This window comes from Pelmatolapia mariae, linkage group LG10_11 (assembly GCF_036321145.2).
Source record: "Pelmatolapia mariae isolate MD_Pm_ZW linkage group LG10_11, Pm_UMD_F_2, whole genome shotgun sequence".
NCBI lineage: Eukaryota > Metazoa > Chordata > Actinopteri > Cichliformes > Cichlidae > Pelmatolapia > Pelmatolapia mariae.
The window spans coordinates 60,526,265-61,027,733 of NC_086236.1; the positions used below are offsets into that span (position 1 = coordinate 60,526,265).

The window sequence follows — 501,469 nt, forward strand, 5'->3', positions numbered from 1 at the left end:
GGAAAATGACGGGAACCTCCATTACACTATTACCAGACACCTAAGAAGAGAGCTTCGGGACATGCAACGCCCACCTTTACCCTTCGCCCGGGAACCTCCCCCTGGAGCGCACACTAACCCCGTGACCTCCAACGCTCACAGATCCTCTTCAGGGGCCAATCAAACACAACCTGCCGCAGGCCTGCGACACCGATACTGACTGAGCGCAGATAAGACACACTAAGCAGACATTAAGGGAAAGTAGGGGTGCGTGCGCACTCTCACACATCCACACATGTGTGTTCAAGCCAAACAAAGGCCTGAGGTCACGTATGCATGTGAAGAAAGGAGGTATGCTGTTGCAAAATTAACTTCCTGGAGGATTTGTTGACCGTTGTAAATTGGAGACATTTATCAGTTTTGAATATTCCCAGTGAAAAAGACACCGGTGGAGATGTTTGAGAGGGTAGAATGTTTGGTATGTGGTTCAGCGCTGGTTCCCAACATACTGCAAGCTTCGCATTCTGCAACTGATCTGTGTTGTCTGAATCCTGCAGCACTGCACAGCTGTCAGACCACAACAGGGGGTGGACAGGCTGCCCGAGTGAGTGTGTTTGTGGGTTAGTGTGTGTGTGTGTCTGTGTGTGTGTTCTCCCATGAAATGCCTCTGAATTGAATGCTTCCATTTCTAATTCAGATGTTTGTGTTTTTTGGACCAAAGTGATGTCAGAGAGGTGATAAATTCAAGCTGCATATTTACAATGACAGGCAATAGATCATCTGTCACTGCTGCTGGATAGAAGCTTCGGGTGAAAATGGTAATTTTCTACTGAATGCAATCACCTTTCGCAAAAAAGTGAAGACTTTTAACTTTGAACACAGCTTTCTTTCAGCTGAAAACCCTTTCTTCTGCTTGACAGACCATTGATGTTTTGGGCAACTCATTCTTTTCCACTTTCTTTATCTTTAGCACGAAGCGCTTTCTTGTCCTTGCTGACTCATAACTGTGATACAGCTCAAACTCCTATTCCCTTTCTTCCCCCCCTCCCTCGTTCATCTCCCTTACTAAGAGAATTCCTCACAGGATCAGACCTGTTTTTTATGCTCTACTGCTTTTCACTCACAGCAAGTAGAGAAAGGGAGAAGGGGGGAAGGGGGGAGGCGTTTTAGTGACAACAAACTAAAACTCTTTGGAAGAAGTGAGGGAATGAAAAAAAATATAAAAAGGAGCAGTGAAAGAAGAAGTGAGACACGAAAAGAATCAACGAGAGGCGGCACGGGGTAGAAAGGAAATAATGCTGAAAAAGGTCATAATTTCTGCCAGGGGATTTGCAGTTGCCTGGACAACGAACAAAGCAGAGGCAGTTGGACGATGTGCACAACAGAAAGGGTTGAAAAGAAATGTGAACAGCTCTGGGGAGCGAGCTGGGAGTTGCTGCACTCTTCAGCCGGGTAATATCTGGAACTCGGTTAGCAAAACAACCCACAAATACACGCAGTGATCCCTCTGTCGTCCCTTTAATTTCAGATTAAGTATACCAGCCTTCTGATTTGCTTAACTTTACTGAAAAACAAAGTTTATAAAGTGGCTGTGCTAACAGAAACCACTGCTTAGAAGATTAGCGATATGTCTTTACAGAACTGCGAGTGGAAAGTTTCAACGTTAAACACAGAGAAAGAGGAGAGTCTTAGTTTGGTTTTAGCTTTCAATTGAAAAGCGATGAGAGAATGTTAATGATATGCAGGGAGAATGAGGCCAGATGAAAGCCGGTCTAAAGTCTGAGGCAGAAGCAGAGAGGGAGGAGGTGAGGGTGAAGGGGGAAGGATGGAGGGGTAGACGGGGTGGTAAAGGTGGCACGAATGAAGCAGAGACAGGAAAGTTCAAGATTAAGCAATGTTCAGAAAGCCGAGTGAGAAATTAGAAAGTATTTTCGGCTGTGAGCATACACGTGAGGCTCATGTCATTTATTTGTATCTTAATCCCTGCATCTAATCTTATATACACTCACTGACCACTTCATTAGGTACACCTGCTTGTTAGTGCAAATAATCCGTCAGTCTGAAAAGGTGGTCAAGATGACTCACTAAAGTTCAAACTGAGCAACAGAATGGGGAAGAAAGGCGATTTGAGTGACTTTACATGTGGTATAGTTTTTTGGGGCCAGACAGGCTGGTAGTATTTCAGAACCTGCTGATCTACCAGGATCTTCCCACACAAACATCTCTAGTTTACAGAGAATTGTCTGAAAAAGAGAAAACAACCATTGAGCAGCAATTCTGTGGGCGAAAATGACTTGTTGATGCTTAAGGTCGGAGGAGAAAGGGAAGTAGCTTGTAGGAAGGCAACAGCTGGTTACAGCCAAGCTATTGCAGAAGAACATCTCTGAATACACAACAGTTTGAAGCAGAAGGGCTACAGCAGCAGAAGAAGACCACACTGGGTCCCACTCCTGTAACCTACCTACAAACAGGAAACCGAGGCTTCAAGTTGCAGAATTTAATCAAAATTGAACAACATAGAAAAAATGAAAAACATTCTTGGCTTCCACTTTGTGATCTTTAAATGAAATGAACCAATCTACAATCACCAGATCTCAGTCCAACAGAGACCCTTTGGGATGTGATGAAATAGGAGATTCACATCATGGAGCTAGAAAGTGTTCAGTTTGCTCATTTGTAACATTGGCTGTAACTATTGTGGTTTTTTAAGCCAGGAGTGATGATGACGGTACTTCTTTTTCTTCTTCTTACTATTATTACTGGAACAAAAGCGTGGACTGTTAAATTACAAGCTAACACTAACGAGCTTGTTTATCAAGCTGTACAGACACACATACTGTACCTGCTAATTATGACTAAGTACCAGGATAATAAAATACTAGAATTTCCCCTCACCCAGACAGAAGCACGAACTTCTTTTACAGGCTGTCGGTACAATTAACTGCACAGCAAGCCATTTTATTTGTCAGATAATTGCAGCACCACTACAAATTAGCAAAGATTTAGCTTAGCAGAAGCTACCACATACAGCTAACCGTGCTAGCATTAAAAAGTAATCCAAAGTTGCCAAGCCTCTGATCTGAACCTTTAATAACATCAAAGTGGTTGATTTATAAAATAAAATTAAAGGGATATTATCCAGAGAGAATAAAACACTTTTGGTACTAGGCTGTAAACATGTTCATCCTGGCTGTAGCCTTCGCTATTTTAACGTTCGAGTCTATCGGTTGATGACGTATGAACTCTGCTTCCAGGTCCAAACTGCTCTGCGATTATTAAGGCTGTTGTCTTTTTAACATGTTTTAAGGCTTTGTGTCTTGTTCTATTTAATCTGAACAAGCACCTAAAAAATGTCAGTGACCACTGTCGGCCTCTCTCAGTTTTTATTACCACTGTTCTTTTAAAGCTCAGTTTTTAAAACCTTATGATGTACCATGCAGTGGTAAATTAATGACTAACCTTGTATTGTGGATAGATTATCTCACTTGTTCTCCTGACTGAAGTTTGGTCCATTTACAGTATCCTGCCATGCAATTGCATTTGTCCCTAACCTTCGGGATCCTGGAAACTAGCGAGCTAACTCCCTGCTAACTTCTAACTCCGTTAAATTTCATAAATTCTGTTTTCATGGATGCCTGGATTTTAAACTTAATTATTACACCTGGTAGAGCAGCCACACTGATAATGTTATTAAAGATGAAAGAATTTAGACAGTTTGTAATTCTCAGTGATGCCACAGTGTTCGTTTGACTTTGGGACCTAAAGCAGAGTTTGGACCCGGAAGCGGCTAATGACGTCAGATTTAAAGACTGAGAAATTATGGTTCAGCAATGCTAGCATGCTGCCAGACCTCTACCTGCAGAGAGCGACTACTTTCAGATGGGGGCAGTATCAAAAACATGTGCTAATAGCTCCCTGACAAGATGTTTGATGTTTATTTTTTCACTTTCCTCCCATTCCTGGTCAACTCTGCTGTCACTCCCACCAGACTTGTCAACCAATCAGCATTCGACTAACGTACAGTAGAGATGCATATGAATCCAAATATTGATAGCATCGATAGCGATACTGGTATTGGCATCGATACTAGCACATAAAGTTCAATACTTGGTTTCTATTCTGTAAGTTCAAAATGTAGCCCAATAATTTTATTTTATTTTTTTTTTATGAAAAACTATACCTCAAAGATATTCTGTGACAAATGTCTGAACCTTTTTGTGTTGACTCTCAGGTCTATCTTATTGATAGCCTATAAATATAGCCTTTTTAAGCACAAATATACCGCACATTTTGTACATCTTTTTAAAACTTTCTCCTACTTACTGTGCAGTCTCTACAGTCTCTACACTTTGAACAACAGAAGCTGACCCAAAGTGCTTTAGAGACAGGCACATTAACATTTACAGCTCTCCTATAAACCAAGTTTCAAAATACACAAAAAGCTGAGAGGTGTGTTTTGTTGTATTAACTAATTATTGTGGAAAATAAAAATCACAGTTGTCTTTAAAATGTGTTCAGAATTTCAAATCGATGATGATTCATCTCATAATATATAAGCTGCATTTATATGTTAAAAGTATCGGTAATGTCTTTACTTGGTACCAGATCAATACGAAAGGGTCCAATATTTACCCAGCTTCAAGTAGCTGTTTGAGGAACTGCTGTTTTACGCTTATTTTTTTTTTTTAGCTTGGAGAGATATTCTCTCTGTGTGTTTTGAGTATTTGAGTTGATTTTTTTTACTGAATCTACGCAGCCTTTACAGCTTCTTCAAGACAAAAAGCTCATTTGCAAGTTTAAACTACAAGTGCAAGGGAACATTAGACAGCAGAGAATGTATCCATGTTCCCTTTATCTGTTTATCCAAGGTGGAGCTTGGAGTCTGTTAAATGACCTTTATTGTCTGTGCCTGCTGATTGAGCACCAGCTAAAGTTTCCCTGCTCTCACTCTTGGGCAAGTACCAGCACATACTGTAGCTGCTTTGCAACCTTTGTTTCAGCCTCACTGAGTCGGACTTGTTCAGTTTTTTGATGTTATTAAGCATAAACGGGCACACATGTGGCCCTTTTTCAAACATGAATTCACTCTTCCCTCCTGCTTTGCCTCAAGGTCCCACATCAACAAATGTCCTGATTCAAGTTCAGTGCTGTGTTTTACTGCAAACCCTTCAATCTGAGTCATTACAGCCCAGAGCCAGTAATGGTATACAGTTACACCGCCAATACTCTGTAATAGAGAGGTAAATACCGAGGCAGAGTCCTGGGTCTACATTAAATGGGCCTGACCATCTGTGATGAGGAAGAACAGATTATTTAAAGAGTTTACAAGTTTATTTTCTTTAAAAAAATCAGTTTCATAGCAGCAGGAAAGCCTGTTCTGACAAGCAAAGGGTTAACAAGGTGAAACTGTCTTGCGTGCAGCTGTATCGTGGGTAAGCTAATATCCCCCAGATCTCTGTGTTGCTGTAACGCTGAAACTCCCACTGGCCCCGAAGACTTCACTTTGGATTTCATTTTACAGCGTCGTTGAGGCCACAGCGCCCTCCCACGGGAGGCGCTGATTGGTCGAGCTGCCTGCTGGAATATTTAATCAGACACCTTGCTCGCGGCTCTGATTGGACACAGCCGGTGCAGTTATGTAAATGAGCACCTGGTGGCGCCTGCTGGCCCGGCTGCTGAGCCCGGACTGTGGAGGAGCGGCTGAGAGAAGGCGCAGAATCAGAGAAGGTCCGAGAAGCAGAGACACTTTGCGTGTTTCCCCCCTTTATCTTATTATCCCCCCTCCATTAACCACAGGCTGAAAAATATTCCTCTCAAGTGAAAGTCAGCCTGCGGGTGTGAAATCAGCCGGTGCGCGCAGCGCGTACGGAGTATTGCGCTGTTTTCTGAGTTTTGGTGGAGGTCGTTCACTAAACTCAGCTGCTGCTCTCGGAGGTCAGTTTGGATTATTCGGTGGACGCGTGTTGTATTGAGCACAATTCACCACAGAGTTCATCCCAAAGTTTGGACTGCTGTCACAGCACACTTCTGCCTGTCTTTTAGGTAAGTACTCCCAACCTGCTCTGCGCGTTTCTTCTCCGTGCGCTTAGCTCCATAATAAGCGGCTGTAATAATATTGCTGTGGGTATTTCCAGCTGTCTGTCTGTCTGTGTGTGTGTCTGTGCGTCTCTCACTCGCTGGCTTGGCGTCTATATGTCTCGTTGTGATCCGGGAGCGCTGCAGCTCTGGACGCTGGCCACGGACTCCTTGGAAGCGCATATGAGGTGTAACGTTGCGCCCCGGACTCTGTACGTTTGTGTGGCAGATACATTGTGGTATTTATGCTGACGACTGCGTAGCTGAGATATTCTGACATCGTACATCACGGTCTAGACTTATTGCAACATCGTGTTTAAAAGTGGGTGCTTGGCACCGGAGAAAACGTTATTCCGAGTCCTCACTGCTTTCACGCCTTTTATATTCAGTGTGGATTTTTCTCTTTCTCCGACCTAAGACTCATTGCCACTAACTCTCAAACAGTTACACGGGTTTGATTAAGTTGTACAGTCATTCCTCTTTTTAAAGTTCTTGAGTGTCATTATTCAGAGTCCACCGTATTTACAACATTTAAATTAAAAAAAAAAGTTAAAGAAAAGTAATCTGAGCTGGCATGTGGAAGCTTTAAAACTGAGTGCGGCAGGCATAAAGACGCACTGAGTCAAACGTGTAGCATTTAAAAGGACCTAGTGACATCCAGCTGATGGTCATCACACAGACTGTTGACCCTGTGACCTCATAGCAACACATGGGGACCCCGAGTGGGACCGGCAGCTCTGGTTTCACTCACCCCTGGTCTCTGGTTCTCCATTGGGGAGCTAATCAGTCACCAGAACCAAGTCAGAAATCAGTGTAAAGTGGCCTGGAACTCGCATCTGTGTTGATAAAGGAAACATTTCAGACTCTGGGGACGTGCTGCAGGAAAGTTTGGACTTTGAACAGGATGTACATTTTGTGTTTGCATGAAGCAGAAGAAAGGGGGCGGTGATAGCTGATCAGTCATGTGGTGTTACAAGTGATTCTCATATTGTCTGACAACAGGATGGTGCAGAATTATGTATATTTCAGCATCTTGTCTCTGTTAATTTCTGTATAACAGAGAACAAAGAGAAGGGAAAATGTGGGTTTGATTGCGTGTGTTTGTGGTGTTGTCTTGCCGGTGACCTACTGGAGGAGTCAAACAACGGGCTTCAGTGGGTGTGAAGTGCAGTGGGAAGTCACCTATCCGACTGCATGAAAATGGCTGATGTGGGTAGTTTGTTGGCTAGCAGACTGAGAAGGCAGTCCAGAGTAGAGGAGGTGCACCATTGTTATAAACTGCTGGGTGGGGAGGAGTGGGTGGGGGTGCTTGTGCTGTGGAGATAGAAATGCAATAAAATGCCATTTTCCCTTTCTCCGTCCCTCCCTCTTTGCCTCTAAGGCAGGGGCATAAAGTGAGGAGGATCCCTGAGTGTTGATGCACATGTTTGCTGGATTTCAGTCTAGTAGGCATCTGGCCGCTGATTCTTCCACAATGTCCCGAGAGAGCCATTGACTCGGAGTAGTTAGTTTTTATCAGCTGTGCAGTCGAGCAAAGAAGACGCAAGATATTTGAAATAGTTGGATGGCCCAGTTATGTGAGTATAAGTGTTCACGCACAGACTTGGAACAGCTTTTTATTGATTTGTCTTCCTCTTGGCAGGCTCGTGACAAAGCAGCATTAATTGCATAATATGATTTGTGGAGAAGTATGCACGCAGCAAAGTAATTTGTCTAACATTGTTCGAAGGAATGGCTCTTATTTGATTTGTTTCTAAGACTCAGCAACAAAAGTCTTGGAAAGCTTTTTTTATGTGCAAGACAAGAAAAAAATGAAGAGTGGTTTTGCAGTGGTGTTGTTTTATGATTGAAAACACGCTGCTGCGTGCCAGTGCAGACTTTTCTGCAAACATAGAAGCATGGTGTAGTGTCTGCCATGGGAACACTGGTATGTATGGTCTGGTTGATCATTGACTCCAGTCTGTTATCCTCTATCTGGGTCATTGTTTTGGGTTAAAAGACTTTAGCAGGTGGATACAAATTTGAACCTCAAAGGAGTCGCAGCTTGAACAGTGACTGAACTGCACGTTTGGCACAGTTGCCTGGTCTGTCTCTCGCTAAAGGGGCTACTTAACAACATGAAAGGGCACAATGGCAATGAAGAACTGTCTTTTATGTGACACCTCTCACAGAGATCATGCATTAAACAGAAAGTCTGTCTTTGGTCATAATTGGCTCAGACAGACTGAACAGGAAGGCAAGTGGAAGAATTCATTTAAGTCCAAAGACACGACATGGTTACTTGCCTTCCCTCTCGACAATCCCCCCTGTAATGGGAAATGAAACCAATTGAACGCGGGACTCCAGTGTCCAGCCTGTTTTCCCAAACCAATTTCCCTTCAAGTCTAGACAGCTGGACTTTTCAATTGCATCTGTGTATGTGTGGTCACATGCAGAGCGAGCTCAACAAGACTGTCAGACAAACAAATTAATCGTGTAATGGGTGGTGACACTTCAAAGCGGGATCTGGGCTGTTCGTGGGCTTTAGTTGTCAGCGAGTTTTCAAATCTATTTGATTTCCTCTTCGCGAATCTCCATCCCTGAAGTCCTACCTTTTCTCAGATCAGACTGCCCTCCCCCTCCCAGTGTCCCTCCCCACCATCCTTCGTTTGGCATCGAGCACACTTTTGATCCTCTAATTGATCATTCTGGCAATCTGTCTCTTTCCCTACATGTAACATGGAACACAGATTTTTCTTCTTCATCTTCTGTATCTCCCCATTCCCTTTGAAGCAGCACTAGACATTTTATTTATCTTCCTCCTCTGCTCATCCATCTTACCCTCAGCCTCTCTCTTCTCCTATCGTTCCTGTGAGTCTCCTTATTTATCTGTTTGCTCTTTCAGTGAAGGGTGCCCTTGTTAGATAGCGGTGTTGCTGCTTGGATGCAAGTACACTTGGGTTAAGTTTTCTTCAAAGAATCTCACAGGGTATCTTATCAAGGTATCTAAGACATGTACTTGGTGCCTGATATAAGCTCGGAAAACTGCAGAAATGCCTCTGCATGACTTCCAAAATTACAGGTGGCCTATTTTTGAAGGTGATGATGTACGTGTGTGTGACAGCCTGTGGTAAAGTACAGAAATCTAGAAGCTTGAAGGTACTGCCATACCTCCCTAATATATAATTTCTCAACTCTAGTACATGTTTTATGACTTTATGAAATAATAAAAAACTCTCATTAAAAGAGAGCTCCATTTATTAGCCACTCCTATAACATTGTGAAATTTTGATGTGCAATTTAAGCAGCAGGGAATCTTTTTATACCCTAATGTGTGCTGTTTTTAGTTGAATGGACAAAAGGAAAAAAATAACCTTGAGCTAAATATTTTGGAGGATGCCTTCTCAGTGTTTATGCAATGAGTGGAAGCAAGGGACACTGCAGTCACACTGTAAAACCCTACTTTTCCCTTCTTTTTGAATTTAGTGGGGACTATATTTCTGCAATTACCACGATTTATTATTTAAAAAAAATACTTAACAGTTATTGAGGCCATAGCTGCATGAGGAGGGTGTTTACTGAGGTCACAGATCCTGGGAGCCGGGGAGGGTTTTTCCATTTACTTTTATTCAGCTCAATGTCGCTTTGCAACCAGGGGAGTCGCCCCCTGCTGGGCATCAGAAAGAACACAGGTTTAAGAGACTTTCACTCTTGCTTCAGTTTCAGGTGTATCGTCAGTCACAGCCTGGTATCGCCACTATTTACAATGTAATTAAACCCTTGAGAGTCTAGCTGGTGATCTGAATAAGTTTTGCCACCAGCATCTGTTGTAACCTCATGAAGAAATGTCTCATTTTTCCTAATTCCACACCTCTGTCTATCAGTTTCCTTCACCTCGTCCAATTCGGGGTCACACTGAGACTGAGAACCATTCACACTTACAGTCACACCCAATTTAGGATCACCAGTTAACCTAACGTGCACTGTGGGAGACCGTGCACAGGCTTGGGGACCTTCTTACTGTGAGGCGACAGCACGGTGCTGTCCTCCTCACAGTGTCTTGTGGTCATTAAAAATGTGTTCAGAATTTACAAACTGATGATGATTAATCATAAATACACACTGCTTTCCCTGCGTAAGCTGCCTCTATAAGTTCAAAGTATCTGTACTGGCAATACTGGCCCTGTATTTACTTGGTATCAGATCACACAGCACTACATTTTATACAACTTTTCCTTTTGTGTAAACCTTATACTCCCCAAAAACCTTAAGACTGTATTTAATCTGCAAAATTAGCCAAGGTCATTTGTGAATTGGATGATTACGATGGTCTAATTAGAAGTGGACGATGGTGAATCCTGTGATTTAAAAACAACTACACATTTTGCCAACTTGTGGAAGCTGAAGTTATCGCTGCTGGAAAAGAACCTCATAAAAGATGGAAACCAACTTAAAAGCCAGTGTGCTCCCTTCTCTGCCTCTTGCTTTCTTTCTTTTTAGTTTTTTTTTCTCACCACTTTTCAAATCGTCATATTGCGGTTGGTGTTTTTTAGCACACACAGTGCCTCTTGTGGCACAAAGCGCCACTAATAATTACTAATGGCTTCTGGCAAAGTAAGTGTTTTGAAACCTTGTTGGAACATGGGCAGAAAATTGTGTTAAACATCAAAGGTTACTTTCTTTTTCAATATGTCTTCTTTGCGTATGATGAATTTGAGTTGCAATGACATCCACGCTGAGTGGGTTGGACGTGTCTGCCGTTTCCTCTGAGGGGTTTGGAGGGTCGCATTAGCATCAGGAAACTGTTGTGTGATGTGTAATTTAGTTCTTTTGAGGCTGTTTTTCACTGCTGAGAGGGAGGAGGAGGACTGAGAGTTTGATAGAGGTATCAACCTGTGCCTGAGGCTTTTAACAGAGAAGTGTGTGTGTGTGTGTGTGTGTGTGTGTGTGTGTGTGTGTGTGTGTGTGTGTGTGTGTGTGTGTGTGTGTGTGTGGTTGGCGTTTGAGCAAAAGCCCAGGCTTTATATTAACCAGGCCACCATATTTTTGGATCCTAATGCGCTTTTGTGTGCATATTTTTTATTTTTTGCTGCAACATTAAACATCCAGAATATGTCTGAAGACCTCTACATTGTCCTCAGCTGTTATTCACTGGAATTGAAGACTGCCGCATTGCTCGGTTAGGCCAGTTAATTTTCTCACATTGACTCAAAATGTTGAGTCTAGCTGAGCTCATTCCCGTTCGCCCTGATCTTTTTTTTCTTCCTCTCTGTCATTTTCTCTCTGCTACTCTTGAGTTCACCTCTCCCTCACTCCTTTCATCCCTTCTCTTGTTCCCTCTCTCTCCTTTTCAATGGCTTCTCAGCGGATGAATAATTCTCAACCTCCTGCGGCAAAGAGTTGCTTTTGTCCCACGCTTGCTCTGCCAGTCTCTTCGTTCGATTACTGGTGGGAATTTTCCTTCATGGCGTTCTTCTGTCTGTCTGTCTGCTTCAGTCTGCGGCTGTTTTCTCACTGTCCCGTCACATGCCTCTCCTTTCACCCTGTCCTCCCCTCTGCTTCTCACTTGTTCTCTGACAGGTGGCAGTGAGACTGTGCAAATTGAATTCAGAGAATTGGGCTGTGGCTCTCCATCACACTGCAACCCTAAAGGACCTTCGGTGTCAAACTAGAACCAGAGGTTCACATGCACTCAGCTGCGAGGTCATCGTATTAACATGCTAATGGTCCCTCATGCCTGCTGGATACTCATTACGAGTCTTACAGCCATGCTTCAGCTAAGGTCAAACTCAGAACTAATCTTTCCTCGGAGTAGCAGTGATGGTTAATCTTCAGGCAGCACATGAGCTTGCTTCGCTTTCAAGTGAGACACGCACTAGAAAGTGAAGTGGATCTCATCTCATTCCAGATGGATTAAACAGAGCAGAAAAGGAGCTGAGGACAGTCTAACTACATGTGCCGACATGTATGAGGCTTCGAGCCCCGAGAAGCATAATAGTATTCCAGTTTCTGTCGGTCACAACCACTTTCCCAGAAGAAATGCAGACAAAATTGAACACATGTTTTTCCTTTGTAAACTGAGAAAGAAGACTTCGCTCTGAGTATCACGATAATAAACAGCCGACTCCGTGTAGATCATGTTGACTGCCAGAGGTGTTAACAAGCCCTTCATTTTCTTTTTGTGTGCGACTTTGTTATGCTCTCTGTTCTTTGTCTTATTTCAGCTTTGAGAACATCTTCTTCTGATTTGGTTTGACTCTCTCTTGTTGTGTCGAGCTTACCGAACAGGCAGTTTACCTCCTTCTGTACTGTGTGTTGTTGCTGTATCTGATCAGGCTCATTTCCTTTTGATTGCCTTTGCAGATACCATAATGTTGGAGCGCAATTATAGGAACTTTAATAAAAATAACAAGAACGGTCCAAGCTAAATATTATGGTTATATTGTAGGACTGTAGTCATGAAGACAAGTCTTGGGACTACCTGCTCTGCATGTTGTTTCAATTACTGATTTCTGTGACGACTGACAAAAGACAAACCTGAAAAGTTCCTTTTTTTCAATGTTTCACAAGCTTTCAATTGGATTAAAGTCTAGACAAGTACAAGGAAAAATGCAAATAATGTAAAGGCAAGCATTGCCCTCAAAGCATTGAAACTTCAGAAGGGGCTCAGAATAAAGGGAACTTGGAAAAAGAGCGTTATCTGTTCATTACTGTGTGTTAATTGGAGTCTTTTCTCAAGTAAGCAGGACTGACAAGGAAACAGTGTTGGAAAAAATACTGGATTTTTGTATTTGACAGTGTTTTTGATGTATGTATGTTTAAGATTTATCTCTGTTTGTACTAGGGGTGCTTTTTTTGCCTTTATCTGACAGTTCAGCAGGAAAGAGCAGCGGAAGACACACAGCAAAGAGCTACAGTTTCTTGTTGTGGGTTGACAAACAAACATAGGGTGAGGGTCTAGCTCTACTGGAAGCCATGAACATGGAAAAACAGCCAGAAGACTCGACTTTGTGATTTTTCAATTTAAAATAAAATACAGTACTGTGTAAAAGTCTTGCTACCCCTCATTTCTTTATATTTTGCTTCCAAGGAGCCAGATTTTCTTGTAAAGTTTAAAGCGGTCTTGAGCAGTACTTCTCCAGGATTTCTGAAAGTCGTTCAAAGATTTTTTTTGACATATTCAGCTTTTTTGCAGTCTTTGTACCTGACTGTTTTCAGAGGAATATTTTTAGTTAAGCCACTTAACGCTGACCTATGAGTCATTCCTTCATAAACACACCGAACTAAAGGGATGAACCACTGTTGTGTCTACGCATAACAGACGACTTGGCAAAGAATTTTAAATTGTATCTTTAGGCACTTTGTTTCTAGCAGCCAGTTGCAAAATTTTTATATTATTTTTTTTCCCCATTTCTTTAGTTGAATCCACAAAAACTCAAAGATAACACAGTTTGACATAAAATAGTATTTTTGCACCAAAAAGGTGATTCGCAGAGAACTATTAGCCGAGAACTTGGAAACTGGACAAGTGGAGGACAAAAGAGGACATGGAAGGTCTAAAATATTATCTACAGCAGATTAACAGTATTTAAAAGTTGTGTCCTTAAGACATAAGGCAAAATCCAGCAAAGACATGGGATCTGAGAGATTCATCTGGCCCTCCGGCTGGTTCATCTACTGTTCACTGAAGCCTCATCAGATATGGATTCAATAGAAGGATGGCTGTCAAGAAGTTACTCTTAACTAAGAGAAACACGGAGAAAAAGCTGAGGTATGTAGGAGAGAGGTACAACAGCGAGTGTCTACAGCCTGTAAAAGACAATCGAGGCTCTGTCGTGGTTTTGGGCCGCATTTCAGCCGGTGGTTCTGGTGACTGATGAGCTATGTTGGAGATCTAGGAATGCAAAAAGGTACGATCAGAGTTTGATCCACCATTCAGTACCGTCTATAAAGCATTATTGGCAACAGCTTTATTTTTCACTATGAAAATTATCCCAAACACACTGCCAATGCAGTGAAAGCTTATATGAAGAACTGGCCTCCCCAGAGTTTCAACCTCATCATTATCAAAGCAGTCCTCAAAGCATTTTGACAGAGAACAGAACAAACGGCAGCCAACATCCAAAGAAGAGCTTTGAGTGTCCTTCAAGAAGCCTGGAGAGCTATTCCTGAAAACTACTTAAAGAAATTATAAGAACTTGCCCAAGAGAGTTCAGACTGTGTTAAACAATAAAGACCAAATAATTCAAGCTTTTTTCAAACTCTATTTTTGCCTTTTATTATGTATTTAAGTTCGTGTTTGCAAATGTTTCGATAAATCGTTGTGCCTATTAACCGTTTTCCTAGTAACATGTAAAGAAATGAGGAGTCTCAAGACTTTTGCATAGTGCAAACATATTTACATATGCATCTTTTGGCTGGAATATGTGTCACATGTCAACAAATCAACAGTCTGAAGAAAATGTGTTCCCGGTTTTAAACTTGAGATATTTTCTCAAATAAACTCAGGAGACAAAGTCAGGAGAGTAAAGCTGGGACATTGTCTGAAGCGGTCACTTCTCAGATGCAGCACACAGCAGGAAACGGTCCACTTCGATGCATTCTTAACACTGAAAATACTCCCTTTGTTGTGGGTGAGGGAACTCTTAGGTAGAGGTAGGATGCAGGACGGATGATGCCCGCTAGCTTGCTTTAAATTCACCACACATTTTCCTGCTCTGTTCTCACAATCGGACATCACACTGACTTTGTACTCGGCAGCTGGCAGATTAAACCCACGTAAAAGTTTGATTTGAGACATTTGAGTTCTCATATTCAGCTGTTTTCAGGAAGGTTTTGTTGTAACATTTTGTCCCCTGTGCTTACAGCTAGGTTTGTGTGGCTGCTATTGACGAAGGCAATCTCATTTGCCCGAACAATCTGCGGTAATCAGTCAGCATTTGTCTCTGTCCACCATGAGGATGAGCAATGCTGCAGCTGGTATGGACTGATGAGCCAAGTGGACCTGAAAAGGGAGCCGGTGGAGGTTTCATTCTGCTGCTATGACTGATGTCAGCTTTGTGTAGTCGCATGCTAATGAACCCAACCTTATTATGTTCATTTTTTTTTACTTGTTTTTGCTCTATCCTTGAGCCTCGACTCCTGTGGCTCCCGTTTCTGTCTCAGTAAGGAGATTTTTTAAAATTGGGCTTTTTTTTTTTTTTTTTTGCTTTTTTTTTTTAGGGGGTGGAAGCTGAGCTGTCGTAATGAGTCATCTGGTGTTATGCACAATTCAAATGTTTCTGGAAGCAGGTTTCATCTTTAACAATTCCCTATCTTCATGACTCACCACCTTCCTCAGCAATTGTTCACATGGTTTATGGTCTCCGTTTCTTACTGATGCAGATTTAATTTGTTTTTCTGACTCCACTGTCTTGCCGTTTCCGTTTCCAAGTGAGTTATCCGCACTTTCCTTCTGCTTCTTCCTGTACACTAAGCAAAATCAGATTCCACAGACATGACTGGCACTTCCTTGTAAGGGTGAATTTTGTGACACACAGATTTTCAACTGGATGTCTAGTGCATGGCCCAAATCCATGATGAAGAGCAGGGCATAAAACCACCCTTCACCTGAAGCTCCCAGTCATATATTTGATGGCAAATGTCACAGTTGTGCTGCCTGGTTTCTCAGTTTAAATACCAAATTAGCTTGCAGCCTCAGTGAGGGTGAAAAGCTGTGCGGTTTCACCCACTCGGGGAAATATTGTGCTGAGTAATGTAATATTTAACGCAGTAAGCTGTAGGTAATGTTTTCAGAAAAACAGATCCCCATGGACATATTGCTATAGCCAAGCATCTCAAGCCTGCCCTTGGAGTGAGTCCTCAGTGAAAATAAGAAAACAGTGGCCCCACAGGGATCAGCACTTTACTCACACCAGTCCTGAGTCACACAAAAGCAAGGCTGTATTCAAGGAAGCCATCAGATGGCCTCGTTTGTGTCACTGGCACAGTCTCCACAGTATCACCCTTTAAAGTGTTGTGAAGACTGAAGATAAATTCATGCTTCATTCTCTCCAGGACTACGAGCATAGCAGTGCGTACACCCAGCTTCCCCTCTCTCTTTCTCTCTCACTCACACACTCTCACACACACACACGAACAGAAACCCAAAACAAAGAGCTCACTACTCCGTGTCTCCCCAGTGGCCATTAGTCATGTCTAACTGGCAGAGTGTTACTTTATCTGGCCGAGACTGGAGACTTCACGCGTCGAGATCTGTGTATAGAACAAGAACGACATTGAATAAGCGACACTCGAGGCCTTTTTGATGTTGCAAATTATATGCATTGCACTACATTACTGCTAAACTTTCCCCAAAAAACCTCACACTTTTAGACATTTTATTAAAGCTTGTCAAAATAAGAGTTTGTAGCCATGCTGGTGATGCAGCTCCTGGTTCATTACCTCTGTTCTGTCTCCTGTACACTCAGCAAAATCAGATGGATAAATTATTGTTATATTTTAAACAGACCTTAGCGTTGCCCAGAGATGACGATGATGATGAAGAACTCTACCGACTTTTGTATTTTCTCTTTCCACCATTATGAGGTTGATTTTGACCAAAATGTTTCACCAACTGAGTGACGTTCATATTCTTACAAAGCCAAGTTTTTGGTGATTTAGACAAACAAAATACAAGACGGTGAGAAATAAACTGTCCGATGTGCAACGCTGGGGTCAGAACTGCCTTAATTCTCTGTGGTACAGATTCAACAATGTGCTTCCTCAGAGATTTTTGTCTATATTGAAATGATAGCCTCACACAGTTGCTCCTGATTTACTGGCTGCACGTCCATGATGTGAACCTCCCATTCCAACACATTCCAAAGGTGCTCTACAGGATTGAGATCTGGTGACTGTGAAGGCCATTTTATAGAGAAACCAGTTTGAGATGATTGCAGCTTGGGATATGGTGTCTTATCTTCCTGGAAGCAGCCATCAGAGGGTGGACACACTGTATTTTCATGGTCAGCAACAATAGACTGTGGTGTTGAAATGATGCTCAATTGTTACTAAAGTGTTAAACGGTTCGAAATGTGCCAAAAAAAAATATTTCCCACCTCATTAAACCTCCAGCAGCCTAAACTGTTGATACAAGATAGGATGGACCCATGTTTTCATCTTGTTTACACCAGATTCTGAATTTTTGCATCAGAAATCAGGAATCTTCAGACCAGGCTTTTTCCAGTCTTATGTAGTCAAGTTTTATTTTGGCTTGTGTGCATTGTAACATCTGTTTCTGTGGCACCGAGTGTGGTCTTCTTCCACCAGAGCCCCTAAGCTTCAAAGTTGGTCATGTTGTGAATTCAGAGATGCTCTTCTGCCTACCTGGGTTGTAACAAGTGGTTACTGCCGCCTTGATGTGAACTCGATTCAGTTTAACCATTCTCCTCTGACATCAACAAGTCATTCTCACCCAGAGAACCACCGCTTACTAAACATTCTCTATCTTTCAGACTTTTCTCTGTAAACCCGAGAGATTGTTATGTAGGAAAATCAGAGTAGATCAACAGTTTCTGAAATACTCAGACAGCCCATCTTGCATCAGCAACCATGCCACATTCAAATCACCTTTCTTCGTCATTCTGATGCTCAGTTTGAACATTAGCAGGTCATCTTGACCATGCCTGGATGTCTGAATGCACTGGGTTGCTGCCATGTGAGTGGTTGATTAAACATCTGTGTTAATGAGCAGGTGAACCTAACAACATATCTGAGTGTGTAACAAATACCACTGCTGCAAAGCGCACTACCTTTGTGATCATTTTATTGATGTTAATTAAATGTGAAATGTAAAGAAACATAAAATAATAATAACTCTCACATTAACGTTAAATTGATTGAAAACGTTGTAATTATCAATTATGAATCAGTCACGGATCATAAATGAATCAAGGTATATCTACACAGGCGTTCAGTGCACCTTTTTTTAGAAACATCACTCCCGTGTGTTACCTAAAGCAAGTCTGTGTTTTTAAAATTCTGAGAGCTTATTCTAATTTTGCTATTTGAGTGTCCAGAGCATCAGCCTTCAAAGATTCGATCACAGTCTCAAAATGGCAAAAAATAAATATTTCTTATGAATTTCATCAGCGTGTTGCTCAAAGACATAAAAAGTGTGCTGCATATTTTATTCAGCAGTGAATTATTCTCTCTATAGAACAGCACAGTCTGGCTTTAATTATAACTAAGCAAGACAAAAAAATACACCAGCGACTGAAGTCTGAGAAACATACGCCTCACAGCTTCCAAACTGGCACTTTAAATGGTACCTGCAAGGCGACTCCAGGATGCTTGCCTTCTGTGAAAGATTTACAAAGAAGGGAAAAAGCCTCATATCTGAGACAGGCCAACAAAAGGTGAAGATTAGTCTGAGGAGGGAAAACAGCCAGTGGAAGACGTGTGCTTTTTTCCTCTTCAAAATCTTTTCTGGAAGCGCAGCATCCTGGAGTCGCCTCTCCACTGTTGACGTTAAAACTGCTGTTTTGCTGTAACCTTTCATAAAACTGCCAATTAAGGACCTGTGAGGTGTCTTTTTCTCAAGCTAGAGTCTCTAATGCACTTGTCCTTTTGCTCAGCATTGCACTGTGGCCTCCTACTTCTTTCTATTCTGGTTAAGGCCAGTTTGTGCTCATCTATGGACTGAGTGGTACACACCACCATATAAAATCTTAATTTTTTCTTTTATTTGTGACAATTTCCTCAATAAAGAAGCATCCTTTCTTTTAGAGCAAAAATACTCTGACAAATTTGAGAAGAAAGCTCCTTTTTTCAGGTCAATTTGAAACTATAATCGAACCCATAAAGGCTAATGATTCAGACACTCAGGTAGCCAAATGTATTCCTTGTGTAATCAGCAGAACAGTTTTCAGCTGTGCATACACACTCATGAAATGATAAATCGGCCTTTTAACATCCGAAACCTGCAGTAGGTACTGGAATTTGTTTCAGTGGAACGCGAGACTTTACACCTACAGAGATACTCCAATAAAAATAATGAATGACTCATAATTAATGGCGCCATCAATCACTGATTGTAATTTGGAACATTTATCATCAGTTAAATAGAAAAGGGGATGGAGTGTTCTTCAAAAATAAAGACATTTCTAAGCGACCCCAAACATTTTGAGCAGCAGTGTTTTGGCAAGTGTAAATGATCATATTCATCAAGTTGATAAGTTGATGCATTCTGCTCCAGAAACTTGAAAGATAAGCAAATAGTAAGCAAACATGGCCAGTATGAAACGCATAAAATGAAATTTGCTAAGGTTGCTGTTCGGCAGAACCCTTGACAGGAAAAATGGACGAAGTATGAACTGTGATTGATTACCTCTCTTAGGTTTCAAGCCTGTGCAGCTTTTATTTTTTTCTACTGTACTGACACAAACTGATACTAATGGCTGCAACAACAAAAAAGAGCCTACAAGTCAAGATACACTTTGGATAATAGTCAACGGTGATGTGAACCATGCAGAGTTTGCAATTCAAGTATTAAAACATGCAAAATAATGTGGAGAAAACAAAACAAAACAAACTTTTACATCATTTCTGATTTTTTGGGGGGATGGCTTTATTGGGCAACTGGAAAGAATAATGAAGGCTAAAATTTGGGCCCAAGGCGAGGAGCTCCGCAGAAAAGATGCTAACCAGAGCCAAGGAAGTCTTGCCAGCTTTCGCTGAAGCAATCTAATTATAGAGACTGGCACGCTAGCTTTAATGATGCAATGGCTGCTAACTTTAAAAAAGTTCTCCCGTGTGTCCATCCCTGCTCTCGTCTCTGTCTCAGACATGTTTTTTTTTTTTTTTTTTTTTTTTTTGCTGTGCGGGACAGAAACAGCAGCTGCTCATAAGTATTCACAGTCCTGCTCGTGGATTAGCAGAGACAAAATGTGAGCGTAGATTGGACTGCACACTGCGCTGCCTCCTCCAGAACACAGCGGGCCCTTCTCATTCTCTCTGAGCGCTAACCACAGCTGTTCAACACCACTTGACTTTTCCTAACAACAATGTTCTCAGATGGCTGTGGCCACTTTTGTTCCTTCTCGCTGAAACAGTTGCTCTTCTGGTTTTCTTTAATGTCTTTGTCTCTCAGTGGTGTGTTGGATGAGAGCTCGTTGCCTTGCTGACAAAAACGGTGATGAGACGCTGTTCAGGATAATGTTTGTTGATATCACCGTGGTTGTTATAGTGATTGCCTTGGATTTGTGGCCCCACTCATCAGTTTCAACTCTTGAGTGTTTTTTGCATGCTGAGCTTAGTCCAGTAAGCACCATATTTCGGTATTGTGTCATCAGGCATATGTGCATTCAGATGAAGGGGGAAAAAAGATGGCACTCTTTCATTTTCTCTCCTCGCCGTGAACACGTGCACCGTGTATCGGTTGCGTTGTGACTGCCATTCATGACAGCTGCACCGGCTCGGTCCCCACGCAGCCATGCGTGCACGCACCACGAGGCCATAAGTCACCATTTCTGCACCACCTCCCAAATACTCACATTCATGTAACCGTGTCATCGCTGCTCTTGCCCCTCCACCCCGTTGTGCCTGAGCTGACTCTACTATTCCCTCTGTTTCCATACATTCCCTCTGCCTGCCTCTCTCCCCCCCCCCTCCCTCTGATCCTCTGTCACTACAGCTGTGTGTCAGCTGTTGGCCTGTCCCAGTCTACTCAGAGATGAAGCTGAATGTAAAGGGTCTGCAGGGAAGACAGCCTGGCCCCTCTGTTTCACCCAGCTGTCACTCCCACTTCAGACTTCCACGTATCATTAAGGCTTCTTTCTTCCTTCTTGCTTCCCCATCGGATGTTTTCTTCAGTTTTTTTTTTAAATTTCTGTAAGAGTCACGTGCTTGATTGGTGTTTCTTTGGGCTTCTAGTTTTTTCTGCCTTTGGTGTTCCTCTGTCTACGTCTTGGTGTTTATTGTTGGTCATTCTTAGCTTTGTGTTGCTTTGAGGGTTCGTTTTCTTGTTTAGCTCATCTTTTTTCTTTTCTTCTACATCGATCTAAATTTCACGAGGATCGCTGCTCCTCCTACAGTGTTGGTCGGGATTTAATGAAACACGCACACACTGATCACCTAATGGAGCTTCACAGAAACGTTGCTGAAGGTCAATGTCAGATTTGTTGTTTTATGTGCACTTTTCCATTTTCACAGCATAACCTTCATGCACACCACCCACAATTTCACCAAATTCTCACTTTTCATTCACTGAACAATATTCAGTTCAAACCACTTAGTGAAGCCCTTATCAACACAGAGAATCTGATGTTACATTCGGCACAAAATGATAAAGAACTTTAGATTGCTTTACCACGCGTGCTGCATAGCATTTATATCCTGCTCGAGTGTCATAATCTTATTGGTCATTATGATTGAGGGAGTGGTCCTGTTGGTCGACTCCCACGTTAGGAAGGTTTAAGCCTTTGTATCACCATTAGACATCACATCAGACATGATCATGCTTTATTTTTTATGTTTACTAATGACCATGTAGTCATAATGCTCATGAAGTCAAACACTTTTGTTTGGTGGTGAACAAGATGAACAAGACTCCAGAATGACTGTGTGTGTGTGTGTGTGTGTGTGTGTGTATGTATATATGTGTGTGTATGTATGTATATGTATGTGTGTGTATATATATATATATGTATGTATATGTATATATATATATATATATGTATATATATATATATATATATATATATATATATGTATATATATATATATATATATATATATATGTATATATATATATATATATATGTATATATATGTGTGTGTGTGTGTGTGTATGTGTATATATTTTTTTTTTTATACATACAACTGTTGCCTTAAGGCACATTATTTTGTAAGGCAGAGTCTACAATGTTCCATTAAAAAAACTCCAACAATCACACTATCCCCTACGAGCCAGCAAAAGTGGGAAGGAAAAACTGCCTTTTAACAGGTTGTTCTTTTCCTCCTTGGTGGTCAGCAGCCCTGCTCTTGTTAGTATTTGTTTCACTGTATCCACCTGAGATGTGTTCCCACCTGTATATTGGCCCTCTGTGCACATACTCCTGCTTCCTGTGCTCCTTTTATGGTTTCCTGTTTTGTTTAACGTCTGGAATTTTGGGACTCTACAGTCAGCCATTTACAAAAAAAAAGAGCTCATATTCTGTTTGTTTTGCCGTCTCCTGTGTCTTGCGTTTGGGTCCAAAATCTACACTTGCATGACATGCTCTGGTACCAGTTTATTAGTCACTAGCTAAAACTGTATAAATATAGCCTAACTGTTAACAAAGGAGACCTGCAGTAAATCCTGCCTTGATGACGGGTATAATGTACTGTTTTTGCTGAAACTAGAGAGGTATTTATTGAACTTTATTGCCGTTTTGGAAGCTCCATACATGACAGTGCAGTTCAGCACCACAGACTAAAGACTCCAGAATGACCATAAAGTAAAATCCACACCTCTGTAAAACAGTTTAGACAAAAAATAAACATGCTAACTTTCACGAGGGAAAGATTCATTACAGCTTTGGGGTTCTTTTGTTTTTTGTTTTTTGTTTCAATTTTGAGAGGTGTACCTAATAAACTGGCCACTGAGTGCAGCTGTAAGTTTTAATGATCTTTAGAGCCTTTCTCTCTCTCGGTAGAATAAAACAATGTCTGTAATAAGCAAGTAATTTACTCAGTACTAACCTATCACAGGCTGCATTTGTGTCCTCATTAACTTGAAACACTGACATCTGTCCTGTTCCCTTTCTTGTAGGCTCTCATTTCTTCAGCCTTACAGTTTCATCTGTTTGTTATTTATTACAAATAAGCGTCTGTAACTGGCTGCTCCAAATGTGCTCCATCTCGTAAAGTAAGTTTGAAACCAGTAATTTGGAGATATGAATGGCATTTCAAATACAGAAGGAATGAAATTCTCTTGGAGTAGATGGTTGACGGCTAATTATACCATCCTCGGATACCAGGCTGTTTCGTTTGTAGCCTTCATGCAGGCAGCTTAGTATTATTGTATCGTGGCATTCTGGTGCCAGAGAGAAAAACAAATTAGCCTGTGAAAGTGGCCTTTGTTATATGGCTTTGTGCTTGCTCCTCTGGGGCTTTTGGCTCATTTCTGCATTTGGCATTGAAATTGTTGAGAAACAAATGATTGTGAGACACGCGACGTGCTTTGGAATAAGAGGATTTGACCGAGGGTTGAGTTATCGATGGCGATGGCGGGCCTGTGAGCTATGCAGTCTGGGGGTAGGGCTGTATGTGTGCATGTGAATATATATATATATGTATATGAAGTGAAATGATTTGTGGTTTGATGGTGCTGCGTGGTGTTTTCAATTGGCTTTTTTTTCCTTTTTTTTTTTTTTATAGGAGATGTGGGTCTAAATGCCTTTTTCTCTGCGACAGGTATGCCTTTGGTCGTCAGTCTGACTCCCGACAGGTAACCAGGTGTGTTGCTGCTCTCATGGCCTTGACAACCCTGCGAGTGTTCCCTGTCGCTGTGGTCACCATCCTGGCAGTGCTGGCGTCGTCTGCAGAGGAGCATGAGTGGCACTTTGATCCAGGTGGGATGTCATCTATACATGTGTAGAGCAGAAAACATCGTGTCCTCAGTTTGAATTTGTTTTTGTTTGTGTCCTATTTTATCCCCCAAACTCAGACATGATTGCATTTTCAAACCTGTTACCCTCTTCCTCTCCTTGGGCACAGCAAACGCCTTCCCCGCTGCTCTGAAATTCTCCTCACATTCTCAGATCAGTAAGGCTCATTCTCCATCCACTATCAACAGGCTATCCTGTGTCCTCTCCCTGTCTGCCAGCCAGTTGTTTGAAACAGGAGAATAAGATAGCTAGGCAGCCCCCCCCCCCAACCGCCAGCTTGTCAAGACCGCAAGACTGCTAATGCACAAGCAGTTCGTGAAAGTGTCAATCAAAATGTCAGGGAAGGGAATGCATGAGGAGCTAGTGAATGTGTGCCAGCCAGGTGTAACCAGAGGAGAGTGTCTGCAGGGCGGCCAAACTTTGGACTGGAGCAGCTGGTCTGTGAATAAGAGCAAATCTGTAACTGTCATTACTGTCTTAATTATACATCAAGTATTCGTTTAATTCATTAATTATTCTTGAAATTATCTCCCGGCTGCCAGCATGTGACATTTAAGCAATATTTAAGCTGATATAAAACAAAAAAAACCAGCAAACATTTGAGTAAATTTATGAGTTTTTGCATGAAGTTGCTTAAAGTGTACCCAAATTACAACTGAAACAAGTAGTCGAATTATTAAACATGATATTCGCATGGGCGGTATCTTGATTAGCATTGCTCTGGATAGCAAAACATACTCTAGCTGTGCTGTTCTGTCCTGTACGTTAGCCACAAGTCTTTTTGGTGCCAGAAGATTTAAATCTGTGGTGGACCTGATTGGATGCAGGTAAACAGTCCACATAGTTTTATGTTAAGTATCTGTATTCATAAGAAATCGCCGGTGCAGGGGAAAGGAAATCTTGGCCCAGATATCTGCTGGCTAAAAATCAGGTGAGATGACTAGCCAATGAGTTCCCAGATTTTATTTGTCCAATGCTTTAATTGCATGATTACCAGACACCTGAAAAACTGAGAATATCTCCAACATCCTGAAAAATTAAGAAATTGTAACAAACAACTTCAACTAAAACAGAGAAGGGGAAAGAGAGTAAAGTTTTTGGCAGTTGCTTTGTTTAGTTTTTTGGTGCAGGCTTTCAAATAAAGTGCACATCTTACCAGTGGAGTACCAGAGACCCAAAATAGAATTGAACAGGTAATGGCACACAGCCAGTGTTAGTCCTTGAAAGGCCTGTTGGTGTTTTTGATAAACTGAATATTTGATTTTAGTCATTTGTGTCTGCATCTCCTACGCTGACTGCTTTTTAGCTTTCAAATCTCATTGGACAATGGATTGTTTTTCCCATAGACTGTATATAAAGGATGGACTGAATCACCAGGGCATTACCCGCTGATTTGTGATGTCTCGTTTAGAAGCTTTGGCTGGAGCCATCTTATTTTTGTGAAACCATACATCTCAACGATGGACTTATGCTTTATATGGTCAATTTACTCCTCTTGGGTCTGTAACTCACAAAACAAACACATTGTTTTATTAAAAAAAAGACTTAAAACAACCTATTAAGATCATCTGAAAATATTTACTAACAGTCTTTTTTCATGAACAGAGGAGTCTCCATCCCCTGTTGCCAATGTTTCTTCCATCTTTTATGTACATGTTTTTATAAATATATCCTTTTACTTCTTGATCTTACGGTTTCTTGAGCTCTCGGTTGAAGTTTAGCTGCTGGTAGACAGTGATAGACTACGATCAGGGCAAACATTGTTCTCTGAAAGTAAAGATTCTTTTCCAAACAGTTTTCAAGAAAGACTTCTCTGATGGTCTCTGACACATAAGATTAAGCTTGTTCTGGTTGTGCTTCTGTTTTTTTTTTGTTTTTTTTATTTAACTGGCAGAAAAAAATTATATAGTAAAAACTGAAGAGGAGTGATTGGTATTGGAAAAAGGTTATTATTTACAGCTCTAATTAAAAAATTGTTTTGGGAGGAGTAATCGCCTGTTAAATGACTGTTTGATTTATTACTTAATCATATCCGTGAATCTAGATAAATTAACAGGCTGTGTAGTGCAATAGAGACGCTCGCATTTTGTCTTGTTGAAATGATTAAATCAAGCTTGGCAGTGTGAGCAGCAAGGTTTGGTGCATGCGCTAAAGTTTAATGTAAGATGACAGACAGAGAAAGTGAAGCCAGAGGACACAGCGGGGCAGAGACGAGAGAGCGAGAGGTGAAAAGACTGCAGATGGCGGGCTGTTGACTGGCGATGTGGTATAATGATGATGATGTAATGAAATGGGCACCTGTCCTCAGGGTGTGGATGAATTTTGTGTGTGCGTGTGTGTGTGTGTGTGTGTGTGTGTTGCGTCCGTTGGGAGGTTTTAGGGTTTGTCATGCAGCCTGACATTCCTGTTCACTGAGTCAATGACAGAAACTGAGTTAGACGCCCACCCAACCCCCGCCTCTTTATGTCACCCTCAGCCAACCCTGCATATCGCTGTCAGTACCCCCTTTCCACTTTATCACTGCCCAAACACTCCCGCAGCCTCTCACCCCCTCACCTCCTCCTCAGATAGCGCCATCGTTGGGTAATCCCTGCCTGGGACCACGCTATCTGGATCGGTTGATAATGCTGCCGCTGGAGCAGAGTCGGTGCAGATATCTGAGACCTGTCTGTGTTCATTCCATCGCCATTAGTTTCTTTCTCGCTTTAGTTCTCCCTCTGCAAATGCCCAACAGAAACAGGATCACTGGAGCCCTAAGGAGGTGGCTTTGTGCGAGCTGGAGAGCTGCATGGAAAGACAAAAGGGACTGAAGAAATGGGAAAGGTGTATTCTCAGAGATGACAGGTCACAGTATTTCACAGCGGGTGGCCTCATAAGCTGTGAGCATAAACTTGGAGGTGCATATGGGTATTACTGGCAGTCCGTCTAATGAAGTCACTTGTGACTAGTCAGAGAGGTATTACCGGAATAAGTGACAGTGACATTACGCATTGCATGAACTCAGCAGTACCAACGGACATTAGAGCAAATAAAAGCAAAGGTAGGAGCGTTACATTTTTCCCCTTCCACTCACTGTCTGTGTGAGTTATGAAGCATAAAGTCCGGAAGTTTTCCCAGAAATGACATAACAACATTATGCTCCGTGACCAATGATGACCACTCACACTCTAATGGAAATATTAAGTTTCCCCTGGACATGTGCTCCACACAGAGGAGAATTTTTCTCATATCTTTATCCGGCCTGTGTCTTCCTCTCCTTCTCTGTCTCTATCTCCCTCAACCCTTCCCTTACAGCTCAGTGTCGTTACGCCCTGGGGATGGAGGATGGCACCATCCCAGATTCTGACATCACTGCCTCCAGCGCCTGGTCAGACTCCACAGAGGCCAAACATGGAAGGTGGGAAGTGTGTGTCTGTGTGTCTGTTGTACCTGGAGTTCAAATGTTACTCTCAAATACCTTTAAGCACATTTCCACAAAATGTGCAACCTAAACAGTATACAACCAGTTGCACTGAGTAACGCATGGCAAAGAGACATGTTGCACATGAGTTTCTGACTTGGATTGATTACCGTGTGTTTAATGTCTGCGTTTATGAATCAGATGACAGTTATTTGCAAACCTTTGCCAGTCTTTCTGACTTTGACTGCGATTGTTTGGAGACAGGTTGCCTCCCACCATGCAACCTGTGCAACTGCCTTGTGATTGAAAGCCGGTCGCCACAACCACCTGCAGTCACCAGGCATCTACAGACTTTTCCAAGTTGCAAGTGGGTTGCCGTCCCGTTTTTGCCCTCCTGTGACTGAACCATTGAAGAGTTACGCTTGAATTCTGCTTCAGCAAGAAATCTACTTCGTAACTTATGACGTAACCGGAAACCTCTCTAACCCCACGCCGTAACCTCTAATGTCAGTCAGACTCAGTGAGGGCTGCGTCGACCCGAGATGAGTTACATTTCTCTAAAAAGGTGCATGCCAGGTTACGTGGAAAGTTATAATGCAGGGTTAAGAGCGGTTTCTGGTCACGACGGCTGAAAAACAGTTTTCAACAGCAGTGATGTCACCGTGCACCAACACACACACCTTTGGGTTCACATCTGCATCAGAGCAACTAAGTGAAGGTTTCAGGGGATGATAAATTGCTTGATTTTTGTCCAAGTGCTATACTCTGTTACTGTTAGAAAGTAAAAAATGGCAGATTTACAAGGTTTTTTAGGACGGCAGCAGCGACTCGACTTATTTTGGATGTGTGCTGTACAGTAATTAAATTCAGAAGTTCTTTTCCTATTATTCCTGGCTGTCACCGCTTTGATGTGGTGAGATAATACAGCTCAGACAGCAGACATCACCACGCAGTGAAAGTGTAACAGTGACTAAATGAATACAGACTTGATGTTCGCTGTGACGGATTACGTAACTCGAATAACTTCTCAGAGCGTGCGATTTGATTTTCACACCGTATTGAGATCAAAAAGGACAATTAGACGCCTGGAGAAGTAGGGAAAAAATGCTAAAGGATGGTTTGAGAGCAGAATGATTAGGGTTGATGTGAGGTGTAATGGATTGACGCACGCAAAACCACAGGTGTGGTGCTTCTAAAATTGGGTTGCTTTTTCTTTCCAAGCCAGCCACGGGAGAAAGCTTCTTATAAAGAAAACATAATCACCTCTTTGAATAGCAGCACCGACTGGGATCTCAGCTGGTTTCTACTTGATAGGGCGGATTTAATAGCCTGGTAGCGGTCGTCTGAATTGCCGCCCACATTTCTGATTTGTTCAGCGAATCGTATACAGAGTCTTTAAGTGTAGCAAAATGGTAATTGGGCCTAATTATCAGGCTGCATTATCATCTCTTTCAGGAGTCAAGATGTCACGCTGGCCACTTGTCATGCTCTGTAAAAGAGCTGCTGTTGTATTTAAACTTGCTGAGCAAAATTGAAGCGATCTCTCTTCCACAGGAATGAGATATTCCAGTGCTCATGCCAGGCTGATGTGCTGTCTTATTTTCAGTCTGTTGGCACCGTGCTAAAGTAATTTTTAGCAGGTTTATTAGATTAAGGTGGAAGATGATAGTTTGTGTGTGCCTTCTTAAAACCTACTTGGTAATTAGATCACCACCTTATCTGTCTCGCTGTAAGGTCTGCAACATGCTATGGCCACGTGTAATCTGTGGGATCGTGCATGTGTGTGTGTTTAGGTTCACTTGCCTCCATCAGCTTGCTGGGTTGGGTCTCTTGGCAGAGCGTCTAACCATGTGGAAATGATTATTAGCGCAGCCTCTTTTTAAGGCACATCAGGGAGATCCAAAGAGAGAGAAAACAGACAGAGCAGCGGACACGAAGTTTAAAAAAATAAATAAATAAAAATAAAATAAGTGTGAGGTGGATCGCTGCGATGGCGTGCTGAAAGGTTGGGGGGAAATTAATCTGAAAGCGGGGTTTTTGAGGGAGGGTGGTGTGTGGAGGGAGAGATGCAGAGCTGGTAGGTGATTACTCTTGGCCAGTGGAATACCAGCTTATTGGTTGGAGCAAGAGAGGAAATGATGGAGGGAAGGAGTGAGCTGTGAACAATGGGAGACGAATGAAGAGTTGGCTGGTATTTAGGGAGGAATCAAAAGACAGACACACAGAGAGACGGGAGAAAAATGAGTTACTTGGCAGAGCGCTGTTCTGTAATGTTATCCATGCTGGCTGGTGCACGCTAGCTCTCCCTCCTCATCCTCTCTCCATTAGAGGACACTTGGTGGAGCCCTAATGTGTTGATATCATCTTGTGGTTCCCAGCAGCATGATCTCACCCGCTGAGGGGAGAACGGGAGTGATTAAAGTCCAAGCATCGCTGTCAGTGCGACCGAGTTGATACAGTGATTTGTTTTGGTGGTCTGAGCAGCAGCTTTCATTTTGAGAGAAGCCCCACGGTGGTCAGAGCGCGGTTGTGGCCTGGCGTCTGTTCCAAAGCTCCTCGGTACGAGTCGGAGTCGCACACAGCCAACTTTGTGGTCGTCGTGCGGCTGCTCCGCGGTGCTACTATGAACTTTTCTTCTCAGGGTTAGGGTTTGGGCTGAGTGAAAACCTTTGGTGCGTGTGTGGTCGTGGCAGGCCTGCGAGCAAAGATTGGTCGTGACGCTCGACACCGCACAGATCTTGTTGTGAGGTTTGAAGAACGTGGAGGAGCCGGTAATTTTCACTCTGCTCCTTTCATCTCGTTTCCTCTCTTCATGAGCCGCTTGTGTTCTCTGCTTTTTCCATGAGGCTGGTTAACTAAAGTAAACCAAGTGCACAAATGCAGTTGAAGATAAAAAGTAGACTTTTGAAAACTGAAACCACATTCTAGACAAATAAACAAACTCTAATGCAAAATACATATATATATGTATATAAAAACTATATATAAAAACTGAAACCAACATTTTTAAACACTGAAAGCAGCAAATTCACTCTGGACCCTAAAGTAAAATTAAAAACACAGATTCAACATCAACTAAAAATCAATATACAGTAATAACAGGGGTCTGCAGGTTTTCTCACTCTCTCTGTCTTTAGCCATTTCCAGTTTTCATATGTCTTTCTCTCTTTGTCAGATAGTGTTGTCGTATTTATATGTGAATGTTTGGCTGTTGTAAAATCCAATTTGTGCTGGAGGAGGACTGGACTGTTTGCGCTGAATTCTCACTTGTACCTCTGCACACTGCCGGCACTCGGGGTTTTGATGCAGTCGGTCGGTAGTCATGTTTGTATCTGCGTGCAAGTGTTTGCGTGTGGGACTGGGATTTCGTGAACTTCCGACTTGTGTTTTCGCTTTAAACAACTTGCAGTTTGTTTTCCTTTACTGTTATCTGACATTATCATCTCTCTCTATCTCCATCTCTTTCTCAGGTTAAGTACTGGAGAGGGGGACGGAGCGTGGTGTCCATTAGGATCCGTGTTCCCCAGCGGATCAGAGTACCTTCAGGTGGGATGCTCATCTTTTTCTGCTCTGATTTGCAGGTGCACTTATTGCTCAGTACAGCTGCTGGTTTCGTGAAAGGTATTGATTGATATTTAATGATTAACAAGTGTGAGTGCATTTGTAACCATTATAAAAGTCTGTTCAATAATTCAGACAGATTTTTACTTTGAGGTGGTTTTGCAGAAACTATAAGGTTTCGTTGGGCATAATAATAAAGTGCAAACACACCGTTTAAACATTTAGGAGAAAAAATGTGGAGTCTGCGTTTTCTCCTTGTGCATGTGTGTTTTTTTTGTTTTTTTTTCTTCCAGGAACTCTGGTTTCCTCCCACAGCTACAAACATGCTTGTTAGGCTAATTGAGGATTCTAAACTGGCAGTGAATGTGAAGGTTGCCTTTCTCTCTGTGTTAGTCCCTGTGATAGACTGGTGATCCGTCCGGGCCGTACACAGCATCTCGCCCATCACAGCTAGGATAGACTCCAAAGGTTAAGAAATCGGGTGGATGGATGTTTGTTAAAGTTGTGCAAAAAGTGCAACAAAGATAGGATTTTATTTTACCAGTCATTACGTTTGTTACCTCTGGGCAGAGACAGGGTCGCTGTTTTCCTTTTTTTTCTCCTAATGCATGCGTGTGTCACTCCCAGCTTTTAGTAGATACTGAAAGACAGATAAGATCTCTTTATGCTCTTCATGAGTTCTCCTTTCTGTCTTTAAAAATCGTTGAAATTGCAGTGTTGAAGAAGCTCTTAACTATAATCCTACAAGGACACATATTTGTCAGTCTAGACCGCGCTAATCATCTTTTTTCTCCATCAAGGTCATTAAATCAGCTTTTTGCATTCTGAGCACACACTTTTTAAACTATCATAAACATATGAAAATAAGTCCTAAAATATATTGAAATTGAACAATATGAGTAAATATAGGTGAGTTTGGAAGCATCCCAGTACTTTTAAATCTTGTTGCCATTTCCAGCTTTCTGAGTGACATACGTTATGATCATCTGTCATCTGTAGATTGACCTGCGCAGACTCCACTTCCTGGCTCTGGTCGGCACTCAGGGTCGCCACGCTGATGGGCACGGTCAGGAGTTTGCACGCAGTTACCGGCTCCGCTATTCCCGAGATGGAGAGAAATGGATCACCTGGAAGGACCGCTGGAGCCAAGATGTAAGTGGGATTTTTCTCACGTCCTCTCCTTGATTACAAATGAACTGGATCCCTCTGTTTCTGTCACGCCTGGTAAACAAATGGAGCGAAATAACAGTTTGAATGTCATTAAATGAGCAAGTGGGGTGTCAACACAAGAAACATACAGCTGAGGGCGACTCCATTATTGATAGGATACGACTTAATATCCTGGGGCTGTTGAGTATAAATGAAGTGTTAATCACAGCTATCTGTATAATTCATTTGCATTTGATTTACTTATTATTCATTGTGAAGTTGAGCAGTTTGGAACTAAGCCAAGCTAGACTCTTGCCTTTGCTTCCGGCTGAACAATGCAATGAATGCATGTGCAGAGTTTATATTATTTTAAAGCCCCTATTATTGCATCTGTTGAATATTTGATTTGGTGATACATCGTACTCTGTGTTTTGTACCACTCTTACATGGCAGCTTGGGAATTACAAACTTTGACAACAAAATGTTTAAGGAAGGCCTTACACTGTTTGGCTCTCACTTGCATTTATTATTCTGGACCTTATATTGACACACAACAAATATTGAGAAACTGCAAACCGAAGTAATTTTTTTGCGTTAATGTGTTTCATCCAAAAACAGCCTGAGGCTCTAACCTCTCAAATCAATCATTCTTTGGACCTTTATGTATTAAAGAAAAAGTTCAGTCGGTTCATTTCAGCTCCTCTTGGATTAACAAATTCGGAAAATGCACTCTGAATAAAATCTGGGAGCCTTAAGGTGTGGATTTATTCAACCTTACAGTTATTAGCAGAGGCGAGCAACATGCTGTGTGATTGAATATTTGAACTGCTCTCCCCTAGGTGGTGTCTGGTAATGAGAACACCTATGATGTTGTGCTGAAAGACCTCGGACCTCCCATTGTGGCTCGCATGGTGCGATTCTACCCCCTCGCCGACCGGGTTATGAGCGTTTGTCTTCGGGTGGAGCTCTATGGCTGCCTTTGGAACGGTGAGTGTGTTTGAGCGTGGAGCTGATGGACACAAAGACGCTGCAAAGACGCACAATGTCCCTGATTTTACAGACACTCGTTTTGTCTGTGCTAGGTGATGCGTGCCCTCCAGATCAGGTAAAATATTTCATATGGTGAAGATGGCTTAGCTGGCTCTCGTCCCAGATTTGATCCTGTATCAGACGGTGATGATCACAAGTGTGTGGGTTTTGTTTTTTTTTTTTCCACGCATTCCATACATCGAATTGAGGCATTCAAATTTACAGCCTTTGTGGGATTTGGCCAAATAAAAGAAGTCCCATATTGATGAATGGTGTTGGTCTCCATGTTTGCTGAAGCACAACACTGACTCACTGAGTATTTATGTCTCCTATCCTGCCCCACCCACCTCCCTCAGACGCTCACTGGGTTGTCAGTAAATCACAACTGCCACTGGCACTAAAAGACCAGTTCCCGGTCTGTGTCTTCAGGGACACCAGCCCTCTGAAATATGCTTGAATGTGGCTTTCGGCTCTTTCCCTTTTCGTTTTTCCTACGGGCTGGAGATTATGCAGAATCTACACAATGTGATGCTTTGCACACATTTGACCTTTTATTTCATTCCATATCAGATTTTAGAGAGGCAGCACAATGTCACCCCGTTATTATTCCTTAGCTTTAACTTTGGACCTGGTTGGCTCTCAAGCACTCGCACACCGGTACCTGCAAATACTCACATCTAAAGACACATGTTTATGTGCAATCAGGGCGTGCTGCACATATGTTATGTGAAGAATTGTGTTTATTTTGGGTAGCAAAGCACCGGGCTGGAGTCAGCGTTACTGACGTCACCTCTGTTCTCAGGGAGTGGGCTGATTAGGTGTACATTAGAGGCAAGGAGGCTCGAGTTCCGCTGGTTGATGGTGACTGGGGCCAAGCAGGCCCGAGAAGCCGGCCTTTTAGTTTGCTTTACTGCTTGAAATCCAGCTGTAGCAGTTCTTCCCTGCAGCTGTGATTTCTGTTGGTTCTGTACATGTTGAACTACTCACAATGAAAACGGGAAAAAAAATGTTTTAAACGTCTTGTTTCAAGGACCTCTCGACTAATATTTCTTCCCGTCTTGCTGTGTTTCAGATGGGTTGAAGGCTTACACAGCTCCAGTGGGTCATGTCATGCAGCTGCCCGGCATGTCTGTGTATCTGAACGACTCCACCTATGATGGGAGCACGGAACAAGGGTAAGACGTGCATCTGCTCCGAGCATCTTTTCCATTTTCATTTTTATGCACGAGTTTGCTGGATTTCCATAAACGCCTGGATTTCGCTTTAATGGAAATGTGCAGGCATGGCCTCGTTTATAAATCACGGCACTGCAGCGGCAAATGTGAAATATGATCATGACAACAATTCACACCACATTAGTGACACCCAGGAATGTGGGGTGAAGCGCTATCATGATGATATTTGTGGCTTCATCAATGGAGTAACAAAAACTGTGCTCATCACATCTGCTAGCTCTGAAGCCAAATCCTCTCATGAGGTTTATCCAGTCGGCCTAATCGAAAGGGAATGACATTATTTTCTTTAGTTGTTCGGGGATTTGAGGCATGTTTCCTGGCCATGAGGTTTTTGGTAGGGAGCCATGGAGGGGGTGAAATGGGGGTGGTGTCCACCCTTGCGTGGGCTGTGCACTTAATGGGGCTGAAATGTTTTGTTAGCCAGTGATGTAGCACTTTTGATGTAATCCAGACGCTCCCGTAGCAAAACGCACGGATGAGGGCTCATATGGTCGGCAGTGGGGGGAACTGTTTGGGGATCCTGTTCTGTTGCTTAGTGTTTGCTGAGGTGTGTGTTTGTAGGGGAGAAAAAAGAAGTGGAGTTGAGGTTTGTGTTTGAACTTGTGTTAGTGTGTGTGCATCCTGGTGCACACAGCTTTATTTCTGCTTTAAATGGTAAATGTACGGGTCCTTACAAAGTACTTTCTTCTCTTACTGAGCTCTAAAAGCCACACTCAGACACACAATTGGTGCTTTACTCTGTGCCTTTATACACTTTTTCTCTCTCTCTCTTTTTTTTTTAACCTCTTGTGCACACAAAGGCCAATTTGGGGTTCAGCAGCAATGCAATAAGTGCCCGAGGACACTTCAACACTTTGCACTACCTCTTTAGCTAAAGCTACCTGTTGCTGGTTTGTTGCAGGATACAGTTTGGAGGGCTTGGTCAGCTGTGTGACGGTGTCCTGGGAGGAGACGACTTTACAAAGACTAAGGAGTTGAGGGTGTGGCCTGGGTATGACTACCTGGGCTGGAGCCGGGAAGCCCTCGGGCAAGGCAGCGTGGATATTGAGTTCCACTTTGAGAAACCACGAGTCTTCCACCACATGCAGGTAGGCACTCAGAGTTTTGCTTGTGTGCAGTAGTGCGTGTATAAATCTGTGCAGGGCGTTGTTATCTCTGCAGATAGCGTCGCTCTGCGTGTAAATCGGAGATGCAGTTGCGGCTAAAAGCGATAGTCAATGGTCTGTGCCTTCCAGGAGATCCACTTTGTAAAAATGATCATCTTTAGAAACCGTCACTCATTTCATCTCAAAGCAGTTTTTTATGTGTTTATATAATCTCATATCAGGTCACTTTTAAGTGCATTTCCTGTGTTTTTGTTTTGGGTGAATGATTAAGAGGTGATGGCAGGACTTTGTTCATAGAGATGTGAAACTGCCATAGTAAATGAAAGAAAGAGAGTCAGTAAATATCATTAAAATCTACATTTTTACAGTTTAAAATTGAACATAGACCTTGACTTATTAAAGAAAATGTGGCATAAATGGTTTCCATTTCCTTCCCCCTGCTCTCCCCTGTTTATTCACACGTCCATGTATTAATATTAATTTAAGAAATACTAATTTATTTATGGATTTATTTCTGTATTATTTTTTCTTTGCGTGTATTCCCGCTGGTGGAAAACTAATAGCTTTGTTCTGGCTGGTGCAGTTACACTTTGAATAATTCCCCCTTTATAAGCAGAAATGCATAAAAAACAAACACAAAAATAAATACATTTAGGGAAAATGCAAAGGAAAAATAATACACGTATAAACAGGGCAATCAGTACCAGGAGGGAAAGGAACACAGGAGCTTATTAAAACTGAGATTTCTCTCTCTCTCTATATATATATATAACAGTTAAATTGATTGGTGCATTTAAGATCATATAAATGTATTTATTTAGAGATATATATATATATATATATATATATATATATATATATTGGCAGTTTAAACCCTCCATAGTTTCCATTCAACAGGAATCTCTTTGTCTGTGTGATACATTTCAAAGCACAGTTCAGTAAATGGGGCATCCTTGATGCATATCATCCTTTTCAGCTTAACATGAAGATCTTTTATTCTAACTGTCTTTCTCATCTAAGTACACAATGATAAACCATGTATTAAAGGCAAATGTGCCAAAAAAAACCCAAAACAACTTAAGTTGAGAAAACCAGACAGCAGTTGAATCAAACTTTCTTTTTTATGGGCTACAGTGAACGTTTGAAGCACCTCGATGCGTCCAGCTTCTCGAAGGCACAAAAATGTTCTTTAACTTTTGTTAACTGCTCTGTGTCTGTCTTCCTGTGTTATGAACAGGCCATTGAGTTGACAAAGAAATATTTGTAATTAATACATTGTATTGGTTGATTAATTATCTCATTAGCCCAAGACAATCATGTCCCATTTCTCCATCTGATGAAACTGCTTAGAAATTCCTTTGTCTCCAAGCAGCTCGAGCCCTAAAACGAACTCCATCAGCACCGTTATGTGTCTGTGTCTCTCTCTTTTTTTTTTTTTTTTTTTTTAAACAGCACTAAGTTCCTTTATCTGCAGCGTCAGGAAGCAACATTTTTACTGGAATAGCTCTGCAGCCATTTAATTAGTTTGAATGTGCCATTGTTTGTGATGGGACAGTGCATCAGTGCTCGTCTCTCTGGGAGCCACCAAATTGCATCACAGTCTGTTTGTGCGTCTGTGCGGCTTTTGGGGTTAGTTTGTGGAGCAATGAGGGGGATAATGGTGTGAAGCAACCCAGTTTGAATTATAACTGTGTTGTCTCATTGGACGCGGACTGGAATGTCGGTTTGGGTGAGAAGCACCATATACATCTCTGTGGATTGAACAGCCTACATGCCTTATAAAGGGCATAAGTAATTACTCTGAAATCTCTTGACAGTGACTGAACATTTTTTGAATCTTTATTTTCTTTTTCCACGTGTTTTTCCACAGTTTACCTCCGTTACCTTTTCAAAATCTCTCCCAGCGGTATTCGTGGTGTTTTTCCTACGCTTATCCTGTTTTTTTTGCCTTTTCCCCAGTGGTTTTCATACACTAACCTCAACTGACACGCAGCGTTACACTAGCCTGCCCGAGCGGATGTGTCAGACACACAGGTCAAATAAACAAGGAGAGGGAACCTGAACCTGATTCTGGCTTGACTCGTCTCTGAAGACCACAGTTCCTCAAACTGCGTTTAATAAGAGAAATCTGCCCTTTGACATTTTGTCAGCCATAACCTGCACTTCTTACACATTTTCTAAAGTTTCGGTTCTGTTCTTTGGGCCTTTTTGTCCAACATTTTTGCCTGTGCATGTGAACGTAGACAAATATATCCCTTGATTTTCTTAATGTGTGTCTTACATTAAGCTTTTGGTGAGTCTCTTGCAGCTGCATTCCCTGAAGGAGTAGTAAATTTCCTCATTTCTGTTGACTTATCAGAGCTCTACCTCTACCACCAACTTCCAGTGCATACCCACACACCCCATTTTGTCCCCTTTCCAAATAGAAACACTTGCACGCCGTGTGTGTGTGTGTAAGAGAGAATTAACATGTGGATTAGGTTAGAGCAGCTGGCCTTTCAGTGTGTAAGGTTTATAGCTAACCTGTCAGAACAGCCTCGGCTCTCTAAGAGGGGAATTTTTTTTTTTTTTTTTTTTACTATCTCGTTCTTAATTTTCAGTCTCTTAGATCTATACTTTTGACCTCAATTGACCAACCTCCATCTTCCCCCACATCCTCGTCTCTTCTTGTCAAGCTCCTCTTTCCGCTTCCAGCCACAACGACTCCTCGTATATTAATTCAGCTTTTATGGATTCTTCCGTCTTTGGCCTTTCCCTGCTTGTAAAACAGAGAAGATATATCCTCTTTTCTCTTCTCTTCTGTCATACACTTTCTTTTCTTCTATCCTTCTTCTCTCCTCCTGTGTTCTAATTTTGTTAATTTGCAGCCCGGCTCTGCTCTAAGTCGTGCCAAAGCAATTATGGCTCAACAGAAAGAGAATGTGTCATTAATTTTGTGTGTTAATTTAATCTCTTCCTGCCTTTCCGCGGATAATGAATGACAAAGGTCTCAAGGTTTTCCAGATATTTCCATGAGCCATTTCCGATGTACAGGTAGTGAAAAGATTTTGTAACTGATTGCAACTTTTTTTTCTCCCCCATATCTGTTCTTTCTGTTTTTTGCTTCTCTGCACTCACACAATTTTCTCCTTCCTCTAGGTGCACAGTAATAACCGTCACACACAGGGTGTGAGAGTTTTCAGCAAAGTGGAGTGCCTTTTTAAGCCTGGCATCCTCCAGCCATGGTCCTCTCCTGCCCTCACCTTGCCTGTGCCCCTCGAGGATCTAAAAGACCCCTCGTCACGACCCATCTCTCTCCCACTGGGCGGCCGGCCGGCTCAGATCCTCCGCTGCAAATTCTACTTTGCCGACCGTTGGCTGCTCATCAGCGAGATATCTTTCCTCTCTGGTAGGAAACAGAATTGAGTTTGTCCATTTTTTTCATCTGTGAGATGTGTATTTTTGCCACTCTGGCAGGCGTTTATTGCTTCTATAGACGCTAGGCGCTTACGTCACACATATCCTAGCAACTTGCACTATCGTGGAAATCAAGCTGAGATTTGGCTTTGTCTAAGGAAAGGCTAAATATAGATGGCACCAAAACAAAAAGGCAAAAAATACCGACCTGTGAGAGATTGGATTTTCATCCACGCTACAGCAATCAGCTTTCCTTAGGTGTCCAGTGTAAAATTTAAGTAAAGTGGAGCTGCTGATCTGTATTTCTGTGGCTTTTAGAGTGAAGCTTTCAGCCGTTTAACTGATCAACATGATCAGCATTTGAGAGTCCTCTTTTGGACATGAACAGAAGAATCATGCTATTCTCTGAGACATTATCAGTACTTTCCTATTCAGAATTTTAACAACCCAAAGCAACCCATCTGTGAACGTAATTAGCGTTCATTCTTTTCTACCTGATCTAAAACACTATTTTTAAAAAAGTGGCTGTTTTCCCTCCATCTGTTGTCTTCATTATCTGTGTCTAGGTTACAACAATCAGGCGCAGCATGAAGGCGAACAAAGAAAGATGAGTTTCATGCCTATCTGAGTCAAAGTCGGATAGAGGACTCCTCTGCTCTCAGCTTCAGATTACTGTGACTAATTAAGCTGTCTTTTCTAGTTAAAAACACTGTCAGGTGTAGTTGGATAAGAATCAGCCAAGTTATCTCACCAAACTCAGGTGGCTCAGATCAGTGGACCCAGCAGTGGCCTGACACGTCTTGCTGCTGGACTCGAGCCAGACTGGTGATAAATGACCGAATGAGGTTTGGTTCAAGCGTCTGACACAGACAGAAAGGTCGCACGAGGTCTATAACAGACTTTATTCACAAAACTACAGACAAATGCAGCTGTATGCTGTGTTAGTTAGAGCTGGCTCACATCTGGTATCACAATGCGGTCGGCCTGGTTGATAACCTGTTACTCAACTATCCACCGGGCTAGCATTGCTGGCTTAGAGGTAATTTCAGAGTCAGATGTTCCTTACACCCTCTAATCACGTATGTCTACAGTCTATCTCTCACATTAGGGGGTCCATATAAACATTCGGCGCTCATTCATTCTGCATTCAGCAGCTGAGAGTATCCTCAGAGCTCCTCTGCTGTCAACTTTCAGAAACCGAACTCCTTCCAGCTCCCCAGTTGAGTCCTGCATTAACATTTAGTCATACGTGAGCTACAAGACCGAGATGCTGGCTGTGTTGTGCAAACAAAACAGAGTATGTTATTTGATTACCCACCAAGGGTTAGTGAGCTAACACAATCAGTCATGTTAATCAATAAGGAAAGGATCAGTTCCCAGTCAAAAACAAGGTAATTAAATCCAATGAAATGAATAGGCTTTCTCTGGAATAACAACCAGCTGTGACCACAGTCACGGTTTCCTCACAGCTGAGGGCTACCAGAAGGTGTGCTGTGTCACATAAAACCCTCTAAACACATAAAACATGATTTATTTTTATTAAATTGACTTCTCCCCCTCCCCTCTGTCTCTTCTTGGTTATTCAGAGTCGTTTGAGGAGGATGTCACAGACACTGATTTATTTCCTCCAAGTATTCCCAAGATTCCTGGCACCAAATCCTCTCCTCCTCCTGTTAATGTCACCTCCTCTGCTCCCACATCGAGCCGCGGTGCCTTCAATTCCACTACCGGGCCTACCGGTGAGTCCTGCGCTTCCCCTCTATCCCTCTGCTCATCACCCCAACATTCATCTTCCCTCTCACTCTTTCCACTTACCATTCCTTCTCTGTTGTCTCCTTTTATCACCCGCCGTGCTCTTTCATTTACCCCTCCGTGGTCCATGCTGCACTCTACCGCATCTCTAATTCCCCTGATCTCTCTATCATCTCCCATCTCTTATTTTCCAGTTGTGATGAGCGTAAGCATGTCGGCAGTGCATCTGTGTCATGCGTATGAAGCAGATCCAGAGGCATGCAGCGCCAAAGGAGGCACGTGTTTGACTAGCCTCTGTCGTCATCACGAGCTCTGAAATTTCTTTGCCTGAACCTCTGTGCCCGATCCTTATCTAACACAGTGTGTTGTATTTAAACGTAGGAGAAATCAGGCTTAAAATTAAAGGTCAAATGTTTCATTATGTTCTTTTTTTTTTTTAAATAACAGTGTGGCTTTTAAAAAGTTTTTTGAACTTTAAAGATTGCTGTATCGGAGTAAAAGAAAAAAGGCAGAATTCTGCTTTCTAGGACTTTTTTTCCTCTGCTCATCACTCTCTTCTGAGTCTCCACCACTTTTCTTCTCATGCCTTCCTCCTTTGTCCATCCCTCGCTCCTCCAGAACCCCTCACCACCACCACCGCTGTCATGATGGACACCACTGGTAACTGGACGCTTTCAGGTGAGAGGAAAAAAAGAGAAGAGAGGGGATGATCAGAGGGGTGGGGAAGCTAGCTCCATCCGCTCTGGCCCTCCTCCAACATCTTAAAACTGTCCCATTGCTGGGTAGAGAGTATGAAGTATAATGGGAGAGGGATTACAGGGGCAGTCTTTGGCACCGGACTCTGTCCCCTGGGTTTGAAGATATACAGCTGGAGGAGAAAACACTAACCGAGCTATAGTAAAATTTATTTATGTATGAATAACAACTGGGCTTCCTGTGGTCTCACAAACTGCATGTTTTTCGGGAACTGGCTCTAGTCTCCACAGCTAAACAATAACAGGCTTTTTAGAAAGCTGGAAATGGTTTTCTGTGGCGTGTATGCTGCTTTGTCCTCGTTACTGGCTGCGGTTGAAGGGCTTTGTTTGGGTTTATTTATTACCCGCATGGTGTTGAAGTGACAGACAGAAAGGGGCCGTCTTCTGCTCTGACATTGTAATGTATCAATTGGTGGTACATGTGCGCGCATTAGCGTGGGCGCAGGTGTATGTTTGTTGATGATATGCATTTATGTGCGCACATCCACGGAAATGCATTATGCACCATATTGCATGAGTTTCTCTGTTGCCTTTAAGGGTTTGTTTATGGGCAAAAGTTTACACTAAACTATACCGAGGAAACTCTTTCATTCATCTTTCAAATTACACGCCACATTTGACCTTCAAAGGAGAAGAAATAGCTGCTTGATTCTGATTAATAGTTGACTTTAAAGCGCTGCATAAAGCCAAACAGTGTTGACATACTGTTCTCACAGCAGCGGGCTCTGAGAAGCTCTCTGGTATGAGCGGGCATACTAAATGCATTCTCACACAGGCAATCCCTATCAGATGCTTTGTAAGCCTGATGAAACCGCATTGGTGTGTGACCTCAGTAAGAGCGTGACTGTGCCGAAAGAGCAAATCCTCGCAGTCTGACCAGAGCATTAACTCAGACCAGCGTGCGGTCTCTCACAAACACCCACACACGAAGACCCCGGTGTGGCATGGTGATCGATAGACATGACGTCAGACCCGCATGCAACTTTTAGGAAATCAAGGAAACATGCTAACATTTCATCCTCTATTTGCCTTCTCCAGGGCCGGCGTTTGCTGCTGTTACTCCGAGGGCGGGGCTTCCCGTGGCTAAAGACGACAGCAGCAATACAGCCATTCTGATTGGCTGCCTGGTGGGCATCATCCTTCTGCTCCTGGCTGTGATAGTTGTCATTCTTTGGAGGCAGTACTGGAAAAAGTTACTGGGGAAGGTGGGTCCAGACTCGGGTCACATGGCATTCCTTTTTAAACTGGCGCTCATGGAGGATCAGCTCATGAAACATTTTCTTATTTATCCCAAGTGGTTTATATTCATCCAATCTTGGGTTGTATCCAAAGTCAGTCATTCGTTCACAATTCCCCTACTCCCTGTTTTGGGAATTTTATGTAGGTGACTGTATAGTCAGTTAAACTTTCCAACATGCCGATGATACAGGACAAAGGTACACCGTGGAAGAGATACAGAGGTTAATAATAACTAATGATAAAATGCAGAGTGGTGTATAAACATGCAGAAAGTGAAAAGGAAACACTCAGTTAATCATGGGAAGCCCCCAGTAACCCAGGTGTGTTGCAGTATAATTAAGGGAGGGTTTAGGGTCACCGCATCCAGCCCATTTTAAAGTATGTGTGCACTGTGGGATACTTTTAGTGCACGAGTATAGTAATACTTCATATCTGAGCAGCTCTACAGAAAAGCCAACTCATTGTGTACTCATAATGAGTAGCGTGGGCTTTTTTTTCTTTTTAAACATAGTCCTGATTTTATTAGCCAAACTTTGGAAACTTTTGTCTTTTCCCACGCTTGTTCCAGCTAAAACATGTTTGTTTACTTTTGCAGAAAGCCTTGAAAACCTCAAAAATTACGATAATTTTCTAGAGAACCGAAAATGGTAAACGGTAATTTTGCTGTTAACAGATTCAAGTGGAACTACTTTCTGCTGAATAAATGGCTCTGAGCGAGAAATGTGATTAGGCTGAGCTGTTCCTTTTACCCGATTTTAAGTGATTGATGGCATCCTGAGATAACAACTGCCAGTCTTTTGGCAGAGACACTCTGCATTTCCATCTGGATGTGTAGTGGGAATCATTTTACATTTATTGCTAATTGTATAACGATCAGTGCCCGTTTCCACGGTTTGATCACACATCTGCTCCGGAGACTCAGATGGTGCATTTATATTGCCTGAATACTCTTCCCTCCCCAGGCCCAAGGCAGTCTGTCCAGCGATGAGCTGCGGGTTCACCTGTCGGTCCCCTCGGACAACGTGGTCATCAACAACACCCACAGCTACTCGAGTCGCTACCAGCGCATCCACACTTTTCCAGATGACCGTGACCACGACAGAGAGGCTGAAGGGGAGTATCAGGAGCCCAGCGCCCTGCTCCGGCCCCGAGATCACAGAGACAGCACAGGTACCTACTGTAGGATACGGATGGAAATGTTTGATTCATTGAGGGGTTAAAGATTTCTGTTGTAGCTGCTCAATCCAAAGAAATCACTCTTAGTTTTGATTGATGCTAAACATGTGGTGACAAAGATTGATCAGCCACTTGCAGCTGGCTTGGAAACGATGCACTCTTCCACATGTACAGTGTGTAAATTTCTACAATAATGTATGCGGTTTATACGGATTGCTTTGTTGATCATATCAGAAAGCAAACACATTTGGAGACGGGGAAAAAATGTGGCATGAATGTCAAGAAAACAATAGTTTTACAACACGTTCCACCATGCTAAAGTAAATCAAACTAAACACCCTGCGAGGGAGAGGGCCTCCATGAAGATGCACAGCGCAGAGGGGGCACAAAAGAGCTATTGTTCTGAGAAAAGGGAAGAAAAGCAACAAGGGAGGGGGAGGGGGGGGGAGACGAGTAAAGAAATAAAAGGCATTCCTTTGCTTGCATTGTACCGCAGGAGGTCGGCATGCCGTCTTTACTAGGCGCCTGTGTGAATTTGAAATAACACGAGTAACAGAAACATTATTTTATCCACTGGTTCTTGTTATGTTTGATTGTTGCCTGAGTTGTGTTAACTTGCCTGTTTTTTGCAATGCACTTTTGTTCTGTGCTCCATGTGCCAGCGCAACCCCACCTCATCCCTTTTTATTATGATGGATATGCTAACATTGTCATGCTAATGATTGGTATTTTGTTTTGCTGTGTGTGTACTTTGTGCCACTTTCTGTGCGTTGTACGATCCACTTTGTGGTGCCTGTGTATACCCCACCTCGCCCCGTGCATCCTCTTGTGTGTGTGTGTGTGTGTGTATGTGTGTGCACTCCCAGCCTTGCTGTTAAACAACCCAGCCCATTACCTGCTCCTACCAGATCACAGAAAAGGCTCGAGAGCGTTAGTCGTCCCCAGCTCCACACAGGTTCGGGAAAAGAGCCTCAATGTGCCCCAGGGTAAGAGACTTCAGACTGGGCCAACAGTCAAGAGGGGCCCCTGCTTCATTACCTACCTATCCATCTGTGACTACCTGAGTCGAGACGGCAGATGTGCTGTCGCAGTCGAGACACAAACATTTCTTCCTACATAGAATTAGTGTATTTTGCATGTGTCTGACCTCTCCACTCATTTCTCATTCACTCACCACTCAAATTACTCATTGCTTGTTTGAAGGGATGGTTTGGCTCTTGGGTAATTCTAAAAGTGTTCACTGACTAACAGACTCAGACCTTTTTTCTTTTAATATAGCTTGCAGCGAGCTGAGCCAAGCTGAAAGCATAGCTGTCATACTAGCAGTCATGCTGCTGCTAGATGCACTAAGCAGCATGGCTGTAATGATCAATTGGACGGTCCCCCCTGTAGTTTGTACCTTTCACTGAGTGACTGAGCAACTCAAAGCTTTTATTTTTGAAGAGAAATAAAGTTACTGGCCACTTTATTAGGTTTGCAGCCTTTTATGCCTTCAGAAGTGCCCTACTGGCACCCAGTGTGGTCTTCTTGCTGTAGCCCATCTGCTTCAAGGTTTAAAATGTTGTGCATTCAGAGATGCTTTTCTCTCTTCGTTCTTCATTCAGAGATGCTCCTCGCTTATGACGAGTGGTTATTTGAGTTATTCTTGCCTTCTTATCAGCTTGAAGCAGTCTGGCCAGTCTCCTCTTACCTCTGACTTCAAAAAGGAGTCACTGGATATTTTCTCTCTCCGAGTTCATTCTCTGTAAACCCAGAAATGGTTGTGTGGGAAAATCCCAGCAGATCAGCAGCTTCTGTAATACTCCGACCAGCCACCAGCATCCATGTCACATTCAAAGTCAGTTAAATCACATTTCTTCCTCATTATGATGCTCGGTTTGAACTTCAGCAGGTCTCTTGACCGTCTCTGCATGGCTGAATGCAGTGAGTCACCGTCATGTGATTGATCAAGTGGTGTTGTTTGCTGGTTTGCAAATATTTATGCTCACTGTTGTTAGTGAGCTTGCTTTTTTAACTTCATTTTACAGAAAAAGAAAATACATCAGAGGACAAATGTATACAAGACATAAATCACAAGAAGTATTGTGACAAACTTTATCAGACGAATAATTCTAAGCGTCTTACTTCTGAGAAGGTCACAATTTTTGATGCTGTGTACTAAGTGGTATTTCTTGATTTGTCATACCACAAAATTAGAGAAAATGTGAATTATTATTTTCAAAATTTCAAATGACATTTCTAAATTTAATTACAAATCAATTACTGGTCACAAAAGCAAAGTTTGAATAGAACAATGTGCATTTTTTCTACCTTGGAGCTCACCCAATAGTTTCTGTCCTTCTGTTTCTCTACTTGGTGCTTAATTAAATGGACAGCCTGCATTGGTCTTCACAATCCACAGCAAAAATAAAAATCACAGAATTGTTTTCTTAACTTGTACGTCTATCTGTTTTTAATATATAGAAGCAGCATTATTAAAACACTGAATTAATAATTAATTACAAGGCTCAGTCCTGGATCGTAATCCTGGCGCCACGTCTGCGGTCGTTCCTGGACTCTTCCACAGTTCCCACCATTGACTTCCACATTTGTGGGTTTGATTGAATCATTAATTATTGGACAGACCGCAATAAAACTAGCCTCGATGGCTAAATGCGGTGATGCCTTCACTTCACGTCATCTGGTCACAATTTTAATTTGTCTAATAATTTGGTTGATGGCCAAAAATCGGTAAAACTAATCTTGAGCAGTCTTTGTGCACGTTGTGTTTTGCTACCTGTTTAAAATTAGCATGTTAGTCCTGTCGCTGTGAGCCTGTTAGCATGCTACTGTTTGCAATCAATCACGGCAGTACAGAACTGCAACGTGGCTTATTTTCTTAATTTTTTTCTTAATTGTCATTAATTATTACAAAGTCCAAACTGCTGAATTAAAGCAGTTGTTTAAAACATAATTAATATTCATGGGGCCGTGGGTGCGCAGAAGTGGACTAAAAAGTCTCTTATCGTTCCCATTATTATTTTAACACAAATATAACAACTTAGTATTCAAAGGCCACACTCCCCGCAAGTGTTTGACTTTTATGAACTGTTGAAACCTCATGAGAGGAGTTTGTGTTGAATGTAAAGTTACCCCTTGTTAAATTAAATATTTCAGAGCTGTTTAAATTCTATTAGTAAGCGCAGCAGCACATTTTAATTAGGTTTAAATCTAAGCAGAATAGACCGATGCTGTGCAATACATGAAAGGGTTTTGGTTTTTTTAAGTAAGAAAGTTTAGCCTTCAGTCAGGAGCGTGTCACTGATTTTGACAGCACCTTCATGCCTTTCACGTCATAGACCTCCGTGATTTATTTCTTATGGGGGTGGTTCAGTGTGTCCGCTTAAGCAAAAGTCTCCCCTGCCATCATTGCATTGTTTGAATTTGCATACCAGACACAACCGCAGTGAGAAACGAGGTCACAAATTTGTGATTGCTGATGACTTTTAATAAATTAAGACGATCTAGAGATCCCCGGTGTGCGCTGGAATTTCTGTTGGATGACAGTTTCTGAGTTATTCTTCCTTTAGCTCAGCGTCCAGGCAGATGAATGACTGCACAGCTGTGCGGGCCTATCATCTGCTCATTTACAACGCTGAATGTGTGAGGTCAAAACGCCTTTTGTGTGTGATTTCACTCAGTTTGCCTGTTTTACTCTTCTAGTAGATGTGCTGAACTTTATTGAACAAGTTTCATTGCTCGAATGATCCAAACCATCCCTTCACAACAATAATTCACAAACTGTTTAGAGACAGCTCTGTTTTTAAAATTTATTTAATTACACATTTCTTCTCTCACAGTAGTTTCTCAGTCTCATCCAGCCTCTCTGCGTCTTCCTCCTCTCTTCAGCTTGTGGTCTGGACTTTGACATGGAGAAAGGTTTCCCCCCAGCACAGGATGAGCCTCCTCCCTACCCCGGGTCCCCTCCTTACCCTTCTCTGTCTCCGCCCGTGTCTCCCCCGATGCCCCCCAGCGTCCCCCACTATGCTGAGGCAGACATCGTGAGCTTGCAGGGTGTCAGCGGCAACAACACCTACGCTGTTCCGGCCTTGGCCTCTTCAAGCCCTGGGGCTGATGCTGCCCCGCTGCCAGAGCTTCCGCGCCAGTGTCTCATCTTCAAGGAGAAGCTCGGGGAGGGGCAGTTTGGAGAGGTGAGAAATGAGATGAAAAGTAACTCCAGTGGGTAGAAGGGTGAGTGTGCTTTAACAATGACTGCCTTTTTCATTTTTTGGGTGAAAGGTACACCTGTGTGAAATCGAGAGCCCTCAGGACCTTCCTACCCTGGAGTTCCCCTTCAATGTGAGAAAAGGTCGCCCCCTTCTGGTAGCTGTGAAGATACTGCGCCCAGACGCCTCCAAGAACGCCAGGTCTGTAGCATCATATGCACCTCAGCCTGGACTCTGGCTTCAGTGTGATTCACAATTTTTCTTTCTGTTATCCCATCCTAACTTGTCTTTCACGCTTCCTCCTGAGGTCCTTGAACCTAATAAGTTTCTTAATTATCAAGGAATATTTAGTGGTCACTTGAAAACAAATCATTGGATATTCTCAGGTTCCCTGTTTTATTTGAAGTGTTAACCTTTAGTAGAAGTTTGTTGCCATTTTTGTAAACCAAACCTTGTTGTTTTCTTGTACAAATCACTCACAAGCCACTCGCTGGTGACAGTGAGCTGATTACTGCCTCTACAATAAATGCCTGCTTCTCTCTTCAATCTCTGTGGATCAAAAGATAATTAAGAGAATTCAACTGCTTATTTGATGCCTATCACTGTGCAGACATCTCTCCCTGTCTGTGACCTCTAATGGCATGTTTCTGTCTTGGACCTAATTGTAGATTTTTTTGGCCATATGTGCACACACTAGGTGAGGTTTCTGGGTGTCTGTAGACTTGTAGGTGTTTGACTCCCTTCACCTGCTGCTTGTTTACGCCGGCTCTCCCGGAGTTTTGCTCTGAGCAGATTAAATCAGCACGTGTGAGCTTATGTTCAGGGAACATCTCCCCACAGATTTACATTTGAGGTTAGTGAGAGCCAGAGCTACACAAACATATTGAGCAGCAAAAACAAATCAATGAAGTGAAAAGTGTGGAAAGCCACAAGGAGCTCCAGGCTGGAGGTGTTGATTATTGACCGCAGGGGGGGATCGGCAACCTCCTCACTTTACCCAGAGTTAACATTAAAAATGTTGTTTGATAGGATTTTAATATTTAAGTATGCTTTTTTTTTTTTTTTTTTTTTTTTTTTTTTACAGTAAGCCTGAGAAGGAATTGTTTGTCTTTTTTATCTCTGATGTAACTTCTTCTTCTCACCTCGACAGGAACGACTTCCTGAAAGAGGTGAAGATCCTGTCTCGCTTGAAGGACCCGAACATAATCAGGCTGCTGGGAGTGTGTGTGAGCAGTGATCCGCTCTGCATGGTCACCGAATACATGGAGTGTGGAGACTTGAACCAGTATTTGTCCCAACGAGTGCTTCTGGACAAAACTGGGCCTTCACACAATACGCCAACCATCAGGTAGGACATGCGAACAAATGTACACACATACTTAAAAACAGATACACACAAAGCAACAGTTTTTATTTTCTTCCATCTGTAATTTCCTCCCTCCAGTTACCCAGCGCTCATCTCCATGGCCAGCCAGATTGCGTCAGGAATGAAGTTCCTCTCCTCGCTTAACTTCGTGCACCGAGATTTGGCCACACGTAACTGTCTGGTTGGGGGTGAGAGGGGCGAGAGCGGAGAGGACCAAGGTGGAGAGCGTCACATCAAGATCGCCGACTTCGGCATGAGCAGGAACTTGTACGCTGGAGACTACTACAGGATCCAGGGCAGGGCTGTGCTGCCAATACGCTGGATGGCCTGGGAGTGCATACTTATGGTGAGAGCACAGGAATGTTGTCTTTATATTGGATTAATTAACAAACGTGGAGATGACTGTTCTTTTTATACAGTTTCTTAGACCACATTTGACTGCAGTGGTTCACAGTTTGACTTGCAGTTATGGTGCTTCAGTTTCCTAATGTTTCCTACATGCATCATACACATGCAGTCGTGTGGCGGCAAGTGAATCATATTAGATTCAGGAATTTTTGAGGCCTCTACATCATCAGTGTACATGGGTTTTTTTCCCCCCTAATTTATACAATCAAACACATGCAGTGCTACAGTGAGATACATTAAAACTCATATATGGAAACTGATATTTAGTTTATTTATCAGAGCGTTCAATAAAAATTCAAGAAATTCTAATTTTCTGGCTTTTTAGGGTTAAATTAACTTAATGATGATAACAGGCCGGGTTTTTCGAGGCAATGAATGAACACAGAAATGACCACAGAAAGATAGCCGTACAGATGTGTGTGTAGGTCCATCGCCCTTACACACTAAAATTACTGGCCAACTGTGAAATGTCTCAAATATCCTGTCAGTAAATTTTAAAGTTTTAAAGAAAGTTTTAAAGAAATTTTAAAGAATAGATCCACAAGCTGAGCATAGATGATACAATGTGATTACTTTTACAGTAATGGAGTTTATGATAACGAAGGTGACTGTGTCGGTGTGTGTTGGTGTCTGATCACAGGGTAAGTTCACCACGGCGAGCGACGTGTGGGCGTTCGGAGTCACTCTGTGGGAGATGCTGAGCGTTTGTCAGGAGCAGCCGTATTCCACCCTCACGGATGAACAAGTCATCGACAATGCTGGCGAGTTCTTCAGAGACCAGGGCAGACAGGTACATCTCAAACGCAAACACACTAAAACAAACTGAAGCAGCATCCATCCATTTTCTTAACTGTTTGTCCCATTCATGATCCCAGCTGGTGAAACCACCTCTTTAACATGTTTTTACTGTTTAGTAATCATATGCTGAAATATCACTTTTGAACTGTGAACTTAATTCTGATTTGAGCAGACCTGAAATTTTTTTTTTAAAAAAGCACAAACAAACTGCATCAAATGACCGATTTCATGTAAGGTTGCAAACACGACCACCCTGCAGAGGAAGCTTCACGGGGTGGCTGGACTAAGCCTCAGAGGTAGGAGCTCAGACATCTGGAGGGATCTTAGCGTAGATCTGCTCTGCATGTCAAAAGGAGCTACTTGAGGTGGTTCAGGCATCTGGTTAAGAAGCCTTCTGGGCGCCTCCCTTTAGAGGTTTTTCACAAATGCCCAACTGGGAAGAGACCTCGGGGTAAACCCAGAACTTGCTGGAGAGATTACATATCTTGACTGACCTGGGGATGCCTTCAGATCTCCCAGGAGGAACTGGAAAGTGAGTCTGGGGAGAAGGACGCCTGGAATACCCTGCTTAGGATACTGCTACAACAACCTGACTTTGGATAAGTGGATAAGATAATGAAAGGATTGATGGATGATTTTAAATGAACAAAACATGCGTTTGCTGATGCTACAGCGCTGGCTTTTACAGAACTGAAATTCAGCTTGGATCCTTTTATGTTCTAGTGATTTATTAAATAACGGTGGGATGTTTGTTTGTTTATTTTTATTTGTTTCAGAAGTACCGAAAAAAGATTCAGTATCATAGTTGTATGAGAATATTAATCAGATATCCTGTTTGTTCTTCATACAGTTCTTCACTCCCTTAACTCCCATAAAGACATGCTTTGATGACCCTCTTCGCCCTCACTAACTTCTGTCACTTTGTTCTGAAACGTGACAGAAACCACTCTGGAACAGGGGTTACCCGAGAGAGGGCATGGGTTAAATAGACCTCACTTTGTGCTTTTGTTGGATTTTTTTATAATATATAAAGTTTCCCCTGTAACCGTTCTGCCTCCGCCTGCACATTTAGAAAAATATAAAGATGTGAGTCTGCTGTGTGCTGATTTTTACACAGTTGTCCTATTATTATTTTTTTCAATATTTGATTAATCATACAAGATTTTATGATTTCCGTCTCTTTTCTAGAATTCTTCCACATATTTCCACTTTAGCTTTAATTTTAATTAAATTTTTGTATAAAGTGATTTGAAAGTATAAACTCATCAGATATCTGGCGCCCCCTAGTGGTCGTTCATTGGGCCAAATCTTTTCCTTGAGTTTAAAAGGGTAAAACTGCATGCACTGGTGAAGTTAGACTACACTTTTATGATTCACATAATTCCTAAACAAGTTAAAAAAAAAATCCACAAGCTAAAAATATAAATTGAACTCCAGATTAAATCAAAATAAGAGAAAACTCATAACTTTTGCATATGTTTGAAACAGGGGATTTTTGTCACGTGTGGAAACGATATACTATATAACAAAGCGATGCCTCTGATCTCTAATCTCTTCCTGCACCTTTCTCCCTCTCCCTCTCTCTCACAGGTGTATCTGAGCAGGCCGGCCGTGTGTCCTCAGGGTCTCTACGAGCTCATGTTGAGCTGCTGGAACAGAGACTGCAAGGTCCGCCCATCTTTCGCTTACATCCACTCCTTTCTTACGGAGGACGCCATGAACATGGTGTAAAGTAAAGCAGAGGAGCAGAATAAGAAGAAAAGGCTTGTGCGTTCATGCATACTTCCCACAGTGGGAAGACGTGGTGGTGGCTACACATACGGGGCAGACGAAAAGGGAGACCGGGTTGCTCGCTTTTATATTTTGTACTTTTTGGGTGGATGGGGCTGAGAGACCGCTGGTTCGGTTTTAATTCCACATCAGGCCCCAAAGACAAAGCTAACTTCCTCTTAACATAGTTTAAGCTACATTTCTCGCGGGTGGTGGTGGTGGTGGTACTGGTGGTGGGTGCGGTCTGCATAGGATCTAATTTCTTCTCAGCTAAACAATCATGGAGGGTTTCTGTGACTGGTGATTATGTGCTGTAGAGTTAAGGAGCTCAGTTACAGGAAACACTCTGTAAACGTAGGAAATCAGGAGCTAGGCAGTTATGAAGTTTAATGATTGTTTTTTTTCAGCATCTCCACACAGGATGACAGGTGTGGGTCACATGACCCGCAAAGTTTTAAGAGAATGCCTCATGTCTAGAGAAGAAACACACACAAACACACACAGACACGGATTGTGTCAGTACTTATAGTATGTATAAATTACTGTACACAGACATGGCTGAGCTAGAACCTCAGCGATGGATTTCATTTTTATCTCAGCTCCTTATCCGTACGTAGCGACCCACGTCCAGAGTTGTCAGTTTTAGTGGACTAATGTGAAATGATGTGGACCAGACAACAGCAGCCCTCTTTCTGCAATGTGATCAAGTCAACACCAACGTCGTAGTCAAAAACCCCAAAAAAGAAATATTTGAACTTCATCTTTGAGCCACAGTTTAAAAAGAAAAAACAAAACAGGTTGTATGAACTTCTCAAACCTGAGAAAAAGGTGCAGAAGAGGAGACTCTGCTACACCTTTGCTGCTCCCACAAACTGGAACAGCTTTTCCAAGCAGATGTAACACCAGCCAGGCGGTGGACGGGACTTCAGATGCGCCTGCTCGGGTGTTTTGGCTGTGAATCATCAAAAAGGAAAGACTTTTTTTTAAATTCCAAAAACCAGCTGCACTTTAAACCCTTCACGAATCCCCGGCTGTGATGAAACTCGTCTCTGTGATGATTCCTCTTTGATGTGGATTCTAATGCTTTTTTTTTTTTTTTTTTTTTTTTTTTTGCAAAGTGAGATTGAAGCGAATCACAGAAACAGGACAAACATGCTTTTTTTAAAATCCTCTCCAACACAGCGTCGCCAAACCATTAGATGTAAAATATTTTATTTTTTAAATGGAATGGCATCCTCAGTTACTTTAATTTTAAATGTGTGACAACCTTCTGTTCATTTTTATTAATGCGCTGACATGTTTAGTCGTCCAGTAATCTGTTTCCATTCATCCAAATGTATCACTGTAATCGTTGTTCAGAAGGATATTATGTGTTGTATCCGATATTAAGCGGGTCATTCCATGGAAAGTAATCAGTGCCTCCCACCTGAGCCCATCAGAACCAGCAGATATTTTTGTACAAAAAATGTAGCATGCATGCTTATACTGTACATACTTCATACTATGAATATTTTCCAAATAATAGGAACTCAAAGTACATAGGTGAGGGTTCAGATGTTACACTTTTTAATTTAAATGTTCCTTTTAGCATTTTCGAGACGTGGAAATGTTAAAAGTGCAGGGAATAGTTACAAAACGCTGTCAAACCTGAAAAAAATTGATTCCAACTGTCAAAATCTGAGGTAAAAAACTTGGATCGAGTAAAAGGAACATGTTGTCCTGCGCCAAAACAAAACTGCCACAAGCTGAACAGACAATGAAGCAACAGCAAAGAAAAAAGGAAAACTTTCATCTGTTATAACCACATGTTTATATGAGCCTTGAAACATTACCCAGAATGCACTTTTTTTTCTCCTCCTGTGAGCAAATCAGATCTAGGCATCCAGGCTGCTTGTCATTATTTCTGTTTCTCTATAGCATACAGATTATATGAGTGTAGTTTTGCTTTGGAGCTATGATTGATCCAGCGCTCCTATAGTCCACTTGACTGAGCAGGCAACTCATGTACCAAAGACTCGAGTCCTCACCAGTGTCAAATCCAACCTGCGTTTCATTCTACCTTCACTCACTCACACATTCTTATTTAATAAATACATAAAGTTAAACTAAATTAAAAATAAAAACATTTATCTTCTACCACTTGTTCAATTGAGGGTCGATATAGGGTAAAAGTAGGATATACCCTGGACGGATTGCCAGTCTGTTGCAGGGCTAACAGAGAGACAACCATTCGTGCTCAAATTCGCACCTATTGCCAATTCGGGCTTACCCAAACCCACGCTCGTCTTTGAACTGCGGGAGAAAACCAGAGAAGGGAGAGAACATTCAAACTCTGCACAAGGTTCATCTTAAAATTCGTTATAGAAAAAGTCTGCTAAGTAAATACGAGGTATTGGCTCCAGGTTGTGACGGTGGGGGTTTATTAATAACAATTTAATATTTACATCACAACTAAAATATGTTTTTCACCCATTTCATCTGTCTCTTTTACTTAAGGGGCTCAAAAAATGTAGGGAAAAAAGAACAAATAAAATAAGCACCGAGTTTTAACCAACTCTTAAAATATTTATGGTATGAATGTAATGTTTTGCATGCCTTTGTTAAATAGAATTATTGTACCAAAAATATATTGATTCAGAGGGGTCAGGTGGAAACTTTTTATATATATAGCTATATAGATTTGGCTGACTTTATATTGAATGACCCAGTCTGACTGCGGTAGAGTCAGTGCATCTACCTAACCGACAGAGCAGCACTGTAAATCAGTCCTGATCAACATCATGAAGTAACAAATTCACCGGTGGTGAATGGTTGTGCCATACGAGTCCTTTTTGATACACTGTAGTTTAACTAAACCCATATTTTTTTATATATACTATACGTACTTAGGCTCTCCTTGTCTGATTTTTGTCCCGTTCTGTCTGAAGCTGAAAAATCACAGTATGTACATATTTTAAGGACAGAATTACAATTTCATTTAATATATAAACTCTGTCCCAACTGGGGGGTCTTCTGTGTTTGTGTAGAACGCTTGCTACGTTGATGCTATTGTAATTCACTGTGTTGTCTATTTTTGTAGATGTTTTAATAAAGTTAATCTTTTCAAAATCAGTGTGTGCTTGTTATTGTTTACATCTGTCAAAAGAAAATCAAAGGTTTCATCGATTGAAATATATTTTATTATAAGTCTAACATAGATGACGTTTAATATTTGATACAAGCAGCCAACTTTCACACTATATCAACAAAGGCTGAAAATGCAACATTAAAAAAAGAAGAAGTATTAGTCACTAGAAAGCACCAAAGGAGACAGGCGGATTCTGGCTTTCGTCCTCAAAAGTGACAAACTGGGTTAAGATCAGTTTGATATGAGGAACTGTTCCCTGATGAGTTTAACTAGTCTTAAACTGATGACTGAGGAGTTTCACCAGGCACTTGGTTGCAAAATGCGGAGAGTGATTCTTAAAAAAAAAAAAAAAAAAAAAAAAACTAGGAAAAAAAAATTGCACTACTTTAACGCAGGAAAAAGACAAGACAAGGCGACTAAACTCAAGGCAGCACGCATAACAAAGCAGTAGGCTGAGCTACTTAGTGATGGTCCTTCTTTACTTATGACAGCTGTATAAAAAGGCAGTTACAGTGAAGAAGAAAACAAAAGGTTCAACATACTTTCATTGGCTTTAACAGGAAACCTAACCAAACCATAAGTTGTTCCAACCACCCACTTCCTCCCTCCTCCTTTCAAGACACAAAGAAACTCCTCCCACTTGCAGTTCCAGCCGATTACATTGTTGGCAACAATGTAATCCATTACTACAAAGAGACTCACGTATGTCTTTTTGCAATGAACTAGTAGACAAAGAAGAGACATTCGGTCTTTTGTGATTAGTACATAAAAATATTAACATTTCAACACAAAACTGAGGTGATTTGATAAATGCTCTCAGCAAGATTTCAGTCAGCCAACTAGTGGTCTAAATGTAGAATGTACATTGCGCTAACGTTTGTTTTTTAGGGTCTGACTTTGTCAGAACCTCCTTCTCTCGTGCTCAGAGCCTCCAGGTGAATGATCAGATTTAATAAAGGGGTGTGTAGCAGTGGCAGAAGTGTAGCAGCATACTCAGTTGGGCTCCCTGAAAGTGTATGTTTTGCATTATTTGATTAACTGAAAGGCACAGAAAGAAAATAGAATAAGGCTATAAGCTTTTCCTAAATTTTCATATTAAAAAGTAAAAAAAACAAACAAACGTAATAGTTCATTGACCTAGTCCCTAAAAACTGGGCTTCTACGTATTAGCTGAGGCTTTTATCAGCCAAAGACAAAAGTTGTGCAGTCGCTGTATCACGTGAGGCTGGTTGCAATGTGACTTGCAGCATGAAGCACAGCAGCACAGCTCAGGGACATGAAAAGAAAACCACACAACAGGGGAAGAAAAACCTAGCCTTGTTCAGACTGGGGGAAGGACATGAGTGAAAAGCATGCATTCACACAGACAATGAGAAAGGTTTACAGTGTTTACAAGTCAGTACAGTCGTTACAGGTACGAGGAGATGTGGAGCTCTTTGTCTAAATATTGTTGACACCTCTCCTGATTACCCTTCTCAATGCGCCCGGGTGGTTTTCCCTGCAGCCTGCGAGGTCAAAAACACAAATACGAATGAAATAACACGTGTACTTGTTTTGAAGTCTGTTACAAAGCCTATTTGCCTTTCATGCAAACTGCACCTGGGAGATGTCGACTCCAGTGAGTTTCTCTACAGCATTCGGCAGCTTGGTCATGATGTCCAGCACTTCTCCAGCAAGTTTGGAGGCTCCTACATCTGCGCCACCGCTGGACACCATGGTAATCTTCTGTGTTGCTGACAGTGGCTTGCTGATTTCCTCTGCCATCTGCAGAACAAGAAAGATCAGAATTAGTAAACTGAAGGAGTGTGATATGCTTGCACCTTCAAAGTGTGCCATCCGTGAGCTAAGAAGCATGCGAGTCAGCTAATTTTTCTGAAAACTGAGCAGAGAATCACAATTTCAAAGAAATCTCAAAAGTTCAAAGCAACAATGTATCAAGCTTTGGGATATAAAGGTATATAATTAATATACCTTTTATGAATAACAGTTGAGTTGTGATTACTGAAATTTGGTTAAAAAATATTTTAAAATCTTAAAAAGGCCTTGGAGTTGGAAAATGTAAAAAAAAAATTGCAAATTTTTTATGCAAAGAGAAGAAAAATAAAATCAACATTAAGGACTAGCTCTGATGAAAATGGGTTGAAAGGCTAATATAAAAAACAATATTCATGATATTTTCATCCATCAGAGTCAAACTGACCAGAGGCAGTTTCTCCAGCAGCATGTCCACCATGGCTCCTTCTTTGTACTGCTTGAAGGCCTCTGCCTTCTTGTTCATCTGCTCGGCCTCAGCACGGCCCTTAGCCTCCATGGCAAAAGCCTCTGCCTCGCCCTTCATCTGCATGACAACACACAGAGCAGATAAGAGTGACGATGGCAGTAGTCACATGAAGCAGGAGAGAAAAGAATGCCACATTATATGATGCAAAGTCACAGAAGGAAAGGTGACGAGAAAATTAACAGTAGGAAAACACAGTGACAGAAAAGAGGGGCGGTTCTCACTCTGATGGACTCTGCCTCAGCCTCAGCTTCCATGATGAGCTGCAGACTGCAGTAGAAAGGAAAAAAAAGAATGAATTTTTTTGTTGTTCAGTTTTGAGAAGCAATATTATGATTTAGTGCTCACCGCTGGGCCTCTGCCAACTTCTCCAGTCGGTATTTCTCAGCTTCTGCAGGTTTCTTAACCTTGGCCTCCAGCTCCTTCTCCTTGCGTGTGATCTCCTGCTCCTGCAGAGTAATCTGCTGCGTACGCTCCACCACTTGAATCTGCATCTTCTCCTCTTCGATGCGCTGCTTGGTCTTGGCCACCTGAAATGGAAATTCCAACAATTCTCAGCTTACCATCAATAAAAACACAACATTTTGGACTTGGCCAGGCATTATGATGAGTGTACCTGAAGCTGATAGGCCATTTCTGACTCGGCCTTCTTGGCATTGACCTCAATGTCATAAGCTGCTTTCTTCAGCTCATAGTCTCGCTGGGCTTTCGCCATTTCAATCTCATTCTTGTACTGAGCAGACACCTTCTCCTGCATTGCGTGTGCCTCCTGAAAATGAACAGTACAGGAGAGAAAGACAAATTTGGTACTGCTCATCAGCATTATCTTGTTATTACATGTCATTGTCCCGTCTTTCTCCCCTCTCCCCAGCTGGTCCTTGCAGATGGCCGCTCCCTGAGCTTAGTTCTATTGGAGGTTTCTTCCTGTTAAAAGGGAGTTTCTTCCTTCCCACTGTCACCAAAGCGCTTGCTCATAGGGGGTCATATGATTGTTGGGGTTTTCTCTGTTTTCTTTGTATAATTGTAGGGTTTTCACTTTACAATATAAAGCACCTTGAGGCAACTATTGTTGTGTTGTTGTGGCCCTATCTAGATAAAACTGAATTGAAATGAACTGAACTGAACAGGCAGAGTGACATTGACGATTATTTACCTTAATGACAGCATCTCGTTTGTATTGAGCCTCTCCAATCCTGGCATCCTTCTGCACCTGAGCTGTTCTGGCTTTACCCAGCGAGTGGAGGTAGTCCTGTAGGAGAGACAGAAAGAATGAGAGAAAGTGACAACCGACTACCAGAGAGCCTTATTCAGGCATTGAAAAGCAAAGTAGTACATCAGACAAATGCGTAATGTCGTTACCACAGAAGCACTTAGGCCTCATTTATGTCTACTGGGATGGCTCCAGGCTGGGAGTCGGGTGAGTCAATATCAATCACTTAAGAGCATTACAGTAACAGAGGAAATCATACAAGACTAAACGCTTTGAAAACCTACATATTTCTAATGAATTTATCACAAGTCCACCAGCAGTTGGCTTTAATGGGGAGGCAATTTTTGCATTTATTTGCTTATTTTTAGTGGTCTGTCACAGATCCCACATATTATCACTTGACGATGCATCGTTTCCTGTTGTACCAAATATAATGCTCTGACAGAATATTCAAGACCTCATGGTAGATAAGCTGTCTGTTGACCCCAACACACGGTACAGGTACTCCACGCAAAGCTTGCTTTAATACAGCTTGCCATATTTAAAACACAATCCTATTTTTCCTATACATGCACATTCAATCACCCACTGAGGAACCAGCTGGAAAGGTTTAGCATATCCCCCATGCCAATTTGTGACCTTCCAGCGTATTTTGTGATGTTTTTACAGTCAGAGTCTTGTCACCAGTGTTGAAAGAAGAAGAACTCAAACAGACTTGGCATACCTGATCGTCATGAACATCTTTCAGCGTGTAGCTGACGACACCAATCCCCATGTTGACCAGGTCAGAGGAGGCTACTTTAAAGACCTGCTCAGAAAACTTCTTACGATCCTGGTAGATCTCCTGCACACACACACACACACACGTCAAGTTACATAATAATTAAAAAAAAAGGGGAAAAAAGGCATGCCCTGTGCTAGTACTGAATAATAAACATAATTTTGTGCATAAAAGTTCTGCAAAATGTATTTTAGGGCCTCAATGAACCAACCTCTACAGTCAGGTGGGCAATGATGGCTCTCTGGTGTCCCTCCAGCGTCTCCAATGCAATCTGAGCAATCTCAGCCTCAGACTTTCCCATGAACATCTGACAGGCAGCTGCCAACATCTCCTTGTTCTGGCCCTGGATCTTCACCTGGAAAAAAACCACAGTTTAATGTGATCTCATTAAGACACTGCTATGAATCCTTCATAATGCTTCCTGTGTGGCCCGTGCTACAGACAGACGTTTATTTCACCATGAAGAAAATAGTTTATAACCTTTATAACCTAAGACCCAGCAAATCATTCTTGTCTTCTGTGGAGTGCATGTGACATGTCAAGCATAAACTATGCAGTCCTACAAATTTATGAGTCCTACTGTACTGTGAAAAGGAAATCCTTTCTAGTGATGCCACACTTGTGGGGATTTGACTAACAGACAACATGGCCTGTTCTTACAGCTTCCACATTTTATGGCAGTAGGTGAGGATGTGATACATGTTTTGCAGATATTGTTTTTCTATTGCTAAGGATGAAGTTGTTTCTTCAATATGAGAGTCTTGAGTTTAATTTACCAGGATTTCAAAAAAGTACCGTAATTTCAACCATTTCAAAATGAAACTTTTAATCAGTGGGACTTATAAATGTGTTTTCAACCCATGCTCATACTTCAGGAAGCAGAAAGCTGAGTGTGGCAGAGAGGATTTTACTCAGAATTGTAGAAGTGGACTCAGACTTTTTGTTTTCAGAGCATCAGGCAGAGGAGGGAAAAATATTAGAGCAGGAAGTTCAGAGAGGTCAGGAGGAGGACATAGCAGCTTTTCTGGAGCCCACACACACACACACACACACACACACACACACACACACACACACACACACACACACACACACACACACACACACACACACACACACACACACACACACACACACACACACCTTTTATATCTTAGTGAGGACATCTAATTAACATAATGCTTTCCCTTGCTGCTTACCCTAACCCTAACCATCAAAAATAAATGCCTAACTCATACCCCTAGCCTAAACCTGACCATAACCTAATTGTAACCCTGACACAAAAAACACATTTTCAGCCTCAAAAATTTCCCTCCAAACTCATGGGGACAGGCATTTTGTCCCCATAAGTGACAAACACACACACAGTGCATAATCAGCTAAAAGTTCTTAAACTATTTACTCTGTTGATTTAGATAACTATTAATATACTGCTAAAAGTGAATTAAACTGTACCTCACCTTGTACCTTTCTTTATTAATTCAGTTTTAATCATAATGAGATTAATTTAAAAACTGTTTTTAAGCATGAAACATGAAAACAGGACACTGCCCACAACCACCAAAACTTGTGTGCTTGTGATTACAATAAACACTAAATATGCAACCAATGTCAGCGCAAACAAACCAGAGGGAGATGCTCATCTCTGAAGGCAGGCTTAAAACTAAAAACAGTCCTCAGTATTATCCATGTTCATAGCATGACTTGGATACTCTAGGATCAAGATATACTGCATCTAATTTATAGCCAGTTCAGTTAGTTGAGACAAAATCTTCAAGATTAGGCAGTTCATCAAAGTACCTACCTTTGGTAGGTGAGACCTCTTTTAAATGAAGACCAACAAAGCTTCAGCTGCAGATGATTCACTGGACAGGCTGGTGTTCCAGTGGTTTAAGCCAATAAAACCAAATCCCACAGCTTCTGAGCCCTAGCTTACACATTGCTTTTCCACAATAGACTTTGGGTGTCATCACTTTGCCTCATGTCAAACTCCTCAAATGCTGGCATGTCCTCTTTTGAGCTTTCACCTTCCTACACCTGATTGAATTTCTTCCTGATTACACTACATGTGCAGACTTTACTTCCTCATTGAGGTGTGTGCTGACAGCAGCACAAACTTGAAACTACAGAAAAAGTGGCTTAAATTTAATGTTGATTTAAAAATGATGTGTAACACTTTCACTATTCTCTTTGTGAGAGTTGATTTTAAAGGCAGTTTTGTGCCATGTGACATCTAAATATTCCCAATCCGTTGTAACTTCAAATTCTGAAAAAAAGCTCTCAAAGCATACCTGCGCAATGCCAGTGACAGAGATAGGGACACCATGGCGGGTGTAGACTTTGTCACTCTTCACATTTAGAGTCAGGGTGTTGAGTGTGATCCTGATTAGAGCAAAAACAAACAAAACAAAAAAAAGACCAAAAGGAAGGGTGAAACTGATGAGATTCAAAAACTGAGAGCAAGGGTAACAGTAACATTGAAGAAACTAAGATTGCTTCCCTGATAATGGCAAGCTTCCCTATTTGCGGTCTCTGTCTTTATTTCACACTACGATGAACTGCACAGCAATGCTGTAGCTATAAAAACTGCACAAGGGAAATTAAAATTAAAATGGGAATTACCTCTGGATTTGTTGAATACACGGCAAGACAAACACTCTTCCTCCAGCAATCATTAGAGGTGGAGAACGGCCGCAGCCTGGCAAAAGAGGGGAAACCAAACATAAACAAATACATCCAGTAAGAGTCACTCATTCAGGAACTGATTCAAGAGAGCAGAGCTGAACTTGCAACCTTTTATGACAGTGCGACTCATGCAATTCATCCACAACAACTTGCGCCATTGGAAAATTCCTAGCTTACTCTAAACTGTCAGCAAGTCTTGGCCAACCTTATCACAAGACACATGTGACACTTGTACACAACACTTCACTCTAACAGTCCAATTCCAGGATTACTCTGTCTTTTGTTTATTACACTGATCTTCTGAGCTGCAAGTTTCTAAACAACAATAAAGCTTGCAGATGCTATGGTGAGAATATTCTCATGTGTTGTTCACAGAAACAATGACAGAAACAATAATGAATCCATTACCAGACACCACCATCGCTTCATTGGGTCCACATGTGTAAAACATCTTGATTCCTAAATTTGAGACACACACAAAAAACTCGTGAGAAAAAACCCCAATGAAAATAAAACGTATAAAGAGACAGGTGGATGTATCCACCAGTACAAAACCCACTGTTCAACACACAAAATATAGATTAAATCGTTTTTATTACAGCGTCTTATTGCTTATTTAAAGGCAATGAGTCCTATACTGCCAACTATATTTTATTCATGTCGGTTTAAACCATTTAAATCTAATTAGGTTTCCATGTTTTCCCAGCGACCCTCGGGGCTCCTCCCACTCCCAACAGCCCTAATCTTCACACGCAACTCGGACTTTCAATGTAGTAGCTGGAACAACCAAAAAGCACATAAAGCACAAAAAAGTACCGATAATGGCAAACAAACACGGGTGTTGGATGTAAAATTAAAAACTTTAAAGAAAGCGACCTAACCTGCATATTAAAATTCGCTATCTCGCTGTTTAAAGGCAGTGGATCGAGTCTGGGTCGATAACGTGGGGGTTAAAAAAACTGCCCAGTGTTTACGCTACAGCACCGCGATTTAACACGTTAAAACGAGCACTCCGGTTAACTTACCGTTATCCGGTCAGGTCAAAAGGAAACCTCCTTTTTTATATAAAAATAATAATAATAATAGTAAAATAAAGTCGGTTTTACTGTTGCGACGGTGAGAGCGTCGCTGCACGTCGCTGCCCGTACACTATAATCAGAAAAATGTCTCTTGAGTGGGAAGTGCTCTGCGACCACGCCCATCCTCACGCTGACAGTGACGTAAGTGTGTCTGTTGTCATCTGGCGGCTTAGAGCGACAACTGCACCTCCACCACATCCATTTATCTATCTAGCAAAGAATTTATGATATCATGATACAAGGTTATAATAGTTGACTTAAACTAAAAACTAAAACTAGAAATAAAGAAACAACTTTTGAAAAATCTAAAAACACAGAATAAATATTCTTAGTTTTAGTATTTGTAATTTTGGTTAAAAACATTACAACTTGCCTGATGAGGCAATGATGAACATGTGTATTGAGACATTGGATGTCTACATGCTGGTGAGTCACCCACCTTTAAAAAGTTGTTTTTTCACAGTAATACCTGTGATGATTTTCCTCAGTCTTGCCTCTGACATACACTACCGGTCAGTTTTGGACACACCTTTTCATTTAACAGTTTCTCTTTATTTTCAGGACTATTTACATTCTAGATTTTCACTGAAGGCATCAAAACTATGAATAAATACATATGGAATTATGTAGTAAACAAAAAAGTGTGAAATAACTCAAAACATGTTTTATATTCTAGATTCTTCAAAATAACCACCCTTTGCTTTGAATGCTGCTTTGCACACTCTTGGCATTCTCTCGATGAGCTTCATGAGGTCGTCACTTGAAATGGTTTTCCAACAGTCTTGAAGGAGTTCCTTGAGATGCTGAGCACTTTTTGGCCTTTTTGCCTTCACTTCATCCCAAACCATCTCGAATGGATTTATGTGGATTCTAGTGACTGTAGAGGCCAGACCATCTGGCGCAGCACTCCATCACTCTTTTTCTTGGTTAAACATTTCCTACACAGCCTGGAGGTGTGTTTAGGGTCATTTTCCTGTTGAAAAATAAATGATGGTCCAACTAAACGCAAACCAAATGGGATGGCATGTCGCTACAGGATGCTGGATGCTACACCCTCACAAACCATCACACCTCCTCTTCCATGCTTCACGGTGAGAGCCATGCATGTAAAGGCCATCCTTTCACCTTTTCTGCGTCCCACAAAGACACAGCAGGTAGAACCAAAGATCTCAAATTTGGACTGATCACACCAAAGCACAAATTTCCACTTGTCTAATGTCCATTCCTTGCGTTTCTTGGCCCAAACAAATCTCTTCTACTTGTTGCTTTTGCTTATTACTGGTTTCTTAGCAGCTATTTGACTATAAAGGCCTGATTTGCACAGTCTCCTCTGAACAGTGGATGTAGAGATGTGTATGCTACTGGAACTCTGTGTGGCATTGATCCAGGCTCTAATCTGAGGCACTGCTAACTTGTGATTTCTGAGGCTGGTGACTCGGATGAATTTATCCTGAGCAGCAGAGGTGATTCCTGGTTTTCCTTTCCTGGGGCAGTCCTCCTGTGAGCCAGTTTTTGTGATGGTTTTTGTGACTGCACTTGGGGCAGGGCTGGACTGGGACAAAAGATCGTCCCGTGCATTTTGACTAGAGACCGGCCCACCAGGTATTATAGGAAAAGCCATACAGCCTTTGAATGAAAACAAACGCTGTTGTGACAGTGATGTAAACTGTCTTGTTGGTATGTGTATGATTTCTATACATTTTACATCAGATGAAAACTTTGGTTGTAAGATTAAGATAATTATTTATTAAAAGCTAGACATTTTAAATGAGAATAAGGAAGAAAAGTATTTCTTTGTGCCCCCTTTCCCTGTTAATGCCCTACCTGGCCCCCTGGCAAAACTTTGCTAGACCCGTCCCTGCACAGTTATCAGCTGTCAGCTACATAGAAAAGGATCCTGGTGTTATTTGTCTCTCAGAAACAGTTCATAACTTCCCTTCAACTCATTCATGTCACCTAAAAGGTAAACCTGCTTCTCCATCACCTGTTCAGCTCTGATGATTCAGTAAGGACATCTCCTGGTTTCATCTTCATGAAACCAGGAGATGAAACCACCACATATCCAAACCGATATCATGACCAGCAGCTTTTACAGCTGTGGCTCCAGCAAACATCAGCTGATACTAGAAATGAATATTAAATAAATTCTAACAACAGCTGATCAAGCTTAAACGTGCTGCTGTTGTTTAGCGCAGCATCTGCTGGTTTCCTCTTTCTGGCGCAAAGTGGGAGATAAACAAGAGAGAAAAGCCAATCAGCTGATCATTGATCAGTTTCATGACTGAAGTAGCAACAGGAGAGGGAGGGGAGAGAATGAGAGGAGAAGAGGCAGCTGACAGCGTAAAGATGCAGAATAACTCCAGCTTTGTGTCTTTTTCCATTCTAGCTGAAGTCCGGGACAAACTGTGTTCCTTCTCAGCTCAATAGGAAACGCGTAATATATCCTCTGATTACGGGACGATTCCGTTTTTTACAGGACGGTTGGCAACTCTACTAACTAACCTTATGAATAAAATAAAGTTCACTATCAGTAACATCATTGCACCCACCCAGCTGTATTGGTTTATATCTGACCCAGATAGACTGCAGGTCATAACTTCTTACCTGAAGTTCAGTTCACCTGACGCTCGGACCGGCGGCTGCCTTGGGTCTCTCCTCCTCCTGCCTCACCTTTCCCTCATCCACCTGCTGGCCTCTATAATAATGGATTGCATTTATATAGCGCTTTTCTAGGCACCAAAAGCGCTTTACAATTCCACTATTCATTCACTCTCACATTCACACACTGGTGCAGGCAAACCACAATTGTAGCCACAGCTGCCCTGGGGCAGACTGACAGAAGCGAGGCTGCCGTATCACGCCATCGGTACCTCTGGCCAACACCAGTAGGCGGCAGGGTAAAGTGTCTTGCCCAAGAACACAACGACCAGGACAGAGGGAGCAAGGGGATCGAACCAGCAACCTTCCGGTTACAGATGAGCTTCCCAACCCCCTTCCCAACCCCCCTGAGCCATGGTCGCCCTATGGAAGCTCCACCATAGCCACCACCAAACAACTGAGTTATTTTTACACATCGGCCAGCATCTGGCCAAACCACCACCTTTCATTGTTTATGCCGTTACAAAAAACAACAACAACAACAACAACAAAAAAAACACATCGGGAAAATGCCCGGTATGCCCGATGGCCAGTCCAGCTATGACTTGGGGACACATTCAAAGTTTTTGCAGTTCTCTGGACGGACTGACCTTCACTTCTTAAAGTAATGCTGTAACGATGTCGTTTCTCTTTACATAGCTGATTGGTTCCTGCCATAATATGAATTGTTTTAGCTGTGTACCAACCTGATTTCTGCAGAACATAACTGATGGTCCCAACCCCATTAAGAAGGCAAGAAATTCCACAAATGAACCCTGACAAGGCACACCTTGAAGTGAAACCATGTCATGTGACTACATCATGAAACTCATTGAGAGAAGACCATGGGTTTTCAGCGCTGCCAACAAAGCAAAGGATGGCTACTTTGAGGAATTTAAAATCTAAAACATATTTAGAGTCATTTATCAAATCTTTCTTTGCTACATAATTCCATATATCTTGCTTCATATATTTGATGTCTTCAGCATGCATGTACAATGTAGAAAGTAGGAAAAATAAAGAAAAAGCATTAAATGAGAAGGTGTGTCCAAACTTTTGACTGGTAGTGTATGTCTTCCATATAATAATAATTAAAAAGACTGAAACCAAGACTGAAACTAATAAAAACTAGACTAAAATTCAACATTTTCAAACAATTGTTTTAAAAAAAACAACAACAAAAAAACAACAACAGGAAAATCCTGTGTGGAAACTGACTGAAACTAAACTGAAATAGAAACAAAACATCAAAATGAAATTAAAAAAAAAAACATACAATTGAGAAAACCCATAATTTTAATAACTATGTCAAGGTATTAAATTAAGCTTTTTTACGTTGTGTTTTATTGTATTATTTATTTATTTCTATTTTCTATTCTATTTTTCTGTCTCTCTCTGTTATACACTGGTAACCACTCCAAGGTGATCCCTATTTTCTCAAAGGGATAGGCCACACCACTCTGAAATAGTGGTTATAAAAAAGGATGAATGGATCTTTTTTTCTTTATCATTTGATGAGTTATTCTACGGTACATTTTTACATGTTTTGCTTGGGAAATAGAAATTAGGTGCAAGGATTTACTGAAACGTGTAAAAATACATGGCAATAAAGTATGCAGGGAAAAAATTGTGTTTGTAAAATTTAACCCGTTTCAAGTCAAAATTTGGTATGATTACCTTTTTTTCTTCACAGCTTGAACTCTCTTATGCAAAGATCTTGTAATTTCTTTAAGTTTCAGGAATAGTTCTCCAGGCTTCAAAGCTCTTCTTTGGATGTTGGCTGTGGATGATCTCACACTGCTTCAGTATTGTTGAGGTTGGAGCTCTGGGGAGACAAATCCATGACTAATATTATTAAATGGTAAATGTTTTTCTGTCTAGCTATGTGTTTATTGCATTGGCAGCAAGTTCGGGATCATTGTTATGCTAAAAAATGAAGCTGCTGCCAATCAGAAGTGTCTGAGGTGTGTATTGCATGGTGGGTACTTTTCTTTGTTCATAATTCGATCAATTTTGTCAGGATCTCTAAAACCACTGACTGCAGTGCAGCTCCAAGCCATGACAGAGCCTCCACCATGTTTCACACTCTCTGTTGTACCTCTTTCCTGACCTACTCTGCACACACTAACGAAAATTTGAACCAAAGTTTCAAATCTGGATTCAAGTTCTAAAAGACCTGTTGCCCCTGATTTCCAGTCCAGTTCTTGTGTAATTTGGCATTTTTACCTCATCCTTTTTTCTCCATTTCCCCTTCTTGACAGCCATCCTTCCACTGAGACCGTTTCTGTCCAGACTTCAGCAAAGAGTAAGCGATTGGCTGAAGGTCTGGATCTCTTAGGTCCCATGTTAGGATGCCAATATAATTTTCCTATTTCTTAAGAACATGATTTTAAAATATTGTTCATCTGCTGTGTATTGTTTTTAGGCCTACTGCTTCTTCTTTTTTTTGCCATCCAATTGATCAGTTCTGTCACTTTTTCAAAGAACACACTGCACACCATGCCGAGATATGCCAAGATTTCAGCTATTAGCTTTTTGAGATTCAAGTTTTTGGTGTAAAAATATTATTTTATGCCCATAAAACTGTGTTGTCTTTGGCACATTTCATAGATTTGACTGAAGAAAAGTGAACAAATTATATGTTTTTGCAACAGGTTGCTGGTAACTAAGTGCCTAAGGTTGTCTGTATGTGTCGACACAACACTGGTTCATTCCTTGAGTTAGTAGCTTTTTTGATTCTTCAATGATACATAGATCGATGGTAAAAAAAAAAAAAAAAAGAAAAGAAAGGAAATGAGGCGTAGCTAAAGACTTTTTCACAGTACTGTACTTAATCTAGTCTATGTTTTTCACCATTTTGGCTGCTTTAAAAAAGTATTTTTTATCTTAAATTGATTAACAACATACCTGGACAGGTCTAAATATTTACTTGGAACACAGGGACATTCACTCATTTGCAGCTAATTAAAAAATAATAACAACAGAATCAAATTAATAATATTTTGCATTCATCATATCATCTATACTACTTTTCCAAATAACTGATAACTGTAATGGAATAACTGTACACTGGTATGTGTTATGTACAGTATTCAGATATGAGAGTAATAATTTGCACAATAAAGCCACACTGATAGAGATTCTTTTATCCAAAGGTGGGGAACAAAATCGAAACTATTTTAAAGATGATAAAAATTAAAACAAGTTAATAGTCCAGCTACATTTAGTGTTTCTCATTTGCCTTGATAAAGTTATCAAATACACCTTAATTTTTGCAGTATTGCAAGTGCATTTTTGTATACAATATAATATACGGAGAGCATCATGTGAGGAATAACCTGCAAAAACCCATAACTTGTTCATAATCTTTAGTTTGTCTCTTAAATGTAAATATTAACTACCATGGCTATCAAAGTGGCAAATACTTTTGCCACTAATTATAAACATACAGTCTATGGTTTAAAAAGAAGATGAAGAATTCTTAGCCATGTAATCTGTGTAACAGGCAATACTGTGTACTCTGAATTCAGACTATTCCTACAAGAGCAGCTGGTATGTGCAAGCTGTTGCCCCTGCAAATGTTTATCTAAGCACATTTGCACTTGTTGATAAATTGTGTGTCGGTTGAGCTCATTACTTCCACTAGTGGGCAGTGTTTACCATTGCTTGAATTAAGACGTGACAAAAATACCCAATCCTAAATTTTCAAATACCAATACAAAGTATTTTTTACTGCATATAAGCATTGGTGCTTTTTACTTCTGCTCTGTTATAGTTTGGATAAAAATGTTGTACTTTGTAGACAGGGTAACACTTTATGATATGGCCTTTGACTAAGGGCTTAATTGTCCTCTAATTAAATGGAAATTCAATGTATTTTGTTTTGTATTTACCTGCAAATCCTTAAAGGTAGGCACACTAGAAGAAGGGCTTAACGAGTCAGGTTTTTAGAGCAAACAAAGAAATAATGACACTGTAAGTAAATATAAGTAGTCTCTAGGTAAATTAAAGTAATGTGTTGGTAAATGTAAGTAGTCCGTAAGTAATTTTAAGTAGTACCTAAATTCTGGGTATTTTACAGAAAATGAAACACAGATTATACTGTAATTAATAATGACTACCGCATAAACAATTTTAAGTACTACTTTCTTGGTAATTTTGTGGAAGCACAAAAAATATTTCCCCATCTTATATTCTATGTACACTGTACTTTTTCAGGGTGCAGGCCATAGTATGGAGTGGCTCCATCATTATAATGTCACATAAGCCTGCAAATTTTGATGGTATTTAATTTTTTTAGTCCTTATCAGATTATTATTGCTAAAGTAAAAGGGCAATTGAATAATAGAACATCTGTCAGGTACATAATGGATATTAAATAAAGAGGTAAAACAATAAGATGTTAAGATGTAAAACGGCAAAGTTAAACTACTCCATATTGCCGCTCACACCCCAAAAATTTATTTACAATGTGAGATCAGGAAATATTAACATGTTTGTGAAACATTACAGTCAACTTGCTCGGTACTTAAAATTACATATGCAGAATGTACATTTATTGTTTTGTTTTTGTTTCCTGTAAAAACCTGATTTGTTACCCCCTTATTCTAGTGTGCCGATCCTTAAGTATTGGTAGGTAAATATATTTACATTGTAAATTCAAATAAAATACATATTAAACATAATAAAATTTTATGTAATTACAGTAGAATTTTGCTCTTAGTCATAGGCTGTATTATAAAACGCTACTATACTGCATACATTTATGTTAAAGTTTTAGTTACTTATTAATTTGCAGCTTTTAAAATATATATTTTGCCATTGGGGCATATTATTATGGACCAACTACCCAGCCTGGTGACAATATAACGGTGATATACATATTAATAAATCAGTAATGATGAATGATCCAATTAGAAAATGTATATGATTCTGAAAGGGGGCATTGTGCATGAGTACTTTTAGTCATTGTTTTGTACTATTATGTAAGCAGAATTATTACTTTTAGCCAAGTAAGAGACCTAAATACTTGTTTGATCGCTTTGTGATACAGATATTAAATTAAAAAACGTATTTTTCGGGCTCTTGTGCAGTGTCACTTTTCCTATAATATCTTCATGAAATATCTTTCCTGTAAGTGTCCAAGCAGTCAAAGGATGTACAGGCACAGGTATAATTTTCAAAACATGTGTTTTAATATACCCCCAAAAGACAAAAATAATCTCGAAAACACATAATAAAGAAAATAAGTTACTCTGAGAAAGAGGTACGTCCATGAAACAGACGTCTACTCAAAGCTACTGCTTAACAACTGAGAGAAGGTTTGTGGTGTCCTCGGGATTCCCATATGCTTGTTTGCCATTCACCTAGGGACCATTTTTGATCTGAGGACACCACAAGGGTTACATTCAAAGGCAGATGCCACAATAACTACATATAATATAAAGAAACCATGCGGTCACAACAGGCAGTTCACTCCCTTTGATTAGTCTCTGTATTTAATCCAGCTCCACCCTCAGCCTCCTCTTTTACTCAAACAAAGAAGGATGAAAGCAGCCTGCAGGTAACTCAAAAAATAGAGCAAAAATAATAATACAATAATGCGCTAATAATACAATTTATATATATATAATGGTTGCTGGTACAGTGTTCAGTGCAATCAGTGTAGTGTCATAATGTGTAATAAAAGTAGATTAAACAAATGAATTGAACTCACTTTTGGTATTACAACATTAACGACTGCTTAATTAACTTAAATGTTAGAATGTAAGATTTAAGGTTTTGCACTCCCACCTCAGGAGTATCTCCACATGGAGTCTGAACAAATATTACCAAATTATTTCAAGTGTGTGGTTGCTGGTACGACCATCACACATCTATTTTCGTAATTGCTTGTGTCAGTCAGGGATGCAGGGGGCCGTAGAATATCCCAGCTGCAGGGTGAAAGGCAGGATACACCCTACACTGTAAAAACATATATTTTAATTTTAAAATGGTACATAGCATTTTTACAGATTCATTGCAGGACTAAGTAACTATTAATCTAAAGTGAAGCTAAATTTGATTGCAGATGCATTCACAGCTAGTAACAATTATGCTTAGTCATTTACCCAAATGTGCTGAAAGTGTTCTTTCTGTCTTGAACAAGGAAGAAAATAAAGAATAGAACCAATGCAATGGATTAAAAATATCAATAAAGTGTGCCATTTTCTAAAGATCTGTCAAGACTATTTCATAGCCTATACACATTAGCATTCTTTAGAAACAGTGTTTAATTTATTTATTTGCAATCCATTGTCAAACATATAGATTTGCTCCTGTTTTCCTGACATCATCTGCTGAGAGCTTGGATCAGAGGCCTGGCCCCTCCTACACAATAATTCCTACCCTTGCATTTTCACATTGTCTTGTGGTGGCTAATAAGTACAGCATATGTAAACTATATGTAAGGTATTGCAGCTCGTTTGAACATGAAGCTAGAGAAAGGCTTCAACATGCTGTTGTTTCAGCAGCTAGGCCTGATGAACCGGCTGACCCCATCTTGTCCCCACTTCATCTGTTTCCTCTGCAGAAGCAGATACAGTAGTGGGTTGTCGTCATCCTCTAGTAGCTAAAACAACTGTAATGTATCTTTCTGGCATTTTTTTCCAGACACCAGCTGGTAACATTCTGGTCAATCCATATATCTAATTTCCACTCCCAGATCTGCAGCTGTGAGGCTCCTCCTCCTCCTCCTCCGTGCTACTCCGCTCAGCCAATCCCCGTCTGCGGCAGCGGTGTCTGGCCACGCCCAACCCTAGCCTAGCTCTGGAAACGCTCCAGCGATATAAATCCATTGTCCGGCACATTCACACCAGTCTGCGGTCGGCTCCTCGTGCTCACGAAACAGCTGCCTTTTTTTTGCTACCCATTGTAAAACTTTCGCATCCATAATGAGGGAAATCGTGCACATCCAGGCCGGCCAGTGCGGTAACCAGATTGGTGCCAAGGTAAGAAAATAAAATATAAAGAATTTATGTTCTTAAAAGAAATAAAATAAATTCTGTGTTTTTCTGTCACAATTCACGTTTAATAATCAGGACATAGTTTAATTATTCGGCTTGTCTGGAAAAAAATTCTCAGTGAAGACAAAGGATACCCTTTTCTTTTCATGCACCATATATCTTTTAGCATATAAATATAACTGTAAATGTCAAGTGATCACTTTTGTGTGCGCTTTTGGTTTTTTTTTTAACTAAATCTTGTGCACTGCGGTAACTGGTGGGTGGGTGTGGAGCAGCAGAGCGCAGCCGCTCGTATTGAAGTAACGGTATAACGGGGGGCTCTTGTGTCTCGACTGGTTTTTGTTCACACAACGCCGGGCGTGTCTGCGTCCCCGGCACTTCAGATTCAGCTGACCTCAAGACACTGTCTCAGGAAAAGAGACAGAAAAAGGGAGAGAGGGAAAAAATCAGTCTATTCTTTACTTGTCAGATCTCCCAGCACTCGGGTTTCTTTGTCTTGCACAGCCAGATATGACTGGTATTCCAGACAATGAGTGGGGAGCTGGGCTTGAGAGGCCTACTTATCCCCCCCGCTAAAGACTGATGGATCAATAGTCCATACTGATTAGATTATTGATTTGGCAAGCTTTAAAGGAAGACTGCAGTTTGGGGTGCTTGGAAAGCAGAAGAGCTGTGGAAGGGTGTGGCATGGATAATTGGTCAAGAAAAAAATCTCCCTTTATTTATTTATTCATTTTTTTTAAAGCTGCATATTAACAAAGACACGATCAAAATACTTATAATCAAGATTCACGGAACTGCTTTTTTTTTTTTTTTTATCAAATTTTATACGTTTTTGCTGCATTTTAATTCTATATTCCAACAAAAAAGGGGGAGGGAGTCAAAGTCTGCATAGGCTCAGTTCATCACCCACCCATTTTTTATAGTAACAATTGCAGTCAGCTACAATAGGTTAGATAATGAGTGGCCCATTATTATCCCTGTTTTACTATCTCCTTTTGTTCTACAGCTGATCATTTGCCACAGACAGCATATGTTTAAGTAGAACAGTAATCTCGCCCTGCTATTTAGATGTACTGTAGTTTAAAGACTACATTAACAATGGCCCATATTTTGCAGGATGCATCATTACTGCCATGATGCGCTGCTGACAGATGTTCTGTAAAACAGGGCCTTCTCTGCAAATGTCTTTCCTCCCCTAACCAAATTAGGAGAAGGGTGGGGGAGGAATGGAGGAAACAGCTGATGCACAGTGGGTGAAGTCACTGGGTTCTCAATTGACTTAATGTGCAGTTGCTGGCAATGTCTTGGTAGACTAATTTTAGGAAATAAATACAAATTGTGCCCATTATATGTAATTCTATTTAGTATTTATTGCAGTTGCACCAAAATCAATTGCAGTAAAAAAAAAAAAAAAAATTAAGTTACCACATTCAATTTATACGCGCCTCCTTATTTAAGCCCGCTGCTCCATTATTTCCTTTGTGTTAATGATATATGATGTAAAGATAGCTGCTTGTAGCCTGGAAGTGAGGATATTCTGGATTCCACCCCCCAAGGACTCATTGACTCAGATGTCCAGTGGGTATGATTGACAGAACTGCTGAAGGGCTACACTGTGGTGAATTAGGTCAGGGTGTGGCATTGCTTTTCTGCTTATTGTCCTCATTCTTTCACTGTGGTTATTTTCAGTCTTTATCTACTCTCGTGTCACTGTAGCTGTCCTAGCATTATTTTTCTTTATTCTTCTTTTTGATTTTGTGCTTCTTTGTTCTGCTGTGTTGATCTTATCTTCCCCATATTAAGGTCACTTAATCATTTTTGCTTTACATGGCCTTATTTAGATGTCATGATACTTGGTCCACAGCTGACTCCCAATCTCTTAAGCAGTGCTCTGCTATACAGCCAGCTTATCCAGATTATTCCAAATCCTCATATTGCGCTGTTAGCAGGAAATCACTGGCTGTGTTACAAAGAAATGTCTGAGTTGGACGATATCAGAAAATATGGTAGAGTAATACGCACTGCCAAGATTTAATACATAAACACTCTAAAAGATCTGAATGTAGTCTTTAAAGAGTGAACAAGACATGAATTCAGATCTGAAGGGAGTCAGTATCTTCAGTGTCGTCTGACTGCTTGCAAATGGATTTTATTTGCAGGTTGGCCCGCAGACGGATCTGTAGCGCCTTTGTTCCTCCCTCCTTTGCATTTTACATATGAAAGAACCGCATTCTGCTAAGTCATCATTCGACACTTACGGAAATGTCAAAAGCAGCGTTGTTGGGAATGGGTTCAGATATGGCTCGCTGAAAAATGGAAAAATCCTGTCATTTCCATCAGAAAACAAAAATGCAAACCCACTGCTGTTTTCCTCATTTTCACCCCCCCCCACCCCCCCCCCCAATCCCATGAACCGCACATCTAATGGGTAGATGTGTACTTTCGTTGCAAGTAACTGTCATGTGATACCTTCCATTTTGTGTCTGCAGTTCTGGGAAGTGATCAGCGATGAGCATGGCATCGATCCCACGGGGACTTACCATGGAGACAGTGACCTGCAGCTGGACAGGATCAGTGTTTACTATAATGAGGCCACAGGTTAGCTGTCTTCCTAACAGCTCATTTTAATAAGTGAGGGTATATTATATATGGATTCATTTTTAACTTGACAATTTAATTCCAAAGTATGACACTACATCTCTTCTTGCATTCTCATCTCTACTGTACTATTACTTACTACACCTTTTCACCTATATCCAAAGGTCATTCCTTCCTGCATTATTGAGCTGGTATTTTTTTTGCCCCCTTTTTCTTTCTATTTCTTTCTCTGTCTTGCTCTCCTCTTGTTCTCTTTCTTGTGGAGGAGGTAAATACGTGCCTCGGGCCATTCTGGTGGACTTGGAGCCTGGCACCATGGACTCTGTGAGGTCTGGACCCTTTGGTCAGATCTTCAGACCTGACAATTTCGTGTTCGGTGGGTGCCTTAAAGACATATATCATGCTCCTTTTTAAGGAAAAATGTTACTCACTTGAATGCCACTCCTTTTCCTTCAGGTCAGAGTGGTGCTGGAAACAACTGGGCCAAGGGTCACTACACAGAGGGAGCTGAGCTAGTGGACTCAGTCCTGGATGTGGTCCGCAAAGAATCAGAGAGCTGTGACTGCCTGCAGGGCTTCCAGCTCACCCACTCTCTTGGTGGTGGAACTGGATCTGGTATGGGAACCCTGCTCATCAGCAAGATCCGCGAAGAGTACCCAGACCGTATCATGAACACCTTCAGTGTGGTGCCTTCCCCCAAGGTAACATCTTCTTGTGATAGCACATGATAAATTTTTGGTTTTAATTATAGTTTCTTTGGCCTGAGGTTTCTCCTAAGATCTTGAAACTGAATAGAAGTTCTGTGTTCTCAGGTGTCAGACACTGTGGTCGAGCCTTACAACGCCACCCTGTCGGTCCACCAGCTTGTAGAGAACACAGATGAAACCTACTGCATTGATAATGAGGCTCTGTATGACATTTGCTTCCGCACCCTGAAACTAACCACACCCACCTACGGAGACCTTAACCATCTGGTGTCCGCCACTATGAGCGGGGTCACCACCTGCCTCCGCTTCCCTGGCCAGCTCAATGCAGATCTCCGCAAACTGGCCGTCAACATGGTGCCTTTCCCTCGTTTGCACTTCTTCATGCCTGGCTTCGCTCCTCTGACCAGCAGGGGCAGCCAGCAGTACCGCGCCCTCACAGTTCCCGAGCTCACCCAGCAGGTGTTTGATGCCAAGAATATGATGGCCGCGTGCGACCCACGCCACGGCCGCTACCTGACAGTTGCCGCCGTGTTCCGTGGCCGCATGTCCATGAAGGAGGTTGATGAGCAGATGCTCAATGTGCAGAACAAGAACAGCAGCTACTTCGTTGAATGGATCCCCAACAATGTCAAGACCGCAGTCTGCGATATTCCACCCCGTGGCCTCAAGATGGCCGTCACTTTCATCGGCAACAGCACTGCTATCCAGGAGCTGTTCAAGCGCATCTCCGAGCAGTTCACAGCCATGTTCCGCCGTAAGGCCTTCTTGCACTGGTACACAGGTGAAGGTATGGATGAGATGGAGTTCACTGAAGCGGAGAGCAACATGAATGACCTGGTGTCCGAGTACCAGCAGTACCAGGATGCCACTGCGGAGGAAGAGGGTGAATTTGAGGAGGAAGCTGAAGAGGATGCTTAAAGGTCAAGATGTGAAGGTCAAGAAATCATCGCCAAAACAGAAAATAATCAAAACGGAACAACCACAAGTAACCAAGAAACCAACATAGTGTCAAGATCACTGCTAGAATAAAACTTTAGTGTTTGTTAGTTTTCCCTTGTCATTAAGTGCAAATAAAGTTGTCGACTGAGAACTCATTTGTCTCTCATTCCTCTTCGCACATACATGATTCTCATCAGTTTAGCCAGTCAGAAAGTAAGATCCAGGCCCTCTCGGTGCAGTATACAGTAGGCTAGATAGATCTGCGAGTTACTGGAATATCTAATGTGATGTAATGAAAGGGTTTATTTCTGCTCCATAAGCATTATGATGGCTAAGGGCCCACATCCATTTGCAACATTCTGCACCAACCCACATTCCCACAACTATTTGGCGTTGAAGAGATTGCACCCTGGCAGTTTTTAGATGACAATAACATAACACCAGAGAAAGTAGGAGGGCATTTGCTGGTTGAGTAACCTACTAATTATATACATATGTTATCTGAGATGTTTACATTTTGTAGGGAACTCATAAGAGCTATTTCATTTCAGGGATTTATAGTAAACGTTTTGACAAGAGGACTTCTTTTTTCCCTGGAAATACAATTAAAAAGAGTTTGACAGGTAAACTCCACATCAGGGGTGGAAATTACAATATCTTACAATAGAGGACAGTTCGCATCAAGATATTGATGTAACTGAAGGAAAAACATTTAAAACACAGAAAGCAGGAATTACAGATTTCTTCATTGCATTGAGGTGTACAATAATGTGTAAATGTCTTGAGCCACACCCATTTCTTTATATCATGCTAGGGAAATGTGAAATGGGTATAGTGATTTATTGGAATATGACAACACACAAGGAAATACAATAATTATGGAAAAAATAATGTTTTTACAGTTCTAACCTGAACTGTCTTAGGAAGGCTTTAAAAAATCTTCAGGAATATTTTTCAGGCTTCTCGAAGCACATTCAAAGCTCGCCTTTGGATGTTGGCTACCTTTTATTCTGCTCTCTGTGAAGATGATCCCACACCTACATTGTGTGTTTTTCTGTCCAGGTATGTTTTTACTGCGTTGGCACCACTGGCTAAAATGCAGCCTCAAACCAGGGCAGAGCCTCCAGTGTTTCAAAGATGCCTTTAGACACTCACTGTTGTACCTCTTTCTCTTGACTTCCTTCTTTAAAAAAAATAAAATATGGATACACCACTCAGTAAGACTGGTCACTGATTACATCACCCTTTTCTCCCTGTTTCCCTTCCATAAGAATGGCATCAGCTATCCTTCCATTTATAATTTGTTTTTCTATAAGTAATATATAATAAATCTACAACACAGGAAGGAATGCATTTTATTGCTATCAATTTTATACCCCACCCCTACAGTGCACATCATCCAGCTCTGTGACTTAAGGTCACATAAGCACTTTAGTGGACTTTCGTGACCAAGGCATGCAGCAAGAGTTGGATCCCAAAGCAAAACTGTGCTCCTGGGCCACTAATTCTCCTACTCATGCACCTGGGTTTTGATGTGATAATTTCTCTATGAATATAAAACACATAAGCACAAAATTTATATAACTGACTTTAGTTAGACCCTACTTGGGACAAGGCCTAAACAAAGCAGCACCAAATGCTTATTTTAACTTTGAGCACTGCACACTCCTATAAAATACTGCACAGGAGCACTTGTCTATTTCGTACAGCTGGTAAATTGCATTGTATCTATGGTATTTTATGTCCAGCAGCAAGAAAATAGGTTTTTCTCTTGTATCATGTAAATTTTCACTTTTGCAAAACATTCAAAACTAGTGTCATGAAGAGGGAAAGACCTTGCATTATTTTTTATAAGGATTTGTGATTTCTATATCATTATATGATATGTTATGGAGACAGTTTAGATCAGAGGTGTTAAACTTATTTTAGTACATGGGATACATGCACTTGACATTTTGACATCTCTCAAAATGTGTATAACTGGTAGAGATGCTGCCTCCATACACGCCCTTAGTTTTTTGCATTCAGCGGATCGGCTGTCATTACATGCACATATTCCAGTTCATAAAGGCAGAAAACCTTTACCCGTGGAGTTTTGCTAAATAAACAATATTTATCACTCAGTTTTTTTAATGTAAAAACATTTACTTTTAAATAGTAATGCTGGCATTGCATCACTAACACAATCCTGATAGTATTTTATTATAAACACTGAGTAATTAACGAGTTCACATCATTTTAAATGATATCCAGTAAAGCAAATTGGTCCCTGTGCGGCACCACGGCGGTATATTTGACACCCTTGGTTTAGCCCATATTGGTATGTGCTAAACCCACATTAGCCCATAATGGTATCACCCAGTCTGCGTGGTTAAAATGGTGCACGGCGCCAAAATTAATGTATGAACGCTGAAGTCCAGAGGACATGTGGGCCAATCACAGACATATTAAGAATGAGTGAGAAGTTAGTGTCCAATGGCAACATATTATAGCTTGAGTGATACTTATATTGGCCAATCGTTTTCATCGTTAAACGCCTATTGTGGGCGTGGTTAATCACTTCCAGGACGCTCATGAAATTTTTTGTTTATCTACACGGGACAAGGCATGGCGTGCGAAGGTGGGTGTCCGAGTACGATCTTTTTCTTAGGTTTAAACTTAATGCACCTTCACTGCAGGCTAACACCGGACGTCATTTAAACATTTTTCAGTCAAGTCACCCGTACAAATCACTTTACTTCCTTCATAGATTTCAAAGTAATTAAACTCGAAAGTTGGGATTATAATTCTCCTGAAAGTAGGAGCAGAAAATGGTTTTCTTACATATGTCTCGTTGCTAGTAATAATCAATTTGACAGCTGGGTTGCAGACACATAAAATCTGTGATGTTGATGGTTGAATCACACAAACTAGTGGTTAGCAGATTTTGTCTTCATATTGACCGGAAGTGGTATTACAGGGATACGATTTTAGAGGAGACTTGTCCATACACATTTGATAAAAGTTGCCTCCGCGTTGTTTAACGCTGTTTAGATCACTACACATTGGGTGTTTGCAGGAATACAACGGTACAGGTACAGTTAGCTAGTCAATAAGTAACGATGAACTTTAACTTAACGCTATGGTGGGTGGGAGTCAATTAGCCATTCAGGCTAACGCTAGCTGCACAGGTTTCTAATTAGGCTATTCGATCTTTGTTTTAAAGCCCTGTTAAAACTAATGTTACCTTAATTATGCGTTAACATTACAGTTTATGCATTATGTTACCCGTGTTTATGTGCAGCACTCTTCCTGTCTTGCGCTTTGCCAGGAATGGATGCTACTCAGATGATCAGTGACTCAATCTTGGAGTCAGATGAGGAAGATAACGAAGAGGAGATTGAAAATAAGAGGGGACGACCGTTGGCTAAACTGTGCATCTTGAAAAATAAACACATACCCGAGGCAGGTGAGTGGCTAACTGATGTTGTTTTTACACGTGATCTGCACAGTCTGGTACTACTTAAGATAACCTTTATTAGTCCCACACGTGGGAAATTTGTAAATCTTGTATATAGAGGGAGTAACATTTGATCCTTTGGAGAATTTGCAACTTTGCTCAGTTACAATGAAATGAACAGCCTCTAATTAGTATGCTAGTTTCATTTTAATAAAGAGGGACAGAATATAAACACATTACATAATATTTGATCCCCCTTAATAGTTAGTGATGAAACTCTTGTTGGCAAAGGATCAACATGGTCCAGTGCATTGACCCATTAATTCGGTGAAGTTGTCCGGTACCCTCAGCATTAAAACAGCCCCAAAGCATAATTTTTCCACCTCCATGCTTGACTGTGGAGATGGTGTTCTTTGGGTCGTACTCTACATTTCACTGCCAAAGAGCTGAATTTTGGTTTTATCTGACCACAGCACTTTATCCCACACCTTCTCTGAATCATTTAGCTGTTCACTGGCAAACTTAAGACGAGCCTGTACATGTGCCTTCTTGAACAGGGAAGGCAAGATTTCAATCCATTACAGTGTAGTATGTTATTAGTGGTGTTCTTGGCTGCTTTCAGATCATTAACAACCTCCTCCCATGTAGTTTTGGCCCAGCAGTTGTGACTTTCTCACCAAGCTTTTTGCTGATGGTCTTGCAGCCCATTCCAGCCTCGTGCAGGTCTAAAATCTTGTCCAGGACATTCTTTGACAGCTCTTTGGTCCTGCCCATGTTGGTGGAGCGGTTGGAGTGTAAAAAGTGCATTCTTCTGATTTATTGTAATGTTGTACACAGCCAATCTGCAGGTGCAAGAATTCTGGTTGGATTCAAGAGGATCAAATACTTACTTCACTCAATGACATCCAAATCAAAACTTGTAATGTTTTTTCTCCTGGATTTTGGTTAATGTTCTGTCTCTCTCAATTAAATTGATGTTTTATAAGCAAATAAAGTAAAATAAACTAAACAAAACTGACTGGCAACAAATAGGGAAGCCAGTTTGGGAGTAGCATTTTAAAGTATTCCACTGCAGCATTTTAAACCAGCTGCAGTGACACACTGACGCTCGAATAAAGACGCTGAAATGAAATGAAGGCATAAATAAATAGATCTGAACCAGAGCAATGGCTTCACCTTTCTGACTATATATCTAAGTATATCGTTAATGATGATGCTCTCTTTCACACAGAGTTTCCCCTCTTTTTGGGTGATAATGTGCTTGGCCGTGACCCCAACTCCTGCACTGTGCCCTTGCCGGCGTCCTCAGTGTCCAAACAGCATGCTACTATCTGCCTTTGTGTGTACCGGAGACGTGCCTGTCGCAGTGAAGTGGACATGGAAGCTTTGGTTTGGGACTTAGGGAGCATGAATGGGACCCGCAAGGGCCGCTTAAAGCTGACTCCTAATGTACGCTATGCCCTCAGTGAAGGTGACAGTTTGGTGGTGGCGGACATCCCGTGTCAGTTTGTCTGCTGTGGTGTAGACTCTTCTCAGGGGGACGCAGGCTCTCCTCTGAGACAAAATTCAGGGGTAAAGACCAAGTTGCCAGATGCCTCGGGAGAAAAGGGAGATGACACAAGCACCGACAGCAAGAAAAGTGTCAATGGAGGGACTGAGACTCCTGTCAGAGCCAGCTGCCTGACCTTTGAGCAAACTCCCCATCAGCCACAGGGGACCTTGGTCCCAGAATCTGACTCAGACTCAGACAGCGAAACAGGAGTAAGAGGAGAAAGAAGACGAAGGACTCTAGGTTTGTATATTATGTAAATATTTATAACTATTGAAGCTATGCTTTTTGGACCTGGTGTTTACAAGTTGACTTTTATTCTCTTTGTAGTGTCTGATTCTGACTCCCATAAATCCAGCCCCATCAGCTCGTCATTCTTGAGTCCCCCAAACAAAGTTGTCCCTGAAAGGTATACCCATAAAAATAAGCTATTTATTGGTATTCTTTTTGTAACTGTGATTATACTACTGGCTTAGCCATACCCCATTAATACATATGTTTGACTTGTTCATTGTAAGATCTGTTAATTAGTTTTTTCCCTGTTCTACAGTGACAATGAAAGCCCCATGACAGTCTCTTCTTCCTCTAAAAATAAACCAAACAGACATGACAGCTTCACCACACAGGAGACAGATGTAGATGCGGCGCGACAGCAGTTGGAGAAAAAAAAAGTGGTTGCACTTGTGGAGGACAGTGAAGAGGAGGAAGAAAGAGCAGTGCAAGCGGGGACAAAGTTTCTGAAAGGGGGTTGGCATATGCCAGTGGAAAAGGAAAGCAATGCCAGTCTTACAGGAGACGGTGAATTGTCAACACCAGCAGTCTCTACAGACGCAATCCCTGCATTTAACATGGACAGTGACACTGATGTGGAGGGAGAGGACGAAGAAGTGGCATCAGCGGGGCCTGTGACCTTGAATACAAACCAACAAGTTGATCAACCTCCAAAGACGGCCCAGTTTCACATGGACAGTGACACAGATATCGATGAGGATGATGATGCTTCAGGTAAAGCTCCCAAAGCTCTGCCTTCCTCTGATGAGAACGCCAAAACTCCTCATGCTGTTTCAGTTATTCCGCCTGAAGGCGTCACCATAGACAGTGACACTGATGTGGACGATGATGCGGTCGTGTCAGGCGCTGCCACAAAAGCAGGACCAACAGTATGTCAGAGTGCGCACACAGCAGACTCTGCTTTTTCAGTGCAGCCAGAAGATTTTCACCTCCACAGTGACACTGATGTAGATGAGGACGAAGAGGAAGAAGCAAAAAATAAAACGGATGAAACGCCTGATAAATCAGATATAAAGCTTACAGCTCTTAAATCTGCTCCTGACAACCTGCAGATAGAGAGTGACACGGATGACGAGGCTCTCCCTGTCCCTGCCACCAGTAAACCCTCAGTGGTTGCTGCTGTTGCAGATTCACGCCCCACTGCAGGTGCAGATGCTGATTTGGAGATTCTCTCTGACAGCGACACAGATGTGGAAGATGCATCTCTTCTGGCTATACCTGTTGGTGTCACAACCTTGTCAGCTTCTCCTGGCCCAACTTTAAAGGCTTCTCTGGCAGATTCTGATGCAGATACAGATGTGGATGAATCTAGCGTGCCCCCTGCTGGGGATGAGGCTAAACCAGCTGATGTCAGAGTCGACGGTGATACAGAAGATAAGAAGTCAGATATTGGAGAAGAAGGTGAGGACCAGGTGCCCGGGCTGCACAGGGAAAATACACCTGGGTTGCTGGCTCCCCTTCTGCAGAACTGCTCCACTCCTGTGCAGATGTCAGGTATTCAATCAATCTTCAGAATTCATTTAGACTGCAAATATCTACTAGTCTGTTTTATTGCATTACCTTTCTAAATACTTTCTAAAATTCAGTAACTAATTATATATGACATATATCAGTGGCACAGTTTTAGGTGAGGCGCACTCTGAGGATTGAACTAGCCTGTGATGTTACAGTGGTCTCTTTACAGGATATCACAATGACTTCTAATGCAGTAATTGCAAAAACTACAATCTAAAAAAAATATATTTCAAAGAAAATAATACAAATATGTGAAGTGTATTGTTGGTGCTCAAAATAAAGACACAGCGCCTGCAGGAGAGAGAGGTTTGAAATGAAGAAATCGATCTGTTTTTAAGTGAGTGGACTTGAGATTCTGTGTTAACTTCTTCGATCCAATTGTGTAAAGTGTTTGTTGTGTTGCGATGAGAAAGCATCAAGTGTAAATTGACTTTTACTTTGGATTTCAGATGAAGAAGTGGAAGATATGGCAACTCAAGCCTTCGTCAGTCCCTCTTCAGGTTCATTAAGGCGTGAGTAAATGACTTTTAATAATGTCAAACGAGTCTGTTTCAAAAACATTAGTTAATTTTTTTCTCTTGGCCAACAGGAGTGGCAGTGCCTGCAGTAAGACCTGTAGTATTGTCGCCCTGCTCAGACATCCAGGAGGAGGAGGATTTTGCTGTGGCTGAAACGCAGTCCTTTACAATTCAGAGCCGTGACCGTGAGAGCAGTGAGGAACCAACCCAAGCTTTTGTACTTGAGTCTTCTTGTGACAATAAAAATGACCAATCTACCAAAGAAGAGTCTTTCCAGCTGGGACTGTCTGACAGCAGCCACCTGCAGTGTCCAGACAAAGCTTTAGCTATGGAGAGCACCCAAGCTTTTGTTTCTGTGGAAAGGGGTGTGAACCTGGAAGATACCCAAGCATATGCAGCCATGTCAGCTGCAGACAGATCCTCTGCAGAAAATGACGCAAACCTGGAGGCCACACAGGACTATGTAGAAGATAAAGAGCTTGAGCGATATCAAGTAGATGTGGCCTTAGAAGCAACACAGGCATATGTGGCAGAGCCGTACAGTCACGCTGAGGATGATACAGATGATGATACTTGTGAGACTCAGCCTTCAGACTTTACTGCCTCTTCTACTCTTGCCATAGCAGAAACCCAACCAATGTTGCCTATTGCAGGAGAGGAGGATCTGCCAGCTGAAAATCCAGTTTGCTCTGTTCAACAAATTCAGCTGAGATCCCTCAAGGAGGATGATGCAAAGGTAGCTCAGCCTCAGAAGGCCCTCAGCGACGCTCAGTCTGTAACTGAAACTCAGCCCATGTGTACAAGTGACAGTGAAGCAAGTGATGATGAAGGCTCATTTCCAGCTCAGCGAAACAGAACAGCAAAGCCACTGCCACTTGAAGAAGCGCAGACACAAGATCTCACTTGTTCAGAGTTGTCGCTTTCTGAAACCCAGCCCATGCACGGTGGAATTGCTGAAACCCAGCCCATGGCTACATGTGAAGATGATGATGAAGACTCAATGCCAGGCCCGAGAAAAAGGAAAGCAAAGCAGCTTCATCTCGAAGAAGAGGAGACGCAACCTGTCACAGACTCTGAGCTCTCCACTGCTGAAACCCAGCCCATCGCTACATGTGACGATGATGATGAAGACTCAATGCCAGGCCCACGAAAAAGGAAAGCAAAGCAGCTGCAGCCTGAAGAAGAGACGCAACCCCTTGCTAGTTCTGAAGGCTCTGCTCTGGAAACTCAGCCCTTGAGTACAAATGAAGGCCAGCAAAGTGATGAAGAGGACGTGATTGCATGCACTCGGAAAAGAAAAGCAAAGCCACTTCAGCTTGAAGAGGAGCAGACGCAGCCCCTCGCTAGTGCTGATGTTGAAACCCCGGCAGTAGTGACAGGTAAATGTGATGATAAGGACTCAATTCCAGGTCCACGGAAAAGAAAAGCAAAGCAGATGAAGCTTGAAGAGGAGACACAGCCAGTCGATAATTCTAAAATTACGCCTGTTAAAACTCGACCCTTGACAACAAAAACCGGATTATCGTCTTCAGAAGAATCTGAAGCTGGAACCAGTGGAGCTTGCGTTCCAAATTTAAGAGTGACAAGAGCAAAACCGAGAGAAGAGGAAGATCAGGCGGAGTGTCCTGGACCATCCAAGAGGCAGACTAGAGGAAGAAGTGGAAAAACTTTGTCTGATGATCACAACAATAAGGAAATGGTAAAACGGGCTAGAGGGAAAAAGATAACGAAGCAGCAGAAACATGATGGTAAGGAAGAGGATGAAATACCTGTAAGAGAAAGAAACAAGAAGGCTGTGAATAAGAGCCTGATAAAGCAACAAGATGGGAAATCTAGAGAGGAGGAAGATGGTGCAGATCTCAGACAAGAAAGAGAAGAAAATGACAAAGAAAGGAGGACGACTGAAGAAAGAGAGAAGGATCAGGACAGGATAGAAAGGCAACTCATGGAAGAGAAGTTAGAAACAGAAAGAAGAGTAAATGAAGAACAAGAAAGATTGCAGGCTGAAGATGCAGCGAGAGCAGAGAGGGAAATCAAGGAGAAGGAAGAACAACAGAAAATAGAGTCTGAAAGGATTGAAAGAGAAGAGAGGGAGAGGTTAGAGAGAGAAGAAAAAGAGAGATTAGAAAGGGAACGAAAGGAACAAGAAAAAGAAACTGCAAAGAGGGAACAAGAAGAGAGGCTTGAGCGGGAGCAACAACTGCAAGCAAGACTCGAGAGAGAAGAAAGGGAAATGGAGGAGAGAGAGAAAGTGGAGAAAGAAAAAGAAGCCCAAGAAAAACAGTTGAAAGAACTGGAAGAAAAGAAAGAGGAACAAGACAAATCCAAAACGCCTTCAAGAGGCCGAAGAACAACCAGAAGAACTATTGCTTCACAGAGCACAGCAGAGCCAGACCAAGACTCAACTGTATCAACCAATGACGATTTCCCAGCAAGGAGAACCAGATCACGCTCAAACTCCTCCAACTCGGTCAGCTCAGAGAGGTCTGCTTCAAGTGTCCACGCTCAGGAAAGCAAGGGCAGAGGCCGAGGGAGAGGGCGAGGGACGAGGAGGACCAGTGAGACACCCCAGAAACCCGTCGCCAGAAGCAGCAATCGAAGGACCACTGTGGCTGCAGGGGCCGTAGAGCACGAGCCTGACTCGTCCAACTCACTAACCCCTGAGGTTTCAAGCTACAGCGTGAGCTCTCATAACAGAGGAAGAGGAGGCAGGCAGCGAGGAAGAGCGAGGAAAACAGAACATGACCCAGACTCTATCCCTTCTGTTAGTCAGAGTCAAAGTGATCAGAATTTAAGCCCTGCCAGGGGAAGAAAGGGCAAGAAAGCTGAGGAGTCCTCCAATGAGGCTCTCCATAAAAATGGTGAAGAGGACTCTCAGCCGGCTACAACCACTAGAGGGCGACAACAAGCCAGTGCAGCTACAGATGAGGAAGACCAGTCGAAGCAAGAGGAAGCATGCACTAGCGAGGAATCACTACCTAAAAGGAATGTCAGGGGCAGAGGTCAGAGAGCAGTAAAGAGTGAAACTGTGGAGAAACCAGTTGCTCCTGCGGTCAGTGGTGATGATGATGATGATGAGGCTAAAGATAAAAGAAAAACAACGAGAGACTTGGAGGCAAATACTGGAGCAGATCTCAGCTGCAGCAAAAGGAAAGAAAGATCTTCAAAAACGGCAGAAACAGACGAGGAAGAAGGAAAAGGAAAAACAAACGATGAGATTCCTGTTAGTTTACAAGGGAAGAAAAGAGGTAGAGCATCCACCGCTCAGGCAAAGAAGAGCACAAAAGAGTCTCTCTCGGAGGTGGAGGAGGAGGAGGAGAGAGAAAAGATGGAGGGTGAGACTGTGGAGAAAAAAGTCAGAGGGCGACAATCAGCGGTCTCGAGAAAGAAGAAAGAGGAGCTGGAAGAAAGTGGGACATCTTTAACCGCCACAAATCAAGATGCAAATTTGGAGGCATCAGAGGTGACTATTGCTTCACTTTTAAACATACGCGGCCAAATGGAAACCATTAAGATGCGGTTTTGATTGAAACAAAAAAGCATTAACATTGAAGGGTAAATCAGATGAAATGGAAAGCTGAGTAGTAAATAATTAGTGTCGAGAAGTTCTGTTGTGAAGGAAGGCTTTTACCTTGGCTCAAGGCCATGGTGCATTTTCCTCTCTGAGTCAGCCTTTTCAATATTGATGTACTACCATCAACATGAGTTACTCTCTCTGTTTCCTCCACTTTCTCTACAGCAGTCTAACCTGCTCTGCATCACTGCTAATGAATTAAGTGGTTTAGTGGTCATCCAGTCACTTCCTCCACTTACATTTTATGGTGTTTGCTTTCTGGTACAAGATGTTGTACCATCTTCTTCGTATGTTCCATACTTTGCCCTTCGCTGTCTTCAACCTGTTTTGTTTTCCCTGTCTTTACCTACCCTCTCCCCTATAACAGCCCCAGACTCCAACCAGCAACGCATCCCGGAAGCGGCAAGCTCCTGCAAATATCTCTCCCGTGGCAAAGAGTCCTCGCTCCTCCTCTGCATCCCCAGCAGCAAGTGGTCGACTACAAACTGCAGGCCAGGCATACAAGGTCTCTTTGGTTGTGTTAGCAAAACACGCATTTTGTGTTTAGGAAAGAGACGCTCATACGGTGGTAGCTAGGCTGATCAAACCTAGCCTAAGACATCTGAATCATAGTGGCAAATCCTATATTTGTATATTTATATACTTGACATCATATTAAGAAACACTATTCTAAACTATCTTGGCCTCTCGACAATGCTCTCAGTCATATTACTGAGCTGTAGCCAGTGAACCTTATTATTTATGGAAAGTCCACCACGTGGTGCTAGCATTACATGCTCTTCCAGTCTTTTCCCAATTTTTCCTGAAACATGCTGCTGGCACTACATTTAAAATGAGTGCATATGTATGTTTACAATTACAGTTTAATATAGGGTTTCAATCTTTTGGCAATTCATTAGGCTTTAGTCTTATAAACATTTTACTCAGTGTCCTAATAGAATTGTAAAATTCATGTTGTGGTTTTGTTAGCATCATATTATCGATCAAGCTTTCAGAAGTCACCGCTCCTGCTCAAAACTTTTGGATATTTGGGCGCATTATAATAAACTAAACACAAAACCTCCTCCATCTAACCTCTGTGCACAGTGGTCTATTATAACAGCAGTATCTACTCATCCAAATCATTGAAAGTAAAAGTATTTCACTAAGCGTTGCATTCACACTTAGAGCTGCGTAATCAATTTGTGCAGGGTTAAAGTTATTTTTGGTTTGTTCGTGCAGATGAGAGCAGGTGTTTTGAGCTCACGAAATCATTGTTCCGCTAACCTCCTGCAGCTTGTTCTGAAATTTCAATCGACTCTGGGGCATAACTGTAAAATGCATGACAGTGCTTTTCTTTGAGAGAAATACCTAATTTCACACCTCCGTTTTGCCTGCATGGCATGGTTGACTTGAGGCTTTTGCTTTCACAGGTTCTGTTCACTGGGGTGATGGATCAAGCAGGGGAGAAAGTGTTGGCGTGCTTAGGCGGCAGCATGGCTAAAGGTGTGGGAGACATGAACTGCCTTGTGACTGACAAAGTACGCAGGACTGTCAAATTCCTTTGTGCTCTGGCCAAAGGCATTCCAATTGTCACTACAGACTGGCTGGAAAAGGTACGTTTGCAAAACTGCAGACAGAAGAGTTCTCTCTTAATTTATTGCAGATGTATATTATGATAATAGTCACCCTTCTTCTCTGTTTTAGAGTGGCAAAGCTGGGAGCTTCCTGTCTCCCTCCTCTTTTATTGTTAAGGATCCTGAGCAGGAGAAGAAGTTTAATTTCTCCTTGCACGAGTCTCTAAGGATTGCCAGCAGCCAGCCTCTCTTAAAGGTACTCACTCATTTTTCCTTAGAGTGAGAGGTTGACAGTGTGCCATTAACAGTATTTCCACTAGCAGACGGCACGGGGGTGGTGCATGATGTTTTCGTGATGGGAACCCATAAACGTTTGAGTCATCCTCAGTCTAAATCTGGTTTAATACTTCCCTTCGAGCATTGTTTTGAGCCGAGCCTCTTTATTGTTAGCAATGTTCAAATCTTCAAAACAGCAGCCTGTGGATTGTTTATCATCATTCTGTGGCTTAGGGGAAAGTAATTTGATATTTGCTGTAAATATACTGATTATGTTGCATGTATTATGTTTCTCAGCTTGCGCTATTTCATAGAAGCTTGTAAAGGCATACCTTGTTACAACATAATACCAGCTAAAATTAGACATATAATATCAAATTTCAATCCCAGGAGGCTTTTACTAAATTTCTTGAAGAGATTAAATAAAAATAGATCCACTCATCCATCTATTTTCTTCCGCTTATCGGATTCAGGGTTGCGGTGGAGCCTATCCCAGCTGTCCTTGGACAAAAAGCAAATAGACCATTGGTTGTATTCCAAATAAAAATAGAGCAAAATGCTGTGCCTTCTTTCTGTCTCAGGGATACGAGGTCCATGTTACTAGATCGGTTAAGCCAGAGCCAGTTCATATGAAGGACATCATTTCCTCCAGTGGAGCTACCTTTCTACCAAAGATGCCCTCTTCTAATAAGGTGCCAGTTAAGCTGAGAGGCCTTCTCCGGCCAAACATTACATGAAATAAGTCTTTGCTTATGATGTTTATTACCTAAATATTAATTCCTCTTCTATTTTCTGTCACCCCCGTCTCCCTCTCTGGCTCTTAGCCTCACACTGTAGTGATTTCCTGCGAGGAGGACTGGCCTCTGTGTCGCCCGGCTCTGTCTGCATCTCTCCCTGTCGTCACCGCTGAGTTCATCCTCACAGGGATCCTGCAGCAGAAACTCAATTTTCAGTCCCACACACTCTCGCCTTCCACAGCAAATGTACAACCTGCAGGTGGCAGAGGAAGGGGCAGGAGGAAGACTTAGTACTCCCGGAGCAAAAATACAGTGACTGTCTGTGTATGAAATCTTTAGCTGTGAGGTTTGTCCGTCATTTCTGGATACACTTTAAAACTGCAGACCGGTAAAACACCTGTTAGCTATTGGACTGTGAAAGACTGTATTGAATGTATTGTCGATTGTCCACTGATGTAAATGCGTCATTTACAGACGCCGTCAGTGCTGGAAGAATGTGCATTATTTGACTGTCCATCATCAAATATTCAAAGCTAATTTTACAACTTTCCAAGAGAATGAACTGAGAAACAAACAGAAAAGGGAGTTAACTTAAGACATTTTGGAAGAATGGTGAAAACTTTCTTTCTAACCTTGTTTGTGCAGTCTTTTTCTTTTGCCTTGTACACACAAACACATTGAAACTGTTAAAGCTACCTCCCCTCTGCTTCAAACCCTTCTTTTTTATGTAGAAACAAGCAGAGCAGGAAATTAACACTGCTAAACTGCTGGTACCCTCCATGTGTGCTAACTGCTTCAGCTCAATCAGCCTGTTTGGCAGGTAACCAACCTTGAAGAGGGAGTGTGTGTAAATCATGGTGGATGGGAGAATAGATGTGGCGATGGTGTCTGTTATGGAATCCAACAGCCTTGTAGTCAGAGGAAAAAAGCTTGTTTCCGGCCTACATAAGAAGTTCATAGTGCCTTTTTAAATGGAGATAATCACGAAGCTACCCACGTGTCTTTCTGGGGGTTTTTCTGTCTCCATTAACCACCATCATCTACTCCATTAAGGCCTTATCCCATCCTGTTCCTCCAGAGAGAACAAGACAGACTGCAGATGCACCTTCTGCATCAACGCCTTTATGGTGTTTGTTCTCGCCATCGATGTCTGTTTGCTTTATATGTGCATGTGGGGTTTTTTTTGTGTACTTTGTTTTTTTTGTGTAATGCACAAAGCTTGATTACTGATTACTGACCCACTGTCACTGCTGTGTCACTGGTGTTTTAAAGATGGTAGCTTGTCATTTTTAGAATTGTTAGCCTGCTAATGCCTTAACTTGAAGTATGTCTTTGTATCAAATAATGAAATGTCTCCATTATCAATGAAAAACATTAAATATTTTCCAGCTGTAACCACACTGTGCTGAGTTTAAAATTTCACAGACTGAAGTTTCTAAATCCAAAAATTGACTTTCAAGTTAAATCTTTTTGTTTTTCAGTAGATTTGATTGTAATTTTAGACTGCTGAGGACCTCATAAATGAAGAAGGGGGTATATTAATTGGGAAGAGCAGAGGATTAGTGAGGAGGACGTAAGGGCAGCTATGAAGAGTGGAAGGGGGTTGGTCCACCTGTGGAGATGTTCAGGAGAGAGGGCAGTCAACTTTTTGACCATATTTTTGACATGCCCTTGGAGAGTGAGAGGATGTCTGAGGAATGGAGATGTGTATTGATACTGACTTTAAAGAACAAGGGTGATGAGTGGAAGGGTTTTAACTACAGAGAGATAATGTGGAGGTATGCTGCAGAAAGAAGAGGTACAGAAATCAGTAGAAGCAAAACATGACCATGAAACGGAGAGAGGTGGAAAAGTGAAGTGGATAAAGGATTTTAAAGACGGAGCTGCCAACAGGCAGGAATATAAGAGGAAGACCACCAAGAAGATGAGTGGATGTAAGGAGAACATGCTGAGGTTTGGTGTGGAAGAAGAGGATACCTGGGTGAGATGGAGATGGATGACCTACTGTGGTGACCCCAAATGGCATAAGTGGCTCTTCGTTTTCTGGCATCTTCTTGGCAAAAAAGCAAACAAAGCAATAGTTTGAGGAAATGATGGACAATTTTTTGTGTTTGTATAAAAAATATGTGGTAAAAACAGTAGGTAGATAAAGTAGGTAAACAACAAATACTTTAATAAGGTAAAAGCATGTCTCAAATTAAAGATAATATAGCCTATTAAAAAAAAATTAAGTACATCTAAACATATCAACGATATATAACAAAGTAAAACCATAATTGTTTTTTTTGTTTGTTTGTTTGTTTGTTTTTAAAAAAAGCTTACTAAATGCAGTAAAAACATTAATAATGACATTAAAGTGGATCAGTATATGTACAGGAATGTGTAGTGGACAATGCTGTGCAATAAACAGCTTTGTGCTCTATCAGTATCCTCGTGTGTCACCTGGCTGGTACCTCGTTAAATGCCCTCCCCCCCTAGCTGTCAGATGACCATAGGTATCTCGCGGACGAAGGGTGTCCGGTGTTTCCCGACACGAGTCGAGTGGCTCCGAGAGGGAGCAGAGCCCGACATATTCTGAACATCTTCCAAATGTTGAGCCCGAGTCGTGAAGTGCTGCTCTTGAGGGGGGCGAGGTTGCAAGGGAGGGAGACGACGAGGGAGAAATCAGGCGACGTCCGCACAGATTTTCACCTCTGAAAGCATCCCGACAGTCTGCTCCGTGAATGCACCGCAGCTCCAGCCGACCACTCAAAGGTAGGTGCGCTGCAGAGCGCCGTTTTTCTTCACATACATGTACGAATGTGTGCCTTAAACGTGGCCGGTACGTGACGGGTTAAATTCTGCAGTTTTTTGCCTGATGCGCTGTCCCGGCTCTGAGGTGGCTGATAAGACTCCGAGCTGCGGGGTTTATCACCAACTGCACGCTTTACTGGGAACGAGGAAAGGTGTGAAAATATGTTACCTGTTAAACGGTCCCGGCGTGGAGCTCGGGCTTTGTGGATATTTATTGTTCTCAATATATATATATATATATATATATATATATATTTTATTTTTTTTTTTACTCATCTTGTTTCAATTAAAATTCTCAAAAATGTAAATTGTGGATGGGGAAATGTTCATTTTTAACAACATGCAGGCTCATCTAAGCAGGTTTAACACAAATACATACTTGATTGATTTAATTATTGCTGGTAATATAATCATTATATGGAAATTATATAGATATATTTATTTTAGTGTCTCATGGTACTAGTTGTGTGGTCTATTGGGTAAATGTTCTGTTAAGACTTAAAAGCTTGGTTTATAGCTTCATTTCTGAGAGGAAGCCTTGGCCTACAGGCTGTCTCTGCCTTGCCTCTGCCTGCAGTCCTGCTCGTAAACTGTGACCATTGCTGCACAGCATCAAGACCCAACACATCCAAACAGTCATTTTTTTTCTATCACTGCACAATTATTTCATCTTAACCATGAATACATCTCACATCTTTTCTTTATCACCTCTCCCACCATGTTTGTCAATGCTGCACATAGCTCCACCAGCTCCCTTCTCCTCCACCTCCCCGCTCCTCCCTCATGTCCATTGATTTTAATGAATCTGACAGGTGCAAGCAATATGGTGGAAACCTGTCTCATCCTTTAGTTCACTGCAGCGAGCTTTGTAAGAAAATAGGTTGTCAGCTGCTACAGGCTTCCTCTACTAGATAAATTCAAAAATGATACTCCCTGGTTTCGCTTGGACGAGATTTTTGAATTTGTTTTGTTTCTTTTTCAACAAGAGTAGAGCTGCAGTGATGTTTCACCATTCTTTCTTTTGGTGAAGGGGAAACCTCCAAGCTCGTTTGACGTATGATGCAATCAAATGCACCATTTTCATCCACTCCCACATGTGTCTCTTGATGCAACAATACTTTTTTCCTTTGTTTCTTTCTTTCTTTTTTTGATGCCTCATGATTTATAAATGCCAAGCTCTGTGAAGGCAGGGTGCAGTACGTATTTCTGTGTAAACCTGCTTGAGCTCACTTGAGCTTGATCTAGCTTGCCTACTCAGCACGAGGGGGACGTGACCCCGTGTTCCCCGTGCAAAGAAAACGAGTTAAGTGAAAATGAAGGAGAAATGATGGAGGTTAAAGACAGAGTTTGCTTTGTAGTTGCCCCACATTTGCAGTCACTGAAGGCATTTCCGCCTCTTTAAAGGCCATGGACAAAGATCTGACTGTGTCTCCCGTAAGCAGGGAGTTTGGCGTTTGAAGGAACAGGCACGGGCTTTGATTTCAGAGTGGGATGCATTGGCTTGGATTATATAAGATAAGGAGGAGGAGAGGATAAAAGAGACACGATAAGAGAGAGAGTGAGAGAGAGCCAGAGAAAATTCAGAGAAAGTGGCAAATGAAACAGCTGCCCTGAGACAGGAGGCATGGGATTCGGGTTGAGAAAAGTCATAGTGAGAACACAAAATGTAGCGGAGAGACGCTGAGAAATGATACCAAGCTGTCAAACAGAAGCACAGAAAGTTAAAGAAGGCAGCTGAAGAGGACAGGGTGAGTTGAACAAGGTCACGGTGGTAGAAGGTAATATCTGTAGATGCGAAAATGGTGACAGAAGTGAGAAAACAGAAGAAAAAACAGAAAGAGAGTGAGCGGAGAGGCCAGTGAGGTGGAACGAAGACTGAATGAAGCTTGGGGAAAGGAGAGAGAAAGTCAGGCAAGGGTGGCAGATGGCATGCTAGTCTGTGCCTATGTTGGCATCCCACAGGGCAGTGTATAAATAAGATTATATTATAGCTTAATGCCCGTGTTGTCATGTGCATGCATGTTCATGCTCAGTGAAGCAGTCCTCGTCTTCTCATGTTTCGCTTCAAACGCTTAAAAAAACCCAACAAGATTTTAGATTTTTTGTGGTTCACATATCCTGCACAGAAACACCAGATTGTCCGTTGCGACTCCCTGAGACCAACTGCTGAGGCAAACAGATGGACAAACGGTTCCCCTTTCGTTCTCTTCACAGCCAACCAATCCTACGTCTCAGATTGCTGGATTAATTAAATGCTGACTTCTTCAAGGGTCAGTCTGGTTTCTTTTAGTTAGATGTCACAGTCAGTGCATGATGCAGCAGCTTCAAACAAAGGGTTCAAGCAGAAGAAAAACAAAGATGGGGACTGTTGTTATACAATTACAGTGTAATTTGAGTTTTAGTGATGAATGGACACCACTTATTCATTTGCCATGAGACAGTGTTCTGTGTGACGCAGCTCTGTTCCATATTTTATTTCAGATACAATAAAATCAGTGGGCTTTTAGGCTTTCTGCCCAGAGTGCTGTGTGAGAATGTGGCAGACACACTGCAGAGGGTTGCATGAGGCCTTCTGGGTAACAGCAGTTCTGGTTGTCAGATTAATACACTGTGAAATGCTAATTACTGTAATTAAATAATAAGGAACAACGAGAGCCTTTTTAGTATTAGGCTTTGAAGAAATACATTTTCCAAAGCCAGTTAGATGGCCGGCATACCGGAAATACATGATAAGCCTTATGGACTCTGTGAAGATGGCTGCATGCTTCATCACTTCCAGCAGGAACGGGATGTCTTGTGACGTCTGCAGTGTTACAAAGCGACACTTTAATCCTTACTGCATGTTTATTATCTGCTGCTAAGTGTGACTGTGAGCACTGCAGGTGTTCCCTCCCAGGGCCCTCCTGGGCTTTGTAAATGAAACTGCAGCAAAAATCTCTTTCGCACAAACTCTCTTGATGTGCTGCCTCTGTGTAGCAGAAGGCACTTCACATCACAATAATCCCTTCAGTGTTTCAGCTGAATTCTTCCACAACAGAGAACTTGTTTTGTTTTTTTTAAATTCCTTTGGGAAAACCAGTCGAACTGTTACCCAGATCACCTTTATACTGTGGTCACATTCAGACATTCGGGCATGTTATTAATGAGCAGCTCTTGAAACTGACCCATACATTTACATATTCCTAACAAGAAAGAGCCTCTCTGAGAAATAAATGTCTTCAGGTTAGACCTTTAAGAAAAGCTTTAAAACATAAACCTAAAACCCTGATTTAAAGCTTATGTACAGTACTGAGCAGAAATCTCGAACAACCCCTCGGTGCTCTATGGTTTGCTTCAAAAATACAAAAAAGGGCAATAATTTATTCAAACATAAATTGTCATTTAGTACTTCAGTAGAATTGTAAAAGGCTTGAAAGTGAAATTCAGTGTATAATACAGCCTGAATTCTCTTAGGCAAGCTTTCTTATAATTTCTTTAAGTAGTCTTGTGGAAGGGTTCTCCAGACTTATTAAAGGACATTAAAAGCTTTTCTTTGGATGCTGGCTGCCTTTTGTTCTGTTTTCTGTCACAGCGGCCCACATTGCTTCAGTGAGATTGAGATCCAGGCTCTGGGGAGGCCAATCAGTGAATGATATCTACCCAGGTATACTTTTAGTGCATTGGCAGTGAGTTTGGGATCATTGTCATGCTGCAATAAGCTGTTTTATAGATTAAAATTAAAGAAATGGGAACAAATTATTTATTATAGCTATCATTTATTATTATCTTTATTACATTGTAATGTCGAGACACAACACTGGCTAATCCCTTGAGTTAGGTGCCTTTTTTATCCTTGGATTGAGTCATAGGATAAGTGTTAAGTAGCCTAACTAAAACCATTGAAAAAACTTGAATTCTGAAAAAAAGGGTGGCTCAAGACTTTTTTATACAGAACTGTATGCTATTATATCCTATTTTGTCAACAAAAGTTGCATTTCAAGCACCAATTTTGTATAAAACCTGTAATTAGAACCAAGAAAATGAAGGATAAATTGAATATACAGGGACTCCAAAAGTCCCTGCATACAGTCTCTTCGCAGACAGTTTTTTTTTTGGACTGTTAGATCTTTTCTAATTTAAGTTTTTACCTGTACAGAATAAGATAAAAGAGAGGAAAGGCACTTTCAGCCTTAGAGGTATTGCCTAGAGGTTCAAAAGATGTTCTTTTACATAAATAATTAAACAAATTCATACATATATTATGAGGTCAAAGATGTACACATTTCAATTTATCATGATCTTTTTAAAGTATATAGCTAGTGTGCTACTAAACACTGCACTGTCAAGCTGTGGTCACTGCAGGTGTTTTCTCCTGGTCCTCCTGGGCTTTCAAACACCATAGGATGGTTATTTTTGCTGCAGCCCCCTGTTGCGTTGCTTCTGATGTGTCGGCATGAAAGCCAGCCATTCAAACCATCAATATCAACTGAGCATTGCTGTAAATTCTACTCAGAAACCTCCACAGGGTCTCGTAAAAATCATCATTGTCTTGTTGATTTTCTGGTTTTAGATGTTTGCTGTTTGAGGCACTGAACTTAATGAGTTTTCATGATATCCAAGTAATTTTCCTACTTAAATATAAACTATGTTCAAGTATGAAGGAAAATAAATACCTTTGGCTTTTATTGTGATTTAATCTGAACATAATTAATCTTCCCTTTTCTTTCCAGACGCTAAAGAATCGACTATGATGGGGACATTCAGAGTGATCGTGCTTAGCCTTCTGGTCACCACGGGTAAGGCCATTGTCAGCATGTTTTGTTTTTGACAAAACATGCAATTAGATGTTATATTAGTAAATTTTATGCTATAAGAGGAATTAGAAAATTTTATTTAAGTTTAACTGATGAAAAGGTTGTAAAATATTACTCATATCAGTTTAACTCTAATGCTCTTTTGTCTTTGTTTGCAGCTCTTTCTGCCCCCTTAAAAGGTAAAACGTGTGTCTGAGAGATACTTTTTGATTTGTCTCATATATATTGTGAGCTTTACTCTAATGTTTGTTTCTTTCTTTGCTTTATCCTCCATAAAAACCAGCTGATGAGGAATCTTACACCTTATTCCACGGAGAGGATTTCCACATCCTACTACCCTCCCAAAATGTGGAGGTCACGTTTCATAACAAGTCTGCTCCTCGGTCAAAGGATGTGCACCTGATGAGGGAAGGCAAAGTGGTCCACAGTCGGCCTAAACTTGACCGCAGCAACACCCATCTCCTTATAGAGGCTGTGGGTGAGGGAGATGAGGGCGTGTACACCGTGAAGAATCTAGAGAAGCCAGACGATGTCAAACGCATGTCGCTTACAGTCCGAGGTACAGAATAACAAGACAACCCACAAAATCACACCTGAATTAAATACTGTTTTTTACTGTATTTTTACAAATACAGTAATAACCACATAATTGATTGTCATAATTGATATAATAACATAATTGATACTTGATTAGGAATTAAGACGGCGAGTAACACCAAGCTGCTACTAATCAAATGCACTTGATTAACTGATCATCAGTAAGTGTGAACGCTTCTTCGAAGGCAGAAGTTTGCAGGTCTGCAGCATCCAGGTGTTTAACACACTGCCATGGAGGAAAGACATCAGACAAGCATTATAAGGTTTATTAGTGAGAAAGATTATTCACAAGTGGAAAAAAGTCAAGACAGTTGCCAATTTTCTCAAGAGAGCAAGCTTCAACAAGTTCAGTCCAAGGTCGGAGACACTCCAAAAAACCCAAGAGCTACATCTCAGATTGTACAGGCCTCAGTTAGTTAGCATGTTAAATGTTAAACTTCATGAAGTACAATTAAAAGAGACTAAACAATTATGGCTTGTTTGGAAGGGTTGCCAGGGGAAAGCCTTTTATCTCTACATAGAACACGGCAGCATGGCTTTGGTTTGCGGTGGCATCTAATCAAAACACACCTCGTGCCAACTTTCAAGCATGGTGGTGGAGGGATGATGATTTGGGTTTGTTTTGCTGGTAGAGGACCTGGGCACCTTGCAGTGGTTGAGCTGACCATGAACTCCTCTGTATACCAAAGTTCTCTAAAGTCAATCTGTTTGATAGCTAAAGCTTAGGTGAAGCTTGGTTCAAGCAACAGGTCGATGATCCCAAGCACAGCTGCAAATCTACAACAGAATGGCTGAAAAAGAAAAGAATCAAGCTGTTGCAATGGCCCGGTCAATGTCCTGACCTCAATGTTATTAAAATACTGCGGTGCATAAATGAATGCCAACAAACCTCAATGCTCTGAAGCAACACTGTAAAGAATAGTGGGCCAAATTCCTCCACGATGATGTGAGAGACCGATAAAGTCATGCAGAAAACAATTACTACAGGTTTTTACTAGTGCTCTAAAACAGCATCTGAACATCGTCAAAGACGATTAGTCACATACAATTTGTTAATATTTCCAAAACACAGACAGACACGCCTTCTTATCCCCACTTAATACCTTTAATACAGATTTTTGATACTAGGTATATCTTGCTGTTGCTACTACTTGTGCTTTCAATAATAATTTCAGCAGCTTAATAAACCTACTGTTAGCACATCCTGTTTGTCCTGTGAGAATTACAAGTTGCAGCAATGTTGACTCTGTAGAGATTAGACTTGCACACAAATGTAAAGGAGCCATTTTGGGCTGGGAGGAGGAGTGGTGGGCTCAAACCCAATATTGATAAAAGCGACCGTAGCGCAGCGCTGTGTACCATATGGACAGAGTAAATGTGAAGTCAAGTGATGAAGAGGTATGTGTGTAGAGAGTGAAGCTGCCCTGCAGTAATTATGCAGCTCTTTTACCACCAACCCACTCCGCTCTCCTTCCCCACCTTCTGGTGTCCTGTCGCTATCTCGTCTTTACTGTCTTTCACTTTATTTGGTTTGTATTACTACCCCTTCATTCCTGTAACTCTGATATTTTTGGATCCTTTGTCCTCTTTTTGCAGCATCTGTCACATCATCCTTCCTATTCTTTTTTACTCCCTTCTCAAATAAACTGTCACTCTGTCTCTGCTCATCTCTGTGAAAATTTCAGACAGTTTTCTGTCCACTTAATCAAGTGTTTTTCTCCGCTTTTATCTTCTAGATTGCACCGTTGAACAGATGGTTAAATATGGAGACAAATTCAGTATTCATTTGTCGGGGGTGAATCCTCCCATCACCCTTGAATACAGACCCAGAGCTACAGAGGCCAGGGAGACATCTAAGTAGGTGATATTTTAACCCAAGAGAATATGTAATGACATTTTGCAACATTGATGTACATTCAGTGAGACAGAGGTAACAGGAAAGGTTGAGAAAAAGCTCCTCCTCTTTGACTTTCCCTCCTGCAGACCAGGTTTGGTGGTGCTGACTGCTGCAGGGACATCACCGGAGCGCTATCAGGGTCGCGTCAGCGCCGGTGGTTCTTATGTCACCCTCAGCGGTGTTACAGATGCAGATGAGGGTAGCTACACTGTCAGGGATAACAAAGGTGGTATTGAACAGAAAGTCTGTCTCAATGTCAAAGGTGAGAGCACATATGAAGACACCTCATGCCTATGTTCTTCTCCTACACTTGGCTTGTTTTAAATGAGCTTCTAACACACACACCCCCCCTCCCCCCCTAGTTTTTATGCTGCCATAATGGCTTTTTAAAGACGGAAACATTAATGGGCTCCTGCGGGCTGATGCATTTCAGATGATCCATGGAGCTGTAAACAGACTTGTGATTTATTTATCAAATGTCCCTCCTTCTATTCTGCCTCTTTGTGTCTCAGAGCACAAAGAGTTTGTGAAATTGCAACGCGGTAACAAACTGAAGATCAACCTGATACTCAACAGCTCCATGGTGTACCTCTACTACAGCCCCAAGAGTGACTCCACACTGCGCCTGCTGCTGGACAAAGGAGAATTTACACCTGTAATTAGAGCCTTTTTTCCCCCACTATAGTCCAGCTATGACTCTTTCATTTTTGTACGTCATTTCTGTTCCTTGTTTTCTGCCATATACTGTTACAAATGTGGATGCTGATTTTAAACATGGCTTAAGTTAGTAAATAAGGTCAGCATGTGTAATCTTTCAATTTAAGGCTTTTTTAAAATTTGTATAATTTCAGTGAAAGGGAATTTCTTTTCATCGTCTCAGAAACACAGCAAACCCAACCACCTGCTGTTTAAAACTGTTATTGTAGGGAACATCTTCACATACTGATGGTGTTAGTTAGTCCTGGGGGGGGGGGGGGTCTAAGTGGCTGCCCTATGAGTATCAGATAAATAAGGATTATTTTGAACTAAGAGTCATACCAAACAACTAATCCCAGAAAAAAATATGGAGCATGAAATGAGCATAAACATCCACTTTAATTTAATAATGTTAACAGGTTGGCTTTAGCTTTAATAATTAAAACTGAGCTAATATATAGGTATTAATACAACACGATTAATGGGATTTATATTCACTCTATATGTAAAGGCAGACTGCATGAGTCGGTCCTTGATTTTATACACCTGAATTCAAAGATTAAAAGCTGCAGCTGATTATTTTTTATCCACAGGTATTGTATCTACACACTAGCTGCCATTTACAAATTATACCCTATATTGTGGTGTATAATATAAAAATATATACATGTTATTATGTACAAAAGCATAAAAAAGCATTCATTTTTCAAACATATTGTAAAAGCAAATTTCATAACTGCTATTGTAATTATGTGTGCCTCTTGTTGTTTACGACATTTACCCATATTCTTCTTCTCATTATTTGTAACCTGCTGAATAATTGCAGCTTTTCTAAGTTCCTGTGCTGAAGGTCAGGCTGTTTTATAGCTGATAAATGCTTCTAACAGACTGTGTGTGTTGTTTATGTTACTTAAGAGCTAAATCCTTGTATCAGTCAGTATGGATAGGTTTGTATTCCATTTCTCATCAGTCAGTCATGTTTAATGTTTATTGCTCTAATCAGGATTTCTGTATTTGATACCAAGTGTGAAAATGTTTGTTTTTTTACTCTAGGCCCAAACAGAGCTGGGTTTCGAGAACCGTCTGTCTCTGGAGGGCTCACTGGTCATTCTGGATGACGTCAATGATAAAGATGAAGGCCTGTTCACGATTAAGGACCTACAGAATTTCACTGTGTCTACTGTCTTCTTGGAAATGAAACGTAAGCAAGGAGTGGGGGAAAACACTAATAGACTGGGTTGTATTGCTGTTTATGCTGGTAAAAGGTCATTCCATCTAAAATGCACTGGATCTGAAAAATCCCCCTAGCTGAGCCCTACAAAGGGAGCTGATTTGTTTAAAGTCATGCAAAATGTTGGCTTCAAAATTCAAGTTCAAAATTTGTAAATTCAAATTTGGTGTTTTTTGATTCACCTTATTTTCCTGCATTTTTAAGCCCTCAATGATAACATTTCTAACATGACTTTAAATTAGAAGACTGTGAAGACTGTCTTTGGATGACTGTTATGTTAGTTGGTAATTCTAGGTTGACCATAGGTGTGCATAGAAGCATAAATGGTTAACCGTGGATGTGATCTTAATTTCACAAGTGTTTAATAAAAGTAAAAATGTTTAAAAATATGTAGAAATTAGACATTTCATATGCCTTACCCTGTTTTTACCAGCCACCTCTTCCACGTGATGTTATGACCCTTTAAAGTTTACCCAAAATATAATCTTTTAAAACTTTTCTCCAGTGAATTATCGGAGAACGATAAGTCACCATAGGCAATACATTTTTGCTCATTTTTGCTTAGATTGTGAATTTAGGTGTGAATTTAAGCCATTTAAGCTTTTTAAAATTAAATGTGCAATTCAGCCCTTAAAATGTCATGTGGTTATCTCCTGTACCTATGAAGTCATGAGGGCTGAAAACTTCTGGAATTTGTCTTCTGTATGCAATAGAATTTCAACACATCAATGAGAAGTCGGTTGAAATATTAATATCTCCTCTTTTCTGCCGTGTGTCCTTGTAGCCTATAAGCTGGAGACACTGTATGTGGCCATCATAGCCCTGTTGGGCCTGCTGGCTTTCCTTCTGCTGGTCTGCCTGCTGTCCTGTCTGATCAAAGTGAAGAAAAGGGCCAAGAGGGCTGCCGCCCTGGAGAAGATTGCCCAGAACGCTGGAAAAGAGGAGGAAGGAGAGGCCTTCAGACAGGTTGGAGAAAAAAATACACTACTGACAATGTGATGAAGAGCATAAGGATAGAGTGTGCTCGGATATAATGACAAGTTCTGCTCTGTGTACGTCTTCAAAGGTGGTCAAGAACATCACCAAAATGAGCGAGGAATCCAAGCATTCCCAGGCTGACAACACGGAGAAGTCACAGAGCACTGAGGTGGATATTAAAGTAAGGAAATGTGTTATTTCCCACTTAAAACTGAGTCACTGAGGTTTCTAATGATGTCTCAACTCTTATGCTGTTCTAAGCGTTTACAGAGAGTCGCAGCTTATTCAGAACGCTACTGCTAGAGTCCCCACTAAGATCGAGAAAGCGGATCACGTCAGTCCAGGTCTCAGATTTTTGCAGTGGCTTCCTATCTGACGAAGAATGGATTTTATACTATCACTATGATTTTCAAAGGCTTGAATGATTCAGGGCCAAAATACTTTTCTGATCTGCTGCTGTGTTATGAGCCGTTCTGACTCCTCAGGTCTTTTGGGATAGGTCAAGCAAACAAACAGCCAAACATGTCAAAGCATCTTTGAGCTTTGCCGTTTTTATGCGCCACATCTCTCGAACCATCTCCCAGAAAACCTGAGGCCTGCCCAAACTCTCAGTTCTTTTAAATCAAGGCTGAAAACATTTCTTTGCCACTGCGTTTTACACCTTACCTTAAGTTACATTTGTTAAAACCTTGCATTGCACTGTAGCTTCGCTGTGACATGTACTCTCCTATTTTATTCGATTTTAGCTTATTATTATCTTCCAGTTTATTTTGTGGTTTTAAATCTTTTGTATATGTGCCTTTTTATATCCCCTTTTTATATCTAATGCAACTTTGAATCAATTTGTTGTTAATAGACACAAACAAACTTGCTTGACCTTGTCTTCCTACCCTCAGGGTCTCGAGGTTTCCTCTAAAGAAGTCGGAGTTGGTAATCTAGAGACCAGTGACTCTGGCGTTGGCTTTAACACTGCTCTCCCCCTGGACACTGACACTGAGGCCCCTGATCAAATCCCTGACTCTGAGGCTGTAAGCATCTCTATTGCTCCTGAAACCAAACCAAGTCCTCCGCCTGCTGCCGAATCCAAGCCAAGTGCTCCACCAGCTGTGGAAATTAAGCCCAGTCCTGTACCTGAAACTAAAGTGACCCCAGCCCCTGAGACCAAGAAAACTCCTGATAAACCTGTGGAGGAAAAGTTGGATGTGCCCAAAGGAGCAGATGTTAAACCTAGTCCAGCCCCGAGCCCAGAACCCCAGGCTGATAAAAAACCTGCGCCCAGCCCAAGCCCAGAGCCTAAACAAGCTGTTCCCAAAGCCACCACTCCAACACCTGAGAGTAAGAGTGCCCTTACTCCCACCCCTGAACACCCCAAGCCAACCACACCAGAACCTATTACCAACGGCACGCCCGAGCCTGGACCGGATTCCAAACTGAGCCCGGATCACGCTGATATTATCAAAGGCTCAGCTCCAAAAGCAGTCGCTCCTAAAACCCCTGAAGTGGAGCTGAAAGCTAGTGGTGCCATATTGGAGGCGGGCAAAGATGGCACCGTAGCTGAGGATTCAACTACTACCACCTGAGAAGTGCCCCTTCAAAAACACAAAGGAAGCCCCACAGATCTTCTCCACCGCTCACCACTACTGTAGACAATCGAACACCCCTTACCAAATGATGAGGAAACCACTGCAGCTGGGGCGAGGACCTCGATTTAACATGTCTAATGCCTGAACACAGTATTACCTTGATAATCTCACTTATCTATAACTAACACTTAAACCTTTGAGACTTTCTGGCTCAGAAACACTTCACATAACAAACGTGGCTTTTGATTGTTAAACATTTTAGTTGTACACGCCTCGCAGCCTTGTTTTTCTGTTCATTTTTAAAGTTAAACTGCCAAACTGCAAGTTCAACCCTTTGCAGAGTTTACAACTAAAATGTTTACTCCACATGAGGTCTTTTTCTAAAGTATCCTAAAAGGTTTACGACATTTCATTGAAACAGCTCACTACAACAGCTTATTTGACCCTAACTAACCATCATTTCTCATTTTGACGCTTGTTCCTCTAACAGCACATGGATGAAGCAGATAAAATCTTTCAGCTGGTGTCATCTTAAGCCTCTTAAAATATGTGATGGCACCGATATCATCAAAATGAACTAAAAACCCCATCAGATCACACTGCTGGTGAAGTTTTATACATAGCTCAATTTTGGATTTCATTCACTTGAGCCAGTCCTCTAGAAACATCCACAGTGCATTATCGCATTAACCATACACGCACGCATACTTATACTAAAAATACTAACCACATTATTTCTAGTCTTTGAGATTGAGATTCACACATCCCAGTGGAAATTTCAGACGATTAAATTGTGTTTTGCGGGCTGATCCCTCAAGTCCGGATCATCCACTTTATTGTCTTTGATCTGGATTTCCCCGTAGCTCCATAAAAATCCCAGCACTCTTACAGTTTAATGGGAAACTCACAACAGCTAAAACTTCCAGCAGCTTAAAGGGACCACCCCGTGCCTGCAGTATGAAATATAAAATCAAAGTGGTAAGTTCACATAGTTAGAACATGATTCTTATGCTCTTTTTTCCTTCATTCTTTCCTCTGCTGTTATCACCACCTTCTTTTTTCCTTTGCCCTTGTTCACTCTTCTTTTTTTGTTACTACGACCACCAAGGAGGCTATATGACTGATTTGGTTGATTGATTAATTTACAAAAGCTATTAGTGGATTCATGTGACAATTTTAGAAGAGCTGGGCTTGGTCCGTCTTAGAAGTGATCAGTTATTGAATGTCATCCAAATCTGGATCCAGGGACTTTTGAAAAAAAAATTCCTCAGCATTTTTTGTATTTCACCCCATATCGTCACAAATAAAAACTGCGAGACTAATTCGGAGATAATCATGCATTATGTAGAGGGGATTTTAGCCTCAGTGGAGGTCTTTCACTTCTCCTTCCTTTCTTTATCCTCACGCCCCTTTCTTCTTCTCCCTCATTCTGCTTTCATTTGCTTGCTTTCATTTTTGCTCGCTTACATAAATGCTGTAAAACTTGGCAGAAACAAAATATTTATGCCTCACTGGCTTCAAAAGCCAGCAGTATGAAGCCTTCACCGAATCCATGACACTGTCTGTGTAGAGCTGACCTGGTATTCAGGATGTCCACTCAATGCAATTTCAGCTGAAACTCTTTTGGTACTTATGGTAAAGAGGAGGTGTGCAGATTCGTTTTAATGTGCACGTCTCTACTTCATGTTTTAACTGACCGGTGGCAAACCAGTGACTGTCAATGTTTGATGTACTGAAACCATCAAAAAAGCATGTTGGATCAAATGGTCAGAGGAATGTAGGGAAACTAAAAGTAGATCCGTATACAGTCAGCTGGCCTTTCTTTATAGCTTTCCTTACTAAAAGAGTTTTCTTATGAGTAAATGAATATGAGGTGTTTTGTCAGCATCTGAAAAAGCCATAAAATGAGCTAGATTTAGATGTCAGATTTGATACCAAGAGCAACAGAATAAATAAACTAAAATTAAAAAAAATACAAAATACAAAAATACAAAAATAAACTTAAGGTGCCTCAGCATTAGATGGGTTAACAGCATCAATAAGTCAGATGTATTACACATGGACAAAGGTCTTTTAATGTAACATGTGTACAAAGACGTATACGCCTGCTCTCCAGCCTGGATCTGTGTGGGAACCACAACGCTATTTGGCAGTACTAACAAAGCTCTTCATATAGATACACACAAATACAGACACACATGTAAAACGCAAACATGGACTCCAGCCTTGTAAATACTGCATGTGTATGCAAGTGTAACCCCTCCCCACCATGAGGCTGAATGTTTTTAATGTGTCATACTTAATATTAAAAAAAGAAAATCATTTAAATTTCTCTACAAACTTAAATCTAATATATAAATATATATATATAAATATATAAATATACACAAACATACTATATATACTAATATTCACTAATGTATTGAACTAAATCAACTTCCAAATATTGTAAATTCCCATCGAGACTGTATTAGCCCATTTTAGACCAGTTATTATCCGCTGCTGTCAGCACACCGTATCTCTCACACTATTTACATATTAATAATGTTTAACCAGTGTCATTTACAGCATTGACTGCAGCATGCCCACGACATGTTCCGCTTCTATCGTCCAGACGTTGTGTCAGTGTGCGCGAATACAGGAGTGGTGTTTTTAATGTCGCCATCGTTGTGTGTGTTTTAAAGTCCGTATGCCTATGATGCACGTATCTATAAGTGCGCGTGTGATTTATGAGCGAACGTGTGCTGAATCTATGCACAGGGAGTTTGTACAGAAAGGAAACTCTTATGTGTGCTTCTCCATTTGTTGTGAGCAAAGTATCCATGTGCCTGCTTCAGTCGTCTTGCAGTGTGAAGAGAAAAAAACAAAAAGTGCAGTGTTTAAATCATGAGTGTGAATGTGATGGAAGCCACAAGAATATTGTAAAAACGTATTGTAACTCTGAGATATTCAAGTGACTCTTTGTCTTTGTTTTAGTGCCTAAAATGTATATTGGATAGTTGGCCTGTGCTCTGTCGTTAGCCACATCCTAATGGCACCATTTTAGTGAGGAGGATGTTCACTGATACAGAATATGCAGTTTGCACACCTGAATGAACAAAGCAAAAATTGCCGGCTAACCTAAGATGTGTTAATGTGAAAGAAATGTGTGTGATCAAAGTGATTAGAGCCTGACCGATATATCACCAGAAAGATTTTTCTTCAGTATTACTCAAAATCTGTGACTGAGTCATAAAATCAGCAGGGAAGTGTTTACAGAGGTCAACCCAGAAAGCTGTTTTACTATAGACTTCTATAGGACCTTATGCCTTTTTGCAACCACAGTTGTCAGCATCTGGTAGCCTTCTGGTAAATAGCAGATTCAAGGATCAATGTTTGGAACGCTAAAAAAGCTGATCTGACTCTAGACAAAAAAAAAAATAAAAAATATATATATATATATATATATATATATATACCAAGTATATATATATATATATATACACACACCAAGTATTACTTCCGGTCTTTAAACTCTTTTGTTGGTTGGGCTCTAAAAGAGATGAAAAGAGTCTGATTTAATTGTAGGCAGCATACAAGCAAAGCGTGTTTCCATTAACAGTGTCTATGGGTTAGTTTGGAGATGGTGAGTGAGTTCATGATAGCAGCAGATGAATGACAAAGCTTTGTGTGGGTTTGGGTTATGTTGTTGTGAGTGGTTAATGAGAGGTGGCTAAAACTGCATTTTTCACACAACGCCACCACTGTGTGCTGTCAGTGATTGCAATAGAAAGCCACTTAGAGTGAGTATGAGTGTGAGAGAGGCAGACGGTGAGTGGAAGGAAGAGTTATTACAGCTAATTGGTGCCAGAGGGATTGTGGTTTCATACCCACCTCTGATTAGAAAACCCCACCACCACTTTTAAGACCACTGGTACTCCTTGCACTATGTGAGTTGTCTCTGCTCTGATCCTCTCTAATTCCTGCTCCTGGCCTGGTTGTGGTGTGATGTCCCACATGGTCTCTCTCTCTCTCTCTCTCTCTCTCTGTACTCCCTTTTTGCACAACACTTCACACAGATGTTTTGTAAAGACAATATCTTTATTTCATGTCTAAAGGAATACTAAGAATAAACAAAAGATTATGACATCTGCTGTCTTGCTGTCGTAGTTTTTCTTTCTCTGCGATTAACAACCTTTCAGAAGGACAGTGCCGTCTCAGGGCTATCCCACCAAGCGGAGAGCTATCTCACACAATGTCAGCCGTAATTTGTTGTGGGGAACACGTGTCACTTTCTGACCACATTAATCCCCTCTGGTGCATTTTGAGCTTCCATAGCTGCCCCAGGACACAGGACACAGAGCTATTTATATGTAGGCCAAAGGTAAGAACATCACAGCTCTGTTTACACCTGCTGTGGATAGTGAGGTCCAGGATGGCTGCAAATGACTACCTACAAGAGTGAAGGAAAGTTACAGAAGCAGTGACCTGTGTTTATTTCATAAACTGAGTTTTTCCATTTAAACCCTCTTTTACCAGGAAATAAGTGCATAATCAATGAGAGGGACTTTCTTCATCTTATAACGGGAGACATAATAGAATCACTGTAGCAACTATTAATTTTATTTTTGACTAGCTATTATACTTTTGAGTAAGATGTTAAGTAATCCAGTTGGAGAGGTGCTTTAAAAATGAAAAATCGTGATGAAATCATTGTCAATTAATTCTGCAAATGTCTTAATGTTCGGTTCCAGCTGAACAGCTTCTTATAGGGAAGGGATAAAGATGTTCAGTGGTGCTGTATTCTTTCCATAATCTGTGTCACATGGGTTGTAGAAGGGAAACAGAGGTACCTCCACAGTGCCCATGGAGAAGGTGTAGATTGGTGCCATGGTAAGGGCATTATAAAAAGTCACCTCCTCCTTTTCACAGTCCAAGAACACGCCAATGCGGACGAGGCAGAGCGACACCTTGATCTTTATCGGGTCTGGGTCAGTGCAGGCTAGGATAGAGCCGCTCTTCAGTGCCAAGGTCCACAGGCCGTTGGAGGTGCCTGTGGCAGACATCTCCCCTCTTGGGACGTCTTCTCTTGCCACACCCAATCTCCACGCCGTCTTGCCCCCAACCTCGACCTCCCAGTAGTGTCGCCCCGTGGTGAAGCCCTCACGGCCCAGCAAGCAGTAGTAATAGTGAAACTGCCGCGGGTTGGCCTGGAAGTCTTTTGTGTCTTTATCCTCATCGAACCAAACTGAAGTGCAGGACTGGGAGAGAGTCAGATTCGGGTGTGCTGTTTCAGGGTCAAAGGTCACTGATGTAATATCTAGAAACAGAAACAGATTGAGGACAGTGACTGCTGCTGCTTATTCACACGTGTATTGCATCGAATGAATGACATTGTATGGAAATACTTGGGTAGAGGCAGCTCTTCATGTGTTTCCATATTCTGTACTGGATGGGACCGACAAACTGGCCAGAGCGAACCTCTGTGTCCACCTCCGCTGGGAGAACAAAGCTGACCTGAGATCTGTTAGGACACAGAAGGAAGGACTGAATGGTAGGAGGTCCATCTCTGAGACAGTCTCACAGAGGCAAACTGATGCCAAACTTCCATACACACAGGATAAATGAGTTAAGAGGCAATGTCAAGATTCAGATTACTTACTAAAGTCACGCTATTGAGAAAACGTACCTTTTAATGAGATCTTGAATTTCCTACAAGAAAAGAATTCAGCCTGGATTAGTTAAAACAACATAACAACTTTTCTCATGGAAAGCTTTGTATTTGGACACATGTCTGCTGTTTGGCTTTTTGTTTCCTAAATGAGAAACTGCTTTTTAATCAAATCAATCAAATCTAATGTAATACTTATTGATCAAATAAGTGCCAGTAAAGTGGTGTTGTGTAAGGGTGGCCCTTTGTAAACATGCATTCTCTAACTGTGAAAGTGTTTAAAGAGGATGAACAATTATAGAAAGTTATTTTTACTCTAAGGCAAGTGTGTCAAAGGAGCAGGGTGGAAAACAGTGGCTCTAGATAAAGCACTGTATTGCTGCTGCTCCTCACCGCACACATAAACCCTGCCTATCAACACACCACAGCTTTGCAGAGTATAATTAGAGTCGAGCTAATAAAAACCCAAGATTAATTAACAATCACACGTCGTGTCTTCTTATTCAGTGACACTCTTCCTCACTTTGATCAGCTTAGGACTGTCCTCCTCAGTCAGCTTGTTGTTGAGCACTGCGATGGCTTTTTCCAGGTCTCGCCCTTGCCCCGCTATCTTCTTCTCTCTCTCCTTCAGCTGTTTCAGTTGCTTCTGTCTCTCCCTCCTCAGTCGCTCCAGGTCCCTCCACTCCTCCTCATCCAGGAAGCGGTGGAGGTTCTGAAACTCTGCTCTGATTTCCCTTTCTAGGTCATCAAACCTGTTCTGAAAGATAAATCAGGGAAAATGGAAAGAAAGCAATTTAGTGTGTACGTCAAACTGAAGGGTTTCTGTGTTTAACCAATGCTGGCTTCAGCACACTCAATTAGTCTGCAATAAACTAAAATAATTGTGTGTAAAAAGAGATAAAAGATAATGAATAAGGCGGGGATGGTACCTCTACTTCCACTGATTCTATGTATGTCTCTCTTTCTGCTTCTCTGCACTCATCTACCTCATGCTTGATTCTTTTAATAGCCTGGATGAGCTTTTCCTGTAACACACACACACACACACACACACACACACACACACACACACACACACACACACACACACACACACACACACACACACACACACACACACACACAAAGGAGACATAACCTTGCAGATAAAATACAAAGAGAACAGGAATCCTACTGCAAACAGTTTAAAAAAACAGGAAGCTAAAAATAAAGAATGTTCAAGAGGTAATGTATCTGCTCTCAACTGTTCCAAACACAGCAGCAGGTGGAAACCATAGAACTCGAAGCTTACCTTTTGACCACAGAGAAGGCTTTTTTGGCAGTTGTTGTTGGTGTCTTTAGTGTGGTTTTGGTACATTCCAGTTTTCTGTGTATAGGACAGAGCAGGAACAAAAAGACCTCTGTGAAATTGAAATAAGAGCGAACAATGGAGTTAGAAGGAGAGAAACAAAATTAATGACATACAGCACAAACACATCAATATGGGGAGGGAGAGCAAAGGAGCGAGAGAGGGAAAACACGCATGCCAGTACAACGAGAACAACAGTGAGATACAGTCAGACTATTAGAGCAACAAGGACGTACATCCAAGCAGAAAATTAACAAGAGGAAACGTATTGACAAGCACAGATCAGCAGCCACAGCCTGACTCGAGAAAATATGGCTCCATTAAAAGTAAGGGAGGAAATGGAGGGGTGGAAGAGACAGATGACTGGAGCTGCCAGGAGGGCTTGCTGGCTGGCTGGCTGGGTGGTTGGCAGCAGCGATTTATGGCAGCAGACACAGAGGAGTCTATTTCTGTCTGCCAGTGTCTTTGGAAACAACGAGAGGGGCGGCAAGTCAGTGAGATATTGTGTTTCATATCGGCAGTTGTTTTGCCTGGAAGGGAGACAGTGTGTGTTTATTTTTGCAAGGTGGCTCTCTGATATCTGCTTGATCTGGAAGGTGCATTAAAAGATGCTGTTTCGCTATCGGTGCCCTGCCGGGTTCTATATCGACTGCAAAGGGTGGCATCTTGAAATGTGCAGTCAGCGTTTCCCTGCCCTTGGAGAAACACTATCTGCGCCCCACTGCTTCTTCTCACTTTCTGTCTTAAAAAAACAAACAAATAAATAAATAAACTTCCCTCCAGCCTGTCCACTTATCCAAACTTTTTTTTTTTTTTTAATCTCACTGCCTCACCCACACCCCATCAACTCCCCCGCACACACTCAGGGATCTGGCTGTGGGCTACGTGCACTGAAGCAGCATCTCTGCAAAATGTTCTTCATCTATAATTCATGGTGCTGGGTGCTGGCCAGTGACTGTGCTGAACTAAGGTTGAGCAGAAAATTCAGTGCACCGCAGCATGCGGCAGGTGGAGGGAACAGGGAGATTTAATAAAATGCAGACTCTTGACGCGCATGCATGCTATGTAACTCTTGACTGAGGATAAAAGTAGCTGTAAAGCATTGCTGGCTATCAAATTTAGATATTTAGAATATAAAAGGATGTTTCATGAGCTTTTTAATCACCATTGTGATCGATTCCTAATAAATCAGGTCTAGTTTCACAAACTATTGTGTTACAATACTAATACAGATAATGCTTAATACATAGAAAAAAAACTACTAATAATAATATATGTCTAATACTTTATACTAAAAGAAATAAAAGACATCTGATGCTTGCATTTGTTCATGTGGAACTTTTCTTTCTCTAAATGTGTATTTATAAAAGCTTGAAATCTGCACATATTTGATTTGGTATGGGTTTTCCTCTGGATGCCCTCCCTAACACATTCCTCCCAGGGATTTGCGTCTCCTCTATATGTTTATTTATACATTTAGAAAAATCCGAGAAGTTCCCACCATGCAGAAAACAAGGGACTAATTACACAAGAGAGGATACTATGTCAAACCCAAGTTTGGGACATCGGGCACAGAAAATGGCAGGGAGACATATCTAAGGGAGTTCAGCAGAACCCCAGTGCAAAAAGAGAGAGAGAGATGAGGAGGAACAATATGAGGAAATTTGATTTGCAGGAATTCACATTTGGATTACTCCTCATAGGCCAGAGAGAAAAGTTCAGGCTACGGGAGACTGGGCCAAGGTAAACCCATATTTTGGTTTTCTGCCCTACACTGTTCCTTTCAGTGACTACATACTTTTATAAGTTGCAACCAGAAAGTTGATCCAAGTCTGCATAACAGGTCTTCAAAAATATGCGCTTAAGAGGCTCAACTTACTTCCCCAATGGGGCCGAAGTTTCCACTCCTGCAGATGGAAAATATTTTGTCATGGGCACAAATGTTTGAAGGACCTATGCAACTTGATTTTAATGCTCAGGAAGAGAATAGTTTTAGAGCACTGTGCAAAAGTTGTGAGCCATCCCTAACTTCGCTATGTTTTGTGTAAAAACATGCAGACATAAATGGAAATTTGGAAACAAGAATTCTAATAAGCTTGATGATTAATATGCATGTAAAAAGGTATGACCACCTTTATTCTTCAGCACAGCCAGAACTCTCTGAGGCCAACTGTCCTGTAATTGAGAAGCCTTTTTGGATTAGTTTTCCTCTTCTTTAAGTTCATTCAGATCTCTTCTTTGGATGTTACCTGCCTTTTATTCTACTCTTTGTCAAGATGATCCCACACTGTTTCAATAATGTTGAGGCCTGGGCTCTGGGGAGGCCAATCTCTGACTGATAGTGTTCCATTGTGTGTTTTTTTGTTTGTTTGCTTTTTTGCTTATGCTTTCAATGCACTGGCAGTATGTTTGAAATCACTGTCATACTAAAAATTAAAGTAGTGTCAATTGAGATGTTTTCTAGATGATATTGAATGGCTATACTTTTCTGGATTCATAATTTCCCAGATCCCAAACACCAGTAGTTGAAATGCAGTCCTGAAACATGACACAGCCTCCACTGTGTTTTACAGATGACTGTAGACACTGTTCTAAACAGAGTGTCTACAGTCATACCTCTCTCAATTAGAACCAAAAGTTTCAGTTTGAATTCATCACTCTATAAGACCTGTTGCCCTGTTTACCTTCATTAAAAATGTCTTCTTGACAGCTGCCCTTCCACTGATAAGGCTTCAAGGAATAGTGAATGGATCAGCTGAAGGTCCAGATGAGGATTATGCTAAAAAAAAAATGCTTTGAGTGCTCAAATTCATAGAGAAGCACCATTTATGTACCAGTCCATTTTAACAAACAAAAACACATTCCTTTGAGAATAGTCAGCTACAAGGACTGGACTGAAAATGAGCTAAAACAAGGTAAAAGGAAGACTTTAGAGAAGATGCATGTGTGTAGTAAAGGAGGACATGCAGAGGGCTGGTGTGACAGAAGACGCAGGGAACAGGGTCAGATGGAGACAAGTGATCCGAAGTAGTGACCCATAAAGAGAACAGCTGGATGACGATGAAAAAGAAGAAGGGGATTTAAATATAAAACATTTTTGGGATTTTTAAAGTTGGTACTTCCACTCCAGCCCAGGAGGTGGCGGGAAAGCACCGAAATTGTGACTGTCAAACAACTGTAACAGCAGAAGAAGAAGGACGCACGAATACGACGTCAGATAAGTAAACAATAGCACGTCCCACGGCAGACTCAAGAGAGAGGTGTCATGAGATAAATTAGCTTTAAATTCACCTGAGTCGTGCTAGCATATTTTGTAATAAGCCTTCGTAAACATTTGAACTGTTCGTGGCGCTCTAGCTATAGGTAGCAGGCTAGATATCGGAGCTAGCTGACGGTACGGAGGCTAGTTACGCTCGAAACAAAGTATGTGCTTTTACAGACACTACCTGCTATAAAACGATTATAGTTAGTATCCACTGCTGCTAACAAACTGCAGATTTCATGGTTTAATTATTTGCATTTTAGACATGAACGGCCAAGCGGACGTCGAAGTCGACTACAAGCGGAAATACAAAAATCTCAAACGGAAATTAAAGTTTCTTGTTTATGTGAGTGTTTTCATTTTAAACCGTCCCGTTTCCTCTGCCGTGCTATAGTTGCGTGTCTGTCTTTGCGCTTATTTCGTTTCGCTGGTTTCCTTTTCCAGGAGCAGGAGTGTTTTCAGGAGGAGCTGAGGAGAGCACAGAGGAAACTTCTGAAAGTTTCCAGGGACAAGAGGTTTGTGAGAAGTGTGTCTTCATATAGGTATGCTTTGTGCATCCTAATGGAAATGCAAAAAATAATTTTCTATACATGTTTTCCAGCTTTCTTCTGGACAGATTGCTGCAGTATGAGCGAGTAGATGAAGACTCATCAGGTAGACTAGGAACATAAAACCTTTATGAGTAAAAAAAAAAAAAAAAGCTGTTGCTTCTGAAGTCCTGTGGATCAATTTTGTCTTTGTTTTCATCATTAGATTCAGAAGCAACTGTTTCCTCGGAAAACAGTGAAGGGGAAGGACCCAGAGAGAGGGAAAGGGAACGAGAGGGAGCAAAGAAGTAAGTCGGCTATTTAAGTAAATAAATTACCAGGTAGATCAACCAGAATCATTCACTTTTGAGTCGGTTCATATTTAACCTTTTATTTCCACCCTCCACAGATGTCTTGTGCAATGTGAAGTTACCTGTTTACTTTGCATTGCACAACACTGTGTGTTATAAATAGTAGTTGCATGCTCCATGAATCACTCATTTTATAGTTTGAGCCCAATGAATTCTGGTGTTATCAACTTGGAATAAGCCAGTGTATTCAGGGAAGAAAAAATTCAGTGATGGAAAAATCCTGGGCATTCAGTATATTCCGGTAGTTAGCTGATCTCATTTTCGGACAAATAACACTAACAAACCAACCCTAGACAATCTGAAGCCACTACAGATCATAACACTGACCAGCAGGTTCCCATCAATCTGAAATCGGATAAATCTGGGATTATATGACCACATGATCTTTTTCCAGTGCCCAAGATTCTAATGTTTATGCTCCCTAAACTGAAGCCTTTTCCCCCAATTAAACACCAAGTAGTTTTCTTAAGGCTATGTGTGGAAATACCCTATATTTCAGTATTAAACATAGCCATATTGTATGATTTGATCTACAGCCATTCAGTCATCACCACTTCCAGGTTTAATGATGTATTGAACAGTTCTTAACCCAATTTTTGTAGTTTCAGAGATCATCCAGAATGCATGCAGACCATTAATTTGTCCCTTTTGAAATGTAGCTCCATATATGAAGCGTGTGAATTACCACAGTAATTATTGGTGGAAGGCTCTTTCCTATTCGAGGTGTTAAATCCAGGTGGTGACTGGATTTGGCCAGTCAGTTTATATTCAGGCATTAAATGATGTTAAGGTACAGGTTAGAGTAGTGATTTCCCTTTGTTTAGTGTGAGTCTCTAGCCAACACTAATAAATCATAAAGTGAGTATTTTTACTGTTTTACAGAGGCTACATATTGTTTTTCTCCCTTTTCTTAACTGTGACTAGCTAGCACAAGACGGTGTTTTCACAATTCTGTATGGAAAAAAAAAATTCTGCATAATCTTTCTGTCACCCTGTCTCTAAGGGAGAAGGTGACTTGCCCTCCCACTTAGTGACAGGGTGAGAAGTTCAGTCATTTGGGACGTACTAGGAGTAGTAGCAGCAAAATGTTCCATGCATGTTCTACTGGGAGTAGGCCCCGGGGTAATCCCAGGACACGCTGTTCCACCGAATGAGCTGGAGGAGGTGGCTGGGGAGAAGGAGGTTTGGCTTCTCTGCTGCCCCAACGTTCCGGCCCCGAATAATCAGCAGAAAATGGATGGATGGATATGCAATGAAGGCAGAAGGCGGGGGGTAGGGGGCATTTTAAAGCTAGCTTTATTTGGACTTACTTTACATGTCCAAGCCAAGTAAGCCTGTTAGGACAGTTGAGTGAAACATTTGTGCTTTCTAATTGTTAAACTAAACACATTCATATTTCTTTTTTATTTAATCCATGACCTTCTTTTCAGGCGAAAAAGTAGTCCCGGTGCGTGCCTCCCTTCATCATCATCTCCTCATCTCTCCCTGCTTTCCCGTCCTGGTGTGAACTCCCTGCAGTCATCCGGCTCTGGGGCCTACCTCAACACTGTGAGTTTCTCTTTCCCCTCCTCTTATCTTATTGCAACCAACAACAATAACATTGCTGTCATATTCATCTTCTCATCAAAGAGCATAATCTGTTTTTTTAATTTTGCATTATTTTATTCACAAGTCTGTTCCTTGCTTTTTGTTTTTAGATTTATAATTGCTCCACTGTCTTTTTATTGTTCATTCTTCTGTGTATGTTTTGTTTGTTTTTCTGTGTGTCTGTCTTATAAACTGCCCTTTGACTGTGTGCATGCATGTTTGTGTGGTCATTTGACAATGATTTGGGGCCTGCGTGTGTGTTGGGCAGATGCCCTTCCCACCAGAGTATTTGGCTCCCCCAGCTGAACGAATGAAGAAAGAGAGAAAAACAAAGACGGCAAAAAACAAGAAAGAGACTACGGGGAAGGTGAGAGAGGAAGAGGGGAAACAAGATGTTCAGAGATAAAAATAATTATGATCAAACAGATACACTTCACACTTTATTCTCACAAACTGTACACAAACCAGCTATTTATATTTGATGGCCCGGCAGGCTGTTTCCAGTATTTTCAGTTTAGATGCATATTTCTAACAAAGTAAAAAGCATCTAAAATATATCTATTTCATAGTGTACAGTTTTTCATTTTTATTGCTCTAACAATGGCATTTCAAGACCCTTTTGTTGAGCCCCAAATCCATTACAAGTTTGATAGTATACCTGAAAAAATATATGAGTGCATGTACAGTTGTGATAAAAAGAAAGTGCACCCTCTGTCAATTGTAAGGTTTTACATATCAGGATATAATATTTAAAAATGATCTGGTGTTAGGAGGTTTTAAATTGAGCTAAATACAACTTGAGATAAACAACACATGGCGTTATACACTGTGTCTTTATTATTCACCAAAAACATAAAATGCAGAAGCAGTTTGTGGAAAAACAAAGTGCACCCAATGACTCAGTAGCTTGTAGACCCACCTTTAGCGCCAATAATCGGAAGTAATTTTTTTCTGTGTGACTTTATCAGTCTTCTTCAGTTCATTGACGTTTGTTGGCATTCATTTATGCACAGCTCTCTTAAGGTCCCACCACAGCATTTCAGTCAGGTTGAGGTCTGGACTTTGAGCCATCACACCTTGATTCTTTGCTTTTTCAGTAATTCTGTTTTAGAGTTGCTGCTCTGCTTGGGATCTTTGTCCTGTTGCAGAGTTAGCCAACAGATGATGTCACATTTGACTGTAGAATGCTTTGGTATACAGAGGAGCTCATGCTCCACTCTATGACTGCAAGGTGCCTGAATCCAGCGGCTGCAAAGCAAGCCAAGTCATCATTCCTGCACCACTGCACCTGACACTTGATATGAGGTGTTTGTGCTGACAGGCTGTGTTTGGTTGTTTTGTATTTTTTGCAGTTTCTCTGAGCATTGTGTGTTCAGACCCACTCCTGTGAGGATTGGCAGCTGTCTTGAATGTTTTACACTTGCGAATAATCCTTCTCACTGGAGAATGATGGGGCAGATTGTTTGGAAATGCCCTTGGGCAGCAACAGTTGCTTCTCTAAGATTGCTGATCATTGCTGATGGCTTGTGTTAACACACATCTGAATGCTCCAGATCAGAAAACTGCCAAATCGTCTGCTTTCATAAAGGTGCTCACATTTGCTGATTATCAATTAACCAAGTGCATTTGATTAGCAGCATCTGGCTGCTACCTACACTCCTAATGACACACTGTAATATGCAATTGTTACGGTTGTATTTACCTAATTTTAAGACCCACTAAGGACCAGGTGAATTTTTTTTTTTTTTATTCTATCCGGATACATAAAAGCTTAGATTTTAAGTAGAGTGTACTGTCTTTTTACCATGACTGTTCATGCTTTGTCCTGATTTACTCCGGTCATCTGTGACATTACCATCAATCCCCACTCATCATTCTTTTACACTCCGTCCATCCCTCGCTTTGTCATTCCAAACAACTTCTTCTTCTTTCTGATCTTCTTAGGTCGTTACTTCAATGGCAGCTAATTACCCATCAGGCCCTGCAGCTCCTCCAACAGCCAGTGGCCACTTCAGCTGGGTTCCTAGACAGATGTTTAGCGGAGATGCAGCTGAGGAGGAGGGCGAGAGCGACGGAGACAGTGACAGAGGAGACGAAGACAGAGGAGAGGGAGACGAGGCTGAACTCGTCATTGACATCCCTAATGAGTGAGCCTGAGTGTGCGATTAGATTTATTTATAAGTAAGGGAAATGTATGTGGATGTAAGGTTGAAAAATAGAACAGGGTTGAATGTATTTCTGCATTGAACAAACAAGTCCACACTTTTGAAAGGAGGGTCAAGCTCCCCCTTGTGGACTTAAGCTTAACTGCAGCAGCGCTGTCCAAACAATATCATCAGTACTGCGTTTGTGTAAAATTATGTCGGGTTATTGGTCTGTGACAAAAGTGCAGTTTGCAAAGGATTAAGAAAGATCTAGAATCACTGAGCTGGACAAATACTTTACTTTGTACAGCGGTTTCAAACTACCTGCTGATTACTTTTGTCTAAACATCCAAACAAACTGAATACAACGAGGTGTGTCCTTTGTTTTTTTTATTGCTTAACAGCTGTCTCTGACTTTGTATTGTAGAAGTGCTGCAGTCCTTTTAAAACTGTTCAACTGTGACATAAATGTGTGCAGCTTTAAGTTTTGTTTACTTGTTACAGTTTTGACATTTCTCATTTGTACTCACAGTTTATTTCATCAAATCGGTCAAAAATTTAAGTGTTTCTCATGAATGGGTGTGTAGTTTTTGTACCCATCCAACTGTGTGTCAGATTAAAATAATTTCAGCAGACTAAAAGTTTTTATTTAAACTTCACTTGTTTGTTTGTGTGTGTGTGTTTGTGTGTGTGTGTGTGTGTGTGTTATTCACAGATTCCACCGAGGCAGCTTTACTTAAACAGAAAGTGTTTATGTGTTTACCAAAATGCATTTGTAATATATTTTTTAAAGTGAAAGTGTTAAATTGCTCTTATGTTGTGGTTTATTGCCCCACCCTGAACTCACACCCTGAAACTCTCATTCCACAGCTACACACAGACACTGAAGTACGCAGTCCTCTTTGTACTGTGTTGCATTTTGCTTTTTAAAATATTTATAACACTAAAATACTGCGTAAACTTCATGTCCATGTCACTTACTGTGTATGACTGTCTTTGCTTGCTTGACCTCTCTGCAAAGGAATCCTGATACCGTTGTTGACTGAAGCCCAAGGGTACATTTGGCTCATGTTGGCCATAACTTTTAAGCAATGTGAAGGGAGCGTGGCGCGACTCCAGCTCTTGATGACTAAAAGAGAGTGCAAGATATTTTTTTCCGTTGACTCTAAAGCTGTGGTATTACATGCAAATTTTTGTTTTGCAACATAATGATTTTGCAAAAAGCACTCAGTGCCAGCGTCATGCCTCAACAGGCATGATTCTGATATTTAGGAGGGCAAATGTGCAAGCCATGAAAGGGAGTGTGTTCAGATTTCAAGAATCGCTGCACTCTGGGAGAGACAATGACCCGTGAAACTGTCGCTATCCGGATTTAGCTCTAATAAGGAGTTCATGAACAGACCATGCTATATTTAGAGTTCACTTTCTCTCATTTATCTGGACTTTTAGGTGTGAAATTCTTCTTGATTTGGAAGCAAAGCAAATATTTGATCTGATAGAGAGTCAGCACTTTAAGGTAAGCGCTTTACCTAACAACAAGAGCTTGTCAATCAAATAACCTTGCACAGAGACCATTGTTTGGGCATGCAGACATACAAGTAATTGACAGCTCTGAATAGGTGTGGGCTTTCCTTGTGTACTTAACAGAAATGGGAGTTAAAGGTGTAACCATAGAGAGTATGAGAGGGAGGGGTGAAGTGGAGGTACAGCCAGAGGGAGAGTCATAGAGGGTGGAACTGACAGAGGGGGGCGAGGCTGTCAGGAAAAGGGAAATGAAGGAGTAAGCAAGATTGTGCCTGCAAACACAGACTCACTCTCACAGAGTGCAGCTAACATTAACAGCGGACAGACATGGTTGCAGAGAAACTGGAGGAGGAAACAAGGAGCGAGTGAGGAAAACAACAAGCCATCAGCAGCCAACCTTAGCCACATTATCTTTCTCATCTATATACGGAAATCACTGGGTAATTTATAAGCCTCTCCCTCTGTGAATTTGTGTGTGTGTGTGTGTGAGAGGAGGGGGGGGGGATCTGCTAAGCTCACCACCATCATGCTGTGTCCTGCTGCTGTCAGTGCAGCTGCTGCGGCTGTCTGCCTGCTGGCAGTGCTGGGCCTAGGCCTGTCTCTCCCAGCTGAGGACAACTCGGAGGCAGACTTCACCCTCTGCAGCAACTGCTTCTACAGACAGACGCCTCCTCAGGGATCCTCTGCAGGGCCGCTGCTGCGCCCACGCTGCCACAGGCTGCCGGGAGGGCAGGCGTTTGCCACTCTGTCCAGACCGACCTGTGACACAGCTGTCTACTCTGCCTTCCATCTCCGCCAGGGATGGACTGAGAGGGAGGGAGAGGAGGAGAGAGAACCTGTGGTAAGAGTACATCTATCACATTTCTTAAAGTAGAAGTGCTTAGTTTTAAATGATGAAATTATAAGTAAAGAAATGTGGTGGAAAGTAACTAAGTACATTGTGAGTGGTAACCACTCAATTTTCTAATAAAGAAAATGAAGTAAAAAACGCAGAAAATGGAGCCCTGCAAAAGATTGGTGGCGTGCCCAAGGTGTGCCCTGCCACCTGCCCTGTGACAGCTGGGATACGCTCTAGCCCAACCGTGACCCTGAATTGGATAAGCATAAGAAAACGCAAGGCTGGATTACCTGGATTTGATGGCCACCCCTTAAGAGGGGCCTGTAATGACTATTAACTCTTTGCAGTTGAAGTTTAGACAAATTTCATCTCTAAAAAACTTTCAGGTGTTTACATCTGAATACCAGCTCAGTGCTGAAATAGGTACCGTTAATTAATATTTCACACAAAAAATAAATAAATTTGTAAAACAGGACGTTACTTCTCTACTCCTACAGAGAAAGGTCAAATCATCATCGGTATAGAAAACATGATTCATAGGAACATTTATGTACAGAATGCATTCTTACATATTACATATGTCTTACATATTGTTATTTAATAATCAAACTAAATGAATGTTTTTATATCTATATTTGAGCTGACACACTGGAATTAATCAAACATAACATTTGACCACTAAAATACATTTTTCTCTTCAGGAAGGCAAGTAAATAACTGCAATTTGGCATCAAAAATAATAACATGTTCTATCGTTTTTCTGCTTTTTTGCAAAACAGTAAATTAGAGAATTTATGAATAACAACAATAATGATATTTTAGCATTGGATTAACCATTAGGAAACATAAGAATTTTTTTTCGTAATTACAATAGTGTTAATTTAGGGCAGCTGTGGCATAAACCTTATATTGGTTGGTGATCTAATAACTTTGTTAAGCACTCTACTTGGAATACTTTATCCCAGACAATGGAAATAATCTGGGATAATAATAAATAAGAAGTAGTAGTATAAGAATAAGAATTACAGGTGTCTGGGGATAACTAAAGATTTTTAATGCAGAGCCTTTGAATAATACAAGTGTATTCAATATAAAATAAAACACCTTTGAAACTTTTATTTTTCAAACATTCAGCTCTCAGGCCAAACAAAAAGTTTTTTAATTAGGAAAGGAGTCTGATTATTTTTTCCACATTAAAAATCATTTGAAAATGGAGCTTAAAGAAAATGCAAACAATATAAATTTAAAAGATGGATTGGATCTTTATCACACTCATAATTATAAACACTCAACAGCTGGGCACGCAGAAACAGGAATTAGAGATGTTTCTGCTATTGTTGTGTCCTTATATGAGAACATTTAAAAATCAGAGTGCATAGATTGAAGAGTTTGATGGACTCTTTCTTAAACTGCTGGTTTTGGTTCTTTTTCTGCCAGACAGAGCAGGAAGAAGACATTAAAGTGGCAGCACCAGCTCTTCTCAGAGGAGGTGCGGATCCATCTCATTCTGTCTCGCCCACAGACTCCCCTTTTCACCACTGGGATTCAACAGTCACAACACTGGTCCAGTCAAGCGTGTCTCCCCAGTGCAGCACTGTAGGGGGTGATCTCTACATCCTTACTGGAGCGGGAGGACTCGGGGCTGCTGAGGATGGAGACGAGGAGTGTCAGACGAAGCCGCTGTGGTCTGCGGCGTGCTGTGCTGTCCCGCAGGGGAAGGGTGGCTTCAGCGTTGGGTTAATCAGAGAGACGGAGGAAGGGGTGAGGCAAGTGAGCGTGAAGGAGCTGGAAGACATGCTAGGATTGGCAGAAATGTTCTCTGAAGGCTGCGGAGGAGGAGATGGGAAAAGTGTTGAAGTCGGAGTTGGTCTCCACAGTGAGGGACTTCCTGGAAATACAGATGTGCAGACAGACATTCTGGAAAGCCGAGAGGCGTCAATAACTAAAGAACAGGCAGCTAATTCTCAGTCAGGGAAAGCTGATGGTGCTGACGCCATGCAGGAAACTTCAGCAGATGCAGCAACTTCTGAGAGCAGCAACTCCGACTCCTCAGCTGAACATGAAACTGCTGAAGAGACGAACACAAACTCCACCAGCACTCTGGTCTCCATCCTCTCCACCACCTTCTCCATCTTCAAATTTCCTCTGCGTCCTGTATTCTCTACAATCACACAACTACCTGGACAGGTAGCTCTAATAGCTCTCTAATAGCTCTAATATGTAAACATCCAAAAATATACTACACAAAATTTAAATATAAACATAATTTAAACTGAGTTGCCCCTCTCACCATACTAACAGTTATTTTCTCTGTAAAGGATGTGCAGATATTAAGAGGTTCAGACTCAAAGATGTTTTCTGGGAGTATATCATACACTTCCATAGAGTCAAGTCTATATTAAGGGAAAGGTGCAATACTGGGTCCACTTTCCCATAAAGCATTACTGAGACTTCATGGATTACCTCGCCACACCCTAGTTTGTAAAAACATCATTGTTAACATCTTCATGATTTTGTCAGACCTCTCAGAGCCACATTCCAGACACGTGTGTAACACATGTGTGACAATTGTTTTCACAGATTGACTAATGCTCCCCGAGACTCTCTAATTTCACTAGTTACAAGCAATCCTTGAGAATTAAAAGATATTATGACTTTATATTCATTAAACAGTATAATGACCTATGGTTCTGATTAATGTTTTCAATAGGAAAATAAAACCATTACAAATCATTAGAAATATACAATTTTTGTTTCTACATTTGAGCCTCGGGTTAATAAAACTGTCTCAAGAGTTTGTGTTATGTATTAACCTGTTATGTATTAACATATTCAGGTTCAGGGTTAAATAATAAATCATCTCATTCCAGTCTGCTCCGCCCGTAGACTGGAATGAGGTGTGGTGTACAGGTGGAGTTCATTCTAGGTGTAGTACATTGCCTCAAGGCTTTCTGTCTTTTTGTTGTTTATACTTCCTGCAGTCACACTGTGAAATCGACTCACTATTCTTATCTGTGTTCAGGTCACCTATGTTCTCCAGGAAGACCTTGGAGTTCTCTCTACCCTGCCTGGAGAGACCTTCACCCTGTTCCATCTACTGACCTCTGACCTGCTCTCCTGGATGGGCACAGCAGGAGAAATGCTGCTAGGTATTGGGGAGACCTGCTTCTGTAGTGTTTATTACTGCACCTCCTCTATGATGGGGGAACTGCTGAGCAGCTGCCACATTGGGGTCACTGGTCTGGGCACCCTGGCTGGAGACACGGTGGGGGTATTTGGTGATGCTTTGGATAATGCTTGGTCGGTGACCAAGTTCTTTGGAGGGCGGCTGTGGGAGCAGAGTGAGGGTTATGTGGGAACAGTGATGTCAGAGATGGGAGGTCAAACACAAGCTGTAGGAGGAGGTTTTGGAAGACTGGTATGGAGAAGTGGGAAGGGAGTGATCAATGTGTTCAGGCTGGGTGGAGGGGTTATATTTGGAATGGTTGATGTAGTCTTTGGGGATGTAAGAGAGGCCTTTGGGCAGGAGTCGAATGAAGAATGAAAGAAAAAAATAAGACTCAAGATGACACCTTTAATAAACGTTTTTCCCTGAAGTTTCAGTTTTGGTTTGTAAATTTCTTCCAGATATGAACGTGTGAAAAACTAATTAAAGATGATGTAATTTGATATGCCTTAGTTGTTACAGATGGTTTGCTGGATTTATTTTTGAAGTAAAATAGTGATGGAGTAAATTTCACTGCATTTCTTACACTGTAGGTCTTACAATTCACTGTGGAAAACTGGCTGCCCAAATAGTCTGCTGTACTTGAGAGCTTAACCAACTGTGATTTGAATAACACTGTGCACACTCTGCTATTGGATGTAATTACTCAAGACAACTTGTGTGATAACTGTCACATCTGTAAATCTGAATAAAAGAGTATGCTGGGTTACCAACATGACATGCACCATTTCCTTGAATTTCCTTAATTGAATATTCTTGTTTCCTTCTTCCAGTAGTACAATTTGACACATATATGTATATTTACCCAGTTACCCAGTCACATTATACTTCTACTGCAAACTGTATTTTTAGACAGAAAAAATGACATTATTTTACAGATTAAACCATGATGATGTTGGTAATACGTTTTTACCAGTTCAGTAAACTGCTGCTTTATTATACTATTATACTATATTTATTATACTGCGTTATTTATACTAAATGACGATGAAAGCAAAACTAATATATCATCTAACCTGCAAGATGAGTCTCTACCACAGATAAATTTTTATTATCGAGGGCACATGAGATATAAAACATTTGTTATGCCTATTTGCATGCAAATATATTGTTTTGGTGTAATATATATATCAACAGACATTGTAGTGATTGAGTATAACAGTCCAAATAACAACATCTGGAGGAAGGAGCGCGAAACAATAGAGTACCAGGGGCTTAAGGTGGAAGGTAAAGTGGCCGAGAGTTTAAGAGTCATTATGTGTGTCAATGTATTTAAATTTGAATATATGTGTGTGTGTAATTAAATTCAGTCAACTGATTGTAATTTTTATTTTTTTAATAAATACTTGCTTATTATCATTTTCTTACAATTAGCTGATTTGATGTAATAGTTATGTACTACAACTACTAATAAAAATAATAATAACTATCATCGTCATCATACTTTGACTTTTTATTAAACTGCTTTTAAATTGCTTTTATTAGCAGTTTTAACAGCTTTAATAAGACTTTTTAAATGCAGGTCCTTTAATTTTTAATTTAATAGCTTTACACAGTGGCGTTGCTAATCTAATGTAATCTAATCTAATCACCGATCGCTGATTAAAATACCTTCAGTGGTAGTTGTTGCGGACCTGTTCTCGTCAATAATTGTTGTCGATAACATGACTTCCGTTTTGTGCCGGAAGCGGCGGCTGAAACCCGGAACTCGTCGATTCCGTTTCATTGCATCAGACGGGCATTCATGTGGTTGTATGTGTGTGCTAACTGGGCTGACGTCTCTGTCTGTTTCATTCAAAGGTACGCATGACTCGCTTTAAAACATTTTAATAGCAAGCCGCAGGTTTCTTAGACGCTTACTTTCTGGTGAATTTAAAGTTGTGGCAGCTTGAATAAAGGTTTATTAAAGTTCACGGTGGAGCTGCTGAAGAAAAACTTCTTTCAGTTTGACTCGTTAGCTTAAGCTAACTAGCCTGCTTGCATGAGTTTTCATCAGTCTGACAGGTGCCACGGCTCAGAGCTGCAGAAAGTGAAACAAAGAGCTAACGGGCTAGCATACCTATCCTTTTTAAAGCTAATCTGATACCCACTGTGACATGCTTAAAGCTGATTTTATTAAATATGTTTAAAACAGTTTGCTTTAAAAAAAAAACTTGACACACCTTCTGGACATGCCCCTTGAGTGGCATGAAGTTTGGCATAACAGTGTTTCTGCCAGCAAACACACCCATCCAGTCTGATAAGGAAATGCTCAATTACAGCAACAAAATGAATGTTTCTCTCTTATTTTATGCATCCTTGAATGTGTCTTCACCAGAGATGACCACTCTCTACGTGTCCCCTCACCCTGATGACTTCAGGAGCCTTCTGGCTCTCTTAGCTGCAGAATATGGACCGTCCTCCCGGCCGCAGATCATCACAGAGGACCCTCCTGCATCTCTGAACGCCCGCTCCAGACCAGCCCTGGTGCTGGCCGCAGCTGGGGATGGTGACTCTCTAGTGAGCGGGGCCACTGCTGTGTCATGGTACTTAGCCTTTCAGGGAAAGAGGGCTGGTCTGGATGCTAAGCAGCAGAGCCAGGTGTGGCAGTGGCTCAGCTTTGCAGACAATGAGCTCACCCCAGTGTCGTGTGCTGTGGTCTTCCCTCTGATGGGGGTGACAGGAGTGGATAAGAAGGTATTTAAAAGCTTCCTTGGACCTGAACGTGTGTCTGATTTGTTCATGTAAAAATGTATTCTCCTACTCTTTGTGCATTCTCAGCTCCAGCAGAGTTCCCGTGCAGAGCTGATGCGTGTTCTTAAGGTTCTCGATCAGGCTTTGGCACCAAGAACCTATCTGGTGGGAGAGAGCATTACCCTGGCTGATATGGCTGTAGCTACAGCTGTTTTACTCCCCTTCAAATATGTATGTGTGCTGCGCTAAACTTTCTGTCTAACAGGTTTTTCTGCATAGCCTCTGAACAGATAAGCTTTATTATGCTTTTATAAATACTCAGGCATTGGAGCCATCAGACAGGAAGGCTGTAACGAATGTTACCAGATGGTTCACGACCTGCATTAATCAGCCACAGTTCCTGAAGGTACTGGGGGAGATCGTTCTTTGTGAAAAGATGGTCCCAGTCACACCAAAAACAAATGCTGCTACAAATGCTGTTAATGGCAGTCCTGCTGCTGACTCTCCCGGCGCTCCAGCAAACGGTTAGGAACTTCAACGAATCACTTGATAAGTATTAGCAGAATGTAATGTACAGTATTTCATGCCATTGTGATGTTTCCTCTCTCAGGCCCACCGAAGACGGAGGCCCAGCTGAAGAAAGAAGCAAAGAAGAGAGAAAAGCTTGAAAAATTCCAACAGAAGAAAGAAATGGAAGCAAAGAAAAAGACACATCTGCCATCTGAGGTACAAATACCCAACATGTACAAAGAGAAATTCATTTTTGAAGTTTTGAAAATCGCAAATATCCATGGTAAATCATCTGTTCTTATGTAGTGCTTTTCTACTCTACTTGAAAGTGAAAGTGATTTATATAACATATTACATTCATACAAGCACTTTCTTGTTTTTTTATTTTTAGTTCTGCTGTGTTCTGTCAAAATTATGATCTCAATGCACTGTGATCAGCTGTATAAATTCTCCATAGACTGCTCTTGTTCAGAGCTTATCTGTTTATTTCTTAATTTCTGTTCATGCCATTTCAGTTATTACATTATATGTGGTGTACAGTATGACAATGTCTAAGGCAGGATATGGGGGAAAAGGGGGAGGAGGGTGATAGGGGAAGACATAATAAAAGGATAGAGTACAATTTATCACTAACTGCCTCACCTGTAAGAAAAACAAACATACGGAATACAAAACTTTGAAAATGAAAATGAAAATTCGAAAGGGTGACCCTGAACTAGCCATCTGATTTGTAGTTGATAGTAACACAATCACTGAAGACATTACTATTCTCTCATCTCTTTTTTCTTCTGCTTTTTTTTTTCTCAGAAAAAGGCCAAGCCTGAGAAGAAGGAATTGGGAGTGATTACATATAACATCGCCACCCCTGCTGGAGAAAAAAAAGGTGAGTGTTCACTATGCTTGAGTTGATTTGTGTACTGTAAGCACATTGCACGTAACTTTGTGTTCCAGGGAAGCTTCCCTGGAGCTTGCACTGTGAAGTTACCTTATCTCAGTGACCACAACCTGTAAAGCGGATGCCACACCTAAGTTTCAAGCTGTTTAATTTAAACAGAAAATAAAACAGAGGAAATGGCCTGGCAAAAAAAAGAAGCAAAAAAGTGGAATAAGTTAGGGTCAGTGGGCTGTAGGACCAAGAGCTTCTCTCCCTAAACTAATGAGGTAAAAAAGTAAACCAACAAATAAAACTGCAAAAAGACAGCCTACCAGTACTTCCATCTTACAAGAGAAAGAAAGAAGGAAGTGGAGATCTGAAAATGCTGGAGAGCTGGTTGGTCTGGTAGAACAAGGTCCTTTAGTTAGAGGCAGAGCAGTCATCAATGACCGGACCTGGCTCACCTGATAAAGAGGGAATTGACGAGCAAAGTAGGAGAGAGTAGGGCAGGAAAGGGGAAACAACACTGACAGGTCTGTTGGCAGCAGAACAACAAAGACTGTAATATCTGAAAAATATGCAAAGTTCAAACAGTGTGGGCTAAAAGCATTACAAGTGTGACGTGTCTGATACCAAAAGCACGTTAAATGATTGAAGCTGCGGCCTGGTATTTAAAAAACCCCACTGTAAATCAAGTTAGTTTCTAGAGGTTAGCGTGCGTGCGTGCGTGTGCGCGGTATTGGAAAAGCACTATGTCAATAAAAAGCCAGGAAGTAAAGCTGGATAAAATAGACCTTCCTGCTGTCTGGGCACGAGGTCCATGTTAATGGTGCTACTATTTTCCGGAGAATTGATTGATCAGTGGGTGGTAGTTTTGTACCAATTGACCCCCTCTCTTGTACTTCACTTCCTTTATAACAAGATGGATCTGCAGCAGAAGTTACCATGGTGATGTGCCATCCCATCACAAGTTAGCCACTATCATTACCCAGAAAATCCAGGTTTAACCCTAAAGTTGCCTCAGTAAGCACCAAATCCTCCTTTGTAGCTCAGGCCTGTGGTCACTCCATTCAGACTCTGCTGTTCATTCACAAAAAGTTGTTCTGTAGTTAGTTTTTAGATAAATGTGGACATTTCACCAAGTAGGTGCTGTGTAAAATAAAAGACACATAGGATAGACAACCACAGTATTCTTTAGATTTGGGGGAACAGATTCTACATCAGGCTTCAGGATTTGATGTTCATATGTATGCTAGAAAGCTTAACATCCAAGTGTCTTCACACTTCTCATTGTGTACTATGTGTGTATTATTGTGCTTTGTTGACCTTTACGTTTAGTCCTTCTGGATTTTGCAGCTTTTTTTATTCATTAGAGGTTTATTATTCCACTGAGTGATGACGTATTTGAAAAAGTGCACCTTCTTTTCAGGCTGTGATATTAGTAGTTTTTTCAGCATTTCACTTGAGTGAGCTTCAGATGCTTTACTCAACCTTTTCCTCACCTTTGCTGCCAGATGTTGTTAGTCTACTTCCTGACTCCTACAGTCCTCAGTATGTGGAGGCTGCCTGGTATCGGTGGTGGGAGAAGCAGGGCTTCTTCAAGCCTGAGTATGGGGTAAGTCCTCAGATATTATAAAAATGGTCCTGAATTAGATTTTTAATTGATAATTTTAGCTTCAAATAACCTGTCTGTCACTATATTCTGTAGAGGAAGAGTATCAGTGAGGAAAATGCTAAGGGCATCTTCATGATGTGCATCCCTCCACCTAATGTGACAGGATCACTTCACCTGGGTCACGCCCTCACCAACGCCATCCAAGACTGTCTGACCAGATGGTAATTTAATAAACTATAATTCTTTTGTTAACTAATGAAATTTCTCTCTGCTAATATGTTTGAGCTAATCTCCCATCCGGTCTGTGCAGGCACAGGATGCGAGGTGAGACCACCCTGTGGAACCCGGGCTGTGACCACGCTGGCATTGCGACCCAGGTGGTGGTGGAGAAAAAGCTGATGAGAGAGAAGGGCATGAGCCGTCATGACTTGGGCAGGGAAAACTTTATCCGGGAAGTCTGGAAATGGAAGAATGAGTGAGTAAAAGAAGTAGCAGGAAAACGAAGATTTAAACAATCTTAAATAGGAAAAACACCACAATATTTCTTTTTATCCCTTGTAGGAAGGGAGACCGGATCTACCATCAGCTGAAGAAACTGGGCTCTTCCCTGGACTGGGACAGAGCTTGCTTCACCATGGACCCTGTAAGGTTTCTAAAATCTTTGAAGTGTGGGAAATTTTGTGTTCGATAATAGTTAAAAAATAAAATTTTTCTGTTTACCTGGGCTCCTCTAGAAACTTTCCTATGCAGTCCAAGAGGCCTTTATCCGCATGCACGATGAGGGAGTGATCTACAGGAGCAAGAGGCTGGTCAACTGGTCCTGTACACTAAACTCTGCCATCTCTGACATAGAGGCAAGTCACTCTGCGTTAAGCATTTTGGTTTAATATTAAGCAGTGTGTCTCATTTTTGGGACCTTTTTTCACCCCAAGACAACTGCAAGTGGAGGGAATATTGATAGACTGAGATATTTTCCATGGCAACATTGGATCAATACAGGGACACCAAATATTGATGTTTAATGAAATATTTAAAATACTTTTGGAATGATATGAACAACGGTGCTCATCTCGTGCACCACATCCTGAGGTAATGTTAGCTGAGAAAACTTCGATTAAATCAGCTGAACCAAAAAAAAAACAAACATCCGTAACTTGACAAACCTACCTCCTAATTCAAGACAAGCTAAAAGCTCAGTCACACAAATAAAAATGTGACACATCTACAAATAAATTGGTGGCTACCTGGAGGTTATATTGAATTATTTCACATTCTGGCAGATTTCAACTTGTGATGACTAAATGGTTGCCAAGAGGTTGAGGGTCACGACCATATTTGATCGCAAGCTAATTGCACAGGTGGTCTGATAGGAGGCGAGCTTTTTGTAAACCGTTGCAGTTGGACTTGGACTGACTGCAATTTACAGTTGAAAAAAGGGTCATAAATTGTAATATATATTACTTTAACATTCAAATATCGATAAATGTTGGAAGTCACACTAATATCATATTGTGAGTTAAGTATTGTGATGTTGTATTGTGGGGTGTCTGGTGTGTCCCACCTCTAGCCACAATGGTACTCATGCTAGGATGGACATTCACAGACAAGTATATAAAGAATATAAATGGAGCTGTCTCACATGCATCTTGTGGATTTGCTAAGCTCACTGAAACATGATTATATTGTGAACTCCCCCATGAACAGTTACCCCGAGGAAAAAAATGTACCAAGTCTGGTACACTCTGCTCAAATCAAACTTAGGCCAAACAAATGATACCACCCCAACTTAATAGGGGGATCAATATTAACCAACCAGGTGAAACCCGCTCCAAACTCAATCTAACTTGTAAGTGAAGTATAAGAACTCAGCCTGACTGTTCTGGACAATAAAGAAAGGGAAAAAAAATCTTGGGGTCTCTGACCTCCTTAAACCCCATGTGGCGTTTTAGTAAGTGAACTATTAATACCTGGCCTGCTCTCCTGTAGGTTTTTCAACTTGGACTCAGACAAAAACAGGTTACAGAACAAAAAAATAACAGTCAGGAACATGAAAGCCCTTCTAGGTGCAGTTAATCTTTCACACCAGGCAACACGCAACCCTAAAAGCTAACAAACAAGGAGGAGGCACAAAGCAGACTGCCCAGTTTTTGAAATGGCTGTCGTGAATTACTCTGTTGTGGATGAAGCAGAAGAAAACAGGCTGGTGAACAGTAACAGGGGTCTGCACTGACTTGTCAGAACAAATTAGTAACTGCACATAAGAGTGAGTCCGGCGATCTGTGGCTGTGACAAAGAGGAAACTTCAAAGCTGCTCCTTTATGAAACTATATGATATATGTTAAGGACCAGCAGCACTGGTCCAGATACATCACACAGAGCCCAAAGACACCATCAGCATGCCTTTACATGCAGGAGGTGTACACAGACCTGCCCTCACTCATTTCACTCTATAATTTCACATTTATTGGCTCTTTAGCCCTTGAAAGTCTACTACCTTGTAACCCTCGAAGCTCTTTCCTGAGCTGAGCAGGTTCTGTGATATTTCACACCTGCTTATAGAACAAAATGACTGGCTCTGCATCAGAAGATAGTGAGGATGGTCTCCACCTATGCAGCTACTTGGTCGCCAAACTACATCTTTATTGATATATGAGGTGTCAGACTAATTGTTAAGGGTACTAGGAAGGTTGTCAAATGTTGTCTTCATGGGGGAAAGAGATAAAAGTTCACCCATCTGAAGTCCTGATTAATAAAGTTAATGAACAGTATTAACAGGAGATGAAGTTTGTTACTGTTGCTCCATTTCTAAGCTACAGTTTAATATTAGTCTGAGTGTATGGATGTTTATTCCATAGCCAGATATTGGATGTGGCGTCTCTTAATGATCAAATTAACCATCATAATACAGTACAAGTGTTATGGTATGATATCCCTGAGCTCGTGCATTTCATGGCATTAGATGTGCTTTCCAAATATGGTAAATGTGGCGTGAGCACTGCAGCTCGTTCTCATAATGATGTGAGAATGTCTTAATGAAGCCGTGAGGAACATTAGCATAAAACCGAATCACATCTCGATGATAGAGTTGCGTTCTTTTAACAGACTGATGAAGCAATGTTACATTAGGTAATATCACCCACTGATTACTAGGACTGGATATATCAGCACAAACCTTTAGATTACCTACGGAATTATGTCTGAAGCATGAAGTATTGAAAAAAGACTCTTGGATTCTTTGTACTACTTACTGTGATGAGATATTGTATCTTTACTTTGTGTAATGTGGTAATTCATGCAAGTTCCTGCTCGTGTGAATACAAAATGAAACACTTTTGCATTTAAGGGCTCTTGCTTACTTTGTTAGGCTTTTTTGTATAAATGTGTGACTGCATGAACAGAATAAATACCCTGAAAAAGGCTCCACTGATAACCCTGTTATTAGGCTGTAATGGTAACAGAGCCATTTTGGCAGTGCCAGGCATTGTGTCCCCTCTTGATTAAATGTATTTTTCGGCTTTCAGGTGGATAAAAAGGAGCTCGCTGGCAGGACTCTTTTGCCTGTGCCTGGTTACAAGGAGAAAATTGAGTTTGGGGTCTTGGTGTCTTTTGCCTACAAGGTGGATGGATCTGGTATGTAAATTTATGGAAAGCAAAAAATGTTAACAAAGACACTTTGTGCTGCTGTTACGATACAGGTCTCCTTGTTCTGTCTCTGTCCCTCAGATGAGGAGGTGATCGTGGCCACGACTCGTATCGAGACTATGCTCGGAGACACCGCAGTAGCCGTTCACCCTGCCGACGCCAGATATCAGCATCTGAAAGGAAAAATGGTTCTTCATCCTTTCTGTGACCGCAAGATGCCCATAGTCTTTGATGACTTTGTGGACATGAGCTTTGGAACAGGTAGGCCCGGGGTACAGAAAAAAGATGTCATGGCTGCAGGTCTACAGTGTGCCGAGAATAAGTAATCATAACAAGTCGTTAAGCCCAGCCACTTGCCTCATTACAATTGTTCTTTTTTTTCCTTTTTCCCTTGTTCTCTGCTTGGCCTGTCTCTCTGCACCATTTTCTGTTCAGGCGCTGTCAAAATCACCCCGGCTCATGACCATAATGACTACGAGGTTGGAGAGAGACACAATCTGGCCTTCATCAACATCTTGGATGAAAATGGCCTGCTCATTAACGTGCCTCCTCCCTTCCTGGTATAGTGTCTCATTATCGTCCTTCCCCCCTGCAGTGTGTGACACTAAAGTCATGCTTTCTCATAGTTTGCTTCATGAGGCTATCTTATTTTTCAGAATTTTTTATTTTTAACTCGTCCTTCCCTCCCCAGGGCATGAAGCGTTTTGAGGCCAGGAAAGCAGTGCTTCAGGCTCTCAAAGACAGAGGCCAGTTTAAAGAGATCAAAGACAACCCTATGGTTGTCCCAGTTTGCAGGTAAAATTTGTGCACAAGCTGGACATGGGTTGTTTTTGTTTGAGATTCCTTTATCCGTATTCCTTTAAGCCCCATTGTGCGTGTTCCCTATCAGCCGTTCCAAGGACATTGTGGAGCCGCTGCTGAAGCCCCAGTGGTATGTGGACTGCAGAGATATGGGCAAGGAGGCTGCTGATGCTGTCAGAGAAGGCAGGCTCAAAATCATCCCTGACCACCATCTCAAAACATGGTTCAACTGGCTGGACAACATTAAGTAAATACTGCTTCCTGATTGTTTATTTTTTAGTTTTAAGCTTTTAGTTTAAGCATTTTGACACTTTCAGTTTCTGCAGTTTTAGGCATTTAAACCGAAATCTTGAGAAAAGGTGTCAATTTCAGTGTAGGAAATATTAACTTTACTGTAGTTGGGCTACAATTGGAAGTCTTTTTGTTATCAGTTAATTGGCAGAATATTTCCTTGGCTATTTGATTAATATGTTATTTAAAACACATGAAGTTTTCTCAGAAACAAGCTTGTTTAAGCCCGAAGATATTTGATTTCTCATCACACAGGAAAAAAGGAAATCAGTTAATAGAAAGTGATGAGGCAGAACCGGAGAAAGTTTAATTAAAAAAGAATATATTACATTATCAATTATTAAAATTGATGCCAGTTAATTTTCTGCCATCGCCTCACCTATTAGTGAACAAATTGGTTCAGGTCTAGAAAGGAGATGATTATCAGAAAGTGTGCACAGAGTTCATTTTCACATCCGTCTCTCTGTCTTCTTTTTCAGGGATTGGTGTATCTCTCGGCAGCTGTGGTGGGGTCACCGTATTCCTGCTTACTTCATCACTGTCAACGATCCGTCTGTGAAACCAGGAGAGGTAAGATGACTTCTCTTTCTGTTGTCAAGGTCTGGAGGACTTCAGATGACAGATAAAAGCTGCATCCGTATCGTGCATGTCATTGTTTCCCTGATTTATTTCTTCTTCTGTTCTTTTGCCTGCAGGACATGGACGGTCATTACTGGGTGAGTGGGAGATCAGAGGAAGAGGCCAGGGAGAAGGCGGCGAAACGCTTTAATGTGTCTGCCGACAAAATTACCCTCAGACAGGGTGAGATTTAGCTGTTTTTAATTTGGCACTTTTCCGTACCACAATTATTGTAAAGTTATCTAATAACTTCATAATGCGCCAACACACACATTCGCCTAATTTAATTAATTCTACTCCATATTCATGCAGATTAGATAACTTTTGCTCCTGCGTTTCAGACGAGGACGTTCTGGACACTTGGTTCTCGTCTGGCATTTTCCCCTTTTCTATCTTCGGCTGGCCTAATGAGGTAAAACACTGAGGTTAAATGACTTTCTTTCTGCTGACACAGAGGGCACATTGTTTCAGTAGACTGAAAGAATACCTTAAGCAGAATAGAAAAGAGAAACATGGAAATGTTAATACCTGATTTCTGGTTTCATAGTATAAAAGAAAAAACCCTCCTAAAATATTTATCGTTCAGTGTTTTTCCCAATGTGTTTGTTGTCGTTGGTTCTAGAATGAGGACCTGCAGGTGTTTTACCCTGGCACCTTGTTGGAGACGGGCCATGACATCCTGTTCTTCTGGGTTGCCCGCATGGTGATGATGGGTCTCAAACTGACAGGCAAGCTGCCCTTCAAAGAGGTGAGACCAATCACCCACGACACTGACACAGCAGGATGTGATATTTGTACTACATGACTCACTGATGTTTTCGTTTCATTTTTCAGGTTTATCTGCATGCAGTGGTACGTGATGCTCACGGAAGGAAGATGAGCAAGTCTCTGGGCAACGTTATCGACCCTCTAGACGTCATTACAGGGATCTCCCTGGAGGTAAAGCCTAATCAGCCTTTAATCCACGCTCAGATACACACAAACACTTAGGCAAACGTAAATATACATACTCTTTTCTCCTATCTGTTTGGGTTGTCTTTTACATAGTCACCATGCTCTTATGGGTCCCTTGAGGCCCTTACTCTTATATAAGCTTTATTAAGCACCTCTTTCTGCTTCCAACAAGCTTTTATTGAGTCCATCAATCTCTTCGCCAGCTGCGGGGAAATTGTTCAGTCAGATGAAACGGACCTGTCCTCTAGAGGGCACTGAAGGACTTGTAAACTAAGCTTAACCCTGAATGTTTTCCCTCTGAAGGTCCTTTCCTCCCTGGCCAGTTTAAACACCAGGCAGTTGAAGGAGGTCTCATATTCTGAAGATGAAAAGAGAAAATTGTTGAAAACATCCCTCGTCCTCTTACTTTCTATCCTCTAGGGTCTTCATGCCCAGCTGATGGACAGCAACTTGGATCCTGTGGAGGTGGAGAGAGCGCAGCAGGGCCAGAAGTCAGACTACCCAAATGGCATCCCAGAGTGTGGCACAGATGCTCTCCGGTTTGCTCTGTGTGCTTACACCAGCCAAGGTGAACTTTTTACGTCTTCCTTGTTTGTCCTGTTTTTTTTCTTCTTAGATTCCTTTTAATGACCAGTGTTTGAAATTCACTAATATACATTAATTACAAACCATAAAGCTTATATCTGTCAATCAGAAGTAGACATTCATGAGTTTTTCAGGTAAATGAATCCCTTTATGCCTGAAAATGACTTTGGTGTAGATCTGCACCTTTTCTTTCATCAGACCAATGTTATAGTACCCACAGCTATGGCCACTAATGCCATTTTCTAGCAGATAGAAAACCACATTTTAACAAGTATAACAAGTATACAGCTTGATTTCCACTGGAGTCGTTCTTTGGTATTTACTGAAATCTTCATTTATGAATCTCGCAGGTAGGGATATCAACCTGGATGTCAACCGCATCCTGGGCTACCGTCACTTCTGCAACAAACTGTGGAATGCTGTAAAGTTTGCCATGAAGACTCTAGGAGACAACTTTGTACCATCAGAGAAAGTCCAGGTGAGACCAAGGGAACAGATGAAGGATACAGAACATAAACAAAGACTGTTCCATGCTTATTGATATTCCTCGAGTTACATACGTAACACATTTTGACCAAATCTCTGTTTAAAAAAACAAAACAAAAAAAAAACAGTTTCTGTTTGGGGGCTTAGTTTGCCATGATTTGTATTCGTAGATTTGCACACATTGACATTTGGGACACACCTGGTACGGGGTTGTGTTGCCTGAATCTAAAGATCTCTCTTTTTTTTTTCTTTTTTTTCCCACTTCTGTCGATCCTCTCAGTTATCTGGAGAGGAGAGCGTATCTGACAGGTGGATTCTGTCCAGGCTGAGCGCCGCTGTTACACTCTGTGACGCCGGCTTCAAGGCCTACGACTTCCCGACCATCACCACCGCCATCTACAACTTCTGGCTGTACGAGCTCTGTGACATCTACCTGGTAAGGATCTTGTAGGCGACTGAGCAGCCCAGAGTCTCATGAAAGTTCCACTTCCTCCTTATCTTTTCCTTTCTCTCTTCTTGTTTTCCAGGAAAGTGTGAAACCAGTATTCAGTAAAGCAGAGGAAGACAGCACGAGCCAGAGACAAGCCCTGGTGTGCAGACAGACCCTTTACACCTGTCTAGAGGTTGGTCTACGCCTGCTGTCTCCCTTGATGCCCTTCGTCACTGAGGAGCTCTATCAGAGGTTACCACGAAGAAAACCTCAGAGCGATCCACCCAGCATCTGTGTCACATCATATCCCACCACCGAAGAGGTGAGAAAAAGAAGGGGGTGGGGGGCAGCTTGTGCTGAATCTTACTGATGCTCAAATAGCCTTAAAAAGTTTTTTTGTGGAGAGTGCCGTTTTGTGTTTTTTGCAATTACATTTTTTTCCCTGTGATTTGTTGTAGTTCTGCTGGAACAGTGAGGAGGTGGACCGCGACATGGAGTTCATAATGACCATTGTCAAGACGATCCGATCGCTCAGGGCTGACTACAATCTAACCAAGACCAGAGCTGACTGTAAGACACACAAAATAAATTCTAAAAGTGATGCTAAAATAATTTTTAGTTCATATTTCATCTATTTTCATGTGGAAATTAGTGGAAATTAACCAGCATGTCTGTTCAATGCTGTACTTACAGTTGGAAATTAGCTCAATTCAGCATGTTCACACAAGCCTGCCAGCTTCACATGGAAATCTTTTTGCACACTGCTCAGAAAAATTAAGGGAACACTTGACCTTACAGTCCCAGTTAAGCTTCTGGGATATTAATCTGTCCAGTTAGGAAGCACAAACCATTTAGAATTCACGTCACAATGGTTTGGTGCAGATGAAAGTGACAACAAGTGGACTGGAGAGACAACAAAGACAGAGAAAGTTGGGGGGAGGGGTGGTGACCACAGAAAATTTTGCCCTCCTGGTTGAGTTTCCTGTAGTTAGGCTTTTTGTTAGTATCCTTGTCACTGCTGGTAGCTCAAGTCGGTATCTGAAGCCCGTTGAGTCCTGTTCATCCAGGGCAGTACATTCATACGTGTTATCACAAGATTTGCTGTCTTCCCCCAGCACAGTCTCAACAGTGTGGAGGTGATACCTGGGGATACTAGCAGAGCTGGCTCTTATGCTATCTGTTCTTCTCTGTGGGACAAGGAGCACTGCCAGAGCCCTTACAGAATGACCTCCAGCGGGCTACATACATCCTTGTTTCAGATCAAACTGTTAGAAACAAAATATGTGAGGACCTGGCGACATTCACCTGATCTGGCGGCCTGATTTGTGCTCACAGATCAGCTCCGTGCAGCTTGATTGGAGTTTGCCAGAGAGCACCAGAACTGGCAGGTCCACTACTGGCGCCCTGTTCTCTTCACAGATGAAAGCAGGTTCATACTAAGCACGTGACAAGCATGAAATAGTCTGGAGATGCTGTGGCAAATGTTATGCTGCCTGCAACATCATCTGTGAAGAGAATGGGATGCCAGTGGCGAGCCTGCCAGTTCTGGTTTTCCTAGGAGAATGCCAGTTGAGCTGCATGGTGCTTGGCTGTGAGCACAGATCCCACTTGTCACCCTCGTAGAGTCTGATTCTGACTGTTTGGTTAGAAACATGCGCTTGAATAACCTGCTGGAGGTCATTCTGTCTCCGCTGCACAATGGACCAGATACCGGTCCTGCTGCCAAGTTGTCCAGCTCTCCTCATGTCCCCTGGTGTCTGTCTGAGAGACACCGCAAATCTTCTTGTATGGATGTGGCCATCCTGGAGCTGGACTCACTGAGTAACCTGAGTGGGATGTAGACAGTGACTCATGCAACCAGCAGCAAGTAAAATCAGGAGGGATAGAGCGAGAGCAATGGTCTGTGGCCGTCACCTGTGAAAACCATTTCCTTTCCAGAGGTTGTCTTGTTGTTGCTTCTCCAGCAACTTTCATTTGCACCAAAGCAGGTGAACATGATTCTGTATGGTTTATGATTTCTGACTGGACAGATTGATGACACTTAAATTTTAGGAATATTATGTTATACTGGGATGATCGAGTGTTCCCTTATTTAATTTTTTTGAGCAGTCTATTTTTATTCCACTATAGTTTTGAATTTGATGGCAGTAATGCTGCGTTTTATGACAAGCGATGATTTAAAGCTCTAAAGAGGGGAGCAACTGTAGTGACAGATCGAGTGGACTACAGCAACAAGAGTTTGGCATGAAACACACGAAGACTTTAGAAGTCTCCAAGAAAAGTTTCTGATTCTCTAAAGAAGTAAACTTGCTATTAAAAGGAAGGATTAGAGTCTAACAAGCAGTTTTCAGCTACTTTACATAATATTTTCCAACCTCTACTTTATAGTTCAACTTTGGCATACAGATATTGGAAAATATGTTAAAACATTTACATACCATATGTTGTTATTATAAAATATGCTTCATTAAAATGAATTAAACTGCACACCAATATGTAGAGAATGTGTATGCACTGAATCAGAGTTATAGCTCATCAGGAATGCACTGTTCTGATGCTCGAAACCTTTACCATCTGTACTTTCCTCTCCTAGGCTACCTCCAGTGCATAGACTCTGCAACCGTGTCCCTGGTGCAGAAATACAGTCTGCAGATCCAGACCTTGTCTTATTCTCAGGCCGTCATCCCTCTGACAGCCAACCAGCCTGTCCCAGAAGGCTGTGCTGTGGCTATCGCTTCTGACAGATGTACTGTCAACCTTATGCTCAAGGTGAGGGCCAGTAATCTGCCCTGTTCTGTTTGTATCCTTCCATCTGTCTGTTATATCAGGTGTGTGTATCTAAGTGTGTATTTTAGATCCCTTGTACTATGAATGCACTAGTGTTTTACTTGTAGGTTTTCTTTTTTTCAAGTTTTAAATTAGGTGAATTCCCCTGTGAATAGCCTGATAGCATAAATGCATATCTACTCATATCTATCAGGGATGCTATTTTTAAATTTGCTCCACCTGAATGGCAGTTGAGTTGTTTTTTTCTAAGTTTCTCCACTACAGAGCAAAAATAACAGGATCACAAGTTTTAGCTGCCATTCCCATTTTCACTTCTTCCCACCCCCACAGGGTCTTATTGACGTGGAGAAGGAAGTGGCTAAGCTGATGACGAAGAAAGGTGATTTGGAGAAACAGATGGAGAAACTGAGAGAGAAGATGGGGAAGAATGACTACAAGGAGAAGGTGCCGGTGAAGGTGCAGGAGCAGGACGCTGAGAAGGTGGGAAAAGGAAATTGACTCGCCAGGATTCTCAGGATGTAAGAATTCCTTGTAAATAGGAAACTTCCTCTTTCTCTCCACAGCTACGACAGAGCCAGACTGAGCTTGAGAAGGTGAAAGAAGCCATGGACAACTTCAGGAAAATGATTTAATTCCTATTTAGCTTTATGTAAAATCTGCTTTTTTTCATGTCATGTTAATTTTCTTTTTTTTCCCAAGTGAAGAATGGACAATACTCAATAAAACTCTTGTACCAGACAGCGGTCTTCAGGGATGTGAAGCAATCTATTAATCTAATTCGCTTGTAAATCTGTAAAGTGTTGAGCAGTCGTATCAAATAATGAACAAAAGAATCAAATCCCTTGTCAAATTTTCATTCGGCATATTTAATAGAACATTTAAGAGCATCATTTTAGGATACAGCTTTGTTCAGAAAGACGGGGCCCACAGAAAGGAAATGAACCTGAAAGGCTTCGGCTGCATTTTTAAAGACTTAAATTCTTCTGGCCTGACAATATTAGGAATTTTTTTTAATCCACTTATAACATATTTCTACTTACAGCTGCTTTAGAAATACAGCCAAAGAGGGGGAGACTGGAAGGAGTGAGTAATGGCTTGTGCATTTATTTAAAATGCATCTTTCTTTTCTTTTTCAAGGAGAAACACTGAAAAGTAGAACTCATTACAAAAACTAAAATAAAACATGTTATAATTTACAGGGATTTGTCTGAGGGGGCATAAATAGTAGACCAGATATTTCTAGATGCCATCATGGCAAAACTATACGCAACAACTCGTCTTAGAAAAATCCTAGAACAAAATCACAGCAGTACATTCACGCTGTGCCAGGAACAAACTCTGACCACCGGCCATACGAGTCCTGTTGTTTCTTTGCCCTCATCCATCCATCCATCAGTGGGCTTTTTTCCCTCCTTTTTTACAGTCTCCAGGGCGGGTGGAACTCGATGGCGGGGAGAGGAGTGCAGTGTGTTGCTTCGAAGTTTCGCATGTACTTCCGTGCCTTGAGAGAGAGAGAGAAAAAGACAGCAGGGATGGAGGAGGAATGTGGAATGAGAGGTGTGGGAGGGCAATGAACAAAAAGTGCAGAACTTGATTATATTAGGTTTGGTCTATCTGGCTCAGTGCCTTACAAATCTCTCCCATCTCTTAAGGGTTTACACAGGAGGTGAATAAAGCCTAATTTAGAAGGCATTACCAGGGGAGGAAAAGCATAGCATTAGCTGTAATTGATGGCACTCCTCTTGTTTGATGTTAAATGACTTCAATAAGCTGAGCGCGGTGAAATATATTACACCAGTCAACCTGAGAGCACAGGTGAGCTGGTTACTATGGCGACCAGGAAAGTGTTCCTTAGTGGTAATGATGTCTGAATAGCTGTGATCTGTTTTTTTTTTTCCTTTTCTTTTTTTTTAAAATGGGGATGCAATAGAAGGGGGGAAGGTAAACCGACCTAAAACGAGAAGATGGGGCTTACTGAGAAAAGGAAATGAGACGCTGAGCGTAAAGGAGGAGGAACTTGAATGTATTAAAATCAAACTTGGAGAGATCAGATAAAGACAACAAGTGGCTGCCCTTTAAGCCACACAGGGGAATAACTGTGCTCGCGGAGATGTAGCACACTGATAACAGCGGATGACTTCCTTACCAAGAATAGAGCCAGCTGCCGCCTTCCCTCTAGAGTCATATCTTCACCTGGTAACATTAACAGTGCATCAGACCGTATTAAAAACACTCTTTATGTTTGTGGGGAGTTTATTTGCCTTGTAAATGTGAAAGCAGCCCAGGGCTTACCAACACTCCATGGAAACGAAACATCTCTGTCTGCCTGATAGGACTGCAGCACAGACACGCACCAGTCGTCATCCACTTCATAGCCACTGTACACAGACGCTGCAGACAAAGAGCTGGTGTTATTATACAGTTAATAATACAAATTTACGAGCAAGTTGGTGTCCTAAATATAGCCAAAATTTACACTTTGAATACAGTTAGGACCACATGTTTTTGGACAATTACACAAATTTTGTAGCTTGGATTCTGTGGGAGTGAAGGGCAGACTTAGCTTGAATTCAAGCTGTTTTAAAAATACATTGCATTTACTGCTAAGGAATAACAGCCACTTTAAAACGCTGTTCCCATTTCCAGACGCTCAAAAATAAATGACAAATTATAATAATTTTAAGTATAATACGTGAATGAAATCCTTTACATTCAATTAGTACCCGTCTAGATACCATAGGCATCACTAAATGCCGTATTTCCTACCTTGCTCTGCCAAGCCTATAATTGCAGCCACCTTTAGTTACTGCTTATTTGTGGCTCTTTGCTGCAGTGAGTTGTATGTAAAAATTGAAAATGATGCTCTATTTGTGTTGAGATCAAATGACTGCCATCCAATTTCTTTAGCTTTAGACACTCTGGTCATTATCCCTTTGCACTGCGAAGTGCTACCTGATCGGTTTAACAGCATCTGGCTGAATCTGCAGCTCTGTATACGTCCCAGTTCATGTTGCCATTTCTATCAGCAGTCACAAAAACATCAAACATCAGTGACCTAGTTACACTGTCATAACATTCCCTCCACCATGTTTTATAGATAACGTGGTATGCTTCAAATCATGAGCCGTTTCTCTGTTTCTCCATAGGTTTACTCTTCCCATCATTCATACTTTTTATTTCAGGACTATGCACATGTCCTTACTAGTTCTTGTGTGTAACCAGTGGTTTGCACCTTATTGTAAACCCTCTGTATTTACATTCACAAAGGCCCCTCTTGGTTGTAGATCTTCACAATGATCTGCCTACCTCTGGTGAGTGCATTCCTTCTTTTTAAGAAAGAATCAGATTGTTTATTTGACCACTTCTAGAGTTTACGTTCCCTCTGATAAGTCTGTGTTTTTGCCTAATGATGGTCTTCCTTCACTTACATAAACATCTCTCTGGTCTTCTCATTGAGAGTAAAAAGCTACCAAATATAACTTCAGCTCTTATTGGTTTAATCGTCACTTAATAAGAAGGGGGAAAAGGCCTCACCAGGCCATGAAACTGTAAGCTACTGGTCCAATTACTTCTAAGCATCTGAAAACAGGTGATACAGTACTTTTGGTAAGCCTGCTTTTTTGATTGTTTGATTCAAAACCTCCTGTCAGGTGTACAAACTGTTTAAATACCTAAGGGCATAACTGTAGATGTCCGAGTCCAACCACCACAAGGCTGGAAATTCCCTCTACAATAAATTCACTCGTTCTTAATGTATTTATGATTATATTGCAGAATCTGGCCAATTTTCTCCCATTTCACAACAGTACTGCATCTCCCCTGGACCCAGATCAGGTTATCAATTTTCAAAACTTAATCACTTTAGTTTTTGGGTGGATCCAGTAAAAATTTCATGCAGAGTTGGCCAAAATGTGACAAAGCCATAAAGTTACCAAAAGTTTTACCCATAAAAATGAATAAAACAATAAAAACCTATTTAATTTAAATGACCTCAGAGTCAAAACAAAGGTTTTCTGCATTGTACAAATTCTGAAGGTGAAATGCAAACAGGCGCATGATCATCGTTTTTACAAACACGAGGTTGTGCACTGTAACTCTGTACCTTGGGGTAAAATTTTCAACAATGTCTACTGTAATATCCTGAGGCATTATGTGCAAACGATCTGTGCTGTAAAGATTTTCAGCCAGAGCAACACAATCTGAATCATTTGTTGAGTAATCAGAAAAAGAACACAAGATCTGTCCAAGGAAACCATCACGAAGAGGAAATGTGAATTATAGTTTTTAGATGTTTAAAAGGAGGAGTCAACAGACTTTACAATAACACGTTTTACTGTGCCACGTACCTTCTTCTAATGGACTGGAGGCTCCGAGCCATTGTCTGACTACTCTGATCCCTTCATCTGTCATTATTTTGGGATACCTGTCCAGAAAAATGATATCGCCAGTTAAAAAGTGTGTTACTCAAGTGCAAATTGACTGAACAGCGAGAACAATGAGAACATTGAAGGCTAAGAGACCAACCTGAACTGTAGCAGCTTGAGCAGGAGGTCATTGCCTCTGTTAGACATGATGTCCTCTGGACCCCTGAAATGCAAAATAAAACTCAAAGTTTAATTACTTTAAAAAAAAAAAAAAAAATCCAACAAAAACTGTCTGACAAGGGTATTTTAATCAACTAAACACTTAAAACTACATGTGAAACAACAAAATGTGAATAGAGTAAAAATGTGACGGCAGCCTCTCCTCACAGCGAGGAAACATAGGTGTGCCTGGTGCAACTGACTGCAGGACAATCACAAGGAAACTACACAGGTCACCCTGCAGGAGGCAACCTATCTCCAAACAACGATGATCCGACTCAGACTGACCGCAATCATGCTCAGACAGATTATAAAGGTTTGCAAATAACTGCTGTCTAATTTATCTGCAGACAGAGTGCCAATAGATTGCAATCAATATGAAAAGGGTCATGCTGATAAACGCAACCCTTCGATGGGTCTCTTTGCAACAGGAGACTCCACTCAGCTAGTTGCCAACTGGTGGTGTTCTGCTTATACTCCTATATAAAGCAAGACTGCTGAGTGCTCTTTATGATTTTTGAAGTTAAACTCCCATCCTGCAGCAACTTTGTGTAAGAATTTGTGTTTTAAATCCATCTGAATCTGTCTTCACTCAGACTGCTGTATTATTCATATATTTAATCAAACACATTTCAAATTTCATCACATTTCAAAATTCACATTTAAATAATATTTCTTAACAATAAAAAAAAAAAAATAGAAACAAGCAAATCCATTCACAGACACAAAACGTTGATAACCTTAACTGAAATCATGACTACAGGATGTTATTACTGGAAATAGTTTGGACTAAAAGCACAGGAACTTATGAAAAATCCAGACGGTTATCATCATCAGATAAATACTGACTTTTAATCAGATTTTTAATGCTGTAAGTAACAAACACCGACTTTCCTTTCACTTTCCCTGTAGTGGTTACAAGGCAAACTGAACTTAAACACCCGGTGCAAGGGCTTCAAATCAAATATCGCTGCACTGAATATTTTCTGCAGTTTGAGTCAAAAGCTCACCTTGGCATTCATGTTCCCTGGAGTTTCAAGAGAAATCTACAATACAGCTATCTCATAACTTTAATGAACTGAACCAAAGGAAGTAAGAAGTTCTGGTTACTGCTTATCCAAGAAATATGTCAATTTGTGACTGAGGGTGAACTTTCTACTTCTCTCTGTATTGTGAGAGTTTGCTTTTGTCAACTACATTATGGAAGTGCTGTGGAAATAAACAACTGTTTGCTTGGTACACAAGTGTTAAAATCTTTTTTATATTACTTACAATCTAATCCACATTAATCAACTTTCTTCTGAATGACTGTCCCTCACAACCGTGAAGCTTAAATAGGAGGGTTACGTGGGGGTCTACTCACAGCCAGAGCTGTGTGCCTGAGACAGCCACATTACCAGAATCCACTGTCACTGCTATTATACAGACCTAAGAGTAGAAAAAAAACCCGAAGCTGTATTTAAAGCAGTCTGGAGCCTGAGCTTTTTATTTGTTTCTTTTAATTATTTTCTGCATGACTTTATCAGCCTCTCAAATCGTTGTGGAGGAATTTTGGCCCACTCTTCTTTACAGCTTTGCTTCAGTTCATTGAAGTTTGTGGGTGTTTGTTTGTGCACAGCTCTTTTAACGTTTTTGCCACAGCGTTTCAATCAGATTGAGATCTGGACTTTGGACAGTTGCAGCACCTTGATTATTTTCTTTTTCAACCATCCTTCTGTAGATTTGCTGCTGTGCTTCAGATCAAACCCAATTTCAGCCATGTTTAGCTGAAGAACAGATGGCCTCACATTTGACTCTTGAATACTTTGGAAAACACAGGAGTTACAACTCAATGACTGCAAGGCAAAAAGGTTCTGTGGCTGCAAAACAAGATCAAAGCAGCCCCTTCACCCCTGTGCTTGACAGTTGGTATGAGGTGTTTGTGCTAATATGCCGTGTTTGGTTTTCACCAATCTCCACTTTGGTCTCGTCTGTCTAAAGGATATTGTTCCAGAAGTCTTGTTGTTTGTTCAGATGCAACTTTGCAGGCATCTGGGAGGTTTTCTCCCGCCAAACCTTTCCAAACAAGCCACACTTGTTCAGTCTTCTTCTAATTGTACTCAACTTTACAGGTCTCAGCAAGTTAAATGTTACGAGTCCGAGCTGTAGTATCTCTGTAGGTTTCTTGTAGTGTCCCTGAGCATAGAGCATGCCCAGGATGAATATTTATGTTCACTCCTGGGAAGATTATGGGACTATGCTAATGCACACCTCTGCAGCAAATTCTATGGATGAAGTAAGGGTATACTAAGGGTGATAATTCAGTGTACCTAATAATTATATGTTATAGATACTTGTGTGTGTCAGTGTGTCCAGGTCAACAACTATCTCCCAGGTTTTGGGAAACTGATATTGGGTAACTAGACATGCCCCATCTCCTTCATCTTGGAGCATTTTTAATTTGAGATGTCATTTAGCGCTTTCTTTCTCCTTCTCTAAAACCAGCTTCCCCTAAAAAAGTCCCTGCTTAGGAAAGTACACACCGGAAATGTTTTGTTTGTCACGCATTGGTGGTTGATGCAATTACCAGATATTCCAGGCTCTGGTTACCTAGGTAACCATATCTCATGTCAACCAACAATACCCTTCATTCTCATTGGTAGTTGCTTTAATTGCTCACCCCAGTGGTGAGAAAACCTGCCCACTTCATGTCACCAGCAATCACTGAACTTTCTGTGGTCTGACTGCATCATGTGTGGACATTTTTGCAGTGGGCTGGGCAGTAAAAAGCAAACCTGCCATGCTGAGCCATTTGAAGGACTTTATAAATTTCATGACATGTGTGGACTTACGTTGTGGTGATGATCTCATCTCTGGTTCTCCTGATCAGCAGGACTGGTCCCTGGTATCTGCACAAAGAGTTGCATGCGCTTGTGTTAATCATCAACCACACAACTGTGAGCAATCCACAAAAAAAAAAATCTAGTTTTGCTATTGTTAGCGGCTGTATTACATAACATTCAGTGATTCAGAGTTTGACTTTTCACGATTAGTGTCACTGCAATCAGACTGTCCCACTCACTTGAGAACCTGCGCAGCGTTGTTGAGGTTCATGTATTGCCTAACTGTGTGTTGTACTAACGGCCCTGAAAGAGACCAAATAAAGTCAAGTTACTGACTTCTACAAAAAGTTGCTACATAGAGTTTGAGATCTTTAACATCTAGGACTCACTCCAGCTGTCAGGCATGACCTTGAGGGCCAGAGGCAGGAGGTCATCAAAGGAGGCATCCAACACTAATGACTGGATCTCTGGGTATGACATCACTGCCCAGCTGGCTAAAAAGGGAAATAAAGAGACAGAGGAACAAAAAAAGAAGAAGAAAACACAGACAAGGGATAAGCATAAGCCCGAGGAAGGACTACATATCATAATTCACACTTAACATTAAAGTGCTGATCATGTACTGTACTTAAGCTGAATACCCAAAAGCTAAAAACGGTGCCGCACACACACAAAGCCTCGGGATAAGGTTGACTAATTTTAATTTTACCGATTTATTCCAGCCATGCTCTGACGAAGGCCACGCGGCTGAAACATTAGCATGTTTGTTGACATGGTCAGAATAAACAGGTGAAATTAAGATTACTCTACAGTATCCTGAAGCTCTGTGTGGGTGCTACGTTTTTACCTGTGGGTATTCAAGGTTAGAATTAAATTATTTTGTTTTAGCACAACAAACTGGAAAAAAATAAAAATAAATAAGCATGTGTTGTTCTTGTCTTTGAGAACCTGTGAATCCTCCAATGGACCAGGCATATATAACAATGTCGCTGAGGCTGAATCCCAGTTTGTGTACTGCAAACTGGATCACCACATCCATGGCGTTGGCCTCATTCTGGGGAAACGGCACTCCCTGAAAGGAAAATACAAGTTAAAAAAAACCCCACCCATCATGCATAACTAAATTAACAGGCTCAACCTACACATAAACAATAACACTTTAAGTAACTTCCCACATGATTTTATCTTTAATGGGAGTGTACACGTTCCTCTTGAACAATACTCCCTGGCTAAAACCAGAATTTCCACATACTGGTATTTTCCACTGAGCTGTTTATTTGTTCTAACTGAAGCACACAGGAGTACAGTATGCAGCACATACATTGTAGACCTATTTTATGATAAAAAAAATCTACCAACACTGCTTACCGTGCTGCCTCCAAAGCCAGGGTGATTCCAGCCCAGTACAGAGTAGCCACCTACAGTGTACAGCAGCACAATACTGAACTATAACTGCGACAATTTCCCACTGCACGAAATTTAAATGTCACTACAAAATATTTCAGCTCTTGGAAAGTAAAGCATTCCTTACCCTCCAGCGGCGTATTCATGCAGCCCACCTCATAAAAGCCCGCGTTCCCCTCACAGCAGATGACCTGTGGCAGAATTAGAGAACCAGCTGTAACGTGACCAACGTGACAGCAATTTTGTCGGACCCTGGAACAAGCCCAAGGCATAAAATAACAAATCACTGCAGACATTTACCAGAGTCTGGCCATTCTGTCCCCCATCTCTCCTTCGATCCACAAACATTGTGTCAATCTCATTACCGTCGCAGGCCACCAGCTTGTTTCTTTGGCCGTCAAACTGTGACAGAGTGGGACAAAAATGATTGAGTATGTGCATTTATTATACTCTATATGAGAAACCAAATATGCTTCTTTCCCACCTCTTCTATTAATTTAGCCTGACCCTGCTGCAGCATTGGTCTCATGGCTTTCTGCAGTAAACCCACAGAGCCAGGGTACAGCATCCTCCTCCCAAACGTGTGGGCAATGACAAAACTGCAGACAAAGACAGATAATGACACTGTGGCATAACTGCTAACAGGCTAAAAAATATTTTCAGAGAAAAAAGGGTTGAAGGGGATGGAATAGGATGCCTAGTACTAAGGTTAAGAGTTTGTGCTCCATTGGTGCGTTGCGATTAACAAATCATTGATCAGTGTTACCCCTTTTCCACAGATGTGGTGCTGGGTCCAGGCATTTCCACCCCAAAAGATTATTTTTTTATGGGAGAGTCTTCCACACAAAATTCATCAATTATTGCCAGAGGCTGCACCCGATGTGCCCATGGAAATTACACAAATTTCCACTTGCTATGATGTTTAATAATCCATTCTTAAACATGCAGAAATGGATCTCAACAGGCAAGCCTGCATCAGTACCAGCACAGACACCATGTAGGTGGAAAAGAGATGTAACACAAACTCTGCATTTACCTGATGATGTGGCATGGTAAAGTGCGGACAGAGTGGAGGACACTGTCTGCTGCTCCTCTTAATCTGGGCTCTGGCCTCAGCAGAGAAACGCCAGCCTTGGACAGCTTTCTGTCGGACAAGTTGTCAAAGGCTTACAATGAATCAAGTGAGCCACAAAGCATTTGACATTCAGTAGCTGTATTCATCCAGTGTACTTCCCAGTGCTCTGAATTCATATATTTAAAATAAGCAGAGAAGAGAAAAGCAGCGACCTCAGGTTCACTACAGATTAGACAAACTTACGGACTGCTGACTTCTGTCCAGCTGAAATCCAAAGGCCAGTGTGAGAAGTCAAAGTCATAGCATCTCAGTTTTTTCTGGAAGGAAAGCAGAAAATATGTCTTAGTCATTTATCTCTCTTAATTCTCAAAACAGTATTAATGTTGAGCTTCTGAGTTCAGCTGCTATGATCTCACCTTGTTTGCTGGGCTGTGATTCTTCTTGGTTTCCTCAAGAATTGTGATAAACTGAACATAATCAGTGTTCCTAAATCTCCCCCACCCTTTGGCGATAAATGGAACGAGCGAATGGAGGCAGGGGGGAAAGCAAAGACAGATGGAGTTATAGCAAAGTCCATGTGAGACACAAAACACATTTTACTGCAAACCCTCAAGGGTACGTTTAATATGCCTCGTGGGTGTAGACCTTGTTCAACTGTCTCAATGGTAATAAAATCTTATTGGCATGCAGCATACACAGCATTGGTTTTGATCTCGAAAGATGAATGAACTGAATTACTCATCGTCTCCCAGCGAGTTCAAATCAGCAGCCTCACCTCTAAGACAGGCCACTCCAAGAAGACACACAAGAACAGTTCCCACATACTGACTCACAGGAACCAGTTTACTGCTGCAGATGAAGCCTAAAGACAGACAAAGTAACAGTGATGCAAACACAATCATAGTGTACCCCTTCATCTGTCTGCCAGACTCGAGGCTCATTAACAAGCACTGATAAAAAGATTCACAAGCTGACAGCTACCCTACAACCATGTGCATAAATCAATATCATAAGCACTTTACACTAAGGAGTAACACACAACCTCAAGCAATTAATTTCTTGATGCACAGTCTTACTGGGTGTTTCAGTTGATTAGCTTTATATTATTCCCACATGTATGCGAAGAGCAGTTCCTAAGTACATCTCCTAATCTCCTAATGGTAGTTTTTCCCCCCCTTTCTCAGCAGAAAGAGAAATATGGCCACATGTGTCTAAGTGGAAATTATGATGATGATTATTTGAAACCATTCTAAGCAAATTAATGAAAAAAAAAAATAGCAGTGAGAAGGAGGTAATATTCTGTAGTAAAACCTAAAAGAAAATATCAAGTGAATAAAAAACAAATCTTAAATTACAAGTAAAAACTTGAATATTCTTTGAGATACACATGAACCCATAAATGCATCTGAAAAAACCCTAAAAATCTGAAATTAACGCCTTTTTGGTAATTTTTTGTGACCACATTTCTTCATTTTGCATTTTGTTGGATATCATAGATGGTAAACACTGTTATTGCATCTAATCAAGCAAAGCTTTAGAAAAATCATTAATCTTATGATTTGAGGACAGAAGGGTAAAATCAATATATTAACTTTAGTTAATATTTATTTTATTTCTCAGTGCACTCTCAGTGCTCCAGTTTATTTTTTAATATGACAGCTACACATTAGATCTCTGAAACCTTAGGTGTATTAAATGTTTTTCAGTGTCTCCAGATCTTGCTTTGCCCCATAGCCTAATAACAAGAGAGGTAGAAATCACTTTAGTTTGTCACCAGATCAAAGTGTAAATAATCTCACTGACTGAACATCTATTCTTAGTAATAAGCATCCAACAAATTTAAGTGATCAGTCTTCTCATCTCTGTTCCAGAAATTTTGTAAATTCACTGAACTGACTTTTGTTTGGCAAGTTAAAATATTTCACATAAAGGAGCAACTTACAATAGTTTTCTGTTAATTACTTTTACCTCTTTCTAGTAGCAGAGCACTTTATTGTCAATTGTTTCACTGGGAGAAGCTTTTGTAACTTATGCAGTTTGGGGAAAACTATAACATTTTATATTATTCATTAAATTATCAAAATAATTATTTTGCATCTAATAAATTGTTTTTTTTTTCGCTTTGTATATGCATTCAGTTATAGTTCTTATACAGAAAATAAAAATAGGCAGCTCACTCTCTCTCAGGTTATGCACCTGTTTTGAAGCCTCATATTTCTTTAAGAGAATAATTAGAATGTTCACATTTGTACTCATAACCACTTTACCATTATAATATCTATAATGTCTTTACACTAGATTAATTACCATGTATTCTGCCTTCAGTCACAGTTTCAAATTATAAAAAAAAACAAAACACCAAAATGGTCCTAAAACGTTATTGTCCTAAAGCTTTTGAGAACGACATCCACTAAACCCATGAAGCTCACATTTTAGAAGTACAAAGAATGAGAAAATGGCTTCAGTGCTTCTTTTTTAATTTGCCATTTTTCACTGAGAGTACAAAGGAGCAGAATTGGACAAAGAGACTGGTATAATTATATGAATCTATTTTTTAAAAAAAAAACACACACGTAATGTAGAAAAAACCAGAACAACGAAAAACTCCCACATTAAATAATCAAACTGATGCTCAAAGCTATTTTTACTGTGCATCAAACAAAAACTACTTGCTTCACTTTTTTTTTCAGAGCCAGCAAAATAACATTATTATTATTATTATTATCATCACAATCAATGTATTATAATATATTCACTAAATTATCATCTGGCGTCGTGAGACTCATTTTTAACTGCAACTTGTTGGAGCATCAACATATCTGGCACAAATAACAATTACTTTTATTATCAATTCATTTAGCAATTACTTACTCAAATGTATAGATTAACTCAGGTCTTTTAAACATCAAACAATAGTGAAAATGTCTATTAAACATTCCCACACCCTGAGGCAGTGGCTTCAAATGCCTGAAATAATTTTAAATTTACAAAAATAACCTTCCCACTGGACACTTCCTCCATTAATCACTTATAAAAATGGCTGCTGACTAAATTCCAGTTAACCAGATAATCAACACACTGACTAACATTTCTAATAATTTCAGCTGTAGTCACACAATTCATGAATCAGCCTACCTTTCCTGTAAAGATAGCAAAGAAGAAGAGGAGAGCTGTAGTAGGACAGAGACCATAGTGCTGAAGCCTGGAGGAAGAAATCATAAACAAATCACTAATCATTAATTTAATCTACTTCTGTTTAACTCCACCTACTTCTTTCTATACAGTTCATTACAATATAATACTGACCCAGCCAAGAATGCTGTCAGTGTGTCTTTCCAGACCCCTAGGTTGGTAGTTCCATCCCTGGCAAAAGAGAAGGAAATACTGATCATATCATGCATCATGAGTTTCCCTCATGTTACGTAAAATGAAGTTATTAATAGAAAGAGAAAAGTTCTGAGTTATGCGTGTTCAATCTGTACACCTAAAATTTCTATTACAGCTCTGAATCATGCCGCCTGCAGAGGCTTTCTGATGACTTTGTGGTGGTGGTGGTGGTTGGGGAACTGGTGGATAACTTTATGAAGTGGTGTAGCAGGAATCAACTGCTACTAAATGTAAACAAGACTGAGAAGATAATGGTCAAATTTGAACATTAACATTACGCACAAATACCTGCTGAGCACTTACTTTAATAATCTTCTTCACAGCACACAGAATCTGCAGGCAGCATCTTTGTTATTTATCTACCTTTCTTATTATAGCTGTTTGCAAAGCTGCTGATTGCTTTTTAAAGTTTGAGTGCAGAGGCTAAATGTTGGAATTACTTATGTAGGCAGAAATATATGGAACCAGGATCATCTGTGGAAGCTCAGCTCAGTCAATGTATGCAACTAGAGATCTTCAAGCAGTCAGGTCTACTGGTGAAGCAGTGTTGATCCAAGAAATGCCAACAGGATCAATAAAGTCATTCACAAGGCTGAAACAATCATTAGGAAAAAGCTGAACACATTTCAGACAGTGAGATGAAGGTGGTCAATGAACAGATTTCTCCCCATAAAAGACAAAACATCCTATTCTGTCTGTGATTCATTACACACAGACAATGAAGCACATTATACAACAAAGTATGGAAACCGAGTGCTGGTTCCAAATTGTCTAGCCCTCAGGAATCGTATCAATGACAACATGTTTTTCTGACAGTTGGAAAACAGTGACATCAAATTTATGTCACTGTGGACCTTCCGCACATCTTAATCTGCACATCTCTCGTTTAACTCAATTTACAGATCATATTCAGACTCAAAGATAAAATTGATCTGGAATCAAAAAGCTAATCAACTGCTTTAGTCTGACTTAAAGGCAAAATTGATAATGGCATTAGTATCAATCTGCGTTCACATTTCCAACACACTCATTCACCTCTGCTGACAGGAAGAATTAGCTCTATAAAACTGCACACTTGTGTGACAGGTGAACACACAGTTGTACTCATGAACGTCAACATCTGTACATATTCATACATATACTGGATATATTATTCACTGCTTTGTTTTTGCACATCTGTTCTTATTGATCTTTTCCCTCTTCCTTTTAATCATCACCACATATAGTAAAATGGCCACTTTATTAGGTGCAACTGCAGGTAGAACTATTAAGGCATGTAAACAAAGTAAAGACCATCTGCTGAATTTGAATCTTTTTCACATCTTGAATCTTGACACACATGGCCTACAGCTGCTTTAGACCACACCAGGTGCCACTCTTATCAGCTAAGAATAGAAAAGGAGGCTACAAATTGCACCGGCTCGAGTGTGCGGGATATTTTCTTGGTATACTTTGGGCGACTAACTAAGCCTTATTTAAAAACCACAGCCTACCCCAATATTGATGCTGACCATGTCAGTCCCTTTATGGCCACTGTGTACCCTTCTTCCGATAGCTGCTTCCAGCAGTCACCATATCACAGAACTCAGATCTTATCAGTTTGGTTTCTTAAATATGGCAATGAGCTCGCCGCACTCAAACGACCTACCACTGTTACCAGAGCTCAACCAAAACCTTTGAGATGTGGTGAAATGGGATTCACATAATGCATGTAAGGCTGACAAACTTGCAGCAACTGCGTGAAGCTGTCATAACAATATGAACCAAAATCCTTGAGGAATGTTTCCAGCACCTTGTGGAATCTGTACCACGAAGAACTAAAGCAAAACAGGGCCCAACTCGATACTACCAAGGTGTAACTAATAAAGTGTGTAAGTCTATGTAGAAGTGTATGTATTTGATGCTGAGCGTCGAATTCTTTAGATCTCCAGCTCTCATTTAATTTCTAGGGTTACTTTTAATTAATTCTTTTGTGGTTGTGGTGTAATTTCCTTCGGCTCACTCTTATCTTATTCGATCTATCGTTAATTTCATACAAGTTAGCAAACGTTAGCTTAGCTGTTAGCATTATAATTTGAAGACAGAATGTATTCTACAATTCTGTCTTTCCAAATTCCTTTTTACAGTTTTTATGCCTTTAAATTGTCCCTGTTTGAGTTTAATATTTTTATTCAATTTATTTGTTTTCTGTTTCGTTCCTCCTGGGTTCTCCTCGGCTCCTGGCTAGCGTTAGCAGAAGCGGTTTGACATCATTAAAGATAGATTGAATTTAAATGACCGCTCCTTAGACGACGAAACAAAACACAACGAGACCAAGGAAAGCGTTGCGTCCTTGTCTTTTCATTCATTTCTAAAATGTCATTGCAATGCAGGGTTTCAATAACAAACACCTGACACTTCCGGGCCGCGGCTGCAGCTAAATGGAAGCGAAAGGATTAATTATTGCTCAATCTTTCACACTCGGCTGCTTTAAAAATCATGCAAAATACTGTACACATCCGTACCCTCCTTCCCGATCTCCCGTCAGGTCGAGACTGGTCCGGGGAACGATGAATTCGTTGAAGATGAGGCCCTAAAACACAGCGAAGCCACATCCAGACGGCCATTCTTCCACTACGAGAACTACGGAAGCCCGTAGCCACCAAAACCTCAAACCCGAAGCGCTCTCAAGAATTTCTTGTTTAGAAATGAAGGCAAGAATTACACCCAAAGTCTTTATTTAAAAGTTTAGTATACATATTAATTAAAATAAACTTATTGGTACACATATTATTTGCAGAAGATTATAAAATTGGATAACAGCAAATATGACTGACAGCAAGGAAACTCATGAAAAGATAATTTGACATACAGTAGTAGGGTACTGTATCAACTGCTATACATGCGTGACAGGTTTTGAAGCATTTTAAACAAAGAATGCTTTAACTTTACTACTTGACAATAGCTTAGAATACAGTAAAACATTTAAACAATTGTGTAGCATGTCCATAAAGCACTGAAGTTTTTCTTTAAATCCAAACTCTGACATTTAGCTGTTACTTGTGTTTAAAAAGGCCTTCTGCAGCAGCTGGGAGCTGAGCGGATGTGACAGCTGGATACGGGGGAGATGTGGGTAGGTGATCAGCTTTGACACTGCTCGTATCTGAAAACAGAATGCAAAGACACACTCACAAACACACACACACAAACACAAATCTCCAGTGCCCCAGTCTCTTTTATTCTTCCTTAAACACAAACACAGACAGCCCACGCAACAACAGCACACGGGTGAAGGAGTGCTGCCTGTCAGCGCGTGGCGTGATATTATGCCACAGTGTCAGAGTGATTTTCAGGCTGGGGTGATTGGTGAGTGTGAGAAGAATGTGAGGGGCACATGAGTGGCAGTGCAAACACACAACATACAAAAGCACACACAGGTGATGCAACTGTGTTTGCTTACCGCTCCAGTTCTTTATAGACATCATCCTCTCCTCTTGGCTTCAAATCCTGACATAAAGAAGAAAGGGGAAACGGGAAAGAGAGAGAGAGTGTGAGTGAGAGTGAGAAGGAGTGGGACAGAGAGGAGAAGGATAAAGAGATGTACTCAGGCCAGATTTATGTCCCTCTGGTGTGTAATGAGATTGATTTGTTAATACCACTAATGTAAGGGTGACAGTTGATAGGCAATGTTTTTATCTGAGAGAAGGCTGATAGATTAGAGGAGAAGACTGGAAGTGAGAAGGAAGACGTATCTGCTGACAGCTTAGGGAGGGTGCAATAGAGAGAATGAGACTTTGTATGCACTAGTGAAGATGTGTGTCACAGTTACTTGCACAGACACATGCATGCACAGTGCCTGCATGTGTGTGAGTGCATAATAACTCACCATGTAGACTGGACCCTGGGGAGGGGCCTGTTGGGAGGGGAAAAAACTGGTTTAATGAACATCAAGTGACAGAGAGGGAGGGACACTTGAAGTCGGAGGAAAACAGAAGCAGACGAGGGAAGAAAAAACATAAAAGTGCACTACAGAGAGAAGACGGTAAAGCAGAAGGGGGAGGGAAGCAAATACCAGAGGGGCGATGGAGAAGCGGGGAAGATGAGGGCAAAAATTATCAGGAGGTATTTAGTTGAATTCATCACCTGTCTAATATCTTCAGGATTCTCATAGATGTTCTCTGCTTCACCCGAGTGGACAGACAGAGACTGCTCGATACCTGAGTACAAAAAGACAGTTACTAGTGTACACACACACAAACACACTCGGCTGCACAGGGATGGAGGAGCTGGGAGTGGGCTGGGGGGCAGATTCATTACAACAACCCCAGAGGATGTCACGGCCCAGATCACTCAGTGGAAGCCAACAGGGGCCGAAGATGGACGGAACACGGAAAGCTGTCAAAAAAGAAAACGCCAGAAGACTCACCGCGATCAGAAATGTGTCTCTGTCTCCATAGCAACACACCGACAGCTGCGGCAACCAGGGGCACCAGGAGTAATAAAGCAGCGAGAGAAGGGCGCAGGGAGGAGGTGGTGTCATCGACACTCTCTACAAAAGGAAAAAGTGAGAGAAAGAGAAAAGAGAGAGAGAAGCATGATTTTTTCCAAGAACGGTGCTAATATAAAACTCAGAGAGCGGTGATGGTGTGCGGTTGAATGACATTAAGGCTGTCCAGGAACTTATTGCTGTTTGCTCTCCAGTTTGTTCTAGTCGAGCAGGGGGGGAAACCTTTTTTTCTTAACACTTGGAGCTATATTTTAGGACATTTTGCACTTCCAATTTCCTGAACATGTTACATGCATTTGCATCATACTGCTGTCAGACATAGACAAAGAGTGCAGTGAAATAAGGCGAGGAAATCGAGACTCTGACAGACAGAATGAATAGTCTGTAGAGCAGCTTCGAAGACATCGATCTGACAGACCCTCCGTCTGGACAGTAAAGGCTGTCAATTTGAAGCGTGGATGAGAAGACGGAAAGCAGCAGTATCAAGGAGACCAGATACTCTCTGATCATTACAACAAACAACAAAAACTCAGCAAAATGCCACTTCCACACAAAGCTGTTTATGCAAAAACAAAACCCTAATTATTCCATTTCTCATTTTCTAAATATGATGTAGGTAAAATCTGGAGATGCTTTTCTTTGCACTCCCTTGACATCTGATCCCAGCAACAAAAAGCTTCTAGGCAAACTGACAAACAATGGGGGATTGCAGTCTTTCAGCCAATCCCGGCCGATGCAGTATTTAAAAACAGGTGGTTTAAAAGCGTAGGCATGATTATCACAAACATTACATAAGCACAACATTAGCTCACTGTTGTACAAGTCAAATTTGTGGGAAGAGCACATGCGTGCAATCAAACTTGTCAGGATTGTTTGCATAATGACGGTGACATCAGTCTTGCAAAACACAGCCACCGGGCAACATGGGAAGCAGCAGGGTGGCGACTGTTTCCACAGAGATTGCGTAAATTAGTGCACCTGAACAAGCGCACCGTTGTCTGTCTGCTCAACTGTAGACAGAGCACAAAACAGTAAGATCTAACAAACGTCTTTGGGTTACACAAGAGAAGCCTCATTCACTCTCAATCACTGCAAAGACTGATTATGTAATTACATAATTAGCAGAATTTATGATTAACTCCTTCATTTAAGATTCTCCAAAGGACAGAAAACAGGTGAAAAGTAAAGTTCACTTTCACCAACTTTTCACAAATTTTGTTTGAAAGGGGATTGGCCCTTGGGCTTCACCTTAGCCCCGGTGTCTCAGCTTTTAGCCAGCTTCAAAATAATCAATCATTATGTGCTGTGTGAGGTGTAATTGATTGGTGAGTGAGTGTAGAGGTTGCTAATGGAATATTGTAGTGAGAGCTGACCCCAAGACTGACCTGCTCTGTTCTCCATGCCAGCTTTAACGCATGAATTATGGTAATTGAGCACAGTGAAGTGAGGCGTAAATGCCCCTAGATTCTCATGACCACTTGTCCTCTTCTTTCTTTCTTTCTTTCTTTCTTTCTTTCTTTCTTTCTTTCTTTCTTTCTTCCTTCCACCTTCCTCTATATTTTTACTATTTCTTTCCCCCATTGCCACTTCTTTACCTCATCTATTTAATCTCAAATGAGGTAGGGAGTGATTTATATTACTGCAATTGTAGGGAGGAGTGCCTGATAGGAGGCTGACTGAAGAACTGCTTGAATGCTTTGCAAACGATGGACAAACTGAAGATAGAAAATGACTGCAGAAAATCCCTGACATTTGAAGTATGTTTTGTGCTCCTCAGCACAATAATTGGTTCAATTCTGCATTCTTTGAACTGTGCCACCGGTGAAAGAATTTTGACAGTGCATTGTTATTTTACCTCCTACACCATGCACTCTGCTTGGCTTACATTTCAGTTAATATCCTAAAATTATAAATATAAATATGGGTTGTTTGGTGCACTAAAAACTTGCTTCACTTACTTCCCGCTCAAAGCACAAAAATGATGCTACCCGAGATGTCTCCCAGAAAAAAAAACAGTTCAGAAACCTTAAACTGTCACTACTTATTGTCACATTATCCATTATTAACCATGATTTGATTTTTTGTGCTATCTTGCACTATTGCTGTGTTTGTGCAGTCTGCCACTTTTCAACAGAAAAAAAATGTAGGTCATCCAACACTCACATTATTTGAATTTTCACTCTGCTCAGTCTAAATTCCCTGTGACATGCTGGAAAAATGCAACGCTTGTCATATTTATTCTATATACAGCTGCAAGAAATAGTTTGAATTACCAGAATTTATGAGGCGATTACTCATAAAATGTGGTCTTATCTTTATCTAAGTCACAATTATAGACAAATCTGATTAAAAATAATAACAAACACAGAGCTACCAGCCAGAGTGCAGGCTGAAAGTTGTTACACTCTTGAATTTATTAACTTGCTGAACCCCCTTTAACAACAACAATCTCCAGTGGATTTTTTCCTGTGGCTGCTTCTGAGACTTGCACATCTTTGAGACGCTTTTGTTTCAGTTCATCAGTATTTCAGGGACATCTTGATTGAACAGCCCCCTTCAGGTCAAACCACAACATCTCAGTTGGGTCGAGGTCAGAACTCAGAATTGGTGTGATGTTTGCAGGACGCCCACTCCGAGGGAGAGCAGCTACAGTCCTGATTTTCCTCCACTTGTAGACAGTTTTTCTTGTAAACTCATGAACACCCATGTCTTGAGAGAAATTCTTTTGGAGCCCTTTCTAGCATTATGCACTTCTATGATGCCATCATCATGTGAGAATTGCTTCAAACCAGTCTATCTTGAGAAGAGCAGACTTTGCCAGTAACCTGACTTTGTGTGCATTTATTTAGTAAGAAGAGGCACATCTCCAGCCCACACTTCCAGTCTAACCTGAGCACAGAAGCTCCCTAACTTTTCTCAGCCTAGACTTTAAATATTTACTCAGTGTGCTCAATCTGTGCATAAAAATCGCAACTTCTAGCTACATATTGAGTCAGATTGTGTTTGACTATAAGCATGACTTAGCTTATCATCAGAATATCCAAAAAGTCCAAAAACTTTCTCTTGCAGCTGTATATGTATCGCAACCTGACCGCTCCAATCAGACAAAATCTTGCTGCCTCATCTCTTCTCCTACTCGCCATTCACCCTCCAACGCTTGTTCTTTCCTGTGCATTATTCTTATAGCTTTACCATCACCATGCATCACGATGAGCTCTGGGGGCCTTCAACCCAAGTGATGTATTGGGTTATGGGGAGTGAACTCATCTCTGCTAAGGGATTCATTCAACTGTCACATCCTCCTGTGCTCCTCCACAGCCACCAATACAATAAGCTTGAATTATTTAGTTTTTGTGGGAAGAGATGTCCTAAGGTCTTGTCTTCTTATACTCAGATAGCTGGGTGAGTTTGATGAGAAAAAAAAATAGCCTATATGGCTTTATATTTTCTAGAATAAAATGCAGAGTAGAATATTATCCAATGCATTAAGTTATTCAGCTGGATATTATCACAAAGACTTGTTGTACAGAAGCTTTGACCTGTGACCTCTTTAGCTACATTAAGAAAGCATAACATATGGTATCTGTCACGAGCTTTCGTCTCTGTAAACCCGAGGCTCTCTGGCAGACGAGCTGACCTGGGGTTGGCTTGAATACGCCATAGAACGCTTCGTGGAGCAGATATCTGGGAAGCATCCACATTCATGGTTAATTATTCCCAAGCAGACAGGAAGTCTGCCAGGACTGTTGTGTGTTATATAATAGTGATCCTAAAGAAAATCAGAAAACACACCAACCTTTGGACAAATTCTTCACAACCTTTGGAGACACTGTGATAGCTTGTGTTGCCTGAATTGCCTGCCCATTTTTCAGGTGGAGAACGCAGGTGTAGTTTCCTGCTATGTCAGAGGTGATGGGCAAGGGCAGACTGGTGGTGATGCTGCCAAGGCTGCTGCTTGACATCTTTAGCTTTTGACTCTCGTTGTGATGCTTCCACTCGACTCTTCGGACCTGGGACCGCCCCGAGTAGAGGCAGATCAACTCTATCTTTGAGGAATATTTCTTGATTTTAACTGTGGAGGTGATGCAGAGTGATAAGTGGATGAGTGGAGGGCAGCACGGGAAGAGAACGAGACCAAAGAAATAAAGGGAAGTCAGTAGGAATGATGAGTTAGAGAAAAGGCAGTTGCGGGGGGGAACAAGGTGTGTTAAAGGGTAGTGTGTGAATATAGAAAAGGGCAAGGACAGATAGAGAGTAATGAGGTAAAGGGAAAGTGATATGAAAAACAAAGAACAATTCAGAGAAGGGTCAAAATAATATATATTCATTAACTTGATTTGCTGCTAATGCATCGCTTGACTGTGACTGATGTTTAGTGTCTCATCAAAGTGGAATGAGAATCCATCTGGGTGTAATCAAGCTCCACAGACCCCATCCACACACACATAAAAAACACACACATTTCACTCTTGATTAGCGTGATCAGTGTGGGCCACCTACAGCCTTGGTGGGAGGGCAGCAGGTATAATCATGCATAATGATACTTATAATGAGGTGGGGTAAAAATATATGCATCACATGATTAGTGCATGGGTGGTGCATGGTTGGATGTGTGTGTGTATGGGATGCAGATGTATAAAGCAGGGTGACAGTGACAGTGACTGATCGGCCGGTCATGTCTGGACAACTGTGATGGATGCCAAGGGGACTGTGATTAGTAAAACCCTCCAAGGCCACCATGACAGGGCATGGTATGTGTATGTGTGCATATTAGCTTTGGTGAATGTGAGTGATAATGTGTGCTTCTGCAAAGTGTGAAAACTCCCCAAGGCACACTCATAAAAATCAACAAGCACTCTGCTTGATTTTTCTTTCCTCCTTTAAATTTATGAATTGAGCAAATGTTCTTTTTCATGTGTGTAAAGTCAATGTATTCCTTTAATAATGTAATTTATCAGTGGCTGCAGGAAATTTTCTCTTCCTTTATTCTGCAGTCAGAGTGCATCGTCTGTAGGAACACTGAACTGGGTTAGAGAAAAAGTCGGTGTCTTGCTCAAGGACAATTCAGCAGGAGAAATGACACCTTGACACGGGCCTCCTGGAAGGAAGTCTCTTTTCACTACAGCACTCTTTGAGCCTGCACTGACTTTGCAACTAAGCTGCACATAGTTTAGTTTCACAATTTATATGGTTTTTGTTATATGGTAAGTTCAACACCATTGTCCAGTGTCATTGTGAAATGTATTAGCAGAGGAACAAAATAGGCATTTATATTAGTTCAGTATAAAGACTTTGTTTTTTCCAGTGAAAAAAATATCTAAGGTTTGCCAAACAGCCTTAAACATACTCAGACTTATTGTGCAGCAAGCAAAGACGCTGCAATGAGGCTGATTTTATTAACATATTTTAGACTGATCTACGTTGTTAGAATGGGCTTAACCTCACAGTCTAATGCAAACTAGGCAGTTCTCAAAAAAAGAGGACCCACTGATTTTGACCCTAAAAGGTTTTCCTCCCACATCCAGGGTAACTTAGAACTACGACAAAGATAAAAAACAATGACAATAACTAAAAAAATGGCAGCTAAAATTGTGGCGTAAAAAAGAAGGAGGTTGATTGTCTGGAAAATCACTGTAGCTACTTTTTATGTATCGCTATATTTTGAATTTTTCTGTAACAATATCCTGGTAAATGTGAAATTTTCAAGCCGAAAAAAGATTTCTGTTAATCATCAGTTAGATACTAAGCTAAACAAAGCAAGTTATTTTGATCTATAATGTCACCCCGAGCACAAAAGTGAATAAGCATGTTTCATTTAATGTCAAAGTACTGCTTTAAAAGTGTACAGAAAAATGAAAAAATATAATAATAAAAACAGAATAAGTAGGTGGAGAAATATAACAAATGGAGATGCCACCAGCGATTACATGAAAGGTCACTGAATGAATTGATGAGTATGAAAATGATGAGTGAGTCATATGTTATGGCCTTTGCAGGATTTCAGCTCAACACAAAAACATATGGCATACTTTATGATTAAAAGACCAAATAAAATCCATCCATCCACCCATGCATACCTACATATATATACATACATACATACATCAACTGTTTATCAAGCTTGTGGTAGTAATATATTTTGAAGGCAGCGCTTAAATTCTTCCAGCAAATTTAAAAGACTAAAATCTCTCTAGAATCTGTGTCAAGGAGAATAAAGACAATTTGTCTTTTCATGTATCCCTTTTATTACAGATGCTTGCATAACAGCATCCTTTATGTCATTCTAACACATGTTACACTAAAACCAACAGTCCTAATCTCCAGTGACCCACTGGAGCTGCTCCTATTGTTTTATTCCTTCCAGTCCACCTCTTTCTACTGCCTCCTCCCTCTGACCCCGATCTGTACCTTTCAGCACGCTGAGCGACGTCCTCTGGCTGAAAATGTTGTCATTGAGCAAGACTTCACAGACGTAGAGGCCACCATCTTTCAAGTCAGGAGTAAGCAGAAAGGAAAAGCTCCCAGCCTCTGGGTTGTAGGGTAGACCAGCCATCTGTAGTTTCTCGTTTTGATTAGTCATTAGAGTACCCCTCCAACGGTCATAATTGAACACCTTCTTCATATTAAATTGATTTCTGGTGTCTGGAGGAACCCAGTGCACCTGCACATAGTCCCCCACAACACCAGGACAGGTTAAGAGGAAGGATGTGTGAGCCTGAATGGCAGTGGAGATCAGAGGACCTGCAGGAAAGGGTGGAGGAGGACAGATATGGAGACATTACTGTCCAAGAAGACACATGGATGGGGAATTCAGACTTAAAAAGTGGATGCATGAAGAGTGGGGTAGAGAAACTATAAACAGAATAGCAAGAAAGTGGGAAAATGGAGATAGAGTAGGGAAAAAAATTCCTTCAACAATAGGGATTACATTCTTATATGCTGAGAGTCACTTCTTCAGCTCTGCTCTTGCATTCTGCTCTGCCTGATTACCAAGCTGCTGACACAGGACTTTCAGACTGCTTGTGTTACAGAGTTACTTACCATGTGTTATATTGGTGAATGAGGCCACTTTGTCAGCTGTGGGGATGGGGTTGGGTGGGGGGCAAAAAGCAAATAATGAATAATACATAAACGTAGCAACTATAATATTCACAGGAGGACTAGCTGGATTTTAGTGCAGATCTACACTCTGCTTTTGAGTCTTGAAACTGGTCTATAAAAGTAAATACTTTGAAGAACTGTAGCTACAAGACTTCTAAATAAATAATGCTGTTGCTGGAGTTTCTGGCATTGATGCCCACTTGCACCATCAATAAAAGCAACAACAAATGCATTCTAGCTCGTAATGCTTCTGCACGGCTTCTCTTCTTCCAGTCAGCCTTACCAGCAACTGTTACATCCACATTGAAAGCAAAGAGACGGCTGCTGCTGTTACCCCGGGGGTAAACCATACAGACATAAGCACCATCATCGTTGTTCAGAACTTGCGGTAGTTTGGCCACAGTGTTGGTCTTTGACTTTTTTTCGCTCTTCAGTGTAATATCACCAGGTCCTGCCCAGGTGACCTTTGTGACGGCAAAGTCAGGAGTGACGCTGGCAATCAGCCGTAGGGTGCTGTGCTGAGGAATGGGTACATCGGGGAAGACGCTGACTGGAGATGAGAAAGGAAAGAGTTAATTTGTGCAAATGCACTTAATTCTCCAGGCATTTAAACAAACATTCATTGTGGCAGGCAAAAACAGCCTTTTATTGCTGTATCTGGATGATGTGAGGCTCATTTCGATTGGAAGTAAATTATTTATCTGCTGAGTAACTATCAACATAAATCTTGTGGGTTTTAAAGTCCAGTGTTTCCCTCTGGAATGCAGTGGATTAAAGGTTCAAATAAAACAGTGTAAACCGAGTTGCATATATAGGTGCACTACTTGACTTAAGAAGATGCGCCAGATGTTACGAAATAAAAGTGTGGTTGCAGAAAAGATCATTTCCTACATGTTTGCTGTAATTTATAAATCAAGCAAATAATATTCTTTTAGTTGCAGCATTGTGAAGAAGAACTGTGTATAAAAAAAGACATAGAGAGATTTAAAAGAAAAGGAAAGAAGAGCATGGAGGAGCCGAAGCGCAGAAAAATCAAAAACAACTAAGTTAAAGTCTCCCTCCACTAAAAGATTTAGTTGGTATTTCTTCTCCTGGATGTGGGACTCTACAGAATGATGGATGTTCAGAGACACATGAAAACTCTTCAAGTGGAAAGTTTCTCTGAGTGTACCTAAAATGTGTTCTTAAAGATGAGTACCCAGAGGACTGATCTGGGACAGACATCACAACTACTTTGGAAGTCAGTGAAAATTGAAGCCTGGACTCCACAAACACTGAGAACAGACTTTTTCAGTGGCAGCTTGTGTCATGTAGTAACACTTTGGAAATTCATCTATCTGTTTTCTTAACTGCTTATCTGCTAGGTGTGGTTGGCTCGAGCCCTCGTCATGGTCTGACAGGGACTATAAAGACAGACCACATTTTTCCTTCCCACTGTCACCAACTGCTTGTTCATGAGGGTCGTCTGATTGTGTTATTGTAGGGTCTTTACCTACAATGTAAATTTCCCCTGGGTGACTTGGAGAAATGGTGCTATATAAACAGAACTGAGCTGAATTTGGAGGGAGGGAAGGTAAACATGAGAAGAACCCTCACATCCACACCTACAGCTAATTTAGAAGCACCAAGAAGATGGAGTACCTGAGGAAACCCCATCCAAACTTCATGTAATCAAGCAGGAGGTTTTAACCTACAGCTTTCTTGCTGTGCCAACCATTGCACTGCCATGCAGCCATGCTGAGAATTCTTGAAAACCGCATTACAAAATTATTATTTAACGATGAGTGTGTTTAGATCTCACAAATTACCTGGAGGGGAACTTTAATCATTTATAGATCTGTATAAATACATATGCATACTTTATATATCTGAAAAGATAGTAGGAGTATCTTTCAAATGCACTATAACGTCTTGTTATTCCTACCTGTAAGGATGGCTAAAAGGATAATCTCCTCCTTGAGTATCTTCTCTTGTTGTCGTATCAAGCATGAGTAGAAACCAATGTCTGCTGCTTCAGGCTTTAAAGACAGTGAGAAAACCCCACTGTCTTTAAAGTTAGAGTCAGTCAGTTGCATGGATGGCTTCAAGGCACCTCCAGAGATCCTTTCATTTGCACTGGCTAACATGATCAGTTTCCACTCATTTGTACAAAATAGCTTCACCTTCCAGTTAATGGTCACAGCCCCTCTCACACTTGTGTCATTGCACATCAAAGTGGTGAGCATTCCTTCTCTGACCACCACAACATCGTTCCAATCTGAAGGAGAATAGACATGTTTGCCATTATAAAAGATTAATTCCTGAAGCTGAAATGCATTGAAAATATAGTCTTGCTTTACTGCTCGAGTTTTTTTTAATCTTGTGCGCAAAGGACAGGATTATGTTTTTCAACTCAAGAAATGACTCTACACATGGCCATATGTAGAGTAAAAGCAACTATTACAGTAAATCCTCATCCCTATTTATGAGTAAAAATGATTTAGATGAGTTTAGCTGAGGCTATTATGAGGCTTCTGCTGTTAGAGTCAGTCATACATAATGGTTATCTTTCAAAGTCTTTTTAGCACAGAATTCCTCTCTTTGTTTCCCCAGACGGTACAGTATTTCCTTGTAGAGCTGTTGTGGATGGATAGTAACAAAAAGAACTTTGCACTAAAAAGACTACGGGAGATAAAACCTCGATTTATGTAAAACAGACTACTAAAGCATCACATTGGCTTCAAATGAATTTAAAATGCATTTCAGAAAAAAAATACTGTGGATTTTTCCATCTTATGATAACTGTGGGCATATCGGTGCCGCATAGAATTAAATAGCGAGGTAAACTGGACCAGGTGGCAAAAACGACAAAAAACAGCAAAAGGAGAGAAGAAAGCTTTTTTCCTTCTTCTTAACTTGGTAAAAGATATAGTAGGTACAGTTCTTTTTTAAATTGACCCTCTGGGACAACAAAATAAGCCTCGCTAGGTGTGACTCATCATCATAATTTACATTCAGAGACGTGAATTCATTAAAGTTTGCACTACAAAAGCTGTAATTGCTGGGAAATGAAGGCAGTGTTTTCAGCATGAATAGTATAAAGTACAGTTAAAAAATGTGCTTCCAAAAATCACAGAAATCGGTTCGTACCTGTGATGCCGACGCGACAAGAATATACCACAGAGAAGGAAGCAAGAATAAAGGTGAGAAAACCAGCCTCCATCACAGATTTAAAGAAAAGAAAAACCACTCTCACTGCACCAGTTGTCTCTGTCTCTGACACTGTGACCTTTCTTACTCTTCTTCAGAACAGCAAGAAGTATTTTTCTGCATCCTCCAATATTATTGGTTTGCCTGAGTGGCATCTTAACAACTTTGCTGCACATCTTTGAGCCGAACAGGATATGGAGCAACCAGAATGGACATAATCAGCAGGAAAAGACTGTTATTATTCCAGTCATGTATGTGTGCATGGAGCTGATAAACTACATACACGGGCATTACCATAATGTTGGTGTACAATGTTTTACAACACTTCCGAGCTGAACTTCAGGGCAATTAGTAACAGAACTTCTGACCCCAACGCCGAGTTTGACAAAAGGAACGAGCATGTACTCATGTGCGTATCACAATGTGTGTGTGAAACCGAGAAAACGATAAGAATAACAGAAAGTGAGGGATTGAGGGAGATGAAAAAGCGAGAAATAAAGAGCTTGGGTTGGTGTGGGTGCACTGCAACCCCTAGGCTACATGTCTTTACATCCCATAAATGTCTTTAATTAAGCTAAAGGTATTATCAGCTCCTCTGAGCACTATTACAGATTTTTCCATAATTACCATTGGGTGAATGGGGGCGGTGAAGAGAGATAGTGAACGAGAGAGAGAGGGAGAGAAAGTAGATATGTATTGTGGGTGTCTAATGACAGGGAAAGAGAGAAAAAAAATTAAGAGCAGCACGAGGGGGAGAAATGTGGAAGGAGAGGTGCTCAGACAGAATAAAAAAAACCCGGGGAGAGAAGAAGTGTGAGAGAGTGTTGCAGGGGAACAGAGACAGTGTGACTTCAAAGAAGCCTGTGGCTGCTGACAAAGAACGTGGTGCTGATCCTGTGGCCCCTCCTCTATGGGTAAATAATCACCATAAGCCTTGGCTCTGTCTAATGAAGCCACTGCCAATGAGCTAATATCTGTTAACTATGCGCTTCATTATCACTGCCACAGACCCCTGGAGAGCATGGGGATGGAGGACGGGATGAATAGCAGCAAGGAGTGAAGGACGAGTGGACAAAGAAAACTGAATGACATGGGAAGAGGGAGAGAGGAAGGGAAGGAAGGAAGGAGAAATGAGGAAGGGGAGGAAAGTGAAGTGTAAATGAAGGGAAGGTGTAAGGGTATGAGATGGTGAGAAAAAAGGAGTTGAGGTACTGTGTAAAGAAAGTGGGTAGTGGCTGGTAAGTGGAAGGTGTGAAGGTCAATTTGGTACGGGTATGAAAAATGGATGAGTGTGGGAAGGAAAAGGAATGAAACCCTCCATTTGGTGGCGACTTTCTTTAAAGCTCCTATTCTCCCATGAATGCATAAGATTTAGCAGCAGCAGTGCAGGTATGGGTGGTCCTCGCTCACTTCCCATGACTGTGCTGGTCTTCTAACACTGTGCTACACAGCCAGGAGGCGGTATGAATTCCTTTTTAGGAAAAGAAGTCTAAAAGAAAAATATATTTTACAGCTGTTTTTTTGGGTGTGCACACCATTGCTTGACTTCTGATCACTATCAGCGTCTTCAGAATTTGCATCTCACAAATAGTCTGGAAATAAGAAGCTTGAGGGGAACTGAGAAAAGGAAGAGAACGGCAGGAAGAAGGCAACATGGTTTAAACTGTGGGACTTATGGAGATGTAATTACATTGGCTGTAAAACACTTGGGTATAGGGATTAGACCTAAACCAGATAATGCCATTGCTATGCTAGTGTGCACCCTGCTTCAGAAGAAAATAGGGCAAAATGAATTGGAAGTTATTCTGTAGAAGAAAAAAATCTCATCAACAGTGAGTGTGCTGGAGTCTGCAAATAGATACATGAGAAGCTGTTTCCTTGTGATTTGATTTTTGTGGCTGCCACTGGTTTTGTATTTTGTCGTTCATTAATGAATGCTTATTGATTTTGGCATCTGCTGTTCTGGGGTTTATATGAGCTAATGTCACGCCTGTGCGCAGAAGCAGACAGCAGAGGGCGTAAGCATCATCTGCTTTATTTCATCATGACTCGGAGGAATTGTGTAAGCTAACTTTATGTTGTTGTTGTTTTGTTTTCTGGCGTGTTTTTTTTATATATAGTTTTAGGTTGTAAGTCACTTTTCTGTTGGCAACAATTAGTAGCCTACACAAATTGCTGGTGAGATTATTTTACTTGGCAGTGCCCTAAAATTGGAAGTGGGTCGTGAAAACGGTATCATCCTGATGCTTTTGAAGGAATAAATCTCCCCCTCAAAGTGAAGCACATAAATTGTGTGACTCTGTTCTTTACGCACCAGCTCTACTGCGCATCTGCCCGTCAAAGAAGAGAGATCACTCCTCTGGTGTCTTTCCTCCCATTTTCTTCTTTGGTACAGTTCATCATCGGGGGTCTGTGAACAGCGGGTGCTGTGTGGTGAACAGATTGGAAAGCTCCATGAGGCAAATCTGTGACATTGGGCTGTACAAATAAATTCGCATTGACTTAAAACCTGCTGCGTAGTTTGGATGGTATCTAGGTGCAGGTTGTATTCCAGGGAAAAATTCTTTCAGCAATTTCAACAAGTTGTTCTCTGAGCCCCCCGCCTGCCATCGCTAATCTTAATTGTTTTTTTCGGAGGGGGGTGGGGGGGATAAGGACTGTGACGCCTGATGACATCACCTCAGTCACACACACAGTTCGACAGCCGCGCGCTCACACGCAGGAAATAGTTGTTGGAGCAGAGAGAGAGAGAGAGAAAGAGAAAGAAAGCAGCAGTTCTTCACATCCTGAACACCGGCGGAGAGGAACTATTCACCTGTGCGCTGCCAGGACGAATTCACGAGGATTTCCATTCATTTTTAGCACATTTTGCTTTAAAGACGACCGAGGGACACTTCAAACAAGAATCTCTGTCGGACTCCTGACCTGTCCTGTAACCAAACAAGTTTTTATTCTTTGATTGAGTGAGATTTTACTCCGAAGTTGACCTTTATTTGAAGTTTTTTTTTCTTCTCAAAGCCCTATTTATTTCGGCGAGCCTTCGTGCCTGGGGTTTTAGCGGACCGTAATCAACCATGGCGAGACATGACTCCCGAATCTGGCCTGAATGCACAAAAATGATAGGACTGCTCTGCTTGGTTTCGTCGATACTTCTACAGCACGGTAAGAAAAGATCACTTATAACAAGTCAGTGGTGTCCAGCTCATTGCCGACACCGTCTTGCTTTCCATTTTCTTCTCCGAGCTTGAATAATTTAGGAGAAGACCAATTTAAACCTGACTACCACCTGTCAGGGCGGTGACGGGCGAAGAAAATCCAGCAGGTGATTTCCTTGCTTTCTGTACAGGCGACGCTTTAACTCCTCGCTTTAACTCGTCGGATTTTCTCAGAGTTTTGACTATACTAACGTGAAGTGCGGTGGTCAGAGAGATAACTCTTTATTTTAACTATTTCTCTCTGAGGTTTTGATCGTAAACCAGGCCCATCGGTCTTTGACCCGAGTTTCGGTCGGTGACTCAACGCCATGTTTAGTTTCCCTAAGGTGTGGCGGCTCTGTGGAGCAAGGTGTTGAGGCGAGGTGCCTGCTGCGCTTCATTGGTGACCTCCCCTCTTTAAACCTAGGCGCTGTTTCAGTTTCTCCTTCGTATTCCTTTTCCCACCTTAAAGCCCATTTCATCCCCAGTGCCCCCCTCCCTGCTCCTTTTCATTCCTGTATCCACGCATTGACGAAAACTGGTCTGGAAACGGCTCTTAATGTACACTGAAACTGACAGAGGGGGCAAGAACTGGACAACTTAACGCATAGCCCGTTCTGGATAATATCTAGATGGAACTTGCGCATGATTTTCTTTCTGTGCACCACTTGCATTTTTTTTAATGTAATCCGGCGTCTATTACTTTAAGCAAAGTGACTGGCCACGCCTGCTCGCGTTAATAATTCAGCTGTTTTCCTGTCTGCTTGAGCTCAGGTATCGTACAGGTACCGCGACCGCAGAGCTCCCCAAAAATATTCCTGGTATGCACTTAACCTATTAGCATATGAATATGTTGCAGGAAACCAGTTCAACATTCTCGCTGCCTTTCCTCACTAGACCGGGTATTTTGTTTTGTTTTTTTCCTGTAATTGGGGCAAGAATGTAGGACTAGATCTAAAGTCCTGGCACAGCTACAGTATACATTTTCAATAGTGAGCGGGTTGTGGTGTTTTTTAATTGCAGTTTTTGAGTTATTCATGCAGTGGACCTTTTTTGTCCGATTTCATTTTACAGAACATGAAGTGCTCTTAGTGGAGGGAGAAAAGTGGAGAAAACAAAACAAAAGGCTTTACATATTTATGAGTGAGGACGAAAGCAAGGCATTCCCTGTGCAGGCTCAAACGTGGCTTTTTCTTTTCATTTTTAGTATTTTTTTCCCTTTTTTTCAAAAGGGACTTCTGTCTGACTTCCTTTTGGTTAATATGCTATGGGGAACTGAAACTTTTTACTGGTCTCCTTTTGCATTTTTTACCTTCACTTTTCCCTCTAGAGGTTTGACAGCAACCACTTACCTCCACTTCTCCAGCTTAAATCTGAGAGCGAAAGAAGTTCATTAATTTTCTGCAAAGTTTTCAATTTAACATGGCCCAGCTTTAATGTAAAAACCTATCCAATTCAATATTGAATTGGATAGGTTTTTAATTATGTTGGCTTCTGTAATATTTCTGCGTTCAGCAGACAAGTGGCCTGCCAGTTTAAGCTCTGAAATTGAACTATAATACCAACCCCGACCCCCAAGATCACCACGAACCATGGATGTGGGTCAGAAAGGCTTGGCCCATTACCAAGGAGATGTTTTTATTGGAAGAACGGTGGGCTTACGTGAGGGGGAGTTTTTTTTTTTTTAAGTGGGGGAGTATGAGGCTGTGGGAGTATTGTCTTTATGGCTGAGTAAGCTGCGTGTTTGCAGGGGGTGGCTGGCTGGGCGCCCGAGAAACCGGTGGGCATGCAGGGTCAGGGCTGGGGGAAGAGACTCTGTCCTTCTCTGCTCACAAATAAACCATTGTTGTTGCGTTTTTTAATCTTTTGTATACCTGAAAGCATTCAGAAAAGTATGCAAAGCCATTCTTGACGACTCTCCTCAGATTCAAGCAAAAACAGGTGGCTTTTCAGCAGCCCGCTGCTTTTGTGCGTTGGATTGATGTGGCTGAGTTTCTGGATCGGCTGGAAAACGCAACAGGCAGCAACTGATTAAGACAGGCGACGCCCTGGCTCCCCTCTTTCCCACCCGTCATTTAAAATCCCCCCCCCCCCTCCCGCCAAGCACGCGCTCCCTCCCCCACCTCTGCTGTCCACTACATACAGAGGCCTTGTTCTTGTCTCCGTCTGGTTTTTTTTTTTTTTTTTTTTCTGCTGTCTTTTATTCTTTCCTGTCCAGAGCTTTTGTGTGGGTGATGGTAGTGATTGGGTTATTCAGATGGCCTCCCTCCCTCCCCCCACCTCTCTTCGAACTCAAGGCTGTGCTGTTTATGACAGGAACAACATGCAGCCAGACAGGACAATAAACCACATGACCTTACCATAGTCTGTCATGACTGTAGGATTTCAGAGCTGTATTCTTTTTACAGCTGCAATCACACCAGCTAATATGATTATACAGTAGAATATCAAAGCATTTTCACAATCATTAACTGCCCACCCTGTTCAGTCACACACAGTCACACACACACACAGATGTACTTAGCGTGGATACTGATTGACTCGAATGTAGTGATCTTTCTTTTGGCAGTCCTCGGTGTGCAATAGTTCAGACTATTAGGTCTAACAGTTCCCCTCTACATGGTGTGAAACAGTGTATTCCTGCCAAGTCTGGAACAATTCATCATCACAACAGAGGAAGAGCACTAGACTCTGTCTATTAAGAGCAATGTAATTGATGGATCATGAGAGGAGTTTTTTTTTTTCCAATGCTAATAAAGGGGAAGAAAAAAGTAAGTCCTTAGTATCTCATTAGTCTCAGTGGAGCGAGGAGTTTTCAGTCTGGCTTTAGTTTTTTTGCGTTAATGGCTGTTGAGGTTTGGTCCTATCATTATGTAAATGAGCTGTCCTCACCCCTTTGCACCAGCACCGTAAATGTCAGAAGGATTTTGAAAAGGTCAGGTGTGTGCTTCTGTACGTGTGAAAGAAAATCTCGTCCCGACTGTGATATGTGCTGGTAAAAACACACACACGCACGCACACACGCATACTCGGTGAGCGTTCCTGTTTAAATGACACATCAATAACGTCTTCCTCTCGCTTATGATCGCCATTAAAGGTTTGTTGATTCAGACATAAAAGTGTTCTTGAATTTATGGCTTAATGGAGACATGAGTGATGCCAAGTCATTGTATTTCCCTTTATACGTGGGCAGTGTTTGGCAAATGTGTCCCAATTAATTTTGAATAACAAAATTGTGAAATGATTGAAGCTTTGGCATTTCACCAGATGAGCCTAATGATTTAGACAGCTTTTTAATACTACTTGTTTTTTTTTGTTTTTTTTTCCAGGTGCAGGACTTGGTAATATTTAATGGTCGCTCAGAAATGAAGCACCACTTATCCCACTATAAAATTGTGACGAATGTGAAGCTTTTTAACTGACGTATTGAAAACATTTTAGCACAAGGCACTTTTCATTTTAAAACCAATATGGTAGCTAAATTGATTAAATTGTTGATCCTTGACATTTTACCAGATTTTAGGTATACAGCTATTTTGATAAATCAGGTTTTAGTGAGATTACTTTGCTCCATAGAGTTTTCATTACCAGTGACCACAGACACAAAAGATCCATCAGGTTTATTGTTGACTTGGCAAATATTATTAGACTGGATGGATGGAGCGGAGCAGAGGGGGTCGATGCGCGCCAGCCACTGCATCTTGTTGCGTTTTAGGCCACATAGTATACCACAGAGGCAGGCACAGATACGTGTGCACATTTAGCTGGTGATGCATGGGCGAAGTAACCTGAGGCTGCACTGTAAGTCAGATGACATTCCAATAATAGGGCGGAGGCGACACATCACAGGATGACACCGCATGTGTGCATTACTGTTTGTTTCAGGAAGGCAAGAGTGTTATCCTCATCAGCAACCCTGTTATCTTCTACAGACATCAGATGTGAGGAGTTCCTTTTTTTCCCCTACTCCATGCTCATTTAATTGACTGCCTTAAACGAGGCTTATCCTGCAACTTGTAATAATGATAGTGGGTTTCCTGTGACAAGAGAGCCAAAGCCAGCAGCTCTGCGTCTCAAGTCCCTCCCTGCTCTCCTCCGTTGACTTGTACATGCTGGGTGGATGGAGGTCACACTGGGAGCCCCCAGCCGGCATGTTTGTGTTTGGCTCTGAGAGTTGCCAGACGGCTGAAGTCAGTCCCATCTGATCCAAAGGAAAATGAGCAGAAATCCTTCTTTTGGAAGGAATGCCAAACGTTATTAATATGCATGGTGCAGCTAAGGGGTTTCTAAAAACACAACTGTGCTGGGGTCGATGATATTCTTGGCGGAGGTGTTGGGTTTAACTCCTATCTACATCAAATCTGCGTGCATGTGCACAGGCACTGATTAAGGTTTGACGCAAGATACCGTTCCATAATGTACCCTACCCACCCACATGCTTCTACATAATGGAGACTTTTAAGACTGTAGCATTTGCTGAAGTTGCATGCCAGGAGCTTATCTTGTATACAGTGGGATTTTTTTTTTTTTTTTTTTCCAGTCACACACACATTTCCACACCATTAGTCAAGATACCTTCTGCCAAATCTGCATTTTCCTATCTGCGTTTTCCTGACAAACCCCAGATGGAATTTAGGGGGATGCAGGTCAAACCCATTCCAGCTCAGCCGACGTAGAGAATGAGCGGTAATTCCAATTGAAGATCCATTGAAAGGCAGCCAAACTCTTTAAAATGAAATCCTCTTAATTAACTAGGCTCGGGAGATGGGTGTCTCTGTGACCCTGCTGTAGAAAAATCACAGAGGATGAGCAGCGGAGGCAGAGCGGTGAGTGGGGGGGTTGAGGTTGTCGACATTTTCAAATTCCACACCGCAGCGTCTTGGCAGAGGTGCTGGAGGAGGATTGCAGAAAACTGTGTGAGGGAGTGAACCAGGGAGGCCAGGAATTATCAGCTCATTTGTAATTTAGTCGCACCTCCCTCCCCTCTTCTTCTCTCTCACGCTCTCAAAGCATTAGGCACATATTTAATAACTAAAGAGCCTTCATTGCAGACAGTAAAGGACTACCTCCACTAACCTTTCTCTTTTTATTATTGTTTCCTGGCCTGTAACCTCCCTCTGTCATCCTTCTCCTCTTTCTTCTGTCTTTGTCACATCCTTTTTACTTCTGAAACCATCCCCATAGTGCACTCAGCAGATCTCTGTGCAGCTAAGCACCGAGGCCCTTGACTGCGTCCTCCTCACCGTGTCCCTATATACTTGTGCGCACACACACACTCTCCTGCTCATTAGCAGTCACCTTAATGTGTCTAAATGTAGTTTGCGAGGTGGAAGGTGGTTTGCGTTATCGATCTGGTATTGAATGGTGGATGATGCAGTGCCCTTATGTGATATTGAAAACATTTAGGGCTTGCACTGTCGACACGGCCGTACCTTGAAACATCTCTCCCTCCGTTCCTCAGCTATTCCCTCTGCGTGTCCTCTCTGCCCCCAGTTTGCGAAATGTCGATCCGGTTTTGTTGGCAGTACTGCCCGCGCGTCCCCCTTCACACATTTTCCCAGCTCCAGCAGCACGTGTTACATGCGTGCTGCATTTTGTTCCTTTTGTTACCTGTCTGCACACCGCTTTTAATACACACAAACGCAGACGTGTTGCGTCCTCATCGCATCTGACTTTGACAAGGTCATGTCCAATTCACAGAAGGAAATTGAATTTGTTGTGACAGGGTCTTGTCAAGGCTCTGGTAGCCGGGCACAGAGTCGTGCTCCTCAAAAACCGTGTGTGCACACCAACTGCTTTCAATTCAGTCAGCTTTCCCTCGTGATCCCGCTAGTCTTATCAGAGCAACACAGTAAAAATTACACGGCGTAATGTGAAAATGTAGTATTCTCGCACAGATTGGATCTCGGAAGTATGAGATAAGAAAACTGATTTTGCTATTGCAGAGACGATGCACAAACAGGTTTTATTTTACTTATTTATTTTAATGAAAGCGTGTGAAGCGTGCTGTTGTGTTTCGCAAGGCGAGCGGTCGTTTCCACAGTCCTGCGGTTCTATCTCGTCGCTGATATCTACTGTTTCACTTATTGGTTTAAAAATGTACAGCCACGCTACGCTGATAAACGAGCAGCAGTCTCGTCATTAGTCCCCAGAGCCTTGAAACGGCAGCTTTTAAATCCTCCCCTGAAGCAAACATCACATTAAGGTCAAATGGAGGCAGCAGGTTTATTCAGTTATCAACCCAGTGTTTTGTCAACAGGGTGTGCCAGGGTTTGTTTGTTTGTCGCTCCTTAGGGAGAGCAGGTCCTCCTTCATTGAAGTGATTTGTCTCATTCATCTGCTAAACTGATTGCCTGCTCTCTAATCGGCCACTTGCCCCCCCCTCCTGTCACATTTGTGCCTTTACTTCCACTCCTCCATCTTGACTCATTCTTCCCCTGCTCTTTCTGCCTTCTTTGTTCACGTCCTCTCCTAATGCACCAACTTCCTCCTTTCTGTAATTTGGCTCGCATAATTGATCCATCTGCTCAGCAAACTGCTGTGCCTTACTGTATCTCTTTTTTTTCCTCTTCTCTCATCCTGTTTTTTGTTCTCCTCCACTTTGTTTCTTAGTCATTAATCCCCCCTTTTCCTTCTGTAATTGGAATGTCTGTTACTTTCCTCTATCCTCTTAGGCTCTATCTTTCTCTTTCTCTTCTGTAGCTCTCATGCCGTCTCTGTCCCACCGTCCAATTCCCCAGTTGTCTCTTCCACCTATGTCAGCCCTAGAGTTTCTGCTTAAGCCTATCCAAACTGCCTTTGCTACTTTCCTTCTTCTTACTCTCATTTGCTCCTCGTGTCTCTCACTCTACTTTCTTCTCATACTTCCTTAACAACCCCAACCCTCCCTACAGACATTTGTATTGCAGGCATCTGTACCTTCCTTCCACTCCTAACGAGTGCTTCTCCTCTCTCTCTCTCTCTCTCTCTCTCTCTCTCTCTCTCTCTCTCTCTCTCTCTCTCTCTCTCTCTCTCTCTCTCTCTCTCTCTCTCTCTCTCTCTCTCTCTCTCTCTCTCTCTCTCTCTCTCTCTCTCTCTTTTTTCCTTCTTCCACACATCAATCATCCGTTCTCTCTCATGCACTCCTCTCCTTCTTTCTCCTCTAATGGCGACAACACCACCTCCTCCACCCTAGTGGGCATTTTTTGAAGGTTAAGTTGCTGTGACACTTTTTACAATGCGCCGCCCCACCTCACCCTTCCTCTTATTATCTCACCCTCCTCTCCCTTGCCCAGCCTGCAGAACGACAATCAGCACCACGTCCTCACGCGACCACAAACACACACGCAGAGCACGAAAACATTGCGTGCTTCGTACACACATGAGTGCTGAGGGATGTTGGTCTGATTTGATGGTTGAATCACTTGATTACTGTACAGAGGACAGAAAAGGAGAACTGACACAACAAAGTCAACGGAGCGAGAGAGCTAAGAATGAAGCGAGTTGGTGAGACGGCGAAATGGAAACAGATGCAGGATTTTATTTCATTTCAGCAGAACTAACCTGTCGTGCAATGCTAGGATCAGGATGACGGTGTCCACTCCCCTGCTGCTAGATGCTGTCACACACTCGTCTCCCCCGCAGGCGGTGACTAGGCTGGTAATATAGCTTGACTCATCTAACAAGAATCTCACACTGAGGCTGAAATGGGATTACGTCTCAAGAGTTAATTCCCAGAGGAAAAAAAAAAAGTAATACTGTCCGAAACTTCAGCAGAAAATTAGCTTTTTTTTTTCTTCTCTCCCCCCCCCCTTTTTTTTTTTCTTCTTCCGAAACTTTATGCGATTTTTGTGTGGGAGAAACGAAACACTCTGAATATTTCTAAAATAAAAATACTCTGTAAACAATCCAGTTCATTTGTTTTCCCCAGTACATCTTGCTGCTTATTTACCGTGAACGCTTTCATTTTATTCACACATTTAAAACTTTTTACTAAAAAAGACTAAGATGTGCTGAACCTTCGCAGCATCGAAATGGAAATGTAGCATAAAAGGATCCACAAAGTGACCGTGGCGTGTGACGTCGTTGGACTTGAACTTTTCTTTGTCATGACAGCCTAACTACCCCCACTTCCACTGTTGCCACTCCTGCTACCATTACCGCTCTTAAGCTCTTATTAATTACTTCTAGAGGCGTGATAGGGCGTTAAAGAGAGCAGATGCCATAAAAGAGCAGCAGATCTATGCATAAATGTAAACACAGACATAGTAGGAGGATTAACTGCCAGCCATGGCAGAGCAATGGAATTTCTTCACCACTTTAGCTAAGCTACTACCTACTAGATATGCAAGTCAAGATTGTGGTAAAACACAATTTTGGATGCCTGTTTATCTATATATATATATATATTTTTTTTAAAGTAAAAACGCTTTTGGTGTTGCTACGTGACACATTTGCACAAATATAGAAAGAAAGGGCTTCATAATGTGTGCAAGTAATGACATGATACTGTGTGCAGCTGTGGGGGTTAATGTGGTGTGGTGAAAATTGTAATGTTTAAAGATTTTTCAGGTAAAAAAGTGAAAATGCACCACAGTTTATTTCATTGGATCTCGTCAGTTTCATGCCTGTGATTAAAAAAATACGTTTTATTTTTTTCACACACTTTTCACGCAGCTACTTTAAATTGTAAATGAGGTGCTTTTCAAGACAGATGTTTTCAGGCATTGGTCTCTTGTTAGTAATTTTGTTGTCATTTTCCTAAACGAAATATTGTTGGGTTTGGACTGTTGATGAGGCAAAATAGGTTATGAAGATGTCACCATATTATTTTTCCCATTATGTTTGGACATTTTAAAAATCTAGGAAAATGATCACTGGACAAAAATCAGTGTCTGTAATTAACAATGGATAAATATAGTGAAGAACTCCGTGTTGTCGGAGCAGTATATTCACATGCATGTTTCCTGCTTTCAAATACTGGAAACATCTTGGGTCAGGAGTCTTGTTTGACAACATTTTAAGTGTTTCATAAGCATGCGTTTGCACAAAAACAGTTCAACATTGAACCCTAGGATGATGTTTTTAGTCCAGGCAGTCGGCTGGCTGATTCTAGACAAAGTGATGCACTCGGTGTTACTGCAAACAGGGACAGCATTGTTCTCAGCCAAGCTTAGAGACCCTCCTCCTCCTTCCTTTCAGCCTCCATTCCTCCTAATCCAGGTGAACTGAGGGAGATCATTGAAAAGGCCATCCATTGTCCCCCTTCCCCTTCACTTCGCTTTCCCCCTCTATACCACACCTGTATCAATGGACAGAGCTGCTTTTCAGTAGTGGCCCTAGAGGGAAAGTGGCTCTGTAACAAGAGATGATTGCATAGTTTCTCTTGAAATGGAAGCTGATGGAGGGGCTTTTTTGTTGTGTGGATGGAGCACTGTGGTGCCTTTTAACAAGTTTTCTTTGTACGCAAGGTGTTGGTGCGCTCCTTAAAGAGTTTCTCTTTTCTTTTTTTTCGTACAGAAAGTCGGATGTTTGCTATGTGCAAACACATGTTTGTGCCGTCCATGTATCATGCACTTGCTTGTTACTTGGCCGCTTGCTGTTTTGGCTTTCTGTCTTGGCCTCTTTAGGAAGAGCCAGAAAGGGAGAGGGGTGGGGAGGCGAGGCAGTATCTTCTCTTCTGACTACTACTTGTCACCGTGGTCCTCTGGGTGTGTGCTTGCTCCCTCAGGTTGCTGGAAGCCATCTCCTGAATCTTCTTCCTTTTTAGAAGCTTTTAAAGGAAACACTTTCTCCGTTTATTTTTGTCCTTTTTTTCCCCTTCTCGCTTCTTCCCAGTTTGCTCTTCTTGCAACAAGCTTGCGGCTGATTTGTGCACCAGTGATTCATGAATTTTTTTTTTTTTTTCTCTGGCACAGCAGAGTCATGCGGGGCACGTGTGTGTGTGTGTGTGTGTGTGTGTGTGTGCGTGTGTGTGTGTGTGCGTGCGTGCGTGCGTGCGCGTGGGGAGGGTGTGCTTGGTCTGAGCGACAGAAGAAGACTGAATGCTGGGGGGGAAAGGTAGAGAAGGATTGTGCTGTGATGCCAGCCGCGATTAGAGCAGTAGCACTCGCCATTTAAGCACACATTTAAATAGACACAGCCTCGGGAAGATGGGGGGCGAGGTGAGGAAAGGATAAGGTTCCTCTGCTTGTGTAAACTAACACAAGTGTTCGCAATTGTTCTTGTTTTTTAATAGGAGACCCTCAGGCTCCTCCTACTAACTTTCTCTTGTTCTTTTGTTTGTCTCCTTTTCCTCCACAGTCTCCTTCTCCAGTGAATTCCTTTCTTTTTACACAAAATTGCTTTATCTGGGATGGATTATTAATGTCCTCCATTGATGTTTTTCCTCTGTGCCTCCCTCCGCTTTCGCCCGTCTTCACATTCTTTTCCGTGACTCCATCTTGTGTGTCCGCTGATTTGGCTGTCGTCCCTGTGTCAGTCAGTCCCCCCCCCACCCCCCCTTCCAGTTTATCTCTCCTCCTCATTCCTTCCTGATGACTTTGTCCTCTCTCCCTTCCTCATCACCTCAGTCAATTGTGTTTGCTTCCTGCCTCCTTACCGTTTCCTCACTCCTCTTCATTTTACAGCTGTTCGCTATCTCCCCCCCCCGCCTCCCGCATGTCTCCTTTCCTTTACATTCTCTGAACCTGACTTGTCCTGCTTGCCTCTACTTTGGCTGTCCTACTTTGATTTCCTTAGCTCTTCCCCCAGCGCCTCCTCCTCTTTCCTCTCTGTTGTTTATTTACATAGATGGAGGTAAGGCTGTCAGGATGGATTGATGGATGACAAGAGGCCATGGGTGAGAGGATCCTCTGGGTTTGATGGACGCTCTTGTCACTCAGGATAATACTTACAGAATTGGCTGGTTCGTTATTGTAAAAGTCCTTCCATGGAAGACTTGGCATCTATATTAAGACAGCCTGGGCTGCTCATTCTGGTATCCGTTCATTATCAGTAGATCTAGCATGATTACAATATTGTGAACTTCAGGGCCTCACCAGCTAAAAGTAAACCTTTTTTTTAAGAGTCATATTAGCATTTTTGAACATCTCCATTGACAAAGGCTCTCAGCTGCACTGTGCGTCTGCCCTTTTAAAAAGCTCGTCCATTGTAGATGACATAATTATGCAGTGTCAACGTGTGACAAGCTGAGCCCTCCTGCATTAGAAGAATTAATATGTGCAGCGTAGGAGGGAGTCTGTCCACGGTCTTCTAATGCTCACAGATACTCAGTCCCTTCTACTCATCTTGAAACCATCAGAGTGTAGAGGCAGTTATCTCAGGAGCCATCAGAGCTAATGTTACTGTCTTTTTGGCCCAGTATCTGGTTTTAAGACTCATAGTAGACTCATAACACAGTATTACATTAATATGTCACGAATAATAAATGCACTGGAGTTTTTAATTCTGACTCTGGGGTTAATTGGTCTTAAAAGAATACCTTATTGACTGTGATATGATAGTCGTGCCAGACTGATTATATTGAATGTTAGACTTGATTTCTGTGGGATGGGGATTGATTTTAATGTCATATTTTGGTTGGATTACATATAAGCGGTTATTTATTTTTATTTTTTTTATTTTTGTTAGTATTGCTCACTATTTTATATATTATCTCTTTCATTATGGAGTTTTTTCATCATTTCTGAGGATTTTTATTGGGGAAAAATGAAGACGCTCTTCATAAACGGCTATGAACACAAAGCTTTTATTTCATTGTTTTCTGCACCGTTACTGTACGTGAGGTTGCAGTTACAATGGAGAGACTGGAGTTGAAATCCAGCTGTGTGGCTGCCTGTTGTTTCACAGTTTATAACAGGTTAGCACAGTAAGACTTGTAGCCTGAAATACTACAGCTCCTACAGCTTGAAATATTACATCCGTGATATAAAGGTGATAAACGGTCAAAGTGAACTTTAACTTAAGGTTTTGTTTTTTGTTTTTTTTGTATTTCTAGTAAAAAGACACACCATGAACAGATGGCAGGCTGTAAAATTTTTCTTTCTTCTAATTTGATGAGCTTAAAAAACATTTTTTTAACTATATTAGTGCAAGTGCACAACTTCAGGCACCGTTCTACTTAAAGTTCTACTTAAAGTCTGTGAACTTAATTAGCTCATTAGCCTGTGGCTACACAACACGTAACATATGCGGATCGTTTGCAGAGCAGATGCTGCAACACTATGCTCCCGCTATAATCAATAAAACGGGCTACTCTGGGTGCTCTGAGAACATAAAAGTAGACCAATCTTCCTTTTTGTGTGTGTGTGTGTGTGTGTGTCCAGTCCTTTTACACAGAAATGGGTCATAAAGCACTGATTTCTTTATTTCTTTGCTAAATGAAATTGTCGCTATACATTAAGTGACTTTAGCGTCAGTGTTTATTTTGCCAGTACCAGCTGGCACTTTCTTAGCAACTTTATCCCCTATATCATCTCCTGTAGTCTGAAAACTTTTCCTGCAAAGTTTTTGGATCCAAAATCCTGAAAATGCAACACGATCTGAAACTGAAAGCTTTTTATTTTATTTTTTTAACCTATGAGTCACACAGCCCTACGCTGAACGAGTACTGCAGGTGCAGCGAGTACAAAAAATAAGAATAAAATAAAACCTTCTGTGGCACACCCTCACACAAACAGTCCACACATCCTGTGGGTTCATGTAGCCAAAGCATTAGCCTTTAAGTGACTCATTAGGGAGGAGCTAATGATAATTCCAGAGCATGATAAATTTTCTTGACTCTTCAAACCGTTTGTTAACATTCAACGACCATGGCCTCCTCTGAGCTGACTGATCTGAGAATGAAGCTAATTGATGCTTTCAAAGCAGGGGAAGGCTATAAAAAGATATCAAAACACTTCTAGCTTTCCACCTTCTGAAATGTCATTATTAAATGGCAGTAAAAGGGAATGGTGAATGGCTAAGAACAATTTCAGATAAAATTGCGCTCCGGCTGGGCTAAAAGGCAGAGGAAAATCCTCCGAATGACTTCAAAGGAGCTGTAGGACGACTTGGCTGACACAGCAGTGGCGGGTGCACAGTTACACTGAGCAGCACAAACAGGTTCTACGTGGAGAGTCATTATAAGGAAACCTTACCTGCAACCTCATCCCAAAAGTCAACATCCAAACCTTGCAAAGCAACATCTGGAAAAGCCAGATTCAGTTTGGGAACAATTGCTGTTGACAGGTAAAGTTAAAACTGAGCCTTAGGGGCACAATCACAAAACCTTTTCCAACAGCAGGATTAGTGGTGTTTAGATTTTTCTGTTTATTTTCAACAAATAAAGAAAGAGTATGTGTTTGTCTGGAATGTCCTGATAAAATGATTTGGAGGACAAATGCAAAACATTTTCTATTTTCAACATAAGAATGGTGGAGATTTGCTGATATTTCTTTCTTTGATTAGTGAGTCCTGATAGTTAATGGGTAGATGAAATGGTAATTATTAGTTGCGCCACTGGAATTGTTCTTACAGTGAAAATATGAGCACTGCAAAGTTAAATCACAATAATGCTGACAGGAGCTTGCATGCTGAAAACTGTAAATGTCCTCTTCTAGTAAAAGGGTGCTTAGAGGAAAAATTGAAGGAATTGATCAGTGTAGCAAAAAAAAAAATCAGTAGATTGCTTAACAGTTGGCAAAAAACCCCATTCGTGCCAAGACTGTAATGGTAGAAGCGACAGGACAAATGGGGCTGCAGAGATCATGCGAAAGCACGCACTCGGATGAGCAAGGGGAAGAGATGAGTGCAGGCCATGCTGTTGGAGGTAAATGTATGTTGGCAGTAGCTAAAGGGAGGGAAAGAGTGAGAGCACAATGGTGAGCGAAAGAGAGGAGCCTGTTACTGAACCATCAGTGGCGGTAATGAGACACAGGTGCAGCGCATGGAACCATATCCCTTAACAGCGAGGAGGATGGGAAGGCTGCGTGTAAGTCAAGGATACTGTAGAGCTGCAAGACGGTAGACTCAATGCAGCATTTCACTTTGATGGAACATTATTACTTATTAGCATGCGCATCCCCCACAGGAGTTTGCGAACAATCACCCGAAAACAGTAGACACCCCGGGGACGTGTCGTTACTCAGGGCGCCCAGGCTTCTTCTGACTCTCCGTTCATTTGCATCTATTTTTAAGCGCCTAGTTAAAAAATTATAAGTACAAGAAATTAAAAACAAGCATGACATGCAGCCACATCATAGAATTAATTCTGGGTCTTTGTTTGTAGTTCATCAACTCTGATCATTTCATTTAGACTTGGGTTTTCAAACATATGCTAATGAATGGGAAGCCAGGAAAAGCCAGAGCTTTGCAACACTGCAACTGATTTCAGCACTTGATTGTTAATGAACTTATATTTGGGTTTGCATGCTAAAAACAGAAAACGTTGGATTAGCTGGAAAAGCTGCTTTGAAAATTGGTTTGCAGAGAGGATGCAATGAGAAATAGATTAAGGAGGGCTGAGGGGAGAATGTAAGGTGACAGATTGAGATAGGAGAGGAGAAGAACAGAGTGGTGGAAGAGGAAAGAAGGGCACAAGCTGCAAAGGAAAAGGTGTTAAGAAAGTGTCAGGGGTATTGAATCAGAGGGGTGCTTGTGAGGATGCGAGCAGCAGAAACACACTCCCTGCTGCAGGCAAGGTGGGGTGGCTACTGTTGCTTCCGTGCTTGGTTTTCTTTTGCAACTTAAAGATCAGTCTGAGGCACAAACCAGTTAGACATGGAAAGGAAAGCAAAGGAGGACGTCCTGCAGTAAACAAATGTGTTCGGGCGTGCACGATCTAGAGAGAGGGGAAAGTGAGATTAAGAGCAGGTGCAGTCTGCAATTTCATGTGGATGCATAGTTTGTTTGAATGGTAGACCTAAGAGGGGGTAAGAGAATGGCCTTTGTATTCAGCCAGTACTGAGTGAGTAAATATTTTGGAAGGGCATGCTGTGTGGGTAGATTGTTCTTTTAGGCAGCGGGGGTGACAACAAAAGAGGGCAAGATAAGAGGAAAGGAGAAGGCGAGCTAAAGGAAACTGTGAAGCAGCAGCTATGTTTATTTCGCCATGCGGAGACGTGAACACAAACTGGGCTTTGTCCCGCGCCCAGGCTAACTTAATGTTAGAGCTAGCTGTGAGACCTCAGAGAGATGCAGAAACGGCTTTGCTCTTTCCCCTTCATTTGCTGCCAAATGACATCGCTTACTCTGCTACGGGGTTGCCCTCGCTGCCAGTGGCTGCTATCATGAATGAACAATGTGCACTTCTCAGGGTCCCTACCTCTCCTCAGGGTGCTTCTCCACAGGCCGTAGGTGTACACTACAGGACACGAAGCTAGGCATAAGATGGTATTCCTGCTGTGGCAGCCTTGTTAGAGCAATGTTTGATGTGTCTCATTTTCTAACGTGGGAACATGGTGTGAGTACAAATAGAGAAGTGAAGCACGCACACACACACACACGGCAAACACGGTCTGGTGTGACCTCCACATGGCCCCTGTGGCGTTATATGTATTTTTTTTTTCTTTTGTGTAAGGGCAGGATGGCTCTAAAGTGGGGATGAGGGATAGAGGGGTCATTCATTCACCTCGCGCACACGCGCACACACACATACACCTCCCTCACAGGCCTTTCATCTTTACTCTCACAGGCATCTCTTGTTCTGTCAGTCTTGCTGAAGAGAAAGAAGGCGAGGGGGGAGAGAGGGAGGGAGACAGAGGAAGGATGTCAGGGAAGGGGTGAGAAGGGTGGGTGAAGAAGGAGAAGGAAAAAGACAGCAAGTGATTCGAGTTTCCTGTTCCACGCGAAGCCATCTACCGACCTGCCCCACCTTCTTCTGTCTGGGGAAAGAGTAAAGCGCGCTCAGCTTCTGTGCACAGTCATCTTAGTTTCATCTTCTTCCACCCTCCCTCTCTTTAATTGTATCCTTCGCATCCTTCTCATCCTCTTGTTGCTTGGCCATATCAACACCCACCCGCTCCCCCCGCACTCTTCCTGTGTCCATCCCTCGCTCCCCCCTGGGGCTTACCTCAGTGGGTTGGTTCCAGTCTGTCTGTTTGCTGATGACTCCACTTGGAGCAGATGTGATGCTCAGCAGCTGTTTCTTTGCTCTGCAGTACCCTCCCTACCCCACACACCTCCTCTCCCCCTCCTCCCTCTTATCTCCCCACACTCACATCTCTCTGTCTCCCCCTCCAGTGTCTCTTATGTTCCTATTTATCTACGTGTCTTTTTGTTCCGACGTTGCTCAAGCGTAAATTGGCGAGTTTAATTTTGCTTTCAGATGTCTTTTTTTGTTTTTCCCTCCCCTCGTCTTCTCTGACCAGCCTTTCCAATTTGCTTCATTTTCCAGCCTTCCTTGATGCGGCTGTTAATGTTCAAAGCATGTAAGGATTTAATGTCATAACAATAAGTCTGGAATCTGGGTATTTGTCTGCCACATGAATGCCAACTGTCGCACTGTAATCATGTGAAACAAATGTTGGCCGTTGATGGCAGCTCTGCAGAGGGTAGAGGGGAGAGTATTGTTTCCTCTATAAATCTGTGGAAATGAGAGAAATGTGAATGGCGAGGGTTTGTTTCTGTTTTTCATTTCGCCAGCGACATTGTGTTGTTCAAAGTCAGGCTCAGCGCTGGAATTAGAATTCTATGTTTAGCTTAAGATGTATAGAGATAAAAATGGGACTTGGACACTTGAAGAGTGATGGAGTGGGTTTTATTTAGGCTGAGTCCCCTCAGTGGCCTGTGCTTCTTTGGATAGACTTATTAGAATCTTTATTAGCTCTCTCTGTGTTCATCTGTTATCTCTGTCTCTTTGCCTCTGCCTCAGTAAGGGGTTGGCTGGTGAACTGAGCATCCTCTGACAGGGACCCTCTCATCCGATATTAGAGGAGAAGCAAGAGGGGAGTTCTTGCCACTGTGATGACTTAAGCCTGGAGAAATCTGTTTCTGGATGGGCGTGTGGTTGCATCGGTGTGGCAGGGCGCATTCGGGAGTGTGTGCAAATACGTGCGTGTCACATCTGTAATTGGCTGCCTCTGATCTTGTGGAAATCTGGGATCAGTGTGGCAGATCCACCGGCTAATCAACGCTCAGAGCTTGCGCACAGGAACGTCAACCTGTGCTTTACTCCAGAGGCTGGAATGTCACCACGCTTGGGATTTAATCGCTCCAGAAATCCCTTAATGGGAAACGTTACATGAAGCCTAATTTGAGGATGTTGAGATAAAATGTTGCTCTGTGTGTGTGTGTGAGAGAGAGAAAGCTTGTGTTGTGTGCTTGACTGAAACTCTGATAAAAGATATTGAGCGCCACTTTGCCCCTCGCTCTCAGATGATAAGATTACAACAAGGCCAGAGGTGTTTCTGTTTGCACTTTAGCCTCTCTGCTCTGCCTTCTCTGTGACCGTGAGTATTCATGGTGGCATACGGCACAGCGTCATTGGGAAATTCATAAGGGGGAATCATCACTCATTCCTGGTTCCCCTTTGAGGACTGCGCTAATTAGCCAGCGTCTGTGATTAGTTGGCTTGTGTTTGATCTGCTTCACTCCTCTCCCTCCCTGTCGAAGGGCTGCCTGCCTGCGCCGCGATTTGGCTGTGAGGTGCGCCAAACAAACACTCAAAAACAGACACACAAAGATGTACACAGCGCCGCTTTTTCCCCCCTCTCCTTTCCCTGCCTTTCGGAGACACTGCAGGTGGCCTCTGAGACACAGTATCATACACCGGCAGACAGCCACATACGCGCAAACATGTGAGCCGCAGTACTCCAAACCAAAGCTCACAACACTTCAGTCGAAAGAGTATATCTGTTAATATTTCACTACTGCATACCAAGAACTTTGTTTACTTTCTCTTAGCGAGTTTCAGGCTGCCAATAAAATTCCCCTGAAAAGCCAGGCAGTACGCCGCTTATTAAGGCAACAGAGGGTGTGGGTGGCTAGCTGAGAAGGGGATTTACTTAACTTAACCCCGAGTGATTACAGCTAAAGATGGGCGAATTATGAATGTAATTAAATTTGTACAAATCCCCCTTTGCTCCCCTTTTTTACATTAGGTCTCAATGGCAAAGCACAGTAAGGGATACCCATGCTGCGCTTAATATGACACAAATAGAAGAAACTCTTCGGTGCATGACAGAGCACTGTCTAATTACACAGTGGCTGTGATATTGAAGTGCCCGTCTTGTCCTTGAAGCCGGCTACTGGAGCATGGCAGGGCCATCTCTGACTGTTCATACCCCCATCTATCTACTCCTCACATCCCAATCCTCTATCTGTCACTCTGCCTTAAGGGGGGTAGATGGTAAACAAAGGCAGCTCACATCCAATGTAATGACGACCTGACAGGAGACTGCTCCGGCAGCTCGTGTGTTGGCTGCTGTGCCTGCACCAGTGTGTCTGTGTCTGTGTGTGTTTGTTATTGTGCTCCTCTTTACGATCTCTGAGAAGTGGCTTCAATCTTCTGAGAGTCAGATCAATTGTAGCATCATTGTGACTGCTGAGCCATTACAGGCTAAAACCAGGGTTCACGCTGTTATTGAGGGGAAACTTGATCCTCTGGTGTTCACCTCTCAGATGGGTAAAAGGTGTTTATCCTCACTACTAAAATCTAGCTTGGCTGCTGAGTTCTGCTCTCAATATAGAGCTGTATTTTTTTTTTTTTAAATAGATAGTAATTAATTAACTCATCGCTTCCTCGTTGCGTTCTTTGAAATTGTTTGACTGACAGGCAGCGGAGGTTTTGTTTTGAGTGGCAGTGACCTCACAGCTGCTGGAGCTGTAATCTTGTGAGTTTCTGAGTTACTGTGCTGTTGCCTTAGCTTACACTGGGGAATAGATATGAACTTGTTCACGGTTCATTGAAGAATTATGTCGTAATGGTAATAATGTGTTTTAAGGGTGGAAACGATGGCTATTTTCGTTATTGGTAACAATCTGATCTTTTTTTAAAATGTATATTTGCATTTCGGGGGAAAAACTCAGCAGAATTTCCTAAGGGCAATGTATTTTTGGTGACTCTAAAATACCAAAATACCCAAGTGATATTCTCATAAAACTGGGACGTGCAGCAAATACTCCCATTTTAAAGGTATTGGTTCATTGTTGGGGCCTAGTAAGAATGAAACTAAGCTTTCCAAAGCAAATCATTTGACATGGAATAAATGTAATAGGTTAAGACCCATTAAATTTATTAGTCAAGTAATTGCTGAAAAAGCAATTAAGGATGGGTGTTATAGCACACTTGTTACTAAGTGCTGGTAGTTGGTCACTTTAAGCTACTTTTTATGTAGCCTTTGGACCTTTTTTATTTTTTATTGCTTTATTAGATTACTTTGTGACAAAAAAAGGGTCAAGAGGAATCATGTGAGAGCTGCTGCTCTCATCAGGATGTTGCTACTTTATTTATTTCAAAGCTTTAACTGCGTCATGCGTGTGCTATTTGAATCGCATGCATGTTTTGTCTTTTTAGTGGAAGGTCATAGTTTTATTCATTTATTTTTGTTGAATTTTATAGTTCCTGACTTTACTCAGAAGTACCCACTTTTTATATATATATTTTTAACCTCGTGTGTTTGCTCGCTTCCAGCCAGCCACAGCTTCTCAGTGGATTTTGTTTAATTTTATTTAACAGACTGACTCGAGGAGAAATATCAGGTTATGTCCCCCCCCCCCTCCCGTTTGATCCGTCTCCTTGAGCTCTATGTCTCTCTGTCTATTAGCTCTTCATTCATTCATCTATCAGCGTCAAAACAATACACCGTGTACCCAAGGCAAGTTGTCATAGTGACTGGAGAATAATCAAAGTTGATCTCGATGTTCAGTACAAAGGAAAGAGATGGAGGGAGTGCCAGAAAACAACCCTGAATATAACCTCATCAAAAATCCCCACCTGTTTATTACTCTCTTGCTCCAGAGTGCCTTTTTATAGATCTTACAGAGCAAAACTTCTTTCTCTTTTCCTTTCTGCTACAGTCTCATTCCTTTCCTCATCAGTAACACCTCCCTCACCCTCCTTTACGGGAAAACTGATAGCAGGAATGTATTTGTGTGCAGCGTTTCATCTTACCTGCCTCCTATTGAGCCTTGAAGACAATAGGCTGTTCACCTCTGCCCCGATGGCTCACCGCAGCCCTGAGAGACGGCAACTCTGATACATACAATGCAGCAGTAGTAACATACAAAGAATGGCTTCGTTCTACTTTTAATTGCTTTGGTTATCTTTGTCTTCTCCTCGTATCTTTTTGTTCTGCTTTGCGACATCCTTCGTGCTCGATGTTTACTAATTGTCGCAGTCTTCCCACCACACTGTAGCTCTGATGAATCTTTATAGGGGAAAAAAAATCTGCTTTTAATGGGTCCTCGTTTCACTTTGAAAGTGCTGGTGGTCTAATCAGTTATCCATACCTTTGAGCAGTACATTGCAGTCTTGTAGTAAAACGAGTCCAAAGCATATTAAATATAACTTTTGCTCTGATTTTTAGCAAAACTTTTGCAAGAGGAGACACACTTAAAAGCATATGGGGGTGTAGAAATTTGGGAGCCTGACTTGCCTGTCCTCTCAAATCTTTCCCAGCAGACTTTTTTTTCCTGTGCTCCTACACAAAATTCCCATCAGTAATTCAATCCAGCTGGTTTTTGCTGTGCGTTATGATGGACACAGTCATCAGATTATCATAATATTGGTACACTCCCCCTTGTTTGTTTGCGTCTGGTGCTTGACCTTCTGTCTTCCATATGGCCGGCATTGATTTGGTAACACGCTGAGTGATCCTCCTGACAGATTGACTGTGCTAATGGCAGTCCCTCATATCACAGTACTGCATTTTAATCCTTTAATGTGTGGCATAAATTAGGTTGGTCTCTCACCCCCTCGACTATGAATAAGCTGTGGGCTGACAGCTTTGTTGACCAATGGGCTCATCAGTAGCAGGCTAAGTGGAAGTGGGAAGCGAAGCTGGGAAATGAACCCCCCACCCCACCCTACCCAAGGGGAGGTAAAGGTGAACGCTGGCAACTAAAAACCTGGAAACGCAGCTGTGTTTCGGTGCGTGGGCGGGGTTGTCATGGTTTTCCTCGCGCTTTAACGTGTAGCTTTGTTTATAATTCAGGGACTGGATCACACCCAGCTTGAAATATCCTCTCCTGACTCCTTGGTAGACTCTCACCTCCAAGTGTTGTTAGGGAGGTGAAAATAGGAGGCATAATCACATTATGTTAGCAGCTGACATGCCCATGGACCGATGTATACAGGCATCTACACAGTGATGGATGAGGTGACACACGCACAGCCTGCCTTGGACATTTGAAGAAGTACCTAGCACTTTGTTTTAGCTGTGCACTTCTGTCTTACCCATGAATTAAAGGATCAGGCTGTTTCTGAAGCGATGCTGCCATACTCTGTCTGGATTTACGCTTCCAAAGTCATTCACACAGTGATGTCTGATAGATTTCTTTTTTTTTCTTTTTGGGAGAGGGCAGCATACATAATGGGGAATAGATCAAGATATTTCCTAGATACTGATACTAGACCTGTCTGAAAAGTGATTCCCCCCCCCCCCCCCCCCAACTCCTCTGATTTACATTTTATGCTCAGGCTCTGACTGCAGATCTGTCACTGTGGTCACCCAGCACAAAGACCCAGTATTGCATGCCAGGATAAAAAAAACATGCCCACTACAATTACCATGAGAAGTGATGGCACACAGGGTTGGGTTGAAGAAGTCAGACAGAAAAAGAACTGGCGGAATAGGGAAAAAAAAATAGCTGAGGAAGAGCAGAATGAGCCAGAGGGATGAAAAGGATTTATTCCAAAGTGAAAAGACAGGACAGTGCTATAGCACTGAGAAAAGGATGGGGAGGAAAAAAAACAAAGTGAGCGATGCAATGCAGAGTGAAGGCAAGAGTGGTGGAGGTAGAATGATGTGCACGGCCTGAACAGACAAAGCCGAGCCAGGAGCCGCGGGGGAGCTGGGTGTCTGTCAGCCATCCAGCCAGTAAGTTATTCAGTCACTTATTCAGTTGAAGCAATAGCGCTAGCAAGGGAGTATAGAAGCAGCTTGTTTGGCTCAGGAGGACTGTCCTTTCTGTCCACAGTAAACTGCCTGTTACAAGCCAGACTTTACTGACCCTAAACGGGCCCAGCGCCAAATGAAAACATGCGGTACCATAAAACCGAGCTTGTGCCTTATGGCCTTTGCCATTTTCCTTTTTGTGTTTTATGCCTTATACACCTCTGCTTTATACAGCTGTTTTATTTCTTTGTGTCCTGGAGTCATTCTCTCTTTGACCACCTCTCTCACTCACTCTCTCTTTCTCTCGCTCTGGATCATCCCCCCCACCCCCTCCGGGTCAGGTACAGTGTAGATGTTCTTATTTATCAATAATGAAGAGAGGCGGAGGAGAGCACACTGCTTTCGTTCTTAACCGTGGATGAATTATTCACCCTGTGGAAGAGTGCCTGTCCACCCTGCGTGTATGCGTACACACATTCATGTGCGTTTTTGTTTCTGCCTGTCTAAATATGGTTTTGCTTTACATAGTAGTTGTGTGTATGGAAATGTTTTTTGGGGGACTTTTCCTCACCACAACCACACAGCTCTTTTTCTTTTTTTCTGCTTCCTGTATGTGGCACTTTGGCAGATGCTAAGTGATTCAATGTGTTGTGTAAGGTTCATCCTCCTGTTGCAAGGTGTGATACGGTGCAGTAAAGCGAAAAAAAACCCTCCACTATCATTTCTAATGACTAACTCCTGTTTTTCCAATTTCATCCCGACACACATGATTCGTATTTCAAACCGGTTCTCCTGGCGTAGCTCGCTTGACCCGGAACATTCTTTGTTATGTACATAACTGAGAAAGGAGGATGAAGGAGTGTGAGAAAGGGAGAGATAAAGAGAGGGAGAGAAGGGTCCATAGAGACATGTATGCATGAGCTATTGTGTATGTAATTTCATGTCAAAGCCCATGCAGTTTAATGGTTTGGAGATCCCACCGTGAATACTTCTACACTGCTAGTTCCTCTTACTCCTGAACTCATGCATAGTGCATAAACCAGTCTCACGGTAAGACTAAGGTCACGGTCCAGCTGTGTATGTGGAGGTTTGGGGTTTCTGAACTAAAGTGCACACAGTTTTAAAAGTGTATAAATTGTATAAATATATATATATTTCAGTTTTTATACTTCCCTGTTGGGTTGCTTTCATTAAGACGATACACTTAATTGAATTGGCAAATGCTTATTTTTGCAAATGATATTCGCTCAAGTCCTAGGGCATGTTTGTTATAAACAGGCAACTAAATAGGAATATGCATCAGTATACAAATGCATGTGTGTATGCAGTCGCTTACTAAACACACACACATATACACACCTCCCGGTGCAGATTTCTCCTCCAGCTGTTCATTTCTCCTTGGCACTTTGAAGCCTGTTCGTGTCTCTCTGTCCCCTCCCTCCAAACCCCCATTTTTTCCTTCTCTCCCCTTCTGTTACATTTCATGTGTTTCTGCTTTCCTTCCTCTTTCTGCCTGTGTGTCTGATTTCCCTTTTTCTTTCCACAGTCAATGTTCAGAGTCAGTTATCAAATATTTCATCATGTCACTGTGAACAAAGTGAAATCTAGTACTCTCTTCTTCTTGCACTTATTTTTTTTCCTACTCCTGTTGCATCACAGAGGTTTGTTTTACCTCCCGTCTCCGGCATGCAACCTTGCTGTAACACCAAATGTTTTCTGTGTTAAATTTACAAGTTAGTGGAATATCTGGAGTTTTTTAAATGTCGATCTCTTGTGATAACCTTAAAGTCTTTGAAGTGTGCCTCCTTTTTCTTTTCTTTTAACACTGGTGTTTTTGACTCTGTACTTCCCACTGGAAAAGCAGCATGAATAGAATATTAGGATGTCATTGGAGATGTCCATAATGCACAGTGGCTACTTCTAAATGTAGCTTTCTCATGTGCTATCGATTGGCTCCTTATAGTAAGCCCAGTGGAAAGGTCAATGAGAAGACGAGACACATCTCAAGTCTTAATTTCCTAGTTTTATTCTTGGCTTGTCAAACTGCCTCGCCTGTCAAAGCTAAGCCGTCCGACAATGCTCCCTGCATACCAAAGTGCCCACATCTACGTGTGTGTGTGTGTGTGTGTGTGCGCAACGTGTGGACATTCATTGTAGATTTGCGTGGCTGTATGTGTGGCCGCGTTCATTTAACTATGCGACCATAAGGCAGAGAAGGCAGTGATGTCTGACAGCAGCGGCAGACAGCAGGTTTGGGTTGGTGCTGTTCCACGCTCCAGCTGATAACGGCTATTAAAACAGACCAGAAGCAGTTAGGACATGACACACATCCACTGCAGTGTTGCCATTTTGTTATGGACACAACAATGGGAGCACCACACAGAAATGAGTTATAAGGGCAGCTACACTGGCAGGTCATTTTAGCTAAAACGTCAGATGGCATCTGTCCGCTTTAATACACGTTCGACTGTCTCTGCTTATGAGTTTTTGCTGCTCAAACAGAGTTTGAAGAAGATGAACAGTTGGTTCCCAGTGACAAAAACTGAAATATTACACTCTTTCATCTCAAACAATAAAGGGAAGATTTTGTGAGGAGGGATACTAGCCAAGAGCTAGAGCTCCTGGTGAGGAATAGAAATGAAATGGTTTGTTATCACGTTGCATCCCCAGGCTCAAGCTCATAGTGTACATATGTACATCGACCCATTTCAAAACAATGTTACCGTATAAAACAAAGGTAAACAGTACATGACCTCACATGCATGAAATACATGAAAGCCACTTTGAATCTGGTCATTAACTTAATTGTAACAGTTTCTCACTCTCAAATCTCACTGCCCTCATGTTATAAACTTCACTGTACAAAACAGCCTCAGTAACAAATGTAGAATTGAATCCGTGTTTCTGTGCCAGTGTCTCAAAAAACAAAATTACACATCAGCAACTTCAGAAAGCTGGTATTTGGCAGCGCGCTCATTCAGAAGCCAAGGCCAGCGCAAAAACTAAACGACGCTGTTGCACTGAGAATATAACCCAGATCTCTGAACAATGAAGAGGCAAAACGATCTGATGGATGGTGCTTAACTATTTTGTAAACCGCTAAGTTTCTTGTTTTTCAGAAAGTTTGAATGCCCCAAACCTCTTCTGGATATTGTTTAGTAATGTGGTAGTGTGAGTCATTTTTACACCTGTCTACAGTCTATTGTGGGCATTCACTGGTTGGTTAACTGGATATGATACTGGTCTGATCCTGACTTAAGAAGCTGCATCAGATATAGTGATAATTTGCCACCAGGTGAGCAAATATGGCATGTAGGAACCTAACGGGGTCAGTCTGGAGGCTTTTCATCCAGTTACAACAGCAGCTTTTCTCGCTACGTCTTTGACGCAACTTAAAACTCCGATCGTTTGAGATGACCAAAGAGAAGAACTCGTCAAAGCGTCTCTCTTGCTTTCTCCCTCTTATGTTTGGTGTAACACTTGCTTGAATGCACTCAGGAGGTGCACTCAGACTAAGAGAAGGAAAAGGACAGCAGTGTGTAGTAGTCTTAAGGCTCAAATTGAGCTGCAGTGAGACTAATGCAAATAAATTGAAAGAATAACATTGACATTTATTATTTCACTAAAGCTACTTTCGGCTTGTCACAAGGGTTCGCCACAGTGGGTAGCTCTGTATATTTTTGCAAGAGATTTGTCTCCTTTTAATAAATCGTATACATTATCATATACTTTTTTTGTTTTCTAAGTAAGGAAAGTAACATTCACGTTACATATAAAAGAGTGATTCCCAGTCTCTTCCCCAGAGTGTGGATTACAGTCTGTTAATTTTAGACTTTTAACACTGGTTGTTCTTGCCTAATATAGAATTAGAATAGAACCTTTATCATGTGGTGCGATATGCGTTAGCTCCAGAACACTCTTTTCAGGCATCTCCGTCACCTCTCCCTCCCTTTTCAGTGGTGCAAACATATTTGAAGTGAAGTGTAAGAAAGGGGTAACTGTGGCAAATGTCCCAAACTGATTCATTTGTGAAAACGGCTGTGGATCTATCTTCAGTTTACCTGCGACGGGGAGTGGGAGAAAGTATTTAAAAGGAAAATCAAATCAGAGAAGGCGCATGCCGCGACAGATTCTGTCAGGACAGAAAAGTGATGACGCTCCCTGTTTCCCATATCAAAGCTATTATGCTGAAGGAGTGGAAAGCCTGGGCAAAACAATAACAACCACGGGAGAATAATGGAAATGGAGAAATTCATAAAGGCCTTGAAGAAATATGAAAGCCCAGAGTGGTTACTGAGACAGGAATGTGTTAGAAAGGCCAAAGGAAAAGCCACCCACATTCTGTCTCCCACACAGACGCACAAACATGCACACAGTGGACCAGTGGGAAGCAATCTTCAGGAACATGGAGAATGGGGAAGCTTCATTGTAGCCCACCTGACAGGGCATAGCCCCTAGTTTGATGAAATGACAGCGCCACTGAGCTCTGAAGGCTATTGGATATTTTAGTTGATGGCCTGCACTCCCGTCCCCTCTGACGCTCTGCTTTTCTCCACTATAGTGAGGATCAGACATGGAGGACATGAATGCCATTAGGCATCAGCCAGCCAGGCAGCGAGGCAGGCGGACACAGGCTGATAAGCGTATGTTCGTTTTATAAGCCACGACTGGCTCAAATGGGCTGCAGAGAAAATTAGGATTTGGGTTTTATTCACTCGTGTTCGCTCTCCCCCCCCCCCTTCCGCTGGTTTATTCATACTGTTTCACTGTAGTTTTCGCTTTCGCTCTCTGTTCACATCCACAGTGCTTCTCACAAGGTCAGGTGTGGAGTCTACCCAGCGTCTCACAGGTCCACGCCTCCCGTTCTTCTCCCCTCGTCTGCCTCTTCTCGCTCTGTTTCTCGCTACCTGCGCCCCCACCTCTCCATTTTTAGTTGGTCCCACTGCATCTCCCATGGCCTCTTTCCCTCTGCTAACCCCCTCTCTCTTCTTATTTCGTCTGCTAAACGTCTTTTTTTTTTTTTTTTTTGTCCCTCAGCTGTCTCCTATTAACCTTGTTCATAGCTGACACTGTCTCTCCTTTAAGATCCTCCCCCTCTCCTCTTCTCTCGCCACACTCTCTCTTCGCTCCCTCTTTCATTCTCTATTCCTGGCATCGCATTCTCTTCACACCCTTTCATCCCCACTTTTCTTGCACTTCGCCCCCCTCCCCTCCTCCGCTCTCATCCTCCATCACTTTGGCATTCCCAGCCTGTCTCTCGTCTCCTCCTTTCATCCTTCCGTCCTCCCAGCATACTTCCTCTCCTTCTTCCTCTCTGATTCATTTCCCTCTTCACTGATGGATGGTGGGAAATGTCAGCGTGACCAGGCAGAGGATCAGAGAGGACTGTGTTAATATGGCAGGGCTGTCACAGTGCCATCAGCAATAATGTGTGTGTCTGTGCGTGCACATCATGTGGGTGTTAAAAGACATAATGATAGGTGACAGTACTTAGGATGCTGACATCTGACTACTTAAGGATGTTGAGGAGGGCAGTTTGTGTGTGCATGTGTTTCGTTTGTTCATGTGCATTTGGTGATGCTTGTATGTCACCTGCAGGCAGCAGAGCTACTGTAAAGTAGAGCAGCAGTGACATAAGGCTTCTGTTCTTACTCTCCTCCCCTCCAACCCTCTCTTTCTCTCCCTCAGTCTCTCCCCTATTCTTCTCACTCTTACCCTTGAACTGTCTTCTATTCACTAATTCCCTTAGTTCTTGTCCCCCTCCGCCTCCAATCTCTCTGTCTTGTGTTTTAATGTGACTGATGCACTCAAAATGTGTCTCGATTACTTTTTTTTTCTTTCTTTTTTTTTAATGCTGTCTTGTCTCATCATTTCCAAAAGTCTGTTTGTGTAGATGAGCATGCACACACTGACTTTTCTTTCTCCCCATCTGCTGTTCTAATGACACAGAGTCTGAGCCTTTGGGGCTGGGCTTTGGGGACTATCACTAAGAATGAGGTTGTGCAAGTCTCTGTATGTCTTGTGTGTAATATTCATTTCCCCGTGGCTGTAGGGAGTCTCATAAGGCTGGCCCTGTCTCTCATCTGAGCTCTGGCAGGAGTTGACCCGTGGTGGCTCTCCTCTTATTGCCTTCAAATGACAGACAACAGGCCTGGCTCAGTTTGCCCCCACATTTTTGTGTGGACGTAATAGATGTGTGTGTGTGTGTGTGTGTGTGTGTTTGCGTATGAATTTGCACATAAACGAAATGAGGAGTAAGTTATCGTCAATCCCACGCTGTAATGACCTCTGACATGCCGCTTGGTCCTTATACTACAATCAAGACTAGTAATCAAGGTATTCAATAACCTTTTCTCCTCTTTTCTCCTCCTCTGCTACATCATTTTTATAACCACAGTCAGGCTCCCACTCCCAAACCTAATCTGTATTAGTCTGACTTGTTTAAGTAGGCTGACAAAGGAGTGTAGCGTGATCTTTACATAATGCTCTAGACATTTGAAACATTACAGGCCAGGTGCTTGACAATAAAGCAGTAATTTGATGCCTGTGTGTAAGTGTGTGCGCGCGCATGCTCGCCGTGTGTCGACTTGCATAGCTATGCTCGTGCATGAGTCTTCAAGCAAAATAAAATTTAAAAAAAACAACAACTTGTTCATCTTTTCAGCCCAATAAGGCTCGCTGCTGATCCCACAGGCTGTTTAGTGGTTGTCCAGAGGTTCCTCTGTGGCTACAAGGGGGTTGTTTTGTGGTTGTAAATTGGGCTGGTCTTGGGAGAGCTGGTGTTATTCTAGGAAAGGCTTGCTTTCTTCCACTTTCCCACTCGGTTCTTCACTCATTCCTGCCTCTTCTCTTTCTCTGTATTGATATCTCAGGTCTCCCTTGAGAAGAGAAGGTGTGGTGTTTATTGCTCGTCAAACGAGAAAGACAGCGTTGCCCTTTCCTCTTATCTGCTTGCGTACGGGTTTCGTTTGTGTGTGGGTGCCTGTGTGTGTGTGTGTGGGTGCCTGTGTGTGTGTGTGTGTGTTCCAGTGCAGCAGATCATATTAGTTTCAACACAACAGCTTGAGCTCAGCACAAACTAGTGGAACTAGTTTTTCAAGTAATTGTTTGTCTTTAGGGGAAATTGTGTTTTGCTCATTCTATGTGTGCGTGTGTCTGTAGCTTCCCGGTAAACACACTGCGAGCGCACACACTCTTATGGAAATGTAGGCCTGGCTGCAGACATTTGAAGTTGTGTATCCGCCGGTAATCCACTCTTACTTAAAACAGGTGCCATCTTGCTGACATACACTAATGCGCGCTTACTCATACAAGTAATTACATTTTTCACAGAGACCTGGATTACACACACACAGACGGACACACACACACTTGCACAGATTGTCGTTCTAAAGCTCCTTCGCTCGTTCTGTTTCTCACACACCCACTGACAAAACGCACTAAGAAAAGCATATTTATTTTGACTCTTTGCTGTTACACAGGAATGTGTCGGCACAGAAAATGGCAGGCTATAGAAAAGCAGAACCCATCCACATGATTTATGACCTATGGGTAAAAAAGAACTGGCTTTCCTCCTCCTCCTTTTTTTTTTTTTTTTTTTCTTTTTTCTCTCTCCCCCAACACACAACTTCGCTCCCCCCCCCCACCACCAATCTGTCCACGCACGCACAGTCATGGAGAGGTACCAGACTCTTGCCCTACTTGCCTGAGTTCAGTAATGCTGTCCTGTGTACCACACACACTTCCATAGTGTCCTCATTTATCTTTGCTTTGTACCAAGACCGTTCCTTTTCTTTGCTTTCTCCTGTAGTTTTTGTTTAAAGGAAAACATTGAGAGTAATGCTTTTTTTTGTCTCTGTCTTTGTTTTGTTCAGGAGCTTCAGGTCAGCGTGTGAAGGTAGACCAAGAGGTGACATCGTATCCTGGCCAGACAGTCAACCTGCGCTGTGCCTTCGCTGATCCCACTGGGGTACAGCTTTCAATGGTAAGATATACAATCCCATGATGCATCTGTGTTTCCCTTTGGTTAGTATTTGATTACCTCTTTGCACCATTATACTCTCTCTCAGCTGCAAACTAGATTTGTTGTGTGAAATTCAAATAAAAATGTCTGTGTCATCCCAAAACTGGAGCTCATTGTGCTGACTTGACACAATACAATTCAGTGAAATTGGGACTGCAGTTACAATTTGCTTTTACACTTGAAGCCAGCAGGTATCCGACTTGAAGTGGATTTAATATTTAACTCAAATTATGACAATTTTCCTGTAAATAAAGTAGTCATTTACTCACTGATTTGATTCTGCAGGTCCTTAAAACTGTGTCTGAGGTGGAAAACGCAATTCACTTCAATAAAATTAACCAAGAAAAATCAGAATATGGCTCTATGTGCCTTGTTTATTTGCCACATTGCACCTTAATCTAACAAATCATGGTTCACAGAAATAATCCAGAGGCCAGCAATAGGTTTTTGTCACATTTAGGCTTAATGTTTTATTACTCCAAACAAACAGTGCTAAGCTTCATTTTGCTTTAGGGGATTGAATATGGTAATGGGTGCACTTCTTAGCTGCATTTCAATGAAGCTGGAAGTGCACAGCTCTGCTTGGTTCTGCTAAGAACAGTCGAGAGAGTACTTCTCCTGAAAAACTCGCATCCATATTCATACCTGCTCCCCACTTAATTGTGATGCCGTGTACGCAACCCTGTGGAGTTTACATTAAAACGTGGATATCTTAAAATGCTGTCGCGGTGTCGCTTATCAATGCCATGATGAATGAGGTCTGCTGTTTTTCATTGTCTCTCTATGCTTCCCGTCCACTGACCCTCTCTGTGTGCGCCATCATAGGTCACATGGATGTACGTGCCAGAGCCAACCCAAGAACCAGTCAACATAGCTGTGTTTCTCCCCGGGAATGAGCCCAGCTATCCTAACTCACCTGTGAAAGGCAGAGTCAGCTTCGTGCCCAGTCCTCCAAAGGTGGACAGCCCTTCTATCCAGATTACTGATGTTAGGATGACAGATGAGGGGAAGTACGCCTGCGAATTTGCTACCTACCCTGGCGGAAATGTCCGTGGCACCACCCAGCTGGTCATGCTAGGTAGGTCACTAATGTACTCTACGCACTAAGCTTAAGAAAAGATGTGATAAATCAAGGAAAAAGCCTCGGTGCTTAATGGCACAGAGGCATGAATGCTTTATCTCCAAGAAGCTGAACCTCTGAACCACTTAAAAAATTGGACTTGTGGTTTGTGAAGCAAACAGATCTGCTAGAATTTAATAAGAAAAAGGGATTTTTCCTATCTCATGCTTTCATCTTTGCTCTTAAGACTTCATGAATAACATCCAGTTGGAATTTCAGGTAATTTCTTGAAGAATGCCAATTTTATTTAAAATTATAAAAAAGCCAGAAGATGATTATTGTTTTTGCAATTATAATTTTACCTATCCAAGTGTCCAGGTACAGTTTGGTCTCTAATTTTCTTGTACTGTAGTACAGTAATTTTCTTGCCTGTGTACACCACCACAGTACATTTTAATCAAATAACCAACATGTTGTTAAAGTGCAGACTTTCACCTCCAACCACCTCTAATAAAGCTAGTAAGAGTAACAGACATTTTTAAAACTTCAGAAGTGGTCAAATCACATCTCTGTGCATTCTTAACAAGAATGGGTTCACTGGCCAGCTCCGAAAATGAAAAGGGCCCAAAGACCTTAAACACAACACGACATTTCACCAAGAACATTTTAAAGCAGGATGGTATATCATTGTCAAAGTCTTTTTTTGTGCTGTGAAGCGCAAAAATCTCTTTATAAATGGAAATTCTGAGTTTACAGAAATGGGGAAACCACTGGTTACACTTTAGAACAAGAACAGATTAGACTTGGTCAGAAAAAGAGCCAACACAGACCTGAAAAGATTATTTGTGAGAATAAAACCAAGATGAAGTTGTGCTAAAATGATAGGAAGAGAAAAGTGCAGAGGAGGAGAGAAACAACTTGTGATCTGATACCATATTATCTGTTCAACATAGTGGAGACAATATTATGGCAGAAACTGTGAAGAGTACGGGGCTATACTCTCTGCTCATATTCATCCAAACGCTGCAAAACTGATCAGACAGCGCTTCACAATCCAAATGGATAATGCCCCAAAGCGTACTGTAAAAGCAACCCAAGAGTTTCTCAAGGCAAAGAAATTGGATTTTCTTCAATAGCTAAGTCAGTCACCTGAGCTCACCCAACAGAGCAGCTTTTTAGTTAAGTATAAAACTCTAATGAGAGCTAGACCTGGGGCAGTCATTGACTACGAAAGATTTTCATCATATTATGAAGCAATCCCCATGTTTAAAATGATGTCCTATTATTTATTTTTTTCATCCTCTGAAAATGGGGGCTGGGCATAACAATGTCTTCATAAACAGTTATTGCAATACTTTTGTGAAACCCCTTGAATTAAAGCTGAAAGTCTGCACTTCAATCACATCTTGATTGTTTGATTTTTAAAACCTCTCTGTGGTGCATGGAGGCAAAACTACAAAAATGATTTCTTTATCCAAGATTTTGTTTTTACATTTTTTTTAATCTTTAGTTAAATTTCTTGCACTACTGAACCTAAAAAGCTTCTAGCGTGAATAGGAGTGTTAAACATCTGCAACACCAGTGCTACTCTACTCTGGGATTGACTTCCTGAAACCCTACAAACTCATTTTTAAGAGATCCTGAACCCTGTGTATTGTGCATCACGCTGAGTCGTGGCTTTACAGCTCTATTTGTCAAGGGGTAACTTCCCAGCTTGTTGCATTTGTTGCTCTTTGCCAACATGCACTCCTGGGTTCAAATTCATTGCAGCTTTTTGTCTCCCAAGGACTTTTTGAATGTTTCCTGTTAAATGTATTACACGAGGATACCACTCAACAACAAGCATTTTTCAAACCTTCCCCCAGCGGCTTTTCGTCAGGTGCACAGGAACCCAGCACCATTTCCTCTGAAAGATTTGAAGCTTGAGGTTTTTTCACAGACTTTCACACCATGAATTAATTGAGTAGTCAAGCGATTTATAAAAAGAGGAATTTCCCAACTGTGTTTAACTGTCAGTTAAATTGGCTTTTCCAACCAAAAACCTCTTTTCATGTTTTTCCAAAGTTTCTAGAGACTCGTTGTGTCTTTGCAAGGCAAATTAAAGCCAGTGTGTTGTTCTTTTCCTTAAATTTGTCACTCATCTGTTTGTAGGGAACCTATGCATATGTAACTTGCAAACTGTATGAATGCAAAGGATCTTCCCTCTTACTCTGTCTGCTTTCCTCTAGCTCAAACCTTCCCTCAAAGTTAGTATGCAGGTTAAAAGCATGTGCAGCTGGGCTTAATTGCTGTTATAAGTGGTATTGTCAGATCAATTGTGTTTTTGTTAATGCAATGGAACCATTGGTCTAACCTTGGCCCAGCACCAGTGCCTCTGCCCTGCTCCCCTCTCTCCAAAGCATCATGCCCCCATGCTTCCCCCTAGGCAGTATATTGATCTAGCTACTTGTCATGCCTGCTGTCAGCTCCTGTCCTGCCTGCTTTCCTCTGATCCCACACTAGTATCAGAGAGGGCAATTAAGAGGGTAGAGAAGATGGAGGTGAGGATAACTCAGATCATGTAGTGATGTAGAAATTGTATATGGAAATGCATTTGGCCAGTCTGGGAAATTGTGCATCAGTGGTGTGTGATAGGAATAGAGAGGGGACAGATGGATTTAAGGTTTGGAGGGAGAGTGACAGAAGATTTAGGGTTTGGATGTGTTTGCACTGGTGCTTGTAATTGTTTATCAATGTTAACTCTCGGGAGCAAAAGATTGAGTGTACACACTCCAAAAAACTCAAGCTATCAATAACCAAAAAAAAGGAATAAAATGGGGAAAAGATTACTTAAAGTAAATGAAATGATCTGTCAGCAGAAGAGTTTCAATTCGACAATTTCTAAAACAAGCTTTTAGAAAAGCCACATTTCTAGTCTTAAAAAAAAACTTGTATCTCAAAACTAGTGTGAGCAGACTAAAAGTAAACACATTTATCTTAATACAAATAAAAGATCTTAATGTCTTCTCAGTAGGGAGGAATTTGTGCTTAAATTTAGAATTCATTCTTATTGCACGACTACTAGAGCAAAATTCAATGTTCTTATGACAATAAGTCATAAAAATAAAGTCTATTATTTGACTTGAAGTGCAGAGGATGAATTCAGAATTTAGTCTTGCAGCCTAAGGAAAGAAACGGGAAACAAATGTGTCTGTATCGCTTGCCAGATGGAAAGCAGGGTGAACAGGCTGTGGCTGGGGTACGTGTTCTCATTTAGTATCCTTTGGGCTCGACACAGATACCTCACCTCACTGTTATCACTGATGCTTGGAGGATCGGTGCTGGTGATGCTTTCTATTTCTCCTCTGTGAGACTCAACAAAAAGGCTATACAGCAAGACATTTATAGAGAAAAGTGGGATAAATTGTTTAAAAGAAGTAAACCTGACTTAGACTAATGTAGTAGTAGTAGTACTATTAGAAATGAGATTGGCTTCCTTGATGAAAGGAATTGATCTCAGTACGGTTCTGAGCAGTGAATCAATCTTGATGTATATCATGAGATAGCTTTTTGTTTTTAACAGTGACGAGAGAATTGCTCTTAATGTGGCTATATGTTAACATGACTTGTAATCAGTGCAGAAACCCATTGCACTCATGGTGTCACAGCTTTGTTATAAAAGCTTGGAGATTAAGAAAGCAAAAGGGAAACTTATCTGTAAGCATAATGGAAAAACCATAAAATTAAAGTATGATAGAACATCCATCCATCCATTTTCAGTGCACTTCAGGGTAATGGGGGGGGTCTGGAGCCTTTTCCACTTGTAGTAGGGCAAGGTATGGTCGCCAGAACATTTGCATTTTAGAAAATATCCATAAGCGCTACTACAAACCTAACTTCCTTATATGCCCACATGGATGATGGGCCACATGCAACTTAAAAAAAAAACGCAAATGGAAACATCCACAAGCTACAAAACACAATGGAATTTGAATAAAAACATAGCTGAAGCTTATATATATAAAAAAATAAATAAATATAAAGAAATCACAAAATAAAACTGAAGTGTTTTTTTTGTTTGTTTTGTTTTTTTTGGCGGGGGGTTCTAGAACGTGATGGAATGGCTGCAGAAGTGACATGCTAACAGTAAACCGCTAATAGCAAACATATGTACAGTATTAAATGACTCAGTATAATTAAAACGCGTTACCTTCATTCTTTTGTCCATCACATCACCGATGAATACTTCGCTTCTTTTCAGGGTGTCTCAGAAAAATCCTTTGCATGTTTTGATTTATGTCACTCCCGCAGTTGGTCCGCCATGAACCCCCCTCCCCCCGAAACACTTACTTCATGTTTTGTGAGATTTTTTTTTTGTTTATAATTTTGTTTACTTTTGCATCATTTCTGGTGTTTTCTTAAGCTGCAGTCCGTTTGACCCCTTAGGGCCACTGTACACATGTTCACAAAACAAAGGAGTTCTGCCCATACCTGTATTATGGACAAAACAAATGATAAATAAGCAACATAGTTATTTATTGTGTTTGTCTGCAGGTATACATGATTCTGTGGTAGAGAATTGACAACAACAGGCAATTCCATGTGGTCATGTCGATTTTAAATGTGTGAAGAGTTGAAAATGACATTCTCGTAGCTCTAATTTCATGTATTGAGTTACTCAGAGCTGGTAAAATTTCTCAAACAAGTAATACATTTAGAAACTAATTTCCAAAAAGCTTGAAAAAAGTGAATTGCACTGACAACTCCTCCCTGGTAAGAATACATATCCTGTCATAAAATAAACATAATAGATATTTGATCCTACTTCAATCTTTACTGTGCAGAGAGAGGCTGAGCAGGGCAACAGAGGTTGCATGCAGATCGGGTTTTAGATTTGCTTTTGCCCGGCTGGTGTCTCAAATTGTTTATAAATAATGTGCACAATATCTTTTCCCTCAGCTGTCTTATTTCCATTTTATCTATCTCTACATCCTTTGATCTTCTCTCTGCCACTCTGTGTCTCCCCCTGTCTCCACTCTCCACCCTTGCGTCATGTCGTTCATCCTTCCATCAGCTAAACCCGAGAACTCGGCCTCCCCTGTAACAGTGGTTGCTGGCACTAAGCCAGTCACTGTGGCAAGTTGTAAGTCAGCAAATGGCCAACCCGCTGCCGAGATCTCCTGGGTGACTACAGCCAATGGCAATTACACAACGAAGCAGCAGCCGGGGACTGACAACACGTTGACGGTGATCAGCGAGTACATCATGGTCCCAACGCCAGACGACAACGGGAAAGAAATTACCTGTGTCGTATCACACAGGACCCTGGTCAAACCAGAGAGCTTCAGGATGAATTTAGCAGTTCAGTGTAAGACCTCTCACAAGTGCACATACATCCATCAGCAATTATTCTAACCCGATTAATTGAGCTCATTGTATTGGGTTTTTCTTTATTTTTAAATTAATTAATTAAATTTCCTCCTCCCATTCATTCTTTCTTCCCCTAGTTGCTCCCCAGGTAACCATAGAAGGTTATGACAACAATTGGTACATGGGCCGCACAAATGTGGAGCTCACCTGCAAGGCTAATGCAAACCCCCCTCCAACCACTGTCCAGTGGAAGTCGTGAGTATTGGCCCATCCTTAAATCTATATTGTCTTATCTCTTTGTCCGTCTCTCCCGTTTTTCTTTAGTCACATTTTCCAGCTTCACAGTCCTCACAGAGCTATAATCAGCGCTTTTATTATCGCAACTACAGAACTGTGCTCTGATTATGGAGATAGTTGAATAATTTCTCATAATGGACTCTGTGACTTGAGATTTAACCCTTGCTTAATGAGAAACACAGTGTGCGTCTGTCTCCATTTTCTGTATTATCAGCTATTAACATAACTGTGACAAAATCTGGAAAAAAAAAAAAAAAGTCTGGAAGTTCAAAATGGAAGAGATGAGATTTTGGGATTGCATCCAGCAATACTGATTTTCCTGCTGTCCCCATTGTATCTCCAGCAGTGTGTTATAATGGATTGCCTTTTGGGGAAGGGTGGCAAACTGATTGGTTTTGCGCTGCTGATCAAGATTAGCTGAATATGATGAAACAGTACAACGCAGCACGTTTCTGTAAATGTCCGACTCTCTGTACCCAGTGTCAAATGTCCTTTTTTTCTTTTCCTACTCTCTTCTTTCTCATACCGATATATGATTGTGTTCCTCTAGGACGACAGGAGAGTTTCCATCTACAGTGCAGGTCAGTGAAAATGTGCTCAAGGTACAGAATGTGGACGAGTCTGTCAACACCACTTTTGTCTGTGAAGTCAACAACCAAATTGGGACAACCAAAGAACAGTTTGGGATCCTGGTCAGAGGTGAGTTAAGTGTCACCGATCAGCGCAGCATGCTAAAATTAGGCACGTGCTTAAGTGGCCTTTACAATTTCAGTTAGATAACATTTTAAATGTCATATTTCAGCATCGTGTGACGTTTCTCAGCGGAAACAATCTCATTTGTGCACTTCCCTGTGACATAATGAATTAACATTATGATTGTTCCTGTCGCTGCAAATCAAGCCTTCTGTGGCTCTAAATGGATTAAAACCAATACGAAGGGTAATTTGCGCAACTTGCAAATGCCCCAGCACGCTGATAAATTGTACACAGTAAAGGCATCAATAAAGCAGTGAACATTTCATAAGTAAAGTGAAAAAGCCCACTCTTGGGACTCACTTGGATCTCATTCATCATGTAAACGTTTCCCTTAGCTTGTACATAAAAACATTTATATCTGAACCGATGAACTGGAACAAAGTGCACTTTCATCACACAGGCTACACATTTCCTGGTGTCCTCTGCTCTCATGTCTTCCCCAGGGATGCACCTTGTTTTACCTCACATGTCACATATTCACACAAACAGACACATTCTCTGTGCTGAGGACTAACTTGGGTGTTTAGTGTAGGGCTAAGGGGTCCAGCTGCTCTGTCCATGGTGTGTGTCTGTGTGAGTGAGTGAGTGTGTGTGTGTGTGTGGGAGGGAATCTGAGCGATCAGAGCTTGCATGTGCATGCTTTTCATTATTATTTTTTTTCGTCTTCTTTTGTTCTTCTTTAACTTCATAAAACCCTTCCTCTCTCTGCTTTTAAGAGTATGTGTTAGTTTTTTGTGTATCTTTGCATGCGCTTAATAAACTCTATTATCAAAGTTTCCATGCTTTATCAATACCCAAGGTCTGTCAGCTGCTTAGTACATCTTTTGGCATTTGCAAACCTTTTTTTTTTTTTTTTTTCCCTGAAGGTTTTTCATGGTAGTTCAATATTGTGAGAGCTGCGCACGAGCTAGACAGTCCCCATAGATATTTTCACTTCTACCTTTTCTTATTCTTTTTTTCTTTGTCACCATTAAACACCACTGCTTCTCAGCCATACTCTGTGTCATCAGTAACAACAGGAAACACTAAAGCAAAGCAAATAAGCACTTTTTAAAATAATATTAAGTATTGTGAATATGAGTGCAGACACTTAAAGGGACACATTTAACTCGAAATGATACTGCTCGCTTTGCAGTGTGGTGGATTTTAGAATAGTCTGCAGTATGGCTGCAGTGATGCATGAACTAAAATACTTTGGGGGTGTGTGGGTATATGTTTGCAGGTTGTGAAATGCATGCATGTATTTAAGTGTAAGCACTTGAAGAGAACCTTCCAGAGCAGGTCATACAGTCCAATCGCTGCTGTTTGAGAGTTTTAGCCACCCCTTTCAACAGTGTCCATTTCTGCATTTCACCTCATACAAAATACATCCCCCTTCACTCTTCAGCCTGCACTTAGCCGGAAGTGATTTTCTGCTGACATCGGGGTAAACCTTTTCCACGATGGGTGGAGAGTGACTACATCTTAAGAGCCACCCAGCTCCTCCATGGCCTCATTTCTTCTTCTTCTTTTTCTTCTAGTCCTCTTGCTCAGTCTCTCCTGATTTCATTTTTTTTTTCTTTCTCTCTCACTCCCCCCTACATCTTTCGTCAAGTCCCTTGGTTCCTTATGGTGCCACAGCATGCGTCACCACTCCTCTGGGGCCATTCTGTACTGCTGCATACAGTAGGTAGTGTAAGTGGCTTCTGTAGCACAAAAGGATGTCACCATCTCCTGCTGTGTATTACAAGACACAAGCAAGTGAGATACAAAGATACAGCGAGCAGAGGGAGAAAGAGGTTGCTGCTTTTAGACTACAAAGATGGGGAACATGCCACACCAAGATAAATCAGTGCCAGCATGCAATCCTCAGTCAGAGAAGCAGAGAGTAAGGGCACGAGGAATGGAGAGAGAAAGCGATGCTGACAGCATTTAAAACTCTCATGGGAATCATGTGCTACTGCATCCTATCTCCACCCCTATTGGCCTCCGCTATCTCTCAGCGTAGCGTGTGTTTCTGTCCGTCTCCAAGCCTCTCAGAGCGGATCAGTCACCCTTTGCTGCTTCAGCTCCTGGCTGCTTCTCTTCTCAATTCCACCATCCGTTCCTCTCCTGCTCTGTCTTTTATCCTACATTTTCACTCCTCCCCCATTCTTCATCCCACTTCCCTCTTTCTCTTCTTTCATTTTCTTTTGGGTCTGCTTGTTCCTTACCCGCGTTGAACTTCCCACAGTTGGTCTTATTCTCTTGCTACCGACCACCTCCTCCTTCCATCCTACTCCTCTCTTACTCATTGGCAGAGAAGGAGGATAAGACGCGAGCTAAAATTGCCAACATTTAATAGGTGACTAAACCAACAAGCTAGTGTCAAAGGAAAATAAGTTTCTAGATAGCAAAAAGGGAGAGAAGTGCACATAAAGAAAGATGGTCGGTACTATTAGAGAGAAATTAAGGAGTCTAAGAAAGATGTGCAATGCCTTCAGATGGGATTGCAGTTCAGACCTGTGGATGCTAATGTGAACGTGTGTAGACAAACGGGGCTAAGAGGGGCCGACAGGCGTGAAATGGCCAGCACCTGCTACATAGCAGGTCCCCCCACTCCCCTTTACCCCACAGCTGCATGACACACACAAATTTACACACTAGTGTGTCTGTGTGCTTACTCGCGCCTTCTGCCCTCGGTCTTGTCCTGTGCACATGGAGGCAGCAAGAGGGATGGATGTCCTCTCTTCTCCTTGCCTCTCCTCCTCTCATCTTCGATCCTGCTGCTTAGTCACACAGGCACGCAAACACATCCTAGCCTTCTCTCGTCTTGCATTTCTTTCGATTTATCTCTCCGATGCCATCTATTTCACTGCAGTTTGCTCTTTCATTGCATCTCTCATCCACTCAGTTAGCATATGCTCTCTCCTCATCCTCCTTATCTCTCTCAGGTTGTCTTTCAGCCTCCGCAAGTCTGCCGCTGATCTTCCTGCTCAGAAAAGAGACTCCTGCCCCCAGCATTTTCCCTCTCTCCATCTCATGCTTGTGCTATCTTTCTCTCTCTAAGCTTAACTCTTAAATACCAGTAGCTCTTCCTTAATCACAGCTTAGTAGTCTCCATCCCTCCCTCCATCCCTCCGTTCTGGGCTCCTCTCAGGGGGGGTTCTTGTGTGGCTAACCCAGATTCCATCCATTTTTTTTCTTGGTTTTTTCCCTCATCATTCCTTAAAGGGGTGGCTCAGCTGAACCTCAAAAAAGTTAAATGCTCTAGATTGAATCCCCCACATGGTCTGAAGGGCTCTTCAGTTAAACGGAAAAGAGATTTCCTCCCAATTCGGTGCGTTTTTCCCATTTTCAGACTCATCCAAGGAGACAGTTCAAGGGCAAGGGGCTTGGCTATTTTCCTCCATGGGGTAGAGTGTGTGAGTGTGTCTGTGTGTGTGCGCCTGTATCTGTCTGCGTCTGTCGTTGTGTGTCTCCGGCCATGCGAAAACAGCCAGAGAACAGGTCTGATGGAGCCAAGTCTCCCTCCAGCCTGCAACTGGCCCCCTTCCCACCCCTAATTAGCACACACAAACACACATTTCTGGAGACACACACTCGCACAGACACACTCAGCTGTGTTCAATAACTTAGCATACTGACAGAGAATACTACTAAGGGATGCTCTAGGTGCAGCCCAGCACAACATCCGAGCAGCGATGACCATACTGGGGCACGTGTGTATGTATGTGAATGAGACCATGCATGTTTTTTGGAAGGCTGCAGCAAACGTTACTTCTGCTCCATCTCTCTCATTACTCGCGGTCACTTGGAGCTTACAGTTGTGTTGGACATGACTTCATAAGGACCATGCTGTTTTTTTGGCTTCCACAGTATGTTGTGTGTCTCTGTGTGTGAAATTTTTTTTTTTTTTTTTGGGGGGTCACAACAACGTTTTTTGGGGGTACTGCATGTTTGGTTTTCTCCCCACATTATCTGCACAGCATGCATATTGCAGTTTTTCATCTGGTTCATTCGTCAGCATGTGTTTGAGATGTCCTCTCGTCACTCACTCAAATAAATTCCACTGGTGCTTTGTTAGGTTGTGACTGAGTCTGCACTTGGGAATCTGTGATGGCTCCTTTACATCTCTTTTTTTGAATCTTTTAAATGTTGTCTCCAGAAGGGTAGAATAAAACATGATGTATTATCCACAAAAGGATTTACCAGCGCAGACTTTGAAAAAAAAATACTCTTAAGAACTGACTTGAGTTACGCATTAAATATAATTAGATGAGTAGAATTCAGAGAGAATTTGCATTTAATTTTCAGCGTAATTCCCTTTGATGTGACAGCAGTGTGTGGCAGCATCGGGCCCAAACTTGGCACTGAGATTTTCACCACGTAGCATGTGGTGGAGCTCCAGAGTCGGAGGTGATAATGCATTTCTTGTGTTCCTGTTACAAGTGGACACCGAGGGCTAGCTCTCACTCTCATGTGTGTGTGAAGGGGAATGTTTAGCACAGCTTGGGGGGGGGGATCAGTGTGCAAGGGGAAAGTAGTGTGAGAAGATGTACGAAAGGAAAGAAAAATGTACCCGCATTATTAATTCTTTCCCTAGGCATATGTTGAAAGTGAAGCACAGAGGAGGAGAGCACAGAGAAGTAACACATGACAGAAATACAAACGCAAATTGGACAGGGAAAATGGATTTGGAGGGCTGAAGGAGTGTGTGCAGGAGACAGCTAGTGAAGTGGAGGCAGAGATGGAGAAAATGGTAGCAGAACTGAGGAGAGGAAGAAAAGAGTGAAGCACAGGTGTAGACAGCAGTAGACTACCATTCTCTCTTTTGACACGAATCAGTGTTACACGAGTAATACTGTCAGCTCTCTGTACAGTTAACAAGAGAGGCCGGCTTCTGTTGGATTTCAAATGGAACCGACAATAAGAATCGAGCTGATTTGCTACTTTCGAATTTAGGCAGGGATTTCAACGGCAGCGTCTACCGGTTAATCCTCTGCCGCGGTTGGTGAAAGTGCAGAGTGTGGAAAGGAAAGCAAGAGCGGCAAGAGAGGATGTTCGGCTTAACCGAGGGTTCTTGATCACTTTCTGCCAGAGTCTGAAATTAAAAATACATTTTCTCACCACAGTTTATTTGGTTTTATTCTGTAGTTAATGCGCTCAAACCTGAGTGGTGCGTTAGCACTTTGGAGTGACAGATAACAAACAGCCTATATTCCATTACATCATGTTTCAACAAAGTGCATTGTTGTAGAAAGAGCAACATGAAAGCCTTTAATTTCATTCTGAGGCATCACAAAGTAATGAGTACAATAAATAAAAAATCGGAGACATGAACGTGAATGCTTTGAACCCTGTAAAAGTAGGAATAATGTATATTAAGACATCATTTTCCGTTCCTACTTCAAGCAGGCTTACTTTTATATCTTCCAAGAAGGCATGCTGCAGGAACAGCTTACGGAATAAAGTCTAAGCTGTCTTTCTAATTTGTTATTCCTGTCTGAGTTATACCACTCGTTATGTCGTCTGCATATTCCCTTTAACGTTTGTAGAACACTTCTATCCAAAGTGCTTTGCCGTACAGCGAATGCAAACATTATTCTAGTTTTATTCTCGCTGCCCACTGAGTCAGAGATGACACTGCAGCACATGGGAAAATGGTCACAGGTTGTGTTTGTGGGGAGTTGTCAGAGTCCCTGAAAGCACTTAGAGCCCTGAACTCATGACCCCCGAAGCCCGTACAAAGCAGCAACATCCTGCTTGTGTTAATAGTGTTACTTGTCTAGGCTAGTCTGTGCCCATGACACAAACAGCTAAAAGATTTTAGAATTTCCTGAATTTAATGTTTTCATTTAGTCACATTTCTTTATAACTGTCTGAAGTCTGAACTGGAACATTAGAATATCTTGAATATCGGCACTGACTTGTGCATTTTCATTGACACGACAAATGAAAGCATTTCATTTAATACACAGCCTCAGTCTTAACTGTTAGCTGACTTTCATGCAGAAGCAATTGAATTTGTTGCAGTTGAAATACCTGCTTTAAAATACAGCACTAGTATTACTGAAGGAGAATATCAAGGGAGGAGAAAGTACAAGTTCAGAAAAAGAGTACTGACAAGTCACATGGGACCTCTTTACAACCCTGATTTAGACAGCACTGCTTATCCCTGGAGTTTTTTGTACAAAGACGCACAAACAGGGATGCTGTGTGTTTGATTGCAGAGCCCTAGTTTCAGTCATAGCCTCCTGAGCTAGTTTGCACTCTAACAAAGCCTTTGTTAATATTAAAATGAACTTAAGTGGCTTATTTTTCTTGTGTATGTGTAATGCCAGAGGAAAAATGGACCCACATATAAGACTGATGCGCACTCCACCAGTGCCTGTGGCGTACAGAAGTGGAGAGGGGCAGCAGTCTGCGCCCGCGCTCCTCATACACGGCTTCCAGGAAGACTTGTCATTCCGCTGTGTCGCTTTGTCACTCACTCAGTCTGCCGCCGCCGCCTCCTCCTCCTCCAGCACCACCTTCTCCTCCTCCAGCACCACCACCTTCTCCTCCTCCTCATCTAATTTCCACCCTTCCTTCCTCCATTCATCATTATCCTCCTCTGCACGGCCTCCACCTGTTCTGCTCTGCACACACTGATCCATGCTCTTTAATAAAAGTGTTTGTGTGTGTGTGTGTGTGTGTGTGTGTGTGTGTGTGTGTGTGTGTGTGTGTGTTTTGCACATTTTTTTTAACCCCCTGCCTTGCCTTTTGATTTGCGGTGGTCCGTGGACAGACCCTGGCTATTGAAGGGCAACACGGGGGGGTTGAGACGTTGTTGTGACGTAGCTGTGGGAATGGGGACAGGAGCAGCTCTGAGGGAGAGGAGGAAATGTCAAATTAGAAGGATGCTCGGCGCACACGCGCACACACACACACTTGACTGTACTGACACCTCAGCACTCTTACACACTTGACTGCATACATTTCAGACCAGCACCACTGACATCATCCAACCTTTTTCTTGCCATCTTGCTCTTTTTTAAAAAAAACAAAAAAAAAAACAACTTTTTTTTTTGGCTGTCTTTATTTTTTTCGTCTCCCTCTCCACTGGTCGAACCTTTTTTTCTTTTTTTTTTCTTTCTACCCTTTCTCAACCATATCCTTTTTCTTCCCTGTTTTTCTCCCTCCCTGCCTCCCTCCTACAGAGCCCCCAAAGAACCCATCCAATGCTGGCGTGGTGGCGGGAGCTGTGATTGGCTCCCTGCTGGCCCTCCTTTTGGTTGCCGCTCTCATCGCCGTGCTCGTCACCCGTAGGCGCAGGCAGCAGCAGGGTTACCGCGCCAATGGCGGCAGTGACATGAAGACGCGCATATTCGGGGGCGGCAAGAAAGCGAGCAAGAATGGCACAAATGGAGGTGCAGGAAATGGTGGCGGCAACAACAACGGCCCCATCTACGTTTACAGCGAGAGCTCCCCCATTCAGGCCCTTGGAGAGAAAAACAACCACCAGCTGATTACCATGGGAGGCCACCCTGAAGTTGTTAGCACCACACCCACTGCCCAAGACATCCTGCTAAGCAATGAGTTGGACGACGCGGAGAAGAGGAAGTTTGATGAGCTTGACGAAGCAGAGAACTACGATCACTACAATCCTGGTGGCCCCATCCATTCGCTTCGCTCAATGCGCGATCAGGAGATGATTGGAGAATACGATGATGACATGGAGTCCCAGCGTGATGGCTCGGTCATCTCACGGACTGCAGTTTACGTATAGAGGAGAAGGAATTGGAGGAAGGGGAGGAGGAGGAGGAGGCAAAAAGGCGAGCTGGAGAATTCCTCCTGAGGATTTTGTGGCGCTGGGGTCTTGTCCCTGTTTGATGGTGAAAAGAAAATCATACCACTTTTATTTTTGAAAAACAAAAAAATCAATTTTAAATATAGTCTATCATTAATCACAGTGGACAGAATGAAAAAGAGGGTGTGGTGGGATGTTGTAAAAGGATTGTTGTTGTTGTTATGTGGTCCCTAAGAACTAAAAATCAAACGGAGAAAAGAACAACATGCCTCCCACCGCTTCTGCTCGTGCTCTCGCTATCACTGGGACCTTGCCTATTGACTGACAGACAGGCTAAAGAGAAACAATGTAATGTGGGAGTAGGTTCATGGAAATGTGATTACAAGCTTAGAGGAGGCATCTCACTTGCATATTCGCTGTTATCTTCACTAAAACAGTAGCAGTGGAATAAGTTGTCAAGCAGTTACCTGCTGCCTGCAAATCTCTTTACTTCTGTGGGAAACTTTTTGTTTTGCCAACGTGTTGAGCTGTGACACCTGGTGGGAAGTGGAGGACAGCAGTATGAGTCAGTTTGAAAGTATAGACAGTAACCATCAGGTAATTTCGAGACAGTAAAAATGTATTTGCTTATGTCTGCTGGTGAGTTCGTTCTGCTCTCTCTGCCTTCTTCTCAAAACAACTCTGCCAACTATCACAGGCAGTAGACACTCTCAATTTGAACTTAGCAAAAAAATTTAAAGAACATGAGGTCTTTGTGTGCCGAGCAAATAGAAAAGCAGTTAGGTTTTAACAAAGTAAGTTTGCTGAGAGTTTGAACCAAGTTCCTAACAAGGTGTTCACGAGCAAACTTTTGCACTGTGCCTGGAGGTAAGAGACGGTAAACAAGAGATGAGGGAATGAGGTGTAGCTGATCTGACAGGGTCAAAGGATGGGGAGAGGGATTCAGGAGGCAGGAGGACTAGAAAGGAGCACGTCTCTTCTTTTCTCTTCCTCCTCATCCTCGTCTATTCAGAGCGCTCCTGACAGGAGGAGCTTGATTGGTAATGAGCCGTGAAGTCGCTCGCTTAGCCGGGACCAACAGATTGCCACCACTTATCGTTTATGACGTGGCGATTCCTCTCCCCCTCCCACCTCCATCTCTCCATCATGCCTCCGTCTCTCCTCCTCTCTCTCCTCATCCTTCTCTCCCTTTCTCTCCAGTGTTTATGGGGAGTTTATGATTTATCCAGGGCGGTGTTGAGGTCAGGGCTACCGAGAGCAAAGTAGTATTTTACCGCTCCTGATGTGTCAGACACCCCACTTACTCTACTCCAGCCTGGTGTGCCCTGACATGCCAGGAGTGACTAATCCACCTGGAGTGGCCATGTTCACTCCACTGCACAGACACCCCAGCTGCCTCTCCCGCTTTAGTAAATGGTGAGATGTAACAAGAGCCCCACCTCCAGAGTGCAATGGCATTAGGTTAGACAGATTTTCAATGAGATCATATATTTCTTTCCATTAGCCAGTGTTGTTAAATGTAGTGAATTGATCGGGAGACATAAAAGGTTGCATCCGCAGCAAAGCTATGGGAGTCATATTGACTAACAGGCAACATGCAGCGAAATGGCCCTTTTTATGATGCAGGTTCAGGGCTGATTGTCTCCTGACTGTTAATTTATCCTTTTAACGAGCCACCGGAGGTCCGCTCGGGCAAATATTACTCCATGGCTGTACACCGCTGTCTTTGAGGCTCAGTGTGTGTACATTTGCATGCGTCACCATATCTGCATAGCCACTGGGCGACTGTGATGGACAATCGTAGAGAGAACCGAAGCTCCTCTAATCATTGCATTCCCTGCCCTTCTAATCAGCTCTCCTTGGACCCACTGGGAATCCAATGAATGGGGTCTTGATGACTGTACCTGACCTCCTGTAAAGGACCTTCTAAGAAATGGTTTGGCTTCTGCTGCAGGTCATAAGGGCAAATGTAGGGTGACCCATTCCTAAGGGCAAAGATGACTGTGCTTGCCTGCGTTTCTTATCGTGGCTGTTTTTTAACCTTGAACTACAGATGTGAGAGAAACACTCACCCAGTATCTGTACAGGGCGAGGCAGACCTTGTTTGCCATTGTGATGGCTGTTAACCTTCAGAGAGGTGGCGAGAGAGACAGACGGATGACAAAAATAGAGACTGCGCTTCGTGTTTGAGCACTGTCTAGCATATTGTAAGCCAGTGTGTTCAATAGGATTATTGTCTAATGGCCTTAGCTTATACATAAATGCAACTCCTGCCAACCTGGGGTACAGTAAATTTGCCGAACGCAGCTGATTTGTCACAGCCACTCAATATGAAAATGTATTATTTTTACACTTGTATGTGTCACCAATACAAAGAAATATGAGTGCAACACTTGTTTTTTTTGGAAGGGGGGGGGTCAAAAAAAGAATACTGACAAAGGGACAAAAATGTTGTATGTACATTTTGGTGTGAGCTATCTGTGTACTATATACGTAAGCGTCTTTATTTTTCTTGTGAAAATGTGGATATTTATGAAAATGTAAATATCAGATCGATGGAGCCAGTGTTTCCGATGTTATGGAAGTAAAGAGGAAGGCATTTGTGGGTCGGCGAAACCTCAGAAGGCATTCAGAATGTAATTTTTAACCTAACGCATACCTCAGTAGTTTGGGTGTTTTATAACATACTGAACTGACTGAGTTTAGTTTACCCAAGGGCCAATTTGATTTAGGGGGATGCATATGCTTGAATTTTTGTTTATTTTTTATCCAAGGTAACTTTATCTGCATTTATAAGCACACATTTCTTTGCAGACAATTGGCTTCACCTTCTCCTTGACAGAAACTCTGCACAATGCAAAAAATTACACACAATACTCAATTCATCAGGTAGACCGTAACGACACAAGCAACGGTCTGTTGAGTCGGCGCTCGGGGTGTGTGTGTGTGTGTGTGTGCAAAGCTGTGTGCCAGTGTGTTTGCAGGCTTTAGGACATCTCTCGCTGCCATTGGACTGTAACTTGAGTAGCCACCCTTTGTCACCATGGAAAACTGGCAAACCGAAGATATTATTGTGCATTTCGAGAAGACGCACTCACTCGGCACACACACATACTGTACGTATACATTCGCAGAGTGCTGAGATGCATTCGCCCCCACACAAACACCCCTCAGTCAGTCTCATTATGCTCACTCCCACAGCCAAACTGTGCAGAAGACACCTTATACCTGACAACTCTGCCATCTCCTGACACAAGCCCACACAAATGTGTTCGCGTAGCTGCACACACACACACACACACACGAACACACTTCGTCTTACTCTGCCTCTTCCACAGTGGCTCTGTCAGGACACATACAGAGTTCTGTTAGTGTGGAAAGAGCTGTACCGTGATGTGTCCCCCTGCTCCAGTGCTTTCTGTCCCCCAAAGTGTCCAGCCTGTTCCTGAATCAGTGACTGTGTAGAACATAAACAACTACACATTCGGGGGAGACGCACACCTTTCACCCAGTGTCACAGAGACGGGCTTTTTAGGAAAGCAATTGTCCGTTCTGGTCTTGTTCTGCAGAGGGAAATATCGCTTTCATAAAAATGCCACCGTACTGACCTCCTCCCCCTCCCAGAGCCCTTTGAATGCTTTTAGAAGAGTCGCTTTTTTTTTTCCTTTTTTTTTTTAAACTCGACTCCAAAATGTTTTCTTTTACTTCTGCCACCTCTGCTACTGCGACCGCCTCCACAGACACACACACAAGCACATCCCATTGCCACCCACCTCGGTGCCCAAGTAAGGCTTGTCAGACAAAATGCTTTTAAGAGAAATCTGCAAACCTGGTCCAGGTCTAGCACAAGGTTAGATAGTCAGAATATCCGATATTTTCTTTTTCCTTTTTTTTTCTTTTTCCAGAAAGCAACATTCTCTTATTATTTCTTTGGCTCCAAACATCTGATGAGTAATCAAAGCCTTAACATCTCCCATCTCACATGCATTAAGTAAAAAATGAAGAAAAAAGAAAAAAAAGAGAACCTTCCGGTGTACATAGTATAAATATATAAATATGTAGCAGAAAAAAGAATTACTAATTTATGGTGTCACGTTTGTGTATTACTCAGTGACAGCACGCATGAAGGATTTATTTTCTCCTGTTTACCGCTTCTCCTCTCTTCTGTTATTTTTGCAGTGCTTTATAATTTATGTTTTATGAGTGCTTTATTCTTGACTGCTGCGCTGTGATTGCTGCCAAAACTGGCAAATGTGCTTCTTCTATACAAGTGAAACTGTATACAAACACACAACAAAACAGTCTTACCCAAAATGTGCTTTTTATTATTGACTGCTTTGTGTAAAGTTGTTCTTTTTTTCTTTTCTTTTTTGGTATTTTTTTAATATGAGTTTTATTTTGGTTTTAAAAAGAAGAAAAAAGTACAGATTAGAGTTGGTATTGCCATTTTTGTCATGTCTTTCTAGATTATTTTTTTCCGTATTCAGTTACTATTAAAGATTTCTTGATTTTTGAAATGTTCTGGTGTTGCTGTGTGTGGTATGTGTCTCCTTTTTCTTACATTCATGTCTCTTTAACACTTGAGGGTTAGCTGGATGACTGAGCACCCAGATTGAATAGAAACGCCAGTCATTGATTCACACTGATTAGATTTATAGATTAATTGATCAGGATATGAAGTAGCTTCTCGGTCTCTTGTCACCCATCCTTCAGATCTCAGACACACCCCTGCTCCCCCCCCCCCCCCCCCCTTTACTTCCCCTCCCCCACACTCTAATTTCCTGGTCTGGCTGCTTGTCTCGTTTCACTTTTGATAAATCTGTGAGTGTGTGTCAACAGAAGTGTGATAACAGGCTTATGGGAAACTGAGCGCAGGAACAGGAGATGCCATTTCGTGGTTTATAATTGTCCTGAGCTCCACCTCCTCCCGTTCTGTTTTGTATATGTGACTTGGCTGGCAGAAGTAAACTTGCTGCCTTAGTAACGGCTAGGTAGCAGATGCTGTAGTTGTTTAAAGGGCACATTTTTCTATTAGGTGTTTCACCTGTGCCTGGAGATAATGAAAGCACTGATGCATTCCTATTTCAGAGTGCAGGAATACTATTATATTCAGCGGAGTTTCAACAGTTCTCATGTAAAAGCTGTACAAGCGTAGAGAAAAGGGTAGAGAGCAGGAATGTGGGCATGTAGCTTCAGTGGTTTTCCTGGAGGGAGGCAGCTTGTGTTTTCAGTTGGGGAATGTGCAGGCCAAGCTGAAACTTGGTGAATGGCGCGCCTCTCAAAGGCTGCATTGTTTGAGCTCTGCCTAAACCAAACAGGTTTGGTCAAATTTCAACAAGAGGGCATGCAGAGGTTTAACTGTGTGTAGGTTTATGCTTAAATATGCTGTGTGCGTGTGTTGATGCATGCATATGCACCTGCCTCATTTAGTTTGGACATTAAAAAGCGCCGCTGTTTCCCCACAAAACGAAAACTGACACAAGCAAATTCTGCTGTTTAACGTGCCCGTGGTGGTGACAGTTGGTATATGGCAGTGATGGCAGCGAGTTCTCGGTGTTTGCCTGGTGCTTTGATGCCGTCATGTATCTGTGTGTCATCCTGGCTCCTTGTCACAGTTCATTTTTGTTGCAGGCTTCTTCTGTCAATGCACAGCTATTTACTGTGAGTCCAGCCCACCATCTGGCCTCTCTAATTGCTTTGGATTTGAGGCTGGCAAGATAGAGAGCACTTACACAGACAGACTCGCTCACTATCTCTCTCACAGACACACACTTACACACACTTACACACTTTGACTCCTTTGGTTTTCTAGCTGAATGTAAAACACTGTACGCAGCAGCAAGGCTTTTAAGCCACAGCTAGTAATAAAAGCCTGTGTGGTGCATGCGTTTTTGTCTCGCTGTGACACATGGAGGGGAAAAAAAATATGCCCATCATGTGAATGAAGTGACCCCGTAACGCAGAACCTGGCCTACTAGCGCTCAGAGCAAATAACCTGGATCAGGAGTCAAAGTGACAGCTCTATGCCAGGCACTACCACTGCGTTCAACATTAGCTTTCAACAATGAGACATGGTGCGGTGCCCCCCGGGCAACTCGGCTGGCTGGTAGTGGCACTGTTCCCAACAAGTTGTTTGTGGGTGTGCGCCTGTATTAAAAAGTGTGTTCTTTGGTCATCCAGCGTGCTAAACGAGTCTGTTCGTGTGGTTAGGCGCCCACTGAGTGCTATGCTGGTTTCAGACAGATTGGGTTTCCACGGGATGTTTGTGTGTGTGAAAGTGTTTAAGTGTTATCAGATTTTTTTTCTTCTTCCTTTTTTGGTGTGTACTGTTTGACACATCAATGTTTGTGCATGGCTGTATATTTAACTTCCAGCTCTGGCAGCCACAGCTCTGATTAAACACCCCGATCATCTGTGTGTGTGTGTGTGTGTGTGTGGATTAGCAAACAGACCAACTTTGGTCTCTCTCTCTGTGCTGATAACTGCTAACACAATGCTCATCACTTAGCCTCTCACCCTCAAGCTCCAGACTTGACTAATAAATCCCAGAGTGAGTGACGAATGGCCAAGCCTGCTGCATCGATGTATGAGTGATGGATGTGGTGACCTGGGCCTTCACAGGGATTAAAGCAAGTCTGCCTCTAACCTCAATTATGAAAGTAGGTCTGTGTTTCTATTAGCTTTAAAGTGACTGGTTTTTTTTTTTTTATCTTTGTTGCCTGTGGTGACTCAGCAGACCTCCAGCTGTGTGTGTCTGTGTGTGTGTTTATAGTTAGTCGAGGGTTTCTAGCAAACTCTAGATCTTTAACTGGCTCATTTCATAGCTGAGAGTGGTGTTTCTAAATATTTGGGTTCTGCATTCTGGTTTTGACTCATATCTGTTACTCCTCACAGCCCTCCAGTTTTAGGACAATTATCCAAAATATGAATCTAATTAATGAGTTTGTATGTTGAAATCGTGGAATGTACTTCAGTGGCCAAGTCAGTCTTCTGAACCCAGTCCAAGCATGCGTTTCTTTGCTGAAGACCAGATTGTTGGAGGGAAACCCCCTGAGGAAAGCAAGACATGAAGATGGCAGCAGTACAACTCTGGCAGAGATGACAAGTGTGATAATGTCTCTGGGTTTGGATTACTTTTTCTGAAGTTTGTTAATTTGTCCACATGCTTTCTTTCCCTGTGTGTTCCTACTGTACAATAAGAGCACAGAGTCTACAGTTATGTGTTCTCTGTAAAGCAGCGCTTTGAGCTTAAAGTTAATGAGTACAGTAGAGCTCTGATTTTTTTTGATTGACAGAAAATTATCAGTTATTTATCAAGCAAACACTGCAGCTTTGTGGGGATTTGCTGCTTATCTTTGTCTGATGTAAAAGCACGTTTAATATGTTTTTGGTTTCTGACAAAACGCGAAAGTCAAAGACTTCACCTCAGGCTATACAGTGATTGGCTTCTTATGCTTCCACACCAGTAATAGCTGTGACAGGATGGATTATGCTTTCAGGTCGTCTCTCTGTCTGTACATCCATCTATTGTTGTAAACATGATATCTCGCAAACAGCTTAGGGGAATTTTTTTCTTTTACAAATTTGCCACAAACATTTACTCGGACGCAAAAATGAACTGCTGAAAGTTTAGTGGTCAAAGGTCAGCATGGCCTTACAAAACAAATTTTCTAAATGAAGATATTTGCATGCTAGTTGTGACAAGTTTTCAAAGAATTTAATAGGATGAAGTGATGATATTTTGTCTCCAAAGGTCAGCTTCCATGTTTTTCTCGCCATTATTCAGCGGCATAACTCAGGAAGAGAAGCGGAGGCTGTGGTCTCATTTGACCAGGTACTGAATTCATAATGCTAATCTTCAGTGCCCACCTGCTGAATAAAATCTTTAATAGATGTGAGAAAAGCAAGTCAAGACCAACATGCGTGTTAAATCCAGCTTCACTGGAGACGTGGAAACCAATGGTGGCTGATTCTCAGTTCCCACTATTTTATAGATTTGGTACAAGTCATTCATCCATTATATCTCCTAACAAGTGGTTAGCACTGTTGCCTCACAGCAAGAAGGTTCTAGGCTCGAATCCCTCCAGCTGGCAGGGGCCTTCTCCAGGTACTCCAGCTTCCTCCTACAGTCCTGCATACTACAGTAGGTAAAGTAGTGATTGAAAATGGTAAAATCAGTAAGTTTTAGCTCTGTGATAACCTGGCAAATTGTCAAAGTTGCACCCTATCTCCTCCATAACATCTGGGATAGATTCCAGCTAAGCCCACAAACCTGAACGGGAGAAGCGGTTAAGAAGATGGATGGAAATAATCACTAGCAGGAGCCTTGATAAGATGCTGCTGCTGATGATGATGATATTACCATTATTTAGCATTCTTTAGTATTTATTTAATCATTTGCACTAGATTGGTTTAGCTAGTGACTATAGAATAATATAATTCTTTTTAATTAGTGCAAATTGCAGTCAAGTTTGATTGGAAATTTGCATTTCCTGTCTATCATCCAACAGCCACCATAGTGGTTACGACTGTTACCTCACAGAAGAAGGGTCATGGTTCGAGCCCCTGGCTGAGGCCGTTCTGTGTTGAGTTTGCATGTTTTCCCTCTGCCTGTGTGGGTTTCCTGTGGCTGATCTGGCTTCCTCCCACAGAACAAAAACGTGCACGTTAGGTTAACTGGTGACTCTAAATCATCCCTGGACGTGAGGTAGATAAAGTGCTTAAAGCATGAGAATAAAGTGTGGTCAGATGTGGCTTGTAGTCTCAAATGTTTTGAGCGGTCAGTAAGACTAGAAAAGCTCTATCTAAATGCCAGTCCATTTCTATTTCCAAATTTAATGAGAACCTTTTCAGTTGCTGGTAGGACATGTAATTCAAAACCAAATGTGAACCTCATGCTGGCACAGAGAAAAGTCACAAGGTTCACCAAAGTCAGCGGGATCTTCTTTTTTTTTTTTTTTTTCCTTTGGGGACCATGAATATCTGTGCAAAATGTCAAGTCAGTCAAACTAATCTTTGAGATATTTCAGTCCTGACATCACAATCTCCAGATACGATGTGAAATTATTGATTCAGTGCTTAAACTCTTAGAGTGAGTGTACAAAGTCTGAGTCATATACAGTCTATCGTGGTAATACTTGTTGAATTCCAGTATTTCACACACACCCACAGATTACTGATACTGGCTGCTCTCATGCTCCCTTGTTTTATCACAATGAAATTTGAATCAATATTTTTTAAAACAATCTCTCAAGTGGAGTTCTTAATTTCACACTGTCTGAGTCCATTTGTGACAAATTCAGGGCTTGTTCATAATTTAGGAGTCGCTATGTGGAGAGACTAATTTGTTTGCCCGACCACTGTAGTTTGTGAAAGCTAAACTGGCTTTAGGTACTTTTCGGTGGTACAGGTTCTGGTGTCTTTGGTAGCAATGTTTGTTATGTGGGAAAGATTGGGATCTAATCTCGTTGGCATCTTACTTTAGTTGAGTTTTTTTTGGATCAGGCAGCGAGCACTTATTCACTGTTCACACCAGAAACAGCCGTTTATTTGATACTTAAAATGTCAAGGAAATTGCAGTTTGAAGTAAAAATGCGTTTTCCATCAACTTAAAGAAAAATGTCTCAAGGTATAACCTTCATTGCTGTAGTAATGAATTTTTCAAACCAGAAGGGGTGCTTTAAAAGCACCTGAATGGCAAATGTAGTATTTCCTCTAAAAGAATATTATCGTGTCACGCAAGGTGAAAGCACAGGGAGCCACATTTGTAAATAACAGGAAATTGGAAATCATATCGTTCCTCTTCCACAAGCGGTAAATGATAACATCCGATCTTCTGGTCATGCAGTTCTGTTCACATGTGTGTCTACTGTGTCTACTGTATGCATACGTACACACACACTTTCATAAAAATCCAGGCAGACAGATAGGGGGGAGGTGAATGCTCCTGTTTCCCCCGGAGGCCCCTGGCGTTTACTCTTTCTGTCCCGTGCTGACGCAGCTGGAGGTAACTGGGCAGTTGCGCTGCATTGCTGGGCACACGATTCTCCCTAAGGGTGGAGCATGCACGCGCAAACGCTGGGAGGGCAGAGAAGGGCAAAGAGAGGGGGAGTGAGATGTGGTGGTATGGATGGAGAGCAAAACGAGCATGATGTTGTGAGGAGAGCAAATAGGAGGTGGAGGAGTGAGATCTGAAGCCTTGTGCACTGGCAGAAGCTCCAAAGAGCTAGCAGGTATATAAATTTAACAGTGACTAATGCAAGATTGAGTAAAGCGGGAGAAGAGAAGAAAGGAGGATGGAGTCAGAGGATCGAGAGAGCAAGAGGGCAAAAGGCAGAACAGAGAGGGAGGAGTAGCTTGATTAAAGATGTAGTGGAGATGGCCAAATGAAGGGTGGAGGCTGATCAGGGCTGAGTTGTTGCAGCTGTGTTGATTTAACTTCTCACTGTTCAGATTGTGTGTGCTGGGGTGTGGATGCATCTGAGGACGCAATGGAGAGAGAGAGACATGGAATACGAAGCTTTGACGTTCAGAGAGCGCCGCTGACCTCAAAACACCTGCACAAACACCCACCACCACAGATAAAAGCTCCAGCCTGTGTTGTGCATGCATGTTTGCGAGTTAAATAAGCCCCAAAAGGTCTTCATGCTGTGACTTACCTGGAACAAATCCTGTTCTAGAAAATAAAAACAAAGAACATTATGTGAATGCGGTATGACCACCAGGGAGCGTAGCTTTGAGCGAAGTGAGTGCACACGTGTCGGGGTCTGTGTGTGCGTGTGTGCATGAATATGCGGGGATGAATAAGAGAGATTTATATCAGGGAAAGAATGGTTTGTTGCTGCTCCTAAGAATAGATTCTGTGACGGAAATGATTTTGATGCTGTATGCAAGCCCCTGTGTGTGTGTGTGTGGTTGTCTTTATTTTTGTGTGTGTGTATTTGCCCTGGAGTGTTTTGCAGATCAAATGCACTTTCTGTTTAATTCACCGTCTCAACAGGCAGCTCCTACAAAGTACATGCACGCACTGGCACATGCACGTCTTTGCACACTCTGATACAAACATACAGAATGCAAGATGAGTATGGAGATAAAAATGAAGTAAGTCCGTAAATATTTGGTCTTGGGGACATGAGATATTCTTCTGGGGACAACCAAGTCCACAGTAAATGCTGTGTGTTTGCTTTCTTGTTCACTTATGTGTAACTGCTATGCAGATGTGGGTCTGCCTGGTGGTGAAGAACATGCATGCAAATGTATGTAGGGTTTTTTTTTCAGTGTGGGCGTTTACTATAAATGTTTTTTCAGGGCTGACAGACAATGCATGTTCATGCTTTGTCCCCTTGAAGTGTTTCATAGTCAGAATAATCGCCATTGAGTGTTTTTTGGGAGAAATGGTTGATGTTATGAAAATCCCTACTATGCTTTTTTCCGTTGGCTTTGTGGGTTGTATGCTGTGTATATACAGGTCTGCTCATACATACAGTATGGTGAAGTGATGGAGTGGACTAGACTGTGAGCCTTCATCAGCAGTCCAGAGTGATGTTATCTGTCCTGGCTAGTTCCCCTGTAGGGTTCAAGTCTTTTCTGCTTTCTTTGTAAAATATATACCGAAGACAGCGCTGTCAGACCTTAACAAAACTAAGCGTGTGCGCGTGTGTGCTCATGTGCATGTGTCGGCTCCTCTTTTATAACTACAGACTGACACCTCATTCATGTGTCTGTCATCTTATCGAGACCTCTCCTTTTCCTGTAATCACTTCTTCTGCCTCATCCTCTTCTCCGGCACTCCTATCTCCTTATCGTCTGCTGTGGACTAAACGTACCTCACTTTTAGTCCACACCAGATGATAAAGGTGCGTGTGTGTGTGTGTGTGTGTGTGTGTGTGTGTGTGTGTGCGCTCTCACAATGCCGTCCAACTCGTACTGGGGTGTAAAACTCCACTTCCTCTTTTCTCATTTCCAACACATCTCCCATCACTTGCGGTTGAGCTGAGAGGTTGTATTATAAAAAGAAAAGACCTTTTCACTTGTGAGTGTGGGGATGTGGGTGTGTGTGAGCCAGTATGATGATCTCTGACCACACTACAGCACCTGCTAGGGGGTCTCCTGTATGACTTTGGCCCCTTGTTAACTTGTCCTCTACTCTAGAGTCCTCAGTGATTTCAACTACATGGCTTGTCACTCAACCCCACAGCCAAGGCATCATGGGTAACAGCTCTGACTCACTGCTAAAGTACACTTTAGTGTCTAATGCGAGCAAGGGAGAGGGAGAAAGCATCAGAGTTTGGAAAATGGCTCAGCATTGCCATGCGAAGCACAGCACCGCTGCGCCCTCCGTTGTCCGTTTAACTGTCAGCTTAGGGCAGTGATGGAATAAAATGGTCCTGAATGGACAAAGGGTCTTATCTCCGAAGGAAATTAAATGTTATTCAAATTTGGCTTTTGGCATCTCGGGGGTTGTACGTGAAATGTTTATAAACACAAGTCGATTATCGCTCACATAAACATGGATATGATCTTTGCCACCTTGACAGTAATAACAGGTTCATCGCAGCCTCACACCTCTGATTTAACCCGAGCGGCAAATGGAAACAGCCGCTGAGAATTACGGTCTGTTCACTGTGTCTAAGAGCTGGAACTCCTTTTGTTGTGAGGTAACAACAGGGTATAAATGGCAAAAAATAGACGGCACAGAGCACTCAGAGGGTGCAAGAATGCAAGGCTCACATTTTTGATTAATTTATGTTCCAGTACATTTCAGTTTTCCTAAGTCATTACCCTCCCAAATGACAACCATTCCCGGTGGATTCAGGCAAACTCTTATAAACAAGTGCTTGCTGTGGTCCAATCTCCGTGCTTCTGGTCTGCTTATCGTCTTGTGTTACCACTTGGGTTTACACTCTTTTCTGGAGACTGTGTATCATCCTATAGTTTCCATTTCCCAGTTATTTATCTGTATATTACACACACACTCTCCAGGTACTGCTCGCAGGTCGTTTATCCTCCATAGGTCCCCGCCATCCTGATATATGGAGCTGTTGCATTATAGTATCATGACACACTCCTGCCTGGAGAGCAAACACAGTTGCGTACTCTGTCAAGCACCTGGTTTGTCATGGTGTGTGTCTGGCACAGTTAAAGGGCAAGTGTAAGTGTGTGTGTGTCTGTGTGTTAACTTAAGTTTTTTTTTTTTCTAGTGATTTGTCCTATTTTAAGGCCCTTTACTTTGCTGTCTCTCTGTTAATACTACTTTTACTCAAGTGCTTCAGGGTTTTCTTCTCCCAATTGCTATTCATTAGGGTTGATGGGTGGCAAAGGTAGAAAGGTAGTAAGACTGCAGCAGCACAAATGTGGTTTCTAGAAGGTTTTCTGTGGCGTATTTGCTGTCTTATTCATATACCCGCAACCACTTTTTTTTATCTTTTCTGTTTTATCTGTAGATTGTTTCTTGCTGGTCTGTGAGGTGCAGGAAATTTGCGTTTTGCAAAACACCAAGACATTATTGTCATTTTGCTTCTTTTAGCAACAAGCAGTGCAAGCAGAAAGAACTTAAAATAAAACAAAAACTAAACTTCGAAGCTGGGCCAAGAAAATACTTTTGCAAATGCAGTCATCTGAGCGCTCCGTATGATACGTAATGATTTCTTATTTCGAAGAAACATCTTTTGGTGTCTCATGTGTTGCTTTCCTTTCCGTGCAGACTCCAAAAGTCTTTCTTGATCATAAGCAGCGGAAATTTGACTCAAACAGTAGTGTGAAAATGGTAAATATTGCTATAGAAGATGAATTTGATGTTTAGTGGTGCGAGTTGGCGTACATGTGGATAATAGTTGCATATGCATGAGCCTATATTCGCTGTGTGTTGGTGGTATCCCTCTGTGTATGTGTGAGCCCCCCCTCTCAGTGAGTAGGCAGCGTATTACTTGTTTTGGTGCAATGAGCCAGGCCTTGTATTAGGCAGGTTGAGCTGCAGGGGAAATTTTGTAACACTTGACCTGTTTCACTGACTCATTTGTGTGGATGAAGAAAAGGAGGGAAAGAAAAGGAAGGAGAGAGCAAGCGAAGGGATTGGATGGCAGCACAAGTGGTTAGGGGTGATTGGAAGCATGAGTGACAATGGTCAAGAAAAGGAGGGAGAACAGCAGCTGGGGCTAGCCGGGCGGGGAGGGTGACATGAGATGACGGTGCCTTCACATTCCTGCTTTCTTACTTTCTCCGTCTCTGTGTCTCTTACCCATCCCTTTGTCTTTATCTTTCATTCAGCAGCCTCTCTGGCAGGCCTGGCTGAGTTGCCCCTCTTCTTATTACTCAGCCCTTCAACCTTAAAGGTCAAAAGCAAAGACTTTGCGCTTTAAAAGTAAAGAATATCACATTTCTTTGTAACTACCTGGTGCTGTGCACGTGACTATGCATATGTGACATTCCTCCTTTTTCCCGTCTGTCTCGGTGAATGTGGCTGTTTTTTTTTGTTTTTGTTTTTTAAATACTCAATGCCAGCTCACTGCATACATATTAATAGTGTAGTTTTTCATTTGAGGAGCTCAGCTGGTGGTCTCCTGCCTTGAAGGAAGACTTTAAGCTGTATAACTGCTTCACTGGCTACTTATTCTCACAGTGTCCTCTCCTTCCTTCTGTCCTCAAATTCTATCTGTGTGTGTGTGTGTGTGTGTGTGTGTGTGTGCGCGCGTGTGTGTGTGTTTATTTTCCTTTGCCTTTGGCTGTAATGAGTATAAAGTAGGTAAGAATGATGAATGATGTATTAGAAATTGTTGAGGGGTCAACTGATCATTTTCAAGTGTCTTTTTATTTTTTGCTTACCCTTTCTGATATCCAGCCATGCAGATAGCTTTTTATTCGAGCATGTTTTTAAGTGTAACCTGTTAAATATGCAGTACCTATAAAAACAGTTTATAACTGTGTATTTCCCAGAGCACCAAGGCGATGAATCTTCAAAGATAGCTGAGTCTCTAAATGCAATTTTCATGTACAATTCACACCTAGAATTAACAAACTGGATATCTCAGCATCTGTCAGCGCAAGAAGGAAATGCATGGAGACCGCCATGTGATTTATTTCCAAAAAAAGAAAAAAAAATCAGACCCCATCTGGAGATGATGATCAGAATCAGCTGGGTGTGAAAGGCAAGCTGTGTCCAAAGTCCACCTCCTCCCAGTAATATAGTCCTGCAGGCAAAGAGTTTACAGATTTCATTTGAATTGTACAGACCTCGTTCAGCTCTCTCCTCTCTGTTTTGTCCTATCAAAGGAACCCACTTTGGTGCGTATGACTAAAACTCAGTCAACACAAACTGTTCCCCCCCATGGAGATCCTCTGCTTACCAAATAGAGCCAACAAAAGTTTTTCCTTCCCTCCCCTTTTCATAACAAGATCCACCTGTTTAGATCTCAAAAGAACTAACTGGCCAAAGTCTCCAATCAAGCCCTAGATTTTTAGACATGTAGGAGTAAAGTTATCTCTCAGACTAATTACAATATACTCAAATGCTATTATGGATTTTTTTTTTCTTTTCTGTTTTTTGTCCGGTGATGCCAAACTCATGTCGTCTAGCCCTGCTTTAAACACATTTCAGCTGTAGCTATAACATCTTTCCTGACAAGAGTTTATTGAGGAAATAATTATGCTTCCCTCGACCTGGGACTTGCCAGGTTTGTCAGCAAGTACACCAAACAGTTTCATAATTTGCATACTGAGATTGATCGTGTGCATGTGGGCTGCATGGACAAAGCAAAACTGCTTATAAATACAAAACATTAAAACAAATGTAATGAACTGCATGTAATTATATAGAAACTCTAATGTTAATATCTGGTGTAGATGCTGATGGCCAAAGAAACCCAAGAGGGTTATTGCAGAATGTGGCCAGATAAACCCAAAACTATCTCGCTGGTTAGAAAGCACTGCAACTCCTGGAGCCTTTAATACTTAATGCGCTGAACTTTGTTGCCCACCAGTGGGTCAGTCATTCGAAACTCATGTTGTGCAGCCAAACATTGTTCTGACTCTTCGAAGTTTATTTCAAATGTGAGTGGAGATTCAGAAGTCTCCAGATATGCCAAGCTTGATATTCCTCACATGCCTGGAATTCAGAGGAGGGAAAAGATAAACGAAATGTCAGGCAGGAAGTTTTAAAGCCTTCAAGTTGCTTAAGGGTAAAATTATGCTTTAAGAAATTAAATCATGTGTAAGAGTTTGATATTGTTCCTCATTTTCCACTTCATTTGCAAATGCTTGTTAAAAAAAAAAAAAAAGTAGTAAAAATGTGGAGGAAAAAAATCCTCTTGTCTATCTTCCTTTTCCTTCGAATCTGCTTTCATTACCCTCCTTGTCCCCCAATCTCCCTTGTCGCCTGCTCTGCCGCTGCTGCCACAACTGCGCAAAGTACAGTTGTAGCCTTTCAGTCCTGGTGTGACGGCTGGCGTGGCGACTGCTGGCTGCGAGCACGTCCGCTGGTAAAGCGAGCCCCGTCATCAGTCGAAACAGAGCCTGGTGTTTGGTGACATTTAGCATTTTACTGCAAAAATTATGCATCAGTGTTGACATTCAGCCTTATGCATAAAATTCATGATGTATGTGGCACTTCCTGTAGGCATTGCAGCAGAAAGACGGGCGAGGAGTATGTCACAGCTGAGGCACAACATCCCCACGTATTGAGAATAGATCTCTGTTGTGCGTTTGCATATGTGCGAATGGACGAATAACATCCTCGTGAATCTAGATCATCAAGCTTTATGAATCATTTTAGGAGTCGTGTTTTTCGGGTTTCCTTCTCTCCATTGTTGTCTCCATTATGGATTCAAGAATAACTCCCTGCTTCTATGCACATACACACGTACACGCACACCTCTCCCTGAGGTACTTCACTTTATTCATTCTTCGCAGATTAATTCCAGGACGACACTTTTTATGATCCCCAATTTATGTCAGCAGTCAGGCAGGCAGGCCTTCCCTCTCTGCTGCCTCTCCTCTTATCTCCTCTGCCTCATGTCTCTGTCTCCCTCTACATGTGCGCTCAATGAAACAATGGTACTTTCTAGTAACGAGCATAGAGTTTGTCAGGTTTTAAAAAGAAGAAGAAGACAAATGGAGGGAGGGACCGAGAGGATGTGAAGATAATGGGTTTCTGTGGTGATTAACATTCCAGAGTGCTGCATCAAAGAAAGTGTGACTGTCCTATTGTGTCTTTACTGACAGACGAATGAAGGGAGGTCTCGGCGCTGGTTTCTTCTGTGGCTCACAGGGTAATAAACATACCATGTCTAATCTACATCTCGGGTGCCGGGGTGTCTCTGTAAGTCTGAGCATCTCCGCGTGTATCTCTGTGTAAACTGAGAGTGACACATCCACCCTTTTCATCTTTTGAGAACAGAGCCACATTTATAAGATGCAGTCAGCGTGACGGTGAGTGAGCTCTCATTCTCTCGCCCGGTGAGTCAGACGGCGAGCTGACTAACCGGTCATTCATTCTGTCATTTGGGATCACCGGGTTCCCGCCACGCCGCTGTGACACACCTGTCACCCGGAGCGAGAGGAACCCGACCTATAGGTGTGTTTAACCAAAACAGGAAACGGGGTTCGGCAAGCCACTGTTCCATTAGAACTGACATTATTCCCGCTGAGTGAAAGCTGTTGACATGTAGGCATCACTGAAGTGTTGTGAAGTGCCTTGCAGAAAGGTTCGCCTTGCAAGTGTTGTTTTTCATTATTGGTTCGGGAGGCAGAGAAAAACCTACAGTAGCGTTCATAAGTGACTCCATCAACCTCTTAAATACTCAGTCCAAATATATCCGTGACCCCTGCTTCACTTGCGCTGTTATCCGTGATATCGCTTTAAAATGACACAACAGCGATTACTCAGTCAAGTCATATATTTATCATCAGAAAATATAGATGTTTGGTCAACTTAATTTGCATCATCAGTATTTAATTACATTTTACGGTGCCAGGCATTAATCAGGACAATGATGGTTCTAATAGCAGAAATACATAAAAAAATAAATAAATAAATAACCTCACATAGACAGTAACAAAATAGAGTGAATTAATAGTTTTTGTTTGGTTTTGTTTGGTTTTGAAACAGGTTAACCCTTTAAAGCCTGAAACATGACATAATTGCCTGAAAATTTAGATTTTTTTTGAAAATGGAGTGGTTATTGAACCTTCTGACAGTTTTTTTTTAAAATTCATTGAATACTAATTTGCATTATGAATTTGCATATATGCATCATATTTGGTACATCTGAGTTATTAATATTATTTTTTGTTTATTGCTCAAAAAATTATTTAACAATTTATTTAGGTTTGTCGGAAAGAAAAACACTGATTATGTTGAGGTCTCAAAAACTTGTGTATCAAATGTGACATAGTAAGTTAAACACATTAAAGTCTAGTCTAAGCTCAGAGGGTTCCTTGTTAGTTTATTAGGGCCAAATATTCAAATTACTATTTTAAACTTTAACAAACTAGTTACCTGTTCATAGTTAGGATTCACTGATGAACACTTCCTGTGTTCATCGATGACATACACCTGTTTTTCACTGGTACGCTCAACTATTGTTCATTACAGCCAGTCACATGTCAACAACTCAAAGCATTCAGGCATGAAGATGCATTCAAGTCAACCTGCTGAACTTCAAATTGAGCGTCAGAATGGGGAACAAAGGCGATTCTGAATTTAGCATGGTTGGTGCCAAACGACCGGGTCTGAGCATTTTTGAAACTTTTCCCACACAACCATCTCTTGACTTTACAGGGAATAGTTCCAAAAACTAGAAAATATTCTGTGTGTAGCTGTTCTCTGGGCAAAAATGCCTTATTGATGCCAAAGGTCAGAGGAGAATAGCCAGACTGCTTCAAGCTGATGCGAAGGAAAACAGTAGCTCAAATAACCACTTGTTGCAAGTCTCTCAATGCACAACATGCTGAACCTTGAAGCAGATGGGCTACTGCAGTGGAAGACTACCCCGGCCTACAGTGCTGTTGGCTAAGAAGAGGAAACTGTAGCTATAGCTCGCATAGATTCATCAGAACTGGACTTTCTGCTACACATTCATGATGGTAAACATGAAAGCATAGATTCATTCTAAGTTGTATCAGCAGTTCAGGCTGCTGGTGGTGTAATGGTGCAGGGGATATTTTCTTGGCACTCTCTGGGCCCCGATGCACCAGCTAAGCATCATTTAAAGACCACAGCTTACCTGAGTATTGTCCCTGATTATGTCCATCCCTGTATATGACCAGTGTACTTGTCTTCTTATAGCTGCCTCCAGCAACTCACTATATCACAAAGTTCAAATAGTCTTAATTGGTAATTCTTGAACATACCAGTGAAGTTATATCAAGTACTCAAATGACCTCCACAGTTTCTAGATCTCAGTCCAGTAGAGCACGTCTGGAATGTGGTGGAATGATCTGATCATGGATGTGCCGCTGAGAAATCTGCAGCAACCGTATGATGCTGCCATGTCAATATGGATCAAAATCCCTGAAGAATGTTTGCAACACCTTGTGCCACGAAGAATTAAAACAACTCTGAAGACGAAGGTTGATGAAACCTTAATACTCACAAGGTATACTTCGTGAAGTGACCAGGGAGAGTATATACCTTATATAACCACACTGGCCATTTAGGTATAACGTTCAGGAATAACAGTTTTATTAATATCAGGGCAGTGGACACATTGTTTTATGCCTCTTTAATTACTCTAGTACAAAGAAAATGGAGATGAGAAAAATTAAAAGGCTTTGGGGTAAAAAGGGTTAATGGAGCTAATGTCTGTGTTTCAGTGTGTTCTGAGTTCAGTTGTAAAAGATGATTGCAATAATAATCAATTCTCTAAACTTGACATTGATTAGTGTGATTTTAAAGTTGCCAGAAGAAATTTTTGAGCCTTTTGAAATAATCTGGATTTTTGCACTCGTTAGAGATGAAATTCAGTCTGAATGAGAGCCAAGTCACACTTAAAGAACAGAACTTGCTGGAAAAAGTAACAATCCCTTGAATAATTTTGTAACTTGGAGACTCGTCTTTTGTAGACCTTTTTTCTTCTTCTTTTTTTTAAACAGCAACAGCCTCCATCTTGTAAGCAGCTACAAGAAATGTACATCAATATTTCTAGGCTGTCTTGAGTGACCTGCCCTCTGCAGGTCATGCACTGCTTCACAGATGTGTTAAGGGCAGTTTTGTTGACTTGAGCATCCAAAACTTTTTTTGCTATTGTTTTTGGATTTGCTTGTGTGCTTTGGGTCACTGTCTGCAGCTTTAGGGATGCCCTGAGGCAGCACTGAACCACAATGCTCCCTCCACCATGCATCACTAAGATTCAGGTCTGTAGTGCCTTTTCTGCTTCACACATGGCATAGAGTGCATTTTTTCCCAAAAAAGCTGAAGTTTTGTCGACAGTACATCGTTCCTGAAGTCTTGAGGACCATATGGAAGTTTCATAATGGAAACATGAACACAGATTTGAGGAAAATGTAAGGATTTCTGTAGATTCTGCTGTAAGTGATGGCTTCTTCTTACCTTTCTTGTTCAATAGCAACAGTCCTTAATCTACAAAAGGACAAACGGGGGGGATTTAACATCTACATAAGGCTTTTTTCTGAGGCCCTCTAAAAGTTATGATTGGAACAAAGGTAACAAACAACGAATCTTTGTTCAGAAGGGCAGACTTTGCCTTTGTGTGCCATTATTTATAGCACCTCTGTAACCCACACTTTCAATCTCCTTAATTATAATTCCTAACTCAAAGTTGCTTTTTGCAGACGTTCTGCAAAAGAGGCTCAGTTTTTCAGCCTGCACAGTAAATCATTTCTCACTGTGTTATATATAGACATGAAAAGTACATCTCATGGTTTAGTCAAGCTGTGTTTGTCTAAAATAGTTACATAGATGACCACATTTTCCCACTAGTCAATGCAGAAACTCTGGTAATTCGAAAAGCTCCCAAACTTTTCCTTGCGACTGTACACACAGACCAGGCTTGGGGGTTTGTTATTGGTATTCCCTCCGCTTTTCTTGCTAGATATGGACCACAAATGCCTAGCTAATCAGGTAGTCTGTCTGGAGATTGCTCGTGGATTCACAGCTAAGATCAGTTGATTCTCCCCAGTCCCCGACTTTGATCCTAATGTCTCATCCGCCTTCAGATCAAAATGTACATCCGACTTTCCCCTGCTGTTCCGCTGCGCTGTGCATACACCCGCACACAGTCAGGTGTGCTTTGAAAGCTAAGCAGGGCAGACACATTTTTGAGCTAAGTTAAGCCAGGGATTAAGGAGAAATTTACTGCCCATCTAGGTGTGTGTAATGGTATCTATTTTTGACTCTGCCTTCAGAGAGAAATGCCTGGTTTTCCTCAGAAAAGCATCAAAACCCCTTGCATCATCCCTGGCTCTCACTCCCTCATTTCACACAGGTGCTTTTGTAATCCACGCACACTCACAGACACTCGGAGAACACACTGTCTCTTCTCTCTATTTACGAGCATTTCATTTGTGAGTGTTTGTGTGTTCGTCGTTTGCACATGTGCTGTGTGCGTACACGCATATGACTGTGTTGGGTGTGTACGCGTCCCCCCTCTCTTCTTGCGTGCCTAACTGGCTCTGACACATCTGTGGCTTTTCCAGGCGAATAAGGGCCGGTGCCAAACTGCCAAGAAATCAATGCAACAGACTCCACTCTCCTCCTCTTCCCTCATCTTCCTCCCTCTTGCTGCTCCCCGAGTCTGCCCCCCTCTTTCTCTCTGTCTCTGTCCGTCTCTGTCTTTGCTCTCGTCTTTCTTTTTTCTTTTTTTTTCCTCCTCCTTTCTTGCTCGGAGCCCTTATTAAAAATGGAGCGAGTGTGTGCTGCATATTTAAAATGGTCATGGATGGATTTAAACGGCTGATGGTATTTAGTGTCTCCTCAGGGAGCTGCTATGAGCCCTTAAGCTGACTCCTCTGACTGGAGCCTGACTGACTGGTGAGCACACACTAAACCTCTAATAATGACTTGTGTACACACAGTCAGCCCTGCACACGCAACCACGCACACACCGGCAGGCTCGCACGCACTCCCATTATAGCACACCCTTCCTAGTATTGAAAAGGACGCTGGTCACGTCTGTTCTGCATGGAGTAGGTGCATTTGCAGAGCGCATGCAGTAGAATGTGTGTGCAGGCTCAGCAGTCAATAACTCATTAGTTTGGCTTTTTTGATGTGGCCCTGTGTAAATGTTTTAACTGTATTTGAAGACACTCTTAAGAGTTTACAAGCATGTCTAAATGTGTGTGTAAAATGCGAGTCTGTGTGTGTGTGTGTGTGTGTGTGTCTTGACAGCCAGAGCTGATGTCACACTGAGCCTCTTCAGGTCGAGCAGCAAGTGTTTCTGTCATGTTGTCTTTCATGCTAGCTTGAATTTGGGCTCCAATCTGCTCCTAAGTGTCCTTCACTGAAACACTATTGATTACCCCCACGCGTGCTCAAACAGTGAACATAAATTCTGCTGATGTGAAACACACAAACACGCGGATCAACAGACACCCCCACAGAGAAGGGGAGGCGGGGAGCAGGAGCGTCTTAACAGGCGACATTCTGCGATGGGGGAGTTTTATACGCGTATGAATATTCAGACAAAAGAGCATTTCCAGTAACTAACCTGTGCCTGCAACCATTCTGGATTTGGAACGATGAGCTCAGCATCATAGTCTTCTGTGCGTTCAGTGCGTGGCAGATGAGAATGTAGATTTATTCATTACCGATGCTGCGAGGGTTTTTTTGTTTTTGTTTATTTTTGTTTTTTTAATAGTGGCTACTTGGTGTAATGTTGTTTGATGTATGTAGAGCCGTTTGTATCTTTCATCCATGACATGTGAGGGTTAAAGCGTGTCTGTAATGTAAATATTTTGATCTCTGCTCATGCATTAGAGAGTGCATCAATTTGGATGTTGGCTGTTGGCACTTGTTTGTCTTTTTTTTTTTCCTCATACAGAGCTTTGACACGTGTGCCTCCCAGCATGCGTGCCTACGTTTATTTGTATTTGCATGTTAAAAGATGCAGGGCAGTGAATTACAGCTGTGCTGCTGTGAGGCTTACTATTGACTGAGCTCTAAACACTAGACACAGTGATGATGACCTTTGAGGATTCTCCCAGCAGTGGCAGAAATCAAAGGAGGTACACATTTCTGGTTTCCAGTCACAGTTTATTTTCACAGATTTACACAGAAGCTTAGACTTTCTTGGAAGTGCATGGATGCACCGAGTGAGTGTGTGTGCGCGCGTAGGCTTTGTGCCAGAATATTTGTTGCGTCCTTTTTACCATGCATAAATCAGTAGCACTCTATGCCAAACAGCCAATCAACCACATTTAAACACTAATGAAACCATTCTTTATTGCCAAATTGAACTGTGAATGTTTTCTTCTCCACCTTCCATCTCTTCTGTGTTCTATTGTTTCTGTGTCCACTGGCTCCCAGTGGCAATGCATAACTGAATGGCAAAGTGGGGAAACGTCTTTCTTAATGAGCATTTGAATTCAGGTTCGTCGAGAGCGCCGTTTTTGTGTGTCTCGACACCTCGCATTGTTGTGGTTTCTCTCCAGGGGCACTGGATGAAGAGGAAAGTGAATGAATGTGGAGAGCACGCAGAACCATTATGACTCTGTGTGTCATTAATCAGTAGCTGATGAGAGGCCGTTTGAGGGAGAGATGGAGCCTATTACTGCTATGGCACTCTCAGGACTGTGCGCGAGGCTCTTTTAGGCTGCCTATTTTGCGGTCAACAATACACCAGGTACAAACACGGTAAACAACACTCGAAAGGAAATCATTATTCCAGCCCAAAAGGAAAAAAAAATACAACAAATTCTGCAAAGGGATCATTACTTTTCTATGTTATCAAGCTGAAAAGAGGAGAACGTTTGGAACTTTACTTGTTCCGCGCATATTTTCTTTTTCCTCCTCGTTTTCCTTTCCCTCCTACACGTCCTCAGCAACTGCTTCTCCACCCTCCAGACTGAATCTTCTATTCTCTCAGAGCTCTGTGTTTTTTTTTCCTATATGTTCTACACTCTCCTCCCTCTTTCTCCATCTCTGTCTCTTCTCTGAGCGTTGTTTCCTTTCTGGTAGTCTGTGTGAGGAACTTGGTAGGAGGGCGACATGAAGCGCACTCGCTTGTGAGTCAGCGAGAGTTGAGAGAATTGAACGAACTGACTCTCCCAATACTTTAGAGAGAGATGGAGGGAAAGGAGCAGTAGCCAAGTCCTCGACGTTACATTCCCCCTTGTTATATGTTCCACTTTTGCACAGCGGGCTGCTGAATGGATTGCAGTACACAGAGGCTATTACAGTGAAGCATCCTGGCTGTAGGGGAGAAATCTAAGAGGATAGTTTGAGGTTTTATGTGTGGCTGAGTGGGGTGGGTAATGAGGTGAGAGTCCCTTCTAGCCAGAGGTTAGCAGTGGTTACGAGGGCAGGTAAACATACCAGCTGCTTCTGACTGCCTGGCCTCAAGGCCACGGTGACACTGGTGGAGGAAGCGAGAGTGGGGTTTGGAGGGTGGAGAGCAGAAAAAGCAGGCCAGGAAGATGGATGGGAAGCCTAAAGGCATCGTGAGGCAAACTAGGTGGCTGGATATTCTCAGATTGCAACATTTACTGTAAGTTACAGTATATTATCAGGCTTGATGGGTTCCCTTCCAGGCGTCTGTTTCTATCACAGCTGTTGCTTATGTCCCTTTCTCTTTGTAATATATAATATTATGTAATGTAAGAGGTAGTTAATATCCTGGTTGCGTTCACATTCAGGAAACGCACATTTTTGTGTGTCACATTTAATAAAAATGCAGGAAACCTGCAGCTGTTTATTTAGATTGTCTCACTTTCAGGAATATTTGGGCTTTTTTTTTTTTTTGGTCAAATATGTTTATTTGCTTCCTTGCTGCAAATTAAACATCAGGATCAAACAGATTTCAAGAATCTGTGCCAAGCCTGGAGCTGCAGGGACAGGATGTGATGTGCTTAGCTTAGCGTAGAAAGGGGAGAATTAACTTGAACAGTCCTCCTACTAGCAAAACCGGTAGGACATATAACATGCTCAAGCTGTGCCAGTCGCTACAAATGTTAGTTTGTTTTGATTTTTCATGCAACGCTGAAGCATTTCTCGAAGTCTCATCATCGGGTATTGAACAGAAGCGTCGGTCAGTTTGTGTAGGCGACTGTGTTTATTAGTTAACGAAGAATAAATGTAAATTAGCCACAGCCTTCCAGACTAATTTGCATCTGCTGTCCCTGGTTTTTAAATTAAAATTGGAAGTCTTGTTTTAATGGTATTTGTTTTCTTAGTTATCTTTTTAAAGTGGGCATACAGTTGTGTGTACACCACCCCTTTATTGCTCAAAAGTGTTGCCACTGGACAAGGGTAAAGATTGGCCTCAGTTCACATAAACTCACCATTGTTGTGGTCTCATAGGCAGATATGTATGTGGATGTATATGAGTAGCTGCTTTACCCTCTTCATCTGGTGCTCCTGATCACTCATTAAAGTGTCAGGTATCACTATGGTTTACTATCAAAAAAAAAAACAAGCCCCTGACTGTTTCTAAAAGTACTTTTCTACCATTTTTCTTTTGTGCCACCTAGCGCTGTTCATAGTAATTAGTAAGTCTTCAGAGGTGTAATCAGATTCTTTTTTTAACCTTCAGACGGAGATGATTTCATGCTTCCTCCGGTCTTTATGCTAATCGCTACCCAGCTCTACAAGTAACACGCAGACATGACAGTGGTATTGATCTACTCATCTTAACATCAGCCAGAAAGCAAAAACTGATTAAACTGTTCCTTTAAAGTGAATATCAGAAGGCCAGTATTGTGATTGTGGTCACTTGTGTTCCTTTTTGTTGTATAAATGTATCTTTTTTTCCTCTTCTGATGTGATGCAGAATGTAAATGCTGAGATGTAATCTGAGTTACAGCAGATATCATGATATCATTATAATTGCGCTGCAAAACTTCTAATGAAAGTGCAAGCGCTAAAACTAATGGTATGTTAAATATCCAACATGTAGAATTTTAATAGGGCCACTTTGTTTTTGAGACAGTAATGTAATGTATCATAATTGCTTTAATGTGTTGGATTTTTGAGAGTGCTAAAATCTACAAAATTATGTGCTCCCATCGACGTAATGGCAAACTGACCTGTGCTTTTAGAGCACTTGTTACTCTTCTGTTAAGTATCTGCTTGCTGTTTCCAGCTCTACCTTTTACCTCCCACCTTTTCTGTGTGTATATGTGTATGAGCGAGAGAGAGAGAGAGAGTGCGCGTGTGTGTGCAGGAGAAACGGTGTGTTTGTAGTACAACATATCATTCATGTTCTGAGTGGACAGCAACATTTGGCTAATGCAGCCCTGCTTTCTCTGCTGGCTGGAGTCGACCACCTCGGTGCCAGCGCAAAGTGGACTGTAAATATTGACGGGGAGATGGCAAGAGTAGAGCGGCGACCTTGTCAGGAAGAGAAGCAAGGAAGGAGAGGCAGAGGGAATGATTGAGGCACGGGAAGAAAGCGAGAGGGGTGGAGAGAGAGGGAGCGACAGAAAGAAGAGATGGAGATGCCTTCTCCCAAGGCAACCGAGTGTGCTTTGATGCACTGTGGCAGGGAACACACTGTGTCCCCAGAGAGGGAGAGCAGCATCTCTCTCTCACTCACTCACACACACACACACACACACACACACACACACACACACCATGCAGGGTTATCACATTAACCACGACACAGCTTTTTAAAATGTCAAAATGCACAGGCACACTTAGAAGACGCTTACACATACACGCAAACACAATGTGTACACTTAATGTACGTCAGTTACGTGAATTTAATCCTCAGACAGTCTAAATGCGCAAGGTTGAGCTCTGGGAATCACGGGAGATTAGAAATGACCAGCATTACTGATTTGCCCAATCCAAAAACCCCTGGCAACAGCATCGCAGACACGCGCACAGACACGCACACACATAAAATTCAGTCAGCGTTTCCTTCAGTCAAATCAGTAAAGTCTGTCCTCCCTGAGCCATTCGGCTGGTTGTGTTGTCCGAACAAGCACAATCAATTTGATGTGATTTGTTTTGTGTTGAAATGAGTTGTAATGGCATCATGAGTGCAGTGAATAGCAAATGACAGTGATGGTGATTGTGGTGGTGGGTGTAGTAGGTCTTCAACTGCTGGAAAATTCATGTCAGAGGTAGCTGCAACACTCAACTCTGTAGCACTTGCATTGATTGTGAATAATTTAAGTGCGTGTGAGCAGGTCTAAGTGGGTGTGCGCGTTTGTGTGTGTGTTCAGGCCTGCAGCTCATGTATGTGCCCTTTTAGCATAGCCACTAGCTGTACTTTATTCTCCACCTTTGTTGTTTCACCTCTTTGCCTCATTCTGCTCCTGCCCCTCCTCCTCCTCTTCTTGTCTTCATCTCCCTCCATTCTGCAGTTATCTGTGCACCTGATCGTTAGGTTACTGTATTACCAAGTGTATACACAGATCAGGCTGAATGAATGCCCGATAGATGGATAGGGTGTGTGTTTTACCAAGTTACCCCACAATCTAAAGGGTAGGATTTCACTTTTCTCTTAGTGAGCAATGAGATTACATGCACTGTTCTTTATCTTAATCTCTTTCAGAGGCCATCCATTCATTCCATCCTAATCTCATCTCCAGGCTCTCTGCTCTGACCGTGGTAGCCTTGTGTTTTTCTATGCCTGCTGGGACTATAGCCCTGTGTCTCATCTGAGTTCAAAAGGGTCGAATTTCAGCCGATACCCGTTTGTCTCATTACGCTGAAACTTTGCATTAAGGGTGAGCTTCTTCCTGAAACTTAAGTTTCCACTGACATCTTAAAAACAACAAAGGCGAACTTGCAGAAAAGAGAATTCTAAATCAAATGTTTTCTCCTTCAAAGGCATTAATGGTGGCGCGGTGATCAAACGCTGAGAATTTATATAATTAAATAGACATTTTTCACTTTGCTACAAAAGCATGCTGCTGTTTGACTTGAAATATTGGAGAGGGTAAAAGCGGGGGGAAGATGATGCACAGTGAAAATTCACAAGCGGGACAATCCCGCAGCATTACTGCCACATGGCCAAGGCTACGTCAAGCTGAGCCAACAGGCAGCCTCGGGCTTTGGATATTTTGGTCAACTGTCCCTTTTTTGTTTCTTGTTTTCTTTTTAAAGGCAAGCCAACCCATTAGGAATGAATCTGATCATTAGCTACACTAGGATTGTTTTTCTAGTGACAAATCTGTTAAGCCAAGACCAGCAGTATTTTTATCTAAATCTTTTCTTCAGTGGATATGAAGGATTTCAAGGTTGGTTAGCAGGCATTCAGTGAAGTAAAACTTGTGTAGGTGTGTGTTTGGTGTGCCTGTGTTGCACCGATTCTCTGAACAGGTCAGGGAGGGTAATAAAAACAGGCTTATCTCTACTCGTTAGGCACAGGAGATAAGAGATGCAGAGGGAGACGCTGCAGATTTGTGCTGTCGTAATACAGGGCCAGATGAGCGAATCCCAAATTGCACCGCCAATGGAGCAGGATGACAGGAAAGGGGGGATGATGGGAGTGAAGGATGGATGGAAGGAGAGGAGGCATAGATAAATGCAACAAAAGCCCAGCCTGTGTGGGGAAGTGGAGGATAGGCCAGCATGTTAACCTTAATCCCTTCAGGGAGAGGCGTAAACACACAGGAAGAGAGAACAAGGGATTGAGTGGAAAAGAGAGGGATGTGAGATCTTTGTCTTCCTGCTCTCCCCTTTATCCCCTCTGTGTGTGATCAGCCAGTTGCAGGCAGCAGTCGGGAAATCCCTCTGTACTTATCTGAAGCCAGCCTCTTAATCACAGCCCTCATCTCACTTGGCTCTTCCTGCTCCCTCTTTTTCTTTTCCTTTTTATTCCCCTCTCCTCACCTTCTCACTGTCATTCTCCCAAACTCTACTTTTTGGACTCCATCTCTCCTTGACTCATCTCTCACTGAATCCTCTTTTGCTGACTCCTCGCTCCACATTTCAGCTTTCCAGACAGTGACTCACTTGGACTAAGTTTTTAAGGAGAGCTGATCTGCCTCCCGAATTTTTTGTCGCACACACTCCAAAGCATTTTGAAACGGAAATGAGAAAAGAACAAAGGTGGAGCTGAAAAAAGTAAAATCTAGCCACTAGCTGCAGAGCTGCAGCTGGGACTCATCCATGCATCCTAAAGCTCAAGAGATTCTGGTGGTATTTTCAACTTGCTGAAGTAGGTCTGCAGTAATTTCAGGCAGCTCCAGCGAACCATCCAGCCACATCTCCTCTTCCGTCACTCCTACTCCTCCCCCTCCTCCCGTGTGCCCAGTGGGAGAGTGGTGGTCTATGGTTGAGTGGCTGGCCAGGCAGGCATGTGTGAGCAATGGAGGGCTCACATATAGGAAAGGGATAGCTGTCTATACGACTGGATGGTCCCTGAATTGATCCACTCACAGGAATGGAGCTGACCTTTAACTGAGTTTGCACTGTGGACCATCATCTCCTTCAACAAAACAAACAAAAAAAAACACCACATGGTTTGTTGGATGAGCTCTTCTCTGCCTCGGGGCTCCTCTCCACTCAAATTAATTTGATCATATTTTGTGCGCGCTGGGTTTTTGTGTCTAATTTTATTTTAAAATATGTATGTTGATGTGTTTTTGTGTACGTGTGTGATGTTTGTTTGGAAAGAAAAGCGAGGGGGGCCAAAGGGCACATGGCAGACCAGCGTCTCAGTGTAAATACATCATCCTGAGTGACAAGAATGCAACACAGGATGTCAACTGTTTCTTAAAACAATGCCTTGTGTCGGTACAGTTTTGTGTGCATGGGCGTGCGCCCTATTTGTGTGGGTAATAGCTCGTCTGGTTGGATGTCCTTGGCGAAGAACTGCACAGATTTAAACAGGGCCAGCAGAAGTACAGTGTATATGTGCACACACACACTCTCTCTGGCGTTCTCGCTGTCTCTGTCTGCAATATTTCATTAGCGCAAGACATGGCTGGTGTCCAGGGCCAAAACAGAGGGCACGCTCTCAAGTCAACTCATTCACACACAAACACTGCACCTCAATCCTTACAATTGGCCTTTTCCTGCAGCTTTTTCGCCTCCATCTAAGGTTATCTGAAAGGAAGGAACAGGCTCCTACCTGAAACCTGCTGAGTAAAAATGGCATTGGTGGGATAATGACGCCTGTGAGATAACGCAAGGCAAAGCAGAAAGAGGCGGCTCTATAGAGGTTTGAAGGAGCGGAGGAAAAAAATATCCCAGCAGCCAAAAATGTGGAGGGAGGTGTGACAAAAAAAAAACAGATACGGCAGTGGAATGAGGAAGGACTGACACAAAATACTGGGAAAACGAGGCAGGTTTCAGGTTTTAAATGAAAGAGTCTGTGCTTTGGTGTTACAGAGACACAGCACCACCATGTGGCAGTTTGAATGCACTGCATCGAGGTGATTTTATGCGATTAGCTGAGATGTTTCCTGCAAAGATGTCAGCTGCAGCAGCTGAACCCCGGTAAGACCTGAATGCCTGCCAGTATGCCACATCCAGTCCCCATCTGTGTTGTCTGAGATTTCATCAAGGCTCCCTCGTCTTTTTATTGTTCTGCGCAAATCATTTCTCCTTTCCCATTAAATGAGAAATATTCCCACTGACTTTGAAAGTGTCACAGTATAATGTTCCCTTTCTCCTTTGTTCAGCCCTCATAAAATAAAAAAAATGAAGTAATTATTTAGCATTGTTAATTTTACTGGTATAAAATCTGTTATATGGCTGAGCTAAAGCAAAAGTATGTTTTACAAGCTTGGGACACTTTTAAGATTCAGAGTATTGCATGAATAATTAGGTTTAATTTCCCGCAGCCTGCCCTAAATTGTCTCTCCAGCATAGTAGCTCATTGTTCTTTTCTCTGTATTACAGAAGAACCCTTTTTTGTGTGTGAATTTGAGTAATAAATACAAAAATTGAAATGTACATTTCTTTTCAGTGTATTTTAAGGTACAGGGATGAATAGACTTCTTAATGCTTGTAGGGAATGAAACACGTTTCCCTCTTCATGTGTGAGCACCGTGGCAGTTTGTTCTCCTTCTGGAGGGGACACAACTACTTTAGATGCATTGAGGCCACCACATGTTGGTTTTGCTCCCAAGATGTGAGGAGTAGGAGTCTTTGCTCCAGAAGTAATTACAAACAATAGAAAACTTTGTACCCAGCAGAATAAATCCAAACAACATAATTAACTGATTTTATTTATTATTTCGTTAGAACCCGTTTGTTTCATCTTTAAAGGGCTTGCTGCACTTACTGATTGCTGTGCTTTCGATACTGCAGGTCCAGCGCTCATATTTAATTTGACACTGTAAAGTATGCTATCCGTTTAAAAGAGAAAGACGCGCCAAAAGCAGGACTGCAAACTGTGTCGATGGCGCGCTGATTTATTTCTTTTAATAAATGACAGCCTTTATTAAATGTTCACCACAATTAAAGAGTATTAAGAGGGAGGAAACCCAAAGAACGTGTGGGGTCAGTGATTTTTAAGATGATGAGCTCAGCTGTGTAATGAATAACAGGATGAGACATGATTATCAGGTCACATTTGTACGCGTGAAAGAATGGGGAATTATTGGAGGAGGTATTCAAAGTAGACTATTGTTAGAAGTGAATCGTAATTAGAGGGCTAACAACGTTCAATCATGACCCTTCCAATTATTAAGACCAGAGTTTGTTCTCATCAAATGAGCTTCAGATCCTCTTTGCCCTTTACCACCTCCTCATTAGCATAATCCCCTGGGAATGCGAGGGATAATGAGCTGGGCTGTACCTTCAGTAAACACGCGCTGTGTGTGCGCACTTCGTGGTTCATGCTCAGCGTGGTCACGGTTCATTAGAGGAACCGCTGCACGACTCCGCTGGTTCGACTTAATCAACCATGTGACTCGACACTCTAATCAAGACCCCGTCTGTACTTTACAGTGTTACACCTAGACACAGACACACACACGTCTCTAAACTCTTCTTCACTGTCTCTCAGTCTCTCTTTTTTTTCTTTTTTTTTTAATTATAAAGCCACTCTTAGTGATGGGGTTGACAATGTGAAATAACTTCATTTATCTTACTTACAGCCTTGTAGTACACGAGTTCTAATTAATGTTAATGTTGTTAAGTCAGTTGTTCCCAAACTGAGAGGTGGGACTGGTTGAAAACAAATAGGAGGAGAAATATTAGAGTGGGGGGAGCGCACAGATCGTTGCACAAAAATATTTCTGGCCTTTTTTTTTTTTTTTTAAAGTTTATTTATTTGTCAGGGACCATGAACAAAAACATTAATCTCAGAGGAGAAGGGATGCATTGTGCCAGATTTAGCTACCAGCTAATTTCCATCTGCAAGTCTCTAAGTCTCCAGGCAGGTAGACACGATGCTAAATCTGAAATACAAATCATATCCAAGGTACTAGATACAAATAGCGTGATATGATGAAGCATCCGCACGCAGCTCAACAACCCCCTGGCCCTACTCCCATCCCACAAACGGGCATCATAAAACACTCACACATATATCCAACACCCAAACTAACCCATCAGTGTACATGCATATTATAACAATCAAGCTGCTATAGAGGTTTTAAAAACGCTTCATCTAATCAATGTTGACTCTTTGACGCTTGTTCTCAGCCTTGAATAAATTACAGGGTCACTGACTTTACTATTCCCGCCGCTCTTAGCTGCTTCCCGTAGCCGCTGCCTTCTTCTCACATCTATTTATTGGCTCTGAGCAGCTGCCAGACAGCAAGTGAGAACACCAGGAGGTTACCGATCCCAGAAACAGAACAACACAAGTATAATGACAATTGTTGGTTTTTGGTTTTTTTTTTTCTTTTTTCAGTTTGAACGACTTTTTCTCTTTTATTTTAATCTAAAACACCCCTTAACCTCCATTTTTCCATATTTGTATGCATGCTCCTGCAGTAGGCGATATCCTCTTAAATTAGTCTAGAAGCTTAAATAATAGTTTTATGATGGCTGAGGTTTGGGTAAGTTTAGATCTTTCTCCTTGGCTCCCATCATGATTTCTATGGCTGCTCATGTGCTTTGTTACTTTAGCATAAACGCATGTTGTGCTGAGACAATTGTTTTGATATTTCACAACATTTTGAAAAATGAAACTTAACTGTGGGTCATAAAAATGTTTTTGTTGTTGTAGTAGTTGTATTAATAGCAATCTCAAAATAAAATATGAGAGCCACAGGTGCTGATTGGTTGATTTTTATTTTTTTTGTTTGTTTGTTTGTTTTCTATGAGTGTAGCCATAGCACCCTCCAAAAGTATGACAAGAGCAAGACCAATTAATCTGTTTTTGCTGTGCTAACAACAATTCCATCAAGCCTACGACCCACAGACACTGATTATGCCTTTCAAGGGGATCTTTCAGTAGTGCAGTAGTTGTCTGTTTTGCAGTATTTCTCCCTTTATTCTTCCCTTCAGGGGTGAAATATGTATTGGTTGGTTTTAAGATCTGGTGATTGACTTGTCTTGTCTTAAACCTTTAATTTGTTAGCCCTAATGAAGTTTTGAGTTGAGGCGGCAGCATGTTTTGGATCACTGTCTTGCTGCAAAATAAAGTTTCTCCTGATTCATTTGGATGCATTTCTCTGTAAACTGACAGACAAAATGACAAATGTAGCAGCAGAATAAATGTAAAAGTTTACCATCATCAATACAAATGATTGAGCCTCTTCCAGAGGCTGTTGCATTTAATGGTGGTGGAAAAAGATCCCAGATGGAGACTCGTGGGTATGCGGGGATTTTATGAAATCAACTCTTTATTGAAGGCAATCTGAATCAACACAGAAACTCAGGAACATAAGGAAAACACTGGAAACTAAGGAAACTACAGAAATCATAATGCTAGGCTACAGGGAACTATTGGAAACCAAGGACCACAGAAAAAAAGGTAAAAGAAACAGGTGATGAGACAAAAGGCTACAGAGAGGAATAGGTTATAAACACACACGAGGTAAAATAACCATCACATCACATACAGCTGAAATTTACTGGGGAAAATGCAACTGAACACTAAACACAGATGGCAAAGGCTACCAAAATAAAATGGGGAAATAAGTAAATGGGGACTATATATAAATATACGGGTAACAGTGAGGAAGCAGGGAGGAACATAAACTCAGTACTAACTGTAAGAACAGCACAAAGCATGATTAAAATAAACTGGGAACATTAACCACTTCTAAATGGAAAACAAATAAAGAAATGGTAAAACTCAACATGGTGGGTAAACGGCAATAATCGAAGCGACCCTAAGCCATGGTTCAACTTCCACCATGTTTCTCAGATGAGCTTGTATGTATGAGCAGATCCCTTTGACCTTTCCATCGCTGTGGTAGAGGTTAATCTTTGTCTCATCGGTCCATAGAAACTTTGTTGCAGAATTATTGTGACTCATCTCTGTACCTTCTTTACAAATTCCAGTTTTGCTTTCCACTTTCTTTAATCTTGATGAGTGTTTTGCATTGCTGTTCTCAGAGTCTCCTTCACACAGCAGATTGTGATATTTCCATCCCTGCTCGCTGGAGGTCGTTCACAATGTTATGGACTGAGTGGAGTGTTTTTCAGCCATTAGTTGTTGTTTTTCCTTGAATTACCGGTTTTCTCAGCTCCAGAATGACCAACTTGACTGGCTTTACTATGCCAATACTTTTTTGTGAGGTGGTGGGGTGTATTTTTTTGTGTGTGTGTTTGTGCTATGTTAAGCTATCAAGTTGCTTTCATTGACTTAATATTTATTCAAAAATCATGGAGTGCTAATCTAACACAAAGCCAGAGATTTACTCCTCGTTTTTGTCTTGTAAAATTCTTTACCTGTTTTGTTCTGTTTACAATCTATTTAAAGGGGCAGTGAGCCCACATATCAAACCCATCTATATTATTTTGGACAGTCTGGAAAATATCAGCAATAAAAATGTCTGCCTTCTCTTAAATATAATGGAAATAAATGGCACTTGCCTTGCAGTACTCAAATTTGAAAAACTCAGCTGCCGTGTCTCTCTATACAAATCATGACCTGCAGTTTCACGCAGGAACTATTTTTATTGTATCAAACCCCCTTAACCTCATCACTGTGCAGAATAAAGCACTCATCTAGTCATTAGGAGAGGTTCGTGTTCAACACAGCGTGACAAGATGTAAACACTGATGCTGTCTGCCCCCCTTCAACTGGGCTGTAATGCTAGTTAGCTGCACACTTCTTTTGATTGGTGGGTGTAGACTAGAGGTAGAAAATAGTTTGTGCAGAAAAAAGACCACAAAAAGATTCTTTAAGTAAATGCTGCTGATTTCTGGAAAGAGACACTGCTGCCTAATTTCACTAGGAGCAATTTGTGGACCCCATAACAAAGTGGTTTTATTTATTTTATTTTTTTAAAGAGTAGAAAGGTTGTTTTTTTTGCACACACAAGTGGGCAATTAGCAAAAACAAAAAGATGCTAGATGGATAAATAGGAATATAGTCTACTGGGAAAAATGTGTAAATTTGATTTGGGGTGAACAATCTCAATCTCTGGTGCAACTGTTAGAAGGCGGCATTATTGAAAGAAAGAGGGCGTTCATGCCATCTGTAGTCTGGTCTAATCGTATTTGACATTAATAATATTTTTCCAGAGACCCGTCTTCCAGAGAGGGGGCCTACTACAGGGATCATCATTGGAGCCATCATAGGGGTCATTATACTCATAGCCATCATTGGAACTGTCATTGCCCTGTACCGCAAACGCAAAGCCAAAGTACTTGGAGAGTAAGTATCTCTGTGAGTGACTGAGTTTCACTTCAGTTCACTGTTGCTGATTTCAATGAGTGTTTGCTCTTTTTTTGTTATTTGCAAATGATTCCATTAGATGAAATGCCATGCAGCGTGTCTCATGCTTTTGTGAGTCATTAAATGTGTGAACTGTGTATTTTTGTGCAGTCGTCCACCAAAGTACAAGCCCCCTCCCCCAAAGAAGACATTTAATTCCACCAACTCTGCTAACATGGTGAGTCGCTAATTGAGAAGTCCTTGGAAGGACAAAAGTATCACTATCCTGACATCTGTCAGGTCACTCAGCACATATCACAACTAACAGTTTTGTTCTCGTGCTGTATAATGATTGTTTAATTGTGTGTCGACAGCCGCTGAACTCAAGCAATGCCCCAGTGGTCCAAAACGACTACTACTCCACCCAGAGTCAAGAACCAGTCACGGTAAGGATGCATGCTGAGTACATATGTGAACATGACACTTAAATGCATATTTTTCGAGATCCTATCAAAACAGAATCTCATCAAAGTACTCTTTTTCCAGCATCTGTTTTTGTTTTGGTTTGTTTTGTTTTTTACCAAATGTTCAGGGCCATTTTAGATAATTGGCTACATAAATCCCAGTTTGATCTCAGGAGCAGTAAAACAAATGCATAAATTCTTTAACACGGTTGCAGTAAAACCACTGCATTTGAAAAGCAGATGATAAACAGCCTGAGATGTCCCATGAAAAATATGTGCAATGTATTTAGTGTACTCAGTCACTGCATGCGCATTGTACTTTACAACAATCAAACAGCAATTGTATTTTTTCTTTGTAAAACTTATTGCAATTATTGCACTTTGAAATAAATAGTGTAAAGTACAAACACCTTAGTGATGTTATTGTGCAGATTAACTGCATTATTATAGCTAAGTGGTTAAAATCATCAACAGATAACAAAAATGATATAAATATTAATAAATCAATAATGATATTTTAAAATGATCATTTTTATGATTCTGAAAAATGTCATTTCACAAAATTAGTACGTTTATTTTCGGTATTTCCAATATATTTTGGTTATTTTCCCCTTTGTAAAACAGTTATCTGGCACAAGATTAGATTTAAATTCTTGTGCAGCTCCGATAATTAATCTGTAATAGTTCACAGGGCTGCACATGAACAGCCTGTTTAATTCACTGATTTTATTTCTGTTTAAATATTCTGACTTCCTGGGCTCCCCACCCCACCTTTCCTACCCCTGCTTTGTTTTTGCTTCCTCCTGTGCCACCCTAAAAATCCTGTATATGCCTCTGATACTTGTGATAAGCTTTTGGTCCCCAGTTATTATTAACTAGAAGACTAAAGGTGAAACGTTTGCTATGCTGGTTTTGATGAATGCCATAAAAATCTGTTATTTTTATCGTTGCTGGTGATAGTCTGGTTTACTGAAAAGTATTTATTTTCTGAAAGAACTGAAAGAAATCTCATTGATGCTATCTGAGTCTAACTTAATGTTTCATCTTTTTTAGAAGGTGATGATAGAAACCACCTCCTATTTCACTAATACAAATACATACTTGGTAAACTCTCGTAATTCGTAGTTGTATGATATGCTTATCTTTCCTTATTGTTGGCAGGACCTGGATGCCTACCAAGATGAGGATGACGATTATGACAATGGTGATTTAAACAACAGAATGCATTACGTGTCCGGTGCCCCCTCTGGCTGGGATGATCCAGGGAATAATGAGGTCCCTCCTCCTTACCTGCACGTAGACGTTGACCGCCAGGGCTACCAGCCCGTCCCCAACATCAGCCGTGGTGAAAGCTTCGTGTCGTCTGCCATGTTTGTGTGAGGGCTGTCAAAAGCCACAGAAAGATGCTAATGTGTGTAAATATGAGCGTATGCGAATGATTGAATGAATGAATTCATATTTCTGTAGGTACGTGGGAATGTGAACATTTGATGCTTTAATTGTGAATTATCAGGTTACAGGTAGTCTTTCTTGTGAAGCAATCACGTCCAGCCTTGTGTTGCTGGTTGCAAACGTCCATCAACTTGAGCCAGCAAGACACAAACTGTCGCCAGTGTGCACAGCTGTAGAGCACAGCTGCAGGAATGTAATGAGATTTTTATTCTTAAACTGTAGATAAAGCAAACGCTGTTGTTGTTTTTTCATATTCATCTTATGAACACTGTTAGATGAAAGGAGCAGATGTTGACACTGAATCTGTTTGCATTGCTGTCATCCATATTTTACTGAGGCGGCATGGTTAAAAGAAGCACAGTATGTGGGTTTTTACGCGATACCTCTGTTTAGTCTTATGTCTCATGTTGTTGGTTTCAGTCTCAATAAAACAGGCGCCCCGCGGAGAAGCAATTAGCAGCAGTTAATCAGGTGGTGCTTAGAAGAGACCAGCAGACCGTGACGACATTAGGTTTTAAACTGCAGTCAGTGGGGTTTACTGCTGCTGCAACACTTTATATTTTGATTTAAATATTTTCTTTTTACTGACTTATTACTTTTCTTTCTTATTTTTTGTGCATCTGGATTTTGCCTTTTTTTTTGCAAATGTAATGTCATTCATCTGCCTTGGAAGCAAACTGAGAGTGATCCTTCCTTTTCTTTCTTTTTTTAAAGTGGATCCATCCCTCCATATTTAAAGCCATAGCTTTTCTCAGCACTGGCAGTGCAATATGAGGGATATTTCTTACTAAAAAATGAAGACCAAAAATGCATTTTGTACCTATTTTTAGTAGTCATAGCATCATAATATAAACTAGCATGCTGAATTTGGTTGAGGGCAAATCTGGATTATGTCTATGAAATCTCACGTCGTTTATCTCTCTAGTGGAGGATTAAATTATGAAGTTGAAACAGAGGTTTGCACAGAGCCTGTTTGTATTCTCATATCGCCGTCCATTATCAGGCTCAAGGGTTAAAAAGGTCAATTGCGCTTAGTCAGAATATGTCTCTTTGTGTTGGTGCCAACCAGGGGTTTATTTTATTTAACCAACTTTTGTGAAAATTGAAGTACTTTCTGAAATAACGTTGGCTTAAATCTGTTTTACTCCTTTTTGTATTGTATTATCACAGTCACTGTGACTGTTTTTTCCATTTAATAAAGTAAACTGTAAACTCTGATCTTATTAAAAATCATAAATTTGACTTTGTGGTGTTGGTCTTCATTGCAAACAATTCATTCTATTGCCCTCAGTTGTTATTCCTCCATTTCACCAGATGGGAGCAGTGTGGACTGGAAATCCCTGAGTGTTTAGCACAGCAGAGGGAGTCTTGATTACCACCTGCTAATGTGTAATGCAAATAATACAGATATTGTACTGGGGAGTGCTTCAGCTTTGTTTGAATACTGTTACTTTGTAGCATTTACGAGTGAATGATGGGTGGAGTGTGGGGCAAACTGAAGCTGCAATACCAGCAGATTTCCATTTAAGGACTGCAGCAAGCTCTAGCTAACCTGATATGGTGGTAGGCACACTCTGTGCTTTCCCCCGTCTTGTCTGACTCATCTCTTTCTATCTTCAGCTGTATTCCCTCCAATCCTGTATTTAAACTCTACGAGCACCGTTACCTAAGAGCATCGTTTTTGGATCTGCATGGTTCACTTGCAGCACCGTGACTAAACCAAAAGGGGCCAAATATGTGTTCCAATCGACTATAAGGATTACATGCATCACTTTCGTGCACCACTGACTCATATGTATAAACTACTTGTGTCTTGCAGCTTATCTCTATTAATTGGCACGGTGTGCAGCAGTGTCCTGACTGAGTGGGTCTGCTGCAGATTAGCCTGTGGTGCTGCAGATGAAGGTGAGGCCTGACTAGCAGCTCACCATGACTCTGCAATCTGTTCCCTGCCTGAAATTCTGATCACATAGGTACATGGGGATTCTAGGAAGTACTCGGTGTGTAATGGGATTACTGCCGACATAATATATTCTGTTTGGGAGGGCCATTCAAAACTTAACTCGAGGTCAGCTTACTCCGCAGAAGCACTGAAAGCTCAAGTGGTACCTGGGATTTTTATTGTGTGCTGAACAACAATAAAGATGACTTATGAGAACATGAGTCCCTTCTTATTTTAACTGAGCTGCAGTACCTTATGGTGTCTTTGCAGCATGCATTACGCTACTTTCTATATAAACATCTGAATCAATAGATATGATGGGAATTGAACAGTTGGAGTCCTTTGTAATGGCTTTGCGCGTATCGATTTAGCGAGTTAGACTCTACATTCCCACCATACTATCAACTGTGTACATGATATGGAATTACATGTGTGATACCAGGATTTAATTTGAAGCTCAAATAGTCAAATTTACCACAGTGAGCAAAGTTTGGAAGTTAAACAGTTTTCTGTAAACTAGCAGTGATCTGATAACTAGACTTCGTGAACTGGCATTTAGGTAATGAGTGAAGGAGAAGGCAGAGAATAAACCATGCCTTCAGTGCTGCTAAGCTGGTTAAAAATAGAGGCAGAAGAGAGGGATTGAGAGAATCGGGGTGGACAGAAAAGATGGGGGGGGAGAGGGAGGAGACTACTAATTTGACTCCCAGTAAAGTAGGTAAGCAGGGAATTACCGGGTGACCTTGGCTGCGAAGTAAAGCAAATGTGTGGCAAGATGTTAAAGGCTCAGAAAGAAACGCACTTCATGCAGCTACAGTGATCCTGAGTGCTCTTTGCAAGCCACCAGCTGCCTCATCCGATGGACAAACACTACCTGGGCTCATCATGTGCATGACAATGATGAGCATGTTTGGTTGCATGCTGATAGCTTGGTTGGTGAGTAAAGACACATTTATAAATACAGGCCTGACAGGGATTACTCACAGAACATCTTGAAGGACCTTGAGTATCTATTTTAGGAGTACAGATTAAAGCTAGCAGTAGCATTTAAGCAGCAGACTGAAAGGAAAAGATCATAGAAGAGGAAAGAGATTTGGTTTAGTCCTGCTACTTAGAACTGAACCTTAAAGCATCTACAGGAGGATGAAATGAAATGAACACCCCATCTCCATGTGCACAGGATCTGTGCTCATATGTTATCAACAGTAAAAACTAAAGGCCATGTAAGCAAGTTTTTCAAGTACATTATACCTGAAAAGTCCTGTCTTTTCAAAAAAAACTTCCAGAAATTATCTTGAGAGGCCTACAACCCCCCAAAACTCCTCATCTGTTCCCATTCCTCTCTCCAGCTTTCACTCTTATATTTTTTTCCCATTCTAAACGCCTTCACTTCTCAATTCTGTAAACACCAGGCCAGAAGAACACGATGTCTGAGGAGAGAGCAAGAGGGCGAGGGAGGATTCAACACCGGCCCCGTGGTGAGTGACACTGTCGAGACGCCTGCGCAAAAGGGAAGGCATGTGAGTCAAGAGGGGAGTGGAAAGAGGGAGAAACTGATAGAGAGGGTGATGTAGATAAGGGGCGCAGGCCGTGAAAGAGAAAGAGGAGCTTTGGAGGATTAACGGGGGAGCTGAATTTGGAGGGCAGACGAGGCCAGCAGACAGCAGCTGGGGGAGGCCTGGATCACATCAGATTGGTTAAAATGTGAACTTTGTTTCGCAGATGGGCTTCCTTTGAACTCACAGACAGGGTTATTGAAATGGTTTAGTTACATGCTTTACTATAAAAAAAACAAAACAAACATATATATGAATCTGTGAACGTTCGAGAAAAAAATGACCAGTGACAGATTGTTCTTGAAGAAAATGTATTAACCTTAAAAGACATTTAATGCAGGGTCAAGTGAGACTATAAATAATTCCCCAAAGATTGTAGGTGCTGCAGTGTCGAGTGACCAGATTATCTGATTGTCTGGTTGTTGCTGTTCCACACATGCTTTGCATCAGGAAAAACAAAAGCCTTCTGAATGTAACAACTGGAGGCTGTTACTTTTGCTTTAATCCTCCTGTAAGGCTACAAAAGATTTTCACAGATTTTAACCAATTATTGTGAACAAATTAATTAATGGCAACAATGTTATCACAACCTCTGTATTGTCTTTACAGGCAAATGAGCTGTCTGCATACATAGCTGTACAAATAGCATAAAAAAGAACAACTAGTCAGATATTTACAATAATTTATGATATGTGCATTAAGACAATATGCATGTGTCATCATTTATAAATATCATATAGTAACACTGGTCCTGGACCAGTTTACATAGTGACATGAATCACAACTCATTTGTGGATTGTTCAGCTTTTATTGTGATAGGAGAAAACAGGAAAGCTGGCAGAACCCTAAATAAATTGCACAATACATTTTTAAGCCATAGATTGAAAAAAAAATGCTGGATGTAGTAAATATGATATAAATTAAAACCCATATATGCAAATTCATCTGCCAGGAGGTTCAATAAACATTTAATTTTTCAAAACAAATAAAAATAAAAAAAAATAGAAAATTATGGAAATTATTTCATGCTTCAGGCTTAGAGACCTAGAGAAACCTAACAATGTTCTTCCAAACGAAAGTATCTCTATTTAGAAAAGCTTACTGTGCTCGCCGTGGCAGTAACATGTCAGCAACACTTGAAAGAAACAATAAAACACTGCATGAATATGTGTGAGTGGATGAGTGTATCTCGTACAGAGAAAAATAGTAGCAGTAACGTCAGTATTGCCTAATATGCATTGGGTCTCTGTGTGCAATATTTGCAACTGTGTTTCCCGGGGAAGTCCTGATCTCGATCGGTTAAACAGTGGTTCCCTGTACTCTGTACTTACCGAATGTCTCCCTTTAACTGTCACCACATTTTTTCATTTAAATAGATGGGATGTCCAACATGCCCTTTAAATATCTCCCCGAGTGAGCTCAAATCTCCCTGCTTCTCTTTTCCATGAATGATGTTATCGTGTCATAAGTACTTACTTAGTTATTATCGGCAATGAGCTGTTGACAGGATGTCATCCAGCCTCTGCTAAAATGTTTGGTATGTGAGAGTGATGCAGAGAGAAGTGACTGTTACATTACACATTCATCTGAGCCTCACTGCTGATCTGTAGCCCTGTCCTCATGACATGTCTTTCCCCTCCTTTCATTTTTTTGTCTTTTTATTGATCTTTTATCTATGTATCTATTTATTTTTTCCTTGTGTTAACTGAAGAAATATTCATTTTCAACAAGCCTAGCAACACAAGAGTCCTCCTCTTATGCAGGTGATATTATGTTGAGTCTCAGCTCTGGTCCAATCAAACAGGGGCGGGTTTCCTCTCCTCTCTCCAATCGCAGCCGTTCGGCCTGCACTGCAGCTGCAGGCACGACGATGGGTGTGCACGGACGTGCATGTTCTCTTTATCTAAAGCAGGTGCTCCACCTGGATAAGATGAGGGCGAGAGACAGAGCAGAGAGAGGGAAAAGTCACGTTTTATTCGCTTTATTCGATATAGAAGGAAGTCGTTTGGCATATCTGAATGTGTTACGAGAGCAGAAATAAGCTTCACTCAGCAGGATGAGATGAGAAAGGCCTTCAGCCTTTAGGTTAAAACTACAACTAAAAGTGTCAATCACAAGTGATAATGCCACGAACACTGCTGACATTTAATGATTTAAGATTAATCAGATGATTCTCCATGAATGACAAGTTAGATGTGGAAAAAATGTTATAAGTTGCTGCATAAATTAAACAATGGATCACTTGTATCCAGACGCTCTCTGTAAAGGCTTCGTAAGTAGTAACTAATAGCTTTAATAATGCTTACTAGATAATGCGCTCCTCTTTAAGGATTGAGGTTCTTTCCTTACATCAGGAATTAATATCTACAACAAAGCATCTTCTGCAGGAACAGTGAACTGTTTGTCACAGCCTTTGTGTAACTGACGTGTTGAGGTTTGTCATCCTTTAGATTTTCCAAAGTTTTATTTGCTAATACAATGTTTATTAATGGCATTAATTATGGGGTTTCCATTTACCACATAAATGTATGCAGACTCTGGGAAGTGTCCTTTATTCTGTGTTATATAACTCCCTCTGCTGTGTAATATTTTTCTAAAATGTCATCAAGTCTTCAGTAACAAATGCTAGAAATAAATCTCTAGTAAGAAATTCTAAAAAAAAGGCTCTGCAGCAAAGCTCGAGCTTATTTGAAAAACTAGCGTTTGTGTCATAAAGCAATTAAAGGTTTTGAAGTGCGCAACTCAAACGTTGTTGTTATCAGAGAAAAGTGTGAATCATCAGTATACATGAATGTACTGTCATGAAATACTTTATGAAGGGTTCTTATCAGAAAAATGACACTTATAAATTGTTTGCAGCTACAACTTTAAGTGTGAAGTTGAATTTGATCCTTTCCTGTGCTCTACCTAACCTTCATAATAGTATTATAGATTTTTACTGACATCTTTAGCCCCCAATTTTTTCCTTTCAAGCCACCTGCTTGACACCCGCCAGGTCACTGGTGACCTCAGCTTGGCTTAAAGGTACGGTTAGGTTTTGGTTAACTCTGTTTGCTGAATTTGTTTTAGAGGTGGCTTTATAAAGTTTCTGAAAATGTTTCAATTTAGCATGAGGTTCAACAAAACTGCCCAGTGGGGTGATGTAGCTCAGGAGCTACAGGATGCCATCTACCAATTCAAAGGCTGTTGTACGATCCCTGGGTGTTTTAGTCTGCATGCCAAAATATCCCTCTCGATCTGTTCATGTTCAGCTGAGTTAATAAACTACATTAAACTAAACTAAACAAGAATCTGCCCATAACTCAGACAGGTAAGCAATGATGGGCAGATGATTGGCAGATGTTCAGAGCTTAAGGTCCTTGTGCTTGTTGCATACAAACAACAGCTTGTTATTATGGTAAGTTGCAGTGAATTGGGCTATCACGGTACTTGAGTGCTTCTTTGCATAGTCTAGATTATCTGAGGCTTGATTAAACATACTCATTAAACCATTCATGAGCTCTCATCTAAATTTTTAATGTGTCTGTAGTTTATTAAGACATCTTTCAATTTATTATCTTTTTAAATCATCAAGACAAAAGCTCCTTGAAGCACACAAAAACAAAGCTTGTACTTAGACATAAATAAGAGTTGGCTGTTCAAATAAAATGAAGCCACAATAGTTTGGCCTTTCAGTTATGAGTATTATTTACAATAGAGCTACCTCTGCACTGAGACACACTGGCTCCCTAATCAGCCTGGGTTACGCTTTGCTTCACTCTATGTTTGACAGAGTGAATGAGTAAAACCAGCCAGTGAAGTCAACACAGCGCAGTGCCAGATGTTTTATTCCCCCGTGATGGCACAACATTTGAACAACTGAGTGCCTCTTGGGTTCTCATCCAGACTCCCTCCCCTTTATCATCCCTAATTTCATTCAATCCAAAATCACATTTCTGGGCAGTCGCGCAACCTTGTCTTCCCATACACATACACACAGACGCACTAATACATTCAAATGGCTGCCAGTGAAATACTTGAATAATGACACATGAATGGCTAAACCGCTCATTCAGTCAGAGGAAACAAGCCTTGATTTAGCAGCACAACATGTTAGCATGTGCGAGCTGACATGACATAATCTAATGAATCATGATTTATTTGAGGGTTAGAGCTACTTACGTTAATGAGGTGTGTGTTTGTGTGTGTGTGTGTGTGTGTGTGTGTGTGTGTGTGTGTGTGTGTGTGTGTGTGTGTGTGTGTGTGTGTGTGTCCCTATTAGCCTGCCAGGGTGTGTCCAGATGTTCGTGTCAATTTGATCAAGCCCGCAGCCATGCCCGCAGTACTCCATAATCCTCATGGAAACAGATTACCAGAGCTTGAATTTATCAATATAATCCTCAAGCACAGTTAGCTCTAAAGAACACAAAGACATCTATCCCATTATATTCATATATTGATCTCGATCTTATCTTGGTGCAGAGATTGTTACTGGAATTTCAATGTGGGCTGTATGCCATTATCTGCTGTTGAAAGCATCTGTTTGACACAAAGAAAATCCAACTTTATGATGCATTTGGTATTTTTTTTCCCCTTTAACACATAATGTTAAGAAGATGAGATTGAGATTAATAGATCCATGCAAACAAAAGTACAAAAGTACTAGAATTTTAAAATTGCTGGTTCCTTGGACGGTATTGTGCAAAAGTCTTGAGCCCTGCCCCCATCATTTCTCTATATCTTGCTAGGAAAATACAAAATAAGTGTTTTATTTAAACATTTGGGTTTCTTATTATCTTCAGGAATAGTTCTCAAGCCTTCTCAAAGGACATTCAAAGCTGTTCTTTGGATCTCAGCTGCCTTTTGTTCCATTCTCTTTCAAGATGATCCCACACTGCTTCAATAATGTTGGCGCCCTGGCTCTGCAGAAGCCAATTTATGACTAATTGTTTTCCTATCCAGTTATGCTTTTAGTGCATTGGTAGTGTGTTTGGGATCATTATGTTGTTGTTTTTATGTTGAAAAATGTAGCTGTTGCCAATCAGATAATTTCCAGATAGTATTGTATGTTGTAATTTGGCCACCTTTCCATTGAGACCATTTCTGATGAGGCTTCAGTAAACTGCACTTCTCAAGTCCTGTGTCACATCTTTGCAGTGTTTTTTATTTTCCTTATTTCTTAAAGACCTTACTGTTCATCTACTGTTTATCTACTGTAGATATTTTTTAGGCTTGCCACCTTTTTTTGTTTTCTACTTGTCCAGTTACTTCAGATTACTTAAGGGCACACTGCACACCATGCTGAGATATGCCAAGTTTTAAGCTCTTTGGGTGTCACGGTGGGGTGCGCCGGTGTGTTTTTGAAACAGGACCCATATGTAGATACTGAAGAGTGGAGTTGCGAGTGAACAAAAGGCGAGCCTTTATTTCGGCTGATGGCAGGAGTTAAACATGAAACACTGTGAAACAAACACTGTGAAATTCTATGACAGACTATGACTGTGGTGGGGATAACAGACAACCTGACAATGACATACAGAAAACAGAGGACTTAAATACACACAGGAGGATATCAGGGTAAGTGGGAGCACATGGGGAAACAGCTGACTGACATGGACATAATGATGGGACAGGGGAAGTGAAAATAAATAAAATGAACAAATAACACAAGACTCTTTCAAAATAAAACAGGAAACATGGAGAAAAAAATACAATAAACAACAAAATAGAACTAAAATACACACAACACTGGATCCCATGACATTGGGAGTTGTTTAGTAAAAATATTATTTTATGTCTATCAGACTGAGTTATGTTTATGAAAACAGGTGAAAAAGCAACCAAGGTTCAAAAAAGCCTGGAGATCTATTACTCAATATAACCTTTACAAAATTTCAAGAAAGTCTGGACTTTTGCACAGTACTGTATAAAACAAAAAAATACTTTCTTCCACAAGTTTGCCTCCAAGGGCCACACTGCCCTCTGTGTCTCACCTTGGTCGTCAGTGGATGATGATGACCTCGGATTTGCCACTGTAAAATATCTGTGGAAGTTTAAATGGAAATCTGACAATCCCTTCAGCTTTGCCTGCGGGATAACGTTCCGCTTCACTTGTTTATGCTTGTGTGTGTTTGTGCGCATGTGTGCAGTTAAGTTGCAAGCTGCATGTTCTCCTGCGTACTGTCATGCATAACCTTGGGAACTATCCTTCCTCTAAGCATCATGGGATGGCACAGAGGACGGGGAATTATCCAATCAGCTGTTAGGGTCACCCCAGTCAAATGACTCTGGAGACTCGCTGCCTCCCACCCCCTACACCACCCTTTTCATCTCCTCTCTCCCCATCACATTAGTCATCGGTTCATACGCACATCCACGCAGAGTGTTTGATGTGTAAATGCGTGCCGAAGACACATACAGTATAACTAGGGCAATTAAAGTCGAGTGTAACTGACGTGTTACAGCTCAAATTAGACTCACCCAGAGCACAGCAGCAAGGGAGGAAGAAAGAAAGAGCAACGTGAAACAGAGGTGAGGATAAAGAAAAAAAGAAGTCTGTGGAGGACAAGACAGGTGACATTTACGGGGAAAAGTGCAAACTTAAGCTCTTTTGCAGCATTAGCATCTGTGTTTCTGCCCAGCTAACACTCCTCCTGCCTGTAAGTGTGTGACTTCATAATTCAGGGTAAATTAACATAACCTAAACAAATTGTCCCAAAACCTGTTTCAAAACTAGTGCTATTTATAGGCATAGAAAAGTCTCAGTGGTTGGAAGACAGCTAAGCTTAAAGGCACAGCTCACCCCAAAGTTAAATATAGACGTTTTTCTTCTGGGCTGTAGTGCTCTTTATCTGTCCTGATCGTTTTGGTGTGTCGTGAATATAATGGAATTAAAGTTGTCTCGTAGCGCCAAAAGGGCCAAAAAACCCAGCAGCAGCATCCCTATCCAGAGATCATAACCTTATCAAATAAATTCAAAAATACTGAAAAGTTAGAACAATTTTTTTAACAATCGAACCACAACCACAAAAGAAACGTTACAGTTCAGCTCAGGGGGATGTCATTAAAGTTTACATCCTATTTTCCTGACATGAGGGTGACCTCTGTGAGCCATGTAGTTTCGCAGGAGGCAATAGTTCCTTCATGGAACTGCACACGTCATGTGTGTTTTTGTGGGTGGAGGTGTGTGTGTGGTGGTGGGGGGATTCATGCCGTATATTTTATCTTTGACATGTTTTTCACGCGTCTCCCATTGCCGACGAACTCCGCTGTCACTCCCTGCCCTGTTCCAGCCACAGTCAACAAATCACCATTCACCCGGCACACGGTGTCATCCATGTTGAGATTTTGAGGACTACATGGGAGCATGTTTGTGCTGCTTAAAAGCCTCTCTCTGTGGGCAAATGCATACACAAACAGACAAAACCGCAGTACTATAAATAAAACATCAGGAAGCCGGGGTCAGAGCACACAGTCAGCCACAACACTGCACTCCTGGACCATTTAGGGTTAAGAGCTTTGCTCAAAGGCCCAGCAGTAGCAGCTTGGCAGTGCTGAGGCATGACAGCATTACAAGCTGGAGAAAAACACATTGATTTGGGAGTAAGCTGTTCCTTTGAGGTCTCATTTCCACAAATACAGAATCTATTAAAGGCTGTGCAAAAGTGTCAGAAGGTCACCAGCTCTGAAGCTGGACAGTTATTCATATCTGGTAAAAATGAGATATTTGGCATTATAAATGAGCAGTATCTATAGATAGTATCCTGGATACTAGTAGGTCATTGCATTTCTACGAACACACTACACTAAGAGGTGAAAACTCCTGTCATGACATAAACAGTACACAGTGTCGTTTGCAAGGGAAATTGGAGGTGTTACTTCTCACTTGTTAATATGAAAGCAGCAGGCTGCACACTGCTGGCTGGAGTCCAAAGATACAGTACAAAGCAGTAGTCCAGGCTTGAGGCTTCTCTGCGTCAGTCCTGTTTTAACAGGATGTAGTTTGGCAACGTTCTTGAGGAGAAGGTTTGAACATATTGTTACTCTTGTTTTCCCTCTTTTCCAGTTGTTGAGATCATGGTTAGTCTAATTTAAGGTCTAGCATGCCTGTTACATTTCTATATCACACAAGCTCTTTCTTGTATATACTATGAATGCCCCTTTAGCCTACACATCTTGTGTGGATGCAGACACACACACACAACCCTACTGAGAGAACAATATCTGAGAGAGTCCGTAATGAGCACACAGCAGCCTCTTTCTGTCAAAACCATGCTCGGGATAAGGGCACAGATACACATCCAGTGGACAAGCCTAAGGGACAGAAGACACAGAAGCGCACACACAGAGATACGCACACATCTGACACGCACTCAGAAGACAAATGAACTTCCAAAATTAGCAAGCAGAGTGGAGATGTGTTTCTTTTTCTACAGTGTCTTTACCTTTTTATTATATTTGTGTGTACATGTGTATGTGCGTACGAGTGTGTTCATCACTCGGTTGGTCCAGTAGGCCACTGTCTGACGCGACCGGGTGCAGCAATAATGAAAACACTGCTGAGGCTGCCTAACTGGCATGGCACTCCATCACACTGACTCATTGGGAACAGCAGCACACACACACACACACACATGCTCATGATCCATGCATAAATATGCTGACATATACAGTCCCACACGTCACTTCATACTCTATGCTCTTGGTGCCTTTTATGCCATCTGTCTTTTACATGCACACACGGAGACACACATGCACACGTGCACACACTCCCTTTCTCACCCGGAACAGAATGAGGACACACACAGCCACACAAAGCAACACATCTGGTTAGACCACAGCACTGCAGTTCCTGCTGCTGACGTACCACAAACACAAGGTCTGGATGCCTTGCTGAGCGCTCTGCAAGCAAACAGCCATTAGATGTCCGTCAACTGTTGTTAAAACCATATTCACCTCTTTATCCAGCTTCAGGCTATTTTTGTTTCCATAAACTGTATTTTTAAGGAACACTTGAATGTTTCAAAAAACACTTATCGGCTTTCATGCCAAAAGTTACACGACGCCATTAAAAGCGCTCCTTGTTTGTATGGTAAATATGAAGTTAAACCAACGAGAAGTCAGCTTAGTGTACACTGTAAGCAGGTGGGAACAGCTCACTCAGCTTTATACCTAGTTAACAAAATCTGCCTGCCTACAGAGGTTTTACTCGGGATTATATTCTAAACTACTTATAGGAACTGCACCTGGCCAAGAAATAGTGTGATGCAAAATATCCCATCTGGCCCTCTTTATAGTTATATTTTTTCATGCATGCATTAAACTTATTTGTTTTGTTTTTTAACATGTCAGTGTCAGCTGCTCTGTTTCCAGTCTTCACGTTTAGCCAAGCCAGCACTCTCCTGGCTGCGACATCATAATTACTATAAGACTGAGAGTGGTATCGATCTAATCGTCTATTGTTCTCTTATACTGTCAGTAAGCATACAGCACAGATTTCCATTTTCTTTGCAAACAGTTCTGGGAGACTGTTTGTCCAACCTTAATCACATTTTTGTGCCCGTATTATTACTGCCTCTAAATGTGAGCCTTATTCTTATTCTTCTCTTTCATCCCTTTCAGAGAAACTCTTGTGCAATAAGAGTGTGGCGTGCTGTCAATTTAATCTGGATGGGGTGACGTCTGCATGTCTGCCTCAGAGGGAGAGAAAGACAGAGAGGTGGAGTTAGGCAGAACTACGCAGCTGAACTTTTAATCCTCTTAGTGTCCTCAACTATCTATCTCTCATTCATCTGTCTTCTGTCTGTCTGCAACTAACCACTCTTCTACTTATTGTATCCATCTGCCTATTTCATGTAGCGCTAAATTACCTCTGAGGTTGAGATGAATACATTTCAATTTCTTTCTTGCTCTCTTTCGCTCGCTTCCTGCCTCATCCGTGACTCAGCCCCTCTTTCCTCCCTCCTTTATCCGGCTCCTCTATGTGCTCTTCCCTCTTTACCCTCTCCATCCCTTGGGCCTCCTGCAAGGTCGTTCCCAAGGACGGCCCGCCCCCAGCATCCCCTGCCTGATAGGCCGATAGGTATTAAAGGACCGCTTCCCCTGGTGGAGCACATGGCTCAACTACAGCTCTGCTATAATGCTGTCATCATTCCCATCACTCCCGAGGCTGTTTACTGTACTTCCTTCATGCACATACACACACGTGCCAGCTCACACGCATCAGTGAATCCAAAGGCACAGCTAACACAAGATGCTGACAGTATATTATGCTCGCATTCGTACGCTAGCCGGATTCTTAAATCAGGTGGGGGCTGCTTGCTACTCCACACGACAAGCCACTTATCAGAGCGACAAAGGATGCGTGCCTGCAAATATACCGATGCACACAGGCGATGAAAGAAAAGTACTTGACCCATGCTGACAGATAGCCAGCACTGTCTGAACTAAGCAAACCTTTTCCTTTACTATAACCTAGTGTGACACAATACAAGCTCAGCAGACCTGAAAAATACAAAGCGAACAGCTTTAAAGCAGCTTGAGCGGCGAGACAGTCAGCAATTTGGCTTCCATGGGCAACAAATTCAGTCAAATGTGCTGTCTGGAATAGAAAGAGGATAAAAATCTAAATTATTACAGTTGAGCTGTGAAGGATTCCTAAAAAATGACTGCACCACTCATCTACTAATCTGCTGAATAATCATAGTGTTTAAAAGCCATTTTTAAAAGCGGTGACCTCATTTATGAGCCAAATTGACACTTTGTGGCATTAAATACAGAAGTCCTGTGCTTTGTTATATCTCATTCAAAAAAAAAAAATGATATCAGAACAACCTGACCGACCATAGAAAGCTTGGCAAGTCAAAGCAGTCTCCTGGAGAGTAGAGGATAAACAGCATTGAGGGTAAATTTCAATGCCAAACTATTGGCAGTTTCCACATTTGTTCGGGGTAGGGTCCTTATTATGTGTGACAGATGCTGGGAATATAGGGAATGACTCCATAAATTCAATTTAGATTTTTAGCCTGTTTGGACTTCTTCTTTGAAATTACACCAGTTTTTATTTCATTCTATTGTGTCACATAGTCAATGAAAACACTTCACAGTGTGCGAGTTTTGTCTCATCAGTCAAGAGAATATTTTCCCAAAAGTCTTGGAGATTATTGAGAAGTTTTTTGGCAAATGTCAAACAGTTTTTGTCTAGTTTCTTTCTTATTGTTGAAACATGAACTCTCACCTTAACTAAGGCAAGTGAGGCCTGGAGGTCTTTAGATGTTGTTCTGGGTTCTTTGTGACTTCCTGGGTGAGTCATCAGTGCACTCTTGGAGTGACTCCTGGGAAGGTTCACCACTGTCCCAAGTTTTCTCCATTTGTGAATTATTGTTCGCTAGATTCCCTTTAGAAATAACTTTGTAACCCTCTCAAGACAGATAGATATCAATGACACTAGATCAAAGCAGGATGTATTGCTTTTTGAGATCTGTTAGCTTACTTCATTTTGTCAGACAGTTTCTATCTAAGGGATTTCTTGATTCAACATGTCTGGCAGTAAACATGCCTGGGTGTGGCTAGTGAGTTTAGTTTCATTAGCCAAACCCAGGCTTGATGTGAACTCAGCTTTTCCAAAAATGTGGTTAATAACAATTAATCCATGATTTAACAAGAGGGACAATTACTTTGGGCCAGTTTCCTCTTTCGAGGTTTCATGTTTTAAGTTAATTCTGATTAAGATAAGGTGAGGGGCTCCCTTTTGTAAGTTAATATTTACTGTAGAAAGCCAGAGTTGTATCAGCCTTTTCAATCAACTCAACAGTAAATAGTTTTTCTCAAAACTGCAAATCCACAAATGTGTTTTACACATTTATGAGGATGTTTTAACTCCATCAGGCCTTTCTCTTTACCACTCATACAGTTTAGGGCGTCTGGATCTTATCCAGGCTGAGATGTACATTGGTACACCCTGTGAAGGTCGCCAGCCGGAGACAGACAACAGTGATAACCACTGCACCAGCATGGTGGCTGTCACATAATTGATACCATCATCAGCACAAGTTTCACATTATGTTTCTTAATTACTGCTGCTTGGGATTTAATTAATTATGAATGTGCGCAGGCTGCACACTGTCAACATATTACTCAGTCTGCTATTAATTTTGTTGATGGCTTTATCACATTCTTAAGTTTCATTATAGTATGCAGAAGAGTTTAGTAAAATCATGGCAATCATAGTAAAATCACTCGCTTTTAAAAAATAAAATCAGGATTTTACTGTGAGACACGAGTTTTAAAAGGAAACAAAGTAACAATTTGTTAAAAAAAAACAACTTTACTGACTAACCTCGAGAATTTTTTGAATGTGTATTCTTTGGTTGAGGATATCCAGTGAAAACAAACACCATGGACTTTATTTATTTCTAAATTATCTTCCAAAATGCCAGTAACACCTATTTAACTTTTGGCTAAAACATGAAAGAACTCCAAGGCGCTCTCTCTTCAGATAAAACTGAAAGGCCTATTCTCATTCTCATGGCATGGTCATGGTTCACTTAAAAAAACTCCAACAAGTTCATGAAAACACTGGATATTTTCTAGTTATGTGCCATAAATTGTTAGCTTCCCTTTTATGACGAGAGTGGAATATTCCACCAGTGAAGCTCCACCAATAGGAGGAGTCTTAAACCTGGACAGACGCGGGATATCGACACCAAGTCAGAAACAGTCACCACATTCAATCTAAATCAAACAAGATAACACAAAGAACCATCAGTCATACACATGAATGCGTCTTTTAAGTCAAATAAGGTTTATAGAAAAGGAGTAAAAATCTAAGTCCTCAGTTAAGCTTGGGTGTTTAGTGGCCTGTCATTATAAATCCAAAAAGCTTCCCTTTGGTATTTAACCTTTGTTTAACCAGGCAGGTCATTTAAAGAAACCTTACACTCACTTCCAGCTTATTTTTTCTTTTGTCTGTATTGCAGGAGCTTAACCCACACTTCAAAATAATCCTTGTTTTTCCGATACATTGCTTTAGTGTGTTCCCTCAGTTCATCAAAGTCCGAAACAAGCTTTTTTAACTTGAGCCAAAATAAAGAAAAGAAAAAACACAAGGCAGCCCAGGCTTCAAGCCAACTTTCTTCTGATTTCTCGACCCTTGAGTTGTCTGCCTGAAACATAAAGACACTATCGCCTCTCTTTGAGACTGTACAGGCCCAAAGGCAGAAAACGTGGCATAACATGTTAAATTACAGTAACTATACAATCACTGCCTGTTTATTAGGCGCACCTTTTCAACTGCTCGTTGATGCAGATATCTAAGTAGCCAATCGCATGGCAGTAACTCAGTACAATAAGCCACATATACATGGACAAGACAATGTGCAAAAATTCAAACTTAGCATCTGTGTGCTGTGGAATGTGGAAGAAAGGTGATTTAAATGACTTTGAATGGGGAATGGTGGTTAGTGCCAGACAGGCTGGCCTGAGTATTTTAGAAACTGCTGATCTATTGAGATATTTCAATACAACCATCTCTACAGTTTACAGAGAAAGGCCTGAAAAAGAGAAAATATGTGAGTGAGTGAAAATGACTTGTTGACGTCAGAGGAGAATGGCTAGCTGCAGGAGGAGCTAAAAGGGAGGCACCAGTAACTCAAATAACCACTCTATACAACTTAAGTATGCAGAAGAGCATCTCTGAACGCACAACATGTATCGATCCTTATAGCAGATGGCCTAATAGAAGACTGTAAAAACTGCTATACTACAGAACTAAAAACAAAACATTCATAATCTACCAACTGCACAACCATCATGTCAGAATAGGACCAAACAAAGAACTATATTGAGACACCATTACAAAACAATCACATATAGTTTTGCAGTCAATTTTAAAGCGCATTGTACCTCAAACTACCTCTGCCCAGATCAGTGTCTATATGCAATATGTGCATTGCCTAATAATATACCATTGGAAGTAATGATGGGGGAGAACCTCTGTAATCAAGTGCATTGTAGGCGTTGCTTAAGAAAATACAACCTTTAATTGATGTGAAAAGCCTATTTTGACGTCTTTTTTGAGTGAGAAAGAGCAGCGTTGCTGCAATGCTTTAACAGTGGGAAATGAGGTAATTGGCATTTATGGTCTTAATGGAACTTTAAGTGTGCTTTAAGTGCACACTGACAATAAATACCTAATAGTAGGCCGTTACATAAAACGGAAAACAAGTGGATGGATGTTTAATGTCTAATGGCCTTGCAGACTGAGACTTTGAAAGCACATTAAGTGCATTTTACTTTCATTCACAGTTCTTTTACTCATTTGTGTTTGTAAAAAAATATGACAGAGAAACCCCTGAGCTGAGTACAAAGAAATGAGCAGCTGATAAACTTTGTGCGAAAATGCATTAACCAAAACCACAAAAATTGATTTCAACAATCAGTTCAATTTAATAAAAATGAATTTAAGTTGCAAATGAACTGAAACCACTAAGAGCATGACATTATTAATTGCTTTTTTGCAGATATTACTGTGACTGGTTTGTGAGAGGTATTTTAAGTTATGGCAAAAGAGGCAAAAAACAATGGTGGTGAATAGGATGCAGAAAGGCTTTGATGTAGTGGCTGTGGTGCTGAAAGGACAGCTACCGGACGAGGCGGAGGAGTCAGGAAGGAGGGAGGATAGGAGGAGAGGAAATGCTTTAGAACCAGATGTACAGACAGAAGGAGAGAGGAGGTGACTGAAAAAGATTTACTTGATATAATTTGAACAGTAGGAAGATGAAGTCATGTTTAAATTTGGCTGATTATCAAATAAATTGGTGAATAACTTCAATATACTGTAAAAGTATATGGGTGTACTGAAAGCACCAGTTTTTTTTCTTTCTTGAAAACTCACTCCTCTGTCTTTGTTTTCTAAATTGTATTATGATACTGGCAGACAGTCTAATAGCGCATACCAGGATAGGCACAGACATAATTAAAAACCTGATAAATAGCTGGGCGTCTGAGGTCTGGCCACTGAACATGCTGCTTTGCTGGCATAGATGCCTGGAGCAGTTACTGTCATCACTGACACATTTGCTTTTCCTGCTATTCAAAGTCGCAGGTTTACAGGTTCAGTCTATTACAAAAGGTTTGCATCTTTTAATATTGGAAAAACATTTTTTCGGACACTGTGTTTTGATGCAACGCCATTTTTAGCTTCTGTCTCTTTAAGTTCCTCCTACGCTTTTGTGCTCAGTTGTGCAGCCAATAGCAGGATCTGATTTTGGCATTTTAGCCTTTATTGTATAAGGAATAATATAGCGAGTAAATAGGATAGTGGGCTGGATTGGCACACAAGAAACACCCTGAGGGCGACTGGATCCTGGTCCCCTGTAGTAACTTTTTGGCATATGGGTCACCTGCTCAGCCAGGTGAGTTGTAGCATAACAGGACAATTGACGTGTAATGTTCGAAGCTGGAACAGATACAGAGTACGGAGTAAGCAGTCCGGAAATAATGACAGAGTTTGAGCCAGCTAGCTGTATGTGGATTTAGTTGAATGAAACTTTACTATTTAACACAATGGTATAAAAGGGCATTATGGTGGTGCATTGCATAGTGATGGAGATAGGTATCGAAAGAAAAGGCTGGCTTCCAAACAGGGCGTTTATTACTTCCCTTAATTAGACGTCCTGTAGCACTTTGTGGGCATGCACAGACTGTGCTTAATTGTGACTCTGTCTTTTATCATTCAGTGAAATATGTAAAATCACTTATACTAAGTAACAGGGACAGTTAGCATAGCTCAATTAAATAGCTCCCTGAGGCACCACCAGCTGCAGAAAGAGGTAAGACATGATCCTCCTCACTGACTCTTAACGAGTTCCCAATATTTCTAATTTCCAACTCTACAACTGTTGGACTATCATAGAGTTCACAGTTCAAAATATTTGTTAATTATTTTATGCAGGGCTTTGACGCAGACCCTCCACCAAGTTCCTTTTTCTTTAATGCCCCCCTTCCCCCCATTCAAGTAAAATGTCTTCTGATTGGCTGCTTCTGGAAGATTTGCAGCTAGGAGGGGTCTCTGTGCTCACAGCCAGAGCTCTTTACCTAAGATTACCATATTAGGCATATAACCTGCTCGCTGACATCATACAAATCTAATTGTAGAAACAAAATGAGCATTTAAACAGTCTGAAGCTTGAGCTTTTCTCTGATAATTATTACCTGTATATATGCTGAGCTCAGAATTTCAAACTTTGGCCTTGTTTAATATGAACATCCACCTTTCTAACAATATATATGACAGAATCTAAGTAAAAGCATTATAGATAATCTAAGTCTGCTGCTGATATCCAGTGTGCCTTCTGCATTGTTACAAAAACTGCTTAAGCTGCACTAAACCGCTGATACTGAGAGGACAGGAGAACATGCAGACTGAGAGGACTGTAGGAGGACACACTGCAGGGGGCTGACTCTCACATAACCTGACTTTTTTAAGCTTTTTCCGACCCCGTGATTCATTTGCTCATGCTGCTGAGTAGGAATCACGTATGAGTAACCAGGTTACTGACGTTCCCTGCAAACATTATAATATGATCCACATAACTTAAAATCTAGCTGTATGTGTGCAGTTGTGTCCTCTGCTTGGGTCATCTGGGTGTCATTGAGCCAGAAGGTTTAACAAAAGTAAGCCTCTAATAAGGAACAATGGCCTACACCCTGAAGTGATGTCACTGACATGGCAATCTAACAAACAAGACATTATTTTGATATTAATGGCCTGCCAGCTTTAAATCCCAGTGTTTGCTAAACAATGGCAGAGTTAAGGTGCTTGGGTTTCCTCGAGTTGCACAAACAGATGTGTCTGTAAGAGGTTATGATGTTCACAATAATGGAATCCAAGTTTTACCAAATGTTTGTATTTGTTCCTTTCAGCTTTTTGAGGGAGTCTTACTTTTGAACATCCCCAAAACAAGTGGGCTGAGCTCCCACTACCACAAAAGTGAAAACTTATTCATAAGTATTTATTATTCCTAACACAGACTGATTCAGGACTCTAAAGTTTCGAGATCTGCCCCCGATAAATATAATACAGCTGTGAGCAGGTAGAGGGCCTTTAACATGAGTGAGTGTAACATGTAAAACTAGACCATTCAGTTTCAGGAGAAACCACTTTGGACTGCTGTGATTGCAAAACCTGGTCTGTGGCATGCTGCTAAAAAGTCAGTTAAGAAGCAGTTAAAGTTTCCATGGTAATAAAACCTGTCAAAATTTCTCTGAAATGGGCTCAGCACTCCTCTCGCAAAATGGCTTTTAAAGGTCAAACCGTAATTCGTGTTTACATGAAAGACGACATCTGACGACCTCCCCTGGACCCTTAATGGATGGTTTTTTGTAAACCATTCATAAAATAATTAAAATTGGTACAACATATGTCAAAACTGTACAGAAAACCACCAAGCCGATCATTTTGGGTTTTGAACAGTGCAGGACTAGTTAGGTGCAAAGGTTTCTGGGTATTTTTCTTTGGTTTTATTTCAATAGAGAAAAACATATAGTAGGATTGCTTGCTTTGCAACAACCCCACCAATAATCACCAGGGGTTTCCTTATAATTGTAAAATGTTTATTCTCTTAGGTTTATAAAACCCTGAAAACCTTTGTGCTTGCCAAAGCAAGTTGTTAGATTTATACTCTAAAATAAATGCTTTCATGTAAAGGCAGCAGTCGTATATAGATTGAGAGGGTGAATAAAGATAAATCACACTCTCGTTCTGTTTATTGTCTGTCTTACTTTGCTCACACAAATGTATTTTACTTTCATACAAACCTACTCTCCATCATTGTCACAGATTTCTGTTTTCTAATCTGCTTTTCTTGTGTTCTGTATCCAATTTATGATACGTCTTCTGCCCTTCCCCTCAGTGCAGCTGTATGATAACCACAGCTTCACTGCCAGTCCTGTATCATTCCATCCACGCTAAATCCCAGAGGAATTTTCCACCACTCACCTGGCTCTGTTCTCCTTCATCCATGTCTTATTTCCCTGCATTCTTTCTCACGCTTTCTTTCTGTCATACTCCTTAAGCCCATCAGCCTTTCTATCATTTATCCTCCTGCCATCTCCTTCCTGCTCCTCTTTTTATGCCCCCCTCTCCGTCTTTCTCTCTCTCCCCCCTCTCTCTTCTCTCTGCGTCTCCTCTTTTCCTCCCTTCTCCCTGTTCTGGACACTGTGAGTGGAACACAGATTATGTCAGACATTTATAAAACCGGATTAGCTAGGATCACCTTCACACATGCACACACGCACACAAAAACAGATGACTTCGTACACCCCCACTCAAACCCTAATTTTAGCTATCCATAGATACACTGCAATGCCAAAAGTATGCGGACACAGCTGTTTACATAATTACTAGTAACGTATGCTGCACTTCTGGTCCTTTTCTGCGGTTATCTGAACTAAATCTCACTCCAGTTCCAATGAGGATGCCTACCAATACAAAGGAAGGGTCAATAACGTGCTTGCACAGAGCAATGACACTAACCCTCTCCGACACCTCTGGGATGACCTGGAATACTGACAGCAAGCCAAGTCTTATTGCCCAGATACACTTCTTGTCCTCACAAGCCCCTCTGTTGCTGAACAGGAGCAAATTCCTGCAACCACGTTCCAAAATCTTGTGAAAAACCTTCCTAGATGAGTAAAAAATGCAGTAGAAGCAATAATGCCTTTTAATTCTTTTTTATTCTGTGTGAACACAGTGTTTTAATGCAAGCATTTTGCCATTAAGTATGTTGAAACTAACAAATACTGCATCCATACATACATATGCTATTTCCGTCTGATCCATACAGTTTTTCCCCACATGGCCTCCACACGCACGACCTATGACTGCAAAACCCCATGATATACACCATTCACCTACAAAGCCCCTGACGCCATATTGTCCAAAGTAACTGACTATGCACTCATGACACAAGCACATGGCACTTGAAGCCATGCAACTCTACTTCATTACTTCATGCGAATAAGTCAGACGCAGCTACACGAGCAGAATCCACAGAATCGGTAAGAATAAAAATATGAGCCAGCTTTCTCTCTGTGCCATCTCTCGCTTTCCTTCTCTCTCTTATTCTTTTCTCCCTGCATCCCCCACCCTCCCTCACCCAACCCTCAATTTCTGACTCAGCAGAACAAGACAGATACAAGGTCATCTGACTGCTGTTGCTGTGGAGCACTCGATTTGGGGGGATTCTTCCCTCCCCCCTCTTTCTTGTACTGCAAGGCGGGTAAACGTTGGGAGGTAGAGAGGCTGAAAGGAGGGAGAAACATCAAGGCATGACAGAGGTTATGGAAGGGTACAGCTGGCAGCCATTTTAATTCAAATGAAAATAACTTTATTAGTAGCAGCCACACTGACAATGTCACCCTCACTGGCAGCACTGAGTGCTTCAGGATCAAATTATTAAGCCTAGCTGTGCATTACATATATGGACTACATATCTATTTATTTGGTGCAAGGATTTTGTAAAGCTGAAAACAACAGAAGCTGTAGAGATAAGGGTAAAAATAATAAAGATGTTCTGCATAAAGTATCTACATGTACAATGTGGTTGCAGAGTGAAAACTGACAGTCAGATTTAATCAAGACTGCTCCCCATCCATGAAACCCCTGAGGTTTATAAGCATCTGTTATTACTGGCTGGATACTAAACTGCATTAGTGTTTCTGCTTTGTTGTGCATTTCTTATATATCTCGTATAGATTATCAAATCACATTGCTAAACTGCTCAGGCTTTACAGACATATCTTTAGTTGGATACTCATGAAACCACAATAGAAATGTTTGGGGGGAAAAATACAAACAGAACATTCCTTACAAAAGATAGCTTGTACAGTTGAGTATATCTTGTAATAAAGGATAAGATAAAGAGAAAACATGATGCTCTGGAGCCTTCTCTTCCGCCAAACCAGCTGAACACAGAGAAGGTCAGAATCTTAGAATTTTCCACCACAGTGACAGAAAAAGCAGGTTAGGTTAGGTGTGCATATTCATGTTACTTTTCATAGTGCTGGCACTGACTTTAGGGTGAGCATCCCACAGGCAGAAGAGTGGGTGGTAAAAGGTTAACAGTCAACATTTGTCTGGATTTACACAGAAGCCTGTTATTAATACAGACGGGGCAAAATGTTCTTTGAAATCAGATCTTAGACAAGCAGTGATGGAAAAACAAAGTGTCAACGTTTAACATCTTGTTAGTGTTGTATGAGTGGGATTTACCAGAATGTGTATTTGAAACTTTACCCCGTCCATCTGGTTGTTCGGGAAGGTTATGAAAACACCAAGCATCCACAAACAAAATGATTACTCACTGCTAATTGCATCTCATTGCGTCTTTACTGATTCATACTTCCCATATCAGATTAAATAATAAAAAATAAAAATGCAATGTGCACCATAACATCTTGTTTTAATAAAGCATCACGGCTGACTGACCTCCAACTCTGAGCTAACCTCATTCTGATGCTCTGGGGCTTCACGGGGCTGAGTGGTCATCGTCTGGACCCACAGCAAGAAACCCAGTGAGGCATGACAGCAATCTGCTGCAGGGACAGCACGCGTGACTCCCAGCTTTCCCTTGCAAATCAGGCATCGCTGTGCATGCATGCATAGTATATATGTGTGTGTAACTTAGCAACTCTGCATGTGTGCTTTCACTGCAGCATCACGCCTTCATTCCAAAGCACGAAGAGGAAAAGAAAAATGTACGCCCAAAACCAGCGATGACAACTCACTGCTACACACGTGCCAGTTGCCTGTCATTTTTGCATGTCCTCTGTTTGTCTCTCTTTCGTGCTCTCTGCCTTTGAACTCTCTGGCACCGTTACAGAAAACAAAACTCATCACAGCCTGTCCATCTTTCTGCCTGGCCAGTGTTTAATGAATGCAGTCTAATTTGTTAGACTAGCTCATTAATCTGAGTGTGTATCCTTGCAGAACCGGTCAATCCTGTGTGTGGGATTGACAGCTAACCTCATAAATGTCAAGTAAAGTGAGACCTTCCGAAAATTATTGTAGTGCTTAAACAATCCAAGTTGTATTTCTTTTTTACTTCCATTAAGATTCATCTAGTTTCATCCTTTTTTACTTTCTTTTTTTAATTTCGTTTTGTTTTTTTGCTTAGAATAAGTCTCCCCGTTGGGTGAGGTGCTGACTCTGCATTGTCAGAACTGTACACCTGCTGATGGAGGCAGTCAGGTTGCAGGCTGCTTTCTGCAGCCGACCATGCATCCCGATATGCAGTGACAGACGAATGACTGAACTGTGGCTCGTGGCTTCACCCTCATTCTTTCTATCTGAATTTCACACGCACACTTTGGACGTCCTGCTCTCTTTTCTCTGTCTGCTGTGCCCGGGCCCACTACTGAGATATGGATGTGCACAACATGCTCATGATAGGACCAACACGACATCCAGGTGCTTGCTTAATACATGCAATAACCTACTGCACAAAAAAATCCACTATTTTATGGGACATCAATGCATTACATGATGAACAAACACAATCACGACAACTAGAATCTAACCTTGTGCGTCCATTTATACAAAATTTCAGCATAGAGACTCGCGATGCTGCTGGCTGCAAGCCTCAGAATTCTGCAGTAAAGCAGGAGGGGCAGAATTAGCTTTCTATTGGCTGGCTTGTGGAGTAGGATAAATCCAACTGGTCGGCGACCCCATCAGCGATGAGGCGCTCAGAATTATCATTGGCCAGCTCTGTCAGCTCTCGATTCACCCATTCGCTTCTTTTACCGGCGGAGTGATGTCGGCAGAAATGGGGAGGGAGATCGCTGTGGCTGGTTAGTTTAGCCGGTTTTTCGCCACAAGTATCAGAGAGCAAAGGGAGGAAGCGGTTTCCCGCGTGATGCTCCGCTTGAGACTGCAGAATTTCATTTGAAAGACGTCCCACAAGGGGAGACTGCAGCCTAACCTCGCCGAAGGTTTGAGAGACAGTTTATTTAAACCAAAGAAAATTCTTCTGTCAGACTTAGGCTATAGATAACTTGTCTGACGTCGTTTACCTGTGTTTTTTTTCCACCTATGCAACACAAAACAACTGAGCATATCTTCTTTTGCTTTTCAAGGCAAGGCATTTTGATATAGTTCAACGTGAGGGGCTGACACCTCTCAAGCCGTGCATCACCTGAGAGGAAAAGAGTGACTGCGTCAACATGGGGGTAAGAACCGGCGATTCCAACTTTTTTACTGCGTTGTAGCCCACCTGAAGTGGCCTGAAAAGTGAAAGGTAGCCTAAAGCCTAAAGAAAAGCTGTCAAACTGAGGCGTGATGTCGTTTTTGTTCTTAATGGAAATCCCGTTTGTCTGAGTGACATTGACTCTAATGCGGAACTGTGTTTTACGCCGGTCTAGACTGCGACAAATTGATGTAGCCACGAGCTCTTATCTAGTGCAGTGGTGGAAACGAGCTTCTTTTGGACTGTTCACTTTCATTCGACTTGGATCAGTTATTATTTCTGGCTCGTGTGGGCTAATTTGTGCTGGGATTCTCATTAACTGCTGCCCCCGTGATGAAATGTTTAGAAACTAATGCCCAAGTCTTTTATCTAAGTACTGTAGGTCTGTGATGTTTCCAGCTTGTCAGTGTGTCATATGTGTAGGCTCTTTTAAGTCGGATAGGCCTTACTTTGACCATAACCTTGCCAGCCATGATAGGCCTAATCGGTTTATTCTTCCTGTATGCTCCTGTGTGTTAGAGGAGGAGCACGTGTTAAGGTTATTCCCCTCCCCATCATTAAGCTGCAGTTTAAAAATAATACTGAGTTTTGCCACATTTTCGGCAGACTTGCATGCACTTTCTTTATGATTAAAGACCGCAGTGCATTATGACCTCCTTCATGCCCTCGCTGCCCACCCCCCACCCACCACCCACCTCCACCTTCCTCCTGCCCTCTGCTGCGTTAAACCCCGCTGGCATTCCCCCTTCTGCGCTCATCTGTTTGCGCGCAAGCGAAGCAACTGTCCGATGAGAATGGCGAGCACGCCGCGTTCTTACACTGGACACTATCAGCTGAGGAGTCCATCCTCGGCACCCTCGCTGACCCGTGCGTCATAATGCGGTTACCACGAATAAGCGCTTCACCAGCTTAGGCTATTTCCCCTTTAATTTGTGACATAACCGGGACTCGATAATCGCCAGCAGTGACTACATTTACACACATCACAGATTAAAGAAACGACGACTCCAGCCGGCTACACGAGGAGAATGACAATAATGACAATAAGGTTCGTCAGTGTGACTTTAGAGGGCTCTCTTCTACTGCGCCATTAAGCCATTAAGCCATTAAACGCATTTGAGCTGTTTCCGGGTATATGGATAAACTTATCACTCGTGTAAATTTACTAGTCTGGAGTCTGGTGGAAAAATACAAGGCAAAGTCAAGATGCGGCTGGTGGTGTGAGTTATTGCGCAATTCTGCTCCATCGCCGCGCCACGAAAGAGTTGTAATATTTAACCCCCGTGCACCGACTGAGCGATGCGGTGGCATGACGCTGCAGTAGGAAGACCATGCGGAGCTGAGACATTTCCAGCTCTGCGGAGGCAGTGCAAGCCGGTTTCATTACAGTGAGACCAGCTGATGTTGCCCTGCAAAGCCTGACATTTTTGCGCCAACAGAGAGGTTCAGTGTCTTGGATTCCGGGGAGGTAGAAGAGAGCCTCCGGTCCATGTCAGTGTCTTCTTATAGATGTGGAAGCTAACCCGGCAGCTATAGTGGGCACTGCGTCAAAAGGGATGGGAGTGCAAAAAAAAAAAAAAAAGTGCTTACGCATGTGCTGCTGCTGCTGCTGCTGTGTGGAAGTTCACTGAAGCAGTAAGAGAGGGACGTTGAGTGGAAATGGAGTGTCATTTCAGAAGATGTCCTGTCTCCTCGGAGACTGCTGTTATAGAACAGATCAATAAGGAATATGAGCTTCCCTTCTGATGTCTTAAATCATAAAGAAAGTATATGCAAGCCTGCCGAAAATGTGACTTTTGCGCTTAAGGCGCTTAGGTTACCCTAAATGGGAAGGCGGGTGGAGAGATGGATGGATAATGGAATAGAGCTGTGTATGGAAAAGTGTCATCACTTGTGCTGATGTACAGCACTGACTTGTCCCTCTTTCCGTCTGAGGATTTCGCACTAGCGCACTGTCCTATAGCACTGCCAGCTGTCCTTTCCCAAGGCCGCAGGGGGCACCGCTTGCGACGTTCCTTCTGCGTCAAACCGGGGGCGGGGCCTCTGGTGTGGAAATTCCCTGTAAAAGGCTGTGATAGGCTGGCACGAGCAGCCACGCAGAAAGGACCCGGTTAACAAGAGAGAATAGAGAAACCAACCGGCACGTTTTGTCAGACACAGAGATATACGTTCTAAATTTGGAGGACAATCTCTAAGGAAAGAGAATGATGTAACGCACACATAGGTCACCTTCTCATCTTTCTCACTGTCCTTTCTGCATTGATGCAGTTACTGAGGATGAGTCCATGGGAGGAATGTAAAGTGAGATGTCGAGGAAGGGCTGCACACATGCATCATCTGCAGCTGTTTACCTTCAAACTCATGACACAAAGGAAGGGAATGTACCACTGCTGAGAGAACAACGGGTACAGAGAGAGAAAGGAAAGACAGATTAGTAGTGGTTGGTTTGCAGGAGTAGTGAGAGAAAGAGAGAGGGATTTAGAACGAAGGAGGTGGCATATGTTGAGGGGAGGGGTGGTTGGATGTATATCCTGTTACAGGATAATGACCTGAGGCTCACAATACCGCAGCTCATGTTTCCTCTTTCTGTGCCTGGTCATATTGGTTAACCAGGAGAGCAGAGAGAAATGGGATGAGGAGAGGAAGGATGTACTTGGGTCGAAGCATAATAGGTCTTAATAATTTTTGTTTTTATGATTGAACAGTTAGTGTTGGGGTGAAGAGGTAGGGATGTAGGGACTGTCTTTAAACCCCAGTAAGGAAAAAAGAAATTAAGGTGATTTAGCAGCAGAAAGGATTTTTAAGAAAGGTCATAATGGCTGATGGTGATGGGTGTGTCTGTGCTGCTGTTAGTGCAGTGTGGCTGAGGAGAAGCGCCTGATAAAGACAAGTCCCCTCAAAGACTGGATTCATTCATTACCTTATGATATAAAGGCTTTCAAACTGGTACCAGTGAAGTGTGCGCTGCTATAGAAAATAAGTTGGAAGGTGTCACAGAAAGTAATTCAGGAGTTGGATATGTGTGTCCGCTGCAGAAGCCCAGCCCTCAGTTTGGTGCAGAGTGCTGCACATCCCTCCCCATTGCACCTGCTGCCTGATGCAGATAGGCTGCACTGAACCACGGCTGATGTGTCCTGCACGTTGCAAGAGCCAATAGAAAAGCATAAAAGATCTAATGAAACACAGGGTTTATCATAGCCCTGTGGCCCAGAGGTCAGTTAAGGTCAGTATGGTGATTCTTTGAAATGGACCTCCACTGCTCGCGTCAAGCCACTTGGATCAATAGACGTCCTTTGTAATCAGAGCAATTTTCTTAGCGAGAGTGCTGCTTGAGGATAGATTTCTGTAGTGCCTCAGCAACACACCTAGAGCTAGCCTCCTTGCTAGCTTAAAACTAATAAGACTAGACTTGAGCTGCGAGCTTGTGTAATTCTAATAAAATGTAAAGGTCAGTGCTGTCTCCTTTCTACATTACTTTTAAAACAAAATTACAGTAGACGGACAGAGTGATTGATGTGGCCAACAGTTCTGCAACATTAACGTGCTGATGGTCTCCCATAAAGAGACCGAGTCAGGAGGGTTAGGTTGCCTGACTACGGCAACATGACTAATTCAGGGTGTTGTCGTGGAGATGTGTGTGTCCCTTTGTGAATACACTAAAGGAGAACATGTAACACTGGGCAGCCACAGTGGACAAAGGCTTATCACAGACCCAAAAGAGGTCATTAGCTCTCTGTTTGTTACAATTTAAGCTGCAGCACTCTGCAAGGAAATTATTTTTTTTCTTTTCTGTAAATTTATCCTGACTGTTAAATTGTGCATTTTCCATTTGTCCATGCATCTGATAGACTTTACATGAGGGACCCTGCATGTTTTAATGGGATATGTTAATAGGTATTTGGTAGTTTTGCAGTCAGCAGCTGGTGCGCGTAGATGTGAGATCATTAACATCTGCATATCTCAGTGTGACCTCCTGCCTGATGGGGAGCGTTGAGGTGCCCTCTCTCACACTGTGGCACAATGCCATGTTTTCTACCAGCGCCAAGAAATTAAGATTTACAATACTAGTCTAAATCAGGCAACATTCACTCTCAGGCCAAGACACACAGACAGTAGTATTAAAGTCCTTAACAGTGCCCAGCATTATGCAGGCCATTGTACAGAACTATAGTTACACAGTTACACACAAACTGTCTCTATGGGTTGAACAGATGCAGATAATGAGGGACAGACAGATGGACACAAGGCAGCAGAGTGAAGGGGAGGGGGGGTTATAACGCTGAGATAAAGCTGAGATTTTCAGTTCGACTTATCACTGATTATGTTTCTTGCTTTTGTTTATTTTTAGTTTTCTGAGCCACCCCAAAGTGGATGATTTAAGAGCTGTACAGAGTTAATCTCTCTTTGTGTGTTTATGTTTCTGAGATTAAGATTTTGTTTCAGTACTCAGCCACAGTCTTTTTTTATTATTATTATTTATTATTATCATACATACATAGCATTTCATTTCCTCCAGTATTAAAGGAATGTCAGTAGGGACCGGTCCGCCTCTGTCTGTTTCCTTCAGAAGGGTTTTCCCTTTCTTCTTTTTCAAGTCTGGTATCTGCAGTCTCTCCCTATTGATGTCTCTTCACTTTGTTAAACAGAAAGATAAGAAAACTCCACATCACTCTCAGGGCTGATACAGAGAGGCAGGAGCTCTTTGGTGGTCTCCTTTTCAAATACTAATCGTCAGTTAACAGTGACAATTTAATTATTTCCTTACCCAGTGCTGTTATAAAGACGTTCACCAAACGATTGCTACAGTGATACAATGACAAAAATTCATTTATGCCCGAGAATGGTGTAGAAAGGAGAGTGAGAGAGACAAAGAGAAGGAGAAACATGGTGGGTTAATCCAGTGTAGTAATCAGACTAAATAATCCCAGCAGCCATGGGTCGCTACCCTGAGCCCCCTGCTGTGGGCCCGAGCCCTTCCATCCTACTGCAAGAAACAGCAGATGGCCCAATGACCTTGCAAGGTGTCACACACAAGCACACATGTATACATTCAGTACCATAGGGTGTATACACGTGTCACAGGGAACACGCACACACTTACTGAAACAGTATTAAGATTTTATGTGGTGAACACTTTTATCAGTTTTTACATTTTATCTAGCAAAATTCAATGTTTTTAACTTTAAAATGCTTTCATTGGATCGTTTTTGGTTAGAAGAGCAGCTTATGGACATTCACAGTAAATACATGCTTTAAAAATTTAAGCATGACAAATTTTAAGCTCTCACAACTTTTAATTCTACTCTTTGGTCTATGTGTGTGAAGCAGTCGGCTTAGAGGCTTTGCTGACTCCACTCAATGCAACCTTTAAACAAAACGTATGCATCCAGTCATACACGAGTGACTTTACTTTAAACTTTACTTCTGTTTACCACTCAGTAGTCATGTTAGAACCACAGTAACAGCATCATGTGGTGCAGAGGACATGATGTTATCACTGAATGAGTCAGGTCTGCGGAAAAAGAAGAAGGCCAGCCTCATATGTAGGTATGACAGATTTTGTGGTCACTGGAAAAGGGCACTTTAAGAAGAAAATGTTGGGCGTAGATGTATTTCTTCCATCTACAAACCACTTCCTCATGTGATTCGCACATAAGAAGAAACAACACTCTTGTGTTTGTGCGTTCATAAGCACCGGTTTCTGTTCTGCCTTAGGGCAGGGAAAAGAGGAAGGAAAATTACTTCCCAGCTCCAGTCAAACCCGCTATCAGTTCTCATGCCTCAACTTGTCGTGCTAAACATACTTGGCATAATAAATCGTCTCTCAGGTGCCACTCCTAAACACAACATGACACTTCCTGCATTTTTGTCATTCGAGGTAGAAAGTGTGCCGTTAGCTGACACAACCATCTCTTTCATTCTCAGGCCTCGCTAACTTTTAGTTTCTTATCTTTTGTGTATTATCACATTACCGTACAGTGACTGGGTCTCTCTTTTATTCACTCTACATCTCCCTCACTCTCTCTGCCGCAATGCGTGTAGATGCTGCACATACGGAGTGTAGCCAATACAATGACTCACCTCTGCTCACACAGACACAGACACATACTTATTCCTTAAATCGATCGCCTGTGTGCGTTATACAGCAGTGACTACAGTGTCCAGTTACAGGTGCATCAATTATTGCTCATCCTGGATTACATCGGGGGATCCGAGGAGTACCAGGCCGCCGCTGAGATTCGTCACCATGCCAATGGCCATGCCGGTCTCCATGGTTACTTGCCCTCCAAACACGCTTGCTCATCAGTGTTGTTCACATGAGGGCAAATCGTGTAGTTTGGTCAGCCGGAGCAAGACTCAAACACACATGCAGATGCAGGGGGAAAAAGATAGTTATTGATATTTTAAACACACTTTGATCAATCAGGATATCACCAGATATGAGTGATTGCATTCCATTATCCACAGAGGGGCATGGAATTTCTCCATTTCCTGATGATGCCAAAGATATGTCTGTCCATCACTCTGTTTGCTTGATATTGTGAAGGAGCGAGTGTCTGTAATTCCAGCCACGGGTCTCCGTTTCCTTCCTCAGGACAGTGGAGGATCATCAAATTACCCAGAGCTGTGTGATACAGCTGGACAGAAAAACACAGGCAGCACGTGTTCTTCCTGCATGGCATATTTTCTTCTTCTTCGAGCACCTGATTTAACAGCTAATGTCAAGAGAGATATAAAGATCTAAAAATATATACATATCAGCTGACAGTGATGCCCTTTTTAAATCAATTTTTGTTTTGTTTTTGCAAAATAACTCAAGAAGAACTATTGCAAATCAGGTGCAGTGAAGCCATCTTGTAACGTGGCTGAACCCTTTGTCATAATTGATTGAGTGCCAAGCGCACACAAAGCTAAAACACTTAACATTCTGTAAATAAGGCGAAACAAAGGATAAGCTTCCAAGATATCACTTCCTATGTGACTCATGCTGCTAACAACTCATTCATATCCTGCAAATGAACGTTCACTTAAGGGCACACTCAGACACCCAAAGTGAGAATATAATCTATTAGCATTTGAGGACACATTCAAAAAGATACACATAGCATAAGTGCAGTTGTGCAATCTATTAGAGTGGGGTCACTGAGGGTCAAACACTGATATGGAGCCAGCAGACAGACTGCTGGTCAATATCTAATTAGAAGCATGAGAGAAGGGTGACAGCAGCTCCTCTCACGCTTTCACTCACTCGCTGATCCTTTCTCCACCTCGCTGTATCACCTCCCACTGCTGTCTCCTTTTCCGTGTGCCCAATCCTGTCTGTCATCCATGTCTCTGTCTTTACTTTTCACCACATTTCTCTCCTTGTTTGAGGCTCGTCTCCGCCTCCCCTGCCAGCCACCGTTATTGTCTGTCTGCTGTGTGTGCGACATAAAGAGAAAGAACTCTGTCTCCATATTTATATCATCAGTTTAATCATGCAAATTCACAGGAGAGCAGGTGCACTGCTGAGCTAACAATGCTCCCTAAATGTGTATTTGCTGTGTTCAGTCACTCTCTGTGGAAAAAATTATCTACAACAGCAATAAAAAGTCTGACAGATGATACACAAGCACCCATCAGTCTGTTGTCTTTGGAACTATGGTGCCAAATTACACTTGAATAGAAGGCAAATCTGTAACTTTCCATGTTATTCAACACCTCTGATCTCTGATCAGAGATATTTAACTGTTATTCAGTCTGAACAGGCACGTTCACATGTGTGTACACATGTATGAGCAAGCACTTCCTCTTTGTCATTTTCAGAGACGCGACACACGAGCACACACATGCCCAGGGTCTGTCTCAGAGGGGATGAGCAGCAGTACTTTTCCACTGCATCAGTCTCTGCTCCCTCACCCTCTGTCTCTCCAGGCCTGCCCGGTCTTGCTGCAACAAGAGATTTGCTCACCTGTTCTTTTGTTGCAGAACTGTATGTGTGTCTATTTGCGTGTGTGTGTGTGTGTGTGTGTGTGTGTGTGTGTGTGTGTGTGTGTGTGTGTGTGTGTGTGTGTGTGTGTGTGTGTGTGTGTGTGTTTGCTTGTAGTCCAGTCAAACAGCTACCTCGCTCTGACATCCTACTCTCTGCTTGACATGCTTGAACGAGTGCATTTATTGTTTGCTTTGAATTCAGAAGTGGTCGTTGAGAGCAGCACTCCCTCAATTGGTCGGCAATTTTCCCAAGACGTCTTGCATGTGTTGCTTCATGAATACTTTTTTTTTCCAGTTATGAACACAACCAGAAAGGCAGGTCTTAAGTAACAATTGCATACAGACTAAATACGCAGAGACATGATTTCACAAGACTTTTGCACAAGAGCAGTACAATTACAGCTCAAGTGGAAAATTCACTGGCAGGCTGATCTTTATTACGCACATTGGTGTAACTGCAGGGGTGTATGTTTTGGTGCGGTCTGGGTGTGGGAGTTTCCATGTCAACATGTGCGGAGGACTCGGGATCTCGTTTCATACCCCCTCCCAGGTGTTTTTGTAAATGTGTCAGTTTGATTTGGATAAAGGGCCAACTTGTTTTAAACTAATCATAGAATTATGTTCGAGGTCAGATAAGGAGTTCATATCTAATTTACAATATCAGATTTAAATAAAGTGATCAAGCAGGAGTGATCAACCCGGCTATACCACTAGAGGGTGTATTTTTCCCTGTGAACAACAGCACACATTCAGCACTTCATCATATTTAAGTTACAGGTTAACCTTTAACCTCTTTTTTTTTTATCGTTTGACACACTGTCTATAGTCTTAAATTAAAATGACTGCTGTTATTGATTTATTAGTCGATAGGTATTGACTTTTCTGTTTGACTTGTGGGGATTTAAGTTTGCAATCCCCTGCGTGGAATCAATACTGTATATTTCACTAAAATGATGTTTCACCAAGCTCAACTCCCCCGATGACCAGGTTGGGTCAGTGAGCGAACCCACTTGCATCTCCTGGGAGGAATTCTTGTCACTCCATGTCACCTCTGACCTTTGATGAAGCAGATTTGTATGGATGAGGCTCATCAAAGGTCAGACTACTCTCCTTCCAGACAACAGGCTAGAATTACAGCTATAGACTAAGGATCAGAAAATGCAATGATGGAGGAAATGAGGTTATAAATAGCTCACTTATGTGTAGTTAAACAAAGTGAGCCATCTTCTAAGGGGAGATTTACAGTAACTGGAATAATAGGTTTGATGTAAAGCAGGCAGAGGAGAGTAAAGACAGCTGATGTGTGTGTGTCTGCATGTTTGCGTATACACGCAGTTTAATGTTTCTTGACATCAAAGTGGCTCTGATGGTCTTGTATTGTAGTGCATGCAAGAGTCTGGTAAGAAACGCTTTGATGAGTCTGCAAACTCAATTTTCCTGTTCGCTGTCTCTTTCTTATGTCGTTAATGCTCACTGCTGGAGAAGTAAATGAAAAGGAGCAAAAGTGATTTGTTAAGACCTCAAGGTTAAACCATTTGCACTAGATTACGTTTTGATGTGTCCATCAGGATCTTGTGGTCATTGAAGTGAGCATTATTTGATCAATGGAGATCAAATGGGTAGATCGGGCTGCAGGCACTTGCTTTGATGTGTTGATAATTCACTCCTAACCCAGTTTTATATTTGGTTGAGCAAAACAGAGCCACCTGGGTAATATGTTTTCAATTCTTTAACAATGCTTATAATAATAGGTTTTTATATTCATGGGGTTTTTTTTTTTTAGCTAACATCATCCTCAGAAACTAAAAATACATTCCATTATTATACTACTACTACCTCTCAAGGCCACTTCACAAGGATACAACGTTATTAACTGTGTAATGAAACAGATCTCATCAAGGCCAGTTCAGCAGTGCCCACTGCCTTTAATTCAGCTGCAGTCAGTGGCTGATTAATACTCTTAAGAAGGCTGCTCTCGCATCAATTTACAAATGTTTTAATATTTTACAGAGCAGTGTAGTTTTTAATGGCTGCAATGAACATAACAAACCAAGAGGACAAGGGCTGCTCTCTCCATTATCTAGTCCACAGGCATGTATAAAACATGTGTGTATGTCTGTAGTATGGGAAGTCAGACAGTTACCGCGTTGCCACCACACAGGACAAAGATGACCGATCCCCCAAGAAGAAGAAGGGGGCAACCAAGGACATGGATGACCTGAAGAAGGAAGTACCCATTGTAAGTAAACGCTTCCTTTTTTTTTTCTAAGAATAGTTGTGTAGTAGTAACTGAGTTTTGCTATGATGTGTGTTAGAGGTTACAAAGTTTTACTGCACTCTGTTTCCATCTTGATGGATTTAATTGTCACTGTTGAGTGGACCCATACAAAGGTCTGGTCATGGGCAAAGTTTTGGGTCAGTTCATTTTTGTTCCTGTCAGTCAAAGGATGATTGATTGCTCGTGTACAGTTTTCTTAGTATTTCAATATTTTTTTTAAAAAATATTGTGAAAACAATTTTTTTAACATCCTTGAAATGATGCAAGGATGTATTTTTGAAGAAAATCTTCTTTCAGAATGGAATTAATGGAAGGAAACTGGCAGCATTTTTTCGGACAGAGAAGAAGTTATTTTCCCATACACGCTAAAGTTTTTGTATTTTTTGCTGGTAAGATGGGGGGGACTTATTATCAGGAAGTTGTCAGTTTCGTCCCACTTTTCAGCCCAAGAAACAGACACCATGGTCGCCATACCTGGCTGCCGTTACCACATACTCTTACCCCTCAGGTGAACTGCATGCATGGAGTTGATTTCTGAATTTCCTTCTGTAAAATAAAACGATTGATTTTTTTTTTTAAATCAAAATTGCCTCCATGAATTAATTTAAGCTGGAGAGTTTTTCCCACAAAATATCTCTGCATGCAACTAAAAATACAAATAAAATTGTGAACTACAAGAAATTCTAATCTACATTGTTTTTATTTTTCTGTTTGTTGGGGTTTTTTTAATAACAGACGGAACACAAAATGTCCGTAGAGGAAGTATGCAGGAAATTCCAGACTGACGTTGTCCAGGTAAGCTGACAACGCATTTTCCCAGTTTGCCACCAGGTGGCAGTGATGTACTTTTCATGGTTAGAGTTTGTGACAAAGCATGCTTTTGAGCTTCACATCAGTGCAGACCTGTCTTTTTCTTCTCACTCCACATTCCGCTTCCTCTCGGTTCGCTGCAGGGACTGACCAATGCCAAGGCCGCAGAGTTTCTGCTCAGGGATGGTCCCAATGCTCTCACCCCTCCTCCCACCACCCCAGAATGGGTCAAGTTCTGTCGCCAGCTGTTCGGTGGATTCTCCATCCTGCTGTGGACCGGCGCCATCCTCTGTTTTCTGGCCTACGCTATCCAGGCAGCTACTGAGGACGAGCCTGCAGGGGACAACGTGAGCAACCCACACACACATTCACAATTAGTCACACAGGTTTAGCCCAAACATATTCATCTGTGGCCTATTTGCACCTCATTAACATACCTGTCACACCTAAGACTCTTGGGTATTAACATAAATAACACCTCAGTAAATATTTTACACATACTGCACTCAGTGGCTTCAAACCACCCCCACTAACATATTTCTAATTTTCTCTCCTTTCAGTTGTACCTCGGTATTGTGCTCACAGCTGTCGTAGTCATCACCGGTTGCTTCTCATACTTTCAAGAGGCTAAGAGCTCTAAAATCATGGAGTCTTTCAAGAACATGGTACCTCAGGTAAATAGGTGCTTGATCCCGTACACACAGTATGAAGTCATCTATGCTGTAAGGACAGCAGAAGGCGTACAAGAAATCCTTGTTGCCACTACTCATATAGCTTTTACTTGAAGGAACCTCCTGCCTCCATTCTACAGTAACATTTAACATGTCAGTCAAGGCCTGTGTGAAATTGTCCTCCCACTGCTTCTCCCCTCACAATCCTTTCTGCTTACCACTGTGATTTAAAATAAAAAGTGTATACACAAAAAGAAGTTGCACAGCTGGTGCTTGCCAGTGTTTTGATTATAAATTAGTTACTTACAGTATGTAAGTCAAACATGTCTACATGGAGTTCTCTAAATGTAATTCTGGCATCATGAATGACATTTTTTCCTCTCCTGCAGCAAGCACTGGTGATCCGTGAAGGTGAGAAGGTGCAGATCAATGCTGAGGAAGTAGTGGCTGGAGATCTCATTGAAGTGAAGGGTGGAGACAGGATCCCTGCTGACATCAGGGTGACTTCCGCTCACGGCTGCAAGGTAAAAACACACACACACAGTCACATGCATAGATTTATATTTTTGTTTCTTGTTATATGTAATAAAAAAAAATCTTTAACATTTTCTTTTGCCCAACAGGTAGATAACTCTTCCCTTACAGGAGAATCAGAGCCTCAGAGCAGGTCACCTGACTGTACCCATGACAACCCCCTGGAGACCCGAAACATTGCTTTCTTCTCCACCAACTGTGTTGAAGGTATTGTCACCATGGCAATAGCACTGCATGCTATTGTTACCTTGCAGGACTGTGGTTGAATTTAAAGCCTTCAGTTTGAACAAAGCGATAAAGTTTACAGTTAAAGGGACAGTTCACCCCAGAAACCCTCTGGGCTTTGAGGCTGTTTTGCAAGTTGATCAACTTTGGAGACTAAGTCTGTATAAACTGGAACATACTAATGTACTAGAACTAGATGAAGCAACAAACAAATAGAACACAGCCATGGTGATTTTTTTCTAGAAATCATGACACACTAACTAAAAAAAAAACTCTCCAGAAACCCATAAACATTGTGAATCATTTCCTTTAAGAACAATTTTCTTCTGCTTGAAATGACGGACAGGCAGCAAAGGGCTACGGGTCTGACTCCAACCCAGCGCTCTGTCCATGTGGCATGCCCGTATGGTTGCCTGCTTAACTACTGAGCTAAACTGGCGCCCCCTTACACACAATATTGTCACTGCGCTCTTTGACAGTTCTTTTTTACTGGTCTAAACCCAGTTGTCAGGTTGTGATTCTAGAAATGTGTTTTTAAATAAAATTTAAAAAAAATCACCTTCTAATGCAACAAAGTTGTTGCACCTGTAAGATTGTATTTCTGATTTTGTTTTTGTTTTTTGATCCACACCAGGCACAGCGCGTGGCATTGTTATTTGCACTGGAGACCGCACAGTCATGGGCCGCATTGCTACTCTGACGTCCGGCCTGGAAACCGGCAAAACACCCATTGCCGTTGAGATCGAGCACTTTATCCACATTATCACAGGAGTGGCTGTCTTCTTGGGCGTCACCTTTTTCATCTTGGCCATCATTTTGGGTTACACCTGGCTGGAGGCCGTCATCTTCCTCATTGGCATCATTGTGGCTAACGTGCCTGAAGGGCTGCTGGCTACTGTAACTGTAAGCAGGCAAACATTTGTTTTATTTTTTATTTTTTTGGTTACATATTTCAGTGCTTTCCTTTGCCTGATTCTTTTTCATGCCTTTTCACTGGTCTTTTTGGAGATTCTATAGAAATAAACACAAACCTTCTCATTTAGTGTGTTTAATACTGTGGTAGTGTATAATTAGATTACTTCTTTTAGAATCGAGGAAACAGATCAGTTGACAATTTGAACTCTGTGCAGGTATGTCTGACTCTGACTGCCAAGCGTATGGCTAAGAAGAACTGCCTGGTGAAAAACTTGGAAGCTGTTGAAACTCTGGGCTCCACCTCGACCATCTGCTCTGACAAGACAGGCACCCTGACCCAGAACAGGATGACTGTGGCCCACATGTGGTTTGACAACCAGATCCATGAGGCTGACACCACAGAGGACCAGTCGGGTAAGTGAAGGGAGGGCATACGGGCAACACTGATGGCTCAAATATTTTTATAGTGTAAAAGAATTAAATGATTACTAAAAAAGTATGACATTTATTAATTCTCACTCTTACATTCCTTCTGCAGGTGCTGCATTTGACAAGAGCTCTGTGACATGGCTGTCTCTTTCTCGTGTTGCTGCTCTGTGTAACCGCGCACAGTTCAAAGCTGGACAAGACTCAGTGCCCATCCTGAAGCGTGACGTGGCTGGTGATGCCTCAGAGTCAGCTCTGCTGAAGTGTATCGAGCTGTCATGCGGCTCAGTCAGGATGATGAGGGATAAGAACAAGAAGGTGGCTGAGATTCCCTTTAACTCCACCAACAAATACCAAGTGAGTAAAGGGTCAATATGGGTGAACACATATGTTATACACTGAGTAATGCATCAGATGGTCTCATTTTAGTGCTTATCTCTGTTCTCCTCCCCTAGCTTTCTGTTCATGAAACAGAAGATCCAAATGACAACCGCTACTTGCTGGTGATGAAGGGAGCCCCTGAGAGGATCCTGGATCGTTGTTCCACCATCATGCTGCAGGGCAAGGAGCAGCCTATGGATGAGGAGATGAAGGAAGCTTTCCAGAATGCTTACATGGAGCTGGGAGGACTGGGAGAGAGAGTACTGGGTAAGGTCGAAAGAGGTGAAGGTGGATACTGAGGAAAAGATTTGACAGTGTGGCCATCAGGTTCAAAATCCCAAAATACACATTTTATTTAATAACAATTTATTTGAAAATGTAGCTCAGTTAAAAGTATTATTTTAGTCATGGCTTAATAGCCTATCTGATGCAGTGTTATATTCTTCTGGGCAAATGATTGAGTGTTTACTTTATTATAAATGTGGTTTCCATTCATGATCATAGATAAAACAATAAAAAGTCCAAACTTTCTTCATGCCAGGCTGCAGATGTTCCATCCATCCAATGTTATTCGTTTATTTATTACATCCATTTAACTGGTTTAAATTTCAAAGAAGAAAATGTTAATGTTAGTACTGATGTCAAAACTCAGCACTGATCAGCTTAATTGTGATTATGGTTTTCGCTATAATCGAGCAAGTCCTGTATCTGTGGACGCATCCGTCTTCTGAAGGTCATGTTAACGTCCACTTTCCAACAGCAGTTGTGTTAAAACAGGTTTTGAATTCATTGTCAAACTGGTTTTTAAAAGACTGATCAAATCCAAATTGGACATTTATATTTTTTTACTACACATCTATACTGTGTTTATTTGTTTAATCAGCATCAGCCGCAGAGAGTTTCTTCCTGAGGGTCCTTAACACACTCAATCCAACACGTAAACACAAAACAAGGTTCTCCTCTTGCAGACAGCATTGAGTTTCATGTAGACACTTCCTTACAAGATACTTTTACTTTAGTTCCAAGAATAGGGTTATAAGAAACAACACTTTAGAACTAAACAGCACACATCCGCTGTATTCATTATCCAAACTATTTTAATTACAATTCTTACTAATTTTGATACACACTGTTTTATATTTGATTCGTTCTTTAGGAGCTTAATTTAACATAAACTGGTAGGAACTTCCACCCAATCATTGCCTGTGAATTACTGTTTTCTGTATATTACTTGTTTTACCTTTTGGCATTGTAAAGTTATTTTCTGTTGCAAATCATTTTTCATAAGTATGTTCATTAAATGTGAAAACAGTCTTCAATATAATTAGCAATTACCCATCCTAGATTACCATTCATATCACTGACATGATTTCTGTAAGAGCATTATGATGCACGTCGGGAAGATTTATTTTTAATTTGTTGCAACTTTTTTTATTTCTTTTACAATAATTGCAATAATCCAGCTGTGATAAAACCACTGCATTTAGAACCTGTTTTATAACCTCTGGTTTGATTCATTTTAAACCTCTTCTCACCACCTCCACCCATTCTACTTACAATGTTATTAATGTTGTAAGTTAATTTCTAACATACTGTTAAACCTAATAGTTTTGTCTCTTACACATTTTCAATAGGAAAATGTAAATCACGCGTGATGTAATGAAGGTTTTATACTTTTAGAAGCTCAAAAAGCCCTATTTGAAATAAGGAAATTAACTCTGACAACCCTTGAAATAGCTAACTCAGCATCACACACAAGAATTGTTTTTTAGAATTATAATACCTTTCTCTTGGTTTTCACTAATTTATAAGACTTTAACATAATTTTTTAAAATTATGATCTGTTGAACTGTTGAAACAAAACACTTTAAGACTATAACTGTAGGAAGGAGTGTAGTGGAATTTATTTAAAAAGTAGAGAAAGCCACAAAAAATATGCTTAAATAAACAGCATTAAATCACACATTTCCCCTCGCTCCAGGTTTCTGCCACCTGCTGCTGCCAGAGGATCAGTATCCCAAGGGCTTTGCCTTTGACACAGATGATGTTAACTTCCAGACAGATAATCTCTGCTTCGTTGGCCTCATGTCCATGATCGACCCTCCCCGTGCCGCCGTGCCTGATGCTGTTGGCAAATGTCGATCCGCTGGTATCAAGGTAAGCTGTTTAGATTCGACATAAACTTCTTTGATCTTTAAGTTTAGTCTGTTGTTGCCAATAAGAAGTCATTTTTGTTGTTCTCGTAGGTCATTATGGTTACCGGTGATCACCCGATCACAGCCAAGGCCATTGCCAAGGGAGTGGGCATCATCTCAGAGGGCAACGAGACAGTGGAGGACATCGCAGCTCGTCTCAACATACCTGTCAGCCAGGTCAATCCCAGGTAAGGAACGTTTACAGAAAAACACACACCAAACAAGCAGCAAGTCTCACAAAGTGAAAGCAAATTTGTTCTAACATTTTAACATCTGTGTTTAGAGACGCCAAGGCCTGTGTGATTCATGGCACAGACCTCAAGGATCTGTCTCAGGATCAAATGGATGACATCCTGAGGAATCACACGGAGATTGTGTTTGCCAGGACCTCACCTCAGCAGAAGCTGATCATTGTAGAAGGATGCCAGCGACTGGTTGGAACATTTTTAATATACTAGCTTGAAAAGAAGCTACAGGTTTTCTTTTTGGAAATGTACTGGCTTAATTCCAGGGACTGGACTTTGAGGTGTCAATATACTTTTGGAACAGCAGATGGCACTATTTGACCACTGGATGAAGAGCTTGCTTTTACACAGGGAGATAGATTGTATTAAAAACAACAGAAGGCCATGTTTTTTTGTTTTTAATGCAAAAAATACACCAGCCTGTGAATTGTTTTTTACAATTCCCAAACATAACATTTTTCTGTACAAAAACTAGAAAAATAATGTTTAAAAGAAGCTTTAAAATTAAATGTTAAATAAAGTGGTAACAATCAAAATATAAGCACATACAATATTATATTTTTATATATTAATGTATATTTAATTTATTACATTTATTTAATAATCTTGGAAATTAATAATTTCAATAAACTATCTTAAATTCAATGAAACTTTGTTAAATAATAATGAAAACATGTAACAAAAACGGTTTTTTTATTCACTTTAATTAATGCCGTTCTCATTCCTCTTTCATTTGTCCTAGGGTGCTATTGTAGCTGTGACAGGTGATGGTGTGAATGACTCACCTGCACTGAAAAAGGCTGACATTGGTGTTGCCATGGGAATCTCAGGCTCCGATGTGTCCAAGCAGGCTGCAGACATGATCTTGTTGGATGACAACTTTGCTTCTATTGTCACTGGAGTGGAAGAAGGTGAGACGACCCAAAGGACAGCACTGAAAGACTAAGAATGCTTAAATCAATAAAAAGTTTTATAATGAGAATCTGAGAAAGGACGTAGGAGGAAGATAGAAATGACACTTTAGGAAGAAAAGGGATGCTAATGGTTGGGGGTTTTTTCCATTAAGAAATGTCTTACATGAAAGCAGAGTTCCCGATCATCCACTTGCATTTGAGATGTCAGAATTGGACAGTATGTGATGTGAACTGTCTGCTGGTTTTTTTTGCCCTCTAGGTCGTTTGATCTTTGATAATCTTAAGAAGTCCATTGCCTACACCTTGACCAGCAACATCCCAGAGATCACCCCCTTCCTATTTTTTATCATAGTCAACATCCCATTGCCACTGGGAACCATCACAATCCTGTGTATTGACCTGGGAACTGACATGGTAAAGAGCTTAAAAAGACTCTTTGTTTAGTATGATGAATGCAGCGTTATGCTCACACACAGCTCATACTGTCGTCTTCTTCTTCTCTCAGGTTCCAGCCATCTCTCTGGCTTATGAAGCAGCTGAGAGTGACATCATGAAGCGCCAGCCTAGGAACCCATCCAGGGACAAGCTGGTGAATGAGAGGCTTATCAGCATTGCCTATGGACAAATTGGTGGGTGAACTGAAGATTGTGACTGTTGATCCAGGCTGTGAATTGTCTTTGATGCGGATTGAAGTTGGATCTGAGTTGCCTAGAAGTCATTTTGTTGTAAAATCACTTTATCCCCCTCTTTTTTTGTTCACAAAAAACAATAGTTGGATTATCTTTGGAGCTGTCCTCAGTGTTTTTGGGGAAAATGCGATTTTGGAAATCAGAAAACTTAAAAATTGGTAACTCAATCTCGATGTGTGTACATGTTTCTTAAGGTATGATCCAGGCTCTGGGAGGATTCTTCTCCTACTTTGTCATCTTGGCTGAAAATGGTTTCCTGCCCTCTCAGCTAGTAGGCATCCGACTTAACTGGGACGACCGCAGTTTAAATGACCTGGAAGACAGCTATGGCCAGCAATGGGTAAGTGTGTAGTATGTGCAAATTTTGTGTTTTCACATTTTGCTACTACATCTTACTGTTGTGGTTCTTTCCTGCCTTCACAGACATATGAACAGAGGAAGATCGTGGAGTTTACATGTCACACAGCCTTCTTCGTCAGTATTGTGGTAGTACAGTGGGCTGATCTCATCATCTGCAAGACCAGGCGCAACTCTGTCTTCCAGCAGGGCATGAAGTAAGTCAAAGAGCTATTCACTGCACTATAGTTGTCTTTTCTGCTAATCTTATCAGCATAAAAAAAAATCAAGATTATACTAATAGATATGTATGTATGTATGTATCTATGTAGATATGTTTTTGGCTTTAATATGTGGCACTTCTAAACGCAGGAACAAGATCTTGATCTTTGGCCTGTTTGAAGAAACAGCCCTGGCTGCCTTCCTGTCCTACTGCCCAGGCATGGATGTGGCACTCAGGATGTATCCTCTAAAGTGAGTTTCAGCAACACACAGATAAATACATTGAAAGATCAAGTTGTCTGGTTACTTGATTGCAGTTCTCTCGTTCTCTCCACAGGCCTACCTGGTGGTTTTGTGCATTTCCTTATAGTTTTCTCATCTTTGTTTACGATGAAGCTCGAAAACTCATCCTTCGCCGGAACCCTGGAGGTGAGCGAAGTTGTTTTTTTTTTTTTATTTAAGTGGGCGTTTCTTTAAAGGTTTTGGTTCGTACAGGCCTAAGATGAGAGTAGTTTAACTTTTTCTGTAGATTATAAACAAACCAGAAATGTATTAATTATTAAGCAGCAGTTAAGTAACGCTAAGATAAATGGTGACAGTAGGGTTTAAATATCAAAATAATAATAATAAGTTATTGAAAGCACTGTTTATTTACTGTGTTTTTTTTCTCTACTATTTGTGCTCCAGGTTGGGTGGAAAAGGAGACGTACTATTGATCGTTGGAGCACTTTCGCTCAAGCCCCTCACATCTTCCACTTGTTTCTTCCCCCGGTCATTCCATCCTCGGCAAAACACATCTCCAGATGTCCCGCCCCCTTAAAGACAAAAAGCGCTTTGAAGCAATTTTCATCACAACTGCCCCAAAGATTAAAAACAGCAAAAGCACCTTTACAACTTTCTACATCGACCTGCCCTCTTTCTCCCCACCTCCTATGATACTCTTTGCATGTGTTCTCTCACAGCTGTGTACATAAACCAATATATCTACCAAACGGCAGCTGCATATTGTGTATGTAGATCTGAATGAGCTAATGATACAAAGGGAGTGTCTATGCTCTGCAAAAAAAAAAGGGCCATCCAGCTCCTTCTCCTCCCTGTTCTCCTCCTCTTCACCAACATCGTCTTTCTGTACACCTTTGTCCCCTCTTTCACCTCCTCGCCAACCCTTTGCTTGTCCTCCAATCACACACAGATATACACGTCACACAGTGAGATCCCATCACCGGCACTACTTCGACTGCCACCTTTCGCCTCCGCCTCCTGTCTGTGGAGGACCATCGGAGTGGTCATTTTCCTGGCATTCTCACCGCGTCCATTTTCCTCCTCTTCTGTTCCTTAATGTCCAATGTTGTTTGTTTGTTTTTTAATATGTGGGGTAGGGGGGCAATTTTGATGATTTTAGTTGTTTTGTTTTTTTTAATTTCAAAGTTGGGAGGGGAGGTGTGTGAAAACGACTTATCCTCATTTAGGCGCACTGAAGCACACCATACGGCGTCCCGTCCACCGCCCCTCCCTCTCTGTATCTCACACCCCTCCCCTCCCTTCCCTCCTGCCCTGTTTGTCCCCGTTCGTGTGCGCTGTGTGAGCCATTGTCCTCGTTAATAACTATTACAGTACACCTCCCTCCCCCCCAAGTTGGTAAATACAACTCAATCTTTCTGTGTGTTCTAGGAAATCTATATAATTCTATACTGAATTTAAATGAAACAATAAAGGAAAAAAAAATGTTGAACATCAGCTCCAGAAAGACATTCATGAGGACGATCAACAAAATTGGTGAGGTAGGAAAACAAAAAAGTGAGAGACACTGTATCTGTCTCTCTTTTTGTATTTGATTTGGTTTCCGTTACTTTTGCTGGTTTCTCAGGAGGCTATTCGAACATGTAACAGCAAAGCAGGGCTTTAACTTGTGTTTTTACCAAAAGACAGAAGTCGCCAACCAAGACTTTGTGGTTCCTGTCACTGCAGGCGTGCCGGTATGATGTGGTGAAGTGTGCTGTGGAGTGGTGAGTGGAGATGATGAGCCCATGTGCCCGGGTCTGTGTGCATGTAAGTGTTGGAGACCAGTGAAGGGCCAGCGGCCTCGGGCTGGGTCCGTCTTAGATGGCTGAATGGGTTGAAAGTTGAGAATTAAAAAAAAAATAAAAAATACACAACTAGTAGAACATGTGTGTCAAATAAATGAAACCAACACCAATAAAACATCTAGACATTTAATACAATCTAGATCTGTCTGCGTGTCTTTGTCTGATTTACTTTTTGTTTGACAGAAAGCTTTACTTTTGTTTATTTGCTCATATTTTCTCATATTTTTGGCTCAAATGAGTGCTACTCATCAGTGATGGGTGCACACACAATAACAAATCCTGCAAGAAAAAATACTTTGTGTTCAACAGATTCCACCAGAAGCACCGAACTGCATCTTTGAACTGGCAGTTTGCCGTCTGCATTCATGAATACTGACCAGTTGACATCATATTACTTCTACCTCCTGTCTATATTTGGCATTCATTAACCATTTTAGTAGACTACAACCCCTGAATATTGCACCTATATTTGATTTCAGCAAATATATATTCAAATATGTAATAAAGCAATTTCCTCATGATGAAATATATGCAAAACACCATAAACCTTGCCCATGGAGTGCAGCTTTATGCATATGAGAGTATAGCTCAGCAGAATATGACAGAATAAGAATTTTAGGATGAGATGCCATCTAGTGTTGCAAATATATGCACTTCAACCTACAAAACTGCATAATGTTCAAGTGCCATAGGGGGACGAGTTGGCAGCAGCCCAGGGTAATGCACCAAAACCACTCTGTATACGTGTCAGCATTGTCTGACTCCAACATAAATGAGCTCAGAGATGAGGCTCGCTCTCAGCAGGACCAACATACAAAAGGATTATTGCTCTACCATTTCCCAAAAGCCATCTCTTTTAAGTTGATAGAAAAATAATAGTGCAGGCAGTGTGTTTATAGGAAGGAACGGCTACTTTTTTGATTAACATGCTACATTCCTGCAAATAAAGCAGGTCACCTTCAGGGAATGGGCTGCAAATGTGCTGCCTCTCTGAGCCACAGGGGTCATATATTTTAAATGAACTGCTTATTGCCTACCAAGTACACAAATCAAATAAATTATACATAATGTAATGCTCTATAATGTGAGAGTTAGGTTTTGTGTGAGGTCACTTTGCCACAAAAAATAAAAAATAAATAAATAAAATTAGGACACGTCCCTTTGAGGGAGAAAGACAAAAACTTTGTGGAATCGTTTCACTACCCAATGACAAACGCACGCATGCATACACACACAAACACACATGCGCACCCACTTTCTGTCACTCTCCCTGACAAACACGCTCACGCTCTCACCCTCGTTCTAATTTCCCCCGTGTCTCTGCAGTGAGCTCACTGCAGTGCGACTCCCCCCCCCCAACCCGCTCCTCGCCACCCTACGTATAATAGAATATCGATCGCTTGCCTTTGCCGCAGTGTGTAAGCGAGTGCTCCCGTGGACGAGTGTGTGTCTGACTGGGGCCCTCCAAGGTCATCGCTATGGCAACCTGAGCATGGGGTCCTTTCGCTGTGCTGTCACAGAGCACGGGTCACAGGGGTCACGTGAAAAGGGGGACAAGAGGGGGTTGGTGAGCGCTGCGGTGTTTGGTATACTGGAGGCAGAGGAGAGGAGCCACAAGGGCTGGAAGTGCCCTATTCCACTGTGTATTCAGACTGGAGCAGAATAATGAGAACATGTACAGACCTAAGTGTTGCCAAGGGACACCAAGTTCACTACAACTCCTGCTATGCATGCACAAACAAAAGTCAACTGTAGTAGCAACTTTAGAGGAAATAAATATGACTTAATTTGACACTGAATTAAAAAAAGAAAGAAAGCGAGAATTGGATAAACTGGCTTTACCTTAGGGGTTTATTGCACTTAGAAAATATAGATACAAAACACCCAACTTTTATCAGAATGTAAACGAACGATGAATTGCAATAAAGTATTTTACATTTATGTGACGTTACACCTCAAAGTTCCAAGCTAAACATGTATACATGCTAACAAGGAAATTATAAACCCGATGTAAAATACCATGATTAAGTACTGACCTTTAAAGATGTGTCATCATCAAGCCATCTATATAAGAAGCCTATCTGAATGACCAAACCTGCATTTGTATAATAATGATAATAATAATAATAAGTTTGTGCATTAGCATTAGATACAGTTTTAAAGCTTTAAATGGCACTTTCCTTTGGAAACAATCACAAATTCTCTTTAGAAGTGTAAAGATTACATTTATACATATTATTCAAATCAGAGAGAATGTATTATCCCAAATATCTACAGCAGAGAGCACAGCACAGATAGCCCATTAAGATATAAGCTGAGAAATATTGCAAGGAATGAAAGACTATTTTACACAAATGAGAGGCATCCAAGGTTTAAAATGAACATAGAAAGGCATATAATCTGCATTAATGTGTGGTTAGATTTATGTTCAGAAATCCATTTTTGTGCATATGGCAATTTATGTGCTTAAATGAGCTTCAAAAAGCTGTCAGTAACATGACAAGGTACATTCTTCATACCATGGTAAGGGGTTAAAACACAGGGAATACAGGATACACACAAGCTAAGGAACATATATATGAACAGCTCTTCCTGTGTGCAAACATATTTGCAGGGTCAACATGATGACTGATAGCCAACCGGCGCATGCTGATAGTTTAGCCTGGTCTTTATACGGGCTCCATGAGGAGCTCTTCCATGTCCGATCCCTCCAGCTCACGGAACGCAGCATGAGAGCCAATCACAAACAGCGTTGCTCCTGGGAAGATGAATTATAGCAGTATAAAATGGGCGTGAAGAGAAAGTAACAAAGAAGAAGGTTTTTCTTGCAATGCAAATGCATGAACAAGATTTAGGTTCCACTATTAGAGATATGTTAGCATTGCAGACAGCAGTGGAATATGTTCAATTATATTTCCAAAATCAGAAAAACACAATTTTTTATTTTTTATTTTTTAAAAACAAAGATTCAAAAGAGTAACACGGAACAAGTATAATGTGGTTTGGCTTACCAAGAACCCAAAACACAGCAGCGCCAGCTCCGGCCAACCAGAACACAGGCAGAGAAATGGCTCCAGCCAGACTCATCTGGTGAGGCGTAGTCAGCTCTTTGCCTGGTTCACATTAAAATTGAAGGTTTGAGAACACAAATTATGACAGCAATTAAAGATTCCATAAAAATGAAGATGTTTTATTTTCTCAAACTAAATCCTTACATAAATTTAGCTTATTCTTCACTAAACTGACATCTTTTGTGGTTTAGTTACATTACTGTTACTGAGAACTGTAATAGTAGAGAACAATAATTTGCGGGCGGAAATAGGTTGTTTCATTAACCCATTGATTTAATTTCACAACAATTTAAAGGAGGTAATAAATAAATAAATAGATGAATAAAGATATACAACTTAAAGTTTGATGTTTAATTATTCAAGCTAGGTTTATCTTAAAGTAGTTGGCCAGAAAACATTTATATTATTTGCCGGTGATTCAACAAGCAGGTATTTATGTGAAGGTGTCCGAGTTATTTGAGACACTTTTACTCACCGAGCACAACCAGTTTAGACTCCAAAGATTTGAGGTGAATGATGTAAAAGGCACCGGCAAACACAGCCAAGGCGATCAGTAGCATGGGCGAGCTGATGCTGAAGAGAGGAAACATCAACAGTCCAATCATTTATTACAGTGTATCAGCTGAAAATTTCATTTTTTTTGTTCTTTCTTTTTACTACCGCTTCCCTTTTTCCGTTTCTCATTGGCCTAACCAGATTTATGAGCTCCGAACAAAGTCGTGTTTTGGGCTTACATGCAGTAGAGGATAAGCCCCAAGAAGATGAAGGTGTAGTTGCTGTTGTAAATTTCCACATTTTTCACCACCCTCTTGCACAAGTCTCCAAAGTTGCGGGGTTTTGAAAACTTGCGCTGGTCTACAAAACTGGCCCAAGGTCGAATGGACAATCGGCGTTTGTCGAACCACTCTTTAGCCAAGCTAGCTGAGATGCCTTTGGGAAGCCAGAGCCTACGAAATAAGATGAAGACATTAAGAACCAGAAACATTAAGAGGAGTTATGACATGTGCAAAATTTATATTATCACTTGGTGGCTCAGTAAGCTTACAAACATTAGTAGCAGGTATGACAGATGCAGACGCACATGTCAGTTCTACTGTGTGATAAATCTGAGATAGACAAACACATTTAAACTCATACTTTGCCAGGATTCCTGTGCCTCCTGTGCCTGTGGGATGAGCATCCTCAGCTGTGAACAGATCTCCTGCCTTGCTGTCCATGTCCACTTGACAGTTCTCCCCCTTTGGCACTCCAGATAGCATGTACACAGTCTGCTGTGAGACAACTGCAAGGAAGAAAACACAGAATGTAAATACCAATTGAAAACATTTCCATCACTAATTCTCAAGTCCCTCTACAAGCAAATTTCACCAATGGATAGAAATGTCGAAATGCCACCAGGTGCTTATCTAGGCAGTTATTTTGATTCATTATCAAATTTTAATTTTCATCAAATTGTAAAAACTTCCAAGACTCAAAAAGACAAAACATGAAAAAAAAAAACCACTACAAGCAAACTGACTTGGTCTCAAGATAAGGTTGAAAGAAAAAAAAAAAGCTTTCTTCCCCTACACAACAACACTGGTGGATGAAGTAAGACTCATATAGATTTAAAGTTATGATTCTCTGACTCATACTTTTGCTGCCAATGCCTTTTATTTTTTGTTATTCCTGAGCAGCTCATTTAAAAAAAAGTATTTTAAGCTTGACTATAATAAACCTCAATTAGCAAACCAGATTAAATTTATTTAAGGGGTGCCAGTTTGTTTTTATATACACACAAAAAATCCTGCTATGCAATTTTACACATACGTATGATGTTGACTCCCAATAGACGTTTATATTGAGCAACATAAGTTGTTTTAAATCATCATATTATAACACCAAAATCTGGGCATGAAACTCAGTAGAAGTAAGACAGAATACATGTGACTGAAAGTGAGGCAGACGTAACAGTGAAGCTGGAAGGAGTGGAGGCTCAGAGCAGGGTCATGGATGTGGAGGATATAATCAGTGAGATAGAGGGAAATGATCTGCTGTGTTTACCCCTAAAGAGAACAGTCAAAAGGCACCACTTAATTGATTCCCTCTCTTTGTTTATCTCCAGATAAATGGTTAACTAAAGTATTTATAAACAGGTCAGCCAGTGTAGAATGAAGTTCGTGACCAACACCAGTTTTTATATTCCTGCATTTCTCAATACTGTCATTTCCAGAGGTTGAAGAAACAACACTCAAAAGACCGAGCTTAGCAACAGTAGGCAGAGGAAAATGTTCGTCAGCAAAAGGGCTTGGTCAATGCCACATCATTAAACATACGTCCGGATGTTCGACAGCACAATTTCCAGGGCATATTCACTTATTTTATTTTTAATTTGGAAAGTATCCTAACTGAATGGCATTTCTAAACCCCGGTATGTAGTCCATCATAACTCCCAGTTGTTCTTAATAACTCTTGGTTGTTCAAATACTGTCGCAGCTAGCTTCTCTGCTAAAAACCACTCCAGCCGAAGCGGATTTATGATTTTATCGTAGCCCAACTTTACACACCTAATTAAAATAAACCGAAAAAAAGAACAATATCAACTGCCAAATTTACAATGGTTTAATTACATATACTTACAGCAGGAGATGAGTTTAATGGGACTGCCTCAGACCTTTTGTTGCTGTTTTAGTTTACGGATATGATGTGGCTCTTATTTGCCTTCCTTGTTGTTGTTCCTAGCTGCCTTGGTTCCAAACACCGCCACCTACTGACGGCATCCAGCAGTTTTCCCTCTGCTATGTTTGGGTGTAGCCTGCTGCAGTACATATATTCTTGTGCTTATATGCTTATGGACACTTCGCTGCAAAGCTCGCTTAAAGTACTGCTTTGTTTTTTGTTTTGGTTTTTTTTCCACGTCGAAACTAAAAAAGTAAAATAAAAAAAACAAAGGGGGAGGGGGCGCCTTTGAATCAGCTGTCTTTACTGACTTGATCAATACAATAAAGTGACTGTTTATGAAAAACTGTCTTCAGATCAGTTCATAAAAGACTAGCAGATCAGCGAGAGCAAAAACGTGACTGGGCGTCGCCGTGGAAGTCAGGGGGCTGTGATTGGTCAATTCCTCAGCGTTGACGTAGTGCAGAACTGCACGTTGCTGTGGAAGTTACTAGATCGTTCAACCCACTCGGAGGTGAGTCGCCCCTAGTTACTTTGGGTTTCTTGATTATTATCGCGTTAAAATGCTTTGAATATTAATCTACTGGTGCATTTTTTCACGTTTTCATGTATGTGACCCAATGCTCGTCGATACTACAGCCAATTTATAGCTGAAGTAAGCTAATGTTAGTAGCTAGCAAGCGAAATCCATTTCTGTCCTTTGTATTTATCGCTAATGCATACAGAGGAAAAATATATATTTTTTAATCCTATAGTTACTGTTATATGTTTCAGTGCGTATATAGAAATGTAGCACACCTGTTAATTTCAGGTTTGTTATTTTGCTAAACCGCTGTTTGCATTGCAGTTCTTGATGTTTGTTATGCTTTTTCCACAGACAAACGTGACTGGTTACATAACTTGTCAAAGGGGAAAATTTTGCTCCACCGGTTGTTACTGGGCGTCTGAAGAACGGCTACTATCTTTGGCTTCCAACTGGTTAGTGTATGTTTCTGAACGTGAATGGAAATAAAGTGGTCGTAAGGGGGTTCTCCGTTACGTGTTTAAAAACTGTTTCGAGCTGAGGGTGAAAATGGCGAAAATGGCAAGGACTGCTGAGCTAGCTGATGCAGCCATATAATGGTAGAGACGAGAGAACGGGCGTAACGCTGCAGTATTACGCCAACATGATCATTGACTGTGTTACATAGCACAAACGGCTTGCTGTGTTTTATAGATAAATACAGTTTAATGGTTAATGCAGTTTATATGTAGCTACACGGGATTTGTGGCGTTTTATAGCTTAAACAGCGACACAGATGACATTGTTTAGTGCAATGTATGTAATGCAATAAAAGTAGGAGTATAGAACATGGAAGGAACTCGAGGTCAAACCTGTTAAATGAGAACTGCAGCCTTTACAGGAACGCTGAGTACAATGCATTATGTGTACATAGATTACAGGGGTTTTCCTGGCTCAGAACAGGCCTTTAGGGGAGGCTGACTATGCACATACATACGATTGATCCACTAATTGTTAAAGAAAACCTGACCCCCCCCCCAAAATATATTACTGTACACTGGGTGGGGCTGACTATCTTTTACATTTGATGGTTGATGCTGGCGTTTTTACCTTTTCCCCCGCTATACTTTAAATCCAAAAGTTTCTCATACAAAATAAGTCCATACTTTTCAGTTGAAACATTTTATTTCGTTGCTGTTTAATGTTGTTGTATACAAACACTGATGGTCATTTTCACAGCTGAGGCAGCTGGCGGTGTGTAAAATGTTGTTGTGCTGTTGTTGGTAATGGTTAGGTAATAATATTTTGGACATATCATCTCTCATAAAGTGTTTGCTTGCCGCAAATGACCAGCTGAAAAGTAAAAATGTCAACAAATGCAGTGAAAACAGCCCTGTTTCTCTGACATCTTGTCCAGCTACCTAGTTATTACCTGAAGAAGATGTCAATGTCTCACTAAAAGCTTCATCATCCATTGGTTCGATTAGTTATACTTTGGCTACAGTTACGCTAGAGTTAAAGCTGCAGGTCCTCTAGTGAATTTGGCTTTCAGGCTAGAAAATATGGTAAACTCTTTAGCTTTAGATCTATTTTTGTTTGACCAGGTGCAAATGCAGATTAGATGTGTTGCTTTGGACTTTGCACTACAAGTGTTAGAGAGAGTTTTGAAACATGTAACCAGACCTGAAAATGCTTTCAGCATTCCACCGCTACCATTGCCCTGTCATTTGTTCCTCTTCAGTATGTAGCAGGATTGACATCTTGCTTTCTTTCTTTCACTAACCCAGATTTTTTTTTCTGGTACCAGAATTTGGTGCTGATTAACAGTAGTACTGACATATTTTGGTCAGTTCCCTCAAAAGTACCAGCTCAGTACCGAACCCTACTTATCTGGTTTATATGGTTAGTCGGATGTATCTTGTTAGACATTAAAAAACTTTAATAGTAATTGTATTTGTTTTTGTAGTCTTATCACTGGCTGAAAAGTGGGAAAGGTCCATAGCCAAATCCTGACCATGGCTGCAGTGCATCATCAAGGGTACCCGCTCAGGGATTCACTGTACTGGGATGAAACAGAGTGCCTCAATTACTATGGGATGTTGTCTCTCCATGAAGTCTTTGAAGTAGTTGGTTCTCAGCTGACAGAGACTGACATTGAAGTCCTGTCATTCCTTCTGAATGAAACTTGCTCCGCGACACATCCTCTCGATCCAGCAGGCTGGACAGTTGAACCCCGTGAGGACAATCCAGATGATCCAGGTGTGGCCCCAAGTCCACAGCTGCTAAAAGCATGGCAGCAATTAAAGCCTACGGGGTCACAGCAGCCCTTTTTGGACCCAAAACCCAAGAGTGGCCTTGAGCTGTTGCTACAGCTCGAGAGGAGAGGATACCTTAGTGATGGAAACCTGGCACCACTACTGCAACTTCTAAGAGTCCTTACCCGTCATGACCTGCTACCCTTAGTGTCCCACAAAAAAAGGAGGACAGGTGAGGATCTTGAGATTATGTCCTGCTGTAGTTGATCTCAAATAGTTTGCCATTATGTGTTGTGTGTTTTTTATGCTTTTCAGTTTCTCCAGAGAGAATTGGACAGAGGTATGAGATAGAAAGCACAGAGTCGGTGTGTACTTCTGGAATAAGTAGCAGCTGCAGGGAGACAGAAACTCCTCTTACATCTTTTGCACATCAATTAGAAACTGGTAAGTTTACTGCTCTTTAGTATTTGGCCAACCCGAAGTACGTTCTTAAGCTGATTAATGATGATTTGAAAACGTGTGTGTGTGTGTGTGTATACCAGATTTTTTGTGGTTCAGAATTGGCCTTCTTTGGCCTTATTGACTCTGCTTATATGCAAAATGTGTTCCTCTACCATTAAGGCATTGAAGCTGCTACTTTTTTCCCCACATAAATTGGTGCCTTTTGTGCATTTCTGACTATTATATATGTCAGTGATTATTACCCTAATTAAAATAATAATATTTGAAAAATAATTTTTGGTGGTTAAAAAAAACCTTCTTTTTTTTTTTTTTTTGATCGGTGTCTTGTGTGGGGAAGAACACTGTGTACACACCATGATCTTAACAGGGATTTTTCTTGTTGAGAGTTGTGATCAAATATCAGCAGTAAAATTTGGATGAAAAGCTAAAAATAGTCCTTTGCTGTTATTTTTGTCTTGCATTCCTGAACTCAGTCAATATGTTTTCTGTCAGGTATTTACACTCCTGTGGCTGGGCCATGTGCAAGTAGGCGGAGGAAGAAGAGGGGAAATGGCTGGAGCCGTAAGTCCAAGAAAACAAGCAGGCAAAGTCAGCCTCTGCCTCCACCACCAGCGCCACAAAAAGTGTCCTGTGGTAAGTGCAACTCATGCATTTTCAAAGTGTCTTTCTTTTTATTTTTTTTTTTGTTTTTTCTCTTGTCTTCTGTGGTACCTTCATCCTGCTATTTACCCCTGCTGCTCATTTTTCCTTCTTTAAACAGACGAGAATATAATTTTCGGCCTATTAACACCTCCCTGGCATCATCATATTTCCTGTTTAGTTTCGTCAATTCTGATGTTGTTTATCTATGCTAAATCTCGAATGCCAAAATGTTGTTATTATTTTTTTCGTTGTCACACCAAAATGCATAAAAGCATCAAGTTCATGCTTAAGAACATTCGTGTTTAAAAGCTAGCATACAGTTTAACATGTTATTTGTAGACTTAGGAGAAATGGACAGATTAAATAGCAGTAGGGATGGGATTTGATAAGAATTTAGTGATTCCGATTTCTTTATCGATTTTGCTTATTGATTCAGTTCCTTATCGATTTCTCATTGCCTCCACTTTGAGAGTCGCCAGCACCTCTAAGCAGCATATCAAATACATGCAAATTAATTGCGTACGTAATTAACTACGTGGTGAAATGTTTGTGCATGTTGGAGGCATTTCCCCTCTTTATTGTGATCAGTGTTGGGGTCACTACTCAAAAAAATAAATTTAAAAAGTTGTTGCACATATTACACAGAACACTTTTCTTAAAAGTAATGCAGTACGTTATTTAATTACTTCCAGGAGAAAGACATTTGTTATACTACTTGTTACATTACTTTAATGTTACTCTGTAAAACGATCTGAAACTCACCGTCTCATAATCACCATTTAACAATACAGCTTCACACACCAACACAAATCCTAATGAGGACAAACGTGATCTTTCTCTTAGTATTTAGGTATGAACACAAAGCCAACAATGCAAGTCAAAGATAAAAAAACCATCACCAAGAGACTTTAAAGCGATCGTCTTGGTGATTCCGCTGTAGAAACATGAACGGGTAGAAACGGAGACTGCAGTATGACTGCTCATCAGTTTGTTACCTGTTGAAGTTCAGCGGTGGCTGGCTTCACCATAACTGATGGCTCACTTTATCACGGCGCTGGGCTCGAGTCAGCATTCACTCAGCTTTAGCATCACTCTGAGTTCCTCTTAGCTTAGCGTTAGCATGCTGTGCTTGCGAAATGTTGAAGTTGCGTTAACAGTATAAGGCAGTTGTTTCTGTCCCAGTCTCCACTTTACCATTGCACTCTCATCCTTTTATGCAATAAAAATAAAAGTAATGTCCATATTCACGCCGTAAACTGCGCTACTGTTTTCCTCCTCTGACACACAAACTAAATCAGCTGAATGTAGCAAGAGTGCAAGAATGGATAAGCAGGGTCGATAGGCAGGCAGACTAACGATTTGAAGGAAGGTAGACTACTGGGAACCAGTTCTCTACAAGAACCAGTTCTCGATTCCCATCCCTAAATAGCACAGAGCGGTACACTAGATTCACACCTACTTATAAATATATGGAAGATGGTGTGCTTGCAAAGGCCACTGTACTTTACCTCTTTCTGGAGCTGTACAGAGTCCAAACATGTTCCAGGGTTGAGGAAACTTTTATTTTTCTTCTGTTTTGTTTTTCAACACAGTGTCACATTTGGTGAAAAATCCGGACTGCAATATTGCCTAAAGCTCTCTGTGCTGCACAGACCACAGCTCTCATACTTTTTATGTTAGTACCAAATGTGCTTGGAAATCCTAGAGCTACTTTTAAGTCTGAGAACTCAATGTGATGCGCTTCCCTTTGAGTTTACTGACATCATCCCTATGGGGTTTTTTTTTAAAGCAGTTCCACATTATGTTTTTGTTGGTACACTATGATCTTGTTGAGACTTAATGATAACCCTTTAACTGTCGTTTTTAAACATACAACATCAGAGTTTTGCTGCCTTATCAGTTTCTCCCTGTGGGAGTCCTTTACATTCTTTTCCCTTCATTCCACCTCTCTTTTCTCTAACCTTTTGTACTGTGTTCAGCTGCTGCTGTTGATAAGAATGCAGACTGGTAGGCTGTGTCTTGTCCTTTTTGTTTTTTCCCTTTTCTTTCAATATAAGTGTCCAGTCCAGTCCAATCACTACCAGATACAGCCATTGTTCTGCTTTATTGCTAAGCTTGAACCAGAGTGGTTCTGACAACTGTCAAACCTTACATATCCCCCCAAAATCACTTTTTAGCAGTTGTTTGAAACTGTCTTAACGCCACTGAAAAGCTGCACTATGTAATCCATTGTCAACGTTCTTGCCCATATTTCCACTACTACCTGCCTTTAATAAATCAATGGCAGTTTGTCTTGGTACAAAAAGACAGAGATAACACTAACATCAGTTTCCCTTTGTGTGAAGTTTGCTTAGTCATTCATGTAGACTTTCCCAAACTTCTTTTGAATGTCCATCTTTGCCTGTTGGTCAGAAATATTCATTACAACAAAAGCCCGATGATTCTCACTTCATTCCAAAAAATAAAAAAAATAAAAGAAGAAGAAATCATTAAGGACAGCCTTTCTTAGCTACTCAGGATGAGTGATGTGCCTGTGACTATGAACTGTTGCTGTCTTGACTCCACATTTGATTCCACCAGGTTGACTCAAGAATGTGACTCAGATCGAGTAACCTAAGACACAATGGATCATGGAGACTGAGGAACAAAACAAAAAAGTCTGTCACTCCACTCTGTCCGCACATACTGCAGTGTGCGCGATCAACTCAGTCATGCGCTCTCTCACAAGTCTGGGCCGATGCCTAAGGTAAAAGAGGCTCTCCCCCTTGTTACAGCAGGGGTTGGTGCTGCCACTTTGCTCTGTATATGATGCTTGTGTATCATAATGTAGCTGCTCCTTACCCTGTCTCCCTCAGAAAACATAATCTGCTTTAACAGAAAAAAATCATCCTGTAATGTTCTCTAGTCTTGTGCACTGTGGAAGAAAAAAAAGCTTCTATTTGAGATTTTAGCTTCCTGCCTATTTCTGACAAGAGTTATTGGTGTCAGTGTTTCACAGAACTACCAGAGTCCTCAGCAGTAAGCCTCAAACCCAAAGACTGTACAGTGATCTTGGGAAAACCTTGAGTCAGTTTGATTTTACTCAAACCATACCAAAAGGGGAAGCGTGTAGCGAAAGTATTTTAAATTCCCCAATATTTGAAATCACGGGAACTTAACATATTTTCACAAATATGTCCAGCAGAAATTCCAGTAAATGTGAGTAAGGCTTGGGAAAAGAATGAAACTAACCTCTTCCAACCAGATGACCAGATGCTTTATATGGGCAAGAATATGACATTGAATTAGGCATAGCTGAAAACCTTTAGCTGTAAAGAAAACTAAACTGTTAGCCACACTGACAACATAGCCACTCATCACCTTGTCTAACCTTAATTTATGTACACAACCTGGGAAACCAATGCAGCACAGTTCAATCTTACAGGAAAATTAAGTTGGCAGCGTAGTATCCGAGGAAAAATACAGCAAGTATGTGTACTGTCAGAGTCAGTCTGTCCTCCATTTCAGAGCTGCCATTTCAGATTTTCCTGCAGAACTTTCCACAGTTAATTAAACTTTTCATCGTATGAAGGGTGGTGAATGCCTTCGTTGTACAACAGCCAGTTCTCTCTCAGGAAAGACCTAATTGGTCAGTCTCTAGTCATGGGCTAAAGCCTAAAAAGAGAGCTGAGAGAAGTCGCACAAGTCTAGTTTTGTCTTGGACGACCTCAAATTAAAACATGCAGAAAGATTATTGTGGAAGCTTACAGAAAAATGTCTGCTTAACTTTGCTACTTTAATAAAATTCAGTAGCCTGTCAAGGAAGCCACCAGACTTAAAGCAAATTGCTCCAGCCTACTATTGTTCAGTCTGAATGATTCATATTCTGAAATGGCCACGGTGCACCAGCCCTGACCTTTGCTCATGTTAGACGGTGGAGTTTCTAAATTTTATTAAAGAGGATGACACCAGATGAAATCATGGAGGTTTTTAGCTGTGGTGAAAGTGTCAGTAGTAATGCAGAAGTGAAAGCTGTTCTGGTCATTTATAAAGAAAACGTAATGTCTGATGCCTAACCCAAACAGAGATTTAGGTTATATTTGACTGAGGTCATGATGAGAAAAATTAGGATTTACAAAATAAAATTAGAACGAGTACACTGAAGAGTTTAACTCTGATTGCAAAGTGGAAACAGAAATGTGTTGGACATGTTTGTGAAAGTACGAGTCAGCACTGCATATGAACCCTTTGGAGACGTGCAAGGCTTATAAATGGCTGCCCTGTGAATTGAACTGACTCATATTATTTTGGCAAACTGAAACATCACGATGCCAGTTCTGGATGCTCAAGGGACAAAAAAAAAAATCCTAATTGGGCATAGAGTCCTGTTCTGTAAGGCTATGTATTCAATTGCACCAAATCTAAAATGGCTGCCAACAGACAGCTCTTTAAAAAAAAGAATAAAATGTCCATGTAACCTTTACTCAAGCCTTTCTGGGGAAAATCACCGAACAGTGCTCTGCTGAAGGAAGCTCATGCTGTATCTTATCTCTGTGCCCTGTAAGAGCCCAGGTGTGCGTTTGTCAAGACGGAGCAGAGATAGATAGGGCAGTTCAGTCCAATGCTGGCCCATAGCATTTGAACAGACCTCAAATACTCTTTCTTGTCACCATTCATCATCTCTTAGATCATTTTCAGTGAAGTATCTCAATTACATTCTGACAATGACAACTGCTGTTACAAATGTCTTAAAGGTGTTTGCACATTTAGCTCAGTAGTGTTTTTGTGTCTAAATGGGGTGCTTGTGAAGGCCCTTCCTTGGTTTAATGGGCACTGTTGATTAACAGTGCGGCACAAAAAAAGGGCCGGAAGGTAAGGTTAAGACATTTGGTCAAGGTAAGGGTAATCCAAGTATCCCACTTAGATTTTACCTTGTTATAGTTCAGAGCAGTAAATGCATTTCTGAGCTGATTAATTTGCCAATACAAACTATTGGCCTTACTGAAGCCTCGTTAAAACTAAGAAGTGACTGCTGTGCCATGCCTGCTTGATGTTGGGGGAGGAACAGTCCATTTAACCACTATGCAACCCACTTGTGCTTGTCTGTTTCTCTCCTTTGTCTGTGTTCGCAGTTCTAAACAGAGCACCCTGTGTGTCAGGAAAACTATATCCTCACACACAAAGAGAAGGAGAGAATGAACAGTAAATATTCAAACTACACAAAACGGTACAGAGGATTTATGTTTTTTTGTTTTTTTAAACTATAGGGAAAAAGTTCTTCAGGCAGACACAGATATTTTGCCTGTCTCTCAATACCCCCCTAACTCTCCACTCTCTTGGTCAGTTGTTCAACAGAAAAACGGATCGATAAAGAGTTGAAGCTCTCCGTGCCAAGTGACTCCTCGTAAATGGGTACTTAAACTTTTTCTCTTTTTTTTCCCCCCCCTCCTTTTGGTGGGGTGAGATGAGGAGCCAAACGGACTTGGTGTTTAAAGTGAGAAAATGAAAGCTGTGGTTCCTAATGTCCTGTCTAAGTGGATGTCTCTATGTGTGATGAAGCGTGAAGTGCTCTGTAACCCTAACAAAATGACTATCACTGTGTTCCTGTGCTTTTAAATGGCCTCCTCCTCACTGTCACTATCTCTGCCTCCATCCTCCTCCGTATGAAATGGGAAGGCAAAATGGAGGACATCCATAAATAGAGTAATTGCATGAAGGGCAGGTGTTTATTGTACCCTCAGCCCTCACACACTCTATAATGATCCAAAAAGGTCAAATTGTTAATGGTGCTTGAACTTCATATTTTCCTCTGTCCATACTGAATATTGTATAAAGTTAGATTATGTGTAGTCTGTTTAATCTTCTATGATAGTTCACACCTCAAAATACAAAAATGCTCAAACTGCAAATTTATCCATGTGCTTGCCACAACGGTAGATACGTAATCTTTTTTATATAACTTCATTAAATCACAATGGATACTCTTGCTAGTGATCAACAAGTGTGAGTTTCGAAGTCAACACAAATCTGTTGGGGTGAAAAACTGTAGCTTTGTGTTGAAAACGTATGTGACTCGGACTGCAGCGGGTTTCCTTCAGGATTTCTCAGGAGTTTTGCTGCATTCAATTTACCCTCTACCTTCACAAGCTGCTGCAGCGAAGCCTCCACACAGCATGACGCAGTCACCATCACACTTGTGGGGATAATGTGTTTGTAGTGGTGAGGAGTTACTGACTTGTGAAAGCAGTGGGCAGAATTCATAAAATAAGCCTAATTCCACGTGGATCCTCCACTTTTGTAATGCCAGCTTCCTCTACAGTAGCCCGCTGGTTTTATAGGTAGTGTTTCCATGTCAGCTTTAGGATTGTGTAGACTTCCTGTAGACGTCTTGGTGCTCTTCTTCACTAAATGTTGCACAAGTAGAGTGTGCTCTATAGAGATGAGCAATTTTTTTCATGATATTAAACTGATGAGCCATGTAACTTAGCTTTTCTCTAAGTAATACTTTAGAGTGACAAATCACTCAAGTGTTTGTAATGCATTTATAGTACTAGCCTAACTTTTTTTAAATATTAAATGAACATATAAAGGGAATGAATAGTTTTTACAGATGTTTTACATTCTATGATGATGATCTTTGGTGCAACAGTTTTTCTATGTGTCTGGCTTCTGTATTGCCAATTAATTTACCAGAAAAGTTAGTTTAGTCTAACATAATTTATTGAAACATTGTAACACAGACATGATTTAATAAACAAAACTTGAACTATAATCGAAGGTTTCTTTAAAAATTCTTGACATTTTATACTTTTGTACCATAAATCCCTTTTGAAGAAAACATGCTTCCTTCATTCAAATGATTTTCATGTAAAAACTACACATTTTAAACATGGCTTAAAATGTGTCGATTTAGTGTCCCCTTGTAACCAGTCGTCTGTTTTTATAGTAATCTAATTACAGACTTGTGGGGCATGAATGCAAAGCCACTGTTTGCTTATTGCTCTTCTACAAATGTTAAGAGATGCAAAATCAATGGTTTAATTCAACATTTGCATTTCTAATGTTGGCATTTTCCAAACTTTATCCCTCTTGAGTCTCGCGCCATTCCCTATAGCCCCAAACAAAACATGGCTGCAAGAGGGGTCGATGTGACTCTCAAGTTGAAACGTGTGTTAAAGTGTACACTAATCCTCTGGTACATACATGAAGAAGAGTTCAAGACAGTCTCTTGTAATCATGCTTACCTTATACTCTGGGTTTTTGTCAGAGGCAAGCGTGAGTTTATTAGAAGTACCTCTGGGTCCATTTCATTCAAACATTTATTGTCATGTGACCATGTGCTGCTTATTCCTTCAAAATTAAGTATTTCATGTTGTAGCATTTAAAGCTGATTTGATTTTTTTTCCTTTGAGCCATTTTGTTTATTTTTAGTCACAGTGCTCCTTTTGTAAGTTTTTTTTTTTTTTTTTTTTTTTTTCCTTCCTTATTTACTTCATAAAATTTCATCATGCATTCAGATGCAAATATGAAAAAGCAGCTTCTGCACATGAATTCAGTGAGACTCTTAATGCGAATGTTTCTGGAAGAAATGTTGCTGGTAAATACTGTTTACATCTGCTAAAGGGGTTTGAATGGGAGAAATGGATTTTTGTTGCAGCAAAAGTCGTCAGAAGCTGATTTCCCACTTGGAGCTCTGGAATAATGACATGGGAGATGATCTCAGCGTTGCTCTTGCTCAGTACAGTATGTATCCTCTAATCTTTCTCGCTGTGCTGTTGCATGACCACCAATCCTGTTACTACGGAACTCCAGACGCTATCTATTCTCAGCCTTACCCATTTTGATCTGAATGAATCTGCCTTTATAAACACCTGTCAGGAACAAAAGCCACTCCCGGGCTTGGCACTGCTGAGTTGTTTTTGTTACCCCCGCTGCGATATTTGCTCAGGGTGCCAAGTTCATTTAATCATATTCGGTATACAAACGCTACAGCCGTGATTTATGAGGACCATGCAGGCTGTCGTACAGAAAATTCTCATGCACCAGCGTCTTCTGATTCAGTCATGTTGCTAAAAACCATAAGTACTTAAAAAGGAATTGTCCATCCAAAAAAGAAAAGGGATCTACACAGCCGGATGAGCTAAAGACGATTTCTCTCAGTGCTCTGAATATCTTTCACTGAAACAGACGAGAGGGGCTTGTAGCTGTATTGAGCACAAAAGTTCACATGGGTTGGTCTAAGTCCATTGCCCTTCGTAAATAATTTGCCCTGTTCCACCACCGTATTCACTTACTTTGTCAGGATTTGGTAAAATCAAATATTTAAGTCCAGTTAGTAATCCTACAATCTCTTTTTGCTTGATGTCTTGCACAAAGTTGAATGAGCCATCTTTTAACATTGTTGTCATGTTTGTTTCTTTCTCTCCCTCGTCTTTGTTTCAACTTCATCACCCCTCCTTTTCTGTCATGGGCCTATCCATTCTTTTCTCTTTTTTTTTTTTTTTTCATTGTTTTTTTTTCTGGGTAACCTTCATTTTCCTCCTTCCTTTTTCACTTCCCCTCTGCTCTCCCTACCATTACTCTCTCTCCTCACTGCCACTCACCCTTTTGTCCATCATTACTTCCTCCTCCCTCTGCCATTATCAGACATCCGCCTGCGTGTCCGGGCGGAATACCTGGAGCACGAATCGGCACTACGCAACGGCGTCGCCTCGGACAAGCGGCAGCCACTGGAGCGGCAGTTTGAGTTGTTCAGTCAAGCGAGTTCGCTGCTGCGTGCCAGAGACCTGGGATCCATCGTCTGCGACATCAAGTTCACGGAGCTGGCCAACCTCGAGGCTTTCTGGAGTGACTACCTGAGCGGAGCTCTGCTGGAGGCCCTGAAGGGAGTATTCATCACGGACTCTCTGAGGAACGCAGCAGGCTCCGAAGGCGTGCGCCTGCTGATCAGTGTGGACCAAGACGACTACGAGGAGGGCCGAAGGCTGCTGAGAGCTAAGAAAATGATGTCATCCAGTAATGATGGGCACCCAGAGACTCACTGGGATTCATAAACTGATCAGACTCTCTGGGGTGTATTATATTAAACTTAAAGAAGAGAAAAGGGAGGAATGTAATTAATAATGGGTACAGGCAAGCTTGGAAGCATTTGAGGTCTCCATTTGTAGTTGCATTCCATTTAACGACCACTAGATGGCAGAACTCACCATTGGTTCTTTTGTGTTCGTAAGGAGCCTTTCTTTTTTCTTTTTTCCTTTTCTTTTTTTAAGAACTGTCAAATTTTAGTTGGAAGTGTATTATTTGTAAATGAAATATAAATAATAATGTATCACTGTATTTTTTTTTTCTTTGGATTCATGCACAGGTGCTACATCAGGATGACACAGGATATATTGAGATTTTTTTCTTAGTCTCTGAGAACTGGAACAAGCAAGCCTGTGTCACCAGATCAAGTGGTAAGCCCCTCACAGCTTTATCTGTCTTACAAAATAGGGTTAAAGCAACTGGGCTACCACAAATGATATAAAATACTAAGTTTTGGTTGACACAAACACATAAAGCACATGGGTGTCCCTACCTCCTTATTTAACTAACTTTTTTTTTTTTAACGTGTAAGCATGGACATTTCAGATTCCAGCATGAGTTTGAAATTCCCAAATCCAAAAAGATCAATTTAACCAGAATGTCAAGATTGACTGTTGGATACTTCTTTGGGGGTTTGGAAAATAATAATAGCTTTAACTGACAATTATTTTTATTGGATTCTGTTAAAAGTATAAAGTAACCTGCCAATAAAAGTTTCTGGTCTTCAAAGAAAAAATTAGATGTGGAAAAGTGGGCTGCTCTCACAACAGATTGACCCAACTTTGGAGAGAGTCCACGTTTATATCTAGATAACAAACACTGGAATTTCCAGCCCTGTGTACCATGATAACCCAACTTGTGATTGCTGTGGTCAGTGGATACAGCAGTTGCCAGTAGATGACAGCAGTGATTAGGGCTGGGTCTCAACAGACCATGGAAGATTCATCATCACAAGCTTGTCAACGGCAGCCCGGATAATGCAACGGTGGCTTGTGTCCGGGCTTCCAGCAAGGCCTCAGCAAGTGCTTCTCTCAGCAAGTAAGGCACAGGACAGTGCATCGGTCAATAGAAGTGATGTTGGGGAGATCAAAATCAAAAGTGCACATCCCAGCTCCACTCAGCCCTGCTATGTAGGCCCAGTAGAGTGGCTCATGGACAGCTGTCGACTCACCCTGCTGGAACTAATGCCTGGACTTCACTCATAGAAGACGATCAATAAGCCCCTTCACTCTAAGTCCCTTCATACAGGCACGACTTAAGCAGGCAGACACTGTCTGAAATGTAGGTCTCTGCAGGACCGGGCACAGAAAGGGACAATGGACAGATTTCCATGTTTACTTTTGTGTGTATTTGTTAAAGGAATTAATTAATGTGTGTTTGTATTGTTTCATGAGAAGAAAAAAGATTGATTCAATCAGGGGAACATTTTTGTTAAAGAAATTTACTTTATCAAGGTCAATTCTTTTTGTGGAAATCTTTATAAATAAGAAATAATTTCCTGTGAATAATAAAGGGTTTTGATGGCCTAAAGCTGTTTACATTTATTACCTGTTTGCGTCTCTGAAACTATCACCACTTGTAATCTGAAATTGTCTCCCAACTCTGAGGTTATTTTGAGCAGTTGTTTGAAAATTACGTGCCCTCCCCTGAAATGGTCTGAAGTGCTCTACTGAATGCAGGTCATCGTGGATCAGGTCCTTAATTATTTCTTGCTCTAAGATATCGGCATGATGAAACCCAAGAATGGCGTGTACCTCCAACATGTTAGTAATTCAACTGCTGTTTCTGGTTCGGCCACTTTAATTTCTTCTTCCATTTATGTGCTAAATTAATTGGACATGAAACCATTTTTTTTCCATCTCTAACATAATTTCCTATTGATGGCACCTAAAGTGTAACTGTAAATAATAACGGTATTATGGTTATTTAAAGCTTTAACATTTAACCCTCACATATTGATCATATTCTGTCCCTCCACAAAAAAACCCCCCAAAAACATTTGTTATCTCAAGCTATTGCTGCACACTTTACTAAGACATGAAAGCCTAACAGCAATAATTCATGTCATATCTATATTTTAATATTATTATATTCAAAGTGAAAATGGCAGAACAGTGTAGAACTGTTAGGATCTATTATATAACCTCGTATAACCATTACATGGTTGTATAATAACATCAGAAGAGTTAAACACTGGTCTCACTTCTATGTCATAAAAATGTCATAAGTACAATTTATAAATACAAAACTTGACCCAACTAGTCTGTGGATTCAAAGCAGTGGTAAGAAACCTTGTGTGTGTGTGTGTGTGTGTTTTTGAACACACATATACACTCGCTGAAATGGCAGCTCAGGTCCCTCCATAGTCTTATGACCCTCACAGTCTTTCTTTTTGTCTGTTTTAATATCGGCTCAGAATAAATAGATTATTATTTGATTAATGTTTGGTTATTTTTACATTGTAAGGCACTAGCAGGCACACAGCGTTCTTGCATTCATACAGTGCTATTCTAGTCTTAGTGACCAGTCGCCACAAAGTGCTTTTGACTACAAGCCACGCTTTAACCTTATATTAACACAGCACTTCATTCTATACACTTCAGGCACCATCTACCTGAGAAGCATTTGTGGACTGTGTGAGGAAGTCAAAGTAGGACAAATGTGCACTCCACACAGAAAGGCCACAACCAGGATTCAGACCACAGACCTGACTATGAGGTGATGTTGTTAACCACTGCAGTGCTGTGCCGCCCTATTTTAGAGCTTGTGTCCATGTCAAGACATTCGCTGACCTCTGTATGACTTCTGTTCCTTATGTGAACCCTATATGATCGATTCTACAGTGTTTTGCTATTACACTGTCCACATGATCCTTCAAAGACCTGCAGGTGCCTGTCTCTGCGGGAACAGACTTCTCATGATGGTGTCGAGGTCCTCCTTGAACTCTGTCACCACAATCCCATAAAGAAATCCACAGAGACAAGCCAAGTAGAGTTTTCAGTTTCAAACTTGTGTTTAACCACCATTTTATTTTATTTCACTCACACTGGTGGATCTAAATTCAATCACTATAGATACAAGTCAAGATCTTTGTGCAATTTAAAATATTTTCATTTTTAAGTGTATATTTTACGATTTAGAGCAAGTCATCAAATTTCAGACTAAAAGAATGTGAATTAGGTTTTGTTGCTGCTGTCAAATGTAAAAACAGATCAAATTTGACCAGAATGGTATGTAAGGGTTAAGGTGTTTGTAATAAATATCTGATGCTGTCCTTACAGCCTAACTAGAGACATAAGATTGTGCCCCTGTAAAAGAAAGATGTGCATATGGCATAATCCAAAAATGTAGCAGTCCCTAAAATCCTTTATGTACGATATATAAAGATAATATGAAATAATTTCAATTGTACATATTATATACACACTATACCTGAACAGGAGTTCGGGTATAGTGTGGGTTATTATGACCTTGATCAACAAACATTAAGATAAGGCTTCAACAGAAGACAACGAGACAACTCAGCTCAAATGAGAGGAACATTTCCCATATTTGTGCAATTTGTTCCCTTTTAGTTGATTCACTTGGTACAGCACATGTATGTGATATCACGCCGCCATGTGTCCTGGCTGAAGAACCCTCTATTCACACCTTTAAGGTGGATGACCTGTGATGACATGCACACGGCCCCGCCTGCACACATACGTCTGTCATCACAGTTATCCCTCAGTTCTTACTCTCTTCACCTCGCTAAGAATACCTCTGCTGAAATGGGCTAGCTAGCTGCTGCTACCTAGCTGCTGTCTGCCAGATTGAAGTTAGCTTAACTGCACCTGTTGGCATTAGCCTCCAGCACGCAGTTGATTCGTAGGCTGCATGCGGAGCGCTAATTTCAAGTCTTAGTGTGCAGCATACTGGAATGGACACAGCTACCAGCACGATGCCTGCCCTGTCCACATGGAATATGTTGATAGATGGTTAAAGATGAGAATGTTTCAATGCTGAACTTTCTCTCACCGCCATCATGTCACCTCTGGAGGAGGCTGATGGTGACAGCATCTTGTATGTTAGCTCCTCATCCCTGTAGAGAGCCCAACCTGCTTCACCAGGACTCTCGGATTGGGAGGGTGTTGTTTCACAAGCTGGTGTCCACAGATGCTTCTCTAATGGGGTGGAGAGCGCTGTGCCATGGAGCATCAGTGGGAGGATCTGAACCGCATCACATCAATCAATTAGAGCTGCTAGCAGTGTTCCTATCTCTCAAACATTTCTGTCCAGTCCAAGGGGCCAGCATGGCCTAGTCAGGAAAGACAATTCAGCAGTGTTCTCTTATGGTGCAGTGTTTGTTTTCTGTCTCTAACCCATGTTCTGGGCCATCTGAACCTGGGGCCAGACCTTCTCTTTGGGGGGGGGGGGTCCTCTGGTGAGGGAATTGAGGTTGCAGCCTTTGATAGTGGCCCAGATTTGGAATCTATTTGGTGACGTGCAAGTAGATCTTTTTGCCTCCAGGGTGAACACACTGCCCCTTGTTCTTCTTCATAGGCGAACAAGATGCACCCCCGGACACTTAATGCACTAGCCCACCAATGGCCAGATGTGCTTCTGTATGCATTTTCCCCAGTGGAAATGATATCTCCAGTTCTAGAGAGAGTACACCTCACTCTGACTCTAGGAGCCTGTTGGTGGCCAACAAAGTCGTGGTATGTGGAGATAATCAGCCTATTAGCAGCAAGGCCTTGGCAAGCTTCCTCTCTGCAGGGTGATGGAAGTGATTCATCCACACCCGGATCTCTGGCACCTTCATGCTTACCTGCTGAAAGGTCAAATTTGATAGTTAAGGGTCAGTTCTCTCTTCATGGCCTCGGGGATGTATCGCGCCCAAATGCCACATATTTACCCAAGTTCATTCCTGCAGTTTATAGCTCAATTGAATTTGAGCTTCTGAGCTTTTGGTCCCCTCCTTTTGGATCTGAGAAGCAGAGGAGGATCCATTCTCTGTGTCTGGTGTGTGTGCTACGTACCTACATTGAGAATGTTCTTTTTTGTGACCAGTTGTTTGTCTGCTTTGTTAATCCAGCCAGAGGTAGAGCTTTGTCTAAACAGAGGCTGTCCCACTGGATTATAGAAGCTATCTCACTGGCGTACAGCACTAATGGTGTGCCCCAGGTGTGAGAGCTCATTCCACCAGGGGAATGGCAACCTCATGGGCTCTTTTTAAAGGGGTACCTGTAGCTGCACCTAGTTGGCCATCACTGCATACTTTTGTCAGGTGCTATCGTTTGGACATTACAGCCCCTTCGGTGGTTCATACTATCCTTTCTGCTGGGTCACGCACAAACACACTAATGTGCTGGTAGTACGCCCCACAGAGCGAGGCGTGTAAATTTGTCGCATACTTAGGTGTTGTACAGAGTAAATCGACTGAAAGGGAACGAACAGTTATATCTATAACTTCTGTTCCCTGAAGAAGAGGAACGAGGTACAACACAAGGTTCCACCTGCTGCACAGCTTGGTTCGGTAAGGGGTACATGTGCAGCGTGGCCATGCGCATGTCATCACTTCAGCCAGGACACACTGGGCGTGATATCCCATACTTATGTGTTGTACCTCATTCCTCTCCTTCAGGGAACAGAAGTTATAGATATAACTGTTTGTTTTTGAACAGATGTGTGTTTTTATTTATGATCCTGAAGAAACACACTGAAATATCTGTAAAAAAAAACAAAACAAAAGAAACCAAACTCAGTGTTTTTTACAGATGTTTTCCACACTTTTAGACAGTATATCATGTAAGGAAGTATGAGGGAGCAATTTGATTTATAAAATCTTTAACTTTATAAAGAATCCACAGAATCGTTCAATGAAGGGAAAAAAAGAAAATAAGGGGCATCAAAACCAGAAAGCCGATTTTCTTGTAACATAACAGATGTTGATTTGTGGTGAATAGATGTGAGTTATTTCCTGATGGTCGGTGAGGTCTTTGAGTTTTCCCTGGGCCTACTTGGAGGTAATGAAGTCCTCTGATGTAGCCCAACGCGCTCCTCAGTCACATGAATAAATGATGTAAATGTCGGCAAAAGGGCACTTTTTGAAGAGCCCCCTCATTTCACTTAGTGACCCTTCACAGGCTTTGACTTTTTCTAATTAGTGCATGTCATTTTCAGCCAGTTAATTATCCTGAAGGTTAGACAACACCCAAACAACTCTTATAATTAATTTATAAAATGTTGTATCTTAGCAGTTATGTTTATTTAAGCAGCGGACCATATAGGCTGCTCTAATAGTGCTATATAACAAAGCTATAAAACCTATAAGAGTAATTTTTTTGTCTTAAATATTTAATACACTGTTGCATCTATGTCACAACGCTTAACGCTGTCTTTAAAGACGCCACCATTACTGGATCGGTTAAGAGCACTCTGGCAACACCCCACGTCTAAAAAGCTGCTGAGTGTACAAATGAAGTTTTATTATTGAGTTGCCATCATGGAGAACAGTAAGCGGCACCAGCCCTCTGGGGAAAACCTGATAGGGCCATTTCTACTCTGTTCAGAGTGTGCCTTGTTTGATGGCCAGCTAAACTGCCCCAGGCTTGCCTTGGGGAAAACTGAGATTTTTGAAAGCCTGGTTCTCACCACACCCAGCCTCAAAGCAAAACCAGCGACGTGATGCCCACAGGGATCCCCAGACACTCTGCTTAAGAAGTCTGCAAAACTACTGAGGTCTAACTCAAAGGATGCTGCCATGTTCCTCCTCTGAACAATGACTCCCTCTTGGATGGCCCCTGCCACTATGAGAGATTTGTTTGTCAGAGAAATTGGGACGCATATCTGGAACGCTCAGGAACATAATGCTCACAAATATCCAAGGACGAGACAACACGTCCCGCCGTTATTTCTGTCCAGTAGCTATCTGCTACAAAACTCTTCACGAGGCTCCTCCATCACCTTCTGATAGTTTTTTCTGTGAAGAGCAACAGAATTAGGTTGAAGTTGGTACGAGCACTGATAGATCTCTCCCAACTTTCCAAGAAACCATCAAATCTTCTTGGAAAGTCTTCTGATCAGTCAGGATTAAAATGGTGCTTAATTGTCTGGTGGTTAAGAATCAAGAAAAACAAGCAGATAGCTTTACCTACTGCTCCTTCTAATGCACACTAATTATTAACACAATGCATTTTGTTTTACAAGCACCTCTTTTTACAGGACATGCTTCAGAGAGGCTTTGGGGTAACTGTATCTACTCCCAGCTTCGTGATCTCTTGCCAAGAGATCATTTGTGTCACTTGTATGTTTGCGTGCAAATTCACACAGCTAAAAACATTTTGCAGGATTGGAAGGTAGAGGTCGTGATGGTGGTGGTGCACGAACAGTGGAAGAACTCTTTAAATGAACTCTTTAAATGATGTGAATCTGGTGTGTGTGTGAGGTTGTGATCTCGCAGTGTCCTTCTAGTGTCTTTATGGCAGGCTATCAGCAGCTAACTGGCTGCTGGTTCCAGCTTTTTAATCTTACACACAGGCGCGAACATTATTCATCAAACTCTGCAGGAAAGCGAATAAGTGCATCACTCAAAAGTCAAACTATTTCTTTGAAGAACACCTTCACCTTCCGGTGATCAAGGTAGCACTACAGGTAAAGGGTCTCTTTGACTCTGATTGCCAGCCATAGCAAACTCCCAAAGTCTGCCATTTTTTCCAGCCTAGGCTATTGCTGACCCAGAGAGCCCACGCCCCATCACCGCCGCCACAATCACCCCTCCTTTGCGGCTTCAGCAGAGCTTTCGGTCAAAAAAACTCCCTTCATGTCTCTCAAATCTACATCCAAGAGAAGCTTTTGTAGATATTTTAAATCACGTGGTAGGGTAGGGAAACTATCCGACCAGTAGAAGCTGAGGCAGAAGGGAACCAGTGATGGAGTCAATTTTTTATTTTATCAATCGACCAGTTTCAACATCTGTTTTCATTTTCTGTTACCTACAACATAACTTGGAGAAAACGAAATAAATCTGGCATTTTTTGTACACCACAGCTCCGTGCACATTTGGTGAAGTGAATGTTCAGCTGATTGCCTAAACCACTTCATCGAGACATCAGAGGTGGTTTTGTGTTCGATGGTGCAAATTGTATTGGGGTGCAAAAGCTAATGTAATACTGGGTTGTGTGGCAGGGGACTGGTCATCATCCCGCTGAAGACTTTATTCCGCTGTCCGCAGGTGTTCTTCTCACCTCCTTGATTGGATGGAGACTCAAGTCATCTCGTGGTAGCTCAGGCCTAAATCAGTCTCCTATCGAAACGTGTCATCTAAAGCTGATAGACACTATAGCCTTCAGTCGGCCCGCTGGGGCTGCTGTTATTGTACGTATACCCTGCAGCACATCGTACATTCCTCTGATGGGGGAAATGCTGTGGCCTTTATTGAGGGGGAAAAAATTAGATTAGGTGATTCTTCTCCGAAGCCATCTTCCTTGGTTTGCCTCTCCGTGGTTGGTAGTCAGTCGCAGCAGAGTCCACGCAAGCCTTTTAAAATACAACATATGAGCACTTTTTTTTTCTTTTTTAAGATGCCTGGATGTGAGGTTAAGGTTGGAAGTGTTGTTACAAAAAGTGATTTCCGGTACTTTCAAAACAATGTTTGCCCGTATTTAAATTGGTGCAAATGAATTGTTGGCCTATAATCTGTAAAACATATGTCAAACATCTCTCTCATGAAAGATATTAAGTCATTTTGAGCCATAGACAACATTCATGTGACAGGGTAGAAGCTGCAATCAGTTATTGGAAAAGTGACTTTTATATTCCCTTTATTTATCCTGCTAAAAAGCCTCATTGGCATTAAAAATGTCTTTTAAAAAGAAGGATCTGGTCAAGACAGCAGCAAAAATTGCAATAAAAATAACATAACAGTTCTACAAAGATGTTTTAGGTGGGCAAAAAAGACTGGATTGGTTACAGTGTGTATACAGTAACACAGAACCATATAGATACGTCCAAAATAGGTCATTTCTTTATTTTATATATAATCCCTCAAGAAATCACATTAGCTGCAGTCTTTTACCAATATAAGCATAGACATTGCACATTAAAAAACACACACAAAGAAACACCGGAAATAATTTTTTGCCACAACACTGAATTGGCAAATGAAATACGACACAAAACCTCATTTCAGTCACCCTGTTTGAGAGCTCATGCTGAGCAGAAAGCAGTGATCTCCGTCTGTCTGTGTGTGTCGCTTTCTTCTGCTACCTGCAGGTGGCAGCATAAAGATGCATGACCAATTTGCGAAGGCCTCATATTCAAAACAGCAGAGCTCCTGGTGAAAATCAGCTCAGCGGCATCATGTCAGAACCGCACGCGTCAAGAAGTTACAGAAGTTGCAGTGGAATCTCCTTCAGCGCGGATTCAATCTGATGTTTAACTGCGGGAACTTTGCTGCTTCTTTTATGCGCGTTTTAATCGGATTATTATGCAGGGCCTCTCAGATCTAGGGTCACGCCGGGCCTTTTAAACGTCTCTCAGCCGCAAAACAAACCTGCTGCCGTAAAATTAAAGTGGCAAAACAGCAGTCACAGCGTGACGTTTGTTTGTTTGTAATTACGCCTTCGAAATGCTGCTGATTGCTCATTTACCTCTGATGGGGGGCGTGACCCCCCTGCCTGCACTTTCAGACGACCGTCTCGCCTCGCCTCGCTCCCCGCTTCCTCGCCCTCTCTCACGCACGCGCTTCTTTCTCCTCAGCAGCAGCAGCACCACAGCCACCGGGTCGCCATGGAAACCGCTGAGAGACATACGTCGAGGGTGAGGGATGGAGAGAGAAAGAGGGACAACGAGGGACAGAGAGAAAGAGAGAGAGAGAGTGGGGGGAGACATGAAAAGGTTAGGGTGTTACCATATGACAACACCCCACCCTCTCCTCACCTCTAACCCCCCCAAACCCACACCCACAGCCCCTCACTTTAATGCTGAGCCCCTAACCCAGAACAACTGCCCCTCCACACAAACACACAGTGCCCCCCCTTACACGTACCTCTGCCTCCCCCGTATCCTCCTCTCCCCCATCATTTTGCTCTCCATCCCTCTCTTGTCCAGACAGGCTGCTCGCATGGCGGGGATGGAGACGTTCACCGATGGAAGCACTGGTAAATTTTCACACCCACAAAAACAAAAAGAAAAAAGAAAATTATTCTAAGGGGCGGAAGTGCAGGGACTTAACTATTTTCCTCCATGTGTCTTTTCACCCTTTACTGTCTTCAGCTGTGCTGTACACTTCCTCCTTCTCACCTTCTCACATCACAATCTTTCTCTTCTGTGTGAATTCAAGAGGGTTTTTTTTCTGTCCACTTGCAGGGGAGCCCGACTTTTCCTCATGGCAGGGTCCTGGGGAAAGGCAGTGCAGGGAAAAGAGAGGGGTAGAGAAATATCGGTCCTAATGATTTTTTGTGCGGGGCTGGGCTTTTTCTTTCTTTTTTTATTGATTAGAACGAAATTAATTCACAGGAGCAGCCCTCGTGTTCCGACTCTCTCTCTCCCCCTCACTCCCTCTCTCTCTCTCTCTCCTATCCTCCCTTGCTCCTTTGCTCCGTGGACGAATAGCGTTGTGTCTTCTTGCCTGCTCTGCATGTTGTATTATCGCGGGAATATTTGATTCAGAATGTGCTCGGTGTTATGCATAGCCCATACGGAAGCCACGCTGCAGCTGCACACCTGCAGTGCTTTCACGGTCTGCGAATATTACGCACATTGTTAATCTCATAAACACAGAAAGGTGGGGGTGTGTGTGGTTTGTTTCCATTGTTGCTGATCGCATTTTTATTTATTTATTTTCTACATGTAGCCCTCACATTTGAATTCATGCACGTCACGCCGCCGTCTAGGTCTGGGCTTGAAGGACAATTAGTGCTGAAATCGAGACATCTACAGTAATTTTCTCTACTCAGTCTCCATTGTTCCACTGATTCGTCTTCGCCGTGTATTCTCTTTGTTGTTTGGCTCATAATTGTGACAAAAAAGAAAGGCCACGGCTCGTTTGTGCGCTCTTTCCGCACACGCAGGTGTGAGCGCGACTGCAGGCCAGCTGCGGTTAATGGGCAACCTGTGTCTTAATTCGTGCATAATGTTAGGCAGCAGTTTACAGGCAGATTCTCTCCCGCTGTGGGGTTTTTAATCAGTGTGGTCGATATTTGCTCGTCGGTATCCCAATGTCCGCACATAGCACAGAAACACCTCAGGGTGGCGAGGGTCTGATTCGCCGCCGAAGGGAAATCGATGGACAGACTGAGTTAATTATGAGAAAATCAATTAAAAGGAGGGGATCTGTGGGGTTTATAAGGCCGAGCAGGAGGCTCGAGTCGCCAGAGGAGAGGAGAGGAGCAGCCGGTTCTTACCTCTGTGCATGGCCGCTGCGCGATGCCCCCGCCGATCATTTGGCAAACCGCTGTGCTGCAACCTTGACTTACACCGTGTGGAAAAGCCTCTGCGTGGTATCACATAGAGCACACCACCGGCATGATTCTTGACGATCCCCCCAAAATCATCAGATACCCGCGATTCTTTGGCCAGCTGTTGATTTTGTTTACGCACAGTCCTGCTCTGATCCACACCCCAGCGTCTGCTGCGGGTTCGTTCAGGTGTGTTTTCCACACACACACCTCTTTCCTTTTTGACCTTTGCTCTTCTTAAAATATGAACGTGATCAGATCCTGTTTAGGGCCGGCGTGTCGCATCTTGACTTAAGGTTTCTTCTGAAAACTTTGTCCCAAGCCTCGATCCATCCCATTGATGCCTCTTTATTTATTTTAGGGGATAGAAATGAGCTGCGTAATTACTGCTGCAGATTCAGTACCAGCGCTTTAGGACAGGGCCGAGTTCAAGTTCTTTGGAGTCATTTGCAACTTGTGACACTCGGTGTGTGTGTGTGTGTGTGTGTGTGTGTGTGTGTGTGTGTGTGTGTGTGTGTGTGTGTGTGTGTAGTGTAGTGTTTGAAGTGTTTGTGTCTGAAGTCGTAATATTAAAAAAAGGCCCAGCATGTATGAAGAAGTGTTAACCACAGCGCACAGATGACTTTAAACCCCATGAGACTAAGACACACGTTATGGTCAACCGACAGTTCTCCTCACAGACCGCTGCACTAAAAGAGAAAACAAAGAAACGGGACGACTTTCTTTTCGTATTTACCAATCACGTGTTTCACTCGTTTATTTCACCCAGTTTGCATTTTCTGCTTCTCATATTTAGAAACTTGTGTCTCATTAAAACTCTTCGACTTATTGCATATTCACAGCTGTGGCATCGAGGAACAAGTTGGGCTGGGTTTTTTTTTCAAGACAAGAGAACTTAATTCACACCTGATCTTAATATATAGGTTTATTATTATTATTTCTTTGCATTGCCTTCTCTGTTTTTTGATTATCATTTTAAATTTATGCAGACGCCTTATTTTCATAATTATTCGTCCAGATTTATTTAATTATTTTATTTGATATTCTCTTATGCGCCTCATAATAATAAATTATTTAATATTCAGTGTATTATACTTTGAATTGGAACCTCCTCATTATCGTTTCTCATAATAGAATAGAATAGAATAGAATAGAATAGCCCTTAAAAATCAAACACGTAGTCTTCATCTATCAGAATGTGTGATTTTCCTTATTACAATTATCTGCATTTTTCATTCAAAGTGAATATCTTAAATTTATTATTTGGGGAAGATATGGTTGAATTAAAAACCCAAACTTTTAAAAAATATCAATTTTAATTTGATGAAAACTTTGCATAAAGTTTTAGGCTAAATAGATAAACTGCCTCCGAACCGTTTCAGCTGCACTCACAATATTTGTTCAGTTGAATATTTCAGATTTCATCTCGCTTTTTCCTCCTGGATGAGTTAATTTTCATATTTTATTTCGATATTTCTTCCTGGGAATATTTAAATATTATTGTGCTTTTTTGCATAAACTGTGAATATTTAAATATTCGAGTTTATTTCACCGTCATTTTCACAGTTGTTGCTTCAGCTTGTTAAAGTCGTATGCACGATATTTAAATTAGAATCCACAGCTGATTTTAAACCAGTACAGAGGGAGTCACTGAGAGGCTGATGTGACGCCTGCAGTTTAGAGGCAGCCATTTATTTATTTCGACTTAAATTTCAAAGTTAACTTTAAAAAAAATTGCTGCAAAGTTCAGTAAAATTTAGAAACCGTAACTGTCGTATTCAAACACGAGGCCTCCTATTTAATCTACATTTGAATGTGTTATAGACTAATGTGCTGATTTCGATGTGCCGCAGTTCAAAAACTGTTAATTACGGAAGTGTTATCAGTAAGATCAGCCCAGCGCAGGGCACACAGCCGACACTCGAATTATGGGAATATATTTATATTTCTGACGAGATTTGTAATTTAGGATGAGACCTGAGCAGCCAAATGGTTTTATTTCTTTTTTATTACATAGGTGAGAGGCAAAAAATAAATGTTTAAATGTAGGTGCTTCTTTTTTTCTTTTTTTTTAAAAAAAGGAAACGCTTTTGTTTTAGCATTTTTCTGAAGTTTTTATAAAAACCAGGAATCAAATATACGGAATCTTACACACATGGAAGTTTAAAATTAAACCTGCGCTCTATTTTAAATATATATATTTTTGTTCATTTAGCATTTTTAAAAGAGCGTGTTCCTGGGGGATTTTATTTATACTTTATATATTATTTAATGGGACTGAGCTGGCACCCTGACACCCTGTCCTGCACCTTATCAACTTCAAACAGACCACAAAACCGATACGTTCAATTTTATGGTTTATGTTAACGTGCATGCAGCCTGCTTCAAAGCTCATTTCATAAACGGTTTATTGGCTCAGGTTTGATGGTAAACAGCGCGATCGTGCCTGTGGGCTTTGATGTACATTTTTCTGTACGTTTTTTTTTTTTTTTTTTTTGTCACTGGGCCACTTCAGTCGGTATCAGGCACCAGAGGCGATACAAAATAATCCGTTTTCTGCGCACGACTCTCCTCCCAAATGGTGCGGCGGCTCTCCTTGGCCCCGCTCACAATGCGCTAATGACCTCTGGGTCAAAGGTCGTTTGGCCAGTTCCTCAATTAAGGCGTTAAGATTGCAGTTGCACGATGCATCGCTGTTGTGAAGCGAAGGGACCAGAGGCCGGTATACAGAATATTAGGATTTCTAGTAGGTAAACTTCGCACCTCTGATTGTTCACCAAAGTGCAAAACACGTGTTTTAATAATTTCTGTTAGAATTCAGTTTATTTTTTCCTCACATTGTTTTTGGAACAAAATTGCATTTTAAATATTTAATATTTCTTTGTTTTTAGGATGTGGTTGATAGTTGGTGTGCCTACAGCACAGCTTAGTTTTACTTGAATGTAATTGAATGGATAGTTTTACACTTTGGCACAGAAAACATGAAGACCTGTGAGAAGCTATAGAACACAGTATTACTGTGGTGCATTATAGTTCCTATAGAGGAAAATCAAAAACTCTCCATTTGTGTACGGCTGATTTTTGCTCTGTGTGTGTGTGTGTGTGTGTGTGTGTGTGTGTGTGTGTGTGTGTGGAGGTTAGTGTCTGTCTTTCCCATGTATGAGAGTGTTTACCCCCACTCCCTCCTCAACATAGTCATGTATCAGTTGTGGCTGTTGAATGTAATCAGTGGGCACTTCCCGATCATCGCTGCATCGATTAGCTGATAAATGTTGGTGGGATTAATCATCCGAGATAGATCACTTTGTCGATGTCATTGTCTTTCTTAACCTGCCGTGCCGCGCAGACCTAGGCTTCGCCAGCACAGACAGGACTTCAATAAGTGACAACAGAAAAGTGATAAATTGATCAAAAATGGCCGCAATGAAACAAGCCTCTCGTGAGGCCGCACATGTCCATTACACGAGTGTGTCTGCGGGGTTTGTGGTTGGAATACATCAAGGGCTCAGGGTCAAAGTTCAGCTTCATCCCAGACTGATGACCCTGCAGACTGACTGACCTTTTTTGGGGGAGGAGGCTGCACATACTGGACCAGCTAGAGAGAGAGGGGATGGGGGGGGAAAGGGGTAGAGATGGGGGAAAAATGAGGTGAAATTTAGGACAGAAGGGAGGAAAAGCAAGAGCGAAGGTGAATCTAAAGAGGATGTCGGCGGGAGGGAGAAGCAGAGGTGCATGGTTACCGCAGTGGACCTTGAATATATCCTTGTGGTTTTGGTCGATCTGTTCGGTTGCAGTCTCCCCTGGTTTTTGTGTTTGGCTCTGCTTTTGAAGCAGTGAATTAACACCTGACCCCGGCTTCTGACCCTACCCCCTTCCTCCAGCTACCCCCTCCAGATTAGCAAATATGTGCTATCTGGTTTGGACACACACACTCACACACACATATTTATACAGCAACACAAAAACACAATCACACATGTACACACATAAGTATTTAATGTATAGAGAGTTAAAAAAAAGGACAATGCAGCAAGTGTACAATGTCCACACAACCTTTGCACATCCCATCGTCTGTCCACAGCTAATTCCCCCGAGAGGAGCCTCAGTGTGTCACTGCTTGTCACCATAACGGTCAGTCTGTAATGGCTGTCTCTCGCCACACAATGACCAGGGAGGCAGACTCCCCCACTGACACACACACACACACACACACTGACCCTCATTCATTTTTACCTGCACAGCAGAGCCTCCCCACACACACACACACACACACACACACACACACACACACACACACACTACAGGACATGCTCCCACCATGGCATCCTACCACACCCGTCAATGATCAGCGGCTTTTGTTCATACAGTTTGACAAAGGATTTGAGTTCGTCTATCAGAAAAAAAAAATCTTTCGAGTTTAATCTGAAAAATATTCACTGACAAAACAAAAACCGAATCTTTGTGATTTTCAGTGGATCCACACATTCATGTATAGTGTAAGCAGCCTGTGCTGAATGTGTTTTTTTGTATGAAACCTTCTAAAGAGGTCTGTGACATGACAAAAGGAAAGCAAAAGAGCAACACGAGTGTGCAAAGTCACTTCACTTTAAGTTAAACAGCAGAGTCATTACCACAGCGCCATCGTTTTATCTTAGAATCTGCTCTGTTGCATGAGCCCCTGGCATACATTTCTCTATTTTAATGTAGAGCTTTTTTTCTGTATTTTGCTTATTTCAGGGTTAAATTCAGATTTTAAAAAAAAATTTAAATAATCTAATCCAGTCTAAAATCTTAGATATGATTAAAAAAATGATGAGGCTCTAATATGATGCTTTGGTTTGGTTTGTTATTTGTTGTTTGTTATTAAAAGAGAGAGGAACTGAAGCGATACTAAAATCCTTTTTTTTAAAACAGCACACATTTCATAGTTTTTCTTGATAGATTACTGAAAATATTTAAATGCATAATTTTATAATTTGGGGGATCTGACAGCAGAGAAATGAGGAGAAAGAGAAGGAGAATAAGTTGAACTTGGCGTGCTGCAGTTCATAGTCAGCACCTCGCATCCTCTTGCCTCCCTAATTAGAGATATTGTCATTACCAGAACTGTTTGTTGTTTTTTAAATCATCTAATCAATAAATCCAGAGTGTTTCAGCATTAAAGTATTGGCATAACTTAGGAGAGACCTAACACTGTAAATTAGTTTATGCTTTTTTTTCTTTCTTTCTTTCTTTCTTTCTTTCTTTCTTTCTTTTTTTTTTTTTTACCAATATTAAAAGATTTCCGTGGCTTCTGTGCCTTGATAGTTTCATTCAGACTCTCTCCTCTCAGCAAGAATCAAACTTCTTATTCTTGGCAGTGTTACTGGGTCATGTTACCCATTGACCATCTCAGGACCGCATCTCTTTCCCCTCTCACCCCCATCTCCTCCACCCTATTGTGCCGAATGATGATGGCCGCTCTGGCCGGTAGGTGAGAGAGGAGGTTGGGAGTGGGGGTTTCGGCTCGGCTGGTCAGCAGGATTTGTAGTGCCCCCCCTCCGCCTGTGAGTGTCAGCAGAGAGCAGGCAGCGTGTCTGGCTCGATTAGGTTTCCTACCTATCTTCCCACTGTGTCAGACAGAGGAGGAAGGCAGCAGAGAGGGGGAGAGCAGCGGGAAGTTGCCCAGAGGAAAGGCAGGACAACAGAGGAAGCAGGAAAAATACATCTTTTTATCCCTGCTCTCTCCGTCAAAAGCCCTGTACATTTTCCTCTTTCTGCGCGCCTCTCATTCTCCTGGTTTCAGCTCCTCCATCCCTCCCCGCCTTTCTCACTTTGTCCTGCTCTCACCCAAACCTCTAATCCTCCTCCTTTTACCCCACACTCATTCCTTAATCCTAAATCTCTTCTTCTCTACCAGCCCTTTATCAATTGTTCTCCCTGTACCTCTCTGTTACTCACCTCCTCCCTCTTCTTTCTGTCTATCGCATCTGAACATGCCACCTCTCAGCATAACCCCTTTACACACTCCAGATGACTGCAGCACACCTTATTTTTTTCTCCTTCTTTTCTTCAGCATTTTTTTTGCTTTGTTTTTGTTGCTGCGTTTGTTGTCTTTGCCATCATCTACGCATCCTCTTTTGCGCCACATCACCACCTCCTCGTCGTTCCTGGCCTCGCCTTTGAATGCGTCGTTGCTCCGTCCACTCGTCTTCCTGACTCAGATGTTTCCATCACAGTTAATGTCAGAATAAATTAATTAGGGCTCATTTCAAAATCGTTTTTTCTTTGTTGGGAGAACTACAATGTGGTTATCAGAAAGCATTTGCCAATTTTTTTTTTTGAGCCCCAAGAAAGCTCACACCAATTTTAGTCACCCCGTCATTTTGTTGGATGTGATCAATTTTCTGTGATTTGGTCACTTTCAGCTCATCTCTGTTGTGTGAGGGTTCAGCTGTGTTGCCATGTATAGCTCAACATTTCCAGCCTTTCTCTCAGGGCCAAATGACGAATATGAAGTTTTCGCTTGTGGCTATTGGAGAATAATCATGGACAGATGTTTCCATTAACAATTACGTAATGAAATGACAACATAATGAGCGTTTCTTTCTTCGGCTGAGAAGCTACTTTCAGTTTCACAGATAAATTCTTCTTTTTTTTCTTGTAGTGAGAGCGGGCTGTAATTTCACCCCCGGGTTTAACCACACAATGTTTCACAAACAGTCTTCCGTGCCACCTCAGCACTGCTCATATTATTCAGATAACAAGAAAGCTTCTGTCATGTTCTACAAAACAGGATATGTTTTCTTAATCTGTCAATGGCTCCGGCCCCTGAAAGACTTCATTTTGGCTGAGCAATGAAAGGCTCACAAACATCAATATGGCTGAGCAGGATAAGAAGAAAGAGCCATATTCCTGGTGTGTATCACTTTCCTCCACCCCCCCCCCCCCCCCCCCCAATATCCTCACCCTATTTGTATGGTGCAGATATTGGGTCTCAAGCGAGAAATCAGGTTTGCGTTCTCGCAGAATGGCAGCATCCGTCTGTTGAGCTGGAATAGGAATGTTATACGGAACCAATGCATCCGGACTGGCCTGGACATCTTGACAATACAACTTCACACTTTTTTTCTTCTCTCTCTCTCCATCTCTCTATGTCTCTCTCTCTCTCTCTCTCAATAAGTTACTCGCCCTCCATCTCCATCACAACCACCCCGGCGTGGAGGAAGAGGTTTGGATTAGGCCTAAACACACAATCATGTCGGCTAAGCCATGACTGCCTGCTGATCACTATGGGTCCACCATGGAAATAAAGTCTGTGAAGAGAAGAAAAAGGGAAAGAGAGAAAAAAAACAACAACAACAAGAAGGAAATCCAGTCCACTTCATACGCCTCTCACTTCCATTCTCTTTGTGCGTTTAACGTGTGAAAACGGATTGCTGAAAGGATGTCAAGAAGCAAGAAGAAATAGATAGGAGGAGAAAGACAGTTATCCTTGCTTTCCCCGCGCTGGTCACACTACAATGTGCATGGTTGATAACTAATTCAAAAAAACATGCATGAGCTGGATTTATCTTTTCAAATAACTCGTACGTCTGAATGCGATTTAAAGGCTGTTTTTATGCAGCTGCCTGTGGCTGATCAATGCTGTTCCTCTTGTCATGCTGTGGGTCCATCACATTGGTATACAGTCTTTCAACACTGGGCGAAGGGACCATTTTGCATTGTCTATGGATAACATTTGGTTTTCAGAGTATGATGTATATGGATGGGGCTTGGGACTGTATTGTAACTGTCAGTGCAGAGAAGAGAACAGCCTCGGCACTGCAGACAGCGATTTCACCGATGTGCAGTCGTTGCTTTTGCCTCCTGCCTTTCATTCTCTCTTGCCCCCCCCTCCCGCCTTCCCAGTCCTCGCTCATCCTATTTTCAGCCTTTCATTTTTTACACAAGGGGAAAATGAGGAAGAACAAAACCAACATATGAAAACTAAAACATGACAGAGAGGGGAGGGGATGGGGAGGGAGGGGAGGAGTAACAGAGGAAGGAGAGGCAATCTCAGAAAACAAGAGGGCTTTCAAAAGTAAGGGATGAAAGCTAGTCAGGCTGTTATTTTTGAAAAATGATCCTTGTGTAGTGCTCCTCTTAAGAGCCAGGTACATATTATTTTATCTTCCTGAGGAGACTCAGCGAGGTGTTTCAACACACACGCACACACAAATAAAAAAAAACTCAGTGATGCTTTCTTTAAAGTTGCACAATTTATTGTCTTTAATGGGATGCTCGACGGGTGTGTTTTGAATCGCTTATCGGCTTTGGCGTGAAATGTTTCTCTAATCACCTATCAAATTCTCAATTTTCAGATGCGCTTGCATTTTGACAACCAATTATTTAAAAAAAAGTTTTTTTATACGTCAAATGTATGCACCGGTCCAAACTGGCAGAGTGCCCCCACGTTACAGGCAAAAAACGCACACTTCCCCTCACTAACACGCACTGCTCCTCTGTCCTTAATGGAGGCCGGTGCTAGCTGACACCTGAATTAGAGTGAAGCTGGCGTCCGCACAGAGTCATTTCGAGCTCCCACTTTGACCCTCAAAGCCAGGGATCCCACAGAGGCGCGTGATTTGATGCGAGGGGATGTTGGAGTAGTGGACTGAGAGCCCTGAAAACATTTAAATGTCTCTTGGTTGCAGCTGGATCTGAGGATGTTGGTGCTCAGCGATAGTTAGCGCCTCTGCTCGCTGCTGCTGCTGAGCCTCTGGGGCAGGCGTATGTTAAAAAACTCAAAGAAAAGCCATGAAGTTTTATGAATATTGATGTTTTATTTTGTGTTTTATACCAGATAAAACATTTTCGCCTCTGTAGAAACTTTCAAAGGCTCTTTGGGTGTGAGCATCATGAGGCATATCCTTCATCATTACAGCAGCACAGATGTTTCTGCTGGAATATGTGGTGGTATGTGTGTGTGTATGCGTTCAACATGTGTCTCTTGTATCAATAGGTTAATAGCTGAGATGTCAGTTTCAGTGACTCGCTGATTAGTTGTGTGTGTTCACTAATCCACACTGGGGCGGGGAACTGTTGGCTTTCCCATTGATTTTAGCGTGGTGAGTAGGCAGAAGATAGAGAGAGGGGAGATCTATTGATTGACCCCAAATTAGCCCCCCTACCACAAACCGCCAAGCCGTTCTGCTGTTTCCCGCACTCAGCAGCAGCTCCCTCATTGGGCGCCCGCGCTGACAAACATTCAGTGCGATTGGACGCTTCGACAGGGAGCGCAATGTCCTCTCTTTTGATGTCGCTTGATTTGGAAGTGTTGGCTGTTCGTGACTCCAGCTGTTGCTTGATTGGCTGTCTTGGTGAGGATGAGTGCTGCGCTGTTCTGTGTCTGATCACAGGGAGCTGCTCGGTTTTGGAGCTTTTGATGAAGCAAATAGTACCACTTCCAGAGGGAGAGTATTACTTTTTGTGTTTCTGATCACAAACTGTGACCTTATTTGTAAACCTCAGCTCTCTTTTCTATGGAATATTTAAACAAAAAAAGAGTGGATTAAAAGAAAAAAAATCCAATTCTGCCCCGCCATCCACATCCGTCAACTTTCCCTTTTCTCCTCTGTTGTCCTTCATGACTCCCAACTGGTTCTTTATCACCATTTGTGTCCCTCACTCCCCGTCTTTCTCCGCCTCTCCCTCCAATCCCTCTTTCCTTGAGTCTAAGCTTTGAGCGCTCTCTCCTGAGCCTTTCCTTCCCATATATCACTTCATCTCATCCCTCTGTGTCTCCCTCTGATATTCCTCTTTAGGCCTCTGTCACTCTCTCCCTTGCTCCCCCCTGTGTCTATGTAAGCAAGAGGAGGTTGTTAAACATTTTTCTTCCCTCTTAATTGTTTTGACTGGGCCGATTGGCATCCCGATTAGGCCCATTGATTTCCTGGCGCTAAGTGCATTGATTTTTAAATTTCTTATTGATCCCCGCTCTAAATCTCCTGCACGCTTACTCACACAGTCTCACCGTTCGCAGGGGCAGAGATGGAGGAAAGGATTGAGACAAGAAGGAAGGTAGAGGAGAGAGGGAAGAGGGAAAGGGGGAGAGACTGGTGTTAGGTAAATACACTGACCGGTGACAGCGTAGTGAATTAACAGAGTGAGAGACAAAGAGAGGAGGTGAGGAGGAGAAACCAGAGTTATGAGCTTTAAGGGGAAGTCGAGTTAAATAAAACACACACGTACACACACAATACGGGTGTATACATGCAGTGTAGAAACAAAAGGCGCAAGAAAACACGGATAGCTCCGCAATCAAACTATTTTTAAAGCATTAAAGCGTTTCTACACAGCGTAATGGGGATTTTAAATCAATTTATCTTTAGCACCTCCTGCCAAAAATCTGTGAAATGTAAAGGGAATCAATAATTTTGTAATTATAACAAGCGTCAGGAACGACTGGCAGTAACGACTGCCAGCCTGGTAGCCGCCTGGATGGAACATGTTCATCTGTGAAGAATGAGTCACTTTATGGGTGAACAAAGGTTTATGAGGGATAGACAGATATTGGAAATGTCAGAGATGGAATGGAGTGTTTTGTCTTTGCCTTGCTATTTCACACGGTCTGCAGAGCCTACTGGAGACGTGTGTGTGTTATTTCTGGCTTATGACTGTGTTAGGTTTTAGAGGCCCGCTGGACTCCGAATCTTACATGCCCACTGGTGTTTCTCTGAAGGTGGTGGACCTAATTGGCTGTATCCGAGTCTCTGTGTGCGTGCGTGTGTCTGCGCTCACACGCACGCTTGAATGTGTATGCGTGTGCGAGGGCTCGATGTGAAGTAAACGATGAATTCTTCCGGCGCATGCTCGATAACATGTATGTGTTTGTATATTTGTGTGTGTCTGCGCGTGCGCGCGCGCGCATGTGTGTGTGTGTTTGACCTTTTCTTGGCTTAAGTGTTGAAGCTCAAATTCAGACATTCAGTTGATAGCATTTTCTTTTTATAGCCTCTGTACTTGACCAAATTGTGCTAACCTTTTCTAAAGTCATTTGCTGCTTTTCTGTCTCAGCGTGCAGTTGAGTGCCTTGCACAGCACACAATATATGGACCATATGTAGCATTACTGCGTTGCAATTACAATTTACTCTGCGTTGATCCACTTAAGATAAGTGCTTTCACTTCAAACTTCAATATCACTACTGTTGTCAAGATGATGTAATGCCGCTCTGCAGTGGCATTAAATGCAGGATGTTTTAAAGAGTGCGCTTTAATAGCTGCGTTATTATGATGGTAAAGGCGGCAGTGACAGTTTTGATTAACCATTCTGTGTTTACATTTTCTGTCTGCAGTTTGCATCTGCAGAAAATGTAAAATAACAGATTTCAGGGTTGAGAGGAGTGAGTGCTGGCTAAACAATGGGAGATAAAGTGTTTAAAATGCATACCCTGGGCTGAACCACTGTTTGCTTTGTAGTGATGGGGCCTGTGTTTGCCCTGATGATAGGGATAGGGATGGCCTGACAGCACACATGGTCTCTCTCTCGCTCTCTCTCTCACACACACACACACACACACACACACACACACACACACACACACACACACACACACACACACACACACAGAGGCTAGTTTAAAAACACGCAGATACATTAATATGTGGCTTTCCTTGTTTTAGATTACGCATGTACAAACACACGCAGAGGCGCCCGTGGACAATAAGACTCAAAGCGCCTGATGGTCACCGCTACTGACTTCTCTTTTAGATGAGAAGTAGGAACCTGCGGACTCAGCACACAAAACCACATCAAACACACACAACGTGTCCCTCTCAGCACACATACACATATATGATCAGGGCAGATTCTCGCATAAGGTGTTGCACTCACACACACACAAGCACTGACGCTGTCCTTGTACACACACCTCTCACACAATCAGCCAGACGGACCGACACCACTTCGTCCAACACACACTCAAAACATAACCTTGACCTGTCGTACTCCCAGCCTGCAGTCTCATACATACTTCATCCGTTCACTGGGGGATGACACACACACATACACACACGACTTTTCTGCACACACTAATCACACGGGGCCTGAAAAATGCAAACTCATACCAGAGGTTTGTGGAAAAAGACAACAGCTCCAGCTTTATACCTGATGGAGTTTTTGAATTGATAGGACTTTAAATATTTCTTCTTGGTAAACAGTGAAACGTGGCAGAAAGTCTCAAACTCAAAGCTACTCAGCTCATAAGGAAATAAAACTGAGGATGGGATTGTTTCATTTTTTTTCTCAGAGACTGACAAAATCATTAATCGATTATCTAAATTGGTGCCAATTAATTTTCTGCCCACTGACTAACTGATTGATCAAGCGGTCGTCGCAGCTCCGCTAATGAATTTCAGATTTATCTCTCACAAATTGGGACTCTGGCTCCTCGTGTTCATCCAAATGCGTCTATAAAATTAGAGCAGATACAGGCCTACTCAGTGATGAATTTCACTGTCAAAGACAAATTCGAAATAAATCTCTCACTGTGGACTTCGAGCGTGTGTCGCACTCTGATAATTTCCACAATATCCTCTGCAGCCCCCAGGGGCAGATTTTTTTTCCTGTTATTTCTCTCTCCATCCTCTCCTGTTTGTTTCTATCCCTGTAAAATGCTGGTTGCTTTACTGAAATACTGCAGTGCTTTATCTGCCCTCTTTTCCCTCCCTTTAGTCCGCTCTCCCTCCTTTTTTTTTCTTTTTTCCTCCCTTCTCTAACCTCCCCATCCCGCAACCCAGCCCTTTAGTTGTTGTTGAAGATGGTGGGGGGTGGAGAGGGTAAGTGTAAGGGTGGGGTAATGGGTGAGGCAGAGAGGGGAGGGGGTGGGAGCAGAAGCAGCCGAGACCCAATGACGTGGGTGCGACATGTAACCGTGGCGCAGGAGAGGAAATCAATACATGAAAGGATGAGGAGCACTGGGGTGGATTACCGTCTGGGGCCCTGGCTACTGGAGGGATGCAGGGAGATGGAGGGGGTGTAGATGAGGCCTGGGGGGTTGGATTGTGTGTGTGTGTGTGTGTCTGTGTGTGGAGAAGAAGGAGGGGTGGAGAGGGCGAGAGGCCAGATTGTCCAGTACCCTCTCTCCTGTATCCCCTCCCCTGACCAAGCACTGCTTGAATCTTGACCCATCCCATCAACCCTCCCTTGGCTTCTAAACACCGCTCAGTGCCGGTAGGCTGCCAAAGGTGGACCTTCAGCTCTCCACACACACTCATACACACATGCAGGTGCTGTGGACTCTATAATGTGGAGTGAATACACTGCAGCCACTGTGTGTTAACTCTGCCGATAACCCTACACTATCTGTGTGGGGCATAATCGGCTGATATTACCAGTGTAAATTAAAGAGCCCCAGCGAGGCTGTGTGTGTGTGTGTGTGTGCGCATGCGTGTATGTGTATACATTTATGTGCCTGTGTGCATGTAAGTTTTCAGCAGGGGGCTTCCACAGCCCTGCCACAAACCCAGATAATAAATATCTATTATAAATATCATTATTATTGGGCCAATCTCCCCCAATAACTGAGCCTCTGTGAAAGATGGCATGAGGGACCGAGCTGGATATTGGCAATATATCAGCATTGATTATTGAGAGTGCTGACAGAGAGAGGGAGGCAAAGTTAATAAAAACTAATAAAAAAGACAAGGAATACAGAAAGAACACGGGCTTTAGCTGGATCAGCTGCTTGTTCGCTCGAGGAAAGCGAGAACGGAAGGCGGAGGGCTGGAGATTGTGGTGTACAGTCATCGTTTGTGTGAGGCTGTGTGTATTTTCTGCTTCAACATATGTGTATCTGTGTACGTGAGCGTGCGTGTGAAGTTTTACCATTCTCATTTGGGAATTTTTTTCGTGTGTGTGTGACTTTGACTTGTGCACACACACACAGCTCACTTCTTCTTCTTCTTCCACACCTGTATGTGTGTATCTTCTTGGATTGATTGAATCTTGGTTGCATGTGAACTCTGCAGTTAGGATCCAAAGCCTGCACCACATCTTGCCTTCCCACACACTGGCACTAACCAAGATCCACAAACAATACCTGCCCACCCACTCGCCAACACACGCACTGACAAAGACACCAAGAAAACAAACCTCATAAAAGCCCATGCATCATATCCATATTATCTTGACAAATCTATACATCATGTCAGAGCATGGCATTATGTGAATATTACATTTTGCCATCTGTTATTGATGTGTGTGTGCACGGAGAGGATATGAGAGGAGTGTGTTGACGCCTCGCGCTGCCCGGATGAGACGGGACAAGGCGACAGTGAGAGAGAGAGAGAGCGTTGTCCATTCTAATAGGGCCTTGTTAGGCCGCTGACAGAGCCAGTAACGCCACCGTTGGCCTCCTATTGATTCCCAACCGACGCCGTTATTGATGAGTGAGAATTTAATTCGACCAGCTCGTTTGTCAACATGACATCACCATTTAACTACGACCGTGACATGGCCGCGAACACCCTCGGATGAGCCGGGGTCACACACGCGGAGCGGCGTGTGAGGACAAACACACACACATCCCATCTGATCAGTACAAACCGTTTCACCGAGGAAAAGGGTTTGGGGTTTTTTTGTGGTTAGAACTTTTCTTCTGCTTCATCATTTATAACAAAAACTAAAAAAATCATGTTCAATATTCAAACTCTGTTTCTAGCCAGTCAAATCAATCATTCAAAATGAAGAACAGGCAATTACCAAGAGTGCAATAAACAATATGACTAATGAATGGTCCGTGTTGTGACTAATGTGTAGCCTAAGGATACTTTGGCTTTTTCTGATTGGATACATTTTTCATGCCACATCCTGACCTACAGCACATGACACAGAAAACATTTTGTGGAGAGAAATTGAACAAATTGCTTTCTATGAATAAATCTGCTTGTGACTACTGTAGGTGGGGAAAACTACGTGAGCCAGAGTATCAGCTGCAAACAAACTGATTTGTGTTAAAGAAGAAAGGAAAAAGAACTTTAAATAGATTATAAGAATATTTTTTATTTCCTTCATTTGATCTATTAGTTTGATATTTTGTCTTTTCATTGGAGATGTTGTCTAACTGAATCCAATAATATTTAATAAGTTTTGAAAAGAGTGATTCAGGAGGTTTTTTTTTTAAATAATTCACTCATTAAATAATTGTGGGGAGTAGCTGTGATGAACAGAGAAGTGCGTTTACCTATTAACAGTGTGTTTTCTCCATTAGCAGTAGCTTATAAATTTATTTGACGACATATATCAATATTGTGGCATCATGACGAGTTCATATATGTGTATGATTTTTAGCAAATGTAAGTACAGCGCAGACATTATGTAATGCAGAAAAACCTGCAAATCCAGTGCAGTACACTGCAAGCAGAAGTCTCATTTATTTTGTAATTTGAAGGGAAGAAAAACTTTCTGGAAGATGTGAAGCACACAAATTACAAAAGATACACATTTATACTTTTTTTGGTTATTAAAAACAATCATTCGGCAGTTAAATCTCAATCCCTAAACTTTATGTTTAGTTCCTGCTTTCCAATATTACATCCATTACAGTATTTGTCCCTGAAAAAAAATAGAAGCAAAGCAAGAGAGAGAGACAATTTTGGAAGAGCATTTTTCAATACAGCAGGGCAAAGATACAGCCCAGAAAACAATGGAACCAGCTATATATCTCTGTATGGATTGGGAGGCTTGATAGGGAGGGAGGTGGACAATCAGGACCATGGGCTTCAATGAAAGCGGTCCAGCAGGGGTTATTGGCTGGAGCGGCCCCTCAGGGGAGCTTGCTCTCCCTATCTCTTTCTCTCTCTTTGGGGTTGTGGGTCTCACCACGTCCCTTGGGGACTGAAACTGTAGAGCCCACCTCGCTGCGGGGGCCCTATAGGCACCAAGCAAGAAACACACGGAGGGGGCAGTTTGCAGAATTCAGGTGGTCAGTCCCAGACAGATGGCCAGGTAGCGAAGCCTCTGTATTCTGTGCTTATTTTACCTGTCAAACAGTTTGCACCTGTGTAGACATGATGAGGGAAAATAACTTTAATAGAGGGAAAAATCGAAATTCTGCACATGCCTGAATTTGTGTGAAAGACGGTCAGCGAGAGGACACGAGAGTTTGTTTCTTCCCTTTAAAGTTTTCAGCGTCTGCTGCAGAATAAGGAGATCCGCTCATCTGAATACCTGAAATCCACGCAGGTGTTTTGACGGCGGTGTGTTTTTATATGTGTGACTGCCTCATTGATAGTTTTCTGTGTCTTTGTGGCCGCGTCAGGAGGAAGAAAAAGAAGAGTTTGGTAAGAAGAGCGCATGGAGGACAAATGGATGGATGCTGTATGTGTTAGCACCCCTCCTCCTCCCTCCTCACCCCCTCATCCTCCTCACCCCTCCAACACCATCTTATTTTCCCCTCCTTCAATCTCACACACCCTCCCTCCATCCCTCTCTTCCACAGACGCGCACAACCACACTACATTCTACAAGAAATAATTGCTTTTGTCTGGAAGGAGTGCGGGGAGGAGGGAAAGGGGGCGCGCATGGCTCCCTTTGTGGAGAGAAGGGGGTCTTTGAAGGACAACTAGTCACTTCGCCCTTCCCTCCTTCTTTCCTCCTCTCTCTTCTTGCTGCCTCACCTCCCATCTCCTCCTTCCCTCTCATTACCCTGCCACCTTATTCCTCTTTCTCAGTTTTCCACTTTTCTACTTCTCCCCTTCCTCCTTTTCCTTACTCCCCATGTCTCCCGTTCTTCTCTATCTTCCCTCTCCTCCTCTCCCTCATTGGATCTGCGGATGTCATCTGTCATATGTGAAGCAGAGGGAGAAGGACAATAAAACCAGGTTGTCTACTACAGAGGATGACACATTTTTCATAATTAGGAATATGCCAGTTTTAGTGTGCGGCTCACATTTCTTGGCAATATGGCTGTCTGCTGATGACTGAGTAAATGACAAGTCTGGTGATGATGGGAAAGTAATTTATTGCACGTGCAGTTTCCATTAAAACGGGCCTAATCGCCCACAGCATTAAGTGAGCAGGCATAAACAGTCCTGCGGGATGAGGCTCTCAGGCCCAACAGGAGCAAGAGCTCGCTCATTCCTATCGATTTGCCCGTATTGACTGCAATGTTTAACGTATAGATTTTTCTATTTAAAAATCCATATCGACAATAATCTGGCGTGTAAGCGTGCGGCGTTGACTGATGTTGGCCTGTAATTGACAGCATGTAACATGTCGGGAGCCCGGGAGTGGGAGAGGGCAGAAAGGAGGCCGGCATGCGTGGAAGAAGGGCTGCTGGTGATCACCTTTGTAATGGAGGAGCTCGTCCCCTGACACCTGGGCTCTCTTGTTCTTTATTTTTATTGTTGCTCTTGTTGTTGTCATTTGTATCCTGCCTGCAAACTCAAATGCAAGCACTTATGCATGCACATGCTGCTCTTATCTCACTGAGTTTATAGCCTGCACTGTGTTTTCAGTCTGCTTCATATTTTCTCATGCCTGGAACAGCAGTGGTCGCTCTTGTCTTTCTGTCTATCTGAATAATGATAGACCCTCCTCCGCTCAGGAGGGCTTATTAAACGCAGCAGTGATGAGATGACTTAATTGCCTGCATGCTGGGTATCCTGGCAGGTATTAGCACTAAGCACCTATAGGTATCCATGGATTCTCTTATCGGGTCTTCATCCCTACCCAAGGAGGCCAGCAGTAATGCACTGATCACCATTGGCATCATTATAGCCGGTATTATTAAGAGGGGGGAAAAATCCAGAAATCAATACAGGATACCTTTTGCAGCGGTAGTGAAAACGAGGGAGATGGGGTGGTTGGTGGGGGTGGCGGTGGTGGGTGGGTGGGAGGCAGGAGGGAGGGATTGAGGGATGGAGGGAGGTGCGGGGGTGGGGTGGTGGTGATGTGTGAGTAGTAGCGGGTCCTCTCTCGCCTCAATGTTGCGGCCAGCCTAGTGGCAGATCGCTACAATCCTGGAGGGAGCCGGGTCGAATGAGCTGTTGGGGTTCCCAAATAATATCGGGGACAAACAGACAGACAAAAACAGACACACAGACGGATGGACGGAGATAGGCAAGTGTTCCGATAAAACGCGACACCATAATTCGGATTTCAGTAGATACGCTTTCTTATTTCCGTTTGGGGTTTTTTTTCGGTTTTTAGTCTGATTTTTTAAATTATTTATTTACACGCTGTATTTATTTATTTGTTTATCTATCGATTGATTGCGTTTTAATTACTGCCTTGTGACAGAGAGCGAGGGAGGAGGAGCGTCAGGGCCAAGCGCGCGCGCGCGTTGTGTTCGTGTGTATATGTGTGTGCGCGCGTGTGTGTTTGTGTCCGTTCAGCCTTTTTTTGTCCCACTTGTTTATTTGGAAGCCTTTAATGAAGCTGTTTTAATTTAAAGAAGAAGAAAAAAAACGCGCGAGCCGCCGCTTTTTGCCCACGCGGATGAATGTCTTACGTGTAGCCTTCATGCAAAGGGAAGAAGAGAAGGAGCGCGTGCAGCTAGAGACCAAATACAGTATAGACCAAACCAAATAGTGCAGAAATCCAAATAAGACTTTCTAACTCTGCTGGCCTTGTTTTTTCCACTGTCGAGCGCGTTGATATGCGTCCTTGTTGTGCTGTTTTAAACTGCAAAGCGAATACCAAAGCCAAGCCCGGCCGGTGATGCTACAGGAATAGGCTAGCGACTGTTCTCATGCCTCCTCACACCTACAGGAAACGTTAACTGGTGAGGAGCGAGAGAGGAGTGTGGGGGGATAAAATAAGCTCCCGGGCCTCTATGTTTACTCAAGGAAAACGATATAGCAGAGCAAAGGTAACAGAGAGACGCAGGTGCATCGACGACAGACAGGTGACACGCAGACTTGTGTGTTTTTATTATTATTATCAAAGCTTACTTACAATAGGCCTGCAATTGTAACACAACTTTTCCTGTAGCCTGTAGAAGTGAGCTCTGATCTCCGTTCTGTCCGTCTGTGTGTTGGTCTGGACTGTAAGATAACTGCTGCACTCAAGGGACCATCCTACATAAATATATATATATATATATATATATATATATATATATATATATATATCTAAATATAAATACTATGTTCTATGCACATTTACACCAAAACAAAAGCCGAGCACCAGTCTACAGATGTAAATAAAGTGCGCAGCTGGGGCTACATGTGTACACACCTAACGGCGAATGTTCTGAGCTCTCCATACCAAATATTGTCCAAAAGCTGTCTGCCAGAGAAACGGACGAAAGTGCAGGAGCTTCAGAGGACGACAGAGCTTGTTACAGTACATCTGACAGATTATTTGCATCAAAACAACAAGCCGGAGGAAGATCATGTTTGTTCCTTTGCCGGTGCCGTTCGTGTTTCAGAGAGCTACCCCTGACCTCAACGCCTGGCGTCTCAAATCCCCTCTGGCTCTCCGCTCCAACTCCGGTAAGACATTTTTTCTCTTCTCCCTGCTACACCTCCTCCATGTCGGCCAAGACGCGGAGACCCGCCCCGCCTGCCTCGCTCGGTGCCGATGCACTTGCAGCGGGCAGAGCTGGCGGCGCACACACCCACTTGCACACGCACACACACACACACACACACACACACCTCGAGCTCCTTCTGAGGGCTTGAACACAGTCCTCCGCACTTGCGGGGCGGCTGTTAAAAATCAGAGAAGCTGTCCCGGGCGCTTTGCTTTGTCCAGACTGATTGAAAATGAATTGCGTAAAATGTCCAGTTTCTTTTCGCTTTCCGTTCTGTGAAACGATGCGCCACTGCTCCACCCGTTTGTTGCTTAATTTCCACGCCGCCCGTGTGTTCCTATTTCCGAGTAGGCTATTTTTTCTCTCCCCGTCTCCGTCACCGTCCTTCCCCTCTTCTCCACTGCCTGCGCCTGAGCCTCAGCCTCCGACTCTCCCCAACTAGACTCTCGGCAGGCAGGGAATATTCATGCCAACTTATCGATCCTGCGGAGATCGATTCCTGGGCCGGTGGAAGCAGAGAGAGGGGGAGATAGAAGGAGAGAGTAGGTGCACGGAGGAGTAACAACATACGAGAGGAGGCAATGGAAACGCTGTTTTCCACTCGTTTTTATTCCAAAGCCAACTGTTTAGTGTTTGTGGTTTATTCATACAGACTAAATAACTTGTTAGTGGGTCGACTTTGAGCTCGAAGAACCTTACTGATTCTCCTGACTCAGATTTTGCTCAGACTTCCATCCAGCTTAGCTGGCAAGGATCGCATCTTTGTAAACACCACTAGAAATGGACTTGGAGTGATTGCATCTCTCTGTCCCATTGCTTGGGCTGCTCCACGGTTGAGAGCAGACTAGCAGAGGGAGTGTGGAGTCAGGGAAAGGGGGGAGGGGGGGAGGGGGGGACGCCGTCTGCGTTTCGTCTGCGCTGAAGTGGAAGAAAAGGATGCATGGTGGGAGCAGCCAGTCCGGCTTCAGTGTGTTGCTGTGAGAAAGCTCTTGCTCAGTCTAGCATCCACTGTTTCTTAGACATGCAACAGCTACTTAGCTCTTTACCGGCTTAACATCTTTGCTTGCCCTGCAGTCCTGTGAGGATTGCATTGTTTTGGGAAGTGATGCAAAAGGAGGAAAATTAGGTGAAACATTAGTCATTAACTATTGCATACACATAGACAAACTTGTGTGAAAAGCTGGGTTAAATGTGTCTCATGTGCACCTTGGCCAGTGGGTGAGCTCTTACAGGCCCAGTCCCCTGCTCTCTCCTCATTTCCAGATCAGTTCAAGCCCATTTGATTTGTGAGGCGCCAGGCTTCACCCTTTACTCCACATACTCTGTCAACGGTGCACAGTGTGTGACAGTGAAGGGATAGGTGATAGAGGGGGAGAGAAAAAGAGCGTAGAGGGATGAAAGGGACCTGTTACCTGCCATATCTCTAGAGAGATACATAGAGAAGAGAGGGGAGAGCGGTTGGATGGTGGAAGTGGCAAAGGAGAGGGGGACTGGGGAGGAGGAGTTTTTTCGGTCTCCACACGTTGAAAAATGGCGAATGTCACAACGAGATAAAAAAAAATGTGGAAAGAGAGCGAGAGAGAAGTGGGTGAAAGTACGAACAGATGACAGAGTGAAAAACGAGGAGGGAGAGGAAAACCCAGTTTGAGCTCGAGAGGTGAGAGTAAACCGAGGATGAGCCATTATGTTGCAGTGTCCCAGGCCAGGGCCGGCATCTGAATAAGCAGGCAATCTGATGGGATGTGTACACAGGCTGCTGAATTCCTTAGATGGCAGGATAACGTGATTCACAGTCCTCTGCTGATTTTATTCCAGGTTGATAACATAGCGCGAGGTGCTGTCCTTTCTGAACTCAGAGGGTTTGTTGCCAGGGGAGCGCTGGGTCAGTTCAGCATCTGAGGTCTAAAGCAGGAGTTGCTTCTTCACCGTATATCAGCAAACAACAGGAATGATTTAATCTGAAAGTATTAAAGATGTCTTGATGCGTGCTCAATCATCCAGGTAAGGAAATCCCAAAAAGTTGATTCTGTTTACTCATCCAAGTGATGAGAGTGAAGAAATGCCTCTCACACTGAAAACGCCACATCCACATGTACAGAATCAACTTTTTGGGATATTAAAGATGCTAGGATTGAGTGGACACGCCCACAGAAGAGTGCTTTCACTTAGCCAACAAAGAGCCTTTAATACTGTCACACACACACACACACACACACACACAGACGCACACAATGCTTTCTGGGTAGTTGTAGGGCTCTTGACTCAAGCTCTCAGTTAACTTGTCTCTTTGACTGGTGGCAGCTCCTTGACTCCTTTGCGTTAGAGCCTTTTGTGGGGTCAAAGGTCACGGCGGGAGTGTTAGACTCAGCCCCACCTGACCCTTTTTAGCCCCCTGTGTTTTGATTCTCTTTCATGTTACAACAGGCCTCGAGCACTCATGCACAACCCCTGTGGGGGCTCACACACACACAGACACACACACTCACTGTCATGAAACAGACAGACCATCATATACAGTACCATAAAACAAGCACGCTAGGCTGTTTGCACCTGGACAGCAAGCTGCTGTAACTGATCCAGGTTTTGTTCTATTTTTAATGGCATTGTGTCTGTCGAGGTACAGGTCATGGCCACTGCTGTGTGAACTCTTTGTGTGTATACGTGTGTATGTGTAGTAAAGTGGTTTGTGAAGCCATCAGCATTAACTGGTATATGAAAGTTTAATGGGACATGGAGGAGAAACCGCAGGTTTCCCACACAGTGCAGGGCTTGGTATGATATGATATAATATGATATGATGGGACATCAAGAAGACTGGAGACTGCCTTTCTCTCTCTCTCTCTCTCTCTCACACACACACACACACACCTGGATTCAGTTCATCTCAGCTATGCACCTTCTGTCACACACCATTAGCCACCATCTTCTACCATATACTCTCTAACTCTCTCTCTCTCTCTTTCACACACACACAAACACACACATGTGCACTTACAGTACGATCACACACGCTCCTCCGGTTTTAGCAGCTCGTGAGCTGTTTTAGTTCTGCCTCTGCATTTCAGACTGAGTAACATTTAACTATACACTTATTGATATTTGTTTTCCTCATAACATTTCCTGCCCGTGTACTGTAGGGCCGGTCTGATGTTATTATTTCCTTCAGTGTATTCCAATAAAATGTTCAGTCTTAATCCATTAATCAACATGTCCACAGCTCTGCGTCTGCGCTCGCTGCCAACTTTTAAGACATTTCTACATGTGTACAACGTCGCGCTGGCACGTCCTCGACTGCATGATGTAAGACCGTGCATGTGCTTACCCATTTGCTCTGTGTGTGACAGAGCGAGCGTGTGTGTGTGTGGGTGTGCAAGAGCATGAGCACACGTGCAAACTAGTGTGTGTAGATATAGATCGGTTTGTGGAGGGGAGCGTGCAAGTCGCAGTGTTAACATGATTGCAAATGACAAAATGTCAACCTGGGTTTGTTAGCAACATAATGGGGAATCAATAGACACGAGAAAGATGTCAATACTACATGCTTTATTGCATTAAGCTACCTCTCTCCTTCTCTGTAGGCCTCTCTCTCCTCTTCTTTTCCCTTTACCTCCCACTCTCTGCTCTCTGTCACAATACAATTCTCTCCCTCTCTCTCCTCTGCTCCCCTCTCCCCCTGGTAGTAGAATTAGATTGCAGTATATGAGCCAGCCACAGGGTTCTGAATGCTGCAGGCTGATGGCAAAATGCTCCAGGAGCTAATGGGCTGTTGGGCTCATCTATTTACGTATATTAAGCTCACATAGACGACCACAACAAAATCTGACAATGTGACGAGGCCCGAAGGAGGAGCAGCAGTGACGTCTTCTGTTTAACTGATGCATTTACGTAACGAGACAAACATACAAGTTATCGTAGGACACTTTTAAAATCATACGCTCTGTAACTGTGTGCTGTGGGTGACCTTTAAAATATATAGCACTGGGAATTAAGGCTTTTTTATGGTTTTGGATTAATCCAAGCAAATCCAGTCTATAAAGATTATTAGCAGGGTGCTGCTGTGTTATTCGTGTTACAGTGGGGTTTAATAATTCCTTTTAATCCTATTAACTGTTTACCTTTTTATTGGATTTGCTCAGGTGTGCATATGCGCCAGTAGGTTGTATTTATATAAAGCATGTGGATGTGTTTGTGTGTGTGTGTGTGCGCGCGCACTGATGTGTTTATATTACTTGAGACTAATGTAGTATTAATGCTGATGAGGTCCCACAGCTCATTAGCAGCAGGGAGTGGTATTGAGTTTCTCCCGGGGAACAGGAGCGACCGGGACATACACACATCCGCTGTAAATTCTTAACAACCATTAGCGTATTGATAACCATTATCATGCACACATATATATACACACACACATTCACCAAACAATGACCTTTAAAGACATTGCTTTTAAATATGCATACTCCAGCACACAGGAGGACACGCCACGAAACTCATGCAAACATATTCATCTGAACAGCACTTAGAGGCCATCCATTATTCTCCAATGTGTTCACACAGACACGGACTCACACTCAGACAAATGATTTTGTGCAATTGGTCACCGTGTCCGCTGAAATACAGCCTAGCATTAGTCCTAACCAGGGGCTGGGTGAGCAGGCCACTTAATCAGACCTGGAGACCTTAATAACAGAGAGAACACACACAGAGAGGGATAGATGGAGTGTGTGTGTGTGTGTGTGTGTGTGTGTGTGTGTGTGTGTGTGTGTGTGTGAGAGAGAGAGAGAGAGAGAGAGAGAAAGCAGCTAATCAACACATCAGCAGGAATAAATACAAACCAGCTGATTCCATCCTAGATATTGATTTACACTTCCTTCTGTGTTTTCTAGTTGCCTCTCCTTATCACTCCTCCAATAGCACACAGGCAATGTACATACCGAGAACTCAGCCATACTTGACCTCTACATGGGGGACATCCTCCTCTGAGTATGTGTGGATGCTCAGTCAGTGGTGGCCTGGCTGTGATCAGCGTCGGAGTGGTCATCGCCACAAGCCGCCAATCAAACTAGGCAGTCAAAACGCGCCTCTGAACGTCTGCTGTCTATACACTTGATTAGCTGATCTGGCGAGATTTTTCAAAGTGATTTATTCAGACATCAGAGTAAAATCTCTCTACATTCCCCTGCTTGCTGGGACACGAGCATGCTGTTTCTTTGTGGCTATGCGCGGGTTCCGTCTGGATACTTTATTTGCTGAGATGACAGCAGTCTCATTTCCAAACCAACAATGTGTTTTTTACTGGCCGCTGTCTTTTTTGTTGTTGATTGCCGCCGGCTGTCACCTCTGCCACCCTGCTCATGTGCCAGTACATTTAGATAATAAAAAAGACCAATAAAACCCAGAGGTTTGATTGGGTGTCTCCCCTTAGCCCAGCAGAGCTGACGACTAAATCAGGGGTCCTTCTCTCCATTTCATTTAGCTGATAAGATTTATGGTAATGAAGGGTTCCTATTAACCTCTGGGGTTCCACTGCTGTCCTTCAGACTGAGGGTGGATGGAGAGTGCTTACCGATCAGGATAAGGCTGCGAACATATCTGCTATAAGCAATGTCACATCATTGCAAAAGCATCCTCTGGAGTGTGCGTGCACACACACACACACACACACACTCATGCATACACGTACTCTTCAAGAGCACCTCAGCCCTTTGAGAGAGCTGAATGCATGTTTAATCTCTTGTCTCTCTTTATTCCTTCTGAGCATTTTTCCTTTTCTTTATCCTCCCCATCCTTTCTGCTCTCCATCCTTTTCCCTGCAGGAGATTTTGTTCTGAAATTAATCTGTTGTACTCCCAACACCTCTTGTCCCTTTTACCCCCCTGTGCAACATCTCTCTTTTAGAACTGCACAGTCACGTTTTTTTTATTGTTTGCTGAAAATACTCCAGAATTACAAACAATTGTGACTAATGATTTTAAATTTTACATTAGATATACGGGGGGGGGGGGGGGATCTTAAACATCGTCTGGGTGTTGCTCATCTGTGAAAGCAACAAACAAAAATACTTTCTTACTCATACTGATAGCAGTTCATCAGGGTGAAACCCTACATGTGTTTTAAGGGGGATGTTTCTCTGGAACACCCAACTGAACGAAAGTAAAATAAAATAAAACCACATTAAATGCACCCTCACAGGAAGTGGTTGCTTCTCTCTTCTACTTCTCATTCTCTTTTCTCCATTGCCAGTTTCACCTGCAGAGAACCTACCACTTGCACAGTTAGGGAAGAGGTCATCTAAACACAAGTAGGTAATTAAAATATGAATAAATATAAGCTTAAAGATGAATTTGTATCCTGTTGACATGCACCGTTAATATGGCTACCTATAATACATGTATACACTGCACATATATATATTTAAAATATGCCAAAGAGAAAAGAAAAAAACCCCAGTATATCGTTCTCCCCTATCTCTCCTGTTCTCCACTCAGGACTTTATCATGTAAACCTACAACCGGTTAGCAGGTGATTCTGAACCACAGAAGAAAAAGTCATCAAATCACCAACCGCACTCTGATTGATAGACCAGCTTATAGCAAAAATAAATACTTCAGCATGTGATTGGCTGTCAAACACCAAAGTTAAAACCTACCTTGCAGATCATCCTGTTCTCTCTGTGAGCTGGAGCAGGCTCGAATGGTGTAATCAACAGGTATGGAGAAAAATGTGCCGTAAACCCACACAGAGACCTAATTTTGATTAATATTGGGCTTGAACAACAACTAATTGTTATTTATCAAAAGGAAAGGCACACTTTAGTTAAGCTAGCCAACTGTAGTGTTAACTAATTCAAATTTTAGTAAAGCTAACTAGCATGAACGCTAGCATGGTTTGGGTTATATTACTAGAACGATGTAAATAAGACCATAGTTACTGCAAACTAATATCATCATTAAAGAATGTGTTAATTCTTTAGCATGTAAATTCTGGTTGTATTTATTTTCAAAAAGTTAAAGTTAAGATCAGGTGGAGTTTAGGTTGCGCTAACTAGTGTGGTTTGAGTTTAATATTAGGCTAGTTTAAGCTAGTTTATTCTATATAATTCGATCTGAGAATATTTAAAACTGTTGAATTTATGTTAATATGCTTTAAATGTTTGCCAATAACTTATAGCACTGCTCTACACATTAATATTCTCCATTTAATTAACACATTTAACACATTATTTATTAACCGCCTGCCTATTAAAAATGATCAAAAACCTACTTTTTAACATCTATAAACTGTTTTTGATTCAAATGGAGGGACAGATGTATTTAAAAAAATAATCACACCTTGAAGCCCTAGTTTAACTCGCTTTATGAATAATATTTCTGTGATTTAGGTTCTTTAAGAGAATTATTTTCCTGTCTAAATGAGGAAATTTCATTTTGAACGACCTCCAGTGTGTGTCATTAATTTCTACCTGCATCCACCGACAATATCAACTGGCTGTCGTTAAATGTTAGAAAGCAAAAAGGAAGGTAGGAGTGACAGAGGGAGGGCGCAACCCCTCCCTCATCTGTACAAGGGCTGCACCCCTCTGTCCCTTTGTCTGCTTGTAAAGGGGACAAGGGAGGAGGTGCAGAGCAGGGGGCGCAGGAGTGACTAAGTGACCTCTCGCTCCCCTTTCTTTTGACGCTTCCATGTTCTGTCCATTTTGTCGTGCACGTCCCTCTCCCTCCCTCCTCTTTCATCCTCTTTCGTTCCCCCTTTTTTCAGCCTGGTTAAGTCGCCATGGCTGTTGGCCTCATATGTCCTATTCTCTCCTTTTTTATACCCCCCTCTGTCTGTCTCCCTTCCCCTCCTCTCTGTCTCTCTCCCTCTCTGTTCTCACATCTTCGGCAACAGCAGCCTGGTTGCCAAAGTGTCTGTAGGACACATTAAGGCCCATAAAAGCCTAGTCTGCGGTCGCACTCTTAACCACCAGTCAGAGGTAGTGTACAAAAGTGACTTTAAATGAGTCTGTGATTACCCTGGAACATGGAGAGATACTGAAGTGGCCAAGAGAGTGCGAGACAAGGACGGAGCGTCTGAAAGGGGTAGAGAAAGCACAGCTCGAGGGTGTTTCTCGACTCTCTTAAAGAGAATTGAACAGAAATGAATATTTGTTTCTCTCCTAGCTAAGAACCAAAAAGACTACCTGAGTGGAACAAGTGATGACAAGTTGTAGTTGTAACCCAAATTTACTGCCCCCCCTCCTTCCCACACCTTTTACCACAAACTGCACGTCCCTCCCCTCCTCAACACCCCACTTCCTAATTGGCCACATGCTGCCATGAGTGACAAGTGTAATCATCAGTCAAATTATGATGGGGGGGTGGAGGAGGAAGACAGGAACAGCAGAAGGTGGCGGTGGAGGGGGTTGAAAGGGCGCGCTTTGATCAGAGATAGAGAGGGGGTGAGTGGGCAAACAGACAGAGCTACATGGAAACCTGCTGTCCACACACCTGCTGCTTCATAGATGGGCAACATTAGCAGCCTCAGACCTCGATGGATTATTAAAAAAGGGAAAGAAAATCACGAGACGAGCATTTCCTTAACCAGACTGTGCTTACAACGAAAATGCTGTTGAGCTTGAACTTGAATCTTTCTTGTATCTCCATTGCTTTAATTACAGTCGCAATACAGAATAGGGCAATAAAATCACCCGGTGTGGTAATGGCACGATCTTTGATTTTCGCTTGGACACGTCAGGCCAGGTCCGTGTTATATTTGGACAAAATTTGTTACCGAGAGCAGATGTTAGCTTTCCAGCCAGCTAACGAGGTTTACAGTAATTAGGAGTGCTGATGAAGCGCTTTGATTCCCTGGCTGTGGCGGCCCTCTCATTAGCGGCTAGCTAGCTAGTGCTGCAGCAGGCGCTCCAGTCACATCCTATTAGGCGGCTCAATGTACACTCTGAATTAAGACCAGGAGATTAAGTGGAGATGAAAACTGTTGGCGTATACACACACACACACACACACTATTCAGACTGTTTTTTTAAAGACCAGAAAAGCCCATACATATATACTCACTGCTATAATAATGAGCTTGTTAAAGAAGATTCCTACTCAGGCATTAACCCTCCCCCCTCTTAAAAAGACCCCAAATTTTTCAAAATCTGCTAATGCATGTGCCGAGATTTTAGTGAGAGAAATTTGGTTTTAATAAAATAACCTTGTGTGTGACTGCTTTTTCAGATGAAAGGACACATGCCACAGAGAAGAGATAAAAGGTATCACAGATTTTAAGACACAGGAGTGTGTGTGTGTGTGTGTGTGATTGCATCCAGGCAGTGAACTATTTCCCCCGTGTTTCTTACAAATGAAAGGACAAAAAGGCTTCCTTGAAAATACTCCAACACAGTTTTTCCCCCTTTCTCTTCGCCTGCTCGCCATTCATCAATACTCGATCATCTCCTCTCCTCTTCTCCTCTCTCTCTGTCTCTCGTCGTCTTTTGTGTGATGGAGTGATTATTGAGGACGTGGCTCCTGTGTTTAACACTGGTTGATGAAGTCTGCCTTTGTCTGTCTGCTCTAACCTGTCGCAACCGGGACACTGCTTATAGCAAAATCAATACACAGAGTAGAAGAGAGAGGCCGGGCGAGGGAGGTAGAGATGATGGGGGAAAGAGGAGAGGGATTGCGAGGTGGCGGGTGGCGGGGTTGAAGGTAGATAAATGCACCGAGAGTGAGACTCAGGATGAAGCAGGAAGTCAGTGGAAAGAAAAAAGGAAGAGAAACATGGAAGAAAAATTAAACGCTCGACTCTTCCGTTGCTCACAGTCCGAGTTTTAAACACGGCATTTGTATTTATGTTTGTCTTGCCTGTGCGAGGCCTTGACCAAGCGCCTGGTTATATCACTTGTGGTGTGTGTGTGCAAGTGTTTTAAGTGTGTGTGTGAGTGTACGCCTGCTGAATGGGGCAACCCCTATCTGTGTGCGACTATCAGCGCTCTGTGTGTGTGTGTGTGTGTTGGACAGAGAGAGCTTCATTTGCTTCCACTCCCCAGAGTCAAAGCCGATGTCAAGAGAAGAGGGGAACAACAGAGGACTGAGGAGGAGAGAAGGATGGGATGGGGAAAAGGAGAGGTATAGGGAGTGTAGAGGGTGGGGGTTTGGGTGGAGGGGCAGTTGTGTGAGAGAGGCACAGCTGGGAAATGAGAAATGCAACCCCCCCCCCCCCCCCCTCGTCCTCCTCCCACCCTCCTTCTCCCTCTCCGTACCACCACCTTACACTCACACATATGGCACACACATACAGACACACACGATCCCCATCTCTTTATCCTCCCCTCAGGAAAGATGGGGTGGAGGTAGTGGTGGTGTTGGAGGAAGGAGGGGGGGAGTGAAGGAAAGGGAGAGGCAGGGGAAATAGGAAGAGATGGAGAAGGGGACAGATAGGGGCATTAAAATTCATGGTCCCTTTTTTTTTATTTTCCCTGCTGAAAATCAATAGTGTTTACTATGAATGAGTGGAACAGTGGACAACAGTGGTGCCGGGGGGACAGAGAGACAGAGAGGAGGAGGAGGAGGAGGAAGAAAAGAGTAAGGGTGGGAGAGGTAAAGACGTGGAAGGGGAGACTTTATTGCGATAGGCAGAAGCACCGGAGGCCAAGGTTAAAGACCAGCAGGGGCAGCGAGACAGAAAGAGAGAGAAGCACAAAGTAAATTCAGTTGTCTTCTAAAACAGACATACTGCCTTGTAAAATGCATATTTATTGTTCTCCTTCATAATAATGTAATGTAATGCAAACCCTTACAGTCCCTGCACCAGCATTAGATGTTTGGCTGGCTTTACTTGTCCACCTTTCCATTCCTCATTCCTCGCTTCAACTCACTCTACCTTTCAAAAAACTGTGTGTGTGTGTTAATTGGCAGCCCACAAACACCACTGACATTGGTTCCCCCCCCCCCCCCCCCCCCACTTACACATCAACACACACACACACACACACACATACGAGCTGCAGAGCAGTTCACACTGAGTTGTTCAGCAGCCCTGACCCTGTTTCCTGCTGTTGAAAGCCTAGAAGTTCAGGATGGCTTACCAGTGTTTTGATTAAGCACTGCCAGTGTGTCTCACACCACTTGATCAAAGAAGAGCAACTGTGTGTTTTTTAGCTGTTATAACTGCTTGTATCCTCCACATGTTTCATAGCAATCAAAGCTTTAAAAAATAAAAGTTCTGCTGGCAAAATTCAGTCGACGAAAGAAAACAGATCATTTAGGATTGTCAAGTTTAACTTCCAAATTAGTGCAAAGTTTTTCCCCTCACACACAAAAAGGCATTTTTTTGTTTTTTGTTTCTTTATGGTTTTTTTTTTTCTGTTTTACATGCATGGTATATCAAACTCTCACCATGGAGTCTTGGGTCTTTAGGTTGTTTTGTGTTGTTTTCCGTGCTGGATCGCTTGATTTGTGAGTGTGCGCTTATGTGCCGGCGCAGCTATCTTGTGCGTATCTGCCTCCCTGTCATTCTGCACACAGTAGTGTTCCTGTGCATATGGAACTGTGTGTGTGAGAGAGTGAGCTGTGCAGGGGGTGATATATATTCAGGCAGCTCATGCATTATGGAGAGTGAAGGTGAGAGTGTCTAAATGTGAACTGCTGGTATGTGGAGGGTTCAGGGCCAATCTTACCGAGGCCTTTTGTATTAGCATAGCATCTCCATTTCAAATCGGCCTGTCAAAAACCAGCAGCATGTTTTATTCAGCAACAGATATTGATCACATTTTATGTATACATGCCAAATCTATATTGCATACTAAACCTGCGCCTTTGGTTTGTTTATGATGCTTATTTGCAAATATGCTGCATAAAAATGTAGATGTTTGTTATGCACATAAACTTGGGGACACCTCAGTGATGCAAACTGTATGTTTGTTGTTTTTGATGTGATAATTGGATGCAGTAATGTAGATGAGGCCCTGATCGAGGTGTTTACGTAGCAGTCAGAGTGCATACCCGTGTGTGTGGACATTGCACTGTCTGCAGGGATGAGAGGAGTTTACCGAGGTCAGAGTGGCACGGTGGTGATTTCCAGCGCCAACGCCGCAAACTTCAATTCCTCCATCCACTTACAGAGCCTCCAGCTTTGTGGTTAAAAATGACTTCGAGCCACCCTTATACATTAACAGACAGCATTTCACTACAGCAGCTGCTCTTTGTCTATCAACATGCCTTTTTTCCCCATTAATATTATATCTGTATACGTTAAACCGGCCCGAGGCCATCTCTGCTTTTCTATCACGTGCCGTTTTTTTTTTTTACCATCACACTGCATCAGTGCCGCACTAAATCTCTCCTCTCTAAATGACTGGAGTGGATGAGAGGTTGGTCTCGGTATACGGGGGAAGAGGACAATGCGGGCTTTAGCTGTGCTAGAGCTTCCTTTTTCACCCTTTATGAGATGAGGTGGCCCATTTGCTGAATGGGACGTGAAGAAGGTAACAGCTGATTTGTTTTGGAAATGCTTTTTTTCCCCTTCTCTTTCTTTTTTTTTTCTTTTTTTCAGATCACATGACTTTGTCCTCAAACTCCTCGCTTTCCAATAGACCGAGGTTTGATTCAGTGTTATTTTGGCTGTCTTCTACCTCCTTGAATTTCTTTTTTCCCCCAACTATCTTGTCCACCCCCCATTCTCTCCCTGGTCCCCCCAGCCCTCTCAGTACTCTGTTCCCTTAGCGACTGTTTCCAAGGCGCCCATTCCCAAGGGCTGGAGGAGGGGTCCAGTGATGTCATCCATGCATAACTGTATACCTGTAATTGATGTCCAGCTCTCCCTTCCTCTCTGTCATTGTCACTTATTTCTTTCCTTTCTGCATCCTCCTCAGCTGCTCTTTGTCCCTACACAAGTGTACTTTCATGTACACTTTAGGACATTTCTATGTTAAACAGTAAAGTACGTATTTTTACCAGCACCGAACTGCCGTTTGACACATGTTACAGTTAAAATCACAGCTCGATTCACACCTGTGCTTTTCTTCAGATGGCATGAATAATTTAAAAAAACAGGACAAAAAAACCTTTGTAGGACCGGCCTGATCACTTGGTCATGAACAAAAATTGAGCTCGATGTTCACTCATAACCCGAGCGACCTGTAAATAATTGCAGTTTTCACCGGGATTTAACAGAAGGGTGGAATTCCAATAAAATATCGCAGACGTTTGTGTCGGGGTTTGCTCTCTCACTTTAACAATTGTTACTCTTTTTTTCCCCAGATTGCACTGATGACGGCTCATTCTCAAAAGCCACTTGTCATCCTCAAAAATGATTTTAGGAAGTCTAGTTATTGGTTTGTGCAGGTTTTCTGATCGTTTGCATGCATTTCAAGACCAGACAAGTGAGATTTGGACTTGGGTACACACTACTCTTTAATATATGAAGGTTTTAAAGCCCGAATAATTAAAAACCTCTTACTGTTTCCTATTTAAAGGATATTTTCTACCTGATACTGTGAACCACTGTGGAATTATGCTCAAATTTTAGTGTTCCTACTAGGGCTGGGCCATATCATACCGTTCACGGTAATACCGGTATAATGTTGGGCAACATTAAGAAAATGAAATATCGCGATAGAATATGGGTAAAACGCGCATGCGCAGTGCCTTTGTTTTCATACGCACATGACGGAAAAAGCATGGCGGCGACAGAGAATGAGAAGGGCGAAAGCGGATCGTTGAATGAAACGGATGAACCAGAATTGGTTTGTAAAAATGCTGCAACTTCAGTGGTGTGGAACTGGTTTAGCTTTTGTCCATCAGATACACAACAAAGCACTATTTTTGGTAGAGCATGCTAGCGGGCCGTCGTTATTACCGAGTTTTTTGGAAAATACAGCACACTTAAAATCAATCCTTTGATTTTTCTGAAAATCGACAGAAAAATATAAATTATAATCCCGTGTGCCTTATGTATGAATTCTGGTTGTTTACTGACCTCGAAACGATTTTATGTGGTACACGGTGCTCGAAGATCTGTCAAATGTTTTAGTACGACTTTGCTAAGCTACGAACCCGCACCGCTTGATGGACTGTTGGAGCATTACGGCTATTGTAGGCAGGAGCCTCGCGGAGTGATACGTACTGTGCTTCAACATAATATTACCGTATTGTGTGTGTATAACCTCTTTTTAAGTTTCAAGTGTCAATTATATCGTCAGTTATATCGTTATCGCAAATTCTCAAATGTATATCGTGATAAATATTTTTGGTCATATCGCCCTGCTCTAGTTCCTACTGTAATCTGTAAATTAAAATTAAAATTAAACTGTAAAATTTAACCCCGGGTATGCTGAAGTCAGCTGTTTTTTTTTTTTAGTTTTTTAACTTTGCACCACAACATTGTGTGAAAACATCCATATTTTAATATTTTTTAACACTCACCTTAATAAAGATGGACCTTGGTTGGACTACAGTAGACTAACATGAAATTATAGAAATAAAAATTTAAAAGACTTCCAAGTTAATGATTTGAGTTCAAACCACATTTATGGTATGCTTTATGAAATTAATTTTTTCATTAATACAAAATGGATTTGTATTAATGCTATTCAGCTGTATTCGTGATACATTTTCCTGCAGTTTCGTGATTTGCTACAGTATATTTCACTCCCGATACATTTGTGCGCTTCCCCCCTCCTCCCCTCTTTCTCTTTTTGATCCTCTCCCTGCATCCCAAACCACTCTTCCACCATCTCCTCTCTAGAATAAAATTCGCTTCTGATTGAGAAATCACTCTGGTTTGTTCCACATTTTGATTTAGAGTCACGAGTGTTATATTTTAACACTATGAAACGGTCACACTTATCTTTTCGTTAGCTGTTAAGAGACAGACAGTTGAGCTGCCCTCTGTCTACAGTGTACATGACTCTCTACATCTGCTCCATGTTTAAAAGGTCATTTGTCAAACCTGACATTTTCTGCCCTTACCAAAGGTTTCCTCAATATACAGCCCGGCTTTCCCATTCAGAGTTTATGTTCTGGTTTTTTTTTTTTTTTCATCTATTTGTTTTCTTTTGTATAAACCTTTTCTGACAATACGTTCCTCTTCGGTGTCAAAAAATATCAAGAGAGTAGGAGGCTGAATTCTATCATCTTGTAATGTTCAATAAACTAAGAAATGACAGATGTGGTTCAGTGTGTGTGTGTGTGTGTGTGTGTGTGTGTGTGTGTGGGTCGGGGTTGCCTGGGTAATGGGGCCAAGGACTGCAAGAAATGCAAGTTTCAACGGGAAGTGTAGTGAGTGGGTAGGCACACACTCGGGGTCTGATTAGGGATTAATGCGTGTGTGTGTGTGTGTGTGTGTGTGTGTGTGTGTGTGTGTGTGTGTGTGTGTGTGTGTGTGTGTGCCAGCAGGATGTTTTTACTCAGCACAGGTTGTCACTATCCTGTTTCCCCCTGTGTGCCTTTTGTTCCTCCCCTACTCCACCATTTTGGTTTTTGTCTAGGACAAAAAGAGGCCCCACAGCAAGGCCCCCTACCTGAACGCCGCCTCCCTCCTGACATTTTTCAAAGCCCCCTCTCTTTGGCGCGTGCGCAGATACACACACACATACATACACACACATGCACACACACACACACTCACACACACACACACTCGCTATTACAAATCCTTCTTCTCTTCTCTCAAGTTAAAATTCCACAATTAAGCGTTTTTGTAGCAAGTTATCAAATGATATGCAAGTTTCCATATTATATACACCGTGTATACCACAGTCTACATCTGCATTAATGTAGTTGTAGAAGAGCAGCACAGCAGGAAGTCAGCCAAGCTGTGCTAACATGCATGCATAACTTTCTGTGAGTATCTGTTTGGGTGTGTGTGTGTTGGGGGGCGGGGGAGGGGGAGTCGATACGGTAAAGTATTACAATATTTTTGCAATATTGCATCGATATTTCCATGCGTCCATTCTCTGCTGCTTATTCAATGAGGGTGTCGCCAGAGGCTGCAGCCTATCCCAGCTGTCATAAGAGGAGAGGCGGGGCATGCCATGGACAGCTCACCAGTCCTTCGCAGCTCTGTTCTTGCTGTGAGGCAAGAGTGCTAACCAATGCGCCACTGTGGTCCCTGTATCAATATTTCATGAAATAAAATAAATAAAATACTTTGGGAATACTACAAATAAGACGGATCATCTCGCCTGATAGGCGGCAACTTTTCTGCAAACTGACTGAATGCCGTTATTCTCAGAGAGATTGCTGCAGGTCTGCAAGTAACTGCAGTCTAATTCATAAACACAGACAGATTGCCAGCATGGTGCCATCAGTCTGAATGAGTCTTTGTCAGTGAGCACAACTCGAGGGGACTCAACTCACTGGCTGTCAGCTGGTTATATTCCTATAAAACAGGAAGGTTGCTGTGCACAAATGTAATATTTAAATGTGAATTTATGTAAGGTGTCAACTTCTGTCTATGTAGACAGCAACACATTTGTGATTTTTGATTATTTATCACAGTTAATTTGCTGTATTATCAGAAAAAGATTGCATGTAATTGCCAATCAGACTGACTCCATTTTATGGCAACATTTATGGCAGGTTTCAGTGACGGTGTCAGCACGCCTGACAGTCTCATTGCATTGTTGTTGGATAAAACAGACAAAGTTTGACAAAGTTTAACTTTGAGGACGTAACTTCCAGTTGAAAAAAAGCGATAAATCGCAGTGTATGTTACCGCAATAGGAATATGTCTCTGATGAGTACCACCTCTAGTAATTAATATGAGAGTCAAAGGGGTGTGAGCATTAAAAAACACACAGAATCATGTTATTTTAATAGATCTGGGGATCTGTGGCTCTTGCAGCTGGCAGAAATGACAGTTTTCTCTGGCCAAGTCTTTGTCCGTGCCCTGGAGTCTCCAGTTTGTGGTCGCTCGGTGTGTACTTAGTTAATGTCTTTTTCAGTCTCTCGCCATCGCTCTCTGTTCAGCTGTGTGTGCTGTGGTGACGGGAGGGCACTGGATGGCTCGTTGAATGAACTCTGTGGTTGTGCTGACAAATCAATGATAAAGAGTAATGACATCAACAATGTAATGTATCTCCTTGTGCTTTCATTGACTCGCCCTCGCTACCCAAGCCCCCCCAAACTCGCCTCTTAACGTTTATGCCACCTTGGCTCTGTGACTTCGCTTTGCACCATAAACGATGTTTCTGCCTCTTTATGTTTTGTCATTATATGTATCTTTTATCTGTGTCGTTTGTTTCTCTCTGTTGGTCTATCTCAAACTCCCTCCCTCTCTTTCTCCCTCTCTCTCTCTCTCTCTCTATTGATCCAGTCATAGTTTTCTCAGTCTTCACAGTACTGGGCCGCTCTAATCAATACAGATAATTGTCTGCTCTCTCTCGATGCCAAACATAGTCTCCCCTTCTCCCCTCTCTCCCTTTTTATCAATGAACCCCGGTCTTCCCTCACTCCTCCTCACCCACCCAGCCCTCTCTCCCTCCAGACGGGGATTCCCCCTCCCCTAATGACGGGAGATAACCTGCTTTCTTTACCGATTTTTCTCCCACCCGCCCTCCCCCGTAGACACACATACACATATCCCTGCCTCGCCCGCTGCCTCCCTTTCCTCCCTCGTTCATCGATTACCGTGAGAGTCGGGGCCCGGCCTGCCCGCCCTACAGATGTAAACACACACAGCGCTCGTGTTGTGGTTTAGTTGCTGTTCAGCCTCTCCTCGTGCTCAGACCTTTTGGTTAATTGGTGGGATTCAACCGTTTTTGGTAGGTTACAGCACCTTTCTGTGCCCAGGATAATGCTAAATGGATTCACCATCTTGCCCCGCGGCGAAATCTGACCTCTGATTTGTGCCATCAAGCCAGGCTTTGACCATGTAGAAGGCTGCCATTGTCTCGTTTCTTCCATTGTGACTTGCTTTAGTGTTTGTAGAGGAATTTGTCTTGGAGAAATTTCTCATCTGTGCAGAATCACTGAACTTTTCAGATAAGGAAACTTTCAATGTGAGGAAGAGCCAGCAGTGGAAATGGTGCACACTGTATTAATAATCAGCCTAAGAACTGAAATAAGAACAACATTTACAAATGTAAGTAAATAAACACATACTTATTAACTTACTTAATTTTTTAACATTCATTATATAAATATGAAATAAATAATATTAACTAAAATAAGTTTTCACTAAATTTGAAACAGTGACAAGTGGAGCGAACACCCACAGTAGGACCCAGTGCAGCATTCATATTCTGTCTCTACATACGAAGTCCTGTGTGTTTAATAATGCATCCACCCATCCAGCCAACCAGGCAAGTTATAGGCCTGCAGGTTAGTGTACTCTGTGTGTGCGCATATGTGTGTATCTACCTTTCCATGCATCCAGTGTGGAGTATCCATCACAAGTCTCTGATGTCTCCTCTATCTCTGAAGTCAATCTGGAGCGGCACATAAACACACAAAAGCAATATCAGTGACAATACATACATATATATATATATACAGTATACATAACCAATGTTTACATAAACATGTCATATCCACTTAGATCTGCTGAAACTGATAGCCGAGGCTGCGCTGTATTTCTTTTTGGTCTTTTTCCACGAGAGGGGTAAGTGAGATGGAGCTGGAACAGATAGAAACAGTTTCAGGTTAAAAATAAGATGATGGGAACACAGAACAAATCATTTCTGTTTGAAATGTGAGAGTGTTTCCGGAGCTTTATGAATATGTTTGCGCATTGGCGAGTTGCCTGTGCGAGCGCGCCTGTGTGTGTGTTTGTTTGTGAGCAGGCTAGAGCGTGCGCGTGCGTGCGTACATCTGAGACAAATACAGTATGTCTTGAGGGTAGGCTCAGGTTTACATGTGTGTGATCAGAATAAGCAGGGCTTTAAAGGCCAGCAGTGCAGTGGAGACAGAGGTGGGTGGGAGGGGAGGGATATTGTCCTGGAGGAGGTTTGTGAGGTGGTGTTGGTGGGGGTGAGGGGGTGTTAGAGCTGGGGTTGGACGGCAGACAGCAGGGATCTTCCTCACCCCCAGGGAGTTGAACCTACAACCCCTAACCTTTTTCTAGCCCTCTGGTCATGGACTTGAACCCTGTAACCCCCTGATGGACAATCTGTTCCTCCTCTCCCCAGCCTCACCGCAGCACTCTGCATGCCATTAACGGATAAAAAGGGTGCATGTTGTGTGTGTGTGTGTGCTCAAATGCAAGAGTCAAGTGTTTGGTCCCTTGGCTTTGACTTTGACATTGGGTCTTGCTCCCTGTTCATTCACTGCTTGTCAAGAAGAAGAAGCGGTGGAAATAGAGGCAGGGAGTGAGACGGGTTTTTTTGTTTGTTTGATTTTTGAGTTTCTAGTTTTGAAAGCTTCTGTAAAATTACATTTTATTTTATTTTTTTAATTGAATTTTTTAAAAAATGGTCTTTGCAGGCCTTTTCTGTCTCTCAGCGGACCCTAGCTCCCCCAGCATCCCTCTAACCAGGACAGAAGCAGAGAGGTTTATGTATGCTCGGACCCAGCTCATTCTTCACCTGTCAACAAAATCATCCTAACAAAAAAAAAAAAAAAAATGGGGATACAGTAGTGAAGAGGACAGGAGGGGGAGGTGGCAGTTAGTGAGAGAGGAAAGATGAGGAAGAAAGAGCACAGAGGCTGATATATTCCTCTCAGCCTTTTTTTCCTCCTTTTATTTCTCCATTTCTTCCCTTGTTTGTGTTTGTGGGCTTTGCTTATCAGATCCCAGCTCCATTCAGGGCCTCAGTCAGGGGAAGAAGCCAGACGCCTCCATCTCTCTTTCATTCAATCTCTGTCTCTCTTTCCCTCTTGCTTTCCTGTGCTCTCCCTCTTCTAACCTTTGAGAATAAGAGCCTTGAATTTGAATTTCAGAGCGACCTAGCGAGCGAGAGGAGGTTTCGAAGGAGGAGGAGGGTGAGGAGTAAGAGGGGAGGGGTGGCTGGTGGAGGGGGGCATGTTGGAGCTGCGGTCGTTGAAAAAGGGCCTGCTCAGCGCGTCCCCCGGCCTACCCCCTCAGAGTGGCCCCGATCGATACAAACTCGGAGCAATAAAGCTTTCCCCCTGTCATCTCTGCAGAATACAAAGCAGAATAGAGAGAGGGAGAGAGAACGAGAGGGAGAGAGAGAAAAAGGGGGAGAGAGAGAGGTGAAAAGCTGTTCCGCTAGCCAGACCAATTTCCTAGCCCCCCTCCCCTTGTTCACTTCACCACCACCTCCCTAACACACCATCACCACCACCTCTATCACACCCCCCTTTCCTTACCTCCTTCTTCTTATCATCACTCTTTCACCCCCCCCCCCCCCCTCTTTTTGCACAATATATCCCCCTGACTGTATCGCTGAACAGCTATCCATAATAAATACAGCATAAATTAAGTATACAATAGATTCCCTGTTTGCCCAACTATCAGAGAAAGAGAGGTGAAGGTGGAGGCAGAGAGAAGGGGGAGGAAAAGTGGCAAAAATGGTGGTGTGAAGTGGAAAGAAGTTGCTAGGGAGTGGGGTGGATGAAGAACTGAGAGGGAAGATAGTTATAGCAGAGGATGAAGTGTGTGGGGGGTTTTGGGGGGGGGGGGTGCAAACAGAGAAAGATGGATGTAGAAAGAAGAGGTAGAAAGAAAGGTGGAGGAATATTGATGAGGAGGAGGAAGGGGCAAAAATGTGTGGGGATGACTGAGGCAGCCATGGAGAGGAGACGGAGAGGTGAAGGGGGTCAAACAGCAATCCCTTGAATTGAGAGCCAATTACTGTAATTGTAATCTGGATTCAAAGCATAGAGACGCAGCAGTGACAGACACACGGAGGCAGCCGCGAGCACATACATGCACACAACGGACAAAAGACAAGTATGTGTGTGTCCACATCGCTGCATGCTGTGTTGATTGTTCTGTGAAACTGCAGTTGTGCATGCATTTTGTGTGTATGTGTGTGTGTCCCATCTCCATTCTTCTCCACTGAATGGCAGTGCAGGAGTCAGCCTGCCAATCAACTATTGTACTCTTGTCAATTTAATAATATTTCTGAGTGCTGACCTCCACCGCGCTGCAGCCATCGCTCTATGTGCTTGTGTATTTCTGTGTTTGTGTGTGTGTGTGTGTTCCTATATATTTCTGTCTCTCCCTCTTTCACCTCAGTCTAACCCCCACCCCTACCTCCCCTCTCCGACTCCCTCCCCCGGTCTCTGTCTCTTATTTTCTCCTTTATTAGAAGAAGATAGTGCGAATCCTTCATCTCTCCTTCACTAATTCTCTCCGTTATTGTCCCTCCGTCTCTCCGCACTCCTTCACTCGTGTCCTCCTTTCTTTTCTCACCGTGATCTATATCGCTCGCCTCCTTTTTAAGTCGTGCACCGGCGTCCTTCCTGTCGTTTACCCTCATGCTTTTGCTTTCTCTCATTCTTCCTTTTGACTCATATCACCTCACATCCATATCTTTCCTTTTTTTTTTTTTTTTTTTTTTTTTTTTTTTTTTATATCCATATCTTTCCTACTGTTTCCTCCCCAGATCTCTTCCCTCCATCATCTTATCTCAACTTCCTGGTCCTCTCTCCCTCTCAGTCTCTTTTCACTTTCTCCCAGCCAACTCTTCCTGTCTCATTTTCATCATTTCCCTCCCCCCTTTTTGCTTTTTCATCATCATAGGCCATATTTAGGCAACTCTGTGTCCCCCCCTTATCATTCCTCACCCTCCCTCACTCACTCCATCCTTCCTTCCTTCCTCATCCCTCTCTCCCTCCCTCCACCCTGTTCGTTCCCTGGGGAGGTCAGTAATAATGGTAGTGATGGAGTGAGAGAGGGAGGTGCGATTATTGTCTTGTCGGGAGTCAGAGGAATCGATCGGCCCAGAAATATGAGGCGCGAGAAAGAGCCGCTGTGTCAGATACAATAACCACCCGCTCCCGGGGGCTTACACACATACACACACACACGCGCACACACACACACACAACATACAGGCCCGCATTCGACACGAACATACACATTTATTTGGTTCGACGCAAGTGCAGACACTGACACGCACACTCGTTCGTACCATCTTTCTTTTTCATTAACGCAACGCGCACACATCCCTCTTCTTCTGTGGTGGAGGAGAGCGGCGAGGCAGCCCAATCATCTACATGCTTTGATCTGAGATAAAGCATAGAAGTAGATCTGTTCTGATCATTCTTCATGCACAGATAAAGGGCAAGGCGAGGAAAATCGCTCACACACCTTTCACTCACGTAGCTATAAACAGACATAAACACACACATACGTGCGCACGCCACACACACGATCACACTGAGACCTTTCACTGCTGTTGCCTGGCAACGTGGCCGAATGTCCAATCCGAGCAGAGAACAGTGGCCAGTGATGTCACAGCTGCTGCTGACCAGCAGGTCTGAGGGAGAAAGAGAGGCAGGAGGAGAAGAGAAAGTTTGAATTGGTGAAAGGAAAAAAAAGATGGGGAGGGGGGGTCACAAAAAAAGAGAGATGGGTGATGATGACAGGGTTTGAAGGAAAGGAGGAAGGACATATGAAGAAGAGGGCAGGGTGACAGGGGGACAGCTGGACAAAAGAAATTGCCCCTAGAGGTAATGGTTGCCATAAAGTAATTCTGTCTGTGTGTTGCGCATTCTGCACAACGGTCTGTGTTGTCCATGTAAGTGAGCATTTTTTTTGTAAAGTGGCCTCAGTGCTCCTTGATCTGGTCATGAAGCCGGGCCAAGGGAACCCAGTCCCTCCCCTGCAGACCCTTCACTCCTGCACCGAAAGAAGCAGAAGAACAAGAAGAAGAGTGGGTGAGAGGCGGAAAGATAAAGATTTGAGCTTCAACCTTGGTAGCGCCGTGGGAGAGAGCGGTGTCTGTCTAGACAAACCCGGCTCCCTATGGGCTGCCGAGATGATACAGAGAGAGGAGGGGGAACGGTGTGAAAGGAGGATGGAGGGGCAGAGGGGGGGCTAGAGGAAAAGGAGCAATTGAGAGGTATCAGAAACAGGAAAGGAATAGGTGTTGCAAAGGTGTAGGCGGCTGAGATGGTGCCGGTCCCAAGGTAGCCAACAGTGTGAGTGTGTTTTAGCCCCTGCCGCTTCTCGTACAAAACCTCAACCTCTGTAGTCTCCACACTGCTCGACCTACTGTTTATAATCCTGCTACTCCTCATGAAACTACACACACACACACACACTACACAAGACTGGATTCTAAATCTCTCACCTTGTATAATAAGAGTGTTGCTGTTTGACTGTGTGTTGGCTTGGTGGGTCCATCACTGAGCCGTGCTCTGTCCCCGTCTATACGAAGAGGAATATGATGGATTATATGAATTAGAGCCAGTGTGTGTGCTCCAAGCCCGAGGCTGCACTAGATATAGGAGGGCTGAGCCATGGAGGGATGCTGAACTGGTTTGGCGTCCTCAGAATTGTCCCTGCAATGACCCATTATACGCCGTCTCCTCCCATCCTGCTTACCCCAAGCAAGCTAACATGCTTTCTTCAATCTTTTTATCCCACTTCGCCTCCTCTCTATCGCTCACCTTTATTCCTGTCACTGTTTCACAGCTCCTTCCTTTTTCCTTTACTATTCCTCATTTACCCCCCCCCCCCCCCCACCCCCCCACCCCCCCAATCTTAGTAACCTCCAATCCTCCCTCGCTACTTCTCCCTAACTGTCTGACAGTGGAGTGATTGATGGCGCTCCAGAGGACTCAGCCTCCCCTCATCCTCCTCTCTGGGGTCCCGCTATCAGATCGTGTGCGTGCATGTAACTGCGTGTTTGTTTATTGTCTTATAAACTTAACTTCTAGTGTTCGACAAAAACACGCACCAAAATATTGCACATTTGGTTGTTTATTATTATTTATTCAGTTTTCGCTGTTAGCAATAAGATGAATATGTAATTGCTGCTGGTCCAGTAATGCTATGTGTTGTCCCCATTATAGCCAAGACTCGGGCTTCCTTGGCCATTAACTGTATAACACACACACACACAGCACACCAATTCACCATCCGCTTATTAGGGCTACTCCAACAGCTCTCCCATCACACACACATACACATAAAAACACACAAAGACACATACACTGGTAGTTATGTGAGTAGATTGGGGTTTGAACAAAGGTCACGGCCAAAGCCAGGCTGCCCACATGACCTCTGACCCAGTGGACCGCCTCCTCCGTGACGCGCAGTCTGTCACTGTCCTTGGACGGGCCTGTTGGGCCGGTTCCCTCACAAACACACCCTCCCTCTCTCACCGCTGATTACTAACAGACACGCAGATCTGCTCTCCTAATGAAGGCAGATCTGTGTGCCACAGATAAAACTGAAGGTGTGTTTCAGACCTGAGTGTCTGTTTGGTGTCCGGTCTCGGAAAGAGCCAGCAAAAAACAAATTTATATACGTCCTCGCATTCTTTGTTTTATTTGATCATCTCGGGTGGTTAAGAAAATGATCAAATGTCCAAAATATGTAGCAGAGGGATTGATTTTTCATGTTATACAGTTTATTTTCTGTTGAATATCTAATTTCGATAAATAATCATTTATTAAATGATCTTGTATATTTGGGAAGTTCTTTACCCATCATACCACAGTCTTGATCCTGATGTGATCTTTATTGTAACAACATATATGGACAGCCATAGCCTCAGTCTCTTTTTTTTGTGATCCAGGACAAATTCAAAACTGTGTCTCTGTATAACTGAGCACCTCCAGTGGAGTGCTGTATGCACTTCTTACTGTGCATCTATCCAGGAGTACATTGGGCTGTTGTAAATCACCACATAAAGTATTTATAAGGTTAAACTTGGGAACTCTGCTGCCGTTAGCTTTTGAATTAGTGAACTTGGACCAAGGGAGAAGGACGGGGAGGGGAGCGGTGCTCTGACTTCTCGTCTGTGGATGGTTCGTTCATCAGCTTTAGAGAATCAAGAGTGCCACCTTGTGGTCGCTTCATCCTGCTGCCAGGGCAGCACGTTGACACAGATGTGAAACTGTAGGCAGTATTTATGCTGAAACACGCTGATCTGCTTCCATATGATCATTCATCGGACTCAGATTTTCACTTATTTACCTCCTAGCCTTTTAATCCTTGTGGGCGACACTGATAACAACGCGTATGTAGTTTATCTTCAATGTTCCACATTCGTGCCGCATCTACCCATCACGTGTAGAGATTCACATTGTGGGTTTCTGTGGTGTAGCACTCACTGTGGCGTGGTCAGTGGTACAGTGAGTGTTGTGACTGAGTTTTTCCTTCCTCTCGGCTTAGAGTGGAGCTGTGGTTGTTATACTTAGCTGAGGATGTCTCACATCTTCTCTTGTTGGTGTCGACCTCCCTCGACAGACCACCTTACGCCCACTGGTGTACTCTCTAATGGCAGTCCCAGCGTCAGACATAAACATAGATATGACCGGGGCGCGGGAGCCGTGACTCATGGTAAACTGATAAAACTGCAAGATCCGGCGTAGAATTTAGGGGGGAAAAAACGTGATCAGCTGAGTTTTGGAGAAGTTTTGATCCTCCGCTGGGTTTTATAGTATATAAATCTATCATAGATTCGTCTGTGATAATGTCAAACCCGCTGTTTTTCTCCTTTGTGAGTGAGTGAGTGAGTGAGTGAGTGAGCGTGAGTGTGTGTGTGTGAGTGGCTGTTTCCAGCCGCGCCATCACTTTCCGACGGCACCAATCATCCCCCTCCTTTTCAACTCCTCTATCTATTCGATCTCTTCGCTCACTCACTCACTCTCTCCCACTCTTTAACCTCTTGCGTGTCTCCAATTTCTTTTTTATCTTTTTGTATTTTTCTCTCCTCTTTGAGAACAGTTCCTACTCTTTTGAGGCTTACTTCCTGTGTGTTGCAGGATGTGGGGAGGAGGTGGGGCTTGGGGGGTGTGGACTACTGTCATGTGCATGTGTGAGAGACAGAGCGAGAGAGAAACAGAGAGAGAGAGAGAGAAGAGAGGGGAAGAGTAATTCAACCATATGATTTAATACACTCCTCCTTTTGGTTAGAGAGCGACAGAGAGAGGGAGAGTGAGAGTTATTCTTTAGGTCGCGTATACGCTCTCTCGCAGATATGACCAAGACAGCGGCAATAGCAGCAAAGGACTTCTCCAGTATGTGGTTGCCAGGTGAGTGACTGTCTGTGCAGCTCTCTATCGTTGCTGGCCTTCATTTACCAAGACCAATTAAGCTTTGCGTGAGTTAGAGGGACCTCTGTGTGTGTGTGTGTGTGAGAGAGAGTGTGATATGCTGTTGATTAATGCCAGTGGGTCTAACAAGCTCAGCTAATTGGGGAACATCAAAGGGTGAGAGGTGGTACGAGGGATGGAGGGGGGGGGTGGATGGATGGATGGATGAGTGGACGCCTGTCTCTTGCATAGGGAAAGGTCAGACACTTCACCAGCCCGTAGCATGCCTCTGTTTGTGTGTGTGTTTATGTGTGTGTGTGTGCGTCTGTGTTTAAACTGAATATTGAATGCTAAACAACCTTGAGGAAAATGTAATGAAAAGTTTATTTGAAGAGTCTTTTCTAACATTCAGCTAATGAAAGGCGACTTCTGCAGCTCGAGTGTGTTTCTGTACTGAGATTACTTTTCATTGTCCATCATCAAAACGCTTTCTCTCCAGTGATGAGCGCCGTTACTCATGTGTTCACTTTACAGATGTTTTTTTTCGATAAAGTGCATCTTTAAAGCTGGAGGATACTTTGTGTTTGTGTGTGTGCGATGGAGCATTGCATTGATTATTGCTCATTTTCAAGTCTGTCAATGAATTCCAAGCTCTCTGATTTAGAGACAGTTATGTTAAAAAAACCTTTTTTGTAGCCTCAGTATTTACAAATAATTTGTGTAACTCTTCCTGCTCTGCGTCTGGGTGGTCAGCTCAGCACAGCCTATGAGAACAGGCAGACAAAGTCTCGGTTGACCGACGACGGCAAGCCTACGAGAGAAGATCAGCAGGCAGTTAGCTGACTCACCCGTTACCCGAAATACAATTTCTAAATGTCAATTAGCTCACATTTCTCAGTCTTTGTTGTCGTGATAGAATTTCTAAAAAAAAAAAAAAAAAAATTACAAGATCTGTGATGTTCACGGTTTATCAGTGAGTGATTCACGCACAATATTCACAGAGTCACTCCTTAACCTCATGTGGTCACTGCTGTGACCTCTGGGAAGTTACTCTGACCAAAGTGACATGTCCTTCTCGCAAACTTCAACAAACGGCACATCACGCCAGATTATGTAACGCACAGCTTCACAAAGGTGCACTGGTGTGGAAAGCCAGTGCGGTAAACATTCGTGTATATCGGGAATAATCTTGTACAATTATTTTTGACGTGTCACCTCGTGAGCCGTGTTTAGGTTTTCTGTAAAGTTAATCATTTTTGCTCATTTTAAACATTGAAAGTAAATGAATGAAGTAAATTAAGTGTGGAAATTTGAAAGCACTCAGTCTTATTAATCTGGTCAAAGTACATCATTGTCATCCGTAAAAAAATTATTTATGCTGTTTAGAAGTGGGAAAAAATGATTTTATGGGCATCATGTGGTGGTGACCTTTGACTCTCAGTTCCAGCAGCATTTGGTTATATTCATGTGTTTTATATGAGGTGTTTTTATGTGTTACAAACAACAAAAACACAACAATAGTAACTTAGATTAAACAAACGACCCAAACTGACAAGAGCAGAGACCCTCATGACATGTTATGGCCTTGTTGTGGCATCCCAAATTTGTTCCTTCAGGTTCTCACTGTATTTGTTTTTTCAGCTTCAGTTCTTCTCTTGATTCCTAAATCATCGTTTTATCATTATTATTATTATTATTATTTCTAATATTATTAATATCTGTTCAGCCCCATATTTTACCATTACTATATTAACAATTTAGATACTAACATGTTCTTCCTGCTTGGGTCATCCTGGCACAGATATGCGATTGGTGTTGACATGACTCTTTGACATTCACTTTTAAATGGAAAATGCTTCTTTGCAATCAAATTCGGCAACCCTCAGCACCGCTCAGCTTCTCAAATCTGTAGTTAGTAAGTTTTATGACTCCAGTTCCCAGACACCCCCCTTGGCGCTGGGGTTATGTCCTGAATCAGGAAGTGGGGTGAAGAGTTGGTGGGGAGGGAGGGGGGGGGGGATGGTAGGGGTGGGGAAGGGGAAGGTGGGGGGGGTTTGCAGGGTGGTTGCAGTGGAGTTTCATCTCGGCCAAAATACCCAGAGGAGAATAACAGAAACAGTCCAGACTGAGCACAGGCACTGTTGTTCCTTGTTCCTTTCTATTGCATCATTTATTCATGACACAGGATTATACAGCATTAAATTTGCTCTGCTGTGGATTCACTCAGTATGGTGAAGCAACTCTGAACTCTGCTGTTTAACTCCAAGGGTTGCATATGCTGTAGCGGAGCAACAACGACCGGGCTGAGCAATTAAACCTGTTAGAAGCACTTTCTTATCCCTGCAGTAAATGCAGTTTGCACCACATGTGCAAAAAAAACAGTCAAGACATGCGTCCTCCGCTTACACTGTAAACACGTTCAGAGCGTGTAAGTCACCCCGACACGAAATTATTTGTGTTTGTGTGTGCAGCAGTGTGTTGTAAAAGAGAGGGAGGTTTTAAAAGAGTGAAAGAGAGAGTGAGAGAGAGAGAGCAGGCTAATATTAATAGCCTCGCTGACAGTAAGTGTTGGGTTTAGCACTCTGCGCTCAACCCGGTACAAGGGGAAGTCGGGAGGGGAAGTGAGAAAAAGACACTACATCTTGATATACTGTCCCACCACTGTATTACTGACCACATTATCCACCATGCTACTGTCTGTAGACCATTTTTAACCATGAATCAACGCGCACCTTCTCCCCGTGTCCTGCGACGGGGCAGCGCAGTGCGATAGGCAGCACTTTGGGAGCTCTGCATTACTTCTGTTTTATGAGCTGGGCAATCATTTTATATGAGGAGGGGGATTTGGCTTTAGTATTGTACACTCCACGCACTGAAGATCGCAGTGTAACAGGGCCCAATGTGAAAGAAGTGGAAATTTACAGTGTGTTATAGATTTTTGCTGTGGGGTACAGTTTGTTACGCGTGGCAAAGATTTTTGTGATTATTTAGAGGAAGATGTTATTTCTGTGCATATTCAGTGGGTTTTTGTCAGAAGTTGAGCAACACTGGGCAGTTTTTTTTTTTGGTTTCACTAATAGCCACATCACGTAATGCTGAAAGCAGGTGCCAAATGAAATGCTGGAATAACCGCAAACTGACCAGAATAATATATTAACCAGATGTTTGCATCCGCATCTTTGGGTGACCAATTTAGCTTCAGCTATTTAAGGGAAATCCTGCAGTCAGTGTGTGTGTGTATGCACGTGTGTGTGTGTGTGTGTGTGTGTGTGTGTGTGTGTGTGTGTGTGTGTGTGTGTGTGTGTGTGTGTGTGTGTGTGTTTACACAGGGTTATAGCCACTGGCGGCAGAATGGCGCTTTTCAAGCTGATCATCACTTCCCCCTTCCCCTAAAGACACTGTGTGTACCAAAGTCCACTCTTCTCACATCTGTTTCACTGAGACGAATGTGTTTCTGCAGCTGAATGAACATCTGATAAGGGAGTGACTCCTGATCGGTATCACTTTTTACGATTAGTGACTGCACTTTACTGATGCTTTGCTAATTTAAAACTGGCCTCCGGTCAGTGTTGGTCAGCAGAGCATCTTCTTCGTGTGTGATTACTGCCCCCTGATGGCGAAAACAATGCTTGACCACTTGCTTGTTGGACATTTTCTGTATTTAAGGTGTCATGCTGATAAAAGGCAGAGGGAAGATGTACAGTTTATGTCATGTGCAGCCCGAGAGACGACAGGATGAAGAGAGGAGACATAAAGAGGAGAGGGAGGGGGGGAAAGAGTAGAGAGAAAAAGGAGGAGGGAGACTGAGAGTTTATTATGCAGGTGGCAGATATAATTAGTTGGTCGTTGGGCAGATTTGCATGTTTTCACAAAAGGGAAGTAGCGCTGTGTCTGTGTGTGTGTTTGTGTGTGCGAATGTTAAGGAGTCAGAGCAGGAGGGAAAAAAAGGGTTTCAAATGGACACAACAGTTTGTGGTTTCAGACAAATAAAAAGGCTTTTATAATGAAATGGTACTGTTGTACTGTAACATATAAAGAAAACTGCTAGACAAACACCCACACACACACACACACACGTGTGTGTATTTATATATAAACACCCGCTCACCCACACTAATTATCTTCAGTCCCATCTTTCCTATACACCCTGCTACCAAAATGCTCCCGTGTTTTTGTGATAATAAAGTAATTAAAGACTTTAGCTTATTGTCTCCCTCCATTCATTGCTGTTGCTATAGGGACTGTCCCAATTCAACCAGGAAGTGATGTGGTCTTGTAATGAGTGACACACAATGTGAGACATTTTTAGTACACCAAGTCTCCCACGTAAACACCTTGAGTTAAATTTAGAACGAGCAAACACCTTGGGTCAACCTACTCTTATGTTAAACCACTAATTGGAAAGAAAGAATGAATGAATGTGGGCTCAGTGAATGATTCAGCTACATTGTTTGGTGTACAGTGTGTAGGCTCAGGCTGTGACCTGAAAACATTTAACCCTAACCTATCTGAGATGAGCGCCCTGGCCATACTCTTTCCCCTTCTGTCATCTAGATTGTCTCCGCTTGCTTCTTCTGTTATTCTGTCGCTCTCTGCACTTTTTATCTGACACATATTTAGGAGTCAACCTGTCTGACTTGTTTATCTGCGTGCTTTCCTGTTACAGATATCAGGATGTCAAAGCCAGGAGAGGCTGAAAAAGTCGGGGCTGACTCACCATTGGAGGGCACAGGTAAGCGGCGAGGGTCTGAGAGGCAGACGGCAAACACACACCCACACGTACACGTGTTTTAATGTGGAATATATATGTAAAAAACCAAAACAAAAAACAAAAAGAGCGACACATGCATGACTTCGGAAATTGCAGCTGTAAGTTGATGCAGTGATGAAGATGTCATTTATCACTTTTTCCTTTGCCGCCCACGCAGATTCAGAGCGGAATGGACCAGAATCAAATCATCAGGTACATGTGACTCCTGTGTATTTACCTTCATCTCCCACCCCTTTCATCTTTTTTCTAATTGATCCACCTAAGAAGAAGATTCAGTGTTGCACACACGCTCCAGCACAGAGTCTGACATAAAAAAATATATTTACTTGCAACATTTTGATAAAAGAGCTCCATCAAACCTGTCTTTCCTTTCTTTTTTTATCTGTTTTCACCAAAAGTACTTCCAGACAAACTAACCATCACTTCCCTCATCGATTAGTCCCTCAGTTATTTGCAAGTAACATCACAAGCTAACTTTTCACACAGTCAGGAATCCAGATATCCATTTTGCTTTTAGCAGAGATGGAATATGATGCATTTTGAAGTAATTTCTAAGGCTGTGTCTAATTCTTCTCTTCTAGACTCAGTCAATGAAAGCCTGTCCTTTTCCTCTGTCACCAAACCTGAGCAGCACCAAGGTGAGTGTGTGCTTTTGCGTGTGTGTCCACGTTACTGAACTGTGTGTGCGTGTGTGTGTGTCTGAGCCTGTGTTTGGCGTTTGTGCATCTTTTGTGTCTCAACGTCACACGCTGGGTTTTATTGACGGTATGGCTGCTTCAGCTTTGTGTTCATTTCTATGCACTGAATTACTCTTTTGTCATGCTCGACGTTGAGGTTGATAATGTGTCGACTCTCCACCCAGTCCCCAATGTAAACACGTTTGCAAAGAGCAGAGAGTATGATGGCACTCGTGTTTTTCACAAAGCCTTTTCAGTACTGAAGTAAATCTGAAATATTACTTCTCACCAAAAGGTGAAATCTTCCCTATTTGCATACCACAAGAGATATTCAAATGGGTATGCTGGAAAAGATCCCCTCTGTCTGTCTGAACATGGCTGGGTCTGGGAGTAAAGATCAACTCTTTGAGAAGGATGGGACAGGGGAAAAAAGTCTGGTGGAGTTGTATTTTATCACACAGACTGGGGACACATTAGAAGCATTAGAGGAAATTGCACACTTTAAGACATTCGAATGATTTATCCTAGTGAGCTATGTGTCTTAAACATGGATAAATTCTTGTAGCCTCATGCCCTAGAATTGAGTTAAAGTAGCACTTAATTAGTCCAATATTATCTGAAGATATTTAATATTTTCCTAACTTATGGATATCTGTGACAGGATGGCATTTGCTTGCATAGTCTCGATTGGATAATTACAAACACATTTATATCAAATCGAGCTTTAATCTTAGCGCTGGCCCTCTAACCGTGTTCCCATTTTTTGTATATGCTTTGCTGTTATGTCTTCATCTTAGACTAAGATGGAGGAGTGTGCTGACATGTCCCCAGCCCTCCCTTCCTCTCACGGCCCGACCCCATCACAGACTGCCCTGCAACACACACAGCTCATGCTGACCGGCTCCCAGTTAGCAGGGGTAAGACTGGCTTGTAGTATGCTCACACAGACACGCACTTGGCTTTTGCTTTTGCCTCGCTCGCTCCTCTGGTGGTGCTTTTTGAACACTTTGTTTCCCTCTTTTGTCACCTTTGTGCATTTCCACTCTTGATTTCTTAATCCTCTCCTCTCCTTGCTTCTCCTCTCCTCTCTCGTCCTTTCCACCAGTTGACAGCTCTGTTGCCGGCGCAGCAGCAGCTGTTGCTGCAGCAGGCTCAAGCGCAGCTCCTGGCTGCAGCTGTGCAGCAGTCCAATGCAGCCCATGCAGCTCACGCTGCCCACGCAGCCGCCCAAGCCAATCAGCAAGCTCAGGCAGCTGCAGCAGCCAATCAGCAAGCCCAGCAGCAGCAGCAGCAGCAACAACAACAGCAACAAGTGGGTCAAACGGGGCAGCAGACTCAGTCGCAGTCCCAGGGACAGAGTACACAGGAGCAGAGCGCCCAAAGCGTCCCTGTCCCACCTCCTCCATCCCAGCTCACCCTCTCCCAGCCAATCCAGCTCACTGCCCAGGTACTGGCTGCCGTTAAAGCCACTTCCTGATGAGGGGCGTGATTGAGGAGCCGCTATCAATCCATGGAGCAGCTCATAATGCATGTCTACTGTAGATTTAATGATTCACAGTTTCCACCTTGCATGAACGCACACATTTTCCTTTTCTTAACTCTGACGTGACAGAAAATGTTTTTCCTTTCACTTCTACGCGTTCTGTTGGTATACATTTCATATACCTCCTTTCCTGAGCTGGAGGAACCGTATATAACATACTAGCACATTTTGATGTGACTAAGCCGTCCTTCTGCTCATAGAATTGCAAAATCTTATCGTCTGTCTGACGTGTCCGTTCTCTCTCTTGCTACTGGAAAGGACATTCAGCAGTTGCTGCAGCTACAGCAGCTGGTGCTGGTCCCCGGCCACCCGCTCCCGTCTCCTGCCCAGTTCCTCCTTCCACAGGCACAGCAGAGCCAGCAAGGTGGGGAGGCCCTTTATGGCAGAATAACTTGTAGATACAGTCATTTAGACACAAACTATACATAGAACTCATATTTTGCTCTTCTTCTTTAGGACTCCTATCGACACCAAATCTTATTCCGCTACCTCAGCAAAACCAAGGGAGCCTGCTCTCTGCTCCGACTAGAATGGGGCTTCAGGCACAGGTACAAGGAAACTTTGAAGCTTTAGTCAGTGGAAAAGAAAAACCCAGCCTCAGCAGCACGAGTCATTAACAAACACTTCTGTTTCTGTCTCACTCTCACTTTCACTCCTCCCGCTGCAGCGAGATAAGGGTGTGGAGGTGAGTGGTGGAGGTGTGACCACGGTGCCTTCCGTGACCTCTCACCCCGAGGACCCCAGTGACCTGGAAGAGCTGGAACAGTTTGCCCGCACTTTCAAACAAAGACGCATCAAACTAGGCTTCACACAGGTAAGTGAGACACCCCTCTACACCAACACTACGTGCTTTGGGTTTTTTTTGGTGAATACATTTTAATTTCTTTGCTTTTAATCTGTCCATCAGGGAGATGTAGGCTTGGCCATGGGGAAGCTGTACGGCAATGACTTCAGCCAGACCACCATCTCCCGCTTTGAAGCCCTCAACCTGAGCTTTAAGAACATGTGCAAGCTGAAGCCACTGCTGGAGAAGTGGCTGAATGATGCAGGTGAGATCACTGCAGTCACACAAACTGGAATATCAGATTGAGATAGAGATGATTCACAGTATTTTCCAAGAACTGCAGTTGCACAGAGTAGGTGTTATGACTGTAGTCAGTTGAACGTTAAGCTTGTGTGAACGTGCTGGTGAATTTGCCCTTCAGAGACCATGTCCATAGACAGCACCCTGCCCAGCCCCAGCTCCCTGTCCTCACCCTCTCTGGGCTTCGACGGCGTTCCCTCGCGCCGCAGAAAGAAGAGAACCAGCATCGAGACGAATGTACGTGTGGCCCTGGAGCGCTCTTTCGTGACGGTAAGATGAGTCAACTTATTATTACAGTGACTGTCTTTTTTTCTGTATTACACAAGGTTCTTTTATCCTTATCCCTTTTATGTTGGTGTTGCTCATAGGTTGTACACCAAAAAAAAAAAAAAACAACTAAATGTGGATTTTAAAATATTAAAAAAGTCACTGAAATACCTAATCTTGCCCCAAATACAAGATCCACTGAGGCAAACTGATCTGACAGTAGCTGGCTTCGCCCCTCTTAAAGTGTTTTTAAGTACAAATAAAGATGTTTGTGGTTTCCTGTCACCACTGTGTATGGTTTTGTTGTCAGCCTCGCAGCACTTGTAACAAACACATTGACAAATGAAGCCTTCAGCTTCATTAGACACCTGGCAGTAATTTGTGTACACAGCCTTTTATTTTTCTGTAATTTTCAGATTTTCATTCTTTGTGGTTGTGAAAATGCTTCACATCTTGCTGTTGTTAATGTTTTCCATCACGCCGCCTTCTGCAGAACCAGAAGCCTACCTCAGAGGAGATCCTGCTGATCGCCGAACAACTCAACATGGAGAAGGAGGTGATCCGGGTCTGGTTCTGCAACCGCAGGCAAAAAGAGAAGCGCATCAACCCGAGCAGTGCCACTCCTCCTCTGCCCAACCAGCCCCCCGCAGCCCCACCAGCGCACAAGCCACCCTGCTACAGCCCTCACATGGTACGCCTAGTCGAACGCATTGCAGCACCTTTCCCAAAAGTATTTTTATCAAAGTCGTCGGTAATAAACACGCCGCTGTCCTCTTTTTCCTCTCTGACAGATGTCTAGCCAGATGTCACAGGCCGTGACGAGTCTCAGCAGCACATCGGTGACCACCATGTCCTCCGTCTGCCCTCTGACTTCCAGCCTCACCTCCACCCACCCCTCTCTCAGCTTAACCCACACCCCACTCAGCTCCACTCCCTCCCCGGCAACTCCACCTCCTCCACCTATTCCTCCCCGCAGCACAGCCAGCCCGGCCAGCCACAGCACACTCAACCTTAACACAGGGTAAGAGGAAACAAGGCCTTCACAGCAAAGCACCTCAGAGCACCTCTTACCACCGCAGCTTTCACCCAAATAAACGCAGGTTTGACGATAGTAACAGAGAGACATATGTGGCGTAGCTGTTGTTCTGACAGATTTGATACCTCTCTGAGTTTGACGACTGACTGCTGTGGATCCTGAACGTGGAGCGTCATCTCTGGTGCTCGCAGTGTTGGAAAATCAAAAGCAGCAATTCAGTGCAGAAAAAGAAATGTTCTAGTATTTATTGGCAACCCCCGTTTTGTGCTTACATTACCTTTTAGTGAAGAAAATAAACTTTGTGCAAACAGGAAATATAATATTTTGGACATAACTCAATTCAAAGCTGTGACAAGCACATTTAAAAAAGATTAATTCGCCTCCACTGTCAGCAGAAGTATCAGAAAATATACATCAAAAAATGTGTGTAGGAAAAAAAGGGGAACTGCTGTGCTCCTTTTTAGCTCCATATTCCTCTAGTCTAGCTCTGCATAATAATTCATAATAAGCCTAAATTATCTTATACCAGCTCCCTGTGCAGCTCCTCAGTTTATCTCCCTTTAGGCCAGTTTTCTTCTGATTGCCTCTCATAAACAAAATAGTTAAACAGAAAGTGAATGGGGCTGATGAGCCTGAGATGATCACGTTAAGTATATTGTGCTCACTGACGTTATGCGGAGTCATAAGTAGACAAAAAAGGTCTTAGACTGAAAATTTAGAGCCATCTGAAGCCTAAATATTTATCTCACACGGATTACATTTACATATACTTGTATCATTAACCCGAATACTAATTAGTCATTTAATATGAGTAATATTATGAAATGTAAAGGATTAATATTTAAAACCAATCTATGTGCGTGGTTGAACATTAACCTAACCCACCAGCAACATGAAGTCAGTGGTGAATCATCGGTTTTAATCATTTATCTTCATCTGCAGTCTGAAAACACAACTGCATACGGCCATACATTTCCACAAACGCTGCTCGCAATCAATACTGCACTGCTCCACGCTCGGTTCAGCTGCAATTTGTAGTTAAATGCTTTTTACTGTACACACAAACACACAAACAGTGACTGAGCACATAAGCATTAACTGATAACCCAGCATGCCGCTGGGCGCCACTGCTTCCCCTGTGCAGCAGTGCATGCTAACCCTGTGTGTGTATCTGTGTGTGCGTGTGTGTGTGTGTGTGTGTGTATGTGTGATTTTTGTGTTCACAGCTTATGGCGAATGGGTAAAAAGAATGGTGACGTGTCTAACTACATCACCGATTTTGCTGCAAACTTGAGGTGAATACGACTGAAGCACACACATACACACACACACATTACACACTTTAGACAGTTCAGATGTGTTTCTTCATTAGTTCATGTGAATTCTGTGTTAAGATGAATAATACTTCATTAGGTTGCTCTGTTTCTTTCTGCATTTCTAACCTCGTTTGCATTTGTGCAGCCAACAGTCAGCAAACTTCTGCTCTTTATACGTGCTGAGATGAATTTGCCTTCTGCCTGTCCTTGCCACTAAACCTGCTTTTTCCCCCCCTCCCTCACCTTTTCTCCTCTGCCTGTCTCTGTTTGTGTGTCTGCTTGCACATGTGTCGTGCTTGGTGCGTGTGCGCGCGTGTGTCACAACAGGAACACTGTGATGGGAGTTAACACAGGGATGAATCAAGCCCTCCTCGGTAACAATCCCCTGGCCACTATCCAAGGTGTGTGTGTGTGTGTGTGTGTGTGTGTGTGTGTGTGTGTGTGTGTGTGTGTGTGTGTGTGTGTGTGTGTGTGTGAGAGAGAGAGAGAGAGAGACATTGAAAGGAAAATAGGAGAGAGAATAACAAAAAAGAGGAACAAAGCCTGCCTTCAGCACCTCTCATAAACAGAATATAATTAAAAGGTCAAAGCTGAGGTGGAGGTGAGGTAGTGTGGAGTATTATTTAATTTCTTGAGCAGTCTCAGGGTCAGAGAATACATAAAAAGACCCATCTTCAGCAGAAAGGCAGTGCATCTTCCTCCTCTAAAACTGTTAGAGAAGTCATCCTCTCAAACACACCTACACACATAGATGTTAAAACTCAAATGTACACTCTTCAGGACCCCTACATAAACCTTCCTACACTCAAGAACAAGACAAAAATAGCCACAAAAAAACTTTTGTGTGTCCCACAAGAGTGACCAGGGAAGAGTCCCAGCTAACGTCAGTTTAGCAGAGCTAGTTTTTAACCTCGCTTCGTGGGGTGACAGCGTGAAGGGGGAGGGAGCTGCAGTAAAAAGAGAAGTGTGAGGATGAGTAATACAGTTAATACATGGTGGGTGAATCAGGTCGCACAGGCTGATTACCGACTGGAGACACGGATGAATGGGCAAACAAGTGTGTTCATCCACAGTTGAGAGAGCTGCAGAGAAGAGGAATAAACTTATTTGTCATACATTATCATCTACATGCATGAACCCATCCCATCAAGTGTCTGTGTGTGAGTGACGGTGGTGGTTTACGTTAATGTGTGGGCTTGTTTCTGTCTTTGTGCTGTCTCGCGCATCCTTATCATCCTTTTCATCTTTTTATCTAATTATCAAAAATATGTTGAGAGTTTGAGGGAAAACCTCAGAAGAAATCTTTTCGAGGCAGTCTGTTTGGGAAGTTCGTCATAAGTCATCTTTCAGTTTAGTTAAGTTCTTTTTATATCAGTAATTCAAATAGCAGGCAGAGGACTTGTAGATTGTTGTCAGAGTATCTAAAGTCAACAGGGGATTTTAATCTTAAAACATCACTGAAAACCAAACGTTATCACCGAAAAGCTAAAAAACCAACAAAAGTGTTCTTAACAGGCTGTAAAGCAGTCAACACATAAGACATTCTGCACTTTAGAGCTGGCTGGTAGCCAAATACTTCTGTTAAAGTGCCCTATATTATACTTTTAGTCTTCCTCTTTCCTTTAAAGGGGACCTATTATGTTTATTTCCCCTTGCTTTTATTCTCGGACTCCACTTGAGTAGCTTTGCATAATTCACAGTTAAAAATAATCAGCATAAATCAGCATAAATGTACCTTATTTTGGGCCTCAGTGCAGCCCTACTGTTCACCCACCATCTTGGAAAAAGCGATTTTATTACCTCTCCCTTTAAGGCCACACATTTCTCCTGGAGCGTTTGCGGTAAACAACACAGAGCCGAGATGATAATATTAAATATATCTGCTCTCAATGATCATACGGAGCCAACAGTAGGAATAAACCTTCTTATCAATGTTCCAAGTAAATATATTTCTAAAGGTGCTATTGGCATGAAATTCTCACCAGATGTCAGTAACAACCCATCCAGTCCACACATGCAAAAAAAAAAAAAAACCCCACAGATGTCCATAAGTTATGTGTAGTAATGGTAAATGTACAGGGTAACAGTATTACTGAAATGTATTTAATACTTTGTACAAAAGACTTTATTTGCTATGACAGCCTAAAAACGCCTCCTGTATGAAGAAACTAGTTGCTTGCATTGCTCAGGTGTGATTTTGGCCCGTTCTTCCACACAAACAGTCTGAGCTTTAGTCATTTCATAGATTTTCAGTGGCATTCAGATGATTGGTCTCCAAACGTGGTGTGTATTTAGATATCCACCAAGTTGAATTTTGTTCTCATATGACCCGACTGTAATCTCCCAGTATTTCTCAGACTTGTCTACATGTTATTCAGCAAACCCTAAATGATCTTCAGCATGCTTTTTCTTCAGCAGTGAAGTCCTGTGTGGTAAGCGTGCACACAGGCCACGGTGGCTGAGTGCATTACTTATTGTTTTCTTAGAAACAATTGCACCTGCTGATTCCAGGTCCTTGGCTCTTGGATAACTCTTCTGATAATTCTTTTCACTCCAAAAGATGCTCACGGGTAGCTTGAGTAGATTAGAAATTCTTCTGTAATGCCATCAGTATGTTCTGCAACAATAAAGTTGCGAAGGGCTTGAAAGAGCTCATTGGTTTTACCCATCATGAGATGTTTATTGTGCGAGACCTTTTTATAGGCCACCAGTTGGGACTAAACCAGATTACTTTCTAATTACAGATAGATTTTAGTTGGTTGGATGGGTTGTTAGTGACATCTGGTGATAATTTCATGTCAGCAGCACCTTTAGAAATGTTGTTTAGATAGATAGATAGATAGATAGATAGATAGATAGATAGATAGATAGATAGATAGATAGATAGATAGATAGATAGATAGATAGATAGATAGATAGATAGATAGATAGATAGATAGATAGATAGATAGATAGATAGATAGATAGATAGATAGATAGATAGATAGATAGATAGATAGATAGATAGATAGATAGATAGATAGATAGATAGATACTCTTTAGAATCACAGGGAGTTATCCTTTCTCACAGGACCCTTTGCTGCTGAACTACCTGAAGACCTGTTGTCAGTTGTGGGAAACACTCTTTGTAAACAGAGGGCACAGTTTCACTGTACTGATTTTTGATGTACTTTCTTGTTTTGGTGGGCATGTCAGAGGTGTTAACCAAACGGCAGTCATAACAAAATGGATCAGCTGTCATAGGTGCAGATGATTATGCAGCAGGGGATGTTAAACTGTTTCTGTGTCAATGTTTTACTTGAATGCAGTTACTTTCATCTAGCATATGAGACACAGTGACTTGATTTTACTTTCTCGCTCAGCTGCTTCTGCAACTCTAAAATGTTTCATATGCAGGGGCGAAGAACTGAACTTTTATTACTTACTCCATTACTTTTTTTGAAACCATATGCCATAACAATAGAAGAAGATGGCAGTGAGACCTGCTATGATGTACGGAGACGGTGACACTAACAAAAAAACAAGAGGCAGAGCTGAAGATACTCAGATATTTATTGGGAGTGATGGAGATGTAGTCCGAGAGGCAAGGCTGAGATGGTTTGGACATGTGCAGAGGAGGGATAGTGGATATATTTGAAAAGGGATGTTGGAGATGGAGCTGCCAGGTAGGAGAAAAAAAGGAAGACCACAGAGAAGTTTTATGAATGTAATGAAGGCGGAGATGCAGAGGGCTGGTGTGACAGAGGAGGATGCTAATGACAGGATGAGGTTGGGGCAGATGATCCACTGTGGCGACCCCTAATGGAAAGAAGAAGATGATGCTACAGCAATAGACAAATCACAATATAATTACTAACAGGGCTAACGCTACAGTCTTTCTGCTTCTCTTTTGCTCTTTACTGCGTAACTCTAAGAGAAGGGCCTATTTACAAATGTTTCTTTTTGCACAGAACAAACATTAGAAGCTGTACAGGCAGTTAATGTTGAGCAGCCTCAATCAAAGCTGCAGGTTTTGCCACAGTGTCATGAAATTAATACATTTGTTTAGCATCCAAGCCCAGCCTCAGGTGGTCACCAGCTAGTTCACTCCTACTTGTCCTACTCCTACAGTCCCAAGCACAGATAAATGGGAGGGTTGAGTCAGGAAGGGCTTCGGATCTGTGCCCGATCAACTAAGTAGGTCCCTCTGCTATGGTGACCCACTGGGAATAAAGGAGAATTCAAAAAAGCATCCTTGGTTTTGCTGAATAGTACACAATCGACCGCAGATCTTTGGTTATGTTTTTGTGTGAGGTCTATTAGACAGCTATGCTATTTATGTACGTAACCAACGCTGCCTCACTGTCGACAGAGCAGGGTGAAAATAGGCAGCATGAAAATATAAAAGCATGCAAACCTATTTCAGTAAATCCGCAAAATAAAATAAGCCTGCAGATGTGTGTAAAATGAGCACTTTAAAAAAAAAGTGTTCCTTGTGCTAAACAGTCATAAACATGAGTGTAATTAAAATTCAGCTCTCTATCTTTGGTACAGTCTGTGCATGAAACAGCCAATCACAGATCTCCGATCAGCTAAACTGATGCAAACCTGATCCCCTAAGATTAGCTCGCTGAAGATATTTCACAATGTTCGATTATTTTTAACGAGCTGTTACGTCTCGCGCCAGTGTGTTGAACTTGGGACCGACATTAGTTTGAGGTTTTTTTTGGAAAGAACATTTTCCCACTTTTTTCTAACACCCACTTGTGCAAAATGAAATGAGTTCAGGCTCGTTGTCAGGGTGGGATCTGTGCTGCAGGAAGTCATTTAGTTCAGCAGTGGAAGGTGAAGAAGCCTGAGAGAAGGACCACTGTTACTAAACTAAAGATGATGAATCTCCAAAAGAAATAAGAAAAAAAAGACAAATACTAAAAGCCAAAACTTAATATAGTATTGATTTTATATTCTGATATACTGTGAAAGTGTCCTCTGGCCACGGTGGGTGATTTTATTAACCTTTTTTCTCTCTCTGCCTCAGCCCTAGCAGCCAGTGGTGGCCACCTACCTCTTTCCACTCTTGAGGGTGGGAGCAAGGTGATGCTGGGGGCATCCGGGGGTCAAGGGGGGGGCATCCCCTCCTCCCTCTTCCTCAACCACCCCGCCCTCCTCCACATGGGCCAGAATCCCAACGCCGGACTGGTCAGCACCGCCGTAGCCAAAGTCTCCCAGCCCTCGCCCTTCCCCTCGGCCAGCAGCATCAGCCCCACACCCTGCTCCCCCTCGCCCTGCTCCAGCCCCGCCTCTTCCTGCTCCTCCAGTGAAATGGCACACAGCCCGCCCTCTCTGGGCGGGGCCAAGATCGAGTGACCCCACCAAGGGCCAATCAGAGAGGAGGAGGAAGGAGGATACGATAACCTCGCCTTTCACACCAAAGCTATCTCTTTCTCTCTCTTGTGCTCTTCTTTTGTTATTTTTCTTTTCCTCAATGGCTCTCTCTCTCCTTCTCTCCCACTCTTTCGATGCCAAAAATACACAGAATGAAAGAGGAGAGATGGAGGGAAAGAGGTGAAAGAGGGGAGAAGGGAGAGAAAGGAGAAGATTGAAACCAAAAATCTTTATCTATCCAAAAAAAAACCAAACAAAGATGGAAAGGAGGCAACGTGGGACCTTTTTGTCAAGAACACGTGATGTCGACACGGCACCTCTCCACTCTTTCTCTTTGAAGGAAAGCAAACCGATGACTCTTTAACGAAGAGATGGTAGAGGTGCTCGTCGAAGTGCATAAACCAAAAATGACAAAAGAAAAACTTTACTATATGACAAAGGAATGGCGCAAGGACAAAAAAATGAAGAAGAGGAGGACTTTGCTTTCTTTTTTTTTATTGTTGTTATTATTAATAAGAAAAGCTGCGGGTCTGAAGGAAGAGGAGTGGGGTGGATATGTTTAAACCAAAAATTTACCTGAGGAGGCGGCGGAGGAGGAATACACAATGACAAAAAACAAAAAAACCCCAAAAAATCGACAACCATACCAAAATCACAAATACCAAAAACCAAAAATACGGAGAGAAAAGCTTTATTCAAAGGACGTGTAAATACTGAAGCTATCCAGGACCAGGACTCTACTGCTACTTTCACACAACATACATACACACACACATGCACACACACACGCCCATCCATTCTGCATCGACTCATCATGTCTGCGTCTGCTCATGTGTTTCCTATAGGTTTGCATGTTGGATTACTTTGAGTGATTTTCAAACATCTGCTGTGTAAAAGCTCATATATGATTGTATGATATGTTTGTCAGCCCTGCTGTATCTTCATGTGTGTTTAAGTCTCTTTACCTACCTCTGGTCGCAAGAGCATAGGATAGTTTGACTTTAACTTCATAGCAGGCCTGACATGTTTTACACTTTGAGAAGATTTTTTTCTTTTCTTTTTTTTTGTTAACTATTTATTAGTGCCATTATGAACGGTTTAGCTGGTATTTATTTTGTATGCTGTTGTAGTGTTAGCTTTGGAGTGTGAGTCATTGTCATCGTCATCGTCATCTTCAGGGTTTCCGCCAGAACAGAGAACAAAAAGCTGTCGGGTCCAGCTGGGGATTTAAGGTGGCACTCGGTTAAAGGTGGTGCTCAATGGCTCCTCGCCCGCCGTCATGCACGGCCTACTGGCAGGACAGCAGGGCTGTGTAGGTGCGGCTTTTGCTATTTCTGTGCCGATGGTGAGAAAACGGGAGAAAGGGAGGCACAGTGCGTTTCTCTCTCCTCTTAACATGAAGATAAAATAACGTAGGCTATACCAGCGGGAGAGTGCGGCTAACCTTGTTTACATAACCAAAAAAAAGAAAAGATCCCAGCCAACAGTTTCGGTCTTTAAATAAGTAAAGTAAAAACTTGCCCCTCAGTTTGGATCCAGAGATCCAGCGGGAGGTTTGCAATACGCTGACGGAAACCCTGATCTTGATCTTCATTGTGGACGTGTCTGTCTTCATCTGGCATCTTGTTTTTAATGTGAACCTTCTCTGCAGGAACATACGTTACAGTGATGATAAAACGCTCATCTCAGCCCTCACCAAGTGCCAATAGTTCAAAGATAAAGAGTTGGCACACTGAGTTGATTTCAAGGAGTGAATGAATTTTTTTAATTTTTTTATTTCTTATCAAGACCTAAACATTTTCTGTTGTGCTTAATCAGACCCGCTCTTTGCTCGGTCTTAAAGATAACCCATTATCGGTGACTCCACGGCTTAAATGAACACGCCCTGCTAAACTTCACACTCTGAAAATGATGTTTGTAAAGAGTGGTGACCGTTTGGAAAGTATGAAATGGGGCTGTGATTGGAGATTTACAGGAATCACCGTTTGAGATTGAAGGCTAAACAAGTCAATAAAGCCAAGTTTAGTCACAGCTGGCTCTCGTTCCTGCCTCGTCAATCAGCGTAGACGTCCTGACACCTGTATGTCTAGACATGTTTACTGATATTTGTCTGTTTCCATCATCACCCCATCAATCATTTCATTTTCCACCTCAGACTGCCATTAATTCTCAAATGGAAACCAAAGCATTTTTTCAAGGCTGGGCTTTTCTATAAGAGCCGCAGCCAAGACACATGAACACAATACAGAGACAGAGGTGGAGATGAGGGGGGCGGGGGGAGCTGAGAACAGGAGGTTAACACTGGAAGAAGCCCCCACTCCCCTCTGCTGTAATCCCCTCCACCCGGCCCGTCCAAGAAACCCAACTCGGGAAGGGGGGGGGGGTTTCTTTATTTATACGGGGACTGATCCTTTACTACAACAAAGAAGGGTATGCTGGGACACGCTGTAGTGAGGGGGGAGCAGGTGTCACATTTTTTTGTTGTTTTTGCTTTTTTTTTTAAAGAGGATACCAAAAATAAACCCAAACCAAATAAAAACCAAACAAACCCAAAACCCAAGGAGCGACAGAAGCAAACCAAAAAGAACCCAAACCAAATGTGGCTGGAGGGAGGAGGACGGGAGGAGGACACGGTGCAGGAGATGAAACAAACGAAGCGTCGCCATGTGCCTGTCTGTAAGCGTCAGGGCTGCAGTGCCAGCCTCTGTCTGAAACTGTGTAGCATGGATGGAGGCGACTTAGAGGAGCAACAGACCGCTCCTCCCCTCCTCTGCCCCCCCCTCCAGCTCAGCTCTCTGGTCCTGGATGGAGCTAAACGCAAATGACCTCACTGAACTGAAATCTTATTTAAAAGGAAAAAAAAAATCTGTTTTTATTTTTCTGTTGGTTGGTTCCGATTGTTTTATCTTTGCTGTGTCTCTTGATGCCGTTTTATGTACTGTACTTTAGTGTTTATTATTACTTATTTGGGATAACGTACTCGCTTACTTACTACAAGAGCTATTTTTTTTGTAGTCGTGCTAGAGATTTTTATCAGGTGGTTGGAAAAAATACTGTGAAAATTTAGCTTCCAGATTTTTATTAGACAAAGAAACGGACTGTCTTGGCAGAAAAAAAACTGAAGACGAACACAACAAGCCAAAAACGAAAAGAGTTGAATAGCAAACCTTAAAAAAATTAAAAAATGCCAAACCAAATACTGAACCAAACCAAAAACACAAAGCGGGCAGGGACAGATACCGCCTTTTCTGCACAAAGGTAGAGAAATGTGTTGGTCTCAGTTAGTCTGAGTGTGTTTTTCTGTATTTAAGCGGTTAGAAAAATAAAAGGTTAGCAGTGATCTCTCGTCACTAATCCCAAAACCCAAAGACAGCAGCGTGAAACGCGCTCACAGATACAGAACAACACACACAGCGAAGGCCTCGGTTAAGGTGATGTGTTGCGAGTTGGACGCAAACGTATCCAAAGAATATTTGGTTTGATCCGCACCGGAAAAAGACAGTCGACACACGAGAATCGTTTCACAAACCAAGCTTTAGATGTGGGGAGAAGGGGCGTGGTCGCACCTTAAAGGTGAATCCTTTCCTCCACGTTGACTCTTAGACGGAATGTACCTGTTAGTGCTTCTATAGATTTTGTAGAAAAAAAAAGATCTATGTTCTACTGCTTACTTATCGCTAATGTATTAAAAAGAAAAAATGCTTACAAAAAAGACTTTGAGAAAAAAAAAAGATCCTTAAAAAAACATTGATGATAATAACTTGATTTTAGACCAAAAATTTAAACTATCTCTCTTTGGATTTTGCTTTCTCCTTGTTAATCATGATTTAGACTTTTGATTGTACTATTTATTCAGGGTAGGGTTGGTTTGTTTGCTTGTCTTTATCTTTGCTATTTATTTGGTAATTTATTCCTATAGGTGCTTTTGTTTTTTCATTTTCCTATTTTGGGGATGTATTTGTCATGTTTTTCGTTTCAAACCCCCTTCTGAGGTTCTTTCTTCTGTCTTCAAACCAAATAATACCAGAAATGCAAACGCAGGTTCTGTTGGGGGGGGGGGGCTTATATGAAGATATTCCCTTCCTTTCCTCATCGAGACGACTTTCCTCTTAAAGGGGAAGGGAAGCGCACGGCGGTGAGAGGTAGCACTGTGCGGACCGACGCTTCATGATTTGCAGGGACGCAGGTTTTGTGGACGTACGTCCTGCTTTGTGTCTGGGTGTAATTAAATGAAAAAGTCGGGCTAAAATCCAGCGTCGGTGCAGGGAAAGGATAAATATGATTTGCAGCATGAAGTGTTCTTTGAGACACAATGCTGCCTCTGTTCTCTATCTTTTCTCCACAGGGAGAACACACAGAGCTTTACAGCTACACAACCAAAAACACAAAAGAAGAAGATCAACTAGGGCCAAGGCTTCGCTGTTTTTTACATGATAGAGAGGAAAGAAGGAGGCAAAGGAGAAAGAGGGTGATTTTGAATTCCCAGCGGTAAATTGCCTTCTAACGTCTCACTTTGTCTCCGTTTCTGTTTTTTCTTTCCGTTTCCACTTTTGTGTAAGGTGCTTTTGCCTTCTTTTTAAATTTCCTCCATCCACTGTAGGATGTAAAAGAGAGATAGTTCATCATATACCTCATATTCTTTGATGATAAACCAAATAGATGAATGCTTTAAATCGCGGGGCTCCAGTGGGCATCGGGGTATGGGGACGTGTGGACTGTGCGCTTGTACTGACTGGAAGCGGACACGGTGAGGTCAAAGGTCATTATTCTTTATGGACAAAAGGTTTGGGAACAATTTGGGAGGGGACCAAATCCTTGGATGGATTGTAGTTTTGGTGCAGTTTAGGGTTAAAAGGCTCCACTGGTTTACGCTCCAGTCTACACTCACACACACACACACGCACACATGCCTTGTCCCCCTGAAAACCACCCCCGCTGTCTGTGTTGAGCTTTGAACACAGCCCTCTCCTCACATCCTACCGTCACTGCTGCCTCCCTGTCAAACATGCACTGTGGGCTTAAAGCTGCTCTTCTGACATCAAATCTGGATCTGTTTTAGACTTTATAAAGCTTCCAGGTTTGTTCCTCGGAGCAACTTTAGCCTTCTTTCGCCTTTGGGTCTTTATTGCCCGATGAGGGGGCCGATCTGATCAGTCCACGTGCATCAGGAGGCGCCGTAGGGCAGGTAGCCACGGGGACGGCTGAAACCGAGCTTGCTAGGTGACGCATCCAAACACGTTTCACAACTCTGTGTGTGTATGTGTGTGTTTATGTGTGTGTGTTGAGAAAGTGGAAGTTGGAGGGAGAGATGTACACATGATCAAAACATCTGGATTCTTCCTGAGAGTTCAGATGTTTCGTCTTTTTTTTTCTACTCTCTGTCTCTCTCGAACCTCGGGGTTTGAGGGACCGGGTGCAAAGTGCAGGTCTCTGTGGCGGGGATACCCCCTTAGCGAATGATACCAAAGTCAATGCCCTGCCATGTGACCCAGCGCGATGTTCACGCTCCCAAAAATCCTGACGTTGCAATAACTGTCAAGCATACTCCTCCATAAAACCTTTACAGCAGTTGTTCTTTGTTTTTAAACACAGTTGGAGGGATGAAATCTTCGCTTTCTTGCAGAATGTTAGATAAGGTTACAGTAGCGTAAAAAATATAGACTGTTATATAAAGCCAATGCGGCCATGGTGATGCCAAAGATTGTCTTGTAAAGTTCAGCTGTGAAGCCTCAAGTTTCATATTTTGGCTGTCGCCTTCTTTTAATCAAAAACAAGCTGTCACATTGGCAGAAATGGAAACTGAGGGTGGCTGCATCCTCGGATAGTAGCAACTGTCAGTCACACTAAATCCTCTTGAGTTATTTCTTGCAAATGGAAGAGTCTCCTCCTGCTGGCCATTAGAAAGAATGCAGGTCTAAGGCACTCCCACCCCCTCCCTTCTGGCTTGACTTTTCAGACCCATCTTTATATACAGTCTTTAACATTTTAACCACTGAGCTTAAGAGGTGTGGGTTGGTGTTTTGTTTTTTTAACCTGTGGATTGCAGAGGTGTTGAACTGAATCTTTTCTCAGTCACATGTCCCACAGTGGAGACTAGAAGCGCTGTTGTCAGATCAGCCTTTGTACACGGTAGATCAAACTGGCTAAAAAAAGAAAAGAAAAAAAAAAGCCACACATGAACAGGTTTAGATTTTGCACCAACTTGAAAATAGCTGATTGAATTTAATGCAAATGTTAACACGTCTGCTCTCTGCTGTATGTACCAAAGTGCATTTAAACTGTAGTGCTTCACTTAGAGTGAAGCTTTGATGACTGACTGCCAATGCAGTCAGCCAGCATGTGACTGAGGGTAAAGTTGAGAGGATGGTGGTTTATGTCGGTGTGACTTTTCTGTTCACGTTTCTCAACACCAGCTCTGCTTGTGGATGTTAGGAAGCCGTAACTTTGCCTTGTTGCGCGCACCCGTAAAGTATTACTAAGGCTCCCTATAGCACCATGAGTTATTACATCCTGGAACTTAGAAGAAAGTGAATACTGCTTCCTTTCTTTATGCTACACCAGTCTACCGACAACCCTGGACTTTAGCTTCAGATCTACCCTACAGTCACGATCATCTTATCTAACAACAAACAAGAAAGCGAATGAGCCCATTTCCCATCTAAAAAGTCTGACTATTCTTTCAAAATGTGAGAAAGTAGTCAAATTTCGTCGCTGCGCACGAAGCCATGAGAGATGTAACTGCTGAAGAGTGAGAGACACAGCAAGCTGAGCAAAAGAAAGCTCGTCTTCCTCTGCCCACTCTCATCCACACCGACACGCTCTCCCTCTCCTTCATCCATCCCTTCTCTCTCTCCCTCTTCCACAATACAGCTTTAATCCAAAGGTTCTCCTGCAACACAGCAAAGCAAGTCAGATGTTAAAGAATAAAACCAAAGAGCTCTAACTTGACCTTCTCTTCTACACAAAGCTTCTCCGCTCCATCCTTCACCTCTCTCTCCCTCGATCTCCGTCCCACCCTTCCTGTCGTCTCCCCTCTGAATCCTTATGTCACCTAGCGAGCCGGTCTTTGAAGCATTAACCTCAGCTATCCAAAGGGATATAATAATAATGATAATAATTAAGATGATGATGATGATGATGAAATGTATATTTTTAAGTATTTGTCATTGGAAAAATAATCTTAAGCTTCTCATAATTATGATGATCACGGTGATGACGATGACGACGATGATGACGATGATAATGAAGTTTCTCTTGGTATCTTTGTAGCTGTTCTGATCCTTCTTAAGTTTGTGTCCTTTCTGCTTGTGCTGCCAGAGTACTGCTTTAACTACCATCACCTCCCTCCCTCCCTCTGCACCCACCTACCCCTGCTTTTCATTTGCTTCACCCCGATGTTTGGTCCTAACATCTACCTGTATGACCTTTACCCCTTGATGTTTGTCTACACCTGTGTGTGTGCGTGTGTGTATGAGAGAGCGGGAGAAAGAGTGAGCTGTAAAACTCTGACGAGGGGAAGTTTGAGATTTTTTTTCTGGAAGTGGTCGGTGGGGCAACCTAGTCTGTTGAATCCACCTGTGTGTGTGTCTGTGTGTTTGTCTGTGTGTGCGTGTGACTGGGCGTGGTTTGGGTCGTTGGAAAGTGGGATGGGTGTGGCAGACAAAAAGATTGTTCTTTGGAGAATAACGAACTCCAACACATGACCTGTTATGTCAACTGTAACGTGCTGTTTGCCAACTTCCCAGTACATGTAGCTTTAATTCCCCCTGCCACAATAGTCCGTGTGTGTGTGTGTCTGAGTGTGTGTGTGTTACTGCAGGTAGGGCTGCGTGACCGTCACCCCTCCCCCTTTTGTGTCTTCCATCCTGTGAGCAGCCCCCCTCCCCTTCTGTCTGCCCCCCTTTATTCTCCCTTGTGGTAGCAAGTTAGCCTTTTACTGTATTTATCTTGAAAACCAAAAAAAAGGAAGAAAAATAACTGCTTGTTCATTGTACAGTGTTGTTCATTTTAAGTCATTTTTGTAACTGAAAGTGTTTCATTCATCCAAATAAAACAGGAGACAAAAACTGTACAGACGATCCCCGGCTGCCTCTCGTCTGTTCTTCTTTTTGTGTTGAACCACAGGTTTCACTTGGTTTGGCGAAACCTCATCACCGAAACAGGAACTGTACCTCAGCTTGTCATGCTGGGATTTATCCAGAGGAGGGCACTGTTAGATTTGATATCTCTCCTAACAGAGGCCAGCTTACCATCCTCAGCTGATGAGCTGACCTCCTCCAATATGGAGGACAACATGTGCCAAACATAAAATCAGTGAATACTTTAAATAGCTGCATGAATTAATCAGTTTTCCTAACCATAAAGTGACCATGTTTAGTCACTTATGTGACAGTGTCAGATTTTGAAACTGAAAAATGTTTCTTGCCATGAGTTTTTCTGCTGTTTCTACAGCTTTTCATGTTTTTAGCTATAAAAGGCTCTGGGGTATTGTTGTCACCATGCCGGGCTGGCAGCGCAAACACGCAAATTTGTGAATGTGATAACACGTAAGAATTTGGTGCATCTGCTAAAAGTCTTGGACAAGTTCAAATCTCAGTGACCTTGACCTCAAGGTCAGAGGTCAAGTTTTCTGAAAGCCTTGTGAATGCAATAGCTCAAGAATGAGGCAACGCAGGATTTTGAACTTGATACCAAACGTTTATCTACTAGGAGTGCTGAGGGGCAGCACTTTGAATGTCACTGCTATTTTTATTGCAGGAATTGGCTCATTCACATGGCATGGACTAGAATGTTATCCAGTCTTAAACAAAGATTGACAGCAGGGTTCAAACAGAGAGTCATTTCCTCCTAAAATGTAAACCATTCAGTGAACTAAGGAATGCTTACTTTAACCAATGACGCACTGTATTTCCATATTTCAACGAGCTAAACAACATCTGATCATTAAAAAGTCACACGTCCTTTCTCTTCCTACTTCCACAATACAATTAAGTTATATTTCAAGTCAAACCACTCAATAAACAGCTCTGTAAACAGCTATACATCATAAACACACACACAGAGCTGTTTATTGATTTGGGCTGAAATTTTATTTTGTTTTATTGTTCTTTTATTCCTTTACAAAGTATATTTTGGGTTGGAGCATGGACTGGAGGGTGTAGAGTGCCAGCTTCACCTGACAGTTTTACTCATTATTCATGGCTATAAAGTCATCAGGTTACCAATAAACATCAGGATCACGGTTTAATTTTTTACAAAGCTTTTTGTTATTTTTAATTTATCCTTTGAGTTTTTAACCAAAGCTAAATTATGGTGTGTTTTACCATCGCATTTACTAAAAAATTATATGGCAACAAATCACAACAACAGTTGCCTCAAAACACTTGAGGCGCTATCTGCAACTTTTTTCACTTTTAGCTCATTGCTGCAATAACAAATGCAACACACTGGATGGTTAGTGCTTCTCACTTAGTGAATACATCACTTTTCCTTATCTCACATTATACAAGGATGAATATTTTTATGTTGATAAATAACACATTTGATGGCTGTAGAAACTAGTGCAACAGAGAATCCAGGCTCCATCCTGTCTTATATCAAAGCTGCAGTCTGCTGGTGGTGGTGTATTACACGCCACGGTCCAGAGGAGTCAACATCCATGTTTTCCAAAAAGAATTCCAGGTTTCCATTGTTATAACCGCATAAGAGTTTGCCGGGTTTAAATGCAGTTGGTCCAAAGACTGCGGGCAGCCTTGTCCCTGTCACACAGAGATTTCTCCAGATTCTCAGAATCTCTTGATGATATATACTCTAGATGAGATATTAAATGTCTTTACGATTTTACACTGAGTAACATTATTATGAACTTGTTCCACAATTTGTAGAAGAAGCTTCTACAGATTAGTGAACTTCTGAAAAACTCTCTACGATGTCCACGATACTGCTCTTTTCTTAGTGGATGTGCTGAAGGAGGACATGCAGAGGGTTGCTGTGACAGAGGAGGATGTAGAGATGAGGTGAGATGGAGCAGAGTGTCCACTGTGGCGATCCCTAAAGGGAGCAGCCAAAGTAAGAGGAAGAAGAAGAAAAAGATGCAAAATGTTCCAAAAGGGTGATGACATTTTCAGCCTTTTTTTAAGACATGTTGCTGCCATCAAGTTCAAAATAATCTTTTTTAAAAATAATATTTTAAACATTTGATTTATTGTTATGTTTTTCTGCATTTTATTGTGACTAAATTAATAAATGAAATATGGGGCAGCAAAGTGGTGGTTAGCAGTGTTGCATCACAGCAAGAAGGTCCTGAGTTCAATTCCACCATCAAGCTGGGGTCTTTCTGTGTAGAGTTTGCATGTTCTCCCTGTGTTTGCGTGGGTTCATTCCAGGTACTCCGGCTTTCTCCAACAGTTCAGAGACATGCAGTTAGTGGGGATAAGTTAATTGGAAACTCTAAATTGCCTATAGGTGTGAATGTGGGTGTGAATAGTGGTCTCTGTCCATGTGTTAGCCCTGCGACAGACTGGCGACCTGTCCAGGGTGTACCCTGCCTCTCGCCCTAAGACAGCTGGGATAGGTTCCAGCCCCCCCGCGACCCTAAAAAATATAAGCAGTAGAGAATGGATGAAATATGGGTTCATGAGATTTGAAAAAGAGGTTTTCTGTTGTTCTGTACTTTTGGAATAGTTGTGCGACCGATATAGGATTTTTAAGACCGATACCATAAACAGATTTCACTCAGATTTGTTTTGTGTATTTATTTATGAGTCCCCATTAATAATATAAGAATATATAACAATTCAGTTTAAAAGCAATCCTGCTCTGCTGGCACAAGTCATGGATTACTCATTTACACTGTGCTCAGATCAGCTGTTACTGCATTATGTCGCGCTCCTGGATAAATCGGAAGTCGGAAATTCCGAGTTCCCTCTACCTTGCTAAGAACTAAAACAAAATCCAGTTTTTCCTCACCTTTTCTAGAACGCGTTAACTCGGGAGTGACGGCATCCGATTTCCGAGGTATCTGGAATGTGTGGAAAGTGGGAAGTCGTAGATGTTCATTTGGTGGGCAAACTATGCACCATCAACCTCTACAACATAGTTTATTTTTGTGAGTTTTCAACTATCAGCCGTTATAAATACCAACACTGATATTGGCAAATCACTAATATCAGTGATATCTCAGCACCCAGGATACATTGTTCAGGCTCTACTTCCTACTGTATTGTGGATGTCAGGAGTACATGCTACAAGTAAGAGAGAATAAATCTATCAAAGTTGCAAGTTAAAGCTTCAGTTTACATTTGACACATTGTTCTATGACCTATTATCCATATTTTTCATGCTGTAGATAATTAGTATTTTCAGTACTGAGCCATATGCTGATTATTTTAACATCCATCATATGCTTGGGGGGGAAGAGCCATCACAATTTACCACAGGTGATTCCTTTTTCCAGCTTGAACCAGCATGCTATCAATCAGCTGATGAATAAATTGATTAATTGTAGCAGATCTAAACCATGTTAGTTACACATGAAAAAAGTGGGTCAAAACAACCCACTGTCTTGAGTAAAACCGATAAAAATAAAAAACATCCTCGGCACACCGGCTCAAACTGGATCTATTTAATGCCGGTGATTTTCTGAGTGAGACGAGCTCATGTAGGCGAGGGCTGCAGACTCTCATCATGTGTCCCCACACCCTGAAGATAAGTTCTCACCCAGCACACTGGGAGGTGGGGAGGAGACAAGAAGTCACGTCATCCTCATCTCTCCCTCCATTTATTTTCTCTCAGCTGCGTCAGGGGACAGCTGCTAAATGACAAACAGCACTGCATACATTTGGCCTTCCCCGATCTTGTTTCCTCATCCAGAAGTGCATGTGTTTGTCTGCTCGTCTGACTCTTTTGTTGTTTCTTTCCTCGTTCAACTCTTCCTCCTCCTCATCATTCCTCTCCCTCTCTTGTTAACTCCTCTCCTTGAGTCTGTCTCCCTCTTCCTCTCTCCTGCTCTCCCCTGCTGTGTGGCACAGTAGGTGGATGATTAGGTAGGATGCTGGAGTGTGTAAGTGTGACAGCTTTCAGACACCCACCTCCGAGTTGAGTCACGGACGGCGGTGGTGAGCATGTGATCCTATCACCAGGGTGACTCGGGTAGATCTGTGTTGCTGTGTTGTCGCTTCGATACGTAATGTTTGTTCTGCTCCAAAATGTCGACTTCTTGGAGGTAGCTGAGAAATCGTATTTATACATCTAAAGAACATGAACTTTGTTTCTGATCGTTCATTGCAAATACAGTTTCAAAGGCTGAGTTTTCTGTTCCACTGTGTATTTGAGGTTATTTCATTTAAAAGCTGTTTCTAACCCAATTTCACAATATGCCTATAAGCATTAAGAACCCATATAGACTTAGATCCATTAGTCTTTGGATGATGACACAATGTTTACAGTTTTTGTCACTGTATGTCATCAAAGGGGATTTTAAATCAAACAATAAAGATGTTATTGTAGTACAGACATTCAGCTTTAATTCAAGGGGTTTAACAATTTTTATACTTAGTGTCTCCACTTTTAGAGACTCAAAAGTTAACTGTACACCTGACTGAGAGTTTCAGGTCAGGCTAGTTTGTTATTTCGTGATAAATTAAGCAGACAAACGATCTGGAGTTGATTCCAAGTGTTCAAGTTGAAGGATGTTTACACTAAAACTCTCAATATATGTCCAAAGATGTTGATGCAAGTGAAGGAGGCCATCATTAAACTGAAAAAGCCAAATAAACCTCCCAGAGAAATAGAAAAAACTTTAGAAGTGGTCAAATCAATGCACCGGCCAGCTCAGACACTTATGATCCTGTTCAAACCTACACTCATTAACACACAGAGTTGCATAAAGAGTCAGGTAAAAGCCCCAAATGTCTTACATTAACAGTAATATTAAAAAATTCCCTGGGAGGCCTGGGAGCTTGAGGGTCCTGCACAGTATCTTTGCTCTTCCTAGGACTGTGCTCTTCTGGACAGAGATCTCGGATGTTGTTCCTGGATTCTGCTGGAGCCACTCAAATAGCTTGGGGGTCACTGCACTGAGTGCTCCGATCACCACTGGGACCAGTGTTACCTTCACCCTCCACATCTTGAGCTCTTCTCTCAGCCCTTGATACTTGTCCAGCCTCTTGTGTTCCTTCTTCCTCATGTTGCTATCACTCGGTATAGCTACAGCTATCACTATGGCTGTCTTCCTCTGCTTGTCCACCACGACTATGTCCAGTTGGTTAGCCATCAACATGTGTGGTAGGTTAACTAGCTGTAGATGTGAATTTGAGCATGATCTGTTGTCCATCTCTCTGTGTTAGTCTCTCATACGAGGCAGGCTCCCAGCCCTCCGCTGCTGGATAAGTGGTCAAGGAAATTGATGGATTTGCTCCTCTGGAACATTTCTACTTCCGTGAGCATACGTGGAAATTCAGAGGTGGGGAGGGCGCAAGCACGTCCACCAAGAAAGAACAGAGCAAGCATCAACAACAACAGATATGTTGGCACAAAACAGCATGAATGGAGGCGCTGGGCTGGAAGTCGCTTGCAAAGTGGAGGAAACCCACTTGCATGATGGGGAAAATGTAGAAAAAGAGAGAGAGCGGGAAGAGAATAGATGAAGAAAGTTAGTTAATCGGGAAATGCAGAGGATTAGCAAAGCGGAAGTGAGGAAGTCCACATGACATACATGTGCAGGTATGGCAGGGCAGTGGACTTTTTAAAAATTGTTTAACACAATCCTGGAGAGTAAGAGGATGCCTGAGGATTAGAGAGGTAGTGTACTGGTACTGATTTTTAAGAACAAGGGTGATGTGCAAAGCTGTAGCAACTACAAGAAGATCAAATTCAAATACCATGAAGCTATGGGAAAATTGTTCAAGATAGGTTGAGAAGAAAGTTGACGATCAGTGAGCAGCACTGATTTCATGTCCAGAAAGAGCGCTGCAAATGTAGTGTTTGCTTTGAGAGTGTTAATGGAGAAGTTAAGAGAAGGTCAGAAGGAGTTTCACTTTGTCTTTGTGGATCTAGAGAAAGCACATGATAGGATGCTGCGAGAGAAACTGTGGTACGGCATGAGGAAGCCAGGAGTATGTGAGGGTGTTGCAGGACATGCACGAGGACAGCGAGACAGTGCAGTAGGAGTGGCAGATGTATTCAAGGTGGGGGTGGGATTACATCAGGGGTTGCCACTGATTCTCTTCTTTATAGCAGTGGTGATGGAGAGGCTGACAGACGAGGTCAAACAGGAGTTTCTGTGAACTATGATGTCTGCAGATGATATTGTGATCTGTAGTAAGAGTAAGGAGCAGGTGGAAGAGATCCTGGAGAGGTGGAGGTATGCACTGGAGACGGGAGAAGAGCGGTTTGGAGATAAAGTCAGAAAGGCAAGGCTGAGATGGTTTGGACATGTGCAGAGGAGGGATGGTGGATACACTGGAAAAAGGGATGCTGAACATGAAGCTGCCAGGAAGGAGGAAAAGAGGAAGACCACAGAGAAGATTCATGGATGTGGTGAAGGAGGACATGCAGAAGGGTGGTGTGACAGAGGAGGATGTTAGAGATGGCGAGAGATGGAGGCAGATAATCTTGCTGTGGTGATCTTTAAAGGAAGCAGCCAAAAAAAAGACACATTGCTTATTTTGTTATAATATAAATAACCACAGCTCAGTCTGGAAATAGTACTGGATTTACTGCTGAGCTTAAACCACACATGTTTACTTCTTTTAGGTAAACTCTGCTTATGTGTTAGCTTCTAATGCAAAATAAGATCACTGCTTTTCTCAGCTGCTATGTTGCTATGTAACAGCTCAGAATCAAAATGTCACGACATCTCTTGATAGTTATCATATCAGGGAGCAAATTATATTGCTGTGGCACTGATAGGGCTCATAACTTTCCTCGTGCTATTGTCGGAACACTAAATGTTTGACATCATCTGCAAAACGACGCCCGTAAAAGTCGCTCTTCATGACTGTAAAACCGCACGGTGGCATGTAACCGGAGAGCCACATATCTGGTTAGGTGAGGAGTCGGTTAACACAGTTGTAATTCCACTGGGTTTGGAAGAATCCCAGTAAAGGTGGAACTGGCTACAAATAAGGCCTCAGTGTGTCAGTGGTACGCGAAGACAGAATGCCAGCTGTCAGTTTAACCAGGAACACTGCCAGAGTGTGTGTGTGTGTGTGAGAGAGAGTGTGTGTGTGTCGGTGGGTGCCAGTGAGAGGCAGTGCCAACGATGAAGTGCCACTAAACAGATCTGGTTTCCCTCCCCGAGGAGCAGTGTGTCCGTGTGTGTGTGTGTGTGTGTGTATAAGTTACAGTGTTTTGTGTGGCAGCCACAGCTACTCTCAGGTTGACCTCCTGCTCTCTACTAAAGCCCCACAGTGAAAAAATATTGGTTTATTTAACCCAAACTGTGGCTTATGTGCTAAACTTATCCTCTAGAAATTGTTAAAGGTAGTAGCAATACTTCAGTTCATTCTCACATTTGTGGAAAGGGAAGGTTCCCAGTGAGGATTATCTAATGTGCTGCAAGAACTGTGTCTGGACCATACATTTTTCCCCTTTTGTTGTCATTTTTCTTAACATATTGTTGTTTTAAAGCAAAGAAAAATGCACTCGAGGACAGTCGTGGAGCTTTTTCCCATTCTCTGGTGCTGCTGCAGCATTTCGCTAAACCACAGCTTTAATAAATATGTGTCTGTCTGTTTCGAGTGGGAAAGACAAGGACAGTGTCACTGTTTTTAGTTCTTTGACAAAGTTTTTACTTTGTGTTGCTTACTTTTGCGAGAACCATGGGCTGCTTTGCCTTTACCAAAGAAATATTTCAGCTCTTAATTCTTCCACAGAAATCTCTTTAAAAGCATAAAATTAGTCAATTTTCTTCCATTCATCTAACAGACTTCTTTGAACAGTTTATAGACATACTTGGCCTTGTCTTGTCAGCGCCATTGTTATTCAATCACTCAAAGGTGTACATGTAGAAAGTGTTTAAGACAAGCGTTACTTCCTAAAGCTTTATGGTGGATGAACTCAAAACATCTTGCTTCTTTGCTTTCTTCCTGTCGTCTTTTCAGTTCACTGAAGTGTTTATAATGTATTTCTTCATGGTAAATCTGCAACCAAGATATAATCAGGATTATATAAATATGCCACAGTTAGCAGTGGATATGTTGTATGACTCTGCTCTCTAATCCTCCTCCTCTTATCTCTCCTGTCATTCCCTCTGCTTTCACCTTGTCAATAAAATACTGAAAGCCTGAATGAAGGCAGGATGCCGGCACTCCATGGAAATTAACATCAGAGTGCTCTGGGAGAGATAAGGACGTGACAGCCATTTAGTGCCTTCTTCATTCCTTCATCATTACACTTTTACGAGCATTTGAACAAACAAACACATAAACTCCCTATAAGCTAATAGTGGGAACAACATGAAGGCCAACCGCCCCCTGATTGACACGTCACCCAGGGCTCCCAGTGCCCTGAGAATCCCTCTCACCTCCTCACAGCCTTACAGATGATGGCTTTTATTTTGTTCACTCGCTTCACTCCACAATATTCAGACCGGTCTGTTCAAACTAAATCGATAAGCTGTTCTGACAGCCCCATCTGCTTAGAAAGACGATAAGAAAAAAAACGAAAAAGAAGCCTGCCAGTGGGCCTTGAGTTTCGATTTTTTTCTTTCTTTTTTGATTATTTGCTCAAAGGTGAAGTGAACCTTCACAGCCAGACAGGAAATACTGACTCATTTGTGGCTGTTCTGAATATTCCTGTGACAATGTTGTTGAAAAGGTTCAGGGGTACCATAGCATACCAGTTTTCATCTGTTATATGTATTCATCATATACTAGAGGATTACAACTACATACCTAAAACCAGTCTTTGCAACCAGGGATCAGAGCACCAGGATCTCCACCCTCTGACCACCACTCGGTCTTCAACTGGCATGGAACTTAACCTCCAAGAATAAGCACCTTAAACTCCACGGCTATGGTTCTCAGCTGAAGTGGAAGAGTTTAAGTATCTTAGGGTCAGAGCAGGAGAATGGCAGACAGATTGGTTGTATGAATGCTTTACTGGCATGTTGTGATTAACAGAGCTGAATCTGAAAGCTAAGCTGTCATTTACAGGTTGATCTATGCTTCCACCCTCAGCTACATTCATGAGCTCTGGATAGTGACTCTAAAGTCGAGAGTTGGGCTCTCCTTTAGAGATAGGCTGAGGAGTTCACTCATTCTTAGAGTAAAATAGCTACTCCTCCACATCGAAAGGAGGCATTGAAAGAGGTTCGGGTATTTTCAACCAGGAGAAGTCCAAAAGGTAGATCCAGGACATGCTGGAGAGATTATATCTCTATATATCTCTCGGCTGGCTTGGGAACGCTTTGATACACTGCTTTTGATTACACTGCTAACCCTGCTACTTGTACCCAGACAAGAAAACAGACGGATGGATGGATGATTACAGCCTGCAGGGCTTTTAGATACAAGTTAAAGGTACATTAATAAAAATAAATTCAAGATCAGTGAAACAATAAAAACAAGACCAACCTAAGCCTAAATCTCCAGTGAGGCCCAAATCATCATACTGGCTCGAATACTTTTTTACTTATCTCTTATGTCCTCATATGGAACCTATCCCTAACCTATCCTAGTGATTTATTCAAAGTGGATGTGTCATGTTCTGTGCATCCACAGACAGATCTACTTAGGAATTGCAAGAAATTGTGTAAGAAGTCCTTATTGTCTGTAAATGTCAAATAGTACATTTTAATAAAGTTATATGTATGAACTTTATCAGACTTTTCACATATTGTTACTGTTTACAGGTGTTTCTGCCACAGTATCAATCAATCATGCTTAACATGTAAGCACCCTTTGAGCTAAATGCAAACAACATGCTGACATTTAACAGACCTGTAGTATCAACATGTCCCAGTGTTAACATTTGTTAATTACTCAAGGTTTAAACACAATGTACAGCTGAAGCAAATAGGAATGTCAACAGCATTGCAGTTTGTTACTCCAGAAACAAAGGTCATGTACAAATAGACAAATCTGGAAAAATCTGCAACCAGCAGGTTTTTATGTTATCGTGTGAAAAGCACCCACGTACAGGACACTGAGGCGGATTTAAATAAGTGAATAATGAGCCTTTATTCAGCTCACAAAGTCCAGAGTTTACAAAAAATACACAAACCAGGAATCCAAGCAAGTAGAGGTACAGTAAGATCTGGACAAAAGGAAAGACAAAGCCTTATACACATGCAACAGGACACAGGACAGAAGACAGGCAATTAACGGCAGGTGAAAACACGCAGGGAGGTGTGGTAGCTTGTTTCTCACACAGAATTTATATATTTTTATTCATTTATATTTGCTGTCGTCAATTAAAAAAATCTTTTTTAAAGGAGGGAAAAGTTAGGAAGTAAAACTAGAACTAGACACAACAGGAAACTAGCCTACAAAGTAAAACAGGAAGTAACTCAAAGACAAACACTAACATGTGAAGGGTAGCCCTTAACGAGTAGTCAGTGACAAGGATACGCGGATGACACATGAAGGCGTAGGAGTCAAGAAGAAGAAGGACTAACAATATAATAACTGTAAAGTCACAAGACACAGAAGGATGAGAAAAAACTAGAACAGAAATAAAGGAACCAAAATTCAAAAAACACAAGAAGAACTGAAGCTCAGGAAAGCTAGAGTTATAATAAAATCACAACAATCATCCAAAATTCACAATAATAATTTTAAAAAATGTAAAAGGGCACAAAATATATGTGTGGGCTTGACAATTTACAGTTCATCCTCTGGGATATGTGTTAAAATCTAATGGCAAACCATGTAGTGTTTGTGTTTTTTTAACAAAGCACGACTTTAAAAAACAGTAAAGCAAAACTGACGTTGAGCAAATGACAAACGAGGCAGCTATGACAATGAATAATGCTTCACATCAGCACTCGATACACCCGGGTTACTTGATATGACCTAGCGTAACCAGCCAGCCAAAAAAGGTTAATTGCATGAAGCTAATATAACAAGGTAGGCAATGTGAAAGACGGGTACAACAACTCCAAAGACTGCTTATAAAAGTTTAAATTTATTGTCATCTTCCTAAGCAAATGGAGTTATCTAAGGTCTTTTCTATCCACTAAAGAAGGCCATGAGAACCAGCTGGTGGAAACCTTGGACAAAGCCAGTGAGATGACCCTGAGTTCAGACTTTTTATTAAACATCTAACAAAATATGTCATGTTCTGCTGTCTCTATTCTTGAATGAGCCGTACTGCAAAAAAAAAGGGAGGAAAAAAAAGAAAAGAAAGACACAGCACACAGACCTCAGCAGCAGGCAGGGCAATGATAATTAGCTGAGGACTTACATGATGTAAAAACATGAACCATCAGACCGCCTCAATACACAATAGCACACGCGGGTCAGAAAAAATGAATCAGCGCCACTGTATAACAGCAGCTCCCACACTGTGAATGAGCCCACAGCGCGGCACCTCCACAAAAGGACCTACAGTATAGCGACGCAAAAACAATCACACACACACACAAAGGCACGCACGTATGTGGAGAAATCCGACAAAGCAAAGGATGATGGTGATTATGACACATAGCTATGCCACCCACAGTGGTGCCTGTGCGAGGGCAGAGCACATCAAACTGAGCAAGTGTAACACATGCTCTGTGTCAGTCCTCCTCCCCTGCACTGGCATGTAATGTATGACACATAGCTGAACCACCTACAGGCCTGCTGTCTCCATGCCCAGCTGATGATGATGGTGATGATGGGAGGGGTACCGAGGGTACCAGCCAAGGGGACAGATTCTGCCTGATTGAGTGAAAGAGGAGATAGTGTGCATGTGTGAGTGTTTACTAGCTGATGCTTGAATGTGTCAGAGAGAAGACGCGTTTTCGATTTGCTCAAAATGTTTTTGTTTTGTTTTGGGGTTGTTTTTTTTGTTTGTTTTTTTTTTCATTTTAAAAATATCTCCAAATGTCATTGTAGCGTGGAACGTCATTTGCTATTCCCACCCTGGTTAAACATGTGAATCCATGTTGGAATCAGACCTCTGGGTGTTATGTGGCAGCAGGGGCATCTGTCCTGGGCTGAGGGTTATTCTCTGTATGCGAGGAGCGTGCGGTATTGGGTGGGCGAGAGGGGGCATTTCAGTGGCTGGTGGCCAAGCACTTCTAGGAGATCCAATGTGAGCGACCCCGGCTTAGCCCGGTGCGAGGATGTCTAATTGAAGATGTGAGATATGGGGGGGGGAAGAAGCAGAGGGTGTTACTGGATCTGACCCAGACGTCTTCTACAAATACAGTACAAGCCCAACATACACACACACACACACACACACACACACACACACACACACACACACACACACACACACACACACACACACACACACACAAGCACACAAAACAGGGCGTGATCCAGAAACCTAATCTAATTCTGGTCTTGCTGTGACACACATGGATGGATGAGAGGGAGCAGGCAAGTCATTTGTGGTGTGTGGGGGGAGATGATGAAGAATGTAAAATAAACTGCCTTGTTCATTCATTCATTGTGCATATTTTTATTCACGTTATGATGTTGTTATTATTGCAATCTGTCATTTATACCTCTACTTTTAAAAAAAGTCATTGTGATTACCACTCCATCTGTTTGTGACAAACATACCTTGAGACCTGTGGAGAAACTGGCATGAAATCTTGTAAGCAGATTTAAGACAGAAACGTGTCTATTTTAAGGAATTTCTGATTTTTTGTTGCAATTTTTTTTTTGTCTTGAAACCACCAGCAGGCTTTCCATTTTAAAAAAGGTAACCTCCTCACCATTTATCATACTTACTTTGTACAATCTTGATTATACAACCAGCTTTCCTCTTGCACCTTCATCAAGACCAGTGTGTGCAATCGGGTGATTTTTTTGATTACGCCTTCTATAAACTGCTATAGCTTCAAGTAACAGTTTTTAAATGTTTTTACACAGATAGCTGGTTTAAAATCATTGCGGTAAAACATATATTTTATAATTCATATCATTATTCTCCAGCCCAAAATTTCACTTCACAATGAAACAAAACAGACAAGCAGTAAAGGCTGTGCCAAGCTGATGATGAGTATTGTTAGGAGTTTAATGATGATTACTTTATTTCTTGATAACTATTTTTTTTAGCTTTTTGAAGGCAGACGAAAAAAGATATAAGAAAAAAAGTGACACATTATCACCCCTTAAAGCAGTTGCCATAGCACTTATATAGCACTTTTATGCTCTACTTGAGAGCACTCAAAGTGCTTTATATAGCCAATATGTCTGTGAAGGTTCTCAGTCATCCAGGTCATCATAGTCTAACGAGCTTGGAAAGAAAAGCGTCTGGATTTCTTTAGGTTTCTTGAATATGTTTCACCTTCTTCAGTTCTAAGAGCAATTGGTGGAGAGTCCCAGAATTTTTACAGACAAAAACATGGATGTGCCATGGGCTCCCCGGTGTCACCTACTGTAGCCAACCTTTACCTGGAGGAAGTGGAAAGAAAGGCTCTTGGCTCTTTTAAAGGGACAGTACCTAGCCACTGGTACAGATATGTTGATGACACCTGGGTCAAAATCAAAACCAAAGAAGGAGAATCCTTCACTGCTCACATCAACTCAATGGATAAAATCATAAAGTTCACCAGGGAAGACATAAAGAATAGCAGTTTGCCATTCCTGGACTGTGTTGTGTGCATTGAGGAGAACGGAAACCTCAACATTGAAGTTTACCGGAAGCCCGCACACACGGACCAGTACGTACTATTCGACTCCCACCATCCTCTGGAACACAAACGTAATAAGGACCCTACAACACCGGGCAGAAAATGTTCCATCTAAGCCAGAAGAGAAAAAGAGGGAACACACACACGTTTTGAGAGCTACATCAACTCCTTTTGTAATTTGATATCTAATTGCTTCTTTTGTTACAGAAACCAAAAAGCACTAATCCATCATGCTAGAGTAAAAATATGATGACAGTCTCCTTGCAATTAGGAAAAGTCTGTGGCAACCACTTGCCCAGAGGTCGTTCAACCTCTGGGCAAGTAGCTGTAGCCACCAACTGATCTGTTTGGGTTGACAAGCGCATCTCATCTGGGTGACACATCTCTTTGTAATAGGGGACCCGACTGAGATGGTTTCCAGTCGTTTGTATTCTGGTTTAATTCCTGAGCACCTATTTCACTTTGCAGCTAAATTGCTGTCTTGCAGCAACTACGTCACTATCTGTGGAGGAAAGTCTGACTTCTATAGCAAATTCACGAGGTTCTGACTGCACTCTGAACGTAAGAAGTTATGGTGAGTTTCTGTATATGAAGATGGCAACATATTTGTGATTTTCTCCATATTATCACAAACAGATTGAAAGTAATTACCAACTTGACCTATTCGATCATAAATTGATGGCAGACTGAGTCCATATTTTTTCCATTTTGGTGCAGTCTTAAAGCACCAAACTCATTTTAAAGACAGCGACTGACTGCAAGTGGTCACAGATCAGGTCCTTGCCTACAAAGCAACAATTATAAAGGCAATAATCCAGCAAAGTCATTGCACGTGGTTGCAAAACTTGTGTCATGTGTCATGTGGTCTCTAGCTACTGCTTTCCCCAGTGTGACTGCAGCATTGGGCACCGAGAAATTTAAATGCAGCCCAGATTCTTTCATTTCAAGTTATTTCTGTGCCTCTTTTCCAAGGTAGCATCCATGAAAAACAGAGTTTACAAGCCTTATCAGAGTTCAAGTTAGTAACAAACTTGCTAACGTGTTGACACATACCATGTTCTGGCTGAGGGGTGTTTTAAAATGGATATTTGCACAAAAAGATGAAAGAGGATTTGAAGGGTTAGTGAAGTTAAGCTAGTGGACATAAATTGACACGCTACTCCATGGCTAGCGACATTAGGCTAATTTAAACAGGCACAGGTCTTGTAGTTGGGAAAGTTGCAGTAGTAGCTTTGGGGTGAAGGTATTATTATTGATGTGTTGAGGGTTAGTCAGTGAGGTAAACCACCTGCAAGTGATCAGTTAGAAAAGATAAATGCTTGCATAAGCAAAAAGAAAACAGCTAAGACTGCAAACTGCCAGGGATGAACCCATTCACAACAAGGTTAGTAATTGATATGTTTCTGCCATCTGATTTGGTCAGTCTGAATCCATCAGCTATAATCTCCACAGTGAAATCTTAGATGTCCCAAGAGCGATTCATTTCTGAATCATTACAGTATTAGTGTCTGGGACACCCTGAACCCAGAGGCTCTAGCGTAAACTGTGAGAAAACCTAAAGGTGTGCTACACATGAACACATAAAGAAGCTGCACAGAGCCAAAATGACAAGTGTAATGTTTAGGACTGATGTGTTGGTGCACATAGTAGACTTTTAAATAGTCTGATACCTCATCACATACATCATAACAAGCAGATCGGTTTGTGAAATCCTGTTTTAAAGCCAAGATGTCATCATTTTATCCTTGTTTCGATTATATTACCATATTTAGAGAGATGCTCTAATACTAACAAGCTTAGTTGTTACAGTGCATCTTTAAACTGTATGGGTGAGGTGCACAGAAAAACAGATTGATAATACCAGATTACCTCATCAAAACTGAGCTTGAGCTGGAAGTGAAATTAACCACACAGCATAACTTGTTACTCGTAAGACAGTCGCATTAAAGTGCTCCAAAAGAGATCAGCTCCACAAAGTTGGTGAGACGTCATGTTGAGCCACTCTGAGCCTAACAGACAGCCGCCTCTGTCGCCACACCTCTCAGCTAAAACAACCACACCCTAATAATGAATAACTTTAAGCCTTGATACAGTTTAAACAGGTGAGTTATAATCCCTCCTGCCCATTACTGGGTTGACTTGCTTTATTTTGCCAGCCTCAGGTAGCCGAGGAGCTGCATTTCCCACTTGAGAGCTAATACGAAGCAATAATGCCAACTATTTGGAGAGGTGTTTCTTTCCTTCCTATGGTTGCATGTTTAATATTCACTGTCTTATTATTGCTGATCTTGGAAAGTGGTTGCTGTCAGTCTGCTTTTTAGTGCTGAGCAGGTTGCATGCAGCCCATTCTGAGTGTTTTTGCTTAAAACACAGCTGAACAAAGAGCAGAGGAAGAACCACAACAGTCATGTTGCCCGCAGAGGAAAAACAAATCAAAATAGTGAGACAAAAATCAGCGTAAAGGTATAAAGTCATTACTTAACATTATTTTCCCTTCTACTGTCACCGTGATATTGACTGTAAAAGCGACAGCTAACTAGGACCAAGCCTTGGCAAAGGTCTGTCCTCCACTGAGTGTTTAATTGCTGCTCTTACAATAATGATTGCCTCTCATTCATGCAAATAAAGCATAACTGAATTCAACCGACGCAGAAAGAGGAACAAGATCGAAATGCACACTGAGCTGAAGTGTTTTAGGCAATCGCGCTGAGTGGAAACAGGTAATAAGACGGATGTAGCGGTGACATTGTGGCTATATGAAAATCAAAGTAAGGGGATGTGTGGAGTCAAAGAGCTTGCACTTTGGTTGCTGAGAGGTGGAGAGGAGTTAAAGGGGGGAAGAGGAAGCTCTGTGCTATGCCAATAGGAAGAGTTTGTTCCTCAGTGAGATACAGGAGACAGTGTCAACACACACGCTGTGCTCAATATAGCTGCCGTCACACGGCCAGGCATACCTCTCTCTCCTTCCCAGCCTGACACTTGCACCTTTCCTGCCTCGCTCACGTTCTTCTATCTCTTCCTCACACAAACAGGTTGCATTCTTTTTCCCCCCTCCTCACTTTTCCTCAGTCCTCCCTCCGCCTCCCTGTCCATCAATGTCACTTCCCCGGCACTAAATTAACTGATCCCTCTTCCTTTGCTTCTCTCTCCTCTCCCTCTCTGTATATATTACAGGCTTGACACCTTGCCAGACATTGGTTTAATATAACACACATTCTCTGTGCCTTCCACCCGCTCTCACATTACCCTCTCTTTCCAACTCCCACCGCCCCGCTTTCATATGGGCACTGGCCGCTTGCTTTTTCCATACTTTACCCACTGCAAAAGGAGCTTTTTGTTCTTGAATAGCTCCCTCATTGCCATGGTAATCCAACAGAAAGAGAGTGTGGTTTTTCTGTCTCGGGCCTCATGGATGAAAATAGTAAGTCACGATGGGTTTCTTTCAGTGGCCCTGAATCTCAAAACTCAGTCAGTGCAAATCTGAGTCTGAAGTTTAGAAATGAGTTTGCAGTGTGTTTATATAAATGTCATATTTTAACTGAAGCGGTTTCCCACACAAGTTTCCTTCTTCTTCATCATCTTCTTCTTCTTCCAGGTGGACCTCTTGCTGCTGGGTTAACCCTCCTTTTGATCCCCTTCTTCCTCTATTTCACTTGTCCTCCACTATCATCCTCCCCCTTCCTTCCTTCCCTCCCTTCTCCTCCTCCACTGCCTCACCACTCGCTGTGGTAATCCCATTACTCATGTGCGAATACCAGCTGGGGGAGAGAGGGAGGGAGAATGTGCACAGAGGATAACTGTGTAGGGGCCTCACATCCCAGCGAGACGGTTGGACACTGGGCGTTCTTTGAAACACTTGTTTAGAGAGGAGAAGGAAACATTGAGTGACACTGTAGATTGTTTCAGTTGAAATTAAACCTTTTAACTTATACTCTTTTTTAAAAAGAAAGAAAGAAAAAGAACTAGGTTTGGCTTATAGGTAGCCTAACCTCAGCATCTGTGATATGACTCACAGCTCGTTAGGTTTTTCTGTTTGTTTTTGCATCTTATATTTTCTCTCTACATCTCTATTTACTTATCAAATGAAGATCAAATGCCTCCTTTTATAGGGCATAGAATAGGTGAAACAGATACAAAGATTAAAAGGGAGTGTCACAGGACTAATTTGACTTGGTGGTTAAGAGTATCAATGACAAAGCCTGGTGGGCATGCAAAAGTATCTGTAATGTTGCCGCTTATTCAAATGAAGACATTAGTGATCCAAAGCACTTCCAGGGGTATCAAATTGTTGTTTCGCGTGTGTTTTTTTAAACAATGATCCTATCGCGGGTAAAGACGGTGAAAAACAGGGACAGAGGGAGTGATATCTGGCTGTCTCTCCCTGACTGTTGGACTGGTAAGCTCGAAAATAAACAAGTTCTTTGATGACAAAGAATCCATTGACTCCCTTATTCCGTCTCTCTCTCCCACTCCTTATTCTCCACAGCTTTGCTCTCTTTTCCTCTCTCTCTCTTTCTCTGGCCTTCTTTTGCTCGTGCTGTTTTGAATGGATGAAGTTGGTGGTGGGTGAGCGTGGTGTGTTTGCAAGTGAAGGGGCAGGAGGAAAGGAGAGGGAGGGGCATTAACCGCCACCCTGCTGCACTTGTTGTCCCCTCAGCTGCCGGCTTTTTCTTTCATCCGGTCTGCTCTCACCCACCCGTGCCTTTCAGACTAGCAACCCATCTTCCGTTTGCTTTTCACTGTCGCTCAAGTTAAACCTTTTTCACTTCAGTCAAGGTTGCTCCTTACTTGATGAGTTGAAGCAGATTTTTTTTTTTTTTTTAAATAAGAGTGAGTGGGTGGGGGCCTTTGCAGGTGTTCGAAGTTGATCATGTAAAATAATTTCTTGGAAATCAAGTCAAAGATAATTGTAGCATGGGTGTATGAAAAGAGAAAGTCAAAGAAGGAAAAGAGGAAGGAAGAAAATAAATGTGTGCACTTGAACGTCTGAGTGTGTGTGTGTGTGTGTGTGTGTGTGTGTGTGTGTGTGTGTGTGTTGTTGCCTTTGTTCAAGTCACCAGTGGTATGAATCATCATCAACCAGCCTATGTACATACTGCATTACACCTCTGTTGGTTATTCAACGCCCCGTCCAGGAATTATAATCCTGCCTGGCTTCCACTGGTCGCTGAAATCAGGTTTTGCATGTACATACATTTTGTGTGTGTGCGTGTGTGTGTGTGTGTGTGTGTGTGTGTGTGTGTGTGTGTGTGTGTGTGTGTGTGTGTGTGTGTGTGTGTTTGTGTGTCTGCTGCACTGCCTGTGGTGGCACTGGTTAGTGGGCTACCACACCCATTGTCCACGGTAATTACACTGACTCAAGCCATCTGTGTTTTAGAGGCACAGACCAGAAGAAACCAGTGTGTGTGTCTGTGCGTGTGTGTTACTGCTGACTGGATGCCATGCTACTGTATGAAGCTACCAAACTGACGTCCAGTGAAAAAAGTGTGCTGTCACAACTGATGCACCATCCGTCTTCTGCATCAGTTGTGACCGTTTGACAAAGATCTCAGGTGGGTCATCTGTCCTTACTTGGGAATTTGGGAAACTGGGATGGGATGCATCACTTCGGTCTGATGGGAGGTGCGGTGGGGTGGGTGTATAAGGGTGTGAATCTGGGGATGTTCACACCCACTCAACTTATGCATTCACATACACACAAATACTCCAGTGACAAAATCTCGGTTCTCCCTTTCATTCCCTCCGTCTTTCTCTCGGCGGAGCGTCTGTCTGTCATTCCGATTAGGAACGGGCAGAGTCACATAAAGCTGTGAGAGGATGAAAAAAAAGGGCGGGATGGGAGATAGAGGGAGTTACGGATGATGCGGAACCAATAAGACAAGGCTCTTCTGTGATACACTCTGTTTGTCAAATTCACTCGCCACATTATAGCTGCGTCTAATCCAGTGGTTCCCAAACGTTTTGCTGGCATGCCCCACTTCAGAAGCCAAAACGTTTCAAACCCTGAATTTTTTTTTTGAATTTTATATTTCTCAAAGTTGGATTTCAGTAAAAAAAAAAAAAAAAAGCATCAGTAGAGCTTGTTTTTCTTTTTCGTGCAAAAATCAGATTCATTCAACTTAGTATAATACACATACATGTATATTTTTGCCCTAGTTATCAACAGCTGCACACGTGGGAAATCACCTTCCTCTAAACTGTAAAGCAAAAGCTTCTGAACACCTTAATGTTGCCTCATTTTACTTTAGCTTACAGACAGAATAGATAGTTTCCAATCTAAATTTAGAACTGATGGAAAATTTTTATACGTTCACATCAAACAAGTTACAGAAGATTTATATTTTTATAGCACCGCCTCTATTGCATTTACATTCAATAGCTAAAAAGGAAATGAGGAGACGAAGACTGACTAGTGTCCTAACTGATGAGACAAAAGGACACCTGCCTGCTTTTAACCCAGGTCTCTGAAATCTTTACTTTCTTAAGCATATGCCGCAATATTCAGACATCTTTACTTTGAGCTCTTTACTTCTGTGCAAAAATATATAAATATAATATATGCGCACTAATTGGAGCAGATATTCTCAAGTTATTTAGGATGTTGGTTCTGAAATATTCAAAGTTCCATTAATTAGCAAGCTCTCACATCACAATTAGGCTTTTAATTATAACAGTTTTAAGGACAAATGAACTGTAAAAGTCCACCATCTGTTTAAAAAGTAATTAAAAGAAGAAGAAGTAAAACAACAACAACAACAAAAAGACAGTAGAAGCATAAAGTAGAGGACAAATACACTGCCAGCTAATTGTGCCTAATTGCAATATATAACAAGCTCTTTATACTGAAAATACAAGTTTCTTTACTTAGTTTTCACAAGTCTGTCAACCTTGTAGCTATAGCAGTGACCTGTGGAGAAAAGGTGAGAGCTGGTGTGAGGGAAGGGAAAAGAGACGGAGGCACGGAGAGGTGGCTGAGGATGGAGAAGGACGAGGAGGAGGAGGAGGAAGAGAAGAGGTGTAAGCGTGCGGGAGGGCAGATGGGCACATGTATGGATGGGTGGTAAAAGACAACAGAACAATGCAAAGAGGCAATCGGGGGAGAGAAATGAGGAGAGGTGGATGAAGAGCCAGCGTGAGGGAGGAGGAGGTTGAGGAGGAGGAAGCGGGTAGGAGAGAGAGAGAGGGTGCTGAGTGAAGCGCCGTGTTTATCAGTGCTCAGAATGTACTGTGCTGTCGGTAAATGTCATCTCCTGTGCTTGAGTTACAATAGTCACAGACAGAGGCACACGTGGATAAACGTACACAGGAATATCAAACAGCAGAAGCCATTTGTCCACGCGGCATTAAATCGCTCTTAGTCAGATTTTCTTGTCTCCCGTCAGATCTTCAGCTTTTTCCCTCATCTCCCTCTGTGTGAAGAGCCTCGGAGAGACGCTGAAGTGCTCTTCACCAAACCCAGACATGCAGACATCTAAAAATGCAGAAGAATTGATAGATATGTGCTGGAGGCAAGTCAAAATAGATGGCAACAACAAACAGAGGAAAAGGGCAATGGTGCAACACTTGTTCCCAGTTGATTGCACTATTGTCAGCTGCACTGTGAGAAAAAGTCACACAGGTCTGTCCTGTGGTCTTCCTGCTTCTGAAGAAGACAGGGCAGGATGGGAAGAAGGTTCAGTGCCCAGTTTAATGGCTTTCTTTTAGTCCAGTTCCTTATCAGGCACAGCAGGCTTGGTTTCCTGAGCCTGTCAGAGAATGGCCAGCAAAGGGAGGAGAAATCCTGTTTGTAAATCACACCACAGGGACTTTGTTACCATCAGGGGACTGTTTACTTTGTTTTACTACCACTGTCTTATCCTGTTGACAAGGCAGTGCAGTGCTGTGTATCGCTGATGTAACAGTGCGGTCAAAAGAAGAAGAAAAAAAAAGGAAAAAAAGCACAAAAACATGCTCTTTAAACCTCCATCCTGTACACCAGGTGCTAGTGTGCAAAAAGGCAAAAAAAACAAAAAGAAAAACGGAGATGCACTTCACCTCCCATGTGTGACGCCTCACCCATTACTGGTACAACATGACAGCTTCATATCAGCAGAGGAGGAAGCAGCATGCGAGTTAACAGGGGCACGACACCTGTCCAATCAGTTAAACAGGTCACTCTGTACATCCAATCAAGACCTTACAAATGGCCAGATGTCTCTGTGCTGTCAGGTGTCTGATATGCACACATAGCACTCCTTTGGTCACTGTGTGTGTGTGTGTGTGTGTGTGTGTGTGTGTGTGTGTGTGTGTGTGTGTGTGTGTGTGTGTTTGATGGTGGGTTAAACTATTTATTGGCTGCAGTTAAAAATAAAGAGAGAGTAGCACACGAGAGGATTCAAGTTCATTTCTCAAAGTAACCACAAGTTTTGTTTTTGCAGAAAACTGAAAAAAATAATGTTAAAAGAGGGTTTTTTTCAGTCTGTGCCAAAACTGAAAACAGCAGTGATGTCGAGACAATCAAGATGTATGTTTAATTGTGGTCTCACTGTCCTGTTAATAAGAAACAAGTCAAAGAAACAGCACACACTAAACATACCTAATAAAGCTACAACACAAATGGGGATTGGCATTTTTTACGAATGTGGTACATGCTAACCAAAAGAAACAAGGTGGCATTACTAATGAGAAATATAAAGAAACCGATGCGATGGAAAACTGTTAGAAAACAGACAACATGTGGGTGAAAGTGGGGATAAGTGAAAAGTCTGGCAAACTTTTCACTAGAGAGAGGCATGTTTTATGTTTTTTATGTATATACTTTAAGAAGTCAACAGTGGTGTGATGGTTAGAGCCACCTGGTTCCAGCCTTCTGGTTGGAGTTTGCATTGGTTCTCTACTCTAATGCATCGCTGGTTTCCTCCCACAGTGAAGAAGCAACTTGTGTGTGGCTACCTGTGCTACCTGTCCAGTGTGTACCCTGTGGCAACTGGGATAGGCTCCAAACCCCACCCACCCCTGGAGATGGATGGCTATATACTCAATATTTTGTGGAACACAGAGCAACACCTTCATAAAGGTCCCATCTTTTGTATGCCTTTTTAATTACCTGTGTATAATACTTGTTTCAATTATGCAGACTTTTCCCCTCAAGTAAATGTTCTTGCAGATATAATCTACTATATTAATCCCTCACAAAAATTTTTGTCACGCCATCAGTAAATAAACTTAGTTATCTTAAAAAAAAAAATTTTAAAAAGTAAAATTACACACAAGAATGAACTGAACTGAAAAGAAAATACAAATACAAATAAACTAAATATACTACAATAAGGAGCTTAATAGGTAGAAATGTAACCACAAGAAGTACAGGTATTGTGGTATGAGGTGGTGAAAAGTAGTGACTGAGTTATCTTATAGATAGGCTGTATTCTCCATGGAAGTAATAATAAGCAGATGAGATTCGAGTGTGTCTGTACAAAACTTGTTTTTGCTGTATTTTTCTGAATATGTTAGCCACCGCTGATTTAAAATGTGTTTCACTTCGTAAAACATGCGAAAAAAGATGAGTATATCCCCCCTGATGTCAGTATTAATCACTAACTGACGTTTTCTTGTTGTTTTTCTACTTTAATAAGTGTAACTATCCTCATAGGAAGAGGTCTAATTGATACCTGACTGACGTAAATGAACGCTGCGAGTCGAGCCGCTCTCGCGCCTCTCTCTATCCGCACGATTCGACGTGAAGTCACCACGGCAGCGGCGCGCTGTAACGGTCTCCCAGGCAACGCCGCGTGCTGCAGTGACGCCAGCCCGGGTCCCGGCTCGTGGTGAGTGGGGGCGTGACTCGCCACGTTTGCCCCCCCTCCCTCCTCGTCTCCCGTCAGTGTGGGCGGGCCCCGCTAAAGAAGAGAGCGAGCGAAACACGACACTCCGAGGACGGAGAGAGGCACGGGGGGAGGAGAGAGTGAGCGCCGAGTGGTGCGAGAGTGAGTGGAAGACTGAAAAAGTCCGTGAAGAAAGAGAGGTTCCTTTTTAACGTTAATTTCTGTCAGAGAAGTAAGGCGGGTTTGCGGCGGAGAGATGTCAAACAGTGACGAAGATGCGGTTGAGACGGAGTAAACAGCTACCGGACAGTTAGCGAAAGAAGTTGTTGGAAGAGAAGAGAACGACGCTTTTCGCCTGGCTCGAGTCGGGACGGTTGACCGTCTTTCTTGAGCAACTTGAGCAGATTTGAGGCTGCGAGTTACGGGACGAGGTGCGGGCATAAAGCGAGTCCTACTTGTGAGATAGCTGGTTTAGGACCGCACCGAGAGAAAGAGGTTGGGGGGGAGAGAGTGCCCGGCGGCGGCTTAACGAATAGAGAGAGCCGCTGGAGCTGAAGCTGTAAAAGTTTGCCTCGTATCTTCAGCGAGTTCTTCACGAGATTGGAAAGCAGAGCGGGAGGAAGAGGCCGAGAGACTGACTTTTCTTTCCACAAGCAGCTTTGTGGAATTTTCCCAGTTTAGCAAACTTTAGCTGTCCTACCGAAGAGCTAAAGCGGAAAGAATGAAAACACCTGGAGATACTGGTAAGCTTTCGCCTCTCCCCCTATTACGGTTATTTTATTATTTATTTTTTTATTTCCAGAAGCTGTAATCTGCAAAGCTTCACAGTAACTACCGGCACATAGCTGATTTACTAACAAGGCAAGACAGTTAACCACCCGCTTCCAGCCTGAAAGCCACAAATGAAAACCTGTTGATTTGACTCGTTTCTCACGAGTGGCGCAGCAGCCAGTGGTTTCGCTTGATAAGTAATAGCAATCTGGTCCAGGTTAGTACTGTACTCCAGTTTTAAGAGGAAGTGGTTAAACTACTGTACAGTGGTGAAAGCGACATCCTCCGTGTCACCCAGACAACCTGATTTCTCCATCCAGAAACTTTCAGAGAGCTCAGTAAAAATCCTAGAAGCACAATCTCTACGAGATGATGAGGGAGCAGTGTTCAGGTGATTGGATGAAGGCAGGTATGCTCGTAGCAACGTGATATTAACTCAGTAAGTAGCATTGTCAGGTCTGTCACGGTGTTTGAAGTGAGGAGTGTGTGTGTGTGTGTGTGTGTGTGTGTTTGTGTGTGTGTGTGTGTGTGTGTGTTGGGGGGGATTCCCAGCAGTCAGCTGAGGTCTGTATGGGTATCTGTTTGTCTAATTCCTGAAATGCTTGCATAAGTTTGTTCTTGTTGCTCCCTTTCTCTATTGGAGCCAGTGCATTTTTTTCCCCTGCACAAAAGAGGAAGTGGAAGTACACTCATGTGTGCCATCTATGCATTTTATTATTTGAGGGCTGGCCATAAAGTGTGTGCCTAAAACTATTCTTTCTCCAAGTCACAAAGCTACTATTTGTTTCAGCAAAAGTGAAGAGATTTGAAGTTCAAGAGAGAGTGGATACCATCTGAAAGTATATCTCAGTCAATTATACTGCAGTGTTTAGCGTTTTGCACGATTTTTATCTTAGTATTGTTATGCTTAAATCAAAATGCCCGCACCAAATAGACTGAAAAGACAGCAATAACAAGGAACTAGAGCCTGAGTAGTCTCATAACTTACAAATAGTAAGCAAATAATCTGATGCCTTGTCCAAGCTTTAGAAACAAACAATTATTATTAAATAATTTTAATAACAAGCGTGTATCTGCATCTTTAATAAGTGTGCTTTGCTGCCAGAACAATGTGGTGACTTTCTAAGCATTTGGCGTGGGGGCATGTCAAGCAGTGCAGGACACTTCCCACTCGGGACCCCTTCCCCCACCCTGTCCCCTTCACCCACCCTCAGCCCCTTTACCCTCCACATTCCTACACATACACACACACACGTTCACTCAAAAACACACACTCCCTGCAGCAGCCTGAGTAGGCTGCCGTGACATCACACCACATCCCACCACAAGTAGCCCTTTTATGACAAGGAAATGCATGCTTGTGTGGCAGCAGATAGCCTGAGCCCATGTGGGAAGGCAGTAAAAATTGATTGGGTTTAGGTTATAGGTTTGATGTATGCTGCTTGTGTGTGTTTGTGTTTGCTATCTGTTCAGTAAAAGGTTAACTGTGGCTCTTTTGCATGACATGATCCTAAGCGTACACAGACTTTCCACCAGTGTCATTTTGCATTTGAATGCACCGATGGTGAGGCAGTCTGTAAATGACCACTCGTATTTTCTTAATTTTGTTAACATTTTGAGCAAATATCAGTGTTTTGTTTTTTGTTTTTTTTTGCTTTAGGAGGTTGGCTGCACATGTAAACATTACTGTTGTGCATGTAGTTAAGGCAAACTGTCTGTGTTACCTTACATAACAGAAGTCTGTGCATTTTACTCCAATTTTTTAACCTATATGATAAACAACAGATGTCTTTAAGCTTGAGGAAATAAAAAAAAGAATCGTTACTTAAATAGAATAATGTTCCTAAGGTGAAAAATCAAAAGACTACAATTTCTTTTTCATAATAAGCTCAACATTAAGGTTTCGCATTGCTTAAAATTTGAAAAAGTTGTCTGTTCCTCACGAGATTCATCACAGATTTCAGAAATTTGATTCATACTGCTGATTAATCATTTCAGCCGTAGTTTATAATTATATGCACATCATCTCAAAGTCATTATGTAACAGCAAATCTGATCCTATAACAGCACCTTTAAATAGTTGAATTATTGAACTGGCTAATCTGTGCCGCTCTCTTGATCTGTCTGATCTCCTGTTGTTGCTGCCGTTTGTGATCGGCGCTTTAACCCTTAACTCTTTTGTTGGATGTGGAAGGAGCCGACAGCAGTACGTGGGTAATGTGTGGGATGAAAAATGTAATCATTCATTCCTGGGACTGTTTGATGTGGGATTTATGTCCCATATGATAAGCTTCTGCCTCTGTAGAGCTTACGTCCTTTTCTCTCCAGCACTTCCTTTACGCTTTTGTTTTCTACGCCCACTTTATTAAGCTGAATACATGATAGGATTACTGTTTTGGAAAGTATCCCCATTTAATCACAATCACTGCTGTTTACCTGGTCTTTGTTAGTGCTTGATGTAGTCTGGGGGATTGGCTGCAAGCATTCCAAGTATTCTTCAGGTTGCATTAGTCAGCAGTGAGGTGGTATGTACACACATCATTAATCTATCTTTGTGTGTCCCTTGGAGGGTGTGCTAATGATTGATTAAGCTTGGGTGATAAGAGCTTACAGAAACACAATAATAACTCCCTAATATGTTATCTGCACACTCACCACATAATCTGAACTCTAGCTTTTGTATCTCACCTGTTTTCCTCCACTTTTGAGCCGCTGTCATTCGTTTCCCTCTCTGATGTGATAAGGACTGGTTTGTGTCCTTGTGTGACAGGATTGCATAGTGGGACCCTTGGCTCTGGAGTGGCCATTGTGCGTGTGTGTATGTGTGAGTGGAGTGTGGGACAATGGTGGGAGTGGGGCAGGGCCTGAGAGTGATTGTCTGTGGACTTGTGGGGCTGGAGACCTCTCTTTATGATAATAATGGTGGGGAGCAGCTCATAGTTTGGAGGTGCTTTTGACACACGAAGAGACCGCACTTCAGCATGCCTGTGAAATGTGTGTGTGTGAGAGAGAAAAGTGAAGTAAATTTGGACATTTTGACCTGTTTGTCACCAGTTTTAAATGTGACTGTTTTATTCTTCTCCTTGTTTCCCTGGAGTTTGATATGGCAGGGCTGGAGACAAAAGGGCTGTTTGTGACCAATGATTTGAGAGTGGATATTTCGCCATTCCTCCCTGTGTGGGTTCACATGTGTGATTGCTAGCATATGCTTTTCAATCTCAACTACCGCTGTGATGATAAGCACAGCGATTAGCCTTATCTGTGAAAACTCCCTTGCAGTGCTGACCACAGCAAAACCACTACCTCCTACTATCCAGTACAGTTTTACAGCCTGCTTTATGGGACAGTGCCCTACTGTGATCAGGCTCAGGAAGCATACTTTCCAAAGGTGTCGTATCATTGTAATTGTTCATGTGAAAAGGCTTGTAAATCTGCAGAGAATTGACTTTGATTGTGTGAACTTACAACTTCTTAGAAATAGTTTAGAAACTATTAAGCCAAAGTTAGTAAAACAATAGTGGACCAAAATTTTATGCAGCCCTTAATGTATCTGTGCAGCACAAGAAATAAACAGAAATACATAAAATAAAATAAAAAATAAGTCTTTAGAAATATAAATAAATAAATAAATAACTTGACCTATATTTTATGCTTTCAAAACTAACTTCAGTAAAATAAAAATAAACAGGAAGTGTCTGCAGTTTCATTCTTTGTCTGTGTGGTCAAATTTGTCAACCCAAGAAGAATCAGGAGGCTTTGGTTTGTGTGTTTATTGAGACACCGATGTTACATATATTGTAACACTTACTCTGAACTTCTGACAAATAACACTTCCATTGTAATCCATTTGCCAAATCTGGGATTGCTACCTATTTTCAGGTCCACATGCTCCTTTAGTTCCAAGCAAACACTGAGGTGCCATCGAGAGTTAAATATTCCTTCAAGTGTGGCTCAAATGTCATCATATGGCAGGATAAAGATACAGAAAAGTTGGCAAAACCTCAGCCCACAAAACGTGTAAATGGACCCATCCATAACATGAGGTTAGTCATTAAATATGCCGCCTCGTGGTTGGCATATTTCTCTCTGTATGAAAAAGTGTTCATCCCAAGCTTAATGTATTGCTTATATTGCTTATTTTACAATCAGTAATAGGTTGATTTTCTAAGCAAGATGTTTCTAATGCGCTTGCAGCTTCTTCTGTGTCACACTCTTTTTTATTGTAAAAGTTTTAATATCATGCTTTGTAGTTGACAAATGACTTCTGGTGTGTGTGTGTGCTGCGTGCGCGGGGGTGGGGGGGTCGTCTTCAAATGTCTGTATTTAGCCAGGAATTTCACCAAAGGGAACAATGTGCTCAGCCAGTCGACACTAATGGACCTCCCCATCATTAGTCCTGTGCCGCCCTTGACCAGGGAGACCAGAGAGAGACAGCAGCCAACAAGGCTGCATTACCCTTGATAGTTCGAACGCCTCTGACCGCTGTCCAGCACCGCTCTCAGCACATTCACCCCCGTGCCCACCCACCCCCGCCTCAGAAACCCACACATTAACCTCACATCTGACCATCTAGTCCTGTACTGTGCGGAGGAGGACAGAGCGAATCCACAAAGGCACTGCATACCCTGGGCACCATTTGTTTCAGCTCTTATGTTTGGGTATGCAGTTAAATTTATTTTTAACTGCTTGCATAAAGTGGGATTAATTTAATCAAGCATAAAACACATTTTTTGTTTATCAAACAGTCAGAAATCACAAGAAGATCCATAGATATCTTTTAAGATGGGTAACACAATGTTTTTGCCTTGAGATTATGTATACCAATCACTTACGTGCTTTGTCAGCGCCCCACCCAAAAGACCCATTTTGAACCAGGAGAAAACCCAAAACAGTTTATTGTATTGTGCAGATTCGTACAGATTACACTTTCTGTGCAAGATTTTACCCCTGTGAATTTTTTACACCCTCCTTAAGTGCACCTTTATAAATATGGTAATCCAGTATTCTAATATTTCATGTCTTTTATAAGTGTTGCTATTTTGTTTTAGTGGCACAATAAAAAGAAAACGTCTTGCATCTTGGTTTCACACTTAAAGAAGTTTATATAGAAAACCCCTGCAACTTAAGTAAGTGTGTCTTCAGGCCGTGTGCGTTTGTCTGCAGTAGCAATCTGAGCCTAGATTTACTACGAGATCACTGGCTGGGGTCACAGTTTGACCCTGGTATTGGCTTTATTGGTTATTGGTCAGAGGTGGTAATGGGGTGGGTCTGCACGTCTGAATGGGATGAACTGTTGACAGATAAGTGTAACACTTTTGAAGAACATGTGTGTAACATACACAAACACTCGTACTCGCTGCTGCTTTTTATGGGAATTCTTGGACCTCCCACATTCCTGCTTAGAAGGTTAATAGTTGCCGGCTGTGTTGCATTACACATGAGGGGAAAACACAACACTTACTATCTCTTCAAGCTTCTCCTGAACACAGTGATGATGATGTAGAGATATTTTCAGTGCCTCATAAGGATACTATGTGTCTGTTATTCTATGAGAGTAGTTGTACTCTATTTTAAAGCTAGCTGCAGATACACACACACATACACACAGACAAGAGTCCCTTTTCAAATGGGTATCAAAATTCATGTTGAGAATGCAGAGGGGTGTGTTGGTGTGCATGGGTTGACCTGCACTGTTCAGCAGCTGCCTGCGTTTGTGCATGCATGTGCATTGTAATGTAATACGGGGAGTTTACGGAGCTGTGGAGGTGACTCGGTGCGAGGTACAGAATGGCATGTTGTTGTAGAAGAATATGAAGTGTGTGTACATGAAGGTTTCTGGGTGGCCAGCTCTGTAAAGGTATTACTTGTTGAACAAAGCTTGTACAGCGGCACTTGTGGGTGTATGTAACGGCTTTTTGGTGACAGCGGCGCCACTGAAACCGAGCCGAGTCTGATGCCATACACACACACACACACACACACACACACACACACACACACACACACACACACACACACTCACATGCCTGTGTGAAGACCAGGTAACTCTATTCCTCTGATCCTTCCAGATGAGAGGTTTTATTTTGGATCCTCACGATACAATGACCTGTCCTTTAAGTTAGAGCCTGTATTGTCACCTCTCCACTGGTTGGAGTATAATCAGGGTGTAAGGTGTCAACACTGTGACAGCACTTAGTTAGCTACCTCTTCCTTCATCCATTACCTCCTCTAACCACACCACAACTGCCTGGCCTGCTGCACACATACATTAACACAGAGTAGTTTGTTGCAGTCCTCTGTTGACAGAGCTGCACCCATTGGTTGCTGTTTTTGTTGGGCTCGGCCTCAGGGGTGTTGTAATCTATACTGGTAATCTAGATTAACCCCAATAACAGTGGTCCTGCTGGGGGCATCTTGACATAAAGGGGTCAGCGCACAATGTGGCTGCTAATTTTCATACCAAGCGGGTTCATAACAACAGGACAGCATTAAAACAATCAGAACTATGTGGAATTCATGCAGTCTGTCGGTCTTGCATGTAAGGTGAATGTGTTTATTCAAACAGTTATGCATGTGTTCAGCAACTGTTAGGTGTATGGTAAAGTATGCATAATAATATGCTGTTTTTTAACCTCTGTTTTTCATCATGTAGAATAATGGCAATTTGTAGGTCTAGACTGCATGTGACATATGTGCGAGAACTCGCTCTTTTTAGCGTTTCAGTCACAGAAGCATAAAAACTTAAATTGATATATCTGGCTACAGTTAAACTCTAGACGTGTGTGTGTTTGTGTGCCATCTTCACAGATGCATTGAAGCTCATTTTCTAAATCTAAGTAGTACTGCAGAACTGTGCTTGTTCATATGGCTGTCATCCCGCCTTATTATACACCTTGCTTGTTTTCAACTTCCCATCATGCAGAGAGAGAGGGAGAGTTAGTACCGGCGACATTGTGACATCTTAGAAGTAACAGGTAGCTGTTACTTCTAAGCTGGTGTTATACATTAATAAAATAACTAAGTAGTATTTTTGGTTCTGACTAGTCTAGCCCTCTGTCCACACCCCCTTTGGGATTGGACACTAACCAGTTTTTTAACCTGCTGATACATAGTGCAGTCTCCCACCTGAGTACTTATGTACCTGCACATATGTCATGTCATTATAGCTGTAAAATGAGTTCGACAAAACCTTTAACCTGCCCCTAGTTCTTGTCAATACCCTGATCTTAAAACCCTAAGTCATCATCAGTGATAACCACAACCCCTAGCCCCATCCCCAAACTTTAGAGAAGAGTATAAATAAAGAAGAGAATAAAGGACATTTTTTAAAGGAATTAGTTTAAATAATTTTTGATGCATGCCATTTAGACTGATTGTTCCTTTTGTTCCCTGATTCTAAAGACTTTTTTAATCAGCTTTCTGAATTCAAAAAAAAAAAAAAAAAAAAATTTTAACAGCAGAGGGTTGAAATCATCAACCTGTCACATCTGACTGTCCCTGCGTGAGAACAGTGCCAAGTAACTGTCTGGTGTATTCACAGTGAGGAAGTGGGCACCATGGTTCCTGCCTCCTGCACGCTCTAACCAGGCAGCAACTTTGCCCAAACCAGAGTATTTCCAGTAGTGAGAAAGTACCTCGTGCTGTGCACGACATTTGAGAAAGAGCAGTTTTCCACTATGTCTTGACCTGATTCTAATGTGTGAAAAAGCTTGTGTGTAAGTGTGGCACAGACTGGACTGTACCACTGTCCTCTGATTCAGGGAGGTGCTGAGTAGAGCTCCTAACCCCTCTCTAACCCCTTAAGTCCAGTGCAGTCAGCAGACACTCCCTGCAGAAAGGCAGCAGTGTTTGAATAGTTCCCCTGGCTATTTTTATCTGGGAATCTGCCTCTGTGCTGGACCCAGGGAGCAGGGGTAGAGGGCAAATATCTGATCTAATTCTGGATGATGGGAAGTCACCAAAAGGACTTCTGTGCCACTTGCAGTGCTGATGCTGTGTGTGTGTGTGTGTGTGTGTGTGTGTGTGTGTGTGTGTGTACGGGTTCGTACTATCCTGGTGGGGACCAAAATCTGACTTTTACTATCCTGGTGGGGACTTTCTGCACCGTGGGGACCAAAATCCAGGTCCCCTCGGGGTTGAAAGCAATTTTCACACTCAAAATGCGGTTTTACTGTCAGGGTTACAATTAGGTTATGGTTAGGTTTAGGGTAAGGGTTAGGGTTAGGCATTTATTTTTAATGGTTAGGGTTAGGGTAAGGGGCTAGGGAAAGCATTATGTCAATGGGATGTCCCCACGAGGATAGCAAACCAGACATGTGTGTGTGTGTGTGTGTGTGTGTGTGTGTGTGTGTGTGTGTGTGCCTGTGCCCGTGCCCGTGCCTGTTTGGTTGGCTGTCAGCCGGGTTTTGAAATGCTGTCTGGCGCCAAGTTAAACTTTCTCTCTTGTCACCCTCCTCCTCCTCCTCCTCCTCCTCCTCCTCTACCAACCAACCTTTCCCTTCCCCCTTCCTCCCTCTTTTTTCCTCGCCTCTCCTTCCTTCTCTTCACCCCATGTAAGGAATGCAAGATCACATTTAGAGTTTTCTTTTCAACCAGTCTTTCCTCTTTCTCCTGTCTGTCTATTCGCTCTGCTGGCTCTCTCTGTCTGTCTTCCTCCATGTTCAGACCTGTTCTGCTTTGTACGTCAGAGCTTATTTTGCACTTTGAGCCAACTCATCATAGAGTAAGCATGTGAGCGGGAAAGTTATGTGTATTTTGACAGCAAGAGTTTAGCCGTAGGTAAACATTGTGCATTTGAATGGAATAAAAACTGCTCTTAATAGAAAGATTTCCTCTGTGTGAACATTGTAAATTATATTTCAGATTTAAAATCTCCTCTTTTAACACTGTGAGCACAGGCAAATAGTTCACATTAGAAGCCGGGCTTTTTGCAGGTGTGTACATGCAAACACCCCATAATTGCTAGGCAAATGTATCCGGTAATAGTAGCAAGATCTTTTTGTGGCACGAGGCTATTGTCTATATTTTATCAGCAGTTTCTGTTTAATCTGATGTTGTCTTTTAGACAACTTTCTCTTATGGACAAGATTTAGAAACACAATGATTCACTGTATCAGACAAAAATTAGACCCATAAATGCTAATATACCCTAAATCAAAGGACTGCTGCTGAATCCCACTCTTTAGCCTGACTTCTGACTTTTCAGCCAGATGGGGTCACTCTGTAAAGTGTGTGTATGTCCAGGAGAGAGAGAGAAAGAGAATGTTTTCATTTCGAACAGACACACATGCACATGTCCCTGTAGGGGAGTAAAACCTTTTTAGGCATCGATTGACCCTCCCATCCCACCATCCTCTCTTCCTTCTCACTTTCATTTCTGTGTCACCAATCCATGGGCTAATACCCCAGTGGCAGCTCCACTTCCATTAGCTTTCTCCTCCTCTCTCCTGCTTCATGTCACCCTACACTCTCTCTTTTTCTTTCACTGGACACCACTGATTTACCAGATAAGTAGATACAGCTCAGCTGTCTGCCAACATGGCTCGTGTAATATATAAAAACTGTCTGTTACGGTCAAAATGTATCTGCAATAGGTTGTGACTGATGTTCACCTTTGTGAATCAGCCTGAAAATTCAAAGAAGGAGCTCAAAGTCAAGTCCAAGTTGATCATATGTTGTACACATAAACACACGCACAGTACTGAATTTCTCCCAAGATGTGTGAGCAGAATAAAATGTGTTGGATTTCGCTCTCGGCTGGAGAGAAATCGGACTTTTTCTGCCCACCTTCTTAAATGTTCATAAGACTTCCTCACTGCAGGAAGCTGGCTTTTTCTGGGCTCTCCAGGTGTGTGTTTTGTGTGTCTGCTCCTCCGACTGTGTATCTGTGTAGGCCAGCCTAAAAGAAACTGAATAATACATTGGATCATTGGAAAGGTATTTATAGGAAAGCAGAGTGATAAAACTTTAATGATGGAGATGGCCATCAGTGTTGCACATCATATAGCACACACACACACACACACACACACACACACACACACACAGATGCAAACTGCTGGAAACAGATTCATCACACATTTCCCAGGGGGTTTGTCCATAAGTGTGTGCTAGCCAGTCTTATATGGTCTACCACTCTCCACTCTTTAAGCGACCCAAACATACACTCAAACTTTTTAAATAGTTGCGCTGTTGGTTAGTTGACATTTAAGTGAATTATTAATGCTGGAGAAGCGTCACAGTTACTCAAGAACAGTGATTTTTTAAATTCCAATTTATATCATTTTAACAGCACTGTTGTGCAAGACAGCCACTTGGAAAACCTTATTTTTATTAACATTAAGCTGCACTGATGAGCAGACATGTGCATGTGACTGCCTCTTGACCATGCAGGTATGCTCTTATAGACTTAGCATTGACCTGAGAAGTGAGGTGCACATTCTCTACTTTACAGAGGTTTATGCTACATCAGTTTTTCAGTTACCTTGTAGTTAGTGTTGTCTAGTATGACCAGAAATTTGTATAACTATTAGGGCTGCCACAAACGATTATTTTGATAGTCGACTAGTCACCGATTATTTTTGCGATTAGTCGACTAATCAGATCATCCATCCATTGGACGTAAAACGTACAGCTTATTGCACATCTGCTCTTATATAACTATCATTAGCTTACAGCTTTAAGTGTTTAAGGTATGTTCTAACTAAAAATAAAGACAAGATGATAGTTTATTAAATTTTAATGAAATTTGCAGATTGTTTCGTTGGAGTTTAATAAACTCAGCTGTCTGCTCCTTGCTATCTAAAATATAACAGGACACCGGAGTATATTCTCGAGCGTCTCACACTTCTGATAATCAGTTGTCTGCTTGACATTTATTCAGCTGTGTAAAAACTATAACTTTAATCTCAGCCAAACCGATTTACTCAGGAACAAATAAAATACTGAAAAAAGCCAAACAATAACATTTTTAAGTTATCTAAGTGACTTATATATCATGTTTAACCTGAGTAGCGAAAGACAGCGGTAGGTTTGAAAACGATTTTCCGGGAGTCCGGTGTTCTCACCGGCTCTAGTGAGTCTTGAACCCTGGCTAGCTATGGAGCTGGTGGGTAACAGGCGTCTCCGAAAACGTCAGAGCGCTTTTGAAAATATGTGGTGTCTCGATAAACTGAGCAGATATTTGAAGTTTACACAGCTATATTCTCGCCTGAAAATATGTTAAATGTTCATTTTGTGATCCAGAAAGAATAATAAAAGTAATATTAAAACTAACTAGCTGCCGCCATTGTTGGAAACTGAGCAGGGCCGCGCTATGAATTCTGGGATAGGTTGGGCCACGAAGTATACACCCGACCCATCCTTCAAATCTGGGGAAATGAAGGGCGCATTTGTCGGCCGCATTTGTCGGAGTCTTCGAATTTGGACAGTCTTCATCGTGTCGCTGTAACGTAATTGGCCTACAAATGCGGGCACAGGAGGAGCGGTTCCTGAATTTGGACACAGCTACAATACCGGACACTTCTTCTTCTTCTTCGTCGGGGTTTAACGGCAGCTGGCATCCTTGTACATGCAGTGCTGCCATCTTCTGTTTCAGTCCGTTATTACACTCTTAAATCCTACTACTTATTCCTGCGTCTTTTGGGATCTTACAAAGCTTCAAACGACGCGTCGACTATTAAATTAGTCGTCGACGATTTTGATAGTCGACGTAATCGTGACTAGTCGACTAATCGTGGCAGCCCTAATAACTATGTATATATTTTTTTCACACTCTGGGGTTTGACACTATATTATTTTTGCTTAAGTGAGTCTTTATAAATGTTTACAGTGGCTGATTCCTATGTCAAGAGTATATAGAATATACTCTATATGGAGAAAGATTTTTAATATTTTAATCCATTCATCCATATTCTTAACTGCTTACCTAATTCAGGATCACAGGAGAGGGCTTGAACTTATCCTAGCTGTCATTGGGTAAGAGTCAATGCACGCCCTGAACAGGTCACTAGTCTGTCATAAGGCTAAAGGTGCCAATATACCCTCTGCAGTTGTCGCTTTGCTCACTGCCACGCTGTCATCACACAGATGCAGTCATTTATGCCTGCTGTTAAGGTGGAAGAAGCTGCTTCTGGAATTAAAAGACAAAAGAAAAAGGAGGGGCTTCCTGCAGTGAGCACCCTTCACAGAAGCGGTCTCATTTTTAAAACTTGTGAACAGCAGACACAGCTACTTTCTCAGTTACAAGTTCTTTTAGAGCTGTTCTGGTTGCTTTTCTTCATCTGCATTTTGTAGAGTCCCTTGTTCTTATCATATTGTTATACTACCTGGTTAGTTAGGATTATGTGTGCCTTGATGTTCATCCCGTTGAAGAGAATTAGCTGAGATGTTAGAAGTTTTAAATAATACTCTTTTGATACTTTTCACTGCTCTGCTGGTGGCCAGTACATTTAACTGCCTTGACAAAACCACAACAAGCATTTTGTCTGTTCGTGAGTATAGAGTTGAAATAATGATTGCCTAATGCAATTTTTATCTTTAATTTGCAAATATCCAGAAGGATTGAAACATTTAAATATGATTCATTTGGTATATACTGCAAAATAGTTAGTATTTCATTCGTACAAATCTTAATTGAGTAATAATCTATTATTTAACAATACCAAAGTTGGAGTTCAGTTGAGGAAATGGTTCTGAAACTTAAATTTGTGGTTAACTGTTAAGCAGCAGGCTCAGCTCTCACTGTCTGTATTCTGTGTGTGCTGCAGCACCTCCATACAGTAGTCCTGCCCTAGGTCACAATAGTTTTATGCACGTCCATTTTTAGCATCACATGTGGCCCAGGGAAATTACGTAACAGGCATGCAGTTGCATGCGGGTGGGCGTACACACATACTATACTAATACTGTACATATACGCAGTGATTGTTGGTTTAGCAGATTAAAGGTTTTGAGAACAGTTAGATAGATCCCCTGACCAGTCACAGGATGAGAGGGAAAATGGAAGTAGGGAAGAATGGATCAAAAGCAGCAGAGAGATTTTTAAAGCTTCAAAGAATGCAGTAAAAGGCAGTGAGCTAAACAGGGGCTACCAAGGGTTTGAAGGTAGATAATAATGTGGGCTAAAGGTGCTTCATCTTCAGTAAGAGATCATTAAGAGAATGATATGGGAATTCAAGCAAGCTACATGTGTGACTAATTAAAAGCTAATCTACCTTCAAGTGTTGGGACCTTAGTTATTGGCCATATCACATTAATAACAGTAATAACTTGAGCAATGGCAACATAAATCTTGAGCAGCAAATCAATGTTGTGGATGTAGTCAAGCAGATTTTATTTGCATATTCTCAGTAACATTTCATGTCTGGTTTGCAGCTGCTAGCATGTGCATTTGTGGTAAATAGTAATGCTTTGTATACATGTTGCCTTGGAAACAAGACCTAAGTGCAGCATCAACAGCTTGCTGAGAGATGCCAATCAAAATATTACACTCATGACTGCAGGCTAGAGAAAGAGCGTAGAAAATGAATTAGAGGTGCTGTTACTGTAAATTAAGTGAATTGCTTTTACCCGTACTCACACTAGGGTCTTTGTAGTCTCATACATTTTCTCCAGCTAGCCCCCAGCAAGTATCCTCACCGTGAGAGTGTAGGCGTCATGTTAGTAGGTTTATTGTGTTCGTCTGGCCCAGGAATTAGCCAGGGTCTGTGCGAAGGTACACTCTTTCCCTTAGGTTAGTTGTGAGTGGAGGCAGAGTGCAGAGGTGTGTGTGGGAACGTGGGATCCATGCATGCGTGTGACTCACTGATGTCGGTGTTTTGAAGTAAACTTGTTTGCAGGAATGAACCGATTGTGAATTTCTGGGCCGTTACAGATTTGTCTTATAGCCTTAATGATACAAGAACAATAATAATAATAATGATAATACACTTTATTTGTGTAATGTAATTACACAATACTTCACAGACCACAATTAATTAATGATAATAAACAATACAATACACTCAGACAAAATATAAAGATTTAAAACCTGAACAAACAGCATGATTAATATAAGAGGTAGAATAAACAACTAGAATGACAAGAAAGAAAGAAAGACTAGCCTAAGGATGAAAACAGATTAACTGTAAGATTTTTTTCTGTAAATTTAAATTCTGATGAGTGATTTGAAAGTAGATGATTTTGCTAAACTGATTTGTTTTCTCTTTGCTTATGTTCATTTTGTTTTTATTTTCATTTTTCAAAAGAGTATTTGTTCATACTTGAAAATGCTGTTTTTTAACATTTCGCCAGAGCAGAAGTCATATGACACAACAGAAAAATATCAGCCATGGACATTGTTAAATGCCATCTATTTTCAAAATTGGTTAATACTAATATTTGGCTATTAATTTGTGAAAGTTTCAGTTATAATTGGATTGCCAGCACTGGATCTATATTGCTTAACAAAGCCCTGCGTTCACATTTTCTGTGGCTTCCGTAGATGTCACTTTGTTAGAGGTGTTTTCTGTGTCACATAGAGCACTTTAGAGACCTTAGAGGAGTTAACAATATAAACCTGACATCGTCAGCATAGAAAATATCCACCGATAAGCTAAACAAAGTGTTATAGTTTCCGCATCCAAGAGTGTGCTAGATTTGGGTCATAGACAGTATAAAAGATGGATGCAGTGACCGCGATGTCACCCACTGGTTCGCGAAGTCCTCTTTTGAATCCTTGAGATGAGCTTTTCTGCCTGGATGTGCAGAGGAAAGTTTGACTGTAAAACCCCTTTTTCATTGGCTAATGACTTATGATTGATCCTCAACCAGTGAGCAAGATACTACGGCTAATCCTTCTTTTTGACACATGGGGTGACCATAGATAGATTTAAGTTTTTATTCTGTATGAATGAGCCACTGCTGAGTGCCTTCTGGTCCTACAGAGGTTTATGGGCCTTCTGTAGGACTACAAATCTTTTTGCTACCACAGCTGTTGCCATCTGGTGGTCTTCAGAACGAATGTAGCTTTAAGCACTTCGTTAGGTTCATTTTCCCATCCAGAAAGCTACATCTGTGTTGTTTAGTGTCTATGGTTCAGGTCCAATTGATGTAAAGTTTGTCATCAGATGGTGACTAGCAATATTTTGCCCCAGTATGGGATTATTTGCTTCAAGTTGACTTGTGACTTGTGCAGCTGTTTTCAGGTGTCACATATAAAGCGATTCACTCATCACGCATCACTTTGTAGCTTATGGCTGGTCACCAGCAAAAATTGCAGGCTTGCGTGGTTGAGATAGCCCTCTAAACTTTTTACTAGCTTTTAAACAATTGCAGTTATTTCCCTTGGGTTATTCATATTTTATAACACAGAGACTGTGTAAATACTGTCTGTTGTATGCTGTGGAGGTGTAACCAGAAGCCAGTGCAGCTGTCGCTTCATGGGAAACCCCCAGTGCCACCTTACAGCCTGGATGGATGATCAGAGCCATTTGAGCGCTCAGGACAATAGATTTCATGTATGCCATTGGTACAATATGTGAATTCAGGTCTGGGTGCGTGACATGTAAATGAGAGGTATCGCCACTGTATGCTCACACTCTCATCCCCTCCTACACCCACACACACGCCACATACAAGCACAAACAGGGAGGTTGCGCCTCATGTTATGAGTCCTACCGAGCGGAGGTAATCGGTGTGTGTACACTCAGCTCTTACATAACAGTATACTAACTGACGGGAGAAAGTTCATCGTGCTCTCTTTCTCTCTTCCAATCAGTCTTTTATCTCTGTGAACTTCCTTCCTTCCCCATCGCTCATTCATTTTTCGTTTTTCACTTCCTTCCTCTTATAGTCTTCTTTCTGTGTCTCCTCACACCTGTGATTTTTTTTTAAATTTGCAGTTTGCCAAGAAAAAAAAAACATGTACAAATCTTGAAACATCCACTAATAAGTATATCTATTGTAGCTGGTTTTCTGATCACCAGTGTATGAAGTGGGTAAGCTCACTTTTGATAAATATTTATAACAATTTTTCTGGCGGAAGTAGAACATTTACTTTATTTATGTATGAATAACATGCGACTTTATCATGCTGTCCAGACCCGGTCCTTGTTCTAACACCCACTTTCTGCTGTCATTCTGGCTCGTATTTGTGTTAAAGCTTTTAATAAATGTTCCTTCGAATGACTTTCCTGTCCCCGTGTAACCTGTCAGCAAGTTGTAAATTAGAGAGCAGGAGCAGCAAACAAAACTACTTTGAGTAAATGGTAACTGACATGGAATTGTTTTCAATTAATTCACCCCACATATCCCAGTTCTAAATACACCATCCAGTTAGCAATAATTTTATTTGCATTGTATCAGCTGCCTCGCTGGATGATAAGCTATCAGCTAAATCAAGATTTCTTGTCTTGATAATATTATAATGTGGAATCCAAGCAGCTTCCAAACAACACCAGGATAGAGGGTTTAGTGTCAGGATTAGATGTTTACTTCAGTGCATTTAGAGAGAGAAGAGCACTTGATTAAATTAGTGTAGGACGACAGGGCAAGCAGGATATCACAGTGACAGCACATTTTACCAACACTTCACAGCCTGTCACACTTTAGTTAACTTACCATTGATTGAATATTAATTTTTTCCCAGGGGTGCACAAACAGATGATGTAATTGCATTTGGTCTTTGTTTCGGGACGTTGTAACATTACCAACTGGTGATAGTGTGACAGTGTTGCTCTATGGTTTCAAAGACCAGGCAGAGACTTTTCTGAAATGTTGTAAATCATTATAGTACAATATAAATACAACAATGTAATGGAACTTTACTAACCTGTCTATAATGTTATATCAAAGACAGGGTAATGTTACTTTATTATGTTATCTAATGTAACATTTTCAGAGTGTAAATGTAATGTGTTTACATCACTGTATTACTAGTGCTGCGTTAGGGCTTAGGTTACTGCTAGTATTAAGTGATTTAAAATGTTAAAGCAGATGTAAGGGACCAGTAGGATAGGTTACATCTTCTTTGTCCCCCACCAAAAAAAAGATAATTTCTGATATCAGAAATATCTTGGTGTGAATAACCTTTTGCTCGCAAATAATCAAAGATACTTTTGGCAAAGAGTCGGTGTTTGATTATACATCTTTGCTTCCCCTCAAAGAAAAATATTATTAATTAACACAATCATCATTATTGGTATCAAAGTCTCACCATCAGTGCATTTCAGGCGATAATTTAAATTGAACATAATAAATACAACCCTTTTATGTCACAATAATGATATCTTTTAACTTCTGCAGCACTTCAGTAACCATTATTCACATATTATCGGTTTTAAAATTTAAGCAGTGGGATAGTGTTACTTCCACTGCATTCACTATCCCTGCCTCTCTGCGTTGGTCTGACAGCCCAGCTGAATCACACTGTAGGTTGAATGGGGAACACAATCCCATATGTGTCACTCAGGAAGGCCTTAATGAAACCAAGTATAAGTCTGAGATTGACCTTACATTATGCATTAGTCTGGTTTTGTGTGCTGTTGGTGCAAAGGATGTGCAAGACTGAAGAGGACTGCTCTCTGCCAGTGCAGGGCAGCTGTGTGTTTACAGCTGAGCTCATTGCATAGCAGTGTAGATCAGCTGCTATTGTTTAGAAGGGTGGCTGGAACCATATAGTACAGTAGGGTACATATTTCAGGCTACAATGGACCTTGGTCATCTGCTCTTATCACAGCTCTGTCTCTTTATCTCTTTCTCTCCTGCTCTTCATCTCTCTATTTTGCTCTTCTCTCAAGTTACATCATCATCAGCCTTTCTCTCTCTGTCTCGCTTTCTCTCTCTCTCTCTTACTCTTGCATAACGTCCAGCTTTATTTGCTCCAGCTGAGGTTTCTAATCTTTCCCATGAGGCAGAACGCGAGAGCAAACCAGGAGAGGAGAGGAGCCGGCCGAGACAACCTTTTTAACCTGCCTGTGTGCACTGCCACATTAACTCAATCACCCCACCAATTAATCTGGTGCAGGGCTTTCTATACCTGCACCACCAAAACAGTGTTTAAAGCGCATGTATGCGTGTGTGTGCGTGTGTGTGCACACCCCTGTGGTTGGTAGGATTGCGCTCTCTTCATTTATGCCTTCGGTCTGTCACATCAAGTATGTCTGTGTGCTTCAGTGTAGGGGTTGCGTTGCCTCTCTTGGCAGCCCAGTGCTAAGAGGGGCATAAGTAGTGATTATCTGCACACCATGCAACAGGAGCAGACACTCGTTTGTCCAACCCTGGGAAGACCCCAATTACGTGCACGCTCCAGCATTGTGGGGCAGATATGCTCATATCAATGAGATCATGCGCTGACTTAGCACGTGTGTGCTTGTTGCAACTGCAAATACACCATGCAGAGCAATGTTCACTGAAGTAAAGTTTCCTTCTCTGATTTCTCCAAATCTCCTGCACACACATACACAGAGCCAGAAAGACAGTACGCTGGCTGGCTGACTTGCTGGCTGGCAGCGGTGTCTGTGCGAGGTGAGTGTTACGTAAGGCTGATCAACACTACTTAATCAGCTTTAGGAGACATGCTTAACAAGCTGACCAAGTGGGTTGGGGTTAGAGGAGGAGAAAGAGACTGGAGGAGGTGAAGGTGGGGGGTGGGGGATGGGGGAGGGGATCAAGACGAGGGCAAGGGCATAAGAAAATCGCTTGACAGAAGACAGGCGCAAGTTAGCGTAGGGCAGAAACTCTGAAGGGAAGAGGAGAAAGTGGTGACAGGCGGTGACACTGCATGTGTCTCTTGTCCCTGTTTACGATGGGATAAGCGCACACACATAAACACGCTGCGCCCTGCCCTCTGTGTCCCCCTCGCAGCCCACTGTGACGCACAGCGGTGACTGCCAGGATCCTGTATGTGTGAGTGCTGTGTGCATTTGCAGGCCGGTGAGTGCCTGTCAGTGTTTTCTCTTTCTGGACGTTTGCTCTCTCCATTCTAGGTGATGAAGTACAGGACCACGTCAGACCACACTAGTCGAGACAATACAAGTCTTTGTTTGTGCCACTTGCAGCCTTTGGTTGCAGCAGAAAACCCAATAAATGTTAATTTCATGAACCAGCCAGAATTTGTTGTTGCAGCTCCATTGATTCAACACCTAAACACCAGATTTACAGTGTTTACGTAGCAATGTACCGTTCCACCTGCTTCCAATCAAATAACCTTGCTTTTGGTGTCTGCTGGTACCATATACCAATACAATGTCAGTGTTAAATTATAAATGTGTATCCTTACTGTGAGGATATTAGGAATAATTTCAGTAAACACAAAAAGAAAAGTTTTTGGTGTTTCAGATGCAAACCTACACACTGTTGACCCTTTGATGTTACTTTAGCTGCTGACGTCACATAACATAAGTCGTAGTAAACACAGAACAACAGATCGGATGTTGTCACCTAATCTAATCCAAACTCTTGAGCCAGCTTTTTTTCACCATTCGGAGAAAGTAAAAATCAGTCCAAAATTTGTGTTATTAACTCACAATTTGAAATTACATATGTCAAAATTGTAACTTACTAGCTAAAACCCCTGAGAAAATATCTCAAAGTTAAGAAAATATATCAAATGTTTGAGATAAAAACCTGAAATTTTGCCATATGGATGGCAATAGAGTTTTTTTTAATGTACAAATGTATCAGTGTCCCTAACCTCCCATTATAACATAACATTGCAGTCTGTATTCCAGCAGACAGCATGATAAATGTTGAATTTACTGAATCAGCCAGCATTTGTTGTTGTCACTCTTGTGACTCAGCGCTATAAACACAAAGGAAAAGGATCATTTTACAAGGACCAAGCTTTTGCAACAACAAAACAGTGTTAATGAGATATTTGTTATTTATTGTCAAATATAGACAAAAGTTTTAAACTTAAACTCCACTTCTGTAACTCTAGCAAATGAAGCTGGAGGCTAATTTAAAACAGCATTAAGAAGCCTTGTCACCTCTTATCCTGCTCCTGTAAAAAGAAATGTGAGCATCCTTTGTTTGACTCCTGTGGCCAGCATTCCAAAACTAAACGTTGTGTGTCCTCACTCTGTCTTTTGTTATAGACTACAAATTATTCCCATTTGGATGATTTCTGGTCATTTGGGTGAATGCTGTTTTTGAGCTCTACGCCGTTACATTTGTCCGCTTCTCTCCGTAAATCAAGCAAAATTATAATGCTTTGTTTATTTCACATTCTCTCTACTTGTGAAGGCAGTTTGTTTCTGTTATGGTTCACCACTGCCGAGTGACTGTAGAGGGAAACCCTGTAAATCTAATTGTATATCAGTCACGATGAACGTTTTGTTCTGGTTGGGACGCTGACTCTGTCTTTATCCTGGTTTCTTTTATACCTTTCCTTTTATTTGCTTTTCAGCACCCATTCCACCGCCTCTCCCTTTTTCTCTTTCTCTCTCTCCCTTTGACCTTTTACCAGTTTCCTTTCTGTCTCCTCTCAATCCCAAACACACACACACACACACACACACACACACATACATTCGCACACATCTTAAAGAATGACTAGCAGATGTGGACAGAACCTTTTCCTTCATCTAAAATTAGCTGCAGTAGAAGAATGGCAGGAAAGCACACAGGGTTGGATACATAAGCAAGAGGGGTGTGTTAGTCAGGGATTGGGGGACTGATGGAGGAATAGACTAGAAGTAGAGGAAGGAATTGCTTGATGGGACCTAGTGAAGTAGTGTGTATTTTTGGTGCTGTTCACACACATTGCTGACGCACAGGAACCACTGAGGGCACAAAGTCTACTAGCGTCAGAGGCATTGAATGTTCATGTATTTCTGTGTAATACCCACTGTTTGGTATTGTTGTAGGTGTGATAAAACTGAAAGCCTTAAGGAGCAGTAATACAAGTGATTCTCTGAGTGCTCCTTTAAACACTTTGACTGTTGTGTAATGTATTTGATTCCACATAGCTCCATGAAGGTAATTTAAAGGTGCATAGTTCTTATAACTGTTGAAAGAAGTAACTTTTTTTGTGCGTCTGGACTGCCAGACTTGAGGAGGATGGCAGTAGAAATCAGTTTTCAGGGTCTTTTATAGTTACTGTATTAGTGTGGTTAATCTCCCACCGCAGTGACATAAGTGACTGGTGGAGGATATGAATGCAGCAGTGCCAACTGAAAAACCTGCGTAAACAAGCTGATAAAAAATAAATAAGAGGGAAAATAGCTTCAGGGTCTGAAAAGTGAAGCCTGTGGGGAAATGTTTTAAACCTGCATTCTTTTAAATATCTCTCTAGTTGCAAATAGAAGTCAGGTTATTCTCCCTCGGCTTTGTGTTCTCCGATCTCAGTAAATACTTGGCTGAAGAGTTTACGGTTTTTATCACTAGTTTCAAGTACAAAGCCTGGTCCATCCATAAAGCAGCTGATCGTTGGTCGCTATTAGAAATTTCAAAAGTTTAACTCTGCATCCACCCACGTTCCATGTTGCTACACTTTACTTGTTGTCGCTACAAGTTGCTTAATGTCATTGCCTTCCTGTGATCACTGGGCCCTACATTGCTGCTAGTCTTGTAAAAGAGTTTCCAGGTCTCAAAAGGGAAGCCTTTTGGGAAGTATCTTAAAAATTGCATTGCTTATAGTAATTAGTAGGGTGTGACCCCTCTGGCTACAGAAAGGAGAAGTTGTAAAGACATCCGCCCTCAGCTTCCTAGGTCTATGACCTCAGTAACGTTTAGTAACGTTTTACTGTTGAGTTTGTGGCCACAGTTTAAAGTCGTAGAGAAAACAATACAGTGTTCATTTTATACATTTTGGCCCCCATCAGAGTAAAAAAGTGATAAAGATTGGGGTATTCTTTTGGGCAGGGGTTGTCAATAAATCTTCCCAAGGAGGCACATGAGAAAAAGTGGGACTGCTGTGGAGGGCCGCTCCAATAATCTAAACTCAGTTCTGCTTAATATTAATTTTTATCTCTTCATAAGCTGTGGCCCCCTGAGAAAATGAATTGCCCACCCCTGATTTAGGCCATAATTGATGACTTGCTAGCGAGTGTCCTCAGTTTCTCTCAGAGTAATGAACTGCTGGTAAAGTCTTTACTGAGTCCACATGTGCGAAGGAATTAAATTTAGTCTTAGTCTTGTATACCAATCTTGGCCAGCGGGGGGGGGGGGGGGGGGGGGGGGGGGGGATGCCACAACTGCAGAGTCCAAAAGCACCTTTTGTAAGTTGTAAATTGTAACAGGAAGTATCTTATATTTGTCATAAAGGAATTTGAATTAAGCATTTGATGAAAACGTAACTTTACACTACCCTAATTTTGATCAACTCTGCACTGCTACTCCATTGTAATTAGCTAAGCGGGACAATTATGTTCAGTGTTTTTCTCTCACTGTCATCATGATGCAGTTCACCAGTCAAACCTACCATCCCTAATTTTTTTTAGCCATTTATTAGCACCTTGGAAGCAGGATGTTGTACTCTGCTCCAAATATGTTCTCTTCCAAGAAGCAGAAAGGTGTTAAGAACAACAACGCTGGTTGGCAAGCTTCCTGTGTTCCCTGTTCACTCAGCACCCAAGGGCCTGTTTAAAATACCAGGCCACCAGCCCTCTGCTTCACCCTCAGGTTTATCTCTCCCCTGTTGAAAGTCTGCATGGGAGCGCTCATCAGTGTGCATGTGTGGGGCAGGGATATTTTGACCGTGGTCACCAAGTGATGCTTTGATGTTTTCTGCACACAGTCGCACACATTTGTAGAAACTCCAGGTAAGCACGTGTGCGTATGTTTGTTTGTATCCTACTACTCACTGTGAATGCTCACTACCATCTGCACAGTTAGCAGCACCAGAGGAGTGAGAAAAACACGATTCCCAGGGGCCAGTTACCTATTCAACTCTCACCTCCAGTCTGAACAACAGCACCCAGCTCATAACAAACACGCACAGACATAATACCTCCCCAGGTATTCTATTTGGGAAGATCTTTATTTTCTTCTTTTGCTCATTCGTCAGAATTTAAAAGTTTATCTGACTTCATATGAAACATGCAAAATAAAATTAATGATTTATCCGCACATGCATTGTAGATTATGCAGTCTAAGTGTAGGAGTAGTTAGAAACTTATGGAAGTGATAAAAGGGCTCGTTCAAGTTGTACACAGCCAAGTGGTTTAGTAAAGGTTGAAATATGTAGAAACAGAATGTGTCTGGAAACCATATGTGGCTCCTTCTCTCTTATTATTAATGATACACTGGTCAAAAGTATCAGGAAAATGCACAGATTTCTGTTTTGATCAGTTGTGTTGCAAAGTCAACCCTAAAAGCCTATTTTGAGCAGAATTAACAAAAATATACGGGACAGTGTGCATCCCCAGAATATTACAGAGACACATGGCACAGATCATAATTGCGTGATTTCCATGCAATACAGACTGGTATCAGAATAAAATAAGAGTCTGTGAGCTTCAAATGTATCCGTAGTATTTGCCAACTGACAGCAGCATTAGGAGGTTGGCAAACTATGACAGGGTTTAAGAAATAATCTATCTTTTCTTCACTTTTTAAAAATATATATATAAGATCCATTAGTACATATTCATGGAGATATTCTGATAGCTGCTATTAGCCCTGAGAACAAAATGGCATAAAGAAAGCACACGAGGGCCATGCATTTAATTCTAAATAGATACATTAGCTTTCATCTGTTCAGAAGCAGGAGCCAGATGATTCGTCCCTGCAGTGAAGCATTGCTCTGTTTAGTAGGAAACATAAAGATGGCATTTCTGCTGCAGAGCACCATGTTTGTTGTACTACTAAAACTTATTTTAAGTGATTCTAAATTCCTTTTTCAGCAAATGTTGAATTTTTTTCCTACAAGTTTGAATAATTTGTGTAATTCATCCACATCCAGTCGAAGAGTATTTAAGGAAGTGGGTGGTAGAAGTTGATGGATGATTCCCACACTGTCTTTTTGGCTCGCTCGCGTGACTGAATTGCAGCGATCAATCAATTCTCCTTAACTGTCACAACCTGTTGCAAGAACGTCACGTCACATGATGTGGTTGTTTACTTAGTTGGTAGCTGGACTGCAGGAAATGGAAGGAAGTTTTTCTGCCAGCACACAAATGACAGCACTTTTCCTAGAACAGTTCTTCTAGGTTTAATATGGAAAAAATATTTATCATGATATGAATTATTTCATATCACGATAACGATATATATCACAATATACCACCTGACCTGTGGTCATCTGGAAAGTACGCAGTCTGTAAACAGCGAGCGCAGAGGGTCCAGTCCTTGTTACTGAAATGGATGGTTACGCTCATGTAGGGCTGCATATCTCTGCTCGTCCATAGGTCAGTCGTCAAGGCATAATGCACGACACTGCAAACATCCTTCTCTACTTTGGCCCGGCATGCGTCATATAAGCGAGGCAACTCAACTTTACTGAAGTGCTTACGACCGGGCATAACGTACCTCGGATCAAGAACTTTGACGAGGTCACGAAAGTTGTCCTTCTCAATTACATAAACAGGGGCCATGCCTTTATAAATGTAACGCGAGATGGCTCCTGTGATTTGCTTATGGGGCTGGGACGTTTTTTCATACGGCGTGCCTTGTGCGAAAGACTGCTGTATCTTCAGCTGGTATAGTTTTTCTTTTCCCAACTTGCTCCCGTCGTTCCACAACTTGGTTTAGCTCGGATTTTCTGCATTCTTGAGTTTTCTTTTTTGTGGACCTTCTGTAGGTGATAGAAGAGATTTGTTGTGTTGCCATCGGGTGCAGGAATAGTTTTATAGCATAGCTTGCAAATGGGCATCTTCTGCTCCGTGTTGGTGCTGTTGAACCCAAAATGTAACCAAATCACAGACGTACCCCCTCTTTTCAGTAAAAGTGCTTCTTCTTGGGCTGCCTGTGTAGCTGTCTCTGCCTGTTGCATGTCCAGGCATGAAACTGCAACCTGTCGCACGTCCATCGTTTTGAGTTACCGTAAAGCATGTCGCAATCCAGGTGCACGCAAAGCAGCGCCATGTCGCAAAACCACAAGATTGAGTTTCTTTGCGAAAAATATCATTTTTTTATACTTTATTTTCTCTTGCGTAAAGTTAAGAGCATGTATAGTGAGAAGACAACACTAATATATTTGCCACAGGATATTTAACCCTTTAAGACCTACCATAGAACCAAGTCCGCCAGAGCTTATTTTTATATTTTTACATGCTGTAGTGCCATTTGTGGGAGCATTTCAAGTTGCTATACATCAATACAACCGTTATAGCCCAAATTTTAATAATATGTATGCATTATGTCCATAGTAACTACATAAATTGCAAAAAAGTGCAATAAACTACAAAAAAAATTGAAAATCGTTTTTGGTTTTGTTACATATATTTCTAGTTAGAGAAATTTAAGAGGCTTATCCCTTTAAAACTGTAAATACAAAAAAGTTGCACAAAATAGTTTCCAACAACGAGAAATTTATTTTGAGTGTCTTCATAGTTTTATTTTTGAGATACACAAATTTTTATATGAAAATAAATATTATAATGCAAATTTGCAAAAAAAAACCAGCATGTGCATCAAAATAAACTATTTCCAACAGTGTAATTTGAGTTCTAAGCATCCCAGAAACAAATCAGAAAAGCATGAAGTCAAACATGACTTTTAAAAACACCAGCAAAGGCTTATAAGGCCCTGAAGGTAAAAAACTACATTTTCCGCGAAAATGACGTCACTTCCGGTTTCAGGCAGGTAATGGCGGACATGCGATAGTTCGCGCTGACGTATATTCCAACGTAGGAAGTGTTATGAACAACTGATCGGATCGGCAAAGCGTGTTTCTGGAATATTATGTTTTTGTTGCTGCAAATGCTTTTATGCAATTTTTGCAAAGCTATATGTGGAAGGAAACCGTGACCTAGGACAAGCTAATGGCATAAGATGTAACTCCTCCGGTTTCATATGCAAAAAAATTATTGCGCTAGCTTACGTGGTTCCAGTTCTATAGGGATTTAAAAATAGTTAGGCAAAACGGAGTGTGCCTGCTCCGACCAGTTTTAAAGGGTTAATGATATATTTTATGTAATAATTTATAAAATTAGGTTAGAAGCGATAGAAGACAAATGGCACGATAGACACTTTTCTATCGTCCACACAATATATATCGTCATATTGCCCAGCACTACGCCCAAGGCAATGGTAGTTAATGACAGCAGGGACATTGGCATACTGTCAGACATCCATAAAAAGGTAGTGACAACAATCTAGCATATAACACAAGCTTATGCTGTTAGTCATGTTTTTGTTTTTTGTTTTTTTTCCTAGTGGAGTGAGACTTTCAGTGTTCTTTACTCTCTATATAACTCCAAAACTAAACTGTGTAAAAGATAGGTGGACAAATCTGTGGGACTCAACTATTTTGTCAAAGCTGAATTTTATGCCTTCATCCATCAGGAAACATTCAGCAAAAGACACTAGTTTTTGGTTTACTACACACGACTTAGTAAAGACTAGTGCCTTTAGGTTTAATTAAAGAATTTAACTCCAGTCAAGCCTGATTTTCTTCAACACCCTCAGACAGAATCCACAAGCACATAAGTAGTAGATTTCAAAGGCCAAATACTAAAATTTTAAATATCTGCCTATTTAAATGCATACAAATAATCAAATAGTTGGGTCCACCTCTACTGAACCTTTTATCTGAAAAACTATGAATACCGAAGACATCTTAAACAAAATAAATTTTGGATTTTAATCAGATTTGGGGCTCTTTTTGTGTAAGATATTGAAAGTTGTTGGCTGCAGGACTTAGAACTTGGACCCTTCATAAAGAACAGCTTTACTAGAGGACCAACTCTGCCCTCAGTAGGTTTACTACCTTTTTATCCAAGTATACCATGTCCTTCGGCACTCGCTTTAAAGACCTCCACTTGTGTAAGAGGTTATGCCATCAACATTTCAAAAACCCAATATTATAACAATAGAACTTGTGGAAGCAGGTTTATTGGATTAACTCTTTATTCACTGATGTATATTAGACTCAGAGATTCATTATTTAACTTGTCCTTCAATGCAACTGTTATATGAAAAAGCAGAAATCCAGGTCAGGGACAGGGTGGTGGGAGTGATGGCAAGTCAATGTGCTTTGTAAGAGAACATAAAGGTTTTCACTAATGCTTAAAAACTTAGCTTATGGAAACTGAATGGAAACAATTATAGGAAAGATTGTAAAAGCAGCTTATTATGCAAAATCAAGCATTTCTGGTGTTCTAAACAGCCATCTGTCCATCCATCCAGCCATCCATCCACCCATCCAGGTCCACCCTGGACAGGTCGCTAGTCTAACACAGGGCTAAATTCTAAATATACAAATGAAAAATCTTTGGGTTTTGTACTGTTAATTAAATTTCAAGTAAACTGGTGAACGCCTAATGTGTGGCCCAAATGCAAAAAACAAACAGACAAAAATGCGTGGGTGACAAAGAAACACACACACAATGGGAGTTTATTTCTCACTTTCAACATGAAGAAGTGGTTACATGTTCACATACTGCAGTGAATGCTTTAGCCTACCATCAGGTGAACAGATAAAACAGTATTAAGATATAACAGTGGCTCTTTATGGCGCTTTATTTATTTACCTTAGACCTAAAGTTCTACTATATGGTCCATCTGTCACTCCTGCACTTTTCACTGAGCCCTTCCAACACACCTCGAAGTTTTTCCACCAACAAAAAGGCCTGGTGGGGGAAAAAAACATAAATTAATGAATTAAATAAAGTGACTATATAAACGAGTGTCTGTGCAATTACAGTCACATTAGGCTCTGATTTAAAAATCACTCCAATAGAGAGAATTATCCTTGAGTGCAGTGAACTTGTGTGCATGCGCCTGTGCTCCAAGTGTCGGTTATATATGGAGATCTGACATTAAACTATAATGAAGCAGATTCAGTTTATCGTGACCCTCACAATAATGGTATTAATTTAATGCATCAGTGGGGAAATGAGCTAAGAGTTGCCTTGATTTGTGAAGTATCGCTGCTCACTTTGACAGTCAACCAAATATATCTATGTAAACCTTTAGGCTTCAGTTTTATTGTAATTATCCACTTCTACATTGTAATGTTTTGAAGTAAACCATGAATAGCATACGTAGGCTCAGTTTTGCAGACTTAGGAAGTCAAGTGCTAGACCATAATTTTTTTCTTGAAGTTATTTTAGACTTGGCCTAAACATGTCTGTGAAACCTGCTGCTAGAGTGGCAGTTTTGGTAGACACTAGGCACTGCTTTGTCTCTCTACTTTAAAAGGCATAGTGATAAATATTCTTGCTTTCAGAGCACAGTCCTGAAATGTTTTAGAAAGAAGCAGCTCATCCTAAATTGTTAGACATCTGGTGTAAAGATCAGGTGTCTCACTGCTTTGTCTCTCACTTGTCGTTATGCATCCAGAATGATAATTCACCGTAAAACGAGTGTCGGCAATGTGTCACCTTCAGACAAGACAATAGCCCTCTGTGTATGTGTGTGTTTATGACTCATTTGTCTTTCACTGTGTTTCATAAGATTGTTTATTTTGTGTTGCAGGAAGCAGAGGAAAAAAAAAATCACAATAGGAGCGTTTACAATCAAAGAGCGAGTGGCCTTGCAGAGTCGTTTGACGTGCGACATGTTAGCGGCAACACACATGATGTGCTTCAAAACTCCCACACCCTTTGTTTTCTTTGCAACAAATTGATGCACATCAAAATGGGTTCAAACCATCATGCTGGTAAACATGGTTGTTGTTTTTAAGAAAACCATGTAACTTTTATTTGTAGTTTTGTAGCAACTGGAAACACAGTAGACAAAGCAAACCCTATATTTGAAGTTAAAAGAGTAGGCAAGGTGGCCAAAAAGATTTAAGCCACTGACAAGCCATTTGTCCATGCTCATGTCTTCTCATTTTCATCCTTGACTGAATCCTAAGCTCTATTCTTACACCTAAGAGAACAGCTACACTGATCATTGCATTGAAGCTGAAAGAATTTGGACTGTTTCTAACTCTCAGCAGTTCCCAAGTGTTTGTTTGCTTTTGGGAACTTAAAAGAGAGGTTTTCCTAATAAAGGAGGAAAAAAACAAATGCATACACTGGCAGAATCTAGTCACAGTCTTTCTAATCAATTCCGAGGCTGTCTGATCGACCTTGTGCATAATGACTGATTTAGACCTCTGCACGGGAATCTTTGTAGAGCCCACGGCGTAACCTTCGTAAGTGGCTGACTTTGTTGCCGGCGTTTGTACTTGTACGTGTTAATTGCTTTGTTCTCATGTCCCTTCGTTTTCTATGTGGTGCCAGCCATTATAGAAAAAAGATTATGTAGATTGTTATGCTGTATGATTTAAAGATATGTGGCAAAAAACTGGAAATGCACAGGAGGAATCGATGGTACTGGACAAGTGAGGTTTGAGTTGGGTTTATTTGGTGCTGAAGAGCAAAATGAATAATGAAAACCAACCATAATGATGTGCTGTGTTACCCAGGCAACCTGGAAGGTAGCTTCATCCTGATTCATTCAGAAGTCTATCCAAATTAATAAAACTTTGTATGGTTTTTGAGCCCTAAGTGCAATCACCAAAATGAAAGGCAAAGACTTGGCTAGAACTTAGCTGACCTGTGGTCTCAGCTGCCATCTTAGGTGCGATGGTGTCGAATGTCTTAGGGAACCTCTGTGGTCTCTTTAAGGCACTTATCAAAGAAATTTCTCACCAGTGAGATAGCTATTTGCATATTTTATGCTTTAGAATAAAACATAAAATACAAACTTTCCGGTCTAGCCAGAAATCTACTGTATTTAAAACAAGGAAAGGGAAATTGCAAAATCCCAGTTGCCTGAGTAACACTCCAGTGTATTTACTACCCTGTTGTATGTCAGTCACCAGCATCCCGTGCTGTTACTGGTACCCACTTCAATCGCTCACCTTGAAGCCAGACAACGCGAGACAGAGTGCGAGTGTCTTGCACCAAAAGCAGTTAATGTGTGGCTACAGGTTGCTGCATCGTCTGACATGCATGCCGGACCATTCCAGTCCGGCAATCACAAAAAGTCAGCAATGTGTTAATGAATCAACAGGTGAATTACTGCACCTGTACTACCATTTAATGTGTTTCCAACAGAGGGCGCTGTATTTATTATGGCAAACAAAAGTCTTTTTTGTGCTGTATTACAGCACCATAAATATATAAAGTTGGAATTAATGGCATACTGTAAAAATCCAGCCCTGCCTACCAACTTCATGGAGTTCAACGTGACTGAGTACTATGTGTGCCATATTTCAAGTCATTTGCTTGCCTTATCTTAGTCAGTATGGCCCTTTGGGGGAAAAAAAAACTGCCTTTATGGGTTATGACTTCACAGAAGTGCCTTCTCCTGAGGTATGTTTGTTAAGCAGTAATAATATCATGCTGTAGATATACTCTACTCCAAATAAACCATAAAGTATTTGTCGTAGGTGGTGGAGGTGGAGCTTTCTGCTCCATCCCGAGTGTTACAGGTGTCACATGATGCTGCCTTTTGTTCTCTTTAAACTCTGCTTACCATGAACCGTGTTGCAGGACAACTGAGTTGTTTTAACGCTTGAGTCTATGTTTGCTTTGCCCGGCTTTTGGAAAGGGTGGAAAAGTTCCTGTGTAGCACTCAAAAGCTAGTGGACATGCATGCACACCCTCGCGCACATGCGCACACACACACACACACACACAAACACACACACACACACACACACACACAGACAGACAGACACACACTGTCATGTTGTGCAGACCTCCATCTCCTGACAGCTACCTGTTGCTGGCAGATTCAGACTCCCACTCTTTTTCTCTCTTGTGTCTCTTCATCTTACTCCCTTGCTCCAGCTCTGCTCTTTTCTTTCTAATACCTGGCCTATTTGAGTCCGTGTTCCAGGCTTGAAAGGATTAATTGCCATTTATGCTTTATTTTTTTGTTCTGTTCATTTCTGAAGGTTTATTTTTAGGCCTTAAGTGTCTGGTTGCTAGGAGACAGAGAGTTAGAGAGGGCGAGAGAATGGAGGAGAGTTTGCGTTGTGAAGGCTGAATTACAAACACATTCACGCACTGAGTCAGCACTGACGCACGGTCACACACATAAATATACACACACACACTGGGTGTTTCGGCCTGTAGCTGTTATTGTGGACTTGTTTTTCTGGTTCTGTGAATCTTTTCAGCAGCTCTGTGTGTCACTGTCATTTACTATTTGGATGCCAGCTCCTCTGTAGCACCTGTGCTCACGTGCGCATTTAAATGTGTGAACGTTTATGTGCGTACATGCAGATTTTCTGACAGAATACTTGTGGGGATAGTTTAACGTTGCATTCAATTAATGTAGCACCGTCAGCTACGCCGCTAATTGTGACGCACGTACCAAACAGAGGAATAGGGTGGATCTCTGCACACTCATGGAGGAATGGGATTTTATTTTTTACTAGTAGCCTGTATCAGCAAGAGGACTCTGGGTCATTCACATCCACATCAAAGAGTAGGCCAACATTTCAAGGCACACTATTATTTATATCTGCAGAAAATCAATGAGAGTTTTGATTATATTGCCAGATGAAAACACTTTTGAGCGTTACACACAGTTTATTTTGCTTACTAGAAGCTCCACAAGCTTATAACTTATACCCATCCCCTTATGAGACACTTTCAGGCAATCTCTTAAGTGTCTCTCAGAAGATGTTTGGTTTTCAAGAGCCTCTTTAGCTTGATTGACACCATGTTAGTATTAGTTAATGCTCTGAGGCTAAAGGCCATTGATATCCCCGGTACAGCAAAATCTCAGGTAGCATAACATTTATGTGGTTTTATGTGTTTTTATTCACATGCATAAAACCTATACACGCACATGTATAATAAGTATTACAAGCTGATAGTAGAACACGGTCACACGGTGTAGGAAGCATCAGTGTTGTGTTATCGTAATAATTTTTAATCTTCTCATCTATGCTTATATATAGCAGTTCTGAGATGCAATATCGTTGTGTAATTATAGGACAGTATTGCCTGCAGCGGTTTTGATTTGTTGCCTGATTTCAGCACATATCAGAAATGACATGCATATGCACACAGGAAACAGATCTGTTGTTGTGGTGCATACAAGAGTTGCTAACATCCTGTCCCGCTCTAGTGGCACATTCCAGGAAACCACCTCCCAAAAGTGCCACCTATCTCTTAAATACACACAAATTTTCTAGACCTGACAGATATGTAGCTGGGTGGTGGCACACCTAATTTGCTCCTGTGTGACAAAACCAACCTTTTGACCCATTGACCTTTTAAAACAAAGTGACAGTAACAGTAACCTACACATGTTTTTTTTCCCCCTGCGTATTTACATATAGTTTTCAACCAACCAGTTCATCTTTTAAAGGTGATCTGGAGCCTTCCTATTTTTTAAATAAAAGCTTGAAAAAACACCATATAGATGTTGAGTTAATGCTGTAGTGATATGGCAGTTGTTGAACCCATACGCTCCTACACACAGAGGTGTGCACAGAGAGTTATGGGCAGTAGTGAGTGTAGGCAGTGTTTTGTTGAACCAGAAGTGGAGAGTCAGCTGGCAGCTCTCTCCCAAGCTGTTGGCCGGGCCAGTACATTAACACCAGCCTGTGAGGTAGGTACACAAAGTGAAGGAGATGAGAGAGGCGCCTGTAGCCTTTAACATGGCTGTGTTAGAGTGTAACAGCTTCTCCCTAAAAGTTACTTTAAAGGAAATTATTAACCGTTTTCACACATGCGTTGCAGCCCTCATCTTTTTCAGAAGGAGGTGTGCGTGGGGATGCAAATGTTTGATCGGACATTAAACGGCCTTTAACGTGCTAGGGCTCCTCGTACATAGTCTGTGAATAATAGTAAGGCTGGATGATTAATCTGATTTTAATTTTGGCTACAGTGTTGTCTTTTAGTGATTCATAAAGCAAGATAATCAGGGGGAATTATTACTTTTTGGCAGTCGTTATCACTGCAAAGCTCTCATTTTGTCTTGTGTCGCACATTAGGAGCAGATCTTTCATTTAAAGGAGTGCATTTTGGTTAGGGTTTCTCCCTTAAAGCCCAGACTTACAGAAAGCGAGCATTTGGTCGATAAGAACTGTCTAGAGGAAGTAACAGTCTTTAAAGATTTCTGTAGATTTACCTGTGAAAAGATAATTACCAGTTATGGCTGCCTTTGTCCTCAGTCTTAGAGGGCGTCTCACAGGTCACACACTGTTAGTTGTCAGCTTCAGTTCTCCATTGCTCTCCTCATGGCTATCTGTTGGTCCCCTGAGGTCTACAAATCAACTGCTTTCTGGACTTCTTTTTCCAGTCATCTACACCTACGGGCATCCCGCAGCTTTGGAGGCTGCAGGCATTTAGAGACTGATAGCTGACTTTGCAAAAGTCCACTTTTTTTTTTTCCATTCATGTGTTTGTTTTTCATATGCTCCCTTATTTAGATGGGTTCAGCACAGCAGATAGCTCTGCATGTTTTGAATTGGCAGATGACTTTCCTGACGTAACCCCAAAGGTATTTGTGTCCCTTCCCAGGATCGAACCATGGATCTTTTGCTTGTTAGATGAACGTGTAAACCAAATAATCTTGTTAAAAAGATCAACATGGCCTGTCCTGTCAACTTCTCTACCATTGACAGTTGGAGTTAATTTGTAGTTAGTGTATTGCAATGTTAATTCTCTGTGGACAAGTCACAAGAAACAGGCAGGCACACAGGCATCCACAGACCCCTGTGCTCACTCTTTGATGACAAAATTTACATCACTCAGACCTGAGCGGACCCTAGTGGATTTGCAGACATGGAAAGTATAAACATGTATAAGACCTCACAGGGTTAACTGGAAAACAGTTCCTGTTCCACAAGAGTCGCCTCCCTCAACAGTTGCCCTCCCATATCAGGCTAAGTTTTTAACTTTTAGATTTAGATAAATAGGTGTATCTGTAGGAAAATTGGATTATATTTTATTGTAAAGGAGAAAATTCAAAGCCCTGCTCACACATCTCCCACGCACTAATGAAAACACTGTTGACATTTTATCATAAATGTTACAGCAAAAGAAACAAAGAGTTTGCTGAAAGTGATAAGACTCTTGTATAATCAGAAACCAGCATTATAACTGTGTTTAATACTATTATTTGTTTTACCTCCCAGTACCTCAAATACAAAGACCACGAGCAGTGTTGACACATTATGATTTTAGAAGGACTCACATTTTATTCCAGTGTTAATGTCACATTGGGATTAACACTGAGTGTCCTGTTTCCTTTGTCCTTTATCGTAGCGTGCTTTGAAAGTCACCCACAGTGTTACGGTGTGACGATTAAAGCTCCTGCACAGTTTGAATTCTCCACATTTAGGTTTTGGGTTTTTCTCTCCTTCATGTGGCCCAAGAACCATGATTTTGATAGAGGACGGCTAATATTTCATGCATCTTTGCTGATTGTTGCAGTTAGAAACTGCAAACTGAAACACTTCATAGTATTGCTGTTGTTTGTACTCAGCCAGTCATCGCAGTGATGCACCGCTGCACAATCAGATTGAGACAGCTACCAGCTGATGCATCACGTAAACTTCACAGGTCATATTCTCCTGGTTAAATTTTCATTAATCAGTAAATTAGGTGGACCAACTTTTAGTTAGAGAAAGTGGCTGTTTACAGGAATTCAAAGCTGTCTTATGCTATCATTAACATATTTAATAAATGTTGGTAATTTCAAAATAAATATCATATAAAAGTGTAACATAGATTTTTTTTACCTTGGCCTTTGTGCCAGTGAAGCATGTAGGTGCATGCTTGTGTGTGTCTGTGTGTATATTGATGTCTTAGGAGAGACGTGAATGTCCTGGGAGCAGACCGTCACTTTGGTGAGAGTAAATATACCTAAAAGCGCCCTGAGAGCAACAGGACTCTTCTCTCACTGACACAATATTATTCTGCTGTTCTTCACAAGCTCTGGGGAACTCGTACACACACACACACTTTCTCTCTCTCCCACCAGGCTTGTTTATGAGTGTGATTACACAGAGAGAGGTCCGGTTGTCCAGCTCACCTGAGAGCGCATCAGGTGCAGTGCCCTGGGGCTTTGTGTCTGTTTGTGTTTGGACAGTGCTGTGTATTTTTTGGAACGGCACACTTTTTGTGCCTGATAGTGAGTTTTTGTTTTTGTTTCCTGTTTTATTCCTTCTGTTACTGTGTGAAAAAGAGAGATAGTGTTTGTTTAGGTGTCCCATGTGGTTAGATGCCAAGCTCCTGGGTCCTAAATTCAACTTCTCACGAACAGTGTCAGCATCTTTAGCATCCAGGCGACTTCTCTAGGGTAATTAAATATTTATTGCGTTGGTTTTGCCCGGTGTTTAGTCAGTTGAAGAATATATAAAAGATTAAATGATCAGTAAAAAAGTATGTGGACAAATTCACTGGCCAGCCGCTGGCCGATTTGAGCTAGTCATTTTTTTCACAGTATAAATGATGTGAAAAAGAAAGTACAAGCTCTTTTCATGCTAAGCTTCAGTATTAGGGCGTAATTAAAAAAAAACATATCGTCTTTCGCAGGTTCTAAAATGACATAAATACAATCTCAGATAAATCATTACATGACACAGATTACACTGTGCCATTATTTATTTAACAAAAACCAAGTTAAAATCCAGAACAACTCCCACGATCCCACACGACTCCAAAACATCATTTTGATTAAGAGATCCTTAACAGCAGAAATTGCTGTTATATTTTTTATGCCACACTAATTTCTAATTTCTAAGAATACTTTTTTTTTTTTACTGATTTCCCAGCTTTCAGACAGATCAGATACTGATTATAATTTTTTCTTTTTATTAACGTTGGGAATACCGAATCTCTGTTGAAAACACTGTAGCTCATGCCTTACTTTAAACTTTCTTCAGGGTGTCTAAAGTTAATCAGAACTTGTGCATCTATTTTATGCTGACTGACACTCTGCAGCTTTCAAAGTCATTTCCTGAAATGTGCAAATCAACTGTACCAGTACTAAAACACACTAATTTAGTGCTTAGTCAGTTGCTCAATTAGAGTAAAACCCAAACCACACTCTGTTCATAGTCTTGCCCTAAACTAATGGATATTTATGTTGTGACTTAACAAGCCCTTTACAGTTTAGCAGTGGAGCATGTAAACCAGACCTGGAGGGCTTGTTCTGGAAGAGAGAGTCCCTATGGACGTTTGTGCATTTTCTTCCTCTTTACTGCTCCTCCCCTCGGTTTCCTGGAAAAGACGTCTGTGTGCGCGCTAGAAGACGCGCTGCACAGATCCGAGCCGAGAGAAGCAGGGAGACCAAATTGCTCATCTTACATCATCCTGTCCTCAGTCTCTGTGTCACTTGTGTCCTCATCGCACTTCTGTACTTTCCCTCTTCCCCCGGTCCATGCTGTGTATTCGTTCTCTCTCTCTTTGGCTCTCCCACTGTTGAACAATAACCCCAGTGTGTTTAAGAGAGTGTGTGTGGCGCTATTTTTGGCCCCTCCAAGGCCACAAAGCACTCTCTACTCCTTTGCCGCTTCTCTGTTTCTTTCTCCTGGCTTCTATATAGCAGTAAGTAAGACCCTATGGAAAGCATAACCTGTGGTGACCTCTAAGGTTACTTGTTGTTTGCGCGTTTTTGTGACTAATTTGCCTTCGTGGCACCAGGTGAGGTGCAGGGCATGAATGTTCTTGGCTCGGGCAAGACCTCCAGCAAGAGCAAGTTCTCCAAGGGAAATTACCCTCCATCTGGATTATTCACAACAAGCTGCATTCCTCTGGATAATTGTTTCCCAACAAATAAAACCTTCCCAGCATGTTTTCGTAAAACCGCACCAATTTCAAGCCTTTGCAAAAAAAAGTCAAACAACATCTAACTCAAGTACTGCTGAAGTTAAAAAAAGGACATTTATTCCTAGTTTTATTTATCTTTTTTTGATATTTCTAATCCTGACTGCTTATGTGTTCAGAGATGTTAGAAATCAGTTTCTAATTAACTAGTTCTCTGATCCAACTGAAAAGAAAGCAAATAATGATAGTTGTGCTGCTTTTTTAAAATCAATTTTAGAACAAAAATGCCAAATATTCTCTGCTTCCAATCAAGATTTACTGGTTTTTCTCACTCTGATAGGATCGACTTAAGTATTTTGTGGGTCTGGGACTGTCTGAAGCTATCTGAAAATGTCTTTTATAAACCATAAAATGAACAGCTTGAAAGATAATCAATGTTGGCATCTAGGTGACTGTCTTTAATGACTTCAAAAAACAAACATCTGGACTATATTTTTCTAGAAGTTCATATTTAGAAGAAAATCTTACATTTACTTTGAATAAGAAAAGACTAAAGCAGTCAGAACTTTTCCCTTCAATCTTTCCTCCTGTGACAGGTTGTCGTGTTCCTGTCTTTTCTCTCTGTATGTCTCACTTTTCCACTCTTCTTCTAGTATTGGCCCTAATGAATTTTTAATGGACTTTGTGGGAAGAGTCCAGACACTTTGGGATTCAGGCATATGGGCTCTGATTACCATCCTCCTCCACCTCCTCCTGCTCCCGTGGAGCCCGCCCTCCTCTCTCTCTCTTTTCAGTCTTGCTTTCTCTGTCTCACCCCTTTGAGCCTTTTATTATCCAGTTTCTGTCCCCTCTGTTCCCTCTGCTCAGCGCTTCAGGCTGTTTCACTCATCCAAGCATCTGTGACAAAGACAAGGCCGTGTATATGAATGTGCTACAGGCAAATACCGACCGACTGTCTCTCAGTTTTAGTGCTTTTACAGGCTGTGAGTGAGCCGACACTGACCTCACCCCTCCTCGTCCACACACAAACACACTTACACTAGTTGTTTCCCAGATCCACACTAAAGCTGGGTTGAGTTAAAGCAATACGGTGCCAGCCAACTGCCGCTAATGGCTGTTCAGAGTCCCCGTATAAAAACCCTGAGTCTGCAACTCTGCTGTTAGTTTGGCACAGGCCTGTCAGTTGATTTGCTCCTGAGTAGGACTCACAGCTCTGGGAATCTCTCCTCCTCGTCTTTTTTCTCACTCCTATACTTTGTCTGACTGCCCGTCTGTCTCTACCTCCTTCCCATCAGCTCTTGCCCTTCTTGGCAATTGAGTCCCAGGCTGGTGATCCAGGCAGTCACTTTTCCTGTTAATTGGAAGATAATTTCACCAGCAGAGACCAAGGGGCATTTTTGGTCAAGGTGATCAGAAACTCCCTGGGAAGCATGGCATCTACCCAGTCAAGACTTCATCATCACTGGATAAATGTGAACACTGTCTCCATGTAAAGTGGAGATGGAGGAATGCATCAGTTTATTGCATCAAGAAAATGAAATGCATGTTTCTTTGTTTTTGTAACACAGCAAAAACTAAATGATTACCAAATGGTTTGGGACAGGAACTGCCTCATTAGTTGCATGATGAACTTTTCTTCGAATTGATTTATGTACTAGATACTAAATGTACTCCTTTATAGACTTCTCCTTTTCTTGATTACAACTAAATGAAATCCATGTATATTCATGACTGTTCATGCAGTCCCTGATCTATAGTTTTTGCCGTGTAAGAGAGGATCTGACTGGAATTAAACTGTATGTGGAAACAGTGTCAACATGTGCAGCTATTGCTGTCATACCACAGCATGTTCTAATGGGAAGGATAACAGCACTCTTGTAACCATGATTGCTGGGTAATGTTGTCAGAATGGCTTTTGGGGTTACACAGGAGAGAGAAGACGCAGATTAGGGGTGGTAAAAACTGCAGCGACAGATTAAATTAATTATAAACTCCACGAAAGCGATCCTCTTGAGAAGCTGCAACTTACGGGCATCCATAAGAAAGCTCTCGAGCAGCTCAGCACCATTTCTCCTTCTTCATGAGTCTTGTGCTGTTTATCTTTCTTTCCCTTCCACTCTTTCCTCACTTACTAGCTTTCATCTCCTTGGGCCCCTCCTTCTCCTATTGCATTGTGGAAGTCATTGTTGGACTGGTGAGCAGCACACATAGCTGGAATAGCAGCAGTGTTAGAAGTCTGCTAGGGGGCCTGCCGCCAATATCACACGGAGAAAAAGAGGCATCCGCACTCTCAGAGAGGAGAAGGAGGAAGAAGAGAAGCAGTGAAGGAGGAGGGGAGGGGATAAGCAATCTGACCTGGATGACAACAGACTACCAGACGAGCTATGATCTCATCGCTCCCTTAATCCCCCCTTCCCTCCATCCACCCCCTCTCTCCTCTCCCACTCGAGCCATTGTCTCTCTCTCTTTCTTATCCCACTCTTGTTTCCCAGATCTCCCTCCCCTGTCTCTTTTCTCCTACTTTCTTTTCTCTGTTCTCTTCTTGTCCTAGAGCTCACCCCATCTCGTCTTGCCTTCTTCTCTTTCACTTCAGCAACACCCCCATTACTCCCTCCCTCCCTTTCCCCTCCTGCTCCTCTTCTCTGTCCCTTTTGCATCACTTTCTACCACCTGCCCCTCAGTTGTCCCAACTCACAACACACACTTTTTGACACACTCACACTCTCTCCAGTGTCCCAGGGCAGAGATTAGGCGCACCCCTATCGTCAACTGCCACACCATTTTCTACATTATTGATGCAGAGCCTGTGTGTGTGTGTGTGTGTGTGTGTGTGTGTGTGTGTGTGTGTGTGTGTATATGCTGTAATGGCTATCTGGTGTCTCCCCTGGGAGGGAGAGTGGTGAGGGAGGAAGGGAGCCAAATAGACGGAGAGTCGAGGTCAGAGAGGTTAAGTGTGGTGGTGGGTGGAGGTTAGGTCATGCTCTGCAAGCTCTTCCCTACTCCTGCTTCTTTCCCTGTGTTAGTCATCTACACAGGTTGTATGCTAAAACACACACACCGATTCCAAAATTCCCAGTTGAACTTCTCCTATCAGTTGTATGAGGCTGAAACAGATCGGAGCGTCCACACGTGTGTGTGTGTGTGTGTGTGTGTGTGTGTGTGTGTGTGTGTGTGTGTGTGTGCGATAGCTGATCCTCTGTGACTCAGGACTGCTTGGGCTGAGTGGATAGAAGGACAAAGACACCTGTTCTTGCTCTCAGCATTCCTCTAAACATAATCCTTACCATCTCTGTCACGCACACACTCGCTCACAGGGTCACTAAAGAGAGTCGCTTATGCTTTGTCCTCTAACAGCATCGGGCACACATCATATGAGGTCTTTCATGTTCAGGATTTGACAGGTAACCGATGAGTTATACATGACACCATGATGTATGTAAAGAACATACATGCACGCCGGTGCATTGCATTCGTAGCTCTTGTTTTTTTAAAGCACTGCTGCTCTTGACAGTGAATCATTGGGCCTTGCATTTATTTTTAGCAACACTGCTGCCACTAAATGAAAAAATTAATGTACACAGACAAACAACAAAAACAATAATAATAATAATAATGGGGCTTTTTTTTGTTTTTTTAAGAGACGACATTTTACATAAAACGCAAAGGACAGCAATGCATCATAGTTTTAGCAAAGTTTTCTGCCATAATTCAGCACTTGAATTTGTCCTGGGTCTGCCCCTGGGTGTCCTCCGAGCTGGACATGGACTAAACACATCACCTTAGGGGCATGCTAATCAGATCCTGAACCGCATCAATTTGGCTCTTTCCAATGTGGAGGAGTAACCTCTTATGAATATTATAATTTCATTTATCCTTGAAGAAATCTATATGCTAAACATAGTACGTATACATAGCGAAAATAAATATCTTCACAGCAGCAGTATATACAGTATTAGATGAGACTTTACTTTTTGAAATAACAGTACCCTTTTGCACCTCTCTTGCAGCTTGCTAGACTCCTCGTTCAGAACTAAAAGTAAATGCTCTTTTTACTCATGCAAGTTAAATGATTTTTACATGCTGAAGGTTTTTCCAGTCAGCTGCTGGTTTTGTGTGCGAGGAATCTTCATTTTGTGTGTTGTGTAAACACCTCACGTTGCAAGTATGCATCGTTTACCTCAAACAGCCTTTGGCCTCAGCAGCTTTGTGTCAAGGTCTGGTTTCCCAACCATCCTGTGGTTTCAGTAAAGTAAAACCAAAACGGCTGATATGAACTGACGTTTGACATTTGCAGCATTCAAGTGAAAATCTGCTACCTGAATGTTTTCTACAATAAGCTTTGCTTATAATACACGTGCACCCAAATAATTTGTCACGTTCGCGCTCTATAAACATCACCGACATATGCATATGAAAGGCGTGCGCTGTAGAGGCCGATAATGTGTCGTTTTCAGTTGGAAATGTCTTCTTTTTTCACACACATGCTGTAGCTGCCGGTCTTCTAAGTGTTTGCTGTGTATCAGTTTCACCCAGTGACCTGAAGTGTGATGTGTCTGTACAGTGACCGCTGCCAAAGTCCAAAAAAAAAAAAAAATCATTACGGATATCTTCACACAGAGTTGCTGCCAGCACTATATTTGCTATAGCAGCAATACTATTTTCTTTGCTTTCCCTTTGGGGTTTATTTTGCGTTTTCTTTTTCTTCCTTCCTTTCTTTTTTTTTTTTTTTTGGAAGAGCCTTGCTTGGACATTCATAAAAACTCCCTGCAGACAGTAGGACTCCCAGTAAACAGTAATCTGGGCCATTCCAGATAAAATCAATCAAATCTGTGAAAAGATCCCACCTGACCCCCTCCAAGTCAGTTTTGGCATATTTACTGACACCATGACAAATTTTGTCTTCATACTATAAAAATATTCTGCGTTACAGGCCCTCAAATCACAAAGGTTTGTCTAAATTTGCTGCTTTTGAATTCACACTATCTTTTCCAACATTTTTAAACCCTCTTATCTTCTTAAATACAGGAGATAGCCACAATTTTCAAGGCTGAAAAACAGCAACCAAATCAATTTTACACCCACTCCCAAGTGTCATAATTTAAAGCTGAAATCTTGCACCCCCCTCAACTTTAAGCATCATGGAAAGTATTATAATTTCAACAGCAAAAGTGCACCATTTTATAATTTACAATGTTGAGTAACAGAAACAAACATTTGACCTTTATCTGTTTTCTGATAATTGTATAGAGAAAACTTCAAAAGGTGAATTTTGTGTAAACTTTTAAGAGATCATATCATCATGTGGGATAGCTGGCTGGTCAAAACAAGTTATAGCATGTGAAAGGTCCCGTTTTAACCCTTAATCTTTCTTTAAAGCAGAATCTCAGGGGTCATTTGTCAACAAATGTTCTGCACTGCTCACACATTTCTTTTCAGTCACATCTTTTAGCCATCGGCTACACACATTTAAGTCTATTTGGGAGGTAAAAGTATTTTTTCCTTTGTCTGGAAAGATTGTGTTGTCATGTTCAGTAGGAGTGTTTGTGTGGGTGATTATTTTATTTTTTTAAATCGTTGCAGCAGCACGCTCAGTGAGCCAGTATGTTTATGATAGCCCCAGGTCTCTTCCCCTGTGACTGTAGGGTTTGATCATGCCAAACGTGTTTACTTGAATATTCGAAAGAGAAAGAGGAGGAGGAGGAAGAGGGGGGTGGGAAGTGAAAAAGGAAATAAAATGACAGTGAGTGAGTGTGGTGCCATTTGCGTGTTAACTGCTACCTACATATGCAAACCTGGAAAGTCTGAGAATATACAGCCACGGATGACACAGTTTGCAGCTTTTATGCAGCTTTTTTTGTTGTTGTTGTTGTTTTTTACACCCATGGTCATTTCACACATTGCGATGTTTGTTATATGGAACAATAATCTTTAGTTTAAACAAACTGGCTGCCTGCACAGCTGCCGTTCGTTGGCCACCCACTATCTACATAAGAGTCAGCGCTGATAAGATCCTGTCTGGAGTTTGTAGAAGGAAAATGTGTAGGCATCTTCTACATACTTTGAGTGATATTCAAAAATCTTTCTTTTCAATCACAAAATGACTCCTGAGTAGGTGGGATGACTGAATGATTCACTGACCATGTCTCGCAAATACACTGTGGAGGAAAACCACCAAGAAAAGGTGGTGAGAAACGAGCCTACATTAGATGAGTAAGAAGACACATAGGAAGAGCTCTTTCCTTTTCTGGTTTTATTTTTTAGTCTACAAAAAAATGAAGGAAGCCTAAATGCACTAGTGAAGTTACTCAAGGTGATGAAAGGCTTCAATAGCAACGCTTACGGACAGATTTATAGATGTCTGGCAGATGTGCTTTGAATGAGAGGAGGCTACTGCTATATAAAATCTAATTTGTAGCAAACAAGACTGGGAGATATTGATTCATGCTTTTTTCCCGCCCTAACTTTATAGATACAAAACAAATATCAAATCAACAGGCCAACAGCCAGCTAAACAGTTTAATACCATAGTGTCAGCTATACTAGCTATAGCCCAGAGAAATGAGAAATTAAGCTCCAGCAACAGACATAAAGACAGCTCTATCAACTATATTCAGCTGTAAGAGAAAATCAAGCATGAGACGTTAACCAGAGATAGTTTTCCAGCTGGCCTGAAGTTCATTTTCATCTTCAGTATCATGCAGCTCCTGATTTGCATTAGTCCTCTCAGTGCTTTGTCAGTCATCACACTCCTGATCTATGTATTCAAGCATCATAAACTGCTGAGGGAGGCTCAGCACTAATAGTAGATATGGGCAGAGGTCACTAACAGCAGCTTCCGTGGTTCTCAGCACTCATCGTAATGATGGCACCACTACTTTTTATGGATTCTCAGCAGAGTCTTCAATGCTTGGGATAATTTGCTTTCTGCTTTCAAAAGGCCAGAAACTTTCAGCTGCTCCCTTATTTGCAGTGGATCACCACAGTGGATGGATGCACGTGTTTTGATTTGGCACACATTTTTATGCCAGATGTATTTCCTGACAAAGCCCACCCATTCATCGATGCTTGGTGACCAACACTAGGAGTGCACTAGCTGGTGACCCCCTGAAACTAACTGGTTTTAGTTTTTGAGACTGCGTTTGTGCCTCCTCCCAGTCTCGAATTACTACACCATGGAGTAAGTCTTTTTTCAAAGGGCTAAAAAAATGAAATACGTTTTTTCATTTGCTAATTTCTCAGCTGTTTATCAGCTTGCCAAAGGAGGATGAAGCCAAACATGCGTCTCAAACACGTTAATCAGGTATTAAGATCCATATACAGGAGCTTGTGTTGTTAAGATTGCATTTAAATAAATGCACAGTGCATGCAAGATGATTATGGCTGCTGGCACCACTGACCCCCGTGTCCCTTGTAAAATAATATCCATGTAATAAACCCTCATTACTGTCAGAAAGATATTGATTTAACTCTAGGGTATATAGTTTTATTAGGGCAATATCTATGGTAGTTACAGCATTCTTCCATCAGATAAATTATGAGAAACGCTTCTTAATTTAATCCACTGTGTCACATGTGGCAACGAAGTGGACTGAAAGCATAATATAGAATAAACACACAGCAGCCTTTTCATGGCATTGCATGATGTTACATGCAGGTCCTTCTGCTCGGCTGTTTTTTCGGAGTAATCTGACACTTGTGCCGTTTGCAGCACACACAAAAAAATCACACAGACTATATCGGCAGGATCGAAAGGCATTAAATGTCCCGCATAATGACACTTTAGCAGGGTGGATGCTATTTCTTCAGCGAGACAACCTCCTCACCGGAGCGTCTGTCAGAGCTCCGATGATAATTGTTGATAAAATAAAAGTTCAGTCCAGGATACGTGTGGCTAAATATTACAGTGCGATAGTCTGTTTTGCTCAGTCGTGTCACATTTTCTTGACCACCCAGGCGACAGAATGTTAGTGGGAGACTTGCACAAACATTTTCAAAAGCACACACGCGCGCTGGCACAAAAACTCTTTCAAACTCGTACATTTGGGCGCACACATGCTCATGCAAACAGTCATATACCCACGCCCACAGTCTCATTCTGCCTGTCTCTTGCTCTGCATTTCCTTCGTGCCGAGGGTGGAGAGAGAGAGAGATGGAGGGATAGGCAGGGGAGATGACTGGCCATGTTGTTTTGCTACAGTCAGAGGAAAGAGTGACAGCATGAGAGGAAAGAGGTGGAGGAGAGGTGGAAAGGTTTTTCGTGTGCCTAACTGTTCCATGAAGCCCACTAACGCTGCAGCTTTCAGTGTTGTAGTTTCAGTGTGCGTGTGTGTTTCCTGTAAAGAGCCACTCTGGTGAAATTGTGACCTAATCACAGCAGAGGAATGCGTTTTATGCCAAAGCTTCAGACGGTACAGATTAAGACAATTAAAGTTACAGGGGGCATGCTGGGGTTGAGCAGGTTGAGGCATGCATGCACCGATTACTAATAAGAGCCGCTGAGTCAGTCATGTAGCAAGAAAATATGGATCAGAGTGCTGAAGAGGTTTAGGGTGCTTCTCTTCTCACATCCTTGCTTTTTGTTTCATCGCACATGCATTAGTTCATGGGTCGGCTGCAAAACATATGTGAGCCTTATAATGACTGACACAATGATGAATGTACATTAGACTATCAAGAATACTAATAGGTAATGGGTTTCACTTAAAGTGAAAAAGTTTAAAGTGAAAACTTCTGTTTGCACATTTAGGCAATGTTAAGCTATTAATTAGGCTAAACTTAGCCTACTTTGATTTGACAAAAAATAAAGCTTTATTCTGACTCTAGATGTAGATCAAGCAAACCTGTAAGCCAGCAGCATTAAAACCTAGCCTGAAGGCATACTGATAAATTCTCTATTTTCAAATGAAGTTGTGACTCACTTATGCAAACTTGTCATAGTCACAGGTAGCCACTAAAAATGGGGTCTTGTGAGGCTCTGGAGATATAGATCCATGACCTGTATTATTACCTCTACTGTTATCAAAAATTAGGTGTGCTTTGTGTCATCAGGACAGTCGTCTAAACAGTTAAAGTGAATAAAATGTAACTGGTGTAAACGAATCTTATAGAAACATCTTAGACCTTTGTTAAAATTTCTTCCGGTGTGGTTAGAAAACATCTTTGAGATTTCAGAAATTTCCACTAAGTTGGTGTGAGGTGTTGATTATTAGAATAAGTCACAAATGTAAAAATGGCAGCGTGTGTTTGTGCTTCATCTCGTCTGTTTTACTCTTTTCTTCTCTTGCTGGTGTTTTTGACTTTTCTGTCCGCTTACATATTTTTCCCAGGTCTAACTTTTACTTCTCACAGGGTCGAACTGCCCAATAAAAGAGAAAGTATTTTTAGAAAAAAGCCCTGCAGTTTATCTTTTTTTTTTCTTGCTGAAAATGCAGGGAGGACTTGGAGAGTAGTGAGGACAGTATGAATGAGAGCACTGCACTCTGTACTAAGCTGCACTGTTGTATGTGATCTATACTTGGCCAGACACCTGTAATCTTCTTTTCCCTGTTAGCGCAGTCACCTGAAACTGCTCCTGACTCATAACTGTAATCATATCTTAGTCTTTTCTTTTGCCTTCCTTTAAACTAGTTTTCTATAGCGTGTATTTCCCTACAGAGACAAAAGGCGAGTCATCCGGGTGCACTTCAGTTCATCCAAAAAGATGTCTTTTTACTAGAATTTATGAATACGACCCGCGCTCTCTACATCACCATTCACTGTTCTTGGCAAGGCTCGAATGACCCCCCTCCACCCAACACTAATATCCCCACTCTCTTTATCTCTGTATTACAGGGTTCGCCTTTCCAGAATGGGCTTACAAGCCCGAGTCAAGCCCTGGTTCCAGACAGATCCAGCTGTGGCACTTCATCCTGGAGCTGCTCAGGAAAGAGGAGTATCATGATGTCATCGCCTGGCAGGGGGACTATGGCGAGTTTGTCATCAAGGATCCAGATGAAGTGGCTCGACTCTGGGGGGCCAGGAAGTGCAAACCCCAAATGAACTACGATAAACTGAGCAGGGCTCTGAGGTATGATGACTGAGAAATATACTGTTACCGTAAACAGTTATTTTCACATATAAAAGTAAAGTTGCTAAAACAAAAGGACTGTCAAAACAAGAACCGTACAAATTATCTTTAGTATTCATTGACATATATTAACTAATTTTAGAAAGGCAGAATCTTTTCCTTCTTGCATCTGCAGTGGTGTGTCTGAGGCTTAAAGCATTGAGGGCTACACCTAGGCCCGTGCCAAACAGCTGTTCCAGCTTTGACAAACACAGTGTGCAGTGGAGAGCGCTACAGTAACCCCTCAGCAGCACTGGGTTTAACAACTTTGCTCCAGCTAAGTTCATTCGGGAGACAGCCAGCCTGCTTGTAGGGTTAACTTTTCATTCTTGTCAGTTTATAATTTTCTCAGTTTAATGTTTTGTTTTTAGTAATTTTAATATACTGAAAGAAAAGAATAAACTAAAAAAGGAGAGGCATGAACTTGTCCAGGTTGCTCCAAGCAAAGAAGGAGAATTTCTGGCCACAGCTTGAACAGCATTTTTCTTAAAGTCTGGTTTATATTTTTATTTTAGTAAACTAAAATGCTTTTGGTTTTTATTTAGTGTGATGTAATGACCTCACAGCAGACACATTAGAATCCTCAGGGGAAATTTGGCATGTGCAGACTTTGTTTTTTTGAGGGTGTATTTGGTGACCTCATTGGCTTTAAATGCCACTGACCTGAGCAAATTTAACTATGAAGGAGTTTCCTGTGGTTGTTGATTATTAATATCAGTTAACACCAGTGATCCTTTAATGTCAAGTACTGACTTTATCATCTTTGTACCTGTGGATTACTTCCAGTGTGGCTTTTTGTGAAGATTTGGGGTGCATTTGAAATTGCCCGTCCAATGATTGGTTGAGTTTATTCTGAATAAACTCACTTATTCCTGATTTTTGAATTGTGTTTCCTACGTCTTAGGTTAATCAAGTTGGGCATGTCGGTAAAGGAAATGGCATTAAGACCAAATAACCCTATAAAACAAATCAAATCTGAGCCACAGAGCAGCTGCTTTTCATTGTGTTTGTTATTTGGCTTTTATAAATAGACTTTAGTTCACAGTATTGATGGATAGATGAAAAACCAATAGAAGTTACATGTTAACAACAACTTTCAGCATATTCAGAGCTGAATATTACAGGGATCACATACCCCACGGGGCTCTTCTCAGCTGCTCGCTGTAAGCACTGTATCTCATTCACTGTGTCTTGTTGTGTACTGCCAAACAGAGCCAAGATTAAGCTAAGCACTTTAAAGAAAGCCACATAGGCCATTAAAGGAGGGAAATGCTTTGAATTGCTTAATTTGGGGCTGGGAAGGCTTATGTACGCTCATTTACACTGCTGAGATTAAGATAACTTCTACAGATGGTATCCTCTCGGGACAGAGGGAATTAACATGGACTTCTTATGTGCGCATACAAACATTCAGACTTGCAATCTGGATTTAGAAATCCTGAATTAGAGAGAAAAAGAACGTGGATGGGGATATTTCTGGTCAGGCTCTGTATTTATAGCACGTCCATCCTCTGCTGTTGTAACAGATTTGAAGCTCAAGCTCCACTAAGTGCTTATATATAGTGGGTCTTAGTGCCCTCTGATGGACCAGCCTTAGAGCCTGATTATCAACAAGGTCCCCACACAGGAGTTCACTCCTGTGTCCTCATCCAGCTTCCAGCAGCCAGGTCGTCTCCCTCTAAAGTGAGCTGGCTTATAGCGATAAGGACAGTCAACAAAACAACACACACACAAACAAACATGCACCTTTGCGTTGTCACCTGATTTGACACCGGAGCTCCTTCAGTGCTCGAAATAAAGCCTCTCAAGACACATTAATAGTAATGTGGCAACAGGATTAGTGGCACTGAAGACTGATGAAGTTATAAAACAGGCATGTGTGCATGGTAACAGTCCCCATATGGAGTAAACTGTTGGAAAACAGGCCACCTCGCGTCCTTCATGTGGAGAAAACCTGGAGTCTGCTAATAATGGAGACCACAGTCGACATGTGGCAGTTAGCCTACACACACATGCACACACACTTAAAAGGCGGGCTTGTTTTGAAGTGTTCGTTTTATCACTTTGGACTGTGTAATTATTATTTTTACCTCAGTGATCTTGTTCTTTCCTGTCTGCCATGCACATGGTGGAAATTCCCTTAATCAGGACCGATGTATTGTGTGCGGACTTGAGCGTATGTGTGTTGGCTTTCCGTCGATGGGACGCAGCCTCGGCCCATGCGTCATCCTGGCCTCCCGCTCCCACGACCACTGTGAAATTCCCACTCCTGTTGAGAGGATTACGCTCACACTGCGCGAGTGTGTGTTTATGTGCGTGGAAATGTGCGAGTAGACGTTAAGAGGTTAGACTGTCCTGTTTTTTAATTTGATAATGAATCCGTTTGTTCTGTTCTTTTGCACCGAATCAAACCAAAAGAGAAAAACAAATTCAGGCTGTCGCTCTTTTTTTAGATCTTCAGTCTCAACCGTTAAGATCAGTGCTGCCTGACATTTCAGGTGGAGTTAATGAATGAAAGAACGGGCGCAAACTATAGCTCCAATTTAACCATGAGAAATAAGTCAATAGGCTGGAGAAATAAAGATTTCCACTGATGAAAAGACCATGACTTAAACCTTCCTCCTAGTCCTTGCACCCCTCTTTGCTGTCATGAAGTAACTTAGGGCAAATGAAGCCTTTTGCCAATCATTCATTGCAGAGTTTTGGCTTAATGAGTGCAATCACGCTAAGAGGTCCCAGCTCCTTGAAACCTCCAGGTCCCCTGCCTGCCAGTCAGCAGCCAGCGTTAGTTGTCAGAGGTCAGCGGGATTGCCATGCACAGCTGGTAAAGATTACCAACACGGCGCATGTGTGCATTCAGATGCACAAATGCACCATTGTGCAGACTCTCGGCCAAGCATGGATGCTGGAACACATGTTTTAAGCGCTTGCTTCATTGCCAACATTTATTTAATTGTGATGGGACACCACAGCTGGAAGGCTGACACTGCAGAAGTGTGCATAAATAGAACAACAATTGTTTTATTGTAGGCTAAAATTACATGTGAACATGCACTTAACATGGGGACCAAACTAGAAAACACGACTTCACCTTTTTTATGAGGATTTAATTATAAACGTGTGGAAGTAAGCACTATCTGAGAGGGAGGGAACCAGTGGTTGGCGGATAGAGATTGCTGATCTGTGGTTGAAGCAATCTTAACTGAGTTGAGGTGGAAGTCCTAGGAATGGCCGAGCTAGGTGGAATTGTCGGAGCAGGGAGGATAATTAATCCAGAGTGGAGTAGTTAAGTGAGGTGGCGACTATGGAGAACACAGTTGGAGCAGGAGTGATTCAGAGGCGGGGGCCAGGCAGGCCAAAAACAGGAGCAGAGGAGAGCAGACAAAGTTAGAAAATTGTTCAAGTAGCAAAAACAAGTGCTGGAACAAAACAGTCGCTGAAACTGAAAGCTAGCAGTGCAGTGGAGTTGCAGCAGTCCGACTCCCTGAAACCACTCTTGTAATCAGACAAACGCACACAGTAGCGAGATAAAACCCTTCTAACTAGAAGGATGAGGAAGCTGAGGCAGTGAGTCTGACACACGATACGCTGTTTTTGATTACTTTGGGGGCAATTAATCATATTTTATTTACAATGACAATTTTAACGTCCATCAATTATTGAAACCAGACAACTGCTCTAAAGTGATTACTGTCCCACATGCAGCTTTGCAATAATGGTCTAAATTTGTCTTTCCTTTTGGCCCTCCATAAAAGTTAATGTCCACATTTATTAAGTGTAATCAACTGATTAAAGTTCAAGGAAAATCACTTAGTATAAAAAGCAACATTCTTCTTTTTAAAAGTATAATAAACCAACTATTTATGATTCTTATTTTTCAGTAATCCAGCAGAACTAGGCCAAGCTGGCACCATGTTTGTGTGTCTTGGCCTATCTTTTCCTGAAATACAGTAGCAATTTAAAAAAAAAAAAAAAATCAGCAGTAAAACTGGTTATGATTGGCACTCACGAAGTGTAACCCGATGACCACATGTAAACAGCTGGCTGCAGGAAATATTGCTGCCTATGCACACCCTGTTACTCACTCAGCTGGCTGGGCCTGTTTGTAGGTCAGAAGGTCTTTAACTGTTGCACTGCTTTGTGTGGAAACTCCCAGGGCCAGAGAGAAAGTGCAGAGGGAGCACCCAGCGACAGTACCACTGTATTACTTAGTGTTCAACATATGTGCATTGTCTTTCCATTGTCTCAATCTGCAGCATGTATGTGTTTAGCATACATGAGCACTGTGTATATGCCTTTGTCCCCACTGAATGAGACCTCTGTTTTCTATGAGGGTGGAAAGCACGCACACACCAGAGTGTGCTCGACTACATATATTGTACCCGCCGAGCATGTGACCGGCCTGATCGGACCCTGACACGATCTTCCTCTTCACACACCGACACACACCATGTATATGCTCATCACACCACCACCCAACCAACGCAAACGCATTTAATTTCCTTTTTTTGAGACAGTAAACACTTGTCAAATGTGGCTCCCACACAAAGGACTTTTTATCTCTGTAATTTGTACACACCTGAGTGTGAGCAGCTGGTGTGTGTGTATGTGTGCATATGTGTAGAGGAAGATCTAGCTGGGATGTGTGTGTGTTTGTGTGTAACAGCCAACGCTGACGAAAGAGGCAGAAAATAAACATGGGACGCATGGGGAGCATTGTAATCCCAACTTCCTGTCACAGTCAGCTCCTATTTACAGCCCAACAATGGCAAGGCACAGCCTGTGCAGACACACGTGCACGTGAGCGGGTGATTCATTTCATTTTTAGTGCTGACATTTGTGTGTGCATATGGAGAGATAGTGGAAAAGATTTTATACAGATATCATAATAATAATTTATGGAAAAAGTGGGAATAGTGGACAGGTCTTTAGCCCAACCTCAGTGTTTGAACTAAACGTGCAAATACTTTATATTTAATCACAGATTACTGCCTTAACCTTTTAAGGCAATTCAATTTTTTGCATTTGCAATACGATGCATGTGGGTATCTGTACTCATCCAATACACGTGTTAATGAGTTTTTATGTAAGACAAATAAGATATCTTCTGAGTTTGGAGATGGTGGTGGTATCAAAATACACCCAATCTCGAACTGGGGCTTCCGACTACATCTGGAATGCGCTATTAGGCTAATTAGTGATTCTAACTTAACTGTAGGTGTGACTGATTGTCCGAGTCCCTATGATGCGACCTGGGCAGGGTGTGCCTGCTTCTTACCCAGTGACAGCTGGAATAGGCTCCAGCCGTGCTGCAAACCTGAATTTAAGCATTAAGGAAAATCAGTGCTTGGATAAATGATACAAAGAAAGTTCCACCCCTAGCCTCTGGTCATGAAATTTCAGGAATGACCAAAAGAATAAGCTCCTAAATACAAGAGGTCCCAACGAAATTCCTCCATAGGTTAGATATTTGGGTGCTTCTTTCTAGAGGTTTTCCAGGCGAACCAAACTGGGAAGAGACCCAGGACCCTTTAGAGAGATTATACATCTCATCTGGCCTGTGAACACCTCAGGATCCCCCAAAAGGACCTGGAAAGGGTTGCTTTCTAAAAACATGGTTTCGAGTACGGGTTTCTGAAATTTCTCTGTCCGTTCATTGCTATTTAGTTGCTGCACTCCGGTGTGTGTTTCCATGCTTTGATCATAATGTTTTGGACCCCAGCACGTCTGTGTAATCGCAGCCATAATCCCTGGCCTAGAATCACTCGCAGTAACAAGTGAGTTGATAGAAAGCCTCCCCCTCTGTTTCCCCGAAGGCTTTGCCTAAATCCATGCTCGCACTGATTGTTCAATCTACTCTTTTGGTAGAACAGGGAATGGGATAAAGCTGCATCTCCTGGATGATACATGCTGGAGTGGGGGCACACATCCACCCCTGCGTTTGAGTATGTCTGAATGAGATGGCACAGGATACGATAGATGTGTGTGTGCATGCATGCATTTGTGCGTGTAAGGCAAGTGCGGTGGGCAGCTAAACACAGGCACTCAAAGAATCTCTTTCTTCTCTTTTGAAGTGAGTTCAAATGCTCTTCAAAGACTGTCTGCCTGTATGACGGCGCAGGGGGGTGGGCTTGGAGAAAGACCGGGTGACCATGTGCTCTAAACGCAGCTTCATTCAGAGCACATGGAAAGTTGTTCTATTTCCAACCCTGCATTTCAGCTTTATGTACCCTTGTAGCATCAGAGACTTGAGAGGGAAAGTCAAACGATCCCCATTTTAAATGTGTAGGAGGCAAAGATGGTAGTAAAAGTATAATTTCCAGGAAGAAAAAGACCTTTTGAATCCTTATTTAGAGGCAAACTTCTCGAGGATTTGACTGTTATGCCCAGTTTATTATGAGCATAATAAAGAACGTGGACAAAGCAAAAATGTTCTCTAAGTCAGGATGTATTAATAAGAAGTCCAAAAGTAATTTTAAAGAAATAAATGTGACATTTGATAGAGCTGCATCAAAACCACAGCTTGTGAGCTCAGGTGTAACAATGTTTGTGACATTTTTTATATTTAGGTCTAAGTCACCTCGTAGCACAATGAATGAAGTCATACCTTTTTGTTAGTAGCACAAACACAGTGAAGAATAAAACCTTAGATTTCACATTTCAGCATCTTAAATGACTCAAAAACCTCATGACTGCGAAGTCCTCCTCCCTCTGGTGGTTTAATCACTTCTGCAGATGATGAATCTTCGATCGCAGCTCCTCCTGCGCCCTCAGCCACGTTTAACAGACCTGCAACAGTTAACAGCCCAGAACTCGTGCACTTAATTTCTAACTTTAACACCCACTCAATGGTTAAGTTTAGGTACCAAAACTTAGTTGGTTAAAGTTAGGGTTATTTGGTTGGTTATACAGCCAATCTTAGGACTATGACATTTTTTAGGCAAATTGGAGACGGTCGAGCAGATTATTTATGATGAAATGACCCAACTAGACTAAAGGCGTTCTCATCTGAAAGGCACTGTCAGTCATAAAAGCTGATGGTGAGTCCCAGGTATTTAAACTCTAATGAGGTTGTCACTTTGTAGGTGGTCCTGAGAGTCGTTGACCCAACCCTGCCATCATGTGAGTCATTAAGGTCACATGAGTGTGACCTCAATGACCGTGAGCCAGGGTTGAATTGCCTGGGAAGAGATTTTCAGACTGATCGTTGGTGTCCCATGCCACCACCTCTGTTCAATAACAGTTTTGCCTAGATGTTTCTTACATACCTAGGTGAACATACAGCAGATAGCCTTCTTTAATAAACTGTCAAAAATATGCTTCAATAAGCCTAGGCTGCTGGGGGCTTCCCATGCTGATGAATGTTCTTCTTAACTCACCTCTTTTCACTGTGTTGATACACCACTCTGCATTTAATCAGTAGTTATTATTAATCTCTGGCTCTTTTCCACATCGTGTCTTTTGTGCTGTCTTCCTCCCCTCAGCCCATACTGAACATAGTTTATCTGACATTAGGAGGGGGAACCAAACACTTCACTTATTGTCATACTTATACGACCCTGGTCCTTTCCTTTTGTTTCTGTTTGTTGTCATCCTCTCATAGATATCAGCATGATCCACCAGCCCTTCCCCAAAACCGCAGTGGCCTCCCTCACCTATCGTTCGTCTGTCGTCTTCACTATCAATAAACGTTTGTCATTCACATTCGAGGTTTTGCTGCTGAGTGTATTTTTAGATGCATGCGACTTTGTTTGTTTTCTCTGTATTTATATTGGACCCTATGTGGGCCGCAGCACATCTCATTGACTTTTCTATCATCAGCTAATTCAATCACAAGCCTGTTGTGGTTTTAATTCTGCTTCACTTCCTGCCCGCCTGTCTCTGTCCGTCCGTCCCCCTCATTCCCCCTCCTTCCCGGCCCTTGTGAGTGTCTCCCCTAGAGCAGAAATTACATGCTGCTTTGTGCCTGGCGTAAACAATGTTTTCAACAGTGCAGGCTTGTCTTGTCTCTTTTCTCTCTCTCTCTCTCTCTCTCTCTCTCTCTCTCTCTCTCTCTCTCTCTCTCCCACTGCCTCAGGGGATGAGTGGAGAGGGCAGGATAAAGAGGGGGGAGGCGGATTGATGAGAGAAAGAGGGAGACAGGGGGGTATCGGTAGGATAAAGGGAGAAGGAGGAGGGGAGAACAAGTGAAAAAGAGCAATAGTCCGTTCCCAGAGTAAAAACGGTCCAACAAGTCTGAGTAATAAGCATAATAAGAGGGGGTGAAGGGCAACAGCGCCGTCTCGATAACTACCATTCAGTGTAATGATAGTCACTGGGCTCTGATTAACTCAACATTACCTACATACCCTGAAGCCCCTATCTTTGCCAGCACTCATCACTTATCATGTGCCAAGGTGGAGGAAGAGAAAGTGGCTAGTCTAGCACTATAAAAGCAGGTAGGCATGCAGACAGGAGAAAAGGGCAGTGTGGTTAAACCCTGTGTTTAATCACCAGGGATAGTGGTGAGAAGGACAGGTGGTAGTTTTGGTGATCTGGCTTGTTTTCTTCCCCCCTCCCACCCTGACGGATCAACACATCAGGGGGTTTTTTTCTTTCTCCTCCTCTTTCTTTCGCTCGGTTTCCCTCGGTGTGTGAGGGTTGTCAGCCAGGGATCTAGAGGTTACATAAAGTGAGTGTGGATCCGAGGAAGAAAGCAGAGAGATGTTACATAAAGAGCTGTAGCTGGACAAAGGTTAATAAAAATCGAGCCTTGTACTGTAGGCAGGAGCCATGGGAGAGAGAAAAAGCATGAAAAAAATAGAGAGAATGGCCATTACATAAACAGATAAAGATGGGCTGAATTATTGGTGGCTTTGCTTTGCTGTTATATAAAGAGATAGGTCCACCAGCAAAAATGAAAGATGAGAATGAGTTGTGTGTGTGTGTGTGTGTGTGTGTGTGTGTGTGTGTGTGTGTGTGTGTGTGTGTGTGTGTGTGTGTGTGTGTGTGTGTGAGAGAGAGAGAGCGACACTCGTCTGACCACATCTGAACTTAAAAGATACTTTTTTCATAATACCTGACATTTTTTAGACTGCCAGCAAAGACGGTTGAAGCAGCAGGGTTATCTCAGCGGCACAAACTGAAACGTAGCTGGACAGATGTTGACATTGTTTCCGAGTACAATAAAAGTTCAGACACACCAGCTCTCACCAAGCATTTTGGTGAGAGCTGTTTCTTCTATTTAGACGTGATAACAACTCGCAAAAAGTAACTTTATTCACTAGGGGTGGGGGAAAAAATCCATCCATCTGGAGATCTGTTTTTTAGAGTGTAAGCTCAGGAGTTCAAGTTGCCCTTAGTGTAAACATACTTCTTCTTGGTGCTCTTACTTTTCTCTTGATTAAGAACGTTTTGTTTGTTTCCTTTTTGTTCTAGTCCTTTTTCTTGTCTTTTCTTTAAATTTGTCAAAAGAGGCAATAGATACTCCATTTTTTAAAACTTTAAATGCATGCACACCTGTTAAATGCAGATTCAGAACAGCCCAGCGCTGCTTACACTGGCTGCTGATCTTTTAATTATTTTCTTATCCTGACGCACAACTTCACAGTGCTGTTCCTCAGCTCAGTGTATCCTCATCTTTTTTTCTTCCCATCCCATCCCATCCTCCTCCTCCTCCTCCTGCTTTCTGTGTCTGCTTTGTGCAAATGTCATGCAACACTCTCTAATATCTGTCATGATGAGGGGAGGGGGGGAGGCATGAAAGACTCACTTATTAAAGTGTGTGCTTGACTGTGCAAGCTCATCTGACATGGCCTTAAAGATCAGAAGCACAAAATAGTGTTTTAAACACGAGGAGCTTATTTTGGAATGAAATTTGTATGCTGTGTTTGATTTTAGTTTTCTCCTTCTGTTTTACAGGTATTACTACAACAAGAGGATCCTTCATAAGACCAAAGGGAAAAGGTTCACCTACAAGTTTAACTTCAACAAACTGGTTTTGGTCAACTACCCCTTCATTGATATGAGCTCCACTGGTAAGCCTCATCTGTGTGTGCGTGCGTAAATATCTCCTAATCCCACAATAGGATGGCATGACTACATGGGATTATACAAGAGAGCACTGCAATTCATTTCTCTGCACTCTGCCCCTCTTTTTTCCTCTTTTTCTTCTCTTCTCTTACTTGCCTTTTCCGTCTACAGGAAGTAGCGTTCCTCAGAGTGCCCCTCCTGTCCCCACCGGTGCAGGGACCCACTTCCGCTTCCCTCCTTCCACCCCATCTGAAGTCCTCTCCCCTAACGAGGACCTGCGCAGCCCCGGCGGCATGTTCAGCTCCGTGGCCCGACGAATGGCCCGCGGCTCTGTCAGCGACTGCAGCGACGGCACTTCAGCCAATTCTGAGATCGAGGAGGGTAACACGGGAGCAGGAGAGGAGAGGGGGGAGAGAGTTGTGAGTGGAGGAGGTGGAGGAGGGCCAGGTGGTGGAGGAGGCTACCGGAGCATCATCCACCCCCGTTTGTCTTCTCATGAAGCCCTGTTCCGCATGTACGGAGGGCCGGGTAACCCTGCAGGGCATCCAGGCTCCCGTGGCCCGGCAGCACACCGCATCCACCCAGAGCCCCTGTCCCCCTTCCCTGCGTCCCCCCTGCCAGGCCCAGGAGGAGCAAGCCTTCTAGCTCCACCTTTGTCTCCGGCACTCTCCATGACCCCCACATCTCACCTCCCATACACTCCCTCGCCCACCCTATCACCCATGTTAGGCTCTCACTTCTCCTTTAACCCAGAGGACATGAAGCGCTACCTGCAGGCCCACACCCAGTCGGTGTACAACTACGGCCTCAGCCCCAGAGCTTTCCTCCAGTACCCCAACATCGTCATCCCCCAGCCCCACCGGCCCGACAAGGCCGGTCTGACTGCAGAGAGAGGAGCGGCCGAGAGGGCGGAGAGAGCCTCGACTGTGGGGGGAGGCGAGAGGGGAGGAGACCGACACCACCATCCACCTCTGGGTCACCCGACCCACCACCACCCGCATCCTCACTCTGCTCACCCTCACCCACATTCCCACCCCATGCATCATCCACTTCACCTTGGTGAGGAGCCGCCGCACATGTCCCCCTTCAAGTTCAAGCTGCAGCCGCCTCCACTGGGCAGGAAGCAGAGGGAGGGACAGAGCCAGAGTAAACCCAGGCAGAGCTCACTGTCCTCGGGTTCAGGATCCGGGTCCATGTCCTCCACGTCTGGCCTGGGCTCCTCGCTGTCATTCGGCAGTGACTTGAGCTCCGCCAGTGGCTCCGGGCTCATCTCCGCCTCCTCGTCAACACAGTCTCTAAACAGCGCGGGACTTCCCAAGATAAAGGTACGCAGACCTTTATCCTGTTTCAGAGAGAGCATGGGCTGGTATTTTGTTTCTGATTGAGATAACTTTATTAAACCCAAACACAAGCATTTCGTTTGCAGCTTACACACTCATCACAGTTGCTTTTTAAGGAACAGATTGATAAATAATGAGGTTAAAGAAAAGAAAAATAAATAGATTACAAGGATGTGTCCAAAAATGAACAGTCATCGAAAAATGAATATAAATGACCCAGTCAGAGTTAAAGTAATCTAATAGCCTGAGGGAATTCAGGATTTTAAGTACCTGAGAGAAACTTCCTGAACTCAAACTCCTCTGTCTTGTATCTGGCGACAGTAGTCCTTGTTATGCTTTGAGCTCAGCATACCTATTTCTGCAGCTTCTGGTTAGAGTGTCCCTCGAGTACGCAGATCACCAGAGCAGGATTGCTGCCGCTGGCTTTACAGTTCAGGGTGAAGTCTCAGTCAGTCTGCATGACTGTAGTCGTGTCAGTCTGGCCAGTTGCAGCTCGCAAACTAAACATGCATGTAATCAAGCTCTATGAAGGATATAAAAAACAATAAATATTAAAGTGAGTCACTCTATATACTCTGACAGCTCTCCCAACTAAAGTCAGGTTGGGATTTAAGCATTAGTAAATTTATGTATTTATTTGTGACTTGTGATTTATAAATTTAATTACCAACAGCAATCCTTTTTTTAAGTTACATCTTTTGATCAACTTCCTTGTCCCTCTGTTTGAAGGTGGAGCCCATCTCTGACATAGACTCAGAGGAAGAGGTGGAGGTGACTGACATTAGCGATGAAGACCCGGATGAAAGAGATGAAGAGTTTGAGCTCTTCGCCCCTCGCCACCCGAGAGCATCCGACCACCACCACCTTGCTAATGGCTCAGCCCGGGCCCAGCAACAACCCCACACCGACGAGGACTTAGAAGAAGATGTGTTCAAAGCCCCCGCTCCTCCTCCACCCGGCCTGATGCCTTTCTTCACCTCGCAGCACACGCACTCCGGCGTACATCGCATGCTGCCCGTCATCAAGAGCGAACCCGCCGAGCCCGGGGAGAGCAGCACACCCCCGTCTCAGCCACCCATGGCGGGGGCTCCCCAGACGAAGTGCATTCCCCTCAAGCTGCGCTTCAAGAGGCGCTGGAGCGAAGACCAGCGCATGGAGGCCTCGCAGGAGGAGTCGGATGATAAAAAAGTACGACCGGAGGAGGAGAGGGAGCGAGAGAGGCAAAGTAATGGACAGATGGAGATGGAGGAGGATGGGACAGGCAGCGGAGGCGGGGACAGTCCTCCTATGCTGGCGTATGAAGGCTCTTTAGCAGCACCCCTGGCCTTGCACAGGAGGGTGACTGCCGAGCTGCACCGCGCCACTGCACAGCTGTCTCTGGAGAATAAAGACTGCTGATGAGAGCCTCAGTCCAAACACTACTGCTCCGGCAGGGCAGGAGGTGGTGCAGGAGTATGTAAATGGTTCCTCTGTAATTCCCTCTCCTCATACTGACAAACTAGAATCAAGAAACCTCCACTGACCCGAGAGCACACATCAACATACACATGAAAGTAACGCCCCAAAGACAGCCCGACACCTTGTCATCTCAGGGTGCCAAATATGGCCGTTTTGTCAGCCGCTGATGTCACAGACGGATGCGCGTGAGGTCTCTTTTGGTGTCCGTGGTGCAATGTTTATGTTTATTCTTAGTCATTGTATAACACCAAGACAGTGTAAACCAGGGGTAGGGGAACGCCAGGCCTCAAGGGCCGGTGTCCTGCAGGTTTTAGATGTGTCCTTGATCCAACACAGCTGATTTAAATGGCTAAATTATCTCCTCAATATGTCTTGAAGTTCTCCAGCCGCCTGGTAATGAACTAATGATTTGATTCAGGTGTGTTGACCCAGGGCAACATCTAAAACCTGTAGAACACCGACCCAAGAGGCCTGGAGTTCTCTACCCCTGGTGTAAACAGTGCATACAGAGTTCCTGGTAGTGACTGAACGGGTTTAGACAGCCTGCGTCTCAGAAAAAGATGCACTACCCTCCAAAAACAAGAAAAATAAAAACCAAATCATTCACATTTGGAACCCTCAAAAATATCTTTGAACACCATTTGTTTGAAAAGTAAAAGCAGATAGCAAATTTTTTTATTCGTGTCAGCATTATTCCAACAACAGCGATGCATCTTTACACCTGCAGTGAGAATAGAAATACCGCTTAACTCGTGTTTGCTCTCTTGCTTTGAAAATCACCTTTGTACACAGTCTTGAAATGACTTTGAGTTCGCTTTTTTTTTTTTCTGCCGGCGAAAGCGAGCCTGGCGGTGGGGGGAAAGTACAAGATACTCTGCGTGCTGACCCGTTTGGTTGCTCTGTGTTTCATTTTTACTCGCTGTTGAGGTTTAGGCACCAAGAGTACTTGCAGAAAAGGGTTAGGCACCAATACCAAACGACACCTCACGCATATCTCTGCAATGCAAGCAGCTTTAATTGGGGGGAGACAGAGAAAAAAAGGCCACTATTTGACGCCCTGGACTGCCCAACTCTTGCCTCTTTTTGTGTCAGACCTAAAGCCAGACCCATTTATCTGGATCAGGGCTCTTCTAGGACGCAGCCGTGTGCAGGAGGGACTCACTCAGACTCCACACCAGGCACAGCGATGGTATGACTGGGCTGGAATCATCAAGTTCACCTCCTAACAGATGCCCTGCCCCAGTAGCACAACCCCCCTCCCCATCAGTAGGATCAGCAGCCAGTCAGCACCTTCCTCAGGGGACACACACATGCACACACACACACTCCCTAATGACGATCCAGGATGATGATGTGCACACCCACGCCACTTTTTCCTACAAACCGACGGGACTTTAAGTGCCTGTATCTAAAACCATGGGGGGGAAGAGTGTGAGGGGAGGAGGGAGGGCTACTCGGAGTGATCACTCTGTGAACATGTTTGTCGGATCAAAAGGAAAAAGTCTCTAAAACTGATACAGGTGGGAGGGGGTGGGGGCGGTGGGGTGCTGGGTGTTGTCTGACTGACTCTTAAAACTGGCCCACTCAGGGAAGCCTATTGCTGTACGTTTATTGGATTCACGCACACAAACACACACAAGCAAAAAAAAAAAAAAAAAAGCAACAAAAAAAGAAAGAAAGGCCAACAGTGAATGGGACTCAGTGACTACGGACACCAAAAACTGTTCACTGCCACACACACACACGCAAACTTTTTTTGACTCTTCTCTGAGAGCTTCTGACTTTCACATAACCTTCTGTCTCTCTGCTGTCCTGCCCTTCTTTCTTCTCTCGTGGACCACCTGTGGAAATATCACAACTCTGCTCACAGACACAAGTTCAGCCCAGGGAGATGTGAGGAGGGGAAATGATGAAGAAGGCTGCAGAAGAGGAGGAGGAGGAAGGGTTTTTGCAGGGGTTCCAGCAAACTGTTAACCAGCCTTCTTACCTCACCTAACATGGCTTGTACACTGAAAATTATTTCCCTCAGCAGCACAGAAACTTAGTTCACCAGCTAGAGCTCGTCTAACAATCATAGATAGTGTTAAACTAAACCAGCAAACACACACACACACACATTCGCACAGCACTGCCTTCAGCATGCTCCCTCTCCCTCAGACCGAACCTCCGGCTCTCTGTAGCGGCATCACCCTCTCAGGTCCTAATGACGTGTGAGGCTGGCGGGCCTGTTAGCTACGAGTGTGAGAGCTCGAGAGAGCAGGGAGCATCTCTCACACACACACACACCTGCTCACACACACACACACACTCTGCCTCTCTATGCCTTGTTTTTATAGCATGTACAAAAGTGCAAACTGAACTCTAACAAACATACATACAGATTATATCTTTATATATTCTAAAGGAAATTATTAAAGAGAAGTAAACTTTTAAAAAGCGTTTTGATGACGTGATTGATTCAGGATTTTTTTTTCTGTGACATGGTATCATGGAGGGAGGGCAGACTGAGGACGCGGAGGGGGCGTGGGTCATGTTTTTTTTTTTTTTTTTTTTCTTGTACATTTGTTTCATAGATAAACGAGCCAGAGGAAAAACAGCGCAGGCCAGTCTATCACAAGAACACGAACGGCGAGAAAAAAGAAAAAAACCCATCAGGGCTCGAGCAGACTGCTAATGAGTCAGATGTGTGGTTCACTCTGCTGTTCACTTTGTTTCTCGTAGCTTGCCCTTTCAGCTCGCAGCGTTCTGCTCTTTCCTGTCTGCAGTCCAGCTCGCCTCAGCAGGGTTCTCCCTGGTTTCAGCTCCCAGCCCCCCTCTGGCCCTGGGCCACCTCTGCAGGCCGCCTGGGAGTGTGTGAGGGTGTGTGAGCGGGTTATTTGTGGAGTAGTAATCCCGTCTCTTCTCTTAGATCAGTTAGGGCAATGCTCCAAAGTTCACAGCAGCTCGGGGATGGGGTTAATCTGTTGGACACCCTCTCCTCAAACTATGCATATTCTCACAGACACACACACGAAACAGATATGTTTGTGACATGTTTCAGCATCCAGCCAGGCGTCCGATCGGGGGGGGGGGGTCTGTCTCCTGCCTGGCCAGCAACAAGACGGATCTATAGCGGCGAGCTGTGAGATAGATGGCCTGCAGGCGGTCTGTGTAGCCGGGCTGATCGAATTTCCTCCTCAGACCCCCGTGGTCTGGACGGGAGCATGTCACAGCCCGCACACACACTCACACACACACCCGCCAGGCCCTGTGTCTGTATCTGAACTGACAGCTGCCTTACTTCTACTACTTCTCATATCTCAGCAACAGAAAGACATCCGTCTCTCTTTCTTCTCTGCTCTCTCACTTTCATTCGCGCTTCTCGCTGTTCATTTTTTTCCTCGCTCTGCTTCAGGCACCGTCAGACTTCCTGCTAACGGCAGCGCAATCTGACTGTCGCGATATATAGCGGGGGCAAAGCGATTGATCGGAGTCTGAGTGAGACGCAGACTCTCCCTCATCCTGTTTCAGGTCTGCAGACAAACAGCACAAAGATTACATTTCTCTATTTAGAAGAAGGAGAAAAGGTTTCTCGGTTTATTTTTCTGATGTTGTGATTGTTCTCATTGGGTTATTTACCTCTCCAGCTGGCATTATGATGATGATGATGATTATTATTATTATTGTTATTATTCCATGGCTCTGTTAGCTGTTGCTTTTTATGTTGTGTACATCACTTTGGATGATGTTGATCGACCCCAAACTCCATTCCCTGTTTTCAAACCTTCTAGCCTCCAACACCCCCCCCCCTTTTCCTGTCTTTAGTTTTTGCAGATGTAATATAACTAAAATGTGTAATATTTGATGCTGACAGAGAAATAACATCGGGTTTTGAGAGGGAGGGACAGCGGAGGATTATTTGGGGGGGGTGGGGGATTTTATCCTTTTTTTTGTCTTGTAATTTTAATTTTATAATGTTACTTTTTCTCTCTCTTGCTTGTATATTTTTTATCATTTTTTTTTGAGGGGGGATGTTGTATCATTTTAAAAGACGTGTATTGTTTTACCATGTAAAGGTCTATCTTTCAGTCTTTCACCCCCCCCTCCCAAGCAATTACCTAACACTCAGATGGAGACGAGAGTTAATACCATGATGTAACATTGAATTTCTCCACTTCTTTCGTGTTTTTATGTTATTTTTTTTCCCAAACTTGTAATTAAGCTGTAATCAGGGTTAATTAAAACTGGTTAAAACCCAATATCAAACTCAAAGTGTTTGTTTATGTCTCTTCTTCTTCGTTCATTTTTATTAACGCCACATAATCCCCACAGTGGAGTTATTACCTGGTTATTTGTAAACAAAGAGATTAACCCGCCACTTTTTGTCTCATCTATAGCGAGCCACCAGTCATAAAGAAGGGATTTTTGTATTTCAGGATTACAGTTAATTATAATAAATGCAAAGTGTTTCTAAAACAGTAAAGACGCTGTTCTTTGGCCCTCAGGGGACCGAGATATTGCCAAAAAGTATTCACTCGTCTGCCCTCACATGCATGTGAACTTGACTGACATCCCATTTCTAATCCATATGGTTTAATTTGATGTCGACCCAACCTTTGCAGCTAAAAGAGCTTCAGCTTTCCTGGGAAGACTTTCCACAAGGTTTAGGTGCATTCTTCCAGAAGCACATTTGTCATGTCAGACACTGAGACGTGAAGGTCTGGCTTGCAGTCTGCACTCTAATTCATCATGAAGGTGTTCTGTCAGGCTGACGTCGGGACTTTGTACAGGCCAGTCAAGTTCTTCCACACCAAATTTGCACATCCATGTCTTTATGGACCTTGCTTGGAACAGGAAGGGGCCAAGCTGTTCCCATAAAGTTGGGAACATGAAATTGTCCAAAATGTCTTGGTATACTGAAGCATTAAGAGTTTCCTTCACTGACACTAATGAGCTGAGCCTAACTCCTAAAAAACAACCCCACACCGTGATCCCTCCTCCACCAAACCCTACACTTATAACAATGCAGTGCCGTTCCCCTGGCAACCATCCATCAGATTGCCAGATGGACAAGGGTGATTTGCCCCTCCAGAGAACATGTCTCCACTCCTCTAGAGTCGGGTGGCAGCGTGCTTTACACCACTGCATGTGACACTTTGCATTGCGTTTGGTGATGTGAGGCTTGGATGCACCTGCTCGCCATGGAAACCTATTCCATGAAGCTGTCTCCACACTGTTCTTGAGCTAATCTGACAGTCACCTGAGGTTTTGAGCTCTGTAGAAATTGACTCTGCAGAAAGTCGGTGACCTCTGCCAACTATCAACCTCAGCATCCGCTGACCCCACTGTGCTTTTACATGGCCTAATACTTTGTGGCAGGCCAAGTAAAAGATAATTAGATGGCTGCATTTCAATCATGCAGCCATAGATGGTTTAATTCTAAATCCACTGCGGTGGTGTCCAAATACTTACGGAGCTAACTGTATATTCACACAAATTTCATTCATGGGGTGAATTCACTCTCACATTCTTCTTTTAAAACAATGAATCTTCTCCATTGAATTTAACAGTTATAGAGGAAAAGTCCATCTTTGCCTTGACCTGGTCTCTGTTAGCTAAGTGGATGTAACACACACACACACGGCTGCTGTGCTGCAGAAGCTTCTCAGGTTAAACATTTAGCCATCATTATGGAAGCACTTTGTCTGCGTGCTGCTGCCCATTCACCCACATAATGCTCTCATCAGGATCACCCGGGTACCTTTAACCATGACGTCAGCAGCTGCCTGGTCTTAAGCACACTTACGGGCACATTTTGTCTGTGGAGAGGAGGAGGAGGAGGATAAGCTGTGGGAGTGATGGTGAGGAGTTGCTGCCCTTAAATGGCCTTCTTAGATTTTTAATGAGGTGGGCAATCAACAGCCCAAACACTTCCTAAACTTTAGTTTAAAAAAGCAAAAGAGAGTATAAAAGTCGTAAATTAGGTTACAGAACATGATTTTGTTACACATTGGATGTTGTGGGTCAAAGCCTGAAGCTCGTTCCTGAAATCCACATTTAAATCTCTGCTGCAGACTATTTTGAATGTCATTTTTATCTTTGGCATATTGTTTTTTTCAATAGGTGATCATGTGTTTTTCCTGATGAAAACCCAAACAACTCAGTTTTAACCTTAAATCTTTGTATTTCTTTGAAAGGATATAAAATCCATGGGGAAGTTAAGAAGTGTCTTTATCCCCCCATAATCTCTCTAAATCTGGATCAGCACCTCTCCGATGTCAGCAGGGTGACGTTTATTTGAAGGCGTCCAACTTTTTTGTATTTTGCAGCAAAGGAACTGAATGAACAGCTGAAAATGCAGCTTTTATTAGACCTAAAGGAGGTTAAAACCTTATTTTAATCTAATGTTATGAGTAATTATTGTGTCATGATCCCAGGTTTTTGTTGAGTTTTGGGTGTTTCTGGTGACCTGAGTGTTTCTTCGTCTGTCATTGTGTCACTCCAGGAATTTGATTCTATTCATCTGGATTTAATGCTTTCATTAGAAGGAAAGTTTTGTCACTCAAACCACATTACTTCTTTAGTCTCTACTCCAACGTCCAGATGAACAGAATCAACTTTGTGGGATTTCCTCACCTGGATAAATGAGGATCCATTGAGACATTTATGTCTCCTGTTCACTTTTAAAAGCCAGCCTCTCATTTTTCTCCAGTGTGGCCGTCCTCACCTATCGATCACTGATTTCTCCCTCCTGTGTCTCATTTTTCAAACCTCATGCATTTCTCAAATCGTCTGGTTGCTCTTCCTTATTTTCCCACCTGTTCTCCCAGCTCTCCTCCTACTTTTTTTCCTTCTCCATGCTTCAGTCGAGTTAATGGACTTTACTTTTAATTCCCCTGTTGGATTATAAGATTCTCCTGACAGTTTAGTCTTGTGCGTTCTTTATTCAAATTTATTTTAGTCAATAAAGCTCCTTTTTGTACTAAGAAGTGCAACGTCCAGAAACTTGTAGCATGTTGGGAGATATCCAGGACCACAGTGGCTGTGATGCGATCCCCTCACAGTACAGATTACAATATAGAGCTGAATGAACTGAAAAGAAGGAATAACAGAAACTCAACAACATTTTTATCTTTTGCTTTAGTAGGACTAAAACCTCAGAGACCTTCTGTTCCTTTGACTCTTATGGTGAAGATGCAGTCTACAGAGGAACGCAAGCCCTGAGAGTGAACAGAAACCTCTCGTTCTGCTGTGTGAGGGCTCTTATTAGAGCTGCTGCTGTTGTACCACCAGTATCTTAAAAACTGTTTACACCTGTTGAATCGTGGGACTCTATAATTAAGTTCAATAAGGAAGATCAGTTCTCTTATACTCCTCTGCGTGGGCTATTCTTGCCGCTCTATTTTCTTCATCACATCTGTTTTCCCACGCCGTCAGACACGGCTCATGCATGGTTCTTCTGTCCAACAGTCTACCTGCCTGCATTCTCTGAGACCCCGTTCTTTAAATTTGTTGAGCTCAGTCACAAAATTTTCATCAAGCATCGTGCTCCACCAGCACCACCAGGGTCGAGACTATGGTGGGATCCCGTTGCCATCACTTACCTTAATCTGCAATTCTGCTCCATGATGTCACTTCTCCAGTTTCTTTGCAGATTTTTTTAAATAAACGTCACCCATTAGTAGTCCAAGTAGTGGGTTTGGACACCCTTTTGCCTTCAGAACTGCCTTATATCTCCATGGCATAGATACAACGAGGTGCTGGAAACATTTCTCAGAGGTTTTGGTCCATATTGACATGACAGCATCACACAGTTTCTGCGCATTCAATCTCCTGTTGAAGCTCTGTTGGATTGTGATCGTGTGACTGTGGAGGCCATTTGAGCACAGTGAACTCATTCTCATGTTCAAGAAACCAGTTTGAGATGATCTGAGTTCTGTGAGGTGTTATGTTATCCTGCTGGAAGCAGCACATGAGTGCACTCTGCTTCTAAAGTGATAGACATGGTCAGCAACAATATGCAGGTATTGTGTACTCCTCTATATCACCAGCAGCCTGATGCAAGACAGGATGGATCCATCCCTTCATGTTGTTTCCCAACCTGCCATTTGAACATCATAGCCGAAATCGAGACTCATCGAAACCAGGCAACAGTTTTACAATCTTCTGCTGTCTGGTTTCGGTGATCCTCTGAGGATTGCAGCCTCAGCTTCTCGTACAGGAGGGGCACCCAGTGCTGCTGCAGACCATCTGCTTCAAGCTTCAACGTCCTGTCCATTCAGAGATGCTCTTCTGCAGCAGTCTGGGCATTCTCTTCTGAACTCTGATGTCAACAAGTCATTTTGGTCCAGAAAACAGCTGCTCACAGGATATTTGATCTTTTTCAGAGCAGTCTCTGTAAACATGGGTGATGGGGAAAAGCCCTCATTCTGTTTGAACTCGAGTAGGTCGTCTTGGCCATGTCTACACATCTGAATACACTGAACTCTGAAATATGATTGGCTGAGCAGATATTTGTGTGAACGTGCAGTTGAGGAGGCATACCTAATAAAGAGTCTGTGGCCGTACAATTAGTGCTGATGTTCATCTGTGTCAAATAAATACTGCAAAAAGAAACCGTGCAAACGTCTTCTGATCTTTGGCTCGAGTGAAACGTTTCACAACTTCTGGCCTCTGAGTTATTCAGCGAACACAGACTTCGAGGAGGAAATCACTTCAGCTGAAGTGTGAATAGGATGTATTCAACCCGGGAGGGTGTGTCACATAGACGTTGCTTCACTTAAGGGTCATGAACCGACTAAAAACAAGTGTTGCTTTAAAGGAGCGACTGCCACGCAAGCCTCACATAAGTATGTCAGTGTGTGACATGTGAGTTATGTAACCTTGGTGAGGGTCCCGGCAGGTGTGATTGTGTGTGATCCCGGCCACCATTGTCGACACACCAGCCATCCAGGTGCTCCATAGAGAGAGAGAGAACGAAAGAGAGAGACACCACAGGAACCAATGTGCTCGCTCACCTGTGCCACATCCCCCTGCCTTCGCTTCCTCTGAACGCCTGCTTTCGCGGAAACCTGTGCAGAGCCAGCTCCGTCCTCCGCATGTAACCGCAGCCCGTGCATTATGCACACGCTGCACAACAAGAAGCCTTTGTGAATGTGCACACGTGACCGTCGCATCCTCTGAGAGAGTTATGGTACGGTAACTAAACATACGAAGGCCTGCTAGTAAGTTCACCACATCCTCCACCGTACAGAGAAAAGCTGCACCGCACAGGAGTGAGGCACTTTCACAGTGACGATACACAGACATGTGTGAGCGCACATTGATGTGGTTTGTTTGAAGCTCTGGTGCTTCAATTTCCTTTTTCAGCTTCCTTTCCCGCCAGTACTTCTGTTTAACCTATTTGACCCCAAAAGAGAAACCATTGTAAAGTTTCTCTTTGTGAGAGGAAAGAATGGACTTTGTAAAAAACAGACTTTAACCTTCACTTGTATTCGCCTCCAATACAGAGCAGCTCCACTGTGGTCTCTGTGTTTGGTCATTTCAGATTGAATGTCTCCCCCTGTTGTTGGGATACTTAAAATGCACATTATAAGAATTTCTGTTGATTTAATCCACGTTGTTTATTACTGTTGGTATATAACTATCAGGTGAACACATTCAAGAGATCAGTTTTTGCCTGGATTTGTCTGCTTTTTCTCTTTTCAGGCTTCTTTACCTTTCATAAATGATCTCAGTGAGCATGACACATCATTGTTATCTACTAAATCAACAGATATGCCTACATTTTTGATTATTTAAGCACACCTGCATAAATAAATGTGAGGCTGGATACCTCTGCTGGGGCTCAAAATGCCATGCATCTTTATTACAAAGATGTATAAAGATGCATCTTTATACATCTTTATTACAGTGTGATCTTTTCTGGAGAATCTCAAATATCTCTCACATGGACGTTTGGCCCATTCCTTTTTACAGCATTGCTTCAGTTCATTGAGATTTGCAGGGCATGCACAGCTCTCTTAATGCTTCTACCACAGCATTTCAACCAGGTTGAGGTCTCGACTTTGACTGGGTCATTGCAACACCTTGATTCTTTTCTTTTTCAGCCATTCTGTTGTAGACTGTCTGCGGTGCTCGGGATCATCGTCCTTCTTGTTACGCCCCTCTTAAAACATTATGTTGTGGCTTTTGAGACAGGTCGTCACATGCTGTGTGACCAAATTGTGGCCAAGATTTAGCTGTTAAGAGAGATTTGACTCTAGAGTATTTGGGAAAACAGAGGAGCTCATGGTCAACTTGGTGACAGCAAGGCACCCAGGATCTGCGACTGCAAATCAAGCCCAGACCGCCACCCCTCCGCCGCCGTGCTTCACAGTCGGTATGAGGTTTACGTGGTGATATGCAGTGTTTGGTTTTATCCAGACGTGGCTTTGTGCATTATGACCAAACATCTTCACATCTGGACGTTGTTCCAGAAGTCTTGCGGTTTATGCAAATGCAACTTTGCAAACCTAAGCTGTTGTAACTCTTCCAAACAAGCCATACATTAACACTAATTTATTTTAAATCTAATTTATTTTATTTAACGCCCTATAAAGTACATTTCTTAATTGTTTGAGTTATGTGCAAACAAACAGACTGAATCAAACTAATCACATAACCTCTTTGATTGAGGTAACAAGATGGCAGTTAATGCTGAGATTGTTGTTGGCGTACTGAATGTGCATAGCTGGTCTTGTCTTCCTCACCTTTTCTCTAATGCAGGGAAGAATCTGTGTGTCCAAGGACACCTCTCCATGAGACCCCTGTCTTCAGCTCCGGGGCATGACGTGAGCCCCGAGTAACAGCTGAGCGGTGTAACGTTACCGTGAACAAGAATGCAGAGAGCACAAAGGCCTACTGTTCACCATACTGCAGCTCGTATGGATGCCGACCTTGTCAGACTTTAATGACACTCTGATACACTCTCTGTGTCTTTTGCAGCCACTTTGAGGGGTCATGGTGCAAATCGCTTCAGCATACAGTGGCTATTTGAACTACTGCATTAACCTGTACATAAGAGAGACTGTTATACGTTTCCTTTATCTCAAGCTGGTTTTATCTGTGGGTTTAATGCCACTGTGAACTGCCATGACCTCCCTAAATCCCTAACCTCACAGAGTCTGAGTGCACCGTTTATCAGATATTATTAGACATCATGAGCTGCCTCCTTCTTTAAGCTACAGGAACAAACCTGCCCTCTCCTGACACTGGGCACACAAAAAGCATTGCCATCCCTTCAGTAACAGACTCCCTCCCTAAAGGCCCGAAGTGAAGGGTGCTCAAATTTGTTGTACAAATCTATTCAAAGGCGCTGGGCCCCTTATGTAAGAATGCTTTAGCAAAACCAGGAACATTAGAAGAGAGAGAGAAACATGGATCTGAAGGAAATCTGGGAGATGTCTGCAGCAGCGAAGATCATGTTAGAGTAAAACATCCAGAGGGAGAAAATGTTTTTATATCCATGCAATAACCGAGAAACAGTTTGTGTGTTTGCTGATAGTTGTGGAACTGCTTGAAAAGTTGCATTTGAATGTACCTGCTCTGTTTTTCCTCCTCTTCCTTTATAGCTAGCTGGATGCTGAAGTGTGCAACTGCAACTTTCCATCTGCATTATGAAGCATCACAGGGATGAGAAAAAAAAACAATGTAATGAGGGTATGAGTGGCTGTGGGATGTCATTATTTTCTTATTATTGAGCAGGTTTCTCCATGCGGTCACTGTAGGACATGACAAATGAACTAATTTGACATTAATGGCCAGCACACCCGGCTCACTTTAATCCCTGAGTGTTAGTTATCTGCAGTAATATGAACAGTGCAAATAAACTATTAAAAGTGTCTAAATAACACTGTAAATCAATAGGAGAAACACAACGGTATGGCAATAATGATATAATTGGATAAAGTGACTGGATAAGACATTTATCTGTTATTGGAAAGAAGACTTGCACACAGTTTGATTTTCTCTGTGGTCACTTGTAGTTGCAGAAATGAACAAGTGGTGCTCGAGACAGATTTTATCAATACCAAGAAGGACCAACCAATTAGTCTTGGTAGAACTCAACCAACAATGTTACCGGAAGGACAAATAACGAAGAACAAGCATTATAAGAACAAGCTACGACTCGCCCATTTCTAACATGTCATCAGAAAGCAAGAGTAGTTAAAAAAGGACATCATGACTGCAGGAACTGAAGGAACACCAGCAATGAGTTGGTTGTACACCATTATAAGAATAAGAAGAACTCTGGCCAGACTTTATCATCTCACACAGGATCGATCTTCCAGTTTAATGTTTATCCACCAAGTTGCTATGGTCCAGGAACAAACCCTAACTAATAATAACAGCCTTAAACCATATTTTTGACTGAATTTTGCCTAACATAATTATATGAAATTTTCTCCCAGTCCTCCAAATACTTAATGTGATATTTTTATATGTGCATCCCCCTTTCATCAAAGTTGTCTTTTTCAGTTGTCTTCCTGACTTTAGTGAATCATTCACATTAATTATTTCACGTGGAAACTTGTCTGCATGAGTTTATGTTATGGTGTGGCTACTGTTTACAATATTAGCCTTCTCAGGTAGGGCTGGGCGATATGGCCTAAAATTTATATCGCGATATAATTTGAAGCATGTGCGATAACGATATATATCACGATATATTCTTTTCTTCTGTATAACGTATTTTCCACACTATAAGGCACACTTAAAATCCTTTAATTTTCTCAAAAATCGAGAGTGTGCCTTATGTATGAATTCTGGTTGTGCTCACTGACCTTGAACCGATTTTGGCTGTAGAAATCTGTTAAAAAATGTTTTAGTACAACTTTGGTAAGCCTGCTGATGGACTGCTTGATGGATTGTCAGAGCATTACGGCTGCCGTAGTGAGGAGTAATCTGGGTCCAAAACTCCGTCCCCTTCAGGTCCCAAAGTCAAACGAACACTGAGAGTTAAAAACAGTCTAAATTCTTTCATCTTTAATTAAATCATCAGCGTTGCTGCTTTATCGGGTGTAACAATTAAGTTTAACATCCATGCATCCGTGAAAACAGAATTTATTAAATTTAACGGAGTTAGAAGTTAACAGGAAGTTAGCTCGCTAGTTTATACCTAAACATTTCATACCATGTTCTGACTGAGAGATTTTTGAAACTAATTAAAACGTACAGCTCTGCTACCACTTCCAACATAAATGAAGACAGAAAACTAAACAGCAGTGGCGTTTGCAGGGTTACCGAAGTTAAGACTACCTGGTATATAATGTTGTGCTACGCGATTGCTAGCGACACAGCTATGTTAGCATAACATTAGCACAGTGAAGCTGGAGGATGAACGGCAGCTTTTTTTCCACTCAATAAAAGTTAACGTGAGGGATTCTGGTGGTTAGGGACACATGCAATCGCATAGCAGGATGCTATACACGGGCCAAACTTCAGTCAGGAGAACATAACTGATGATAATGGTTGTAGCCGCTGTGATACTTTCTACCAAAACAGGCGCAGCTTGATGACATCATCAACATGCGCTATCGCGATAGAGCGATATAGTCAAAATCTCTATCGTTGGCCAAATCTATATCGTTTCTATCGTATATCGTTTATATCGCCCACCCCTATTCTCAGGTTAGCATGTTAATTGCTAACATGCTAAATAGCGCCTAAAACAAAATGGAGCTTAGAGGTCAGGCTAGTCAGCAGTTCCCCAGGTAGGTGCTAACCAGAGTGGGCAGCATCACTTTAAGAAAGTAAGTAAAGGGCCACACACTGAATTAAAACATGTTTACAGGTTACTTTGGTAAATTAAAACATGTTTACAGGTTACTTTGGTAAATGGCCTGTATTTGTATAGCGCTTTACTAGTCCCTAAGGACCCCAAAGCGCTTAACTTTGAAAAAAGAAATCCACCTAGCTGCTTTATCAGCATATAAATTAGCTTACATTCTGCCTTTAGCTGACATTTTAGCTAAATGCTAATTTTTTTGTATCATCACAGTGCTACAGGAAAGTTAACTGACTGTTAAGTTAATGAAAAAGTTGCATTTTATCAATCAAGTTTATTAAAGTTAACTAGAAACGAAATTAAAAAGAGAAACTATGTGTGTGAAAACATTTTAGTTAACTGAAATAAAAGTAAAATCTGCACTCTAGGTAACTAACTAAAAATAACTAACTAATAAAAAATACAAGAGAGTTTGCCTGTATGGTTTGCCTGTAGCTCATTTCTGCCACTGAAAATAATATTTTAAAATGTTTTAAATATTTTTTTAAATAATAAACTATATATGCATCCATTCCCTTCCGCTTATCCTTTTCAGGGTGGGGGGGAGAGAGAGAGAGAGAGAGAGAGAGAGAGACTGGATCCTATCCCAGCTGTCATAGTGCCAGAGGCGGGGTACACCCTAGACAGGTCACCAGTCTGTCGCAGGGCCATAATAAAATGTATATACATTTTTAATTGCTATAATTGAAAATTCAGTCCGTAAACAAGTTGTTTGGTGATAATAACCCAAAATTTCTACTTAGCTCTTCCCGGCTGATTTGTTTTGATGTTTTTTAGTGGTGGAGACCATTTTCCATGCTTTGGTGTTAGGTGAATTTATTAAAGATGTATGAAAATCTTTCCTCATTGATGTAGCACTAAGTGATTTACTGTGGGTCAGACTGTGTTTTCAGCTAACCTGACAGCATCTATACTTTTAAATGTTTTTCAGACAATGAACTTCTGCAAGACTGCCGTAGCCCTAATAAACCCACACAATTAAAATTACCAGTCTAAAACTAGCTTAGCTAAATGGATTGGTTTTAATATAGCACTTTTCTACTTGAGCACTCAAAGCACTTTATACTATGAGCCTTATTTACATTCATATAAGCACTTTTATCTAT

General features: G+C 42.1%; 17 protein-coding genes and 2 long non-coding RNA genes across 37 annotated transcripts; 13 read left to right on the forward strand and 6 right to left on the reverse strand.

The window, feature by feature from the left end:
- Positions 1-5,696: 5,696 nt before the first annotated feature.
- ddr1 (discoidin domain receptor tyrosine kinase 1) lies at positions 5,697-55,065 on the forward strand. 4 transcript variants are annotated; one of them, XM_063484809.1, is made up of 20 exons: positions 5,697-6,021; positions 23,470-23,627; positions 26,958-27,060; positions 30,534-30,609; positions 31,624-31,776; positions 32,613-32,760; positions 33,875-33,977; positions 34,939-35,125; positions 38,282-38,531; positions 40,126-40,278; positions 40,910-40,969; positions 42,085-42,251; positions 43,248-43,455; positions 44,328-44,447; positions 47,350-47,651; positions 47,740-47,867; positions 48,817-49,014; positions 49,111-49,378; positions 50,081-50,230; positions 51,829-55,065. In XM_063484809.1, the coding sequence occupies exons 2-20, from the start codon at positions 23,528-23,530 to the stop codon at positions 51,967-51,969; spliced, it is 3,015 nt and encodes a 1,004-aa protein (XP_063340879.1). In that variant the 5' UTR covers positions 5,697-6,021; positions 23,470-23,527; the 3' UTR covers positions 51,970-55,065. The 4 variants fall into 4 exon arrangements, with proteins under 4 accessions (XP_063340879.1, XP_063340877.1, XP_063340881.1 ...); XM_063484807.1 differs by lacking the exon at positions 5,697-6,021 and adding an exon at positions 7,528-7,631; XM_063484811.1 differs by lacking the exons at positions 5,697-6,021; positions 44,328-44,447 and adding an exon at positions 7,528-7,631.
- A 124-nt stretch (positions 55,066-55,189) lies between these two features.
- flot1b (flotillin 1b) lies at positions 55,190-63,232 on the reverse strand. The gene is made up of 13 exons (XM_063484812.1): positions 63,115-63,232; positions 62,498-62,548; positions 62,027-62,102; positions 61,696-61,786; positions 59,616-59,759; positions 59,348-59,467; positions 58,567-58,662; positions 58,030-58,182; positions 57,762-57,943; positions 57,638-57,683; positions 57,336-57,473; positions 56,735-56,899; positions 55,190-56,640 (listed from the first exon to the last, which is right to left on the reverse strand). The coding sequence occupies exons 2-13, from the start codon at positions 62,538-62,540 to the stop codon at positions 56,611-56,613; spliced, it is 1,284 nt and encodes a 427-aa protein (XP_063340882.1). The 5' UTR covers positions 62,541-62,548; positions 63,115-63,232; the 3' UTR covers positions 55,190-56,610.
- Positions 63,233-72,632: 9,400 nt separating this feature from the next.
- tubb5 (tubulin, beta 5) lies at positions 72,633-77,207 on the forward strand. Of its 2 annotated transcripts, none has more exons than XM_063487181.1 (5): positions 72,633-72,794; positions 75,302-75,410; positions 75,679-75,786; positions 75,867-76,111; positions 76,223-77,207. In XM_063487181.1, exons 1-5 carry the CDS (start codon positions 72,738-72,740, stop codon positions 77,033-77,035), a joined length of 1,332 nt encoding a protein of 443 aa, XP_063343251.1. In that variant the 5' UTR covers positions 72,633-72,737; the 3' UTR covers positions 77,036-77,207. The 2 variants fall into 2 exon arrangements, with proteins under 2 accessions (XP_063343251.1, XP_063343249.1); XM_063487179.1 differs by having other exon boundaries at positions 72,634-72,794; positions 75,676-75,786.
- Positions 77,208-79,659: 2,452 nt separating this feature from the next.
- Positions 79,660-91,894, forward strand: mdc1 (mediator of DNA damage checkpoint 1). 2 transcript variants are annotated; one of them, XM_063487177.1, is made up of 12 exons: positions 79,660-79,676; positions 80,367-80,504; positions 81,727-82,287; positions 82,375-82,453; positions 82,595-83,829; positions 84,300-84,362; positions 84,440-87,831; positions 88,310-88,447; positions 89,355-89,537; positions 89,629-89,754; positions 90,356-90,466; positions 90,599-91,894. In XM_063487177.1, the coding sequence occupies exons 1-12, from the start codon at positions 79,664-79,666 to the stop codon at positions 90,800-90,802; spliced, it is 6,243 nt and encodes a 2,080-aa protein (XP_063343247.1). In that variant the 5' UTR covers positions 79,660-79,663; the 3' UTR covers positions 90,803-91,894. The 2 variants fall into 2 exon arrangements, with proteins under 2 accessions (XP_063343247.1, XP_063343248.1); XM_063487178.1 differs by lacking the exon at positions 79,660-79,676 and adding an exon at positions 80,021-80,130.
- A 1,112-nt stretch (positions 91,895-93,006) lies between these two features.
- Positions 93,007-108,528, forward strand: si:dkeyp-77h1.4 (uncharacterized). The gene is made up of 11 exons (XM_063485419.1): positions 93,007-93,265; positions 98,014-98,079; positions 98,256-98,276; positions 98,381-98,656; positions 100,431-100,551; positions 100,678-100,853; positions 101,104-101,246; positions 102,341-102,488; positions 103,303-103,484; positions 103,585-103,677; positions 104,393-108,528. Exons 1-11 carry the CDS (start codon positions 93,235-93,237, stop codon positions 105,074-105,076), a joined length of 1,941 nt encoding a protein of 646 aa, XP_063341489.1. The 5' UTR covers positions 93,007-93,234; the 3' UTR covers positions 105,077-108,528.
- si:ch73-54f23.4 (zinc-binding protein A33) lies at positions 105,336-112,480 on the reverse strand. Of its 3 annotated transcripts, none has more exons than XM_063485420.1 (7): positions 112,314-112,480; positions 112,021-112,129; positions 111,659-111,754; positions 111,253-111,486; positions 110,748-110,770; positions 110,467-110,582; positions 105,336-110,378 (listed from the first exon to the last, which is right to left on the reverse strand). In XM_063485420.1, exons 2-7 carry the CDS (start codon positions 112,084-112,086, stop codon positions 109,825-109,827), a joined length of 1,089 nt encoding a protein of 362 aa, XP_063341490.1. In that variant the 5' UTR covers positions 112,087-112,129; positions 112,314-112,480; the 3' UTR covers positions 105,336-109,824. The 3 variants fall into 3 exon arrangements, with proteins under 3 accessions (XP_063341490.1, XP_063341491.1, XP_063341492.1); XM_063485421.1 differs by having other exon boundaries at positions 112,021-112,095; positions 112,194-112,480; XM_063485422.1 differs by lacking the exon at positions 111,659-111,754.
- Positions 112,481-115,268: 2,788 nt separating this feature from the next.
- On the forward strand, positions 115,269-120,778 carry ino80e (INO80 complex subunit E). Of its 2 annotated transcripts, XM_063488308.1 has the most exons (8): positions 115,269-115,500; positions 115,603-115,685; positions 115,784-115,854; positions 115,941-115,993; positions 116,093-116,174; positions 117,668-117,785; positions 118,093-118,191; positions 119,769-120,778. In XM_063488308.1, exons 2-8 carry the CDS (start codon positions 115,605-115,607, stop codon positions 119,973-119,975), a joined length of 711 nt encoding a protein of 236 aa, XP_063344378.1. In that variant the 5' UTR covers positions 115,269-115,500; positions 115,603-115,604; the 3' UTR covers positions 119,976-120,778. The 2 variants fall into 2 exon arrangements, with proteins under 2 accessions (XP_063344378.1, XP_063344379.1); XM_063488309.1 differs by lacking the exon at positions 118,093-118,191.
- Positions 120,779-121,116: 338 nt separating this feature from the next.
- LOC134636387 (uncharacterized) lies at positions 121,117-126,906 on the forward strand. The gene is made up of 3 exons (XM_063486350.1): positions 121,117-122,333; positions 123,768-124,517; positions 125,353-126,906. Exons 1-3 carry the CDS (start codon positions 122,019-122,021, stop codon positions 125,872-125,874), a joined length of 1,587 nt encoding a protein of 528 aa, XP_063342420.1. The 5' UTR covers positions 121,117-122,018; the 3' UTR covers positions 125,875-126,906.
- A 374-nt stretch (positions 126,907-127,280) lies between these two features.
- Positions 127,281-142,560, forward strand: vars1 (valyl-tRNA synthetase 1). Its single transcript, XM_063485835.1, has 29 exons — positions 127,281-127,356; positions 127,874-128,232; positions 128,317-128,460; positions 128,552-128,753; positions 128,840-128,955; positions 129,547-129,622; positions 131,128-131,228; positions 131,322-131,449; positions 131,539-131,703; positions 131,790-131,871; positions 131,963-132,082; positions 134,750-134,858; positions 134,952-135,131; positions 135,306-135,430; positions 135,562-135,665; positions 135,760-135,918; positions 136,442-136,532; positions 136,658-136,763; positions 136,922-136,992; positions 137,203-137,328; positions 137,415-137,519; positions 137,955-138,102; positions 138,470-138,597; positions 138,886-139,041; positions 139,133-139,357; positions 139,494-139,605; positions 141,629-141,804; positions 142,153-142,302; positions 142,386-142,560. The coding sequence occupies exons 1-29, from the start codon at positions 127,311-127,313 to the stop codon at positions 142,452-142,454; spliced, it is 3,879 nt and encodes a 1,292-aa protein (XP_063341905.1). The 5' UTR covers positions 127,281-127,310; the 3' UTR covers positions 142,455-142,560.
- Positions 142,561-142,685: 125 nt separating this feature from the next.
- Positions 142,686-157,732, reverse strand: abhd16a (abhydrolase domain containing 16A, phospholipase). Its single transcript, XM_063485836.1, has 20 exons — positions 157,598-157,732; positions 155,013-155,069; positions 154,842-154,908; positions 152,482-152,568; positions 152,123-152,208; positions 151,950-152,023; positions 151,668-151,775; positions 151,116-151,230; positions 150,932-151,033; positions 150,759-150,822; positions 150,596-150,645; positions 150,176-150,299; positions 149,617-149,721; positions 149,467-149,530; positions 149,237-149,293; positions 146,347-146,409; positions 146,169-146,245; positions 144,115-144,213; positions 143,969-144,015; positions 142,686-143,323 (listed from the first exon to the last, which is right to left on the reverse strand). Exons 1-20 carry the CDS (start codon positions 157,697-157,699, stop codon positions 143,240-143,242), a joined length of 1,632 nt encoding a protein of 543 aa, XP_063341906.1. The 5' UTR covers positions 157,700-157,732; the 3' UTR covers positions 142,686-143,239.
- A 129-nt stretch (positions 157,733-157,861) lies between these two features.
- g6fl (g6f-like) lies at positions 157,862-169,946 on the reverse strand. Its single transcript, XM_063486360.1, has 11 exons — positions 169,810-169,946; positions 168,605-168,937; positions 166,964-167,230; positions 166,621-166,656; positions 165,988-166,320; positions 163,376-163,651; positions 159,499-159,621; positions 159,216-159,289; positions 158,959-158,985; positions 158,533-158,579; positions 157,862-158,235 (listed from the first exon to the last, which is right to left on the reverse strand). The coding sequence occupies exons 1-11, from the start codon at positions 169,880-169,882 to the stop codon at positions 158,214-158,216; spliced, it is 1,611 nt and encodes a 536-aa protein (XP_063342430.1). The 5' UTR covers positions 169,883-169,946; the 3' UTR covers positions 157,862-158,213.
- A 2,630-nt stretch (positions 169,947-172,576) lies between these two features.
- Positions 172,577-257,296, forward strand: si:ch73-22o12.1 (nectin-2). 2 transcript variants are annotated; one of them, XM_063486215.1, is made up of 10 exons: positions 172,577-173,031; positions 202,954-203,063; positions 203,928-204,180; positions 209,216-209,509; positions 209,649-209,766; positions 210,359-210,507; positions 254,037-254,169; positions 254,341-254,407; positions 254,544-254,615; positions 255,795-257,296. In XM_063486215.1, exons 1-10 carry the CDS (start codon positions 172,944-172,946, stop codon positions 256,011-256,013), a joined length of 1,503 nt encoding a protein of 500 aa, XP_063342285.1. In that variant the 5' UTR covers positions 172,577-172,943; the 3' UTR covers positions 256,014-257,296. The 2 variants fall into 2 exon arrangements, with proteins under 2 accessions (XP_063342285.1, XP_063342284.1); XM_063486214.1 differs by lacking the exons at positions 254,037-254,169; positions 254,341-254,407; positions 254,544-254,615; positions 255,795-257,296 and adding an exon at positions 217,725-222,388.
- Positions 257,297-258,777: 1,481 nt separating this feature from the next.
- Positions 258,778-260,592, forward strand: LOC134636329 (uncharacterized). The gene is made up of 2 exons (XR_010095007.1): positions 258,778-258,963; positions 259,440-260,592. It is a non-coding gene; the product is annotated as an uncharacterized LOC134636329 (long non-coding RNA).
- Positions 260,571-277,879, reverse strand: LOC134636328 (uncharacterized). Its single transcript, XR_010095006.1, has 2 exons — positions 277,561-277,879; positions 260,571-261,504 (listed from the first exon to the last, which is right to left on the reverse strand). It is a non-coding gene; the product is annotated as an uncharacterized LOC134636328 (long non-coding RNA).
- Positions 277,880-281,368: 3,489 nt separating this feature from the next.
- atp1a3b (ATPase Na+/K+ transporting subunit alpha 3b) lies at positions 281,369-302,843 on the forward strand. Of its 2 annotated transcripts, none has more exons than XM_063488586.1 (23): positions 281,369-281,555; positions 281,700-281,792; positions 291,903-292,019; positions 292,794-292,853; positions 293,012-293,215; positions 293,429-293,542; positions 293,929-294,063; positions 294,163-294,280; positions 294,933-295,201; positions 295,429-295,627; positions 295,752-295,996; positions 296,095-296,287; positions 298,002-298,177; positions 298,267-298,403; positions 298,499-298,649; positions 299,203-299,371; positions 299,634-299,788; positions 299,880-300,003; positions 300,258-300,403; positions 300,487-300,617; positions 300,772-300,873; positions 300,959-301,050; positions 301,309-302,843. In XM_063488586.1, the coding sequence occupies exons 2-23, from the start codon at positions 281,787-281,789 to the stop codon at positions 301,335-301,337; spliced, it is 3,072 nt and encodes a 1,023-aa protein (XP_063344656.1). In that variant the 5' UTR covers positions 281,369-281,555; positions 281,700-281,786; the 3' UTR covers positions 301,338-302,843. The 2 variants fall into 2 exon arrangements, with proteins under 2 accessions (XP_063344656.1, XP_063344658.1); XM_063488588.2 differs by having other exon boundaries at positions 291,942-292,019.
- A 1,689-nt stretch (positions 302,844-304,532) lies between these two features.
- On the reverse strand, positions 304,533-308,512 carry rabac1 (Rab acceptor 1 (prenylated)). Its single transcript, XM_063487463.1, has 6 exons — positions 308,399-308,512; positions 306,917-307,061; positions 306,514-306,726; positions 306,255-306,352; positions 305,720-305,821; positions 304,533-305,466 (listed from the first exon to the last, which is right to left on the reverse strand). Exons 2-6 carry the CDS (start codon positions 307,036-307,038, stop codon positions 305,378-305,380), a joined length of 624 nt encoding a protein of 207 aa, XP_063343533.1. The 5' UTR covers positions 307,039-307,061; positions 308,399-308,512; the 3' UTR covers positions 304,533-305,377.
- A 361-nt stretch (positions 308,513-308,873) lies between these two features.
- dedd1 (death effector domain-containing 1) lies at positions 308,874-322,891 on the forward strand. 4 transcript variants are annotated; one of them, XM_063487462.1, is made up of 6 exons: positions 308,874-308,951; positions 309,315-309,415; positions 310,906-311,426; positions 311,519-311,638; positions 312,149-312,289; positions 320,924-322,891. In XM_063487462.1, the coding sequence occupies exons 3-6, from the start codon at positions 310,955-310,957 to the stop codon at positions 321,328-321,330; spliced, it is 1,140 nt and encodes a 379-aa protein (XP_063343532.1). In that variant the 5' UTR covers positions 308,874-308,951; positions 309,315-309,415; positions 310,906-310,954; the 3' UTR covers positions 321,331-322,891. The 4 variants fall into 4 exon arrangements, with proteins under 4 accessions (XP_063343532.1, XP_063343529.1, XP_063343530.1 ...); XM_063487459.1 differs by having other exon boundaries at positions 308,875-308,951; positions 311,510-311,638; XM_063487460.1 differs by lacking the exon at positions 308,874-308,951 and adding an exon at positions 308,995-309,092 and having other exon boundaries at positions 311,510-311,638.
- A 29,061-nt stretch (positions 322,892-351,952) lies between these two features.
- Positions 351,953-397,351, forward strand: pou2f2b (POU class 2 homeobox 2b). 6 transcript variants are annotated; one of them, XM_063485905.1, is made up of 16 exons: positions 351,953-352,262; positions 383,069-383,134; positions 383,331-383,365; positions 383,755-383,811; positions 384,648-384,767; positions 384,956-385,297; positions 385,652-385,757; positions 385,850-385,941; positions 386,061-386,207; positions 386,301-386,442; positions 386,599-386,747; positions 387,238-387,435; positions 387,536-387,765; positions 389,007-389,075; positions 389,424-389,497; positions 394,114-397,351. In XM_063485905.1, the coding sequence occupies exons 1-16, from the start codon at positions 352,163-352,165 to the stop codon at positions 394,440-394,442; spliced, it is 2,256 nt and encodes a 751-aa protein (XP_063341975.1). In that variant the 5' UTR covers positions 351,953-352,162; the 3' UTR covers positions 394,443-397,351. The 6 variants fall into 6 exon arrangements, with proteins under 6 accessions (XP_063341975.1, XP_063341977.1, XP_063341978.1 ...); XM_063485906.1 differs by lacking the exon at positions 351,953-352,262 and adding an exon at positions 378,309-378,402; XM_063485907.1 differs by lacking the exon at positions 384,956-385,297.
- A 28,789-nt stretch (positions 397,352-426,140) lies between these two features.
- On the forward strand, positions 426,141-488,029 carry erfl3 (Ets2 repressor factor like 3). The gene is made up of 5 exons (XM_063487437.1): positions 426,141-426,802; positions 473,474-473,708; positions 483,648-483,763; positions 483,930-485,083; positions 485,828-488,029. The coding sequence occupies exons 1-5, from the start codon at positions 426,781-426,783 to the stop codon at positions 486,494-486,496; spliced, it is 2,196 nt and encodes a 731-aa protein (XP_063343507.1). The 5' UTR covers positions 426,141-426,780; the 3' UTR covers positions 486,497-488,029.
- Positions 488,030-501,469: the final 13,440 nt, after the last annotated feature.

Coding starts and splice junctions, on each gene's coding strand:
- ddr1 (XM_063484807.1), top strand. Junction 38,532..40,125: donor CGAGATATCTTTCCTCTCTG/GTAGGAAACAGA, acceptor TTGGTTATTCAG/AGTCGTTTGAGGAGGATGTC. Junction 40,279..40,909: donor TTCCACTACCGGGCCTACCG/GTGAGTCCTGCG, acceptor TCGCTCCTCCAG/AACCCCTCACCACCACCACC.
- erfl3 (XM_063487437.1), top strand. CDS start 426,781: ATGAAAACACCTGGAGATACTG. Junction 473,709..483,647: donor AAACTGAGCAGGGCTCTGAG/GTATGATGACTG, acceptor TCTGTTTTACAG/GTATTACTACAACAAGAGGA. Junction 485,084..485,827: donor CGGGACTTCCCAAGATAAAG/GTACGCAGACCT, acceptor CTCTGTTTGAAG/GTGGAGCCCATCTCTGACAT.
- si:ch73-54f23.4 (XM_063485420.1), bottom strand. CDS start 112,086: ATGTACCAAAACCACACTAAAGACACCAACAACAACTGCCAAAAAAGC. Junction 110,771..111,252: donor ACAGTCCTAAGCTGATCAAA/GTGAGGAAGAGT, acceptor CTTTTCTTGTAG/GAAATTCAAGATCTCATTAA. Junction 110,583..110,747: donor ATTCAAGATCTCATTAAAAG/GTACGTTTTCTC, acceptor GTGTCCTAACAG/ATCTCAGGTCAGCTTTGTTC.
- vars1 (XM_063485835.1), top strand. CDS start 127,311: ATGTGTGTGCTAACTGGGCTGACGTCTCTGTCTGTTTCATTCAAAG. Junction 131,229..131,321: donor TCTTCAAGCCTGAGTATGGG/GTAAGTCCTCAG, acceptor TATATTCTGTAG/AGGAAGAGTATCAGTGAGGA. Junction 135,919..136,441: donor AACTGGCTGGACAACATTAA/GTAAATACTGCT, acceptor CTTCTTTTTCAG/GGATTGGTGTATCTCTCGGC.
- mdc1 (XM_063487177.1), top strand. Junction 80,505..81,726: donor TAAACACATACCCGAGGCAG/GTGAGTGGCTAA, acceptor TCTTTCACACAG/AGTTTCCCCTCTTTTTGGGT. Junction 89,755..90,355: donor GCAGCCAGCCTCTCTTAAAG/GTACTCACTCAT, acceptor TTTCTGTCTCAG/GGATACGAGGTCCATGTTAC.
- LOC134636387 (XM_063486350.1), top strand. CDS start 122,019: ATGCTGTGTCCTGCTGCTGTCAGTGCAGCTGCTGCGGCTGTCTGCCTG. Junction 122,334..123,767: donor AGGAGGAGAGAGAACCTGTG/GTAAGAGTACAT, acceptor TTTTTCTGCCAG/ACAGAGCAGGAAGAAGACAT. Junction 124,518..125,352: donor TCACACAACTACCTGGACAG/GTAGCTCTAATA, acceptor ATCTGTGTTCAG/GTCACCTATGTTCTCCAGGA.
- pou2f2b (XM_063485905.1), top strand. CDS start 352,163: ATGTTTGTTCCTTTGCCGGTGCCGTTCGTGTTTCAGAGAGCTACCCCT. Junction 352,263..383,068: donor GGCTCTCCGCTCCAACTCCG/GTAAGACATTTT, acceptor TTCCTGTTACAG/ATATCAGGATGTCAAAGCCA. Junction 385,298..385,651: donor CAATCCAGCTCACTGCCCAG/GTACTGGCTGCC, acceptor GCTACTGGAAAG/GACATTCAGCAGTTGCTGCA.
- rabac1 (XM_063487463.1), bottom strand. CDS start 307,038: ATGCTATCTGGAGTGCCAAAGGGGGAGAACTGTCAAGTGGACATGGAC. Junction 306,353..306,513: donor GGGCTTATCCTCTACTGCAT/GTAAGCCCAAAA, acceptor TCCTCTCTTCAG/CATCAGCTCGCCCATGCTAC. Junction 305,467..305,719: donor TGCTGTGTTTTGGGTTCTTG/GTAAGCCAAACC, acceptor TCATCTTCCCAG/GAGCAACGCTGTTTGTGATT.
- tubb5 (XM_063487179.1), top strand. CDS start 72,738: ATGAGGGAAATCGTGCACATCCAGGCCGGCCAGTGCGGTAACCAGATT. Junction 72,795..75,301: donor GTAACCAGATTGGTGCCAAG/GTAAGAAAATAA, acceptor TTGTGTCTGCAG/TTCTGGGAAGTGATCAGCGA. Junction 76,112..76,222: donor GTGTGGTGCCTTCCCCCAAG/GTAACATCTTCT, acceptor CTGTGTTCTCAG/GTGTCAGACACTGTGGTCGA.
- atp1a3b (XM_063488586.1), top strand. Junction 292,854..293,011: donor TCCAGACTGACGTTGTCCAG/GTAAGCTGACAA, acceptor GGTTCGCTGCAG/GGACTGACCAATGCCAAGGC. Junction 298,178..298,266: donor GTCGATCCGCTGGTATCAAG/GTAAGCTGTTTA, acceptor TTGTTCTCGTAG/GTCATTATGGTTACCGGTGA.
- flot1b (XM_063484812.1), bottom strand. CDS start 62,540: ATGTTTTACACATGTGGACCCAATGAAGCGATGGTGGTGTCTG. Junction 58,663..59,347: donor AAGATGTTCATGACGATCAG/GTATGCCAAGTC, acceptor TCTCTCCTACAG/GACTACCTCCACTCGCTGGG. Junction 58,183..58,566: donor AACGAGATGCTGTCATTAAG/GTAAATAATCGT, acceptor GTTCATTTTCAG/GAGGCACACGCAATGCAGGA.
- si:ch73-22o12.1 (XM_063486214.1), top strand. CDS start 172,944: ATGGCGAGACATGACTCCCGAATCTGGCCTGAATGCACAAAAATGATA. Junction 204,181..209,215: donor CACCCAGCTGGTCATGCTAG/GTAGGTCACTAA, acceptor TCCTTCCATCAG/CTAAACCCGAGAACTCGGCC. Junction 209,767..210,358: donor ACCACTGTCCAGTGGAAGTC/GTGAGTATTGGC, acceptor GTGTTCCTCTAG/GACGACAGGAGAGTTTCCAT.
- si:dkeyp-77h1.4 (XM_063485419.1), top strand. CDS start 93,235: ATGCACCGCAGCTCCAGCCGACCACTCAAAG. Junction 93,266..98,013: donor CTCCAGCCGACCACTCAAAG/GTAGGTGCGCTG, acceptor TTTTCTTTCCAG/ACGCTAAAGAATCGACTATG. Junction 103,678..104,392: donor GCACTGAGGTGGATATTAAA/GTAAGGAAATGT, acceptor TCCTACCCTCAG/GGTCTCGAGGTTTCCTCTAA.
- dedd1 (XM_063487459.1), top strand. CDS start 310,955: ATGGCTGCAGTGCATCATCAAGGGTACCCGCTCAGGGATTCACTGTAC. Junction 311,427..311,509: donor CCACAAAAAAAGGAGGACAG/GTGAGGATCTTG, acceptor TATGCTTTTCAG/TTTCTCCAGAGAGAATTGGA. Junction 311,639..312,148: donor TGCACATCAATTAGAAACTG/GTAAGTTTACTG, acceptor GTTTTCTGTCAG/GTATTTACACTCCTGTGGCT.
- g6fl (XM_063486360.1), bottom strand. CDS start 169,882: ATGGAGGCTGGTTTTCTCACCTTTATTCTTGCTTCCTTCTCTGTGGTA. Junction 166,321..166,620: donor ATTCACCAATATAACACATG/GTAAGTAACTCT, acceptor CCTTTCCTGCAG/GTCCTCTGATCTCCACTGCC. Junction 158,986..159,215: donor ATCCTGAAGATATTAGACAG/GTGATGAATTCA, acceptor CCCTCCCAACAG/GCCCCTCCCCAGGGTCCAGT.
- ino80e (XM_063488308.1), top strand. CDS start 115,605: ATGAACGGCCAAGCGGACGTCGAAGTCGACTACAAGCGGAAATACAAA. Junction 116,175..117,667: donor GAACGAGAGGGAGCAAAGAA/GTAAGTCGGCTA, acceptor CCTTCTTTTCAG/GCGAAAAAGTAGTCCCGGTG. Junction 117,786..118,092: donor CTGGGGCCTACCTCAACACT/GTGAGTTTCTCT, acceptor TGTGTTGGGCAG/ATGCCCTTCCCACCAGAGTA.
- abhd16a (XM_063485836.1), bottom strand. CDS start 157,699: ATGGCCGTCTGGATGTGGCTTCGCTGTGTTTTAGGGCCTCATCTTCAA. Junction 154,909..155,012: donor CTGACAGCATTCTTGGCTGG/GTCAGTATTATA, acceptor TTCTTCCTCCAG/GCTTCAGCACTATGGTCTCT. Junction 149,294..149,466: donor AACGCTGCGCAGGTTCTCAA/GTGAGTGGGACA, acceptor CTCTTTGTGCAG/ATACCAGGGACCAGTCCTGC.